A 576,716-nucleotide genomic window follows, 5' to 3' on the forward strand; every position below is an offset into this window, starting at 1 on the left:
TCCTGGAGAGGCCCAACCGTTAAGCAAGTCTCGGAACGGCGATCGTCCAAGACCTCAAGAACCAGGGGCCACGATACATCCAGCCTCGCAGCAAGCACGATAAGGAGCAGAGCAAAGGACATCGGCAAGGACAGCAGTGGACATCATCGGCAGCCATGTCACGATCGACGCGGAGAACTCATTGAGGAGCGCAGGTACGTTACGGACGTGAAGCAATAGGGTGACGCTGGGGTGGAACGTTCGTCTGCACTAGGCGTAAAGCGAAGTGAGCTGCTAGTCAGCTTCCTGGCGTTAGACTTGACTGTCAGCGCGAACAGAGCGAAACCCTAGTGGGACAGAGGAAGGGATGTAAAAGGCCCACTGTTGTCCTTTGAATTCTGTGCTTTCTCACTGATCTACGGGGCAGTCACGTCATATAAATTTGGTGGGACGAACACACAATCTACTGAGCTAGCCGCACGAATATCGTACTGACCGTACTGACCAACAACTTCAGTTCGTTACATCTGGCCTACGTTGGCAATCGATGGGCACAAGAAAATACTGGAAATATTTGTATATGTTTATTTATTTAGTTAAGGTCAGCAAATATCTGCCAGCAAATACATAGTACCCGTCCCACGTCAAGTGGGCGGGGGCAAAGACAGGTGGGGTTCAGAAGACTCAGTCTATCCACTTAAGATGGTAGGTGACGATGTGTTATCCAGTTTAAACCACGTAATGCAAACAAAAGAAATTGTTTCTGTACCGATTCGATAAGGTCCTGATACTTAGCATGTTGAGGTGAGCAAACACATGAGCAGTATTCAAGGATTGGTTGAACCAAAGAAATGTATAAGTTTTTCGTGGTACTAAGATCCTAATATTTCTTTGATTAACGTTTGACAAACGCAAAAAACCCTTTTGCTTTACTAACTATGATGTCAATGTGATCAGTGAAGCTTATGTTGTGGTTGAATAGGACTTCAAGGTCTGTAACGGAATTTATGCGTTCAAGATCACTCGACCCAATAAAATGTCTTGTGAGGAAAAGATTCTTCCGATAAAAGGACATAAAGTAACATTAAAATTTGTTTAAAAACAGCAAATTCTGAATGCACTAAGAATGCAAATTGTTCAAATCGGCATCCAAAAGTTCATGGGATGGGGGACTTGTTAACGGCAAACAAAATTTATTGTCGTCAGCATAAATCATAAGAGAGGAGAGAACTAGTTGAGGCAATTCATATATGAATATTCCAAATAGAAGAGGTCCTAGGTGACAAGGAGAATGAGCTTTAAAAGGCTACTCTCTGAGTCCGGTTCGATAAGTATATTGAAATCGACTTAATGATATAATATACGTTTTTTCAATAATAACTGATGGTTCACGGAATCGAAAGCCATTCTGAAGTCCGCAAAAGCTTTATTATTTTTCTTAAAGCACTTCTGATTACTTATGTAAATTAAAGACGATTTATAGACGTTGACCATCGTTTCATAAAGCCATGCCGAGTAGTTGACATTACTCAGCTGCATTGGTGCTGTAGATGAGCGGTAACTAGCTGTTCAAAAACCTTGGGAGTCGCGCTCAGTTTTGCAATACCGCGGTAGTTTTTAATATCCGATCTGATCCCTTTTTAATGAAGTGGAATAATAAAAGATTCCTTCCAAACTTCAGGGAAATAAGAGTGTAGAAGGGATATCTGTAAAAGTTTGAGATAACGATTTGCACACAGCATCGCCACATTTTTTTATTACATAGCTCTGTACAAGATCAAGGCTCGAAAAGAAAGATAACTTTATTGTTTGAAGATTTTAAAAACTATCGACCTCACTAATAAGGTGCATAAAAATGCAGTTGGAGCGTGGGAGAGGGTATACGTAGGATGGAATTTACCTGAACTAATAGATGAGTTCGTGGACTGGAAAAATTTGGCAAATAAGTTCGCAATATCGGAGGCGGATGTAGAATCCAGGTGAAAACAAGATGGAAATTGTTGTGATTTTAGTTTCGAATTAACAAATGCATAGAACTGTTTGGGGTTATCTTGGAACTCGGTTCTACAAAGATTTAGGTAACTATTGTACCTATATCCCGCAAATAACTGTTGACCGTTTTTCTTCTTGCGTTCATACTATACTCCTTTCTGTTCAGCGCTTTTCGTTGAGCTCTTCAATGAGCAGTGCGTAAAGAGCGGAACGAGAAACTCTCGCACAATAAGAGTCAGCAAAGGACCGATTGACCGAAAAACTCAACACAAACGGTCATCACATTTATTTTCGTTGTTGTGAAAAAGAAATAAAATAATTTGTTTAAAAGAACAATTTAAATTTATTTTCAATTATTTCAATTCACGATCGCAATTAATATATTTCGTTTAACGATTTGCTTGCCTATGCATGTGAATGTATACAAACCCTTCAGTTCTGCAGTAGGGACGCGGTGACATGGCTCAGCAAAAGATTTTTTGTTTATTTTTTGTGCCTAAAACGCTGTGCCGCTGTTGACGTCAGCAGAGAAGTCGGCGCAGCGAAGAAGTCTGCCTACGAAAACGATCGTGCAACAAAGAGAGGCAGATATTCGGAACTTCCCTCTCTTTCTTTGTCTTATAATCTGCCTGCACTCGGCGCTCTCAGAGACAAATTTAAGCAAGTCCGTTATTTCTTTTGAGTCTCTCTGTTATGTTCGGCTAGCGACTAATGCGGAAAAATTTTCGTGGCGCAGCGACATGTGAATGCCCTAATATTTTAGGAGCATTATTGTACATCGAAAAAACAACTAATATTGTTTTATAAAAGTAAATTGAATTTACTTTTAATGTTATGCATACGTATTATACATTAATATTACAATATAATTTTTTAGTTAAGTTATAGAAATTTATTTCGTTAAAATTTATTTAAATATTTAAAACATTTTAATAGTACCATTTTTAAAGAATTCATTTTGTATTTTTTACTCAAAAAAGTAAAAATTATGTAGTCTGATATTTTTGGCTTTAGAAAGGGTATAGGTGCAGTGGCACGCGCCAACAGCGAAGAGAAATTAAAAGAAATCAAGTAAAGGGATAAGAGGAATACTTGGTTCATTCTGTTTGAGTTATTGAAAAGAAGTAAGCCATTTAAATTGTGCGCAGCAAATTTACTTCTTTCGTTTTTTTGCAAATAATAAAGTCAGGTAAGTGTTACATTAAGTTGAAGATATTGTGCATTGATCTTAGTTTAAAGTATTAAGGTATTCAATGGGTTCCGTAAGCCGAAAGTGGATGATGAAATGTTTTGCGCCAATAAAAATCCTGCAAAGGATGAAACACAGCTCTAAATGGTAAATGTGCAAATAAACAAATAAAACGCATTTTTTTAACATATGACCATGAATTTTTTCAGGAGCAAAGGTTTAAGGAAGGCGCTGACCCATGTAAAAAGCAAATTAACGTAACATTAAACTAGGCTTACTAACAATAATTGTCCTTTAACAGAAAACCTAAATAACACTTCTTAATTAAAATGAATTTAAGAGTAAATTAAAATGTATGTATTTTAAATTATTCTTCATAAGTGAAAACTCATTGAAAAATTATGATTTTCACAAGTGATTTCACTTGGGACACGTCACCGGTACGTGACAGGCCATTCGAAAAATGAGCATAAGGAACAAGTGAAATCCCGTGGGACTTTGAAAAATTTTCATTTGAATTTTCACTTGTGAAAATGCGGACATCCCATACAATTGTCTATATGGAGCGTCACTTGTTTTTCACTTGTGCAAGAGGACATTTCCCACGGGATTCACAAGGTGATTCACAAGTGAAACTTTTTTTTTGGAACTGAAGGGAATACATACGCAAAAGACCTTTTGCTTCACTGAACACGACAAAACGGTCTTGGAACAACTAGATCAAAACAGAATAGAAAAAAACGGTTTCGCTCTAAGCGCGAGCGAGCTCATTTAAGAACCCATAAGTCGGTTGCTCTCTGAGTCTTTTCGTAAAGAGTCAGGAAAAGACACTTATTTGCAGACAACGAGAAACGGTCGACAGTTATTTTCGAGCTCTGATTGTAGCATTCGGTATTAAGGATTGAAAAATTAGAACGAACAATTAGATACCTTGAGTGGTCAGCTTACAGCCTGATTCTCTTAAACTTATTAAACAGTCTGGAAGTGGAATTTTTCAGAGATTAGAGTTTACGGGAGAGTCAAGGGGGCTTACGAGACGCGTTTGCAGAGGGAAATTAATAGAAAAACGTATCGAAAGCTGAATAGAGTATACCATAAAACTGTTCAACAATACGTAAGGGATCATCGCTTGAATCCATGAATGATCAATCGAGTTCGGATAAATAAAAATTAATTTCTGCGAACTTAGCTCTACGAAAACAACGAAAGAATGCAGGATCGATTTCGAGACATGGCAGTACTGGAACTAGGCGTCTTCAGAATTAGAGAGAGGGCTAGTTCGAGTACGTATGCATTTGCGAGCTCTGACGCAAAAATTTACCATAGCAGTTCAAAACTAAGTTAAGTTGTCATAAAAAAGATGAATAAGACCGTGAACAAACTCATGGTCCGATATGGGAAGGAAAAGATTTGAATAAGTTGATGGCATCCAAGAAATGGCAGGAAGGTTAAAGTCGCCCATAAAAATAAGATAATCGTTGTGCCCAAGGGTTGAATGAATACTCTGTAATTGAGCAAAATGCTGATGGTAGAGGCTAGTGTCAGACCGAGGGGGAATATACGAGGGATTACTAGTGGTTATACTTATATACGTGATACTTTTATTTTTACACCCGTTACTCGTAGGGTAAAAGGGTATACTAGATTCGTCGGAAATTATGTAACAGGCAGAAGGAAGCGTTTCCGACCCCATAAAGTATATATATTTATACCCGTTACTCGTAGAGTAAAAGGGTATACTAGATTCGTCGGAAAGTATGTAACAGGCAGAAGGAAGCGTTTCCGACCACATAAAGTATATATATTCTTGATCAGGATCACTAGCCCAGTCGATCTAGCCATGTCCGTCTGTCCGTCTGTCCGTCTGTCCGTCTGTCTGTCCGGATGAACGCTGAGATCTCGGAAACTATGAGAGCTAGGCTATTGAGATTTGGCGTACAGATTCCTGAGCTTCTTACGCAGCGCAAGTTTGTTTCAGTAGACTGCCACGCCCACTCTAACGCCCACAAACCGCCCAAAACTGTAACTCCTACAGTTTTGATGCTAGATAGAAAATTTTAACTGAAATGTATTGTTCTCATCAAAACCTATCGATTGACCTAAAAAAAAGTTTGCCACGCCCACTTTAACGCCCACAAACCACGAAAACCTGTGACGCCCACAATTTGCATGCTAGATAAAAAAATTAAACTGAAATGTATTGGTGTCGTCAATACCTATCGATTGATCCAAAAATAAATTTGACACGCCCACTCTAACGCCCATAACGCTTACATCTGTATACCGCCGGTAGGTGGTGTATTTTAATCTCGCTTTGCTGCTTGCATATCTCCATTTCCCTTTGAGTAACGGGTATCTGATAGTCGAGGTACTCGACTATAGCGTTCTTCCTTGTTTTGATTAGGATCACTAGCCGAGTCGATCTAGCCTGTCCGTATAAACGCTGAGATCTCGGAAACTATACGAGCTACAATACTGGGATTAGGCATGCAGATTCCTGAGATTCCTGCGCAGCGCAAGTTTGTTTCAGCAGAGTGCCACGCCCACTCTAACGCCAACAAACCGCCCAAAACTGTGGCTCCCACAGTTTTGATGCTGGAAAAAAAAAATTTTAGCTTAAATGTATTGTTCTCGTCAATACCTATAGATTGACCCAAAAAAACGTTAGCCACGCCCATTTTAACGCCCACAAACCGCAAAAAATCGTAAATATGAACGTGGATATCTCGGAAACTATCAAAGATAGAGAATTGGGATCTCAGATTTAGTCAGATTTAGTTTGTTAAGCGAATATGCCACGCCCACTCTAACGCCCACAAACCGCCCAAACCTGTGGCGCCCACAATTTTCATGCTAGATACAAAATTTTAACTGAACTGTATTGGTCTCGTCAATACCTATCGATTGATCCAAAAAAATTTGCCACGCCCACTCTAACGCCTATAACGCTTAAATCTGTCTACCAGCGGTACGTGGCGCATTTCAACCTCGCTTTGCTGCTTGAATATCTCCATTTCTCTTTGGTTCCTTTAGCTGAGTAACGGGTATCTGATAGTCGAGGTACACGACTATAGCGTTCTTCCTTGTTATTCCCGTTACTCGTTAAAGATATGGATTCTGAAGAATTTTTTCTTTCTAGATTTTAAGATATATATATAAATATTGATTGCAAGGGTAAATCCGTAACCGGTCCTTAACTCGATTCGAAAGATTTTTTTGCGAGAACGCAGTAACGAGCAGTAAGCTAAGGATCGATTATCGATGAGTATCGATGTCCATGAAGTACACATGAAGTATCGGGGCGGGTGAATTTAAAGTCGTCGAGCCAGGTGCAGGGGGAAAGAATGCAAGCTTGATCGAGAACCGGCGCTGTAGAACTCAGGATAGAGCTGTTAGCGTCGCGGGAGTATCAAGGAAGCCAGGAAGGATCGTCGAGGGACCGTCGAGGGAGTCATCGAGACCGTCGCAAGGACTCAAAGGCTACTGGATACACGAGGATTAAGGCCGGACAAGAGGAACAGGATTATTTTGATTCCCAAAGAATGGGGTAAATGTGAGGAGTTGAATTAGCGCGTCGTAACGGCATGGTAAAGTTGAGAGTTTGGAAGAAGAGAATTTTGAGAAAGATTGCTTGGAGAAGGGGAAGTTGAAGAAAGAGAGTTTGCAGAACAAGAGGTTGGAGAAAGAGAGGTTGGAGAGAGAGAGTGGAGACTTCGGTGGCAGAGTGAGGATGCAGTGGGCAAAAGGAAATAACGGAACGCACCGGACCTAAGACTCTGCCGTGGACTTTCCACCAGGAGAAGAAGTGCCACATGCCACCAGAGGATCAGCGGGACAGTGCCAAGACAAAAAACTCCAGTTGGAAGCCGTGAGTCTAGGACAAAGAGGCCAAACAGGATCTGTGATCTTTGGACCTGGAGTGGAGACTACCAGCGGGCCGTGCGCAAAAGAGAAATAACGGTTCCCAGATGCCCTATATAAGGCCACAGGGCGCTGTGAGCTGGACCAGTCGATTACGAGGAGTCAATCCATCAAGAACAGTCAGATATCAAAGCCAAGGAACCAAGTCAACCAGCAGCATGTGAACAACAAGTCAAGTCGTCGGAAGCAGCGCCGTGGGAAGACATTCGGGATTGGGACATCAGGAATCTCCGAATTGATACACAGGTAACTGAGGTCCAGAGGGCATTACACGGCTTAGTCAAGGCGGTTTTTTTTCATACTTTGTCGCGACCACACTCTGGCACATAGCCCGGCCGGTCCGTCAGAGTCGAGCAATATAGTCCGGCGACGAGGAACCGTATGCTCGAGGGGAAAGTGGTCTATACCCTTGTGCGGACGAGTGGTTGATCGATTTGTGGTTTCAAGAGGCTTCGTCTTGGAGAGTACAGCGATTACCAGCGAAGTCCTGGAACAGCAACTGAACGAAACCCCGAGTCCCAGAGAACCACACTAACAGTCAGAAAGGGCGAGCAGTCGACCAGTTGAGGCATTCAAGAGGCATTGTCCTTGACAAGCCCAACGATTCAGCAAGTCTTCAAGAACCAGGGGCCACGATACATCTAGGACATCGGCAGTGAAATCAGTAGACATCGCCTGCAGCCACTCACGATCGCCGCGGAAAACTCATTAAGGAGCGCAGGAACGTCACGGACGTCAAGGAATTGGGTGCGGCTGATGTGGAGCGTTCGTCTGCGCTAGGCGTAAGACGAAGTGAACTGCTAGGCAGCGGGAACTGAGCGAAAGCCTAGTGGGACCGTCCGGGACAGGGCAAGGGACAAGTGGTCATTGTCTAGAAAGGCGTTGCCCTGGAGAGCGAGGCATCTGTTCACCTTAGCCTGAGAACGGTGACGCTTCCCGCAAGGCCGATCTCTCTGCGAGTCCAAGGCGAGAAAAGCGGTCTCGAGTCAGCGCGTCGGCGGACGAGCAGAGGCGAGGGACAGTACGAAGATCTAGAGATATTGGAAGGAGTAAGCGAGTCAACGCATCGACTACCCAAGACGAGCACCATCAGAAGCCATTGGAATCAGTGCGAAGAGACACCGAGCCCCCCACCCGCTGTTATAAGTAGAACAATGAAAGGCCCACTGCTATCCTTTGAATTCTGTGCTGCGAGCAGACCAACAACATCAGTTCGTTACGATAGATACCAAGGTCGTCAACATACGTTATCCTGTCTAACTCACAACCACTAAGAGTACAATTGGTACAATCAGATTGTAAAGCAAGGCTCTGCGCGAGTTCGTTATATTGCCGGCACAACTTAACATTATCTGCGTACATAAGTACACGTTTCTTTACTGGGACTAAAGAAGATTGTTAATGAATAATATAAAATGGAGCCGATCAATGTTACTTCCTTGTGGCACTTCTAAAGTAACTCGGATTAGGGATGAAAAAGACTTTTAAAAATGATTCTTTGCGTCCTGTCATTTAAATAACTTAAGATCCACTTAAAAAGATCACATGGCAACCCTAATAGGTCCAATTTCAGGATTATATGCGGGTGATTCACAGAATCAAATCAGTGTAAGCCACGTCATTCTGAAGATTTGTTTTAAAACCATTTGACACAAATAAAGCAAACTTCAAAAGGTTGGTTGTCGTTGACCTATGTCGTATAAATCTGTGACCTATATCGTATAAATTAGTCACGCGAATATGCCACGCCCACTTTAACGCCCACAAGCCGCCCAAACTTTGGCGCCCACAATTGATCCAAAGAAAAGTTTGCCACGCCCACTCTAACACACACAATTTTCATGCTAAAAAAAATGTCAAAAGGCCCATAACTGTATATATTGAGATCTCGCTTTACTGCTTGCATATCTCCATTTCCCGTTTTTCCCTTTACCTGAGTAACGGGTATCTGATAGTCGAGGTACTCGACTATAGCGTTCTCCCTTGTCTTGTTTCTTATTTTATTTATTTATCGAGAGCGATATTTTTGCCCTTAGGAGAATCAAGTTACTTTCGTAGCAGTGCCTTTATTAAGCCGCCGTAGAGATGGTCTCGTTTCCATAAGCAACGCAATCATCACAGTAGTAGCGCAAGTTTTTCGCGGGAGCCCGGAAGAGCGGGTTACTACCGTTTAGACCCTGGTCACTCCAAACAGGGTTTGGAAGAAAAATTTAAAGGCGAAGATTAAACAATAACAACAAACACAGCACAAAGACCATAGTTGAATCCAATTTTGTCAATTCAAACACAAAACAATCACTACGCACTCGCGAAGCGAATGGATGTTGTTAGAAACCTAAAAAGGATTAAGCTTATGTAACAAGTTTTTTCAAGCCCCAAGGTCTATCATCAAAAATTACAAAAAAGCTGATGATTGATATTGATTTTGTAAATTCTTGTTCTCCCATATTTTCTATGCCGAATATATGTAATCTTTTTCAGCTGGTGCTGTAGCGGAAAATTAAACGATTAGGTTTTAATTTGAACGTGAAGATAAAGATAAACCAAAAACAATACCAAAATTACAAATAACCCTTACATAAGTACATATAAATACTTATGCCACTAAAAACATTAAATGGAACAAACATTAAATTGATAGCACCCATTAATTTTTGGCAATTATCACCGTATTACGTAGGGGTATAATATGACTTCTTCAAGGTAGACCATTGGCCCACTACTTTTTATCATTTTTATAAATGACGTTTTTGCTTTTGAATTTTATATCACCAAAGATATGTGGCATATTCGGCTTTGTTAAGTGAAATACTATATTATTCAAAAATCCGCATTCCACATTGTCCGTATACTCTGCATTTGTCCGATTTACAGTTGAACATGCTTCCTTTATTTGAAATACTTTGGGAAGTGTCTACCCTATTTTAGCCAGTGTTCCCTACTGCACACTTGTTCCTTGGAGGATCGCCGTTCAATTGCAGGCCCACATTGTCTTAATGACATTCTAGTAGAAAATATTAATAGGGCATGCCTTGTTGCAGTATTTTTAATATTCCTGCCGGGAATCTTCGTACAATCTTTCCGTTTCTGGAGTGTGCTGTCAGCACAAATTATGATCGTATTGAGCCAATAATAAGGGCTCTTAGATTGTTCAATTCCCTGCTTGCAAGCATTCGATTTGGTTGGGGTACTCTCAGGCAAATCCTTAGGGAATATTTTTAAAATAATTTTTAGAAGTAGATTTAAATTAAACATTTGTAGCCAGAGAAGAATTTATTTATTTGCGATTAATAAACAAATAAAAATGATGGCAGGATGTTAGTTATACTTATTTTACTAAAATTAATTAACTAATCATTGCACCTCACAGCATTTATCACAACTTTTATCATGTTTATGATATAAGTTTTATGAATTCTCAAAAGCCTGAAATGAAATTTACCCCTTTTCATGCGAATTCATGAATTTATTTATTCTCAGCTGACAGAGTTGCCGGACCGGTATGAAGATACGATATGTGCAATGAAAATATAATATATATGAAAATTCGATATAACAAGGGTAAATACTTTATTAATAAAAACAAGAAAGTGTCAAAAAATATTATTGAAAGGAAGAAAATACCATCTATTTTAGTATGTTACATGTTTTGGCGTTCTTGAGCTAATCTTAAGAAGTAGGTTACAATATTGAAAAAAAAAATTAATTAGTGTAACAGAAACAGTAGGTTTAAAATGAACATTTTATTTTTATTTTTCGTCTAGGCAAGGCCCAGTATGCAGTGTCGATGACCCAGGGCCAAAAGGGAATACTGTTATTATAGCTTACTGAAACGGCAATATTTGATTCACCACACGCTATTAAAGTGCAATGTAATCAACACTTTTTGTTGTACTTATGTATTATTACCTACCCAGGCTGTTGTAATAACTTCGTCTCATCTATAATAACAATATTTTCCATGCTTGGATCGTTATCTGTCGTCTTCAATGCATCATTCTTTATAAAGCTTTTACTACTAGCTGCCGTAACTGAATACGTGTCAGTATGTATGTGGGAAGAACCGTGACTATGCTGGTGTCCATTTCCGTGACTGTGACCGTGTCCTTTGCCGCTTGCGAACCAAGAGCCATGCAAAATGAACATCATTCTGTTTAAAATTTAAAATTTATTGGATTAGGAGAAAAGAAAGGGGAAACGCTATGGTCGAGTGCCTCGACTATCATATATCCGTTACTAAGGGAACCACTTTAATTGGTTAACTAATGACCCGATATTATCAACTTTCAGCACGTTGATAAATATTGACAATTTAAATAAAATAAAATGTATACTAAAAAATATTTAAAAAATGTGAACGCCATAAACTTTTGCGATCTGTGGACGTGCGCTTGGAACTGGCCTGAAGTAAACATGCGCTCTCAAAAAACCTTAGAATTTTCTTTAGAATATAGTACTCAGAGCAGCTAAGAGTTTCACTAGTCAAAAAGCTTATTCTTTACTGTGTGACCGAAGTTTTCAAAGTTCACCAGCGATGCATTTATATTTGAAAGTGGCCTAAAATTCATTTTAGTTGCATAATTTTGCATTAAAGTATCGTATTCGAATGGTTTCTGTACTAGTCGACCCGTATTGAAGTTTTAAATACCGAAGATTTCAAAGTTCACCAGCAATTCATTTATATATGAAAGTGGCCTAAAATTCATTTTAACTGCATAACTTTGCACTAAAGTATCGTGTTCCAATGGTTTATGTACTAATCGACCCATATTGAAATTTGAAATACCGAAGTTTTCAAAGTTAACCAGCAACGCATTTATATTTGAAAGAGGCCTTCAATTATTTGTTGTTGAAGCTTGTAAACTAAGTGTACAGGTAAATTGGTACTCCATTATTGTACATTTTCAAACTTTTTGAAGAAAACAAAGAAGAAGCTATAGTCGAGTACCCCGACTATCAGATACCCGTTACTCAGCTTATGGGACCAAAGGGTAATAGAGATATGCAATCAGCAAAGAGAGATTGAAATGCGCCACTTACCCGTAATCTTAATATGTGGTAATGTGGGCGGTAGACAGATTTAAGCGTTATGCGCGTTAGAGTGGCCGTGGCAAACTTTTTTTGGATCAATCGATAGGTACTGACGAGACCAATACATTTCAGTTAAAATTTTGTTTCTAGCATGAAAATTGTAAGCGCCACAGGCTTGGTCGGTTTGGGGGCGTTAGAGTGGGCGTGGCAAACTTTTTTTAAATTAATCGATAGGTATTGACGAGACCTATACATTTCAGTAAAATTTTGTATCTAGCATGAAAATTGTGGGCGCCAAAGGATTAGGGGGTTTGTGGGCGTTAGAGTGGGCGTGGCATATTTGCGTAATAAATCTGAGATCCCATTTCTCTATCTTTGATGGTTTCCGAGATATCCGCGTTCATACTTACGATTTTTTGATCTTTTTTGGGTCAATCAATAGGTATTGATGAGAGCAATACATTTCAGGTTAAATGTTTATTCTAGCATCAAAACTGTAGGAGCCACAGTTTTGACGGTTTGCGGGCGTTAGAATGGGCGTGACACATTTTTGAAACAACCTTGCGCTGCGCAGGAATCTCAGGAATCTGCATGCCTAATCCAGGTATTGTAGCTCTTATAGTTTCCGAGATCTAAGCGTTCATACGGACAGACGGACGTTATAAGTAGAGCGAAGAAAGACCCAATGTTATCCTTTGAATTCTGTGCTTTCTCACTGATCTACGGCTCATATAAATTTGGTGGGACGTACACACAATCTACTGAGCTAGCCGCACGAATCTCGTAGCGAGCAGACCAACAACATCAGTTCGTTACAATAGATACCAACCACAACCACTAAGAGTACAATTGGTAAAGCAAGATTCTGCGCGAGCTCGTTATACAACTTAACATCATCTGCGTACATAAGTACACGTTTCTTTACTGGGACTAATGTAAAATGGAGCCGATCAATGTTACTTCCTTGTGGCACACGTAAAATAACTCGAATTAGGGATGAGAAAGACTTTTAAAAATGACTCTTTGCGTCCTGTCATTTAAATAACTTGAGATCCACTTAAAAAGATCACATGGCAACCCTAATAGGTCCAATTTCAGGATTAGATGCGGGTTCACAGAATCAAACGCTTTTCTGAAATCAGTGTAAGCCACGTCATTCTGAAGATTTGTTTTAAAACCATTTGACACCAATGAAGTAAACTTCAAAAGGTTGGTATAGCTAAGACACGCCTGTGGTAATCCCTTTTTATAATTTGGAATAACAAACAACTCCCTTAATATATGTGCAAAATCAGAGGTTTCTAAAGAAAAATTAAAAATCTTGTGCAAATTAAGTTTCTCTCCAGTGAATTGATTAAAAACAAGGAAGAACGCTATAGTCGAGTACCTCGACTATCAGATACCCGTTACTCAGCTAAAGGGACCAAAGGGAAATGGAGATATGCAAGCAGCAAATCGAGATTTAAATACGCCACCTACCGGCGGTAGACAGATTTAAGCGCTATGGGCGTTAGAGTGGGCGTGGCAAAAATTTTTTTGGATCAATCGATAGGTATTGACGAGACCAACACATTTCAGTTAAAATTTTTTATCTAGCATGAAAACTGTGGCCGTCACAGGTTTGGGCGGTTTGTGGGCGTTAGAGTGGGCCTGGCAATTTTTTTTTCGGGTCACTCGATAGGTATTGATGAGAAGAATACACTTATGTTAAAATGTTTATTCTAGCATCAAAACGGTAGGAGCCACAGTTTTGGGCGGTTTGTGGGCGTAAGAGTGGGCGTGGCACATTGCTGAAACAAACTTGCGCTGCGTAAGAAGCTCAGGAATCTGCACGCCAAATCTCAATAGCCTAGCTCCCATACTTTCCGAGATCTCGGCGTTCATCCGGACGGACAGACAGACGGACAGACGGACATGGCTAGATCGACTCGGCTAGTGATCCTGATCAAGAATATATATACTTTATGGGGTCGGAAACGCTTCCTTCTGCCTGTTACATACTTACCGACGAATCTAGTATACCCTTTTACTCTACGAGTAACGGGTATAAAAATTTATTTTTATTTCTAACAATCACTTATTCACTATTACAATTTTACAATAGGTCGAACTTATTTAATTCACTGCTCTTGTATTTATTCTCGAATTATTGTTCTGCTCGATTCGGATCTCAAAAACGGACTGCCTGCTCTCTAGTTCAATGATCAATAATCAAACCTCGGCTTAAGAGATTTTATCCCCAAAAATTGATAAAGAGAATGACTCAAGAGAGTCGGAAAATAGGATGATGCAATTTGCCAATTAAATTCGAAGTCCAATCTTGGCCGGAAATTGGTGTTTACATTAGCGGAGTTTAGGGACCGCTTTGGGGATCTTTTTGTTTACGTTAGCGGACTCGGGACTCGCTTTAGGGATCTTTTGTTTACGTTAGCGGAGCTTGGGGCTCCGATTGTTTAAAATATCGGTTTGGATGTTTACAGCATCCGTTTGATTCGGACTGCGTGAAATTGATCTGGGTGGGAATGATTTGGAAGCCTGCTTGGCAGAAATAGCTGACCACGGATTTATCTCGGGTCTGTCAGAGTTATTTGGAAGTTAGCTCTCGGCTCAAAGTTGTTTATAAATTGGGTAAGAGCCCCTAAATAATGTGTCATATAACTCCCCCCATTCTAAATTGAATCGTCCCAATTCATTGGAACTGTTGGGTATACTGAATGTAATTGATTGGTTAATTCGGCAATGATATTTTCTTCTAGGGTATTTTCATTGTCGGGTGTATTATTTATCTCAATATCGTAAATATTGCTTTCTGGTTCGATTTCTATCCGAATTTGCCATGGTTTGAATATTAAAAATTTTCTGAATTTGATTATAATCATAATAATTAAATATATTAATGCTAATATGATTAATATTAACGTAACTAATATTTGAGTTTGTTTAATTTGAGTAAATGGATTTAGTATGATAATATTATCAAATGAGAGTTCCGAATCATTAGATATAATATATTCGGATATTAAAAAATCTGTATATTTTCGAGCTGTGATGTATTCCAATATCTTATTGTCTACATTGGTGTAGGAAATATTATTAATTATAGAGGTGCCATTAAAAGTAATTAAATATGACCCATTTAAATGAGTGTCATTAACTGCATTTTCTCCATTTACAAAAATGGCTCCATCTTGGATTACATCTACCTTTTTATTTTTTTCTCCGATTTTGTTACAAAAAGATTTTTCTCCATTTAGTAATCTGGTGAAACAAGAACCTTCTGGGTTAAGTGTGCAATAATTGTTAAATATTTCTATCTTAAAATTAGACATTACATAGTACTTATTTCTACATTTTGCGACGTGATTATCAATTTATAATTTTCCATCATCATGTGAAATGGATCTTGAATTGTAAACGTCACAGCGATCGGTAATAATAGGGTATTTTATGTAAATTATAATAAGGTCTTGATGCAAAGCGATTTTAAATTCAGATATATCTAAAAGGTCTGTTATAACTACAGGTCTATTTTCGTGTTTATAAATTTCTTGTATATCGTCGTTGTTTAGAATTTTAGTATTAAATACATCGATTTTGGCGAGTGTAATTGTGTCCATTAAATTCATAAGATCGTAAGTAAGCAAACGCAGACGATATTTTCTAAGCGGAATTTCTTGATCTTTAAAGGCTTTTTTGAATTCTTCAGATAAAGATTTTATCTCTTTAAATATTTTAGAATTAATAACGAATTGATCGTTATTATTTTGTATTAAATCATCGATTTTATTTTGGACAGTTATGAAATCATCATGATCTGGTGTTCCCGCTATCTATTTCCAAATAGTGCCTATTTCATTAATGCCTCTTTTCGATCTACTGGGTATAATTTGGGAGATAAGTATTTTGATAATTTTTAAATCGTGGGATATTTCCCAAAGAAAATTGTTGCTGTCGTGACTCTTCAGAAATTCTGTTTCAAGATTAATTATATCTCTATAAAGACTTATATTAGTTATATGAAATAAATCTGCGTATGATTCATAGATAAGAACATCTTTGGTATCCTTGTAAAGAAGGAAATCATGGTTCGTGTAATCCATAATTTCGGATTTGGTTGTAGCTACCAGCAGTAATAAGTTTATTATTGAAATCATTACCTGTAATTTGAAACAAATTATTTTATATTATCTATATGAATCGTACGGTTTCTGATATTTATAATAACTTTATTAGGGAGATTTTCCTTAACTACTTGTTTTTATACCCGTTACTCGTAGAGTAAAAGGGTATACTAGATTCGTCGGAAAGTATGTAACAGGCAGAAGGAAGCGTTTCCGACCCCATAAAGTATATATATTCTTGATCAGGATCACTAGCCGAGTCGATCTAGCCATGTCCGTCTGTCCGTCTGTCCGTCTGTCCGTCTGTCCGTCTGTCCGTCTGTCCGTCTGTCCGTCTGTCCGTCTGTCCGTATGAACGCTGAGATCTCGGAAACTATGAGAGTTACAATACTGGGATTAGGCACGCAGATTCCTGAGATTCCTGCGCAGCGCAAGTTTGTTTCAGTAGAGTGCCACGCCCACTCTAACGCCCACAAACCGCCCAAAACTGTGGCTCCTACAGTTTTGATGCTAGATAGAAAATTTTAACTGAAATGTAATGTTCTCATCAATACCTATCGATTGACCCAAAAAAAAATTTGCCACGCCCACTTTAACGCCCACAAACCGCAAAACCCTGTGACGCCCACAATTTTCATGCTAGATAAAAAATTTTAACTGAAATGTATTGGTCTCGTCAATACCTATCGATTGATCCAAAAAAAAATTTGCCACGCCCACTTTAACGCCCACAAACCGCAAAACCCTGTGACGCCCACAATTTTCATGCTAGATAAAAAATTTTAACTGAAATGTATTGGTCTCGTCAATACCTATCGATTGATCCAAAAAAAAATTTGCCACGCCCACTCTAACGCCCATAACGCTTAAATCTGTATACCGCCGGTAGGTGGCGCATTTTAATCTCGCTTTGCTGCTTGCATATCTCCATTTAGCTGAGTAACGGGTATCTGATAGTCGAGGTACTCGACTATAGCGTTCTCCCTTGTTTGTATCTAGAATTTAGCTTGTTTCTTTCCCCATGTTTCTTTTCGTAAATTACCTCTCCTACGTGATAATTCTTATTTTGTCTATCTTTATTGTGGAAACGCAACATTTTCTCTTGAGCTTGTTGCAATAATTTAGGCATATCTTCGTGTTTGATTTTATTAAATAGTATGTCAAAAGGTCGTTGGTTGGTTATTGAGTGAATTGTTAAATTATATTTTTGTGCTGCTTTAATAATAATTTCGGAATAATCAGCTCATCTTTAATGCAGCGAGCAATTTCTGTTAAAGTAGAGTGTGCCCTTTCTATTTGTCCGTTGGACGTACTATGTCGAGGATCTGCAAAGAATAGAGATATCCCATTTCTTTGAGCAAAGGATTTGAATTGGGATGAAGAAAAACTTGGTTCGTTATCTATCATCAAAGATTTGGCTAATGGAAATTGTTGTAAAATTTCTGAAACTTTATTTTCTATATTTAGTTTGTTAGGGATTTCTTTTACGACCAAATATTTCGAATAGGAATCTATACAAGTAATGAATATAAGATTTTGGGCGTAATATATGTCAAGATGCAAATTTTCACCTTCTCTTTCTGGAATAGGCGCTTGACCGATAGGAATCTGTACTGGGTGTCTGTTGTATTTGTTTTGATTGCAGATTGTGCAATTCTTTATAAATTCCTTAAGCTTTTTGTATAAATTAGGCCAATAATAGAGTCTAGTTATTTGCTTATAATTTTCATCAAGCCCTCTGTGAGCTCTACAATGAGTTTCTGTGATAATCACGGATCTGTCTTCAGCGTCTTCGACATCCTGGACAAATGTCTTAGTGTATAAAAATGTATTTATAAAATTGTCTTTGAGTGGTTTTTGAATTCTATAAAAATCTTCTAGAGTACGGTGAACTTCTATTGTTATATTGGGTGGAATATATTCTCTTAATATTGATATTAAATTTTCTGGAGTATCATACTCTATTATATGTCTATTATTTCCGAATACATTAATCGACTCATGTATTGTATACCTCCCCGTTGCTATTAGCAATTGTTGCTTAAACTGGTTTAAGGGTTTTCGGGTTTCTTGTATAACATTCTCAAAACTACTCTCTGCTGAATGCTGAGTATTTTGATCTGAGACCGATTCATTACTTTCCGTTAAGTTATTAATTTGTATCCGTCCGCAACAACATTTGTTGCTCCTGGCTTATAAATTATTTTGGGTAAATAGCTTTCAATAAAAGAATACCATCTTTTCATTTCGATATTTGGATTTTTTTGAGAAATGGAAAATGAAAGAGTTTGGTGATCGGTATAGATCTTGATGTTGTTAACCCCATATAAGTAATTACGAAGGTTTTAAAAAGCCCATACTATGGCTAAAAGTTCCTTTTTATTTGTCGCGTATAATTGTTCAGTTTTGGTTAGAGTTTTTGAAATAAATGTGATTGGTTTTCCTTCCTGAGAAAGAACCGCACCAATTGCTAAATCAGACGCGTCAGTTGTTAGGGTACATTTTTTATTATAGTCCGGTTGTACTAGTTCTACTTGTGCAATTAAATTATCTTTGAGCTCGTTAAAAGCTCTTACAGCTGAATCATCAAACTGTATTAAAGTTTTACGTGATGCTTTTTTAGATACTTTGCCGTTTTGGCCTTCTAAATATTTTGTTAAAGGTTTAGCTATCTTTGCATAATTTTGCACAAATTTTCTGTAATATCCTGTAAGGCCTAGAAAGCTTCTAAGCTCTCGAATATTTTTAGGGATCGGGTATTTTACAATTGTTGAAATTTTTTCGGGATCGGTTTTGATCACATTGTGAGAAACAACGTAACCGAGAAAGTTTGTTTCTAATTTAAAGAACTTTGATTTTTCAATCGAAATTTTCATGTTTGCGTTCAGCAAAATTTTAATAATGACAATTAGGTCTTTGTAATGTTGCTCATTTTTTTTTTGAAAATATGATTATGTCATCCATATAAACATGACATGTTTTACCCACTTGTTCTCTCAAAATATCGTCCATCGCTCGATGGAATATTCTAGGAGCGTTTGTCAAACCGAAAGGCATTCTTAGAAATTCGTATTTCCCATTATTTATTGAAAATGAGGTTTTTTGTATGTCAGGTTCGTTCATGAGAATCTGATGAAATCCAGATTCCAAGTCAATTGTTGAAAAGTATTTGGCTTTTCCGAGATTTGATAAAATCACTGAAGGGTCCTGCATTGGATACCTATCAGGTATAGTATTTTCATTTAGTTTTTTATAGTCAATTACGAGTCTTAGTTTTGGAGTTCCATCTTCATTGAAATCCTTTTTTGGTACCACTAGTACAGGGGAATTATAAGGACTTCTACTTGGCCTTATAATTTCTTCTTTTAGCATTCGACTTATTTCTGAATTTACAAAATCTGAAGCTGATAGAGCATAAGGGTATTGTTTGCTGTAAATGGCCCTATCATTTACGGTGTTTATTTCACCGCGTATATCTGTCCTAAAAGGAATCTGCATATTTATTTTTGAATGCTCTTCATTTATAATATTTAATTTTTCATTCTCCAGATCTTTTCTTTGATCTGCAGATGATATTCTTATGTTGTTGATTTTTTGATTGTCGGATAGTTCAACGACGGCGTGTTCAGAATTTTTCTATTCCAAACTTTTATTTTTGTCGGATATTTCAACGACGGCGTGTTCGGGATTTTTATATCCCAAACTAAATTCGCTTTGATTACCCATTTCAGATTCGGATCTGATTTGAGCCTTTTCATCAAAGTATTTTTTTAATATAAATTCTTTTAATGGTGTTTTCTTCTGTTAAAGAATGTTGGTTTAAATTGTTTCCGTTGTCATAATTTAATTTCTCTTCTATTCCGTTATATTTAATAACTCCCTTAGCTGTATCAATCACAGCTCCTATTTTTTTCAATAGGTTATAGCCGATCAGTAGATCTGAGTCTAGCCCTTTTATTTCTTAAAAAGTATATCGTGTATCAAAAATAGTTATCATATGATAATATTTAATTATTGAATATCCATTCACTGTGAATACTCTTTTGTATATTGGAAGCTCATTCTTATTTTTGTAAACTCCAGTTCTAATATAACACGAGGTTGCCCCAGTGTCAATTAATATTTTTAATTTTTTATTTATTTTCGGGTCATTTCTAAATAAGTAGGGTAAGCCTCCTCAATGTTGTTTAGTCTCATTGTCTTGTTAGCCGGTTGGTTAACAGTTCCAGTTGGTACCCTTTTATTTTGGGATTGTCCTTGCTGAGTGTTCTGGGTCTCAAATTTTTTTGTTTGATCCCACTTGTTCTGGCTATAATTATTATTTTGATATTTATTATAGTTTTGATTATAGCCGTTGTTAGCCCTATTCTGAACCTGGATAGATTCGTCTACCTCCATTGGTTCTGGCTTATTTTGTGGCTGCCTATAGGTGTTCCACTGATTTTGTTGGTTATTATTAAATCTACCCTGCTTCCAGGAATTATTTTTGTTCTGATTATAATAACCATAATTATATTTGTTCTGGTTGTTGTCATGATTAAACCTTAAATTATTACTATTTCGCTGGTTATTGTAATTGTTGTTTTGTTGTCTTTGCTTTTGGTTTAAATGTGTTTGACCATTTCCACCAGAGTTTGGCTCACTATTTTTTCTTTGAGTGGTTGAGAAACTATTTGCGAAATGCGCCCTCATGTTGTTGCTTTCCAATTCCTGAACTATGACCATTGCATTTGGTAGGTCAGGTGGATTCATGGAGAAAATAGTATCTGAATTTTGGCCGTTGAGGCCGGTAATGAAAACTCTAAGAGCAGTCTTCCTATGTTTTTAATTCATTTCTGCTGTTATCGGTTTGTTTCTCCCGTAGGTCATAATTGTTTTATTAATAAGTAGAGTTAACTTTCTATTAACTGTACCATAATAATCCATAATTGATAATTTTCCCTGACTCAAAACACTTAGTTCCTGTTCAATAATATGAATAGGACGTTTGTCGCTAAAGACAAAGTCAAGTCTGGCCATTATGGCATCGAAATTTAATACCGTACCGTTATGGGTTAAGGCATCGTTTGCCATTCCCGTTATTTTGTTTCTTAATATTAATGAAGCGGAATAAAATATTTCACTCCCTCTGGCATATTTCAGCTGATTCTCTCCAGCTTACATATTTATCTTCTTCTCCTTTATATTCCCTAACAGATTTGATGATCTCATAAGATGTGTCGCACTTGATATTTGGATCTATAATCTCTATCTGATAATCCTCAACAGATTTCATTTTATGAGAAAGCTGCGATCTTAAGTTAACGATCATTTCCTTTAATGGATTCAATTCAAAATTTACAATTTGCTTAATTAAGTCTCCTATATTTAACATTGTATTGTTTGTAATCGCCTGATGATGTTCTTGAGGCGGATTTATGTGGAGTCTTTTGTTTGCTCCAGTCTGGCTTGTTGAAGGTTGTGACATTTTGAGAATATTTTCAAAATCAGAAATTAATTCTTCCACTTTGTATAATTATATTTCTTTTTACAAATTTCTTATTAAATAATAATAATAATAAAAAAAAAAATATTATATCGCTCACGAATCGTCCTCTTTATTTTTCTTGTCGTTGTTTTTGAGGTTGTCGTTTTTCTTGGATGATGATCCTGCTTGGGGTCGTCCTTCCCTTTTTTGTATCTTGGGGTCTTCCTTCTTTCTTCGGGTTTTTAAATTGGTGTCTTCCTTCTTTCTTCAGTGTTTATTTCTTGGCGAGGGATTGCCCTTCAGCCTTTATTCTTTAAATGTCTTTTTGTTGATGATTTCGAAGATTTGTTTGCAATATTTTTTTAATTAAATTGTTTTTCACAATGGTTATTTGTTTCGATGAATTTTGTTGTCACTTTTTAAATTTTTTATTTTGTCCGAGCAGTGAATTTATGTTACGAACACTATTTTGTAATTTGAGATTTTAAGGGGATTATTCCATTAATTATTTTCCACCTTATTATTTTTTGATCAACACAAACTTTTCATTTTTTTGCAGGTTGTATAGGGTTTAAGGGGATTATTGCATTTATTAATTTCCACCTTATTTTTATCAACACAGGCTTTATATATTCGTCGGTTGTATCGGGTTGTTGGCCGCGCAAAATTCCTTTTTCACTTTTAATCTTTTTTGGGGTTTATTTAAAAGCTTTGCTTTAGAATTTTTTTATCACACGGCCCCACGTTGGGCGCCAATTAAGTTTCTCTCTAGTGAATTGATTAAAAAAAATTTATTTTTATTTCTAACAATCACTTATTCACTATTACAACTTTACAATAGGTCGAACTTATTTAATTCACTGCTCTTGTATTTATTCTCGAATATTCTCTCTAGTTCAATGATCAATAATCAAACCTCGGCTTAAGAGATTTTATCCCCAAAAATTGATAAAGAGAATGACTCAAGAGAGTCGGAAAATAGGATGATGCAATTTGCCTACTAAATTCGAAGTCCAATCTTGGCCGGAAATTGGTGTTTACATTAGCGGAGTTTAGGGACCGCTTAGGGGATCTTTTTGTTTACGTTAGCGGACTCGGGACTCGCTTTGGGGATCTTTTGTTTACGTTAGCGGACTCAGGGCTCGCTTGGGGCTCCGATTGTTTACAATATCGGTTTGAATGTTTACAGCATCCGTTTGATTCGGACTGCGTGAAATTGATCTGGGTGGGAATGATTTGGATGCCTGCTTGGCAGAAATAGCTGACCACGGATTTATCTCGGGTCTGTCAGAGTTATTTGGAAATTAGCTCTCGGCTCAAAGTTGTTTATAAATTGGGTAAGAGCCTCTAAATAATGTGTCATATAACTTGCACGAACAAACAGGCTAGGTTCCAAAGAGTAGACTGGTTTGTAAGTATAAAAGAAGTGAGCTTGCACATATACATATGTCGAATTACGTTCGGGTTCCATTAGAGCGGAGTGCGTTTCGGTCTGAACACAGGCGTCGATTTACAGAGAGTGACTATTCGTTCTTGTAAATGCCTATACTGTTCCTGCGAACCACACACGGTGACAGCGCCACAACGCTGACGCCTCGCTAAAACGGTTCCTCTCGAAAAAGGAAGCCTGCAACGCAGTCGTGTGCCGTGCAACCTTTTTTGTAGCGCCGCACAGGCAACATGATATGCAAAAATGATGCATGATATTCCAAAAATGAAGGACATAAGATGACACAAGAGAGGACACAAGAAACTAGCATTCCTAATATACTGAGATATACCAATCGCCGACACGGCCATACTGACTCTAACACGACCTCGTGTATAAAAGACCATAGTTATACCCGTTACTCGTAGAGTAAAAGGGTATACTAGATTCGTCGGAAAGTATGTAACAGGCAGAAGGAAGCGTTTCCGACCCCACAAAGTATATATATTCTTGATCAGGATCAATAGCCGAGTCGATCTAGCCATGTCCGTCTGTCCGTCTGTCCGTCTGTCCGTCTGTCCGTATGAACGCTGAGATCTCGGAAACTATGAGAGTTACAATACTGGGATTAGGCACGCAGATTCCTGAGATTCCTGCGCAGCGCAAGTTTGTTTCAGCACAGTGCCACGCCCACTCTAACGCCCACAAACCGCCCAAAACTGTGGCTCCTACAGTTTTGATGCTAGAATAAAAATTTTAACTGAAATGTATTGATCTCATCAATACCTATCGATTGACCCAAAAAAAAGTTTGCCACGCCCACTTTAACGCCCACAAATCGCGAAAACCTGTGACGCCCACAATTTTCATGCTAGATAAAAAATTTTAACTGAAATGTATTGGTCTCGTCGATACCTATCGATTGATCCACTTGATATTTGGATCTATAATCTCTATCTGATAATCCTCAACAGATTTCATTTTATGAGAAAGCTGCGATCTTAAGTTAACGATCATTTCCTTTAATGGATTCAATTCAAAATTTACAATTTGCTTAATTAAGTCTCCTATATTTAACATTGTATTGTTTGTAATCGCCTGATGATGTTCTTGAGGCGGATTTATGTGGAGTCTTTTGTTTGCTCCAGTCTGGCTTGTTGAAGGTTGTGACATTTTGAGAATATTTTCAAAATCAGAAATTAATTCTTCCACTTTGTATAATTATATTTCTTTTTACAAATTTCTTATTAAATAATAATAATAATAAAAAAAAAAATATTATATCGCTCACGAATCGTCCTCTTTATTTTTCTTGTCGTTGTTTTTGAGGTTGTCGTTTTTCTTGGATGATGATCCTGCTTGGGGTCGTCCTTCCCTTTTTTGTATCTTGGGGTCTTCCTTCTTTCTTCGGGTTTTTAAATTGGTGTCTTCCTTCTTTCTTCAGTGTTTATTTCTTGGCGAGGGATTGCCCTTCAGCCTTTATTCTTTAAATGTCTTTTTGTCGATGATTTCGAAGATTTGTTTGCAATATTTTTTTAATTAAATTGTTTTTCACAATGGTTATTTGTTTCGATGAATTTTGTTGTCACTTTTTAAATTTTTTATTTTGTCCGAGCAGTGAATTTATGTTACGAACACTATTTTGTAATTTGAGATTTTAAGGGGATTATTCCATTAATTATTTTCCACCTTATTATTTTTTGATCAACACAAACTTTTTATTTTTTTGCAGGTTGTATAGGGTTTAAGGGGATTATTGCATTTATTAATTTCCACCTTATTTTTATCAACACAGGCTTCGTCGGTTGTATCGGGTTGTTGGCCGCGCAAAATTCCTTTTTCACTTTTAATCTTTTTTGGGGTTTATTTAAAAGCTTTGCTTTAGAATTTTTTTATCACACGGCCCCACGTTGGGCGCCAATTAAGTTTCTCTCTAGTGAATTGATTAAAAAAAATTTATTTTTATTTCTAACAATCAAACCTACTAAATTCGAAGTCCAATCTTGGCCGGAAATTGGTGTTTACATTAGCGGAGTTTAGGGACCGCTTAGGGGATCTTTTTGTTTACGTTAGCGGACTCGGGACTCGCTTTGGGGATCTTTTGTTTACGTTAGCGGACTCAGGGCTCGCTTGGGGCTCCGATTGTTTACAATATCGGTTTGAATGTTTACAGCATCCGTTTGATTCGGACTGCGTGAAATTGATCTGGGTGGGAATGATTTGGATGCCTGCTTGGCAGAAATAGCTGACCACGGATTTATCTCGGGTCTGTCAGAGTTATTTGGAAATTAGCTCTCGGCTCAAAGTTGTTTATAAATTGGGTAAGGGCCTCTAAATAATGTGTCATATAACTTGCACGAACAAACAGGCTAGGTTCCAAAGAGTAGACTGGTTTGTAAGTATAAAAGAAGTGAGCTTGCACATATACATATGTCGAATTACGTTCGGGTTCCATTAGAGCGGAGTGCGTTTCGGTCTGAACACAGGCGTCGATTTACAGAGAGTGACTATTCGTTCTTGTAAATGCCTATACTGTTCCTGCGAACCACACACGGTGACAGCGCCACAACGCTGACGCCTCGCTAAAACGGTTCCTCTCGAAAAAGGAAGCCTGCAACGCAGTCGTGTGCCGTGCAACCTTTTTTGTAGCGCCGCACAGGCAACATGATATGCAAAAATGATGCATGATATTCCAAAAATGCAGGACATAAGATGACACAAGAGAGGACACAAGAAACTAGCATTCCTAATATACTGAGATATACCAATCGCCGACACGGCCATACTGACTCTAACACGACCTCGTGTATAAAAGACCATAGTTATACCCGTTACTCGTAGAGTAAAAGGGTATACTAGATTCGTCGGAAAGTATGTAACAGGCAGAAGGAAGCGTTTCCGACCCCACAAAGTATATATATTCTTGATCAGGATCACTAGCCGAGTCGATCTAGCCATGTCCGTCTGTCCGTCTGTCCGTCTGTCCGTCTGTCCGTATGAACGCTGAGATCTCGGAAACTATGAGAGTTACAATACTGGGATTAGGCACGCAGATTCCTGAGATTCCTGCGCAGCGCAAGTTTGTTTCAGCACAGTGCCACGCCCACTCTAACGCCCACAAACCGCCCAAAACTGTGGCTCCTACAGTTTTGATGCTAGAATAAAAATTTTAACTGAAATGTATTGTTCTCATCAATACCTATCGATTGACCCAAAAAAAAGTTTGCCACGCCCACTTTAACGCCCACAAACCGCGAAAACCTGTGACGCCCACAATTTTCATGCTAGATAAAAAATTTTAACTGAAATGTATTGGTCTCGTCGATACCTATCGATTGATCCAAAAAAAAATTTGCCACGCCCACTCTAACGCCCATAACGCTTAAATCTGTATACCGCCGGTAGGTGGCGCATTTTAATCTCGCTTTGCTGCTTGCATATCTCCATATAGCTGAGTAACGGGTATCTGATAGTCGAGGTACTCGACTATAGCGTTCTTCCTTGTTTTAGTTTCTCTTTTGCTCTCTTTTTATTTCTATTTTTTTAACAAACTTTTATTTTTACAACTTAAACAATTATTTCCACAACGAAATTCAATTTTCATTTCTTAATTTATATTATCTCATTAATGACCAATTTCACAAAATAGTATCAGACCTCCTTTAGACATACCTTAACATAAACTTTATCATTCTGTTTGGTTTTCATTAACATTTTATTATTTTACTCAGTTCATCCATTCTCATATTTAATGTACCACACGCCATGATCAAAACAAACATTAGTTTGTTCTGCACTTGTGCTTACATTAATATTACGAATCTCTTTATCGTCCACTGAGGCCACGATACTCTTTTCATCATTTCGTTACTTTCTCTTACCACAGAGGCTTTCTTGTTATTTTTTTTTTTTCTTAATTTCATTTCTGTACTCTCCCATTTCCTTTTGGCCAGCAGTACTACATCTTTTTGCCACTTCACTTGTAAGGATGCTCTCTGGCCAGGATATAACTCTCAGTCGGATTCAGAGGTCCTTTTACAATAAATTTGTAAAGTCACTGAGACGTAGGACTAGAGAGTAATATTCGCGGGGCGAACGATGATTTCTGATCAATTATCCCGGAGACTCTACGTCTATCCGCTCGAAGGGGGGGTGTATTCTATTGTACGTGGCCGAGGGATGAGGCTTGCGAGGCCAAAAATTCCACGGGTTGGACCTTCGGGCGAGGCCGCAGCCAGATTCTGTCGTGGTTGGCCGGCCTCGTGGGGGTTAATAAAACACGAAAGGAGCTGCCACCTCGTGGGGGGGTTAATAGGGCACGAAAGGATATGCCACCTTGTGGGGGGGTTAATAGGATGTGAAGGGATCTGCCACCTCGTGGGGAGGGTTAATAGGGCACGAAGGGATATACCACCTCGTGGGGAGGGAGGAATTAAGCGGGAGAGTGAGGGGGTCTTCAAGACTTATTATCATTATTATTGTAATTAATTATTTATAAATGTAACGAGTCGCCACATTCAAATTAACTTCAGTCGGAGGTGGTACCGTGGTGGTCAAGCGCACGCGGGTCTACTCGGCTGGCTGCTTGTCGGCTGTGGAAGTGGATGAAAAATACCTAACCCCATGAAGTGCCTATTTGTTAACGATAATTGAAATCTAACTTCGCGTGCTAGACAAGCTGAATTCGGAAATGAGCAACAACATATAAAATCGAAAGGAAAGTCTAGAATTCCCCTAATACCCTAACCGAGTCTCACATTCACCTCGTTAGATGTTTCCGAGGCTCTATCATGCCCACCCAACCATTGGCCGTTCTCTCCCACACGTCCGAACGACCCCATCTATACGAGCTACCCTATCGAGGAATCATTCTAGCTGCGGCAACAGATTGATAATTTAGCAAATTACAAAAATTTATTAACAGCTAAAAAGAGTAAACAAAGCGAATACATATCTTAAATCTAAGCATGCAAGAATTCATAAGATCGGGATAATGGACAAATTAAACCTTTTTATTTCTTCTTCACTTTTACAAGACACTTATTTATTATTTTCGAACCGATCGCGGTCTTGGACAAAATAGGACTGAATCTTAATTCTAAAAAACTCTCCAATGAACCTCGGCCAGAAGCTTTCCTTTTCTTAAGCTTCCAGAACTTTAATTTTTGTTTAAAATAAAAGCTTATGCTGAAACTGTCGCATCTCGTTGTGAAATGAAATTATGCTGACCGATGCAATTTGATTGAAAATCGGAACGCAATATGTTCTGAACTTAGAACGCAATACTGTGGGCTTTGAACGGAAAAGTTTGGGCTTCGAACGGAAGCTTGTGTTTACTTTACGATTGGTTTATTTATCTTAGCAGGACGGTCAAGCGCGGCCCTCGAAGTAAATGGCAAAGGCAAAGGCAGAGTCTTTAAACAAAGGCAATGTCGCTGAAGGCAAGGGTAACATAGCTGAGATTGAATTCAAAAATTTGTTTATAAATTCCATAAGTGGAACCGTTTCACGGGTTGGATAACTCTCCCCCTTCTAAAATGGATCGTCCCGATTCAATATGAAATTCATTTAATTGATCTCTTAATTCTGTTAAAAAATTTTCTTGGTTAATAGATTTTTCTGGTTCTGGCCGTTGTTTTTTGGTTACAAATAATATGACATTTTTGTATTTTATAATAAGTAAAAAAATCAAATATATAATGATTAAAATTAATAATATAAAGGTAAGTGATATTTTGGTATTATTAATTTTAATGAAAGGATTTAAAATGTTTATATTATCTAAAGAAAGTTCTGAGTTATTTGATAATATGTAATCGGATATTTCTTAATTTTTGAAGTGGTTCGTAGTTAAGTAGTAAAGAATTTTGTTTTCCAAATTGGTATAAGAAATATTATTAATTTCGGTTGTACCATTAAATGTTATCAAAAATGAACCGTTTAAATGAGAGTTGTTCACAATATTGTTACCATTTATAAGAATGGCACCATCTTGTATGATGTCTGTTTTTTTATTTTTCTCTCTTTTTTTTTACAAGTGAATTTCTCGCCATTTAATAAGCGAGTAAAACAAGTTTTTTCATTATTTAAAGTGCAATAATTATTAAAAAGTTCGTTCTTAAAGTTAGACATTTCATAAAAAATATTTGCGCATTTTGCGACTTGATTGCTTAATACTAGTTTCCCATCGATTTGGGAAATCGCTCTAGCGTAATATATTTCGCATCTGTTTTTTATTATTGGGTATTTTATATAAATTATTACAAGTTCTTTATGCAGTGCGATTTTAAAAACAGAGATGTCCATTAAGTCAGCGATAATTACTGGTTTTTGTTCATGTTTTAATATTTCCATGATGTCATCATTGCTTAATATTTTGGTATTAAAAACGTCAATTTTTGCTAGTGTGATTGTGTCAATTAAATTTTGCAGATCAAATGTTAATAATCGTAAGCGATGTTTTCGCAGTGGTAAATCTTGATCAATAAAAACATTTTTAAAATCATCAGAAAGAGATTCTATTTCTTTAAACAGTTTGGAATTGATAATAAATTGCTTATTATTATTTTCAATTAATTCATCGATTTTATTCTGTATTTTAATAAAATCATCATGATCCGGAGTTCCAGCTAACCATTTCCACACAGTGCCTATCTCATTTATCCCCCTTTTTGACCTAGTTGATATTAATTGGGATAAAATTAATTCGATTACTTCTATGTCATATTTAATTTCCCATTGTGACCTTTTATTAGTATCCCTTTTTATATTATCTGATTCCAATTTATTATTTCTTTATAAAAACTGAAGTTAGTTACGTGGAATAATTCTGCGTATGAATCGTACGTCAATACGTCTTTATTGTCCTTGAATAAAAGATACTCGTGACTTGTATAGTCTATTATTTCTGATTTTGTTAATAAAATAAGGTGTAGTATGAGCACCTGATAAAACATTTTCTGGAAAAGGAAAAAAAAAAGTAACATATAAATTTTTAGAATTTTATATTATCTTTGTGAATAATTCTATTTCTATTGTTGATTATTATTTTGTTAGGTAAATTTTCTTTAACTACTTGTTTTTTATATCTAGTTTTAAGTTTATTTCTTTCCCCGTGTTTCTTTTCATAAATTACCTGTCCTACATGATATACTTTTTCTTTTCTGTTTTCATTATGTGTTTCTAACATTTTCTCTTGTGTATTTTTTAAAATTTGAGGAATGTTATCGTGCTTTATTTTATTATATAGTACGTCAAAGGGTTTTTGGTTCGTTGTAGAGTGAATGCTCTGATTATATTCTTGAGCGGCTCTTATTACTATTTCGGAATAGTCGGTCAGATTAAATTCTTCTTTAATGCATCGAGCTAATTCTGTTAGTGTAGAATGTGCCCTTTCAACTTGTCCGTTTGAGGTACTGTGCCTCGGGTCTGCGTAATGTAAAGTTAAACCGCACCTTTGTGCAAAAGATTTAAATTGGGCCGAGGTAAAGCTTGGTTCATTATCGGTCATTATTACTTTGGCTTGTGGAAAATGTTGAAGAAGTTCCATTACTTTGTTTTCGATATTTAATTTATTTTGGATTTCTTTTACTACTAAAAATTTTGAGTAAGCGTCAATACAAGTTATTAAAGTAAGACTTTGCGCGTAATAAATGTCGATGTGTAAATTTTCGCCTTCTTTAGTCGGGATTGGGGCTTCTCCAATTGGAATTTTAGTTGGGTGTCTGTTATATTTGTTTTCATTGCAAATTTTACAATTTTTTATATATTCTTTTAATTTTGTAAGTAAGTTTGGCCAATAATACAATCTACTGACTTGTTTATAATTTTCGTCAAGTCCCCTGTGTGCTCTGCAATGTGTTTCTTCGATTATAAGTGCTCTGTCCTCAGGAGTTTCTACATCTTGGACAAATATTTTTGTATACAAAAATTTATTCACAAAATTATCTTTAAGTGGTTTTTGAATTCTATAAAAGTCCTCTAAAGTACAATGAATACCTACCGTTAAATTAGGAGGAATATATTCTCTTAAGATTGATATCAAATTTTCGGGAGTGTCAAATTCTATTATATGTCTGGTATTTTCGAATATATTAATCGACTCATTTATTGTATACTTCCCCGTTGCTAATAGCAATTGTTGCTTAAACTGGTTTAAGGGTTTACGGGTTTCTTGTATAACATTCTCAAAACTACTCTCTGCTGAATGCTGAGTGTTTTGATCTGAGACCGATTCGTTACTGTCAGTTAAGTTGTTGATCTGAATTCTTGATAAGGCGTCTGCAACTACATTAGTTGTACCTGGCTTATAAATGACTTTAGGAGTGAAACTTTCTATGAAGGAGTACCAGCGTTTCATTTCAATATTAGGATTTTTATCAGAGATTGCGAAAGATAATGGTTGATGATCGGTTTGGATTTCAATTCCAATCACTCCGTATAAGTAATTTCTTAGATTTTTAAGAGCCCATACTATGGCTAAAAGTTCCTTCTTATTAGTTGCATAAACTTGTTCTGTTTTAGTCAAGGTTTTTGAAATAAAAGTAATTGGTTTACCTTCTTGAGATAATACTGCACCAATTGCGACGTCCTAAGCGTCGGTGGTCAAGGTAAATTTTTTAAGATAATCCGGTTGAACTAATTCTACTTGAGCAATGAGATTTTCTTTCAGCTCGTTAAAAGCTTTAATAGCTGGGTCATCCAGCTGAATTAACATTTTTGTTAACATTCTTTTTGAAATTTTGCCATTATGACCTCCAAGATATTTTGTTAGAGGTTTGGCTATAGAGGCGTAATTTAAAACAAATTTTCTATAATAGCCCGTAAGGCCTAAGAAACTTCTTAGTTCCCGAATATTTTTTGGAAGCGGATATTTAATTATGGTGTCAATTTTTTCTGGGTCTGTTTTGATGACGTTATAAGATACGATGTATCCTAGAAAACTGGTTTCGCGTTTGAAAAACTTTGATTTTTCTAATGAGATTTTCATGTTTGCCTTTAATAGTATATTTATAATTTTGTTTAAGTCTTTATAATGTTGTTCAATCGAGTTTGAGAATATTATAATGTCGTCCATGTAGACATGACATGTTTTCCCTATCTGTTCTCTTAGGATGTCGTCCATTGCTCTCTGAAAAATTCTTGGTGCATTTGTTAGTCCGAATGGCATTCTTAAAAATTCGTATTTTCCATTATTTATTGAAAAGGATGTTTTTTCTACATCAGATTCTTTCATTAATATCTGATGAAAACCTGATTCTAAATCTATTGTTGAAAAATATCTTGCTTTTCCCAAATTAGATAGAATTACTGATGGGTCTTGCATTGGGTACCTGTCAGGTATGGTATTTTCATTTAATTTTTTATAGTCAATGACGAGTCTTAATTTACGGCTTCCGTCTTGATTTTCTCCTTTCTTTGGTACTACCAGAACTGGTGAATTATAAGGGCTTCGACTGGGCCTTATAATTTCCTCTGCTAACATTCTACTGATTTCGCTGTTCACGAAGTCGGTGACAGAAAAGGCGTACGGATATTGTTTCCCGTATATTGGCCTGTCGTGAATAAGATTTATTTCCCCCTTTATGTCTGTTCTAAAAGGAATTTGCATATTTATCTTTGAATGCTCTTTTTCAATATAGAGAACTATTTTTTCCTTTAGTCCGTCTAATTGATCAGTACCTATATTGTTTATCTGTTGTTTGTCGGATAACTCAACGACGGCGGGCTTGAAATTTTTATATTTCAAACGATTTTTATTTATTTGATTTTTGACGGTAATTACTTCGTCGGCACTCTCAGGATTTTGAATTCCCAAGATATTTGTATTTTTATTGACGGTATTTACTTCGTCGGCACTCTCAGGATTTTGAATTCCCAAGATAATTGTATTTTTATTGACGGTATTTACTTCGTCGGCACTCTCAGGATTTTGTATTCCCAAGCCTTTTTCACTATTTTCCACAAATAATGAATCTGTGTTTTCGCTATTTTTTTCATCAAAATATTTTTTTATAATAAATTCTTTTAACGGAAGAATATTATTTTCTTCAATTAAACTTATTTCATTTTTTTCCTCATTATCATAATATTTTAACTTTTCTGTTTTCCCTTTATATTCCAAGACTCCCTTTTCTATATTTATTATAGCTCCGATTTTTCTTAATAAATTAAATCCAATTAGCAGATCGGATTCTAATCCTTCGATTTCATAAAATAATTGTCTTGTTTCAAATATATTTATAATATGGTAATACCCAATAATTGAATACCCATGAACTGTAGTTACCTTTTTGTATATTGATAGCTCATTTTTATTTTCGAAAATTCCCTTTTTTATATAACAAGCAGTGGCTCCTGTATCTATTAAAATCTTTAACTGCTTCTTGGTTTTTCGGTCTGTCCTATTTAAATAAGGCATTCCCCTGTAGGGGTCTGGTCTAAAAAATGATCTTCGTTGATATTGTTTAATCTGGTTACTTTATTAGCTGGCTGATTTACTGTTCCTTCTAGTTCCCTTTTCTGAGCTTGAGTTTGCTCTTTATTTTGATTTGCGCGATAGTTATTTGATCGATTATTATTTTGATAATAATAATTATTGTATCTACCTCGATTATTAATTGCCTGCCAATTATTATTCGGCTGTCGATTGTAACTAGGTTTGTTCTGGAGTTGAATCGATGGATCAACATCCATTGGCTCGACGGCTTGTTGCTTTTGATTATTATTATGATTATCGTTTTGCCAAAAATTTCCCTTTTGTGGCCAATTATAATTCTGGTTATTTCTCCAATAATTTCCCGTTTTATTAGTATTATTGTTCTGTCTTTTTTGATCAAATCGTAAGTTGTTTCCCTGATATTTATTTTCATTTTTAAATCCATTAAACCTGTTTGCAAATTGAGCACGGAAATTGTTTGATTCTAGTTCTTGGACCTTTGCCAAGGCATTAGGTAAATCTGGTGGATTTAATGAGAAAAGATAGATCCATTTAGCCCAGATATAAAAATTCGTAAAGCATTGCTCCTTATTGTTTTGTTTGTTTCTTTGGCAATTACGCTGTTCTTTCCGTATGTCATTATGGTTTTGTTTATTAGTAGTGTCATTTTTTTATTGACTTCATTATAGTATTCTGTAACTGTCATTCGTCCCTGCCTGAGGATACTTAGTTCTAACTCCAGAATATGTATTGGGCGTTTATCGCTATATATAAAGTCCAATCTAGATAAGATTGCTCTAAAGTTTAAAACGGTGCCATGATTGGTAAGAGCATCATGGGCAGCTCCCAAAATTTTATTTCGTAAAATTGTTAAGGCGATAAAATATTGTTCACTTTGAATTTTATAGAGACTCATTACAGTTTCTGCGGCTTCCCTCCAACCTACATATTGTGTTGGTTCACCCGTGAATTTTGGTAAAGATTTTACCACTTCAAGTGTTGTATCGCATTTTATAGTTGGGTCGATTGTTTGTATTTTATAATCCTCCACAGTGTTTGCATCTGTGGCTAACTTTCCTTCTAAACCTTCTATTTTCCTGCTCACTTCATTTAATTGAACATTTATCAATCTATTTATTAATTCCACTGTTAAGCCGCCTGCTGTGGCTATACTACCTGCAGAAAAATTTGGTGCTGAACCTCCGGCTGCCATGGTTAGATTTATTTCACCAAAGCTATTTATTAAATCTTCCAGATTGTTTAATATTTTTTGTTTTTTTTTTTTTAAATCGTGAATCTATCTTACTTTCTATCAATGTTTAAATCTTATATTATTTATATTTTTTTTTTTTTTAATTCCCTGATCTTAGATTATAATTTTTAATTTAATTATTTTTATTGAAAATTAATTTCTCACGAGACTGTCCCGATGGGGTCTTCCTTCTGCGAGGTTGTAGGTTGATCTTCCTTCTTTGTTATTTTGGTCGTAGTCGTGTTGAATTTTGGCGAGGGATTGCCCTTAAGCCCTTCATTCCTTCCTTCTTTGTTATTTATTGAAATATTCCAGTTTTTTTTTTTTTAATTATTGTTTAATTATTGATTTTTATTTTTCTTTCTTTTTTAATTTGTTTTTTTTTTGTTACTATGTTTTAAATATTACTTTTTAGTTTTCACTGAATTTATTATTTTGTTTTTGTTGTGTGTTCTTGCACTGTGAATTAATTTATTCGGTCCACCTTTATTATATTTTACCAGCTTATTTAAATGGATTATTACATTAATTGATTTCCATTTAAAGTTTTAAATCACGATCACTTGTCACAATGTTATGTGTCGTCGATTTATGGTGGATGTTTTGATTTTTCCACTAAAAATTTGAGTTTTTGGCTGCTCGAGTTCCTTTTTTAAATTTAATTTTTAATTTTCATTAAATTGTTTTTTTTAGAACTTTTGATTAAGCAGCCCCACGTTGGGCGCCAATTAAATTAGTCACTGGTAATATTTTTAAAAAAATAAATTTTATTTTTTAATTAAACTTGGTGTTAAACCTTTTTATTTCTTCTTCACTTTTACAAGACACTTATTTATTATTTTCGAACCGATCGCGGTCTTGGACAAAATAGGACTGAATCTTAATTCTAAAAAACTCTCCAATGAACCTCGGCCAGAAGCTTTCCTTTTCTTAAGCTTCCAGAACTTTAATTTTTGTTTAAAATAAAAGCTTATGCTGAAACTGTCGCATCTCGTTGTGAAATGAAATTATGCTGACCGATGCAATTTGATTGAAAATCGGAACGCAATATGTTCTGAACTTAGAACGCAATACTGTGGGCTTTGAACGGAAAAGTTTGGGCTTCGAACGGAAGCTTGTGTTTACTTTACGATTGGTTTATTTATCTTAGCAGGACGGTCAAGCGCGGCCCTCGAAGTAAATGGCAAAGGCAAAGGCAGAGTCTTTAAAGAAAGGCAATGTCGCTGAAGGCAGTGGTAACATAGCTGAGATTGAATTCAAAAATTTGTTTATAAATTCCATAAGTGGAACCGTTTCACGGGTTGGATAACTTACATATGCCTTTACCGCTTCCAATTGGGTCATCGATCGTTGATAACCCGAATCGCTCAGAGAACAAAGGGGTGCGAGGGGGGCAAAACCCAATATGTATAACAACACGGCTTGTCCTTTCCTTTCGTATAAGTACACTCAGTTGTTTTTATCGTGCTTAATTATTCCTGGGTTTCACTGCGCCGATTACACTGATTCACTAACCTTGCTTCCTACCGACCGTACTTTCTTTTCCGCGTGTTCCTTTGTTTTTCTCGTACGCGTGCGCGACCGTTCGCCTCGAGGTATCAGAGCCGAGAGAGACCGGAAACCGCCGTGTGGCCCTCTCATCCTTTTTCCCTTTGCCGTGCCAAATCGGTTTGGTATTTTCTCTATTTTCTAGTATTTTTTTTTATGGTTGCCACCTCGGGCGGATGGTGCGGAACCAAACTTGACCTATTTTTCACCCAAAAATCCTTATGTTCGCTTTCCACTTACTAAATCATAAACCTTCATTTTATATCTCTTACGTGCTAATAATAACAATGACAAACTTAAATGACTACTGCTTATATATATGTATTGTGGCAGTCTAGCCGTCAGGCAGGATCGTCACACCCCCCCCTTTCATACCGGGGGCTGATGATGAGCCGTCCGTCGCTCTTCACGGGACTGTATCCCGTAGAGTCCGACATTTTTGCGTTGATGGCGAGCGCTATTTCCCTTAATAACTCGTCCCAGGAACTTAGGTCTCCCTCGGTGAGTTGGGCTATCATCGTCTTGACCGTCCGATTCATCCTCTCGGTATTGTTCTCCTGTGGACAGTATGGAGCAGTATATTGGATCTCTACCCCTATCGTGTGGAAGTACTCTTTCAAGATGCGGCTGGTAAATTGAGTACCGTTATCGCAGACGAACTTCCGAGGGATGCCGACTCGGCCCAGTATCCGTTCCCGAAATGCCTTCTGAACTTGGGCGGCGGTAGCTTTCCGTAACGGGATCAACTCCAGCCATTTGGAAAAGATGTCATGAAATACGAGGAGCATGGTGTTCCCGCGTCCCGACCGGGGTAGCGGGCCGACAAAGTCTGCGCATAAAACGTCAAACGGTTCGCTTGTTATGCGGGTTAACATTTTGCCTGCCGCTTTCGTCTGGGCGGTTTTGAACTTATGGCACGACTCGCAGCGCTGGACGTAACGCTTTGCGTCCCTAAACATGCCGGGCCAGAAATACCTCTGAGATAGTCGAGAAACGGTTTTTTGGACACCCAGATGTCCAGCCGTGGGCGTGTCGTGGCATACTTGGAGGACTCGGACTCTATTTGAACTAGGGACACACAGTTTCCACGGGAAGTAGTTCTCGTCATCAGCTCTGTGTCCCAAATTCCGGTATAGTTGTCCATTTTCCATCGTGTAGTCTGAGAACTTCTCGGGATATTCTTTTATCTTAGCTCGCATACCTTGGATCCGTTTACAGGGTGTGTCCACTTCGGCCATCTGTTTCAAGAATCCACAGGGTTGCCGGGTTGCGGGATAACGCGTCCGCCACCACGTTCAATTTGCCTCGAGGGTACCGCACGTTGAACTGGAACTGTTGCAACTCCATCGCCCATCTTGCTACCCGACCGGAGGGACTTTCGATGGAGTTCAACCATTTGAGGGCTAGGTGGTCGGTAACCACCTCGAACCGATACCCTTCCAAGTAGCACCGCATTTTTCTGATAGCCCATATGATGGCCAGACACTCTTTCTCCGTCGTCGTGTAATTGCCCTCCGTGGCTGTGAGTCGACGGCTGGCGTACGCGATGACTCTCTCCTGGCCCTCGATATCTTGCGACAAGACCGCTCCTAGCCCCACGTCGCTAGCGTCAGTTTGCAACACAAACGTCTTGTCGAAGTCGGGGCATCCTAACACGGGGTGGTGGTTAACCTTCTTTTTACCTCTTCCAGCGCGTTCTGTTGCTCGGGACCCCATGCCCACTTCCGGCCTTTCTTCAACAGGGCGGTCATTGGTTGTACCACGGTTGCGAAGTTAGGGACGAACCGGCGATACCAAGAGGCCATGCCTAGCCACTGTCTGAGCTCCTTGAGGCATGTAGGGGACTTAAGGTTGGTAATGGCCGTCACTTTCTCCGGGTCGGTCTGGACTCCTTCGGCGCTAATCACGTGACCTAGGTAAACTAACCTCCGCTTGAAAAACGCGCATTTATTCGGGTTCACCTTCAGGTTCACCCTCCGTAGCCTACGGAAGACTTCGCCCAGATTGGACAAATGTTGTTCCTCCGTGGCGCCTATAACGATGATATCGTCCAAATAGGCGAAGGCTAACGGCTCTATGTCCGCACCAATCACGCTATCCAAGGCGCGCTGGAAGGTTGCGCTGGCCGAGTGAAGTCCGAAGGGCATGACCTTCCACTGGTATAGGCCTCTGCCCGGAACGGTGAAGGCCGTGAACTGACAGCTATCCTTGGCCATGGGTATTTGCCAATAACCGTGCTTTAAGTCCAACGTCGAAATGTATCGGGCTTGACGTAGTTTTTCCAAGATGTGGTTGATCCTGGGGACGGGGTACGCGTCGGGCACTGAGTGAGCGTTCAATTGTCTATAATCAACGCACATGCGCCATTCACCCGTCTTCTTTTTGACCAACACTATGGGTGCGCTATGCGGGCTCCGTGAAGGTTCGATGGCGTCTTCTCGGAGTAGTTCATTCACTTGGGCGTCGATCACGCTCTGCATAGCCGGATTCCTTGGGTAATACCTTTGTTTCAAAGGTTTATCGTCTCGCATTATAATAAGATGTTCCGCCACGTGTGACACACCTCGAAGCTCCTTGAAAAGCGTCAACTCACGGGTGATGAATTCCCGCTGGTCGGGTCTTAGGTCATCCTCTTCCGTCATTGATTTTCCATCCTCTGCTTCGTCGATTTCGTCCGGCCGGAAGTCCTCCAAGGCTTTTCCCGGTTCGTCGTACCTCCTGATCTCGTCTCCTCCGTGGTCGTTCTTTCGTTCTCCTGATGGGGTCATCTGGCGCATGATCCGGTTGTGCGCGGGGACCTCACTCTGCTCTGTATACATAGTGTCCTTATCGTCGGATTCCTGCTTTCCTAGAACCGTCGTACTCCTTCCTTCGAGTACTCCCGGGCTCGTATCCTCTGACGACCTCCGATCGACTTTACTTGGCCGCAGTCGGGGGTCTTCCGCCGACGGGCTCAATTTTACCTTTAAGGTGGCTTCTCCGTATTGTATCTGTGTTCCCATCGCCGCCAAGAAATCCATGCCTAATATCACGCTATCCAACATGGTTGGCATTACCAAGATTGGCATCCACACTCGCGTGCCAGCTAATTCCACGCGAGTGCGCCATAGCTGCTTCACTGCTAGGCTTGACCGATAAGCTAACGCTATCGTAGTGATGATCTCTTGCATCTCCTCCGGTCTCGCTACCGTACGAACGTACTCTTCGCTCGCAAAGATCCTCGACGCTCCCGTATCCACCGTGGCGTCCACCCATCGGCCTCCGATCTGCACGGTAGCAGTGATCAGGCCGTTGCTTATCCTTAGTGGTGGGTTCCTTGATGTCGGGCTGCTACTTCGTTGTTCGCTACTACGTTGTTTGTTTCCCGGGGTATCTCGGCGACAACAATCGACAGTCAATATATTCCTACGACCACAGTCCCAACAAAAGTTCAGGCGTGCATTAGTACAACCCCGTCTAAAGTGGCCGACTTCTCCACACCAGCACGCTGGACGTCGATGTTCGATAGGGGCTGTCTGATCATTTGATGAGTTGCATTCCCTCCTTGAATGGGTACCTCTGGGCTTCGAAAGGGGTTCGGCGTCCGACGAGGGCTGGTCTTATCCCGGTCCGTAGCCCCCACGCTAGGAATGCCTGCGCGACTCGACTCGCTCGGCTAGCAAATGTCGTGGCAGAGTGATGGTGAATGGAGCTTCTGACTCGGGCGGTTTCGACCCGCCGTGGTTTCCGAGGGACGGGACGATGAAATCTCGTGACGTGTCGGGATGGACTCCTCGATGGCTTGTCAGTCTTCCGGGAGAGGTGTAGCCGGCGAAATGCGGGACCTGACTCTGGCTAACTTGGGTCATCTTGGCTCCCGCCATAAGCCCTTTGTCGTCTCGTAGCCGGTTCGGAGTTGCAGCTCTCGAGCAATACTGCTCCTGTAGTTGAGAGAGTCGTTCCCACACCGACTTTGGAAACAATCCTGTGCTCACGAGTGTAGCGAATGCCTTCTGTGTTTCTGCTACGGTGCCGTCGGCGCTAAACCCGAACTCGAGTGCTAGACCGGTTAATTCATCTTTGCGGCGGGCGTAAATCCATCGTACTCCTACTCCAGGGCTTACAATCGAATCGTCTTCTTCGTATTCGCCGTCGGACTTCTTCAGGTTAGCCATAGTTTATTGCAGTGCGCGAATCTCCTTTTCCTTCTCCGTTTGCTCTTTGGAGTCCTTCACTCTAACGGTTAGTAACGCTCTGCAGTGGCACGAACCTTCGGGATAAAGATCTTTATCTTAGTGGGTCTTTAGGCCACTTTGGTGTTGCTCTAGTTAGTCTCAATGTCCCTGTTCGGGCGCCTCTTGTAAGGATGCTCTCTGGCCAGGATATAACTCTCAGTCGGATCCAGAGGACCTTTTACAAGAAATTTGGAAAGTCACTGAGACATAGGGCTAGAGAGTAATATTCGCGGGGCGAACGATGATTTCTGATCAATTATCCCGGAGACTCTACGTCTATCCGCTCGAAGGGGGGGTGTATTCCAGGACCTACGGTAACATCAGAACACCAAGTCCTTTTGTGTCGGAAAATTCCACGGGCTGGACCCTCGGGCGAGGCCGCAGCCGGGTTCTATCGTACGTGGCCGAGGTATGAGGCCCGCGAGGCCAAAAATTCCACGGGCTGGACCTTCTGGCGAGGCCGCAGCCGGGTTCTATTGTACGTGGCCGAGGGATGAGGCTTGCGATGCCAAAAATTCCACGGGCTGGACCTTCGGGCGAGGCCGCAGCCAGATTCTGTCGTGGTTGGCCGGCTGAAAGCAAGTTTGATTATTCAAAGTCGGAAGGGTCTGCCCTTCCGCTACGGTGTGGGAGTTAATAGGACACGAAGGTATCTGCCACCTCGTGGGGGGGGGGGGGGGTTAATAGGACACGAAGGGATCTTCCACCTCGTGGGGGGGTTAATAAGATACGAAGGGATCTGCCACCTCGTGGGGGTTAATAGGACACGAAATGATCTGCCACCTCGTGGGGGGTTAATAGGGCACGAAGGGATATACCACCTCGTGGGGGGTTAATAGGATATGAAGGGATCTGCCACCTCGTGGGGAGGGTTAATAGGGCACGAAGTGATATACCATTTCGTGGGGAGGGAGGAATTAAGCGGGAGAGTGAGGGGGTCTTCCGCCGCGCTGCGCAGTACCTACCTGGTGGGTGAAATTCATAAGATCGGGATAATGTTCATATGTCTTTACCGCTTCCAATTGGGTCATCGATCGTTGATAACCCGAATCGCTCAGAGAACAAAGGGGTGCGAGGGGTGCAAAACCCAATATGTATAACAACACGGCTTGTCCTTTCCTTTCGTATAAGTTCACTCAGTTGTATTTATCGTGCTTAGTTATTCCTGGGTTTCACTGCGCCGATTACACAGATTCACTAACCTTGCTTCCTACCGACCGTGCTTTCTTTTCCGCGTGTTCGTTTGTTTTTGTCGTCCGAGTGCGCGACCGTTCGCCTCTAGGTACCAGAGCCGAGAGAACCCGTAAACCGCCGTGTGGCCCTCTCATCCTTTTTCCCTTTGCCTTGCCAGATCGGTTTGGTATTTTCTCTATTTTCTAGTATTTTTTTATGGTTGCGACCTCGGGCGGATGGTGCGGAACCAAACTTGACCTATTTTGGTTTTGCACCCAAAAATCCATATGTTCGCTTTCCACTTACTAAATCATAAACCTTCATTTTATATCTCTTACGTGCTAATAATAACAATGCCAAACTTAAATGACTACTGCTTATATATATATATTGTGGCGGTCTAGCCATCAGGCAGGATCGTCACACACTTTCTTCAGCAACTTCAACATTCTAAATATTTTCATTTTCGGTCTCAACATTAGTATAATCATCACACACATTAAGCTCCTCGGGAATTTCCCCATCTGGTAATATTCTTAAATCTTCGTGAGCATACTTGTAAGTTCGTTTACTAGTTAATGACTTTAAAATATACCTGTCACCCTCTAGAACCTATGTTATTTCTAAAGGCCCCTTGAATCTTGGACTCAGCTTGGGTTGATGCCTTTCCCCGTTTTTAAGTAGTACAAAATCTCCAACATTGTGTCTACGTACTTTCGCCTTACTTTTATCAAACCGTTCTTTATCATACACTGCAGTAACTAAAACATTTTTTTTCAGCTTGTGCTCTAACGTTCGATAGATCTACATCATTTTCTATGTCACTAGGTGGAAGTAATCCTAATGGCCGTGCTACTTTTCCCAACAACATTTCAAGAGGACTTGCCTTCGTCACACGATTAGTTGTACAATTTATTGCTAGCTGCACCTCTCCTAGCACATCCTGCCAAGACTGTGTTCCAGTTTCATCCGCCGTTAACATATTTTTCAACGTGCTCATTGTTCATTCCACTTGGCTATTAGCTCTACTAGCACCAATGGCAATCAAGTGAAAGTTTATTTTGTGATCTGAACAAAATTCACTAAACTTTGCTCCAGTAAAACACCTTCCCTGGTCAGCTATTATTCGGTTTGGTACTCCAAACAACGAAATAGCGGACTTGACAGCCTTTATGCAACTCTCACTGTCCAACTTAAGGGTATGACTAAGATAGACATATTTGGTAAACGCGTCAACTTGAACAATAACATACACCTTTTGGCCACTCTTGCCGCTTAATTTCCCTGTTATGTCGATGTGGATTGTGTGCCAAGGAATATTTACTTTTTGGATTGGATGCAGTTCAGCCTGAATCTTTCCTGAGGTTGATTTAGACATTGTGCAAGTGATGCAGTTGTCAACAAATTTTTTGACGTATTTTGACATATTGTCAAACCAGTAAAAATCGTAAACTTTATCCAGTGTCTTTTCGAAACCTAAATGCATTATCGACTCATGAACTTGGTTTATAACGGACCATCTGAAAGCAGGGGGCACCACCGGTAAACAGCCGGCCATTCCTCTGTATTTTTCGGTAAAGAACCTCTGTCCTTAGTTCATATGTTTTTGCAATATCTTCATCAAGAGAAAAAGCTTTTAATTTAGTCACGATTTCGGCTATGTCTGAGTATCGACGCTGTTCAGCAATGAGCCAATTACTTGAAATTTCGGCAAATTAACTCTCTTCTCCTCAATTACTTTTGGAGCAAAAGTAGTCCCTGGCCACTGAAAACATTAAATGGAACAAACATTAAATTGATAGCACCCATTATTTTTTGGCAATTATCACCATATTACGTAGGAGTATAATATGACTTATGAGGACTTCTTCAAGGTAGACCATTGGGCCTCTACTTTTTATCATTTTTATAAATGACATTTGTGCTTTTGAATTTTATATCACCAAAGATATGTGGCATATTCGGCTTTGTTAAGTGAAATACTATGTTATTCAAAAATCCGCATTCCACATTGTCCGTATACTCTACATTTGTCCGATCCACAGTTGAACATGCTTCCTTTATTTGAAATACTTTGGGAAGTATCTACCCTATTTTAGCCAGCGTTCCCTACTGCACACTTGTTCCTTGGAGGATCGCCGTTCAATTGCAGTCTTAATGACATTCTAGTAAAAAATATTAATAGGGCATGCCTTGTTGCAATATTTTAAATATTCCTGTTGGGAATCTTCGTACAATCTTTCCATTTCTGGAGTGTGCTGTCAGCACAAATTATGATCGTATTGATCCAATAATAAGGGCTCTCAGATTGTTCTATTCCCTGCTTGCAAGCATTCGATTTGGTTGGGGTACTCTCAGGCAAATCCTTAGGGAATATTTTTAAAATAATTTTTAGAAGTAGATTTAAATTAAACATTTGTAGCCAGAGAAGGATTTATTTATTTGCGATTAATAAACAAATACAAATGATGGCAGGATGTTAGTTATACTTATTTTACTAAAATTAATTAACTAATCATTGCACCTCACAGCATTTATCACAACTTTTATCATGTTTATGATATAAGTTTGATGAATTCTCAAAAGCCTGAAATGAAATTTACCCCTGTTCATGCGAATTCATATATTTTTTTATTCTCAGCTGACAGAGTTGCCGGACCGGTATGAAGATACGATATGTGCAATGAAAATATAATATATATGAAAATTCGATATAACAAGGGTAAAAACTTTATTAATAAATACAAGAAAGTGTCAAAAAATATTATTAAAAGGAAGAAAATACCATCAATTTTAGTATTCATATTAATTTATACTTACATGTTTTGGCGTTCTTGAGCTAATCTTAAGAAGTAGGTTACAATATTGAAAAAAAAAATTAATTAGAGTAACAGAAACAGTAGGTTTAAAATGAACATTTTATTTTTATTTTTCGTCTAGGCAAGGCCCAGTAAGCAGTGTCGATGACCCAGGGCCAAAAGGGAATACTGTTATTATAGCTTACTTAAACGGCAATATTTGATTAACCACACGCTATTAAAGTGCAATGTAATCAACACTTTTTGTTGTACTTATGTATTATTACCTACCCAGGCTGTTGTAATAACTTCGTCTCATCTATAATAACAATATTTTCCATGCTTGGATCGTTATCTGTCGTCTTCAATGCATCATTCTTTATAAAGCTTTTACTACTAGCTGCCGTAACTGAATACGTGTCAGTATGTATGTGGGAAGAACCGTGACTATGCTGGTGTCCATTTCCGTGACTGTGGCCGTGTCCTTTGCCGCTTGCGAACCAAGAGCCATGCAAAATGAACATCATTCTGTTTAAAATTTAAAATTTATTGGATTAGGAGAAAAGAAAGGGGAAACGCTATGGTCGAGTGCCTCGACTATCATATATCCGTTACTAAGGGAACCACTTTAATTGGTTAACTAATGACCCGATATTATCAACTTTCAGCACGTTGATAAATATTGACAATTTAAATAAAATAAAATGTATACTAAAAAAGATTTAAAAAATGTGAACGCCATAAACTTTTGCGATCTGTGGACGTGCGCTTGGAACTGGCCTGAAGTAAACATGCGCTCTCAAAAAACCTTAGAATTTCCTTTAGAATATAGTACTCAGATCAGCTAAGAGTTTCACTAGACAAAAAAGCTTATTCTTTATTGTGTGACCGAAGTTTTCAAAGTTCACCAGCAATGCATTTATATTTGAAAGTGGCCTAAAATTCATTTTAGTTGCATAATTTTGCACTAAAGTATCGTATTCCAATGGTTTATGTACTAGTCGAACCGTATTGAAATTTGAAATACCGAAGTTTTCAAAGTTCACCAGCAATGCATTTATATTTGAATGTGGTCCAAAATTCATTTGAATTGCATAACTTTGCACTGAAGTATCATATTCCAGTGGTTTAGGTACTAATCGACCCGTATTTACTACTTTGCTTTTTTTTCTTTTGTGCCTTATGAAAGTGGCACCATCACATTTCTAACAATAACTTCCTACAAGTTCGTGACGAACATTTTGTAGGGTATGAAGATATAATTTTTTGTTGGTATTTGTTGACATTATATCGTTATTTGTTTTTTTCTACAGCCGATAACTAAAAAAACAATTATTTGTAGTTGAAGTTTGTAAACTAAGTGTACACGTAAAGTGGTATTCCAATATTGTACATTTTCAAACTTTTTTGAAGAAAACAAAGTAGAACGCTGTAGTCGAGTACCCCGACTATCAGATACCCGTTACTCAGCTTATGCGACCGAAGGGAAATAGAGATATACAATCAGCAAAGAGAGATTGAAATGCGCCACTACCCGTGATCTCAATGTGTGGTTATGTGGGAGGTAGACAGATTTAAGAGTCATGCGCGTTAGAGTGGGCGTGGCAAATTTTTTTTTGGACCAATCGATTGGTACTGACGAGACCAATATATTTCAGTTAAAATTTGTTATCTGTCCGCGCCAAGGAGGTGCTACTGTGAGTTAGTGGTTATCAGACGAGAGCAGTTACGTCCAGATGGTCTCTCATCTCGCTCTCGGACTGTTAACAGTCTCCACCCCCGCTCTCCTAACATTAGAGTTTAGTAGAAGCTGTTAGTTCTAATTTACCAGTGAAAGAAAGCCCACGCAGTGGCCAATAAAGCGAAATATTCTTTGAAAGTTTAACAAGTGACTTTTCTATTCGATACGGGAACAAAACCGACAGCCAGAACCCAGGAAACCCGCCACCCTCCACTTCATGTTCCTTCGAGCCGGATATTTCCAGCAGTTTACGAGTTCCAGCGTTCAGCGGCAGAGATTTCCGAGCTCTTCAAAAAATCCAAGATAAGTACGAATATTCCATATTTCCATTGCCGATCAGCCAGATATTTCCCAAGAACCCAATTTTCTTAAATCTGTCTGATCGTCCATTTCTATTGTGCATACGATCGCCATATTCCGGCTTCTTTTTCGTATTTGCCATTTCCATACATATTCATTCATATACACATACTTCCATACGCGTTGCACCGTGCGAACATCTGTAGAGCGATATACTACAATACAGTCCACATTATTTCCAATTTCCAAAATTATTACAAATTATAAATTTAAATTACAATTTACACACATATATTTCCGAGTTCCCACAAACACACAAATCATACGCTCATACATACACACATATATCCCTGATGCATGCTTATTAATGTACGTATACATATGCCCGGCCATCTCAACATATGTACATAAGGGAAAAAGTCTCGTAGCGTAACGTAAGGCAACGTAAGCAAGGTAACCCACGTACCTTCTTTCGCGGTACACCCTATAAACATTTCGAAAGCGACATTTACAATACAGTCCACATTATTTCTAATTTCCAAATATAAAAAGGACAATTTACACACATATATTTTCAAGTTCCCACCAACACACATATCCATACGTCCATACATACACACATATAAACCTGATGAATGCTTATTAATATACGTACATATGCCTGTCCACTGCAACATACGTACTTAAGGAGAAACGCACATACGTTAATACACCCTACAAAAATTTCAACAACGATATTTGTTATATATATATGCATAATAATATTATCAAAAATCAAAATAACCTTATTCCAAGCCCATCACAACGATACGCCTTCCAGAATTTGCATGATATTTTTTTCAGCAGCGCCAATTCGCACACACCGGCGGCTCACATCTAAGTAGTTGATGTACGACTGTTCCGTTTCCACATATTCCAAAAGTAGACCGGAGCTGCAACGCTAATAGCGAACACAAGCGGACCGCTTGCGAAATATTAATTTTTTTTTTGGTTTTTAAAATCGAATTAAATTAATGATCATTTTTCTCTTGGCCCAGTAGCCCCAAAGTCGATCACAAAGGCAAAGAACGAAACTTCCTTAGCCACCCAAGGAGACGACAAGAAGCTGTCTGTTCCTACGAGCAATCAAAAACGATCGTCTCTGAGTCCGCTCACGCCTAAAGTTAGGCAACAAATCCAAACCAAGTCCGCAAAGTCGCCAGCAACTCGTTCTCAGGCAAGAATGAGTAACGAAGTTGCAATTGCAGCCCTCGCGCGGTTCATCACGGTGTCCGACCGTATGAGCCATTTCAGAGCGACGATTGAAACTCCAGGGCCGTCATCTCCGTCCGTCTACACCTGCAAAGTCCGTAAGGAAGAAGTCCGCTCACTCTGGGACAAAGCCGAGAAAGAATTTGAAGCGTGTCTAGACACGATTTCCGGCATTACGACTGAAGGGGCAGAAGAGATTCTGGCGACTATACACCGAAAATATGAATATTGCTATTCGGTGTACGAGGAGCTAGCTGTTCAGCTCAGTGAGGTAATCGACCGAGCCAATTCTCAGCATCCGCCCACGAGCACCAATAATCAGCACACTTACATTCCGTATCGCCATGCGATACTGAAGTATTCGAAGGGGACTATTTGAAATGGCCAACATTTATGGATCTTTTTACAGCAGTTTATGTCAACAATTCTACGTTGACATCGGTCGAGAAAATTTTTCATCTCAACGCTAGAACTAGCGGCGAGGCTAAGGCAATCGTAGCCAAGTCCCCTCTCACAAATGAGGGTTTCGATTCAGCATGGGCAGCGCTTCGAGACCGTTTCGAAAATAAGAGACTGCTAGTAAATAGCCAACTCAAACTCCTTTTTAATTTGAGTTCCGTAAGTTCTGAATCTGGCTCTGAAAGACCTACAGAGCACAATCCAAGGGTGTTTGATAGCGCTGGCTCATTCCAACATTTCCACAAAGAACTGGGACTGTCTCCTGGTATTTCTGTGCACCAGCAGATTACCAAAACTGACCCTTTCCTTATGGGAGCATCTTTCATCCAAGTCCGACATTCCGACCTGGGATGAAATGAACACGTTTCTTAGCGACCGATACCGAACGCTAGAGGCGATTGAGGATATGAAACCCAGCACTAGCAATCACTTTAATGCTAAGAGTCAACCCGTTTCCAGGAAGCTCAACTCCTTCGAAGCTACGGTGGTCACAAAACCAAAGAATTGCGATCTATGCTTAAAAGAGAGTCATCCAGTGCGCTTAAGTATACCAGCGTTTTCTCCAGACGTCTGTGGATGCGCGAACGAACTACATCAAAACAAAGCAGCTTTGCCTAAATTGTTTCGCGAGAGGCCACCAGCTACGTGAATGTAGTAGCACTCACAGCTGTTTCACATGTCGAGAGCGGCATCATACACTGTTGCATAAGGGCAGCCCCAATTCCTGTGGATCAACTTCCGCAATTAGTTCTTCAGCAGGCCCACAAAATCCAGCTGTACAGGGGGCCGCCAACGGTTCAGAAAATTTGCCCAGTGTGCTATGCTAGGTTTTGCTAGGCACGGCCATTATTGACATATGCCACTTGCGAACGAACTACAGGGCTCGCGCTCTGATAGACTCGGGTTCTGAGGCTACGATTATTACGGAACGCCTGTTCAATCTGACTAAGCTGCCATTCCGCCATATCCAAGCCCAAGTTTCGGGCTTAAATCAGACCGTTTCCGCTCAGGCGACCAGGTTCTGCCATTTTTCTATTCGAGCCCCTAATAAGCCAGGCCTTCACCTACCGGAAAGCTACCGTCCTACCCAATTTCACGAGATGCGCTGATTGATTTACCTGCCATTACCCTGGCAGATCCAACATTTTTAGACAGTTCCCAGATAGATGTTCTGATCGGAGCCGACATTCTACCGTCCGTGTTGCTGAGCGGCACGCGCACAAACATTTGTGGTCCTCTCCTAGGTCAGGAAACTATTTTCGGCTGGGTGCTTACCGGCCCAGTTGCTAGTACATCTAGCCAAAATCGGGTATCAGCTTTCACGATCCAGAAAACCGAAACGAGTGACAGGGGCTTGGAAAAACGTCTCACTAAGTTTTGGGAGGTGGAGAACATACCAACTAAGAGGTTAAAAGAATCCGATTCCTATTGCGAGAGCAATTTTCTCCAAGCCACCACTAGAGACGCAAGCGGTAGAAACGTGGTAACTTTATTGTTTCGCGAACCCGAAAATTTCGGATCCAAATTGGGGCACTCGCGATTCATTGCCCTAGCTCAGTTTCTTAGAAACGAAAACCGTTTGAAAAGAGACTTTCCATTAAAAGAGCAATATGACTCAGTCATATTTGGATCTGGGTCACGTCTTACGATTCTCCAAGCTATTATCTTCCACACCACGCGGTGGTCAAACCTGAGAGTACCACCACCAAACTTCGCGTGGTATTCAATGCTTCTAGCCCTTCAGCAAATGGGACAAGCTTGAACGATATTCTTCATGCTGGTCCAGTCCAACAATCTGATTTAACCATTCAGATCTTGAAGTGGCGTTATTTCCAATATGTGTTCAGTGCAGACATTACAAAGATGTACCGTTAAATCTGGGTCGATCCCAAGCATTCGCCGTTCCAAAGAATTTTATTCCGGAATAAAGAAGGAGAACTAAGCGATTTCGAACTAAAAACCGTCACCTTTGGTGTCAACTGTGGACCGTTTCTGGCACTCCGCGTACTCCAACAATTGGCAGATGACGTTGGAAAGGGACTTCCACAAAGCAAACAATATTGTTCGGCATTTTATGTATGTAGGAATCGTTAGATTCACAATGTTTTATTGGGATAAAGTTTAAACGTAGATGTGCTTAGATTAATTTTACAGAGTTCTTTTTAAGTCACATGAATTGTATTCTTGTCTTCACGAACGCTAAACGACGACTCCCCGCTCACTCGAGTAGGTATCGGCGGCATTAAAAGAATAGAGTACTTTATCGAAGATTTTAGATTGCGAACTGATTAAGAGTTGCCATATAATTTAAACCGCTTCGAGTGTGCCGTGTAATAAGCCCGCCAGATTCAAATCCTACACTCGGCCCTCCAGACTGTTCATTCGCCTCGAATGGACCTGACCAAGGTTTCATGTACTCGGAAACCGTAGATGTTTTAAATGGACCCTCTGAATCACCTATACGTTCTACTTCGTACCGCCCATGATCCTTTACTGGAACAATCTTGTAGGGCCCTAAAAACTTCCCCTTAAGCTTTAATTCGACACTATACTGAGTTCTTTTGATTGCTACCAAATCATTGAGTTGTTTTCTTGTTTCTTGTTTCCGTTTCAAATCAAACGCTTTCCTATTCTCGTCTTGTACCTTTTTGATGTTCTCTCTGGCTGTTTGGCGAAACTTCTCTCTTTTTTCATCTAGATCTTTTATCGCAAACTTCTGCATCAAGTCCTTCAGTTCATGGTAGCCGGCTAATCGCATATCAAATCCAGTTAAAAGCTTGAATGGCGTAATCTTGGTGCTTCTCGGCTCAGTGCTGTTGATAATTTGCTGAGCCCGTCCCACGTATTTATACCGAGCTAATGTACTTTCATAGCTCAAGTTTGCTAGCATTGGTACGACGATCTTGTGAAGTCTTTCGACTTGGCCATTTCCGCGTGGTACACCTGTCGCTATAAGCAGATGCTGTATGTTGTGTGACTCGCAGTATTCCTTGAATGCGAGCGATGTAAAAGCAGTGCCTCTATCGGACACTATGCGGTAAGGATTTCCAAAATAAACGGCTTGCTTATCCAGACAGTTTAGAACTTCGTCTACACCAGTGCTAAGAGTTGGGTAGAGCCAGACATATTTTGAAAATCCGTCTACTATGACAAGGATGTAGTTATAGCGCTTGGTCGTCATTTCCATGGGCCCGACGTGGTCGATGTGGTATGTAATGAAGGGTAAATCGCCTTTGTCAATTGAAGTCAGAAGTCCCTCTTTCTTGCCGGCTTTGGCATTTACTAAAATGCATCTGATGCAACTCTCGACGATTCGATCGGTTTTATCTTTGAGCTTGGGAATGAAATACGACCTTTCGATTAATCCTGTGTCTTTCTGGCAGAAAAGTGCCCCTGGCTATGGGAGCTCTGAATTATTTCATTTTCCATAGTCAAAGGTACTACGACCAGCTCACGAGTCGGATCTTTGAAGAGAACGTCATTCTGCATATATATAAGTCCTGGTATGCATCCTTTTCTACAAGGTTGCGAACTGCTTTTGTCCAATCATCCTTAATCTGGGCTTCCTTTAAGCGATGAGTAATAGAGTCTGACAAAAAGAAACATGAGACTCGACTCAGGGCATCAGCATGTTTCATTTGGGTCCCCGAACGATATTCGATCTTGTAGTTGAAGTCCTGCAAATATAAAGCCCAATGAGCTACGCGAAGGGGAACTTCCTTGCCTGGCAATGGATGCGTACCCGTTTATGAACTTTCGAAAGTAAGAAGTCAGACCTAGGAATCGCTGAATCGCTTTTTTGTCATGTGGTATGGGAAACTCTTTCACAGCTTGAATCTTTTCTATACCTGGGGTGATGGTTCCACTTTGAATGATGTATCCTAGGAACTGTACTTTACTGTGCAATATTTGGCACTTTCTCCAGTTGATACGTAAACCGTTCCGAGAAGCAACCTGCAAGACATCTTTCAACTTAGCAAGTCCTTCTACAAAATCTTGACTGGGTGTGATTACATCGTCCATGTACACAACGACTACGTTAGTGGCGATGAGCTCCCTTAGAACTGCCATGATGAATCTTGTGAAAACCGCAGGTGAATGTGATATGCCAAATGGTACATAAAGGAATTTATATTGTCCAGATTGGGTCACAAATTATGTATTCTTTCGAGAGCCTGGTTCAATCGGAACGTGGAAGAAGCCGTTTGTTAGATCTAAAGTAGTGAATATCTTGGACCCTTGCAGCTTGTCTAGCACGGTCTCCATATGAGCCATCGGAAAATTGTCTCGGATAATTTTCTCATTCAGTTTTTGGTAGTCACAGCACAGTCTCTTCTTTCCGTTTTTCTTGGACACCAAAACTACCGGCGATGCGTATTCTGAGGTACTTGGTTGGATGATTTTCTCTGCAAGCCAATCCTGAACTTGATCGTCAACTGTTTTCTGGTCACAGACAGGTAAACGACGTGGATGCTGATAGACAGGTATTTCATCCTTCAAAATGATTTTTATTTGTTCAGGAGCATTTGCGTTGCGCTCGGGTGCATACTCTTCAACCAAACTTTTGGCCGCAGACTGCTGTGATTGATTTAAATGGGATAAATCAACGTGATCCGAAACTGCTGCCTGTTCTGCACACATGCCCTTAAAGTCATGCAGAAACTCGAACCCGAAATTAATATGTTTATCTTCGTTAATTTTGGATTCATTCCGTCGCATAAACTCAGTGCCTTCGTTTGAAACTTTCATGTTAACGTTTCTGGTTTTAATGTTTTCTGCCTAAAATAGCTTCGAAGCCCATGTCCTCATCTGGAACCACGTGAAACTCCACCTTCATGTGCATGTTGTTTATTTCAACAGGTATGACAATGCTCCCAAAAGTTAGAGCTTGACTCTCGCCTATTCCCGTCAAACACTTTTATTTCCCGGTAAGAGTTTCGTTGCCCAGCTTGAGAAAAATGTGTCTGCGCAATATGCATAGATTTTACTGTGTCGACGAGTCCTTTGAATTGAGCGTAAGAAGATTTAATCATTTTTTGTTCAAGGCCGGAAGCCGTAAACTCGCTTTTTGGCTTAGTAGCTGCGTTCTCCACGTGAACGGCATTAGCATTGCTACCTGCCTGTTTTACCTCAACCTCGACTTTGCACTGTGCAGCACGATGACCTGGCTGTCCGCACCAATAACAATTATTGTTATCCTTCTTCTTGCAATCTTTCTTTAAATGGGACGGATCCCCGCACTTAAAGCATTTAAGTACAAGCTCATGTTTTGAGTCGATGCTTTTGGATCCTTCTGCCTCAGCTATACGCGCTTCATTTTTGTAGGGCATTTTGTATGAACCGCGAACCTTCTTGTATACTTCAATCTGCTCCTTCAAATCCCTTATGGTTTTCGCCTGATACAGCATTATTTTGTTTGCCTTAGCATCTGGAACTCCCTTAGCAAAATACCCTATCAATCTTTCTTCGTCTATGTTAACTGGCTTGGCTATTTCCATCATACAAATATTCCTGAAGTGTATCTCATTTTCTCTGTGCACGTTGACCTAGCTTGCGATGAACCCCAGCAGATGATATTTTAACAGCAAATTCGCCACGTAATGCTGCCTTAAGAGAATCCCAGTTGCGAATGTTAACCTTACTGCGAATGAACGATTTTGTAGCCCCACTGAGCAACTGCTTAGAATAAATGAATAGTTGAAGCTGACTCCACTGCACAGTCAAAGCACATTCCTGCAACTCCTGGATCCACTGATCTATATCTGGACTACCTGTACCTGGAAAATTTGAAACACTGCCTTCTACATCTTTAAGTGTAAGCAAAGAACGGCTTATAGGCGCTGCCTGCACTGGACAATCGAGAGCGGTAGCTACAGATTCGACTCCATCCGAGTCGTTGTTATCATCATCGTCCTGAATAGCAAAGTGAGCCAGGAGTCGATCCTGTATAACGTGTTTTCTACCGGCTGTGGGTAAATTAAGTTCTATTAGCTTTGCGAGCAAATCGTCGCATCGCACTAACATGTATGTATTCATATTCGCGTAACAGTAACAAAAAGATTATATGTTTATAAATATAGATTATATGAATAACTTTTCAGTTAATGACAAATTTTGGTTTTATACATACAGTCTACCTTCACTGCTTGTGACCGACTTTCAATTTGATTGGGTCAGCTTTCTGATTACCACCCCTTTCGATGCACTGCTTCTCAAGACTGCTTGCCTGCCAATTGGATTTTCTTCTGGACTATTCAACATGAAAAGTTTTTGCCGTTGCTTGTCCGCTGACGTCGTTGCCTTCCACCAAGATCTGCTACTCCAGACTCAGTTCTGCTCTTCCTGGAAATCTTGCCTTCCAGATTCCGTCAACCCGTCTTTGCTCCAATGCCCGCTTCACGCTCCTGACTTGCTCCGCTCGCCTCTGTCTATCGCTGCTCCCAACGCCTTCCACAGATCAGCCTCTGCAAGTTACCAGTTCACCGTGACCGGCCGGATCTCAGACCGACGCTCTGGGGATCTATGATGCACTACCTCCTGGACTGAAGTTGCTATTGGCTCCAAGCGTTTCCCTTGCGCGTTCTCACACGCACATCTGCCGAATTCTGGTTTTTGTCGTCGTCTTTTTTGGACACACTGCTAAATTAACTGCGCAATTGTAATTTCACAAGACTTGAAATTTGGCAATCATTGTTGTTGTGTTTGTTAAAACGCACTTCTGCACTCTAATGTTTGGGTCAATCCCGGATGAGGAATCGTTAGATTCACAATGTTTTATTGGGATAAAGTGTAAACATAGATGTGTTTAGATTAATTTTACAGAGTTCTTTTTATGCCACATGAATTGTATTCTTGTCTTCACGAACGCTAAACGACGACTCCCCGCTCACTCGTGTAGGTATCGGCGGCATTAAAAGAATCGAGTTCTTTATAGAGGATTTTATATTGCGAACTGTTTAAGAGTTGCCATATAACATATAACCAATTCCATTCAAGAGGCTCAACTTGCGATCAGCGAGCTTCACCACACTTTTAACTGCGCCGGGTCCCCATTGAGAAAGTGGACAGCTAATCAGGAGAACATACTCGAAGATACTCAAAACGAGCATCTACTCCACGGCGACTTTCGTGACCTTAATTCCGAAAGTTTTGCCAAAACACTTGGTATTCGGTGGAATGCGACCTCGGATGAGTTCTATTTGGTCCCACCGCCAGCTTCGATTGAATCTACTTATACGAAGAGAAAGGTTCTTTCCCAAATCGCGAAATTTTTTGACCCAGCCGGATGGCTGTCCCCGTTTATTGTCCGCTCAAAAATCGTTATGCCAGAGATTTGGTTGCAACAGTAGGGCTGGGATGAAAATATCCCTACAGAAATTAATCAAAGATGGCAGGAATTTTTGCGCAGCTTTTCCGAGCTTGAACAGATCCGCATTTCAAGGTGGGTTGGTTTCCAGCCAGAGGTGAAGGGAGAGCATCATGGTTTTTGTGATGCGTCGCAGAAGACATATGGGGACGCAAAATACTTGCGGGTTGAAGTAGGCCATAACATTATGACACGTCTGCCTACCGCCAAAACCCGAGTCGCCCCTGTTAAAATGGGGTCTATATGGGGGCTATCCTTCCGAATATGCCAATTTCCAATTCCGACATTTTCTGCTGGACTGATTCCACCATCGTCCTCGCATGGTTAAATAAACCAACATGCCACTGGACCACGTTTGTAGCCAACCAAGTGACCAAGATTACTCAGGTGACAAGCACTGCGCATTTGACGCATGTGCGATCTGAGCACAATTCCGCGGACCTAGTCAAGGCGTGTCGCTGCGGGAGCTGGTTGGAAGGACCGGATTGGTTACAACCGTCAAAAGACAAGGGGCCAACACTGGGGCTTGCACCCCCAGTCACAGACTTAGAGCAGCGTACTGTGAAGGTCAATTTCGCAAAGGCCCTGTTCGTACCCAAAGGTACGCAACAGAACCACACCCAACAATTCAAGCAGAAACCAAGTTGGGAACAGTACCAGGCGCTCACTGCAGGTGAGAAGTGCTTATCAGCATATTATATGTCTCACTAACTCACCGTCTCGCCGACTCAACGGCGCACTGACCCGCAAATGCAGTCAGCATATGTTGCAGTGTCAGTACCAGGCGCTCAGTAGAACCCACTGCATATGAGAATTGCTGATCAGCATATTATATGTCTCAATAACTCGCCGTCTCACCGACTCAACGGCACACTGACGCGCCAATGCAGTCAGCACATGTTGCTGTTTTAGCCGAGCCAACTGCACCATAATCATAATTCTCTGACCTACTTTAGATTAAAGCTTATTTCACTAATAATTACACTAAGCTTCCGTGTTCCAAGTAGTATATAAGCAGGTACCTACCTCTGGGAATAGGGTTCGTAATACACTATCTCAACTAGCAGCTAACCACGTTAGCTCTACCTCAGCGCAGTTCCGCATCGCCTGTGGTCCGGCATCACAGTAACCATCGTTATCATTGCCGCGACGCGATCGTCCTGCCAGCAAAGCGTCCCCGTGCCAGTGACAAGTGCTCATTGCCCCCTTGTCCCGCGGTGTGATTCAGAAGTGTCTACTTCGGTTAGGCACAAACATTGGTTACCCCGACGTGATCCTTTAACAGCAAAAGCTGAACCTCTGACTGGTGAGAAGACTCGTTAAGTTCACTACATCCACCCGCCCTGGAAACCATAGCTCAACCAGCTTCACAGGATACGCTTCGTCATCCAGCGTCCCAGGATCGTCAGCTTAATCCAGCTTCACAGGATACGCTTCTTCTTCCAGCGTTACAGGAACTCAGCCTAATCCAGCTTCACAGGATACGCTTCTTTTTCCGGCGTCTTAGGAACGTCAGCTTCATCCAGCTTCACAGGATACTCAGCTTCATCCAGCTTCACAGGATACTCAGCTTAATCCAGCTTCACAGGACTCACAGCTTCATCCAGCTTCACAGGATACGCTTCTTCTTCCAGCGTCACAGGAACGTCAGCTTCATCCACCTTCACAGGATACTCAGCTTCATCCAGCTTCACAGGACACTCAGCTTAATCCAGCTTCACAGGACTCAAAGCTTCATCCAGCTTCACAGGATACGCTTCTTCTTCCAGCGTCACAGGAACGTGAGCTTCATCCAGCTTCACAGGATACTCAACTTCATCCAGCTTTACAGGATTCTTTGTTTCCAAGACACACAATATGTCTACTTCATTCATAGAGGAAACAAGTCACACAAGAATCGATTTACACAATCGATTACTAGACACCCAAAACAAGCTGCAAGGGAAAATCCAACAGCTCATTAAGAATTATGGCAAGGATTCTGCCGACCGACGCCATCGAGACGGCTATTATTCCGGTAAGCTAAATCAGTTAAACGATCTCTGGCAGCAGTTTTGCCTGGCCCACCAGCATTTCGAAGAAGTATGTCGCAGCGGAGACAGCAAAAAGTGTGGGCAGGACCACCACACGCTGCTCCATTTGCGCGAATCTTCCAGTTCGCGCCGCCGATCAATTTCTCCGTTGCGACCCTCGGCGAAATAAGCGTGGCATATTTGCGTAACAAACTTGCGTAAAGTGGGCGTGGCAATCTTTTTTGGGTCAATCGATAGGTATTGATGAGAACAATACATTTCAGGTAAATTGTTTAATCTAGCATCAAAACTGTAGGAGCCACAGTTTTGGGCGGTTTGTAGGCGTTAGAGTGGCACATTTCTGAAACAAACTTGAGCTGCGCAGGAATCTCAGGAATCTGCATGCCTACTGTTATCCTTTGAATTCTATGCTTTCTCACTGATCAGCGGGGCAGTCACCTCATATAAATTTAGTGGGACGTATACACAATCTACTGAGCTAGCCGCACGAATCTCGTAGCGAGCAGACTAACAACATCAGTTCGTTACAATAGATACCAAGGTCGTCAGCATACGTTACCTGTCTAATCATAAAAACTAAGAGTACAATTGGTACAATCAGATTGAAAGCAAGGCTCTGCGCGAGCTCGTTATATTGCCGGCGATCAATGTTACTTCATTGTGGCACACCTAAAATAACTCGGATTAGGGATGAGAAGGACTTTTGAAAATGACTCTTTGCGTCCTGTCATTTAAATAACTTGAGATCCACTTAAAAAGATCACATGGCAACCCTAATAGGGTTAAGATGCGGGTGATTCACAGAATCAAATGTTTTTCTGAGATCAGTGTAAGCCACGACATTCTGAAGATTTGTGTTAAAACCATTTGTCACAAATGAAGTAAACTTCAAAAGGTCGGTTGTCGTTGACCTATGTCGTATAAATCTGTGTTATCATGAGGAAAGACCTACAGATATGTTGCAAATGGGGTGTAATACAATTTTCAAAAAGCTTCGGTATAGCTAAGGCACGCCTGTGGTAATCCCTTTTTATAAAGTGGAATAACGAACGACTCCTTCAATATATGAGGAAAATCTGAGGTTTCTAAAGTAAAATTAAAAAGCTTGTGCACGAGCACAAAGGCTAGGTTCCGAAGAGTAGACTGGTTTGTAAATATAAAAGAAGTAAGCTTGCACATATACATATATAAATTAGGGTTTGACTTAAACATGGCATATGGGTAAAAGTTATCTAGCAGAGTGGGAGCTGAGGAAGTGGTCTCACTGATCTGTATATGCAGCGGAATTTTCAAATTGAAGCGATGTTGGGCAACTGACAGATTTACGCTTTATGTAATGAAAATTATAAAACTGTTTTGGATATAGTCTAAACTAGATCTTGCAACAACAAATGTTTTAATAACACTGGCTATTAAGCACTGAGAAATCAGACCTAGAAACACGGCACAATTCCAGTAAACGTCCAAACATATTTCGAATATGGTTTACTTAAGATAACAAAATATGAAGCAATCCGTCAAGAAAATCATGCTGCGCCGAAGGAAATAAAATATTTTATTTACTCGTAGAGTTAAAGGGTATACTAGATTCGTCGGAAAGTATGTAACGGGCATAAGGAAGCGTTTCCGACCCCATAAAGTATATATATTCTTGATCAGGATCGCTAGCCGAGTCGATCTAGCCATGTCTGCCTGTCTGTCCGTCCGGATGAACGCTGAGATCTCGAAAACTAGCTAGGCTATTGAAATTTGGCATGCAGATTCCTGAGCTTCTTACGCAGCGCAAGTTTGTTTCAGCAGAGTGCAACACCCACTTTAACGCCCACAAACTTCAAAAAATCGTACATATGAACGCGCATATTTCGGAGACTATGAATGATAGAGAATTGGGACTTTAGATTTAGATTCCGTACCCTTGTCCGCAGCGCAAATTTATTACGCGAATATGCCACGCCCACTTTAACGCCCACAAGCCACCCAAATCTGTGGCGCCCACAATTTTCTATGTAAGATAAAAATTTTTAACTGAAATGTATTAGTCTCGTCAATATCAATCAATTGATCCAAGAAAAAGTTTGCCACGACCACTCTAACGCCCACAAACTGCCTAAACCTGTGGCGCCCACATGCTAGAAAAAAATGTTAACTGAAATGTATTAGTCTCGTCAACACCTATCTATGACATCAAAAAAGACCACTCTAAAGCCCATAACGCTTACATCTGTCTACCGCCCACATAACCATATATTGAGATCTCGCTTTACTGCTTGCATATCTCCATTTCCCTTTTTTTCCATTAGCTGAGTAACGGGTATCTGACAGTCGAGGTACTCGACTATAGCGTTTTCCCTTGTCTTTTTTGTTACTTTATTTATTTATCGACAGCGATATTTTTGCCCTTAGGAGAATCGAGTTACTTTCTTAGCAGTGCCCTTACTAAGCCGCAGTATAGAGATGGCCTCGTTTCCATAAGCAACGCAATCATCACAGTAGTAGCGCAAGCCTCCCCAGAATAATTACGGCACTTTGCATGGTAAACAATATCGCATAAATGGGACGGAATACTCCGTTGTCCAGTCAAAATCATAACCTCGAATTTCTTTAAACAACAGACTGCCATTATCGCAGTATATCGGACCATAATGCAGATAAAGCTCCGAAAAGATACGAGAGTGTGAGTAAGAGAACGGGAGAGAGTGAGCTGGAGTGATTGAGCCTAAGATATTGGGAGCATAAGTTTTTGCTGTTCGAAACAACTTAGTTTTTCGCGGGAGCCCGGAAGAGCGGGTAACTACCGTTGGGGCTTCTACTTTTTATCATTTTTATAAATGACATTTGTGCTTTTGAATTTTATATCACCAAAGATATGTGGCATATTCGGCTTTGTTAAGTGAAATACTATGTTATTCAAAAATCCGCATTCCACATTGTCCGTATACTCTTCATTTGTCCGATCCACAGTTGAACATGCTTCCTTTATTTGAAATACTTTGGGAAGTGTCCACCCTATTTTAGCCAGTGTTCCCTACTGCACACTTGTTGTAGAGTGTGCTGTCAGCACAAATTATGATCGTATTGAGCCAATAATAAGGACTCTAAGATTGTTCAATTCCCTGCTTGCTTGTTCAATTCCCTGCAAGCATTCGATTTGGTTGGGGTACGCTCAGCCAAATCCTTAGGGAATATTTTTAAAATAATATTTAGAAGTAGATTTAATTAAAACATTTGTAGCCAGAGAAGGATTTATTTATTTGCGATTAATAAACAAATAAAAATGGGGGCAGGATGTTAGTTATTAAATACTTATTTTACTAAAATTAATTAACTAATCATTGCACCTCACAGCATTTATCACAACTTTTATCATGTATATGATATAAGTTTGATGAATTCTCAAAAGCCTGAAATGAAATTTACCCCTGTTTATGCGAATTCAAGGATTTATTTATTCTCAGCTGACAGAGTTGCCGGACCGGTGTGAAGATACGATATGTGCAATGAAAATATAATATATATGAAAATTTGATATATCAAGACTTAGACACTGGAAATCAAAAACTTTATTAATAAATACAAGAAAGTGTCAAAAAATATTATTAAAAGGAAGAAAATACCATCTATTTTAGTATTTATATTAATTTATATTTATATGTTTTGGCGTTCTTGAGCTAATCTTAAGAAGTAGGTTACAATATTGAAAAAAAAATTAATTAGAGTAACAGAAACAGTAGGTTTAAAATGAGCATTTTATTTTTATTTTTCGTCTAGGCAAGGCCCAGTAAGCAGTGTCGATGACCCAGGGCCAAAAGGGAATTCTGTTATTATAGCTTACTGAAACGGCAATATTTGATTCACCACACGCTATTAAAGTGCAATGTAATCAACACTTTTTGTTGTACTTATGTATTATTACCTACCCAGGCTGTTGTAATAACTTCGTCTCATCTATAATAACAATATTTTCCCTGCTTGGAACGTTATCTGTCGTCTTCAATGCATCATTCTTTATAAAGCTTTTACTACTAGCTGCCGTAACTGAATACGTGTCAGTATGGATGTGGGAAGAACCGTGACTATGCTGGTGTCCATTTCCATGACTGTGACCGTGTCCTTTGCCGCTTGCGAACCAAGAGCCATGCAAAATGAACATCATTCGGTTTAAAATTTAAAATTTATTGGATTAGGAGAAAAGAAAGGGGAAACGCTATGGTCGAGTGCCTCGCCTATCATATATCCGTTACTAAGCGAACCACTTTAATTGGTTAACTAATGACCCGATATAATCAACTTTCAACACGTTGATAAATATTGACAATTTTAATAAAATAAAATGTACACTAAAAAATATTCAAAAAATTTGAACCCCATAAACTTTTGCGATCTGTGGACGTGCGCTTGCAACTGGCCTGAAGTAAAATGCGCTTACAAAAAACCTTAGAATTTCCTTTAGAATATAGTACTCAGATCAGCTAAGAGTTTCACTAGTCAAAAAGCTTATTCTTTACTGTGTGACCGAAGTTTTCAAAGTTCACCAGCGATGCATTTATATTTGAAAGTGGCCTAAAATTCATTTTAGTTGCATAATTTTGCATTAAAGTATCGTATTCGAATGGTTTCTGTACTAGTCGACCCGTATTGAAATTTTAAATACCGAAGATTTCAAAGTTCACCAGCAATTCATTTATATATGAAAGTGGCCTAAAATTCATTTTAGTTGCATAACTTTGCACTGAAGTATCGTATTCCGATGGTTTAGGTACTAATCGACCCGTATTTACTACTTTGCCTTTTTTTCTTTTGTGCCTTATGAAAGTGGCACCATCACATTTCTAACAATAACTTGTAGAATATCGTGACGAACATTTTGTAGGGTATGAAGATTTAATTTTTTGTTGGTATTTGTTGACATTATATCGTTATTTGTTTCTTTTCTACAGCCGATAACTAAAAAAACAATTATTTGTTGTTGAAATTTTTAAACTAAGTGTACAGGTAAATTGGTATTCCATTATAGTATTATTGAAGAAAACAAAAAAGAACGCTATAGTCGAGTACCTCGACTATCTGATACTCAGCTTATGGGGCCAAGGGAAATAGCAAAGAGAGATTGAAATGCGCCACCTACCCGTGATCTCAATATGTGGTTATGTGGGCGGTAGACAGATTCAAGCGTTATGCGCGTTAGAGACGGCGTTTTGGATCAATCGATAGGTACTGACGAGACCAATACGTTTCAGTCAACATTTTGTATCTAGCATGAAAATTGTGGGCACCACATACTTGGTCGGCTTGTGGGCGTTAGAGTGGGTGTGGCAAACTTTTTTTTAATTAATCGATAGGTATTGACGAGACCAATACATTTCAGTCAACAATTTGTATCTAGCATGACAATTGTGGGCGCCACAGGCTTAGGCGGTTTTTGCTTAACAAACTTGCGTTGCGTACAAGGCTACGGAATCTAAATCTGAGATCCCATTTCTCTATCTTTGATAGTTTCCGAGATATCCGCGTTCATATCTACGATTTTTGGAAGTTTGTGGGCGGTTTGTGGGAGTTAAAGTGGGAGTGGCAATCTTGTTTGGGTCTATCGATACGTATTGATGACTACAAAATATTTCAGTTAAAATTTTTATTCTGGCATCAAAACTGCAGAAGTCACAGTTTTGGGCGGTTTGTGGGCGTTAGAGTGGGCGTGGCACATTTCTGAAACAAACTTGCGCTGCGCATGCATCTCAGGAATCTGCATGCATTATCCCAGTATTGTTGCTCTTATAGTTTCCGAGATCTCAGCGTTCATACGAACAGACGGGCAGACGGACATAGCTAGATCGAGTCGGCTAGTGATCCTCATCAAGAATATATATACTGGGGTCGGAAACGCTTTCTTTCGCCTGTTACATACTTTCTGACGAATCTAGTATACCCTTTTACTCTACGTCGGAAACGTCTCCTTCACTGCGTTGCAAGCTTCTGACTGAATTCAATATACCCTCTGCAAGGGTATAAAAATTATAGCTTCGGTGTTTTTTAACATCTAACCTCCTACGCCTGGAAATAACATTTTATAATTTGTTCAGAATTTCGAATTTAATTTGATCAAAATCGGACGACTATATCATATAGCTGCCATAGGAACGATCGGAAAATTGGTGGGAAACTAATATGAAACAAATTATAGCTTCGGTGTTTTTTGACATATTATACTATACTATTGGGAATATCATTTTTTGTATTTTTAAATTTACAACTACAAGGATATACAAACTTCGGCTTGCCAAAGTTATTTTCCCTTCTTGTTTGTACCGATTTATTGGCAGCTTCAGCTGAGTGAACGTAATTGGCTTAACATTTTATATAACAGAGTGCACAGACTCTGGAATTCATTCAAATGTAAATATACAGGGAAGAACGTAGTTTGACCGAACATCCCGGCAACCTTGAAAGGATCTGCATTCAAGACTTCTCAGTCCTTCAAGTCAGATGTTGGAATCAATGCCAGCTTGTGAACTGGCCTAAGGCAGTAGCCAGTGGGAGTTCGAAGATGAGCAACTCGAACCAGCCCATCCTTGCCCGCTACCACGGCGTCGATGCTGCCGAATTTCCAATGTTGTGGAGGGCGATTGTCATCGTGGATAATGTCCAAAGATCCAACGTTGATGTTGGTCGAAGGCTGAGACCACTTGGTGCGGGCTCGCTGTTCGTTAATGTATTCCGATGACCAAGGGCGTTAAAACTCTTGTTTAATGGCCGTCACGACATCAAAACGCTGAAGATTGGTGAAAGCACGCAGCGATCTTCCAACCAAGAGGTGACCCGGAGTAATCACTCGGATCAGACGATAATGGGGTAAGCGGACGTGAATTAAGAATGGCCTCAACTTCAGCAGCCACTGTGGTGAGCTCTTCGAATGTCAACCGTGTATTCATGAGTGTTCCGCCCAGCAATCTATTCGCACTTTTCACCAGGGATAAAACAAAAGTTATTAAAGTCAGTGGAACAAAATTCATTAATGGCATCTTGCGTGGTTTGGTTGAACATAAATTGACGCTCAGCTGGTAGTGATCCCATTAGTTGCTATAGCAGTTTCAGCCTGTAGCGAACACAAGAAACGCTCGTGAATCGATGAAAGCGAAACATTCATGCCACGACGCGTAGGCAGTGAGTGTACGAACTTATTGTTTCTAATATTTCAAGCAGATGGTTTGAAGTCGCAATAGATGTGAATGTGCTTTTTCTCTTCTCCAAATTGACCAGTCCCATGCCAAGATTCTTGTGACTAGGAGACGTGGGCCAGTTTGACGTAGGTTGCGATAGAAACGAGGGGCCAGAAACCCATATTGAGGTTTGGAGTTCAGGCGTAGCAGGTCCCCTGGACGCAATGTCAGCTGGGTTAAACGATGTTGGTACTGCAGACATTTTGTCCAAGCGACATACAAGATTCCTGTAGAATAATCTTGGCGACCATAATAAGCGGTGACAGCATTCCAAGTGGGTCGTATAGCGCGGACGCGACAGATAGTATCTTGCGCTGTGTGATTGTTGTGGGCACGTTTTTGAGAGTAAACGCAAATAGTAATGTGTCTGAATTCTGATCCCGCTTTACTCCAAGTGCACTGGTCACGCCGTCTGTGATTGGGTTGTGATCCTTGTTAGTGTGACTCTCGACGAGTTCCAGGTGGCTTGAGTGCCATTTAGTGAGCGGAAGCTGGCCGCCTTCTAGTTATTTTGGTAACTTTATCCTTTACGACTCGCAAAGTCGGTAGTTCATCTACTCCGGTTGAAGTCCTTACAACCGCAGCACCGCTATTTGACGGTCATTTATGTCAACATTGGTTATAGGTTTCCGGTGAACGGACAAGTTGCCGCTCGACGCTGAGGAACCTTCCTTAAATGGCAACTTCACGACGATTCTTCCATTTTCCTCTAAACGTGTTGTCTGCTTAAGTGCTCCTCAGAAGCTCCTCCCACAGAAGCATTAAATTTGTATCGATGGCTAATAGGCTTTGAGCCAGATACGCATAGGGTTCCCTTGATTGATTTGAACGATGGCTTCCTGCAACTACCCATCCGAAAAGCGTTTTTTTAACAGTCTACAAATGGGATCCGACCAAACACCAACGCTCCGGGAAAAATGAATTTGAACATTCACTAACGGCATATTAGGCGGAAGTCTCCAGGTCGAGATATCAATTCGGTTGATATGCGATGGTAGGCGTTATGCAAAGATCGAGAGATAATTCAAAGGGCGAAGGTCGAGACATTGCTGTCGTTGATATGCGATGCTTTATATGTGTATGCGAATCGCCAATGCTTTGAATTTTAATGCTCTGCTTATCCCGCGGCAACCTCAGTTTATGAGCAAAGGCCTCGGTCATGAAATTGACCTGGGAGCACGAGTCAAGGAGTGCTCTCCTGAGTCTGTAGGATTGAACAACGAGTCCTGAACCAGCACCATTGCTGTGGCTAGAATAACATGTGAACCTTCATTTGCATCAGATTGCGCGTGAGCATGGGTTGCAGCTCCGATATTATACGCCTGCGAACTAGCATAAGTTGGTGCTCCGCTGAATTGTGGTTAAGAATAGGACACTGCTCCACCAGGCTGTGGTTGCGAATGAGCATATGTAGCTGCGATCTGTTGAAATGAACTAGTTGATGGTTGTAAGGATTGAGCCTTTAAAGAGCTGTGGTGATGCAATAGCGTATGATGTGTCTGATGGCAACTTTGACACCGATTTTTCGACGGACAATTCGACACCCAATGACCCTTGCCAAGGCAGTTGACGCACAGGCCATTCCTTTTTACTACTTCTAAACGCTGCTGTGAATCCAAATTCCGAAACTGGTCGCATGCCAAGAGTCTGTGTCCAGTGCTGGAGCACAAAATACACATGGCCTTGGTGAGCGCAAATTAAGAGTTGAGAGCGTTGTTAGATGCAGACCAACTTTGTTTCGAATGGAAAGGCTTCCGAGTTTGATTCAAGAAAGTTCTGCTGGATACTAAGTACTGACATTGGGGTTCAAGTACATTGACGCAGTGATTCCAGGATGGCAACGACGAATAGTCTAGCGATTCGTTCCATTTTTTTCAAGTTTGCTGATCGCACTTGTCCATGGTCAAGCAAATTAGCATTGATTGTGAAACTTGTTCATCCGAGCCAAGCGACGACAGAGAGCTGAACAATTGATGTGCATTTGACGAGCTTCCGGGCTTCTGTTGAAAGATTGATGTTATTGTTTCCACAAATATTAGCGCTGGCTTGTCATATCGAGCCTTTAACTTATCCAGGGCCTTTGGAAAATTCTCACTGGTGACTGGGCCCTAAAGACAGTTGGGAAGATGGTTTCATTTTTCGATGGATGTTAGACGTTATGAAGTTTTTGTACTCCGTGTGAGTACCATCGAAGGTAGGCAGCGGCATTCGTGGAAGTTTTGACTGGGTTAGTGCTGTGGTACTGGACTCCAACATTGTGCTGCTTAGGACTTCGCCGAGGTTGTTGTTTGGCCTTTAAAATTCCCAGACGTCATTGGAGTTCAGCGGCAGAGCGGTTGAGAGACTCCTCCTCAACATGATCATCAAATAACGATTTAATTCACGAAATGTTTCTTTAAACATTCGCTCATTGATGCGTGGCCTCGTCCAGTGGGCTTGGATTCGGTACCATGATTTTTTCAGTTAATTCAACTTTTTAGGTTAAGGCTGATGCGTGCGAAACGACAGAACAACTTCTGCGACGGTGTAGGGCGACGTCTTACCGTTAATTTACGAAAGCGATAAATTCGGTGGGCGACAAATGTTAGGGCAAGCGGCTCACCGGTGCACAGAAAGATGGAGAATCGAAAGCAATGCAGAAAACGAAATGTTTCGTTTCCAATTCTGAGTCGAGAGTAGATCAAGAATTGCGAGCGCAAAGCTAAAACGAAGAATAGTCCCATTGGCTATCGACACTGGTATGCGTGTAAGTTATCCAACCCGTGAAACCGGGCCACTTACGAGTATGGAATTAATAAACAATTTTCAATAGTCAATCTAAGCGATCTTTGCCTGCGAGTATGCCTTTGCATTTGCCTTTGCCTTTGCCCTTGCCTTTGGCTTTGGGGTCCGCTCTTGGTTTCCCAGCCAAGATAAACAAACCAAACTTAAAGTAAACATCAGCTTCCGCTCGAAGCCTAGTCAATTGCGTTGCAAGTTCAAACTATTGCGATCCAAGCCCAAACAAATTGCATCGGTCAGCATATTTTAATTTCACGATAGGATGCCATGATTTCATCCTAAGGTTTTATTCTAAGCAAAGGAAAAGTTCTTGAAGCTGAATGAAAAGCTTCTGGCCGAGGTTCGTTGGATGAGGTTTAAGAGTTAAAAAAACCCAACAATTTTTAGTGAAAAAATTATAACATCCACCACAAATCGACGACACCCAACATTGTCACAGTGATCGTGATTTAAAAATTTAAATGGAAATCAATTAATGTAATAATCCATTTAAATAGCTGGTAAAATATAATAAAGGCGGACCGAATAAATTAATTCACAGTACAAGAACACACAACAAAAACAAAATAATAAGTTATAATAAATGTGTGAAAACCAACAATAATAATTAAAGCATAATAAACAAAAAAAATACAATGAAAAAAAGAAAATTAATTAAAAACAATAATTTAAAAACATAAACATATCAACTGGGAAAACCAAGGAGAAGAAAACGGATATATTTTAATAAATCAAAGAAGGAAGGCAGGATGGGCTGAAGTCGAGTACCTCGACTATCAGATACCCGTTACTCAGCTAAAGGGACCAAAGGGAAATGGAGATATGCAAGCAGTAAAGCGAGAATGAAATGCGCCACCTACCCGCGATCTCAATATATGGTTATGTAGCGCGAGACAGATTTAGGCGTTATGGGCGTTAGAGTGGGCGTGGCAAACTTTTTTTGGGGTCAATCGATAGGTATTGACGTGACTAATACATTTCAGTTAACATTTTTTCTATCATGAAAATTGTGGGCGCCACAGGGTCAGGCGGTTTGTGGGCGTTAAAGTGGGCGTGGCACATTGCTGAAACAAACTTGCGCTGCGTAAGAAGTTCAGGAATCTGCATGCAAAATCTCAATAGCCTAGCTCTTAAAGTTTCCGAGATCTCAGCGTTCATCCGGGCGGACAGACAGACGGACATGGCTAGATCGACTCGGCTAGTGATCCTGATCATATTTTTCTGTTACATGTTTTCCGACGAATGTAGTATACCCTTTTACTCTACGAGTAACGGGTATAATAAGAAAGAAGGAGGGAAGGAAGGGCGAAGGGCAATCCCTCCCATCATCAAAGAAGACAAAGCGTATAAATCGAAGGATCGTAAGAAATAAGAACAATTATATACTTATTATTTAATTTATTAATTAAACAATTAAGTAAAAATTTATTTTGAAAGATAAATTATACAACACATCCTGGAAGATCTAGAAGTTTTGTTGAATCTTTATGATAATTTAGAAATGATACGCCAAGCACAAGCAAAATGGCGAGTCAAGAATTAGAAAACCAAGCTTTTTTAACCAAAGAACTAATAAAACAGATTGTTTCATCGGAGGTAATTTCTTTAAAACAAGAAATAGAAACACTTAAATCAGAACTTCAAACGGATGTCAACAAAGTAGAAGATTTTAAAATTGAAGAAGTTTACAATTCGATAAAATGTGAAGAATCCTATGAAATAATTAAATCATTTCCTGAATTTAAAGGGGAACTTGAAAAATATGTGAGTTGGAGGGAAGCAGCAGTAAACGCTATGAGTCAGTATATTCGAAAAAGGAAGCGATATTTCGCGGCACTATCAATATTAAGGAACAAGATAACCGGGAAAGCAAATTATGCTCTAACCATCTACGAAACAGTCCTAAATGTTGATGCAATTCTAGACAGATTAGATTTCGTTTTTAGTGATCGAAGACCGCTACACATTATCGAACAAGAATTAAGTATTCTTACACAAGGAAATTTAAGGGGGTATTCTAGTCTAGAGGCTCTAGTTTCGAGCCTTTTTTAACAATTAATTAAAACTAAACAATTGATATTTGACCAATGCAATTTGTTTGGGCTTGGATCGCAATAGTTTGAACTTGCAACGCAATTGACTAGGCTTCGAGCGGAAGCTGATGTTTACTTTAAGTTTGGTTTGTTTATCTTGGCTGGGAAACCAAGAGCGGACCCCAAAGCCGAAGGCAAGGGCAAAGGCAAAGGCAAATGCAAAGGCATACTCGCAGGCAAAGATCGCTTAGATTGACTATTGAAAATTGTTTATTAATTCCATACTCGTAAGTGGCCCGGTTTCACGGGTTGGATAACTTACACGCATACCAGTGTCGATAGCCAATGGGACTATTCTTCGTTTTAGCTTTGCGCTCGCAATTCTTGATCTACTCTCGACTCAGAATTGGAAACGAAACATTTCGTTTTCTGCATTGCTTTCGATTCTCCATCTTTCTGTGCACCGGTGAGCCGCTTGCCCTAACATTTGTCGCCCACCGAATTTATCGCTTTCGTAAATTAACGGTAAGACGTCGCCCTACACCGTCGCAGAAGTTGTTCTGTCGTTTCGCACGCATCAGCCTTAACCTAAAAAGTTGAATTAACTGAAAAAATCATGGTACCGAATCCAAGCCCACTGGACGAGGCCACGCATCAATGAGCGAATGTTTAAAGAAACATTTCGTGAATTAAATCGTTATTTGATGATCATGTTGAGGAGGAGTCTCTCAACCGCTCTGCCGCTGAACTCCAATGACGTCTGGGAATTTTAAAGGCCAAACAACAACCTCGGCGAAGTCCTAAGCAGCACAATGTTGGAGTCCAGTACCACAGCACTAACCCAGTCAAAACTTCCACGAATGCCGCTGCCTACCTTCGATGGTACTCACACGGAGTACAAAAACTTCATAACGTCTAACATCCATCGAAAAATGAAACCATCTTCCCAACTGTCTTTAGGGCCCAGTCACCAGTGAGAATTTTCCAAAGGCCCTGGATAAGTTAAAGGCTCGATATGACAAGCCAGCGCTAATATTTGTGGAAACAATAACATCAATCTTTCAACAGAAGCCCGGAAGCTCGTCAAATGCACATCAATTGTTCAGCTCTCTGTCGTCGCTTGGCTCGGATGAACAAGTTTCACAATCAATGCTAATTTGCTTGACCATGGACAAGTGCGATCAGCAAACTTGAAAAAAATGGAACGAATCGCTAGACTATTCGTCGTTGCCATCCTGGAATCACTGCGTCAATGTACTTGAACCCCAATGTCAGTACTTAGTATCCAGCAGAACTTTCTTGAATCAAACTCGGAAGCCTTTCCATTCGAAACAAAGTTGGTCTGCATCTAACAACGCTCTCAACTCTTAATTTGCGCTCACCAAGGCCATGTGTATTTTGTGCTCCAGCACTGGACACAGACTCTTGGCATGCGACCAGTTTCGGAATTTGGATTCACAGCAGCGTTTAGAAGTAGTAAAAAGGAATGGCCTGTGCGTCAACTGCCTTGGCAAGGGTCATTGGGTGTCGAATTGTCCGTCGAAAAATCGGTGTCAAAGTTGCCATCAGACACATCATACGCTATTGCATCACCACAGCTCTTTAAAGGCTCAATCCTTACAACCATCAACTAGTTCATTTCAACAGATCGCAGCTACATATGCTCATTCGCAACCACAGCCTGGTGGAGCAGTGTCCTATTCTTAACCACAATTCAGCGGAGCACCAACTTATGCTAGTTCGCAGGCGTATAATATCGGAGCTGCAACCCATGCTCACGCGCAATCTGATGCAAATGAAGGTTCACATGTTATTCTAGCCACAGCAATGGTGCTGGTTCAGGACTCGTTGTTCAATCCTACAGACTCAGGAGAGCACTCCTTGACTCGTGCTCCCAGGTCAATTTCATGACCGAGGCCTTTGCTCATAAACTGAGGTTGCCGCGGGATAAGCAGAGCATTAAAATTCAAAGCATTGGCGATTCGCATACACATATAAAGCATCGCATATCAACGACAGCAATGTCTCGACCTTCGCCCTTTGAATTATCTCTCGATCTTTGCATAACGCCTACCATCGCATATCAACCGAATTGATATCTCGACCTGGAGACTTCCGCCTAATATGCCGTTAGTGAATGTTCAAATTCATTTTTCCCGGAGCGTTGGTGTTTGGTCGGATCCCATTTGTAGACTGTTAAAAAAACGCTTTTCGGATGGGTAGTTGCAGGAAGCCATCGTTCAAATCAATCAAGGGAACCCTATGCGTATCTGGCTCAAAGCCTATTAGCCATCGATACAAATTTAATGCTTCTGTGGGAGGAGCTTCTGAGGAGCACTTAAGCAGACAACACGTTTAGAGGAAAATGGAAGAATCGTCGTGAAGTTGCCATTTAAGGAAGGTTCCTCAGCGTCGAGCGGCAACTTGTCCGTTCACCGGAAACCTATAACCAATGTTGACATAAATGACCGTCAAATAGCGGTGCTGCGGTTGTAAGGACTTCAACCGGAGTAGATGAACTACCGACTTTGCGAGTCGTAAAGGATAAAGTTACCAAAATAACTAGAAGGCGGCCAGCTTCCGCTCACTAAATGGCACTCAAGCCACCTGGAACTCGTCGAGAGTCACACTAACAAGGATCACAACCCAATCACAGACGGCGTGACCAGTGCACTTGGAGTAAAGCGGGATCAGAATTCAGACACATTACTATTTGCGTTTACTCTCAAAAACGTGCCCACAACAATCACACAGCGCAAGATACTATCTGTCGCGTCCGCGCTATACGACCCACTTGGAATGCTGTCACCGCTTATTATGGTCGCCAAGATTATTCTACAGGAATCTTGTATGTCGCTTGGACAAAATGTCTGCAGTACCAACATCGTTTAACCCAGCTGACATTGCGTCCAGGGGACCTACTACGCCTGAACTCCAAACCTCAATATGGGTTTCTGGCCCCTCGTTTCTATCGCAACCTACGTCAAACTGGCCCACGTCTCCTAGTCACAAGAATCTTGGCATGGGACTGGTCAATTTGGAGAAGAGAAAAAGCACATTCACATCTATTGCGACTTCAAACCATCTGCTTGAAATATTAGAAACAATAAGTTCGTACACTCACTGCCTACGCGTCGTGGCATGGATGTTTCGCTTTCATCGATTCACGAGCGTTTCTTGTGTTCGCTACAGGCTGAAACTGCTATAGCAACTAATGGGATCACTACCAGCTGAGCGTCAATTTATGTTCAACCAAACCACGCAAGATGCCATTAATGAATTTTGTTCCACTGACTTTAATAACTTTTGTTTTATCCCTGGTGAAAAGTGCGAGTAGATTGCTGGGCGGAACACTCATGAATACACGGTTGACATTCGAAGAGCTCACCACAGTGGCTGCTGAAGTTGAGGCCATTCTTAATTCACGTCCGCTTACCCCATTATCGTCTGATCCGAGTGATTACTCCGGGTCACCTCTTGGTTGGAAGATCGCTGCGTGCTTTCACCAATCTTCAGCGTTTTGATGTCGTGACGGCCATTAAACAAGAGTTTTAACGCCCTTGGTCATCGGAATACATTAACGAACAGCGAGCCCGCACCAAGTGGTCTCAGCCTTCGACCAACATCAACGTTGGATCTTTGGACATTATCCACGATGACAATCGCCCTCCACAACATTGGAAATTCGGCAGCATCGACGCCGTGGTAGCGGGCAAGGATGGGCTGGTTCGAGTTGCTCATCTTCGAACTCCCACTGGCTACTGCCTTAGGCCAGTTCACAAGCTGGCATTGATTCCAACATCTGACTTGAAGGACTGAGAAGTCTTGAATGCAGATCCTTTCAAGGTTGCCGGGATGTTCGGTCAAACTACGTTCTTCCCTGTATATTTACATTTGAATGAATTCCAGAGTCTGTGCACTCTGTTATATAAAATGTTAAGCCAATTACGTTCACTCAGCTGAAGCTGCCAATAAATCGGTACAAACAAGAAGGGAAAATAACTTTGGCAAGCCGAAGTTTGTATATCCTTGTAGTTGTAAATTTAAAAATACAAAAAATGATATTCCCAATAGTATAGTATAATATGTCAAAAAACACCGAAGCTATAATTTGTTTCATATTAGTTTCCCACCAATTTTCCGATCGTTCCTATGGCAGCTATATGATATAGTCGTCCGATTTTGATCAAATTAAATTCGAAATTCTGAACAAATTATAAAATGTTATTTCCAGGCGTAGGAGGTTAGATGTTAAAAAACACCGAAGCTATAATTTTTATACCCTTGCAGAGGGTATATTGAATTCAGTCAGAAGCTTGCAACGCAGTGAAGGAGACGTTTCCGACGTAGAGTAAAAGGGTATACTAGATTCGTCAGAAAGTATGTAACAGGCGAAAGAAAGCGTTTCCGACCCCAGTATATATATTCTTGATGAGGATCACTAGCCGACTCGATCTAGCTATGTCCGTCTGCCCGTCTGTTCGTATGAACGCTGAGATCTCGGAAACTATAAGAGCAACAATACTGGGATAATGCATGCAGATTCCTGAGATGCATGCGCAGCGCAAGTTTGTTTCAGAAATGTGCCACGGCCACTCTAACGCCCACAAACCGCCCAAAACTGTGACTTCTGCAGTTTTGATGCCAGAATAAAAATTTTAACTGAAATATTTTGTAGTCATCAATACCTATCGATAGACCCAAACAAGATTGCCACTCCCACTTTAACTCCCACAAACCGCCCACAAACTTCCAAAAATCGTAGATATGAACGCGGATATCTCGGAAACTATCAAAGATAGAGAAATGGGATCTCAGATTTAGATTCCGTAGCCTTGTACGCAACGCAAGTTTGTTAAGCAAAAACCGCCTAAGCCTGTGGCGCCCACAATTGTCATGCTAGATACAAATTGTTGACTGAAATGTATTGGTCTCGTCAATACCTATCGATTAATTAAAAAAAAGTTTGCCACACCCACTCTAACGCCCACAAGCCGACCAAGTATGTGGCGCCCACAATTTTCATGCTAGATACAAAATGTTGACTGAAACGTATTGGTCTCGTCAGTACCTATCGATTGATCCAAAACGCCGTCTCTAACGCGCATAACGCTTGAATCTGTCTACCGCCCACATAACCACATGTTGAGATCACGGGTAGGTGGCGCATTTCAATCTCTCTTTGCTATTTCCCTTGGCCCCATAAGCTGAGTATCAGATAGTCGAGGTACTCGACTATAGCGTTCTTTTTTGTTTTCTTCAATAATACTATAATGGAATACCAATTTACCTGTACACTTAGTTTAAAAATTTCAACAACAAATAATTGTTTTTTTAGTTATCGGCTGTAGAAAAGAAACAAATAACGATATAATGTCAACAAATACCAACAAAAAATTAAATCTTCATACCCTACAAAATGTTCGTCACGATATTCTACAAGTTATTGTTAGAAATGTGATGGTGCCACTTTCATAAGGCACAAAAGAAAAAAAGGCAAAGTAGTAAATACGGGTCGATTAGTACCTAAACCATCGGAATACGATACTTCAGTGCAAAGTTATGCAACTAAAATGAATTTTAGGCCACTTTCATATATAAATGAATTGCTGGTGAACTTTGAAATCTTCGGTATTTAAAATTTCAATACGGGTCGACTAGTACAGAAACCATTCGAATACGATACTTTAATGCAAAATTATGCAACTAAAATGAATTTTAGGCCACTTTCAAATATAAATGCATCGCTGGTGAACTTTGAAAACTTCGGTCACACAGTAAAGAATAAGCTTTTTGACTAGTGAAACTCTTAGCTGATCTGAGTACTATATTCTAAAGGAAATTCTAAGGTTTTTTGTAAGCGCATTTTACTTCAGGCCAGTTGCAAGCGCACGTCCACAGATCGCAAAAGTTTATGGGGTTCAAATTTTTTGAATATTTTTTAGTGTACATTTTATTTTATTAAAATTGTCAATATTTATCAACGTGTTGAAAGTTGATTATATCGGGTCATTAGTTAACCAATTAAAGTGGTTCGCTTAGTAACGGATATATGATAGGCGAGGCACTCGACCATAGCGTTTCCCCTTTCTTTTCTCCTAATCCAATAAATTTTAAATTTTAAACCGAATGATGTTCATTTTGCATGGCTCTTGGTTCGCAAGCGGCAAAGGACACGGTCACAGTCATGGAAATGGACACCAGCATAGTCACGGTTCTTCCCACATCCATACTGACACGTATTCAGTTACGGCAGCTAGTAGTAAAAGCTTTATAAAGAATGATGCATTGAAGACGACAGATAACGTTCCAAGCAGGGAAAATATTGTTATTATAGATGAGACGAAGTTATTACAACAGCCTGGGTAGGTAATAATACATAAGTACAACAAAAAGTGTTGATTACATTGCACTTTAATAGCGTGTGGTGAATCAAATATTGCCGAGATCTCAGCGTTCATACGGACAGACAGACGGACAGACGGACATGGCTAGATCGACTCGGCTAGTGATCCTGATCAAGAATATATATACTTTATGGGGTCGGAAACGCTTCCTTCTGCCTGTTACATACTTTCCGACGAATCTAGTATACCCTTTTACTCTACGAGTAACGGGTATAAAAATATTGTTCTAAGTCTTGGGCTGCAACAACAACAACAAAAACGACGGATCTTGACGTCACTAGACACCAGAATCTTTCCTTGGCAAAATTGTTGTGTGACTCTTTCAAAATAGCTCCAGGGCAGTTTTTTTTCTTCGGCTTTGCATTAAAAACCTATTTTTTAACATTTCTGCAAAAATTTTCGATGTGTTTTAGTTCTGGGGCTTGAAAGGTCCCCATTATACCATTTTGATATTTTAGACGACTCTCTCTATCAGACTTGTCTTGGCTTATAATTATGGTAAAGCTTCCAAAATAAATTAATTTTGTATTGCGAATAAAATTGCATCATATTTTCTGAGCTATCAAAGTGAACATGTTGATCCTGGTACCATTATTATAGTACGAGAATATGCCCATACCATGATACTTGTTTCACCATTATAATTCTTTGCAAATGTGAATTGGGGACTCAATTTTGGACTTGTAGGTTATTATTATTATTATTTATGTGAATTTTAAGTCTTTTTCATCTAAACATAGGCAATTTTCAGCCGCCAGACCATAAAAGAGTTTCCATTTTTTTGTGGGCCTTATTTAAGACTCGTCCTTTAAATTCATCCATGCTCTGCAGTCTAGGGAGATTTTTTTTTGGATATGAAGCGCATAAGCTTTGTTTATGTACATTATATTTAACTTTTTATGTACTTACAAATATTAAACAAAAAAAATTCAACTTGATAGGCGGCTTAAACGGGACCTACTTGCATTCATGCACATGACTTCTTAACAGTTATGAGGTCATTGCGGCTTTCGCACTGCGTGCTATTCTTTTGAGTTCTTGTTTTAGGTAACTACTAATCATTATTTTAAAGAATTCGACGATTTATATTAACTTATCTTTTGCATTGCCTTTATAAATTAGCTTTTTGAATGTCCTTCTATTTTTATCATTACAGTGCGCTTAATGACCCATTGGGAACACCATTTTATTCATTATTTTACCAATTCACTTAGAAGTACTTATTCTTACTACAACAAAACGAAAAACAGCCATAAAATCTGAGCAAATTAAGTTTAAAGTCGAAAACCGTTAATAGTGCTATTTTTGCTGCCACATAATTTTGGTACTTTTTTGATAAATGTGTCGAAGTTTAAAAAACCACCCGCATTGTGGGCGTAACCACTTTTATTTTAGTTAAAAGAAATGTAACTTTACTTGCCCTTACAAACAGAATAAAAATATTGCAAAAAATGACCATTTTTGAACACAAAGAAGAATAGCCTACACATTGGTGCTATTTTTGTTGCCGCAACTGTATATAGTGACATATCCATAGCACCGCATACTCCTATGTAAGTTATATGACACATTATTTAGGGGCTCTTACCCAATTTATAAGCAACTTTGAGCCGAGAGCTAATTTCCAAATAACTCTGACAGACCCGAGATAAATCCGTGGTCAGCTATTTCTGCCAAGCAGGCCTCCAAATCATTCCCACCCAGATCAATTTCACGCAGTCCGAATCAAACGGATGCTGTAAACATCCGAACCGATATTGTAAACAATCGGAGCCCCAAGCGAGCCCTGAGTCCGCTAACGTAAACAAAAAGATCCCCAAAGCGGTCCCTAAACTCCGCTAATGTAAACACCAATTTCCGGCCAAGATTGGACTTCGAATTTAATTGGCAAATTGCATCATCCTATTTTCCGACTCTCTTGAGTCATTCTCTTTATCAATTTTTGGGGATAAAATCTTTTAGGCCGAGGTTTGATTATTGATCATTGAACTAGAGAGCAGGCAGTCCGTTTTTGAGATCCGAATCGAGCAGAACAATAATTCGAGAATAAATAGAAGAGCTGTGAATTAAAGAGGTTCGACCTATTGTAAAATTGTAATAGTGAATAAGTGATTGTTAGAAATAAAAATAAATTTTTTTAATCAATTCACTAGTGAGAAACTTAATTGGCGCCCAACGTGGGGCCGTGTGATTAAAAAATTCTAAAGCAAAGCTTTTAAATAAACCCCAAAAAAGTTTAAAAGTGAAAAAGGAAATTTTGCGCGGCCAACAACCCGATACAACCGACGAATATATAAAGCCTGTGTTGATAAAAATAAGGTGGAAATTAATAAATGCAATAATCCCCTTAAACTCGATACAACCGGCAAAAAAAATAAAAAGTTTGTGTTGATCAAAAAATAATAAGGTGGAAAATAATTAATGGAATAATCCCCTTAAAATCTCAAATTACAAAATAGTGTTCGTAACATAAATTCACTGCTCGGACAAAATACAAAAAAATTTAAAAAGTGACAACAAAATTCATCGAAACAAATAAACATTGTGAAAAACAATTTAATTAAAAAAAAAAATATTGCAAACAAATCTTCAAAATCATCAACAAAAAGACATTTAAAGAATAAAGGCTGAAGGGCAATCCCTCGCCAAGAAATAAACACTAAAGAAAGAAGGAAGACACCAATTTAAAAACCCGAAGAAAGAAGAAAGACCCCAAGATACAAAAAAAGGAAGGACGACCCCAAGCAGGATCATCATCCAAGAAAAACGACAACCCCAAAAACAACGACAAGAAAAATAAGGAGGACGATTCGTGAGCGATATAATCCTTTTTTTATTATTATTATTATTTAATAAGAAATTTGTAAAAAGAAATATAATTATACAAAGTGGAAGAATTAATTTCTGATTTCGAAAATATTCTCAAAATGTCAGAACCTTCAACAAGCCAGAACGGAGCAAATAAAAGACTCCACATAAGTTCGCCTCAAGAACATCATCAGGCGATTACAAACAATACCATGTTAAATGTAGGAGATTTAATTAAACAAATTGTAAATTTTGAATTGAATCCACTAAAGGAAGAGATCGTTAACTTAAGATCGCAGCTTTCTCATAAAATTAAATCGGTTGAAGATTATCAGATAGAGATTATAGATCCAAATATAAAGTGCGACACATCTTATGAGGTCATCAAATCTGTTAGGGAATATAAAGGAGAAGAAGATAAATATGTAAGCTGGAGAGAATCGGCTGAAATAGCCATGGGGCAATATGCCAGAGGGAGTGAAAGATTTTATTCCGCCCTATCAATATTAAGAAAAAAAATAACGGGAATGGCAAACGATGCCTTAACCCATAACGGTGCGGTATTAAATTTCGATGCCATAATGGCCAGACTTGACTTTGTCTTTAGCGACAAACGTCCTATTCATATTATTGAACAGGAACTAAGTGTTTTGAGTCTGGGAAAATTATCAATTATGGATTATTATGGCACAGTTAGTAGAAAGTTAACTCTACTTATTAGTAAAACAATTATGACCTACGGGAGAAACAAACCGAAAACAGCAGAAATGAATGAAAAACATAGGAAGACTGCTCTTAGAGTTTTCATTACCGGCCTAAACGGCCAAATTTCAGACAAAATTTTCTCAATGAATATACCTGACCTACCGAATGCAATGGTCATAGTTCAGGAATTGTAAAGCAACAACATGAGGGCGCATTTCGCAAATAGTTTCTCAACCACTCATAGAAAAAATAGTGAGCCAAACTCTGGTGGAAATGGTCAAACACATTTCAACCAAAAGCAAAGACAACAAAACAACAATTAATAGTAATAATTTAGTAATAAATTAGTATTAGTAATAATTTAAATTATTAGTAGTTAGTAATAATTTAAGGTTTAATCATAACAACAACCAGAACAAAAATAATTATGGTTATTATAATCAGAACAAAAATAATTCCTGGAACCAGGGTAGATTTAATAATAGCCAACAAAATCAGTGGAACACCTATAGGCAGCCACAAAATAAGCCAGAACCAATGGAGGTAGACGAGTCTATCCAGGTTCAGAATAGGGCTAACAACGGCTATAATCAAAACTATATTAAATATCAAAATAATAATTATAGCCAGAACAAGTGGGATCAAACAAAAAAATTTGAGACCCAGAGCACTCAGCAAGGACAAGCCCAAAATAAAAGGGTACCAACTGGAACTGTTAACCAACCGGCTAACAAGACAATGAGACTAAACAACATTGAGGAGGCTTACCCTACTTATTTAGAAATGACCCGAAAATAAATAAAAAATTAAAAATATTAATTGACACTGGGGCAACCTCGTGTTATATTAGAACTGGAGTTTACAAAAATAAGAATGAGCTTCCAATATACAAAAGAGTATTCACAGTGAATGGATATTCAATAATTAAATATTATCATATGATAACTATTTTTGATACACGATATACTTTTTAAGAAATAAAAGGGCTAGACTCAGATCTACTGATCGGCTATAACCTATTGAAAAAAATAGGAGCTGTGATTGATACAGCTAAGGGAGTTATTAAATATAACGGAATAGAAGAGAAATTAAATTATGACAACGGAAACAATTTAAACCAACATTCTTTAACAGAAGAAAACACCATTAAAAGAATTTATATTAAAAAAATACTTTGATGAAAAGGCTCAAATCAGATCCGAATCTGAAATGGGTAATCAAAGCGAATTTAGTTTGGGATATACAAATCCCGAACACGCCGTCGTTGAAATATCCGACAAAAATAAAAGTTTGGAATAGAAAAATTCTGAACACGCCGTCGTTGAACTATCCGACAATCAAAAAATCAACAACATAAGAATATCATCTGCAGATCAAAGAAAAGATCTGGAGAATGAAAAATTAAATATTATAAATGAAGAGCATTCAAAAATAAATATGCAGATTCCTTTTAGGACAGATATACGCGGTGAAATAAACACCGTAAATGATAGGGCCATTTACAGCAAACAATACCCTTATGCTCTATCAGCTTCAGATTTTGTAAATTCAGAAATAAGTCGAATGCTAAAAGAAGAAATTATAAGGCCAAGTAGAAGTCCTTATAATTCCCCTGTACTAGTGGTACCAAAAAAGGGTTTCAATGAAGATGGAACTCCAAAACTAAGACTCGTAATTGACTATAAAAAACTAAATGAAAATACTATACCTGATAGGTATCCAATGCAGGACCCTTCAGTGATTTTATCAAATCTCGGAAAAGCCAAATACTTTTCAACAATTGACTTGGAATCTGGATTTCATCAGATTCTCATGAACGAACCTGACATACAAAAAACCTCATTTTCAATAAATAATGGGAAATACGAATTCCTAAGAATGCCTTTCGGTTTGACAAACGCTCCTAGAATATTCCATCGAGCGATGGACGATATTTTGAGAGAACAAGTGGGTAAAACATGTCATGTTTATATGGTTGACATAATCATATTTTCAAAAACAATTGAGCAACATTACAAAGACCTAATTGTCATTATTAAAATTTTGCTGAACGCAAACACGAAAATTTCGATTGAAAAATCAAAGTTCTTTAAATTAGAAACAAACTTTCTCGGTTACGTTGTTTCTCACAATGTGATCAAAACCGATCCCGAAAAAATTTCAACAATTGTAAAATATCCGATCCCTAAAAATATTCGAGAGCTTAGAAGCTTCCTAGGCCTTACAGGATATTACAGAAAATTTGTGCAAAATTACGCAAAGATAGCTAAACCTTTAACAAAATATTTAGAAGGCCAAAACGGAAAAGTATCTAAAAAAGCATCACGTAAAACATTAATACAGTTTGATGATTCAGCTGTAAGAGCTTTTAACGAGCTCAAAGAAAATTTAATTGCACAAGTAGAACTAGTACAACCGGACTATAATAAAAAATTTTCCCTAACAACTGACGCGTCTGACTTAGCAATTGGTGCGGTTCTTTCTCAGGAAGGAAAACCAATCACATTTATTTCAAAAACTCTAACCAAAACTGAACAATTATACGCGACAAATAAAAAGGAACTTTTAGCCATAGTATGGGCTTTTTAAAACCTTCGTAATTACTTACATGGGGTTAACAACATCAAGATCTATACCGATCACCAACCTCTTTCATTTTCCATTTCTCAAAAAAATCCAAATATCGAAATGAAAATATGGTATTCTTTTATTGAAAGCTATTCACCCAAAATAATTTATAAGCCAGGAGCAACAAATGTTGTTGCGGACGCTTTATCAAGGATACAAATTAATAACTTAACGGAAAGTAATGAATCGGTCTCAGATCAAAATACTCAGCATTCAGCAGAGAGTAGTTTTGAGAATGTTATACAAGAAACCCGAAAACCCTTAAACCAGTTTAAGCAACAATTGCTAATAGCAACGGGGAGGTATACAATACATGAGTCGATTAATGTATTCGGAAATACTAGACATATAATAGAGTATGATACTCCAGAAATATTTAATATCAATATTAAGAGAATATATTCCACCCAATATAACAATAGAAGTTCACCGTACTCTAGAAGATTTTTATAGAATTCAAAAACCACTTAAAGACAATTTTATAAATACATTTTTATACACTAAGACATTTGTCCAGGATGTCGAAGACGCTGAAAACAGATCCGTGATTATCACAGAAACTCATAGAGGGATTGATGAAAATTATAAGCAAATAACTAGACTCTATTATTGGCCTAATTTATACAAAAAGCTTAAGAAATTTATAAAGAATTGCACAATCTGCAATCAAAACAAATACAACAGACACCCAGTACAGATTTCTATCGGTCAAGCGCCTATTCCAGAAAGAGAAGGTGAAAATTTGCATCTTGACATATATTACGCCCAAAATCTTATATTCATTACTTGTATAGATTCCTATTCGAAATATTTGGTCGTAAAAGAAATCCCTAACAAACTAAATATAGAAAATAAAGTTTCAGAAATTTTACAACAATTTCCATTAGCCAAATCTTTGATGATAACGAACCAAGTTTCTCTTCATCCCAATTTAAATCCTTTGCTCAAAGAATTGGGATATCTCTATTCTTTGCAGATCCTCGACATAGTACGTCCAACGGACAAATAGAAAGGGCACACTCTACTTTAACAGAAATTGCTCGCTGCATTAAAGATGAGCTTAATTTAGTTGATTATTCCGAAATTATTATTAAAGCAGCACAAAAATATAATTTAACAATTCACTCAATAACCAACCAACGACCTTTTGACATACTATTTAATAAAATCAAACACGAAGATATGCCTAAATTATTGCAACAAGCTCAAGAGAAAATGTTGCATTCCCACAATAAAGATAGACAAAATAAGAATTATCACGTAGGAGAGGTAATTTACGAAAAGAAACATGGGGAAAGAAACAAGCTAAATTCTAGATACAAAAAACAAGTAGTTAAGGAAAATCTCCCTAATAAAGTTATTATAAATAACAGAAACCGTACGATTCATAAAGATAATATAAAATAATTTGTCTCAAATTACAGATAATGATTTCAATAATGTACTTATTACTGCTGGTAGCTACAACCAAATCCGAAATTATGGATTACACGAACCATGATTTCCTTCTTTACAAGGATACCAAAGATGTTCTTATTTATGAATCATACGCAGATTTATTTCATATAACTAATATAAGTCTTTATAGAGATATAATTAATCTTGAAACAGAATTTCTGAAGAGTCACGACAGCAACAATTTTCTTTGGGAAATATCCCACGATTTAAAAATTATCCAAATACTTATCTCCCAAATTATACCCAGTAGATCGAAAAGAGGCATTAATGAAATAGGCACTATTTGGAAATGGATAGCGGGAACACCAGATCATGATGATTTCATAACTGTCCAAAATAAAATCGATGATTTAATACAAAATAATAACGATCAATTCGTTATTAATTCTAAAATATTTAAAGAGATAAAATCTTTATCTGAAGAATTCAAAACAGCCTTTAAAGATCTAGAAATTCCGCTTAGAAAATATCGTCTGCGTTTGCTTACTTACGATCTTATGAATTTAATGGACACAATTACACTCGCCAAAATCGATGTATTTAATACTAAAATTCTAAACAACGACGATATACAAGAAATTTATAAACACGAAAATAGACCTGTAGTTATAACAGACCTTTTGGATATATCTGAATTTAAAATCGCTTTGCATCAAGATCTTATTATAATTTACATAAAATACCCTATTATTACCGATCGCTGTGACGTTTACAATTCAAGATCCATTTCACATGATGATGGAAAATTATTAATTGATAATCACGTCGCAAAATGTAGAAATAAGTACTATGTAATGTCTAATTTTAAGACAGAAATATTTAACAATTATTGCACACTTAACCCAGAAGGTTCTTGTTTCACCAGATTACTAAATGGAGAAAAATCTTTTTGTAACAAAATCAGAGAAAAAAATAAAAAAGTAGATGTAATCCAAGATGGAGCCATTTTTGTAAATGGAGAAAATACAGTTAATGACACTCATTTAAATGGGTCATATTTAATTACTTTTAATGGCACCTCTATAATTAATAATATTTCCTACACCAATGTAGACAATAAGATATTGGAATACATCACAGCTCGAAAATATACAGATTTTTTAATATCCGAATATATTATATCTAATGATTCGGAACTCTCATTTGATAATATTAACATACTAAATCCATTTATTCAAATTAAACAAACTCAAATACCAGTTACGTTAATATTAATCATATTAGCATTAATATATTTAATTATTATGATTATAATCAAATTCAGAAAATTTTTAATATTCAAACCATGGCAAATTCGTATAGAAATCGAACCAGAAAGCAATATTTCCGATATTGAGATAAATAATACACCCGACAATGAAAATACCCTAGAAGAAAATATCATTGTCGAACTAACCAATCAATTACATTCAATAAACCCAACAGTTCCAATGAATAGGGACGATTCAATTTAGAATTGGGGGAGTTATATGACACATTATTTAGGGGCTCTTACCCAATTTATGAACAACTTTGAGCCAAGAGCTAATTTCCAAATAACTCTGACAGACCCGAGATAAATCCGTGGTCAGCTATTTCTGCCAAGCAGGCCTCCAAATCATTCCCACCCAGATCAATTTCACGCAGTCCGAATCAAACGGATGCTGTAAACATCCGAACCGATATTGTAAACAATCGGAGCCCCAAGCGAGCCCTGAGTCCGCTAACGTAAACAAAAAGATCCCCAAAGCGGTCCCTAAACTCCGCTAATGTAAACACCAATTTCCGGCCAAGATTGGACTTCGAATTTAATTGGCAAATTGCATCATCCTATTTTCCGACTCTCTTGAGTCATTCTCTTTATCAATTTTTGGGGATAAAATCTCTTAAGCCGAGGTTTGATTGTTGATCATTGAACTAGAGAGCAGGCAGTCCGTTTTTGAGATCCGAATCGAGCACAACATTATATCGAGAATAAATAGAAGAGCAGTGAATTAAATAAGTTCGACCTATTGTAAAACTGTAATAGTGAATAAGTGATTGTTAGAAATAAAAATACATTTTTTTAATCAATTCACTAGTGAGAAACTTAATTTGTACATGTCCACACACCTACACATACATGCACACATTATGCAGTCACCCTCCCCTTCAGTTCCAAAAAAAAAAGTTTCACTTGTCACCTTGTGAATCCCGTGGGACATGTCCACTTGCACCAGTGAAGAACAAGTGACGCTCCATATAGAAAATTGTATGGGATGTCCGCATTTTCACAAGTGAAAATTCAAATGAAAATTTTTCGAAGTCCGAGGGGATTTCACTTGTTCATTTTACTCATTTTTCGTATGGCCTGTCACGTGCCGGTGACACGTCCCAAGTGAAATCACTTGTGAAATATGAGTTTTCACTCATGAAAAAGAATTTAAAATCCATAAATTTGTATTTACTTTTAAATATATTTCAATTAAATAATGTTATTTATGTTTTTTGTTAAAGGACAATTATTGTTAGTAAGCCTAGTTTAATGTTACGTTAATTTCCTTTTTACATTGGTCATCGACTTCCTTAAACCTATGGTTTGTCTTCAAACCAAGGTAAGTCCTGCTCTTAAGTAAAACACAGAACTTGGATGCTAATATATATTTTGTACTTTTTTATACTGAGTGAATTGTTCAGAATTGAGATCTGTTTTCTTAGTGGGCTTTTTAGCGTGGTTCTTCGAAGAGTGTGCCCAGACAGGTTTTTTGATACCAATCTATTCTGAGGAGTTTTCAGCGATGCCAGATGGCAGAAAACATGATCGCCACAAACCTTTGCTCCTGAAAATATTCATGGGCATATGTTAAAAAAATGCTTTTTTTTTTGTTATTTGCATATTTATGCCAGATGGCAGAAAACATGATCGCCACAGTACTCCCCCTAGACTTCATGTTGTAAAACGAACAGGGAGTCTAATTGTACGACGAGGTCTTGAAGATTGGTTAACAGCAGGGGTCGTTGCGGTGTCTTCGATCCTGTTGCTGAATGGATGGATTTAGGGGTGGAATAATTGGCTGCGGAGTTTCGATGAAGGCTGGCTTGAGTCGGTCTATAGACACCTTAATGCATCGAGTACCGGTGTTTATAGTGAAGTATTTGGATTGCTTTTCTTTCACTTCAAAAGGTCCATCGTAAGGCCGTTGAAGGGATCCACGGACGGTGTCGTTGCGTAGGAAGACGTGATTTGCCTGTTTCAGCTCTTTAAAAACAAATGGCTTGGAGGAGTCGTGATGTGCCGTCTGGATGGGCCGTATTTCTCGCATGATTTCCTCCAGTTCCTTTGCGAAGTCAGTTTGCGGTTGGAAATTGGACTTTTGATGAAAAAATTCTCCAGGAAGGCGAAGGGTTGTTCCGTACACAAGTTGTGCTGATGTTGTTTGGATGTCTGGCTTGAATGCTGAACGCAACCCGAGCAGGATCAGTGGAAGTTTTTGTGGCCAATTTACACGATTTTTGCACATAATGGCTGCTTTAAGTGTTCTGTGCCCGCGTTCGATGATTCCGTTTGCTTGTGGGTGATATGCTGTTGTGCGAAGGTGGTCTATTCCTAGCAGTCGTGACAATTCATGGAACAATTGGGACTCAAACTGTCTGCCCTGATCCGTTGTGATGCGGGCTGGAACTCCAAATCTTGAGATCCACGAGCCGATGAGTGCAGAGGCAAGGTGTACAAATTGAGAAATCTCCTTGTGCATTGAGGGCCATACGAAGCGTTGCTTGATAAGTTTTATAGTTGATCCAACTCCACTGTGAGAAATGTTGTGTAGTTTTCTGATGACGTTCTTCCTTAGAGGCTCTAGAACAAAAGGTCGCACGCTGGAAGTAGATAAATCGCAAACTATTGAATTGGTAGAGTTGGGAATGCAGATTGACTTCAACTGCAATGCAGTGGTGTTGTCCTTCAGTAGTCGTTTAAGTTCTTTGCAACTTGCTTGTGCGATGCTGAGTTGGTTGTAGTCGATAATTTCGCGTTGGATGGTTGAGATGCGGGAAAGCGCGTCAGCAGTAGTGTTTTCAATTCCAGCCACATGCACGATAGAGGTAGTGAATTGGCTAATGAAATCCAATTGTCGAAGTTGCCGTGGGGAGGCTTTTTCAGGTTTTTGCGAAAAAGCGTATACCAAAGGTTTGTGGTCTGTGCGAATGTCAAACGTTCTTCCTTCTAGCATGTAGCGAAAGTGTCTGATGCTGAGGTATATAGCGAGCAGTTCTCGATCATATGTGCTATACTTGCGTTGCGTTTCAGTTAACTTTACACTGAAAAATCCCATTGGTTGAAACTGACCGCTCACGACTTGATGTAGTACTGCTCCAACTGCGAAATCGCTTGCATCTGTGCAGAGAGAAAGTGGCGCAGAGGGTGCTGGGTGTACAAGTAACGTTGCCTCTGCAAGAGTTCGCTTACATTCACCGAAATCGTTGATAGTAGCGGCAGTCCAAGTGATTGGAGTTGAGTCATTCTTCTTATTTCCAGGGATAAGATGGTTTAGCGGTGTCTGATGTTGAATTGCATTTGGCAAGAATCGCCTGTAGAAGTTAATCATTGCCAAGAACCTGCGTAGCTCCTTTGCGACTTTGGGCAGAGGGAAATCCGAAATGGCCTTTACTTTCTCTGGCAGTGGTTTGATGCCGTTTGAATCGATATGATGGCCTAAGAAATCGATCGACTTCTTTCCGAAACTACATTTAGCTGGATTTATGGTGAGGTTGAATTAGCGCAGTAGTTCAAATACTTTGCGGAGGTGAAGTTGGTGCTGCTCCATGTTAACTGATGCAACCGCGATGTCATCGAGGTAAACGAAGACAAAATCCATCTCTGAGAATGCGGAATGCATGTATCGTTGGAATGTTTGCGCCGCGTTGCACAGTCCGAAAGTCATGTGGGTGAATTCGAATAATCCAAAAGGTGTAGTTATGGCCGTTTTGGGGATGTCTCGAGCCTCGATGGGAATTTGATGGTATGCTCGGTTTAGATCGATCTTTGAAAATACGTGCTTCCCGAAAAATATGTGAGTGCAGTCTTGAATGTGTGGTAAGGGATACCGATCTGGGGTGGTTTGGGCATTGAGAGCTCGGTAATCGCCGCATGGACGCCATTCACCACTAGCCTTACGGACCATGTGTAACGGGGAGGCGTAAGGGCTTTTTGACGCGCGGCAAACGCCGAGGTTGATCAGATACTGGAACTCAATTTTTGCTGCTTGGAATTTTTCTGGGGTAAGTCTTCTGGGCCTAGCGAATGGTGGAGAGCCTTTGGTTTCAATGCAGTGTGTAACGTTGGCGGTTGTTGCTTGAGGAGGAGATGAGTTAAGCTGTGTGATGTCCTTAAATTCTTCCAATAGCTTGGAGAATTCGCAGTGGATGTTATATGTCCTGATCTCCGCAATTGATTGTTGGCTAAATATACCGCAGCATGATAGGCGTATTTTGACATCAACTAACTTCGAGTTTTTAAGATCAACCAGGAGATTAAAGTGCTGCAAGAAGTCTGAGCCAATGATTGGGATTTTCGTATCGGCTATGGTAAAAATCCATGTGAAAGGGCGGCGCAAGCCGAGATCCAGCGTAAGGCGGGTGGTACCAAAAGTATGGATTGCTGTTCCATTGGCTGCGAATAGTGTATGGTTGTTATTAGCTTTGATGTCTCGATTAATTGTTTTTGGTGGTATAACAGATACGTCAGCTCCAGTGTCGATGAGAAAACTTTTACCCGATTTGGAGTCCGGAACGAAGAGACGGTTGGAGGATGAAATTCTGCAGATGTTTATGTTAAACAATGGGTAGCGTTGTGAGGCATTTGCGTTACGACCGTCGGAGCTGCCTTGTTGATTTCCAACGGTGGAGCTTAGTTTTTTGAACTGTTGTTGGCATGGAAAGAGCACGGTTGGATGCAACGTTGGGCACTGTCTGCGTACTTGTTGTGGTACCAGCAAAATTGAGGGTTAGAATTGTCCCTGGATGGTGTGTTACTGCGGAAACTGTTGTTGCTGGCCGATCGATTGTAGCTCCGACCGCGTTGCTGATAGGTGGTGCCAAGGAGCTGACTCAGCTTGTTGTTAATCTGGTGTAGCATCTTGTCATTGTCATCCAGACGTTTAACCAGCTGTGTGATGCGATCCTCCTGTGAAGCGTGGTGGGTGTTTTGCTGTGATACTGCACACATGTGATCTGAAGTGTCGTAGTTAAGGGAATCCATCAGAGCATCGGCAGCAGTTGCAAGCTGGGCGAGGGTGGTGTTGGGAGAGCTTTCGAGCAGATTACAGCACGCGCGGGAGGTGGTAAGCGCTTGATCCAGTAGCGACGTACAACCGATTCGTCATTGGTGGCGTTAGTTTGCTGTAGTTGGCTGAGTAGATGACTTGGACGACCGTCACCTAGTTGAATTCCTGTCGCAAGTCTGTCGAGGCGCACCATCTCTGATTCGGCAAATTTTGACAAAATTGCTTGCTTGAGGGTTGAGTACGGGTTTGTTTGTGGTGGGTTATTGACAAGATCGTGCACTTGATCCAGGTATTTGGGATCAGCATACGCAATTACTGCTGCGAATTTCTCCTGTTCTTTGCGTGCACCGAGACCTTGCAGCAAAAACCAGCTTTCCAGTTTGGTGAAAAACATTTCGATGTTGGTAATAGAATGTAGTTGAGGGAAGGGCATCTTGGCAAATACCGAGTTCACAGCACTTGCATCAGGAATTTGCAGTGGTTCCTGCGCGTCGACGAAGTCTTCGTTATCCGGCATTGTTTGAGGTTATGTTGAAGTTCTAAGTAAGTCGAGGTGCGTTCGCTTTGATTGCAGATGTTTGAATCGTCTGGGGTCACCAATTATGGTTTGTCTTCAAACCAAGGTAAGTCCTGCTCTTAAGTAAAATACAGAACTTGGATGCTAATATATATTTTGTACTTTTTTATACTTTAAACTAAGATCAATGCACAACATCTTCAACTTAATGTAACACTTTCCTGACTTTATTATTTTCACTTAAAAAGACGAAAGAAGTAAATCTGCTGCGCACAATTTAAATGGCTTGCTTCCCTTTCAATAACTCAAACAGAATGAATCAAGTAATTATCTTACCCCTTTACATGATTTCTTTTAATTTCTTTTCGCTGTTGGCGCGTGCCACTGCACCTATACCCTTTCTAAAGCCAAAAATATCCGACTACATAATTTTTACTTTTTTGAGTAAAAAATACAAAATGAATTCTTTAAAAACGGTACTATTAAAATGTTTTAAATTTTTAAATAAATTTTAACGAACTAAATTTCTATAACTTAACTAAAAAGTTATATTGTAATATTAATGTACAATACGTAAGCATAACATTAAAAGTAAATTCAATTTACTTAATTTTACTATAATCAAATAATTTACTTTAATAAAACAATATAAGTTTTTTTTTTCGATATACAATAATGCTCCTAAAATATTAGGGCATTCACATGTCGCTGTGCCACGAAAATGTTTCCTCATTAGTCGCTAGCCGAACATAAAGTAGAGACTCAAAAGAAATAACGGACCTGTTGAAATTTGTCTCTGAGAGCGCCGAGTGCAGGCAGATTATAAGACAAAGAAAGAGAGGGAAGCTCCGAATATCTGACTATCTTTGTTGCACGATCGTTTTCGTAGGCAGTCTTCTACACTGCGCCGACTTCTCTGCTGACGTCAACAGTGGCACAGCGTTTTAGGCACAAAAAAAACAAACAAGCTTTTTGCCTTGAGCCATGTCACCGCGTCCCTACTGCAGAACTGAAGGGTCGAGACACCCTCTAAGATTTAAGAACCCAAATTTAATTGTCAACAAGCCAATGGAAAATTACCGAACTATAAGCAAGCCAAAGGAAATTTCCATGAAACAAAAAACCACAGTTTATAGACTAAACAATTAGAACGAGCCCCTGTTCAGACTATCGGCCCGTTCCCACAAATCAGGATACTCAGATTTCGGGACCCAAGTCTGAAGTCCAAAGTCAAAATTTAGAGAATCAGTCAAAAGCAATAAGTCCCACCCACAAAAAGCTCTAAAGCTTAAAACCGAGGTATGATCGTAAATGAAGTAGGAGTTAGAGAATGAGTTCAGTTTGAGACTTGTCAACAGCAAGTCGGTGTTCTTCCAAAATATTGTAACCAGTGTAAAAGTAAATTAAATAAAGTTTTTATGCCCGTTACTCGTAGAGTAAAAGGGTATACTAGATTCGTCGGAAAGTATGTAACAGGCAGAAGGAAGCGGTTCCGACCCCATAAAGTATATACATATGTTCTTGATCAGGATCACTAGCCGAGACGATCTAGCCATGTCCGTCTGTCCGTCTATCTGTCCGGATGAACGCTGAGATCTCGGAAACTAAAAGAGCTAGGCTACTGAGATTTTGCGGATTCCTGAGCTTCTTACGCAGCGCCAGTTTGTTTCAGCAGATTGCCACGCCCACTCTAACGCCCACAAACCGCCCAAAACTGTGGCTCCCACAGTTTTGATGCTAGAATAAAAATTTTAACTGAAATCATCTCATCAATACCTATCGATTGACCTAAAAAAAGTTTGCCTGTGACGCCCACAATTTTCATGCTAGATAAAAAACTTTAACTGAAATATATTGGTCAGCGTAAAGCTTTGGCAGTTTCATATTAAGACCCCTTCAATTTTGATAGGCTTCCTATACGGAACAACAGAGAGAATCTGAGGATCGTGCGTCTGAGTATCGTGGCCAGGGATTTCTACAGAGCTTACTTCACCTATAGGCAAAGAAGGATCCGTACTGTTTGACCCCTCAGGTTGACTTGCGGAACCAGGCGCTCCTCCAGAGCATTCAGTACATATGGGTACTGCCGCCACCGAAGCTCTAGACCCCCAATTGCGACATAGCTGCCATCATAGATGGGATAAAAATTTTAAATTGGGCTTCACCCCCACACTTTTTAAAGGAGCGGTCTTGTTGCGTTAAGGTGTCCCAATGACATTTTTTTACCATCAAGGTCGACCTTAAACTCTTTGAATTAACAACTATTTTTATAAGCTTATCACAGAGTTTCGTAAAACAATCATCGGTCAGTGCCACATAGTCATTCAAATCACGGTCCCTTTCCACGAAGGAGGCACAATCCAACGCGCAGAAAATCCATCACGCTAATCAATACAATCTTTAACTCTGCCCAGAAGGAGTTATGACTGTCTTGCAGAGGCCACAATAAATGAAAACATCATTTTATGACGATCCGATCTGGCAATCATTCTTAGAAAAAAAGAGATCAATTTTTATACCCGTTACTCGTAGAGTAAATGTGCATACTAGATTCGTCGGAAAGAATGTAACAGGCCGAAGGAAGCGTTTCCGACCCCATAAAGTATATATATTCTTGATCAGAATCACTAGCCGAGTCGATCAAGCCATGTCCGTTTGTCCTTCTGTCTGTCCGTCCGGATGAACGCTGAGATCTCGGAAGCTATAAGAGCTAGGCTACGCCCACTCTAACGACCACACGCCGCCCAAAACTGTGGCTCCTACAGTTTTGATGCTAGAATAAAACTGAAATGTATTGTTCTCATCAATACCTATCGATTGACTTAAAAAAAAGTTTGCCACGCCCACTTTAACGCCCACAAACCGCCCATGAACTTCAAATAATCGTAAATATGAACTCGGATATCTCCGAAACTATCAAAGATAGAATTGGGATTTTAGATTCCGTACCCTTGTACACAGCGCAAGTTTGTTACGCGAGCATGCTACGCCCACTCTAACGCCCACAAACCGCACAACCCTGTGGCACCCACAATTCGTATGCTAGAAAACAAATTTAATTTGAAATGTATTAGTCTCGTGAATACCTAATAAAAAATACCTAATAAACAAGTTTGCCACGCCCTCTCTAACGCCCACAAAGCGCCTGTGGCGCCCACAATTTTCATGCTAGAAAAAGATTTTAGCTAAAATGTATTAGTCTCGTCAATACCTATTGATTGACCCAAAAAAAGTTTGCCACACCCACTCTAACGGCCATAACGCTTAAATCTGTCTACCGCCCATATAACCATATATTGAGATCGCGGGGTGGCGCATTTCAATCTCGCTTTGCTGCTTGCATATCTCCATTTTCCTTTGGTCCATTTAGCTGAGTATGGTGTATGTGATAGTCGAGGTACCCGACTATAGCATTCTTTCTTATTTATATTTAAAAATTACTATTTAAGAACTTTAAATTTAAAAAAGATTTTTAATAAAACGAAATAAAAAAAAATATATTAGTCAATTTGACACCGGGATCAAAAATAAAGAATTAAGCACACAAAAACACAAAAGTAAAAAAGCGCGCAGTCAGGAAAAGCGCGAGAAAATAACTTTTCTAACGACTGAGTGTGTCTTGCGAAACACAAACAAAATATGCACGACAACAGTTTAAGTGAAAAGTAGCGGGAAAGGGATTGCAGAGAGCTATGAGAAAGAACACCAAAGGTTTTGAAAAAAACAACAAAAGGCACAGGATTAGGTGCTAATTTAGTACAGTTCAGTTTTCAATATTAGATTACCACCAAAATACCGATTTAAAACACAAACACGTCGGTTAAGCTAGTCTTTGCTAAAAGGACAATACACCAGTGCTACTTATACTGATCAAAAATTGACAAAAATCACAAGCTACGCTCATGAGCAAATTACCAAATAATCAACAAGTTTATAAATTATGTAATTTCCTGTTTATGTTAATTTTCTGTTATTTTCAGCGTACAAAGAAAAAAATCGGAACAATACCCGTTTGATAGTCTTCCAATTTCCACCTATCACTTTTTGCATATCAAAATAATGCGAATTCATGTCAATATGATACCAAATTATATCAATTACAAATGTTGATGTGAATCCGTATCATATTGATATGAATACATATCAATTTGATGTTTTAAAGTATTAAAGATTATGTTTGACTGAATTGCCGCGCTCACTCAGACATTCGACGAAAGGTTTTTATATAAAAGTGGAACAATTTGCGCTTTTTTATTTGATTTTGCAAATGGTAAGTATCCCAAATTCATTTGTATTTACTTGATAAGTATTGATATTACAAACATAGCAATCTGATAATAATAAATATCATTATGATATGAAAGAACACCAGTTTGATATGAAAGAATATCAGTTTGATATGAAAGCATATAAGCTTGCTATTGAAAAACACCACACTCGTATTGAAAATACCATAGTTTGGTCACAAATTTGATATGTGTGCATATCAATGTGGTTTGAAAAATACCATATTGATATCATATCAGGTACTAAACTTTTAAAGTGAACGGTCGTGTTTTTCTGCGCTCCGAACTTTTATTTGTTTTTGTTTTTGCCTTTTAATATTCTGTCCTTAAATTGATTAAAATCACTGTTACGTTCGCTTTGCGAGTGGATTTATTCTATTATGTGCAAACTCATAGTAAATCTATTTACAATTTGAATTTTATGTTCTGTTTTTTGTTTAAGTGATTTACATATATTGCCTTGTGCGTTGTCCGTAGAGGGTGCAGTGCCATTTTGTGTTGATGTTATTGTTAAGTTGGCTCTGGAGAAACACAATCTGCCGCACCAAAACCCCTATCAGTAGCTCTGCCTAAAAACAAATATTTTTTTCTCGGCCTTCCCCTGACCAAACGGCCTCCGAGGTGTTGGACAATATACTTTAAAAAATAAAGCCCAAAAATATTACCGTAAATATATGCCAGGGACACCTCGTATATGTTTTGTTCTGTTCATACCCTTCAGTTCCAAAAAAAAAGTTTCACTTGTGAATCACCTTGTGAGTCCAGTGGGACATGTCCTCTTGCACAAGTGAAGAACAAGTGACGCTCCATATAGAAAATTGTATGGGATGTCCGCATTTTCACAAGTGAAAATTCAAATGAAAATTTTTCAAAGTCGCACGGGATTTCACTTGTTCCTTATACTCATTTTTCGTATGGCCTGTCACGTGCCGGTGACACGTCCCAAGTGAAATCACTTGTGAAAATCCGATTTTTTCCATGAGTTTTCACTTATGAAATCACTTGCAAGTGACACGTCCCAAGTGAAATCACTTGTGACAATCAGAATTTTTCCCATGAGCTTTTACTTATAGAATTTAAAATACATAAATTTGTATTTACTTTTAAATATATTTTAATTAAATAATGTTATTTATGTTTTCTGTTGAAGGACAATTATTGTTAGTAAGCCTAATTTTATGTTACGTTAATTTGCTTTTTAATTTCGCCTTCCATAAACCTTTGTCCGGGTCCTCCAAATCTTTGGCCAACGCTCCTGAAAAAATTTATGGGCATATGTTTAAAAAATGCGTTGTATTGGTTTATTTGCATATTTACCTTTTAGATCTGTGTTTCACCCTTTTGCAGGATTTTTATTGGCGCAAAACATTTTATCATCCACTTTCGGCTAACGGAACCCATTGAATACCTTAATACTTTAAACTAAGCTCAATGCACAACATCTTCATTTTAATGTAACACTTACCTGACTTTTTTATTTTTACTCTAAAAAACGAAAAAAGTAAATCTGCTGCGCACAATTTAAATAGCTTGCTTCTCTTTCAATAACTCAAACAGAATGAACAAAGTCTTCCTCTCACTCCTTAACTTGATTTCTTTTCCTTTCTCTTTGCTGTTGGCGCGTGCCACTGCACCTATACCCTTTCTAGAGCCAAAAATATCCGATTACATAATTTTTACGTTTTGAGTAAAAAATACAAAATAAATTTTTGAAAACGAAAATTTTTCCGCCGAAACATAAGTCGCTAGCCGAACATAACGGAGAGACTCAAAAGAAATAACGGACCTGCCGAAATTTGTCTCTGAGAGTGCCGAGTGCAGGCAGATTATAAGACAAAGAAAGAGAGGGAAGCTCCGAATATTTGCCTCTCGTTGTTGCACGATCGTTTTCGTAGGCAGTCTTCTACGCTGCGCCGACTTCTCTGCTGACGTTTTTGCCTTGAGCCATGTCACCGCGTCCCTACTGCAGAACTGAAGGGTATGTTCTGCATATGATGGTAAAGGAATTCGAAACTAGGAATAGGAATTCAAGTAAGTCCTTCAGTTATCCTGTTTCAGTATCTTTTGAAAATATTACCGCTACAACTGATCAGGTAATAGCCGATCTTTTTGTCAAGTTTTTCAAACGACATATTCCACTTTATCTCATTCTTCACAGCCTTATTCTTACACTGTATCCAAGTCGAATTTAATATTCTGTACCACCTTAAATGAAAGCTCTGTAACGAACTGATTTTTGTGCCTGCTCGCTGCGAGATTCGTGCGGCTAGCTCAGAAGATTGTGTATTCGTCCCACCAAATTTATATGACGTGATTGCCACGTAGATCGGTGAGAAAACAAAGGGATCAAATGGTAACAGTGGGATTTATTCTCGTCGTATTTGTACAGCGGGTGTGTGGCTGGGCTGGCTTCGGTATCTCCTGGCTCTGGTTCCGCCGGCTGCTGGCGCTCCTCTTTCTGGCTCCTCGACGCGTTGACTCGGCTTCCACTGGCTTCTGGGTTTCGGGACTGTAGTAGTGGCCGCCTCTGCTTGCTTGCCGACGCGCTGCCTCGGGGTCGCTTGTTGCGCCTTAGAGAGAGAGCCGCAGAGAGTTCGGCCTTGTGGGCTTAGGGAAGCGTCACCGTTCTCAGACTAGGGTGAACAAGCCTTGCTCTCCAGGCCGAAGCCTTTCAAGGCAATACCTGTCCCTGACTCTGCCCCGGACGGTCCCGCTAGGTTCTTGCTCAGATCGCGCTGACAGTCAAGGCTGCCGCCAGGAAGCTGTCTAGCAGTTCACTTTGCTTTACGCCTAGCGCAGACGAACGTTTCACCCGGCTTCACCCTAATGCGTGATGTCCGCGACGGTCCTGCGCTCCCCAATGAGCTCCGCGCGGCGATGGTAACGTGGCTGCCGGAAATGTCTGCTGGCGTCGTTGTCGATGTCCTCTGCGCTGTCTTCTGACCAGTATCTCGTCGTTCTGGCACTCGGGGAGTTGGGCGGTTGCTGTTCGGGATCTTCGCCGGTAATCGCAGGGCTCTCCAGGCGTCCGCCCCTTGAAACCGCAAATCGATCTACCGCTCGTCCGTCACGCCAGGTCCTGCTTGGTCGGCCAAGGCACGCTGGGTCGCAGACAACTTTCCTCCCCAAGCGGACGGTTCTTCGTCGTAGGACTCTTTTGCTTGTTTCTGTCAGACCCGCCGGGCGACTCGCCAGGGTGTGGTCGTGACAAAGTTGGAAAAGAAACGCCTTGACTTAGCCGCGTGATGCCTTCCAGAACTCAGCCACCTGTGTCTCAATTCGGAGATTCCTGATGTCCCAATCCCGAACCTCTCGACGTGGCGATCTTGCTCCTTGTGTGCTTCCCACGGCGCTGCTTCCGACGACTCGCTTGGTTGTGGCTCCCTCGTAGATTACTTACTTGACTGACTGTTCACTTGGTACTTAAACTGATCTTGAAGGTTTGACTCCTCGTGATCGACTGATCCAGCTGCCAGCGTTCTGCGGCCTTATATAGGGCCTCCGGGAACCGTTATTTCCCTTTTGCGCACGGCCCGCTGGATCTCTCCACTCCGAGTCTAAAGTCCGTGACTCCTGGTTGACCTTCACGTACCGCTTCCAATCGATGCTCCGCCCACTGTTGCCGTCCCGCTGATTCCCGTGATGCTTATGGAACGCCTGTGTGCCGCTCCACTGCCGAGATGTGGCACTTCCTCTCCCGGTCCAAAGTTCACGGGAGAGTCCAAAGTCCGGTGGAACTCCGTTATCCTGTTTTTGCACACGGCACTCCTGCCTTGCCCGCGAAGTCTCCATTCTCTCTTGGTCTACAAACTCTCTCGCTCTCCATCCTTGGTCTCCAAACTCTCTCGATCTCCATCCTTGGTCTCAAAACTCTCTCCCTCTCCATCCTTGGTCTCCAAACTCTCTCGTTCTCCATCCAAGTCTCCAAACTCTCCTCGGCCGGCCATCTGCTACTGCTTCTATTTGTGGGGAGTTATTCAACTCCTCACATTCCCCCCTTACTTCGGGAAACATCTAAAACTTGTTTCTACTCTCCGGCGTTTCCTTGCATGTCCTAGCCTTCGAGTCCTTGTGATTCCGGCGGGGCTTCCTCGTTGCTCCCTCGATGCTCCCTCGACGCTCTTAACTCCCTTGAGCTTCTACAGCGCTGGTCATCCTCCTCGTAGCCACTTGAAATCTCCCGCGCCGATATCTCCCATGTTTCCGCTGGGACATCGATACTCATGGGCTATCGATCCCCAGCTCGGTGCTCATTGCTGCGTCCCACTCCTTTCCGTGCGTGATCGATGTTTATGCGACTATCGATACCGACGGTGCGGCGTTGCCACCTACTCGTTGCGATATTTCCACCTCGGCCAATATTTCCATTTTCGTGTGCCCATCGATCGCACTATCGTCCAGTGCCAATCGATCGCCCATCGAGGCGCCCCCTTCCCTGGCTTGTGGTGATTTTGCAACTTTCATAGGTAAGTTTCTTCTGCATTTCTTTCACTCCTTTTCATCTCATCCCTCTCTTGCTCTGGACTCGTCCTCTGTTGGCAGCATCTGACTCCATATTGACCGCTTTCGAGAGCGGGTGCGGAGAGGACTTCGCATTCACTTTGTAACCGGGACAGCAAGTAACTATTATGATGTCCGTTTCTGCATCCTGCATTAAGCCCCCTTTGAATTTCAGCCTGCTGGTGCGGCCCATGCATGCCCCGTTCTTTTTTTCGTTTTTAGTTAACTGTTGGTGTGGTGCGTGTTTCTGTCCTTTGTGACCAGCTGGCTACGGTGTAGATCTGATTCTGCATCGTCCTCCCCTTTTCCTCGGGTAACAACTAGACGAGCTCGTCCGGCGCTTTCCGTATAGAATCTCCGGATGCTACGATGTATGTCTGAACTGCGCGACTTGTTTTGCTTGTCTCCCTCCGCGCATACTCTCTTCTACGTGGCGTTGCGGTTGTCCCTTCCGCCTGGCGTAATCGCGGATGACTCTGGCAACTGCCCGACGCTGAATCCTGTTGCCTCGTGGTCGGGATCACCATCCATCCCTTTCCACGTCCTTGTGACCTATCCTTATGGTTGACCTTTCTGCGTGGCGTGTGGATGACTCTCGCTTAGACCTGATGCATAATCCTGTGGCCTCGCAGTCTGGATCAACGTGAAATCCTTATCCATGTCCTTGTGTTATCCTGATTGTCCTTTCCGTGTGGCGTATGGATGACTCTCGCTTCGGCCTGACACCTTATCCTGTCGCTTCGTACCTGTTGTTAGACATCTGACGTTTCTGCTGTCTGCTCGTTTTGTTGTTGCTTGAGCTCGCCAACATGAACTGTCCTTTCTTTCTTCGACTGTGTGTGGCGAGAAATCTACGACCTGGTAAGGGCCATCGTACCTCGGGGCCAGTTTTGCAGCGAATCCCTCAGCCGCTTTGGACAGGTGATGTTCCTTGGCCCACACTATGTCGCCCACCGCTGGTGACCATTGCCTCCTTCTCAGATTGTAGTGTCTGGCTTGGTCCTGGGACGCCTTTTCCATATTTCGCCGCACGATCTTGAATACCTCTCTCAGTTTGTTGGCATTTTCCTCAGGGGTCTCCGTAGCTCGTCCAGTGCCTAGGGTTTCCTTATCATATAGGCTGCTGGGTAGACGTGGTTACCTTCCCTGGGTAAGAAACGCCGGTGTATGGCCGGTGGATTCCGATGTGCTCGTGCTCACTGCTAGCATAATCTCCGGCCACTTCTCGTCCCAGTTTCTCTGGTCCTGCCCTGCGATTGTTGACTGATACCCATCTCAGCCAGGAAACTTTTAAAGATGCGGCTTGCAAACTGTACTCCATTGTCCGTTATGACCACCTTCGGGACCCCGTACCTTGCGATTATGCGCTCCCTAAACGCCTTCTTGAGCGACTCTGCTGTCGCACTGCGCAGGGGCACCAGTTCCGTCCATTTCGAAAACCTGTCTATCATGACCAGCAGCATTTGGTTCCCGTACTTAGATCTTGGTAGGGGTCCAACGAAGTCTGCGCATACCGTGGCCCACGGTTCGTCCGGCACTTGGGTCAACATCTTCCCGGCCGCCTGCATCTGATTGGGCTTAAACCGCATGCAAATCTCGCATTTTCTTACGTGGGCTCGGGCGTCTGTGTGCATGCCTGGCCAGTAGTATGGGGCTGACAACCGTGCAATTGTCCTCCGGCTTCCTACGTGTCCCGCAGACGTTGCGTCGTGGTTTTCCCTCAACACTGTTTCGCGTAGCGACTTTCGGACGCACATCTTCCATGACGCGACGTCTTCACTGCCTGCTCGGTGAGGTATGTTTCTGTACAGTGTCTCACCATCCATAACATAGTCCGGGTACTTCTGCGGTTGGGTTCTTATCGTTTCGCCCATGTCATTGATCCAGCTGCACCCTCCTGAAGCTATTGTCGCCGATGCCTCTCTTAATCCTCGTAGCGTCTCTGGTAGTGGTTGTCTTGATAATGCGTCGGCCACCACGTTTAGCTGACCCTTTCTGTACGCTATCTCAAAGTCGTACTGTTGTAGCTCCAGGGTCCATCTGGCGATCCTTCTTGAAAGGCTTTCGATGCTGTTGAGCCTCTTCAGGGCCATGTGGTCGGTTACTACCTTAAAGTGGTACCCTTCCGGATCGCCCATACGATTGCCAAGCACTCTTTTTCCGTTGTTGAATAGTTATTCTCCGCGCCGTTCAGTGTTCGGCTCGAATAGGAGATTACTCTTTCGCCCTTTTCGGTGTCCTGGGTCAGTATTGCTCCGATGCCGTAGTCGCTGGCGTCTGTTTGCAGGATGAAAGTTCTACTGAAGTCCGGGCATGCTAGCACCGGATCTGCCACGAGTCTTGCCTTTACTTCCTAAAACGCCATCTGGTGCTCTGGTATCCACTCCCACTTACTGCTTTTGCGCAGCAGGTCATTCAGGGGTTTGACGATTCTGGAAAAATCTGGTACAAATCGGCGGTACCACGACGCTAATCCTAGGTATTGAAACGTTGCCGACGCCGAGTGAAGTCCGAACGGCATTACCCTCCACTGAAACAGACCTTTTCCTGGTACCGAGAACGCCGTATATTCCCTGCTACTCTCTTCCAGTGGGATTTGCCAGTATCCATCCTTCAGGTCCAAACTGCTGATGTACCGCGCTTCCCTTAGTTGATCCAGGATGTAGTTTATGCGGGGCATTGGGTAGGCATCCTTCACTGACTTCGCGTTGATCTGCCTGAAGTCGACACACAGTCTCCACTTGCCTGTTTATTTTTTTCACCATCACGATGGGGGAGCTCTTTGAATGCTCTAGAAACCCCATTTGGAGAAGCTCGTCCACCTTTGCGTTGATTTCCCCTTGAATTTTCGGGTTCTTGGGGTAGTATATCTGCTTGATTGGCTTGTCATCCTTCTTTTGGATCTGGTGTTCTGCCATATTCGATGTTCCCGTCATTGTGCTGAAGTCTGCCAGCTCTGCTTCAAGGGACGCTGTAGTATCGTCCAACTCGTTTACTTGTTGAACGACTGCTACTGATAGCTTCTCCTCGAGCCATCCATTGTATCGGTTCCTGGCTGGTATTATTATCTCGTGTCCAGCACATCTTATCTCGGTTCCGACTTGTTTCAGGAAGTTCCATCCCAACACTAGTGGATCCACTACTCCGGGTAAGATCAACAGGCTCATGGTCACTTGTTTGTTGCCGAATTTGACCTCCACCTCGAGCTGCGCATCAATTCCGCCACACATTCCATCTGCCAACCTAACTTGCCGTCTCGTCTTTGTAATCCTTCCTAGAGCAGCAATATTGTCCGCCAATTCTTCGCTAACGAAGATTGCCGTTGCTTCGGTGTCTATTGTAGCTTTGTAGCTGTTCCCACCAATCATCACAGCTGCGGACGACTGCTGCTCCTCCTCGATTAGCTTGCCCGTTAGTTTGGAGAGGTGGCATTGTGCGATCCCCGCTCGCCTTTCTGCGGCTGAGATCGCTGGCCATTTCTCGATCGTTGGCAGCAATCGACGCTCCTGACACCCACCTTGCCGCATATCCAGCAAAATAACTTGTTCTCCTGTGCGAAAACTTCCCGTTCCTTTTCAAGTTCTTCGTACTCATCGGCTAGGATCATTAGCGTATCCAGGTCCGACACTTTGTATGCTCTTAAGAAAATCCGTAGGCTTGGTGTGCAGTTCTCTTTAATGACCCTTAACGTTTCTTTCGAAGAGTAGTTAAATGGCCTCACCATCGTCTGCATGTCGATCATGTAGTCCTTGAACGACTCGCTGAAGCCGTGCTTCCGTTGCCGGACCTGGTCCGCTAGCCTGGTGAAGAAATCTCTTGGCAGAAAATAGGTGTGGAAGCTTTCTTTGAACTCTGCCCAGGTTATCCATTGCTTGTTTTTGGCGATGAACCATTTTAACGCCCTTCCTTTAAGCAACTCCGGCATCGCTCGAGGGATCATATCAAGGTCCAAGCCGTAAGTGTTGGCGGACCATTCTACCTGCTCCAGGAACTCCAATGGTTTTTCCGCCCCGTCGAACCTGAACGACTATTCGCGGATCTGTTTAGCGACCTTTGCATAGTCCGACTGGCTGACCCCGAGCAGCGCTGTTGTTTTCTTATCCTGGCTTGACTCTCTCCTGTGGGCCTCTTTTTGCATGTTGTCAAAGCTCAGGCTTGCCACGAGGTTGTCCCCTTCAGCGTTTGTTAACGTAATGCTTGGGCCGGCTCTGTCGTGGTATGTTGCTTCCAGCTCGGCCCAGATGTCGACAAGTTGTGGGTCGTTCTCTGTTTCTGAATAGTATTCCGACAGTGCCTTCCTCATGTCTTCTAGCCTGCCCTCCAGGGCGACGTTGAGCCTCTGTGCGACATGGGCGAAGTCTTCCTTCTTGAGGCGGTAAATCCACTTCTTTCCCATTTTTACTGTGCTGTTCTCACTGTTGGGACAATCACGTTGGGCGCCAGATGTAACGAACTGATTTTTGTGTCTACTCGCTACGAGATTCGTATGGCTAGCTCAGAAGATTGTGGGTTCGTCCCACCAAATTGAAAACAATGGGCTCAAATGGTAACAGGGGGATTTATTCTCGTGGTATTAGTACAGCGGGTGTGTGGCTAAGCTGGCTTCGGTATCTCCTGGCTCTGGTTCCGCCGGCTGCTGGCGCTCCTCTTCCTGGCTCCTCGACGCGTTGACTCGGCTTCCACTGGCTCCTGGGTTTCGGGACGGTCGTAGTGGCCGCCTCTGCTTGCTTGCCGCTTGTTGCGCCTTAGAGAGAGAACCGCAGAGAGTTCGACCTTGTGGGCTTAGGGAAGCGTCACCGTTCTCAGACTAGGGTGAACAAGCCTTGCTCTCCAGGCCGACGCCTTTCGAGGCAATACCTGTCCCTTGCTCTGCCCGGACGGTCCCGCTAGGTTCTTGCTCAGATCGCGCTGACAGTCAAGGCTGCGCTCCCCAATGAGCTCCGCGCGGCGATGGTAACGTGGCTGCCGGAAATGTCTGCTGGCGTCGCTGTCGATGTCCTCTGCGCTGTCTTCTGACCAGTATCTCGTCGTTCTGGCACTCGGGGAGTTGGGCGGTTGCTGTTCGGGAACTTCGCCGGTAATCGCAGGGCTCTCCAGGCGGCCGTCTCTTGAAACCGCAAATCGATCTACCGCTCGTCCGTCACGTCAGGTCCTGCTCCGTCGGCCAAGGCACGCTGGGTCGCAGACAACTTTCCTCCCCAAGCGGACGGTTCTTCGTCGTAGGACTCTTTTGCTTGTCTCTGTCAGACCCGCCGGGCGACTCGCCAGGGTGTGGTCGTGACAAAGTTGGAAAAGAAACGCCTTGACTTAGCCGCGTGATGCCTTCCAGAACTCAGCCACCTGTGTCTCAATTCGGAGATTCCTGATGTCCCAATCCCGAACGTCTCGACGTGGCGATCTTGCTCCTTGTGTGCTTCCCACGGCGCTGCTTCCGACGACTCGCTTGGTTGTGGCTCCCTCGTAGATTACTTACTTGACTGACTGTTCACTTGGTACTTAAACTGATCTTGAAGGTTTGACTCCTCGTGATCGACTGATCCAGCTGCCTGCGTTCTGCGGCCTTATATAGGGCCTCCGGGAACCGTTATTTCCCTTTTGCGCACGGCCCGCTGGATCTCTCCACTCCGAGTCTAAAGTCCGTGACTCCTGGTTGACCCACTTGTCCTTCACGTACCGCTTCCAATCGATGCTCCGCCCACTGTTGCCGTCCCGCTGATTCCCGTGATGCTTGTGGCACGCCTGTGTGCCGCTCCACTGCCGAGATGTGGCACTTCCTCTCCCGGTCCAAAGTTCACGGGAGAGTTCAATGTCCGGTGGAGCTCCGTTATCCTGTTTTTGCACACGGCACTCCTGCCTTGCCCGCGAAGTCTCCATTCTCTCTTGGTCTACAAACTCTCTCGCTCTCCATCCTTGGTCTCCAAACTCTCTCAATCTCCATCCTTGGTCTCAAAACTCTCTCCCTCTCCATCCTTGGTCTCCAAACTCTCTCGTTCTCCATCCAAGTCTCCAAACTCTCCTCGCCGCGCCGTTACTACGCGAATTCGCCGCGTATCTGGAACTCGGCCGGCCATCTGCTGCTGCTTCTATTTGTGGGAAGTTATTAAACTCCTCACAGCTCTTTGCTTGTTGATATTCAACGAGTCAAGCCTGTCTATTCACCTGGTCCCGATGGAATTCCTGGGTACGTGCTTAGATATTAAGCCCCTTCTCAAATTGTTTACCGCATATTTAGAATCTTCACAATTTATTAAGAATCTTCACAATTTCCCCGTATGTGGAAGGAATCGTTTGAAATTCCTCTCCACAAGAGGGGTAGCAAAGTGGAAGCATCCAGTTATAGAGGTATCTAAATTTTCGGCGATCCCAAAGCTTTTCAAAATACTATTACTCCGTATCAACACGGGTTTATGAAACGTAGATCAACAACCACCATCCTTTTGGAACTTACATCATTTGCGATAAAGTGATTTAAAAAACATCTTGAAACAGACACCAGGCACACTGGCAAAGAATTTAACTCTGATAATCACGTTCTTTTAGTTAGAAAACTGTATTTATTAAGGTTCCCTGTTAATCTTTTAAGATGGATCTTAAGTTTTCTGATTTGCAGAATACAAAGAGTACTTTTTAAAACTTCTCTCTTTTGTCTACTCCTTGTTACCTCCGGTGTCCCACAAGGAAGCCACCTGGGGTCGCTACTTTTTACTTTATTTATAAATCACCTTCCCTCAGTTATAACTCATTCTCGTGTACTAATGTACGCAGATGATGTAAAATTATGCCTGCAGTGCAAGGATACTTCTTGCCAGTCCCACTTACAATCCGATTTCAATCATGGTGCTCTGACAATTTACTGGATTTAAATGGTTCTAAGTCAATCCTTAATATGCGACATATACGATGAGTGATGCCTCATTGGATAGAATAACTATAGTAAGCGATCTTTGCGTTCTTTTGGAGCCAAAACTAAAATTTGCTGATCACATTTAGTCCATGGTAAATAAAGCTAGGGGTGCTAAAAGGTAATCAAAGGAATTTGATGACGAAGACCTTACTTAATTTTAGATCTTGAGTGTGGTGTCCCCAATACGGAATTCATATTGATCGTGTCGAATCTGCACAGAGGAACTCTATGCAAACCTTATTTAACCTTCTTATTCCAGTATATTGCTCCTAATTAACTTACCCTCCTAGCCAACTGCAGAACGATAATGGAAACAGTCTTTACTTATAACCTTATTCGAAGTGAAATTGATAGCCGCGACATGGTTAGCCAGCTAAACTTTTCTGTTCCATGCAGAAAGTATATTTCCCTAATTTTAAATCATTGTAAATCTAACTATGACTTGCATAAACCTTTTAGAGTATTATGAATCTGACTCTCTGCCTCTCTTAAAACGATTAATATTAAATTTTTTAGCACAGACTTAGATCCTACTTTTTTTCCTCGAACTATATCAGAAAAAGCAAAAGTTTTCTTAAATTCGTTTAAGATCGATAACGTGTTTGAAAGTTAAATGTATATAAGTGACGTATACGTGAATACCCTGAATACCAAACCCAACGTACAATCTTATATCCCGAGATACCCGTTATTCCAATTGTCAATAACATAGGTCCAGAGTCCACTATCGCTGTTATTCAAATCAATCCGACAAAAACATTTAAACCCTAAACACAAATCTTCGGCGGCGGCACCAGAATTATAAACACTTCTCACGTCTTTATCGACGACGGCAGACATAAATAATATTCAAAAATGTAAACAAAGGGTCCAGCCTGAAAGCCCATTCGACAATCCAAATTAATTAAACAAAAGATGCAGCCTTGACACCATTTCATCGGGCCACAGATTTGACCAATCAAGATTCTTTAATCAAAGTCCACTTTCGCTGCTCGCTAAAAGCCATAGTTATAAGAATAATGCATTTCGTAAAATCAGTTTACGATCTAACTAGAAAGAACTTTACCCATGAAAGCCCCGATGTATATTAAAATAAAAATCCCTTTTTTTTAATATATCCCGAGGCAAAAAAGATAATTTATATGTATTCCCAATGTCAAAGCGGGCAAAATGCCAAGATCTTTTTGCCTGCGTCGGGAGATCGATCATCCGTCGAGGACTAAGCTGTAAGAGTAATTATACCAGTTACTCGTAGAGTAAAAGGGTATACTAGATTCGTCGGAAAGTATGTAACAGGCAGAAGGAAGCGTTTCCGACCCCATAAAGTAGAAATATTCTTGATCAGGATCACTAGCCGAGTCGATCTAGCCATGTCCGTCTGTCCGGATGAACGCTGAGACCTCGGAAACTATAAAAGCTAGGCTATTGAGATTTGGCGTGAAGATTCCTGAGCTACGTAAGTTTGTTTCAGCAGAGTGCCACGCCCACTCTAACGCCCACAAACCGCCCAAAACTGTGGCTTCTACAGTTTTGATGCTAGAATAAACAACGCCCACAAGCCGCATAAACCTGTGAGGCCCACAATTTTCATGCTAGATAAAAAATTTTAACTGAAATGTATAAATAATCCAAAAACCTATAAACACACCAAAAGAAAAAAATAGAATAAAAGAAAAGTTAATAAACGTGTTCGAAAACCAAATTGTGAAATTCAACATGCCATTTATTATTATTATTAATATTTTGCTCTGTGGGTTTTTACTCCTCATAATGATAGAGAAAATAACCATCGTGAGACACATTCAAAAAAAAATTACAAACTTATTTAGGAAACAACATCTTTATAAGAAACACCAACTTTATACAATGTACATGTATACTTTATATTCTAGGTTGTTAAAAAAGTCCTGCGGTATTTTTATTGATTTTTCAATTGTCAACGAGATGCCAACTTCATAATGCCCCCCTTAGAGAAGCTCGCTTCCCTATTGGCCAAAAACTCTGAGACCCAATTTTCACAAGACCCTCTTGTGGCCAACTTCAGACTACCAAGGGCGTTCGCCATGGACAGAAACAGGTGGTAATCACTTGGTGCGAGATCCGGACTATACGGTGGATGCAAAAGTCCAGTTGCTGGCAGTACAGGTTCGAGTTAAGCCATTCATTTCGACGATTTTATAGGAATTTCGGACGGCAGGCCTTCGACCACCTCTACTCCAGAACGAAAACGTTCAAGCCATCGTTGTGCGGTGGAAATGGAAACTGTATCAGGTCCATAAACTGCACAAATTTTATTGGCGGGTTGAGATGCATTTTTGCCTTTATCGTAGTAGTAGGGTATATAGGGTATATAACAGGTCACCAGATAGGGTGGGCGCACCTCGAACAGTTTTGTGAAATTCTTTTATTAAATTCTCGACATCTTTTGCTTCTTTGCCTATGCATTTAATTATTTAATTCTTTTTGTCTCAGCACGCTCAATTCTAGACTAATCAATAATAATTTGTAGCAAAAGTGTGGATCTATATAGGCAAGACCTCTACCCCCGAAGCCGACGAGCTAGAGCCGGACTCTACCCCAAGAGATTAGATCTTTCCATCGTGAACACAAATGCTGAAGAAAAATTAAATGTTATTAATAAGAAAGATGGCGCCCAATATTAGGGGCCTTAGTGAGGAAATTCATTAAGATTTGCAAATAACCGCGTGACCGGAATATTAAAACCTAAAGATTGTCGAAACATAGGTTGATTTTCAATCCAAGGTAAAATCCCAAATCACTAAACTATCAAAACTTTCTGTATCAAAACAAATTTTGTCAATTCGAGTTTCAGTACCTCTGGCATTACTTGAGAGAGGTGCCATAGCCTCAAAGAGCAGGCGACTTTCCAATCGTTGAAACATCTTTAACAGAGTGGCAAAGGGTCAAAAGAAACAGGGCGTACTATATTTCGAATGTCAAAGCAAGTGAAGTGTAGTTGTTGTTGGCACTCCTCCAAAGGGAGTTCAAAGTTTAGTGGAATTCATGCAGGAATAGCAATGGCAAGTTAGCAATAGATTGCTGCCGAGTGAGGTATGTTCTTAGAGCGCTGATAAACTTATTATAGAGAGAGGACTAACAGTGTACGAGAATGCAGTAGAAAGTAAAAAGTCGAAAGCTGACTTTTGGGAAGTTGTTTCAGAAGGCGCAGAGCAAATAAGCAAAACTTAAAAAACCATAAAATATGAAAAAATCAAATAAGCCCTGCGACATCAGAAGTGGGATCGGCCTCGCCTACAGATAATACTTTTGCAAAATATATGGCGGCGTTGGAAGCCCAGAATCGGACCTGATAGACCTACTAAAAAGACTCTGGCAGCGAGCGATAAGGCTGCACATGATACTTTGCCCAAATTTGTTTCCGACGGCGCTGAAGCAGACGCCTCTCCCTGGTGTATGACAGTCGACCTCATATTTGCCGACCGTGTTCTAGCGGTTTGGTGATAACCTTAAGCAAGGTGCTAGAAGATAGCGCATCACAGTAGTTATTGTAAAACAAAATGGTAGGTAACGACTCCATCTGTACCACATTGCTAATTCGTTCTGATGTAAATGTTGAACAGTATGGTCTAGAGATTTCATTGCATGTTGTAATAGACAACTACTCTAAATACGATGTTTTGATTGGCCGAAATATTAAGTCAGGGCTTTATTGTACAATAGACGCAGAAAAACTCAGTATTGCTAAAACAAAATGAGTTGATGTCGAAACTTTTTTTCATGATGAAAATCTTGTAGATAGATTGAGAAATTCCGATAAGACGGCAATACAAAATATTTTAAAACGCTATTCTGATTGGTTTTTGAACGGAATACCACAGACTCGTGTATCAACAGGACACTTGGAAATTAAGAAATAGTTCCACAAAAGACAGTGCACCGAAGGCCATGTAGACTTAGCGAAGATGAGAAAGAGCATTTTCTTTAGAAAATCGATGAGCATCTGAATTCTAATATTTTTCGCCCCAGCTGTTCACCTTTCGATGATGCTCGTTAAAACGAAAAACGGTAGTGATCGTCTTTTGTGCTGATTTCGGTGCTTTAAATAAGAACACAGTCGCGGACAAGTACCCATTACATCGAGTTTCAGACTGTTGGGGCGGGGTGGCTTGATCGCTGAAAATAGCTAAAGTCCCCAGAACGAATGGTACGCAAAAAACACGGGAGTTCTTTGGGGCTTTTACGCGACGTGCGTAGATGTTTATTAAATCACTTGGAAAAGAGCACTACTTAAGCCTAACTTAACTTAAGCGCTCCAGAGCAGAGCGGAGACTTAGGGGAGAAATGGAGAGGGAGAGCGGACGGCAGTGCGAGCGCGCGAGATGTAGACATCTGGATAAAACAGCCGCTCGACACTGCCTCCTGAAACTGAAAGCCCTTTTGACGTAAACATTATATATTAAATAAATACACATTAAAAGCAAGGAAGAACGCAATAGACGAGTACCTCGACTATCAGATACGCGTTACTCAGCTAAAGGGACCAAGGGGAAATGGAGCTATGCAAGCAGCAAAGCGAGATTGAAATGTGGGCGGTAGACATATTTAAGCGTTATGGGCGTCAGAGTGGGCGTGGCAAACCTTTTTTGGTCAATCGATAGGTATTGACGAGACCAATACATTTCAGTTAAAAATTTGTATCTATCATGAAAATTGTGGGCGTCACAGGTTTGGGCGGTTTGTGGGCGTTAAAGTGGGCGTGGCAAACTTTTTATTGGGTCAATCTATAGGTATTGATGAGAACAATACATTTATTCTAGCATCATGTTTATTCTAGCATCAAAACTGTAGGAGCCACAGTTTTGGGCGGTTTGTGGGCGTGGCACTCTGCTGAAATAAACGCTGCGTAAGAAGCTCAGGAATCTGCACGCCAAATCTCAATAACCTAGCTCTTATAGTTTCCGAGTTCTCAGCGTTCATCTGGGCAGACAGACGGACAGACGGACATGGCTAGATCGACTCGGCTAGTGATCCTGATCAAGAATATATATACTTTATGGGTTCGGAAACACTTCCTTCTGCCTGTTACATACCTTCCGACGAATCTAGTATACCCTTTTACTCAACGAGTAACGGGTATACAAATACAAATAATGATATTCCCAATAAATATGTCAGAAAACACCGAAGCTATAATTTGTTTCATATTATTTTCCCACCAATTTTACGATCGTTCCTATGGCAGCTATATGATATAGTCGTCCGATTTTGATGAAATTAAATTCGAAATTCGAAATAAAGCAAAAAATGTTATTTCCAAGCGTATGAAGTTATATGTTAAGGTACACCGAAGCTATAATTTGTTTCATATTATTTTCCCACCAATTTTGCGATCGTTCCTATAGCAGCTATATGATATAGTAATCCGATTTTGATAAAACTAAATTCGTAATTCAGAATGAATTAAAGAATGTTATTTCCAAGCGTAAGGGGTTATAAGCTATAATTTGTTTCATATTATTTTCCCACCGATTTTGCGATCGTTTCTATGGCAGCTATATGATATAGTAATCCGATTTTGATAAAATTAAATTCGTAATTCAGAATGAATTAAAGAATGTTATTTCCAAGCGTAAGGGGTTATAAGTTAAGAACCACCGAAGCTATAATTTGTTTCATATTATTTTCCCACCAATTTTACGATCGTTCCTATGGCAGCTACATGATATAGTCGTCCGATTTTGATGAAATTAAATTCGAAATTCGGAATAAAGCAAAAAATGTTATTTCCAAGCGTAGGACGTTATATGTTAAGGTACACCGAAGCTATAATTTGTTTTATATTATTTTCCCACCAATTTTACGATCGTTCCTATAGCAGCTATATGATATAGTCTTCCGAATTTGATCAAATTTGATTCGAAATTCAAAACTAATTAAAAAATGTTACTTCCAAGGAATGGAGGTAATATGTTAAAAAACAGCAAAGATATAATTTTTTTACATTTTTTTCCTATTATTCCTTTGGGAGCTATACGATAAAGTTGTCCGATCCGGCTGGTTCCGACTTATATACTACGTGCAAAAAATTTAAGACTTTTGGGAAAGTTTCAGCCCGATAGCTGATCAAGAATATATATACTTTGTGGGGTCGGAAACGTCTCCTTCACTGCGTTGCAAACTTCTGACTGAAATCATTATAGCCTCTGCAAGGGTGTACAAATGTTATTTCCAAGCTAATGAGGTTTTATATTAAAAAACACCGAAGCTATAATTTGTTTCATATTATTTTTCCACCAATTTTCCGATCGTTCCAATGGCAGCTATATGATATAGTCGTCCGATTTTCATAAAATTAAATTCGAAATTCAGAACTAATTAAAATATGTTATTTCCAAGCGTAGGAGGTTATATGTTAAACAACACCCAAGCTATAATTTGTTTCATATTATTTTCCCACCAATTTTTCGATCGTTCCTATGGCGTCTATATGATATAGTCGTCCGATTTTGATAAAATTAAATTCGAAATTTAGAACTAACAAAAATATGTTATTTCCAAGCGTAGGAGGTTATATGTTAAAAAACACCGAAGCTATAATTTGTTTCATATTATTTTTCCACCAATTTTCCGATCGTTCCTATGGCAGCTATATGATATAGGCGTCCGACTATGATAAAATTAAACTCGAAATTCAGAACTAATCAAAAATTGTTATTTCCAAGCGTAGGAGTTTTTATATTAAACAAGGAAGAACGCTATAGTCGAGTTCCTCGACTATCAGATACCCGTTACTCAGCTAATGGGACCAAAGGGAAATGGAGATGTGCAAGCAGCAAAGCGAGATTAAAATGCGCCACCTGCCGGCGGTAGACAGATTTAAGCGTTATGGGCGTTAGAGTGGGCGTGGCAATCGATAGGTATTGACGAGACCAATACATTTCAGTTAAAATTTTTCTTCTAGCATCAAAACTGTAGGCGCCACAGTTTTGGGCGGTTTGTGGGCGTTCGAGTGGGCGTGGCACTCTGCTGAAACAAACTTGCGCTGCATAAGAAGCTCAGGAACCTGCACGCCAAATCTCAATAGCCTAGCTCCTATAGTTTCCAAGATCTCAGCGTTCATCCGGACGGACCGGCAGACGGACATCGACTCGGCTAATGATCCTGATCAAGAATATTTATACCCGTTACTCGAAGAGTAAAAGGGTATACTAGATTCGTCGGAAAGTATGTAACAGGCAGAAGGAAGCGTTTCCGACCCCATAAAGTATATATATTCTTGATCAGGATCACTAGCCGAGTCGATCTAGCCATGTCCGTCTGTCCGTCTGTCCGTCTGTCCGTCTGTCCGTCTGTCCGTCTGTCCGTCTGTCTGTCCGGATGAACGCTGAGATCTCGGAAACTATGAGAGCTAGGCTATTGAGATTTGGCGTACAGATTCCTGAGCTTCTTACGCAGCGCAAGTTTGTTTCAGTAGACTGCCACGCCCACTCTAACGCCCACAAACCGCCCAAAACTGTAACTCCAACAGTTTTGATGCTAGATAAAAAATTTTAACTGAAATGTATTGTTCTCATCAATACCTATCGATTGACCTAAAAAAAAGTTTGCCACGCCCACTTAAACGCCCACAAACCGCGAAAACCTGTGACGCCCACAATTTGCATGCTACATAAAAAATTTTAACTGAAATGTATTGGTGTCGTCAATACCTATCGATTTATCCAAAAATAAATTTGCCACGCCCACTCTAACGCCTATAACGCTTAAATCTGTCTACCGCCGGTAGGTGGCGCATTTTAATCTCGCTTTGCTGCTTGCATATCTCCATTTAGCTGAGTAACGGGTATCTGATAGTCGAGGTACTCGACTATAGCGTTCTTCCTTGTTTTATTTTATGGGGTCGGAAACGCTTCTTTCTGCCTTTTACATACTTTCCGACGAATCTAGTATACCCTATTACTCTACGAGTAAAGGGTATAAAAACACGAAAGAAAGCATTTTTTAAATTTTTGTTTCCGGTTATTCCTATGAGAGCTATAAGATATAGTTGTCCAACCCAGCTGGCTCCGACTTATATACTACCTTCAAAAAACAGAACACTTTTGGGAAAGTTTCAGCCCGATAGCCTTAAAACTGATAGACTAGTTTGCATTGACATGCCTTGATTGACTCGTCTAGTGATGCTGATCAAGAATATATATACTTTATGGTGTAGGAAACGTCTCCTTCACTGCGTTGCAAAATTCTGACTGAAATCATAATACCCCGTGCAAGGGTATAAAAATGAAAATGATAAACGGGATCATGCAAGGAAGCGCGCGGTTTTTCTCGTCTCTTTCATTTCTCATCAGTTGCATTTTCATACCCTTTACTCGAATAGTAATAGGGTACACTAGATTCGTCGGAAATTTAACAGGCGGAAGTAACAGCAGTTTTAATGCTGGAATACAAATTTAAGTTTACGAAAATTTGTTCCGTTAATTCATATCGATTGACCCAAGAAAACTTTGCCACGCCCATTCTTACGCGCGCACACCGCCCAAACCTCTGAAGCCCACAATTTTGAGGCTAAACTAAAGATTTTGAATAAAATGTATTGGCTTAGTCAATACCCTTTGCTTGACTTACGCTCATAATGCCAAAGTCTGTCATTGTTGATTTGAAGATTTTGTAAAGCTATAAATGAGATTTTCTTTTGTTTATTAATACTTGTCTACCTATATACAGGTTGTTCAATTCGGTCCATTTATATAAAAGCTCTGAACAAATATGGTAATCGCCGCTAGGTAACACCTTAGAATCTCAGAAAAAGACTCTTTGCTTTTTGTACTTAGGCTGCTATTTAAGTTTCTGGCCTTTGGACATTTTACTTGTGTGACCACGTATAATATTGATGACAGATTAGTCAAAAACTTACCTCGGCAGAGAAGTGCAATTAACTCGTAAACAATTTCGTGCAATCATTTTTCACCATTTTGGACATTGATTATCAGCATGAGTTCATCGAAGAACTTAAAAATTTGCATAGCGGTTTGATGAATTCAATAGTAGCTGACGCTCGCTTGAAGATAAAGGACGTACAGGTTTTCTAAAAACAGTCGTTGTGCCAGAGAACATTGATGCCGTGCTTGAACTGATAATGCAAGATCGTCATGTGGCATGTCGTGAGATAGAGCTCGATAAAAGCTCCATACAATTTTCATGTGCGACCACCACGTATAATATTGATTACAGATTAATCAAAAACTTACCTCGGCAGAAAAATGCAATTAACTCGTGAACAATTTTGTGCAATCATTTTTCACAACGTTCGACATTGATTATCAACATGAGTTCATCGAAGAAGAACAAGAAAAACTGGTTTGATGAATTCAATCGTTGCTGACGCTCTCTTGAAGATAAAAGACGTAAAGGTTTTCCAAAAGCAGTCGTTGTGCCACAGAACATTGATGCCGTGCGTGAACTGATAATGCAAGATCGACATGTGCAATGCCGTGAGATAGAGGGCATTTCCCTGCGCATTTCTTCCAGCATACATTCGATATTGCATTAACACCTAGCCATAAAAAAGGTTTGTTCTCGTTGGATCTTGTATAAATTAAGAATCTTTCAAAAAAAGGGCTCGTATGGATGGGTGCAAAGATTTTGGAAAAATACAATCGCGGTTTTTCAAAAGACGTTTATAAGATCGTTAAAGGTGACGAAACAAAAGTCGAGCCAAATCCAATGAAAGTTGTACATGGAAAAAGCACTTCGAAGCACCACACCACTGTTTGTTTGCCTGAAGTCTTCGGACAAAATTCGAAAAACGAACAAGAACAGACGAAACATTGGGCACCATGACATTGCGAGCTCTCACACATCAGCTCAAACCATCGTATTTTTTAACACGAGAAAAAATTTTAATTGATGCGTCCGTCGTACAGGTTTGACTTGGCACCAATGATTTGTTTTTATTCCCGCACATCAAAAGAAAAATGCGTTGTTAAAGATTTTAGGCGCCAGAAGATACTGTTGAAGCGATTCAAAACCGAGTTTTGGAGGTGTTTGAATCGGAGTGGAAAAAGTGCTTCGACAATTGCCTTAAGCGCATCCAAAAATGTAAAAATCTTGCTGGAGAATACTTTAAAAAACGAAAACCCTTTTTTGATGATGAATATTCCCATATTCATTATTATGCCAGAAATAAAAATAGCAATCCTCGTATGGCATCTCCCTTAACGGTAATTTGATAGTAGAGACACTCGACTAAAGCGTACTTTCTTGTTTCTTTTGCCATTTCTCCAAAATAACAGATATAAATTTCTTTTGAAATTCTGAAAAACATTTTTTTAAAATTATATTTTTAGATATATTTTTATCTTTTTAATTATAGCTTTATATATAGTTGTCATAGGAACGATCGGAAAATTGGTGGTAAAATAATATGAAACAAATTTTAGTGTTGCTTCGGTGTTTTTTGACATATTATCTTATACTATTGGGAATATCATTTTTTGTATTTGTCGAGAGAATCAATAATATTTATACTTTATGTAAAATAAAGTCAATGTAACGGAGAGAAACCTGTCAAAAGAAATAAAGAGTTGAGATACCTTCTAAGACCGTTTAAGAGTTTCAAGAGCGTGGCTAGGTGGGAACTCACCTTAGCCGAGTGTGGCGCAATTGTTGTTGCAACAAAGAGAATGAAGTTAAAGGGAGTAGAGAATAAATTAAAAGAATGACAATTTATAAGGACACGATAGAGTTGTCCAGAGTAAAAAAGTGTTTACATTTCATTGATTCTTTCGAGAACCTTCGAACGGGCAACACAGAAAACCCAAGTGAAAGGAAAATCATGAAATCATGCCGCAGCGTGGTGTTAAACCGTGGATGTGATCATATCCGAGTGTCCACTGGAGGGCGGAGCACTAGTCATGGCGCTTAGCAAGTCCCAAATTTGCTTCGCTGGAATGTCATGGCTGAAATTAAAGTATTTGTTTTTACACCGCTATGAAGGCATCGAGCCACCGTCTGCCGTATTGCTCAACATTCTCAACGGACGGCCGAATGCAAACAAGTCCTTATCAGTATATGGCAGCAGGCTGGTGACGTCACTGCTGACGATGTGGAAAGAAATGAGCCAAGAGCAGGTAGCTGTTTCTTTCTTTAGTGTTGGCCCACACGTCCCAAATCGATCCCAGGCTGCAAAGTTCCGTTTTTCACTACAAACATAAAAACTAGGAATGAACTGCAGCAACTCTTAAAGGCGTTTGCGTTCACTAAAGTAAGCGACAACTCTGGATCGGATCAAGGACCGGACAGGAAGAGGTTTAAGGCGCAGGCGCAAATCAAATGTTATTATTGCGGCAAGATGGGACATAAAGCGTTTAAATGCCGCAAGAAGAAGGGAGAAGAGAGAAACGACGCAAAACCAATTCAGCATACTGGCAAACCTTTCACTGGACGAGAGAGGTCAGGAGTTGGTTGCTTGCTTCAAGTGTGGGAATCCTGGTCACATTGCATCTGCATGTACGAAGGGAACGACTTCGACGCACAACTACAAAAACGAGAAGGGAGTCGACATGTGTGCAGTGTTGGAGCCAACTGGTATTATGAAGTAAATGGGTGAGGGTTTAATCTTCTTCTTCGATTCGGGTGTCGAATACTCTTTGGTCAAGGAAAAACTCTGCAACAAGCTGGCTGGAAAACGATTTTTAATGCGATAGTTCTAAGAGGAATAGGTAATAACATTGTTATAAGTAACTTACAAATATTGGGTTTTTTTTAGTATAACAAAATCATTTATTTAACGTTGATCAGCCAACCTAATGGCTATAAAACGTTGTGTACGAAGAGAAATAGTTAAAATGGAAACATAACAGAAAAGGGGATTAACAATATTTACAATAATTGAACAAAATCAATTTTATTGATTTAGGACTCGAGAGACCTGACGTCCTTTTGTCCACAGATCACCGGGGTGCCTTCGCTTCAGTCTTCTTCTAGTTCTTGGGTGGGCCAAGGAAGCTGCTAGGTGGTTTATGTGTGCAGTGAGGCGATCATTGTACCGACTAGAGTGCCGATTTATCTGCTCCCTGACTGAGGGAACATGATGGTCAGTTGTTAGGGCGTCATTCCTGACGTACCGCGGCGCGTCTGCAATCATTCGCAGCGCACGGTTTTGGACTTTCATTACGTTCGAGTCGGAGGCCATGCCCCATAGTTGGATGCAATATGTCATCGAGGGCACCACAATTGTTTTGAACAGCAAAATTTTATTGCCAAGGGTGAGCTTGCTCGTTGGCTTAAGCATTAAGTTGAGTTTTCTCAGCTTAGCTCTACATGTAGCTGCTATTTTGGTAGTGTGCTGCTTCCAGGTGAGCCGCTTGTCCAGGATCAAACCCAAATATTGCGCATGGAGTGATTGTGGGATGGTGATGTCGAGAAGCTTTTCTCTGGGAAGGATCTTTCCTCTCAAGGTGATTTTGCAGTGTTGCGACTTTCTTCCATTTATGGATACGTTCCACCTATTTGTCCACTTCCCGTTAGAGTCGAGGAATTCTTGGGTAATCCTTGACGCTTCGATTGGGCAAGAGGCGTTCGCAATAAAGGCAGTGTCGTCAGCGTATGTAGCCAGAATCGTGCCCGGCTTGTTAGGACACGGCAGATCTGAAGTGAACAGAGTGTACAAAACGGGGCCCAGAACGCTTCCCTGGGGAACGCCAGCTCGAACGATTCTGATTCTTGACCTTTCACCTCTCACCTCGACCATGAAACTTCGGTCAAGCAGGTATGATTTTAGTAGGAGGAAATGGCTAGTCGGCAGTAGGGACTTCAACTTATAAAGTAAGCCATCGTGCCACACGCGGTCGCAAGCTTCCTTAACATGGAGAAAAATGGCAGAGCTGTATTGCTTGTTTTCAAAAGCATCTTAAATATGCTGGACAACTCGATGTGCTTGCTCTGGGGTTCCATGATGATGCCTAAAACCAAACTGGTGGTCGGGAATGGCATCCTGCACGCTTCTTACTCCCATGATTCTGCTAAGAAATATTCCTTCGAATATTTTAGAGAATGTGGGTAGCAAGCTTATCGGTCGGTAAGACTGGACAAGGTTCTCCGGTTTTCGTGGTTTTGGTATCATCGTTATCACAGCACACTTCCATTGAGAGGGAAAGTGGTGGATACGTAGCATTGAGTTGAACAGGAGAACAAGGAACAGGATTCCCTTTTTAGGCAAAGCCCTGGCAATTCTGCTATCGATGCCATCAAAGCCCGGCGCTTTTCTAGGACGTAGCTTTTAGATATGAAGACAAACTTCTTCTGGGCTTACGTGTTGGATCGGTAAGGCATCCGGGGAAGGGGCATCAAGGAAGGCAAGTCAGCTGAGATGGACAAGCTGTTCCAAATGATGGTGTCTATGATGGGACTTGTCTCAAAACTTTTGCCTCAAAATTCTCCTGCAACTGCTCAAGCATTCGCTGAGTTTCTCCCAGTCAATGTTGCACAACCATGAGTCAAATCGGCCTCAACATTGGTGTGTGGAACGCTGACGGACTTGCCAACAAAGCCCTTGAGCTTGAGCTCTTTGTAAAATGTCATAATATTGACATTATGTTGGTTAGTGAAACACACTTCTGCTCGAGGTCGTACTACAAGTTGCACGGATACGATATACATCAAGCAACCCATCCGGCTGATCGGAAACGCGGTGGCTCTGCAATTTTAATAAAATCCTGTCTTCAATGTTACCAGTTCTATAGTCTACAAAGCCCAAATGTTCAATGTGTCGCCGTCAAAGTTAAAACAGACCTTGGTGAAACAGCTATTGCGTTTATCTATTGTCCACCAAACTTTTAATGTACTGCTGACGACTTTGAAAAACTCTTCGACGATCTGGGAACCAATTTCATAATCGCAGGAGACTGGAATGCTCACCATCGTCTCTGGGGATCCCGTAACTCAAGCACCCGCGGAAGAGCACTAGCAGAATATATTCAAAGATCAAATGTCCAGGTCCTTGCAACCGGAGGGCCTACACACTATCCGTACAGTCAAAGAACGCCAACCGCCATTGACTTTGCTGTCTACAGAGGGATTAGGGCCGGGAGTCTCTCCATCTCAGAAAGTCTTGAACTAAGCTCTGATTACATCCCATTGATAGTGAAACTAAGAGTCGCTGCGCAAAAAACTTCCCGAAGGCCTTGCATCCTTCCTCGGAATGCGAGCCTTCCACGCTTTCAAGAAGCAGTCAACCGGCTTGTGAACCTAAATATGGTGTTACGCTCTCCTGACGCCATCAACGACGCCGTCGAGCTATTTGTCCATATCGCTGCAAAGTCCTCAACCTCAAGCTCAAACTCCTCCAGTCCACCTCAGGCTCCTTTAAAACCTGAGATTATGGACCTTCCTACGTCGCAGATATATGAGATCTTAAGATCCTGTCGACAAAAGTGCATATCGACGAGCGGCGGATGATCTTAAAAAGCTTCTTTATGAAACCAAGCGGAAATACTTTGATGAGATGCTCCAAATATTGGCAACTTTAAATATTTCCGAATTGAATGTAGAAGTCCTTTTTCATGTAGTAATGGATAACTACCTTAAGTACGATATTATAATTGGTCGAGAAATATTGGAGCTATGTTTTGGTGTCATGATAGATGCAAACAAATTCACAATGTATATGAATCAAATTGTCAATGTAGTTAGTAATGAACTTCGATAAGCATCTTAGAAAATCTGATTAACGATAATGTGGAACTAGCTGATAATGATAAGTTAATATTAAATATATCTCAGATAAATTCATAACTGGCATGCCACACAGGGACAAAATTCAACAAATGATTGAAAGCAATGTCTTCCGCCCAAGTAGCTCTCCATTCGCTAGTCCTATGCTTTTAGTTAAAAAGAAAGATGGCAGTGATAGACTGCGCATTGATTTTCGCGATTGAATGCGAATACGGTGTCTGATAAGTATCCATTGCTATTAATATCAGATCAGATATATAGGTTACGTGGTAGTAAATACTTTAGCAGCTTGGACATGGCCAGCGGAATTTATCAGGTACCATCAAGAAAACAGCTTTCGTGACTCCAGAATGCCAATACGAGTTCATTGCTATGCCATTTGGTCTGAAGAACGCTTCGTCAGAATTTTAAAGAGCAATAGTACGAGCCTTAGGTGATTTGGCATACTCCTATGCAATTGTTTATATTGATGATGTGTTGATAGTCGCAAACTCCAAAGAAGAAGCTTTTACAAGATTGAAAGTTGTGCTTAAAGCCTTGTCAGATGCCGGATTTTCATTCAACATAAAGAAGTGCACATTCTTTAAGACAGGAATAGAGTATCTCGGGTTTTATATCACAGTAAAAAAAACCAAAGTGAAAGCAAAATCATGACGGATAAATCAAGTCTCGAAGCGGCGAAGAGACCCCTATCTCCGACATATTTTTAAGAATTACTAAATTACTAAAAATTATATCTGCAAGGTATACAAACTACGGCTTGCCGAAGTTAACTTCCTTTCTTCTTTACTTTAATAGTAAGTTTTATGTTAACCCTTTAAGAGTTAACTCTTCTGACTCTTTAATTATTCTTGCATCCCAAAATTACAAAAAATAGAAACAAGAGAGAACGCTGTAGTCGAGGATTTCGACTATCAGATACCCGTTACTCTGCTAAGAGGAGCTCGAGGGAGTAGAGACATGCAAGCAGCAAAGCGACTGTTCCCAATATTGAAAACCCCACCGTAGCGTCACCTAGCGGTGATTCCTTTATTTGCTTATCATTTTTTAATGGATGGTCCGATTATAAACATACTTGTAGATAGATACTAACTATCAAAACAAAATTGAATTTACACTTTAACAAATCTTAGGTCATGCAAACGAATTAAAGCGGATTCCAAGTCCCCGAGAAGGCGCTGGGAAAAAGATACCTGAGAGACGATTGTGATTGGCAAGAGACGACAGCGCAAACGCAACTTGGCAGCCAGCCTGGAGAATTTGCAGTGACAGCCTTCTGGAAGGCGTTTTACAATTGTTGTAGAATATTATCACGTCATAGCCTAACCTAACTTAACCTAGTCTGATCCTTGATCCAAATTTGATATAGCCCACAAAGAAAGAGATTATCGGTTGGCTATTTCCAGCTTAAGCTGCAACTCCCTACATATAACAACAGAGCTTTAGTGCAGATATACAAGTGGGCAGTACAAGGTTCGAGGTCAAAGAGAGGCGGGGTTGAGATCGAACATAAGCTTTTATTCTATCGTAATCGCGAAACCTATCTTGTCGTTTTCGTCGCGCTCCGCAGCATAGGGAAAAAATAAGTAGTAATAGCTTGTGATTTCGGATACTCGTGTTAATAAAGAAATCAAGAATAACTTAATAGGTCGCCGTGCTTAAAGCCACAAAACGCGATTAGCTGCTGAAAAACAACGAAGTAAGGAGTAAGAAAAGTAGGAAAAATTAGAATAAGTTATGTAAGATTCCAAAAGCGATTTTTGTTATTGTGAATATGTGGAAGTTTTAAAATATTGGTCATCCGAAAGAAAAGAGTTCGTACAAGTTCTGTGGTCGACTTGGAAAATTCTGGCCTCCGAAAGGCGTATTTTTTTTCTGTGTCGACATGTGTATTTCTTTTTTCCTTATCCCGAGAAAAGAGCTTTCGTCGATGGATTTTAAGTAAGCGGTAAGTCAAATTTTATGCATTTCAATTTTCGAAAAAGAATCAGAAGAGAAATGAAAAAACTTGCCCAAGAGTGAATAGGAGTAAATAACGGAGGAAATATAGGAAAAGGAATAGAAATGCGAACGACCAGGAGAGCGAAGAAAATGCCGATATAACGTCCAACCCAGCCTGGAAGAGCTTGATCTAAAAGTTTAATCGCGTTTAGTTGCACGGTTTCCATTTGTTTCTATTTTTGAATTTCATTTATTCACCGACTTGCCATATTAAGAGTAATTTATATCGATGTCGCTACGTAAAATGTTATTCTATATTTTGTCAAATGTTTATATATTTATTTCTGCTCTTCGAATTTTTTATTGTTTTTGTTCTAGTTCTAATGTTCTACAAAGCTTGGAGTTGGCCGCAGCTAGCTTAATTGCTATGCAGGGTAGCACTTGGTTGAAAAGTTCGCTTGGACAATGTCCACAGAGGATGAGAGCGATCATTGGAAGGGTGGGCGAACAGAGGACCTCTGGAACACCTAGGGAGGCCCGAGAGGGAGTAGTTGGCAGCAAATGAGAGGTACAATTTTTTCCAGCAGAACTTTTGTGTGTCTCCTTTTCCACTATAGCTTGTCTTGGTACGCGAATTATTAAGTTATCATTTATAAAGGGCATCAGCGAGACCGATCAAGAACATCACTACCATAGCTGACGAGCCAAGCCGGACCATTTGCGCGTGCGCTCGAATTTCACTTTCTACACCTTGCCTGGAACACCTTGCCGTTACAATTTTAAGCTGAACTTTGATTTTAGAAGCTTTCTGTTAGCTCCCTACTCCACCGCTCGTTACATCTTACATGATGCAGTAAATTGCGATTCAATATAAAAAAAATCTAAAAATCTTTTAAAAATGATTGAAACTTAAAATTAAACTTAAGTTTTTTATACACTTGCAGAGGGCATAATGATTTCAGTCAGAAGTTTGCGACGTAGTGAAGGAGACGTTTCCGAAAAAAAGGAATATATATTCTTGATCTGGATCACTAGACGAGTTGATCTAGCCACGTCCGTCTGTCCTATTGTACGCAAACTAGTCTCTCAGTTTTAAAGATTTCGGGATGAAACCTTTCCGAAAAACGTAGCCAGATCGGAAAACTATAAAAACAAGGTGTTTTTTGACATATTAACTTATACTCTTGGAAATATCATTCTTTTAAAATTTCAGAATTTCAAATAAAATTTTTGAATTATCGGAATTTTAGAATAATCGGAAAATCATTCTTTTAATATTTCAGAATATCGAATAAAATTAAAAACGTAGCGGGCGACTTAATCATATAGCTGCCACAAGAACGATCAACAATAATTAATGTTTAAGTAATACAAAGACCGTTATATTTCGATTTCGGTTAACATATACGGTAGTAAATTCCAATCGAACAATATCTTAATAAATCTGTAATAATTGTTTTCTTTTCCAAAAATCGGAAAGCTCTATACATAAATAGAAAATTCGTCGTGCCGAAGTAAGATTGCTTTCTTGTTAGGGATGTTATTTCTGTCGGCCTTCTTCTTCACTTTAAGTTAAGTTGAAAGAAAAAGAAACAATTTCAAGAGGAACGTTACGTTACGTTACAAAAATCGTTACACGAACACGCAGAGTGAATCATACCATACGGCTGTGAGGACGTCCGAGCGAGACAGCATGATATAGAGACCTTTCCCTTTAGTTCCATAATTCAGCACTGACACAGACAAACGTAAAAATAGAAAATCGAAAACAAATGGAAATATTGGGAAGCGAATTATGTTAGACTTTCTGTTTCTTTTTAGATTTTTATGACACGCCGTTTTTGCTGCTTTAATTTTTTTAGAGGAACTTTTATTAACTCAGTATAGACTAGCAAGGTCGCCCGCAGCTTCGCCTGCGAAGATGTCATAAACAGGTCCTATACTTTTTACTGGCTTTTATCTTTGCTACATAAACTAAATTTAAGATATTCCTCATTTCCACAACACCATAGATTTAGAGGTTTTGGCGAGTTTTCTTTTTACTGGTTTCCCCAAGAGTCCTATTCCACAATGCAATCATTTTATTAAATAACTTTTACAATTTTAGCTAGACTTCCCTATAAACGATATTTTTGGATTTTCCCTTTGGTGCTGGTCAATAATTATATTAGTTTTATTATTATTAATCTAGAGGAAAAGTGAGAATGAATACTGTCATTCTATATGTTGAAACATTTTTAATTGTTTAAACATAGGAATGCAATTTCAAGTTTGTTATCTGAAATCAGTTTTGACCTTTGAAGGAAATATTTGAAATCTGTTAAGGAAATGCAATTGAAATATTTTTTAGCAAAAGGATATCAGTAGGTATTATAAAGATTTTGCGTTTTAAAGAATCTCATTTTCTCCGTCCGCGATGCATGTAAGTTATACAACCCGTGAAACGGTTCCATTTATGGAACTTATAAACAAATTTTCAAATTCAATCTCAGCTATATTGCCCTTGCCTTCAGCGACATTGCCTTTGCCTTTGTTTAAGATTTTGCCTTTGCCTTTTCCATTAACTTCGAGGGCCGCGCTTGACCTTCCTGCTAAGATAAATAAACCAATCGTAAGGTAAACACAAGCTTCCGTTCGAGGCCCAAGCTCTTTCGTTCGAAGCCCACAGTATTGCGTTCTAAGTTAAGATCACATTGCGTTCCGATTTTCAATCTAATTGCATCGGTCAGCATTAAATCATTTCACAACAAGATGCGACAGTTTCAGCATAAGCTTTTATTTTAAACAAACATTAAAGTTCTGGAAGCTTAAGAATAAAAATCACCTCTTCTATGGGTTATAGTGGTCAACAAACTACTATAACTTCTAGGCACTAAAGTGGTAGCCTACGCGGTTGACGTGGTTATCCTTCTGCAGGGTAGGTTCCCGCAAACTCTTTGCAACCTAATGGAGACAGCCCTATCCACCCTCTCAAGGTGGACGGCTGTCTGTGAACTGAGAATTAACCCAGAAAAGACCGAACTAGTTCTCTTTACAAGGAAGTATAAGGTACCAAATCTAACTCTCCCAAAACTACACCAAAAGCGCCTAACCCTTAGGAATCACGCAAAGTACTTAGGTGTCATTCTTGACAAAAAGCTCCACTGGACAGACAACATAGTTCTCTTCGCTTGTAAAAAAGTCATAGGGAGGAAGTGGGGTTTCTCCCCATGATAGTTCACTGGCTATACACTGCAATAGTCAGGCCCATTCTCCTTTATGGAAACATCAAATGGTGGCCTTCCCTAAAAAAGAATTGTACCCTCAGGATCCCTCACAAGATGCAAAGAAGCGCAGAGCTCTGCATCAGTGAGGCGCTCCGCACCACCGCCACTGAAGCACTAAACACAATTCTCGACCTCCAACCCCTGGACCTAATTGCCAAAAGCTGGGCATCTACAACAGCGCTGAGGCTACGCGAAGCAGCGACGTGGACAACAGGTTCTACTGCTCCAGTATCCTAACAAACCAGATATCCATACCACATAGTACAGACTACGTTCCACCTATAGTCAACTTCGAAAGAAGATACAAGATCTTCATACCCACCAGTACAGACTGGGACAACCTCCCACACCAATTCGAAAACGCCGTCAACATATACACAGACGGCTCCACGCTTAACTCCCAAATAGGTGGGGGAGTCTTCTCTCCTCTAAAAGTCTCATTCCGCCTACCAGACCACTGTAGTGTTTTCCAAGCGGAAGTCAAGGCAATTCAGGAAGCCATGGCCCACCTGGACACATCAGAACATCACGAGATAGACATTTTCATCTTCTCGGATAGTCAAGCAGCCCTCAGGGCCCTCGACTCCTACACAACAAACTCAAAAACAATCTCTGAATGCCGCAAATCTCTTAACGAGATGACCACTCATCTGAGAATCAACCTCATCTGGGTGTCTGGACACCGCAATATTGAGGGCAACTGCATAGCAGACGAGCTAGCAAGACAAGGGACAACCGCCGACATCCTTCGCGATAAGGACACGGTGGGTATGCCCATGGATACCTCCAAGCTCCATCTCAGGCAGAGACTGTACACACTTTCCAACAACCGTTGGAACTCAATCTCAACATGTCATAATTCTAGACTCACATGGCCAAACTACAACTCGAAAAGAACAAAAATTCTCCTACAATGTAGTAGGGAGGACATCTCCACTCTCCTAAATGCCCTCAGGGGCCACTGTCTTGTAGGGATTCATGCGCTAAGGCTGGGACTCAGTAACCACGACTTCTGCCGCAGCTGCAAATAGATAAACGACGAGAAGAGCATCGAACACCTCCTATGCTTCTGCCTAGCGCATAACCTAAAGCGCTTTCATACCCAAGGTAGCTACGCACTTCCGAACCTTGCGGCCATTCAGGGCATAAGCAAAGTAAAAGTGTCTTGATGTATAAGTGAGATTGTGAATTAAAGTCAAACACCAAAAAATAAAATTTAAAAACTAAAATTATATTTTTTTTAATCAACGACAACGAATAAAATTAATTGGCGCCCAACGTGGGGCTGCGTCAATCAAAAGTTAAAAAAAAAACAATTTAATGAAATATAAAAATTTAATTTAAAAACGGAACTCGCGCAGCCAAGAACTCAAATTTTTAGTGAAAAAGTTAAAACATCTACCAACGACACAAAACAAAGATACAGTGGTCGTGATAAATTTTAAATGGAAAACAATAAATGAAAAATCCATTCAAAATAAACTTTAAGTTGATTAAATGGTTGACTGAAGATCAAACTCATAAACATCGAGAACACTTTTAAAATAAAACAAATTCAAAACGGCAAAAAATAGTTTAAAAGAATTCAAAAACCAACCAATAAACAAGCAACCATAAAAATCCCAAAGAAACCTAAAGAGGGAAGGAAGGTCTGTAGGGCATTCCCTCGCAAACAGTGAAGAAGGAAGATCATCGCACAAACTGAAGAAAGAACCCATCGGAGAGTATCGTGAGGATAATTAAAATTTTACTTTAAATAAGGTCTTTAACAAATAATAAATTTAGCACAAAAAAATTTTGAAAAATAAAGAGAACAATCTGAAAAATGTAATAGATAGTTTCGGTGAATTAAATTTAACAATGGCAACTGGAGGTTCAGCTTATTTTTCTGCAGGAGGCCTAGCCACAGCCAGTAACTTAACTGTGTTACTAATTAGTAGATTAATTAATATTCAATTGAACGAAGTAAGCAAGAAAATAGATGGCTTAAAGGAAAAGTTAGCTACAGATGCAAACATAGTAGAGAACTACAAAATTCAAAAAGTTGACCCAAATGTAAAATGTGAAACCACTCTTGAAGTAATAAAATCATTACCGAAGTGTACCGGGAGATAAGAAAGAGAGAACTTTCAGTGAACGGTCGTGTTTTTGTCTTGCGCTCCGAATTTTTGTTCTTTTTGTCCATAAACCATCGGGGTTTAATTCATATTTTCATACGTCTATATAACTTTTTATGTCCCTAACAACATCCGTTCGCTTCGCGAGTGCTTAGTGATTGTTTTGTGTTTAAATTAACAAAATTAGTTTGCACGTCTAATCTCTGTGCAGTGTTTGTTGTTATAGTTTTTTTTCTAATTGCCTTCTTCTTTTCTTCCAAACGCTGTTTGGAGCGGTAAGTGTCTAAACGGTAGTTACCCGCTCTCCCGCACTCCCGCTTATAACTTTGTTTTTGGAACATCTAAAACTTACGCTCCCCCAGCTTACTTACTCCCGCTCATTCTCTCCCGCTCTCTAACTCTCTCTTTTACTTGCGTAGCTTTATTCTCTTGGCACTGTGGTTCGGAATATCGCGATAATGGCTGTCTGCAATTTAAAGAAATGCAAGTCGTTAATTTCGGCTGGACAACAGAGCATTCCGTGCCATTCGTGTGAGAATATTTTTCATGCAAAATGCCTTGGCTATTCGGGCCTGGTACGCGATGCAATCGACATGAGAAGTGGCTTGCGCTACTATTGTGATGAATGCATTGCTTATGAAACCCAGGCACTCTCTATAAGGCGGCTTACAAAAAGCACTGTTACGGAATTAATCCGGAACAGCCGTAAAAATACGGATCTGCTTGTGGCGCTTGAGTCGCAGCTCACTAGCCGTATGCTATCTGAGCCCGATTCTCCTAAGCGTAAAAAGATCGCGGTCGATAGACAACCCACGGTAGCCGCTAGTGTAACTCTCTCTGGCGATCCGGGGTCTGCAGCACAGCAGTCGATCTCAGCCGCCGCACAAATGGTACTGAGATCGAAAGCTAAAAAAGATTCGGTTTCCGAATGCAAAGGACGCGAGATTTTGCCGCATGAGACGCCCGAAAAATCTGCTATAAGCAATACTTTAATAATTCCAACGCCGCATGTTGAATTAACGTCCGGAGTACCGAATGAAACTGGTAGTGCAGCCGTAAATGCCGTAGTACCTAAACCTGTCACATGCGTGGTACCTAAAACAGTCACCTGTGTACCGCAGCGGAAACAAATTTTTGTTTCTCGGCTAAGTCCTGACCTTTCATCGCTGGACATTACGGCCTATATCCGTAACAAAGTTCAGATTGATGATCTAAAGGTTGAACGATTTAATTTTCCATATGCTAGGGAAGTATCATCTTTTAAGATCGGTGTTCCCTGTGCTCATTTTGCAACTATGTGCTCAGCCAATTTTTGGCCTGTTGGCATTTTTGTTAAAGAGTACGAAGCTAAAAAAAAGAAAATTCGTTCAAAGGAAGTTGGAAATCCCTTTAAAGAGCCATCCACATCTACATCCTCATCTATCTCAAAAAACTAGATTCTTTTCTTCAGCTTTATTATCAGAATACAAGAGGTTTACAAAGTAAGTTGACCAAATTGTATACTGATAGTTTTTCCTTGTCTTCCCATGTTATTGTTTTTACTGAAACCTGGTTAAAACCGGAAGTTCTAAGTTCCGAAGTTTTTCCAAGTAAGTACACAACTTACAGGCTTGATCGTCCGTCCCGACGTGGAGGTGGAGTTTTAATTGCAGTTGACTCAGAATTAACGTCTGAAGTAATAACGTCCGACGAAATAAATGACATTGAATTTCTATGTATAAAACTATCCCTTCCGGGTATTTCTATATACATAACATGTTCATATATTCCGCCATCATCGGAATTCCCGACATATGCGAATCATCTGTCCGCTATCCAGTTTATTTCAAGTAAACTATCAGATAGGGATCAGTTAATAGTTTTAGGTGACTTTAATATACCTAGGGCGACATGGTCCACCGTCGAAACCTCAAATATATTGTTACCTTCAACGCAGCATGATTTTCTTGACGGTTTGCTTGATATTTCATTGTCTCAAGTAAATCATGTATTAAATTTCTTAGGACGATTACTGGATCTATGCTTTGTTTCCAGTCCAGATTGTGTCTGCATAGCTAGAACCTCTGCAATTACTTTACCAGAAGACCCTTATCACCCAACGCTAGAGCTGACTATTGACACGGGTACAAAAGTGTATGAAGTATCTGAAAAAATAGCTAAACGCATCCCCTGCTTTCGTAAAGCGAACTTTGCACTCATTAATAGCCTTATAGCTTGCTCGGATTGGTCCAATCTGTACTTAAGTACTAATATAAATGAAGCGGTTAATATATTTTATAACATATTAAACGAAGTTTTTGATACATGCGTTCCTACGTATTGTCCTAAAATTTCAAACCAACCTCCGTGGTTTAACAAAGAGCTGGCACGACTTAAAAATGTAAAGTCTAGACTCTACAAAAAGTTTAGAGCTTCAGGTTCACAAGCTGCCTTTTCCCGATACTTAAGTGCTCGGTCCGATTTCACCGTGCTTAACGCTCAGTGTTATAAAAACTATTTAGCTCGTTGCAAGGTCCAGTTTACACTGGATCCAAAACAGTTTTATAATTTTGTTAACACAAAGCGTAAATCTTCTAGTTACCCATCATCACTTAAATTTGAAAATTCGGCTGCTAGCACTGATCAAGCCATAGCCGATCTTTTTGCACAGTTTTTTCAAGCCACCTATTCAACATCAAGTCCTCCAGATCAGTCTTACCCATATGTCATTCCTAAATCAAACTTTATTTGTTGTCCTGTTATAAGTAAAAGCTCACTTCTTTTAGAATTGCAAAGGGTCAAACCAGTCTACTCTCCGGGTCCTGACGGAGTCCCTGGATGTGTGCTTAGGTATTGCGCTGAGACTTTGTGTAGACCATTGCACAAACTGTTTACTTTGTCTTTAGAAACATCCGATTTCCCACACAGATGGAAGGAATCGTTTGTTATCCCGCTTCATAAAAAAGGGAGTAAATTGAACGCATGTAATTACAGAGGTATTTCAAAGCTATCAGCTATACCGAAGCTCTTTGAGAACATTATTACGCCTCATTTACAACACAGTTGTAGGTCCCTTATTTCCTCTTGTCAACACGGATTTATAAAACGTAGGTCAACGACAACCAACCTTTTGGAGTTTACTTCATTTGTTATAGGAGGTTTTAGAAAGAATCGTCAGACTGATGTGGTCTACACTGATTTTAGTAAGGCGTTTGATTCTGTAAGTCACCCGATTTTAGTCCGGAAATTGGACCTTTTAGGGTTTTCAGGTGATCTTCTTAGGTGGATTTTAAGTTATTTGAATGATAGGACTCAAAGGGTCATTTTTAAAAACTCTTTGTCATCCCTAATCCGAGTTACTTCCGGTGTACCACAAGGAAGTCATCTCGGTCCGCTCCTGTTTACATTATTTATAAATGACCTTCCATTAGTCTTAACGAAGTCACGGGTTCTTATGTACGCAGATGACGTTAAGTTGTGCCTGCAATATAATGACCCCGCACAAAGTTTAGCTTTACAATCGGATCTAAATGCATTTCAAACATGGTGCATGAATAATGAATTGAATTTAAATGGTTCTAAGTGTAAACTAATGACCTTTTTTCGTGTCAGCCCCCACTACTCAACGTATACTTTGAGTGGTTGTGCGTTAGATAGGATAACGCATGCTGACGACCTTGGAGTCTACATGGATCCTAGACTTAAATTTTCCGATCACATTACTACTATGGTAAATAAAGCCAGGGGCGTGCTTGCATTTATCAAAAGGTGGTCGAAGGAATTCGATGATCCCTATGTCACAAAGACCTTGTTTATTTCATTAGTCCGACCAATTCTTGAGTACTGCGCTCCTGTTTGGAGTCCCCAATATGGGGTGCATATAGACCGGATTGAGTCTGTGCAAAAAAACTTCTTAATGTTTGCCTTACGGAGACTTAACTGGGATACAAGCCTAATACTACCATCCTACTCTAGTAGACTACTTCTAATTAACTTACCATCGTTAGCTAACCGTAGAACTATGCTTGGTATTACGTTTATTAGAAATCTTATTCATGGTGATGTAGAGAGTCCCGAGTTACTGGGTCGCCTGCATTTTAATGTGCCAAATAGATTCACTAGAAACTATATTCCTTTAGTATTAAATCACTGTATCTCTAATTACGCAATGCATGAACCTTTTAGAGTACTTTGCAATGATTATAATAGATTATATCATCTAATATCTACTACTGACTCACTTCCTATCTTTAAATCAATAATACTATCCTCCCTAGTAACTAATTAGTTTTACTTGATGTATTTTGTCTATTCGTATTGACCTGTATTTTTAATTGTCTATTGTTACATTGTCTTTTTCTTTGTCCGCGATTATGTTTACTCGCCCAAAACGGTGATGGGCTCCGCGCGTAACAAGCTTTGTTTGGTGTCGTAGGGCCACTTGTTTGTACTGACCATAGTGCATCAACGTCCAAGAACCAACAGGCTGCAGAAACTGCAATGAGCCTTTATAAAATTCAGAGTCAGCAGTATTTTATCGCGTTAACAATCTTACGAAACAAAATCATGGGAGCAGCTAGATTGGACTGTATATCGATTTAGCGTCGCTTGTGACCGGTTGTGTTTATCTTGTGCTCTGTGATTTTTGTCAATTTGTCATTAATATCTGTGTTACTGGTGCCTTGCTTTGTGTCTTAGTCCAACATAACCAGCCGTGCTTGTGTTTTAAATCGTCTGTTTATGTTTAATTGTCTATTTTATTGTAGCAATTTTAACAAAACCTAACTCTGTTTTTAACCTGTGTATTTTGTAATTGTAACTTCTGTAAGCTGCGGTGCATTTGTTTCAATAGCTTTTGTTGTTGTTTCCCATAATCTGTAGTCTCTCTCTCTCCCGTTTCTTGTCGTCGCAACTGTTGTCGTGTAAATTTTGTTTGTGTTTCGCAAGCCACGCTCAGTCGACAGCCACTCTGTCGCGCTCTCTCGCTTTCGCAGTCTCTTCGCGCTCTTATACTTTTGTGTTTTTGTGTGTCTACATTTTTATTGTTTGATCCCAGTGTCAAATTAAGTGAGGTATTTATAATTCTTTTGATTCTTTGGTTTTATAAACAACTTTTTTTCTTAAATTTAAATACGTAAAAATGGGTCTTTTTTGTTCCAAGAAAGATTGTGAGTTTGGATCGTCACCTAATGATGTTTTTATTTACTGTCGTCTCTGCAATACAGTCATTCATCCAAAATGTACTGGACTTGTTGGCAGAGTAAAAGATTATATTGATCTGCGTATTGGTTTTTCGTGGACTTGTGCCTCTTGCGTTGAAATACACCGTGATTTGGATGGCTATGTTGCGCTGACCAATGATCGTTTTATGAAACTTTTTGATAAGCTTATGAGCGTAGTTGCTGATTTTAAAGAGTTTAAGGCGGACCTTGATAATAAAAAAATGTCAGTAGGGTCACCTAAACGCAAAAAGACCGCTCCTTCAAAATCTGCTCCCGTAAAGGCATCAGTTCCAAATCCCAACTTAGCTCCAAATATTTGTACCCGATCGGTAACGGCAGCTATGTCGGCATCTACTGGGTCTGGGGGACCTAAAGTTTCTCTGACAGCAGTACCCATAGGTACCAAAAGCTCTGGAGGAGTCCCTGTTTCTGCTAGTCAGCCTAAGGGGTCAAACCCTATGCAGCTTTCTGTGCCTACTGGTGAAGTTAGCTCTATAGGAGTCCCTAGTCTTGATAATCAGACGAACGATGTTCAGATTGCTAATGGTGGAAGAAAGAGCCTCTCGGTTGTTCCATATAGGAAGCAATTATTTGTGTCTCGTTTAACACCTGAAACCACATCTGCAGATGTTTTGGAATTTATACAACAGGAATTCCCATCTCAAAACATCACAGTGGAGGAGTTTAAATTTCCATATGTTCGTATGATATCTTCATTTAAAATATCTGCTCCTCCGGAAGTATTTAATGTACTAAATTCTAAAAGTTTTTGGCTTAATGATGAATTGGTCATTAAAGAATTTGTTCGAAACAGACGGAGAACTAATAATAGGCCTTCCACGACTGTACCTGCGCCAAAAAACTGAGCAGTTTATTTTTGGCCTATCAAAATGTTAGGGGACTCAATATAAAACTACCTAAGCTTTATGCTGACTCCTCTGCCTTTTCTGAAGACATTCTGGCCTTTACTGAGACTTGGCTGAAACCGGAGATATCAGACTCCGAAGTTCTGTCCAAAAATTTTAATACGTATAGAACTGATCGCTCTCCTCGTAGGGGGGGTGGGGTGCTGGTTGCCGTTACCTCTACTTTATCATCGGAGAGAATATACATTCTTAATCCCAATGACATAGAATTCGTTGGTGTTAAAGTTTCTTTGAAATCTTTCTCTATTTATGTAACTTGTTCTTATATTCCACCTGGATCCGACTTAACAATTTATGAGCAACATTTGTCTGCAATAAAAACTGTTTTATCTCATCTTTCCGAAAGGGATCTTTTAATTGTTTTGGGTGATTTCAATCTCCCTGACATTTCTTGGTCCCTTTCCACTGACTCACTTGTCTCTACCCCTTTATCTGACCATGACTTCGTTGACGGTCTGTTAGAATTATCATTACAGCAAGTTAGCTTTATACGTAATTCACTAAACAGACAATTAGATCTAGTATTTGTTTTAGAACCGTCTAAAGTCACTGTATCTAGAATTGACCCACTAGTTATGCCTGAAGACCAGTATCATCCCACATTAGAACTTACAATTTGTCTTCCCAGCGTTGATACCCTCTCTCCTTCACTTTCTCCAAATAAATGTAGATGCTTTCGTAAATGTGACTTTAGTAAACTCAACAACTTGATTTCACAATATAACTGGACAAATTTATATAACTGCTTGGATATTGAAAGTGCTACGGAACTATTTTATAGTGTCCTAAACTCTTTTTTCAGTGAATGTGTTCCTGACAGTTTTCCTCCTAAGTTAGACAGGCCACCTTGGTTTACCAATCAGTTGCAAAGACTTAGAAACCTAAAAACAAACTTCTATAAAAAGTACAAAAAGTCGGGTAGGCCATCCGATTTTTCAAGATATGTGGTGGCTCGTACTAATTTTAATGTACTTAACAGTCATTGCTATTCCATGTATTTGAACCGATGTAAATTTGAATTTTCAAAGGATCCGAGGCAATTTTATAACCCTACCCTAATCAGTTAAACAGGGCAAATTGTATTTTTTCTCCTGTAATCACCGAGAGTTCTCTCTTAAGGGATTTAGGAACTATAACGCCAACCTATTCTCCGGGGCCAGATGGACTCCCTGGGTGTGTTCTTAAGTTTTGTGCCCGAACTATTTGTAAACCCATTCTTAAACTTTTTAATTTGTCTATCTCATCATCTGTTTTTCCTACTATTTGGAAAGATTCTTTTATTATTCCACTCCACAAAAAGGGTGCGAAGGTTAATGCTCAGAACTATAGAGGAATCTCCAAATTGTCTGCAATTCCTAAAACATTTGAACGCATTTTTACATCTCAGTTGCAACATTTGTGCTCCTCTTTAATATTGCCGTGTCAACATGGTTTTGTTAAGCGTAGATCGACCACCACTAGCCTGCTCGAATTGACATCTTTTGTACTAGATGGATTTAAGATTTACAGATTTTAGTAAGGCCTTTGACTCTGTTAACCACTCTCTTCTTTTATTCAAATTAGATCTGCTTGGGTTTCCGAATAATCTGTTAGCTTGGATTTCAAGTTATTTGAATGGTAGATCTCAGAGGGTTTTATTCAAAAACGCTGTTTCCAAGATGATCAACGTGACATCTGGAGTGCCTCAGGGCAGTCATTTAGGCCCTTTGCTGTTTACTCTGTTTATAAATGATCTTCCTTCTATCGTAAATCACTCTCGTGTACTAATGTATGCTGATGATGTTAAGCTTTGTTTTTCATATAATAATATTGAATCTGGTTTCTGCTTGCAGTCAGACATAAATAGATTCCAGGAATGGTGTCAGTACAACCTTTTGAATTTAAACTATCTTAAATGCAACGTTATGACTTTTTATAGGGGTAGGCCAACGTTCATGAGTTACTCTCTTCAGAACATGTCCTTGGACCGAATATACTCAGTAAACGATTTAGGTGTTCTCCTAGATCCTAAACTTAAATTTGACTCCCACATAACCTCTACTGTAAATAAAGCTATGAGTGTTCTTGGGTTTATAAAGCGTTGGTCTAAAGAATTTGATGATCCATACACTACCAAATTATTATTAACCACACTTGTCCGACCTAATTTAGAATACTGTTCTTCCGTTTGGAGTCCTCAGTATCAAGTGCACATTGACCGTATAGAGTCCGTACAGAAACAATTTCTTCTTTTTGCCTTACGTGGTTTGAACTGGGATCAAAACGTCAGGTTGCCTTCTTACTCGAGTAGATTGCTATTAATTAATCTGCCTACTCTAGTAAGCCGAAGAATTATGCTTGGTACTATTTTTATGAATAATCTTATCAGAGGCGATATTGATTCTGTAGATTTGGTAAGCCGCCTAAGTTTCAATGTTCCTGTTAGACTAATGCGAAACTACCATCCTATTAACTTGCCACGATGTTCATCTAATTTTGGTCAGCATGAGCCCTTTCGCGTTCTTTCTAATAATTATAACAACCTGTATTATTTAATTTGTTCCTCAACTTCTATCCCTATACTAAAAACTAAAATCTTAGCTCATTTGCTTTAATCTTGTTGATCTATGTTTTGTCCTGTCTTTATTTGTTCTATGTACCTTCCTCGCGAACCGTATTTGCCCGAAATAAAAATGGGCCCGAGCGTAACAAGCACGTGCTTGGTGTCGTTTGGGCCACTTGTTTGTACTGCTCTTAGTGCATCAACGTTCAACAATATAATGACAAACGAACAATCTATGTTCTTGAGTTCGATTTAAGTATCCTCAGACAGGGTAGAATGACAGGAACTGAATACTATAGTGAAGTCAATAAAAAATGACTTTACTAATAAAAAAATCTATAATGACGAGCGGAAAGGACAACGCGATTACCAAGGAAACAAACAAAACAATAAGGAGCAATTCTCTACGAATTTTTATCTCTGGATTAAATGGTTCAATATCAGAAAATCTTTCCTCATTAAATCCACCGGACTTGCCCAATGCTTTGACAAAGGTCCAGGAATTGGAATCAAACAATTTCCGTGCTCAATTTGCAAACTGTTTACGTCAAAAGGGCGTTTAATTTCAGGAGGCAGTGTCGAGCGGCAGTTTTATCCAGATGTCTACATCTCGCGCGCTCGCACTGCCGTCCGCTCTCCCTCTCCATGTCTCCCTTAAGTCTCCGCTCTGCTCTGGAGCGCTTAAGTTAAGTTAGGCTTAAGCAGTTCATGTTTCAAAGTGTACGAATACGCACGTCGCGTAAAAACCCCAAAAGTACTCCCGTGTTTTTTGGGTACCACTCGATCTTGGGGCTTCAACTATTTAATCGATCAAGCCGCACCGCCCCAACATTTTGGTCCTTCTAGCCGGATTTCAAAATCTTTGGACTTTCCTCTCCTGGAGTTTCCTTTGATTTTGTCCCAGCAGGCTTGAAACACTCCAGATAAGTTCCGCTTACTATAATTGCCGGTCATACAGACAGTTTTTCGAACCCTATTTCGACTAACTTTCTGTATGATATATTGTCTAAATCCAAAAGAGATTAATCCGACGCAACGGCATTTAATATATGTATTTCAATTCCGTTACTTGTGCCCGACAATATTCCAGTTTCCTTTGCCCACAGTTGCACACTTGAAACAATTCCAGTAAATATTTCAGTGCTACTATTCAACGAAAATATTTGTCAAATATATTTTCAATTCCAATCGTGTGTAAAATATAACTCAGCCGCAGTAAAAAATTCCCGTTCATAAAATTTTTCCCTAAGATTTGCACTCTTTATTTTTTACTGTGTTCCAGCTGCATGTGTATATTTACAAAAACAATCTAATACAGTCCACTCCAACTACTTTTCTCGACCTACAAATACGGCTAAACTATTTCTAAAATTCAAATCAAAGTGACAATATCCACAAATTTACTCCAGCAAATCGTTTGCAATTTAGTTGTGCAGGTGACAAACAAACGCACCGACATACAAACATAAGCGAAGTCTTTCCCATTCCCGCAACGTTATTCTGCTATTCGCACCCCACATATATACATACGTACAGTGTACATACATATGTATACCGTATATCGCCAGTGCACAGTGGGTCAAGAGCTCACAAAAAGTGTTCCTTTCAAACAAACAATATTAAAGTCCGTAATTCCTTACATAAGTCCGACCATCCGATATAATAAATATTTATTGCCTATCCGACAGTGTGACCGTATATATTTACAATCTTAATTGGTTCCTAAATTCCAATTTGATTCCAATTTGTTTCCTTACATCAGAATTAAAATTCTAAATTATTTAACGTCATGGCAACATCAGTAAAATCCGCTTTAACGCGATTTATGGCCACAGCTGACTGTCTGATCCACTTTGAGGCCACTGTGAACGCTCCAGGTGCTCCTACACCAACGTTATCCGCCTGTAAAATCCGTCGCGATCACCTCAATTCCTTGTGGCAAACGGTAAAGGCAGCATACGACATATGCTCCGACTGCATTATAGCTGCAGGCGAGAGCGCCGCAGACACAAAGTCCATACTAAAGTCCAAGTATTACCAAACGTACTCCACTTACGAAATATTTGCCGCGCAGCTGATGGAACAAATCCAAAAGAGCTCCTTCCAAATACCTCAAGCTCCAGTAACTCCGTCCCAAAATTTCACGTCTCATGGCTGTCGGCTCCCTCCTATCGACACAGAGGTTTTCTCTGGCGATTATCTTCGCTGGCCGACTTTCCGGGAACTTTTCACGGCAATATACATAGACAATCCGAGTCTAACGCCCGTTGAAAAATTATTCCACTTAAATTCAAAAACAAGTGGCGAAGCTCATTCCATAGTTTCAAGATCCCCACTCACCAATGATGGCTTTCGCTCAGCCTGGAATAACCTAACTGAGCGTTTCGAAAATAAGAGATTGCAGGTAAACAGTCACCTGAAAACACTTTTCAATGTGCAATCCATAGCACAGGAGTCGGGAGCAGCCTTAAAGGAACTTCAACGCACTTTTCAAGGTTGCTTAACTTCCTTAAAATTTTCCGGTGTTAATATTGAGAATTGGGACCCTATCCTGGTTTATATGTGCTCGACAAAACTACCAAAGCTCACTCTCTTATTATGGGAGCAATCCATCCAAAATAAAGCCGAAATTCCTACGTGGCTTGAGCTTGATTCATATTTGACGGAGCGCCATCTAACTCTTGAGGCCGTCGATAGCTTCCGATCCAAAGACACAAATCGAGAGGCAGAATTTCCAAAAATAAATTCCTTCAACACAAGGTTAGTTCCGATAACCAAAGGCTGCGATCTGTGTTCGAAGAAGAACCACCCCGTGCGTATATGTCCACGCTTCCTACAGATGACGGTAGAAGATCGCTTAGCCTATATCCAAAGGAAGCAGTTGTGCTCCAATTGCTTTGCAAGTAGCCATCAATTCCGAGATTGCACAAGCGCTCACAACTGTCTCACTTGCCAAGATCGGCATCACACATTGCTGCATCGAAACAGCGGTCCTACTACTCCGACGATTCCATCCGACCCTCCAAGGCCAGTACCCGCCTCAGTTCCACACATCATTTCGTCCTGTTCAACGCAAGTTTCCGTACAAAAAGTTCCTCCTAAGAATACTCCATCCGAATATTGGGTTCCATACCCCGCCTTGGATGGCAGACGTACTCGAGGTATTAAATCCTACCAATGCCGAGTCTGCCAAAAGATCCATCCTCTACGGAAGTGCCACCACTTTCTACGGCTAAGCCCCCAGAATCGGCTTCAGGAAGTACATATCCAGAAGTACTGCTCCAATTGCTTGGCTCACAATCATTCCAAGGACTCCTGCCGCAGTGGTCATCACTGCCACAAGTGTGGAAAGGCCCACCACACTCTCCTACATACGGACGACCGGTCTATACTTCCAACATATTCCTGAGCCTACTATCCTGAGGTTCTTGCTACGGGTGTCCTCGCAAGGGGGGGGAGAATGTTTACGTCAAAAGGGCGTTTAATTTCAGGAGGCAGTGTCGAGCGGCAGTTTTATCCAGATGTCTACATCTCGCGCGCTCGCACTGCCGTCCGCTCTCCCTCTCCATGTCTCCCTTAAGTCTCCGCTCTGCTCTGGAGCGCTTAAGTTAAGTTAGGCTTAAGCAGTTCATGTTTCAAAGTGTACGAATATGCACGTCGCGTAAAAACCCCAAAAGTACTCCCGTGTTTTTTGGGTACCACTCGATCTTGGGGCTTCAACTATTTAATCGATCAAGCCGCACCGCCCCAACAAACAGGTATTATGCATTTTAATCCAATAATTTCCAAACAAAATACTAATACTAAGGGAACAGGAAATAATTGCAATTATAACCAAAATAATAATTGTCCACAAAATAATAATTTTTGGCAAAACACTAATCAGAATACAAATCAAAAACAACAAACTGTCGAGCCTATTGACCTTGATCCATCGCTCCGAATTCAAAATATGCCTAGTAATAATTGGCAGACAAATACTAATCGAGGAAGATATAATAATAATTATTATCAAAACAATAATCGTTCAAACTATTATTGCACAAACCAATTCAGGGAGCAAACTCAAGCTCAAAAAGGGGATCCAGAAGAATAATAAGGTAACAATTACAAAATATCGATGAAGATCATTTTTAGATCAGACCCCTACAGGGGAATGTTTTATTTAAAAAGAGTGGACAGAAAAACTCAAAAAGAGCTAAATATTCTAATAGACACGGGAGCCACTGGTTGTTATATTAAAAAGGGAATTCTTCAGAATAAAAATGAATTATCAATTTATAAAAAAGTATCCACAGTTCATGGGTGTTCAATTATTTATTATTATCACTATATAAATATATTTGAGACAAGGCATTTGTTTTATGAAATAGAAGGATTGGAATCTGACCTATTAATTGGACTTAATTTATTAGGAAAATCGGAGCTATAATAAACATAGGAAAGGGAGTGTTGGAGTATAAAGGTAAGACAGAAAAGTTAATATATTATGATAGTGAGGAAAAAACGAAACAAGTATATTCGAAGTCAATAATAAAATTCCCTTAAAATAATTTATTTTAAAAAAATATTTTGATTGTAAAAGCAACGAAAACACAGATTCTATATTTGTGAAAGGAGCGAGAAAAGTTTGCGATCAATAACTCCCGAGCATGCCGACGTAGAAATATCCGTCAATAATAAATTACAAAGTTTGGGATCAAAAAATCCTGAATACGCCGACGTAGAAATATCCGTCAATAAAAAATTAAATAGTTTGGAGACAAAAAAGTCCAAACACGCCGACGTAAAAATATCCGTCAATAAAAAATTAAATAGTTTGGGATCAATAAATCCTGAGCACGCCGACGATGAAATTTCCGTCAGCAAAAAAGTTACTTGTTTAAGATCTAAAAATCCTAAATACCCGAATGTCGATTCATCCGTCAACAAAAAAACTAAAACATATTGGAAATGAACGGTCCAAGCGAAACAAAATGAAACAATAACAAACAACAATGTCAAGAACCAATCGAATAGAAGTACTGTAGAAAAAAATAATTGTCATAATCGAGAAAGAACATTAATAAATAAATTTACAAATTCCATTTCGAGCCGATATTCGAAGTAAAACAAACACCGAAAATTACAGGGCTATTTATAGTAAACAATATCCTTATGCTTTATCAGTTTCAGATTTCGTTAATACTGAAATCAATAGAATGATTAAGGTAAATATTATAAGACCAAGTAGAAGCCCTTACAACTCACCAGTGTTAGTGGTACCCAAGAAAGGACAGAATGAAGATGGCAATCCCAAACACAGACTGGTGATAGTGTTTGTGCCCAACCGAAGTAGACACTTCCGGGTCACACCGCGGGTCACACCGCCACAGGCGATGCGGAACTGCGCTGAGGTTGAGCTAACGTAGGTTAGCTGCTAGTGGAGATAGTGTATTACGAGCCCTATTCCCAGAGGTCGGAAGTAGAACCGCGGAGTTATGAGATGCGTTGATAACTGATTTATTCTTCATTTGGTACATGTTTATATACTACTTGAAAGACGGAAGTTAAGTGTAATGATTAGTGAAGTAAGCTATATTCTAAAGTAGGTAGGTAGGTCAGGGAGTTTTGATTATGGTAGCAATTTGTGTAGTTGGCTCGGCAGACACTGCGAATTGTGCTGACTGCATTGGCGGGTCAGTGTGCCGTTGAGTCGGTGAGACGGTGAGTTAGTGAGACATATAATATGCTGATCAGCAATTATCATATGCAGTGGGTGCTACTGAGCGCATGGTACTGTTCCCAACTTGGCTACTGCTTGATTTGTTGGGTGTGGTCATGTTGAGCATCTTTGGGTACGAACATTCTCCCCCCCATTGAGGGGTACCCTCAATTAAGTCGTGATGTCGGTCAGCCCTTGGCCGAATTGTATAGGAAGCACCTAACAAATCATTGAACGAGGTGGATCTTTCCTTCAACTGCGGTGGTTCATGTTTGTGATTAAGGTCCTTCACATCTTCTTGATGCTGCTTAACACTCCCCTTTGCGATAAAATTGACATTACCGTGAGGACTGAAATTGTACCCTCGTAGAACTTGATCATTTGGCACCTCTATGGTATGTGGACCTTCTGCAACAAAACTAAGATATTTCTTTGTTAAGTTTAGAAATGTTGAACCAAAGTCAGCCTTCTTGTAGGTTTTAAATTAATGAGAAGTCGGTTCTATATTCATCAGATTTTTATCTTTTGTTGGCTCATAAGCAGCGTTCGGTCCTGCAAAATCACCTCTGTCTTCTACCAGAATAGGGTTGATTTCCGTATCAGATGAGGTTTCTTTATCGAGAAAACCTGTGATTACATAACCAAGCCTTGTGCCTTGGGCCAACGGTCTATTAGGTCCTAGTTCGAGAAGTCCACCGGTTATTACACGAGAAAATACTTCAACCCCTAAGGTTAGGTCAATAGGTCCTGGTTGCCGAAAGTCAGGATCTGCTAACGGCAGTCTCTCGGGACTATTAAGATCGGTTGCAATCGGTACTGACGGTTAGTCTGTAATGACTGTGTGCATAATAAATACGTCTAATAGTGATTCAAGCCCTGATGTACATGATGAGAGCTTTAGTTTTGATCTGGTTGCTGTTGATAATTTTCCTCCGATTCCAGATATTTCAATCGGTGACATTTCCTTAAGAGATAGCAAATCTGCAATCCTCCTTGAGATAAGGTTCACCTGTGATCCAGCATGTATTACTGCGCGACAATTTTGTAGTTGACCGGTTGGCCCATGGTAATGATACCTTGGCGGTCGCGAGCAGAGTATATCCTCTAGAGTTGTCGTAGCCTGCAATGGTTAATGCGCCGGCCACTGGATTGCTAGTCGGTCCTTGGTGTAACAGTGAATGATGCCGTTGCTGGCAGACTCGACAAGTGGTCAGTGATCCACAGACAAACATAGACAAACAATTTGTGCATGCTCCTACTTGAATAATGGCTTGGCGCCGTGTTTAGGGGTCCATTTCCTGGAAACGGCTACATGCTCTAAGATTATGTGGTCCAAGGTGACAAATCTTACAACTCTATTCGGTGTGAACTGACTGATGGCGTAGTGTTGCTGTAGGTTGAGCGCTTATCGTCTCCAGCATGCAGGCGCGCCGCTCAATAAACGTCAGTACTCTCCATAACGTTGGAATTTCCGTTGGTGCATCCGCTGAATTTTCTAGAGCAGCTAGAGACTGCTGGTCTAGTTTTCTTCTGATAAGAAAACACAGGATTGTATCCCAGGATTTTGTGCTGATACCGAGGTTTTTAAGAGTACTCATCGAGTTTTTTATAGTGTCATGTAAGGCCCTTAGTTGGCGCGAGGAGCCGTCTATAGGCTTATGGTCAATAATTTTTGCAAGGGCGGCGAATACTAGTATTTTTCCGTTCTGGTACCTGGCCTTTAAACGCATCCAGGTGTCGTCATAGCCACCCTGTGAGAAGGCTGTGTCTGTCAAGACGTTTCTCGCTTCACCACGAAGCGAACTCTGTAGAATTTGTAGTTTTTGACTGGCCGAATATGGTTTATTATGTACCAATTCCTCAAAGAGATCATGGAACCGTGGCCAGTCTAGATACTCGCCGTTGAACCCCGGAATGCTAATTGGCGGAAGTGCCAAGTTTAGGCTCATTGGCGAGTCATTTTCTCGAAGCAGGTTCATTTCGTATTCCTCGTATAATGTGTGGAATTGAGCTAGCTCTGCTTCTGCCAGAGCTGCGGCCCCAGGTGTGCTATCCAATTCGTCGTGGGCTTGCCTCAGTAACGCCCAATGGAGATCCAGGTGCCTTTGTAGGGCTGGGATGACAGTTGGGGCGTTCGAGGCTAATGTTAATGATGACTTCAATTCGTTGCATCTTCTCTGCAACTGTCGGATCACCGTGTCAATTGCGGAATCTCCTTTGACTTGATCTCTTGTTGTGATCTTGATGTTGGCCGAAGTTCGTCTGGGGGCCTTCGGAAGCCCGGAAAGATATTCTGATATTTTTCGACCAGCTCCTTAAGAGCTACTAATCGTGAAGAGTACTCACTTCCAGTGGGTGATGCCGCTGGCGTCGGTCGGCAGAATCCTTGCCATAATTCTTAACGAGCTGTTGGATTTTCCCTTGCAGCTCGTTTTGGGTGTCTAGTAATCGATTGTGTAAATCGATTCTTGTGTGACTTGTTTCCTCAATGAATGAAGTAGACATATTGTGTGTCTTGGAAACAAAGAATCTTGTGAAGCTGGATGAAGCTGAGTATCCTGTGAAGCTGGATGAGGCTGAGTGTTCTGTGAAGCTGGATGAAGCCGACGTTCCTGTGACACTGGAAGAAGAAGCGTATCCTGTGAAGCTGGATGAAGCTGACGTTCCTGTGATGCTGGAAGAAGAAGCATGTCCTGTGAAGCTAAATGAAGCTGTGAGTCCTGTGAAGCTGGATTAAGCTGAGTATCCTGTGAAGCTGGATGAAGCTGGGTATCGTGTGAAGCTGGATGAAGCTGAAGTTCCTGTGACGCTGGAAGAAGAAGCGACTCCTGTGAAGCTGGATGAAGCTGATTTCCTGTGACGCTGGAAGAAGACGCGTATCCTGTTAAGCTGGATTAAGCTGAAGTTCCTGTGACGCTGAAAGAAGAAGCGTATCCTGTGAAGCTGGATTAAGCTGAGTATCCTGTGAAGCTGGATGAAGCTGAGTATCCTGTGAAGCTGGATAAGCTATGGTTTCCAGAGTGAACTTAAGGGGTCTTCTCGCCAGTCAGAGGTTCAGCCTTTAGTGGGAAGGGGGTTGCTTGAGTGTGATCTTTTGTTGTTAAAGGATCACGTCGGGGTCACCAATGTTTGTGCCTAACCGAAATAGGGACACACCGCGGGACAAGGGGGTAATGGGCACTTGTCGCTGGCACGGGGACGCTTTGCTGCCAGGACGATCGCGTCGCGGCAATGGTAACGATGGTTACTGCGAAGCCGGACCACAGGCGATGCGGAACTGCGCTGAGGTTGAGCTAACGTAGGTTAGCTGCTAGTGGAGATAGTGTATTACGAGCCCTATTCCCAGAGGTCGGAAGTAGAACCGCGGAGTTATGAGATGCGTTGATAACTGATTTATTCTTCATTTGGTACATGTTTATATACTACTTGAAAGGCGGAAGTTAAGTGTAATGATTAGTGAAGTAAGCTATATTCTAAAGTAGGTAGGTAGGTCAGGGAGTTTTGATTATGGTAGCAATTTGTGTAGTTGGCTCGGCAGACACTGCGAATTGTGCTGAATGCATTGGCGGGTCAGTGTGCCGTTGAGTCGGTGAGACGGTGAGTTAGTGAGACATATAATATGCTGATCAGCAATTCTCATATGCAGTGGGTGCTACTGAGCGCCTGGTACTGTTCCCAACTTGGCTACTGCTTGATTTGTTGGGTGTGGTCATGTTGAGCATCTTTGGGTACGAACATTCTCCCCCCCATTGAGGGGTACCCTCAATTAAGTCGTGATGTCGGTCAGCCCTTGGCCGAATTGTATAGGAAGCACCTAACAAATCATTGAACGAGGTGGATCTTTCCTTCAACTGCGGTGGTTCATGTTTGTGATTAAGGTCCTTCACATCTTCTTGATGCTGCTTAACACTCCCCTTTGCGATAAAATTGACATTACCGTGAGGACTGAAATTGTACCCTCGTAGAACTTGATCATTTGGCACCTCTATGGTATGTGGACCTTCTGCAACAAAACTAAGATATTTCTTGGTTAAGTTTAGAAATGTTGAACCAAAGTCAGCCTTCTTGTAGGTTTTAAATTAATGAGAAGTCGGTTCTATATTCATCAGATTTTTATCTTTTGTTTGCTCATAAGCAGCGTTCGGTCCTGCAAAATCACCTCTGTCTTCTACCAGAATAGGGTTGATTTCCGTATCAGATGAGGTTTCTTTATCGAGAAAACCTGTGATTACATAACCAAGCCTTGTGCCTTGGGCCAACGGTCTATTAGGTCCTAGTTCAAGAAGTCCACCGGTTATTACACGAGAAAATACTTCAACCCCTAGGTTAGGTCAATAGGTCCTGGTTGCCGAAAGTCAGGATCTGCTAACGGCAGTCTCTCGGGACTATTCAGACCGGTTGCAATCGGTACTGACGGTTAGTCTGTAATGACTGTGGGCATAATAAATACGTCTAATAGTGTTTCAAGCCCTGATGTACATGATGAGAGCTTTAGTTTTGATCTGGTTGCTGTTGATAATTTTCCTCCGATTCCAGATATTTCAATCGGTGACATTTCCTTGAGAGATAGCAGATCTGCAATCCTCCTTGAGATAAGATTCACCTGTGATCCAGCATGTATTACTGCGCGACATGTTTGTAGTTGACCGGTTGGCCCATGGTAATGAAATTCCACGAGGAGATCATGGAACCGTGGCCAGTCTAGATACTCGCCGTTAAACTCCGGAATGCTAACTGGCGGAAGTGGCAAGTTTAGGCTCATTGGCGCGTCGTTTTCTCGAAGCAGGTTCATTTCGTATTCTTCGTATAATGTGCGGAATTGGGCTAGCTCTGCTTCTGCCAGAGCAGCGGCCCCAGGTGTGCTGTCAAATTCGTCGTGGGTCTGCCTCAGTAACGCCCAATGGAGATCCAGGTGCCTTCGTAGGTCTGGGGTGACGGTTAGGGCGTTGAAGGCTAATGTTAATGATGATTCCAATTCGTTTGTAGTATGCACTTATATCGAATATCTACTGTACCAAGAGTACTTGAAACAAAGACACTGTAACACTTTGTTGCAGTGTTTATATAAACAAAAGGCTAGGTCAAAAACCTAAGTGGCCGAAACATGAGTCGATCGGCGCGCTCAAAGAAAGTGCAAGTGTCAGCATTCTGTTGCACACGCCGGCCGCTCAGCCAAACTCAATTACATACACATACCCTCGCGCTCCAGCCAAAGAGAGCATAATTAAATACACTTTATATACATAAGATATACATAGCCGTCTCTCTGCCGCCCAACTGTAAGCAGCGCAGGTACGAGAATTAGGCTTACTTAGATCCTAAGGCAAATTGTAAAATCAGAAACAACTTGACGTTGGAAGCGGCATTAACGCTGCTCCTAAATACAAAAACCAAATAAATAAAGAATATTAAAACTACCAAAAGATGCGTTCTCACTAAATGGATAAGGAATAATAAAACTACCAACACTACCAACACGAGTTTCTCACAACATGGCGACCGTGACTATGGTCCCAAAGAATCTGGACCTGGATCTGGACTTCAAGAAATAAGGAGACAGCAACAAAGGCGACAGCAGCAAACAACAGCAACAACAGCAACAAAGGCAGCAACAGCAACAACAAAGGCAACAACAGTAACAACAGCAAAAACGGCAACAACAACAGCTTACAAGAACAAGAGAAGAAACGTAGTGAGTAGAGTGTGATGTGAGCCAAAAGAAGTGGCGTGGTCAAAAGATTGAAAGCCAGAAAGGCTCATATACTGAAGCTGCTCAACAGCGGCAAAGCAATAAACTGGAACGACTCGGTAAAAATACATGCCGAAGTTGAATACCTAAAAAATTTGCTATCAGAACGTAAGAATCAGACCACCCTGTAATCCCAAATATTGCCAAAAATAAAAGCACATTGCCTCCTCCAGAAAAAGTTGCCATCCCGAAGCTGAAGAAGACGTGCCCAGATGACTGCGAGGATCCACTGTGCTCCCCGTTCTGCGAGTACACCTGTGTAGCCAGCACCGGTGCCCCACCATGAAGTACACCTGTGCAGCCAGCACCGGTACCAAGGAAGTGTGAACCGACAGCGCTACCAAGAGCGCATAATTTTTGTATTTTTGCACTGCGTTGCAAAAATTTTTTTAATTGCACTGCGATGCATACTTATACCCGTTACTCGTAGAGTAAAAGGGTATACTAGATTCGTCGGAAAGTATGTAACAGGCAGAAGGAAGCGTTTCCGACCCCATAAAGTATATATATTCTTGATCAGGATCACTAGCCGAGTCGATCTAGCCATGTCCGTCTGTCCGGATGAACGCTAAGATCTCGGAAACTATGAGAGCTAGGCTATTGAGATTTGGCGTACAGATTCCTGAGCTTCTTACGCAGCGCAAGTTTGTTTCAGTAGACTTCCACGCCCACTCTAACGCCCACAAACCGCCCTAAAATGTAACTCCTACAGTTTTGATGCTAGATAGAAAATTACCTTACAATACCTATCGATTGACCAAAAACAAATTTTGCTACGCCCACTCTAACGCCCACAAACCTCCAAAGAAAAAAGCTAAGACGTCAGATCCAGACAATGCGAAATGTTTTTACGCGTGTATGTGTGTGTATGTAAATAGTTGCCGGCCGAACTTAGCGGCAAAGAAAAAAGGCCTGCCGCCGCTCAGAGAGAGCAAAGTGCGCGGCTAACTTATTCTATTGAATAATGAACCCTTTATCTATTTGTCCCATTGACGGGCAAAAACCTTTAAAGACCTGTACATCTTTATTTATCTCTTTCAAAGAATATGAATTAGCTTAATAAATACCTATAGATTGTCCCAAAAAAACTTTTCCGTTTTCAGTCCAATGCTCTCAAACCAAAGTAGTTAGGACAAGCCTTGACACTAGAGCCAGAAAACGACATACATACATGTATGTGTTTATGCAAGTGTGGATGTAAAAAATTGCAATCTAATATCCGCGGCAAATAGAATTCTTTCAAACAAAGCTATTCAACCAAATATTTTGAAATACAGAATGTGCCTTAAAATTGTGTATGTTTAGCAAGCATACATAAATATAAATGTTATTTGTCTATTTTATGTGTTGCTTTCTCATTCTTGGCGCTGGCTGAAACAAAAGCAGAGCCGAGAAATGAGAGCAAGGGAGAGAGAACAAAGTGCGTGGCTAACTTATTTTATTATACCCGTTACTCGTAGAGTAAAAGGGTATACTAGATTCGTCGGAAAGTATGTAACAGGCAGAAGGAAGCGTTTCCGACCCCACAAAGTATATATATTCTTGATCAGGATCACTAGCCGAGTCGATCTAGCCATGTCCGTCTGTCCGTCTGTCCGTCTGTCCGTCTGTCCGTCTGTCCGTCTGTCTGTCCGTCCGGATGAACGCTGAGATCTCGGAAACTATGGGAGCTAGGCTATTGAGATTTGGCGTGCAGATTCCTGAGCTTCTTACGCAGCGCAAGTTTGTTTCGGCACAGTGCCACGCCCACTCTAACGCCCACAAACCGCCCAAAACTGTGGCTCCTACAGTTTTGATGCTAGAATAAAAATTTTAACTGAAATGTATTGTTCTCATCAATACCTATCGATTGACCCAAAAAAAAGTTTGCCACGCCCACTTTAACGCCCACAAACCGCGAAAACCTGTGACGCCCACAATTTTCATGCTAGATAAAAAATTTTAACTGAAATGTATTGGTCTCGTCGATACCTATCGATTGATCCAAAAAATTTTCCACGCCCACTCTAACGCCCATAACGTTTAAATCTGTATACCGCCGGTAGGTGGCGCATTTTAATCTCGCTTTGCTGCTTGCATATCTCCATATAGCTGAGTAACGGGTATCTGATAGTCGAGGTACTCGACTATAGCGTTCTTCCTTGTTTAAAGTTTGTTATCTGAGTAACGGGTATCTGATAATCGAGGTACTCGACTATAGCGTTCTTCCTTGTTTTTCATTTATTTTATAAAAACAATTGTAAAAATTGAGCGACATAAAAGTTGCCCGATTAGAGTATGGCCTGAAAACCATACACAAAATAGGCAATATGTAAAATATAATAATAATTGGTCAAAAACAAAAAAGTCAAATCAAAATTAATAATATTAAATTAGTTGTTTATGAATAACATTAACAACATTTACGAATTGATTCAAAAATCCAAAGTATTTGACAGACCAAGATATATATTAAGAATACCAACCCCAAAGATGGGTTTAATAGATACAACAAGGAAGAACGCTATAGTCGAGTACCTCGACTATCAGATACCCGTTACTCAGCTAAATAGAGATATGCAAGTAGCAAAGCGAGATTAAAATGCGCCACCTACCGGCGGTATACAGATTTAAACGTTATGGGCGTTAGAGTGGGCGTGGAAAATTTTTTTTTTTTGACTAATCGATAGGTTATGACGAGACCAATACATTTCAGTTAAAATTTTTTCGCGGTTTATGGGCGTTAGAGTGGGCGTGGCATATTCGCGTAATAAACTTGCGCTGCGTATAAGGCTACGGAATCTAAATCTGAAATCCCAATTCTCTATCTCTGATAGTTTCCGAGATATCCACGTTCATATTTACGATTTTTTGAAGTTTGTGGGCGGTTTATGGGCGTTAGGGTGGGCGTGGCAAACTTTTTTTTGGGTCAATCGATAGGTATTGATGAGAACATTACATTTCAGCTAAAATTCTAGCATTATTCTAGCATCAAAACTGTAGGAGCCACAGTTTTGGGCGGTTTGTGGGCGTTAGAGTGGGCGTGGCACTCTACTGAAACAAACTTGCGCTGCGTAAGAAGCTCAGGAATCTGCACGCCAAATCTCTCAGCCTAGCTCCCATAGTTTCCGAGATCTCAGCGTTCATCCGGAGTCCGGACAGACAGACGGACAGACGGACATGGCTAGATCGACTCGGCTAGTGATCCTGATCAAGAATATATATACTTTATGGGGTCGGAAACGCTTCCTTCTGCCTGTTACATACTTTCCGACGAATCTAGTATACCCTTTACTCTACGAGTAACGGGTATAAAAACAGTGGATTCCACTGCAAATGTTATTAATAAGGTAGAGTCAAACCCCATAGACTTAGAATTAATTCATACATTGCTTATAAAGGGAAATGGAGATATGCAAGCAGCTAAGCGAGATTAAAATGCGCCACCTACCGGCGGTAGACAGATTTAAGCGTTAAGGGCGTTAGAGTGGGCGTGGAAAATTTATTTTTGGATCAATCGATAGGTATTGACGACACCAATACATTTCAGTTAACATTTTTTATCTAGCATGCAAATTGTGGGCGTCACAGGTTTTCGCGGTTTGTGGGCGTTTAAGTGGGCGTGGCAAATTTTTTTTAGGTCAATCGATAGGTATTGATGAGAACAATACATTTCAGTTAAAATTTTCTATCTAGCATCAAAACTGTAGGAGTTACATTTTAGGGCGGTTTGTGGGCGTTAGAGTGGGCGTGGCAGTCTACTGAAACAAACTTGCGCTGCGTAAGAAGCTCAGGAATCTGTACGCCAAATCTCAATAGCCTAGCTCTCATAGTTTCCGAGATCTCAGCGTTCATCCGGACAGACAGACGGACAGACGGACGGACGGACATGGCTAGATCGACTCGGCTAGTGATCCTGATCAAGAATATATATACTTTATGGGGTCGGAAACGCTTCCTTCTGCCTGTTACATACTTTCCGACGAATCTAGTATACCCTTTTACTCTACGAGTAACGGGTATAAATATAGCTGTATTGAAATTTTAAAAATTAAAGAAAATGGAATAAAATACAAATAAATAAATAAAAATAAATTAATTAAAAATGGCTACTCTAAAAGCAATTGCAAACACATATGATAGGGACACTTATTTTAAAGAAAGAATTCTGCAATTAGTTGCACCAACTTCAGTAAGCATTTACGAGTTAGAAAACTTATATATTGAAACATTTAATTTAGATGCCTCTCCACTAATTCATTGCACAAGCACCCAAAAGGCAATTGTCCTATCAACCATCCCAGGGGTACAGGTTAGATCAGTAGTAGACGAACACCCAATACTAGGTAGAACAATACTAATGATGGTCTTCAAGAAATAATTCATCTCCACAATATAATGGAATGGAATGAATTATATAAGCAGCTGAATAACATAAAAGTTGACTTTGACAAATCATATAAGTCACTTACTCAAAACAGGCCAATTCAAAAAAATACCATTAAAAAACATGTGGAAATTCTAGTAAAATGTTTTAATGAAGCACGAATACTAATATATGGCCAGAGAGAAAAATTAAATCAAGATCATTGGTCCCAAGTATCAAAATTTTTGATCAGACTACGATCTAATCTAAACAAAAGTTTAAGTTGGACATATCGGTACCAACTATACTTAACACTTCCCTAGCAGTTGAAACTGGTGATGAATCGGAATCAACAAAACAAACTGACAGTGACCAAATAGAATCAGAAGACCTTACAGAAACAAATCCTAAAATAGAATAGCAAGATTTAAATAATCTTACTATTCCAGCTGTTTTAATGTCAGATCTAGATAATTCTACAGATTCTGATGATAATTCCATAATAGAAAATAAAATAAGAAACAATATCACAATTACACAATCTAATATTGATTTCATTAACACAGCATCCAAGCTTATACCAGTTTTCGATGGTAAATCTGAAAACATAACAAGTTTTATGGATGCATTAGAAATAATAGAATCAATAAAAGGCGAACACGAACAATTAGCAGCTTCAATTATAAAAACAAAGCTAAAAGGTGTCGCCAGAAATCTAATCGGAGATGAAACAACAATAGCTGAAGTCATTTCCAGATTAAAAAATAACGTCAAAGGCGAAATTGTAGAAGTGTTGTCAGCAAAACTGATGAGCCTACAACAACGCAATAAAACTGCCAACCAGTACACACAAGAGGTTGAGCAGATGACGAAATCCTTAGAAGGTGCATTTATAACAGATGGCTTATCCCTAGAGTTAGCCAGACGTTATTCCACTCGGCATGCAGTGAAAGCAATGACTAAAAATTGCACAATAGATAAGGTAAAAACTATCATGCAAGCCGGTACCTTCAATACAATGAATGAAGCCATATCCAAATTTGTAAACAGTTGCACAGAAGCAACCGGACAGCCAAACACTGTCCTATATTACAATAATTACCCGCAGCGCGGTGGAAATCGCGGACGAGGTAATAATCGAGGTAATTATAACAATACCAGATATTATCAGAATAACGGATATAATCAAAATAATGGCTATACCAGAAATAACCAAAATAACAATTATTACAGAAACAACAACCGTGGTGGAAACACCAGCGGCGGAAACAGCCGTGGGGGAAACAACAATAACCACAATAACAATGTTAGAGTGGCACAAACAAATTCGGGAAACTCCCAACCACCTTTAGATACACGACAGTAAACAACATCAAAATTCACACTTTAAATCTCAGTCAAAATACATTTGTCACTTTCACGAACGTAGCAACAGGAAAAGAATTAGTTCTCTTACTAGACACAGGTGCGGAAATATCCTTATTGAAGGAAAACTCTGATTTTTCAAAACATTCAAGATAATCACATCATAAACATACAGGGTGTAAGTCAGGAAGTTACCAAATCAAAAGGCTTAACTTCTATTGAAATTCAAACTTCTAAGTACATAATTCAACATGATTTCCATATCGTAAATATGCAATTCGCTATTCCATGTGATGGAATACTAGGAATCGATTTTATCAAAAGATACAACTGTCAATTAGACTTCAAGCCGTCTGAAGACTGGCTTATAATAAGACCAAATAACCTAAAATATTTAATTTATGTTCCAATAGCATACAGTTCTGGCAACAACTCCCTAATTCTGCCAGCAAGATCCCAAGTCGTCCGAAAAATCGAAATAAATTCAGAAGAAGACAGTGTATTAATTCCGAATCAAGAAATTCAGCATGGTATCTATATCGCAAATACCATAGCAACAGTCCAAAATGCATATATAAGATTACTAAATACTACAAACACAGATCAAGTAGTCTATATCAAAAACATTCATCATGAACCACTTTCAAACTACGAAATAGTAAAAACGGACTTAGAAGACAGACAAAAAATTGTATTATCCCTTTGCAAAAAACTTCCCGCCTCAATTCAATAAACAACTTACAGCATTATGCACCCAGTATAGTGATGTGTTCGGACTAGAAACCGAATCGATCACTACCAATAATTTTTATAAACAAAAGCTGAGATTAATTGATGATGAACCCGTATATATAAAAAATTATAGAAGTCCTCATAGTCAACAAGACGAAATTCAAAAACAAGTCCAAAAACTCATCAGTGATGAAATAGTGGAACCCTCTGTATCACCTTATAATAGCCCACTTTTGTTAGTACCAAAAAAGCCACTTCCAAATTCGGAAAATAAAAAATAGCGATTAGTAATTGACTATCGTCAAATTAATAAAAAACTCTTATCTGATAAATTTCCACTCCCTAGAATCGATGATATTTTAGATCAACTAGGTAAAGCAAAATATTTCTCATGCCTTGACTTAATGTCAGGTTTTCATCAAATTGAACTGGAAAAAAGTTCACGGGATATAACATCTTTTTCAACAAACAATGGTTCGTACCGCTTCACGCGATTACCATTCGGTTTAAAAATAGCGCCAAACTCTTTTCAGAGAATGATGACTATAGCTTTCTGTGGATTAGAACCTTCGCAAGCATTTCTTTATATGGATGACTTAATAGTCATAGGTTGTTCCGAAAAACACATGCTCAAGAACTTAACTGATGTTTTCGAGAAATGTAGGAAACACAACTTGAAGTTGCATCCTGAAAAATGTTCACTTTTCATGCATGAAGTCACTTTTTTAGAACATAAATGCACAGATAAAGGAATCTTGCCCTACGACAAAAAATACGACGTCATTCAAAATTATCCAGTCCCACATGATGCGGACAGCGCTAGAAGATTCATTGCATTTTGCCATTATTACCGACGTTTTATAAAAAATTTTGCTGAATACTCCCGTCACGTAACAAGATTATGTAAGAAAGATGTAAAATTCGAATGGACAACACAATGTCAAAACGCCTTCGAACATCTTAAATCAGCATTAATAAATCCCACTCTGTTGCAATACTCAGATTTTAGCAAAGAATTTTGCATAATCACAGATGCTAGCAAATACGCTTGTGGAGCAGTCCTAACTCAAAACAAAAGCGGACTACAGCTTCCAGTGGCATACGCATCAAGATCCTTTACGAAAGGTGAAAGCAACAAGAGCACCACAGAACAAGAATTAGCAGCCATTCATTGGGCAATAACACACTTCAGACCATATATTTATGGTAGACACTTCACTGTCAAAACAGACCATAGAGCACTGACATACTTATTTTCAATGGTAAATCCAAGTTCCAAACTAACACGAATGAGACTTGAATTGGAGGAATATAATTTTACGGTGGAGTATCTAAAGGGTAAAGACAACTATGTAGCCGATGCGCTCTCCAGAATAACAATCACAGACCTAACAAATATACAAACAAGTAATAAAATTCTGAAAGTCACTACCAGAAACCAAAGTAGACAGAAATCCTGCGCAGGAAAAGATCAAATATAATTGCATAAGCAATCTATAGAAAAAGCTTCAAAGCCCATCGTATATGAAGTCATTAACAATGATGAAGTACGTAAAGTAGTGACCTTGCATGTAAATAATAAAATGTGTTTATTTAAGCACGGAAAGAAAATTACAGCAAGTTATGATGTTAGCGATTTGTATACTAATGGAACCATTGACTTAGGTCAATTCTTTCAAAGGCTTGAAATGCAGGCTGGTACTCACAAAGTCAGCCAACTCAATGTGTCACCATGGGAAAATATCTTTGAACATGTTTCAATTGATAATTTTAAAATGACGGGCAATAATATATTGAAATCATTGAGAGTAGCGCTACTCAACCCGGTGACCGTAATCAAAAATAATAAAGAAATATACGCTATCTTGTCTACATTCCATGATGATCCAATACAAGGTGGTCATACAGGCATTACAAAAACCTTGGCCAAGGTCCAGAGACACTATTACTGGAAAAATATGTCCAAAGACATAAAAGAGTACATAAAGAAATGTCCTAAATGCCAAAAGTCGAAAACGACTAAACATACTAAGACCCCACTAACTATAACCGAAACTCCACAAAGAGCTTTTAATATAGTAATTGTAGATACTATTGGTCCACTTCCAAAATCTAATGATGAAAACGAATACGCAGTAACACTCATCTGCGATTTAACTAAATACCTAGTAGCTATACCTATACCAAATAAAAGTGCAAATACAGTAGCAAAAGCTATATTTGAAGATTTTATTCTAAAGTACGGTCCAATGAAGACGTTCATTACGGACATGGGAACAGAATATAAAAATTCAATTATTGAAGATCTATGTAAATACTTACATATTAAAAACATAACTTCAACTGCACACCACCACCAGACTGTAGGTACCGTGGAGCGAAGCCACAGAACACTAAATGAGTTCATTCGTTCATACATCTCAGTTGACAAAACAGATTGGGATGTATGGCTACGATACTTCGTCTATTGTTTTAATACAACCCCATCTATGGCACATGACTATTGTCCATATGAGCTAGTTTTCGGTAAAACTTCAAATCTACCAAAACACTTTAATAGCATAGATAAAATAAAACCCCTTTATAATATAGAAGATTATGCTAAGGAATCCAAATTTAGATTAGAACAGGCAATTAAGAGAGCTAGACTAATGCTAGAATCTCATAAGCTAAAACAGAAAATTAGTTACGACAAAACTAGTTTAGATTTCGATTTAAAAATAGGAGATCAGGTTTTATTGAAAAATGAAACAGGACATAAGTTAGATTCGAAATATACAGGTTCTTATAGGGTAGAACAAATAGGAGATACAGATATCATAACTATAATAAATAAAAAAAAATAAAAAACAAATAGTACATAAAGATAGATTAAAAACATTTATTTCATAATTGCATTTAGCATGGCCATGCTTAGAAATACTTTTACACTAGTAGTAGGGAAACGCGGGTTCTGGGACAATTAGCATATTAATGGCCCCCGGCCCCCCCTCCCCCCCTCATTAACGTATGCGGGTTCTGGGACAATTAGCATAATCCAATAAATTAACTGATTTTAATGGGCTTTGAAGTCATAAAAATGTCGCGATCATGTCTATAAAGAGTATACTTAATTGCCCCCATCGCCCCCACATCCCCATGTGACAATATTGATCATGTATCCTTCCCCTCATTATGTGCAATTAATAGTCAGGTGAGAAAGGTGCACGTGAGAAAGGTCGCACAACCATAGTATCCAAAGGTTGTTATCTTAGAGGAACATATCCGATCATGTTGGGGAAAGGTGTGATCATGTACCCTTTTGCCTCATTATCACAGGTGTTGCTGTGCACGTGTGAAAGGTCGCACACCCAAAGTATTCAAAGATGGTTATCTTAGAGGAACATGTCCGATCATGTTGGGGAATAATGTTTCCTATGATTGTAAAACTAATTTAGAAATCAAAAGAACCCCAATAAAATAAATCTCACAAGTTAATGATTCTCAGATGTGGAATATTTTCAAATACACATTTTTGTTTCCGCCCCAGAACGTTTAACTGGTAAATTGTCTAAGATTCTCTCCTTTCCACAAATGGGTCATAAACATGTCATAAAAGGGATTCAAGCAAGAGCTACCCGAACATGCGCACCTGTCAATTACCTGACCGCAATAAAAGGGACACATGCCCAACCCAGAAGGCGCACGCCCATTGACAAAATCATGAGCCTCACGCCAACGACCTCACGGCTGAGTGCTAGCTCAAATACGTTCCCATAAAAGGGGTTGAAATCACGAACGCGCAACAACTCGCAAGTAGCCGACATATCTCAGTCAAGGAAATATTTTCCATTCTCCGTAATTTTAACTCGAAATAAAATGTCAGAAGTTTATTTTGTACCATAATAATACATTTATTCATTTGTTTTCGTATTGCGAACATTTTTTTTATATATAAAAATTAATTTTCTGCTTTGATTCCGGCGATTTGCATAGAAGAAGCAGGCGCACGTTTCCGACGTCATTTCTGGATTAGAAAATGTAAAGTGTTCACCACAATTCGTAGTTTTGAGGTCATGTCCACCTCGATTCATGAACATAGATTTTGTGTTTAGAAGGTATTGAAAATGCTGACCAGTTATCTCTCCTTTAAATTGTTCAATAAATTGGTCTCAACTTTAAAATGATGTATAACAATTATCTTATTGTTTTGGAGCTTCTTTTAAAAAATGTCAAAATAATGTATGCATTGTTTAGAGCACAAACCCCGCCCTTAAGGTGTGTTTCACAATAGGGAAACCGGTTTCCTTTAAACCTATTTAATGACGGACAGCCCATTTCCTCGACATTAATGAGCTGACGACTCCCAAAAAACTTCTGTAGAAATCGTTTCTTTTCCACACCTTTACAAATAATTTCTTTTCCGCTTGTAATTGTCCTTAGATACTTTCGAGTATGTGGAAAACTGTTCTCTCCATCGTTCCAAAAAATTTTGTGATGTGTATTGGTTAACCAAATTGCAGTCTTTCGAGATTTTGTATTTAGCAAAGTAAAATCATATGGTGGTTCTATTAAAAAACTATTATTCAAGTTTGGATCTTTTTCGAATACAATTCCAATTTCCTTTAAAATAAAATTATTATTATTATCAAAGAAACCTTGAACATCAATCGAAACAGTATCATTCAACATTTTTCTAATGTTAAACAACTCGTTGTACTAGTCCGTTTAATGGGTTATATTCAACTAAACGGTCATGTATGAGGAGACAGTAAGCTTGGGTATTTTCATGACTTGGTGTCTACAGTTCTATTGAAATTCTCACATCAATAGGACCAGTTTTCACTGATTCGTTTTAATATGAAATATCAACCACAATAATAGGGGCCTTCAATTTAAATTCATTTGGGGTCAAAAATGGTTGTGATTCACGATTATAGTAACTAGACTGAAATCTTGTATACATTTCATATAGGTGAGCATACTGATTCTTACTAAAATCAACATTCAGATTATCATATGGATATGACTCAGAATTCAAGTGAACTTTCAAGTTTGATAAGTTATTTGTGATAAGTTCTCCATTTAGTGTAAATCCAATTATAGCAAATCTTGGTTTTTCGCGGTTAGCCGACAATTTTACATTCCAGCTGTGTTGACTTCCATACCCCAATTTGGGGTTAACATATAAATCCCAACTCTGGAATGTGATTGGTAGGTTTACACAACTTTTAATAATATCGTACATCTTAATTTTTGTAAAATCGCTCAGAGTTACATGGGGAATTTTCCAGATTTTATTCGTAATTTCCAGTTTAAAAGTTTGTTCATTTCTGGTTTGTTCAAGATTCACCAAGATTCTTAGTTAGCATCAACACTAGTTCGTGTTTACAATTTAACAAAACTTTTTTATAATCCTTAGCAAATCCCAATAAATTTTTTAATGGTACAGAAAAGTTAAAGTGGGGTCCCGTAGATTTTTCGTCCCCACTGCTCCATCCGGAATTTAATATATTTTGACTTTGAAGATTATCCAGAGATATATAATTTTTTAGGGTTGTAGTCATACCGACAAATCGTGTTTTATCAATCTCACATTCATTTATTTCGTACTTAATTTCATCCAAAAAGTAAGCCATACAATTATTTTTAAGAAAAATGGTAACATTATCAGTTGTATGTCCATTCGGTGAATCTTTTCTAATAATTCCTTGAAAATTAAGGTAACTTTCGTGAGGAACCACGTACAAGTCTTGATTTTGAATAGTAATTCGAATTTCATCGTTTGGTTTAAATGTTTGATTATACGTTGAATAAGTATGAAACTCTTTCTTCGAAATACTCTAATCTGAGTAAACCTTTTCTCGAACATTTAAAATTTCGTTCATTGTTTTCCTTTCCACCTTTTATATTATACTCGAAGCTTCAAGCCTAACGACTTTAAAAATAGTTTATTTTTCAAAGTAAGTGAGCTTCTTTTTACTTTTGATCCTCTTTCTATAGCTTTACAATTAGTAATGCTTGGCTGAGGACTTAAGCTACGTCTTTTATTATAAATAATCATTCTATTAACCGAATGTGCATGCGAATCGAAACGTTTTCACCACGTAAATTCACCAAATCACCGTTTTGATCAACTATGCGTATAGATAGTGTGCTTATTTCGTCACAGTTGATTGGTAAATAAATTAGGTTATGTGGTGTCACTGTCATTTTATACCCAGGCGGAACATTAATGCCAAACTCATGTAATGTATGATTCGGTGTATTATCTACATATGAACCGCTGATTATATTACATTCCAAACGAATTGTATTAATTTTTAATATGTTCACGGTCTGATCTGATCGATAGGTTTTTGTAGGATGTGGTTCTAGTACTTTTTGATGGAAACCAATTAGCTGTCCAACCGATCTTTCCTTATTAAAGTAAACTGACTCTCGCATGGTAGTTATTTCAACTTGAAGTGTATTATTATTACTTTGAATTTTAAATGTATTTTCTAGGTTATAGTCTTTTAGTTTATTGTAAAAGAAATCGGTGATATCATTCAATTCATATGATCCAGTTGGAATTGTAATAACCTTGTCACCGATGTGGAAGAGGTTATTTTTTTCATCAATATTTGGAATCGAATTATACATATTAAAATCGATAAGAGCGCACTCATATCGACCATTCAATTCGATAGGTGGAAAAAAGTTTGTATTTATAATGGAACTATTTCCATTCTAGGATAATGCAAGTGATCTAGACATATTGAAATCTCTTGATAAACTGTGGGATTGTAAGTATCTAACCAAGCTTTATATTGAAATTACTCCTTAAATCATAATAAATTGATCAAATCCTTTTCTGTATCTTCCGTTATCCATTTCGTTATCCTTGCTAATTAATAGGAATCCGTGCTTGTCCTCCCAACATTTTTGACAAATTTTCACAAATGTTTCATAATTCATATCAGTGTTAATATGGTCCCGATATATATGCCGCATATTTAAATCATCTTGCTTAAACATTATAATAAAGTTGGCATTGTCACGAATCGGATGTTTAGGTATATGACTATACGTTTGACATAAATAAAAAGAGTCGATATTTTTATGTCGACCCATACAAAAATAAGATCTTATGTTATCTTGTTTTTCACAAGCTACGTCATCGAATATCATAATGGAATTGTTTTAAGCTTCACTGGGGTCTAGTACACCCTCATTATGGGAGAATGTATGATATCCCATTCCTTTAATCGGTTTGATTAATTTCTCCAAGTACTCATATTTAGGTTGATATATACTTTTTGAAAATATAAAAACATTTTCGAATTTTAATCCATTAGGACTCTCTATTAGATTTAACATAATATTAGTTTTACCACAATTCGAAGGCCCAACAATTAGAGCCCTTATTGTGTTCGGTAAGAGAGCACTATGTCGTGGCGGTAGATTTTTCTCGTTTTCATCGTTAATATTTCTAACTACAATTTTTTGTTTCTGACTTTTTAAACGCATCTTTTAACCTAATGTACCTCATTCAATGAGAAATCTTTGATGATTAAACATCAATAAAATGGGGAAACGTTTTTATAATCCCATCAGTCGTATTTTTAATTGTAAACACGGTGGTGGTCTTGTCGATAAGTTTGAAGCCCATATTCCGGGATATAATTTTTGTGGACCGGGTACAAAGTTACAGAAACGGTTGGAACGTGGTGATCAAGGAATAAACCCATTGGATGAAGCTTGCAAAGAGCACGATATCGCATATTCTCAAAACAAGGCATTGAGTGAACGACATAGGGCAGACTCCATATTAATTGACAAAGCCTGGTCGCGTGTCAAGGCACCAGATAGCAGTCTTGGTGAAAGAGCAGCAGCATACTTTGTTACAAATATAATGAAAGCCAAGAAAAAATTTGGTATGGGATTGAATAAAACGGAAAAGAAAGGAAGGAAAAAGATATTGAAGAATAAAATGAAGAAGACAAACCTTTCGACTGTAATTAATGCTGCTACTAAGACATTAAAAAAACAAAAACCATTAGACATTATGAGTGCAATTAAAGTTGCACGTAAATCAATTCATCAATCAATGGGTTCTAAGAAAAATGTTAAAGTACCTCGTGTAATTAATGTACCCAAAATTGGAGGTTTTCTACCAATCGTGCCGATCTTGACAGCCCTCAGCGCTCTTGGTAGTTTAGCAAGTGGTAGTGCAGCAATTGCAAAAACAATTAACAATGCGAGAATGGCTAAGGAAGATATGGAGGAGAAAAAACGTCACAATAGGAAAATTGAAAGTGTTGCTGTAGGAGAAGGATTATATCTCAAGCCCTATAGAAAGGGTTATGGTTTCTTTCTTAAGCCCTATAGTAAGGGGAAAGGAATTAAGAAGCGAAAAAACTAATTTCTCTGCTACCCAATAGACCACTATCAAATATCGACATTATACATTTTGCTAGGAAATATATCCCACATTTTAGAGGGGTGTTTATGAGAGATCTACTCCCAGAAGCACCAAAAAGTAGGGAGTGTGGTATAGTAAACTTAGATAATTCCCGATCAAGTGGTACACATTGGGTTGCATATAATAAAAATAAAAATAATATACATTATTTCGACAGTTTTGGAAATCTTCAGCCACCTAGAGAAGTTGTGAAATACTTGGGACATAGAATACAATACAACTACGATAGAGTTCAAGACTTTGATACATACAACTGTGGACACCTGTGCCTCGCTTTTCTACTTTCTTTCGTAGAAAATGTGGAGTCAAAACCGGTATATTTAAATGGTTAATTTACATTTGGGGGGTTGAAAATCAATGTATGGGTACGTGTATGTGTGAACTCTGTATGGTATAAAAAGTGGACCTGCACGCGTTCAAATTCACAGTCTAAGTTTCTACTTCACATCGAACGTCATCTAGAGGACAAGAATTTTTGATCATTCTTAAAAAAAAAAAAAAAAGCCTATAACTGCTCATAACAGCTCAAAACAGCTGGTGACCAGCTTATAACAACTAGTAAACAACTAGTTAACAGCTACTAAACAGATAATAACCATATAATAACAGCTATTAACCAGCTAAAACAAGTAGTAAGCAACTACGAAACAAGTACTGAACAACTGCTAAACAGGCAGTAAACATCAAAATACAGCTAAAAACAACGTGGAACAACTGTACCAAGTCCAAAAAACTCAACAACCATCATGAATCAGGAAAACCAGATGAACATTGTAGTTAAAGAGTTCAATAAATTTAATAAAAAGACACTGCTATCGAAGACAAGGATGCCTGAAAATGTAAGATTCCCGATCCTCAAGGCGGAGCGCAAAACAACAAAGGTTGGAGAATCTATTGCTCTCGAGTTGGAGGAGCACATTCTGTACATGCCGGAAAGGTACACCTCTCTTCAAGATGATATCATCAATGAAATGGTTGATGGAAAATTTAATATTTATAAAAGTAATGACAATTTGTATTTAGAAATAAGTCAGTAATCATTAAAAAGATTGAGATTTTAAGAATATAACAATAAATACACTTTTTAAAATATAATGAAGAAAATGTATCGAATCTTTTTTTTATTCGGAAATGGTATATAAATATTACAGATCTTGGCGTTCCCTAAACAGTATTTGTTTAGTAACTGAGGAGTGACTACATGAATTTCGGAAATTTTAAATCTTTCACCTATAAAGTTTGAACAATATACTACAATGAATATTTTGTCACAGTTAACCAAAGCTAGATTTGCTTTGAAGCGAAAATTCGATGATCTCAAACAAGTCAAAAATCATACGAATTTACAATTGGAGGAAACTTTTAAACCAATTACTGAACCCTTATATGAACTTGTTAAGGAAAATAAAAAACAAAAGATTTCTAATGTAAAAGATAGTATAAAAGTAAAGCGTGAAATGAAGCAAATTAAGAAATACGATGATGATGAGAGAGAGCTTGACGATTTCTACTTTACAACTAATGAGAAAGATCCGCAGTCTAATCGAAACATAACTCCACCAAGGTCTTTCGATGATAGTGTTTCCTATAATCAATTCTTTTCACAAACGAATATAGAGGAAGATATAGAAGAAGAGAAAAAGGAGACGGAAAAAGGACAACACCTTTACCAATGTATACAGGAGAGGCCGATACAATTCATTAACTTTGGGAGATAAAGAATTAAAAATTAAAAATAATAAAATAACATTTTCTAGTGGAATGAGTTGTGATCTGACTCCTGGTCTGTACTCTCTAATTTTTCTTAGTAAACCTGAAAACTATGATGATCAAGACTTAAAAATGTATAAAAAAAGTATTTTAGAAACGAATATACATAGAGTAGGCTTTAAACCTAATAACGGAATCAAGGGTACACGAGCATACAAATATAGCCATATTATTAAGAAGTTGATAGACAAAGATTTCAGTCCTACAACGTCTACTCCACTTCGCTCAAAAACAGGCTTTGGTTACATGACACTTCAGAAATCAAATCCAAACTATGTATATTGGAATAATGTAAATGAGTTAGTCGATTGATTGGAAATTTTAGTAGCATCAAAAGAAGCGGGTAACACCAGCCACAAAAACGAAATTTTTTCAATATTAGAGGAATTGCGTGAAGAAAGGATGATATATTAATGAGTATAAATAGGAAGGAAAAATATGTTTTACATTTATAAACATCATGTCTGTCGACAAGTTTGGACATTTTTCTGTTGATAAGGAACGATCAGAAAATTTGAAAAGACGTGTTAATTCTACTGAGGGATTATTCATCGATGAGGACGGTAATCTAAATGCTCAAAATAAACGTATCAAAAACGGATCTAAGCCTTTAGACAACAATGATCTAGCAACGAAACAATATACTGATGAGATCCTGGGAAAGTTGGGAGAAGATTTAAGAAAAATTATAACTCAAAATGTTAATCGTCGACTCACAAAAATTTCAACCTTAGAAAATAAAATTGAATTGAATAGTAAGAGGGCAGACAGCGCTGACCAAATTTTTGCCAAAATTCTGGAAAAGATTAAAACCATTGAGGACTATATATTTAAATATGTAACAAAACCGATATCATTACCGAAAAAAACCACAATTGAGTTAGAAGGTGTTGCTTTTCAGCCTATTAGAAGAATATGATTAAGCGAGAAATCGTAAATGAGTTGCACGGACCATCTCGAAAAAACTTTCAACGAAGACGAGTTATTACAAGGGGTATAAACGATCTGTGGCAAGCAGATTTTGTTGAAATGGGAGCCTTTTCAAAATCTAATGATGGGTACCGATACTTGTTGACTGTTATAGACACATTTTCGAAATATGCTTGGGGTGAGGCATTAAAATCAAAAAATGCAAATGATGTTTCCCAAGCCATGGAGAGAATATTTAAATCGGGTCATGGAACACCAAGAAACCTGAAAAACTGATGATGGCACTGAATTCTTTAATTCCAAATTTAAGGTATTAATGAAAAGTTATAGGATAAATCATTATTCAACCTTCAGTACTCTAAAAGCATCAATAGTTGAACGTTTCAATAGAACTCTTAAAGAGTTAATGTGACGTGAGTTTAGTTTCAATGGAAAATATAAGTGGATAGATATGTATAAACAATTAACTAACAAATATAATAATAGAGAGCATAGAACAATAAAAATGAGTCCAAGTAAAGTCAATTCTTCCAATGAAAAACAAATATTACAAACATCGTATAATCACCTGAAAATATTTGTTGCAAGTAAATTCCGTAAGGGGGACCACGTTCGTATCAGTAAATATAAACATGTCTTTGAGAAAGGGTATACACCAAACTATACAACTGAAATCTTTAAAATTAGAAAGGTGAAGAATACATACCCTAAAACATACTTACGTGAAGATTTAGATGGTAGCCCGATTCAGGGCGGATTCTATAAAGAAGAACTGAAAAAAACACGATTTCCCCACACATACCTAGTTGAAAAAATTGTAAGGCGAAAAGGAAATAAGGTTTTGGTTAAGTGGCTTGGGTTTTCAAAGACTAGCTGGATAAACAAGGAAGACATTTTGTAGTATAATAAATGATTTATTTAATTAATTTTTATTTACATATTATCTTATCTTATATTAAGTTTAATATTAATTTTTTTACAATGTTTTAAATTAAAATTAAATATAATAAAAATTCTTTTTACAAACTCAAAATCATTTTCATTTATATTTTCCAAAGTCTCGATCATAATAAAACATCTCCAATTCAACTGATTTATAAAATAGTTCTTTTTCAATATGTTCCTTTTGAAATTTAAGGCTATCTTATGATTCTCCATCGTTCACATAATTATTTTGTATCATCTCACCCAAGCAAAATGAATTTGATTCTAGCCATTCAACATTTTCTAAAATATCTTTTTCAATTAATCTCTGATGTTTTATTGATGTCGTACCATGGTCTTCATTACTTAACTCTAAAAATTGTGTTTCATTAACATTACGTTTTCTTTTGTTATCTTTGCCACAAAGAATTTTTTTATTTACTTTAACTGTAGTTATTTTATGTGCTTTTGATCTAAACATTGTTCTATTACCATATAGTGAGGCCCCAGTTAATAAAACGTTTTTATAGTCTTCGATTGTAAGATTTCGTGAACTCACTCCCTTTGCTTTATTATGTGAAGATTTAACTTGATCTATTCTATAACAATAAACCTTTGAGCACAGACCTACAAATTCTGTCATGAGTTTACCGTTAAGCTCATCTTTAAAAAACCCTAAACTTTTTTTGTTAACTCTTTTAAAGTTATATAGATTAATTCTTTCATCTGAATAGTCCGATATCTCAAATTTTGCTTCAAGATCATTACGAATATCTTTATGAAAATCTTCAGTTTTTATTGTATAGATAAATGAATCAGTATCCATATAATTTAAGAGTAACTTTTCCTGAAACTTTGGCTTCATATATTGATAGTGAAAATCATACATTTTCCATTTCGATAAGTCTAATACTGCAAATCCTAAATACATTGGCTTATTAAATAGAACGGACAATCTTTTCATTTGAATTGCATAGAAATTATCATTTATTTTAGTTGCACTATGAAAATTTGATTTTGAAATTAAAGTTTTGGCACAATGTGCTTTTCGTCCAGTCTTCGAGGTATCCGGATCTTCCCATGTACTAACAAGCTTAATATCGACCCTGCGCTCGGGATCTTCCATTGTTTTTCCGTAAACAGAATTATTCATTAATTTAAAAAAATCTTTTTCAAATTTATTTTTTGCATTTTGCCTATGTAAAGTATTTAGATCAATGTACTTCTTTAACCAAGGCTTTTGTAAAAACTGAACACCTCTATGGATCTTTTTCAATACTAACCCATTCTGTATACATTGTTGCAAATTCCGATAATGTATTACATAATTTTTCTTATTTCCCAGGTCAGCAATTAATTTTTTTACCTTATCCTCTTTTGAGGCCAGACAGTTTGACGGACAAAATGGAAGATCATTATGAAGATCATGTAAACGGTATGGATATATTAAGTCCACTTCCAAAAAATAACCGTATTTGCTATCGATTGGAATATTATTAATATCAAAATTGTCTATATCTGTGGTAGACATCCACTTAAAATCTTTATATGGTAAAGGTTGTGACATTGCCCAACCATACAAGTTATTCGCATCCACATACATTAAAAATGAAGACTCCTTCGAGGAATCATAATCTGACAAATATTTGTTATTTGCTTTTGTATATCTATGACAACATTGAACTAAACCACCTCGAATGCTACTTTGAATAAATCTATACATATCTATATCTGTCAGCAATTCAAGTTGAATATTTGTAGATTTTAACATTGCCTCCCAAGATAGACCTGGTGTCGTAAAATACTGAGCTGGGTCAAGTGAATAAATTTGCATAAAAATTTTTCGGAAGTTTTCAAAAATGTCGGTTAAAAGAAATACATCAGTTTTTAAATATAATTCTAAATAATCTTCAAGAGTGGAACAAGAGAAATGCGACCAAACTTTAAGAGCTTGATCATAATCTTCCTGAGAGCATTCCCTTTCCGTTAAATTACTATAGAATGCTTCCCTTGGTAGGAGGGAAGTTTCCTCGAGTCTACTAGCGGAGTCTAAATATTCATAGGGAAATATACCCTTCTTACGCATTAGTCCAAATTCTATATCATTACTGAAAAATGATTTAACAGTGTTCAATTGATCATCAACTAAATTAGAAGCTAGGGTGTCTAAACTTGATGGCATAAATCTATATGTATCGAGAAAACGAATTTCAAAACTATTTCCACTTAAACTTTTTATTTTCTTTGAGACAGAAATATAGTTTTCCTTATTTATTGGTATTACGGAAATTTCACCGGGAATCTTTCCCAACTCTTGAATAAATAAATGACAGTCGTATTTCGAAAAATTATGAAAAAATACTGGTATGAATTTGTTAGCTTTATAATCCAAGTTACACTTAGAGTGGGCTGCACCTCTAAAGCGACCTGTGAAATGACAATGATCTCTAACCCTATCAGTCCCTAAATCTTTCTGACAAATAGAACAACTCAATGAATTATCAAATATTTGCTGGTCATCCAAAGTCATTCTCATAGGAACTATTTTATTTAAGTAGTCATCACTTAATTTACTTAAATTTTTTATCAATGAATCTACAAAACTTACTCCCGAATTTTTTCCTGTTTCTAAAACAAATTTATCTAGTCTAGAATCAAAAGCACACTTTATATAATACGCATATGATATTGGAATATGCTCATTAATATTAAATAATTTGGGGCTCACTTCAAGATTTTTCGGATCCAGAATGCATTCAAAATCCGCGTAGACAACAAATGGAACTTGAAGCTGATGTTGAACTTGGGTAAATTCCAGTGTGTTGTTCTGGGGGTGCGGCATCTTTGAAACCTTCCTACTGCAGAGCGTCTTGTGTTTTAATGCAGCTTCCTGGGTTCCGGAAAAATTCAAACACACATTGCAGAAATATTGCGCCCTCTTCTGATTTCCTCTCTGAGCAGTCATTAGTCTTTGAAAGAGAAATATATACAAATTAGTTAATTGCTTAAAAGAGATAAAAATGTATAAAAGAATTTACCTTGAAATATTTTTAATGTACATGTAATGTCCATTTCCACCTTCTTCCAAAAACATCATATTGATATGAAGAGGCTTTTCCACTTCCGATTGAAAAAGCGGTCCAATTATTTCCCTCGTCTCTTCATTATATCCGAATACGTTTAAACTCATATGAGTATTATTCTTTAAAAAATTTTTTTACATTTTATTTCAAGGGGGAAAGTCAACCCTGTGAAATCTAATATTATTTCATCACTTATACGAATTATCTCCAGCGATATATCAATATTATATGCCGAACATCTTTGCGGCCTGTTAACAATTTTTAAGGCAGAAATCAAAGCCCATTTAAAACAATAATGATCATTTTCGTTACAAACGTTAACTATTGCTTTTTTCGTTAAAAGGAAACGAGGTAGTGCTATGAAAGATGAACCAGCCATCGGTGTATAATGATTCACATTCATTTCCAAGCGAACCAATTTTATAAGAGACCATCCACTATCTCTCTCTTGAAATTCTTGTGTTTTTGAAATTATTTCCATGGTATGTTCATGGAAGATATTTTCTAAGTCAGAATCTTTATTCATGATCGTCATTTTACTTTGAAAACTTTTCATATCAATTTCTTCAGATTCTTCTTTAAAAAGTATATACTCTGCAAACAGTTCAAAGTTTACTTTTGCTGAAGTATAACTTTCTAACAGAATGCTGAGATGAGGTAGCAGGGACAATCCAGCTTCACTCAAGAAACTCTCTGGTAAGATCAAGTCCGATCCATCGTTTACATACATGTAATGTAGTATTCTTCCCTTGAATCCCTCAGAAATTTTTTTGACTCTTCCGTCAAGGGGTTGAATTGCATTTCGCTTATGCAACTCCGAACGGACATGATTTGCCCACTTATTCTTTAGCAAGAAACACTTGCAGGATTGACAAAACTGATTTTGGTTATTCATTTTTATTTTATTCGTTTTGGTAAAATTCTTTTTTCACGATCACTTTTTTCACTTTTACTCAAGTTGTGTTTGACGTAGCAGAGTATCCCACTTCAAGACTATTTTGGTAGACTAACTATTGTTTAGTGTTTGAAGTGGGCGTGTACGATAATATTGAAGATGAGAGGTGCATACTTAAGATTTTTTTAAATTCAAAAACTAAGGTAATTCTAGTAGGTTATATCGACTATTCATTGGTTAGAAGAGATGAGAAGTATTGATTATGAAAAATATTTGATACAAGTGTAACCAATAGGACACCATCAAACCGATAAAGGAGACACAAAATCATAGAATAAAGGGGAGTGTTGGTAAGAAGAGGTCGCACATACTTTGCTGCAGGTGGGAAAGGAAAGGTAATTTTTTGACACACCATCATACTCAGGTAGCCAATAGGGGACAGTTTGGAAAAAATCATTTCGAGTTTGGGAAAAAACAAAGATTTTCATTTGTTGAATTTCGAGAATGCACATTTTTGGGTAAAAGAAGAGGAAAAATCAAAGATTTTCATTTGTTGAATTTCGAGAATGTATATTTTTGGGTAAAAGAAGAAGATGAAAACCTGTAGAAATTTCCTTATAAATCGTGTAAGCATATTTAAAAGGGTAAGACGAGATTGTTGACTTAGATAGACAACATGCATTCAGTTAAAATAAATAACTTTTTGAATGTATTTGACGGAATTCTGTTCAATCCACACTATGTACGGCTCCAGTTCATACAATCAAAACTCTTTGAATGTGAACGAGGTAATATAAAACAAGGGAGAACGCTATAGTCGAGTACCTCGACTATCAGATACCCGTTACTCAGCTAAATGGAGATATGCAAGCAGCAAAGCGAGATTAAAATGCGCCACCTACCGGCGGTATACAGATTTAAGCGTTATGGGCGTTAGAGTGGGCGTGGCAAAATTTTTTTTGGATCAATCGATAGGTATTGACGAGACCAATACATTTCAGTTAAAATATTTTATCTAGCATGAAAATTGTGGGCGTCACAGGTTTTTGCGGTTTGTGGGCGTTAAAGTGGGCGTGGCAAACTTTTTTTGGGTCAATCGATAGGTATTGATGAGAACATTACATTTCAGTTAAAATTTTCTATCTAGCATCAAAACTGTAGGAGCCACAGTTTTGGGCGGTTTGTGGGCGTTAGAGTGGGCGTGGCAGTCTACTGAAACAAACTTGCGCTGCGTAAGAAACTCAGGAATCTGCACGCCAAATCTCAATAGCCTAGCTCTCATAGTTTCCGAGATCTCAGCGTTCATCCGGACAGACGGACAGACGGTCAGACGGACAGACGGACAGACGGACATGGCTAGATCGACTCGGCTAGTGATCCTGATCAAGAATATATATACTTTATGGGGTCGGAAACGCTTCCTTCTGCCTGTTACATACTTTCCGACGAATCTAGTATACCCTTTTACTCTACGAGTAACGGGTATAAACATCTATTCATGGAAATCATATGGACACCTGCGTGTGGAGCAATGATGCAGCCACTGAGGGAGTTGATACTTGTGAATGCCATCGAATTTCGGATTACAAAAGGGAGACACTCAACATTATGAATAAATACTATAATCTAGAAAAAAGAATGAAAATGATTAAATAACATAATAAAACATGTTCGCAGTACCAAAATAAACTTCTGACTTTTTATTTCGAGTTAAAATTACAGGTACGGAGAATGGAAAATATTTCCTTGACTGAGATATGTCGGCTACTTGCGAGTTGTTGCGCGGTCGTGATTTCAACCCCTATTATGGGAACGTATTAGAGCTAGCAGTCAGCCATGAGGTCGTTGGCGTGAGGCCCATGATCTTGTCAATGAGAGTGCGCCTTCTGGGTTGTGCATGTTCCCTTTTATTGCGGTCAGGTAATTGACAGGTGCGCATGTTCGGGTAGCTCTTGCTTGAATCCCTTTTATGACATGTTTATGACCCATTTGTGGAAAGGAGAGAATCTTAGACAATTTACCAGTTAAACGTTCTGGGGCGGAAACAAAAATGTGTATTTGAAAATATTCCACATCTGAGAATCATTAACTTGTGAGATTTATTTTATTGGGGTTCTTTTGATTTCTAAATGCTAATTGATATGCTAATTGTCCCAGAATCCGCGTTTCCCTACTACTTACACTCCATGACTTAGAAATACTTCTTCTGTTAATACGTATATTATTCCCAATTCCATTCTCTTGAAAAAAAAATAAATAAGAAATTTAAAAAAAAAAGATTAAACACAAAAAAAATAAATATTTCTTTAAGTAAAATATATTAACAAAATAACTTCATAATATTACGTTATTTTTCAAAAGGAGGGAGATGTAGTATGCACTTATATCGAATATCTAATGTACCAAGAGTACTTGAAACAAACACACTGTAACACTTTGTTGCAGTGTTTATATAAACAAAAGGCTCGGTCAAAAACCTAAGTGGCCGAAACATGGGTCGATCGGCGCGCTCAAAGAAAGTGCAAGTGTCAGCATTCTGTTGCACACTCCGGCCGCTCAGCCAAACTCAAGTACATACACATACCCTCGAATTTTGTTTAAGGAGTTGCGAAGTTTTAAAAAAATAAATTATTTGTAAGTAAAACACGTCAAGCGGGTTTGGTGGGCAAAAATCAACTGAATATTCTTTATTGATAATGTTTTAAAGAAAACTTAATTTGGGTTTACAGAAGTGCTTATTAGGTTTTCTTACGAATTATTCTGGTCGACATGTGTAAGATCGTTGGCCTCTAGTTAGCCTGAATTTAATAACGATCGATGAACTATGCATTTCCTGTTTACTGTGTTATATTGCTTATTTGGATTTTATATTTTCTTAGAACTTATTTTGGTTGGCATGTGCCAGATCGTTAACCTGTGCATTTCCTGTTTGCTGTATTACTTTAATATATTGTTTATTTAGCATTTAATGAGTTAAACAATTCTTGTACTTTATTATTAAGAGGTGGTAAAGAAGAAATTGGGTTTTGGACATATGTGGGAAGTGAAGTGGGGTTATACGTAACTTCTCCCCATTTTAGATAAGAATTCTCCTATATTCTATTGTTATTGAGCTGAATTTTAATTTTCTTGTGTTTTAAAATAATGTACGCAATTAATACAATTATTGACAAAAGTATGGTTGCATTAAAAAAATAATTTATGTCTTTATGTGTTTTTAATTTTCTTATGTTCGACCAGTTAATCTTATTATTTTCCAATGTTTTCTCAAAAGTGATTTGTTAAGTAAAATTTTGAGTTTGGTTTGATTTCTCATATAAAATTCTTTTCTTATCTAATTCGTATGAATTTGTAAAAAAATTATTTTCTACACCTATTGTACAATTTGTAAAGTGTATTAGAATATTTTTTTTTCATTTTAATTTCATTGCTGTTACAATTTTGACATAATGTTTCATTTTAAGCATTCTTAATTACTACGGTTTCTTCGTCTAGTTCTAATATTTGCATTTCATTTCTTTGTATCAGTTTGCAACTTTTCTTAAATACACAATGTTTACTTTTTCGCATTTCTTTTAATTTTTTATTTGTTTTATAGGTGTATGTTGAATTTTTATAGTTAAATATCAGTTCTGATTCCTGATCTATTTCAAAGTTTTCTTCATTAGGCATCGGTATTATCTGTTGTATTTTTACTGTTATAAAGTTTTTTGGTATTTCTATTGCGAATACTAAAAGATTATTTCTGAACATAGCCGTAGCTAACTTTATATGGTTTAGTTTGTTGAAATCGATATTGTATTTTTTTATTTCGTGATCTGTTAATATGCTGGGATGTAATATATTGTATCTAGCAGAAGCAACGATATCCTGCAAATGTTCAATCTTTTTTCTTATTAACTGAATTTTTATCTGTTGGTCGTAATATAAGTTCTCCTGGTATCTGTTATTTTCGAATTTGCTAATTGCATTCAATTGTCTCTCTATTGCCTCTCTATCTGATTAAACTATTTGTTCAATGTATTTTATTGTATCATTGAAATACGTATTTATGTAAATTTGCTTGTTTAATGCTTCATCTGTTTCCTGCATGTTTTCTTTAAATGTAGAGATATGATTCTCAACTTCTTTCCTGTCTTCATCGTCCATTGTTCCAAACAACCATTTTGCTGAACTACCTACTACATTAACTAATCCTCTTCTTTCGCGATTGTGGTTTCCATATAGGGTATACAATTTGTTTTTTGTTTCAGTTAGTTCCGATTGTAATATGTGTTTGTTGTCATTGTTTGTCATTTCTATGTCCTATTTCGTTCAAAATATTGTCAATATCTTTTAAGTTTATTATATGTACTACTATATCTGTTGTGATAATTATATCTTGATTTTTCATCTCTATTTGCGCATACCCGTCCTGATCAGGTATTTTTTTATTGAATCGTTAGTGTTCCCGCTGTTGTCATTAGTATTGTCGTCAGCAACATAGTCGTCGTTAGTATTTTCTGTAAATTTATAAGGGCGTTTAATATTTATTGGGTCAATATTACCGAGATTTGCTTTTTTGAATTTCGGAGCTTCTTTGTGTCTGACTGCCTTGTAGTTCTTTATAAAACCCTCTTCTCGTTTTTCTTCATAATGCTCCCTGTTGCCGTTGTGCTTTTCTAACATTTTTTGTTTAGCGCTATCTATATTTTCTTTTATTTTTGTCAATTCTATCTTATTGTTGTGGGCTTCGCTAGGGGTACATTTGATTGTGGAGTGATATCTTTCACTGTAATTTCTCACTGCTCTCTGCATAATTTGTTTTACTGACATATTCGACGCTTCCGTTTTATATGTTATTCTAAACTTTTCTGCTAGTGAATTGTGTAGTCTTTCTACATCTGAATTGCCAGTGTGACTATTCGGTTTTGTTAAGTTTAATTCTATCCCTTCTTGTCTTAGTAGTTCTTTAATCCTGAATGAATCAAATTCGTTATCAGCTATTATTTTACCTGGTTTGCCTATTTTCGTAAAATGTTCCTCCAATTGTTCTACTATAGTGATATGATTTCTATCATTTAATGGGTATACTGCTGCGAACTTTGAAAATTTATCTATGGTCGTTAAAAAATGTGTATATTTTTTATTACATATGTATCCAAGTGTATTATCTGATTTTTATCTGATGGGGTTTCCGTTTTACTGAATTTATTTTTAATAGGATTTCTATCATATTTTATTTCTTTGCAAAAATCGCATTGATTTATAACCATTTGCACCAACTCTAACAATTTTGGAAAGTAAATCTTGTTTTTCAATTGGTTATATGTTTCATTTCTCTTACATGATAAAACGAAATTTGTCTTACTGCTTCTGTTTCATGTTCAATATCTTGAGCTCTGAGTGTGCATTTTATGAATTCTAATTGTTTGTTGTCTGAAAACATTTCTATTAGTTTTTCTTGTACTATGTTATACTCTTGATACGATAATTCTGAATAGATTCCGACTTTTCCTTTGTGTATATATTTCCTGAAAATATCTCCCATTGTTGGAAAGTCATGTTTTGCTTTAAATATTATTGATTTACCATGTATTGTTTTATACTCGTCTGTTTTACTTTCTGTAATAATTATTTGTGTTTTATATTTGTTAACTATTTCCTCTTTTATATAAAAATGATTGTGTAAATTTTCTTCGGCTGAGTGTACTGTTGATGTTGAGAGATTATCTTCAATGTTTGCTATCATGTTTATGTCTGAAATATTATCTTTGTATTCATTGTCTCTTTCGTTTTCGGTTTTGTTCGTGAGGTCGCTGTCTTCCAGTCTGCTAAGAAAATCTGCCACTCTGTTCTCTTTTCCTTTCAAGTAATCTATCTCAAATTGATATTCTCCTAATTTTAATAACCATCTCTGGTGTCTGGGTAAAATATCTTTACCTTTATGTTTTGAGTGTAAGAATTTTATTGGCTGGTGGTCAGTTAATATTTTGAATTTATTCCCGTAAAGGTATGGTCTGAAATAATTGACGCTCCATAGTATTGCTAGGAATTCTTTGTCTGTTGCTGAGTAATTTTTTTCATGATTGTTTAGCGTTCTTGATGCAAAGCAGATTGGATGACCGTCTTGAGATAGGACAGATCCAATTGCATAATTTGATGCATCTGTAGTTAATGTAAATTTTTTTTCAAAATTGGGATATCTTAAAATTGGGTGAGAACTGATTAAATGTTTTGATTTTTCAAATGCTTCGACATAGGTGGGGTCTTTTAGATTTATTTTAACATTTTTTTTCAAATACTTGGTTATTGGCTGTGCTACTTTAGCATAATCTTTAATAAATTTTCTGTAATAACCTGTTATACCTAAGAAGCTTTTTATTTGCTTCTCTGTTCGTGATAACAGTAATTTTTCTATGATTGCGGTCTTATTTGGATTTGGCTTAATGCCCTCTTTTGAAAGGATATGTCCTAGAAATTCAGTTTCCTTTTTCATGAAGTTACACTTGTCAATCTGTATTTTTATACCCGTTACTCGTAGAATAAAAGGGTATACTAGATTCGTCGAAAAGTATGTAACAGGCAGAAGGAAGCGTTTCCGACCCCATAAAGTATATATATTCTTGATCAGGATCACTAGCCGAGTCGATCTAGCCATGTCCGTCTGTCCGTCTGTCCGTCTGTCCGTCTGTCCGGATGAACGCTGAGATCTCGGAAACTATGGGAGCTAGGCTATTGAGATTTGGCGTGCAGATTCCTGAGCTTCCTACGCAGCGCAAGTTTGTTTCAGTAGACTGCCACTGCAGCAAAGCGAGATTAAAATGCGCCACCTACCGGCGGTAGACAGATTTAAGCGTTATGGGCGTTAGAGTGGGCGTGGAAAATTTATTTTTGGATCAATCGATAGGTATTGACGACACCAATACATTTCAGTTAACATTTTTTATCTAGCATGCAAATTGTGGGCGTCACAGGTTTTCGCGGTTTGTGGGCGTTTAAGTGGGCGTGGCAAACTTTTTTTTGGGTCAATCGATAGGTATTGGTGAGAACAATACATTTCAGTTAAAATTTTTATTCTAGCATCAAAACTGTAGGAGTTACATTTTAGGGCGGTTTGTGGGCGTTAGAGTGGGCGTGGCAGTCTACTAAAACAAACTTGCGCTGCGTAAGAAGCTCAGGAATCTGTACGCCAAATCTCAATAGCCTAGCTCTCATAGTTTCCGAGATCTTAGCGTTCATCCGGACAGACAGACGGACAGACGGACGGACGGACATGGCTAGATCGACTCGGCTAGTGATCCTGATCAAGAATATATATACTTTATGGGGTCGGAAACGCTTCCTTCTGCCTGTTACATACTTTCCGACGAATCTAGTATACCCTTTTACTCTAAAATTTTAAAAATTAAAGAAAATGGAATAAAATACAAATAAATAAATAAAAATAAATTAATTAAAAATGGCTACTCTAAAAGCAATTGCAAACACATATGATAGGGACATTTATTTTAAAGAAAGAATTCTGCAATTAGTTGCACCAACTTCAGTAAGCATTTACGAGTTAGAAAACTTATATATTGAAACATTTAATTTAGATGCCTCTCCACTAATTCATTGCACAAGCACCCAAAAGGCAATTGTCCTATCAACCATCCCAGGGGTACAGGTTAGATCAGTAGTAGACGAACACCCAATACTAGGTAGAACAATAGTAGTGATGGTCTTCAAGAAATAATTCATCTCCACAATATAATGGAATGGAATGAATTATATAAGCAGCTGAATAACATAAAAGTTGACTTTGACAAATCATATAAGTCACTTACTCAAAACAGGCCAATTCAAAAAAATAGCATTAAAAAACATGTGGAAATTCTAGTAAAATGTTTTAATGAAGCACGAATACTAATATATGGCCAGAGAGAAAAATTAAATCAAGATCATTGGTCCCAAGTATCAAAATTTTTGATCAGACTACGATCTAATTTAATATCAATTAAACAAAAGTTTACGTTGGACATATCGGTACCAACTATACTTAACACTTCCCTAGCAGTTGAAACTGGTGATGAATCGGAATCAACAAAACAAACTGACAGTGACCAAATAGAATCAGAAGACCTTACAGAAACAAATCCTAAAATAGAATAGCAAGATTTAAATAATCTTACTATTCCAGCTGTTTTAATGTCAGATCTAGATAATTCTACAGATTCTGATGATAATTCCATAATAGAAAATAAAATAAGAAACAATATCACAATTACACAATCTAATATTGATTTCATTAACACAGCATCCAAGCTTATACCAGTTTTCGATGGTAAATCTGAAAACATAACAAGTTTTATGGATGCATTAGAAATAATAGAATCAATAAAAGGCGAACACGAACAATTAGCAGCTTCAATTATAAAAACAAAGCTAAAAGGTGTCGCCAGAAATCTAATCGGAGATGAAACAACAATAGCTGAAGTCATTTCCAGATTAAAAAACAACGTCAAAGGCGAAATTGTAGAAGTGTTGTCAGCAAAACTGATGAGCCTACAACAACGCAATAAAACTGCCAACCAGTACACACAAGAGGTTGAGCAGATGACGAAATCCTTAGAAGGTGCATTTATAACAGATGGCTTATCCCTAGAGTTAGCCAGACGTTATTCCACTCGGCATGCAGTGAAAGCAATGACTAAAAATTGCACAATAGATAAGGTAAAGACTATCATGCAAGCCGGTACCTTCAATACAATGAATGAAGCCATATCCAAATTTGTAAACAGTTGCACAGAAGCAACCGGACAGCCAAACACTGTCCTATATTACAAAAATTACCCGCAGCGCGGTGGAAATCGCGGACGAGGTAATAATCGAGGTAATTATAACAATACCAGATATTATCAGAATAACGGATATAATCAAAACAATGGCTATACCAGAAATAACCAAAATAACAATTATTACAGAAACAACAACCGTGGTGGAAACACCAGCGGCGGAAACAGCCGTGGAGGAAACAACAATAACCACAATAACAATGTTAGAGTGGCACAAACAAATTCGGGAAACTCCCAACCACCTTTAGATACACGACAGTAAACAACATCAAAATTCACACTTTAAATCTCAGTCAAAATACATTTGTCACTTTCACGAACGTAGCAACAGGAAAAGAATTAGTTCTCTTACTAGACACAGGTGCGGAAATATCCTTATTGAAGGAAAATTTTGATTTTTCAAAACATTCAAGATAATCACATCATAAACATACAGGGTATAAGTCAGGAAGTTACCAAATCAAAAGGCTTCTAACTTCTATTAAAATTCAAACTTCTAAGTACATAATTCAACATGATTTCCATATCGTAAATATGCAATTCGCTATTCCATGTGATGGAATACTAGGAATCGATTTTATCAAAAGATACAACTGTCAATTAGACTTCAAGCCGTCTGACGACTGGCTTATAATAAGACCAAATAACCTAAAATATTCAATTTATGTTCCAATAGCATACAGTTCTGGCAACAACTCCCTAATTCTGCCAGCAAGATCCCAAGTCGTCCGAAAAATCGAAATAAATTCAGAAGAAGACAGTGTATTAATTCCGAATCAAGAAATTCAGCATGGTATCTATATCGCAAATACCATAGCAACAGTCCAAAATGCATATATAAGATTACTAAATACTACAAACACAGATCAAGTAGTCTATATCAAAAACATTCATCATGAACCACTTTCAAACTACGAAATAGTAAAAACGGACTTAGAAGACAGACAAAAAATTGTATTATCCCTTTGCAAAAAACTTCCCGCCTCAATTCAATAAACAACTTACAGCATTATGCACCCAGTATAGTGATGTGTTCGGACTAGAAACCGAATCGATCACTACCAATAATTTTTATAAACAAAAGCTGAGATTAATTGATGATGAACCCGTATATATAAAAAATTATAGAAATCCTCATAGTCAACAAGACGAAATTCAAAAACAAGTCCAAAAACTCATCAGTGATGAAATAGTGGAACCCTCTGTATCACCTTATAATAGCCCACTTTTGTTAGTACCAAAAAAGTCACTTCCAAATTCGGAAAATAAAAAATGGCGATTAGTAATTGACTATCGTCAAATTAATAAAAAACTCTTGTCTGATAAATTTCCACTCCCTAGAATCGATGATATTTTAGATCAACTAGGTAAAGCAAAATATTTCTCATGCCTTGACTTAATGTCAGGTTTTCATCAAATTGAACTGGAAAAAAGTTCACGGGATATAACATCTTTTTCAACAAACAATGGTTCGTACCGCTTCACGCGATTACCATTCGGTTTAAAAATAGCGCCAAACTCTTTTCAGAGAATGATGACTATAGCTTTCTGTGGATTAGAACCTTCGCAAGCATTTCTTTATATGGATGACTTAATAGTCATAGGTTGTTCCGAAAAACACATGCTCAAGAACTTAACTGATGTTTTCGAGAAATGTAGGAAACACAACTTGAAGTTGCATCCTGAAAAATGTTCACTTTTCATGCATGAAGTCACTTTTTTAGAACATAAATGCACAGATAAAGGAATCTTGCCCTACGACAAAAAATACGACGTCATTCAAAATTATCCAGTCCCACATGATGCGGACAGCGCTAGAAGATTGATTGCATTTTGCCATTATTACCGACGTTTTATAAAGAATTTTGCTGAATACTCCCGTCACATAACAAGATTATGTAAGAAAGATGTAAAATTCGAATGGACAACACAATGTCAAAACGACTTCGAACATCTTAAATCAGCATTAATAAATCCCACTCTGTTGCAATACTCAGATTTTAGCAAAGAATTTTGCATAATCACAGATGCTAGCAAATACGCTTGTGGAGCAGTCCTAACTCAAAACAAAAGCGGACTACAGCTTCCAGTGGCATACGCATCAAGATCCTTTACGAAAGGTGAAAGCAACAAGAGCACCACAGAACAAGAATTAGCAGCCATTCATTGGGCAATAACACACTTCAGACCAAATATTTATGGTAGACACTTCACTGTCAAAACAGACCATAGAGCACTGACATACTTATTTTCAATGGTAAATCCAAGTTCCAAACTAACACGAATGAGACTTGAATTGGAGGAATATAATTTTACGGTGGAGTATCTAAAGGGTAGAGACAACTATGTAGCCGATGCGCTCTCCAGAATAACAATCACAGACCTAACAAATATACAACCAAGTAATAAAATTCTGAAAGTCACTACCAGAAACCAAAGTAGACAGAAATCCTGCGCAGGAAAAGATCAAATATAATTGCATAAGCAATCTATAGAAAAAGCTTCAAAGCCCATCGTATATGAAGTCATTAACAATGATGAAGTACGTAAAGTAGTGACCTTGCATGTAAATAATAAAATGTGTTTATTTAAGCACGGAAAGAAAATTACAGCAAGTTATGATGTTAGCGATTTGTATACTAATGGAACCATTGACTTAGGTCAATTCTTTCAAAGGCTTGAAATGCAGGCTGGTACTCACAAAGTCAGCCAACTCAATGTGTCACCATGGGAAAATATCTTTGAACATGTTTCAATTGATAATTTTAAAATGACGGGCAATAATATATTGAAATCATTGAGAGTAGCGCTACTCAACCCGGTGACCGTAATCAAAAATAATAAAGAAATATACGCTATCTTGTCTACATTCCATGATGATCCAATACAAGGTGGTCATACAGGCATTACAAAAACCTTGGCCAAGGTCCAGAGACACTATTACTGGAAAAATATGTCCAAAGACATAAAAGAGTACATAAAGAAATGTCCTAAATGCCAAAAGTCGAAAACGACTAAACATACTAAGACCCCACTAACTATAACCGAAACTCCACAAAGAGCTTTTAATATAGTAATTGTAGATACTATTGGTCCACTTCCAAAATCTAATGATGAAAACGAATACGCAGTAACACTCATCTGCGATTTAACTAAATACCTAGTAGCTATACCTATACCAAATAAAAGTGCAAATACAGTAGCAAAAGCTATATTTGAAGATTTTATTCTAAAGTACGGTCCAATGAAGACGTTCATTACGGACATGGGAACAGAATATAAAAATTCAATTATTGAAGATCTATGTAAATACTTACATATTAAAAACATAACTTCAACTGCACACCACCACCAGACTGTAGGTACCGTGGAGCGAAGCCACAGAACACTAAATGAGTTCATTCGTTCATACATCTCAGTTGACAAAACAGATTGGGATGTATGGCTACGATACTTCGTCTATTGTTTTAATACAACCCCATCTATGGCACATGACTATTGTCCATATGAGCTAGTTTTCGGTAAAACTTCAAATCTACCAAAACACTTTAATAGCATAGATAAAATAAAACCCCTTTATAATATAGAAGATTATGCTAAGGAATCCAAATTTAGATTAGAACAGGCAATTAAGAGAGCTAGACTAATGCTAGAATCTCATAAGCTAAAACAGAAAATTAGTTACGACAAAACTAGTTTAGATTTCGATTTAAAAATAGGAGATCAGGTTTTATTGAAAAATGAAACAGGACATAAGTTAGATTCGAAATATACAGGTCCTTATAGGGTAGAACAAATAGGAGATACAGATATCATAACTATAATAAATAACAAAAATAAAAAACAAGGAAGATCGCTATAGTCGAGTACCTCGACTATCAGATACCCGTTACTCAAAGGGAAATGGAGATATGCAAGCAGCAAAGCGAAATTAAAATGCGCCACCTACCGGCGGTAGACAGATTTAAGCGTTATGGGCGTTAGAGTGGGCGTGGCAAAATTATTTGTGGATCAATCGATAGGTATTGACGACACCAATACATTTCAGTTAAAATTTTTTATCTAGCATGCAAATTGTGGGCGTCACAGGTTTTCGCGGTTTGTGGGCGTTTAAGTGGGCGTGACAAACTTTTTTTTCAATAGATCGAATTATTTGGTGTTATGCAGAGGAGAGTGCCAAGCCCAATTTCGAAAAGATTGAATATTTTAAAGGAATATATGAATATATTGGACGACTTGATGATGGGAGCCTTTAATAAAAATGTGTGTGAGCTGTTTACAAAAGGATCACACCATAGGAATTTATCAGTAACAGTGGTAACTCAGAACATATTTCATAAATTTTCGCACACCAGAGATATTTCACTAAATACCAAATACATTGTTGCTTTCAAAAATCCTCGTGATAAGCTTCAATTTCAATGTTTAGCAAGACAAATTTACCCAGAAATCCCAACGGAGCTATTTAGAATATATAAAGAAGTAACGGAGCAACCTCACGGATATCTACTTATTGATCTCACTCAGGGAATTAACGATCTCTTAAGATTTAGATCTGACATTTTTAATTCAGAATATTCTGTGTGCTATTCAAATGAAAATGGTTTACAAAAAGAGCCTAAATCGCTTGAAAGCGAATAAACATTTATTGTATGTGCTCAAAAAGGCCGACAATAGACTACGTAAGGCAATTATGAGCAATAGTAATAGTGACCTGGTAAAAACAATAGTAGAGATTGTACCATAAAGTTTCTAAATCCCATCTTAATGCTCTAAAAAAGTATAAAAATGCATTGCGCTACCTTTCGTGCCCAAAGCGTACATTAAACTCTAAGAGAAAAGTCCTTATTCAAAAAGGGGGATTTCTACCGATTCTAATAACTTCATTGCTTTCTGGAATTTTTGGAAAACTATTAAAAAATGATTACAAATAAACATAATTTAAGCAAAGTAATTTTAATGCATACTAACAGCTACCAGAAATTGATAAACAATGATAGAGGAAATAAATTAATAAATATAAAATTTTTAGCAATTTTGAATAAGAATATCGAAAAATGGCTCAAAATTCGTCAAGAATTAAGTTACTATCAAAATAAAAAACGTAATAAATCATGGAATTTTAAAAATGAACAAAAAGCGAATCCTATTACAACCAGAACAATGGAATCCCAAACCACTGATTGGATTGATATGAAACCCAGCACATCCAAATCAACATCAAAGTACGATCACTCACGTCCGGAAAAATTTGAGTTTCCAGATTTACCACCAGAAAGTGATGATGAGGATTTCAGTTAAAACAAGGAAGATCGCTATAGTCGAGTACCTCGACTATCAGATACCCGTTACTCAAAGGGAAATGGAGATATGCAAGCAGCAAAGCGAAATTAAAATGCGCCACCTACCGGCGGTAGACAGATTTAAGCGTTATGGGCGTTAGAGTGGGCGTGGCAAAATTATTTGTGGATTAATCGATAGGTATTGACGACACCAATACATTTCAGTTAAAATTTTTTATCTAGCATGCAAATTGTGGGCGTCACAGGTTTTCGCGGTTTGTGGGCGTTTAAGTGGGCGTGACAAACTTTTTTTTAGGTCAATCGATAGGTATTGATGAGAACAATACATTTCAGTTAAAATTTTCTATCTAGCATCAAAACTGTAGGAGTTACAGTTTTGGGCGGTTTGTGGGCGTTAGAGTGGGCGTGGCAGTCTACTGAAACAAACTTGCGCTGCGTAAGAAGCTCAGGAATCTGTACGCCAAATCTCAATAGCCTAGCTCTCATAGTTTCCGAGATCTCAGCGTTCATCCGGACGGACAGACAGACGGACAGACGGACAGACGGTCAGACGGACAGACGGACAGACGGACAGACGGACATGGCTAGATCGACTCGGCTAGTGATCCTGATCAAGAATATATATACTTTATGGGGTCGGAAACGCTTCCTTCTGCCTGTTACATACTTTCCGACGAATCTAGTATACCCTTTTACTCTACGAGTAACGGGTATAACAAATAGTACATAAAGATAGATTAAAAACATTTATTTCATAATTGCATTTAGCATGGCCATGCTTAGAAATACTTTTACACTCCATGACTTAGAAATACTTCTTCTGTTAATACGTATATTATTCCCAATTCCATTCTCTTTAAAAAAAAAAAATAAATAAGAAATTTAAAAAAAAAAGATTAAACACAAAAAAAATAAATATTTCTTTAAGTAAAATATATTAACAAAATAACTTCATAATATTACGTTATTTTTCAAAAGGAGGGAGATGTAGTATGCACTTATATCGAATATCTAATGTACCAAGAGTACTTGAAACAAACACACTGTAACACTTTGTTGCAGTGTTTATATAAACAAAAGGCTCGGTCAAAAACCTAAGTGGCCGAAACATGAGTCGATCGGCGCGCTCAAAGAAAGTGCAAGTGTCAGCATTCTGTTGCACACTCCGGCCGCTCAGCCAAACTCAAGTACATACACATACCCTCGAATTTTGTTTAAGGAGTTGCGAAGTTTTAAAAAAATAAATTATTTGTAAGTAAAACACGTCAAGCGGGTTTGGTGGGCAAAAATCAACTGAATATTCTTTATTGATAATGTTTTAAAGAAAACTTAATTTAGGTTTACAGAAGTGCTTATTAGGTTTTCTTACGAATTATTCTGGTCGACATGTGTAAGATCGTTGGCCTCTAGTTAGCCTGAATTTAATAACGATCGATGAACTATGCATTTCCTGTTTACTGTGTTATATTGCTTATTTGCATTTTATATTTTCTTAGAACTTATTTTGGTTGGCATGTGCCAGATCGTTAACCTGTGCATTTCCTGTTTGCTGTATTACTTTAATATATTGCTTATTTAGCATTTAATGAGTTAAACAATTCTTGTACTTTATTATTAAGAGGTGGTAAAGAAGAAATTGGGTTTTGGACATATGTGGGAAGTGAAGTGGGGTTATACGTAACTTCTCCCCCTTTTAGATAAGAATTCTCCTGAATTCTATTGTTATTGAGCTGAATTTTAATTTTCTTGTGTTTTAAAATAATGTAAGCAAATAATACAATTATTAACAAAAGTATGGTTGCATTAAAAAAATAATTTATGTCTTTATGTGTTTTTAATTTTCTTATGTTCGACCAGTTAATCTTATTATTTTCCAATGTTTTCTCAAAAGTGATTTGTTTAGTAAAATTTTGAGTTTGGTTTGATATCTCATATAAAATTCTTTTCTTATCTAATTCGTATGAATTTGTAAAAAAATTATTTTCTATACCTATTGTAGAATTTGTAAAGTGTATTAGAATATTTTTTTTCATTTTAATTTCATTGCTGTTACAATTTTGATATAATGTTTCATTTTTAGCATTCTTAATTACTACGGTTTCTTCGTCTAGTTCTAATATTTGCATTTCATTTCTTTGTATCAGTTTGCAACTTTTCTTAAATACACAATGTTTACTTTTTCGCATTTCTTTTAATTTTTTATTTGTTTTATAGGTGTATGTTGAATTTTTATAGTTAAATATCAGTTCTGATTCCTGATCTATTTCAAAGTTTTCTTCATTAGGCATCGGTATTATCTGTTGTATTTTTACTGTTATAAAGTTTTTTGGTATTTCTATTGCGAATACTAAAAGATTATTTCTGAACATAGCCGTAGCTAACTTTATATGGTTTAGTTTGTTGAAATCGATATTGTATTTTTTTATTTCGTGATCTGTTAATATGCTGGGATGTAATATATTGTATCTAGCAGAAGCAACGTTATCCTGCAAATGTTCAATCTTTTTTTTTATTAACTGAATTTTTATCTGTTGGTCGTAATCTAAGTTCTCCTGGTATCTGTTATTTTCGAATGCGCTAAATGCATTCAATTGTCTCTCTATTGCCTCTCTATCTGATTAAACTATTTGTTCAATGTATTTTATTGTATCATTGAAATACGTATTTATGTAAATTTGCTTGTTTAATGCTTCATCTGTTTCCTGCATGTTTTCTTTAAATGTAGAGATATGATTCTCAACTTCTTTCCTGTCTTTATCGTCCATTGTTCCAGACAACCATTTTGCTGAACTACCTACTACATTAATTAATCCTCTTCTTTCGCGATTGTGGTTTCCATATAGGGTATACAATTTGTTTTTTGTTTCAGTTAGTTCCGATTGTAATATGTGTTTGTTGTCATTGTTTGTCATTTCTATGTTTTTTCCTATTTCGTTCAAAATATTGTCAATATCTTTTAAGTTTATTATATGTACTACTATATCTGTTGTGATAATTATATCTTGATTTTTCATCTCTATTTGCGCATACCCGTCCTGATCAGGTATTTCTTGAATCGTTAGTGTTCCCGCTGTTGTTGTTATTGCCATTGTCATTAGTATTGTCGTCAGCAACATAGTCGTCGTTAGTATTTTCTGTAAATTTATAAGGGCGTTTAATATTTATTGGGTCAATATTACCGAGATTTGCTTTTTTGAATTTCGGAGCTTCTTTGTGTCTGACTGCCTTGTAGTTCTTTATAAAACCCTCTTCTCGTTTTTCTTCATAATGCTCCCTGTTGCCGTTGTGCTTTTCTAACATTTTTTGTTTAGCGCTATCTATATTTTCTTTTATTTTTGTCAATTCTATCTTATTGTTGTAGGCTTCGCTGGGGGTACATTTGATTGTGGAGTGATATCTTTCACTGTAATTTCTCACTGCTCTCTGCATAATTTGTTTTACTGACATATTCGACGCTTCCGTTTTATATGTTATTCTAAACTTTTCTGCTAGTGAATTGTGTAGTCTTTCTACATCTGAATTGCCAGTGTGACTATTCGGTTTTGTTAAGTTTAATTCTATCCCTTCTTGTCTTAGTAGTTCTTTAATCCTGAATGAATCAAATTCGTTATCAGCTATTATTTTACCTGGTTTGCCTATTTTCGTAAAATGTTCCTCCAATTGTTCTACTATAGTGATATGATTTCTATCATTTAATGGGTATACTGCTGCGAACTTTGAAAATTTATCTATGGTCGTTAAAAAATGTGTATATTTTTTATTACATATGTATCCAAGTGTATTATCTGATTTTTATCTGATGGGGTTTCCGTTTTACTGAATTTATTTTTAATAGGATTTCTATCATATTTTATTTCTTTGCAAAAATCGCATTGATTTATAACCATTTGCACCAACTCTAACAATTTTGGAAAGTAAATCTTGTTTTTCAATTGGTTATATGTTTCCTTTCTCTTACATGATAAAACGAAATTTGTCTTACTGCTTCTGTTTCATGTTCAATATCTTGAGCTCTGAGTGTGCATTTTATGAATTCTAATTGTTTGTTGTCTGAAAACATTTCTATTAGTTTTTCTTGTACTATGTTATACTCTTGATACGATAATTCTGAATAGATTCCGACTTTTCCTTTGTGTATATATTTCCTGAAAATATCTCCCATTGTTGGAAAGTCATGTTTTGCTTTAAATATTATTGATTTTCCATGTATTGTTTTATACTCGTCTGTTATACTGTCTGTAATAATTATTTGTGTTTTATATTTGTTAACTATTTCCTCTTTTATATAAAAATGATTGTGTAAATTTTCTTCGGCTGAGTGTACTGTTGATGTTGAGAGATTATCTTCAATGTTTGCTCTCATGTTCATGTCTGAAATATTATCTTTGTATTCATTGTCTCTTTCGTTTTCGGTTTTGTTCGTGAGGTCGCTGTCTTCCAGTCTGCTAAGAAAATCTGCCACTCTGTTCTCTTTTCCTTTCAAGTAATCTATCTCAAATTGATATTCTCCTAATTTTAATAACCATCTCTGGTGTCTGGGTGAAATATCTTTACCTTTATGTTTTGAGTGTAAGAATTTTATTGGCTGGTGGTCAGTTAATATTTTGAATTTATTCCCGTAAAGGTATGGTCTGAAATAATTGACGCTCCATAGTATTGCTAGGAATTCTTTGTCTGTTGCTGAGTAATTTTTTTCATGATTGTTTAGCGTTCTTGATGCAAAGCAGATTGGATGACCGTCTTGAGATAGGACAGATCCAATTGCATAATTTGATGCATCTGTAGTTAATGTAAATTTTTTTTTCAAAATTGGGATATCTTAAAATTGGGTGAGAACTGATTAAATGTTTTAATTTTTCAAATGCTTCGACATAGGTGGGGTCTTTTAGATTTATTTTAACATTTTTTTTCAAATACTTCGTTATTGGCTGTGCTACTTTAGCATAATCTTTTATAAATTTTCTGTAATAACCTGTTATACCTAAGAAGCTTTTTATTTGCTTCTCTGTTCGTGGTAACAGTAATTTTTCTATGATTGCGATCTTATTTGGATTTGGCTTAATGCCCTCTTTTGTAAGGATATGTCCTAGAAATTCAGTTTCCTTTTTCATGAAGTTACACTTGTCAATCTGTATTTTAAAATTTTTCTTTTCTAATATTTGGAATATTTCGTTAATAGCTTGAATATGTTCTCTTAATGAGGTGCTGAAAATAAGTGTATCGTCTAGATACACGACGCATTTTTTATTAATGTGATCCCTAAGTATTTCATTCATAAGTCTTTGGAATGTGGCATGGGCATTTTTCAACCCAAATGGCATTCTTATAAACTCATATAGTCCATGTGGCGTTACGAATGCCGTTTTTTTTCTGTCTGATTCTCGGACTAAGATCTGATGGTAGCCTTTGGCTAAATCTATTGTAGTGAAGTATAGAGCTCTTCCTAGTTTATCCAAAATAGAATTAATGTTCGGAATCGGAAATTTGTCGTCTATGGTTATTTCATTTAACTTCCTGTAGTCTATTACTATCCTAAACTTTTTCTTTCCTGAGATGTCGATCTTCTTCGGGATTACTATAAGTGGGCTAGAGTATCTTGAATTACTCTTTCTAATTATACCCTGTTCTTCCATTTCTTTTATTTGTTTCCTAACTTCTTCCTCGTGTTGTGGTGGGTATCTATAAGGTTTTGAGTTTAACTGTTCCTCTGTATTGGTCCGTATTTCGTGTTCAATTTCTGTCGTACTAGTTAGTTGGGCTCCCTCCTTAAAAAAAAGTTTGCTAAATCGTTGTACAATGACTTTAATTTCTCTGACTTCTTCTTCGTTTAAGTGGTCGAGTTTCAAATTCTCTAAGTTTTTACTGCTACTTTCTAATACAGAAACTTCTTCGTATTGATATGGATTATTTATAATTACGTTTTCTTTTTGATTTAAAATTAAAACCTTCCTCTCAATGTTTATAAATGCATTCAAAAAATTAAGGAGGTCTATCCCTATGATAAAATTGTATTTTCTTCCCTTAAGCGGGGCTAATTTCCATCGTACTCTTGCGTTATTTGGTAAGTTAAATTCTTTTGGGGCTGTGGTATGAATTTTGTACGCTATTACGTCTTTGCTGTTAATTGTAGTGTATGGTATGGGCGTATTTAGTCTCATTTTTCTGTAACCGTTAATCTGGTCGCTAACTAAACTCAAGGTGGCTCCTGTGTCTATTAAGGCCACGTATTTCTGTTTGTCTATGTTAAGTTCTATTAGTGGTAACCCATCCGAGGCGGCTTCGTAAAAAAAACCGTATTATTGATTTCTGCCTGTGGATAGTTTTCCATTTGATTATTATCGTGTTTACTGTTCGAGTTATGGTCACTGTTGTAGTTGTCATTTTCGTATCTGCTTTGGTCGGTAAAGTTTTGGTGTTGGTTGGATTCTATGTTATCTACCTCCATAGGTACCACATTCGCTGGCCTATTTTGCCTAGACTGATGTGATCCTGCTTGTTGATTCCACTGATTATTTTGATATCGTCTACTTTGTCCGGAGTTATTGCCTCTAAAATTCTGAGGGGTATTGTTCTGTCTAACTTGTCCTGAATTGTTGCTCTGATAATTTCGATGTACATTTTGCATTGTATTGTTTTGCTGATTATATTGTTGATTGGTATTCTGGTTGTTGTTCCTGTAATTGTTTTGATTAGGTCTACCTTTCCTATACTGATACCTAATGCAACTATTCTCATATCTGCGTTGCATCATTATCTTTAATATAGTGCTTAAATCTCTGACTTCGTAGATCTTGTCTAGTAAAGTGCCTTGTATCATTTCTTTGGCTGTGTTAACTAATAAACTTTCGACATTACTTAAATCTATAAAATTATCATTCATATGATACACAATTAATTCATCATTTTTATATTTTATATTTTGAATTTCTACTGCAATCTCGCTCACCGAATTCACTCTCAGGTCACATATCCTCTTGTAGATTTGGTGCGGCTCCGTGTCTGGTCTGTACCTTAACTTCAAGGTGGCTTTTATCAGGTCCCAGTTGTCCGGCTCCGGGATATTTATTACTGCATCCTTTGCTTGACCCTGAATTGTCCTGTAGAATATTGTCCTTGTGGCTTCTCTCTTGAGTTGTGGGTCCTCTACCGTCTGTAACAGGTACTCCACGCTACTGAAGAAGGAGTTGATGGAGATTTCCCCGGTTCCCGTAAAGGTTGCCAAACGATTGATGTTTTTGAACAACCGCTCTTGTTGGGCTGGGTTGTTTCCATTTCCTTGGAGCTGTACATACGCTTGTTGCAGTTTCTCCAGCTGTCTTTCCCTTATGGCCAATTGTTCCAAAAGATCCGCTTGGGGCATCTGGCCGTTATCGTGAGCCATCCTGCTATTGTCGTATGAAGCGATCCTTCGCTGCCTTCTTATATCCAGGTTGAGTTGATTTCCTTCTTAGCGCTGTCTAAGTCGATTTTAGTTCGATCTCTACAGGCATTAATCCACTGATTTTTAGTTGGATTTAATGCTGTTGCGCTGCTTGGTCTGGTTTTGCTTTGATCAATGCACTTTTCTATGCACTGCACCACGTTCACTTAGCGGACTGATTTTTAGTTCGCTTCTGTTCGCTGACTTTTTGTATTTTTTATTTATCACAAAAAATTTTTTGTTATATTTTTTTTTCTCTTCACGTTAAGTTCGATTTGAATAATCACTGGACCCTCTTTAATTAAAAACGATCCTACCGACTGCGCCAATTTTGTTTAAGGAGTTGCGAAGTTTTAAAAAAATTAATTATTTGTAAGTAAAACACGTCAAGCGGGTTTGGTGGGCAAAAATCAACTGAATATTCTTTATTGATAATGTTTTAAAGAAAACTTAATTTAGGTTTACAGAAGTGCTTATTAGGTTTTCTTACGAATTATTCTGGTCGACATGTGTAAGATCGTTGGCCTCTAGTTAGCCTGAATTTAATAACGATCGATGAACTATGGATTTCCTCTTTACTGTGTTATATTGCTTATTTGGATTTTATATTTTCTTAGAACTTATTTTGGTTGACATGTGCCAGATCGTTAACCTGTGCATTTCCTGTTTGCTGTATTACTTTAATATATTGTTTATTTAGCATTTAATGAGTTAAGCAATTCTTGTACTTTATTATTAAGAGGTGGTAAAGAAGAAATTGGGTTTTGGACATATGTGGGAAGTGAAGTGGGGTTATACGTAACTTCTCCCCCTTTTAGATAAGAATTCTCCTGAATTCTATTGTTATTGAGCTGAATTTTAATTTTCTTGTGTTTTAAAATAATGTAAGCAAATAATACAATTATTAACAAAAGTATGGTTGCATTAAAAAAATAATTTATGTCTTTATGTGTTTTTAATTTTCTTATGTTCGACCAGTTAATCTTATTATTTTCCAATGTTTTCTCAAAAGTGATTTGTTTAGTAAAATTTTGAGTTTGGTTTGATTTCTCATATAAAATTCTTTTCTTATCTAATTCGTATGAATTTGTAAAAAAATTATTTTCTATACCTATTGTAGAATTTGTAAAGTGTATTAGAATATTTTTTTTCATTTTAATTTCATTGCTGTTACAATTTTGATATAATGTTTCATTTTTAGCATTCTTAATTACTACGGTTTCTTCGTCTAGTTCTAATATTTGCATTTCATTTCTTTGTATCAGTTTGCAACTTTTCTTAAATACACAATGTTTACTTTTTCGCATTTCTTTTAATTTTTTATTTGTTTTATAGGTGTATGTTGAATTTTTATAGTTAAATATCAGTTCTGATTCCTGATCTATTTCAAAGTTTTCTTCATTAGGCATCGGTATTATCTGTTGTATTTTTACTGTTATAAAGTTTTTTGGTATTTCTATTGCGAATACTAAAAGATTATTTCTGAACATAGCCGTAGCTAACTTTATATGGTTTAGTTTGTTGAAATCGATATTGTATTTTTTTATTTCGTGATCTGTTAATATGCTGGGATGTAATATATTGTATCTAGCAGAAGCAACGTTATCCTGCAAATGTTCAATCTTTTTTTTTATTAACTGAATTTTTATCTGTTGGTCGTAATCTAAGTTCTCCTGGTATCTGTTATTTTCGAATGCGCTAAATGCATTCAATTGTCTCTCTATTGCCTCTCTATCTGATTAAACTATTTGTTCAATGTATTTTATTGTATCATTGAAATACGTATTTATGTAAATTTGCTTGTTTAATGCTTCATCTGTTTCCTGCATGTTTTCTTTAAATGTAGAGATATGATTCTCAACTTCTTTCCTGTCTTTATCGTCCATTGTTCCAGACAACCATTTTGCTGAACTACCTACTACATTAATTAATCCTCTTCTTTCGCGATTGTGGTTTCCATATAGGGTATACAATTTGTTTTTTGTTTCAGTTAGTTCCGATTGTAATATGTGTTTGTTGTCATTGTTTGTCATTTCTATGTTTTTTCCTATTTCGTTCAAAATATTGTCAATATCTTTTAAGTTTATTATATGTACTACTATATCTGTTGTGATAATTATATCTTGATTTTTCATCTCTATTTGCGCATACCCGTCCTGATCAGGTATTTCTTGAATCGTTAGTGTTCCCGCTGTTGTTGTTATTGCCATTGTCATTAGTATTGTCGTCAGCAACATAGTCGTCGTTAGTATTTTCTGTAAATTTATAAGGGCGTTTAATATTTATTGGGTCAATATTACCGAGATTTGCTTTTTTGAATTTCGGAGCTTCTTTGTGTCTGACTGCCTTGTAGTTCTTTATAAAACCCTCTTCTCGTTTTTCTTCATAATGCTCCCTGTTGCCGTTGTGCTTTTCTAACATTTTTTGTTTAGCGCTATCTATATTTTCTTTTATTTTTGTCAATTCTATCTTATTGTTGTAGGCTTCGCTGGGGGTACATTTGATTGTGGAGTGATATCTTTCACTGTAATTTCTCACTGCTCTCTGCATAATTTGTTTTACTGACATATTCGACGCTTCCGTTTTATATGTTATTCTAAACTTTTCTGCTAGTGAATTGTGTAGTCTTTCTACATCTGAATTGCCAGTGTGACTATTCGGTTTTGTTAAGTTTAATTCTATCCCTTCTTGTCTTAGTAGTTCTTTAATCCTGAATGAATCAAATTCGTTATCAGCTATTATTTTACCTGGTTTGCCTATTTTCGTAAAATGTTCCTCCAATTGTTCTACTATAGTGATATGATTTCTATCATTTAATGGGTATACTGCTGCGAACTTTGAAAATTTATCTATGGTCGTTAAAAAATGTGTATATTTTTTATTACATATGTATCCAAGTGTATTATCTGATTTTTATCTGATGGGGTTTCCGTTTTACTGAATTTATTTTTAATAGGATTTCTATCATATTTTATTTCTTTGCAAAAATCGCATTGATTTATAACCATTTGCACCAACTCTAACAATTTTGGAAAGTAAATCTTGTTTTTCAATTGGTTATATGTTTCCTTTCTCTTACATGATAAAACGAAATTTGTCTTACTGCTTCTGTTTCATGTTCAATATCTTGAGCTCTGAGTGTGCATTTTATGAATTCTAATTGTTTGTTGTCTGAAAACATTTCTATTAGTTTTTCTTGTACTATGTTATACTCTTGATACGATAATTCTGAATAGATTCCGACTTTTCCTTTGTGTATATATTTCCTGAAAATATCTCCCATTGTTGGAAAGTCATGTTTTGCTTTAAATATTATTGATTTTCCATGTATTGTTTTATACTCGTCTGTTATACTGTCTGTAATAATTATTTGTGTTTTATATTTGTTAACTATTTCCTCTTTTATATAAAAATGATTGTGTAAATTTTCTTCGGCTGAGTGTACTGTTGATGTTGAGAGATTATCTTCAATGTTTGCTCTCATGTTCATGTCTGAAATATTATCTTTGTATTCATTGTCTCTTTCGTTTTCGGTTTTGTTCGTGAGGTCGCTGTCTTCCAGTCTGCTAAGAAAATCTGCCACTCTGTTCTCTTTTCCTTTCAAGTAATCTATCTCAAATTGATATTCTCCTAATTTTAATAACCATCTCTGGTGTCTGGGTAAAATATCTTTACCTTTATGTTTTGAGTGTAAGAATTTTATTGGCTGGTGGTCAGTTAATATTTTGAATTTATTCCCGTAAAGGTATGGTCTGAAATAATTGACGCTCCATAGTATTGCTAGGAATTCTTTGTCTGTTGCTGAGTAATTTTTTTCATGATTGTTTAGCGTTCTTGATGCAAAGCAGATTGGATGACCGTCTTGAGATAGGACAGATCCAATTGCATAATTTGATGCATCTGTAGTTAATGTAAATTTTTTTTCAAAATTGGGATATCTTAAAATTGGGTGAGAACTGATTAAATGTTTTGATTTTTCAAATGCTTCGACATAGGTGGGGTCTTTTAGATTTATTTTAACATTTTTTTTCAAATACTTGGTTATTGGCTGTGCTACTTTAGCATAATCTTTAATAAATTTTCTGTAATAACCTGTTATACCTAAGAAGCTTTTTATTTGCTTCTCTGTTCGTGATAACAGTAATTTTTCTATGATTGCGGTCTTATTTGGATTTGGCTTAATGCCCTCTTTTGAAAGGATATGTCCTAGAAATTCAGTTTCCTTTTTCATGAAGTTACACTTGTCAATCTGTATTTTTATACCCGTTACTCGTAGAATAAAAGGGTATACTAGATTCGTCGAAAAGTATGTAACAGGCAGAAGGAAGCGTTTCCGACCCCATAAAGTATATATATTCTTGATCAGGATCACTAGCCGAGTCGATCTAGCCATGTCCGTCCGTCCGTCTGTCCGTCAAAAACCTAAGTGGCCGAAACATGAGTCGATCGGCGCGCTCAAAGAAAGTGCAAGTGTCAGCATTCTGTTGCACACGCCGGCCGCTCAGCCAAACTCAATTACATACACATACCCTCGCGCTCCAGCCAAAGAGAGCATAATTAAATACACTTTATATACATAAGATATACATAGCCGTCTCTCTGCCGCCCAACTGTAAGCAGCGCAGCTACGAGAATTAGGCTTACTTAGATCCTAAGGCAAATTGTAAAATCAGAAACAACTTGACGTTGGAAGCGGCATTAACGCTGCTCCTAAATACAAAAACCAAATAAATAAAGAATATTAAAACTACCAAAAGATAAGGAATAATAAAACTACCAACACAAGGAGTTTCTCACAACACGTTAATCTCCTGTTGTATTTTAATCGGTGGCGACATTGCCTTAAGAGATAGCAGATCTGCAATCCTCCTTGAGATAAGATTCACCTGTGATCCAGCATGTATTACTGCGCGACATGTTTGTAGTTGACCGGTTGGCCCATGGTAATGATACCTTGGCGGTCGCGAGCAGAGTATATCCTCTAGGGTTGTCGTAGCCTGCAATGGTTACTGCGCCGGCCACTGGATTGCTAGTCGGTCCTTGGTGTAACAGTGAATGATGCCGTTGCTGGCAGACTCGACAAGTGGTCAGTGATCCATAGTTTTCAACCTTATGAGCTGTAGACAAACAATTTGTGCATGCTCCTACTTGAATAATGGCTTGGCGCCGTGTTTTGGGGTCCATTTCCTGGAAACGGCTACATGCTCTAAGATTATGTGGTCCAAGGTGACAAATCTTACAGCTCTATTCGGTGTGAACTGACTGATGGCGTAGTGTTGCTGTAGGTTGAGCGCTTATCGTCTCCAGCATGCAAGCGCGCCGCTCAATAAACGTCAGTACTCTCCATAACGTTGGAATTTCCGTTGGTGCATCCGCTGAATTTTCTAGAGCAGCTAGAGACTGCTGGTCTAGTTTTCTTCTGATAAGAAAACACAGGATTGTATCCCACGATTTTGTGCTGATACCGAGGTTTTTAAGAGTACTCATCGAGTATTTTATAGTGTCATGTAAGGCCCTTAGTTGGCGCGAGGAGCCGTCTATAGGCTTATGGTCAATAATTTTTGCAAGGGCGGCGAATACTAGTATTTTTCCGTTCTGGTACCTGGCCCTTAAACGCATCCAGGTGTCGTCATAGCTACCCTGTGAGAAGGCTGTGTCTGTCAAGACGTTTCTCGCTTCACCACGAAGCGAACTCTGTAGAATATGTAGTTTTTGACTGGCCGAATATGGTTTATTATGTACCAATTCCACAAAGAGATCATGGAACCGTGGCCAGTCTAGATACTCGCCGTTGAACCCCGGAATGCTAATTGGCGGAAGTGCCAAGTTTAGGCTCATTGGCGAGTCATTTTCTCGTATAATGTGTGGAATTGAGCTAGCTCGGCTTCTGCCAGAGCTGCGGCCCCAGGTGTGCTATCCAATTCGTCGTGGGCTTGCCTCAGTAACGCCCAATGGAGATCCAGGTGCCTTTGTAGGGCTGGGGTGACAGTTGGGGCGTTCGAGGCTAATGTTAATGATGACTCCAATTCGTTGCATCATCTCTGCAACTGTCGGATTACCGTGTCAATTGCGGAATCTCCTTTGACTTGATCTCTTGTTGTGATCTTCATGTTGGCCGAAGTTCGTCTGGGGGCCTTCGGAAGCCCGGAAAGATATTCTGATATTTTTCGACCAGCTCCTTAAGAGCTACTAATCGTGAAGAGTACTCACTTCCAGTGGGTGATGCCGCTTGCTGGACTTCTTCAACTAGGTCGCAAAACTGCTGCCAGAGATCGTTTAACTGATTTAGCTTACCGGAATAATAGCCGTCTCGGTGGCGTCGGTCGGCAGAATCCTTGCCGTAATTCTTAATGAGCTGTTGGATTTTCCCTTGCAGCTCGTTTTGGGTGTCTAGTAATCGATTGTGTAAATCGATTATTGTGTGACTTGTTTCCTCAATGAATGAAGTAGACATATTGTGTGTCTTGCAAACAAAGAATCTTGTGAAGCTGGATAAAGCTGAGTATCCTGTGAAGCTGGATGAAGCTGAGTGTTCTGTGAAGCTGGATGAAGCTGACGTTCCTGTGACACTGGAAGAAGGAGCGTATCCTGTGAAGCTGGATGAAGCTGACGTTCCTGTGACGCTGGAAGAAGAAGCGTGTCCTGTGAAGCTAAATGAAGCTGTGAGTCCTGTGAAGCTGGATTAAGCTGAGTATCCTGTGAAGCTGGATGAAGCTGGGTATCCTGTGAAGCTGGATGAAGCTGAAGTTCCTGTGACGCTGGAAGAAGAAGCGTATCCTGTGAAGCTGGATGAAGCTGAAGTTCCTGTGACGCTGGAAGAAGACGCGTATCCTGTTAAGCTGGATTAAGCTGAAGTTCCTGTGACGCTGAAAGAAGAAGCGTATCCTGTGAAGCTGGATCAAGCTGAGTATCCTGTGAAGCTGGATGAAGCTGAGTACCCTGTGAAGCTGGATAAGCTATGGTTTCCAGAGTGAACTTAAGGGGTCTTCTCGCCAGTCAGAGGTTCAGCCTTTGGTGGGAAGGGGGTTGCTTGAGTGTGATCTTTTGTTGTTAAAGGATCACGTCGGGGTCACCAATGTTTGTGCCTAACCGAAGTAGGGACACACCGCGGGACAAGGGGGTAATGAGAACTTGTCGCTGGCACGGGGACGCTTTGCTGCCAGGACGATCGCGTCGCGGCAATGTTAACGATGTTTACTGCGAAGCCGGACCACAGGCGATGCGGAACTGCGCTGAGGTTGAGCTAACGTAGGTTAGCTGCTAGTGGAGATAGTGTATTACGAGCCCTATTCCCAGAGGTCGGAAGTAGAACCGCGGAGTTATGAGATGCGTTGATAACTGATTTATTCTTCATTTGGTACATGTTCATTTACTACTTGGAAGACGGAAATTAAGTGTAATGATTAGTGAAGTAAGCTTTGTTCTAAAGTAGGGCGGTAGGTCAGGGAGTTTTGATTATGGTAGCAGTTTGTTTAGTTGGCTCGACAGACACTGCGAATTGTGCTGACTGCATTGGCGGGTCAGTGTGCCGTTGAGTCGGTGAGACGGTGAGACGGTGAGTTAGTGAGACATATAATATGCTGATCAGCAATTCTCATATGCAGTGGGTGCTACTGAGCGCCTGGTACTGTTCCCAACTTGGCTACTGCTTGATTTGTTGGGTGTGGTCATGTTGAGGACCTTTGGGTATGAACAGGTAGATTACAAAAAACTTAACGAAACCACTATACAGGATAGATACCAGATGCAAGACCCGTCTGTAATATTAGCTAATTTAGGAAAGGCTGAATACTTCTCAACAATTGATTTAGAATCTGTATTTCGCCAAATTTTAATGAAGAATTCAGATATTGGAAAAACAGCATTTTATATTAATAACGAAAAATGTAAATTTTTACGAATGCCTTTTGGGATAACAAACGCACCCGAAATTTTTCAAAGAGCCATGGATGATATCCTAAGGGAACAAGTAGGAAAAACTTGCCGGGTCTTTATGGATGATAATTTTATTTTTTCAAACACTATTGGACAACATTGTGCTGATTTAAATAAAACAAGGGAGAACGCTATAGTCGAGTACCTCGACTATCAGTTACCCGTTACTCAGCTAAATGGAGATATGCAAGCAGCAAAGCGAGATTAAAATGCGCCACCTACCGGCGGTATACAGATTTTAGCGTTATGGGCGTTAGAGTGGGCGTGGCAAATTTTTTTTTTTTTGGATCAATCGATAGGTATTAACGAGACCAATACATTTCAGTTAAAATTTTTTATCTAGCATGAAAATTGTGGGCGTCACAGGGTTTTGCGGTTTGTGGGCGTTAAAGTGGGCGTGGCAAACTTTTTTTTGGGTCAATCGATAGGTATTGATGAGAACATTACATTTCAGTTAAAATTTTCTATCTAGCATCAAAACTGTAGGAGCCACAGTTTTGGGCGGTTTGTGGGCGTTAGAGTGGGCGTGGCAGTCTACTGAAACAAACTTGCGCTGCGTAGGAAGCTCAGGAATCTGCACGCCAAATCTCAATAGCCTAGCTCCCATAGTTTCCGAGATCTCAGCGTTCATCCGGACAGACGGACAGACGGACAGACGGACATGGCTAGATCGACTCGGCTAGTGATCCTGATCAAGAATATATATACTTTATGGGGTCGGAAACGCTTCCTTCTGCCTGTTACATACTTTTCGACGAATCTAGTATACCCTTTTACTCTACGAGTAACGGGTATAACAAGTAGGAAAAACTTGCCGGGTCTTTATGGATGATAATTTTATTTTTTCAAACACTATTGGACAACATTGTGCTGATTTAAATAAAACAATTAATATTTTACAAAGAGGTAATATAAAAATTTCACTCGAGTAATATGAAAACGCGGATTCTGCCACTCATTAACGTATGCGGGTTCTAAGACAATAAGCATAATCCAATTATGTAACTGATTTTAATGGACTTTGAAGTCATAAGCAGTGTGATCACGTACCCTTTTGCCTCATTAACACAGGTCTTGCTGTGCACGTGAGAAAGGTCGAACACCCAAAGTAGTCGAAGATGGTTATGTTAGAGGAACATGTCTAATCATGTTGGGGAATAATGTTTCCTGTGATTGTAAAACTAATTTAGAAATCAAAAGAACCCCAATAAAATAAATCTCACAAGTTAATGATTCTCAAATGTAGAATATTTTGAAACACACATTTTTGTTTTAGCCCCAGAACGTTTAACTGGTAAACTTTGTAAGATTCTCTCCTTTCCACAAATGGATCATAAACATGTCATAAAAGGGATTCAAGCAAGAGCTACCCGAACATGCGCACCTGTCCAAGACTGAAGGTTGACAAGATCATAGGCCTCGTGCCAACGACCTCACGGCTGACTGCTAGCTCTAATACGTTTTCAAAGTACAATGACGATCATGAATACAGATTCTGATTTAGAATGTATCTTTCATGAACATACCAAGAAAATTATTTATAAAGCTCAAAAATTTCAAGTGAGCCCAAAATTACTTAATATTAATGAACATATTCCATTATCATATGCGTATTATATAAAGTGTGCTTTTGGTTCTCTCTTAAAGATTATTAAGAATTATATTTGAAAACTGATGTATTCCTTTCAACTGACATTTTTTAAAACTTTCGAAAAATTTGTATTAAAATTTATTCACTTGACCCAGTTTAGTATTTTACGACACCAAGTCAGGCAATGCTGAAAACTACAAATGTTCAACTTGAATTGCTGACAGATATAGATATGTATAGATTTATTCAAAGAAGCATTCGACGTGTTTTCATAGATATACAAAAGCAGATTATGATTCCTCGAAGGAGTCTTCATTTTTAATGTGTTGATGCGAATAACTTGTACGGTTGGACAATGTAACAACCTTTACCATATAAAGACTTTAAGTGGATGTCTACCATAGACATAGATAATTTTGATATTCATAACATTCCAATTGATAGCATATACAGTTATTTTTTGGAAGTGGACTTAATGTACCCATACCGTTTACATGATCTTCATAATGGTCTTCCATTGTCTGGAATAAGGTACAAAAATTAATTGCTGACCTGGGAAAATAGAAAAATTATGTAATACATTATCGGAATTTGCAACAATGTACACAGAATGGGTTAGTACTGAAAAAGATCCATAAAGGTGTTCAGTTCTTACAAAACCTTGGTTGAAGAATTACATTGATCTAAATACTTTACTTGGGCAAAATGCAAAAATTAAATTTGAAAAAGATTTTTTTAAATTAATGAATAGTTCTGTTTACGGAAAAACAATGGAAGATCCCGAGCGCAGGGTCGATATTAGGCTTATTAGTACATGGGAAGCTCCGGATAGCACGAAGACTGGACGAAAAGCACTTTGTGCCAAAACTTTACTTTCAAAATCCAATTTTCATAGTGAAAAGATTGTACGTTCTATTTAATAAGCCAATGTTTTTAGGACTTGCAGTATTAGACTTATCGAAATGGAAAATGTATGATTTACACTATCAATATATGAGCCAAAGTTTCAGGAAAAGTTACTCATAAATTATTTGGATACTGAGTCTGTACAATAAAAATTGAGAATTTTTATAAAGATGTTCGTAATGATCTTGAAGCAAAAATTGATACATCGGACTATTCAGATGAAGGAATTAATTTATATAACTTCAAAAGAGTTAAAAAAATGTGTAGGGTTTTTTTTAAGATGAGCTTAACGGTAAACTCATGACGGATTTTGTAGGTCTGTGCTTAAATGTTTATTGTTATAGAATAAATCAAGTTGAATCTTCACATAATAAAGCAAAGGGAGTGAGTTCACGAAATCTTACAGTTGAACTCTATAAATTGAAATCTACAAAATAACTTCAGTTAAAGTAAATAAAAAAATTCTTTGTGGCAAAGGTAACAAAAGAAAACGTAATGTTAACGAACACACAATTTTTAGTGTTAAGTAAAGAAGATGGTACCACATCAATAAAACATCAGAGATGAATCGAAAAAGACATTTAAGAAAATGTTGAATGGTTAGAATGTAATTCATTTGCTTGGGTGAGATGATACAAAAAAATTCTGTGAACAAAGGAGAATCACAAGAAAGCCTTAAATTAAAAAAAAAAACATATTGAAAGAGAATTTTTATAAATCAGTTGAATTGGAGCTGTTTTATTATGATCGAGACGTTGGAAAATATAAATAAAAATTATTTTGAGTTTCTAAAAAGTATTTTTATTATTTTTAATTTTACTTTAAAACATTGTACAAAAATATTAATATTTAATAATAATAATTGAATAATATAAGATAAGATAAATATATAAATAAAAACTAATTAAATAAATCATTTGTTTCACTACAAAATGTCTTCCTTATTTATCCAGCTAGTCCTTGAAAGCCCCAGCTACTTAACCAAAACTTTATTTTCTTTTCGCCTTACAACTTTTTCAACTTGGTATGTGTGGGGGAATCGTGTTTTTGATAGAATCCGCCCTGAATCGGGCTACCATCTAAATCTTCAAGTAAGTATGTTTTAGGGTATGTATTCTTCATCTTTCTAATTTTAAAGATTTCAGTTGTATAGTTTGGTGTATACTCTTTCTCAAAGACTTGTTTACATTTACTTATACTAACGTGGTCCCCTTTACGGAATTTACGTGCAACAAATATTTTCAGGTGATTATATGATGTTTGTAATATTTGTTTTTCATTGGAAGAATTGACATTACTTGGACTCATTTTTATTGTTCTATGCACTCTATTATTATATTTATAATTTAGTTGCTTATACATATCTATCCACTTATATTTTCCATTGAAACTAAACTCACGCCACATTAATTCTTTAAGAGTTTTATTGAAACGTTCAACTATTGCTTCTTTTAGAGTACTGAAGGTTGAATAATGATTTATCCTATAACTTTTCATTAATACCTTAAATTTCTAATTAAAGAATTCAGTGCCATCATCAGTTTCCAGGTTTTTTCGTGTTCCATGACCCGATTTATATGTTCTCTCCATGGCGTGGGAAACATAATTTGCATTTTTTGATTTTAATACCTTACCCCAAGCATATTTCTAAAATTTGTCTATGACAGTCAACAAGTATCGGTACCCATCATTCGATTTTGAAAAGGCTCCCAATTCAAGCAAATCAGCTTGCCAAAGATCGTTTATACCCCTTGTAATCACCCGTCTTCGTTGAAAGTTTTTTGGAGATGGTCCGTGCAACTCATTTACGAAAAGCGACACCTTCTTACTGAATTGTGGTTTTTTTCGGTCATGATATCGGTTTTGTTACATATTGAAATATATAGTCCTCAATGGTATCAATCTTTTCCAGAATTTTGTCCAAAATTTGGTCAGCGCTGTCTGCCCTTTTATTATACAATACAATTTTACTTTCTAAGCTTGACATTTTTTTGAGTCGACGATTAATATTTTGAGTTATAATTGTTCTTAAATATTTCTCCAACTTTCCGAGGATCTCATCAGTATATTGTTTCGTTGCTAGATCATTGTTGTCTAAAGGTTAAGTTCCGATTTTGATACGTTTATTTTGAGCATTTAGATTACCGTCCTCATCGTTGAATAATCCCTCAGTAGACTTAACACGTCTTTTCCAATTTTCTGTTCGTTCCTTATCAACAGATAAATTTACGAACTTGTCGAAATGTAAGACATATTTGCCCTTCCTATTTATATTCATTAAAATATAATCCATTCCTCACGCAATTCCTCTAATACTGAGAAAATTTTATATCGGCCTCTCCTGTATACATTGGTAAAGGTGTTGTCCCTTCTTCTTCACTCTTTTCCGTCTCCTTTTTCTCATCCTCTATATCTTCCTCTATACTCGTCTGTGAAAAGAATTCATTACAGGAATCACTAACATCGAATAATCTTGGTGGAGTTATATTTCGATTAGACTGCAGATCTTTCTCATTAGTTGTTAAGTAGAAATCGTAAAGCTCTCTCTCATCACCATTGTCTTTTTGAATTTGTTCAATTCCGCTTTACTTTTAACTATCTTTTGCATTAAAAATCTTTTGTTTTTTATTTTCCTTAACAAGTTCATGTAATGGTTCAGTAATGGGTTTAAAAGTTTCCTAAAATTGTAAATTCATATGATTTTTGACATGTTCGAGATCGAATTTTCGCTGCAAAGCAAATCTAGCTTTGGTTAACTGTGACAAAATATTCATTGTAGTATATTTTTCAAACTTTATAGGTGAAAGATTTAAAATTTGCGAAATTCATGTAGTCACTCCTCAGTTACTAAACATATACTGTTTAGGGAACGCCATAATCTGTAATATTTATATACCATTTCCGAATAAAAAAGGTTCGATATATTTTCTTCATTATATTTTAAGAAGTGTATTTATTGTTATATGATTAAAATCTTAATATTTTTAATGATTATTTTCTACTTATTTCTAAATACAAATTGTCATTACTTTAATGAATATTAAATTTGGCTCTTTAATTACTCTTTAGTTACAATGTTCATCTGGTTTTAATGATTCATGATGGTTGTTGAGGTTTCTGGACTTGGTACAGTTGTTACACGTTGTATTTGGCTGTATTTAGTTGTTCACTACCTGTTAAGCAGTTGTTCAGTACTTGTTTCGTAGTTGGTGTTATTAGATGGTTACTATCTGTTTAGTAGCTGTTTAGTAGTGGTTTACTAGTTGTTATAAGCTGGTCACCAGCTGTTATGAGTTTTTGTCCTCTAGACTACGTTCGATTTGAACGCGTGCAGGTCTACTTTTTATATTATACAGAGTTCACACATACACGTACCCATACATTGCTTTTCAAACCATCAATTGTAAATTAACCATTAAAATATAACGGTTTTGACGCCACATCTGCTACGGAAGAAAATATAAAAGCGAGGTGTCCACAATTGTATGTATCAAAGTCTTGATCTCTATCGTAATTGTATTGTCTTCTATATCCCAAGTATTTCACAACTATCGAAATAATGTATATTATTTTTATTTTTATTATATGCAACCCAATGTGTACCCCTTGATCGGAAATTATCTATGTTTACTATACCACACTCCCGACTTTTTGGTGCTTCTGGGAGTAGATCTCTTATAAACACCCCTCTAAAATGTGGGATATATTTCTTAGCAAAATGTATAAAGTCGATATTTGATAGTGGTCTTTGATAATGGTCAATTTTCCTGTTGTGACGTTTTGGGTACATTAATTACTCGAGGTACTTTACTTTTTCTTAGAACCCATTTATTGATGAATTGATTTACGTGTAACTTTAATTGCACTTATAATGTCTAATGGGTTTTGTTTTCTTTAATGTCTTAGTAGCAACATTAATAACAGCCGAAAGGTTTGTCTTTTTCATTTTTTTCTTCATTATCTTTTTCCTCCCTTTCTTTTCCGTTTTATTCAATACCATACCCAATTTTTTTCTTGGCTTTCTTTATATTTGTAACAAAGTATGATGCTGCTTTTTCACCAAGACTGCTATCTGGTGCCTTGACACGCGACCAGGCCTTGTCAATTAATATGGAGTCTGCCCTATGTCGTTCACTCAATGCCTTGTTTTGAGAACATGCAATATCGTGCTCTTTGCAAGCTTCATTCAATGGGTTTGTTCCTTCCAACCGTTTCTGTAACTTTGTACCCGGTCCACAAAAATTATATCCCGGAATATGGGCTTCAAATGGTAATTTGTTGATTAGTTTATCGACAAGACCACCACCGTGTTTGCAATTAAAAATACGTTTCACCATTTTATTGATGTTTAATCATCAAAGATTTCTCATTGAATGAGGTACATTACATTGAAAGATGCGTTTAATAAGTCAAAACCAAAAAAATGTACTTAGAAATAATAACGATGAAAACGAGAAAAATCTACCGCCATGACATAGTGCTCTTTTACCGAACATTATAAGGGCTCTTATTGTTGGGCCTTCGATTTGTGGTAAAACTAATGTTATGTTTAATAGAGTTTAATAGAGTGTCCCAATGGATTAAAATTCCAAAAGGTTATATCAACATAAATATGAATACCTGAAGAAATTAATCAAATCGATTAAAGGAATGTGATATCATGCAATCTCCCATAATGACGGTAGACCCCAGTGAAGCCAAAAACAATTCCATTAAGATCTTATTTTTTTATGGGTCGATATAAAAATATTGACTCTTTCAACTAGCAGCTAACCACGTTAGCTCACCCTCAGCGCAGCTCCAGCATCGCCTGTGGTCCGGCATCGCAGTAACCATCGTTAGCATTGCCGCGACGGGATCGTCCTGCCATCATAGCGTCCTCGTGCCAGCGACAAGTGCTCATTAACTTCAAAAGAGTTAAAAAAATGTGTAGGGTTTTTTTTAAGATGAGCTTAACGGTAAACTCATGACGGATTTTGTAGGTCTGTGCTTAAATGTTTATTGTTATAGAATAAATCAAGTTGAATCTTCACATAATAAAGCAAAGGGAGTGAGTTCACGAAATCTTACAGTTGAACTCTATAAATTGAAATCTACAAAATAACTTCAGTTAAAGTAAATAAAAAAATTCTTTGTGGCAAAGGTAACAAAAGAAAACGTAATGTTAACGAACACACAATTTTTAGTGTTAAGTAAAGAAGACCATGGTACCACATCAATAAAACATCAGAGATGAATCGAAAAAGACATTTAAGAAAATGTTGAATGGTTAGAATGTAATTCATTTGCTTGGGTGAGATGATACAAAAAAATTCTGTGAACAAAGGAGAATCACAAGAAAGCCTTAAATTAAAAAAAAAAACATATTGAAAGAGAATTTTTATAAATCAGTTGAATTGGAGCTGTTTTATTATGATCGAGACGTTGGAAAATATAAATAAAAATTATTTTGAGTTTCTAAAAAGTATTTTTATTATTTTTAATTTTACTTTAAAACATTGTACAAAAATATTAATATTTAATAATAATAATTGAATAATATAAGATAAGATAAATATATAAATAAAAACTAATTAAATAAATCATTTGTTTCACTACAAAATGTCTTCCTTATTTATCCAGCTAGTCCTTGAAAGCCCCAGCTACTTAACCAAAACTTTATTTTCTTTTCGCCTTACAACTTTTTCAACTTGGTATGTGTGGGGGAATCGTGTTTTTGATAGAATCCGCCCTGAATCGGGCTACCATCTAAATCTTCAAGTAAGTATGTTTTAGGGTATGTATTCTTCATCTTTCTAATTTTAAAGATTTCAGTTGTATAGTTTGGTGTATACTCTTTCTCAAAGACTTGTTTACATTTACTTATACTAACGTGGTCCCCTTTACGGAATTTACGTGCAACAAATATTTTCAGGTGATTATATGATGTTTGTAATATTTGTTTTTCATTGGAAGAATTGACATTACTTGGACTCATTTTTATTGTTCTATGCACTCTATTATTATATTTATAATTTAGTTGCTTATACATATCTATCCACTTATATTTTCCATTGAAACTAAACTCACGCCACATTAATTCTTTAAGAGTTTTATTGAAACGTTCAACTATTGCTTCTTTTAGAGTACTGAAGGTTGAATAATGATTTATCCTATAACTTTTCATTAATACCTTAAATTTCTAATTAAAGAATTCAGTGCCATCATCAGTTTCCAGGTTTTTTCGTGTTCCATGATCGTTTATACCCCTTGTAATCACCCGTCTTCGTTGAAAGTTTTTTGGAGATGGTCCGTGCAACTCATTTACGAAAAGCGACACCTTCTTACTGAATTGTGGTTTTTTTCGGTCATGATATCGGTTTTGTTACATATTGAAATATATAGTCCTCAATGGTATCAATCTTTTCCAGAATTTTGTCCAAAATTTGGTCAGCGCTGTCTGCCCTTTTATTATACAATACAATTTTACTTTCTAAGCTTGACATTTTTTTGAGTCGACGATTAATATTTTGAGTTATAATTGTTCTTAAATATTTCTCCAACTTTCCGAGGATCTCATCAGTATATTGTTTCGTTGCTAGATCATTGTTGTCTAAAGGTTAAGTTCCGATTTTGATACGTTTATTTTGAGCATTTAGATTACCGTCCTCATCGTTGAATAATCCCTCAGTAGACTTAACACGTCTTTTCCAATTTTCTGTTCGTTCCTTATCAACAGATAAATTTACGAACTTGTCGAAATGTAAGACATATTTGCCCTTCCTATTTATATTCATTAAAATATAATCCATTCCTCACGCAATTCCTCTAATACTGAGAAAATTTTATATCGGCCTCTCCTGTATACATTGGTAAAGGTGTTGTCCCTTCTTCTTCACTCTTTTCCGTCTCCTTTTTCTCATCCTCTATATCTTCCTCTATACTCGTCTGTGAAAAGAATTCATTACAGGAATCACTAACATCGAATAATCTTGGTGGAGTTATATTTCGATTAGACTGCAGATCTTTCTCATTAGTTGTTAAGTAGAAATCGTAAAGCTCTCTCTCATCACCATTGTCTTTTTGAATTTGTTCAATTCCGCTTTACTTTTAACTATCTTTTGCATTAAAAATCTTTTGTTTTTTATTTTCCTTAACAAGTTCATGTAATGGTTCAGTAATGGGTTTAAAAGTTTCCTAAAATTGTAAATTCATATGATTTTTGACATGTTCGAGATCGAATTTTCGCTGCAAAGCAAATCTAGCTTTGGTTAACTGTGACAAAATATTCATTGTAGTATATTTTTCAAACTTTATAGGTGAAAGATTTAAAATTTGCGAAATTCATGTAGTCACTCCTCAGTTACTAAACATATACTGTTTAGGGAACGCCATAATCTGTAATATTTATATACCATTTCCGAATAAAAAAGGTTCGATATATTTTCTTCATTATATTTTAAGAAGTGTATTTATTGTTATATGATTAAAATCTTAATATTTTTAATGATTATTTTCTACTTATTTCTAAATACAAATTGTCATTACTTTAATGAATATTAAATTTGGCTCTTTAATTACTCTTTAGTTACAATGTTCATCTGGTTTTAATGATTCATGATGGTTGTTGAGGTTTCTGGACTTGGTACAGTTGTTACACGTTGTATTTGGCTGTATTTAGTTGTTCACTACCTGTTAAGCAGTTGTTCAGTACTTGTTTCGTAGTTGGTGTTATTAGATGGTTACTATCTGTTTAGTAGCTGTTTAGTAGTGGTTTACTAGTTGTTATAAGCTGGTCACCAGCTGTTATGAGTTTTTGTCCTCTAGACTACGTTCGATTTGAACGCGTGCAGGTCTACTTTTTATATTATACAGAGTTCACACATACACGTACCCATACATTGATTTTCAAACCATCAATTGTAAATTAACCATTAAAATATAACGGTTTTGACGCCACATCTGCTACGGAAGAAAATATAAAAGCGAGGTGTCCACAATTGTATGTATCAAAGTCTTGATCTCTATCGTAATTGTATTGTCTTCTATATCCCAAGTATTTCACAACTATCGAAATAATGTATATTATTTTTATTTTTATTATATGCAACCCAATGTGTACCCCTTGATCGGAAATTATCTATGTTTACTATACCACACTCCCGACTTTTTGGTGCTTCTGGGAGTAGATCTCTTATAAACACCCCTCTAAAATGTGGGATATATTTCTTAGCAAAATGTATAAAGTCGATATTTGATAGTGGTCTTTGATAATGGTCAATTTTCCTGTTGTGACGTTTTGGGTACATTAATTACTCGAGGTACTTTACTTTTTCTTAGAACCCATTTATTGATGAATTGATTTACGTGTAACTTTAATTGCACTTATAATGTCTAATGGGTTTTGTTTTCTTTAATGTCTTAGTAGCAACATTAATAACAGCCGAAAGGTTTGTCTTTTTCATTTTTTTCTTCATTATCTTTTTCCTCCCTTTCTTTTCCGTTTTATTCAATACCATACCCAATTTTTTTCTTGGCTTTCTTTATATTTGTAACAAAGTATGATGCTGCTTTTTCACCAAGACTGCTATCTGGTGCCTTGACACGCGACCAGGCCTTGTCAATTAATATGGAGTCTGCCCTATGTCGTTCACTCAATGCCTTGTTTTGAGAACATGCAATATCGTGCTCTTTGCAAGCTTCATTCAATGGGTTTGTTCCTTCCAACCGTTTCTGTAACTTTGTACCCGGTCCACAAAAATTATATCCCGGAATATGGGCTTCAAACGGTAATTTGTTGATTAGTTTATCGACAAGACCACCACCGTGTTTACAATTAAAAATACGTTTCACCATTTTATTGATGTTTAATCATCAAAGATTTCTCATTGAATGAGGTACATTACATTGAAAGATGCGTTTAATAAGTCAAAACAAAAAAAAGGTACTTAGAAATAATAACGATGAAAACGAGAAAAATCTACCGCCATGACATAGTGCTCTTTTACCGAACATTATAAGGGCTCTTATTGTTGGGCCTTCGATTTGTGGTAAAACTAATGTTATGTTTAATAGAGTTTAATAGAGTGTCCCAATGGATTAAAATTCCAAAAGGTTATATCAACATAAATATGAATACCTGAAGAAATTAATCAAATCGATTAAAGGAATGTGATATCATGCAATCTCCCATAATGACGGTAGACCCCAGTGAAGCCAAAAACAATTCCATTAAGATCTTATTTTTTTATGGGTCGATATAAAAATATTGACTCTTTCAACTAGCAGCTAACCACGTTAGCTCACCCTCAGCGCAGCTCCAGCATCGCCTGTGGTCCGGCATCGCAGTAACCATCGTTAGCATTGCCGCGACGGGATCGTCCTGCCATCATAGCGTCCTCGTGCCAGCGACAAGTGCTCATTACCCCGTTGTCCCGCGGTGTGACCCGGAAGTGTCTACTTCGGTTAGGCACAAACACACCGAATCATACATTACATGAGTTTGGCATTAATGTTCCGCCTGGGTATAAAAGGACAGTGACACCACATAACCTAATTTATTTACCAATTAACTGTGACGAAATAAGCACACGCATAGTTGATCAAAACGGTGATTTGGTGAATTTACGTGGTGAAAACGTTTCGATTCGCATGCACATTCGGTTAATAGAATGATTATTTATAATAAAAGACGTAGCTGAAGTCCTCAGCCAAGCATTACTAATTGTAAAGCTATAGAAAGAGAATTGACAGTAAAAAGAAGCTCACTTACTTTGAAAAATAAACTATTTTTAAAGTCGTTAGGATTGAAGATTCGAACAATGGAAAACAATGAACGAAATTTATAATGTTTGAGAAAAGGTTTACTCAGATGAGAGTATTTCAAAGAAAGAGTTTCATACTTATTCATCGTATAATCAAACATTTAAATCAAACGATGAAACTCGAAGTACTTTCCAACTCACGAAAGATACCTTAGTTTTCAAGGAATTATTAGAAAAGATTCACCAAATGGACCTAAAACTGATAATGTTACCACTCTTTTTAACATAATTGTATGCTTACATTTTGGATAAAATTAAGTACGAAATAAATGGATGTGAGATTGATAGAACACAATTTGTCGGTTGACTACTATCCTAAAAAATGTTATATCTCTGGATTATCTTCAAAGTCAAAGACTTATCACAAATAAATTATCAAACTTGAAAGTTCACTTGAATTCTGAGTCATATCCATATGATACTATGAATGTTGATTTTAGTATGAATAAATATGCTCACCTATATGAAGTGTATACAAGATTTAAATCTAGGTTCTATAATCGTGAATCACAACCATTTTTGCCCCCAAATAAATTTAAATTGAAGGTCCCTATTACTGTGGTTGGTCTTTCATATCAAAACGAATCAGTGAAAACTGGTCCTATTGATGTGACAATTTCAATAGAACTAAAAAACCAAGTTATGAAAATACCCAAGCTTACCGTCTCTTATTGAATATGACCCATTAATCGGACTAGCACAACGAGTGGTTTAACATTAGAAAAATGTTGAAAGACACTGTTTCGATTGATGTTCATGGTATCTTTGATAATAATAATAATTTTATTCTAAAGGAAATCGGAATTGTATTCGACAAAGATCCAAGCTTGAATAATAGCTTTTTAGTAGAACAACCTTATGATTTTACTTAGATAATTGCAAAATCTCGAAAGACTGCAATCACAAAGTTTTTTGGAACGATGGAGAAAACAGTTTTCCAAAAACTCGAAAGTATCTAAGGACAATTACAAGCGGAAAACAAATTATTTGTAAAGGTGTGGAAAAGAAATGATTTCTACAGACGTTTTTTGGTTGTCGTCATCTCATAAATATCGATGAAATGGGCTGTCCATCATTAAACAGGTTTAAAGGAAACCGGTTTCCGTATTTCGAAACACACCTTAAGGACGGGGTTTTTACTCTTAACATCGCATACATTATTTTGACATTTCTAAAACGTAGCTCCAAAACAATAAAATAATTTTTATACGTCATTTTAAAGTTTAGACTAGATGTGTAAAGACCTACAAGAAAATAAAATTAACAAAATGAAATTTCATGAGGAAATTGACCAATTTTTTGAACAATTTAAAGGACAGATAATTGGTCAGCATTTTCAATACCTTCTAAACACAAAAACTTTGTTCATGAATCGAGGTGGACATGATCTCAAAACTACGAATTATTGTGAACACTTTACATTTTGTAATCCTGAATTGACGTCGGAAACGTGCGCCTGCCCTTTTAGGCAAATCGCCGGAACGAAGTCAGAAAATTAATTTCAATATATAATAAAACATGTTCGCAATACCAAAATATATGAACGAATGTATTACTGTGCTACAAAATAAACTTCAGACTTTATATTTCGAGTTAAAAAACCAGGTACGAAGATTGGAAAATATTTTCTTGACTGAGATATGTCGGCTACTTGCGAGTTGTTGCGCGGTCGTGATTTCCACCTCCATTACGGGAGGTAATAGAGTCAGCCATGAGGTCGTGAGCGTGCGCCTTCAGGCTTGTGCATGTGTCCCTTTTATTGCGGTCAGGTAATTGAACAAGTCCGTATGTTCGGGTAGCTCTTGATTGAATCCCTTTTATGACATGTGTGTTACCCATTTGTGAAAAGGAGAGAATCTTAGACAAATTACCAGTTAAACGTTCTGGGGTGGAAACAAAAATGTGTATTTGAAAATATTCCACATCTGAGAATCATTAACTTGTCACATTTATTTTATTGGCGTTCTTTTGATTTCTTAATTAGTTATCAATCATACAATCATAGGAAACATTATTCCCGAACATGATCGGGCATATTCCTCTAAGATAACCATCTTTGGTTACTTTTGGTGCGCGACCTTTCTCACGTGCACAGCAACACCTGTGATAATGTGGCAAAAGGCTACGTGATCCCACCTTTCCCCAATATGATCGGATATGTTCCTCTAAGATAACAACCTTTTGATACTATGGGTGTGCGACCTTTCTCACGTGACTATTAATTGCTCATATTGAGGGCAAGGATACATGATCAATATTGTCACACGGGGATACGAGGGCGATGGGGCAGTTAAGTCTACTCTTTATGGACATGATCGTGACTTTTGATGACTTCAAAGCCCATGAAAATCAGTTAATTTATTGGATTAAACTAATTGTCCTAGAACCCGCATACGTTAAAGAGGAGGCGGGGCGGGGGCCATTAATATGCTAATTGTCCCCGAATCCGCGTTTCCATACTTCTTACTCGAAAAATCTTAATTCTTTAAATTAGAAACCGCATTTCTTGGATACATTGTTTGACATAACGTAATTAAAACGGAGCCTGAAAAAATTGCAACAATTACAAAAATATAATGATAACAATATTCAAGAACTCCGAAGTCTTCTAGGCTTAACAGGGTATAACAGATTTTTTGAGCGTAACTATGCAAAAATTGCTTAACCAAATAACAAAATGTCAAGGTGGGGAAAATGGAAAAGTTTCTACAAAAATTTCAATACAGTTCGAGATATCAGCTGTACAAGCTTTTAACGAGCTAAAAGATAATCGAATATCACAAGTTGAATTAGTTCACCCAGATTATATAGTTCACCCAGACTTAGCTATCGGGGCAGTACTAACACAAGATAATAAACCAATTACCAACCAATTAAGCAAGAGCATTCTGCTGAAAGTAGTTTTGAAAATGTAATTCAAGAGACCCGTAAACCAATTAAATCAATTTAAACAACAATTGTTATTAACAACGGGGATGTATACATTACATGTGTCATTGGAAATTTTTGATAAGACGAGACACATAATTAAATATGATACAGTTGAGAACTTAGTATCCATACTAAGAGAGTTTTTTTCACCTAACATAACGGTTGGAATTCATTGTAGTTTAGAAGATTTATATCATGTTCAAGAATTTTTTAAAAAGTAACTTTAATAATAAAATTCTTCTTAGGCGAATATTTCTACAAGACGTAGAAAACTCCGAAGATAGAGCTATAATAATAGAGAAAACACACAATCGAGCTCATAGGGGACTAGACGAAAATTATATACAAATCAATAGGCTATATTATTGACCCAATCCATATACAAAACTAAAGGAATACATACAAAATTCTAAAATTTGCAATGATAACAAATTTAAAAGACACCCTATAAAAATTCCAATTGCAGAAGCCCCAATACCGACTAAAGATGGAGAAAATTGATGCGTACTCTAAGTTCCTAGTAGGTAAAGAAATTCAAAATAAATTAAATATCGAAAATAAAGTAATGGAACTACTTCAACATTTTCCCCAAGCCAAAGTACTTATGACAGATAATGAACCTAGCTTTACATCGGCCCAATTTAGATCTAGTGCACAAAGGTGCGGATTAACTTAACACTACGCAGATCCGAGGTGAAAGGGCACATTCGACAATAACAGAATTAGCACGTTGCATAAAAGAAGAAACAGAATCACACACATATTTTATCATTCATAATATTGGTCAGTTCAGAAATAATTGATTACTCGAACCTTGAATTTTTTCTGTTCAAAGACAACAAGGGCGTTCTTACCTATGAATCGTACAACGATTTATTCCACGCAACTAATTTAAGTTTTTATAAAGAAATAATTAATATAGAAGACGCGGGCTGGTACCAGGGCAGCGTCAAGGTGGTGGCCTGCGACAGTCAGCGGTCGGACTTGTACAAACAGGTGACGAGCAAGCTGGGTAAGGTCTACGAAGGGGCGAACATCGTCGCACTAGACTGGTGTGATGTCCCCAGTTGGCCCCGAGCCAGGACTTGGCTCCCAGCAGCGATCAAGGCGCCGGAGGACATCCTCTTCATGTTGCAAGAATGCAACCCGCACCTCCCCACGAAGGACTGGAAAGTTGTCAAGGTGGAGGAGCATGAAGGGGATGTCAACCGTGCGGTCCTGAAAAAGGAGTCTTTTGCTCCGATCGAGACTGCTCGAGGAGTGCTGAACTTCGGGTTCAGTGCGATACATATCAAGGTATACAAGGGCGACTCCAACGCCGCTAGCAGCTCTGCCGGCAACCCAGCCGAGCAGGTGCTTGCTGAGGAGGCACTTGGTGGGCTGAAGGACGGCTACTCTACTGATTCGTCGCTAAGCAGAGAGATGCGAGGGCTCGGACCGGCTATCGAGGACGTGGACCACAGCAACACAGAGGAGGCCGACGTCACTGTGGTGGAGGTTGCAGCTGTAGATGTCACTAAGACTTCTACAAATAAACCTGCACTACAGTAAAGCAACGTCTGCTGCACTTCTACGTCGCCTGACCGAAGGCGGAGCCGACCTAGTCCCTGTAGAGGAACCTTGGGTAGTAGGAGGCAAGGTTGCTGGACTAGGAACAAAGGAATACAAGCTTATGCTTGAACCCAAAGAAGGTAAAATTCGAACCTGCATATAAGCCAAAAGGCATCTTAGTATATTTCAGCTTCGCAATTACAGCAACGAAGACAACAACGCAGTAAGCCTGGAGCTGCAACGTGGCTCTATAAGGGTCCTATCGGCTTACTTGGTCTTTGAAAAGGAAATCCCCCCAGATCCGCTGGTCAGAGGGCTGGCAGAGGAATGCGAAAAGCTCAGGGAAGGTTTGGTAATAGGCTGTGATGCCAACGTCCATCACACCCAGAGGGGTTGCCCAAGCAACAACGACAGAGGTGAGTCTCTTTTTGATTATACCCGTTACTCGTAGAGTAAAAGGGTATACTAGATTCGTCGGAAAGTATGTAACAGGCAGAAGGAAGCGTTTCCGACCCCACAAAGTATATATATTCTTGATCAGGATCACTAGCCGAGTCGATCTAGCCATGTCCGTCTGTCCGTCTGTCCGTCTGTCCGTCTGTCTGTCCGTCCGGATGAACGCTGAGATCTCGGAAACTATGGGAGCTAGGCTATTGAGATTTGGCGTGCAGATTCCTGAGCTTCTTCCGCAGCGCAAGTTTGTTTCGGCACAGTGCCACGCCCACTCTAACGCCCACAAACCGCCCAAAACTGTGGCTCCTACAGTTTTGATGCTAGAATAAAAATTTTAACTGAAATGTATTTGTCGCCGCCGAAATCTGTTACAATAGACAGATATAATGAGCCCGCTGTAATGTTCCAATCAGCAGATGAGTGGCTGGAATTGTACCGTTCAACACAAGCTTTAAGCGCACTTGTGGGGTACGCGAGCACTTACTTCGCCCGCGCTTATTCAGTACAGCACTAGCCACCGTCTGCTACGATTATTTTTAAAGCGGTTTCCTTACTTCTTTGTCTCACGGCTATATGTAACGCCATACAGCCAGCAGTTATATATTGAATAATAAATTGGATATATGTTAACCTGCGAGTTTTATTAGAACCGGGACGTGCTACGTAAAGTCGAGGACAGGGTGGCTCTGGCCTCCACAATCTTTAAAAATAATCGTAATAAATTACGTAACTAATCACGCGGATCACGTGGTGCCCGACTTAATAGTCCATTAGCCCCGTCCAAGTGAAAATAACAATATTCGGGGAACTGCCCTACATCAATTCCCAACATGGATAACAACAACCTATCAAGTGGAGTGTACCATTGCAAGCGATGTGCACATGAGGATTGTGATCGAATGGACCAGTGCAGCAAATGCCACTCCTGGTACCACAGCGAGTGCGTGGGCGTTGATGATGATCACAGCTGGCAATGTGACTGCGAGAATATAATACGCGACGTCGTCACAGAGGTGGTGCCAACGATGCCGATGTCATTCCACAAACCTCAGGCCTCCTCATCACCGACGCAAGGAAACGGATTGGCAAAACTTCCATACAACCCGTCATATCAAGCTTCCCCTCTGGAACACATTAACAAAAATACACAATCCGCGTCGACGACTGTCACGACCACTAGCATGGCAGTGGGTGGTATATCAGCTTTAGGCGAAAAGCCCGCTCAAACGCCATGCGGTTTATCGAACCTAACCTCACATGGTCCGTCCCCGGTTAAGCAACAGCTGATCAGACCAAAGGAAGCCCAAGCCGCAGGGAGCTTATTAGTGGGACCAGACGCAGCCAACAAAATAATACTAACCTCTGGCATACCAACACCTTCGCAGATTGCCGCTCGTCAAGCGATCTCAAGGGAGTTGCCAGCATTCGATGGCAACCCCCAAGCTTGGCCATTATTTTATAGCAGTTTTCAAACTAGCACAGAGATCGCCGGCTACACCAACGCGGAGAACCTCATGCGCCTACAGTCAAGCCTAAGAGGTAGGGCCCGAGAACTAGTGCAAAGTAAGTTACTATTACCAGCGATGGTCCCCGAAATCATACAGACACTTCAAATGTGTTTCGGTCGGCCAGAGCATGTACTTCAGACAATGCTTGATAAAGCACGGAAAATGCCGCCTCCAAAGGACAAACTAGAACCTCTGATCGAGTACGCACTCTGCGTAAGAAACATATATTCAACGATGGAAGCCTGCGAGCTAGTCGCCCACATGAGCAACCCACTCCTTGTGCAGGAACTAGTGGAAAAGCTTCCTTCGCAGCTAAAATTGCAATGGGCCATGCACCCAAAAGAAACCGCTGTGCCGGTGGTGAAAGTATTCAGCGAATGGATGTACACAATCCCCGAAGCAGCTAGTCAAGTATCATCCCCACTTTACTTCGGGCGCAGCGAACGCCTTAATTACCATTCGGCGAGTGAGGAGCCACTTCGTTTTAGAGGAAAATGCGTGATATGCGATGCCGGAGACCACAAGATCCAAACCTGCCCTAACTTCTCCGCTATGAACACGACAGAAAGATGGGACGTGTCCCGCACCCATCACTTGTGCCTCAATTGCCTCAACAAGCACCGCAGCCAGTGCCTTTCAAGGAAGACATGCAACATAAACAACTGTCGCGAACGTCACCATCCCCTACTGCATGCAGAACAACTCTACCGCTCCGAACACCCGCGCCAGCCAACAGCACCCGAGCTGGAGAGCGGTCACATTCTCGCCCATAGACATGCGGATCAAACTAATTTCCGTATCGTACCAATTAAAATCGATTATAAGACTCAACAAATTAACACCTTTGCCTTTCTAGACGAAGGATCATCAGTAACGCTGATCGAGGAAACTATCTTCCAGCAGCTGGGGGTGACAGGCGTACCACACCCACTCTGCCTGAAATGGACCGACAATACAACCCGTGTCGAAGAAACTTCTAAAACAGCGACTTTACGTGTCATCAACGAGCAGAACGGAGCCAAATTTAAACTGAGAGACGTTCGCAGCGTCAGAAGCCTAAACTTACCAATACAGTCCGCCAACATGGAGGAGCTCGCCATGAAGTTCCCGTACCTTAAAGGACTACCAATTACCTCATATGCCAACGTGCGACCAACTATAATCGTCGGAGCGGATAACTGGAATCTAGCCGTACCTCTTAGAATCCGGGAGGGAGCGTGGCGCCAGCCAATTGCTTCCAAAACTCGACTGGGATGGACGTTGCAAATCCCTCCGAGCAAAAGATCTAACGCAGAGGGACACGTTAACATTCATGAGTGTAGATGCTACGAAGCCGACACCGCCTTACACGAGGCCATTAAGCAAACCTTCGCAGTAGAGACTCCTCGACGTGCCCACCTATATTCTGAAGCTGACTCCCGTGCCCTAGCCATCATGAACTCGACAGCCAAATTTGAGGACGGCAGATTTGAAATTGGACTGCTGTGGAAGAGCGAGAACGCAGCTCTACCAGATAGTTACCCAAACGCCCTTAGACGACTGAAGTGCCTACAACGGAAATTCATCAAGGAACCAGCACTAAAGATTCAAACCCAAAAGGAGATCGACAATCTCGTGCAAAAGAAGTATGCCCGTAAGCTAAGTGCAACCGAGATATTGGAAGAACACGCGAGGGTATGGTACCTACCAACCTTTATAATTACAAACCCGAACAAACCTAATAGGGTTCGTCTAGTTTGGGATGCAGCGGCGCAGTCAGGGGGACAATCCCTGAACGACTTCATACACGCCGGTCCCGACCTCTTGAAACCATTGGTGGATCTGCTTATCTCATTTCGCGCCGGAAAGGTGGCGATCATCGGTGACATCGCGGAGATGTTTCACCAAATTCGAGTCAAGCCGGAAGATGCCCATGTTCAGCGCTTCCTTTGGTACGACCAAGATGACGAACTACACCATCCAAGCGTCTACAAGATGGAAGCGCTCACATTCGGCATAAACTGCGCACCATGTATCGCACACTTCATACGGGACAGAAACGCTGACAGGTTCCAACAGCAATATCCCGCCGCCGCACAAGCCGTGAAAAATTACCACTACGTCGACGACTTTATCTACAGCGGCAACGACAATAAGGAGGTGAAAGAAATCGCCACACAAGTTCGCCATATTCACGTTGCAGGAGGGTTCTATATTCGCAACTGGGCATCGAACTCGAAGACTGTGCTTGGCAAACTAGGCGGAGAATCATCGTCAACCGAGGTCGAAATTACCACCGCCGAGAAAGTCCTCGGCCTATACTGGATCCCGGAAACGGACGACCTAACGTTTATCTTCAAATTCTCCCGTCTGAAACGCGACATATGGACTGAAAACGATGCACCCTCGAAGCGGGAACTCCTCCAAGTACTTATGTCAATGTACGACCCCCTTGGCCTCATCGCCTGCTACACTATAGAGCTGAAAATATTATTACAAGAAGTGTGGCGGACCCCCACCGACTGGGACGACTGCATTCCAGAAAGCCTGCTCCCAAGATGGAATCGATGGAAGCAGGCATTAACCCTAATCGCCACGGTTAAGATTCCGCGATGCTTCTTCAGAACCAACGAGGACATCCATGACGTGCAGCTCCATACCTTCGTAGACGCAAGTGAACTTGCATATGCAGCAGTCTCGTATCTTCGCATCCAACAAGGCAACTCCGTTTATCTTAGCCTGCTAGCAGCCAAAACAAAAGTTGCCCCGCTAAGCCCGCTGTCCATCCCCCGTATGGAATTACAGGCAGCAGTCACTGGCGCCAAGCTTAGCCAGTCAATTCAAACAAATTCTCGGCTATCAGTTAACTCCCATCACTACTGGACGGACTCCAAAACAGTCCTCAAATGGCTGCGAATGGACCCACGCAAGTTCCAGCAGTACGTAATGCATCGCGTAGGAGAAGTGTTGGAGCTCACCAATGTCGACCAATGGCACTGGGTGCCATCAGACTTAAACCCTGCTGACATCGCCACTAAGACTTCGAGTTTCACTTCCATGCATAAGTGGTTTGATGGCCCGGAGTATCTTCTCCAGGAACGCTCTCGTTGGCCCACCTGTACCGACCTGGGAGCCCCAACCAACATCGAAGTGAAGCAGGTGTTTTTCGTCGCCAATACACCACTGGACCCCATCGTGAACGTAGAACACTTTTCCGACTGGCGGAGGCTATATCGAGCGGTAGCAACGTTCATATTATACATCGAAAAGCTGAAAGCAACAGCGCGGAAAACGCCTCCGATTACGAGCATTAACGCCGAGATGATACGCCGCGCTCAAACAACACTGATACGCTACGCGCAAGTATCAGAGTTCCGAAAAGAAATATGTTTACTCTCCAAAGGTAAAGCTCTAAACGCAAATTCAAAACTAATTTGTCTTAATGTGTTTCTAGACGATGACCAGTTGCTACGGATCCGAGGGAGAGCTGAAAACTTGTGCCCCCAGCAGCAAATAGTACTCCCTTACGGGCATTACGTAACACGCCTAATTGTTAACTGGTATCACCGTCAGATGCACCACACCATGCACGAGGCCTGCATCAATAGGATTCGTGGCATTTATTATATACCACGCTTAAGAGTTTTATATAAGTCAGCCCGACGAGCATGTCAGCGCTGCAGAAACGATAATGCCTCCCCAAAACCGCCGCTAATGGCCCAACTTCCCATTGCTAGAGTCGCCGCTTATCAACGCCCATTTACCTACGTTGGAATCGATTACTTTGGACCAATTCTCGTGACCGTTGGCAGGAGGAAGGAGAAACGATGGGGAGTAATCTTTACCTGTCTCACGGTCAGGGCAGTGCATCTAGAAATAGCTCACTCCCTCGACGCCTCGTCATGCATTATGTGTATCCGCAACTTCTTCAATCGCCGCGGGACACCTAGAGAAATATTCACGGACAACGGCACTAATTTTAAAGCTTCCGAGAAGGTAATCTGCGAGGAGCTTCAAAGGGTTGACTTCGACGAAGTGTACAGATCGTTCGACACAATTAAGTGGAGCTTTAACCCACCAGCAGCGCCTCATATGGGGGGAGCATGGGAGCGCCTTATAGGCTCCATAAAAAGGGTCCTGTCCGCCATCTGCCCAGCGATGAAGTTTACTAGCGAGAGTCTACAAAGCGCACTTTGGGAGATCGAATTTATAATAAACTCAAGGCCGCTCACATTCGTATCGCTGGACACCAACTACGACGAAGCCATCACACCCAATCATTTGCTACTGGGGTCAGTAAGCGGATATAAGCCCATCTTCGACAACAATCTCTCGGTTCGATGCATGTGGCAATCGACTCAACTATTCGCCGACCATTTCTGGAAACGATGGGTCAGGGAATATGTTCCCGACTTAGCTCGCCGAGGAAAATGGTACGCCAAGCAGCCACCTCTAACGATTGGCAGCGTCGTCCTCATAGTGGACGAGAACTTACCACGAAACACGTGGCCGAAAGGAATAGTCACCGATGTGGTCTTAGCTAAGGACCAGCAAGTAAGAAGCGCTACGATCAAGACTGCCCACGGCATCTTACGACGACCCGTAACGAAGCTGGCTGTATTGAACGTCGGCAAGATTGAGGGTAACCCAGACGCAGGAGAGCCAAGTTTACCGGGGGCAGAATGTCGCCGCCGAAATCTGTTACAATAGACAGATATAATGAGCCCGCTGTAATGTTCCAATCAGCAGATGAGTGGCTGGAATTGTACCGTTCAACACAAGCTTTAAGCGCACTTGTGGGGTACGCGAGCACTTACTTCGCCCGCGCTTATTCAGTACAGCACTAGCCACCGTCTGCTACGATTATTTTTAAAGCGGTTTCCTTACTTCTTTGTCTCACGGCTATATGTAACGCCATACAGCCAGCAGTTATATATTGAATAATAAATTGGATATATGTTAACCTGCGAGTTTTATTAGAACCGGGACGTGCTACGTAAAGTCGAGGACAGGGTGGCTCTGGCCTCAACAGTATTGTTCTCATCAATACCTATCGATTGACCCAAAAAAAAGTTTGCCACGCCCACTTTAACGCCCACAAACCGCGAAAACCTGTGACGCCCACAATTTTCATGCTAGATAAAAAATTTTAACTGAAATGGATTGGTCTCGTCGATACCTATCGATTGATTAAAAAAAAAATTTGCCACGCCCACTCTAACGCCCATAACGCTTAAATCTGTATACCGCCGGTAGGTGGCGCACTTTAATCTCGCTTTGCTGCTTGCATATCTCCATATAGCTGAGTAACGGGTATCTGATAGTCGAGGTACTCGACTATAGCGTTCTTCCTTGTTATACCCGTTACTCGTAGAGTAAAAGGGTATACTAGATTCGTCGGAAAGTATGTAACAGGCATTAGGAAGCGTTTCCGACCCCATAAAGTATATATTCTTGATCAGGATCACTAGCCGAGTCGATCTAGCCATGTCCGTCTGTCCGTCTGTCCGTCTGTCCGTCTGTCTGTCCGGATGAACGCTGAGATCTCGGAAACTATGAGAGCTAGGCTATTGAGATTTGGCGTACAGATTCCAGAGCTTCTTACGCAGCGCAAGTTTGTTTCAGTAGACTGCCACGCCCACTCTAACGCCCACAAACCGCCCAAAACTGTAACTCCTACAGTTTTGATGCTAGATAGAAAATTTTAACTGAAATGTTTTGTTCTCAACAATACCTATCGATTGACCTAAAAGTTTGCCACGCCCACTAAAACGCCCACAAACCGCAAAAACCTGTGACGCCCACAATTTTCATGCTAGAAAAGAAATTTTAACTGAAATGTATTGGTGTCGTCAATACCTATCGATTGATCCAAAAATAAATTTTCCACGCCCACTCTAACGCCCATAACGCTTAAATCTGTCTACCGCCGGTAGGTGGCGCATTTTAATCTCGCTTTGCTGCTTGCATATCTCCATTTCCCTTTGAGTAACGGGTATCTGATAGTCGAGGTACTCGACTATAGCGTTCTTCCTTGTTTTATTCTAAATTCGAACATATTCTTATGCAATAGGGGCAATGTCCCTGCATTCATAACTAAAGCTTGCCAAACGATCATAGATCTTACTTTGGTATCAGACTCACTCGTAGGTGCAGTCACAGACTGGGCAGTCTCTGACGAGCACTCCTTTTCGGACCATAGAAATAAATAAATAAACAGAGGCATGCAGCACTGCCTTCAAGGTTGCGTGCCCCACAGGGAAACCAAGGGGAAGGAAAAAACGCCCCTGGTGGACCCAACAACTATCAATCCTCGGAGCCAACTGCATATGCCTGTTTAACAGAGCAAAGGCGGGAAATGAGGACACTAACTGGCAGAACTACAAGTATGAACTAGCCTCTTACAAAAAGGCCATTAGAAGAGTAAAACAAACTGCATGACAAACCTTCTGCTCCGACATAGAAAAAACAACTCATGCTGCAAGGCTCGGGAAAATACTATCTTGAGAAAGAAAACGGATCATGGTCAGACTCCAGTAAAGAGTCCTTGGACCTGCTCCTAGACGCTCACTTCCCGGGGAGCCAACAAACAGGTCATCCTCCTGAAAGAGGAGCAGTAGAGGGAATCGAATTAGATCCACTCCTATCAGACCGCAACATGAAATGGTCCATTCATAGTTTGAAACCATACAAATCGCCGGGACCGGACTACATAACACCGGCTTACATCCAACAAGCAGAACAAATAGCCATAAACTGGTTGAAGAAAATCTTCCAATCCATCCTAGCGGTAGGAGAACTACCAACAGCATGGCAAGAAACAAAGGTGGTTTTCATTCCCAAGGCAGGGAAGGCCACTCACACCACAGCAAAGGATTTTACGCCAATAAGCCTAACATCATTCCTGCTAAAGAGCTTTGAAAGAACGATAAACCTACACATAAGGGCCACCATAGACCAAACACAAATATCAGAGGCACAGCACGCTTACACCAAAGGTAAGTCAACCGAATCGGCGCTACACTTGGTGGTAAGCAGCATGGGGAAATCACTCAGCATCAAGGAATACACACTGATCGCCTTCCTGGATATAGAGGAAGCCTTCAATAACAGAATCTCTCACAGGACTAGGCGTTGAGCCGCCAATGGTGGGGTTGATGCATAAATTGCTGATAAGCAGAATGGTCAAAGCCACACTAGGGACCTCAACCCAGACTAGACTAGTGAACAGAGGCACCCCGCAAGGAGGTGTACTATCACCCCTCTTGTGGAATATCGCACTAAATAAACTACTGCGGATTCTGGAAGGAGGTGGTTGTAAGGTCGTGGCATACGCAGATGACGTCGCCATCATCTTTAATGGAAAATATCCACAAACACTTTGCGATCTTATGACCGCTAAACTTAAAATACTATCGGAATGGACGATAGCGAACGGACTCGGTGTAAATCCCTCGAAAACGGAACTTGTTCTATTTACAAATAGGTACAAAATTCCACAACTTAACCCACTCATTCTAAATAATTGTAATTTCTCTTTTAGCGATCACGCCAGGTACTTGGGGTTAGTACTAGATATGCGCCTCAATTGGGGCTTAAACAACCAACAGAGAACCAAAACAGCGACCTTTGCACTTTACTCCTGTAAAAAAGCAATTGGGCTAAGATGGGGCATGTCCCCTAGAATAGTCAACTGGATGAACACAGCGGTAGTCAAGCCAATCCTAGTATATGGAGTGGCTCAGTGGTGGACCGCTCTGCACAAACAATTCATTCTGACTCCTCTAAACAAAGTACAGCGAATGTCGGCTTTGTGTATTAGCGGAGCCCTTCGAACCACCCCCAATGAAGCGCTGAATGTGATCTTGAACCTCCCTAGCCTGGACTTAGCAGGCATGGAAAGGGCCAAATCGGCAGCTATTCGACTGAGAGACACAGGGCAGTGGAAAGCCAAATTTTATGGCCATGCTAAAACTCTCCAGCATGATAAATCGATTCCGAATATAACGGATCTATTAAAATCCATTGAATATAGTCACACACCCTTTGATTCCCTGATTCCAGATAGAGAGGAATGGAATGGCTTCTATACAGATGGCTCCAAATTAGAAAGACAAGTTGGCGGAGGTGTATACTCCGAACAATTGGATATCAGGAAGTCATTCAGGCTTCCGGACCACTGTAGCGTCTTTCAGGCGGATGTCCAGGCTATAAAAAAAAGCACTAACCTGTTTAGGGAACTTTAGCCTCCAAAGAGGACACCTAAACATATATAGTGACAGCCAAGCGACTATTAAATCGATCTACTCGACAAACACCAACTCGCGTACAATAGCAGACTGTCTCAGATCTCTCCACGAGATGGCTAACCAGTTTACTATCAGCCTTATATGGGTTCCGGGTCACCGGGATATCGTAAACAACTGCATAACGGACGAGTTAGCCAGGCAGGGCACCATCCAGCCTCTCCTCCCAGGAGAGGATAATGTCGGTATGCCCATGGCAACTTGCAAGCTAAATAAGAAAAAGTACTTTAACAAACTAGCCAACACCCATTGGCAAAACGCACCACAGTGTCGTATCTCTCACCAGACATGGCCTGTGATAAACAACAAAAAAATCTCGGAATTACTCAAACTCAGCCGCACAGAGTGTGGCATGTTGATTCGAGCTCTTACAGGCCACTGGCTTGTTGGCACACATGCTGGCAGGCTAAAAGCCTCGCAAAATGATTTCAGCCCTATGCAGACTCAGACTTAAACACTTAAGAAGTCCCTTCATCGACGGTCTTACCGAAATATCGGAGATTAATCTCAAAAACAAAAGTGCCTTTATAAAATCTTCCGGGTGGAAGACATGCTGATCAGCTTAACACAGGTCGAAACTACTAGATACGGGACCCTAGAGAAGGAAAAACGAGATCATGCGTGTGTCGGACCATAGTCCGACAGCCGCCCTAACCTAACCTAACCTAATTAATATAGAATCAGATAATATAAAAAGAGATTCAAATAAAAGGTCACAATGAAAAATTAAATACGACATAGAGGTATTCATTTTATCCCAGTTAATATCAGCTAGATCAAAAAATAAAATGAATAAATGAATTTTGGAAATGGTTAGCTGGAACTCCGGATCATGACGATTTCATTAAAGTTCAAATTAAAATTAATGAATTAATGGAAAATAATAATAAACAATCTATTATCAATTCCAAATTGTTCAAAGAAATAGAATCTCTTTCTGAAGATTTTAAAAAGGATTTTATTGATCAAGATCGCTTACGATTGTTAACATTTGACCTACAAAATTAAATTGATACTATAACCCTTGCAAAAATGGATGTGTTTAATACAAAAATTTTAAATAATGAAGATAATAATGAAATATTAAAACACGAACAAAATCCAGTAGTTATCGCTGACTCAATAGATATCTCTTAATAATTTATATAAGATACCCAATAATAAAAGACAGATGTGAAATATTTAACGCCCGATCCATTTCCCAATCCGATGGTAAATTATTAATAAGTAATCAAGTCGCAAAATGCGCAAATACTTACTACGAAATGTCTACATTTAAAGAAGTTATCTTTATAAACTATTGTACTTTTAGTTTAAAAAAAACTTGTTTTTCCCAATTATTAAACGGTAAAAAAGGAGTTTGTAAAAAAATAAGAGAGAAAAATAAAAAAATTGACTTTATACAAGATGTTGCCATTTTAATAAATGGAAACAATATTGTCAGCAACTCCGAGTAAAGCGGACCATTCTTAATAACATTTAATCATTCACCCACAATTATTAACGTTTCATATACCAATATAGAAAAATAAATTCTTAGCTATATAACCACGAACCACTTCCAAATTTATGAAATATCCGATTATCTATTATCAAATAACTTAGAACTCTCTTTTAATAATATAAACATTTCAAATCCATTCCTTAAAATTTAAAATACCAAAATATGTATATCCTTTATTTTATTAATTTGAATCATCATATATTTGTTTTCTCTACCTGTTATTAAATACAAAAATATATTTTTAGCCAAAAAACAAGAACTTAAGAAACCTATTAACGAAGAAATTTTTTTAACAGAATTATCAGATCGCTTTAACGAAGTTCATAATGAATCGGGACGATCCATTTTAGAAGGGGGAGAGTTCTCCAACCCGTGAAACGGTTCCACATATGGAATTTATAAAAAAGTTTTTGAATTCAATCTCAGCTATGTTGTCCTTGCCTTCAGTGACATTGCCTTTGCCTTTGTTTAAGATTCTTCCTTTGCCTTTTCTATTAATTTCGAGGGCCGCGCTTGACCGTCCTGCTAAGATAAACAAACCAATCGTAAAGTAAACACAAGCTTCCGTTCGAGGCCCAAACTCTTCCGTTCGAAGCCCACAGTATTGCGTTCTAAGTTCAGATCATAGCTAAAGGATATCAGTAGGTATTTTAACGAATTTGTATTAACAAGAATCTCATTTCCCCCGTCATTTAAAAATGCTTACATACACACACATACACGGACATTGTTTTCAGTACCCTTATTATTATTAGTTTTCCAAGGCGATTGTTCTAAGATTTATTATACGTATAATTGCTTAGATTTATAAAAATATTAATAATAACTTAATTTTTAATAAATGGTCTGATTTTAATAACTTTTGATTAAGTGGACAACACTAGCCTAAAAAAATACATATTTTTCGAGTTAACCTTCAAAATTAAATTGACTAAATAAATAAGTAAATTAATTGGATTAAAATATTTTTTTGTGACACCAGCGTGTTTAGGAATAACATATTAGTCTAGAAAAGTGGTTTTAAAGCTTAAATTTTTTGGATGTAAGCTTGTTTAATCAATTATTTACTTTTTCCAAAATCCTCAAAAATGTAGGCGCTAAACAGGTATCAGCATTATAGGCGTAAGAGTGAGCATGTCACCCAGCTGAAAAATCTACATGCCAAGTCCCAACTTTCTGGCTTTCATAGTTTCCAAGATCTCAGCGTTCATAGGGAGAGACGGATAGACGGACTAGATCGACTCGACTAGTAATCCTGATCAAAAATATATATACAGTTGCGGTCAAAATAATATTAGTGTCGTTCGCTCAGAGAGTTTTTTATCATTATTTTCTCTATTTCTTCGCCAATCTAATTCATTTTTTCTATTAAGTAAGTGTAATTATCTGCTCTCTAAGAATGTGCAGTTCATTTTGGTTCTCATACCTCTTTGTATTTATTTTCGCCTTTATTTGCAATGACCCGCGTGCTTGACTCAGTCAAAATAATAGTAGTGCCAGAGAAATTATCAAGAATAATTTAATTTACTCCATTTTTAACAAGGTTTGTGTTGTTTAACAATACATTTAGATGTTATTTAATAGTCCCTAGCATTTTTGAATTTATTCTCTAAAATTAGTTCTAGCTACATGGGCCGTGGGAAACACTGTACTGCCGAGAGGCGAGATCTGATTAAAAAAATTGATTTCTGCTGGAAAGACTTATGTCGAAACGCAAAATATTATTGGCTGCTCTTCTACAATGATTACAAATGCTGTTAAATATGAGCCAGCAAATGAAACGCGTGGTCGACCCAAATTATTGGACAAAAGATCAGTGGATCGCTTAAGAAGACAGGCAAGAATAGAGCCTTTCGCGTCTGCTGCATCTCTGAAAAAAACATGTGACTTAAATGTAAGTTTGGAAACGGTAAGAAGACGGCTTAGAGATAATAACCTCATTTCAAGAAGTCCAAGAAAAGTGCCCTTACTCACAAAAAAACATGCCGCCAAACGTTTAAAGTTCGCAAGGCAGCACTTGAATTGGCCTTTGGAAAAGTGGAGGAATATTTTGTGGTCGGATGAGTCAAAAATAGTTTTGTTTGGAGGCCGAGGCTCTCGGCAGTTTTTTAGACGACCACCCTTAAGTGCTTTTTCTCCAAAGTGTACGCTAAAAACGGTAAAGCATGGTGGTTCATCAATTATGATTTGGGCAAGTTTTTCACACTATGGAGTTGGGCCAATATATTGGGTCAAAACCATCATGGACCGTTACGTACACGTCAATATTTTAAACGGCGTGATGCTCCCATATGCTTCCGAGGACATGCCTCTTATTTGGACGTTCCAGCAGGATAACGATCCAAAACATTCAAGTAAACATGCTAGAGAGTGGTTCGCAGCCAACCAAGTAAATGTCATGGAGTGGACCGCACAGTCACCCGATCTCAATCCTATTGAGAATTTATGGTGTGACGTAAAAAGAGCAATCTCAGAAATAAAACCAAGCAATAACTTCCAACTTTGGGAAGCTGTACAAAGGACTTGGAGCTCTATTCCTGTAAAGAGATGCCAAAACTTGGTTGATTCCATGCAGCGCTGTGCAGCTGTTATAGCAAACAAAGGATATGCAACAAAATACTAAAATATAATATAAACATAGATGAATTATATACAGTACATAATTCAACCTATAAACGTTTTTTTTTGGGCTGTGAAAATTTTGAAACTTTTCACTACTATTATTTTGACCGAACAATTTTTTGTAAAAATTCACAGTATTATTTTTTTTGGAAAAATCCTTTGAATTATCCTTAGTTTTTGTTTATTATTATTAGCTACTATTAGTTAAGTTTCAATGAAAATTAAAGAAAAAATTGTAAAAACATTTCTAGAGTTATTTTTCGGGGTTACTAAAAAGCCTCTGTGGGCACTACTATTATTTTGACCGCAGCTGTACTTTATTATATGTATTGTAATATGGTTACACAAAGAAATACCCGCCTAAGTGCAAGTGCCGTTTGCCACAGAGCGAGACAGCAAGATGTGGAGGGCAAGCCGTTACAATACACAAAGCGGAGAAAGAAAAAATTGGAGTACTTGGTAAAGGAGGCTGAATTTCAAAAAAGTGTTTATAGAGTTACATGCGGGCTCGCCCTAAGATTTTAATCAACTCATTTTAAAACCACTTTGGTAATATTTATAACAAAGAAATAGAAATATCAATATTTGAAAAAAAAACAAGGAAGAACGTTATAGTCGAGTTCCTCTACTATCAGATACCCGTTACTCAGCTAAAGGGAATAAAGGGAAATGGAGATATGCAAGCAGCAAAGCGAGATTAAAATACGCCACCTACCGGCGGTAGACAGATTTAAGCGTTATGGTCTTTAGAGTTGGCGTGGCAAATTCTTTTTTGGATTAATCGATAAGTATTGACAAGACCAATACATTTCAGTTAACATTTTTTATCTAGCATAAAAACTGTGGGCGTCACAGGTTTGGGCGGATTGTGGGCGTAAGAGTGGGCGTGGCACATTGCTGAAACAAACTTGCGCTGCGTAAGAAGCTCAGGAATCTGCACGCCAAATCTCAATAGCCTATAGTTTCCGAGATCTCAGCGTTCATCCGGACAGACGGACATGGCTAGATCGACTCGGCTAGTGATCCTGATTAAGAATATATATACTTTATGGGTTACATACTTTCCGAAGAATCTAGTATACCCTTTTACTCTACGAGTAACGGGTATAACCAATGAAATTTTGGGGCAGTTTGGGTAGCCTATTGTGCTAACTAACACCTAGCACGCCTCTTCGAATTATTTCCAAAAATCTTAACTGAAATTTATTGCTCTTATCAATACCTATCGATTGACCCAAAAAAGTTTGGCACGTCCACTCTAACAGCCATAACGCTTAAATCTGTCTGCCGCCCACATAATCGTATATTGCGATCGCGGGTAGGTGGCGCTTTACAATCTCGCTTTGCTGCTTGCATGTCTCCATCCCCCTTTGGTCCCTTAAGCTGAATAACGGGTATCTGAGAGTCGAGGTAGTCGACTATAGCGTTCTTCTTTGTTTTTAGGTTTTCATGTCCCCCCCCCCCTCCCCCCCTCCCGTTCTTTCAAGGACCTTTTTAATTACTTAGTATAGACTTAATAAAAAATGCTTGTTTATTTATTTTAACTGTTATATTCTTTTCAACGATATTGCATTCTCATTATAAATGTAAGCGCGAATTATTAAAATAAAGAACCGATTTTCTTTAATTTGTTACACATGAGCTTCACCTTAGTTAAAACGCGCGGCAATATCGAATTGAAAATATTTTTTATTACTTACACGATATTTATTGCAATGCCTATGCCTGAAATGGGTATCATCATATTGACGTCCAGTTCAAATTCCTGGGAGTATATCCTTTGAACGGCCACCACCACGAGAAAGGTGGTTAGGAACCAGATCCCCAAAATAGAGGCCACTGCTCCGATGACCTCTGGAAGGCCAAAAAGCAAAATAAAGATTTAGAAAAATAGCGTTAGAAGTTGACACAATCAGGAGACCAGGAGACTGAGGTACACTCATTAGAATGGTGACAAGCGTTTCTAACAACTTACCAAAACGTTTGTAACCAAAAGACATGCGCTCGTCTGGTGGACGCCCTCCCACCGAAATGGCGACTAGGCCGATGATGAAACTAATGCAATCAGATGCTAAATGGGCGGCATCCGTCATGATGGCGAGACTACCGGCCACGTAGCCGCCAAGGAATTCAATGACCTGCGATTGACGTAAAGTGAAATAATTGCGTGGAAGGGCATGAAATGTATTATAATTAAATCAACGGTTTCTTTCTCACCATGAATATGCAACAAAGAAAGGCTGCGAGCAGAATTTTGAATTTGGCCTCCTGTTCTGCTTTGTTCTTGCGGCTAGCACGGAATCCCAGCTGACGGCTGTGGCACTGCAGCTCCATATTAAAATCCATTCGCCCGTGATCGGAGTGCTAAAAGTGATCGAATTCCTTATATATATGAACGTGCATATGTCGGTCAGTTGTATATAAATGACCCGCGCTCACCTGGTTGCTAGCACTGTCTTCGCTGTCGCCCAGCAGAGGCACCTCCCACGTTCGCTCTTCTAAAATCCGGACTGTATTAGTCTCGGCTGTTACTGCACCGCTATCCACGCCGTTGCTCCTGAGATTGTAGCTTTGGTTTCGACACTTAGCTTGAGGATTATCATTAAAATACAGAGGGAAACCCCCCGCGCAGTCATCTTCGTGTGCAGTGGGCGGCATGGCACTGTCAAGCTTCTGATATTTTGACATGATATTGGTCTCGTTTTGCGGCGCTATAGTATATATAATTTTCCTTCGCCTTTGGGTGTGTGCGTGATTATGCCACCATCTGCGTATGGTAACCTGGTCCTTTGTTGTTTAATTAACGCAAAATGAAAATGGCATTTATCATAATTAATGAGCGCTCTGCACGCAACCTCTGTTATTGATGTAACGGAATATTTTTTTAATCGAATATTTTAAATGCTTCTAAATCGTATATATATATATTTTTTATCATGATCACTAGCCGAGTCGATCTAGCCATCTGTCAGTCTGTCCGTCTGTCCGTATGACGCTGTGATCTCTATAAAAGCTGCAATACTGGAATTAGGCATACAGATTCTAGAGACTCCTGCTCAGCGCTAGTTTGATTCGTCACTGTACCACGCCCACTCTAACGCTAACAAGCCGCCCACAAACTTCAAGAAATCGTAAGTATGAACGCGGATATCTATCAAAGATAGTGAATTGGAATTTCAGACTTAGATTCCGTAGCCTTGTACGCAGCGCAAGTTTGTTAAGCACATCCATGCTAACGCCCACAAACCGCCCCAAGCCTGTAGCGCCTACAGTTTTCATGCAAGAAAAAATTTTATTTGAAATGTATTTGTCTCGTCAATACCAACCAAAAAAAGTTTGACACGACGCCTTTGACGACCACAAACCACACAAAACGGTGGCGCCCATAGTTTTAATGCTAAACAAATTTTAAGTGAAATGTATTTGTCTCGGGAATACCTATCGGCTGACCCAAAAAAAGTTTGCCACGTCCACTCTAAGGCCCATAACGTTTAAACCTGTCTACCGCCCAAATAACTATATATTGCGATCAGGTAGCTGGCGCATTACAATCTCTGTTTGCTGATTGCATTTTTCAATCTCCCTTTGTTCCTTTAGCTAAGTAACGGATATCTGATTGTCGAGGCACTCTTCTATAGCGTTCTTCCTTGTTACTATTTAAAGTCAGCGTTACCTGCAAAATGGCATAAACACGTAGAGTGCGGTGTAAGCAGAGAGGTGGTGAAGTTCCGCAAACTGGGCTGGAAAAGATCTGGAGTGTAGTATGTATAGAGAGAATGGCCTAAATAACGAGGACCAGTCAGATACGGAGAATAATGGTGAAGAAGGGGTATATACTATATTATAAACTGGCCGAACGCAGCAGGTTGGCATCAAGAATGAAGAAATTAGGGACAGGGTAGATCATGGCTTACATTGATAGATGTCGAGGGCAGTGTCTCGCAGTTTTCTGGGTCGAATTCACCAGATATACTCCAATGGATTGGAGAGTTGGAAGACTGTGCAGGTACAGTTTGGTGGAACACTTTGGAGCAGCAAAGATGTTTATGCGTAGCCAGAGAACTATCAAAGAGTGGGCCAGTTTGATATCGGCTTTGTTGGGGGTGCTTGGAATCAAGTCATGCTGAGCAAGAGTTCATTGCAGGTTGGGAAATCGACAGAAGCATATGGGTGAGTCCTTGCACGAATTTCTTTTTGCATTTAAAGAAATTGAAAATCCCATTTCCTTTGAAGAAAAGAGTCTCGTCGAGTATTTCGATGAGGGTATCCCAGATGCTAAGTCAAATAAAGCAATGCTATATCAGGACAGAAACCTCAAGGTTAAGCTACAAATCGATGCCTATCAAAAATTACGTGGTTCATCCACTTCAGTAAACTATTATGATGATAAACTAGTAAGAAGCGCTAACTGATTGAATTAGGGAATGTTTTCAGTGCGGAGATTCGTCGCACATAAAAAGGACTTGTCCTGTGAAGAAGAAATGTTTCAAATACGATCAATCAGAACACCGAGCAATACAGATCAAAACAGGATCGTTCAGGATGATAAAGTCGTTTCGAAACCTTCGAGTGAGTCCTTTTGGAACTGAAATCAGTGACTTACATGAATTTAGAATTCAAAGGACTTGTGGACGCAGGTGCTGAACTATGTTTGTGTTCTTGAAGCTAGGGGTAGGAGTGTGCAGTCTAACGGGTCGCCAGAAAGTTTTGACAGGGATTGGGGAAAGGCAGATTCTACTATTCGGAAGCTTTATTACAGAGGTTGTTATCGATGCAATTAGGAAGTCGCTCGAGTTTCATGTCATACCAGATGACGATTGACGCAATCTTTGGCACAAAAACCAGGTCAGCGTTGATGTGATGGTAACCAAGTCTGGCACAAAATATTCGCCAAGAGTTCATGGTGTTCAGAAAAGACCAACACAGCCGTAGATTTCGAGCCTTTGAATCAGAAATAAGTTTCTAAAGTGGAGTCATTGATAGATAGTTACAAGCCAAAAAGAAATTCCCTTCTCCAGTTGAGATGAAGATCTTGTTAAGTACTAGTATTCAACCCATTTAAAAATCGTCCAAAACACAAAACTTCATATACGAGGGTGGTCCGAGAAGTACTTAGCCTCCAAAAAAAAACGAAAATTTTGGAAAAGTGGTGATTTTTTTCTCAACATAATCTCCTTTTAGCTCAATACACTTGACCCAGCGATGCTCCAACTTCTTTAAGCCGTCTGAAAAATACGTTTTCTCGAGGTCTGCAAAATAGGCCTCTATGGCGGCGACGACCTCCTCATTCGACACAAATTTCTGTCCAGCGAGTGACTTTTTCAAGTTTGGAAACAAAAAGAAGTCACACGGGGCCAAATCTGGAGAATATAGTGAATGGGGTAGCAGTTTGTAGCCCAGTTCGACCAATTTGGCCTTGGCGAGGACGGAAGTGTGAGCCGGTACGTTGTCATGATGGAAGAACACTTTTTTCTTCGCAAAAATGGGGCTATATTTTCTGCAATTCGGCGGCGTATCGGCCCAATAATTCGGCATAGTACAACCCTGTGACCGTTTTTCCCTTCTTCAGGTAGTCGATGTAGATCACACCTTGTGAATCCAAAAAAAACGGTGGCCATCACCTTTCCGGCCAATGGAACAGTCTTCGCCTTCTTCGGAGCAGGTTCGCCGGGTGAAGTTCACTGTTTCGACTGTTCCTTGGTCGCTGGTGTGTACTTGTAGATCCATGTTTCGTCGACATTCACGAAACGACGCAGAAACTCCTTCGGATTGCGCTGAAGTGGTTTCACGGTTGCGTTTGTTGTCCTGAGTGAACAAACGGGGCATCCATCGCGCCGACAGCTTTCTCATGCCCAAAATTTCATGCAGGATATGATATGATCTTTTGACATGCCTACTGTCTCAGCTATCTCGCGTGTCTTTAATCGGCGGTCTGCCAATACGTGATCGTGGATTTTTGTCACGTTATCCTCCGTGGTAGCTGTTTTCGGGGCACCTGGGCGTGGCTCATCAAAAACCGACATGCGACCACGTTGAAACTCGTTAAACCAATCGAAGGAGAAGAGTCACCGTACACAGCATCCAAGCGCTCTTTGAATTCGCTGCGCGATTTGCCTTCCAATAACAAGAGTAGAATCACAGAGCGATATTGCTCTTTCTCCATTTTTATACAATCCGCGGACACGGCCGATTCCACACGCACTCAAAACAAAACTACAAGTCCGATTCGGCTGAAATTTCGATAGTAGCCGTCTACGAGAATGTACTACACGATAGTTAATTTTTCTTGCGATAGTGGCCCCATCGGGTGGTGATGCTAAGTACTTATCGGACTGCCCTCGGAAATACAATGGAAAGCGGTCGATGGCCTCGATTATTTAATACCCGTTACTAAGCTTAAGGAAACCGAGGGGGTTGAAATTTGCTTAAAGCCACTCTGCTCTTTTCACTAACCCACCTAGCTCACTTTCTTCTATAGCGCCACTTAGCCTACAGCGCCAACTAGTCTATGGCGCCCTTAGCGGTTTAATGGAGTTAGAAAAAACAGCTTATTTGCTGCATGTGGTGTGCAATCTCGATTGAATTTAAAAATATTGATTTGTGATTGAAATTGTGGCTTTAACTTTTTAATGACTAGCACGTTTTCAATAAATATTTTCATGTAGGTAGGTATTGATAATAAGAACAGATTTTCATTTAAATTTTTACAAAATGTGGACGCTATACGGGTTTTAGTGTTAAAGTCGTTTGTGGGCGTTATAGTGGGCGTGGCACCCTGCTGAAACAAACTTGCGCTGCGGAGGAAGCCCAAAAATCTGCATACCAGGTCCTAACACTCTAGGTCTTATAGTTTCCGAGATCTCAGTGTTCATACGGACAAACGGACATGCCTAGATATACTTTATGGGGTCGCAAACACTTCCTTCTACATGTTACCTTCTTTCCGGCGAATTTAGTATACATTTTAATCTACGAGTATTGGATTTAAACAACATTTTGGCTGCAGTCTTTGGACGGAAGTCCTCAGCCTCACAAAAAACATACTTATTTAATTTTATAATATTCTTGAGCTATCGAGAACTTTCGATAGACGACCGTATGCTGTCACTTTGAGTCAAACCCCACCAAATTAAGTTCGCAAGGACGGAAGTGCGTTAAAGAGTTATCAACTGTTGAGATAAATTTTGCTAATTAATGAGCACAAAGCTCACTAAACTGAAGCATAGTAATAACAACGTTGTCAGCAAGCAATGGGAATTCATTGCCGAAACTTTGGAGAAAAATGGCAGGCTAATATCACTGTGGACGGCAGTCCAAAAAAAAAAGAAAATCTACTGTAATCGTTCGCCTGTATCGAGAACTAAAAGGATTTCTTACCAAGACTTAAAAAAAATTATTTGGGTTGGGGAAAGAGCGGTAAAAGTGAAAACATGTAAATTTAGAAAATTTGATCTGTTGGGGCCGGTGGTGATATTTCCCCCCGCTACTTAAAATACGCTCACTTAAAATGCACTTCCGTTCAAAAGGAATACCCATATCAAGATTTTGGGGGGACTTCTTAAAATGAAAATTGTATTTTGTTTGTCCTGAAAATTTTGGCGAGAAAGCGGGTATAAATAGATAAATATTGTACACCCGAAACTTGTGAACTATTAAAGCTACAACGCTTGTATATATGTCGCTAGAAAGATATTTTCAAGTACTTTGTCCGCCTTTGAAACAAAATTTGTTTAATACCACCGTTTTAAAATTATGAGCCAAAGAAGTTTTATTTTTAGTTTTTTTTATTAAATTTCTTAATTTTTTAAATATGGCTCTAACGATTTCAAATTAAATTCTAGGATGTATACCCCTTGGGATTCCTTAACTTTTGACATACGACTCCTTGTTGCAAAAAGCCTCGTTTCAAAATTAATAACCAACAACAAGAAAGGGAGTTAGCTTCGGCAAGTCGAAGTTTGTATACCCTTGCAGTCATAGTTATTAAATTTAATTCGAAATTCTTGAAAATACAAAGAATTATAGTCCCAATAGTATAAAGTAATAAGTCAAAAAACACCGACGCACCAATTTTCCAATGGTTCCTATGGCAGATATATGATATAGTCGTCCGATTTTGATAAATTTAAATTCGAAATTCAGAACTAATTAAAAAATGTTATTTCCAAGCGTAGGAGATTATATCTTAAAAAACACCAAAGATATAATTTTTAGAATTTTTTTACCGGTAATTCTTATGGGAGCTACAAGATTTAGTTGTCCAGCCGGATCGGTTCCGTCTTATATACATGTACTTATGTACTACCTGCAAAAAAAAAGAAGACTGTTGGAAAAGTTTCAGCCCGATAGCTTTAAAACTGAGAAACCAGTTTGCGTAGAAACGGACGGACAGACCGTCATGGTTAGATCGACTCGTCTAGTGATGCTGATCAAGAATTTAAATACTTTATGTCCGTCTGTCCGTCTGACCCGTCTGTTCGTATGAACGCTGAGATCTCGGAAACTGTAGGAGCTACAATACTGCGATTAGGTATGCAGATTCCTAAGATTCCTGCGCAGCGCAAGTTTGTTTCAGCAATGTGCCACGCCCACTCTAACGCCGACAAACCGCCCAGCGCAGAGGCTCCTACAGTTTTGATTCAAAAAAAGTTTGCACGCCCAAAAACCGCCCACAAACTTCAAAAAATCGTAAATATGAACGCGGATATCTCGGAAACTATCAAAGATAGAGAAATGGGATCTCAGATTTAGATTCTGTTACCTTGTACGCAGCGCAAGTTTGTTATGTGAATATGCCACGCCAACTCTAACGCCCACAAACCGACCAAACCTGTGGCGCCCACTATTTTCATGCTAGATATAAAATTTTAGCTAAAATGTGTTGGTCTCGTCAATACCTATCGACTGATTAAAAAAGGGCGTGGCAAACTTTGTTTTGGGTCAATCAATAGGTGTTGATAAGAACAGTACATTTCAGTTAAAATTTTTATTCTTTTATCAAAACGGTATGAGCGACAGTTTTTGGCGGCTTGTGGGCGTTAGAGTGGGCGTGGCACGCTGCTGAAACAAACTTGCGCTGCGTAAGAAGCTCAGGAATCTGCATGCCAAATCTCAATAGCCTACCTCTTATAGTTTCCGAGACCCCAGTGTTCATCCGGACGGACAGATAGAAGGACAGAAGGACATCGCTAGATCGACTCGGCTTGTGACCCTGATAAAGAATATAAATACTTTATGGGGTCGGAAACGCTTCCTTTCGCATGTTTCATTCCTTCCGAAGAATCTAGTATACCCGTTTACTCTACCAGTAACGGTTATAATTAAGAAATTTAATTTATCTAGTAGATCGTATAATACATTTTCGTCACAAAAGTTCATATCAGAACTTTTGTTTGCTGAAGGTGCGATGATCGTCACTAAATCCCTATTTCGTTAAGAGGTTTTTTGTTTGATCAATAAGCACGGGTATTTATCTAAAATTATAATTTTTAATAAGTGGTTGAATGCTAGGATGCGTAGAATTCTGTGGAGTCTCAAGTGAAAGTTCAAAGAGATTTTAGCGACCTCATGTCCTTCTTGCCCGGAAGTCCTTTATATGAAACACCCACTAGATTATCAAATACCATTATTTTTAGAACTGTCAACCCACATTTAACCGAGGTCGACAAGTCCATTAGTCGATGATAAGGAAGTCTAAAGATTTTCGGCATCGACGCTCAAAAGAATATGAACGCTAAAGTCCATTACCTCGACTAACAGATATCCCGTACCTAGCTAAAGGGACCAAAGGGAGATTGAGATATGCAAGCAGCAAAGCGAGATTATAATGCGCCGGATACCTGCGATCTCAATATATGGTTATACGGGCGGCAGACAGATTTAAGCGTTATGGGCATTAGAGTGGGAGTGGCAAACTTTTTTCGGGTCAATTGGTATAGTTAGTTATTGGAGACAAATACATATCAGTTTAAATTTGTATTCTATCATTGAATCTGTAGGACCCATCGTTTTGGGCGGCTTATGGGCGTTAGAGTGGGCGTGGCACACTCTCGAACAAACTTGCGCTGCACAAGAAGCTCAGAAATCTACATGCAAAATCCCAAGTTTCTAGCTTTTGTAGTTTCAGAGATCTCAGCGTTCATACGGACGGACAGACAGACGGACATGGCTAGATCAACTCGGCAAGTGATCCTGATCAAGAATATCGGAAACGCTTCTTTGTACCTGTTACATACTGTCTGATGAATTTAGTATACCCTTTTACTCTACGAGTAACGGGTATAAATATGATGAATAATATTAGCGATTTGCCAATTTTTCGTGGGGGCGAGTAAAGTCAATCTCATACAATTCTTACAAGTGGATCACACTCATTGTTGTTCAATTTTTAAATAAGATATTTATAATGTAATCTATTTTTTGGTCAAATCTTACATCTGTTGATTATCATCCTTTCTTAAAACGTTCTCATAAATACGGATTAACCCAATAAGATCTACATCGCTTCTTATTTTCTTCGTCCTTGAACAGCAGCTATAACAGCACTCGTTTCTATTTTTTTTAGAAGTGCAATATCCACGGATGGTTCTTCACTAATCAACACTGGACCCTCAAAAAATAATTGTGTAAAAATGTTAATTTTGTTTGGGCCACTTTTACTGGACCTCACAGTTGGTTTCCTGTTTTCCAACACCCAAGACGTTTGGGTTATTGCAATCAGAAAATTGTCAATGATCAGGTTCAAGAATGGCTAGCGGAAGAGATTACAAGCTTAGTTCATCTGAGTTCGCTTCGCCATTGGTTTTTGTATATAAGAACACCGGGATGAAGCGCCCGTGTTGTCCAGCTCAAATGGATTGTGTGATCGAAAAGCTAAAAGGTGGACAAATTTTTACAACTCTAGATTTTCTTAATGGTTTCTTTCACGTTCCTGTTTCGTTAGAATGCCAAAAGTATACTTCGTTCGTAACTCAGAGTGGTCATTATCAGTTCCTTTTTGTCCCCTTCGGTATAACAAAACTCTTCAGCAGTGTTTACCAGGCTCATCATGGCAAATATGCGTATGTATACGAATACATGGACGATGTTATCATTGCGAGTAAGATTAAGAGTATCGGTGACGGCGTGCACAAGGAAATGGCTTGCGCATAAATTGAGTAAATGTCAGTTGTTATATGTCGTAGTTGCTTTGTCGAAGAAAAGGCTATCATTAAGCCAGCTGCTGAAAAAATTCTAGCAGTAGCTGATTTTTCGATTTCGAAACCGAATAGAATGGAAGCCAAAAATTATCTAAAACAATCACAAGCAAAGACAATTTTCATTCAAGAAAAGTCAGGTTTTGATCGAAAAGTCATATTATATTCCGAAGCTAAAAGATTAAGGAGCGGGAGTGGTCGATAGCTGCGTAGAGTGCATCCTTATGAATGTTAGGGCTGATAGTCGAGAAGGGTTTCTTACACCGGTAGAAAAAGTCCGTAATCAAGCAGCACGACACATGACATGTCGATCATGGTGGCCCGATGGAGTTGACCAAGAATCGCTACAGTCACATTTTCGTGATTGTGCATGCCCTTTTCAAGTATGTATGGTTGCATCCTACTCGAAGCTTAGGTGTTGAAGAAGTTGTAAGTTGTTTGAAGCGCCAGCCTGTTTGTTTTCGAAATCTGTGGAGCTGCATTCACATCTTCCCTGTTCAAGGAGTACTGCGATAGGAGGAAGCTCCAACTTTTGCTGATTGCAACAGGCGTACCTAAGGGAAACGGACAGGTAGAATGCATGCATAAAATAGTTGTTCCAATGCTCTCCAACATAAGCCTTGAAAGTCCATGGTGCTGGTATAAGCATGTAGGAAAGGTACAGCAGATCATAAAAAACAAGGAGCGAAGGAGTACCAAAATTTCAAGACTAGATATGCGTATCTAAGGAGATGTCCAGCTCAAGCTCAGATACAGGATTTGATTTCGGAGTTGAATGATGGGCGCGACAAACTGAAAACTAAAGCAACGAAGATCATTCAGAGTATCCAAGCGGAGAACAAGGAAGCTTAGAATGCAAAAATAAAGGTAGGAAAAAAGTAGCAGTTAAAGGATTTGGTAGCCATTAAACGCACCCAGTAGGGTACTGGATTGAAATTGAAAAAAAGTACCCAGGACCGTAAAATGCATTTAAAGAAGGAAATCATGGAAGATAAGAAATTGAAAGGGTAGTACAAACATCAACCGTCGCAGAAACCTTAAAGGCTTTCGAGGCGAGTCTTGCGTCAGGAGAGACGATTAAGAGAGAGATCTCATTCATCCGTTTGCCTTTTTTGTTAATTCGCGAATATTCCACGCCTACTCTAAAGCCCACAAGCCGCCCAAACCTGTGGCGTCCACAATTTTCATGCTTAAAAAAAATTAACTTAAGTGTATTAGTCTCGTCAATACCTATCGAAATCGTCCAATATAAAGTTTGCCACGCCCACTCTCACGCCCACAGACCACTTAAACCTGCGGCGCCCACAATTTTCATGCTAGAAAAAAATGTTAACTCAAATGTATTTGTCTCGTCAATACCTATCGCTTGATCAAAAAAAAAGTTTGCCATGCCAACCCTAACGCCCACAAACCGCCAAAACCTGTGGCACTCACAATTTTCATGCAAGAAGAAAAATTTAACTGAAATGTATTAGTGTCGTCAATAACTATCGATTGACCCAAAAATCTGTCTACCGTCTATATTGAGATCAGGGGTATGTGACGCATTTCAATCTCACTTTGCTGCTTGCATGTCTCCATTTCCCTTTGATCCCTTAAGCTGAATAACGGGTATCTGATAAACTATGATCAACTATAGCGTTCTTCCTTGTTTTTTTTAAAGGGTATACTAGATTCGTCGGATAGTATGTATCATGTAGAAGGAAACTATTGCGACCCCAGAAAAAATATATATTCTTGGTCAGGATCACTAGACGTGACGATCTAGCCATGTCCATCTGTTCGTATGAACACTGTGATCTCGAAAAATATACAGGTACGTGCACACTGAGGCGGAGCGGTCGCTCCCTTTTTACCACCTAAAGAAGTTTGCATATAATTTAATGAAAGCCCGCACACCGACGCGGCGCGGGAATATTTCGGCTGTCATATCATTCTAGTGAACGTATGTAACTGTGTGTCACTGTAATTGAAAACTTACAAGAATTCCACTGTATTTTCGAACTAAGAAATATGAAAATACTAAATAACACATTAAAAACTGGCTTACTTATATAAGAAAAATGTAATCAATGTAAATACTTCACTCGGAAAACCGATCAATGTATATATTGTAGTAGTTAGGAAAGGCGGGTTCTGGGACAATTAGCATATTAATTAGCATCATTGTCAGCAATTAATATTCAGCAGGTGTTGCTGTGCACGTGAGAAAGGTCGCAAACCCAAAAAGTCCGATCATGTTGGGGAATAACGTTTGCTATGATTGTAAAACTAATTTAAAAATCAAAGGAACCCCAATAAAATAAATCTCACAAGACATTTTTTTTTTCGCCCCAGAATGTTTAACTGGTAAATTTTCCAAGATCTCTCCTTTCAACAAACGGGTCATAAACATATCATAAAAGGGATTCAAGCAAGAGCTACCCGGACATGCGCACCTGTCTATTACCTGACCGAAATAAAAGGGACACATGCACAAGTCTGAAGGCGCACGCCCATTGACATGATCATGGGCCTCACCTCAACGATCACACGGCTGACTGTTAGCTCTAATAAGTTCCCATAAGGGTTGAAATAACGACCGCGCAACAACTCGCAAGTAGCCGACATATCTCACTCAAGGAAATATTTTCAATTTTCCTTACCTGTAATTTTACCTCGAAATAAAAGGTCAGAAGTTTATTTTGCAGCATAATAATCCATTTGTTCATTTATTATACGCGTTACTCGAAGAGTAAAAGGGTATACTAGATTCGTCAGAAAGTATGTAACAGGCAGTAGGAAGCGTTTCCGACCCCATAAATTATATATATTCTTGCCATGTCCGTCTGTCCGTCTGTCTCGGAAACTATAAGAGCTAGGCTATTGAGATTTAGCGTGCAGATTCCTGAGCTTCTTACGCAGCACAAGTCTGTTTCAGCAGAGTGCGACGCCCACAAACCGCACAAAACTGCGGCTCCTACAGTTTTGATGCTAAAATAAAAATTGTAACTGAAATGTATTGTTCTTATCAATACCTATCGATTGACTTAAAAAAAAGTTTGCCACGCTCACTTTGTGACGCCCACAATTTTCATGCTAGATAAAAAATTTTAACTGAAATGTATTGGTCTCGTCAATACTTATCGATTAATCCAAAAACCGCCCACTCTAACGCCCATAACGCTTAAATCTGTCTACCGCCGGTAGATGGCGCATTTTAATCTCGCTTTGCTGCTTGCATATTTCCATTTAACTGAGTAACGGGTACCTGATAGTCGAGGTGCTCAACTATAGCGTTCTTCCTTGTTTTGGTATTGCGAACATGTTTTATTATATATTGAAATTAATTTTCTGCTTTGATTCCGGCGATTTGCGTAGAAGAGGCAGGCGCACGTTTCCGACGTGAATTCAGGATTACAAAACGTAAAGTGTTCCCCAAAATTCGTAGTTTTAAGATCATGTCCACCTCTATTCATGAACATAGTTTTTGTTTTTAGAAGGTATTGAAAATGGTGACCAATTATCTGTCATTTAAATTGTTCAATAAATTGGTAAAATTTCCTCATGAAACTTCATTTGGTTAATTTTGTTTTCTTTCATATCTTTACACATCTAGTCTCAACTTTAAAATAATGTATAAAAATTATTTTATTGTTTTGGAGCTACACTTAAAAAACATCAAAATAATGCATGCATTGTTAAGAGCACAAACCCCGCCTTTAAGGTGTGTGTTTGTGCCTAACCGAAGTAGACACTTCCGGGTCACACCGCGGGACAAGCGGGTAATGAGCACTTGTCGCTGGCACGGGGATGCTTTGCTGGCAGGAGGTTCGCGTCGCGGCAATGGTAACGATGGTTACTGCGATGCCAGACCACAGGCGATGCGGAACTGCGCTGAGGTTGAGCTAACGTGTTTAGCTGCTAATTGAGATAGTGTATTACGAGCCCTATTCCCGGAGATGTGTTGATAACTGATTTATTCTTCATTTGGTACATGTTTATATACTACTTGGAACACGGAAGTTTAGTGTAATGATAAGTGAAGTAAGCTATATTCTAAAGTAGGTCAGGGAATAATGATTATGGTAGCAGTTTGCGTAGTTGGCTGACACTGCAAAATGTGCTGACTGCATTGGCGGGTCAGTGTGCCGTTGAGTCGGTGAGACGGTGAGTTAGTGAGACATATAATATGCTGATCAGCAATTCTCATATGCAGTGGGTGCTACTGAGCGCCTGGTACTGTTCCCAACTTGACTACTGCTTGATTTATTGGGTGTGGTCATGTTGAGTACCTTTGGGTATGAACATTCTCCCCCCATTGAGGGGTACCCTCAATTAAGTCGTGATGTTGGTCAGCCCTTGGTCGAATTGTATAGGAAACACCTAACAAATCAATGACCGAGGTGGATCCTTCCTTCAACTGCGGAAGTTCATGTTTGTGATTCAGGTCACTCATACCTTCTTGATGCTGCTTAACACTCCCCGTTGCGATAAAATTTACATTACCGTGGGGACTGAAATTGTGCCCTCGTAGAACTTGGTTATTTGGCCTGTGGTATGTGGACTTTCTGCAACAACACTTAGGAATTTCTTGGTTAAATTTAGAAATGTTGAACAAATGTCAGGCTTCTTATTGGATTTAAGTTGATGGGAAGTCGGCTCTGTATCAATTGGTTTTTCTTTTGTAGTATAACGTGCTGCAATTAACTATTATGTATATCGCTTGATCCTCGATCGGACGAGTCAGTGTCGCTGGTTCTTGATTGGCTACATATATCTTCAGGTTCCTTTATTTTATGATCCATCAATGCTAAGTTCGTTAAATGAATCCTTTCTTTGGCGCATAAGCAGCATTCGGTCCTACAAGATCATCTCTGTCTTCTACCAGAATAGGGTTGAGTTCCGTATCAGACGAGGTTTCTTTATTGAGGTAACCTATGATTACATAACCAAGCCTTGTGCCTTGTGCCAAAGGTTTATTAGGTCCTAGCTCAAGAAATTCACCGGTAATTACACGAGAATACACCTCAACCCCTAAGGTTAGGTCAACGGGTCCAGGTTGCCGAAAGTCAATATCTGCTAACGACAGCCCCCCGGGAATATTAAGATCGGTATCAAAATGTACTGACGGTTGGTTTGTAATGACTGTGGGAATAATAAATACCTCTATTAGTCTTTCAAACCCTGATGTAACTGATGAGAGCTTTAGTGTTGATCTAAATGCTGTTGATATTTTTCCTCCGATTCCAGATATTTCAAACGGTGACCTTTCCTTAAGGGATAGCAGATCTGCCATTCTCCTTGAGATAAGATTCACCTGTGATCCACTATCTATTACGACATGTTTGTAATTGACCTTGTTATGAGACCTTGGCGGTCGCGAGCAGAGTATATCCTCCTACGTCGTCGTAGCCTGCAATGGTTACTGCGCCCGTTACTGGATTGCTAGTCGGTCCTTGGTGTAACAGTGAATGAAGCCGTTGCTGGCAGACTCGACAAGTGGTCGGTGATCCACAGTTTTCAACCTTATGAGCTGTAGACAAACAATTAGTGCATGCTCCTACTTGAATAATGGCTTGGCGCCGTGCTTTGGGGTCCATTTGCTGGATACGGCTACATGCTCTAAGATTATGTTGTCCTAGGTGACAAATCTTACAGCTCTCTTCGTTGTGAACTGACTGGTGGCGGAGTGTTGCTGTAGGTTGAGCGCTTATCGTCTTCAGCATGCAAGCGCGCCGCTCAATAAACGTCATTACACTCCATAACGTTGGAATTTCCTTTGGTGCATCCGCTGAATTTTCTAGAGCAGCTAGAGACTGCTGGTCTAGATTTCTTCTGATAAGAAAACACAGGATTGGATCCCAGGATTTTGTGCTGATATCGAGGTTTTTTAAGAGTACTCATCGAGTTTTTTATAGTGTCATGTAAGGCCTTTAGTTGGCGCGAGGAGCTGTCTATAGGCTTATGGTCAATAATTTTTGCAATGGCGGCGAATACTTGTATTTTTCCGTTCTGGTACCTGGCCTTTAAACGCAACCAGGTGTCGTCATAGCCACCCTGTGAGAAGACTGTGTCTGTCAAGACGTTTCTCGCTTCACGAAGCGAACTCTGTAGAATATGTAGTTTTTGACTGGCCGAATATGGTTTATTATGTACCAATTCCACAAAGAGATCATGGAACCGTGGCCAGTCTAGAAACTCGCCGTTGAACTCTGGAATGCTAATTGGCGGAAGTGCCAAGTTAAGGCTCATTGGCGCATCGTTTTCTCGAAGCAGGTTCATTTCGTATTCCTCATATAACGTGTGGAATTGAGCTTGCTCTGCTTCTGCCAGGGTTGCGGCCCCAGGTGTGCTGTCCAATTCGTCGTGGGCTTGCCTCAGCAACGCCCAATGGAGATCCAGGTGCCTTTGTAGGGCTGGGATGACGGTTGGGGCGTTCGAGGCTAATGTTAATGATGACTCCAATTCGTTGCATCTTCTCTGCAACTGTCGGATCACCGTGTCAATTGCGGAATCACCTTTGACTTGATCTCTTGTTGTGATCTTGATGTTGGCCGAAGTTCGTCTTGGGGCCTTCGAAAGCCCGCTTCCAGTCGCCATGTTGTCCAGAAAGATATTCTGATATTTTTCGACCAGCTGCTTAAGTGCTACTAATCGTGAAGAGAACTCACTTCCAGTGGGTGATGCCGCTTGCTGGACTTCTTCATCTAGGTCGCAAAACTGCTGCCAGAGATCGTTTAACTGATTTAGCTTACCGGAATAATAGCCGTCTCGGTGGCATCGGTCGGCAGAATCCTTGCCATAATTCTTAACGAGCTGTTGGATTTTCCCTTGCAGCTCGTTTTGGGTGTCTGGTAATCGATTGTGTAAATCGATTCTTGTGTGACTTGTTTCCTCTATGAATGAAGTAGACATATTGTGTGTCTTGGAACCAAAGAGTCCTGTGAAGCCGGATAACGCGGTGTGTCCTGTGAAGCTGGGTGATGCTGAGTATCCTGTGAAGCTGGATGAAGCTGAGTATCCTGTGAAGCTGGATGAAGCTGACGTTCCTGTGACGCTGGAAGACGAAGCGTATCCTGTGAAGCTGCATTAAGCTGAGTTCCTGTGACGCTGGAAGAAGAAGCGTATCCTGTGAAGCTGGATTAAGCTGCCGCGTCGCGGCAATGGTAACGATGCCAGACCACAGGCGATGCGGAACTGCGCTGAGGTTGAGCTAACGTGTTTAGCTGCTAATTGAGATAGTGTACTACGAGCCCTATTCCCGGAGGTGTAAAGTAGAGCCGCGGAGTTACGAGGTGTGTTGATAACTGATTTATTCTTCATTTGATACATGTTTATATACTACTTGGAACACGGAAGTTTAGTGTAATGATTAGTGAAGTAAGCTATATTCTAAAGTAGGTCAGGGAATAATGATTATGGTAGCAGTTTGCGTAGTTGGCTTTGCGTAGTTGGCTGACACTGCAAAATGGGCTGACTGCATTGGCGGGTCAGTGTTCCGTTGAGTCGGTGAGACGGCGAGTTAGTGAGACATATAATATGCTGATCAGCAATTCTCATATGCAGTGGGTGCTACTGAGCGCCTGCTACTATCCAACTTGACTACTGCTTGATTTGTTGGGTGTGGTCATGTTGAGTACCTTTGGGTACGAACAAATATGAAAAATGGAAATGTTTTATTTTTACAATATACTAGTTAAAGTGGATGATATAATCATATATTCTTAATATCTGTCATTATAAATCAAAATTGTTTATCAAAACAGCTTCTAAACAGCTTTTAGACAGCTTGTGAACGACTTATTTCTAAATTAGTTTTACAATCACAGGATAAATATTTCCCCAACATAATCGGACATGTTCCTCTAAGATTTATATATCAATCTTCAGATATTTTGGTTGTGCGTTCTTTCTCACGTACATAGCAAATACATTGAAAATCAGAGTGTAAACTTGTACTTCGTCTAGTGATCAAGAATTTTTGATCATTCTTAACAAAAGACTATAAAAGCTCGTAGAAGTTAATAGCAACTAGTAACCAGCTAATAATAATTAGTAAGCACCAAGTAAACAGATACTAAAGAGCTAGCAACCAGCTAATAACATCTAGTAAACAACTTGTATACATCTACTAAACATATAGAAACCAGATACTTAACAGCTAGTAAACAACTTGTATACATCTACTAAACATATTGTTCGTAACCAAGGTACTAAGCTCGGTCTAGCAAGGTTGCGCAGCACGGGTCAAACGCACGCAACCCCCAACACGACGGAGTTGTAAGTTGTCAGCAAGCAGTACAGACACCAATGATACTTATGTGGAACAGCGACCAGGCGCACAGTAGCAGCACAATATAGTGCCGACGCTGCAAGTATGGGACAATCGGTCAAGACTCAGCGGGACAGCAGCAGCAAGCAGCATACTGCTGACATTGCAGCGTAGACGACCAGCTAAACTAGGTCAACACACTTGCAGGTGAAACCCCAACTCGATGCTTAACGTAGCAGATAATGCATGCCCAAAACTTCCGGGTCATGATAGTATTTAAGCGCTAACCAACAGCCCAATAAAGTCAGTTACAAATCTAAACACCCACAAGTCTTATTACTTCTATCACCTAAAGACTCTTGTCAACTCACCCTAACACAGTTCATCGATCGCCTGTGGTCCGGCACCATACTACTCTAGCTATCTGTGTCGCGACGCGAATCGTCCTGTGCTCTCTAGTGTCCCCGTGCTAGCGACAGGTGTGTCAGTATCCTCCTTGTCCCGCGGCGTGACCTCAACACACTGTTGATCCCCGGTTACACGAGCATTCGGTAACTCTCCTCACACAGTCCATATCGCCTGTGGTCCGGCACCGTGCTACTCATAGTCACCCGTGTCGCGACGCGATCCGACTGCAATAAACAGCGTCCCCGTGCCAGCGACGAGCGTCCATACCCCTCCTCGTTCCGCGGAGTAACCCGACCTTGTCCATCTAACTTAGGCAAGAGCATTGGTGACCCCGACGTGATCCTTTACCAACAAAGGATCACACTTCAGCATCCGCCTTCCGCATAGGCAACAAACACGCCGGTTTGCACAGGTAAGACTTTCTTACACAACCACCTGTCAAGCCTAACTTAAGAACCGCAGTAGCCGACTTACTGAATATCTGCACTATGTCGACTTCATTCATCAAGCAGACAAACCAAACCAGAATCGATTTACACAATCGATTGTTAGACGACCAAAACGAGCTGCAAGGAAAAATACAACAGCTTATTAAGAATTATGGCAAGAATTCTGCCGACAGACGCCTCCGAGAAGGCTTTTATGCCGGTAGATTAAAACAACTAACGGAGCTATGGCAACAATTTTGTGATCTGGATGAAGAGGTCCAGCAAGCGGCACTGCCCACGGGAAGTGAATACTCCTCACGACCAATAGCACTTAAAGAGCTGGTCGAGAAATATCAAAAGGTCTTTCTGGACAACATACCGACTGGAAGCGATCCACCGAAGGCCCCCAGACGAACCTCAGCCAACATCAAGATCACAACAGGAGAGCAAGTAAAGGGAAACTCCACAATTGACACGGTAATTTGACAGTTGCAGAGAAGATGCAACGAATTGGAATCATCACTAACATTAGCCTCAAACGCTCCAACCGTCACCCCAGCCCTACAAAGACACTTGGATCTCCATTGGGCATTACTGAGGCAAGTCCACGATGAATTGGATAGCACACGTGGGGCCGCAGCTCGGGCAGAAGCAGAGCTAGCCCAATTCCACACGTTAAATGAGGAATACGAAATGAACCTGCTTCGAGAAAACGATGCGCCAATGAGCCTTAACTTGGCACTGCCGCCAATTAGCATTCCGGAATTCAATGGCGAGTATCTAGACTGGCCACGGTTCCATAACCTGTTTGTAGAGTTAGTACACAATAAACCATACTCGGCCAGCCAAAAACTACATATTCTACAAAGCTCGCTTCGTGGCGCAGCGAGGAACGTCTTGACGTCTATGACGACACCTGGTTGCGTTTAAAGGCCAGGTACCAGAACGGAAAGATACTAGTATTCGCCGCCATAGCAAAAATCGTTGACTATAAGTCTATAGATGGCTCTTCACGCCAACTCAGGGCCTTACATGACATGATCAAGAATTCAATGAGTACTTTAAAAAACCTGGAAATCTGCACAAAGAGCTGGGATCCAACTATAGGGTTCTTAGTGCGGCGAAAACTAGATCAGTATACGTAAGCCGCTCTCGAAGACTCAGCCAATTCACCGACAGAAGTCCCGTTGCTGGAAAGTGTTTTAGCCTTCTTAGAACGGCGATCCGGCATGTTGGAAACATTGGATGCTCAACCCAAAACATTGGTATCACGAGATAACATTCGTAAAATTTGCAACATAGGCACACACCGGCCATTATCCTGCAACATGCTTCGAAGAATGAATCCGGAAGACCGGCGGCAGGCAATGACGAAGATTGCAGGCTGTGCCAATTGTCTGTCAAACTACCATAAGACAAACAGTTGCCCGTCGCCAATGACCTGTCGTTCTTGCCGTCAACGGCATCATTCCATGTTACACAAACATGCAGAATCCACGGCGCCGGTTGTTGCCATTGCTACCCGAGATCTAGCTTTGCAAGCAATGGATGTTTCAGGTCCAAATCAGCAAACCCCAATGATCAACAAGGTGTCAAATACGTACGTATTACTCGCCACAGCCATTGTGGCAATACAAGGACAAACCGCAAAGCGAGAAAAATGTCGCGCTGTGATCGATCTTGGCTCTCATCTAAATCTCATGTCCAGAAGGATGGCAGATCAACTTGGTCTCCCCACATTTAGCACATCACAAGGTATTCTAGGAATTGGACAAACGGCGCAGGGATCTTCGTCATGGGCACGTGTGCTGCTGTCATCGTTAAGTTCAAATTTTCAGAAGGAGATTGATGTGTTTATCTTACCACAACTGATAAAAAACCAACCGTCGGAATCCGTAGATGAAGGACTTAGTATTCCGAGCACGGTAGTGTTGGCGGACCCGGAGTTCGGCCAACCCGGAAGCATAGATTTGCTTCTGGAAGCCGAGGTGTATTCTCGATTGATAATACCAGGACTTATCGAGTAGGGGGATGATAAGCCAACTCTACAAGAAACCGCTCTTGGGTGGATTGTGTTCGGCGCAGTCAGACGACGAGTGCCAGCAGCCATGGCAGGAAATGTCATGACAATAACACGGGAAGATCCATTTCCAGCCCTGGAAAAATTTTGGAAGCTAGACACGTTTAACACCGATGTACCAGCAATGACAGTCCAAGAGAGGCTTTGTGAAGAACATTTTTTATCAAACGTCCAATTCTGTCCGGATCAACGACTAATGGTAAGATTGCCGTTCGCAGAAAATCCAAGGGAACTAGGAAAAACATTAGCCTTGGCTCAACGGAGATTTTCCAGCATAGAACGTCGTTTAGAACGGGATCCAGCAATGCTAGAAGGATACGTGAGTTATATGGATGAGTATGAACGTTTGAATCACATGACGGAGGTACAACTTTCCAGTGTACCAAGGAATCAATACTTCATTCCCCACCATTGCGTCCTAAAACCAGACAGCTCCACCACAAAATTAAGAGTGGTTTTTGACGCTTCGGCGCAAAGCTCAACAGGGAAGAGGCTTAACAACATTCTAAGGGTCGGGCCGACAGTTCAGAGTGATTTACTATCAATCTTGTTACAGTTCCGGACTCACCGGTTCGTGTTCACAGAAGACGTAGAAAAAATGTATCGACAAATCTGGGTTCATCCTCAAGACAGGGGCTATCAACTCACAGTATGGCGACGAAACCCACTAGAAAAAAAACGATACTTCCATTTAAATACGGTGACCTACGGGACTGCCTTACTTAGCAACAAAATGTTTACAACATCTGGCACAGAGAGCGCCGACAAGCCAGCAGCTAGGCGCGGTCGCCATTCAGCAAAACTTCTATGTCGACGATTGCTTATCGGGAGCCGACACGCTGGAGGAGACGATACGGCAACGAGATCAGAATTGTGCAATTTCAGGGTCGGCAAAACTAAGGTTGAGGAAGTGGTGCGCAAATCACCCCGACTTACTCAAGGATATTCCAAAGGACGACCAGGCGAGGACCTCGATTTCAGCGAATTCTCGGATGCAACAATAAAAACACTAGGGATAGTGTGGAATCCTAAGGAAGATAAACTCGAAGGACGCGCGACGCCATACGAACAAGGCACAGTCACAAAACGAGTTGTGTGCTCTGAATTAGCCAAAGTATTTGATCCATTAGGGTTACTATGCCCCATAACGACAGCAGCAAAACTATTTATGCAGTAACTATGGCAAAAATCGTTAGACTGGGATACTGAATTGGACAAAGAAGATACAACCCATTGGCAAGCATTTCTAAATGATAGTCAGGTATTGGCTACCATTGAGCTCGCCAGGCACGCGCTTCCACAGGCAGACCCAGCAGCCATTCAACTGCACATATTTTCTGATGCGTCAGAAGTCGCTTATGGGACGGCTGCTTATCTTCGTACAATCACATCCGCCGGTCCAATAGTAAGTAAGCTGCTATGCGCAAAATCACGAGTGGCACCCCTAGCAAAACAAACATTGCCTAGACTAGAATTATGTGCAGCGGTGCTAGGAGCTGAGCTAGCAGAAAGAATCAAAAAGGATCTACGGATAAGGATAGATGAAGTCCAATATTGGACGGACTCTACAATAGTGTTAGCATAGATAAACGCAACAGCATCATAATTTCATACGTTCGTGGAAAAGCGAATGAACTATCAAATCCGGAGCAATGGGTGCATGTAGCATCAGAAGGCAACCCAGCAGACCTTGCGTCAAGAGGATGTTCAGCAACACAGCTCAAACAAAAGGAGTTGTGGTTTAATGGTCCGCCATTTCTGACAACGAACCAAGAAGTCTGGAAACAACAGACTAAGCATATGCTGGACACGAAGGACCCAGAACAACGGACTATAACCAATCACGTTCTGAGTCTAATCAAAATCGATGAATCGACCACGGAAATCAGTCACCACGCGTCATTTGACATACTGGTAGGAATAACAGCCTGGATGTTGCGTTTTGGAAACAATTTTCGACCAGGCATTCAGAGAGAAACAGGACCAATAACTCTGGAACAACGAGCAAAGGCATTACAACGAATAGTGCGACAGATACAAGGAATAGCATTCCAGCCCACTATAACTCAGTTACAGAAGAACGGTTGTGTAGCAGTATCAGATCCTTATCGGTCATTAGACCCGTTTCTGGACAATACCAAGGTACTACGAGTAGGAGGACGACTCCAGAACTCAAGTCTAGCATTCGATGAAAAACATCCTATGTTGCTGCCAGCAGGCCATTAAGTAACACGGCTCATATTTGAGAACAAACATCGGCAGCTTAAGCATTGTGGCCCTCAGGCACTGTTGGCAAACACGCGACAACAATTTTGGACGATCAAGGGAAAACAACTCGCATTAACGACAGTACGACGCTGCATCACCTGCTGCGGAGCTCGGCCAAGGTTGTTAAATCAGATCATGAGTCCGCTACCAACCGATCGGGTACAAATTGCAAGACCGTTTAATATAAGTGGGGTGGATTACTGCGGACCATTTTTTGTGCATTACAAAATCCGAGGAAAGAAACCACATAAGGTCTATTTAGCCATTTTTTGATGTTTCACCACCAAGGCAGTACATTTAGAAGTGGTGTCGGATCTAACCACTCAAGCGTTCTTGGCAGCACTTAAAAGATATAATGGAAGGAGAGGAGTCGCAAGGAGCATCTATTGTGACAACGCCACGAATTTTGTCGGGGCGAAGAACGAGCTACGGGAATTAAAAACCACGATATACTCGGATGAGGCTCGAGAGACAATTACTAAAACATGCTCACAGTTAGGAACAGAGTTCCATTTTATTCCACCACGGGCACCTCATTTCGGAGGACTGTGGGAGGCGGCAGTGAAATCAGCAAAACATTTGTTGGTCCGCACGGTGTCAACGGCAGATTTGACATATGAAGAATTAGAAACAGTGATCATCGGCATTGAGGCAATATTAAACTCACGGCCTCTTACTCCTATTTCTTCCAGCCCACGCGACCTGTCTGCATTGACTCCAGGACACTTCTTGATCGGAGGACCAATAACCGCATCTCCCGACATTCAAAACAAGGAGGTACGATCGGGTCTAGTGTCAAGATGGAAACAAGTAGACAAGGTCAGACAGGATTGCTGGAAAAGATGGAGCCACGAGTACTACAGGAACTACAAAACCGGTCAAAATGGACAAGAAAACAAATGACGGTTGCCGTAGGACACTCAAGGGGCACCCGAAGAAGTGGCAAAGGGTGTCAGAAGATCCCCAAGGTTATGTTCCAATTCATAGTACTGCTGGCCGTTGCCAACGCCACCCAAGCCGTCCCAATCATGGCTGAACTTCCCGTAAAAGTAGGTCCATTACCTAATAATACGGGAACATATGTAGAATTAAGGAATGGAATAGCTCTGATGTCAGCAGAATGGACGATCATATCATATTTTGATCTACGGCTGTTAGCACAGGAAAACACTGCATTTAAGCAAAATATTGAAGAATTATCAACCTGGTGCCTTCGAGGCGGGTCATGTCCAACAATAATACAGGTACTCGAACAAGAGGCCAGCGAGCTATACGATGGTCAACAGCTATTCAATCATCATCGACAACGGAGAGGAGCCCTGAATCTGGTAGGAAATCTCGCCAACGGACTATTTGGAGTTTTAGACTCTCAGTATGCGCAGAATATGGAAGAGGTCATCCGCAGAATCCAAGCTAAGGAATTGCACAACACACATTTACTCAAGAATCAGACGTCGATCTTAGATAGCATTAGAGAACGAGTAATGATGAAATGGAACGCAGGATAAGACACATGGAAACACACGTTACAGACCTCGAAAACACCATACGAACTGGGAACATAGCGCAGGTGTCATCAGAGCTAAAATTAATATCAGGGCATATCAAGAGTACACAGACGGCAGTCATCAACATCATAACCGGATTAAAAAGAGGCATAGTCAGCCCAGCATTAATCTCCGTAAGTCAGCTGCAAAAGGAGCTTATAAACATACAGGCCCATCTCCCGAAGGGGAGGCGCCTACCTGTTACGCATGAGACTTTGCATGATATCTATCAGGTGATGGTATCAGAAGTCCAGGAATTGGACAATACTCTCATATTCCATACTAAAATACCATTAGTAGACGAAGAAGAGTACGACGTGTATCAATTGACGCCAACTCTAGTAGCCACCCAAAATCATATACTCGCAACGGAGACAGAGACCAAATATCTTGCGATTAGTGATCATCGAGATCGACATTTCGCACTAACGGTAGAGGAGCTGAACGAATGCACGAAGATGTCAAAAAGACCAATGCTGTGCAATATAAAACAAACAACGTTGGGTCCAGCACACGAGCAGTTCCAATGTGCCCTGGCAGCCGTTCAAGCTGAACAAAAAACCAGCTGCAAACCCGAAAAGATCAAAACGACAAGCATATGGTATCCCCTTGATGCTCCCAATTCTTGGATCTTCGCTACGACACAGGAAGTAACACTAACCTATGTTTGCGGAAAGGAACGATAAAAAATACAAGTGCATAATATTGGAATCGTGACAACGAATGCGGATTGCATTGCAAGGAGTCCAGTAGTAACGCTACAGGGACACCCAGCGTTAAGGTCGACGATAGAGAAAAAACCGGCGACAATTATTTCACATTCATTCAAGAGACCAAGACGGGAGAGTCATCAAGACACGGCCATACACAGCAATACAACGAGCAACCTAAATCATCTGCAGGAAGAAGTCCATCAATTACAAGAGCAGATAGACAGAGGGGATTCAGAGACAACAGCGAATACGCAGGTGAACTACATTAAACCAATCGCCGTAGCAGCAGGTCTCGTAATATTACTGTTGATAGCAGCAATTTTTGTACTCATCAGAAAAGGTAAACAGACAAGAATGTTTCACCAAGAGAACGTCGCAGAACAGAGCGTAACTTCTCCAATACCTATGAGTCGAGTTAAAACGCTAACCACGGAATAATAAAAAAAACAAGGAAGAACGCTATAGTCGAGTACCTCGACTATCAGATACCCGTTACTCAGCTATATGGAGATATGCAAGCAGCAAAGCGAGATTAAAATGCGCCACCTACCGGAGGTATACAGATTTAAGCGTTATGGGCGTTAGAGTGGGCGTGGCAAATTTTTTTTAGATCAATCGATAGGTATCGACGAGACCAATACATTTCAGTTAAAATTTTTTATCTAGCATGAAAATTGTGGCCGTCACAGGTTTTCGCGGTTTGTGGGCGTTAAAGTGGGCGTTGCAAACTTTTTTTTGGGTCAATCGATAGGTATTGGTGAGAACAATACATTTCAGTTAAAATTTTTATTCTAGCACTGTAGGAGCCACAGTTTTGGGCGGTTTGTGGGCGTTAGAGTGGGCGTGGCACTGTGCTGAAACAAACTTGCGCTGCGTAAGAAGCTCAGGAATCTGCACGCCAAATCTCAATAGCCTAGCTCCCATAGTTTCCGAGATCTCAGCGTTCATCCGGACGGACAGACAGACGGACAGACGGACAGACGGACATGGCTAGATCGACTCGGCTAGTGATCCTGATCAAGAATATATATACTTTGTGGGGTCGGAAACGCTTCCTTCTGCCTGTTACATACTTTCCGACGAATCTAGTATACCCTTTTACTCTACGAGTAACGGGTATAATAAATAAAAAGATACAAAAATCATTACGATGTAAAAATATATTTAGTTTGAGTAAATCAAAAAAAAAAAAAAGAGGACGTGGTTACTACTCATGACCCGAATCACTAGTGGAGTCATAATACATCTCCAGGCGATCGGCGTCCGGCACTGGAGGACCACGCTAGGTAACGGCAAGCACAGCCAATCGAACAACAGCAAAACGATTGTCAGGAAGAAGGATAAAGGAACCGTCGTGGACCGTCACAGGCCGATTGGGAGGATAATGCAGACCATCTATAATAGGCCCACATGAAGAATCCTGGGATATTATCCAGTAAAGACCAACAGGTGGAACACAAGTATAACGCATCGAACCGTCAAGGTCCAAAACGACTTTGCAATGATCGTTAAGCAGCATTGCAACAAACTGAGACCCAACACACGGAACCCCGCAGTTTTATAGATGATTAACGAGACCTCAGCAAAAAATATATCTACGTATTTAATGGTAGAGTAAGCAATCTATTAAGTATTAAGAACTGACAAAGGCAGATCCAATATCGCATTCAACGCCGGAATCTGATTCATCATACCAGGATGACACGTCAGCACGCAGAACAGGACTATCGCTACGGTGCAAAGCCAGGACAGCACGCCGAAAAACCAGGACGGACCCGTCGTCCAATAAGAGAAAGGATTCAGGATGAATTTGAACAGCACGATCAGCTGGAAATCGTAGGTCACGCCAAACAAAACCAATCGGACTATGTATCCATAGTTGGTTTCCTCGACGAAAAATGCTAGGACCATTTGGATAAAGAAGGTGCAGTCCTTGTGGAAGACGAGTAGACTCCTCCTCACATGCTAACTGAAACACAAGATCCGTATAAGGAACGAGCAACATGTCGACAACTGACAAACATTGGCTACTCTCCGCTTTTATTGACGAACCCGTCAATGGGGGGAGAATGTTCGTAACCAAGGTACTCAGCTCGGTCTAGCAAGGTTGTGCAGCACGGGTCAAACGCACGCAACCCACAACACGACGGAGTTGTAAGTTGTCAGCAACCAGTACAGACGACCAATGCAACTTATACGGAACAGCGATCAGGCGCACAGTAGCAGCACAATATAGAGCCGACGCTGCAAGTATGGGACAATCGGTCAAGACTCAGCGGGACAGCAGCAGCAAGCAGCTGACATTGCAGCGTAGACGACCAGCTAAACTAGGTCAACACACTTGCAGGTTAAACCCCAACCCGATGCTTAACGTAGATAATGCATGCCCAAAACTTCCGGGTCATGATAGTATTTAAGCGCTAACCAACAGCTCAATAAAGTCAGTTACAAATCTAATCTAAAGACTCTTGTAAACTCACCCTAACACAGTTCATCGATCGCCTGTGGTCCGGCACCATACTACTCTAGCTATCTGTGTCGCGACGCGAATCGTCCTGTGCTCTCTAGTGTCCCCGTGCTAGCGACAGGTGTGTCAGTATCCTCCTTGTCCCGCGGCGTGACCTCAACACACTGTTGATCCCCGGTTACACGAGCATTCGGTAACTCTCCTCACACAGTCCATATCGCCTGTGGTCCGGCACCGTGCTACCCATAGTCACCCGTGTCGCGACGCGATCCGACTGCAATAAACAGCGTCCCCGTGCCAGAAACGAGCGTCCTTACCCCTCTTCGTTCCGCGGAGTGACCCGAACTAAGCAGATAGTAACCATCTAATAATACCTCATAACAGTTAACAACAGCTAGTAATCAGAGTCCAAGTAGCTCAACCGCCATCATGAATTACGAAAACCAGATAAACTTATTCAAAATCTTAAACAATGATGCCTTACTCATACAAATAGTATACAAATAGAATAGAACTAGAAAACTAGAACTAGAAAAATAGTTGACAACAAAAACCGATATTACCAGGTCCCAACACCTCTATCATAAACTTGAATCAGAAATTAAATTGAAAGACGCTCCTATGTTAGGTAATGATGCTTTCGAAATATATTATAATATTAATATGGGTTAGAACAAATGAATGCTTTAAAAATAATCCAACATCTGAGAAAGATTACATTGTGAGAACTATTTTACACCTATCTATGGGAACCAAGCGAAAATCTGCGTTTGAAACGAAGATTAATAACCGACATATTTCTTACAGAGGGATGGAGTCAGAAAATAACTATATACAAATATACATAAAATATAATTTTTTATGAATTTAATGAAATATGTTTACAATAATAAAATTTATAAAAAAATATTGAATGATCCTACAAAATTTGTTTCTGGCTGTAATTAAAACTACAGGTACAAATGAAGGGAAAGTATTTTATTCAAAGTCCTTGGGTCTTGGGCATGTGACTTTGATGAGGGTGAGGTAATGACAGTTCACTGCAAGTGTGTTTGGCTAACACATCTGAGAAACTTTAACTTGTGTAATAAGGGACTATAGCAACTCATAACACTACTAAACATTTAGCTATTATCTAAAACCGAGTATTTTACAGATATTATACAGATAATAACCATCCAAAAACAAGACTAAACAGATAGTAACCATCAAAATACTGCTAGGTAACAACTAAATACAACGTGTCCAACGTGTCAAGTCTATGTCCGTATGACTACTACCCTAAAAAAATTGTATATCTCAGCAGTGGAGTCGAGATTTCTACGGGACCTCACTTCAACTTTTCTACACCATTAAAAAATTTGTTGGGATTTGCTGAGGATTATAAAAAAGTTTTGTTAAAATGTAAACATGAAGAAGTGTTGATGCTAACTAAGAATCTTGGCGATGTGTTTAAACAAATCAGAAATGAACAAAACTTGTTAACTGGAAATTACGAATAAAACCTGGAAAATTCCCCATGTAACTCTGAACGATTTTGAAAAAATTAAGATGTACGATACTATTAAAAGTGGTGTAAACATACCAATGGCATTCCAGAGTTGGGATTCATATGTTAACCCCAAATTGGTGTATGGTGGTCAACGCAGCTGAAATGTGAAATTGTCGGCTAACCTCGAAAAACCAAGATTTGCCATAATTGGGTTTACACTAAATGGAGAACTTATCACAAATAACTTATCAAACTTGAAAGTTCACTTGAATTCTGAGTCATATCCATATGATAATATAAATGTTGATTTTAGTAAGAATTAGTATGCTCATTAATATGAAATGTATACAAGATTTCAATCTAGTGACAATAATCGTGAATCACAACTATTTTTAACCCCAAATGAATTTAAATTGAAGACCCCTGTTATTATGGTTGATCTTTCATATCAAATCGAATCAGTGAAAAGTAGACCTATTGATGTGAGAATTTAAATAGAACTGAAGAAACCAAATCATGAAAGTACCCAAGCTAACTATCTCCTCATACATTACCGTTTAGTTGAATATAACCCATTAAACGGACTAGTACAACAACATGAGAAAAATGTTGAAAGATACTGTTTCGATTGATGTTCAAGGTTTCTTTGATACTACTAATAATTTTATTCTAAAGAAAATTTGAATTGTATTCGAAAAAGATCCAAACTTGAATAATAGTTTTTTAATAGAACCACCATATGATTTTTCTTTACTAAATACAAAAGCTCAAAAGACTGCAATTTGGTTAACTAATACACATCACTAAATTTTTTGGAACGATGGAGAAATAAGTTTTCCAGAAGCTCGAAAGTATCTAAGGACAATTACAAGCGCAAAAACAAATTGTTTGTAAGTGTGTGGAAAAGTCACCAGCTCATTAATATCGAGGAAATGGGCTGTCTATCATTAAACAGGTTTAAAGGAAACCGGTTTCCCTATTGTGAAACACACCTTAAAGGCGTGGTTTGTGCTCTTATCAATGCATACATTATTATGACGTTTTTTAAAGGCAGCTCCAAAACAATAAAATTATTTTTCTACATTATTTTAAGTTGAGACTAGATGTGTAAAGATGTGCAGGAAAACAAAATTAGCCAAATGAAGTTTCATGAGGAAATTGACCAATTTATTGAACAATTTAAAGGACAGATAATTGGTCAGTATTTTCAATACCTTCTAAAGACAAAAACTATGTTTATGAATCGAGGTGGACATGATCTCAAAACTACGAATTTTGGTGAACATTTTACATTTTTAATCCTGAATTGACGTCAGAAACGTGCGCCTGCCTCTTCTATGCAAATCGCCGGAATCAAAGCAGAAAATTAATTTCAATACATAATAAAACATGTTCGCAATACCAAAATAAATGAATAAATGTATTATTATGCTACAAAATAAACTTCTGACCTTTTATTTCGAGCTAAAATTACAGGTACGAAAAATGGAAAATATTTCCTTGACTGAGATATGTCGGCTACTTGCGAGTTGTTGCGCGGTAAATTTCAACCCTTATGGGAACGTATTAGAGCTGGCAGTCAGCCGTGTGATCGTTGGCGTGAGGCCCATGATCCTGTCAATGGGCGTGCGCCTTCAGACTTGTGCATGTGTCCCTTTTGTTCCGGTCAGGTAATAAACAGGTGCGCATGTTCGGGTAGCTCTTGCTTGAATCCCTTTTATGATATGTTTATAACCCCTTTGTGGAAAGGAGAGATCTTGGAAAATTTAACAGTTAAACATTCTGGGGCGAAAAAAAAAATGTCTTGTGAGATTTATTTTATTGGGGTTCTTTTGATTTCTAATTTAGTTTTACAATCATAGGAAACGTTATACCCCAACATGATCGGACATATCCCTCTAAGGCAACCTTCGTTAGATGTTTTGGGTTTGCGACCTTTCTCACGTGCACAGCAACACCTGCTGAATATTAATTGCTGATAATGAGGGAAAGGGTACATGATCAATATTGTCACATGGGGAAGTGTGCGACTTTTCTTCCGTGTACAGCAACACCTGCTGAATATTAATTGCTGATAATGAGGGAAAGGATTCATGATCAATATTGTCACATTGGGATGTCGGGGCGATGGGGGCAATTAAGTATACTCTTTATGGACATGATCGTGACATTTTTATGACTTCGAAGCCCCTTAAAATCAGTTAATTTATTGAATTAAGCTAATTGTCCTAGAACCCGCATATGTTAATGAGGTGGGAAGGGGGGTCCGGGGGCCATTAGTATGCTAATTGTCCCAGAACCCGTCTTTCCCAAATACTTATTGTCATGTTGATATACGAAATGAACGAATTTCTTTTGCAGGTAGTATATAAGTCGGAACCAGCCGGATCGGACAACTATAGGAATAATAGGGGAAAAAAAATGGTCTGAAATTATTTCTTTGGTGTTTTAATATAATAACTCCTACGCTTGGAAATAACATTTTTTAATTAGTTCTGAACTTCGAATTAAATTTTATCAAAATCGGACGACTATATCATATAGCTGCCATAGGAACGATCGGAAAATTGGTGGGAAAATAATATGAAACATATTATAGCTTCGGTGTTTTTTGACATCTTATCTTATACTATTGGGAATATCATTTCTTGTATTTTTAGACCTAATAATAATAACTGCAAGGGTATACAAACTTCGGCTTGCCGAAGTTAACTTCCTTTCTTGTTTTATATCAAAATAATAATCTAACTTTTAGCTGGCGCCCAAACAGGGACTGATTAAAAGCCGCCGGGGATAACAAATACCGCATCTCGTATAGTTCGAAAAAAATAACGCCACAATATTGTCACTCCTAAGAACAGGACTTGTATCCAACGGACAAATCAGGGCAAAAAAAAAATTAATGGTCGTGATCCCTCTAGTATCCGTTCGCAGGGAACGTGTAAAAAAGTGCAGAGGAGGCCACCTAGTAAACCCGCACTCAGGAGAGATCGCTGCATCGTGGGGTAAACAGGAATTTGTAGACCCTAATGTAAGAATAGTTTTAAGGAATCCATCAAATAACCCACTTTTTATAAAAGAATATTATTTTTAAGAAAAAACCACACACGACAAAATACTTCACAGCATAGGCGAAGACCCGCATTCTAATTCTTTAAGGCAACAAAACTCCGAATTCTGAATAATTAATATTAAAAATTTAACTGAACTTTATTGCTCATATATCGCAAATTACCGAACAAAATTTAGCAGACAGGCCCGAACCTTCGTCAGTCAGTAACGTACAAGCAAACACGCGAATCATGGCCGAGAGAGACAACGAGGAAAAAATCATAACTGTACTAGAGGCAAACCTTAGTAGCCTAGTAAAAGAAATATTTAATCCCAATAAAGATTTTTTTTAAGTATACAGACCAAACAATTAAACAAACATCAAACCCAGAAAAAGAGTATTATCAGTTGGCGGAAAAAAATAATGTAAACGAGCTTCAGGAAGAATATGTATGGCAAAATGATATTGAGCAACAGGAATATGTCAGAGCTTCATTTTTTAGAGTAAATCGTTCCTCATTACCTTACTTATAAGTAACCACGGGGAACGGAAAAATCCTAAAGTTTTTAATAGACTCGGGCTCAAATCAAAATTATATTCAAAACCAATTAGCACCAAAACCAAAACAAAATAAGAAACATTTTTCCGTCAGCTCAGTTGGAGGTACCACTAAAATAACACAATATGCAATACTTAAGCTCCTTAACATTTCAGATACACCACTGAAATTTTTTTACTAGAGACACTAAAAACCTTCCACGGTATACTGGGCAATGACACAATGAAAAGTCTATGAGCAATTATAGATGTACAGAACGATACATTAATTCTTGGAAATAAACGCAAAATTAAAATTCACCAATTAGCAACACAAGCGTTAAATACAATTGGACCGCAAGTCAACCATATGACCATCGTACAAAGTCACAAAACCCTCTTTGCAGATCCCGATACGAAGTTAGCATACACGACTAAAGTAGTAGGCGAGATCTGAACTTCGTCCGATTTCCCAGTTTACGAAAAACATTACCCATACCCAAAATTATTAAAACAGGAGGTAGAAAAATAAATAAGAGAGATGCTAAAAGATGGCATTATAAGACCTTCAAGATAACCATATAATGCACCAGTCTGGGTAGTCCCGAAAAAATGGAGGAAGGAAACTCAATGAAGTTACTATCTCAGATCGGTACCCGATCCCCGAAATTGGCGAAATCATTGCCCAACACGGAGACAACAAGTATTTTTCGATATTAGACCTCAAGAGTGGTTTTCACCAAATACCATTGAAAGACACGGACATAGAAAATGCAGCATTCGCCGTAAACGGCGGAAAACATGAATTTTTGAGACTTCGGCACGGTCTAAAAAACTCCCCGTCCATTTTTCATAGAGCTTTAGCCGACATACTGGGAGAATACATAGGGAAAATATGCTATGTATACGTAGACGATATCATAGTCTTTAGCAAAAATGAAGTAGACCACGGTCAAAATCTTGAAAGGGAATTTTGAACCCTACCAAACGCAAACATGCGTGTCCAAATTGAGAAATGCAATTTTTGCCAAAACGAAGTATATTTCTTGGGGTACACAAAATAAGAATATGGAGTTAAATCCAACATAGATAAAATTAAAGCGATTACAAAATTTCCGGTCCCGTAAACATTAAAAGATCTCCTTTCTTTTATGGGCATGACAAGTTATTATAGGCGGTTCATAAAAGACTATGCAAAAATAGAGGCGAAGAAGGACTTATATCTAAGACCAAGTCTAAGACCAAGAAACTTAAAAATACACTCGTCTCCAGAGACGTTATCGTTGCATACCCAGATTTTGGAAAAGAATTCCAGCTGACTATCGATGCTTCAAGCTACGCAATAGGCGCGGTATTGGAATCATAGACCAATAACGATCATTTCGAGCACCCCGTCAAAAACCGAGGAGAACTATGCAACCAATGAAAGAGAGATGCTGCTATAATTATTGGAATTTGCTTAAGTTAAATTAGCCACAAATGGCAACGACCTCATTTATATATATATTTATTAATATTATTATATTAACGGATAATTGTAGAACTTTAAAAATTAAAGCAATAAAAAAGCCGAAGTAATCAATGATATTAAATACGAAAATTTGTTAGAATGAAAGAGACAATTATTTTCAATTAAAAATCCTTGTGAATCCCATAATGATAAGACAATTTGTATTTCAGAAAATTTGTTAGATTTAAGCAATGATACTTGCGTAAACGCTCTCCGAAACATTCGAGAACCAGAATGTAAGATGATCAACAATCATCACATACCGGATTTCGAGGAAATACTGCCAGGCACCATACTGCTAAACGACTTCAATGGCCCAGTCTCGCCTGACGAAAAACTTTTGCAACTTCAAGGTTCCTTAATAATGCAATACCGTAATTCAACCGTAACCATTGGCGAAACTTCTTACAAGTCAAGGGAAATCAACATGGTCGAACCAGAACCTCCGTTATTCCAACTAATGGGAGAAAAGAAGAAGATAGAGGAAGTTCTATCATTACAAATGGTCAAGGAACTCTACATCAACAACACAAAAGCGCTGGAAAAACAAAGAAGCAAAACAATTATAGAATCTTCCTTCAGTTACGGATCCGTCATCATCCTACTTCTACTAATAACAGGATCGATCACGGAACTCTTACAAAGACAGAAGTCAGCGAAAAGTACATCGGCTTCCATTCCAGAAACGCAGGAAAAGCCTCTACATTCCGGACCTATACTCTACTGGCGATTGAGGACAGTCGCGTTTAAGGAGGGAAGAGTTAACACCCAAAATGATATAAAGATCCAGACCAAAGTAGAAGTAAGCATCGATGCACACCCAATGCCCCCAATAAAGTTCACACGACCTAAGCCACATGCGCTGAGCTTGCACCTTTTGATTAGCGATCGTGGGAATGCAGATTAGCCAAAGTTGACAGAAGTACAAGTAAGCATTAATTGCACAACCAATGCCCCCAATAAAGTTCACACGAGCTAAATCACTTGCGCTTAAATTGCACCTTTTGATTAGCGATCGTGAAAATGCAGAATAGCGACCGAGGACAGTATCGTTTAAAGAGGGAAGAGTTAACACCCTTTTGACCCACAATATTATTTTTCGCCAGGGCGTCATTTCGATTCGCGATTTGTCTGTGTTCAGTGCGGTTTTGTATTAAATTTGTGCGTTTACAAAATATAGCTTTGCATTTTCTAAATTATTTTAATTGTATAACATATTTAGATGTCCCTCTCAATAAAGGGTGCGAAGTTACGTGCATAGCGTGAGCAGTACAATTATTTAAAGCTATTTACGGACAAACTAGCTGTGACATAACTTGGCGTGTAACTGCGGAGAAACCCAGCATCCAACGATTCTTCATTGTAAAGGTAATGTGTTCCAGTTTATTTTTACTTTGGCTGAACAAAAAACCATTTTTTATTGTTTTTTTCAGAAATGGTTATAAGTAAATTTCTTATGCCGGCGGAGATGGACCTGAATAACATTGTTTAGCCGGATTTCCTACATGCCAGGTACTGTGTATACAAAAAATATATGCAAAATATTGCAAAAAAAGTAAAAAAAATATGTTTTTTTTTAATTTTCCAATTGGGAATGACTCTTCTAGATATCTTATATGTATCTATCTTTGACAGTTTCCGAGATATCAGCGTTCATATGGACGATTTTTTGAAGTTTGTGGGTGTTAGAGTGGGCGTGCCAAAATTTTTTTGGGTCAATCGATAGGTATTGATGAGAACAAGACATTTCCGTTTACATTTTTGTCAAGCACTTAGGAGCCACAGTTTGGGGCGGTTTGTGGACGTTTGAGAGAGCGTTGCACTTTGACGAAATAAACTTGCACTGCGCAGGAATCTCTAGAATCTGCATGCCTAATTCCTTTATAGTTTCCAGATCACAGCGTTCATATAATTTTGTCTGTTACTACTACCCCTTTCAAAATTGTTATTAGGCCGATTTTGATACTGGATTGATTCATCTATCTCCATGGGTTCAGGAGTAGAATGTACCTGATTGTTATTGGACTTCCAATTATTATTTTGTCCCCACTGATTGTTGTTATTCTGTCCCTGATTCCACTGATTATTTTTTACCTGTTGCGGAGATCTTTGATTGTATCTCAAATAATTTGAATTATTGTTATTAGTGGTCTTTTGATTAAAAGAATTATTATTTTGTTCTGCGCCATTACTAAATTTGGGCTATAATTTCTATAGCTCATTTTAACGAAATTGTGAGCGAATTTTGCTCTCATATTATTACTTTTCATATCCTGTATAAACGCCATTGCATTAGGCAAGTCTGTTGGGTTCAGGAAATACAGAGTCGGTGATATTTATTTATTTATTTCGCCAACAGTTTGAAGAAGGGCAAAGGTAGGAATTTTTTTTGAACACGCTCAATACGATTGATGTGTGTAGAACCAGTCGGACTCCAGACAAACGAAGCATATTCCAATCTGGACATAATGAACAATGAAAATAGGCTTAGTTTCGTGTACGGATCTTTAAATTGCGTTGAATTTCGTTTTACAAGCCCATAGCGTATGCCTTTGGAATTATGTAATTTATGTGATCAATAGAAGTAAATTTGGTATCAAACATAACTCCTAGGTCCAGGGATTCATTTTTAAGGGAAAAATATGGGAACTAATGGAATACGAACTAGGGACATCAATTAATCGTTTGCTGTACCTAATACATAAACATATTGACAGCTTCAGAGGCAACTTATTACGAGAACACCAATTTCCTACTCTTACTAGGTCATTTTGAAGAAGTTCACTATCGGAGATTGAATTCACAGACCTAAATATTTTTGGGTCACTCGATAAATATTGATGACAGCAATACCTTTCAGTCAAAATTTTTATTCTATTATCAAAACTGTAGGAGCCACAGTTTTGTTTGCTGAAACAAACTTGCGCTGCGTAAGAAGCTCAGGAATCTGCACGCCATATCTCAATAGCCTAGCTCTTATAGTTTTCGAGATCTCAGCGTTCATCCGGACAGACAGACAGACGGACAGACGGATATGGCTAGATCGACTCAACTAGTGATCCTGATCAAGAATATATATAATTGATCTACCTGTTACATACTTTCCTACGAATCTAGTATATTCTTCTAGTCTACTAGTATCGGGTATAAAACCGTTTGCCATAATTTTTAAACGATGCTATTTAGACAATTAATTATAGAAAGGTGCACACAGTATTTTAAAGCGTATTTTTCCAGCGACATATACCATGGGCATGTTGATTTAGAAATTCACAAGTTACGGGCTTAAGAAGTTAAGCTATTTATAGTAGATGTACCAAATGTGGTAGAACTATATTAAGCTGAGTAGATTTGCAGGACCTTAAAATAGAGTTTAGATACCAAAAAAAAAAGTTCAATGCTCTGGCAGTGTTAGATGTTCCCAACCGATATATGTGGGAATTTTTGTTGATTAATAACTTTTAATGGTGAATACAAGTAGATCACGCTAGATGGCTTGCCAGACCGCATTCGAATTGGGCTGAAAAATAATAAACAATTATTTCACATTGGAATTCTTTTTTATATTCATGTCGACTGCTCGTGGTCAAGAGGAAGAGAGAGAGAGCTAGAAATTCGTGAGGTCAGATTATCTCGAATAGTAATATATACCAAATTATTATAATGACTTATTAGATTCCTCAACATACCTGCCCACCCTGAAACTAAGTTTCTGCATTAGGCAGAATGGCAATTTAAGAAATGGGCCTAAAAAGTTCTCCTCATGAAGTTCGCAGCCATACGGCGCGAACCAGCTCGTCCTTGCCTGGATAAACTTCAATTATGCGCGCCTAAGTCCAAGCGGCAGGGGGTGTGTTTGAATCCTTGATGATCGCCAAATCCCCAGTAGCAACGTTCTTCCTCTTCGTATTAAAGTGTAGTGAGGTACTCTTGATGCCATCTCTCCCATAAGCCTTGTACCATTGCCTGGACCTTTTTCCCAGTAATCCATTCGGTTAACTGCTATATGGCCAAGATCGCCCTCTGGGATTGATGTACAAGGGCGTCCAATCAGCATATGTGCGGGTAACAAGTAGGAAACCTCGATGTCTGACGTAGCGAAGAGTGGGCGTGAATTGACCTCGGACTTAATTTGAGCCAGAAGGGTGTGCATTTGCTCAAATATGAGGAGTGAATTCCAGATAACAAGACGCAGATGTAGCTTTGCGGAGCAAACAGCTGATTCCCATTTTCCGCCCAGGTGGGGTGCGTGTGGTGGTATAAAACTAGTTTTTATACTCTCGCTGGCCAACGCTTGGGATACTTGAGTGTTATATTACTGTGACAGGATGAGCTTATACAAATCGTCTAACACTTTCTTTGCTCCCACAAAGTTGCGACGGTTGTCACTAAAAACGTGGTTACTCTTGCCTCGTCGGGAGATTAATCGGCGAAGTGCAGCGAGAAATATCTCCGTGCTGAGATCTGTAGCCAACTCCACGTGAATTGCGGAGGTCACTAGGCAGACAAATAGACAGATGTATCCCTATTCCTTTCGTGGATTCTGTCCGTTGTGCACTTTGGCTAAAAGCGGTCCAGCATAGTCGCACCCAGTATTTTTAAATGGGTATGCTTGACATACCCCAAAAGACAAGTTCGCCATGTATTGATCAGTTGTTTTGTGGCGTTGGCGAAAGCATTAGTGACAAGCATGAGTAAGCTTGCGAATCGTGGCACCTACCACGTGGCACTAAACTATCTAAATTGTTAGCAAACGATGACAAAAAGTGCTGTGTTCAGTTAAAATATCAGCAGGGAAATGCAATGATGTTTCGTCAGAAGAATTGGAGACTGGACTTTATCCGGTAGAAGCGAGTTTGATAGGCGCCCACCTTCACGAAGCAGGGTTTAAGGTGTTGAAGAATTTGCCACAGTCTTTCCCTTTTGCAACAGGTTTAGTTCGGATGAGAAGCCTCCTTGAGCCTGCCTTAGACAATAAATGCTGACCTCGCTGATTTCCTTAAACTTTAGTGTGAGGATTGACGGAATCCGTTTCTGCATTCTGCTTCGATGAATAAAGCATACAACATAAGCAGTGCAGCGAATCAGATCGGACCAGGATTAAACTCAAAGTGTTAGAAACTCAATCGCAGATGTCTCAGCTTTAGTTTCAATGCGGCTGGATAATGACGAGGATTACAGACAATTATTAAAAATATATATAAATATATATGTATATGTATGTATGTATATATGTTAGATTCACAATGTTTTATTGGGATAAAGTTTAAACATAGATGTGCTTAGATTAACTTTATAGAGTTCCTTTTATGTCACATGAATTGTATTCTGGTCTTCACGAACGCTAAACGACGACTCCCCGCTCACTCGTGTAGGTATCGGCGGCATTAAAAGAATCGAGTACTTTATCGAGGATTTTAGATTGCGAACTGATTAAGAGTTTCCATATAACTTAAACCGCTTCGAGTGTGCCGTGTAATAAGCCCGCCAGATAGACTCTTTCTTGTTTCCGCTTCAAATCAAACGCTTTCTTATTCTCGTCTTGTACCTTTTTGATGTTCTCTCTGGCTGTTTGGCGAAACTTCTCTCTTTTTTCATCTAGATCTTTTATCGCAAACTCCTGCATCAAGTCTTTCAGTTCATGGCAGCCGGCTAATCGCATATCAACTCCAGTTAAAAGCTTGAATGGCGTAATCTTGGTGCTTCTCAGCTCAGTGCTGTTGATAATTTGCTGAACCCGTCCCACGTATTTATACCAAGCTAATGGACTTTCATAGCTCAACTTTGCTAGCATTGGTACGACGATCTTGTGAAGTCTTTCGACTTGGCCATTTCCGCGTGGTACACCTGTCACTATAAGCAGATGCTGTACGTTGTGTGACTCGCAGTATTCCTTGAATGCGAGAGATGTGAAAGCAGTGCCTCTATCGGTCGCTATGCGGTAAGGATTTCCAAAATGTACGGCTTGCTTATCCAGACAGTTTAGAACTTCGTCTACACCAGTGCTACGAGTTGGGTAGAGCCAGACATATTTTGAGAATCCGTCTACTATGACAAGGATGTGATTATATCGCTTGGTCGTCATTTCCATGGGCCCGACGTGGTCGCTGTGGTATGTAATGAAAAGTAAGTCGCCTTTGTCAATTGAAGTTAGAAATCCATCTTTCTTGCCGGCTTTGGCATTTACGATAATGCATCTGATGCAACTCTCGACGATTAGATCGGTTTTATCTTTGAGCTTGGTAATGAAATACGACCTTTCGATTATATCCTGTGTCTTTCTGGCAGAAAAGTGCCTCTGGCTATGCGCGCTCTGAATTATTTCATTTTTCATAGACGAAGGTACTAAGACCAGCTCACGAGTCGGATCTTTGAAGAATACGTCATTCTGTGTATAGAAGTCCTGGTATGCATCCTTTTCTACAAGGTTCCGAACTGCTGTTGTCCAATCATCGTTAATCTGGGCTTCCTTTAAGCGATGAGTAATAGAGTCTGACAAAAAGAAACATGAGACTCGACTCGGGGCATCAGCATGTTTCATTTGGGTCCCCGAACAATGTTCGATTTTGTAGTTGAAGCCTTGCAAATATAAAACCCAACGAGCTACGCGAAGAGGAACTTTCTTTTTGTTCATTGTCATTTTGAACGCATTATAACTAGTTACGATTGTGAACTTTATGCCTAACGCATAGACACGCCACTTGACTAGAGCTCCAATAATAGCCAGTACTTCCAGTTACTTTTCCTCGAACGGTGATGTCTTTTGGCTCATGTATTGGACTGGATGGAAAGCACTGTCTACGGGGTCCTTCTGCAGTATGACTGCGCCAAAACCGTACTTGGACGCGTCTGTGTGGATTTCCGTTTGTAAGTTAGGATTTTACAACTTTAGTACTGGTTCGCTAATAAGGGCAGTCTTCAGCTTTTCAAACGCAAATTGTTGTTTCTCTCCAAGTTCATACTTGGAATCGCCTCTCAGTAAATCCGACAAGGGCCTGGCAATGGATGCGTACCCGTTTATAAACTTTCGGAAGTAAGAAGTCCGACCTAGGAATCGCTGAATCGCTTTTTTGTCATGTGGCATGGGAAACTCTTTCACAGCTTGAATCTTTTCTGGAACTGGGGTGATGGTTCCACTTTGAATGATGTATCCTAGGAACTGTACTTTACTGGGCAATATTTGGCACTTACTCCAGTTGATACGTAAACCGTACCGAGAAGCAACCTGCAAGACATTTTTCAACTTGGCAAGTCCTTCTTCAAAGTCTTGACTGGGTATGATTACATCGTCCATGTAAATTAAGTTTCTCACTAGTAAATTGATTAAAAAAATTTATTTTTATTTCTAACAATCACTTATTCACTATGTAACGAACTGATTTTTATTGTCTGCTCGCTACGAGATTCGTGCGGCTAGCTCAGTATATTGTGTGTTCGTCCCACCAAATTTATATTAACGTGACCGCCCAGTAGCTCAGTGAGAAAGCACAGAATTCACGGGTTCGTATTGGGTTTTATTGCGGGTATATTATTACAAGTGTCTTAGTCGCTTGGTTGGCTTTGACTCGTTGCTTGTGACCTTCGGTGCTTCCGACGGTCCTGGAGGACTCTACGACCTCTCGCCTTGATGACTCGGTGCTCCAGTCCTGCAGCTCCCTGAAGATCCTCGCCGCTCCCTGAAGATGATCGCAGCTCCCTGAAGATGCTCGCTCGCGGTTCACTTCTCACGCGTGACTTGGTGACTGCTGGCAACGACTCGGACTCGCGAGGGGTATCGGCCGTACGGGCTTAGGGAAGCGTCACCGTTCTCAGACTAGGGTGAACAGAAGCTGCGCTCTCCAGGATCGCTCCTTTCGACACACCGCCGCCTGTCCCTTGCTCTGTCCCGGATGGTCCCACTGGGGTTTCTGCTCAGCCCGCGCGGACAGTCAAGGCGGTAACGCCAGGAAGCTGCCTCGCGCCTTACTTCGCTTCCACGCCTAGTGTAAACGAACGTTCCACCCCAGCCTCACCCTTTTGCTTTTTGTCCGGGACGTTTCCGTGTGGCTTTTGGTACTCGGGGTTCGGGCACGCCGCTCCGGGACCTCGCAAGTCGAATCCGTAGGGCTCTCCTGGATAATTCCACTCGAGACCGTACCGATCGACCGCTCTCCCTTCTGGCTTGTTATATTCGTGGTTCGGGCACGCCGCTCCGGGACCTCGCAAGTCGAATCCGTAGGGCTCTCCTGGACAATTCCACTCGAGACCTTACTGATCGACCGCTCTCCCTTCTGGCTTGTTAATGTCTTTCCAGGCGTAACGCCAGGACTTTGTGGACAGGGTTAATCGACCGCCTTGACCTAGCCGTGTGATGCCCTCTGGATCTCAGCTACCTGCGTCTCAATTCGGAGATTCCTGGTATCCCAATCCCGAACGTCTCGACGTAGCAATCTCGCTCCTTGTAGGCTCCCACGGCGCTGCTTCTCTGGCGACTCGACTTGCTGCTGCTCCCTTGTAGGTTATCTGGTTGTTTGATTGTTCACTTTGGTATCTGAGTGATCTTGACGGTTTGACTCCTTGTGATCGACTGATCCAGCTGCCAGCGCTCTGCGGCCTTATATAGGGCCTCCAAGCACCGTTATTCCCCTTTTGCACACGGCCCGCTGGATCTCTCCACTTTGGGTCCAAAGTCCGTGCCTCCTGGATGACCCACTTGTCCTTTATGTACCGCTTTCAATAGATGTTCCGCCCACTGCTGCCGTTCCGCTGATTCCCGTGCCGCTTGTGGCACGCCTGTGTGCCGCTCCACTGCCGAGATGTGGCACTTCCTCTCCCGGTCCAAAGTTCACGGGAGAGTCCAAAGTCCAGAGGAGTTCCGTTATCCCCTTCTGCATACGGCACTCTTGCTCTGCCCGCGAAGTCTCCATTCTCTCTCGATCTCCATCCTTGGTCTCCAATCTCTCTCGCTCTCCTTCATTGGTCTCCAAACTCTCTCGCTCTCCTTCGTTGGTCTCCAAACTCTCTCGATCTCCACCCTTGGTCTCCAGACTCTCTCGTTCTCCCCGCCGCGCCGTTACTACGCGAATTCGCCGCGTATCTGGTAAGCGGCCGGCCATCTGCTGCTGCTTCTATTTGTGGGGAGTTATTCAACTCCTCACATTCCCCCCTTACTTCGGGAAACATTTAAGACTGGTTCCTACTCTCCGGCGTTTCCTTGCTTATCCTAGCCTTTGAGTCCTTGTGCTTCCCGCGGCGCTCCCTCGTTGCTCCCTCGATGCTCCCTCGACGCTCTTAACTCCCTTGAGTTTCTACAGCGGGGGTCATCCTCCTCGTAGCAACTTTAAATCTCCCGCGCCGATATTTCCTGTGTTCCCACTGGGACATCGATACTCCTGGGCTATCGATCCCCAGCTCGCTGCTCATTGCTGCGTCTCACTCCTTTCTGTGTTTCCTCCGCCTGGTCACACCATTCGTGCGTGATCGATATTTATTCGCTATCGACGGTGCGGCGTTGCCACCTGCTCGTTGCGATACTTCCACCTTTGGCCGATATTACCATTTGACGTGTACCCATCGATCGCACTTTCATCTAGTGCCAATCGATCGCCTATCGAGGCGCCCCCTTCCCTGGCTCATGGTGATTTTGCAACTTTCAAGGTAAGTTTTCGCATTTCCTCACTCCTTTCTATTTCATCCTTTCTCTCTCCACACGACCTCTCTCGCCTCTCGTCTCTCTCTCTCGCCCTTCAATCGTCCTCAGCCTGGCTTTACGCTGGCAACACTCGAACGCTGGTGCGGAGAGGACTTCGCATTTGCTTCGCTGCAGGTAAGTATTTTGGTGTCGCTTGGCTGCTTCCTGTATTAACCCAATATTGATTTCAGGACGCTGAAGCTGCCATGTATGCCCCTTACTTCTGGCCCCTGTTTCAGCCGCGTTTCCCGTTCGATGTCGGTTTTTTTTCCTTTTTTTTCTTTTAAACTCTGTTTTTTTCGGTTTATTTAACTTTTATTTTTGCTCCTCGAACACTCTCATGCCCGCCAGCCCTAACCGGACGCGGAACGCGCGCCTCTCTCTCCACACGCGCACGCTGCGCCTGCCGCCCAGGATGCGAGCCTCCTGCACCACCGGTGTCTCCGCGATCCCTTCGGGCCACTCCGTCTCCGCGATTTCTCGCCATCGCTGGCCTTCCGGCGCCGACACCGTCCGCGACAACTTCGGCCGGGCCACCACCTCGGACACTTCGGGCGCCGAGTGCTGCCGCTTGAGCGGAGGACGGCCGTTTCTCACGGGCTCAGGCCACACCCAGGGTCCTCGCTCCAGATGCTCCGCGGTTCCTGCGCTCCCGGTAGGCGTTGGCGTCGACGGCCCTGTCCTTGGCGTTGCTGGTCCGGTGCTCGGCGTCGGTGGTGCCCACTGCTCCGGTCTGCCACGGGTCCTGGGGTCCAGCGGGCTCACCCGGGGACCACATTCTTCCCAGATCCGGGGTTCTTCCGCCGCTGCCGTCTCCTCCGCGGGTCCCTCCGGCCAGGTCCAGACGACCGTCTGCTGTCGCCACCTTACCCCTTCGGCCACGAACGTCCGGGTGCTGTGGCTCACGTGGGCCGCCGGGATATCTGTCCGGATGTGTTGCTGCTGCGGTGGTTGCTGCCGCTGCGGTGGTGGCTGCTGCTGTGGTGGCTGCTGCTGCTGTGGTGGCTGCTGCTGCGGTGGTGGCTGCTGCTGCGGTGGCTGCTGCTGCTGCGGTGGCTGCTGCTGCGGTGGCTGCTGCTGCGGTGGTGGCTGCTGCTGCGGTGGCTGCTGCTGCGTTGGTGGCTGCTGCTGCGGTGGCTGCTGCTGCTGCGGTGGCTGCTGCTGCGGTGGCTGCTGCTGCGGTGGTGGCTGCTGCGGTGGTGGCTGCTGCTGCGGTGGTGGCTGCTGCGGTGGTGGCTGCTGCTGCGGTGGCTGCTGCTCGTGCCTCGGCGTGGGCGGTCGCGCTGGCGTCCACCGTGGTGACCCCTCGTACCGCGGTGTGGGCGGGATTTCGGGCAGCCACCGCGGAGGCGAGGACGCCCAATCGTCTGCCACTTCTTGCGGCGTGGTGCAGGGTTCGGGCGCATACCTTGGCGTAGGTGGGTACCCCGGGTTTTCCCACAGCTGCGCCTCCTCCTCCTCGGCCATCCGTAGTTGGGCCTGCCACTCCGGCGTCTCCTCCATCTCCTTCAACCGCCGCTCCTCGTCTCGCCTTCGCGCCTCGCACTTGCGCCGAAATTCCCATGTGGCCGCTACCACAGCCTCGGCATGGCTACTGAGAGCCAGCTGGTCCTGGGGCGGCTCTTCGCTGGCCCACTCTACCTCCGCCGCGCCAGTCGGGATGCGGCCGTCGGCCCTGTTGACCGCTTTGCGAAGCCGCCATCGCCGTTGCTCCACCCGTGGGTCCTCCACCAACTCGACGTCGCTGTCGGAGCTGATTACCGGATCGGGGACGCCCCGCCCGGAGATCCGCCGCGAGGTTCGGGTAGGCCGGGCTGCCGACCATCCTTGCCCCGGGCTAGATCCTCCGGACGGCTGGTGGGCAGCCATCATCCTGCGCGCTTCGCTTCTTGTCACACGTGTGCTCATGATTGCTCGTTGATTTTGATTGTGCAGCTGGAGCCTGGGCTCCCTTTAACGACACCTCGGTTCCGAGCCTTCCTCTTTGCTCAATCCCGCTATTTCCATCGGCCTCTCCTTCTTACTACCCAGATCTACGGTACAGCTCTCTGCTCTGTACCGTCTTCCCTCTTCCTTCGGCAGACTTTTGATGCGTGATTTTTCTTTTCCTCCGATCAGTCCCAATCGAGACCTTAGACGCTCTGGTTCGCTCCCTTTGTGTTCTTAACGTTCTCCTGATGTCCTTTATGTGTTTCATTGCGCCTTTGTAGATGACCTGTAGTATCCTTGGAGGTATCCTTGGAATTTGTTCGTAGTATCCTTTGGGAATCCTTGCAGGTATCCTTGGACTCTTTCCGTAGTACCCTTTGGGAATCCTTGGACGTATCCTTTGACTCCTTTCGTAGTGTCCTTTGGTCATCCTTGGAGGTATCCTTGGACACCCTTCGTAGTATCCTTTGGGCATCCTTGGGGGTATCCTTGGACTCCTTTCGTAGTATCCTTTGGGCATCCTTGGAGGTATCCTTGGGATCCTTTCGTAGTGTCCTTTGGTCATCCTTGGAGGTATCCTTGGGCACCCTTCGTAGTATCCTTTGGGCATCCTTGGAGGTATTCTTGGACACCCTTCGTAGTATCCTTTGGGCATCCTTGGAGGTATCCTTGGGATCCTTTCGTAGTGTCCTTTGGTCATCCTTGGAGGTATCCTTGGACTTTAATGTTGTTTTGCATCTGTTGTGTCTGCTTGCTGTAGCCGCTCGCCTGTGTTTTCCATTTGTTGCTGTTTCAGCTCGCTTACGTGGATGGTCCGCTCTTTCTTTGTGTTTATGTGTCTTATTTTGCAGATTACTGGTGACGCAAAACCTATGACTTGGTAAGGTCCGTCGTATCTTGGGGCCAATTTTGCTGCGAACCCCTCGGCCGCTTTTGATAAATGGTGTTCCTTGGCCCACACGACGTCACCCACCTTTGGCGTCCATTGCCTCCTCCTTAGGTTATAATGCCTAGCCTGGTCCTGGGATGCTTTCTCCAGGTTCCGCCTTACAATCTCGAAGATTTCCCTGAGTTTGTTAGCATTCTCTTCCGGGGTCTCTGTCGGTCGTCCGGTCCCTACGGATTCTCTGTCGTATAGGGCGCTCGGTAGTCTTGGTTCTCTGCCTTGGGTAATGAACGACGGTGTGTAACCTGTGGATTCTGAAACGCTCGTGTTTACTGCCAGCATGATTTCTGGCCATTTTTCGTCCCAGTCTCTTTGGTTCTGCCCTGCGAACTGCGCAATCATTGTTTTCACCGTCCTATTGGCTCTCTCAGTCGGGTTCTCCTGTGGGGTGTATGGAGCTGTGAACTGTTGCCTGGCTCCCATTTCGGCCAGGAAACTCTTGAAGGTTTTGCTGGTAAACTGGACTCCGTTGTCCGTTATGACTATTTTGGGGACCCCATACCTCGCGATTATGCGTTCTTTGAAAGCTTTCTTTAGGGATTCGGCCGTCGCGCTTCGCAGCGGCACCAACTCAGTCCACTTGGAGAACCTGTCTATCAATACCAGCAGCATTTGGTTGCCGTGTTTCGAACGCGGCAGGGGTCCGACGAAGTCCGCACATACCGTAGCCCATGGTTCCTCTGGCACCTGCGTAAGCATTTTCCCAGCCATTTGCATCTGATTCGGCTTAAACCTCATGCATGTCTCGCATACTCGCACGTGGGCTCGGGCGTCTCTGTGCATTCCTGGCCAGTAGTACCGGGCTGCCAGACGTGCTATTGTCTTTCGGCTTCCTACATGGCCAGCCGCCGGTGAGTCGTGGTTCTCCTTCAGCACCGTTTCCCGCAGCGCTTTCGGGACGCACATCTTCCATGTTGCAACATCTTCGCTGCCCGCTCTATGAGGTATATTCCTGTACAGGGTGTTACCCTCCATCACGTAGTCTGGATACTTTTGCGGCTGGTTCCTTATCTTTTCGCGCATTTCCAGAATCCAGCTGCATGCTGCAGAAGCTTCCGCCGCCGACGTCTCCTTGATCCCTCGAAGCGTTTCCGGCAGTGGCTGCCTTGACAAAGCGTCTGCCACCACGATGAGTTGCCCTTTCCTGTACGCTATTTCGAAGTCGTACTGCTGCAACTCCAGGGCCCATCTGGCGATCCTCCCTGAAGGGCTCTCTATGCTGTTGAGCCACTTCAGTGCCATGTGGTCGGTTACTACTTTAAAGTGGTAACCTTCCAGATATGGCTTGAGCTTTCGGATTGCCCAGACGATTGCCAAGCACTCCTTCTCGGTTGTTGAGTAATTCTTCTCAGCGCCGTTGAGCGTTCGGCTTGAGTAAGAGATTACCTTTTCGCCTCGTTCAGTTTCCTGGGTCAAGATTGCCCCGATGCCGTAGTCGCTTGCGTCAGTTTGCAAGATGAATGGTTTGTCGAAGTCCGGGCATGCCAGTACGGGGTCTGCGACGAGTCTTGCCTTCACCTCTTCGAACGCCGTCTGATGTTCCTGTGTCCACACCCATTTATTGCCCTTGCGTAGCAGATCGTTGAGAGGTTTGACTATTTTTGCGAAGTCAGGTACAAACCGGCGGTACCATGATGCTACGCCCAGGTACTGTCGGAGCTCTCTTACTGTCGATGGTGGTTCTAGTTCGGCGATGGCTGCTACCTTTTCCGGATCCGTGCCTATTCCTTCGCTAGTCACTCGATGACCGAGATATAACAGCTCTTTCTTGAAAAATTGACACTTCTCCGGGTTTAATCTCAGATTTGCCTCCTTTAGTCGTCGGAAAACTTCCTTTAGGTTGGCCTTATGTTCTTCCAGCGTGCGCCCGATCACTATGATGTCGTCCTGGTAAGCAAATGCGTGCGGCGACATTTCTGGGCCGATCACCCGGTCCAGCACCCGTTGAAAAGTCGCAGACGCCGAATGAAGTCCGAATGGCATTACTTTCCATTGGAATAAACCTTTCCCCGGCACTGTAAACGCCGTATACTGCCTGCTGTCCGCTTTCAGTGGGATTTGCCAGTACCCATCCTTTACGTCCAAGCTGCTGATGTACCGTGCTTCCCTCAGTTGGTCGAGAATATAATTTATTCGGGGCATCGGGTAGGCATCCTTTACAGATTTGGCGTTTATTTGCCTAAAGTCGACGCACAGTCTCCATTTGCCCGTCTTTTTTCTAACCATCACGATGGGAGAACTGTATGGGCTTGTTGAGTGTTCTATGTATCCCATTTGGAGAAGCTCGTCCACCCTCGCATTGATCTCCCCTTGAACTTTCGGATTCTTGGGATAGTATCGCTGCTTTATTGGTTTGTCGTCTTTCATCGTGATCTGATGCTCTGCCATGTTTGATGTTCCCTTCATGCTGCTGAAAGTCGATAGCTCTGCCTCCAGGAATTTCGTCGTGTCGTCATCTTCGCTTGCCCGTTGTACGACTGCCACCGACAACTTTTCCTCGAGCCATCCCTTGTGACGATTCCTGGCCGGTATTATCACTTCGTGTCCAGCGCACTTAATTTCGGTACCGACTTGTGTTAGAAAGTTCCATCCCAACACCAATGAATCCACTACTCCTGGTAGTATCAGCAGGCTCATGCTCAGTCGCTTGTTCCCGAACGCAATTTCCACCTCCAGCTGCTCATCGATTCCGCCACATCTTCCGTCTGCCAACCTAACTTGCCGTCGTATCCTCGTAATCTTTCCGAGGGCAGCCAGGTCGTCCGCCAGCTCTTTGCTTATAAAGCTTGCTGTTGCCCCGGTGTCGATTGTGGCCTTGTATGTGCCCCCACCAATCGTCACCGCTGCGGACAACTGCTGCTCCTCCTCGATCAGCTTTCCCGTTAGTTTGGAGAGGTAGCATCTTGCGACCCCCGCTCGCCTCTCTGCGGCTGAGATCGCTGGGCATTTCCCGCCTGCTGGCAGCATTCAACGCTCCTGACGCCTACTCTCCCGCACACCCAGCAGAACAACAGGCGTTGGTGCCGACATCCCCGCGCCCAGTGTCCATGACCGCCGCACTTTCGGCAGGCCTCCTGGGGGTCTGTGATGTGTGTCGTTTCACGAGGCCTTTGTGTTGTACTTGGTGGCCTCCAAACATTGTTTGCTGGTTGCATCTGTTGCTGTTGTGGTGGTGTCCATTGGCCTCCGCGTGGTGCTCCTGTTGCCTGCTGCCGTGGTACTCGGTTAGGTGGCGACCATTGGTCGTTTCCCCGCGTCTCCTGGATTCCTGTCTCTTCGCATCTTCTGCATGTTACCTGCGCTGGCGATGACGACTTGTTCTTCGAGAATTTGTTTTCTTGCGCGAACGCTTCCCGCTCCTTTTCCAGTTCTTCATACTCGTCTGCTAATATCATCAGCGTGTCCAGGTCCGACACTTTGTATGCCCTTAGGAAGATCCTTAGACTGGGGGTGCAGTTCTCTTTAATGACCCTTAACGTCTCTTTCGTAGAATAGTTAAGTGGCCTCACCATCGTCTGCATGTCGATCATGTAGTCCTTGAACGACTCGCTGAAGCCTTGCTTCCTTTGCCGGACCTGGTCCGCCAGCCTGGTGAAGAAGTCTCTTGGCAGGAAATATGTGTGGAAGCTTTCAATGAATTCTGCCCATGTTCTCCATTGCTTATTGTTGGCGATGAACCATTTCAAGGCCCTTCCTTTTAGCAACTCCGGCATCGCTCGAGGGATCATATCAAGCTCCAAACCGTACGTGTTGGCGGACCATTCTACCTGCTCCAGGAACTCGAATGGTTTTTCCGCCCCGTCGAACCTGAACGACCATTCGCGGACCTGCTTAGCGACCTTTGCATAGTCCGACTGGCTTGGTCTCGGGATCAGCGCTGCTGCTTTCTTTTCTTGGCTTGACTCTCTCCTGTGGGCCTCTTTCTGTATGTTGTCAACGCTCAGGCTTGCCACCAGGTTGTCCCCTTCAGCGTTCGTTAACGTAATGCTTGGGCCGGCTCTGTCGTAGTATGTCGCCTCTAGCTCGGCCCAGATGTCGACGAGTTGTGGATCGTTCTCTGTTTCGGAGTAGTATTCCGATAGTGCCTTCCTCATGTCGTCTAGCCTGCCCTCCAGGGCGACGTTGAGCCTCTGTGCGACATGGGCGAAGTCTTCCTTCTTGAGGCGGTAAATCCACTTCTTTCCCATTTTTACTGTGCTGTTCTCACTGTTGGGACAATCACGTTGGGCGCCAGATGTAACGAACTGATTTTTATTGTCTGCTCGCTACGAGATTCGTGCGGCTAGCTCAGTATATTGTGTGTTCGTCCCACCAAATTTATATTAACGTGACCGCCCAGTAGCTCAGTGAGAAAGCACAGAATTCACGGGTTCGTATTGGGTTTTATTGCGGGTATATTATTACAAGTGTCTTAGTCGCTTGGTTGGCTTTGACTCGTTGCTTGTGACCTTCGGTGCTTCCGACGGTCCTGGAGGACTCTACGACCTCTCGCCTTGATGACTCGGTGCTCCAGTCCTGTAGCTCCCTGAAGACACTCGCAGCTCCCTGAAGATCCTCGCCGCTCCCTGAAGATCCTCGCAGCTCCCTGAAGATGCTCGCTCGCGGTTCACTTCTCACGCGTGACTTGGTGACTGCTGGCAACGACTCGGACTCGCGAGGGGTATCGGCCGTACGGGCTTAGGGAAGCGTCACCGTTCTCAGACTAGGGTGAACAGAAGCTGCGCTCTCCAGGATCGCTCCTTTCGACACACCGCCGCCTGTCCCTTGCTCTGTCCCGGATGGTCCCACTGGGGTTTCTGGTCAGCCCGCGCGGACAGTCAAGGCGGTAACGCCAGGAAGCTGCCTCGCGCCTTACTTCGCTTCCACGCCTAGTGTAAACGAACGTTCCACCCCAGCCTCACCCTTTTGCTTTTTGTCCGGGACGTTTCCGTGTGGCTTTTGGTACTCGGGGTTCGGGCACGCCGCTCCGGGACCTCGCAAGTCGAATCCGTAGGGCTCTCCTGGATAATTCCACTCGAGACCGTACCGATCGACCGCTCTCCCTTCTGGCTTGTTATATTCGTGGTTCGGGCACGCCGCTCCGGGACCTCGCAAGTCGAATCCGTAGGGCTCTCCTGGACAATTCCACTCGAGACCTTACTGATCGACCGCTCTCCCTTCTGGCTTGTTAATGTCTTTCCAGGCGTAACGCCAGGACTTTGTGGACAGGGTTAATCGACCGCCTTGACCTAGCCGTGTGATGCCCTCTGGATCTCAGCTACCTGCGTCTCAATTCGGAGATTCCTGGTATCCCAATCCCGAACGTCTCGACGTAGCAATCTCGCTCCTTGTAGGCTCCCACGGCGCTGCTTCTCTGGCGACTCGACTTGCTGCTGCTCCCTTGTAGGTTATCTGGTTGTTTGATTGTTCACTTTGGTATCTGAGTGATCTTGACGGTTTGACTCCTTGTGATCGACTGATCCAGCTGCCAGCGCTCTGCGGCCTTATATAGGGCCTCCAAGCACCGTTATTCCCCTTTTGCGCACGGCCCGCTGGATCTCTCCACTTTGGGTCCAAAGTCCGTGCCTCCTGGATGACCCACTTGTCCTTTATGTACCGCTTTCAATAGATGTTCCGCCCACTGCTGCCGTTCCGCTGATTCCCGTGCCGCTTGTGGCACGCCTGTGTGCCGCTCCACTGCCGAGATGTGGCACTTCCTCTCCCGGTCCAAAGTTCACGGGAGAGTCCAAAGTCCAGAGGAGTTCCGTTATCCCCTTCTGCATACGGCACTCTTGCTCTGCCCGCGAAGTCTCCATTCTCTCTCGATCTCCATCCTTGGTCTCCAATCTCTCTCGCTCTCCTTCATTGGTCTCCAAACTCTCTCGCTCTCCTTCGTTGGTCTCCAAACTCTCTCGATCTCCACCCTTGGTCTCCAGACTCTCTCGTTCTCCCCGCCGCGCCGTTACTACGCGAATTCGCCGCGTATCTGGTAAGCGGCCGGCCATCTGCTGCTGCTTCTATTTGTGGGGAGTTATTCAACTCCTCACAACTATTACAATTTTACAATAGGTCGAACTTATTTAATTCACTGCTCTTGTATTTATTCTCGAATTATTGTTCTGCTCGATTCAGATCTCAAAAACGGACTCCCTGCTCTCTAGTTCAATGATCAATAATCAAACCTCGGCTTAAGAGATTTTATCCCCAAAAATTGATAAAGAGAATGACTCAAGAGAGTCGGAAAATAGGATGATGCAATTTGCCAATTAAATTCGAAGTCCAATCTTGGCCGGAAATTGGTGTTTACATTAGCGGAGTTTAGGGACCGCTTTGGGCATCTTTTTGTTTACGTTAGCGGACTCGCGACTCGCTTTGGGGATCTTTTGTTTACGTTAGCGGACTCAGGGCTCGCTTGGGGCTCCGATTGTTTACAATATCGGTTTGAATGTTTACAGCATCCGTTTGATTCGGACTGCGTGAAATTGATCTGGGTGGGAATGATTTGGAGGCCTGCTTGGCAGAAATAGCTGACCACGGATTTATCTCGGGTCTGTCAGAGTTATTTGGAAATTAGCTCTCGGCTCAAAGTTGTTTATAAATTGGGTAAGAGCCCCTAAATAATGTGTCATAGAACTCCCCCCATTCTAAATTGAATCGTCCCGATTCATTGGAACTGTTGGGTATATTGAATGTAATTGATTGGTTAATTCGACAATGATATTTTCTTCTAGGGTATTTTCATTGTCCGGTGTATTATTTATCTCAATATCGGAAATATTGCTTTCTGGTTCGATTTCTATATGAATTTGCCATGGTTTGAATATTACAAATTTTCTGAATTTGATTATAATCATAATAATTAAATATATTAATGCTAATATGATTAATATTAACGTAACTGGTATTTGAGTTTGTTTAATTTGAGTAAATGGATTTAGTATGATAATATTATCAAATGAGAGTTCCGAATCATTAGATATAATATATTCGGATATTAAAAAATCTGTATATTTTCGAGCTGTGATGTATTCCAATATCTTATTGTCTACATTGGTGTAGGAAATATTATTAAATATAGAGGTACCATTAAAAGTAATTAAATATGACCCATTTAAATGAGTGCCATTAACTGTATTTTCTCCATTTACAAAAATGGCTCCATCTTGGATTACATCTACTTTTTTATTTTTTTCTCTGATTTTGTTACAAAAAGATTTTTCTCCATTTAGCAATCTGGTGAAACAAGAACCTTCTGGGTTAAGTGTGCAATAATTGTTAAATATTTCTGTCTTAAAATTAGACATTACATAGTACTTATTTCTACATTTTGCGACGTGATTATCAATTAATAATTTTCCATCATCATGTGAAATGGATCTTGAATTGTAAACGTCACAGCGATCGGTAATAATAGGGTATTTTATGTAAATTATAATATGATCTTGATGCAAAGCGATTTTAAATTTAGATATTTCCAAAAGGTCTGTTATAACTACAGGTCTATTTTCGTGTTTATAAATTTCTTGTATATCGTCGTTGTTTAGAATTTTAGTATTAAATACATCGATTTTGGCTAGTGTAATTGTGTCCATTAAATTCAAAAGATCGTAAGTAAGCAAACGCAGACGATATTTTCTAAGCGGAATTTCTTGATCTTAAAAGGCTGTTTTGAATTCTTCAGATAAAGATTTTATCTCTTTAAATATTTTAGAATTAATAACGAATTGATCGTTATTATTTTGTATTAAATCATCGATTTTATTTTGGACAGTTATGAAATCATCATGATCTGGTGTTCCCGCTATCCATTTCCAAATAGTGCCTATTTCATTAATGCCTCTTTTCGATCTACTGGGTATAATTTGGGAGATAAGTATTTGGATAATTTTTAAATCGTGGGATATTTCCCAAAGAAAATTGTTGCTGTCGTGACTCTTCAGAAATTCTGTTTCAAGATTAATTATATCTCTATAAAGACTTATATTAGTTATATGAAATAAATCTGCGTATGATTCATAAATAAGAACATCTTTGGTATCCTTGTAAAGAAGGAAATCATGGTTCGTGTAATCCATAATTTCGGATTTGGTTGTAGCTACCAGCAGTAATAAGTACATTATTGAAATCATTATCTGTAATTTGAAACAAATTATTATATATTATCTTTATGAATCGTACTGTTTCTGTTATTTATAATAACTTTATTAGGGAGATTTTCCTTAACTACTTGTTTTTTGTATCTAGAATTTAGCTTGTTTCTTTCCCCATGTTTCTTTTCATAAATTACCTCTCCTACGTGATAATTCTTATTTTGTCTATCTTTATTGTGGAAATGCAACATTTTCTCTTGAGCTTGTTGCAATAATTTAGGCATATCTTCGTGTTTGGTTTTATTAAATAGTATGTCAAAAGGTCGTTGGTTGGTTATTGAGTGAATTGTTAAATTATATTTTCGGAATAATCAACTAAATTAGGCTCATCTTTAATGCAGCGAGCAATTTCTGTTAAAGTAGAGTGTGACCTTTCTATTTGTCCGTTGGACGTACTATGTCGAGGATCTGCAAAGAATAGAGATATCCCATTTCTTTGAGCAAAGGATTTGAATTGGGATGAAGAGAAACTTGGTTCGTTATCTATCATCAAAGATTTGGCTAAGGGAAATTGTTGTAAAATTTCTGAAACTTTATTTTCTATATTTAGTTTGTTAGGGATTTCTTTTACGACCAAATATTTCGAATAGGAATCTATACAAGTAATGAATATAAGATTTTGGGCGTAATATATGTCAAGATGCAAATTTTCACCTTCTCTTTCTGGAATAGGCGCTTGACCGATAGGAATCTGTACTGGGTGTCTGTTGTATTTGTTTTGATTGCAGATTGTGCAATTCTTTATAAATTTCTTAAGCTTTTTGTATAAATTAGGCCAATAATAGAGTCTAGTTATTTGCTTATAATTTTCATCAAGCCCTCTATGAGTTTCTGTGATAATCACGGATCTGTTTTCAGCGTCTTCGACATCCTGGACAAATGTCTTAGTGTATAAAAATGTATTTATAAAATTGTCTTTAAGTGGTTTTTGAATTATATAAAAATCTTCTAGAGTACGGTGAACTTCTATTGTTATATTGGGTGGAATATATTCTCCTAATATTGATATTAAATTTTCTGGAGTATCATACTCTATTATATGTCTAGTATTTCCGAATACATTAATCGACTCATGTATTGTATACCTCCCCGTTGCTATTAGCAATTGTTGCTTAAACTGGTTTAAGGGTTTTCGGGTTTCTTGTATAACATTCTCAAAACTACTCTCTGCTGAATGCTGAGTATTTTGATCTGAGACCGATTCATTACTTTCCGTTAAGTTATTAATTTGTATCCTTGATAAAGCGTCCGCAACAACATTTGTTGCTCCTGGCTTATAAATTATTTTGGGTAAATAGCTTTCAATAAAAGAATACCATCTTTTCATTTCGATATTTGGATTTTTTTGAGAAATGGAAAATGAAAGAGTTTGGTGATCGGTATAGATCTTGATGTTGTTAACCCCATATAAGTAATTACGAAGGTTTTAAAAAGCCCATACTATGGCTAAAAGTTCCTTTTTATTTGTCGCGTATAATTGTTCAGTTTTGGTTAGAGTTTTTGAAATAAATGTGATTGGTTTTCCTTCCTGAGAAAGAACCGCACCAATTGCTAAATCAGACGCGTCAGTTGTTAGGGTACATTTTTATTATAGTCCGGTTGTACTAGTTCTACTTGTGCAATTAAATTTTCTTTGAGCTCGTTAAAAGCTCTTACAGCTGAATCATCAAACTGTATTAAAGTTTTACGTGATGCTTTTTTACATACTTTGCCGTTTTGGCCTTCTAAATATTTTGTTAAAGGTTTAGCTATCTTTGCGTAATTTTGCACAAATTTTCTGTAATATCCTGTAAGGCCTAGGAAGCTTCTAAGCTCTCGAATATTTTTAGGGATCGGGTATTTTACAATTGTTGAAATTTTTTCGGGATCGGTTTTGATCACATTGTGAGAAACAACGTAACCGAGAAAGTTTGTTTCTAATTTAAAGAACTTTGATTTTTCAATCGAAATTTTCTTGTTTGCGTTCAGCAAAATTTTAATAATGACAATTAGGTCTTTGTAATGTTGCTCATTTGTTTTTGAAAATATGATTATGTCAACCATATAAACATGACATGTTTTACCCACTTGTTCTCTCAAAATATCGTCCATCGCTCGATGGAATATTCTAGGAGCGTTTGTCAAACCGAAAGGCATTCTTAGGAATTCGTATTTCCCATTATTTATTGAAAATGAGGTTTTTTGTATGTCAGGTTCGTTCATGAGAATCTGATGAAATCCAGATTCCAAGTCAATTGTTGAAAAGTATTTGGCTTTTCCGAGATTTGATAAAATCACTGAAGGGTCCTGCATTGGATACCTATCAGGTATAGTATTTTCATTTAGTTTTTTATAGTCAATTACGAGTCTTAGTTTTGGAGTTCCATCTTCATTGAAACCCTTTTTTGGTACCACTAGTACAGGGGAATTATAAGGACTTTTACTTGGCCTTATAATTTCTTCTTTTAGCATTCGACTTATTTCAGAATTTACAAAATCTGAAGCTGATAAAGCATAAGGGTATTGTTTGCTGTAAATGGCTCTATCATTTACGGTGTTTATTTCACCGCGTATATCTGTCCTAAAAGGAATCTGCATATTTATTTTTGAATGCTCTTCATTTATAATATTTAATATTTTATTCTCCAGATCTTTTCTTTGATCTGCAGATGATATTTTTATGTTGTTTATTTTTTGATTGTCGGATAGTTCAACGACGGCGTGTTCAGAATTTTTCAATTCCAAACTTTTATTTTTGTCGGATATTTCAACGACGGCGTGTTCGGAATTTTTAAATTCCAAACTTTTATTTTTGTCGGATATTTCAACGACGGCGTGTTCAGGATTTGTATATCCCAAACTAAATTCGCTTTGATTACCCATTTCAGATTCGGATCTGGTTTGAGCCTTTTCATCAAAGTATTTTTTTAATATAAATTCTTTTAATGGAAGAATGTTGTTTTCTTCTGTTAAAGAATGTTGGTTTAAATTGTTTCCGTTGTCATAATTTAATTTCTCTTCTATTCCGTTATATTTAATAACTCCCTTAGCTGTATCAATCACAGCTCCTATTTTTTTCAATAGGTTATAGCCGATCAGTAGATCTGAGTCTAGCCCTTCTATTTCATAAAAAGTATATCGTGCATCAAAAATAGTTATCATATGATAATATTTAATTATTGAATATCCATTCACTGTGGATACTCTTTTGTGTATTGGAAGCTCGTTCTTATTTTTGTAAACTCCAGTTCTAATATAACACGAGGTTGCCCCAGTGTCAATTATTATTTTTAATTTTTTATTTATTTTCGGGTCATTTCTAAATAAGTAGGGTAAGCCTCCTCAATGTTGTTTAGTCTCATTGTCTTGTTAGCCGGTTGGTTAACAGTTCCAGTTGGTACCCTTTTATTTTGGGCTTGTCCTTGCTGAGTGTTCTGGGTCTCAAATTTTTTTGTTTGATCCCACTTGTTCTGGCTATAATTATTATTTTGATATTTATTATAGTTTTGATTATAGCCGTTGTTAGCCCTATTCTGAACCTGGATAGATTCGTCTACCTCCATTGGTTCTGGCTTATTTTGTGGCTGCCTATAGGTGTTCCACTGATTTTGTTGGTTATTATTAAATCTACCCTGGTTCCAGGAATTATTTTTGTTCTGATTATAATAACCGTAATTATTTTTGTTCTGGTTGTTGTCATGATTAAACCTTAAATTATTACTATTTCGCTGGTTATTGTAATTGTTGTTTTGTTGTCTTTGCTTTTGGTTGAAATGTGTTTGACCATTTCACCAGTGTTTGGCTCACTATTATTTCTTTGAGTGGTTGAGAAACTATTTGCGAAATGCGCCCTCATGTTGTTGCTTTCCAACTCCTGAACTATGACCATTGCATTCGGTAGGTCAGGTGGATTCAGTGAGAAAATTGTGTCTGAAATTTGGCCGTTTAGGCCGGTAATGAAAACTCTAAGAGCAGTCTTCCTATGTTTTTCATTCATTTCTGCTGTTATCGGTTTGTTTCTCCCGTAGGTCATAATTGTTTTATTAATAAGTAGAGTTAACTTTTTATTAACTGTACCATAATAATCCATAATTGATAATTTTCCCTGACTCAAAACACTTAATTCCTGTTCAATAATATGAATAGGACGTTTGTCGCTAAAGACAAAGTCAAGTCTGGCCATTATGGCATCGAAATTTAACACCGTACCGTTATGGGTTAAGGCATCGTTTGCCATTCACGTTATTTTGTTTCTTAATATTGATAGGGCGGAATAAAATCTTTCACTCCCTCTGGCATATTGCCCCATGGCTATTTCAGCCGATTCTCTCCAGCTTACATATTTATCTTCTTCTCCTTTATATTCCCTAACAGATTTGATGATCTCATAAGATGTGTCACTTTATATTTGGACCTATAATCTCTATCTGATAATCTTCAACCGTTTTAATTTTATGAGGAAGCTGCGATCTTACGTTAACGATCTCTTCCTTTAATGGATTCAATTCAAAATTTACAATTTGTTTAATTAAATCTCCATATTTAACATGGTATTGTTTGTAATCGCCTGATGATGTTCTTGAGGCGAACTTATGTGGAGTCTTTTATTTGCTCCGTTCTGGCTTGTTGAAGGTTCTGACATTTTGAGAATATTTTCGAAATCAGAAATTAATTCTTCCACTTTGTATAATTATATTTCTTTTTACAAATTTCTTATTAAATAATAATAATAATAAAAAAAAAGATTATATCGCTCACGAATCGTCCTCCTTATTTTTCTTGTCGTTGTTCTTGGGGTTGTCGTTTTTCTTAGATGATGATGATCCTGCTTGGGGTCGTCCTTCCCTTTTTTGTATCTTGGGGTCTTCCTTCTTTCTTCGGGTTTTTAAATTGGTGTCTTCCTTCTTTCTTCAGTGTTTATTTCTTAGCGAGGGATTGCCCTTCAGCCTTTATTCTTTAAATGTCTTTTTGTTGATGATTTCGAAGATTTGTTTGCAATATTTTTTTTTTTTAATTAAATTGTTTTTTACAATGTTTATTTGTTTCGATGAATTTTGTTGTCACTTTTTAAATTTTTTTGTATTTTGTCCGAGCAGTGAATTTATGTTACGAACACTATTTTGTAATTTGAGATTTTAAGGGGATTATTCCATTAATTATTTTCCACCTTATTATTTTTTGATCAACACAAACTTTTTTTTTTTTTTGCCGGTTGTATAGAGTTTAAGGGGATTATTGCATTTATTAATTTCCTCCTTATTTTTATCAACACAGGCTTTATATATTCGTCGGTTGTATCGGGTTGTTGGCCGCGCAAAATTTCCTTTTTCACTTTTAAACTTTTTTGGGGTTTATTTAAAAGCTTTGCTTTAGAATTTTTTAATCACACGGCCCCACGTTGGGCGCCAATTAAGTTTCTCACTAGTGAATTGATTAAAAAAATTTATTTTTATTTCTAACAATCACTTATTCACTATTACAATTTTTCAATAGGTCGAACTTATTTATTTCACTGCTCTTCTATTTATTCTCGAATTATTGTTCTGCTCGATTCGGATCTCAAAAACGGACTGCCTGCTCTCTAGTTCAATGATCAATAATCAAACCTCGGCTTAAGAGATTTTATCCCCAAAAATTGATAAAGAGAATGACTCAAGAGAGTCGGAAAATAGGATGATACAATTTGCCAATTAAATTCGAAGTCCAATCTTGGCCGGAAATTGGTGTTTACATTAGCGGAGTTTAGGGACCGCTTTGGGGATCTTTTTGTTTACGTTAGCGGACTCAGGGCTCGCTTGGGGCTCCGATTGTTTACAATATCGGTTTGGATGTTTACAGCATCCGTTTGATTCGGACTGCGTGAAATTGATCTGGGTGGGAATGATTTGGAGGCCTGCTTGGCAGAAATAGCTGACCACGGATTTATCTCGGGTCTGTCAGAGTTATTTGGAAATTAGCTCTCGGCTCAAAGTTGTTTATAAATTGGGTAAGAGCCCCTAAATAATGTGTCATATAACTTGTACACAACGACTACGTTAGTGGCGATGAGCTCCCTTAGAACTGCCATGATGAATCTTGTGAAAACCGCAGGTGAATTTGATATGCCAAATGGTACATAAAGGAATTCAAATTGTCCAGATTGGGTCACAAATGATGTATACTATCGAGATCCTAGTTCAATCGGAATGTGGAAAAAGCCGTTTGTTAGATCTAAAGTAGTGAATATCTTGGACGCTTGCAGCTTGTCTAGCACGGTCTCCATATGAGCCATCGGAAAATTGTCTCGGATAATTTTCTCATTCAGTTTTCGGTAGTCACAGCACAGTCTCTTCTTTCCGTTTTTCTTGGACACCAAAGCTACCGGCGGTGCGTATTCTGAGGTACTTGGTTGGATGATTTTCTCTGCAAGCCAATCCTGAACTTGATCGTCAACTGTTTTCTGGTCACAGACAGGTAAACGACGTGGATGCTGATAGACAGGTATTTCATCCTTCAAAATGATTTTTATTTGTTCAGGAGCATTTGCGTTGCGCTCGGGTGCATACTCTTCAACCAAACTTTTGGCCGCAGACTGCTGTGATTGATTTAAATGGGATAAATCAACGTGATCCGAAACTGCTGCCTGTTCTGCACACATGCCCTTAAAGTCATGCAGAAACTCGAACCCGAAATTAATATGTTTATCTTCGTTAATTTTGGATTCATTCCGTCGCATAAACTCAGTGCCTTCGTTTGAAACTTTCATGTTAACGTTTCTGGTTTTAATGTTTTCTGCCTAAAATAGCTTCGAAGCCCATGTCCTCATCTGGAACCACGTGAAACTCCACCTTCATGTGCATGTTGTTTATTTCAACAGGTATGACAATGCTCCCAAAAGTTAGAGCTTGACTCTCGCCTATTCCCGTCAAACACTTTTATTTCCCGGTAAGAGTTTCGTTGCCCAGCTTGAGAAAAATGTGTCTGCGCAATATGCATAGATTTTACTGTGTCGACGAGTCCTTTGAATTGAGCGTAAGAAGATTTAATCATTTTTTGTTCAAGGCCGGAAGCCGTAAACTTGCTTTTTGGCTTAGTAGCCGCGTTCTCCACGTGAACGGAATTAGCATTGGCTATTTCCATCAAAGCCTACAAATATTCCTGAAGTGTCTCTCCTTTTCTCTGTGCACGTTGACCTAGCTTGCGATGAACCTCAGCAGATGATATTTTAACAGCAAATCCCAGTTGCGAATGTCAACCTGACTGCGAATGTACGATTTTGCAGCCCCACTGAGCAACTGCTTAGAATAAATGAATAGTTGAAGCTGACTCCACTGCACAGTCAAAGCACATTTCTCCAACTCCTGGATCCACGTTCTATATCTGGACTACCTGTACCTGGAAAATTTGAATCACTGCCTTCTACATCTTTAAGTGCAAGCAAAGAACGGCTTATAGGCGCTGCCTGCACTTGACAATCGAGAGCGGTAGCTACAGATTCGACTCCATCCGAGTCGTTGTTATCATCATCGTCCTGCATACCAAAGTGAGCCAGTAGTCGATCCTGTATAACGTGTTTTCTACCGGCTGTGGGTAAATTAAGTTCTAGTAGCTTTGCGCGCAAATCGTCGCATCGCATTAACATTATCTCTTCGAGTTGCATTTTGAGATGAAATTTCCTTAAAATGTATTGATATTAGCTTAACAGTAACATAAAGATTATATGTTTATAAATATAGATTATATGAATAACTTTTCAGTTAATGACAAATTTTGGTTTTAGACATACAGTCTACCTTCACTGCTTGTGACCGACTTTCAATTTGATTGGGTCAGCTTTCTGATTACCACCCTTTTCGATGCACTGCCAATTGGATTTTCTTCTGGACTATTCAACTTGAAAAGTTCTTGCCGTTGCTTGTCCGCTGACGTCGTTGCCTTCCACCAAGATCTGCTACTCCAGACTCAGTGCTGCTCTTCTTGGAAATCTTGCCCTCCAGATTCCGTCAACCCGCCTTTGCTCTAGTGCCCGTTTCACGCTACTGACTTCCTCCGCTCGCCTCTGTCTATCGCTGCTCCCAGCGCCTTCCACAGATCAGTCTCTGCAAGTTACCAGTTCACCGTGACTGGCCGGATCTCAGACCGACACTCTGGGGATCTATGATGCACTACCTCCTGGACTGTAGTCGCTATTGGCTCTAAGCGTTTCCCTTGCGCGTTCTCACACGCACATCTGCCGAATTCTGGTTTTTGTCGTCGTCTTTTTTGGACACACTGCTAAATTAACTGCGCAGTTGTCTCAAATTGTCATTTCACAAGACTTGAAATTTGGCAATCATTGTAGTTGTGTTTGTTAAAACTTCTGCACTCTAATGTTTGGGTCAATCCCGGATGAGCCTCCAAATTGTAGGAATCGTTAGATTCACAATGTTTTATTGGGATAAAGTTTAAACATAGATGTGCTTAGATTAACTTTATAGAGTTCCTTTTATGTCACATGAATTGTATTCTGGTCTTCACGAACGCTAAACGACGACTCCCCGCTCACTCCTGTAGGTATCGGCGGCATTAAAAGAATCGAGTACTTTATCGAGGATTTTAGATTGCGAACTGATTAAGAGTTGCCATATAACTTGACCCGCTTCGAGTGTGCCGTGTAATAAGCCCGCCAGATTCAAATCCTACATATATATATAAATTTATATCCTCATGATGCAAGCCTTCTTTTACAGCTCGGAGAAGGCGAGTGAGCAATAGCGCGCCACAGAGTTCCAGCCGAGGAAGTCTTTGTTGCTTAAGTGGCGCAACGCGTATTTTAGCCGCCTTAAGAGACACCAATTAGGTGCCGTCTGCATTGCTTACGCGGCTGTATACGACAGATGCCTTTATAGATACGTCTGAAAATCCATGTAATTCAAATTTTTTATCAGTCGTTGTGTACATAACGTGGAATTCTTGAGTGTGTTATGTGGTTGATATCGTCGCGACAAGTCTGCCACCACTCAACCAGCTTCGGTGCGAGTTTTGAATCCCAGTCCAGGTCAAGAAGCCAGGGTTCTTGGAAAAGGATCTTGAACTGTACTACCACAGGCGCCAGAATACCTAGAAGATCAAGTATTTGTGAGTCATATGGCAAAACTTGCCGTTTTGTAGCATCTGGCTGCGTTCAAAGTGAGGCTTCGTAACATAGGACAATACATCGTCTTGGGGATTCCATTGCATTCCTCAATTTTAACCGCAATGGTTATTGGGTGCTCGTCTCTCGCTAGTTGTTCCAGTACTCTGACAGCAAGAAACAGTGCACAGCTTTTTCCATAGGTTACTGTGCAGAGTGTTGAAAAGGATCACTGTATGCGCCTCTCCACACGACTATATCTTAGCCGAATGTTTGAAAACGAAGGCATACATGAAAGAGGTTACGTTGAATGCTGGGTCGAAAATTAAGGGCTTTATTTAGAGCTTGGCCGATTACGTCTTTAAGTGACCCGTCAAATACCACACGCAGCTTTTTTCCTAGAACTGGGTGGTGTGGCATGTACCAAATTTTGGATGATGTGTTGCATTTTTCTGGCCACAGCTTACGCATATGACCTAGGCATAGATATTGTTTGCGCTGCTCCATATCACTGTTCTCCAAAGTGTTGGCTTTTGTGTTTTATTGATGTATTTGCCGTCAGAGTCTCGAAAATGTATGGTTAGAAAGTGCTGCTCCACCTTTTCGTGCGAAGGGTCTCTTTGTGTATGCTCAGTGTTATCCGCGATCTTCCAAAAGCGTTAAAAAGAGCATGTTGGCGCTTGATCGGTGCGGCATTGTAATCGAAGAGATTATCCTTCCAAAGATCAAGCTGATGGCAATAGTATTTCCATCGGTGTCATATTTTTTCTCACCTGACAGAATAGACTAAATTGGTTCATTTCCCAATAAAATGTCTACAGGTAAAGATGTGTTAAACGAAATGTCGGCTAGTTGGAGTCTGTCGTAGATCCTTAAAGCTTTTTTGTCAATGTCGTCCCAGACGCTGCGACAACAAATGTATCCAGTGACACCATTGATTTAATGAGCAGCGTTGCCAATCCTATAGTAGTTTCGGCCTTGACGGAAGATATTCCGCAAACTAGAACCCTTGAGGGGTGAACGTTCGAGGCCAAGTGCGTTGATGGAACGATCAAGAACGTTGTACAGCTCAGAGCCGCTATCCAATAGCACACGGCAAATAGTTTAAGTCCCTTAAGCGTTTTGGACATACACCAAAGCTGTGGGCAATGTGCTTCGTTTGAGTCCCGGTGACTGTGTTGATGAGCTGCGGTTTTGCGTCTGGGGACTAGAGTTGAGCTACATCCAGAAGTTGGAGGACTGGCTTGTCCAGTGTCCGCAGGAGCAATTGATATGGCATCCATGTTTTCATGATATATAAGAGAATGATGACGGCCGTTGGAGTGTTTGCTCGACTGTTTCGATTGACATTGTGAAGATCGGTGACCAGGCCGTAGGCAATTAAAGCAAAGCGACTTTTCTTTCACAAAGGAGCGACGCTGTTCGGTGTTCTTACTTTAAAACTGGGAGCATCTTCACAACTGATGGTCAGCGGAGCCACACTTACCGCAATTGCCACGCTAACTGTAATAAGTGAGCGATTCGCTTTGATTGCCGAAGTAGCTTGGCTTAGTTCAAAATCCTCACAGTCATTGTCAAGAAACTTAAACAAATCTGTAACGGTTGGTACCGCAACGCCTCTGGTGTCCTCTATCCACTTCCTCCTCGAGTCGGGGTCAATTTTAGCCAGTACAAGATGAATCACCCAGCAGTCACGGCTGGTATCTCTAACCGCATCTAGTCCCCGAATGATTTCATTGGCGCCATCAGTAAGTTTACGTAGTTTAGACACCTCGCCGTTGGGGGCAGCAGCCAGTCTCATGAAAGCGTCCAGCAAGGAGTTTACGCCTTGGGCGGTCATATCGTTCATTGAGGCGTTTCCATGCTGAATCATAAGCTGATTCCATAATGGACATATGACTTAGAAGATTGGCCGGTTCACCAACTCTGAGAGACTTAAAGCAGTGAAATTTTTGTATCATTCCTAGGTGGGTCTTTATGCGGACGGTGCTCTCGTAAATGTCCTTAACGGCAGCCCATTCCTTGTAGCCTCCACCAAAGGGTTTGATGTGGATTTCCGGCAACGGGTTTTCCGTTAAAGATACTGCAGCAGGCGGCGACGTGGCCAAGGCAGGTGTTCCGTTCTCAGAAGGCCGCTGAGACTGAACTCACTTTGCTGTTGTAGCAAAATAAGGTGTGGGCGTGCAAGTTATCCAACCCGTAAAACCGGGCCACTTATGGAATTAATAAAAAATTTTGAAAATTCAATCTAAGCGATCTTTGCCTATGCCTTGCATTTGCCTTTGCATTTGCCTTTGTCTTTGCCCTTGCCTTTGGCTTTGGGGACCGCTCTTGGTTTCCCAGCCAAGATAAGCAAACCAAAATTAAAGTAAACATCAGCTTCCGCTCGAAGCCCAATAAATTGCGTTGCAAGTTCAAACTAACTAGTTCAAACGATCCAAGCCCAAACAAATTACATCGGTCAGCATATTTGAAGCTTTTATTCTAAACAAAGGAAAAGTTCTTGAAGCTCAAAGAAAAGCTTCTGGCCGGCAGTCCATTTTGGATCGAGAAAGAGATCGGAAGTTCGGAATTCGAATGTAAGAAATAAAGTGTTTTGTATTAGTGAAATAAAATAAAAGATTTAACATTAAATTCGAATAAATAAAAAATATATTTTTTTTAATAAATTACCAGTGACAATCTTAATTGGCGCCCAACCTGGGGCGGTGTCATAAAAAAGTTCTTAAAAAATATGAATTATAACAAGTTAATTTAAAAACGGAACTCGCGCCGCAAAAAACCCAACAATTTTTATTGGAAAAATTAAAACATTCACCACAAATCGACGACACCCAACATTGTGACAGTGATGGTGTTTTTAAAATTTAAATGAAAATCAATTAAAGTAATAATCTATTTAAATAGCTGGTAAAATATAATAAAGGTGGGTTGAATAAATTAATTCACAGTACAAGAACACACAGCAAAAACAAAATATTAAATGCAGTGATAACCAAAAATAATAATTAAAGCATAATAAACAAAAAAAAAACAATTTAAAAAGAAAATAAAATAAAAACAATAATTTAAAAACATAAACATATCAACGGGAAAAACCAAGGATAATAAAACGGAAATATTTCAATAAATCAAAGAAGGAAGGAAGGAAGAGCTTAAGGGCATTCCTTCTGAAAAATTCAACACAACTACAACCAAAACAAGGGAGAACGCTATAGTCGAGTACCTCGACTATCAGATACCCGTTACTCAGCTAAATGGAGATATGCAAGCAGCAAAGCGAGATTAAAATGCGCCACCTACCGGCGGTATACAGATTTAAGCGTTATGGGCGTTAGAGTGGGCGTGGCAAATTTTTTTTGGATCAATCGATAGGTATTGACGAGACCAAAACATTTCAGTTAAAATTTTTTATCTAGCATGAAAATTGTGGGCGTCACAGGGTTTTGCGGTTTGTGGGCGTTAAAGTAGGCGAGGCAAACTTTTTTTTGGGTCAATCGATAGGTATTGATGAGAACATTACATTTCAGTTAAAATTTTTATTCTAGCATCAAAACTGTAGGAGCCACAGTTTTGGGCGGTTTGTGGGCGTTAGAGTGGGCGTGGCAGTCTACTGAAACAAACTTGCGCTGCGTAGGAAGCTCAGGAATCTGCACGCCAAATCTCAATAGCCTAGCTCCCATAGTTTCCGAGATCTCAGCGTTCATCCGGACAGACGGACAGACGGACAGACGGACATGGCTAGATCGACTCGGCTAGTGATCCTGATCAAGAATATATATACTTTATGGGGTCGGAAACGCTTCCTTCTGCCTGTTACATACTTTCCGACGAATCTAGTATACCCTTTTACTCTACGAGTAACGGGTATAATAATAAAGAAGGAAGGAAGTGCTGAAGGGCATTCCCTCGCCATCATCAAAGAAGACAAAGCTTAAAAATCGAAAGATCGTAAGAAATAAGAACAATTATATTGTTTTAGTAAAAATTTAATTTGAAAGATAAATTATATAACACATCCTGGAAGATCTAGAAGTTTTGTTGAATCTATTTAATAATTTAGAAATGACCGATACGCCGAGCACAAGCAAAATCGCGAATCAAGAACTAGAAAAGCAAGCTTTTTTGACCACAGAACTAATAAAGCACAAGGAAAACTAAGTGTAATGGAATACTATGACCAGGAGTGCAGGAAACTAACATTGCTGACTAACAAAACTGTAATGACATAAGGCCGTAATAAGCCAATCACTTCAGAAATCAATAATAGACATAGACAGAGTGCACTAAGAGTTTTTGTAACTGGCCTTAACGGCCCAATATCATGGTCGTCATCTAGCTTTCTTTGCGTTCAGTGCTTAAAATTCTCGCTATGTTACTTCCCCGCTCTCCCGAGTGCAATACCGATATTAAATTGACGCAGCTTCGCGCTTCGGATGCTGTGCGCTGTTCCTCTTTGTGCCGTCGCGCTTATCATAGTTCTTGCGCAGCCGTACCGGACGATGTGCTCAAACTTTTACTAAAACCAACATACTGTGGCAATGTGACAGCTGTGTGGTAGCGAATTATTCGAATTCTAAAATTAACGAATTTGATGATAAATTGAAAGCCTTGGAGCGCTTATATCAGGGCCTTCATAATAAATTCTTGGAGGCGTTCCCCCCTAAAGATTATGCATTGACTCAAAATTTAAATGTGAATCTAAAACCTCGTCTACCGAGGCCTATTAACGTAACTGCAGCTCCCCAGTCATATGCGGCAGCTGCTGCAACTTCTTCCCCGGTCGTTGACCCTTCTAATCATGCTCTGGATACTGAGAGAGGAAATTTCATACAAATTCGAAATAAGAAGAGAAGGAATAACAAAAAGCCCAATAAATATGTTGTTGGAGTGGCTCCTAATGACGAAGCTCTTGTCGGAAAGTTTGCAATAGATACAGAGCCGAGTGCTGTTTTAAATTATGTGTCCACCAAGCTTAAGGGGGATGCTAATTCTTTCACTTGTGTAAAACTTGTAAAAAAAGATGTTGACGTTACAGCTTTAAAGGTTGTAAATTTAAAGCTTTGTATCAACGATCAGCTTTACGACCAAGTCTTCAAAAAAGATTTCTGGCCGAACTCAGTTAAGGTCAAAAGATTTATTCATAGAGAACGGCCCAGTGTGGTAGGGGAGGGAATCTTATCCAATTGGCCGGAGCCTGGACAAACTTCAACATCAAGTCATCCATCAAGAAACCCCTAGTATTCGACTCCACTGGCGTCGATACTTTTGCGGGACATCTTCTGCAAGCCTTTCCTCATTTGTCGGAGGCGTTTTCGAAACATCATCGGCAGCTGCTTGCCTTTCTCACTGCGCTTTCATCATCTTCTGTCTCTCTCCTAACGCACCATAAACAACAACAGCCGGAGCTTTTGTTGTCCACTTTGTGCGACATTCGCTGTCCGCCTAACCCTATTATCGGCGCGCTCCTCGGCATTGCGCTCTCATCCTCTTGCGCCTTTCTCCCGTTGCGAAATCAACAACATCAGCCGGAGCTTTTGTTGTCCGCTTTGTGCGACATTCGCCGTCCGCCTGGCTCTAATATCGACGCGCTCCTCGGAGTTGCGCTCTCACCATCTTGCGCCTCTTTCCCTAAGTACCTGGGTTCTTACTCTTCATCGCCAAATGGATATGCGTTCTCCGTGTCTACCTTTTTGACACTCGACTTTCTTCAACAACTTTTATAGACACATTTGGCTGGATGGCGAGCCTCTCATAGTGCTCTCTCTGAAGGTGCTCTCTGGAGATGCTCTCGTCATCAACAACAACAATGGTCTGCGGCAGCTGTAATACGTTCTCGCTCATTATTACCAGAAGTGGATTCACCTGCGTGCAGTTATTTTTTGAATGCTAATTTCGACTGCCCACCTAATATTTGGAGCGACGATCACCAGCCTATTCGTATCCGTACTACTACATTACTGAAGGTTCTTACAAATCATTTTAGTAATTATGATAGAATCCCAGCGAGGCCTCTTACTGATTCGGGCCATGATGCTAGACCAATTACGGGATAGCAGCACCATGGATGACCGGATATGCGCAAACAATACAAATTGCAATATTTATTTTCAAAATGTCGGTGGTATGCGTACGATGGATCAATCCCTTTTCCAGACAACGTCTCATGGTGATTACTACGTCTTCATTTTTGTTGAAACCTGGCTCAACATGGATTTCTTTGATAATGAATTCTTTGATGCAAATCTTTATCATGTGTTCCGTAAAGATCGAGATTGCGTTAAAACACGATGCTCCAGAGGTGGCGGCGTTTTAATTGCTGTGCGGCGTGAGCTGCGTTGCATTGCTATTCGTCTCCAGAACGAGGATTCTCTGCTCGACCAACTCTGTGTATCTCTCGCTGGTCCTACGGAAACAATTTTCCTGACAGTATCATACATATCCCTAAGCATCAGTTTTGATTTACATTAAGCGCATGTAGACAATATTGCCCACCAATACCAGGAGCTGGAACATGGCCAATATATATTTGTTTTGGGCTACTTCAACCTATCTTCGCTCGTGTAGGCTCATGATGCTGAGTCTTCAGCAATGGTTCCCAGTATATTATACGCATCAAGTTACCAAAACAACTTTTGATATCCAAACTTTTTTCCTATTGACAATTTGCCGTTAATTATCCGTAAATAGTTCGTTAAAGAAATAAATTTGCCGCTTAATTTTTTTAAAAATTATAAGGTGTTCTGCTAAGTTGATATCAAGTTAGCAGTACAACTCCTTAAACTTGAACTTTTCCAAAATGTTTTTAACTGGTATTTTGCCGTTATTTATCCGTAAATTATTCGTGAGAGAATTAATTTTGTCGCTCCATTTTTAAAATTTATTTTTTAAAAAACTTAGTTGTTCTGCTAAGTTGATATCAAGTTAGCAGTACAACTCCTTAAACTTGAACTTTTCAAAAATGTTTTTAACTGATATTTTGCCGTTATTTATCCGTAAACTATCCGTGCCAGAATTAATTTTGTCGCTCCATTTTTAAAATTTATTTTTTTAAAAATTTAGTTGTTCTGCTAAGTTGATATCAAGTTAGCAGTACAACTCCTTAAACTTGAACTTTTCCAAAATGTTTTTTACTGATATTTTGCCGTTATTTATCCGTAAATTAATTATTATTTAGGTCTGTGAACTCAATCTCCGATAGTGAACTTCTTCAAAATGACCTTGGTGTTCTCCTAATAAGTTGCCTCTGAACGTGTCAAAATGTTTCTACGTTAGGTACAGCAAACGATTAATTAATGTCCTTACCTCGTATTCCATTAGTTCCCATGTTCTTTCCTTAAGAAATGAATCACTGGACCTAGGAGTTATGTTTGATACCAAATTTACTTTCATTGATCACATAAATTACATAATTCCAAAGGCATACGCTATGTATGGTTCCGTACACGAAACTAAGCCTATTTTCATTGTTCATTAGGTCCAGATTGGAATATGCTTCGTTTGTTTGGAGTCCGACTGGTTCTAAACACATCAATCGTATTGAGCGTGTTCAAAAAAAATTCCTACCTTTTGCCCTTCTTCAAACTGTTGGCGAAATAAATAAATAAATATCATCGACTCTGTATTTCATGAACCCAACAGACTTGCCTAATGCAATGGCGTTTATACAGGATATGAAAAGTAATAATATGAGAGCAAAATTCGCTCACAATTTCGTTAAAATGAGCTATAGAAATTATAGCTCAAATTATAGTAATGGCGCAGAACAAAATAATAATTCTTTTAATCAAAAGATTACTAATAACAATAATTCAAACTATTTGAGATACAATCAAAGATCTTCGCAGGTAAAAAATAATCAGTGGAATCAGGGACAGAATAACAACAATCAGTGGGGACAAAATAATAATTTAAAGTCCAATAACAATCAGGTACATTCTACTCCTGAACCCATGGAGATAGATGAATCAATCCAGTATCAAAATCGGCGTAATAACAATTTTGAAAGGGGTAGTAGTAACAGACAAAATTATAATAATTATTATCCAAGAAATAATTGCAATCAAAACCAAGCGCAAAAAACAAATATAAGCACCGAAAAACCAACTGGTTCAATTAATCAGCATTCTCAAAAAAAAATATGAGAATAAATAATATAGAAAAGGATCATTTTTTAAATCAGAATCCAGAGTAGGATTACCCCACTTAATAAGAACAGACAAAAAAATCAAAAAAAGAATTAAAAGTTTTAATTGACACAGGAACAACATCCTGTTAAATTATATATCAAAATAAAAAAAGTGGTCCCAATTTACAAGAGAGTTTCAACCATTAATGGGTTTACAATAATAAAATATTATCAATAAATAACAATACTTAACACAAAACAAGTATTTTATGAAGTAGAAGGGATAAAATCCGACATACTTATAGGTCTTAATCTTTTAAAAAAGATAGGAGCGGTAATTTATAAATGATCTTCCTTCTATCGTAAATCACTCTCGTGTACTAATGTATGCTGATGATGTTAAGCTTTGTTTTTCATATAATAAAGAACTTATTTATAAAGCGTTGGTCTAAAGAATTTGATGATCCATACACTACCAAATTATCATCCGGGGCTGTATTAGCACAGGATAATAAACCAATTACTTTCATTTCTAAAAAACTTAATAAAACCGAGCAACTTTATGTCACAAACAAAAAGGAACTGCTAGCCATAGTATGGGCCTTAAAAAATTTGGGAATCTTTTTGTCATTAATCATCAATCTTTATCTTTCACGATTTCGGATTAAAATGCCAACATAGAAATGAAAAGATGGTATTCTTTCATAGAAAGTTTTACCCCAAAAAGAATATATAAACCCGGTACAACAAATGTTGAGCAGATGCAATATCAGTAGTAGGGAAAGACGGGTTCTGGGACAATTAGCATATTAATGGCCCCCGCCCCCTTACTAATTAGCATATTAATGACCCCCGCCTCTCACTAATTAGCATATTAATGACCCCCGCCTATTCATTAATGTATGCGGGTTCTGGGACAATTAACATAATCCATAAATTATCTGATTTTAAGGGGTTTAGATGTCATAAAAATGCCACGATCATATCAGCAATTAATATTCAGCAGGTGTTGCTGTACACGGGAGAAAGGTCGCACACTTTCCCCACATCTCCATGTGACAATATTGATCACGTATCCTTTTCCTTATTATCAGCAATTAATATTCAGCAGGTGTTGCTGTGCACGTGAGAAAGGTCGCAAACCCAAAACATCTAAAGCTGGTTGCCTTAGAGGGACATGTCCGTTCATGTTGGGGAATAACGTTTCCTATGATTGTAAAACTAATTTAGAAATCAAAAGAACCCCAAATAAAATAAATCCCACAAGTTAATGATTCTCAGATGTCGAATATTTTCAAACAGACTTTTTTTTCGCCCCAGAATGTTTAACTGGTAAATTTTTTCAAGATCTCTCCTTTCTACAAACGGGTCATAAACATATCATAAAAGGGATTCAAGCAAGAGCTACCCGAACATGCGCACCTGTCTATTACCTGACCGGAATAAAAGGGACACATGCACAAGTCTGAAGGCGCACGCCCATTGACAAAATCATGAGCCTCACGCCAACGACCTCACGGCTAAGTGCGAGCTCTAATACGTTCCCATAATAGGGGTTGAAGTCACGACCGCGCAACAACTCGCAAGTAGCCGACATATCTCAGTCAAGGAAATATTTTCCATTCTCCGTACCTGTAATTTTAACTCGAAATAAAATGTCAGAAGTTTATTTTGTACCATAAAAATACATTTATTCATTTACATTTATTTATTTTGGTATTGCGAACATTTTTTTGTATATATAGAAATTTATTTTCTGCTATGATTCCGGCGATTTGCATAGAAGAAGCAGGCGCACGTTTCCGACGTCATTTCTGGATTACAAAATGTAAAGTGTTCACCATAATTCGTAGTTTTGAGGTCATGTCCACCTCGATTCATGAACATAGTTTTTGTGTTTAGAAGGTATTGAAAATGCTGACCAATTATCTCTCCTTTAAATTGTTCAATAAATTGGTCAATTTCCTCATGAAACTTAATTTGGTTAATTTTGTTTTCTTGCACATCCTTACACATCTAGTCTCAACTTTAAAATAATGTATAAAAATTATTTTATTGTTTTGGAGCTACTTTTAAAAAATGTCAAAATAATGTATGCATTGTTTAGAGCACAAACCCCGCCCTTAAGGTGTGTTTCACAATAGGGAAACCGGTTTCCTTTAAACCTGTTTAATGACGGACAGCCCATTTCCTCGACATTAATGAGCTGACGACTCCCAAAAAACGTCTGTAGAAATCGTTTCTTTTCCACACCTTTACAAATAATTTGTTTTCCGCTTGTATTTGTCCTTAGATACTTTCGAGTTTGTGGAAAACTATTTTCTCCATCGTTCCAAAAAATTTTGTGATGTGTATTGGTTAACCAAATTGCAGTCTTTCGAGATTTTGTATTTAGCAAAGTAAAATCATATGGTGGTTCTATTAAAAAACTATTATTCAAGTTTGGATCTTTTTCGAATACAATTCCAATTTCCTTTAGAATAAAATTATTATTATTATCAAAGAAACCTTGAACATCAATCGAAACAGTATCTTTCAACATTTTTCTAATGTTAAACAACTCGTTGTACTAGTCCGTTTAGTGGGTTATATTCAACTAAACGGTCTTGTATGAGGAGACAATAATCTTGGGTATTTTCATGACTTGGTGTCTTTAGTTCTATTGAAATTCTCACATCAATAGGACCAATTTTACTGATTCATTTTGATATGAAAGATCAACCACAATAATAGGGGTCTTCAATTTAAATTCATTTGGGGTCAAAAATGGTTGTGATTCACGATTAACTAGATTGAAATCTTGTATACATTTCATATAGGTGAGCATACTAATTCTTACTAAAATCAACATTCAGATTATCACATGGATATGACTCAGAATTCAAGTGAACTTTCAAGTTTGATAAGTTATTTGTGATAAGTTCTCCATTTAGTGTAAATCCAATTATGGCAAATCTTGGTTATTTGCGGTTAGCCGACAATTTCACATTCCAGCTGTGTTGACTTCCATACCCCAATTTGGCGTTAACATATGAATCCCAACTCCGGAATGCGATTGGTAGGTTTACACCACTTTTAATAATATCGTACATCTTAATTTTTTGCAAAATCGCTCAGAGTTACATGGGGAATTTTCCAGATTTTATTCGTCATTTCCAACTTAAAAGTTTGTTCATTTCTGGTTTGCTCAAACACATCACCAAGATTCTTAGTTAGCATCAACACTAGTTCATGCTTACAATTTAACAAAACTTTTTTATAATCCTCAGTCAATCCCAACAAATTTTTTAATGGTACAGAAAAATTTTAATTGGGGATCCCGTAGAAATTTCGTCTCCACTGCTCCATCCAGAATTTAATAGGTATTGACTTTAAAGATTATCCAGAGATATACAATTTTTAGGGTTCTAGCCATACCGACATAGACTTGACACGTTGGACTCGTTGTATTTAGTTGTTACCTAGCAGTATTTTGATGGTTACTTTCTTTTTAGTCTTGCTTTTGGATGGTTACTTTTTGTATAGTACCTGTACAGTACTTGATTTTGGATGGTTACTATCTGTATAGTATCTGTAAAGTACTTGGTTTTAGATGATAACTAAATGTTAACAAGTATTATGAGTCGCTATAGTCTCTTATTAAGAACTATCAAAGTACACAAGTTAAAGTTTCTAAGATGTGTTAGCCAAACACACTTGCAGTGAACTATCATTACCTGACCGTCATCAAAGTCACATGCCCAAGACCCAAGGACATTGAATAAAATACTTCCCCTTCATTTGTACCTGGAGTTTTAATTACAGTCAGATACAAAATTTGTAGGATTATTCAATATTTCTTTATATATTTTATTATTGTAAACATATTTCATTAAATTCATAATTAATTATATTTTATGTATATTTGTATATAATTAATTTTCTTACTTCAGCCCTCTGTAAGAAACATGTCGCTTATTAATCTTCGTTCCAAGCGTAGATTTTCGCTTGGTTCCCATAGATAGATGTAAAATAGTTCTCACAATGTAATCTTTCTCAGATGCTGAATTATTTTTAAAGCATTCATTTGTTCCATCCGATAATAATATTGTAACATATTTCGAAGGCATCATTAGCTAGCATAGGAGCGCCTATCAATTTAATTTTTGATTGAAGTTTATGATAGAGGTGTTGGGACCTGGTAATATCGGTTTTTGTTTTCAACTATTTTTCTAGTTCTAGTTTTCTAATTCTATTCTATTTGTATACTATTTGTATGAGTAAGGCATCATTGTCTAAGATTCTGAATAAGTTTAATAAACTCTTTAATTATAATACTGATTAGCTGGTTACTATATATTTAGTAGATGTATACAACTTGTTTAGTATCTGGTTTAATATGTTTAATAGATGTATACAAGTTGTTTACTAGATGTATACAAGTTGTTTACTAGATGTTTAGTATCTGGCTAGTATATAATTAGTAGATGTATACAAGTTGTTTAGTATCTGGTTACTATATATTTAGTAGATGTATACAAGTTGTTTAGTATCTGGTTTCTATATGTTTAATAGATGTATACAAGTTGTTTACTAGATGTATACAAGTTGTTTACTAGCTATTTAGTATCTGGTTACTATACATTTAGTAGATGTATACAAGTTGTTGAGTTCTGGTTACAATATATTTAGTAGATGTATGCAAGTTGTTTAGTATCTATGTTTAGTAGATGTATATAAGTTGTTTACTAGATGTATACAAGTTGTTTACTAGCTGTATAGTATCTGGTTTCTATATGATTAGTAGATGTATACAAGGTGTTTAATAGATGTATACAAGTTGCTTACTAGCTGTTTAGTAACTGGTTTATATATCTTTAATATCTGTTTACTTGATGTTTACTATTTATTAGCTGGTTACTAGTTGTTATTAACGTCTACGAGCTTTTATAGTCTTTTGTTAAGAATGATCAAAAATTCTTGATCACTAGACGACTTTCGATGTGAAGTAATAAAAACTTACACTCTGATTTTCAGTGTATTTGCTATGTACGTAAGAAAGAATGCAAAGCCAAAATAGCTCAAGATTGATATATAAATCTTAGAGGAACATGTCCGATTATGTTGGGGGAAGATGTATCCTGTGATTGTAAAACTAATTAAGATATAAATTGTTCACAAGTTGTCTAAAAGCTGTGTAGAAGCTGCTTTGATAAACAATTTTGATTCATAATTACAGATATTAAGAATATATAATAATATCATCCACTTTAACTAGTATATTGTTAAAATAAAACATTTCCATTTTTCATATTCTTTCATCTTATGTAGGTATAATAAATGTAATCTTAACTACGATAGCTAGCCTTACATCCCATAACTATAGTTATTAGCTACAATAAAATGTCTAGAAAGAACAAAATATATGAATGTCCAAAAACCATTTAAAACTAACTATAATTGGGAAAGTAATTGAAATCGCTCCGGCGTAATACAGTAAAAAACAAAAAACACTGTGGTTATCCCATTTTCTATCACCATAACAAATGTGTATACCCACACCTAAATGACCAATTATATCCTTTGTCCAAAAATGTCTGTGACTTTCACTTATAAATTTGTCACCGATAATTTAAATCCCATTAAGCAAACCACCCATTGCTAACCGTACCATAACCCCAGAGTCAACTTGGTTACCTACAATAAACATAGGTGGTGGTGTAAAGGATTGCTAAAATACCTCGACGCAGGCGCAAATGTCATAAAAAATGATCATAAAAATATAATTAGGAAAGTATTTTTTATTTGCGAACCATTTATAACTGTTACCAACAACACAAATAGTTATGTTACAAAGGATTTGCTTCAATACCTTGATGCAGGCGCAAAGGTCAAGGTATTGGAAAAAAATTCATGGAATATTATCCCTTCATAAAAGAGGTCATAAAATATATAATTAGGAAAGTATTTTTTATTTGCGAACAATTTATAACTGTTACCAACAACACAAATAGTTGTTACAAAGGATTGCTAAAATACCTTGATGCAGGCGCAAAGGTCAAGGTAATGGAAAAATTCATGGAATATTATCCCTTGACCAAAAACGAAAGTTTCTTCTATTTGGATAATAAAAAAAATATATATTAATTCAATACTTTGATTTTTCCATCAAAATGCTTGATAAATCTAGTTGTTTGATATTCTCTAACTAATTGAGTAATATGTTTTCATGTGCCTATTTAATTTACCAAAAACAGTATTAGTCTTCTCTCATAAAATCCCTCTAATTCCCCACCGGTGAAATATATGTTCCTCATATTTAATAATGATGGTTTGTCATAGATGGGTACTTGTAATTCATATTTAAGATACTTACATCCTTCTCTAACTAATATCCTTTTATCCATCATGTAAACAGGTTTAGAATTGTATTGCGTGCTTCAACCCCTAGCCACACCCACCACTGTAACAGATTTCACTTTTCCAATGGCTGCCCCAGCTACCTAAACTGTACATTTCTTTTGATTTTCTCTTTTCCTTTCTAAGCAATGTACACAATTTTTAAACTGGTGTTGACCTCCCTCTTTAATGGCATCCTCTACTTTATTTTCTTTATATTTCTGATCTTTTCCTAACAGTAGGTTGTTAAACTTTTATTATTTTATGGGATTATTGAGCACCCGAAATCCCTGATATTAAGTCATAACATGTAACTAGCAGAATATAGTAAAAGACATTAGACTCTAAAAAGACCAGATTTACCTACAATTCAATTTACCATCTACAATCCCTGGAGAAGAGCTTAGTATTTGCAGTTTAATTTTCAAATTTATTGATTTCACAGATTCCCGCTGGTAAATACCAATTTTTAACAAATGGCTGCCAACTCCATACCATTCAGACACTGGTTTACAACCTCATAGAACTGACTCTCAAGGTATCTGTAATGCACAATATATTTCTGTCTCTTTTCTTCTAATCAATATTAAAAAATTTCATAAACTGGTTTTGGAGTTCATTTTATTCTTAGAATTAAATTATTAAAAATTATTAAGCCAACAGAGATAATAATGATTTTGTGATAGTATCCCGTTAATAATACATACATAATTCTTATTTGTATATTTTCAAATTTTTTTATTTTAGAAAATTATTCATTAATCACATTCAAATAATATTCATAATATATCTTACAATTTTTTAAATTTATCAATAATGTTTCCCAATTATTAATATTAAATGACATTGCATCATATCTATTTTTAAGATTAAATATTAAGAATAAAAATTCTTTTCCACTCCTCCTACTTAATGATGACCATTATAAAATTATAATTATCAACAACTATTATATTAAATACAATTAAATGTATGCGTACTCATATAACAACAGTTCCCAATATCGATATATGCTGGCCTTCAATCTTACTTTGCCTTTGATTTCCGGTTTCTTATGTATTCTTCTTCTCACTTTGACACAGTATGGAATGGTTTTACTTAAGCCAATCGCATAGGATGGTGGTTTGATTCTTGGGGGAGGGGGTTTGATCCTTGGATATAAAGTACCTGCTCGATTCTACGTTCTGTCTTTTCCTGGTTGATGAGATTACAAAACCTAAAACAGTACAAAATTTGAATCGAAGGACATAAGATGACTGAAATCAACAAGCAAATCAACCACTGTGATTTTAAAATAAATGAAGATTTGTTGGTTGAGATAGGAATCTTCAAGGAAATTTTAAAGGTTTCCAAAGAGTCGCGGCGAGAATTCGGTAGTATCTATTATGATACTATAGAAGAGTTGGACATCCTGAAATGGCGCTTGGTGGATTTGCAGAGCGAAAACAATAACGATTCCCATCTCTTTGATATTGAGAACGTGGAAAATCGAATCACCGAGCTGATGATGGAGACAACCAAGTTTCAACAGCAAATTGATCTTCACGATGCGGAAATCGAAAATAATCCGCTGTCACGACTGCTCCTGGAAGTTAAGGAGATGATTTTTCGTATAAGGGATTCAATATCAGACTTAGAGTATCTTAAATTTAATGGTGAGGCAGAGCAATGTGAGTTGGTCAGCGCTATGTCTCGCGAGGACGACCCCATCTTAATATTTAATCTTAAAAATAGATATGATGCAATGTCATTTAATATTAATAATTGGGAAACATTATTGATAAATTTAAAAAATTGTAAGATATATTATGAATATTATTTGAATGTGATTAATGAATAATTTTCTAAAATAAAAAAATTTGAAAATATACAAATAAGAATTATGTATGTATTATTAACGGGATACTATCACAAAATCATTATTATCTCTGTTGGCTTAATAATTTTTAATAATTTAATTCTAAGAATAAAATGAACTCCAAAACCAGTTTATGAAATTTTTTAATATTGATTAGAAGAAAAGAGACAGAAATATATTGTGCATTACAGATACCTTGAGAGTCAGTTCTATGAGGTTGTAAACCAGTGTCTGAATGGTATGGAGTTGGCAGCCATTTGTTAAAAATTGGTATTTACCAGCGGGAATCTGTGAAATCAATAAATTTGAAAATTAAACTGCAAATACTAAGCTCTTCTCCAGGGATTGTAGATGGTAAATTGAATTGTAGGTAAATCTGATCTTTTTAGAGTCTAATGTCTTTTACTATATTCTGCTAGTTACATGTTATGACTTAATATCAGGGATTTCGGGTGCTCAATAATCCCATAAAATAATAAAAGTTTAACAACCTACTGTTAGGAAAAGATCAGAAATATAAAGAAAATAAAGTAGAGGATGCCATTAAAGAGGGAGGTCAACACCAGTTTAAAAATTGTGTACATTGCTTAGAAAGGAAAAGAGAAAATCAAAAGAAATGTACAGTTTAGGTAGCTGGGGCAGCCATTGGAAAAGTGAAATCTGTTACAGTGGTGGGTGTGGCTAGGGGTTGAAGCACGCAATACAATTCTAAACCTGTTTACATGATGGATAAAAGGATATTAGTTAGAGAAGGATGTAAGTATCTTAAATATGAATTACAAGTACCCATCTATGACAAACCATCATTATTAAATATGAGGAACATATATTTCACCGGTGGGGAATTAGAGGGATTTTATGAAAGAAGACTAATACTGTTTTTGGTAAATTAAATAGGCACATGAAAACATATTACTCAATTAGTTAGAGAATATCAAACAACTAGATTTATCAAGCATTTTGATGGAAAAATCAAAGTATTGAATTAATATATATTTTTTTTATTATCCAAATAGAAGAAACTTTCGTTTTTGGTCAAGGGATAATATTCCATGAATTTTTCCATTACCTTGACCTTTGCGCCTGCATCAAGGTATTTTAGCAATCCTTTGTAACAACTATTTGTGTTGTTGGTAACATTTATAAATTGTTCGCAAATAAAAAATACTTTCCTAATTATATATTTTATGACCTCTTTTATGAAGGGATAATATTCCATGAATTTTTTTCCAATACCTTGACCTTTGCGCCTGCATCAAGGTATTGAAGCAAATCCTTTGTAACATAACTATTTGTGTTGTTGGTAACAGTTATAAATGGTTCGCAAATAAAAAATACTTTCCTAATTATATTTTTATGATCATTTTTTATGACATTTGCGCCTGCGTCGAGGTATTTTAGCAATCCTTTACACCACCACCTATGTTTATTGTAGGTAACCAAGTTGACTCTGGGGTTATGGTACGGTTAGCAATGGGTGGTTTGCTTAATGGGATTTAAATTATCGGTGACAAATTTATAAGTGAAAGTCACAGACATTTTTGGACAAAGGATATAATTGGTCATTTAGGTGTGGGTATACACATTTGTTATGGTGATAGAAAATGGGATAACCACAGTGTTTTTTGTTTTTTACTGTATTACGCCGGAGCGATTTCAATTACTTTCCCAATTATAGTTAGTTTTAAATGGTTTTTGGACATTCATATATTTTGTTCTTTCTAGACATTTTATTGTAGCTAATAACTATAGTTATGGGATGTAAGGCTAGCTATCGTAGTTAAGATTACATTTATTATACCTACATAAGATGAAAGAATATGAAAAATGGAAATGTTTTATTTTAACAATATACTAGTTAAAGTGGATGATATTATTATATATTCTTAATATCTGTAATTATGAATCAAAATTGTTTATCAAAGCAGCTTCTACACAGCTTTTAGACAACTTGTGAACAATTTATATCTTAATTAGTTTTACAATCACAGGATACATCTTCCCCCAACATAATCGGACATGTTCCTCTAAGATTTATATATCAATCTTGAGCTATTTTGGCTTTGCATTCTTTCTTACGTACATAGCAAATACACTGAAAATCAGAGTGTAAGTTTTTATTACTTCACATCGAAAGTCGTCTAGTGATCAAGAATTTTTGATCATTCTTAACAAAAGACTATAAAAGCTCGTAGACGTTAATAACAACTAGTAACCAGCTAATAAATAGTAAACATCAAGTAAACAGATATTAAAGATATATAAACCAGTTACTAAACAGCTAGTAAGCAACTTGTATACATCTATTAAACACCTTGTATACATCTACTAATCATATAGAAACCAGATACTATACAGCTAGTAAACAACTTGTATACATCTAGTAAACAACTTATATACATCTACTAAACATAGATACTAAACAACTTGCATACATCTACTAAATATATTGTAACCAGAACTCAACAACTTGTATACATCTACTAAATGTATAGTAACCAGATACTAAATAGCTAGTAAACAACTTGTATACATCTAGTAAACAACTTGTATACATCTATTAAACATATAGAAACCAGATACTAAACAACTTGTATACATCTACTAAATATATAGTAACCAGATACTAAACAACTTGTATACATCTACTAATTATATACTAGCCAGATACTAAACATCTAGTAAACAACTTGTATACATCTAGTAAACAACTTGTATACATCTATTAAACATATTAAACCAGATACTAAACAAGTTGTATACATCTACTAAATATATAGTAACCAGCTAATCAGTATTATAATTAAAGAGTTTATTAAACTTATTCAGAATCTTAGACAATGATGCCTTACTCATACAAATAGTATACAAATAGAATAGAATTAGAAAACTAGAACTAGAAAAATAGTTGAAAACAAAAACCGATATTACCAGGTCCCAACACCTCTATCATAAACTTCAATCAAAAATTAAATTGATAGGCGCTCCTATGCTAGCTAATGATGCCTTCGAAATATGTTACAATATTATTATCGGATGGAACAAATGAATGCTTTAAAAATAATTCAGCATCTGAGAAAGATTACATTGTGAGAACTATTTTACATCTATCTATGGGAACCAAGCGAAAATCTACGCTTGGAACGAAGATTAATAAGCGACATGTTTCTTACAGAGGGCTGAAGTAAGAAAATTAATTATATACAAATATACATAAAATATAATTAATTATGAATTTAATGAAATATGTTTACAATAATAAAATATATAAAGAAATATTGAATAATCCTACAAATTTTGTATCTGACTGTAATTAAAACTCCAGGTACAAATGAAGGGGAAGTATTTTATTCAATGTCCTTGGGTCTTGGGCATGTGACTTTGATGACGGTCAGGTAATGATAGTTCACTGCAAGTGTGTTTGGCTAACACATCTTAGAAACTTTAACTTGTGTACTTTGATAGTTCTTAATAAGAGACTATAGCGACTCATAATACTTGTTAACATTTAGTTATCATCTAAAACCAAGTACTTTACAGATACTATACAGATAGTAACCATCCAAAATCAAGTACTGTACAGGTACTATACAAAAAGTAACCATCCAAAAGCAAGACTAAAAAGAAAGTAACCATCAAAATACTGCTAGGTAACAACTAAATACAACGAGTCCAACGTGTCAAGTCTATGTCGGTATGGCTAGAACCCTAAAAATTGTATATCTCTGGATAATCTTCAAAGTCAATACCTATTAAATTCTGGATGGAGCAGTGGAGACGAAATTTCTACGGGATCCCCAATTAAAATTTTTCTGTACCATTAAAAAATTTGTTGGGATTGACTGAGGATTATAAAAAAGTTTTGTTAAATTGTAAGCATGAACTAGTGTTGATGCTAACTAAGAATCTTGGTGATGTGTTTGAGCAAACCAGAAATGAACAAACTTTTAAGTTGGAAATTACGAATAAAATCTGGAAAATTCCCCATGTAACTCTGAGCGATTTTGCAAAAAATTAAGATGTACGATATTATTAAAAGTGGTGATAATCTGAATGTTGATTTTAGTAAGAATTAGTATGCTCACCTATATGAAATGTATACAAGATTTCAATCTAGTTAATCGTGAATCACAACCATTTTTGACCCCAAATGAATTTAAATTGAAGACCCCTATTATTGTGGTTGATCTTTCATATCAAAATGAATCAGTAAAATTGGTCCTATTGATGTGAGAATTTCAATAGAACTAAAGACACCAAGTCATGAAAATACCCAAGATTATTGTCTCCTCATACAAGACCGTTTAGTTGAATATAACCCACTAAACGGACTAGTACAACGAGTTGTTTAACATTAGAAAAATGTTGAAAGATACTGTTTCGATTGATGTTCAAGGTTTCTTTGATAATAATAATAATTTTATTCTAAAGGAAATTGGAATTGTATTCGAAAAAGATCCAAACTTGAATAATAGTTTTTTAATAGAACCACCATATGATTTTACTTTGCTAAATACAAAATCTCGAAAGACTGCAATTTGGTTAACCAATACACATCACAAAATTTTTTGGAACGATGGAGAAAATAGTTTTCCACAAACTCGAAAGTATCTAAGGACAAATACAAGCGGAAAACAAATTATTTGTAAAGGTGTGGAAAAGAAACGATTTCTACAGACGTTTTTTGGGAGTCGTCAGCTCATTAATGTCGAGGAAATGGGCTGTCCGTCATTAAACAGGTTTAAAGGAAACCGGTTTCCCTATTGTGAAACACACCTTAAGGGCGGGGTTTGTGCTCTAAACAATGCATACATTATTTTGACATTTTTTAAAAGTAGCTTCAAAACAATAAAATAATTTTTATACATTATTTTAAAGTTGAGACTAGATGTGTAAGGATGTGCAAGAAAACAAAATTAACCAAATTAAGTTTCATGAGGAAATTGACCAATTTATTGAACAATTTAAAGGAGAGATAATTGGTCAGCATTTTCAATACCTTCTAAACACAAAAACTATGTTCATGAATCGAGGTGGACATGACCTCAAAACTACGAATTATGGTGAACACTTTACATTTTGTAATCCAGAAATGACGTCGGAAACGTGCGCCTGCTTCTTCTATGCAAATCGCCGGAATCATAGCAGAAAATAAATTTCTATATATACAAAAAAATGTTCGCAATACCAAAATAAATAAATGTAAATGAATAAATGTATTTTTATGGTACAAAATAAACTTCTGACATTTTATTTCGAGTTAAAATTACAGGTACGGAGAATGGAAAATATTTCCTTGACTGAGATATGTCGGCTACTTGCGAGTTGTTGCGCGGTCGTGACTTCAACCCCTATTATGGGAACGTATTAGAGCTCGCACTTAGCCGTGAGGTCGTTGGCGTGAGGCTCATGATTTTGTCAATGGGCGTGCGCCTTCAGACTTGTGCATGTGTCCCTTTTATTCCGGTCAGGTAATAGACAGGTGCGCATGTTCGGGTAGCTCTTGCTTGAATCCCTTTTATGATATGTTTATGACCCGTTTGTAGAAAGGAGAGATCTTGAAAAAATTTACCAGTTAAACATTCTGGGGCGAAAAAAAAGTCTGTTTGAAAATATTCGACATCTGAGAATCATTAACTTGTGGGATTTATTTTATTTGGGGTTCTTTTGATTTCTAAATTAGTTTTACAATCATAGGAAACGTTATTCCCCAACATGATCGGACATGTCCCTCTAAGGCAACCAGCTTTAGATGTTTTGGGTTTGCGACCTTTCTCACGTGCACAGCAACACCTGCTGAATATTAATTGCTGATAATAAGGAAAAGGATACGTGATCAATATTGTCACATGGAGATGTGGGGAAAGTGTGCGACCTTTCTCCCGTGTACAGCAACACCTGCTGAATATTAATTGCTGATAATGAGGCAAAAAGGTCACGTGATCAGTATTGTCACATGGTGGTGTGGGGTTGGGGGGGCAATTTAGTACACTCTTTATGGATATGATCGTGACATTTTTATGACATCTAAACCCCTTAAAATCAGATAATTTATGGATTATGTTAATTGTCCCAGAACCCGCATACATTAATGAATAGGCGGGGGTCATTAATATGCTAATTAGTGAGAGGCGGGGGTCATTAATATGCTAATTAGTAAGGGGGCGGGGGCCATTAATATGCTAATTGTCCCAGAACCCGTCTTTGCCTACTACTAATATCTCGAATACAAATAAATAACATTACAGACAGTGATGTAGAACAAACAGAACAGTCAAACTCAGATCAAAACACACAGCATTCGGCTGAAAGTAGTTTTGAAAATGTAATAGCCAATAAACCATTAAATCAGTTTAAACAACTGTTGTTATTAACAACGGGGAGGTTTACAATACATGAGTCACTGGAAGTTTTTGGCAGGACACGACACTTAATTGAATATGACACACCAGAGAATTTAATAAACATATTAAAAGACTGTATTCCACCTAACATTACGGTAGGAATTTGTTGTACTTTAGAAAACTTATATCACATTCAATTACCCTTAAAAAATAATTTCACTAACCAATTTCTTTTTACGAGAATCTTTCTTCAAGACATAGAAAACAATGGAGACAAAGCCATAATAATAGAAGAAACACACAGTCGAGCTCATAGAAGGCTAGATGAAAATTACAAAAAAATCAGTTGAATATATTATTGTCCAAACTTAATTACAATATTAAAAGAATATATCAAAAATTGTGTGATTTGTAATGAAAACAAGAAAGAACGCTGAAGTCGATTACCTCGATTACCCGTTACTCAGCTAATGGGAGCAAAGGGAAATGGAGATATGCAAGCAGCAAAGCGAGATTGAAAAGCGCCACTTACCCGTGATCTCAATATGTGGTTATGTGGGCGGTAGACAGATTTAAGCGTTATGCGCGTTACAGTGGGCGTGGATCAATCGATAGGTATTGACGAGACCAATACATTTCAGTTGAGATTTTGTATCTAGCATGAAAATTGTGCGCACCACAGGTTTGGTCGGTTTGTGGGCGTTAGAGTGGGCGTGGCAAATTTTTTTTTGGATCTATCGATAGGTATTGATGAGAACAATACACTTCAGTTAAAATTTTTATTCTAGCATCGAAACTGTAGGAGCCACAGTTTGTGGGCGTTGGCACATTTCTGAAACAAACTTGCGCTGCGCAGGAATCTCAGGAATCTACATGCCTAATGCCAGTATTGTAGCTCTTATAGTTTCCGATATCTCATCGTTCATACGGACAGACGGACATGGCTAGATCGACTCGGCTAGTGATCCTGATCAAGAATATATATACTTTATGGGGTCGGAAACGCTTCCTTCTGCCTGTTACATACTTTTCGACGAATCTAGTATACCCTTTCACTCTACGAGTAACGGGTATAATAAATATAACAGGCACCCAATAAAACATTTCAGTCGGGGAAGCCCCTAATCCAACTAAAGAAGGAGAAAATTGACATATAGTTATATACTACGCGAAAATTTAACACTTATTACTTGTGTAGACGCTTATAAAATGTATGTAAAAGAAATTCAAAAGAAGTTAAAAATTGAAATTAAGGTAATGGGAACAACAATTTCCCCAAGCAAAAGTAATTATGACCGATAACGAACCGAGTTTTACCTCGTACCAATTTAAATCATTTGCATAGAGGTGTGGAATTACTTTGCATTTTGCAGACCTAAGACATAGTACTTCAAACGGACAAGTTGAAAGGGCACACTCAACTTTAAGAGAAATAGCTCGCTGCATAAAAGAAGAGTTCAATTTAACTAATTATTCCGAAATAGTTATTAGAGCCGACCAAAAATATAATCAGAGCATTCATTCCACAACAAACGAAAAACCTTTTGATAGCCTTTATAATAAAATTGATCATGATAATATTCCCATTATTTTAAAAAATACACAAAAGAAAAAGATTATCATGTAGGACAAGTTGTTTATGAAAATAAACATGGGGAACGAAACAAACTTAAGTCCAGATATAAAAAACAAGTTGTAAAGGAAAATATGATTAACAAAATAATAATCAACAATAGAAACAGGATTATTAATAAAGATATTATTAAATTCTAATATAAACAACAATTTTTTATTATTTTTTTAAGAAAAATGTTTTTACCAGTACTTATACTGAACCTTATACTTTTAACAAGTTCTGAAATAATTGACTATACAAGTCACGAATACTTATTATTTAAATCAATAAAGACGTATTGACGTACGGTTCATACGCAGATTTATTTCACGTGACTAATTTAAGTTTTTATGAAGAATTAATTAACACTGAAACAAGATCTTTGAATAAATCATCAAAAAACAGACATAGAATGTAAAATTTCAATGGACTTAGTACTCATAAAATTAACTTTATCAGAAATAATGCCAAAAAGACAAAAAAGAGAAATTATTGAAATAGGAACTTTAAGGAAATGGATAGCAATGGTCAAGATGAACAAAAACAACAACAAGCAATTCACAATAAGTTCAAAATTATTTAATGAAGTAAAATTTCCCACTGACAATTTAAAAAATGTAGTTTTCAACGAAGAAACAATTTTAAGAAAACATCGTTTGCGGTTGCTCAGATTTAAATTACGAAATTTATTAGATACCATTTTCTTAACAAAACCAAAAATTTTTTTACACAAAAATTTTAAACGAAAAACAATTTTAGTATTATCTGACCTAAGAGACATATCAACTTTTAAAATTTTATTTCCTAATGATTTACTTGTAGTTTACATAAAATATCTTATGATTAACGGTAAATGTGACCTATACAAAACAAGAGCTAATAAATGAAGTTTAAGGTAAACAGCTTTGCTAAATTTTAATTTGTGCATAATTTTGTTGTTTAGCACATAACAAGCGTTATGAACTAAAGTAATAGGAACTAAGGAAACTAATTAAACTAGTATTAATTTTGAGCCAAGACACGCACCCTAGAAAAAGCCCCCTAACGCGTTGTTGCACTCGTGGGGCCCGCGATCGATAGCACCATCGATAGCGGGGAACTGGTTCAGCGAGCGCGACGCTCGAGTGAAGTGCGATCTCTGATTCCTAAGCTCGGCCTCTTCCGTTTTGACTTTTCGCCGAGAGTGGACATGTGTCCGAGCATCCCTCCGGCACACCACTACCGACACACACGTGACAAAATACGCGCCGATCCGCCGGGGACTCAAGTCAGACTTGCGTATTCAAACCTGCGCCCGACGCCGCATCTTTTCGTTAGTGTTTTAGGCTCTTGCCGATCTGCGCAACACCGACCAGCGCACCAAAAATACACGTAAGCAAGCATACCCATTGTGAGGGCAGCAGCCAGGGCCCCTATTCCTATCAATTGCCAAACTTAAAACCCCCGTGTGTTATTTTTACCCCTACACTCCCTTCCTCCTTCTCCTACCCTTTCTCGACCCAGATCAACGGCGCGTTTTTGGTCTCGCATCCGCGCGGCACATCTCGGCCGAGAGCTCCCACCTTAGAGTCCTTGTAGACTCCGAGAGTATCCGGAGTGTAGAATCCTCGTAGTCTCCGAGAGTATCCGGAGTGTAGAAACCTAGTAGCCTCCGAGAATATCCGCAGTGTAGAAACCTAGTAGTTTCCGAGAGTATCCGGAGTGTAGAAACCTAGTAGTCTCCGAGAGTATCCGGAGTGTAGAAACCTAGTTTTCTCCGAGAGTATCCGGAGTGTAGAAACCTAGTAGATTCCGAGAATATCCGGAGTGTAGAAACCTAGTAGTCTCCGAGAGTATCCGGGGTGTAGAGACCTAGTAGTCTCCGAGAGTATCCGGAGTGTAGAAACCTAGTAGATTCCGAGAATATCCGGAGTGTAGGACCCCCGTAGATAAGCCCCGCCGTCCACGCCCGGCGGAATCCCCGTAGCCAATTCCAGTCGGAGTCATTCAAGTTCACCACCAAGCAGTGCGATCGCCCTCTCAGTACCTCGCTCTGCCACCAGAGGGCGTTCTCAGCGGGACCCCCCCAAAGTTCACCACCAATCAGTGCGATCGCCCTCTCAGGTTCTACAGGTTCCACCCTTCTATATACATTTCTTGTATAGGTTCATTGGCCCCGATTGAGGATTTACCCTGGCCAGAGAACTACGTGACAAGATTTATAATACCAAAATATCAATTTCCTTTATATTATTAATTTGTATCATTATATTTTTAATATTTATACTTTAAGTAAAATACAGAAATTTTATTTTTGTAATAAAAAAACAACGGCCAAAACTAGAAAAAATTACAAACCAAGAAATAATTTTAAAAGAAGAAAATATAAATTAAGGAGAAATCTTTAAAGAAGAAAATACAAACCAAGATGAAATTTTGAAAGAAAAAGATACAAACCAAGATCAATGTATCATCAATTGTATCGGTCAGCATATTTGAATTTCACAATAGGATGCCATGATTTTATCCTAAGCTTTTATTCTAAACAAAGGAAAAGTTCTTGAAGCTCAAGAAAAAGCTTCTGGCCGATGTTCGTTCAATAAGGTTTTAGAATCAAGCCGGCAGTCCATTTTGGATCGAGAAAGAGAACGAAAGTTCGGAACTCGAATGTAAGAAATACAGTGTCTTGTATTAGTGAAATAACATAAAAGGTTTAACACCAAGTTCGAATAAATAACAAATATATTTTTTTAAATAAATTACCAGTGACAATCTTAATTTGCAGGTACTTCTCCTCACACGCCTAGAACGTTTTCGTACAAGTGCATTTCGTCAGTGATCTCCTCAAGGCTCCTAAATGCTTGATTTAGCCGAGCCTGCGTGGCATCGACTCCGGAGTGAGTTCTCAGTGGAGGTGGATTATCAATGTAATTGACTAAGCGCGTCACTGTCGCCTTAAGACGACCACGTGCTTGAGTAAGGCGTTTAGGTGTCTGCTGCTCCATGGTGTGAAGATTTTCTTATAAAGTTCTGAGGTGCTGAAATATTCCAGCTCTCGAAGGACCAGACAATGATAGTGAATAGATCACGCTAAATAGTTTATAAGACAACTTCCAAATTGGACTATTAAAGATATAACAAATTATTATAATGAGATATCAGATTCCCCAACAAATATAAAATGTGTTGTATGTCAAAAGTTGAGGGATCCCAAAGGCAAAACACTTTAAAGTTTAAACCGAAATCGTTAGAGCCGTTTTTGAGAAATAATAGTCGAGTACCTCGACTATCAGATACCCGTTACTCAGCTAAAGCGACCAAAGGGAAATGGAGATATGCAAGCAGCAAAGCGAGATTAAAATGCGCCACCTTACCGCGGTAGACAGATTGAAGCGTTATGGGCGTTAGAGTGGGCGTGGCAAATATTTTTTTGGATTAATCGATAGGTATTGACGAGACCAATACATTTTAGTTAAATTTTTTATATAGCATGAAAATTGTGGGCGTCCCAGGCTTAAGCGGTTTGTGGGCGTTAAAGTGGGCGTGGCAAACTTCTTTTTGAGTCAATCGATAGGTATTGATGAGAACAATACATTTCAGTTAAAATTTTGATTATATTATCAAAACTGTAGGAGCCACAGTTTTGGGCGGCTTGTTGGCGTTAGAGTGGGCGTGGCACACTGACGAAACAAACTTACGCTGCGTAAGAAGCTCAGGAATCTGCACGCCATATCTCAATAGCCTAGCTCTTATAGTTTCCGAGATCTCAGCGTTCATCCGGACAGACGGACAGACGGACATGGCTAAATCGACTCGGATAGTGATCCTGATCAAGAATATATATACTTTATGGGGTCGGAAAAGCTTCCTTCTGCCTGTTACATACTTTCCGACGAATCTAGTACCCTCTATAAGTAACGGGTATAAAAAAACTATAGCTGATTTCCCATCAACCTAGCGATTTTTTCCAAAAGTGGTAGAAGTAAAGATTTTTATATTAAGCTGTTTAAAATTTTAAATTTTGAGGACCCTAAAATAACAGGACAAACTGACAGAAAATAAAATTTTCAGAAGTTCGGCAAAGTATTGTTTTGCGTATAGCCCGCTAGTTTAGCGGAAAAGCACCCAGGCATAAAATCATATTCTAAAAGTGTGTTTGTGATTTTGATTTGTTTTTTAATAACATATCTACACACAGAGAAAAAACAAGAAAGGATGGTCCGATGGTCCGATGTCCTCTGCGCTGTTTCTTGTCCTGCGTGTCCTTGGGCACCCGCCGTTCCGGGACTTGCCGAACTGCTGGGCTTCTCCAGGACAACGCCTATTGAATGCCTCAACGGGTCGATCGCTCGCTCTTCCTGACTGGTAGCTTGGCGTTTCCGGCACTCGGATTTTTGGGCAGTTGCTGTCCGGAGACTTCGCCGGTAATCGCAGGGGTCTCCAGGACAACGCCTCTTGAAACCACAAATCGATCCACCGCTCGTCCTTCGCGCCAGGTCCTGCTGCCCAGGTTGGGCAAGGTACGCAGGCTTTTAGATAACTTCTCCCCCGAGCTAACGGTTCCTCGTCGCAGGTCGGTTCGCCAGGGTGTGATCGTGCCAAAGTTGGAAGCCAAACGCCTTAACTCAGCCACTTGTGTCTCAACTCGGAGATTCCCAATCCCGAACGTCTCGACGTAGAGATCTTGCTCCTTGTAGGCTTCCCACGGCGGTGCTTCCGACGATTCGCCTTGTGGCTGGCTCCCTTGTAGTTTACTAGGTTGACGACTGTTCACTTTGGTATCTTGACTGATAATGATGGTTTGACTCCTCGTGATCGACTGATCCAGCTGCCCGCTTAATCTCTCCACTGCTGGTCCAAAGTCCGTGACTCCTCTTTGACCCACTTTTCCTTTACGCACAGCTTCCAACCGAGGTTCTGCCCACTGCTGCCGTCCCGCTGGTTCCCGTGATGCATTTGGCACGCCTGAGTGCCGCTCCGCCGCCGAGATGTGGCACTTCTTCTCCCGGTCCAAAGTTCACGCCAGAGTTCAAAGTCCGGTGGAGTTTCGTTATCTCATATTCCGCTCATTGGTCTTCAAACTCTCTTGTTCTCCATCCTTGGTCTCCAGACTCTCATAATCTCCCACATTGCTCTTCAAACTCTCTTCTTCTCCAACCGCTCCTCGCCGCGCCGTTAATGCGCGAAATCGCCGCGTATCTGGTAAGCGGCCGGCCATCTGTTGCTGCTGCTGCTTAGATTTGTGGGGAGTTATTTAGCTCCTCACATTCCTCCCTTACTTCGGGAAACATTTAAAAGCTCGTTCCTAGCCTCCGTCGTTTTATTGCATATCCTAGCCTTCGAGTCCTTGCGATGCTCATGCCGATTCCCCCGGCGCTTCCTCGTTGCTCCCTCGATGCTCCCTCGACGCTTTTAACTCCATTGAGTTTCTACAGCGCTGGTCATCCTCCTCGTAGCAACTTCAAATCTCCCGCGCGTATATTTCACATGATTCCACTGGGACATCGATACTCATGGGCTATCGATCCCCAGCTCACTGCTCATTGCTGCGTTCCACTCCTTTCCATGGTTCCTCCGTTTGGTCACATTATCCGAGCGTGATAGATGTTTCACAAACTATCGACACCGACAGTGAAGCGTTACCACCTGCCCGTTGCAATATTTTCTCCTTTTGTCGATCGCACTATCGCCTAGTGCCAATCGACCGCCTATCGAGGCGTCCCCTTCCCTGGGCAATGGTGAATTGGCACAATTGGATCTGCCCGTACAGAGTTTGGTTGAGTTGTCTTTCTTTTCCATTTCATTTCTCAGCTCCTACCAGCCTATGCCGTTTGTTGTCCTTAAACCTAAGTACTATGGCCCCAGCGGCTTTGAATAGCGTTTGGCCTTCGTTTGCAGCAGGGCTTTTCAGCCCGTGGTGAGTTGCACTTTTGGTTGAACCGGCATTTACTTCTCTTTCATTCCATGGTTTGCCCGAGATTTTTTCCCCTTTTAACTGTTGGTGCGATGCGTGTTTCTGTTTTTTGTGAACAGCTGGATGCGGTGTAGATCTGATTCTGCACCGTCCTCCCCTTTCCCTCGGGTAACAACTAGACGAGCTCGTCCGGCGCATTCCATATAGAATATCCGGCTGCTACGGTTTGTGTCTGAACTGCGCGACTTGTGTTGCTTGTCTCTTTCCGCGCATCTACGTGGCGTAATCGGTTGACTCTGGCTCGCGCCCGACGCTGAAACCATTGCCTCGTCGTCGGGGTCAGTGCACACCCTTTATAACCTATCCTTATGATTGTCCTTTCTGCAAGGCGTGTGGATGACTCTCACTTAGGCCTGACGCATAATCCTGTGGCCTCGCAGTCTGGATCAATGTGAAGTTGTAGTGTATATCCTTCCTAGGCTGCGCCTGGATGACTCTCGCTTCCTCCTGACACTTAATCCTGTTGTACCTCTTGTTAGTCATCTGATGTGTCTGCTGTCTGCTCGTTTTGTTGTTGCTTGAGCTCGCCAACTTGAACGGTCCGTTCTTTCTTTTAATGTGTGTGGCGTATTTTGCAGATCACCGGAGAGACGAAATCCACAACCTGGTAAGGGCCATCGTACCTCGGGGCTAGTTTTGCAGCGAATCCTTCACCCGCTTTGGACAGGTTATGTTCGTTTGTTAGCATTTTCCTCCGGGGTCTCCGTAGCTCGTCCAGTGCCTAGGGTTTCCTTGTCATATAGGCTGCTGGGTAGACGCGGTTCCCTGCCCTGGGTAAGAAACGCAGGTGTATGGCCGGTGGATTCCGATGTGCTCGTGTTCACTGCAAGCAAAATCTCAGGCCACTTCTCGTCCAACTTTCTCTGGTCCTGCCCTGCGAATTGCGCAATCATGGTCTTGACTGTTTTGTTTGCTCGTTCGGTCGGATTCTCTTGTGGTGTGTATGGTGCGGTGAATTGTTGTCTGATACCCATCTCAGCCAGGAAACTTTTTAATATACGGCTTGCAAACTGCACTCCGTTATGACCACCTTCAAGACCCCGTACCTTGCGACTATGCGCTCCCTAAAAGTCTTCTTGAGCGACTCTGCTGGCGCACTGCGCAGGGGCACCAGTTCCGTCCATTTCGAAAATCTCTATCATGACAAGCAGCATTTGGTTGCCGTGCTTAGATCTTGGTAGGGGTCCAAGCAAGTCTGCACATACCGTTGGCCATGGTTCCTCCGGCACTTAGGTCAACATCTTCCCGGTCGCCTGCATTTGATTGGGCTTAAACCGCATGCAAGTCTTGCACGTGGGCTCGGGCATCTCTATGCATGCATATCGGGCTGCCAACCGTGCAGTTGTCCTCCGGCTTCCTACGTGTCCCGCCGATGGTGCGTCGTGGTTTTCCCTCAACACTGTTTCCCGTAGAGACTTTGGGACGCACATCTTCCATGACGCGACGTCTTCACTGCCTGCTCGGTGTGGTATGTTTCTGTACAGTGTCTCACCATCCATAACATAATCCGGGTACTTCTGCGGTTGGGTCCTCATCTTTTCGCCCATGTCATTGATCCAGCTGCACCCTCCTGAAGCTATTGTCGCCGATGCCTCTCTTAATCCTCGTAGCGTCTCTGGTAGTGGTTGTCTTGATAATGCGTCGGCCACCACGTTTAGCTGACCCTTTCTGTACGCTATCTCAAAGTCGTACTGTTGTAACTCCAGGGCCCATCTGGCGATCCTTCCTGAAGGGCTTTCGATGCTGATGTGCCACTTCAGGGCCATGTGGTCGGTTACTACCTTAAAGTGGTACCTTTCCAGATATGGCCTGAGCTTTTGGGTCGCCCAGACGATCGTCATGCACTCCTTCTCCGTTGTTGAATAGTTTTTTCCGCGCCGTTCAGTGTTCGGCCTGAATAGGAGATTACACTTTCACCCTTTTCGGTGTCCTGGCTCAGTATTTCTCCGATACCGTAGTCGCTGGCGTCTGTTTGCAGGAAGTCCGGGCATGCTAGCACCGGATTTGCCACGAGTCTTGCCTTTACTTCCTCAATCGCCATCTGGTGCTCTGGTGTCCAATCCCACTTGCTGCCTTTGCGCAGCAGCTCATTCAGGGGCTTGACAACTCTGGAAAAATCTGGTACAAGCCGGCGGTACCACGACGCTACTCCTAGATATTGCCGGAGCTCTTTGACGGTCGATAGCGGTTCCAGTTCAGCGATGGCGGCTACTTTTTCTGGATCTGTTCCTATTCCCTCGCTAGTCACTCGATGTACCAGGTTCAGCAGTACCTTCTTAAAGAATTGGCAATTTTCTGTATTCAGCCTCAGGTTTGCTTCCTTTGGACGCCGGAACACTTATCTAAGGATTCTCTTGTGTTCTTCCAGCCTGTGACCAATCACTATTGTGTCATCCTGGTAAGCGAATGCATGAGGTGACACCTTGGGGCCAATTACTTGGTCCAAAACTCGCTGAAACGTTGCCGACGCCGAGTGAAGTCCGAACGGCATTACCCACCATTGAAATATACATTTGCCTGGTACCGTGAACGCCCTTTATTGCCTGCTATTTTCTTACAGTGAAATCTGCCAGTATCCATTCTTCAGGTCCAAACTGCTGATGTACCGCGCTTCCCTTAGTTGATCCAGGATGTAGTCATTGGGTAGGCATCCTTCACTGACTTCGCGTTGATCTTTCTCAAGTAGACACACAGTCTCCACTTGCCTGTCTTATTTTTCATCATCACGATGGGTGAGCTGTATGGGCTCTTTGAATGCTCTATGATCCCCATTTGGAGAAGCTCGTCCATCTTTGCGTTGATTTCCCCTTGGATTTTTGAGTTCTTGTTTACCTGTTGAACGACTGCTACCGATAGCTTTCCCTCGAGCCATCCATCTCAGACTAGGGTGAGCAAGCCTTGCTCTCCAGGGTAACGCCTTTCAAGGCAATACCTTTCCCTTGCTCTGTCCCGGACGGTTCCGCTAGGTTCTTGCTCAAATCGCGCTAACAGTCAAAGCTAACGCCAGGAAGCTGCCTAGCCGCTCACTTTGCTTTACGCCTAGCGCAGACGAACGTTCCACCCGGCTTCACCCTAGTTCTTGACATCCGCGACGCTCCTGCGCTCCGCGCGGCGATGGTCCGATGACCTCTGCGCTGTTTCTTGTCCTGCGTGTCCTTGGGCACCCGCCGATCCGGGACTTGCCGAACTGCTGGGCTTCTCCAGGACAACGCCTATTGAATGGCTCAACGGGTCGATCGGTCGCCCTTCCTGACTGGTAACTTGGCATTTCCGGCACTCGGAGTTTTGGGCAGTTGCTGTTCGGGGTCTTCGCCGGTAATCACAGGGGTCTCCAGGACAACGCCTCTTGAAACCACAAATCGATCCACCGCTCGTCCTTCGCGCCAGGTCCTGCTGTCCAGGTTGGGCAAGGTACGCAGGCTTTTAGACAACTTCTCCCCCGAGCTAACGGTTCCTCGTCGCAGGTCGGTTCGCCAGGGTGTGATCGTGCCAAAGTTGGAAGCCAAACGCCTTAACTCAGCCACTTGTGTCTCAACTCGGAGATTCCCAATCCCGAACGTCTCGACGTAGAGATCTTGCTCCTTGTAGGCTTCCCACGGCGGTGCTTCCGACGATTCGCCTTGTGGCTGGCTCCCTTGTAGTTTACTAGGTTGACTGACTGTTCACTTTGGTATCTTGACTGATAATGATGGTTTGACTCCTCGTGATCGACTGATCCAGCTGCCCGCTTAATCTCTCCACTGCGGGTCCAAAGTCCGTGACTCCTCTTTGACCCACTTTTCCTTTACGCACAGCTTCCAACCGAGGTTCTGCCCACTGCTGCCGTCCCGCTGGTTCCCGTGATGCATTTGGCACGCCTGAGTGCCGCTCCGCCGCCGAGATGTGGCACTTCTTCTCCCGGTCCAAAGTTCACGCCAGAGTTCAAAGTCCGGTGGAGTTTCGTTATCTCATATTCCGCTCATTGGTCTTCAAACTCTCTTGTTCTCCATCCTTGGTCTCCAGACTCTCATAATCTCCCACATTGCTCTTCAAACTCTCTTCTTCTCCAACCGCTCCTCGCCGCGCCGTTAATGCGCGAAATCGCCGCGTATCTGGTAAGCGGCCGGCCATCTGTTGCTGCTGCTGCTTAGATTTGTGGGGAGTTATTTAGCTCCTCACATTCCTCCCTTACTTCGGGAAACATTTAAAAGCTCGTTCCTAGCCTCCGTCGTTTTATTGCATATCCTAGCCTTCGAGTCCTTGCGATGCTCATGCCGATTCCCCCGGCGCTTCCTCGTTGCTCCCTCGATGCTCCCTCGACGCTTTTAACTCCATTGAGTTTCTACAGCGCTGGTCATCCTCCTCGTAGCAACTTCAAATCTCCCGCGCGTATATTTCACATGATTCCACTGGGACATCGATACTCATGGGCTATCGATCCCCAGCTCACTGCTCATTGCTGCGTTCCACTCCTTTCCATGGTTCCTCCGTTTGGTCACATTATCCGAGCGTGATAGATGTTTCACAAACTATCGACACCAACAGTGAAGCGTTACCACCTGCCCGTTGCAATATTTTCTCCTTTTGTCGATCGCACTATCGTCTAGTGCCAATCGACCGCCTATCGAGGCGTCCCCTTCCCTGGGCAATGGTGAATTGGCACAATTGGATCTGCCCGTACAGAGTTTGGTTGAGTTGTCTTTCTTTTCCATTTCATTTCTCAGCTCCTACCAGCCTATGCCGTTTGTTGTCCTTAAACCTAAGTACTATGGCCCCAGCGGCTTTGAATAGCGTTTGGCCTTCGTTTGCAGCAGGGCTTTTCAGCCCGTGGTGAGTTGCACTTTTGGTTGAACCGGCATTTACTTCTCTTTCATTCCATGGTTTGCCCGAGATTTTTTCCCCTTTTAACTGTTGGTGCGATGCGTGTTTCTGTTTTTTGTGAACAGCTGGATGCGGTGTAGATCTGATTCTGCACCGTCCTCCCCTTTCCCTCGGGTAACAACTAGACGAGCTCGTCCGGCGCATTCCATATAGAATATCCGGCTGCTACGGTTTGTGTCTGAACTGCGCGACTTGTGTTGCTTGTCTCTTTCCGCGCATCTACGTGGCGTAATCGGTTGACTCTGGCTCGCGCCCGACGCTGAAACCATTGCCTCGTCGTCGGGGTCAGTGCACACCCTTTATAACCTATCCTTATGATTGTCCTTTCTGCAAGGCGTGTGGATGACTCTCACTTAGGCCTGACGCATAATCCTGTGGCCTCGCAGTCTGGATCAATGTGAAGTTGTAGTGTATATCCTTCCTAGGCTGCGCCTGGATGACTCTCGCTTCCTCCTGACACTTAATCCTGTTGTACCTCTTGTTAGTCATCTGATGTGTCTGCTGTCTGCTCGTTTTGTTGTTGCTTGAGCTCGCCAACTTGAACGGTCCGTTCTTTCTTTTAATGTGTGTGGCGTATTTTGCAGATCACCGGAGAGACGAAATCCACAACCTGGTAAGGGCCATCGTACCTCGGGGCTAGTTTTGCAGCGAATCCTTCACCCGCTTTGGACAGGTTATGTTCGTTTGTTAGCATTTTCCTCCGGGGTCTCCGTAGCTCGTCCAGTGCCTAGGGTTTCCTTGTCATATAGGCTGCTGGGTAGACGCGGTTCCCTGCCCTGGGTAAGAAACGCAGGTGTATGGCCGGTGGATTCCGATGTGCTCGTGTTCACTGCAAGCAAAATCTCAGGCCACTTCTCGTCCAACTTTCTCTGGTCCTGCCCTGCGAATTGCGCAATCATGGTCTTGACTGTTTTGTTTGCTCGTTCGGTCGGATTCTCTTGTGGTGTGTATGGTGCGGTGAATTGTTGTCTGATACCCATCTCAGCCAGGAAACTTTTTAATATACGGCTTGCAAACTGCACTCCGTTATGACCACCTTCAAGACCCCGTACCTTGCGACTATGCGCTCCCTAAAAGTCTTCTTGAGCGACTCTGCTGGCGCACTGCGCAGGGGCACCAGTTCCGTCCATTTCGAAAATCTCTATCATGACAAGCAGCATTTGGTTGCCGTGCTTAGATCTTGGTAGGGGTCCAAGCAAGTCTGCACATACCGTTGGCCATGGTTCCTCCGACACTTAGGTCAACATCTTCCCGGTCGCCTGCATTTGATTGGGCTTAAACCGCATGCAAGTCTTGCACGTGGGCTCGGGCATCTCTATGCATGCATATCGGGCTGCCAACCGTGCAGTTGTCCTCCGGCTTCCTACGTGTCCCGCCGATGGTGCGTCGTGGTTTTCCCTCAACACTGTTTCCCGTAGAGACTTTGGGACGCACATCTTCCATGACGCGACGTCTTCACTGCCTGCTCGGTGTGGTATGTTTCTGTACAGTGTCTCACCATCCATAACATAATCCGGGTACTTCTGCGGTTGGGTCCTCATCTTTTCGCCCATGTCATTGATCCAGCTGCACCCTCCTGAAGCTATTGTCGCCGATGCCTCTCTTAATCCTCGTAGCGTCTCTGGTAGTGGTTGTCTTGATAATGCGTCGGCCACCACGTTTAGCTGACCCTTTCTGTACGCTATCTCAAAGTCGTACTGTTGTAACTCCAGGGCCCATCTGGCGATCCTTCCTGAAGGGCTTTCGATGCTGATGTGCCACTTCAGGGCCATGTGGTCGGTTACTACCTTAAAGTGGTACCTTTCCAGATATGGCCTGAGCTTTTGGGTCGCCCAGACGATCGTCATGCACTCCTTCTCCGTTGTTGAATAGTTTTTTCCGCGCCGTTCAGTGTTCGGCCTGAATAGGAGATTACACTTTCACCCTTTTCGGTGTCCTGGCTCAGTATTTCTCCGATACCGTAGTCGCTGGCGTCTGTTTGCAGGAAGTCCGGGCATGCTAGCACCGGATTTGCCACGAGTCTTGCCTTTACTTCCTCAATCGCCATCTGGTGCTCTGGTGTCCAATCCCACTTGCTGCCTTTGCGCAGCAGCTCATTCAGGGGCTTGACAACTCTGGAAAAATCTGGTACAAGCCGGCGGTACCACGACGCTACTCCTAGATATTGCCGGAGCTCTTTGACGGTCGATAGCGGTTCCAGTTCAGCGATGGCGGCTACTTTTTCTGGATCTGTTCCTATTCCCTCGCTAGTCACTCGATGTACCAGGTTCAGCAGTACCTTCTTAAAGAATTGGCAATTTTCTGTATTCAGCCTCAGGTTTGCTTCCTTTGGACGCCGGAACACTTATCTAAGGATTCTCTTGTGTTCTTCCAGCCTGTGACCAATCACTATTGTGTCATCCTGGTAAGCGAATGCATGAGGTGACACCTTGGGGCCAATTACTTGGTCCAAAACTCGCTGAAACGTTGCCGACGCCGAGTGAAGTCCGAACGGCATTACCCACCATTGAAATATACATTTGCCTGGTACCGTGAACGCCCTTTATTGCCTGCTATTTTCTTACAGTGAAATCTGCCAGTATCCATTCTTCAGGTCCAAACTGCTGATGTACCGCGCTTCCCTTAGTTGATCCAGGATGTAGTCATTGGGTAGGCATCCTTCACTGACTTCGCGTTGATCTTTCTCAAGTAGACACACAGTCTCCACTTGCCTGTCTTATTTTTCATCATCACGATGGGTGAGCTGTATGGGCTCTTTGAATGCTCTATGATCCCCATTTGGAGAAGCTCGTCCATCTTTGCGTTGATTTCCCCTTGGATTTTTGAGTTCTTGTTTACCTGTTGAACGACTGCTACCGATAGCTTTCCCTCGAGCCATCCATCTCAGACTAGGGTGAACAAGCCTTGCTCTCCAGGGTAACGCCTTTCAAGGCAATACCTTTCCCTTGCTCTGTCCCGGACGGTTCCGCTAGGTTCTTGCTCAAATCGCGCTAACAGTCAAAGCTAACGCCAGGAAGCTGCCTAGCCGCTCACTTTGCTTTACGCCTAGCGCAGACGAACGTTCCACCCGGCTTCACCCTAGTTCTTGACATCCGCGACGCTCCTGCGCTCCGCGCGGCGATGGTCCGATGACCTCTGCGCTGTTTCTTGTCCTGCGTGTCCTTGGGCACCCGCCGTTCCGGGACTTGCCGAACTGCTGGGCTTCTCCAGGACAACGCCTATTGAATGGCTCAACGGGTCGATCGGTCGCCCTTCCTGACTGGTAACTTGGCATTTCCGGCACTCGGAGTTTTGGGCAGTTGCTGTTCGGGGTCTTCGCCGGTAATCACAGGGGTCTCCAGGACAACGCCTCTTGAAACCACAAATCGATCCACCGCTCGTCCTTCGCGCCAGGTCCTGCTGTCCAGGTTGGGCAAGGTACGCAGGCTTTTAGACAACTTCTCCCCCGAGCTAACGGTTCCTCGTCGCAGGTCGGTTCGCCAGGGTGTGATCGTGCCAAAGTTGGAAGCCAAACGCCTTAACTCAGCCACTTGTGTCTCAACTCGGAAATTCCCAATCCCGAACGTCTCGACGTAGAGATCTTGCTCCTTGTAGGCTTCCCACGGCGGTGCTTCCGACGATTCGCCTTGTGGCTGGCTCCCTTGTAGTTTACTAGGTTGACTGACTGTTCACTTTGGTATCTTGACTGATAATGATGGTTTGACTCCTCGTGATCGACTGATCCAGCTGCCCGCTTAATCTCTCCACTGCGGGTCCAAAGTCCGTGACTCCTCTTTGATCCACTTTTCCTTTACGCACAGCTTCCAACCGAGGTTCTGCCCACTGCTGCCGTCCCGCTGGTTCCCGTGATGCATTTGGCACGCCTGAGTGCCGCTCCGCCGCCGAGATGTGGCACTTCTTCTCCCGGTCCAAAGTTCACGCCAGAGTTCAAAGTCCGGTGGAGTTTCGTTATCTCATATTCCGCTCATTGGTCTTCAAACTCTCTTGTTCTCCATCCTTGGTCTCCAGACTCTCATAATCTCCCACATTGCTCTTCAAACTCTCTTCTTCTCCAACCGCTCCTCGCCGCGCCGTTAATGCGCGAAATCGCCGCGTATCTGGTAAGCGGCCGGCCATCTGTTGCTGCTGCTGCTTAGATTTGTGGGGAGTTATTTAGCTCCTCACATTCCTCCCTTACTTCGGGAAACATTTAAAAGCTCGTTCCTAGCCTCCGTCGTTTTATTGCATATCCTAGCCTTCGAGTCCTTGCGATGCTCATGCCGATTCCCCCGGTGCTTCCTCGTTGCTCCCTCGATGCTCCCTCGACGCTTTTAACTCCATTGAGTTTCTACAGCGCTGGTCATCCTCCTCGTAGCAACTTCAAATCTCCCGCGCGTATATTTCACATGATTCCACTGGGACATCGATACTCATGGGCTATCGATCCCCAGCTCACTGCTCATTGCTGCGTTCCACTCCTTTCCATGGTTCCTCCGTTTGGTCACATTATCCGAGCGTGATAGATGTTTCACAAACTATCGACACCGACAGTGAAGCGTTACCACCTGCCCGTTGCAATATTTTCTCCTTTTGTCGATCGCACTATCGTCTAGTGCCAATCGACCGCCTATCGAGGCGTCCCCTTCCCTGGGCAATGGTGAATTGGCACAATTGGATCTGCCCGTACAGAGTTTGGTTGAGTTGTCTTTCTTTTCCATTTCATTTCTCAGTTCCTACCAGCCTATGCCGTTTGTTGTCCTTAAACCTAAGTACTATGGCCCCAGCGGCTTTGAATAGCGTTTGGCCTTCGTTTGCAGCAGGGCTTTTCAGCCCGCGGTGAGTTGCACTTTTGGTTGAACCGGCATTTACTTCTCTTTCATTCCATGGTTTGCCCGAGATTTTTTCCCCTTTTAACTGTTGGTGCGATGCGTGTTTCTGTTTTTTGTGAACAGCTGGATGCGGTGTAGATCTGATTCTGCACCGTCCTCCCCTTTCCCTCGGGTAACAACTAGACGAGCTCGTCCGGCGCATTCCATATAGAATATCCGGCTGCTACGGTTTGTGTCTGAACTGCGCGACTTGTGTTGCTTGTCTCTTTCCGCGCATCTACGTGGCGTAATCGGTTGACTCTGGCTCGCGCCCGACGCTGAAACCATTGCCTCGTCGTCGGGTTCAGTGCACACCCTTTATAACCTATCCTTATGATTGTCCTTTCTGCAAGGCGTGTGGATGACTCTCACTTAGGCCTGACGCATAATCCTGTGGCCTCGCAGTCTGGATCAATGTGAAGTTGTAGTGTATATCCTTCCTAGGCTGCGCCTGGATGACTCTCGCTTCCTCCTGACACTTAATCCTGTTGTACCTCTTGTTAGTCATCTGATGTGTCTGCTGTCTGCTCGTTTTGTTGTTGCTTGAGCTCGCCAACTTGAACGGTCCGTTCTTTCTTTTAATGTGTGTGGCGTATTTTGCAGATCACCGGAGAGACGAAATCCACAACCTGGTAAGGGCCATCGTACCTCGGGGCTAGTTTTGCAGCGAATCCTTCACCCGCTTTGGACAGGTTATGTTCGTTTGTTAGCATTTTCCTCCGGGGTCTCCGTAGCTCGTCCAGTGCCTAGGGTTTCCTTGTCATATAGGCTGCTGGGTAGACGCGGTTCCCTGCCCTGGGTAAGAAACGCAGGTGTATGGCCGGTGGATTCCGATGTGCTCGTGTTCACTGCAAGCAAAATCTCAGGCCACTTCTCGTCCAACTTTCTCTGGTCCTGCCCTGCGAATTGCGCAATCATGGTCTTGACTGTTTTGTTTGCTCGTTCGGTCGGACTCTCTTGTGGTGTGTATGGTGCGGTGAATTGTTGTCTGATACCCATCTCAGCCAGGAAACTTTTTAATATACGGCTTGCAAACTGCACTCCGTTATGACCACCTTCAAGACCCCGTACCTTGCGACTATGCGCTCCCTAAAAGTCTTCTTGAGCGACTCTGCTGGCGTACTGCGCAGGGGCACCAGTTCCGTCCATTTCGAAAATCTCTATCATGACAAGCAGCATTTGGTTGCCGTGCTTAGATCTTGGTAGGGGTCCAAGCAAGTCTGCACATACCGTTGGCCATGGTTCCTCCGGCACTTAGGTCAACATCTTCCCGGTCGCCTGCATTTGATTGGGCTTAAACCGCATGCAAGTCTTGCATTTACTTACGTGGGCTCGGGCATCTCTATGCATGCATATCGGGCTGCCAACCGTGCAGTTGTCCTCCGGCTTCCTACGTGTCCCGCCGATGGTGCGTCGTGGTTTTCCCTCAACACTGTTTCCCGTAGAGACTTTGGGACGCACATCTTCCATGACGCGACGTCTTCACTGCCTGCTCGGTGTGGTATGTTTCTGTACAGTGTCTCACCATCCATAACATAATCCGGGTACTTCTGCGGTTGGGTCCTCATCTTTTCGCCCATGTCATTGATCCAGCTGCACCCTCCTGAAGCTATTGTCGCCGATGCCTCTCTTAATCCTCGTAGCGTCTCTGGTAGTGGTTGTCTTGATAATGCGTCGGCCACCACGTTTAGCTGACCCTTTCTGTACGCTATCTCAAAGTCGTACTGTTGTAACTCCAGGGCCCATCTGGCGATCCTTCCTGAAGGGCTTTCGATGCTGATGTGCCACTTCAGGGCCATGTGGTCGGTTACTACCTTAAAGTGGTACCTTTCCAGATATGGCCTGAGCTTTTGGGTCGCCCAGACGATCGTCATGCACTCCTTCTCCGTTGTTGAATAGTTTTTTCCGCGCCGTTCAGTGTTCGGCCTGAATAGGAGATTACACTTTCACCCTTTTCGGTGTCCAGGCTCAGTATTTCTCCGATACCGTAGTCGCTGGCGTCTGTTTGCAGGATGAAAGTTCTCCTGAAGTCCGGGCATGCTAGCACCGGATTTGCCACGAGTCTTGCCTTTACTTCCTCAATCGCCATCTGGTGCTCTGGTGTCCAATCCCACTTGCTGCCTTTGCGCAGCAGCTCATTCAGGGGCTTGACAACTCTGGAAAAATCTGGTTCAAGCCGGCGGTACCACGACGCTACTCCTAGATATTGCCGGAGCTCTTTGACGGTCGATAGCGGTTCCAGTTCAGCGATGGCGGCTACTTTTTCTGGATCTGTTCCTATTCCCTCGCTAGTCACTCGATGTACCAGGTTCAGCAGTACCTTCTTAAAGAATTGGCAATTTTCTGTATTCAGCCTCAGGTTTGCTTCCTTTGGACGCCGGAACACTTATCTAAGGATTCTCTTGTGTTCTTCCAGCCTGTGACCAATCACTATTGTGTCATCCTGGTAAGCGAATGCATGAGGTGACACCTTGGGGCCAATTACTTGGTCCAAAACTCGCTGAAACGTTGCCGACGCCGAGTGAAGTCCGAACGGCATTACCCACCATTGAAATATACATTTGCCTGGTACCGTGAACGCCCTTTATTGCCTGCTATTTTCTTACAGTGAAATCTGCCAGTATCCATTCTTCAGGTCCAAACTGCTGATGTACCGCGCTTCCCTTAGTTGATCCAGGATGTAGTCATTGGGTAGGCATCCTTCACTGACTTCGCGTTGATCTTTCTCAAGTAGACACACAGTCTCCACTTGCCTGTCTTATTTTTCATCATCACGATGGGTGAGCTGTATGGGCTCTTTGAATGCTCTATGATCCCCATTTGGAGAAGCTCGTCCATCTTTGTGTTGATTTCCCCTTGGATTTTTGAGTTCTTGTTTACCTGTTGAACGACTGCTACCGATAGCTTTCCCTCGAGCCATCCATCTCAGACTAGGGTGAACAAGCCTTGCTCTCCAGGGCAACGCCTTTCAAGGCAATACCTTTCCCTTGCTCTGTCCCGGACGGTTCCGCTAGGTTCTTGCTCAAATCGCGCTAACAGTCAAAGCTAACGCCAGGAAGCTGCCTAGCCGCTCACTTTGCTTTACGCCTAGCGCAGACGAACGTTCCACCCGGCTTCACCCTAGTTCTTGACATCCGCGACGCTCCTGCGCTCCGCGCGGCGATGGTCCGATGACCTCTGCGCTGTTTCTCGTCCTGCGTGTCCTTGGGCACCCACCGTTCCGGGACTTGCCGAACTGCTGGGCTTCTCCAGGACAACGCCTATTGAATGGCTCAACGGGTCGATCGCTCGCCCTTCCTGACTGGTAGCTTGGCATTTCCGGCACTCGGAGTTTTGGGCAGTTGCTGTTCGGGGTCTTCGCCGGTAATCACAGGGGTCTCCAGGACAACGCCTCTTGAAACCACAAATCGATCCACGGCTCGTCCTTCGCGCCAGGTCCCGCTGTCCAGGTTGGGCAAGGTACGCAGGCTTTTAGACAACTTCTCCCCCGAGCTAACGGTTCCTCGTCGCAGGTCGGTGATCGTGCCAAAGTTGGAAGTCAAACGCCTTAACTCAGCCACTTGTGTCTCAACTCGGAAATTCCCAATCCCGAACGTCTCGACGTAGAGATTTTGCTCCTTGTAGGCTTCCTACGGCGCTGCTTCCGACGATTCGCCTTGTGGCTGGCTCCCTTGTAGTTTACTCGGTTGACTGACTGTTCACTTTGGTATCTTGACTGATAATGATGGTTTGACTCCTCGTGATCGACTGATCCAGCTGCCCGCTTAATCTCTCCACTGCGGGTCCAAAGTCCGTAACTCCTCTTTGACCCACTTGACCTTTACGCACAGCTTCCAACCGAGGTTCTGCCCACTGCTGCCGTCCCGCTGGTTCCTGTGATACAGGTGGCACGCCCGTGTGCCGCTCCGCTGCCGAGATGTAGCACTTCTTCTCCCGGTCCAAAGTTCACGGCAGAGTCCAAAGTCCGGTGGAGTTCCGTTATCCCCTTTTGCACACAGCACTTTTGCTCTGCCCGCCAAGTCTCCACTCTCTCATTTTCCGCTCATTGGTCTCCAAACTCTCTAATACTCCATCTTTTGTCTCCAAACTCTCCTATTCTCCGTCCTTGGTCTACAAACTCTCTTATTCTCCATCCTTGGTCTTCAAACTCTCTTATTCTCCCACATTGGTTTCCACACTCTCTTTTTCTCCAACCACTCCTCGCTGCGCCGTTACTACGCGAATTCGCCGCGTATCTCGTAAGCGGCAAGCCATCTGTTGCTGCTGCTGCTCAACTCCTCACATCTTGCAGTTATAAGAAATAATTAACGTTAGTAACACCATGTTAAATTCTTAAGGATTGTTGCTAACTTCAGTGATATTTGTGTTAAATTAAATTCGTAATGCTGAAAAGTTAAAATATTTTATATCCCAGAGTAAAAGAAAATACAACCAAAATCAACAAAGCAAAATTTTTTTAAAAGTAATTATTTCTCTGACCGTTTCTTTGACAGCTATACGTTAGAGTCACCCAGTTTTTATTAAATTTAATTCAAAATTCCTTAAAATACAAGAAATGATATTCCCAAGATAATATGTCACAAAACACCGAAGCTATAATTTGTGTCATATTATTTTCCCACCACTTTTCCGATCGTTCCTATGGCAGCTATATGATAAAGTCGTTCGATTTTATTAAAATAAATTTGAAAATCTGAACTAATTAAAAAATGTTATTTCCAAGCGTAGGAGGTTTTATGTTAAAAAACACTAAAAATATATTTTTGTATAAATTTTTTTTTTATTCGAACCTGAAAATGAAATAAAGTTTATATTATACATTAATATTATAAGCTTACTTACTTCTTGCCGCTCACAGGCATTAACTATGTGCATTTTTTGCGCATTATATACCAACACTTTCAGAATAAGCAGTTGGAAATCTTTTGAGTTGACACATATTTCAATACAACCAAATATTCTAGTCGACGCGATTTGCATATCCCCATCTCCCTTGGGCTCCTTCAACCTGAAGGACGGGTTGCGGCTCTCGACTATAGCTCCCACCCTAGAACCCATAACGCTAAAGTCTTAAACCATAACAATAGTAACAATCATAAAATACGCCTTAAGCCAATGATCCAAATGACAAAGTCAGTCTGCACGACTTAAATAAACGCTATGCGATGTCATCGAATTTCCACAAGACATAATGGCATGCGGGTAAGTTCAAGGCCACAGCAAGCGTGAAATAGACCTTAAGTTTCCCGTCTGCCAAGGCGCTTGATCTGCTCTGGTAGACCAACAACTACGTATTTAGAAGTTTTTCTTTTGTGTTGCTCCTGCAATGTCAAAATGGATTAACTAATTTGTCCCTAAAGATCTGCCCTTAATTACAATCGTTTGAGCAGTGTTGCCAGATGAAAAATTTACTTTCCCCAAACTATAAAGTTTACCTCCTAAATTACAAGAAAATGTTTTTTTTTCTGAAGTAACGCACACTCATAAGGTTTTAGTTCTAAATATTAGAAAAGTCGCCCTAAAAGAGAGGAAGAAGGGCTATCAATACTTCTTCAGTTTTAAGCAAGATCGCCATATTTGGTATAACAAAAAGTCATCTAAAACCGCTTACAAAACTATAAGTTCGATAGCATAGCCGCCCCTCGAGGAGTCCACATTGATTTTTAATTTATGTGCAGGTTATTTTAAATTGCTTTTTTTTGTGCAAATGAAAAAACAAAACGAAAGCTCATTTGGAAATAATAATCAAATAACAATTTTATTATAGTTCTATAAAACAAACCTTTATGTCTTTAGTGAGATGAAAAGAAACAAGGAAGAACGCTATAGTCGAGTACCTCGACTATCAGATACCCGTTACTCAGCTAAATAGAGATATGCAAGTAGCAAAGCGAGATTAAAATGCGCCACCTACCGGCGGTATACAGATTTAAGCGTTAAGGGCGTTAGAGTGGGCGTGGCAAATTTTTTTTTGGACCAATCGGTAGGTATTGACGAGACCAATACATTTCAGTAAAATTTTTTATCTAGCATAAAAATTGTGGGCGTCACAGGTTTTCGCGGTTTGTGGGCGTTAAAGTGGGCGTGGCAAACTTTTTTTTGGGTCAATCGATAGGTATTGATGAGAACATTACATTTCAGTTAAAATTTTTTATCTAGCATCAAAACTGTAGGAGCCACAGTTTTGGGCGGTTTGTGGGCGTTAGAGTGGGCGTGGCACTGTACTGAAACAAACTTGCGCTGCGCAGGAATCTCAGGAATCTGCGTGCCTAATCCCAGTATTGTACCTCTCATAGTTTCCGAGATCTCAGCGTTCATATGGACAGACGGACAGACGGACATGGCTAGATCGACTCGGCTAGTGATCCTGATCAAGAATATATATACTTTATGGGGTCGGAAACGCTTCCTTCTGCCTGTTACATACTTTCCGACGAATCTAGTATAACCTTTTACTCTACGAGTAACGGGTATAAAAAGGTATGGTCCCGTTTTTGGGCGTCTTTTAGAGCGAGGATTTTGTGGTGCAGCGGTAGAGACTGCAAGCCGAAAATTAGTGGGTTCGATTCTCGCAACGACCAAGAAAAAAAGTCTCAAAAAGTAAGTTGTTTGACTTTTAAATTTATTTCCGGGATTCAATTTAATGACTATTTTCAGATCTTATGGTTATTTTTAGCAATTCTACAAGATGGGCGGCATACTATTAACCTTACTGTCTTACCCTCTCAAATTATGGTAAAGGGGAAACTAAGTCAAAAAATCTTAAAAAGATACCAGGAAAAGTTCTGCAGCTCCTCGGGATTTGTTGTATAAAAATCTCCTAAATTCTTAGGGCACCTATCCATGCTTGTAAGGCACTTTGCCTTTAAAACAAACAAAAATACCATAAGTTCAAGAAAAATCACCGTCAATTTATCTATAACACATGTCTCTTATTTTATAGTGAATTAACCATTAGAACAAACAGGATTTCAAGAAAAATCGGTGTTGATTTGTAACACCTATTTTTTTTTTAAAAGGCTGTTTACCTCTAAAGCCAGGAATCATAATCATTATGGGTTTTATTTTAAAACTAAAAAAAAACCATTATTTTTGATAAAAAAAAATTCCGAAATATAATTATTTTTGAGTTTTATAATAAAAATCAAAAAATAATCATTATTCCTGAGCGAAAAAAAAAAAAGAAATACTTTTAGCTATTTGTCCTTTTTGTCGACATTTGTTTTCTCCCCAATAAAATTAATACCGATTTCACTTATCTATTTCCGATTAAGAATTTCTGATTAATGTACAACTTCTAGAGGGTACTATGATTTCAGTCAGAAGAAGAAGACGTTTCCGAACAGCTGTACTCGTCTCTGCAGCTCGACTTTCAGCACCTCAATCTACAAATGCACAGAAGAAGAAGACAAGCCTACAAATCGAACAGCTCGTCCTCGAAAATCGACGCTTACGTCGAGAGTGGCAATTCCACAGATCGTCATCCGCTAGGCAAAGCTTAAGACATGCCTCACGTCAACTCACTAAAGCTTTACAGCAAAAAGAAGTATATGCCAATAGAGCAATTGTCCACATCTAGTACTAAATACTAACTATGGAGAGCTCACCCAACTCTTAGCTCACCAAAAGAAACTGTGATGCCCAATCTAAATCCCACAGGCGGCTGGGCGCGCAGCGATGCAGGCAGGTTGCTAACCACCTTAAAAACGTCTTCCAACCAAATCCTCCCACTAGCGAGTTCACTTTGCCGACTTTACCATATGAGCCTTAGCCGCCACATGAGCCAATTGAGTTTCACCTAAACGAAATCGTTAACATCATCAAAGATCAGCTGAATCCGAAAAAATCCCCGGGCTGCGACCTCATAATCCCCAAAATGATCATTGAGCTCCCATATTGTGGCGTTTGCACTATCATCCAGCTTTTCAATGCCATCGCAAAACTTGGCTACTTTCCAGTGAGATTAAAAAGTCAGTTATAATAATGATAGCAAAGCCGGGAAAAGAACACACAATCCCCACGTCGTATAGACCAACAAGGCTACTTTCATGCTTATCTAAACTCTTTGAAAAATGAGTACTTACTCTGATAAACACGTACCTAAGAATCCAGGAAAGAGTCCCGTCACATCAATTTGGGTTTCGTAAAAAGCATGGAACAATTGAGCAGGTCAACCGGATAACATCAGAAATTCAGTAGATGGTATATATGTATATGGATGTACGGCTCCCAGTTATAGGGGAATGCCAGCAATAACAATATATGCATAGTCCATAGGGCTCAGTCGAAGATCCTGAGAACTATCACCGGGGGCACCGTGGTACGTTCGCAACGAAAACATACATCGTGACTTAAACATTCTATCAGTCAAAGAAGTGATCGAAGAACAAACAGAAAAGTACTTTACAAAGCTATCTTTGCACCCTACCACCTGGCGAGAGGTCTAACAAGGTTGTGCAACCAATCACGTGTCCGTCGCAATGACTTACCCACACAGCGACCGACTTGAGGGACGCGCAACAAGAATGCAGTCTTAGTGTACTGTTAATTAAATTTTAATGTTACGATTCGTAAACTTATTGTTAGTCTTAAAATTAAGAGAAGATTCAATAAATAAAATCAATGTTAAAAAAAAAGAGAAAAAAAGGATGTCCTTGGATATTTTAATATAACGCAGTCGGATCTGTATGTACATTTTTCCTATGGAAAAGGGCTGCAGGTTCATATCCCCATTATTTTCGCTTTTATTAAAGCTGTCCAAAACTTTCAGTTCTGAAACGTTCGCGACCGCCTTACATAGGAAATTCTTATGGAATCCCCCTGAAAAAGTTTACGTGGTGCCAACCCCCCAATTTTTCCTAAGGAAATTATTGTGGAATCAAGCACCACATGCCTGACGGTCCGGCTGGGAAAGTGTAAAAAATTATTATCCAATAGAACTTTAGTTTGAGCGACTTCCATTAAATCAATAATAGTAATATTTGTAGAATAATCATTGACGACATTTTTTAAATCGTTTGAGATTAAAATCGTGTTAAATATTCCAATTTTTGCAAGTATAAGTGACAGCATAAAGGCTTAGAGTTCGGAATTAATTATTCTATTTCTTGATAGCAAGTTTTCATATAAATTTTTGGTATTTATCTGTTTTGTTTTTGCATGTTTTTACCAAAATGTTTACCGCGTTTGTTATGCTGTTTATTTGTTCCTGGGTCTTTGCGTTAATATTTATTTGTTTTCTGATTCTATGAGTTCTTTCTGTGCGAATTTTATGTTCTCGAAGTCATCAAAATCTGGAGTAATTTTACAGTACAATTTTTAATGCGTGTCTATGATGAATATTTACTGTATCTATGAGAGTCCTAATGTGCCGTAAATCTGATTCTAATATTTGTCTTATATGTGACTGAGGGAAATGGTTTCTCATTTCTTGTGTTTCCTTTACTATTTCCGAGAACAAATAGTTACATCCCCGTCTATGATTGGTCTGTAATTTGAAATCGAGTAATCGGTAATTATTGCTGTTATAGATACGGCGAGAAGTAATATTGTGCAAAGCCTAGTGTGTTGGAGAAAAAAAGAAAAATAAGATTTATTTAATTTACCTCAAATTATCCTTATGGACCACCCTCTCTTTTATTAAGACTGTGGTCCTTAAGTCTGTTTCTATAATTTCTTCAGAATACAAATTTGAAAGTTTGTTCCCCAATCTCTTATTTGATTTTACAAGGACCCTGTCTTCTTCCTGAAAATGTATGTCTTGTCTTGTTTTGTTTAATCTTTCTAGTTGAATATTCTGTGCATTTAAGACTTTATCCCTAATTTCTGTGTTAAGCTCTATGGTCGACGAGTGTATTACGTCGATGGGTCGTTAATTTGTTACTGAATCAATGGTTTTTTTGTATTCTATAGTCGCGAGAAGTATTAATTCAACCGTGTCTTTAATTCCTCTTTCGATTTTTAAGTACCGTGCAATTTTTGCTAGTGTACTGTGGTATCTTTCCTCTTGTCCGTTTGACGTACTATGATGTGGCGCTGCATTAACGATTTGTATGTTAAACTGGTTTCTTAGAAGGGTCTTAATTGTTTCGGATTTTATAGAAGGCTCATTGTCGCAATATATTGTTTTTGTTCGTCGATAGAAATTAATAAGTTGTGAAATCGCGGTTTGTACGTATACAATGGTTCTGGAAGCAATTGGTTGGACAATTGAAAATTTTCATAATTTGTCTACACAAGTAAGAAAGATTTTTTTATCTGTTGAATATATGTCAATATGTAATAATACGCCTGTATATGAGGGAATCGGTGTTTCTCCAAGAATCTGTTCCTGTAGATGTCGATCATAGTTCGCCTTTTGGCAGATTTTACACTTAGCAACGACCTCATTCGTCATATGAGTCATTTTGGGAAAAAAATAGTCTTGCATAATATTCTTCACGTTTTCCTGAGCGGCTCAATGAGCCCTGTTATTTCTGACACCGTAATTTATTTTTGTTCATATTTGTCTAAGATGTCAGTTAGAATGCGTTTCGTAACTGAAAATGGTTGTCGGGAATGTTTCTACTAATTTATGCTGGGCATTGACTACGTCTTTCTTGACCACATCGCATACTCTGTGTATAAGTGTTTCTCTATCCAAGAAACGCAGGAGATGCCAAGTCTTTTTACCGAACATAATGACCGTCCTAACGGAAGCAGTTCCGCTCTCTTATATTACCGGCTTGACTCGCTTTGTGTTGTGGCTGTTCATGTCGAACAAGGCAGAGTGTAACATCGCTGTGTGGGCATCACTGGTCAATGTTTCCGAACCGGTTAAAGACCGCTCTATCTGTTCCTAGTATACCCGAGAGACTAAGATCAGTCGAGAATAAAAAGTGAAATACGAAGAAAGTCAACGCTATGCCTCTGTCCTATTTCGTTGGGAAAAACTTGTACGATCCTTGGCACGGTCCCGACACTTGGTCCTTCGAGCCGGATTTCTTTTCATCGTTTTCCACAAGCTAAGTAATTCCAAGAGTGTTCCCACTTGCGATAAAAAATTATATATATATTTTCTACACACCCCCGTTTCGCCAAATTGGCCACCAAATGTTGTTTAAACCCAATACTCGTAGAGTAAAAGTGTATACTAAATTCGTGGAAAAGAATGTAACAGGTAGAAGGAAGTGTTTGCGACCCCATAAAGTATATCTACCCTTTAGTTCCAAAAAAAAAGTTTCACTTGTGAATCACCTTGTGAATCCCGTGGGACATGTCCTCTTGCACAAGTGAAGAACAAGTGACGCTCCATATAGAAAATTGTATGGGATGTCCGCATTTTCACAAGTGAAAATTCAAATGAAAATTTTTCGAAGTCCCACGGGATTTCACTTGTTCCTTATACTCATTTTTCGTATGGCCTGTCACGTGCCGGTGACATGTCCCAAGTGAAATCAATTGTGAAAATAAAATTTTTTCCATGAGTTTTCACTTATGAAATCACTTGCAAGTGACACGTCCCAAGTGAAATCACTTGTGAAAATCAGAATTCTTCCCATGAGTTTTTACTTATAGAATTTAAAATACATAAATTTGTATATACTTTTAAATATATTTTAATTAAATAATGTTATTTAGGTGTTCTGTTAAAGGACAATTATTGTTAGTAAGCCTAATTTTATGTTACGTTAATTTGCTTTTTACATTGGTCATCGCCTTCCTTAAACCTTTGTCCGGGTCCTCCGAATCCTTGGCCAACGCTCCTGATAAAAATTATGGTCATATGCTTAAAAAATGCGTTTCATTTGTTTATTTGCATATTTACCTTTTAGAGCTGTGTTTCACCCTTTGCAGGATTTTTATTGGCGCAAAACATTTCATCATCCACTTTCGGCTAACGGAACCCATTGAATACCTCAATACTTTAAAATAAGATCAATGCACAACATCTTCAACTTAATGTAACACTTACCTGACTTTATTATTTTCACCTTAAACAAGGAAGAACGCTATAGTCGAGTACCTCGACTATCAGATACCCGTTACTCAAAGGGAAATGGAGATATGAAAGCAGCAAAGCGAGATTAAAATGCGCCACCTACCGGCGGTAGACAGATTTAAGCTTTGTGGGCGTTATTTTTTAATTTAATTTAATTTTTTTTGGATCAATCGATAGGTATTGACGAGGCCAATACATTTTAGTTTTAGTTTTTTATCTAGCATGAAAATTGTGGGCGTCACAGGTTTGGGCGGTTTGTGGGCGTTAAAAAGGGCGTGGCGTTAAGGGCGTTAGAGTGGGCGTGGAAAATTTATTTTTGGATCAATCGATAGGTATTGACGACACCAATACATTTCAGTTTTTATCTAGCATGCAAATTGTGGGCGTCACAGGTTTTCGCGGTTTGTGGGCGTTTAAGTGGGCGTGGCAAACTTTTTTTTAGGTCAATCGATAGGTATTGATGAGAACAATACATTTCAGTTAAAATTTTATATCTAGCGTCAAAACTGTAGGAGTTACAGTTTTGGGCGGTTTGTGGGCGTTAGAGTGGGCGTGGCAGTCTACTGAAACAAACTTGCGCTGCGTAAGAAGCTCAGGAATCTGTACGCCAAATCTCAATAGCCTAGCTCTCATAGTTTCCGAGATCTCAGCGTTCATCCGGACAGACAGACTGACAGACGGACAGACGGACAGACGGACATGGCTAGATCGACTCGGCTAGTGATCCTGATCAAGAATATATATACTTTATGGGGTCGGAAACGCTTCCTTCTGCCTGTTACATACTTTCCGACGAATCTAGTATACCCTTTTACTCTACGAGTAACGGGTATAAAAACGAAAGAAGTAAATCTGCTGCGCACAATTTAAAAGGCTTGCTTCCCTATCAATAACTCAAACAGAATGAACCAAGTATTCCTCTCACCCCTTTACATGATTTCTTTTAATTTCTCTTCGCTGTTGGCGGTTGCCACTGCACCTATACCCTTTCAAAAGCGAAAAATATCCGACAACATAATTTTTACTTTTTTGAGTAAAAAATACAAAATGAATTCTTTAAAAATGGTACTATTAAAATGTTTTAAATATTTAAATAAATTTTAACGAACTTAATTTCTATAACTTAACTAAAAAATTATATTGTAATATTAATTTATAATACGTAAGCATAACATTAAAAGTAAATTCAATTAACTTAATTTTACTATAATCAAATAATTTACTTTTATAAAACAGTATAAGTTGTTTTTTTTCGATGTACAATAATGCTCCTAAAATATTAGGGCACTCACATGTCGCTGCGCCACGAAAATTTTTCCGCCGAAACATTAGTTGCTAGCCGAACATAACGGAGAGACTCAAAAGAAATAACGGACCTGCCGAAATTTGTCTCTGAGAGCGCCGAGTGCACGCAAATTATAAGACAAAGAAAGAGAGGGAAGCTCCGAATATCTGCCTCTCTTTGTTGCACGATCGTTTACATAGGCAGTCTTCTACGCTGCGCCGACTTCTCTGCTGACGTCAACAGCGTCACAGCGTTTTAGGCACAAAAAAAAAACAAAAAAGCTTTTGCCTTCCCTACTGTCCCTACTGCAGAACTGAAGGGTAGGCATGTCCCTTTGTCCGTATGAACGCTGAGATCTCGGAAACTATAAAAGCTAGAGTGTTAGGACTTGGCATGCAGGGTGCCACGCCCACTCTAACGCCCACAAACGACTAAACACTAAAACCCGTATAGCGTCCACATTTTGTAAAAATTTTAATGAGAATCTGTTCTTATTATCAATACCTACCTACATGCAAATATTTATTGATATCGGGATAGTCATTAAAAAGTTATAACCACAAGTTTAATCACAAATCAATATTTTGAAATTCAATCGAGATTGCACACCACATGCAGCAAATAAGCTGTTTTCACTAACTCCACCAAACCGCTAGGGGCGCCATAGGCTAGTTGGCGCTGTAGGCTAAGTGGCGCTATAGAAGAAAGAGATAGATGGCGCTATAGGCTAGGTGGGTTAGTGAAAAAAGCAGAGTGGCTTTAAGCAAATTTCAACCCCCTCGGTTTCCTTAAGCTTAGTAACGGGTATTAAATAATCGAGGCCATCGACCGCTTTCTATTGTATTTACGAGGGCAGTCTGATAAGTACTTAGCCTCACCACCCGATGGGGCCACTATCGTAAGAAAAGTTTACTATCGTGTAGTACATTCTCGTAGACGGCTACTATCGAAATTTCGGCCGAATCGGACTCGTAGTTTTGTTTTGACTGCGTGTGGAATCGGACGTGTCCGCGGATTTTAGAAAATTGGAGAAAGAGCATTATCGCTCTGTGATTAGATTCTTGTTTTTGGAAGGCAAATCGCGCAGCGAAATCAAAGAACGCTTGGATGCTGTGTACGGTGACTGTTCTCCTTCGATGGCGACCGTCAAAAATTGGTTTAACGAGTTTCAACGTGGTCGCACGTCGGTTTTTGATGAGCCACGCCCAGGTGCCCCGAAAACGGCTACCACGGAGGATAACGTGACAAAAATCCACGATCTCGTATTGGCAGACCGCCGATTGAAGAGACGCGAGATAGCTGAGACAGTAGGCATGTCAAAAGACCGCGTGGGTCATATCCTGCATGAAGAAATTTGCGGCGAGTACTTGTCGAATGAATTAAAAAATGAATTCAAAATTAAGGAAAACCTCAAACAGCGTTCTGATTCCACGCGTTCCGCATCCATCCCTTCTGGCTTAGTTCATGTATTCTCCAAGACATACATCCATTTCACAGTCCAGCCAAGTAATATATCGTATCACCTACACATTTTTGTTATTATATTGACGAGGTGTGGTTCTCTAACCAATTTACAAATCGTTAAGCCGAAACGCATTAAACAGCGACAGCATCCAAGACCCTAGTCTCTTTCCGCCAGTGCAATTTCAGGCTCCCAGTCGAGTCTTCTATGCCAACTGTTCCTTAAAGCTGCCGCAGCTGACATTGGCTCTGTGGGAGCATTCACTCACCAAACCATCAGAGATTCCAGGGTGGGAAGAATTCAAGACCTTCTTACAAGGTCCTCATCGAACCCTTGAGGCAATTGAAGAATTTAAACCTAATTTGACCGCTCAATCCAAAGCCCCGCGTCCTGAAAGTGGGCCGCGGATTATCCATAACTTTGAGAATAGGGTCACCGTAAGTCCACAGTCGTGTAAACTTTGTCCAAGGGAAAACCATCCTATCCGTCAGTGTCCCCAGTTCCTAAATATGTCGGTTGCCGACCGGGAACAGTGTATCAAACAACAAAAGCTCTGTCTGAACTGTTTTGCAAGAACCCACATGTGGAGAGACTGCACAAGTACGCACAATTGCTACACGAGCAAAGGTCGCCACAATACTCTCCTGCTACTCCACAACTCCAGTTAGCATCCGTACCGGACCTTAAGCCAGAGATACAGTCCATTCCGTCGTACGTCCAAACGTACCTCGCGTGAATACGCAAAGGATCCTCCTGAGCACGGCGGTCATAGAGCTCGTGCCTTGATTGACTCCGGATCCGGAGCGACCTTTATATCAGAACGGTTATTCAACCTAATTAAGTTCCCCTATGAATCCATACAAGCTCAAGTTTCGGGAGGAAATCAAACTGTTGCTGCCCATCCTCGTAAGCGCTGTAAATGCCATACAGGCTCCCCCATTAGGCCAAAAATACAAATCTAATCCTTCGCATATGTGTTACCACATTTATCCGGAAACCTCCCATCCTATACGATACCCGAAGGGTCGTTGACGGACCTCCCCCATTCAATTAGCAGATCCGAATTTCTACCAGAGTTCGCAAATTGACGTGCTCATAGGCGCCGATATCCTTCCATCGATTATTTTTCCTTTCAAATTTGCGCGGAACACTCCTTGGCCAAGAGACCATATTTGGGTGGATTCTTTGCGGCCCAATCGCGAAGAATCCCACTTACAGAATATCTTCCTTCTCAGCAAGGTTGTCTGTCACCGAATCTCAACTAGACGGCATCCTTACCAAGTTCTGAAAGGTGGAGGATGTTCCAGGGAAGCCGGGTAAGGAATCCAGCTCGGTATGGGAAGATAACTTCCAGCAAACCACCACAAGGGACAAAGCAGGGAGGTATGTTGTTTCTTTGCACTTTAAAGAACCTAACAAAATAAACCTGGGAAGTATGGTTGAAAGACCAGTATGACTCAGTTACTCAGGAGTATTTAAATTTAGGGCATATGCACCTAATCTATCCAAATGACGACTCCAGCAATTTTAACTTTCCACACCACGCGGTTTTCAAGCCAGACAGTACCACCACAAAAAATTCGTGTCGTGATTAACCTCTCCAATAAATCGTCAAACGGGTACAGCTTAAATGGTATCCTTCGTACAGGTCCGGTACTGCAATCTGATTTGACCACCCAGATCCTCAAATGGCGTTTCTTCAAATACGTCTTCAATCTTCACATCACCAAGATGTATCGGCAGATTCTCGTCCATTCCGATCATACACGTTTCCAAAGAATCCTGTTCCGCGATAAAGAGGGAAAACTCTGTGATTATGAGCTCGACACTGTCACTTTCGGAGTTAATTGTGCCCCCTTTCTGGCCATACGCGTGCTTCCACAACTGGCCCAGGATGACCAATATCCTTTAGCAAGTGACATAATTTCTAACTTTATGTATGTGGATGATGTTCTAGCTGGCAACTACACGCAACAGTCCGCCTCAAGAGTGTAGGCTTTCCGCTGCGCAAGTGGACTTCAAATGAGTGGAAACTATTACAAGGTATTCCAAAATAACACTTGATTAAGGCCGACTTTCTGAAGTTGGAAGACGCCAGTATGACAAAAACACTGGGAATCCGTTGGCGACATCTGATAGTTTCCTTTTTCTGCCGATCGATTATTCTCTCCAAACAAATTACACCAAACGAGAGGTTTTATCCCAGATAGGCAAACTGTTTGACCCAGCAGGGTGGTTATCGCCATTCATTGTTTGGGCCAACATTTTTATGCAAGAAATTTGGCTGCGGGAGTTAAGCTGGGACCAGTCTCATCCGACTGATCTCGTCACAAAGTGGCGTGACTTTCTTAAGGGGTATCCAACCCTGAAGAAGTTCGCATTCCAAGATGGGTAAGATATCATCCAGCGGCCAAACTACAGTACCACGGGTTTTGCGATGCATCGCAGAGCGCCTATGGTGCTGCCATCTTTGTTCGCGTCGAAACGACTGATGGCTGCATCACCCACTTGCCTTCATCCAAAACCCGAGTTGCTTCAGTCAAGTCCCTTTCCATACCGCGATTAGAACTGTGTGGTGCGGTGCTTCTCTCCGAACTCTCTGCAGCAGTTCTCTCAGAAATGCCTCCTACTCAGTACGGTACGTATTATTGGACAGACTCCACGATAGTGCTTGCATGGCTAGGCAAGCCAGCATGCACTTGGACTACATTCGTTGCCAACAGAGTCGCGAGACTTGATCAACTTACCAACAGAGAACAGTGGTTTCATGTCTCAGTCCATGAGCTCAAGAACAGCAACATCTGGTGGCACGGGCCTGAGTGGCAGCTTCACAACCAAGAGCAGTGGCCACTCAATTCGTCGGTACAGCTCGAAACAGAGCTCGAACAACGCCCAATAAGATGTAACGTGGACATAGCACCCCCAAAAACTGACATTTTGGAGCGCTTTTCAGCATTCGAGAGGGTTTAACGAGTTAGCGTTAAGTATTCCGTTTTGCAAGGAAGTGTCCCAATCAAAATGTCAACGTAAAGGCAGAACTCACTGCCGCAGAGGTGTCTGACGTCCAAAAGAGGCTGATTGTGCTCACTCAGCGCAATGAATATCCAGTAGAATTCAAGGCCTTAGGTAAAGGGCAACACATTCTAGTCTCCAGCACGATCTCCAATTTAATTCCTTTTGTCGACAGCCACAGTGTCTTAAGAGCAAGCGGGCGTTTACGAGAGTCAGATAAGCTATGATGCAAAACATCCAATCACACTTCCGGCGAGGTGCATTTTTGCAAAACTTTTGGTCCTTTTTACCCATCGCATATCCATGCACGGGGGTAACCAATTGATGATGCGGCTGATTCGCTTGGACTCGCAAGTATTGGATCCCTAAGCTGAGGAATATTGTGAAAGACATCATTCATTCTTGCCGAGTGTGTACCATCTACAGACTTGCCCTGTGCAAGATCTACGTTTTTCTGGCCATTTACCCACATGGGCATTGATTTTGCGGGACCATTTGATATAAAAAACAAAGAAGAACGCTATAGTCGAGTACCTCGACTATCAGATACCCGTTACTCAAAGGGAAATGGAGATATGCAAGCAGCAAAGCGAGATTAAAATGCGCCACCTACCGGCGGTAGACAGATTTAAGCTTTGTGGGCGTTATTTTTTAATTTAATTTAATTTTTTTTGGATCAATCGATAGGTATTGACGAGGCCAATACATTTTAGTTTTAATTTTTTATCTAGCATGAAAATTGTGGGCGTCACAGGTTTGGGCGGTTTGTGGGCGTTAAAAAGGGCGTGGCGTTAAGGGCGTTAGAGTGGGCGTGGAAAATTTATTTTTGGATCAATCGATAGGTATTGACGACACCAATACATTTCAGTTTTTATCTAGCATGCAAATTGTGGGCGTCACAGGTTTTCGCGGTTTGTGGGCGTTTAAGTGGGCGTGGCAAACTTTTTTTTGGGTCAATCGATAGGTATTGATGAGAACAATACATTTCAGTTAAAATTTTATATCTAGCGTCAAAACTGTAGGAGTTACAGTTTTGGGCGGTTTGTGGGCGTTAGAGTGGGCGTGGCAGTCTACTGAAACAAACTTGCGCTGCGTAAGAAGCTCAGGAATCTGTACGCCAAATCTCAATAGCCTAGCTCTCATAGTTTCCGAGATTTCAGCGTTCATCCGGACAGACAGACTGACAGACGGACAGACGGACATGGCTAGATCGACTCGGCTAGTGATCCTGATCAAGAATATATATACTTTATGGGGTCGGAAACGCTTCCTTCTGCCTGTTACATACTTTCCGACGAATCTAGTATACCCTTTTACTCTACGAGTAACGGGTATAAAAACGAAAGAAGTAAATCTGCTGCGCACAATTTAAAAGGCTTGCTTCCCTATCAATAACTCAAACAGAATGAACCAAGTATTCCTCTCACCCCTTTACATGATTTCTTTTAATTTCTCTTCGCTGTTGGCGGTTGCCACTGCACCTATACCCTTTCAAAAGCGAAAAATATCCGACAACATAATTTTTACTTTTTTGAGTAAAAAATACAAAATGAATTCTTTAAAAATGGTACTATTAAAATGTTTTAAATATTTAAATAAATTTTAACGAACTTAATTTCTATAACTTAACTAAAAAATTATATTGTAATATTAATTTATAATACGTAAGCATATCATTAAAAGTAAATTCAATTAACTTAATTTTACTATAATCAAATAATTTACTTTTATAAAACAGTATAAATTGTTTTTTTTCGATGTACAATAATGCTCCTAAAATATTAGGGCACTCACATGTCGCTGCGCCACGAAAATTTTTCCGCCGAAACATTAGTTGCTAGCCGAACATAACGGAGAGACTCAAAAGAAATAACGGACCTGCCGAAATTTGTCTCTGAGAGCGCCGAGTGCACGCAAATTATAAGACAAAGAAAGAGAGGGAAGCTCCGAATATCTGCCTCTCTTTGTTGCACGATCGTTTTCATAGGCAGTCTTCTACGCTGCGCCGACTTCTCTGCTGACGTCAACAGCGTCACAGCGTTTTAGGCACAAAAAAAAAACAAAAAAGCTTTTGCCTTCCCTACTGTCCCTACTGCAGAACTGAAGGGTAGGCATGTCCCTTTGTCCGTATGAACGCTGAGATCTCGGAAACTATAAAAGCTAGAGTGTTAGGACTTGGCATGCAGGGTGCCACGCCCACTCTAACGCCCACAAACGACTAAACACTAAAACCCGTATAGCGTCCACATTTTGTAAAAATTTTAATGAGAATCTGTTCTTATTATCAATACCTACCTACATGCAAATATTTATTGATATCGGGATAGTCATTAAAAAGTTATAACCACAAGTTTAATCACAAATCAATATTTTGAAATTCAATCGAGATTGCACACCACATGCAGCAAATAAGCTGTTTTCACTAACTCCACCAAACCGCTAGGGGCGCCATAGGCTAGTTGGCGCTGTAGGCTAAGTGGCGCTATAGAAGAAAGAGATAGATGGCGCTATAGGCTACGTGGGTTAGTGAAAAAAGCAGAGTGGCTTTAAGCAAATTTCAACCCCCTCGGTTTCCTTAAGCTTAGTAACGGGTATTAAATAATCGAGGCCATCGACCGCTTTCTATTGTATTTACGAGGGCAGTCTGATAAGTACTTAGCCTCACCACCCGATGGGGCCACTATCGCAAGAAAAGTTTACTATCGTGTAGTACATTCTCGTAGACGGCTACTATCGAAATTTCGGCCGAATCGGACTCGTAGTTTTGTTTTGACTGCGTGTGGAATCGGACGTGTCCGCGGATTTTAGAAAATTGGAGAAAGAGCATTATCGCTCTGTGATTAGATTCTTGTTTTTGGAAGGCAAATCGCGCAGCGAAATCAAAGAACGCTTGGATGCTGTGTACGGTGACTGTTCTCCTTCGATGGCGACCGTCAAAAATTGGTTTAACGAGTTTCAACGTGGTCGCACGTCGGTTTTTGATGAGCCACGCCCAGGTGCCCCGAAAACGGCTACCACGGAGGATAACGTGACAAAAATCCACGATCTCGTATTGGCAGACCGCCGATTGAAGAGACGCGAGATAGCTGAGACAGTAGGCATGTCAAAAGACCGCGTGGGTCATATCCTGCATGAAGAAATTTGCGGCGAGTACTTGTCGAATGAATTAAAAAATGAATTCAAAATTAAGGAAAACCTCAAACAGCGTTCTGATTCCACGCGTTCCGCATCCATCCCTTCTGGCTTAGTTCATGTATTCTCCAAGACATACATCCATTTCACAGTCCAGCCAAGTAATATATCGTATCACCTACACATTTTTGTTATTATATTGACGAGGTGTGGTTCTCTAACCAATTTACAAATCGTTAAGCCGAAACGCATTAAACAGCGACAGCATCCAAGACCCTAGTCTCTTTCCGCCAGTGCAATTTCAGGCTCCCAGTCGAGTCTTCTATGCCAACTGTTCCTTAAAGCTGCCGCAGCTGACATTGGCTCTGTGGGAGCATTCACTCACCAAACCATCAGAGATTCCAGGGTGGGAAGAATTCAAGACCTTCTTACAAGGTCCTCATCGAACCCTTGAGGCAATTGAAGAATTTAAACCTAATTTGACCGCTCAATCCAAAGCCCCGCGTCCTGAAAGTGGGCCGCGGATTATCCATAACTTTGAGAATAGGGTCACCGTAAGTCCACAGTCGTGTAAACTTTGTCCAAGGGAAAACCATCCTATCCGTCAGTGTCCCCAGTTCCTAAATATGTCGGTTGCCGACCGGGAACAGTGTATCAAACAACAAAAGCTCTGTCTGAACTGTTTTGCAAGAACCCACATGTGGAGAGACTGCACAAGTACGCACAATTGCTACACGAGCAAAGGTCGCCACAATACTCTCCTGCTACTCCACAACTCCAGTTAGCATCCGTACCGGACCTTAAGCCAGAGATACAGTCCATTCCGTCGTACGTCCAAACGTACCTCGCGTGAATACGCAAAGGGTCCTCCTGAGCACGGCGGTCATAGAGCTCGTGCCTTGATTGACTCCGGATCCGGAGCGACCTTTATATCAGAACGGTTATTCAACCTAATTAAGTTCCCCTATGAATCCATACAAGCTCAAGTTTCGGGAGGAAATCAAACTGTTGCTGCCCATCCTCGTAAGCGCTGTAAATGCCATACAGGCTCCCCCATTAGGCCAAAAATCCAAATCTAATCCTTCGCATATGTGTTACCACATTTATCCGGAAACCTCCCATCCTATACGATACCCGAAGGGTCGTTGACGGACCTCCCCCATTCAATTAGCAGATCCGAATTTCTACCAGAGTTCGCAAATTGACGTGCTCATAGGCGCCGATATCCTTCCATCGATTATTTTTCCTTTCAAATTTGCGCGGAACACTCCTTGGCCAAGAGACCATATTTGGGTGGATTCTTTGCGGCCCAATCGCGAAGAATCCCACTTACAGAATATCTTCCTTCTCAGCAAGGTTGTCTGTCACCGAATCTCAACTAGACGGCATCCTTACCAAGTTCTGAAAGGTGGAGGATGTTCCAGGGAAGCCGGGTAAGGAATCCAGCTCGGTATGGGAAGATAACTTCCAGCAAACCACCACAAGGGACAAAGCAGGGAGGTATGTTGTTTCTTTGCACTTTAAAGAACCTAACAAAATAAACCTGGGAAGTACGGTTGAAAGACCAGTATGACTCAGTTACTCAGGAGTATTTAAATTTAGGGCATATGCACCTAATCTATCAAAATGACGACTCCAGCAATTTTAACTTTCCACACCACGCGGTTTTCAAGCCAGACAGTACCACCACAAAAAATTCGTGTCGTGATTAACCTCTCCAATAAATCGTCAAACGGGTACAGCTTAAATGGTATCCTTCGTACAGGTCCGGTACTGCAATCTGATTTGACCACCCAGATCCTCAAATGGCGTTTCTTCAAATACGTCTTCAATCTTCACATCACCAAGATGTATCGGCAGATTCTCGTCCATTCCGATCATACACGTTTCCAAAGAATCCTGTTCCGCGATAAAGAGGGAAAACTCTGTGATTATGAGCTCGACACTGTCACTTTCGGAGTTAATTGTGCCCCCTTTCTGGCCATACGCGTGCTTCCACAACTGGCCCAGGATGTAGCACCAATATCCTTTAGCAAGTGACATAATTTCTAACTTTATGTATGTGGATGATGTTCTAGCTGGCAACTACACGCAACAGTCCGCCTCAAGAGTGTAGGCTTTCCGCTGCGCAAGTGGACTTCAAATGAGTGGAAACTATTACAAGGTATTCCAAAATAACACTTGATTAAGGCCGACTTTCTGAAGTTGGAAGACGCCAGTATGACAAAAACACTGGGAATCCGTTGGCGACATCTGATAGTTTCCTTTTTCTGCCGATCGATTATTCTCTCCAAACAAATTACACCAAACGAGAGGTTTTATCCCAGATAGGCAAACTGTTTGACCCAGCAGGGTGGTTATCGCCATTCATTGTTCGGGCCAACATTTTTATGCAAGAAATTTGGCTGCGGGAGTTAAGCTGGGACCAGTCTCATCCGACTGATCTCGTCACAAAGTGGCGTGACTTTCTTAAGGGGTATCCAACCCTGAAGAAGTTCGCATTCCAAGATGGGTAAGATATCATCCAGCGGCCAAACTACAGTACCACGAGTTTTGCGATGCATCGCAGAGCGCCTATGGTGCTGCCATCTTTGTTCGCGTCGAAACGACTGATGGCTGCATCACCCACTTGCCTTCATCCAAAACCCGAGTTGCTTCAGTCAAGTCCCTTTCCATACCGCGATTAGAACTGTGTGGTGCGGTGCTTCTCTCCGAACTCTCTGCAGCAGTTCTCTCAGAAATGCCTCCTACTCAGTACGGTACGTATTATTGGACAGACTCCACGATAGTGCTTGCATGGCTAGGCAAGCCAGCATGCACTTGGACTACATTCGTTGCCAACAGAGTCGCGAGACTTGATCAACTTACCAACAGAGAACAGTGGTTTCATGTCTCAGTCCATGAGCTCAAGAACAGCAACATCTGGTGGCACGGGCCTGAGTGGCAGCTTCACAACCAAGAGCAGTGGCCACTCAATTCGTCGGTACAGCTCGAAACAGAGCTCGAACAACGCCCAATAAGATGTAACGTGGACATAGCACCCCCAAAAACTGACATTTTGGAGCGCTTTTCAGCATTCGAGAGGGTTTAACGAGTTAGCGTTAAGTATTCCGTTTTGCAAGGAAGTGTCCCAATCAAAATGTCAACGTAAAGGCAGAACTCACTGCCGCAGAGGTGTCTGACGTCCAAAAGAGGCTGATTGTGCTCACTCAGCGCAATGAATATCCAGTAGAATTCAAGGCCTTAGGTAAAGGGCAACACATTCTAGTCTCCAGCACGATCTCCAATTTAATTCCTTTTGTCGACAGCCACAGTGTCTTAAGAGCAAGCGGGCGTTTACGAGAGTCAGATAAGCTATGATGAAAAACATCCAATCACACTTCCGGCGAGGTGCATTTTTGCAAAACTTTTGGTCCTTTTTACCCATCGCATATCCATGCACGGGGGTAACCAATTGATGATGCGGCTGATTCGCTTGGACTCGCAAGTATTGGATCCCTAAGCTGAGGAATATTGTGAAAGACATCATTCATTCTTGCCGAGTGTGTACCATCTACAGACTTGCCCTGTGCAAGATCTACGTTTTTCTGGCCATTTACCCACATGGGCATTGATTTTGCGGGACCATTTGATATAAAAAACAAAGAAGAACGCTATAGTCGAGTACCTCGACTATCAGATACCCGTTACTCAGTTTATGGGACCAAAGGGAAATGGAGATATGTGATCTCAATATATGGTTATGTGGGCGGTAGACAGATTTAAGCGTTATGGGCGTTAGAGTGGGCGTGGCAAACTTTACATTATACATTTCAGTTAAAATTTTTATCTAGCATAAAAATTGTGGGCGCCACAGGCTTGGGCGGCTTGTGGGCGTTAGAGTGGGCGTGGAATATTCGCGTAACAAACTTGCGCTGCGTACAAGGCTACGGAATCTAAATCTGAAATCCCAATTCTCTATCTTTGATAGTTTCCGAGATATCTGCGTTCATATTTATATTTTTTGAAGTTTGTGGGCGGTTTGTGGGCGTTAAAATGGGCGTGACAAATTTTTTATTGGATCAATCTATAGGTATTGATGAGAACAATATATTTCAGTTAACATTTTTATTATGGCATCAAAACTGTAGGAGCCACATTTTTGGGCGGTTTGTGGGCGTTAGAGTGGGCGTGGCACATTGCTGAAACAAACTTGCGCTGCGCAGGAATCTCAGAAATCTGCATGCCTAATCCCAGTATTGTAGCTCTTATAGTTTCCGAGATCTCAGCGTTCATACGGACAGACGGACATGGCTAGATCGACTCGGCTAGTGATCCTGATCAAGAATATATATACTTTATGGGGTCAGAAACGCTTCCTTCTGCCTGTTACATACTTTCCGACGAATCTAGTATACTCTTTTACTCTGCGAGTAAAGGGTATAACTATGTCGGTCGGGGGTGTAAGATAACAAAGGGGTATGTCTGCGTTTTTGCGTGTTTTAGTACCCGAGCTATCCATCTAGAGGCTACATAAGACTTGTCCATTGAGAAGTTTCTGGCAGCTTTCTCGCGTTTCTCCGCACGACGTGGATGTCCGCACCATATGCATTCTGATAACGGGAAAACGTTTCTTGGAGCCTTCACATCCTTGTCCAAAGACAAAGTACAGTCTCCTAAATGTGACCTGGCACTTCAACCTTCCTCGCGTGCCTCATTTGGGTGGAAGACACACTTCTACAAGCAAACGGCTGGTGAAAGGAACTCATTTGAAGAGTTAGCTACCCTCCTATCGAAAATTGAGGCCTGCTTAAACTCGAAGCCTACTTCTCCAATGTACGAAGACCCCACTGACCCCGGGCACTTCTTAGTCGGTAGGCCGCTCCTTTCCGTGACTGAGCCCGAGATTAAAGAAAACGCGAGACATTCAGACGAGGGACCTGGTGGTGCTAAAAGAGGAGAACTTGCCACCAAGTGAATGGCGTCTTGGGCGGATTCAACTTGTGTGCCCAGGCGCGGATGGCAAGATCCGAGTGGCAGATGTTCTTCCTTTTTTTCCAGAATTGGCGACGAACAGACAGTCTTACTAGTCCTAAGTTCATGTCATCCTGTGTCCTTGGTGTGCACCACCGGGATCCGCTCAAAATCGTCAAATATGAAATGAGAACTGCTAATGCTGGTTGATGATCAGATGCTGACCCGAACTCCGGCCAAGTCCCTCGATCCGAAGGTCCGGGATGGCTTTCCAGACATCACCCGGGCTGATGATAGGTGGTTCCACCCTTCCTTAGTGTCGGCAGTTTTGGGAGCTGACATATACGCGGAGTTAATTCAGCCGAGTATCCGCCCGAGTCAAAACGGATTGCCCATGGCGCAAAGCTCAGCCTTAAGGTGGCTCCTTTCGGGCACTTCCTCCCTCTCCTGATACGCCACTCTCCCCATTGCGAGGGGGGAGAATGTTCATGTCGAACAAGGCAGAGTGCAACATTGCTGTGTGGACATCACTGGTCGATGTTTCCGAACCGGGTAAAGACCGCTCTGTTTCTAGTATACCCGATAGACTGAACTGACGCCATGTTAGGTAAGTCGAGAATAAAAAGTGAAATACGAAGCAAAGCCTCTGTTCTATTTCTTTGGGAAAAACGGACCCGCCCCAACAGTGGAAATATCTGACTGTGCATCCTCCAGTGAGTGGATGTGCTGTGGGGACAGAGCGTCAGCGACGTAATTATCTTTTCCTGGCTTGTAAAAAATTTGGGGAGTTATTCCTAAAAAATGTATTTCGTCATATTCTACGAAGTCATCATCTATGTCTTCTATTTCCTCATCGGCTACTGTAGGTTTTTCGTCATCGTTTTCGTTAGATTGGTCATTTTCTAACGCCAAATTGTTTTTTTTTTGATGTTTCGGTCTTGTGTGCCTCGCGCTACTATTAGTGGGTCTTTTATGTGCCAGTCCATGGCTACTGTAAACGTTGGATTTAAGATTTTGTTGATTGGTCTGCCACTGATTGTTGTGGGTTTGTCTATGAAACAGACTAATTTGTTGATTTTGAGTTGATTGTCTAGAACGAGATGAACCATCGACGTCCATTGGCTGGACTGGATCCTGTCTGAGTGTCTGTCTTGGTCTTTTATTACCCTCCAGGTTAGATTTGGAATCTTTTATTGTATTTTTTTCTCTGTCCTTTCGTCTCTGTTCCGACCTTTGGAGTTTTTCCTCCGTGCTACGGGCAAAACTACTTGCGAACATATATCGCTCGTGATTAGCCTCTACTTCTTGTGCTAAAGCTTGAGCGGAAGGAAGATCGGATGGTCAAGCCAAAAAAAGAACATCGGTTAACGCCTTTTTTTGTTCCCGAAATAAATACGCGAAGCTCATCTTCTCTATATTTTTCGTTCATTGACGCTGATACGGTATTGTCGTAGGTCATAATTGTCTTGTTTATTAGCAGAGTCAGTGAGAGAGAGACATGTTTCCTTAGCGAAGCGATGACATCTCCTGATCTATTAAGTATACCGGCTTTATTATGGCTTTCAAGTTCAGAGGTGTGTCGAAAGACGAAAGAACCATATCGGCTGAACCTTTTATTTTATTTCTTAGTATTCCTAGTGCTTTGTAGTGTTTGGAACTACCGTCGTATTTTTCGTACACTTTATATGCTGTGTGCGCTGCTTTTCTCCATGAGACGTACGTCTCATTTTTACCCTCAATTCATAATACATATCTAAGGTCTCACTACACGATATACTCGTACTTATTCTGATTTTATAATTTTTGGCAAAAATGCGAATTTCAGAGGAAGATTCAAAAAACAAAATAGAGACGGGACACAAATTAAAATAAAAGACGCAACTAAGAATGAAGCAAATGAGTTAAAATATAAGTTTTTAATACCGGGATAGAAGTTGAAGTGCATATTAAATGATAAAGGTTGTTATAATTATTGCATAGATCGCGAAAGGGCTCGTGCAGACAAAAATTTGATGTACATCGGGCAAATTTAGGGGATAATAATTTAGTCTAACAGGAACATTGAATGTTAGGCGGCTTAAAAGTTCTACAGAATCAATATCACCCCTTATAAGATTTTGCATAAAAATAGTACCAAGCATTGTTCTACGATTTACAAGTGTAGGTAAATTAAGCAATAGTAATTTACTCTAATAAGAAGGCTGTTTTGAGCCCAGTTCAAACTACGAAGGCCAAAAAGAAGAAATTTGTTTTGTACCGACTCAATACGGTCAATATGCACTGGATATTGAGGACTCCAAACCGAAGAACAATATTCTAAAATAGGACGGACAAGGGAGGTAAATAATAATTTGGTTGTATAAGGGTCATCAAATTCTTTTGACCAACGCTTTATAAACCCAAGAACACTCATGACTTTGTTGACAGTGGACATTGTGTGGCAGTTAAATTTAACTTTTGGGTCCAGAAGAGCACCGAAATCATTAACTGAATACATGCGGTCGAGTGGCGTATTTTGAAGAGAGTAACTAAAAAAAGTAGGAGTACCCCTATAAAATGGATATAACGTTACATTTAAGGAAGTTCAAATTGAAAAGGTTGTACTCACACCATCGCTGAAAACAATAAATATCTGACTGTAAGTTGAAACCCGACGGTATATCAATATATGATAAACAAACAGCACACATTAGTACACGAGACTGTGCTATGATAGAGGGAAGATCGTTAATAAACAAAGTAAACATCAAATGTCCCTAATGACTACCCTAAGGCACTCTAGATGTCACGTAGATAAATTTTTACGCAGCGTTCTTGAGTATAACCCTCTGAGTTCTACCATTCAAATAACTTGAAATCCAAGTTAATAGATTACATGGAAACCCAAGCTGATTTAATTTGAATAAGAGAAGAGAGTGGTTGACAGATACTGTGTTTATGCGATGCCGAATTCACGCTTTCATTTCGCTATTTCAGCCGATTCGTGTGTGCATAAACGCCATTTCGTGAATTCGGCAACACACGAAAGTTGACTATGAATTCAACCTGAAGGCGTGAAATGGTCACAACTAAACTCTGGTAACTCTATTTAATTGTCGGAGCTGCCAGATCGATATAAATACATAAATACACCTTACTTTTAAGAAATTATTTTTTAATTCAGTGCCAATGGAAACTAGTTTTTATACCCGTTACTCGTAGAGTAAAAGGGTAGGCTAGATTCGTCGGAAAGTATGTAACAGGCAGAAGTAAGCGTTTCCGACCCCATAAAGTATATATATTCTTGATCAGGATCACTAGCCGAGTCGATCTAGCCATGTCCGTCTGTCCGTCTGTCTGTATGAACGCTGAGATCTCGGAAACTATGAGAGTTACAATACTGGGATTAGGCACGCAGATTCCTGAGATTCCTGCGCAGCGCAAGTTTGTTTCAGTAGAGTGCCACGCCCACTCTAACGCCCACAAACCGCCCAAAAATGTCGCTCCTACAGTTTTGATGCTAGAATTTTAACTGAAACGTATTGCTCTCGTCAATACCTATCGATTGATCCAAAAAAAAATGTTCACGCCCACTTTAACGCCCACAAACCGCGAAAACCTGTGACGCCCACAATTTTTATGCTAGATAAAAACTTTTAACTGAAATGTATTGGTCTCGACAATACCTATCGGTTGGTCAAAAAAAAAATATGCCACGCCCACTCTAACGCCCATAACGCTTAAATCTGTATACCGCCGGTAGGTGGTAACGAGTAACGGGGTACTCGACTATAGCGTTCTTCCTTGTTATCTTTTATTTTGATGGTAGAAAAAATGTTATACTGGCTTGCACACACTTTATCTTTAATATTAGCAGGATTATTTCATACGAATCGAAAAAAAGCTCACACCTTTTTCCACCGGTCCGGCATCTCTGTCAGCTGAGATTGATAAAATGCATGAATTCGGCCGCTTCGCATAAACAGGAGCAAATTTTATTTCACGCTTTCAAGGAATCATGAAACCCTTAGCATAAACTTAGTAAGTGTAAAAGGCCTTATTAAAATCTGTATATATAACGTCTGTCTGCTTTTTTTTCTTAATTCCATTTATTACAATAGATGACAATTCATCGATCTTCGCTTAACAAAACCATGCCGACACGGTGATATTAGCGAGGAACATAAATGTTGCAAATGAGAAGTAACAATACGTTCAAATGCTTTAGGAATTGCCGACAATTTAGAAATACCTATATAATTCTGGACACGCACCCTTTTTGTGAAGTGGAATGATAAAAGAGTCCTTCCAGATAGTAGGAAATACTGATGATAAATAGACAAATTAAAAAGTTTAATAATCGGTTTACATAGGGCTGACGCACAAAACTTAAGCACACACCCGGGGAGTCCATCTGGACCGGGAGAATAAGTTGGCATTGTTGTTTCTAAGTCTCTTAAGAGAGGGATTAGGGTAGTTAGAATTTGACCAAGCAGCCGAACTATAAGTAGTTTGGAAAAACTCGGCAAATAAATCAGCAATTTCAGAATCCGTCGATGCCTCCATTGAGTTAAAACGTACCGATGAAGGCAATGCTGACGACTTACGCTTGGCATTGACAAAGTTATAAAACTGCTTCGGATCATTTGAAAATTCAAATTTACATCGACTTAAATACATAGAATAGCAATGACTATTGAGAACATTAAGATCCGATCGAGCCACCACATATTTCGAAAAATCAGATGGCTTACCCGATTTTTTATACTTTTTATAAGTGTTTGTCTTAAGGTTTTTAAGTCCTTGAAGCGCATTGGTAAACCAAGGTGGCCTGTTTGTCTTTGAAGGAAACCTATCAGGAACGCATTCATTAAAAAAGGTATTTAACACTATATAGAAGTGTTCAGTGGCACTTTCAATATCCATACAATTGTACAATTCTGTCCAATTATATTGAGAAATCATGTCGTTAAGTTTTTTATAGTTACATTTTCGGAAACATCTCACTTTAGTTTGAGAAACTAAAGGAGAGAGGGTATCAACGCATGGGAGGCAGATTGTCAATTCCATTGTTGGATGATATCGATCTTCAGGTACAACAAGAGCGTCAATTCTAGATACCGTGACTTCAGACGGCTCTGAAACAAACACAAGATCTAGTTGTCTATTTAATGAATTCCGTATAAAGCTTACTTGCTGTAACGATAATTCTAGAAGACCATCTACAAAATCATGGGCGGATAGAGGTGTAGCGACTAATGAGTGTCAGTAGAAAGACCAAGAAATATCAGGGAGATTAAAGTCACCCAAAACAATCAAAAGGTCACTGTTAGAAAGAAGGGATAGAACAGATTTTATCGCAGACAGGTGGTGCTCATAAATTATTAAATTAGAGGAAGGTGGAATATAGGAACATGTAACAAATATTGAGAATGATTGCAAGGAAACTTTCACAATAACAAATTCAACTTCATTAGGAGTATCAGAGTGAATTCTCTCGGATGTTAGGCTAGTGCTAACGGCAATCAGCACACCGCCTCCCCTACGTGAGGAGCGATCGGTCCTATAGGCATTAAAATTGTTTGACAGAACTTCATTGTCAGATATCTCTGGTTTCAGCCAAGTTTCCGTAAAATCCAAAATATCAGCAGTAAATGCAGAGGAGTCAGCATAAAGCTTGGGTAGCTTCATATTTAGTCCCCTAACATTTTGATAAGCCAAAAATAAACTTTTTAGTTTTTTGGCGCAGTGGAAGGTCTGTTATTTGTTCTCGGTTTATTGGGAACAAATTCTTTTATTACTAAATCATCATTAAGCCAAAAGCTTTCAGAAAGTAGTACCTTAAACACATCAGGAAGATGGATACCATGATCGTATTAACTGCCGCTAATCTGGCTTTTTTGCGTTTAGGCGACCAAAGGGAAACGGAGATATGCAAACAGCAAAGCGAGATTAAAATGCGCCACCTACCCGCGATCTCAATATATGGTTATGTGGGCGGTAGACAGATTTAAGCGTGATGGGCATTAGGGGGGGCGTGGCAAACTTATTTTTGGATCAATCGATAGGTATTGACGACACTAATACATTTCAGATACATTTTTCTTCTTGCATGAAAATTGTGGGTGCCACAGGCGTTAAAGCTGTAGGAGCCACAGTTTTGGGCGGTTTATGGGCGTTAGAGATGACGTGGCCCCCTGCTGAAACAAACTTGCGCTGCGTAAGAAGCTCAGGAATCTGCATGCCTAATCCCAGCCTAGCTCTAATAGTTTCCGAGATCTCAGCGTTCATTCGGACGGACAGACGGACATGGCTAGGTCGACTCGGCTACTGATTCTGATCAAGAATATGTATACTTTATGGAGTCGGAAACGCTTCCTTCTACCTGTGACATACTTTCGGACGATTCTAGTATACCCTTTTACTCTACGAGTAAGGGGTATAAATATAGATGGTGCTATTGGCCAAGTGCGTTCATGAAAAAAGCAAAGTTGCTTTTAGCATATTTCCATCCCTCTTTATTAACTTTAAGTTGAAAAATAATCTTTTCACAACAATCAATCAGTAAAGCGTGTGCACTGCAAGCCTGTACACCAGGTCGTATACTATTCAGGAAAGCATTTGCATTAGTCTCATATACTTAGTATTCCACTCAGTAAAGCAAACGGATTACCATCCTATATGCAACAGTATATAGGACGGTAAGGAAGCAAAAAGTGTGCTCGGCTGATCGCCAACTTTCTCGATTCAAGAAATTAAGGCAAAAGTAACTGTTGGGGCGGTGCGGCTTGATCGATTAAATAGTTGAAGCCCCAATATCGAGTGGTACCCAAAAAACACGGGAGTACTTTTGGGGTTTTTACGCGACGTGCGTAGGTGTTTATTCGTACACTTTAAAACATGAACTGCTTAAGCCTAACTTAACTTAAGCGCTCCAGAGCAGAGCGGAGACTTAGGGGAGAGATGGAGAGGGAGAGCGGACGGCAGTGCGAGCGCGCGAGATGTAGACATCTGGATAAAACTGCCGCTCGACACTGCCTCCTGAAATTAAACGCCCTTTTGGCGTGAACATTCTCCCCCCCCCTTGCGAGGACACCCGTAGCAAGAACCTCAGGATAGTAGGCTCAGGAATATGTTGGAAGTATAGATCGGTCGTCCGTATGTAGGAGAGTGTGGTGGGCCTTTCCACACTTGTGGCAGTGATGACCACTGCGGCAGGAGTCCTTGGAATGATTGTGAGCCAAGCAATTGGAGCAGTACTTCTGGATATGTACTTCCTGAAGCCGATTCTGGGGGCTTAGCCGTAGAAAGTGGTGGCACTTCCGTAGAGGATGGATCTTTTGGCAGACTCGGCATTGGTAGGATTTAATACCTCGAGTACGTCTGCCATCCAAGGCGGGGTATGGAACCCAGTATTCGGATGGAGTATTCTTAGGAGGAACTTTTTGTACGGAAACTTGCGTTGAATAGGACGAAATGATGTGTGGAACTGAGGCGGATACTGGCCTTGGAGGGTCCGATGGAATCGTCGGAGTAGTAGGACCGCTGTTTCGATGCAGCAATGTGTGATGCCGATCTTGGCAAGTGAGACAGTTGTGAGCGCTTGTGCAATCCCGGAATTGATAGCTACTTGCAAAGCAATTGGAGCACAACTGCTCCCTTGGGTTTTGGCTAAGCGATCTTCTACCGTCATCTGTATGAAGCGTGGACATATACGCACGGGGTGGTTCTTCTTCAAACACAGATCGCAGCCTTTGGTTATCGGAACGAACCTTGTGTTGAAGGAATTTATTTTTGGAAATTCTGCCTCTCGATTTGTGTCTTTGGACTGGACGTGGTGGAAATTGGAAGATCGGAAGCTACCGACGGCCTCAAGAGTTAGATGGCGCTCCGTCAAATATGCATCAAGCTCAAGCCACGTAGGAATTTCGGCTTTATTTTGGATGGATTGCTCCCATAATGAGAGAGTGAGCTTTGGTAGTTTTGTCGAGCAGATATAAACCAGGATAGGGTCCCAATTCTCAATATTAACACCGGAAAATTTTAAGGAAGTTAAGCAACCTTGAAAAGTGCGTTGAAGTTCCTTTAAGGCTGCTCCCGACTTCTGTGCTATGGATTGCACATTGAAAAGTGTTTTCAGGTGACTGTTCACCTGCAATCGCTTGTTTTCGAAACGCTCAGTTAGGTTATTCCAGGCTGAGCGAAAGCCATCATTGGTGAGTGGGGATCTCGAAGCTATGGAGTGAGCTTCGCCACTTCAACGGGCGTTAGACTCGGATTGTCTATGTATATTGCCGTGAAAAGGTCCCGAAAAGTCGGCCAGCGAAGATAATCGTCAGAGAAAACCTCTGTGTCGATAGGAGGGAGCCGACAGCCATAGGACGTGGAATTTTGGGACGGAGTTACTGGAGCTTGAGGTATTTGGGAGGAGCCTTTTTGGATTTGTTCCATCAGCTGCGCGGCAAATATTTCATAAGTGGAATACGTTTGGTAATACTTGGACTTTAGTATGGATTTTGTTTCTGCGGCGCTCTCGCCTGCAGCTATAATGCAGTCGGAGCATATGTCGTATGCTGCCTTTACCGTTTGCCACAAGGAATTGAGGTGATCGCGACGGATTTTATAGGCGGATGACGTTGGGGTAGGAGCACCTGGAGCGTTCACAGTGGCCTCAAAGTGAATCAGACAGTCAGCTGTGGCCATAAATCGGGTTAAAGCGGATTTTACTGATGTTGCCATGACGTTAAATAATTTAGAATTTTAATTCAGAAGGAAACGGATTGGAATCAAATTGGAATTTAGGAACCAATTTAGATTGTTAATATATACGGTCACACTGTCGAATAGGCAGAGTCAATAAATATTTATTATATCGGATGGTCGGACTTATGTAAAGAGTTACGGAATTTAATATTGTATGTTTGGAAGGAACATTTATTGTGAGCTCTTGACCCACTGTGCACTGGCGAAGGTATCGATATACGTGTGTATGTGTGTACATATGTGGATTGCGAGTATCAGAATAACGTTGCGGGAATGGGAAAGACTTCGCTTATGTTTGTATGTCGGTGCGTTTGTTTGTCACCTGCACAACTAAATTGCAAACGATTTGCTGGAGTAAATTTGTGGAATTTGTAACATTGTTCTTAATATTGGAAATAGTTTAGCCGTATTTGTAGGTCGAGAAAAGTAGTTGGAGTGGACTGTATTAGAAAGAGTAGTTAGAGTGGACTGTATTAGAATATTTATGTAAATATACACACGCATCTGGAACACAGTAAAAAATAAAGAGTGCAGTTCTTAAGGAAATATTTTATGACCGGGAATTTTTTACTGCGGCTGAGTTATGTTTTACACACGATTGGAATTGAAAATATATTTGACAAATATTTTCGTTGAATAGTAGCACTGAAATATTTACTGGAATTGTTTCAAGTGTGCAACTGTGGGCAAAGGAAACTGGAATATTGAATTGAAATACATATATTAAATGCCGTTGCGTCGGATTAATCTCTTTTGGATTTAGACAATATATCATACAGAAAGTTAGTCGAAATAGGGTTCGAAAAACTGGCTGTATGACCGGCAATTATAGTAAGCGGAACTTATCTGGAGTGTTTCAAGCCTGCTGGGACAAAATCAAAGGAAACTCCAGGAGAGGAAAGTCCACAGATTTTGAAATCCGGTTTCGACTGGACCAAAATGATGGGGCGTGGTGCGGCTTGATCGATTAAATAGTTGAAGCCCCAATATCGAGTGGTACCCAAAAAACACGGGAGTACTTTTGGGGTTTTTACGCGACGTTCGTAGGTGTTTATTCGTACACTTTAAAACATGAACTGCTTAAGCCTAACTTAACTTAAGCGCTCCAGAGCAGAGCGGAGACTTAGGGAAGAGATGGAGAGGGAGAGCGGACGGCAGTGCGAGCGCGCGAGATGTAGACATCTGGATAAAACTGCCGCTCGACACTGCCTCCTGAAATTAAACGCCCTTTTGGCGTGAACAGTAACTTATTTTATAGTATGAAAACGAATGCATACTGGCTTCGAAGTATGGTCCGAATCGATTCTCGAATTTCCACCACTGGGACACCACGAAATCCGACAGAAAACGAATAAGACGCCATTCGAAAGCTGGCAAAAAAAAAGCAAAGCAGAAGTCAAAAAATATTTTTATATTTATCGATATTTTTATACCCTTGCAAAGGGTATTATGATTTTAGTCAGAAGTCTTCAACGCAGTGAAGAAGACGTTTCCGACCCCGTAAAGTATATACATTATTGACGAGTCGATCTAGCCATGCCCGTCTGTCCGGCCTTTTTTACGCAAGCTAGTCTCTCAGTTTTAAAGCTATCGGACTGAAACTTTCCCGAAAGTCTTCTAAGTCGGATCCAGCCGGATCAGACAACTATAGCTCCCACAGGAATATTCGAAAAAATTTTTGTTTAATTATATATTGTTTTTTTTAACCGAAAACCTCCAGCGCTTGGAAATAACATTTTCTAATTAGTTCTGAACTTCGAATTTAATTTTATTAAAATCGGACGACTATATCATATAGCTGCCATAGGAACGATCGGAAAATTGGTGGGAAAATAATATGAAACAAATAAAAGCTTCGGTGTTTTTTAACATATAACCTCCTACGCTTAGAAATAACATTTTTTAATTAGTTCTGAATTTCGTATTTAAGTTTATCAAAATCGGACGACTATATTATATAGCTGCCATATGAACGATCGGAAAAATGGTGAAAAGATGATATGAAACATATTATGTTGACATATTATCTTATACTATTGCGAATATCATTTTTTTCTTTTAAGAATTGGGAATTAAATGTAATAATTATAAATGCAGGGTATACAAACTTCGGCTTGCCGAACTTAACTTCATTTCTTGTTTTTCATTTCCAGTGGAGCCATTGAATAAAGTTGTCCGACAGTTGGTGTCTACAGCTTTGATGCTAGAATAAACAATAAAACATAAATTTATTGGTTTAGTCAATACCTATCGATTGACTAAAAAAAGTTTGCCACCCTTACTCTAACGCCCATAACGGTTAAACCTGTCTGTTGGCCACATTCTTAAAGATTTTGTAAAAGTGTGAATAGGATATTATTTTATACCCGTGACTCGTAGAGTCACCAAAAAGTGACCCAAAAAAAAAAGTTTGCCACGCCCACTTTAACGCCTACAAACCGCCCACAGACTTCAGAAAATCGTAAATATAAACGCGGATATCTCAAAAACTCTCAAAGATAGAGAATTGGGATTTCAGATTTAGATTCCATAGCCACGCCCACAAACCGACCAAGTCCTTGGCGCCCACAATTGTTATGCTAGATAAAAAGTTTTAGCTGAATTGTATGACCTCGTCAATATCTATCGATTGATCCAAAAAAAAGTTTGCCACGCCCACTCTAACGCCACTAACGCTTAAATCTGTCTACCGCCTATAACCATATATTGAGATCGCGGATAGGTGGCGAATTTCAATCTTGCATTGCTGCTTGCATACCTCCATTTCCCTTTGGTCCCTTAAGCTAAGTAACGGGTATCTGATAGTCAAGTTACTCAACTTTAGCGTTCTTCCTTGTTTTAATTCCAATTGTGTGCAAGATATAACTCAGCCACAGTAAAAAATTTGCCTATTTAAAAAATTTTCCAAATACCAAAGCTTACACTCTCATTAAGGGACCAATCCATCCAAAATAAAGCCGAAATTCCTACTTGGCTCCAGCTTGATTCCTTTTTGACGGAGCGCCATAGAACTCTTGAAGCCGTCAATAGCTTCCTAACTGCTGATTCCCTCCACGTCCAGTCCAAAGACACATACCGAATGCCAGAAGTTCCAAAAATAAATTATTTCACGACTAGTAAAGTTCCGATACCCAAAGACTGCGGTCTGTGTTCAAAGAAGGACCACCCTGTGCGTATATGAACACGCTTCCTACAAATGACGGTAGACGATCGCCTAGCCTATATCCAAAGGAAACAGTTGTGCTTCAACTGATTTTCAAGCAACCATCAATTCCGGGATTGCACAAGCGTTCACAACTGTTTCACTTGCCAAGATCGGCATCCCACGTTGTTGCATCAAAACGGTCCTACAAAAGCGGTCCTACTACTCCGCCGACCCATCCATCCGACTCAATTCCACACACCATTCGACCCATCCTCTACGGAGTGACCCCACTTTCTGCGGCTTAGCGCCAGAAAAGGCACCAGGAAGTACATATCCACAAGTACTGCTCCAATTGCTTGGCTCACAATTATTCCAAAAACTCCTGCCGCAGTGGTCATCACTTGCAAATGCACAAATGATTGGGATTCCGGTACTTGTTTTTGCTCGGGGGTGCCATGTTCGAGTCCCGGCCACAACACAACATATTTTTATACCCGTTACTCGTAGAGTAAAAGGGTATACTAGATTCGTCAAAAAGTATGTAACAGGCAGAAGGAAGCTTTCCGACCCCATAAAGTATATATATATTCTTGATCAGGATCACTAGCCGAGTCGATCTAGCCATGTCCGTCTGTCTGTCTGTCCGTCTGTCTGTCCGTCCGGATGAACGCTGAGATCTCGGAAACTATAAGAGCTAGGCTACTGAGATTTGGAGTGCAGATTCCTGAGCGTCTTACGCAGCGCAAGTTTGATTCAGCAATGTGCCCACTCTAACGCCCCCAAACCACCCAAAACTGTGGCTCCTACAGTTTTGATGCTTGAATAACAATTTTTACTGAAATGTATTGTCCTCATCAATACCTATCGATTAACCCAAAAAAAGTTTGCCACGCCCACTTTAACGCCCACAAACTTAAAAAAAATCGTAAGTATGAACGCGGATATCACAGAAACTATATAAGATAGAGAATTGGGATTTCAGACTTTGACTCCGTAGCCTTGTACGCAGCGCAAGTTTGCTACGCGAATATACCACGCCCACAAACCGCCTAAGCCTGTGGCGCCCACAATTTTCATGCTAGACAAAAATGTTAACTGAAATGTATTAGTCTCATCAATACGATCAATACGATTGACCCCAAAAAAGTTTGCCACGCCCACTCTAACGCCCATAACGCCTAAGTTTGTCTACCGCCCACATAACCATATATTGAGATCGCGGGTAGGTGGGGCAGGTCAATCTCGCTTTACTGCTTGCATATCTCCATTTCAATATGGTTACTTTAGCTGAGTAACGGGTATCTTATAGTCGAGGTATTCGACTATAGCGTTCTCCCTTGTTTTCATTTGTAAATCTGACCAACTTTTGTAAAATAATATTTCTTTTAAAAATAGTTAGGGAAATGTAAAAACTGCTTGTTAAAAACTTTTGGCTAACTCTGTCTTAACATGTACCGGGGTACTCTCGCATCAAAAGCAGACGCCTTACCAATTTGGCATTTGAAAAGTATTTTTTTTAGTTTTCAAAAATTTTGTTTTTATATTGATTTATAAAATTATACGTTTGACATTTTGTATTTTTTACTAATTGGGCAATGGCACTTTAAGATATCTTATTTTTTCTGCGTTTTTAAAACTCATATTTAACCGAAAAAAAACCGAATGCGCATATGCAATTATCTTCAAAATATAAAATTTAATCAAAAATTAAAATATAGTCGCGAATACCAAGGTTAGAAACCCTGTGGGGTGCCACAGAATTCAATATAAATTCAGGCCCCTTTAGCGCTGATCGATTTCTGTGGCATCCACGAAGAGTTTAAAGGGTCAGAGTTGCTGACCAGTACCATACAACTAGCACAGCAGAACGGATACAATATACCCCCAAAAAATAACTGAATCGGAACGCGTTTATCACTTGGACGCATAGAACAGAATACGTTTACCGAAAATTTTTGAAGAATTAAAGTTTTCATCTATATTTTTTTAAATATATTTCATAAGCGTGAGATGGATGGAGAGGAAGAAGTGAGATGTAGACATCTGGAGAAAACAGTCGCTCGACACTGCCTTTAGAAATTAAACGCTCTTTGGCGTAGACCATAATCAAAACAAAATTGAATTGCATTCTTATTAAAAATATATCTACTTCGAAAATGCTCCCTTCTAGCTGTTAAATACTTTCCGACGAATTTAGTATACGAGTAACGAGTATAACAACGAAATTGTATCCAAGTTAATGTTATCATTACTTATCGCCGAAATAAAGTTGTGGGCCCTGTTCGTAACCAAGGTTGCTCGACATGCTCAACATCAACGAGCGGCATATACAACCAACGCAACTCACACAGATAAAATACTAGGCGCCTAGTAGCAGCACAATACTGCAGACACCGCAGGCACATACGTACACGGGTACATATACTGATTTTGGCACGTTCGGTCAACGTACCCGGATCAGTAATAGTGGACGGTGGTCCACGTAGTGACGAAGCGCACCAGGAGAGTGTGCGAAGGGGATTACTATATATACAAGAAGACGAGTTCTAGACGATGTTAAACAGCCTAATATAAAAAACTTTAGTTCTACCACTTTTGGAAAAATTCGCTAGTTTATCGGAAAAACAGCTTTAAATAGCTCAATTTCGTCCACCCGTAACTTGTGAACTACTAAGTCTACAGGCTGGGGCCTTAAGTCGTTAGAAAGGTATTTCGAAGTACTTTGTACGCCTTTCGAACATGATTTGTCCCGTCGTTTACAGCGTGCCGAATGTAAAAAATTTAGAAAGCGTTTTTTTCATTTAATACATTTTCTTGACAAAAGTTGATACAAGACCTTTTGTTTGTTAAAGGCGCGATTGTCACTACATTTTTACCTCGCTAGGAGGTGTTTTTTTTTCTATTTGCAGACACTGCAACTTGACCGATCGGTCAACGATCAGCAAATAAGGAGAATTTAGATCAACCCAATAAGATGAGCTTCTGCAACACCTGAGGGGTCGGCTGGCGTGAAAAAGAACACAGAATGAGAAAACAAAAGTACGTTGCAAGTACCAACAGGGAAAAATAAACACGAGAACCAGGTCCAAGATAAGGAGGAGACCTGCACAACGCCGGTAAAAGAAGAAAGGAGTTACCAACACCAGCAAGAAACACAATCGACAAATTAACCAAAATGGAAGTCATACGCAGCTGGAGGGAGGAATACGGCGCCACCAGGGATCCGGTGGAATTTATCAACAGGATAGAGGAAATCACTAAAGGTAGTGACCAGTAGGACCAATGGTAATCTTGCTTAAAGACACGGCCTTGGACTGGTGGCACACACACCCGTAAGAAATGCCAATATGGAGGTGTTTCAAGAAAGAATTTCTGGAATACTATAGACCAGCAGACCATGAGGAGAGAAAAATGAAAAGCATTACGCGCAGGCATCAAGGGAGAAACGAGCCATCCAAGGATTACGCAAGAGAGCTACGGAAGCATTCAAGCTGTATGTCAAACGCGGGGAATGTAGAACATTCACGGAATTCCTCTGGCTGACAGAAGAGTTTGAATCGCTCCAGACAGATGATCCCTTATAGTTACCAGAACATACAGCAAACCGGAATACACAACACCAATCAAGAAACTACTGGGGAGCGCAACAACCAACACAAGCGTTAAACAGAGGCATAACGAGGACGTTCGACATGAGAAACAGATGCTCAGGTGGAAAATGATAAAAAAACTCTGCTCTGGGCTGTAACATCTCATAGAAACTGTTTTGCTGGGTATGCGGACAAGATGGAAGATGCACAATCCACAGTTCCCGTCAATTCGAGACCCCGGGAAGCGAGAGAGGCCAACCGGCAATCCGCAACAGCAATAGATCGGCGTGTCCTTGCACACGTAAACTTATACTGTGTTTATGCGATGCCGAATTCACGCTTTCATTTCGCGATTTCAGCCGATTCGTGTGTGCATAAACGCCATTTCGTGAATTCGGCAACACACGAAAGTTGACTATGAATTCAACCTGAAAGCGTGAAATGGTCACAACTAAACTCCGGTAACTCTGTATAATTATCGGAGCTGCCAGATCGATATAAATACATAAATACACCTTACTTTTAACAAATTATTTTTTAATTAAGTGCCAATGGAAACTAGTTTTTATCTTTTATTTTGATGGTAGAAAAAGTGTTATACTGGCTTGCACACACTTTATCTTTAATATTAGCAAGATTTTTTCATGCGAATCGAAAACAATTTTCGGTATAAATATCGCTCAAATCTTTTTCAACCGATCCGTCATCTCTGTCAGCTGAGATTGATAAAATGAATGAATTCGGCCTCGTCGCATAAACAGGAGCAAATTTTATTTCACGCTTTCAAGAAATCATGAAATCCTTAGCATAAACATAGTATTAGGCAACTGGAGAGTGCATTGTGCCATCGACACCGGAGCCACAAGAAGTTTCATAGGTAGAGAACTATCGAACAGGATAGCAACACTTGGGACAAGAAAGCGAGCAGCCGAAGCTATAAGGCTAGCGGACGGCACGAACAGAACTGTAACAGAAGCGCTAGAGGTACCGATACAACTAGGAACCCTGACAAAACAATTGCGCTGTTAAATCGGTAACTCAACGAACGACCAGAACAAGACGCATACCCAGTGCCGCTGATGAATCAGCTCCGAGAGGCTAAATACATAAGTACCCTGCACCTAAAGAGCGGATACTGGCAAACACATATGGAAGAAAGCAGCAAACAGTATACGGCGTTCACAGTTCCAGGACGAAGATTATGATAGTGAAAGGTAATGTCCTTCGGGCTGGGACCAGTCCAAACGCAAAAGGGCGAAAACGGCGAGCAAGTGATCGCATACGCCTGACAAAGATGGAAAATGAGGATGTTCCTAGATGGGTACCACTTCGTGGTTATAATAGTTTACCAAGCACTCAAATGGTTGAACTCAATTGAGAGCCCGTCGGGACGGATACCCATCAGCATGGCCAGATTTCGCGGTATTAGAAGGAAGGTTATACCGAAACCTACCATCATGGGCAACGGCTGAAGATATTAAACAATGGAAGCATCGTGAATCACATCGTACGACGCTGTGAGTTATGCCAACAGTATAACCCATCACAAAATCAGGTCACCAGGAAATGTGCTCACTGATATCACGCAGACACCAATAGAAACAGTATGCGTGGACTTTGTAGGCCCATCACCGATATCAAGCCACGGCCATAACAAGCTACTGGTTTTCTTCGACAAATTCGACCACAAGAAACCTAATCAAAGCCCTAAGGGAACCGATCTGGAACCAAGAATCTTAGTTCAGATATCGAAGTCCAAGTTAAAAACCCAGCTAGTAGCATGAGGATCACTCACCATATAACAACCCCATACACGCCTCAAGAGAACCCGGCCGAAAAAAAATAGGACTATTAAAACAATGATAGCACAGATAACAGGCTCTACACACAACGGATGGGACGACTGGCTAACGGAAATAACACTATCAATGAACAGCAGTAGGTCAGAGTCAACGGGGTACAGTCTCGCGTACCAACTAAATGGATGGGAAATACGACTCTCCAAAAGCCTTAATGAAATCACTTCAAGCTCAGGGACAATAGAAGAGACTGCAGAGGACCGATGGAAACGTATGAAGGAAACAGGAGAGCTAGAGCGGAAAAACATTGAAAAAGCCGCTCAAGACGAAGCCAGAGCATATAACCTGCGAAAGAGAGACTCAAAGAGAGAGAGACCCAAACTCGGAGACCTAGTACGGGAGCGACCACACCCATTGTCTATAGAAGCTGCCGGGCTTGCGTCCAAACTAGCGCCAAATATGAAGGACCATTTAAGGATCTGGGCTTCGTGTCCGCGGTAATAGCAAGCACAAATCACACTATGAGCGGAAATATACATAGGGCGTAGGTTAGCGAACTAAAACCATTCGAAGAGAAATGTAGTTAGCAATGTAGTTGCCAATGTAGTTAAAAAACATACACAATGACAACTCCCAAAAGTTCGGCATTACAGATGGAGATAAAAAAAAAACTTAGCGACAAAGTACAGGGCCAAGTTGCTGAGGCTGGAGGCAAGGCGAAGACGGGTGGTCCTGTTGTCGGCTATCGAAACAGCAGGACCAGCGAAGAGAACCCGGACCCAGGCAGGACCAGTGGCCAGAAAGGCGCCTCGGCGTACTACGACGACAACACCAACGCTTGTTACGAACTGCATATTTTTCGGTGGCAGTGCCGCTAGCTCTGTCTTACCATAGGGAAGGGTACTCCTAATGCCACAGCTCGCAACATAAAATATCTCACTTCACTAAACTATCGTTCATCACTAAGAACAAAATCGATAACAAAGAAAATGGGTTATACTTGGATGACTTAGCCAAGCGCTCCCACCCAACCATGAATGCCCTTAAGATGCTGCAGGGCACCACCCTTTCTTGGTCAGCAGGAGCCCCCTCCTCGCGACTACGACTGTTCCATCCCCCCTTGGTCAACATACTCACACATTGTGGGTTTTACAAATATTTAATGAATATGGTAAGTACAATCATTTATAGTCATGCTCCTCTTAACCGATCTGTGCTTTCTCAGCCGCTAAGACCAAAAACTAGGCAGCCGTCTTCAGTGTTTACGCGGTCAAAGCAGAGGATTTGTTGCTGGGAAAAGGCTACAGGCGCCGCGAAAAGTTATGCTCTACTATTGCTAGAGCTCGTATGGAAACACGGCCCTCAAAAAGAACACACGCGGGGCGCACGTGTCGGGTCACCTAATCCTGAGGAGCTCCTGGGGAAAAGAAGGGACAGGCCAAATGGTACGTAATTGCGCTGTAAACTATACCATTTAACTAATGCTCGCGACCTTTCATTTTAAGTTTAAAGCCTTACCGTACTCACTTGTAAGCATGGAGGAATTGCAATCGAATAAAATATGCAAATAAATGATATCTGATAGGATGCTGCCTGTTGGCAATTCTAATAGTTTAGTTTCTTGGCTTATTGTTGGCATTTCTTCTTAATTTTAAACATAATCTTTGGCAAACACAGCCTGGCAATTTGAAAATCTGACAAACAGCAGACATCTTAAAATTGAAAAATCAACAGGGAACTTTTAGGGTCGTTCCCTTAATTGCTGAAATTTTTTGTTGAATTTTCAACAATTCAGCAATTCAACAGTTTAGGGAATACCCTGAAAGAAAACATTCAAAAATGTGGACGCCAGAGATAATTTAGCGTAATGGGCGTTAGGGTGAGCGTGATGGTAGTTCCTGGTAGAATTCGACCCTCGTGTTATTCCTTTAGGCAGTGCTGTACATTTCTGTTTAACGTTTTTATAAATATCGATAAAAAATATTTAAGCAAAAAAAAAACCAAAAAATTTATAAAAATAATAAAATACACATACTCGTATGTCAATATGGTGTAAAAAATGCGTTATACAATTATTTTGGTTTTTTTTGTTATGCCACTTACTCAAAAAAAGTGACGCCCAAAGTTTTCATACTAGAAACCAAAATTTTTACTGAAATGTATTGTTCTTATCAATACATATCGATTGACACAAAAAAAAATTTGCCACGTTCTCTTTAACGCCCACAAACCTCGAAAAATCGTAAGTATGAACGCGGATACCTCGATAATTATCCAAGAAAGAGAATTGGGATTTCAGATTTTTATTCCGTAGCTTTGTACGCAGCGAAAGTTTGTTACGCGAGTATGCCACGTCCACTTTACCGCCCACAAACCACCCAAACTTGTGGCACCCACAACTAGAAACAAAATTTTACTTAAAATGTATTAGTCTCGTCAATACATATCGATTGGCCCAAAATATTTTTGCCACGTTCACTCTAACGCCCATACCGCTTAAATCTGTTTATCGCCCACATAAATATATATTAAGATTGCGGGTAGGTGGCGCATTTCAATCTCGCCGTGCTGACTGCTTATCTCCATCTCCCTTTTGTCCCTTGAGCTGAATAACGGGTATCTGATAGTCAAGTGCCTCGGTTATAGCGTTATTTATTGTCTTTTAATAGTTTCTATCGATTTTATTAAAAAAGTTTTGCAACACTGCCTAAGGGAATAACATGTACCACTTACGTTGATCAAAACTGAAATTCAAATATTAGGCGCAAAGCAGCAAGGAAGATATCGGTCACGCATCCATGTTACCTTATTCTTTATTCGACATAATCGTCATTGCCGGGAGTATTCATATCATAGTGCCACCAACTTCGTTTCCTCTCCGCACCATTTCGATCTGTCCATGCGGCCAAATCCGCATTCGATCGTATGATCACAGTACATTTTCATTTCTTTGTGTATTTATTTTAGTCGCCTTCGCACACTCTCCTGGTGCGCTTCGTCACTACGTGTACTGCCGTCCACAGTGATACCTTTCTACATGCTAACAATTGTTTAAATCCGACCATCCATTGAAAAGATAAGAGAACAAACACTGGCATGTTTGCCGTGGTGTGGACATCGGAAAAAACAGATTTGCTGCATGCATACTCCTCCTTCCTTGCACTCTCTTTATCTGAGTAGCGGGTATCGTTTTGTATGGGACGTCGACTACAGCGTTTTTAATTGTATTTTTAAAAGTCTTGGCCGACGTACAGGAATTGTTTAAAAAAAAATTAAAGAAAGCTTATGCTTCGACTCTTCCATATTAATAAATTTTGTGAGAGTATTGGATACATATAGTTAAGGAAAACGCAAAAAAAAAGTTGATTTTTTCGTCGATAGCAAGTATACATAACCCTTTATGTGCTGGTGTATGTATTGAACGGCAATTAAAGTTTATACGGTGTGTGACAACTTTGATGGAGGCGTTGATCTTATCACAACTTATGTGCCCCAAGATAACAGAACAAACAAGAAATAACACTATAGTCGAGTGCCTCGACTATCAACTATCCGTTACACACCTAAAGGGAGCGAGCAGGGGGAGAGATAGCGAGACATATCCGCGATTTAAATAGATTTAAGCGTTGTGGGCGTTTGTGGGCGTTAGATTGGGCGTGGGCTAACGCCCAAAAACCGCCCAAAACTGTGGCTCCTACAGTTTTGATGCTAGAATAAAACTTTTAACTGAAATGTATTGTTGTCATCAAAACCTATCGATTGACCCAGAAAAAAGTTTGCCACGCCCTTTTTAACGCCCACAAACCGCCCAAACCTGTGACGCCCACAATTTTCATGCTAGATAAAAAATTAAAACTAAAATGTATTGGCCTCGTCAATACCTATCGATTGATCCAAAAGAAATTAAATTAAATTAAAAAATAACGCCCACAAAGCTTTAATCTGTCTACCGCCGGTAGGTGGCGCATTTTAATCTCGCTTTGCTGCTTGAATATCTCCATTTCCCTTTGGTCCCTTTAGCTGAGTAACGGGTATCTGATACTCGGGGTACTCGACTATAGCGTTCTTCCTTGTTTTGTTTTGACTGCGTGTGGAATCGGACGTGACCGCGAATTTTAGAAAAATGGAGAAAGAGCAATATCGGTCTGGGATTCGATTCTTGTTTTCGGAAGGGAAATCGCGCAGCGAAATCAAAGAGCGCTTGGATGCTGTGTACGGTGACTCTTCTCCTTCGATAGCGACCATCAAAAATTGGTTTAACGAGTTTCAACGTGGTCGCACGTCGGTTTTTGATGAGCCACGCCACGATGGGTACCGCGTTTGCTCACTCCGGACAACAAACGCAACCGTGAGACCACTTCAGAGCAGTGTTTGACGCTGTTTAAGCGCAATCCGAAGGAGTTTCTGCGTCGTTTCGTGATCGTCGACGAAACACGGATCCACTGGTACACACCAGAGACCAAGGAACAGTCGAAACAGTGGACTTCACCCGGCGAGCCTGCTCCGAAGAAGACGAAGACTGTCCCATCGGCCGGAAAGGTGATGGCCACCGTTTTTTGGGATTCACAAGGTGTGATCTACATGGACTACCTGGAGAAGGGCAAAATGGTCACAGGGCTGTACTATGCTGAATTATTGGACCGATTCGCCGCCGAATTGCAGAAAATACGGCCCCATTTGGCGAAGAAAAAAGTGCTCTTCCATCATGACAATGCACCGGCTCACACTTCCGCCCTCGCCCAGGGCAAATTGGTCGAATTGGGCTACGAACTGCTACCCCATCCACCATATTCTCCAGATTTGGCCCCGTGTGACTTCTTTTTGTTTCCAAGGAGGAGGTCGTCGCCGCCACAGAGGCCTATTTTGCAGACCTCGAGAAAACGTAATTTTCAGACGGGTTAAAGAAGTTGGAGCATCGCTGGGTCAAGTGTATCGAGCTAAAAGGAGATTATGTTGAGAAATAAATCATAAATTTTCCAAAATTTTTGTTTTTCTTTTGGAGGCTAAGTACTTATCGGACCACCCTCGTATGGACGAGACAAATACATATCAGTGAACATTTTTTTCTAACTTCAAAACTGTGGCCGACTTATGGCCGTTAGAGTAGACTTGGCAACATTTTTTTGGGCAATCGATGGGTTTTGACGAAAACAATATATATCAATTAACATTTTTTTCTAGCACTAAAACTGTAGGAGCCAAAGTTTTGGGCGGTTTTGGACATTTGCGTAACAAACTTGCGCAGCGTACGAAGCTAGCGTGCGTACGAAGCCTAGTACTTAGATCGGCTAAGAGTTTCACTAGTCGAAAAACCTTATTCTTTGTAGTGTGACCGAAATTTTTAAAGTTCACCCGCAATGCATGTGGCATGGTCTTACTGTCAAGCGGCTGGGCTTGTTGTCAAACGGAAATCAAATCAGTTGGAGCAATTTTAGAAAGAACAGTCTTTTGGTGCACAAAAAAATAAAATAAAAATAAATGAAATGTTCAACAAATGTTTTTATTTATGTATGTTTAAGGCTTCCTTCTCGTCCCACGGATGCTTCACCATCCTTCTCGCGCCATCTGTAGTCCAGCTCCGAGTCGCAATAGGCATATTGGACCTTGGGGAAGTGGGAGCCGAATTGGAAACAGGGTTGTTCCGCCTGATCCTGCATGAAGTCGCTAGCATCCTGGTAGTGGCTGATAATGGCTCCAGCACTTCAACTATTCTGCGCATTTGCCACGTTGTGGTATTTCTTCCTGTCGGTCAAGTCCCACAATAATGGGCAACAGCTTGGATTAAGCGTCCTTCTTAAGGCGGTTTTGGCGTTTTTCTTCCATTTTTAATTTTTAAATTCCCCACCGTTTCTGCATGAACACCGCCAAAGATTAAATTTCCAATTCTCTGGGCAGCGGCTAACGGCGTTCATCGAAATTCACTCGCTAAATCTGGTATTTTTTCTCGTATTTCCTTAGCTCACTTGAGTACCCCGCTGTAAAACAGACCCGACGATAGCGTTGGCTGCATATTTGCCTCTCGCTCACTCCTATGGTTAGCTCGCGGTTTTCGTCGTTGTGAGTACTATGCTTAAGGAATAAAAATCTAAAGTCCCAAATCTCTATCTTTGATACTTTCCGAGATATTCGCGTTCATATCTAGGATTTTTGGAATTTTGTGGGCGGTTTGTGGGCGTGACAAACTTTTTTTGGGTCAATCGCTAGGTATTGATGAGAACAATACATTTCAGTAAAAATTATTATTCTTGCATCAAAACTGTAGGAGCCACAGTTTTGGGCGGTTTGTGGGCGTTAGAGTGGGCGTGGCCCGCTGCTAAAACAAACTTGCGCTGTGTAAGAAGCTCAGGAATCTGTGTGCCAAATCCCAATAGCCTAGCTCTTATAGTTTCCGAGATCTCAGCGTTCATCCAGACAGACGGTCATGGCTAGTTGTAAGCAGGTCAATAATCGCCGATAACGACTAAAAATCAGTAAAGTATGAAGAGGTCTGTAGATTGTATATGTACTATTTTATAACCGATGAGATCTCTGAAACTATAAAAGATAGGAAATGGGATTAAGCATACAGATTCTAGGCTTTCTTACATAGCAAAAATTATTTCAGCCAGGTACCAGGCCCAAACTCACAATTTTGCCGAGATGGCAAGGCGCCACCTAGATACGATATTCGGTCATAGATTCTAGTGAATGGTCGATTTGAACAATTTATATGTATTTAAAATGGTATTGTTAAACAAAACTGATTTTACCGTTATGTGCGTTCGTGGGCGTGGCAAACTTTTTTTTTGGTCAATCAATAGGTTTTGATGAAACCAATACATTTATGTTTAATTGTTTACTCTGGCATCAAAACTGTGGACACCAACAGTCGGACAACTTTATCCTATGGCTTCAATGGATATGAAAACAAAAGGAAGGAAATTAACTTCGGCAAGCTGAAGTTTATATACCCTTGTAGTTATATTTATTAAATTTAATTCCAAATTCTTAAAAATACAAAAAATGATATTCCCAATAGTATAAGATAACATGTCAAAAAACACCGAAGCTATTATTTGTTTCACATAATTTTTCCACCAATTTTCCGATCGTTCCTATGGCAGCTATATAATATTGTTCAGTTGTGACGCCGTGCAAACCAAAAGCTCTGTACGGCTGTCATTGTAAGAGGGGCTCTTGGGAGTGATTAAACGACTGAAGTTCCAATATAACAGTTTAGCCTTTAATTCATTAGCTTATAATGTGTACACTTCACTCTTCTTCATTAATTAACTTTAACAAAATAATGGGTCGCAATGGACAGAAAAATAAAAGAAGACAATGTTGTTCCGGTCGCTGAAGCTTGTAGTTCTCTCTGCCCTTCTCCTTCGTTCGTCGGGTTGCCAGATCTCCTGACCTTCGTCTTCAGTTGGCAGGGCGATCAGCTGTGCATACGAACCAAGTACCGTGGGACTGAACATGCCGCCCGCCAATGCGAAATCCGCGTGATACATGTGTTGTTCAGGATTCTGGATCTGACTTCCCTTGTGCTCGTAGCGGCTAAGACAAAGAGAAAGAGAAATGACATACGGATGCAATTGATTATCAAGGGAGCAATAGCTGGTTCATATTAGCATGAGATCGGCAGGCGACAAAGCTTGGAGATGGAGCGTTTTTGACTGCCTGATTTTGTTTTCAGTGTTACAACTCGAACGAGTGAATCCTCTCCAGGATGGAGACTGGTAATTCTACCGAGCGACCATTGCGATGGAGGCAGTTGATCGTCCTTCATGAGTACTAACTCGTTGATTTTAAAATTCTCCTTTTCCTGACACCATTTTGGGCGAGTTTGAAGATGGGACAGCCAATCTCGGCTCCATTGCGTCCAAAACTGACGGATCAAATTTTGATGAGACAGAAATTGCTCACGGAACGACGAGTTTTGAGGGCGACAATGGGCAGGTGCGAGCAGGGTGTCACCAATTAGAAAATGTGCCGGCGTGAGAGCTTCTAAGTCGTCTGGATCAGCTGTTAGCGGACAAAGTGGCCGAGAGTTTAGGCAAGCTTCAATCCGGATGAGCACCGTTGCGAGTTCCTCATAAGTCTGCTTGTGACTTCCGACAGTCCTCTTCAGGTGATGCTTGACGGACTTGACCCCAGCCTCCCAAAGGCCTCCGAAATTGGGAGAGTATGGCGGAGTGAAATGCCATGTAGGGCACGTAGCGTGGTCGCGATCCGCCTGTTGTGCGCTTGCTAATAACTTATTGGCGCCAACGAAATTTGTTCCGTTGTCGCTATACATATGTTGAACTGGTCCTCGGCGACCAGTAAAACGAGAAAATGCTAGTAGGAAGTGTTCCGACGAGAGTCCGGTAACCGCTTCTAGGTGAACTGCCTTCGTAGCCAAGCAGACGAAAATAGCAATGTATCCTTTGTAAGTACTTGTCCCACGACGCCGGTCGCAACGAATGGGCGGTTTGGTGGGTTGACTCTGTGCACCGGCAGGTCGCCCATCAATTGACTTCCGATGCTAGGTGACGCGCGGAAGCACGTGATGCATTTTCGAAGGATTGTTCGGACGGCTTGTCTTCCATTTGGAATCCAGAACTTGTACCTCGTGTGGGCTAAAGTAAGATGAGCGCCGCCGTGCAGGGTAGCTTGATGGGAGTTCTGAATTACCAGCTCTGTAAAGAAATGACGCTGCGGTAAGATGATTGGATGTTTGCGATCGAAAGAAAGGTTGGAATGCTTGAGACGACCGCGAACGCGTAAGATGCCGTCGTCAAGAAAGGGAGTGAGATTTCTTAGGGTGCTCTTCGGAGGCAGAGGATTTTCTGCGAGGATCGCGTGCATGTCGGACTGAAAGGTTTCTGCTTGTACTATTTTCACGACGCAGCGAAGTGCATTGTCCAGTTCCTCTGGCGACAGCTGACTGTAAGATCTGGTTTTCTTCGATTGAGCGTTGTGACAAAAGCGCAGTATGTATGCTATGACTCGAACGAGTTTGGTGTAAGTTGAAAACCGCTCAATGAGACTAATGTCTACTTGGGTGGTGTGCAAACGAATTAGCAAAGATTTTGCTTCTAGGGACTGCTCATCAAACTTTATGTTCGGTACCTCTGTGTCCGGCCACTCACTGGAGTGTTGCCTCAACCATGATGGTCCGTGCCACCAGAGATCAAAGATGGAGATTTCTGATGGGGATAGTCCTCTCGTGGCGCTGTCTGCTGGATTATCTGCCGTGGGAACATGTCTCCATTGGTTTGAATCGCTGTGGTCCAGAATGTAGGCAACGCGATTGGCAACGAACGTTTTCCATCTAGTAACATCTCCTTTGATCCAGTGGAGAACGATAGTGGCGTCCGTCCAGTATGTAACGGAGATTTTAGCGTTTTTCCAACGATTGTTTGCTACTACCCATTTAGTTAGTTTGGTTGCCAGCACAGCGCCGCATAACTCGGTCCTCGGGATCGTGAGGGGTTTCGTTGGAGAGATTTTGGATTTTGCAGTGATGAGAGTGGTATAAAACGATGAATCCGGTTGGGGTATACGCATGTAAACCGCCGCTGCGTAGGCGTGAGTGGACCCGTCGCAGAAAGCGTGCAACTGGATATCATGGCTAAAGTCTGGCATATACCGTACGCTGCGAGGTATTCGGATTTTGCTGATGTCCTCCAGATTGACACGGAACTTTTTCCATTTGTTAGCGATGGAACTGGGTACTGGGTCGTCCCACCCTAAGTGCTTGCGATCGTTCTCGGAATGGAGGTGTGCCATTGTGACTTCCTTTAGAATTAATTTTGCTGAAATGAGAATAGGGGCTATTAGTCCTAAGGGATCGAAAAGTCTGGCAATGCTCGAAAGAATTTCTCTTTTGGTTGAACCCGTGGGAATGCTCGCTTGCAATTTGTAGGTGAAACAGTCTTGGTTAGGTAACCAATGCATTCCTAAGGTTTTGACTGTATCAGAGTTGTCCCAGCTTCGTGACGTTTGATTGCATCGGTTTGATAAAGGAATGCTGTCTAGAAGCGCTATGTCGTTACTAGACCATTTTCTCAATTCCATATTTGCGGATTTTAGAGCGTTCTGGATTTGTAAACTCTTGTTTTGTGCTGCTGAGATAGTGTGATCACCAGAAAGAATATCGTCGACGTAGATTTCGTGCTTTAAGACCTCTTCCGCCAGTGGATAATTTTCGCGTTCATCCTCTGCAAGTTGACGAACGACTCTAATGGCGGTGAATGGTGCAGAAGCGGTACCGAAAGTTACAGTTGACAGGCAATATTCCTTGATGTTTCCATCCGCCGCCCGCCATAAAATCCGCTGGTATTGCGTGTCGTCCGGATGTACGTCGATGCAGCGGTACATGCGCTGGATGTCGGCGGTGAAAACATGTCGGTACTGTCTCCAATTCAGTAACACTGCAGGGAGATCATTTTGGAGAGTGGGTCCTACGGACAATACATCGTTTAGAGATCGACCGTTTGAGGTCTTTGCCGATGCGTCGAATACAATGCGCTGTTTGGTGGTGAGACTGTCTTCTTTATAGACAGCGTGATGAGGAAGAACGCAGGATTCAACCTGACAGAATTTTTTGGAGGTACTGACGGTTGATCTCTCACTAGTGACTGCTGGTGTGATTTGTCCCAATTCAAAATATTCTTCGATTCCCTCCTTGTAGCGAATCCATTTTTCTGGATCCCGTTCATAACGCCGCTCTAATTGAAGAAACCTGTTTAAAGCGACTTGATGCGATTTCCCTAGGGCCATTGTGGAATCGAAATGCCATTTGAAAGGTAGTCTTACCATAAAACTACCGTTTGGTTGACGTGTGTGCGTTTCCTTAAAGAAGGACTCACACCACCGCTCTTCGTCAGATTGAAGTGATCGGCTTGGGACAGATTCTATTTCGCAAAAATTCTTCAAAAGCGATTCCGTGTCTAGCGTGGTTTGATGACAGCGAATATTAAGTGTGTGGATTGATTCCTGGAACTTGCCGAGTATCATCCAACCTAAGTGAGAATTTTGTGCAATAGGTTCGTATGGATTTCCGATTCGGGTTCCCGGAAGGATAAGACCCGCCATGAGGTCGGCTCCGATGATGAGATCTATGCGTTTCGAGCGATAGTATAAAGGATCCGAGAGCTGGAGTCCGTTGATGTGTTTCCAGTTTTGAGGCGAAAACGATTGGTTTGGTAGATGTGAGGTCAGCGAGTTCATAACGTACGCAGAGTCGACATCTAGATTGAACGTTGGGTTTAGCGACGTTCGGATGCAGCAGCTTGCCGTAAAGTTGCACCGTTGACCAGTAGTTTGGCCGACGCCGGCGATCGAAGCGCGGATTCTGCATCGTGGAAGCTGGAGAGCTTGGACGGTATGCTCTGAGATTATTGTAGCTTCCGACCCCTGATCGATGAGGGCAGTTATTGTTGCTTGAGCGCCGCTCTGGGGGTGGCAGACAATAATCCGTGCGGTAGCTAGCAAGATATTCTGTCGCGTTGCATGGGAGGCTGTGGAAGAATAACATTGGAGGTTTGGATTAGCAAGGGGGCTAACTGGTGAGGTGTCGTTGTTCATAATCGAAGCGGTATGTGGTTGACTGGATGATACGGTCGGCGAGTAAGGTTGGGGTGCTTGAGTGATGCTTGGCGCCGCGGCCGGATGAAGTAAAGAATGGTGGCGTTGTCCACAGTGGTAGCAATTCTTTACACTTGAGCAGCGGGCCAGCATGTGCGATTTGCTCAGGCAGTTGAGGCATAGATTTGACTTACTCACGACCTCCTTACGTTGGTAGCAATCCAAGCTAAGGAATTGCTGACATCGACGAAGGATATGATTACCATTGCAGTGTGGGCAACGAAGCACAGGGGGGCTTGGTTGCGCGTGGGTGTTATGAACCGAGATACGTTTTGTGGGGTGATGATCCAGTGGTGATCCAGATTTGTTGGTGCCCGAACAGTTTCTATTTTCAATGGCGTCCAGGGTGATTAACCGGTTGTTGAGAAACTGTTCGAGATCCTTGTACGAGGGAATGTGGGTTTGACTGCCGAGATGATGTTCCCAGGCGGAGTGCGTCTCTTTCGGTAATTTTGCAGTCAAATAATGGGCGAGCCAGTGATCCCCGTTCTGCAACGACGCGTTGATGGTGTTACAGGCGGCTGCGCAGACGTTGACTGCACTGATCATAGATCGTATATCATCGGGCTTCTCCTTGCTTAGGCTTGGCAACTGGTACAACATGTTCATGTGATTGGAGAAGACCACGCGTGGATTGTTATAGCGCTGAATTAGTGTGTCCCATGCTACCGTATAGTTAGCGGCCGTCAAAGGAATTTGACGAATATCGCAATCTCGACCAGCTGGCAGAGATTCCTTGAGGAAATGAAACCGTTGAATATTGTCCAGCCGCTCATTTTGATGAATTAACCGAGTGAAGGCGTCATAATATCCAGGCCAGTCCACACAGTTTCCGCTAAACTTGGGCACTGGCAGTTGTGGCATGTGGACACGTGCGTCGGCAACCGTCGACACGGCGGTGGGTGCCGAGGCTGAGGACGGCGTCACTGGGAACTTTATTCGTTGGCCTTCAGCTACAAGGCAATAGGTTTCCATGTACAGATCCTCGAAACTGACGGCGGTCTTCTTGGCGTGATAGTCCGTTTTGACATATCCCTCGGTGCAGATGATTACTTGATGGGTGGTCTCAAAAGCCGCGTTTAAACTCTCGATCTGCTGCAGGCGCTTCATATAATAACTTTCGGTTTTTCGAGACGCGGCATCCTTCTTATAGTTCTGCTGCAGACGTGTTAGACTTTGGAGACGCTCCTTTTGAAGTGTAATAAAACCTGCTAAGGCCGGATCATCAGCTTCGTGGTCAGACATATTATGAGAATTTTTACCAATTTATTTTGAACCTAGCTAGCTCTGCTTGATAAATAAAAAAGCACCCGTACTCACGTGATCTTTCCCTTTTTTACTTATGCCTGATGTTACGTAACGTTGAATATAGCGTGAGCGCAGGCTGTACTGTTTTTCGATTCCGCTTTGAGTAGAAGATTTTCCTTGGTTGCGAAATTATAACGGGCCTTCTTGCAGCACCCGTGTGTGTGTGTGTAGAAGGGCTGTCAGGCGACCGGGTGTGTTGGTATTGGTGACTGTGCTCTATCGGTGTGAGAGCACTTGTTGGGGGCACAAACGGAGACGGTCGCAATTTGTGTTAGATGGAGTGCTGGGTGTTCTGCATTATAACCCACAATTGAAAGATCAAACTGAGATTTTTAAACTTCAAGCAAGATTCCCCTCATGGGCCACCATGTTCAGTTGTGACGCCGTGCAAACCAAAAGCTCTGTACGGCTGTCATTGTAAGAGGGGCTCTTGGGAGTGATTAAACGACTGAAGTTCCAATATAACAGTTTAGCCTTTAATTCATTAGCTTATAATGTGTACACTTCACTCTTCTTCATTAATTAACTTTAACAAAATAATGGGTCGCAATGGACAGAAAAATAAAAGAAGACAATGTTGTTCCGGTCGCTGAAGCTTGCAGTTCTCTCTGCCCTTCTCCTTCGTTCGTCGGGTTGCCAGATCTCCTGACCTTCGTCTTCAGTTGGCAGGGCGATCAGCTGTGCATACGAACCAAGTACCGTGGGACTGAACAAATATAGTCGTCCGATTTTAATTAAATTAAATTCGATGTTCAGAACTACTTAAAAAATGTTATATGTTAAACAACAGCGAAGCTAAAATTTGTTTCATTGTATTTTCTCACCAAATTTCCCATCGTTCCTATGGCAGCTAATGATATAGTTGTCCGATTTTAATACAATTTTATTCGAAATTCAAAACTAATTAAAAAATGTTATTTTCAAGCATAGAAGGTTATATGTTAAAAAACACCAAAGATATTATTTTTTTTAATTTTTTTTCCGATTATTCCTATGGGAGCTATAAGATATAGTGGTCCGATCCGGCCGGTTTCAACTTATATACTACATGCTAAAAAAAATAAGACTTTTGGGAAAGTTTCAGCCCGATAGCTTTTAAACTGAGAGACTAGTTTGCGTAGAAACGGACGGACAGACGGACATGGCTAGATCGACTCGTCTAAATCATGCTGATTAAAAATATATGTACTTTATTGGGTCGGAAAAGTCTCCTTCAATGCGTTGCAAGCTTTTGACTGAAATCAATACACCCTCTGCAAGGGTATAAAAACACCGAAGCTATAATTTGTTTCATCTTATTTTTCCACCAATTTTCCGATCGTTCTTATGGCAGCTATATGATATAATCGTCCGATTTTGATAAAATTAAATTCAAAATTCAGAACTAATTAAAAACTGTTATTTTCACGAGTAGGAGTTTTCATGTTCAAAAACACCGAAGCTGTAATTTGTTTCATATAATTTCCCACCAATTTTTAGATCGCTCCTATGGCAGCTATATGATAAAGTCGTCCGATTTTGATAAAATTAAAGTCGAAATTGAAAACTAATTAAAAAATGTTATTTCCAAGGGCAGGAGGTTATATGTTAAAAAACACCGAAGCTATTATTTGTTTCATATTATTTTCCCACCAATTTTCCGATCGTTCCTGTGGCAGCTATATGATATTGTCATCCGATTTTGATAAAACTTAATTCAAAACTCAGAACTAATTAAAAAATGATATTTCCAAAGGTAGGAGGTTATATGTCAAAAAACACCGAAGCTATTATTTGTTTCACATTATTTTTCCATCAATTTTCCGATCGTTTGTATAGCAGCTATATGATATAGTCGTCCGATTTTGATAAAATTAAATTCGAAATTCAGACCTAATAAAACAATGTTATTTCCAAGGGTAGGAGGTTATATGTTAAAAAACACCGAAGCTATAATTTGTTTCATTGTATTTTCCCACCAGTTTTTCGATTGTTCCTAAAGCAGCTTTATCCGTCCGATTATGAAAAAATTAAATTCGAAACTCAGACCTAACAAAAAAATGTTATTTCCAAGGGTAGGAGGTTATATGCTAAAAAGCAACGAAGCTATAATTTGTTTCATATTATTTTCCCACCAAGTTTCCGATCGTTCCTATGGCAGCTTTATGATATAGTCGTCCGATTTTGATAAAATTAAATTCGAAATTCAGAACTAATTAAAAAATGTTATTTCCAAGGGTATATGTTAAAAACACCGAAACTATAATTTGTTTCATATTATTTTTCCACCAATTTTCCGATCGTTCCTATGGTTTATTATTTTTTTTTTTTTAGTATAACAAATTTATTTATTTAACGTTGACCAGCCAACTTAATGGCTATAAAACGTTGTGTACGAATAGGAATAATTAACATGGAAACATAACAGAAAAGGTGATTAACAATATTTACAATAATTGAACAAAAACAATTTTATTGCTTTAGGACTCGAGAGACCTGACGTCCTCTTGTCCAGAGATCACCGGTGTGCCTTCGCTTTAGTCTTCTTCTAGTTGTGATTCGGTTTGCCAGGGATGCTGCTAGATGGTTGGTGTGGGCTAGTAGACGGTCGTTGTAACGGCTTGAGTGCATGTTAATCTGCTCTCGCACCGTGGGGATGTGAAGATCGCAAGCTAGGACATCGTTCCTTACGTACCAAGGCGCATCCGCAATCGTACGTAGCGCCCGGTTTTGAACTCTTTGTACCCTCATGACCTTTGAGTCTGAAGCGGTACCCCATATTTGTATGCAATACGTGAATGAAGGAACCACTATCGACCTGTACAGCAACATCTTGTTGCTTAGGCTGAGCTCACTTGTACCTTTTAGCATCCAATTTAATTTTCGCAGTTTGGCGCGACATGTTGCTGTAATTTTTGTTATGTGCTGCCTCCACGTAAGACGTTTGTCCAAAATCAAGCCCAAGTACTGAGCCTGGGCTGATTGCGGTATGGCTGTGTCCTGGAATTTCACTCTGGGGAGAATTTGACTTCTAAGAGAGAAGTTGCAGTGCTGAGACTTATTTCCGTTTATCGAGATATTCCATCGATTCGTCCATTCGCCATACAAATCCAAAAAGTTTTGTGTGATTTGGGTTGCTTCAATTCGACAAGTGGAGTTGGCAATAAAGGCTGTGTCATCAGCATATGTAGCCAAGAGGGTACCCAGTTCCCTAGGGTATGGCAGGTCAGCGGTATACAGAGTGTATAGAACCGGACCAAGAACACTACCCTGAGGTACGCCAGCTCGAATGCATCTGATGGACGATCTTTCGCCTCTCACATCTACCATACAGTTTCGTTCTAAGAGATACGATTTTAGGAGAAGATATTGGGCAGTAGGCAGGAGAGTTTTCAACTTATACAGCAAGCCATCGTGCCAAACGCGGTCAAAAGCTTCTTTGACGTCAAGAAAGACTGCTTAGCTGTACTGCTTGTTCTCGAACGCTCCAAGGATGTGCTGCGTTACTTGATGAGCTTGCTCTGGAGTTCCATGGTGACTTCTAAGGCCGAACTGGTGGTCTGGAATGACGTCCTGCACACTTCTTACTGCCATCATTCTACTAAGGAATATTCTTTCGAATAGTGTATTATCCACGTCTTCAGGCTTAGCAAGATTGAATGGCTGAAAGCGCCCTTCCAATTCCTCAGCAAGGGCCATCGTAATTTCGCTGTCTGATCTGCACCACGTGTTGTCGGCACGCTTTATTGGAATTCGGCGAGGGGGCTGTCGCTTAATATTCCTTGTTGCCCTCCAGATATTGAAACCATACGGCTTTGTGGGATCAGTAGTGCGGAGCATATCAGCAAAGTATTCACTCTTCGTTCTCAGCAAAAATTTCTTAAGATCGTCCTCAGCACGACGATATTCTCTTTTGTCAGCAGGGTCTCGAGAACGCATAAATCTGCGTCGCAACGTCCTTTTAAGCCTCACCAAATCCAGGACCTCAGGTTTTAAAAGGGCATGAGGTGGATCAGATGGGCTGTTTGGTCTTTGGCCGCAGGTTGATGGTTCGGCAGCGATGTGAATATTTCGCACAAACACTTCAGTTGCATCGTCAATGTCATCAGGAGTGTTCAGCTGCATGTTAAGGTTAACTAAGCCGTTAATCGCTTCCTGAAACTGTGGGATATTTGCATTCAGGGGCAGGACGAACGTCTTGCGGGAAAGCTTACAAGCGGAAACTCTGTATGTGATCCGAACTTAGTTCAACAATTTCAGAGATGCTTAGAAAATCAGAACGAATTCCTTTGTAAATGGCAAAGTCTATGGCTGATGGCATGCGTTGGGTAATGTGTAATGTGTAGGCCCTCCGGTAGCAAGAACCTGCATATGAGATGCGAGTACAATATCCGCTAGAGTTCTGCCCCGAATTGTAGAGTTACGTGATCCCCAGAGACGATGATGCGCATTCCAGTCCCCTGCAATTATAAAATTTGGCCCAAGCTCACTAAGAAGCTCTTTGTAGTGGTTAGCTGTAAGAGGCGAATTTGGAGGACAATATATAGATGCAATGACGATTTCCCCTTGGTCAGTCCTGACTTTAATCGCAACACACTGAGCCGTTTGGTGTTCTATACATAAAAATTGTATTTAAGGCACGATTTGATGATAATTGCGGAGCCTCCGCGATGGCGATCAGCAGGATGGTTTGAAAGATGTACGTCATATCAGCTTAGCTGGTAGTATGATCTAGAGCAGAAATGAGTTTCGCTGACCAACATAACGTCGATATGATGTTGTTTTACAAAAAGCTCCACCTAGAGTGACTTGTTGGCCAAGCCGTCGGCGTTCCACACACCGATTTTGAGTCCAATTTGACTCATGGTTGGGCTGTAAAGGCAGAGTGAAGACCAGCGGCTGCTTGAGCAGATCCTGGCGTTATTTGTGGTAAAAGGTTGGTGATAAGGGACATCATTGACATCATCATCTGAAGCATTTTGTCAAACCGAGCAACAAGGTCAGACAGTTGTTCTTCAGATCGTAGATACAATTGCTCGTGATTTCGTTGATGTTGTTGCTGGAAGGACTGCTGCTGCTGATGGCGGGTCTCTGGGTATTGTTGTTGGTCTGTCGTCTGTATGGTTTGTGTCCGTAACCGAGGGAGGTCATTTGGTTTATGTTGCTGGTTAGGTCTCCTATTGCTGGTTCCCAGTGGAGGGAATTGGTTCTGGTGCAGGTTCGCAGGCTGCTGCAACTGGGATCGGCCACCCTGTTGGTTTTGGTGACGAGAATGACCATTGGTGACATTTGCGTACGACAGAGCTCCCACGACATCCGATCGAACAGTAGTCCTTTTGGTAGAGGTTTTTTGGGGAAGAGCGTTACCCTGGGATGAAAGATTTTTTCGGCGTCGTACTGTCTGCTGGTAGACAACACAGTCCTTGTAGTTTGCTGTGTGATTTTCACCACAATTAACACATTTAACAGGATGAATATCACGTTCGCAGACCTCTATGGCATGTTTCTGACCACATCTCACACAGTTATGATCCAGAAAGCAGTTGTTTTTTGTATGGTGGAAGTCCTGGCAACGATGGCATTGTACGACATCATCCTTTTTGTACGGTAATTCCACTTGAACACGCTGGCGACATAGAGTCATAACTTCGTGGATTTCCTTGTTGGTTGGAGATGGCTCTAGTTCAACAAACACTAGGTTGACGAACTTTGATTTGTCGAAACGGCTTTTTGGTCTATTGATGAAGCGAACATTATGGCCAAGCAAGGTAAGGCTTTCTTTGATGTGTTCGTCCGGAGTGGAGTGATGAACACCTCGAATAACCACGCGATAAGATCTGTCCTCTTTAAGCTGCCAGGAGTGGAACGGGACCTTTTTTGCAATCAAATATTTACTGATTGCTCTATACGCGTCTGAATCAGCAGAAAGGATCGAAACAGAATTGTTGGAATGACATTTTACGGAGTATTTAGACGGGTGTCCGATTTTATCTATGGATCGAATAAGTCCGTTCAGATTCTCGCAGTTATTGATTACAATCGGCGGTGGCTTGTGATTGGGTGGGTGTCTGTTAGGAGCATTTTCGATACTGTTGTTGTTGGATTGACTTCTGTTGCGTTCGACGTTGTTGTTGTTACCGGAGCTGCCGTGGCTTAAGCCTGTGCTGGTGCTGGCCTGATCAGGGTTGTTGACCAACTGGCTGACTGTTTGGTAAGCTTGTAGATATTGTTCGGTTGTGTCCATGTCCGAAAGCTCAGCAAATCGGTTGGCGGACTCAGTGGTTTTGGGACTAGTGGAATTTCTCTGCACTTTATTAGCAGGATTGGGAGACCTGGACTCTGGACGGCGTTTGTTGTTTCTTGGGGTCCACCAGTCTTCATCGTCGCCGGCTATGGCTTCTAGCTCGGGTTCAATGTCATTAGATGGTAAAGGCTGGGCGTTGATGGAACTGGCTTTATAAATGCTGCTAAATTTTTGTAACGAGGAATTAAGAGCATTAGTCATAGTCTGTTGCGCCTTAACCACCTTTGAATGGATGTCGAGTTCGGATTCGGAGTCCGACACTGTAGGCATATTGGAAGCTGTGCACTGCTTTGTACTGCTTTACCGACTTCCAGTAGACAAACCCACTTAGAGTAGGTGTGCACCTTGCAGACGGGAGGCACCGGGTTCAGTACGGGGAGCGGATGCCTGTATTTCTATACCCGTTACTCGTGGAGTAAAAGGGTATACTAGATTCGTCGGAAAGTATGTAACAGGCAGAAGGAAGCGTTTCCGACTCCATAAAGTATATATATTCTTGATCACGATCACTAGCCGAGTCGATCTAGCCATGTCCGTCTGTCCGTCCGTCCGTCTGTCCGTCTGTCTGTCCGGATGAACGCTGAGATCTCGGAAACTATGGGAGCTATGCTATTGAGATTTGGCGTGCAGATTCCTGAGCTTCTTACGCAGCGCAAGTTTGTTTCAGTAGAGTGCCACGCCCACTCTAACGCCCACAAACCGCCCAAAACTGTGGCTCCTACAGTTTTGATGCTAGAATAAAAATTTTAACTGAAATGTAATGTTCTTATCAATACTTATCGATTGAAAAAAAAGTTTGCCACGCCCACCCTAAAGCCCATAAACCGCCCACAAACTTCAAAAAATCGTAAATATGAACGTGGATATCTCGGAAACTATCAAAGATAGAGAATTGCGATTTCAGATTTAGATTCCGTAGCCTTATACGCAGCGCAAGTTTGTTACGCGAATATGCCACGCCCACTCTAACGCCCACAAACCGCGAAAACCTGTGACGCCCACAATTTTTATGCTAGATAAAAAATTTTAACTAAAATGTATTGGTCTCGTCAATACCTATCGATTAGTCCAAAAAAAATTTGCCACGCCCACTCTAACGCCCATAACGCTTAAATCTGTATACCGCCGGTAGGTGGCGCATTTTAATCTCGCTTTGCTACTTGCATATCTCTATTTAGCTGAGTAACGGGTATCTGAAAATCGAGGTACTCGACTATAGCGTTCTTCCTTGTTTTTTTAAATTTTATTTTATTGAGTTTATGAATAATTTGAATTCGAATTTGAATTCGAAGTAGCGGTGATTTGCCAGATCAACAAATTGCAACTGTTGCCTTTAGGTCTCTGTTTCACTTGTTTTCGCGATTCACCAGAGCTAACGGAGAGTCTGAGCACTGTCACTGCAGCTTTAGCTGCCGGATTTACAAAAACAAATTGATTTGCCACGAAGGTGGACTTGTCCATAGAATCTTCACAAAGAATTTCGCAGCAATGCAAAAACGCGTCTGCACTCCACGAAAGCATGATCGAGACTGTGTTCCTATGGTAGCTATATGATATATTCATCCGATTATGATAAAATTAAATCCAAAATTCAGACCTAATAAAAAAATGTTATTTCCAAGGGTAGGAGGTTATGTTAAAAACACCGAAGCTATAATTTGTTTCATTGTATTTTCCCACCAAATTTCCGATCGTTCCTTTGGCAACTTTATGATATAGTCGTCCGATTTTGATAAAATCAAAACTAATTAAAAATGTTATTTCCAGGCTTAGGAGGTTATATATATATTATACAGTTGTCCGATCCTGCTGGTTCCGACTTATATACTACCTGCAAAAGAAATAAGACTTTTGGGAAAGTTTCAGCCCGATAGCTTTAAAAATGAGAGACTAGGTTGCGTAGAAACGGACGGACAGTCGAACAGACGGACATGGCTAGATCGACTCGTCTAGTGACGCTGATCGAGAAAATATATACTTTATGGGGTCGGAAACGTCTTCTTCACTGCGTTGCAATTTTCTGAATGAAATCATTATACCCTCTAAAAGGATATAAAAATAATCACAGAAATATAAAGATAATGTTCAATTTCAATTAATTATCGCGCAAGTCTTACCGATAACGAACTAAAACGGTTATTGTATTTTTTTGACATTTATTTTCCGGTCCTACCTATATCAAATTGAATTTGTTATTGTAAAATATTATAAAATGCTAAATACCTGAGAGAAAGAAAATATGATCAAAAGGAAGAGAGATCGCTATAGTCAAGTGCCTCGACTATCAGATATCCGTTACTCAATTTTAAAATGTGAAAATTGGTAATATATATAATATGTTTAATCACAACAATCTCTAATAGTTTCCGAGATCGCAGCGTTAATACAGACAGAGAGACAGTCGGACAGGCGGACATGGCTAAATCGAGTCGGCTGTTGATCTTGATAAAGAGTATATACACATAATATGTTCGAAAACGCTTCCTTCTTCCTGTTGAGTAGCGAGTATCTAATTGTCTAAAACGTCTACTAAAGCGCCCTTTATTATATTTTGTATGGTCTTGGCCGCCGTACAGGAATTGTTTCAAAACAAAATTGAAAGAAGCTTGTGCTTCTATTCTTCGATATTAATAAATGTTGAGAGAGTATTCTCTGGATACATATAGTTAAGGAAAACGCAAATAAAAGTTTATATTTTCGTCTTGTATGTCTTCAACAGTAATCAAAGTTTATATGGTGTGTGACAACTTTGATGGAGGCGTTGATCTTATCACAACTTATGTGCCCCAAGATAACAGAACAAACAAGGAAAAACGCTGCAGTCGAGTGCCTTGACTATCAAATACCCGTTAGACACCTAAAGGGAGCAAGCAGGGGGAGCGATAGCGCGACCTACCCGCGATTTATACGGTGTGTGACAACTTTGATGGAGGCCTTGTTCTTAGCACAACTTATCTGCCCCAAGATAACAGAACAAACAAGAAATAACGCTGTAGTCGAGTGCCTCGACTATCAAATATCCGTTACACACCTAAAGGGAGCAAGCAGGGGGAGAGATAGCGGGACCTACTCGCGATTTAAATAGATTTAAGCGTTATGAGCGTTTGTGGGCGTTAGATTGGGCGTGTCAATCTTTTTTTAGGTCAATCGATACGTATGACCGAAATTTTTAAAGTTCACCTGCAATGCATATGGCATGGTCTTAATGTCAAGCGGCTAGGCTTGTTGCCAAACGGAAAACAAATCAGTTGGAGCAATATTGAAAAGAACAGTCTGCACTAGCAAAAAAATAAAAATAAAAATAAATGAAATGTTCAACGAATGTTTTTGTTGATGTAAATTAAAAGTTTTAGGCTTCTTTATCCCACGTCCACGGATGCTTCGCCATCCTTCTCGCGCCATCTGTAATCCAGCTTCGAGTCCCAATAGGCCTATTGGACCTTGAGGAAGTGGAAGCCGAAATGGGAACGGGGCTGTTCCGCCTGTTGCTGCATGAAGTCGCCCAGCGTCGTGGTAATGGCTGATGATGGCTCCTCCATCTGTCTCTTAGCGAGCGACCTTATTTCCTCCTCCCTATAGAGGCCGGCGCGTCCTTCATCTCCGCTTTAGCTGCCAAGTAGCTGGTGGAGGTGGAGAGCTCGTCGGAGATCGAGCGATGTCCCATGTTCCTTCCCACTGGGATTCTCTAGTGGATCTCCTCCAGCACTTCAACTATTCTGCGGTTCTGCGGATTTTCCCCGTTGTGGTATTGCTTCCTGTCGGTCAAGTCCCACAATAATTGGCAACAGCTTGGATTAGGCGTCCTTTTTAATGTGTACTAACCTTCTTAAGGAGTTTTTGGGGTTTATCTTCCATTTTTAATTTGGAAATTCCCCACAGTTTCTGCACAAACACCGCCAAAAATTAAATTTCTTATTCTTTGGGCTTTGGGCTTCTTATTCTTTCTTTCGGCTAACGGCGTTCATCGAAATTCACTCGTTAAATCTGGTATTTTTTAGCTCATCTGAAAAACAATCCATAGGTATTGACGACAACAAAACATTTAAGTTACATTTTTTCCTAGCCTTAAAACTGCACTGTACGGAATCAAAATCTTAAATTTCAACACGGACGGACAGATTACACAGACAAAATGTTGCCTTAAAATTCGACGTTTTAGGTGTCAATATAGGGTCAAAACATTTTAAAAAGTAAAATAAAGCGTTTTGGACAGCATAAGTAAAAACAAGAAAGAACTATCAGATACCAGTTACTCAACTCAGGGACCAAAGGGAAATGGAGATATGCAAGCAGCAACGCGAGATTGAAATCCGCCACCTACCCGTGATCTCAATATATGGTTATGTAGGCGGTAGACAGATTTAAGCGTTATGCGCGTTAGAGTGGTCGTGGCAAACTTTTTTGGTCAATCGATAGGTATTGACGAGACTAATACATTTCAGTTAAAATTTTTTATCTAGCATAAAAATTGTGGGCGCCACAGGCTTGGGCGGTTTGTGGGCGTTAGAAAGGGCGTGGCACATTGCTGAAATAAACTTGCACTGCGCAGGAATCTCAGGAATCTGCATGCTTAACCCCAGTATTGTAGCTCTTATAGTTTCCGAGATCTCAGCGTCCATACGGGCAGACGGACAGACGGACATGGCTATATCGACTCGGCTAGTAATCCTGATCAAGAATATATATACTTTATGGGGTCGGGAACGCTTCCTTCTGCCTGTTACATACTTTCCGACGAATCTAAAATAGTCACAAAAATATTAAGATAATGTTAAATATTAATGAATTCGCGCGCATGTCTTATCGATAACGAAATAAACTTGCACTGCGCAGGAATCTCAGGAATCTGCATGCTTAACCCCAGTATTGTAGCTCTTATAGTTTCCAAGATCTCAGCGTTCATACGGGCAGACGGACAGACGGACATGGCTATATCGACTCGGCTAGTAATCCTGATCAAGAATATATATACTTTATGGGGTCGGGAACGCTTCCTTCTGCCTGTTACATACTTTCCGACGAATCTAAAATAGTCACAAAAATATTAAGATAATGTTAAATATTAATGAATTCGCGCGCATGTCTTATCGATAACGAAATAAACTTGCACTGCGCAGGAATCTCAGGAATCTGCATGCTTAACCCCAGTATTATAGCTCTTATAGTTTCCAAGATCTCAGCGTTCATACGGGCAGACGGACAGACGGACATGGCTATATCGACTCGGCTAGTAATCCTGATCAAGAATATATATACTTTATGGGGTCGGGAACGCTTCCTTCTGCCTGTTACATACTTTCCGACGAATCTAAAATAGTCACAAAAATATTAAGATAATGTTAAATATTAATGAATTCGCGCGCATGTCTTATCGATAACGAAATAAAACGGTTTTTGTATTGTTTTGACATTAACATTCCGGTCCTACCTATACCAAATTAAATTCGTTATTCTGAAATATTATAAAATGTTAAACACCTGAGAGGAAGAGAATATGATCGAGAACAAGAGAGACCACTATAGTCGAGTGCCTCGACTATCAGTTAGCCGTTTTTCAGCTTTAAAATTGGAAAATTGATAATATATGTAAAATGTTTAATCCCAACCTTCTAGCTCTAATAGATTTTGAGATCTCAGCGCTTATACGGACAGACAAACAGACGGACACGTGAACTTAGCCAATCGAATCGGTTATTGATCTTGATCAAGAGTATATACACATAAAATGTTCGAAAACGCTTTCTTCTTCCTGTTACATACTTTCGGAAGAGTCTTGAGTACACCATTTTATTGTACGGGTAACTGGTATAACTATGTCTCCACTCACAATAGTTTCTAATTAACTGTTTTAAAGTAAAATGATTTATTCTAAGATTGTAAATTTATGATCAATTTTTGATCAATTTTAGTTCTTATATCCGTTATATTGTATTCCTTTAAAGTATGTATTTTCGCTTTTTTGAGATATTTGAATAATTAACTAATTTTATCAACTTTGTTCAATTTTGTCGGACGCTTGCATCAATATTAGCTATGTGGTATATAGAAAAGTGGACGAGCGTTCTGTTTCCAGTAAAATGTGTTTATGATGACCGAAATCGGCTCATCAGAACTCACTATACAAAACAAGGAAGAACGATATTTATGCCATATATATCTGAAAGATACCCGCTACTCAGCTTTAAAATTGAAAATGGATAATAAACGTTATGATGATTGTTTTAAAAGTGGAAAATATCGACCTTCTCGCGTCCCATCAGTTCTTTTTCAGCAATTAAAATTTTGCATATACCCAATCGAAATTGGATAAATTAAATTGTTATTAAGTTTATTGGGAAGAGAACAAATATAGAATTGAATTTAATTGAATCATTTATATTGTATGAAGTATTTCTGTATTCAAATCTATTCCTAAGACATGTAGTTGATCAACATTCTTGTAAACATTACCAATTCGCAAAATTTATCTATCATTTTGTAGAATGTGGAGACCTTAACCGTCTGTATAAAGTTAAGGGCTTCCCGATCAGTAAACGACTTTAAATAAACCAGCATACTTTGTTACGTACGCGATTGCTTTCACTCTAGATTCGCTAGGCAACGTACATTTCGGCGACCTTGACAGGGCACAGGGTCTGTATAAACGTACAAGTTCAATTCATTGTGTGATATCTTGGACACTATTTCTGCACTGCGCGAGTAATTGCTATCACTCTACTTAGAAACTGGTTTACTTAATGAAATTATAGTTCACAATGTTCTCTTAAAGGTGAATTCATATGCTCGGCAAGCCTACAATTGATATCTAGACTATGTTGCCTTAACAACTTTTACAAGACGTTTAGCCGATACTGCGAATTCCTGGACGTCATCGCGCCGTGCACCATTTCGGAGCGGCTGTCAGAAAGGCATCAGGAAAAATCGCCATGGCAACTTACGTAAGGCATTTGTCGCGGCCCAGAACAGCGGTCTCAAGTGCAAATCAACGGATCACACCATCGGGAAAATGCCCCTCATTTGCAGAGTTCAGCGTCAATAAGCGGTTCAACTTTTGTGCCTAAATTGCCTTAGCAAGGTGCACATGGCGGGCAAGTACAGCTTCAAATTTAAATGCCACGTATGCCGGGAATGCAGCTCTCAGTCACCACAATAAAGTCAAGAGTAGGACACGGAGAGTGGTTGCTCAAATTTGTCATAACGAAGTTCATCACTCAAAGCCAGTCGAAGAGCATTGTTAAAACCAACTGATGGAAGCTTCAGGTCGGAATCCAACCCTTAATTCTACAAACCAAGCAAGATCGACATTTTAATCAGTACCCTGGAATTGTTTAAGCTCTTCGGAGAAGGTAAAATATCTGTCGGTCCAAATCTACCCTATTTGCAAAATTCTTCACTTGGATGGCTGATTAGCGGCAGAATCGACGAGGCCAGAAGTATAAAGGCTCATGCATTTATATGCAAGGGGGAAAGTATTTGAGATCTCAACGTCAACTTGAAGAAGATCTGAGCACAGATCAGCCGGCTCTCACAGAGGAAGAAGAAGCCTGCGAAAAACACTTCACACCTCAGGTAACAGTCCTTAGTTCCGGATGCGTTCAGGTATGCCTACCATTCAAACACCATCCAGAAACTCATGGCACTTCAATGGAGACTGCCAGATATCGCACAAGAAAAGCGTCTGAGCGCAAACCTTTGCTGAAAGGCAGTTCATGAGCGAATATCTCTCGTTTACAGATTACAGATCATGTTAATATCTCCCAGCCACACTACTTTTTTCTCAACAACGAAGTTACGTGTAGTAGCTATTCGACGCGTCAGCTGGAACATCGAGAGACCTGTCCCTCGAGTAATTTCAGTCCTAGCCCGTCTTTGCGACTTACTCGGCTTGCTCAGCCCAGTGGTTTTTCGCTGCAAAATCTTCCCTCAACAACTCTGGCTGCAAGGACTTGGATGGGACGACACAGTAACATCTAACCTAATCATGGAATTGCATCGAATCGAATTAGATCTCCAGAGAACTAATAAAATCGAAATTCCACGATTTTCGCAAGCAGAGAGATACCCTGGTTATCTCCTCACCGGTTCGTCCCTTTAGACATTCCCTAAACCAACTATGCATGGCAGCAAGCTATAGTATCGTACACTATTTCAACGCATCGTGTACACAAAAAGACGCCAATAAGACCTGTGACGGCGGGATTACATGCACACGCTTTAGATGCGATCGATATTCAAACGCCTAAAGGAGGTTTGCGACGCCCAATCTGCAAAATAGCATCTTTGCCAATCCAACATGGTGCTCGAAAGCTACACCTTTCAACAGGCGGAGAAGGCTTGGACCTACTATTATATTCGTATTTAATCATTTTTAGTATAGCGGGGTATTTATGTATTAAAACCTGTTCCTAGGCTATGTACTTTATCAACGATTTGATAAACGACTTATTAAACTATATTTAACAAATTCCTCATTCCCACGCCAGAGGTAGAGGTTTTTGAGCGTTTTTTGTGGTTTCCTCAAGATTCTATTGCATAATGCAAATACTTTATTGATCTCTTATTATCTAATTTCAAAATTTAACAATTTGTGAAAAACTTTACTATAAGCGATTTGGATTTTTCCAATGGTGCTAGCTAAAAGATAAATTAGATAAGTTTTAGTAATGTAGCGAAAAGGTGTGAGGAAAGTTGTGAATCAATTTGTTTAAAAATGTATTTGTGTTTGATCAAAATTAGTTTGTAATTGGCATTTGATTATAATTTGATATTATTTTGCCCTCTCAAAAAAATGTGTTAAGTTTGTTAAAGATTTGCAGATGAAATATTTTTCTGCAAAAGGATGTCAGTGGGTATTATAAAGAATTTTTATTTAAAGGAATCTCATTTCCCCCGTCAGCTACAAATGCATATATACACAAGCACGGATATCTTGTTTTCAGTATTCATGTTTTCATTAGTCTTTAACCTGGACTAGATTTATTTGCACATTTTCCTGTAAATACATTTATTAGAATAAAAAGCAACCATTACCAATTTTGTAAAATGGTTTAACAAAGAAATACCTTTAGTCTTGTGGTGTTTTCCTAGACGGTCACACTTAACGGCTTGGTTATCCCCATATGCTAGAGAGCGAGACAGCAAGAATTGGAGGCCATGACGAACAAAAATAGGCAAAGCAGAATATTACAAAATTGTGGGACTTGTAGGCTGAATTTAAAAAACAAAAAATTATACGGTTACTTGCTGGTAAGCCTTAAGATTATGAACAGCACTGTTTAAAACAACTTAGCAAATTTTATAACAGAGAAAGTGTAAAAAAACAAGAGTAGTTTTATCGCAGCTTGGCGCCGCCTATTGTACCAATTTGTACTTAGCAAGCGTCTTCACTTTATTTCCGAATTTCTGTTATTTTATATATTTTGTTCATTTTAGGGGTGCCTATATATTAGTTAAGATAATGTAGCAGAAAGGTGTGAGGTAAAGCCGTGAATCTACCTGTTTAAACCTTTATATGTATTTGCTTAAACATAGGAATGCAATTTCAATATAAGAATAAAAAAATTAGATTGTAATATTATTGCATTTATCAGAGTTCTACTTGAATGTTGGAGACGGGTGTGAGGAAAAGCCGTGAAAGTATTTGCATTAACAACTGTATTAGTTTAAACATAGGTGTGCAATTTCAATTTGAGAATAATAAAATTGGTTGGTAATTTTAAATAAGTTTTTCCGTATAAAGAAAATATATTAAATCTTATTTCTTAAGATTTGCAAATAAAATATATTTTAGAAAAGGGGTATTAGTTGGTATTTTAAAGAATTTGTACTTAAACGAATCTTACTTCCGCCGTCAGCTTAAAATGCATTTATACTCACACAGAAGCACGCATATCTTTTTTAGTAATCTTAATATCAAACCAAATCGCCTCTTAACGAGATAAAAATCTAGTGAACATCGCACCTTCAGCAAACCAAATTTCTGATATCAACGTTTGTGACGAAAATGTATTATACGGTCTACTACAGACAAGGAATAAAAGTCGTTTTGAAAGGCGTACAAAGTATTTCGAAATTCCTTTTTACGATATATAGTTTTTGCCAGTAGCTTTATTTGTTTACAAGTTAAGGGTGTACTAAATATAGAACCAATGCCATTTTTGTTAACTAATAACTTTGAAGACTTTTTACAACAATGTATGCCAAAAGATGATGAATCTCAAGGGCTATACACCTAAACATATTATTTGAAGTCGTTAGAGCGGTTTTTGAGAAATCACAAAAAAAATACAAGAATCTAATTAAGAAAACCTTTTGCCAATAATTCTTAAACGGTGGTATTTAGACAAATTATGTTAGAAAGAAGTTCAACGTATTTCAAAATACCTTTCTAACGACATATAGCACAAGTATGTAGCTTTAGTAGTTTACAATTTACGGGTGTACCAAATTTGGCAATTTATAGCTGTTTTCTAGCCAAACCTGCTAGTTTTTTAATTTCTTATATTGAGCTGATTAACATCGTCTAGAATTTTCAGGACTCTAAAATAACGTGCGGGGATGTAACTTGTTCTGGCCAGGATCCTTTACAATTAAGTTTGTAAATAGAGGGACGAAAACAGAAAACATGCCGTTTGATTTGCCTCAGACGGAAAATAAATGGAATTTTCGATGAAAGCCGTTATCCGCGGCCCAAAGAACAAGAAATTTAATCTTTGGCGGTGTTCGTGCAGAAGCGGTGGGGAATTTAAAAATTAAAAATGGAAGAAAAACACCAAAAACGGCTAAAGGAGGTCAGTGCAGATGAAAAAGGACGCCTAATCCAAGCTGTTGCCCATTGTTGTGGGACTTGACCGACAGGAAGCAATACCACAACGGGCCAAATCCGCAGAATAGTTGAAGCGCTGGAGGAGATCCACTAAAGAATCCCAGTGGGAAGGAACATGGGACATCGTTCGATCTCCGACGAGCTCTCCATTGAGGACTCCACCTCTACCAGCCGCTAAGGGACAGCTGGAGGAGCCATCACCAGCCATTATTGGCCAGCCTATTGGGACTCGTAGCTGGGCCGCAGATGGCGCGGGAAAGATAGCGAAGCATCCGTGGCATGAGAAAGAAGCCTTAAACTAACTCTAATTTACATTAAAAAAAACATTCGTTGAACATTTCATTTATTATACCCGTTACTCGTAGAGTAAAAGGGTATACTAGATTCGTCGGAAAGTATGTAACAGGCAGAAGGAAGCGTTTCCGACCCCACAAAGTATATATATTCTTGATCAGGATCACTAGCCGAGTCGATCTAGCCATGTCCGTCTGTCCGTCTGTCCGTCTGTCTGTCCGTCCGGATGAACGCTGAGATCTCGGAAACTATGGGAGCTAGGCCATTGAGATTTGGCGTGCAGATTCCTGAGCTTCTTACGCAGCGCAAGTTTGTTTCGGCACAGTGCCACGCCCACTCTAACGCCCACAAACCGCCCAAAACTGTGGCTTCTACAGTTTTGATGCTAGAATAAAAATTTTAACTGAAATGTATTGTTCTCATCAATACCTATCGATTGACCCAAAAAAAAGTTGGCCACGCCCACTTTAACGCCCACAAACCGCGAAAACCTGTGACGCCCACAATTTTCATGCTAGATACAAAATTTTAACTGAAATGTATTGGTCTCGTCGATACCTATCGATTGATCCAAAAAAAAATTTGCCACGCCCACTCTAACGCCCATAACGCTTAAATCTGTATACCGCCGGTAGGTGGCACATTTTAATCTCGCTTTGCTGCTTGCATATCTCCATATAGCTGAGTAACGGCTATCTGATAGTCGAGGTACTCGACTATAGCGTTCTTCCTTGTTATACCCGTTACTCGTAGAGTAAAAGGGTATACTAGATTCGTCGGAAAGTATGTAACAGGCAGAAGGAAGCGTTTCCGACCCCATAAAGTATATATATTCTTGATCAGGATCACTAGCCGAGTCGATCTAGCCATGTCCGTCTGTCCGTCTGTCCGTCTGTCCGTCTGTCCGTCTGACCGTCTGTCCGTCTGTCCGTCTGTCCGGATGAACGCTGAGATCTCGGAAACTATGAGAGCTAGGCTATTGAGATTTGGCGTGCAGATTCCTGAGCTTCTTACGCAGCGCAAGTTTGTTTCAGTAGACTGCCACGCCCACTCTAACGCCCACAAACCGCCCAAAACTGTGGCTCCCACAGTTTTGATGCTAGTTAGAAAATTTTAACTGAAATGTATTGTTCTCATCAATACCTATCGATTGACCTAAAAAAAATTTGCCACGCCCACTTTAACGCCCACAAACCGCGAAAACCTGTGACGCCCACAATTTTCATGCTAGATAAAAAATTTAAGCTGAAATGTATTGTTCTCATCAATACCTATCGATTGACCCAAAAAAAAGTTTGCCACGCCGACTTTAACGCCGTCAAACCGCGAAAACTTGTGACGCCCACAATTTGGATGCTAGATGAAAAATTTTAACTGAAATGTATTGGTGTCGATTGATCCAAAAATAAATTTGCCACGCCCACTCTAACGCTCATAACGCTTAAATCTGTCTACCGCCGGTAGGTGGCGCATTTTAATTTCGCTTTGCTGCTTGCATATCTCCATTTCCCTTTGAGTAACGGGTATCTGATAGTCGAGGTACTCGACTATAGCGTACTTCCTTGTTTTTATTTTAACTTCTTTGTGCACCAGCAGACTCTTCTTTTTTAAATTGATTTGTTTTCTGTTTGGCAACAAGCCCAGCTGCTTAACAGTAAGACCATGCCACATGCATTGCGGGTGAACTTTGAAAACTTCGGTCACTCTACAAAGAATAAGATTTTTCGACTAGTGAAACTCTTAGCCGATCTGAGTACTAGGCTTAACGGAATCAACGTTAGGTGCGCGGTGGAGTGGTGACGTGGTGTGCAATCTTCATCTCCCTTGCACGAGGCACTCGAATATATCGTATGTCGAAGAAACGAATGTAAAATAGGAACACACTCTATAGACGATTGCATCGACTATTAGATGCCACCTACTGCCACCTATCTCTTCTTCTATAGCGCCACCTAGCCTATAACGCCAAAAAGGCCATAGCGGCCCTTGCGGCTTGGTGGCATATTAGTGAAAACAGCGTGTATAATGCATGCGGTGTGCAATCTCAGTTGAATTGCAGAATATTAATTATTAACTTTATAACTTTATAATGACGGTCCGATTTCAAGCATTTTTTGCATGTAAATAGGTATTGATAATAAGAAAAAACTTTAGGCGGGTTTTAGTGTTATAGTCGTTTGTGGGCGTTAGAGTGGGCTGAGACAAACTTGCGCTGCACAGGAAGCCCAAGCACCTGCATGTTAAGTCCCAACACTCTAGCTTTCATAGTTTCCAAGATCTCAGCGTTCATACGGACAGACGGATAGACGGACATGGCTAGATCGACTCGGCTAGTGATCCTGATCAAAAATATATATACTTTACGGGTCGGAAACGCCTTCTTCTACCTGTTACATACTAGGCTAGTAATCCTGATCAAGAGTATACGAGTATGTACTTTATGCACGTTGCTCGTAGAGTAAAAGGGTACACTAGATTCGTCGGAAAGTATGTAACAGGCAGAAGGAAGCGGTACTCCTTCCAGATCCTATAAAGTACATATATTCTTGATCAGAAACACTAGACGAGTCGATCTAGCCATGTCTGTCTGTCCGTCCGTCTGTCCGCTTCTACGCAAGCTAGTCTCTTAGTTTTTAGCTATCTGAATGAAACCTTCCAAAAAGTATTATTTCAATTGCAGGTGGTATATTAGTTGGAGCTTTCATGTGGGCGTTAGAGTGGACGTGGCACCCTGCAGAAATGAACTTGCGCTGCGCAGGTAGCCCAAGAATCTGCATGCAAAGTCCCAACATTATAGCCTTTAAAGTTTCCGAGATCTTAGCGTTCAGGCGGACAAACGGGCACGGCTAGATCGACTCGGCTAATGATCCTGATCAAGAATATATATACTTTATAGGGTTGACTCTACGAGTAACGGTTATAAAAGCAGCAGCGAAAGATGCAACAAGATCATCCCCTATTTCCATCCCAAATCTAAACCGCACGGACATTAACAAACTGTTAAAAACGAATATACTTAAAAACAAGGAAGAATGCTATAGTCGAGTACCTCGACTATCAGATACCCGTTACTCAAAGGGAAATGGAGATATGCAAGCAGCAAAGCGAGATTAAAATGCGCCACCTACCGGCGGTAGACAGATTTAAGCGTTATGGGCGTTAGAGTGGGCGTGGCAAATTTATTTTTGGATCAATCGATAGGTATTGACGACACCAATAAATTCAGTTAAAATTTTTTATCTAGCATGCAAACTGTGGGCGTCACAGGTTTTTGCGGTTTGTGGGCGTTTAAGTGGGCGTGGCAAACTTTTTTTTAGGTCAATCGATAGGTATTGATGAGAACAATACATTTCAGCTAAAATTTTCTATCTAGCATCAAAACTGTAGGAGTTACAGTTTTGGGCGGTTTGTGGGCGTTAGAGTGGGCGTGGCAGTCTACTGAAACAAACTTGCGCTGCGTAAGAAGCTCAGGAATCTGTACGCCAAATCTCAATAGCCTAGCTCTCATAGTTTCCGAGATCTCAGCGTTCATCCGGACAGACAGACGGACAGACGGACGGACGGACAGACGGACATGGCTAGATCGACTCGGCTAGTGATCCTGATCAAGAATATATATACTTTATGGGGTCGGAAACGCTTCCTTCTGCCTGTTACATACTTTCCGACGAATCTAGTATACCCTTTTACTCTACGAGTAACGGGTATAATAATACAAACCTACAACTGAAAGCATCTCCTTGGTACCAAGCCATTAACCCAGAGATGATAAGCATCAACGAATACGCCAAAAACGCACAACTTTACAGCTTGCCAAGGAAAGAAATTAATAAAATCATCAGGCTTCGACTAGGACACACAAAACTGACACACGAATACCGATTCTCCCAGCCAATAAACAGCCAATGCCGATTCTGCACCACAGACGCCATCTCGATCTCACATATCCTTAACGACTGCGCCGCATTTCAAACACATAGACCTAGTAACTCAAATATAAAACTATCTGATCTCTTAATTAACCCTTCATATGACAATCTTCAGCAAATCCTCAACTTTCTCAAATCAGCTAACCTACTTCAACTCGTTTAAATTGTTAATCTCCTTCTCTTCCCATTCATATGTAAATTTCTAGTTATTAAGTAAACATGTAATTACAATTTAGTCCGGCCGAAAGTCTCAGCAACTAAGGCCGATTCCTCCCTGTACCTTTAAGTTAAGTTAACGTTGATTCCGTTAAGCCTAGTACTCAGATCGGCTAAGAGTTTCACTAGTCGAAAAATCTTATTCTTTGTAGAGTGACCGAAGTTTTCAAAGTTCACCCGCAATGCATGTGCCATGGTCTTACTGTTAAGCAGCTGGGCTTGTTGCCAAACAGAAAACAAATCAATTTAAAAAAGAAGAGTCTGCTGGTGCACAAAGAAGTTAAAATAAAAACAAGGAAGAATGCTATAGTCGAGTACCTCGACTATCAGATACCCGTTACTCAAAGGGAAATGGAGATATGCAAGCAGCAAAGCGAGATTAAAATGCGCCACCTACCGGCGGTAGACAGATTTAAGCGTTATGGGCGTTAGAGTGGGCGTGGCAAATTTATTTTTGGATCAATCGATAGGTATTGACGACACCAATAAATTCAGTTAAAATTTTTTATCTAGCATGCAAACTGTGGGCGTCACAGGTTTTTGCGGTTTGTGGGCGTTTAAGTGGGCGTGGCAAACTTTTTTTTAGGTCAATCGATAGGTATTGATGAGAACAATACATTTCAGCTAAAATTTTCTATCTAGCATCAAAACTGTAGGAGTTACAGTTTTGGGCGGTTTGTGGGCGTTAGAGTGGGCGTGGCAGTCTACTGAAACAAACTTGCGCTGCGTAAGAAGCTCAGGAATCTGTACGCCAAATCTCAATAGCCTAGCTCTCATAGTTTCCGAGATCTCAGCGTTCATCCGGACAGACAGACGGACAGACGGACGGACGGACAGACGGACATGGCTAGATCGACTCGGCTAGTGATCCTGATCAAGAATATATATACTTTATGGGGTCGGAAACGCTTCCTTCTGCCTGTTACATACTTTCCGACGAATCTAGTATACCCTTTTACTCTACGAGTAACGGGTATAATAATACAAACCTACAACTGAAAGCATCTCCTTGGTACCAAGCCATTAACCCAGAGATGATAAGCATCAACGAATACGCCAAAAACGCACAACTTTACAGCTTGCCAAGGAAAGAAATTAATAAAATCATCAGGCTTCGACTAGGACACACAAAACTGACACACGAATACCGATTCTCCCAGCCAATAAACAGCCAATGCCGATTCTGCACCACAGACGCCATCTCGATCTCACATATCCTTAACGACTGCGCCGCATTTCAAACACATAGACCTAGTAACTCAATTATAAAACTATCTGATCTCTTAATTAACCCTTCATATGACAATCTTCAGCAAATCCTCAACTTTCTCAAATCAGCTAACCTACTTCAACTCGTTTAAATTGTTAATCTCCTTCTCTTCCCATTCATATGTAAATTTCTAGTTATTAAGTAAACATGTAATTACAATTTAGTCCGGCCGAAAGTCTCAGCAACTAAGGCCGATTCCTCCCTGTACCTTTAAGTTAAGTTAACGTTGATTCCGTTAAGCCTAGTACTCAGATCGGCTAAGAGTTTCACTAGTCGAAAAATCTTATTCTTTGTAGAGTGACCGAAGTTTTCAAAGTTCACCCGCAATGCATGTGCCATGGTCTTACTGTTAAGCAGCTGGGCTTGTTGCCAAACAGAAAACAAATCAATTTAAAAAAGAAGAGTCTGCTGGTGCACAAAGAAGTTAAAATAAAAACAAGGAAGAATGCTATAGTCGAGTACCTCGACTATCAGATACCCGTTACTCAAAGGGAAATGGAGATATGCAAGCAGCAAAGCGAGATTAAAATGCGCCACCTACCGGCGGTAGACAGATTTAAGCGTTATGGGCGTTAGAGTGGGCGTGGCAAATTTATTTTTGGATCAATCGATAGGTATTGACGACACCAATAAATACAGTTAAAATTTTTTATCTAGCATGCAAACTGTGGGCGTCACAGGTTTTTGCGGTTTGTGGGCGTTTAAGTGGGCGTGGCAAACTTTTTTTTAGGTCAATCGATAGGTATTGATGAGAACAATACATTTCAGCTAAAATTTTCTATCTAGCATCAAAACTGTAGGAGTTACAGTTTTGGGCGGTTTGTGGGCGTTAGAGTGGGCGTGGCAGTCTACTGAAACAAACTTGCGCTGCGTAAGAAGCTCAGGAATCTGTACGCCAAATCTCAATAGCCTAGCTCTCATAGTTTCCGAGATCTCAGCGTTCATCCGGACAGACAGACGGACAGACGGACGGACGGACAGACGGACATGGCTAGATCGACTCGGCTAGTGATCCTGATCAAGAATATATATATTTTATGGGGTCGGAAACGCTTCCTTCTGCCTGTTACATACTTTCCGACGAATCTAGTATACCCTTTTACTCTACGAGTAACGGGTATAATAATACAAACCTACAACTGAAAGCATCTCCTTGGTACCAAGCCATTAACCCAGAGATGATAAGCATCAACGAATACGCCAAAAACGCACAACTTTACAGCTTGCCAAGGAAAGAAATTAATAAAATCATCAGGCTTCGACTAGGACACACAAAACTGACACACGAATACCGATTCTCCCAGCCAATGCCGATTCTGCACCACAGACGCCATCTCGATCTCACATATCCTTAACGACTGCGCCGCATTTCAAACACATAGACCTAGTAACTCAAATATAAAACTATCTGATCTCTTAATTAACCCTTCATATGACAATCTTCAGCAAATCCTCAACTTTCTCAAATCAGCTAACCTACTTCAACTCGTTTAAATTGTTAATCTCCTTCTCTTCCCATTCATATGTAAATTTCTAGTTATTAAGTAAACATGTAATTACAATTTAGTCCGGCCGAAAGTCTCAGCAACTAAGGCCGATTCCTCCCTGTACCTTAAGTTTTAAACTTTTGGCAACAGAGTACAATAAATTAAAATAGCTTTGAGATATAAATCAGTGTAATAAAATTAACTTGATAGGTAAATATTCCTTTTCCCCCAAAAAATGTAGTTAAATTTTATAATACATGTATTACAGGTGGACAAAGCGCACTTCAAGATTAAGATAATAAGTGTTCCAAATGCAAAATTTGACACAATTTATATTTACAGTTCTGGTTCGTATATATTTGTGGTGCGGAAGTTTACATTGACTTTTACCACACGTTACAATGATCTCTCGCACTGCTAGTTTACGACCTTCGGTCGCGAGGGACTGTGTTTTCCACGGCGCTGCCAACGACGCGTAAAGTTAAACTAAAAGGGGCGAGGGCGACGTCGACACTGGTTTGGCTCGTATCAGAGAGAACAAGTGAGTCTTAACTTTAGGTGTGAGAATGTCGCTCTCATTGCTGGCCAGCGGAGGTCGGGGAACTCTTTCCAATTCTTTTCATAAGTCCCATATCGAAGCATTTTTATACCCCTACAGTACTAGCTAAACTACTAAAAACAAGAGATAACGCTATAGTCGATGCCCTCGACTATTAGATACCAGTTACTCAGCTCAAGGGGAGTCTGCTTTTTCAAAAACACACCTAGCCTATAGCACCCATAGCGGCTTGGTTGCGAATTTGTGAAATCGACTTATTTGCTGCATGTGGTGAGAAATCTCGATTGAATTCCAAAATATTGATTATTAATTGGTTATAACTTTTTAATGACTGTCCGATTTCAATAATTTTTGGCATATAGATAGATCTTGATGATATAAACAAACCCTAGACGGGTTATAGTGTTATAGTCGCTTGTGTGCGTTTAAGTGGGCGTGGCCAACTGCTCAAAAACAAACTTGCGCTGTACAGGATGCCCAAGAAGCCAAGTCCCAACACACATTATAGCTCTTAAAGTTTCCGAGATATCAGCGTTCACACGGACAGACGGACATGGCTAGCTTCCTTCTATCTGTAAAGTACTTTCCGACGAATCAAGTATAACCTTTTACTCTACGAGTAACGGGTATAAACCGTCGCGAAAAACGGTTTGACAGAGAGAGTTCGCATTTTAAATATGTATTTAGCGTTTTACTTATAAAATTATTTTCGACTATTTAAAAAAAACAAGGGAGAACGCTATAGTCTACTTGACTATCAGATACCCGTTACTCAGCTAAAGGGACAAAAGGGAAATGGAGATATGCAAGCAGCAAAGCGCAACTGAAATGCTATACCTACCCCTGATTTGAATTTATGGTTATGTGGGCGGTACACAGATTCTAGCGTTATGGGCGTCAATCTATAGGTATTGACGAGACTAATACATTTCAGTTAAAATTTGTTTTCTAGCATGAAAATTGTGGGCGCAACAGGCTTGTGCGGCTTGTGGGCGTTAGATTAGGCTTGGAAATTTTTTTTTGGACCAATCGATAGGTATTGACAAGACTAATACATTACATTATATTAACATTTTTTATCTAGTATACAAATTGTGGGCGCCAAAGGCTTGGGTGGCATATTCGCGTAACAAACCTGAGTTGCGACCAAGACTAGGAAATCTAAATCTGAAATCCCAATTTTATATCTTTGATAGTTTCCGAAACATCCGCGTTCATATTTACGACTTTTGAGGTTTGTGGGCGTTAAAGTGGGCGAGGCAAACTTTTCTTTGGGTCAATCGATAGGTATAGATGAGAACAATTCATTTTAGTTAAAATTTGTACTTTATCATCAAAACTGTAGGAGCCACAGGTTTGAGCGGCTTGTGGGTGTTAGAGTGGGCGTGGCACCCTGCTGAAGCAAACTTGCGCTGCGTAAGAAGCTCAGAAATCTGCATGCCAAATCCCAATAGCCTAGCTCTTATAGTTTCCGAGATCTCAGCGTTCATCCGGACGGACAGACAGACGCCAGACGGACATGGCTAGATCGACTCGGCTAGTGATAATGATCAAGAATGTATATACTTTATGGGGTCGGAAACGCTTCCTTCTGCCTGTTACATACTTTCCGAGGAATCTAGTATACATTTTTACTTTAAAAGTAACGGGTATAAATATGTTGCCGCGCCCACTTTTAAGCCTACACAGAGAAAAAAACGGAACAATACCCGTTTGATATTGTCTCCTCAATTTTCACATTCACAGTTCATATCAATATGATACGGATTCATATCAACATTTCTAATTGATATGATTTTACATCATTATACCCGTTACTCGTAGAGTAAAAGGGTATACTAGATTCGTCGGAAAGTATGTAACAGGCAGAAGGAAGCGTTTCCGACCCCATAAAGTATATATATTCTTGATCAGGATCACTAGCCGAGTCGATCTAGCCATGTCCGTCTGTCCGTCTGTCCGTCTGTCCGTCTGACCGTCTGTCCGTCTGTCCGTCTGTCTGTCCGTCCGGATGAACGCTGAGATCTCGGAAACTATGAGAGCTAGGCTATTGAGATTTGGCGTACAGATTCCTGAGCTTCTTACGCAGCTCAAGTTTGTTTCAGTAGACTGCCACGCCCACTCTAACGCCCACAAACCGCCCAAAACTGTAACTCCTACAGTTTTGATGCTAGATAGAAAATTTTAACTGAAATGTATTGTTCTCATCAATACCTATCGATTGACCTAAAAAAAAGTTTGCCACGCCCACTTAAACGCCCACAAACCGCGAAAACCTGTGACGCCCACAATTTGCATGCTAGATAAAAAATTTTAACTGAAATGTATTGGTGTCGTCAATACCTATCGATTGATCCAAAAATAATTTTGCCACGCCCACTCTAACGCCCATAACGCTTAAATCTGTCTACCGCCGGTAGGTGGCGCATTTTAATTTCGCTTTGCTGCTTGCATATCTCCATTTCCCTTTGAGTAACGGGTATCTGATAGTCGAGGTACTCGACTGTAGCGTTCTTCCTTGTTTTAATATAAACTCGTATTAATTTGATATGTTTTTCATATCAAAGGTAAAATCGAAAAGTCTTTGAAAAAAAAGTATGACTGTACTTTCGTATTTTTTGTGTATTTATGGTATATAGTATGGTAATAAAGATATTTTTATACCCGTTACTCGTAGAGTAAAAGGGTATACTAGATTCGTCGGAAAGTATGTAACAGGCAGAAGGAAGCGTTTCTGACCCCATAAAGTATATACATTCTTGATCATTATCACTAGCCGAGTCGATCTAGCCATGTCCGTCTGGCGTCTGTCTGTCCGTCCGGATGAACGCTGAGATCTCGGAAACTATAAAAGCTAGGCTACTGAGATTTGGCGTGCAGATTCCTGAGCTTCTTACGCAGCGCAAGTTTGTCTCAGTAGAGTGCCACGCCCACTCTAACGCCCACAAACCGCCCAAAACTGTGGCTCCTACAGTTTTGATGCTAGAACAAAAATTTTAACTGAAATGTATTGTTCTCATCAATACCTATCGATTGACCTAAAAAAAGGTTTGCCACGCCCACTTAAACGCCCACAACTGGAATGTATTGGTCTCGTCAATACCTATCGATTGATCCAAAAAAAAATTTGCCACGCCCACTCTAACGCCCATAACGCTTAAATCTGAATACCGCCGGTAGGTGTCGCATTTTAATCTCGCTTTGCTGCTTGCATATCTCTATTTAGCTGAGTCGAGGTACTCGACTATAGCGTTCTTCCTTGTTTTTTTTTTGCAAATGGTAAGTATCTCATTATACCCGTTACTCGTAGAGTAAAAGGGTATACTAGATTCTTCGGAAAGTATGTAACAGGCAGAAGGAAGCGTTTCCGACCCCATAAAGTATATATATTCTTGATCAGGATCACTAGCCGAGTCGATCTAGCCATGTCCGTCTGTCCGTCTGTCCGTCTGTCCGTCTGACCGTCTGTCCGTCTGTCCGTCTGTCTGTCCGGATGAACGCTGAGATCTCGGAAACTATGAGAGCTAGGCTATTAAAATTTGGCGTACAGATTCCTGAGCTTCTTACGCAGCGCAAGTTTGTTTCAGTAGACTGCCACGCCCACTCTAACGCCCACAAACCACCCAAAACTGTAACTCCTACAGTTTTGATGCTAGACAAAAAATATTAACTGAAATGTATTGTTCTCATCAATACCTATCGATTGACAAAAACACACCTAGCCTATAGCACCCATAGCGGCTTGGTTGCGAATTTGTGAAATCGACTTATTTGCTGCATGTGGTGAGAAATCTCGATTGAATTCCAAAATATTGATTATTAATTGGTTATAACTTTTTAATGACTGTCCGATTTCAATAATTTTTGGCATATAGATAGATATTGATGATATAAACAAACCCTAGACGGGTTATAGTGTTATAGTCGCTTGTGTGCGTTTAAGTGGGCGTGGCCAACTGCTCAAAAACAAACTTGCGCTGTACAGGATGCCCAAGAAGCCAAGTCCCAACACACATTATAGCTCTTAAAGTTTCCGAGATATCAGCGTTCACACGGACAGACGGACATGGCTAGCTTCCTTCTATCTGTAAAGTACTTTCCGACGAATCAAGTATAACCTTTTACTCTACGAGTAACGGGTATAAACCGTCGCGAAAAACGGTTTGACAGAGAGAGTTCGCATTTTAAATATGTATTTAGCGTTTTACTTATAAAATTATTTTCGACTATTTAAAAAAAACAAGGGAGAACGCTATAGTCTACTTGACTATCAGATACCCGTTACTCAGCTAAAGGGACAAAAGGGAAATGGAGATATGCAAGCAGCAAAGCGCAACTGAAATGCTATACCTACCCCTGATTTGAATTTATGGTTATGTGGGCGGTACACAGATTCTAGCGTTATGGGCGTCAATCTATAGGTATTGACGAGACTAATACATTTCAGTTAAAATTTGTTTTCTAGCATGAAAATTGTGGGCGCAACAGGCTTGTGCGGCTTGTGGGCGTTAGATTAGGCTTGGAAATTTTTTTTTGGACCAATCGATAGGTATTGACAAGACTAATACATTACATTATATTAACATTTTTTATCTAGTATACAAATTGTGGGCGCCAAAGGCTTGGGTGGCATATTCGCGTAACAAACCTGAGTTGCGACCAAGACTAGGAAATCTAAATCTGAAATCCCAATTTTATATCTTTGATAGTTTCCGAAACATCCGCGTTCATATTTACGACTTTTGAGGTTTGTGGGCGTTAAAGTGGGCGAGGCAAACTTTTCTTTGGGTCAATCGATAGGTATAGATGAGAACAATTCATTTTAGTTAAAATTTGTACTTTATCATCAAAACTGTAGGAGCCACAGGTTTGAGCGGCTTGTGGGTGTTAGAGTGGGCGTGGCACCCTGCTGAAGCAAACTTGCGCTGCGTAAGAAGCTCAGAAATCTGCATGCCAAATCCCAATAGCCTAGCTCTTATAGTTTCCGAGATCTCAGCGTTCATCCGGACGGACAGACAGACGCCAGACGGACATGGCTAGATCGACTCGGCTAGTGATAATGATCAAGAATGTATATACTTTATGGGGTCGGAAACGCTTCCTTCTGCCTGTTACATACTTTCCGAGGAATCTAGTATACATTTTTACTTTAAAAGTAACGGGTATAAATATGTTGCCGCGCCCACTTTTAAGCCTACACAGAGAAAAAAACGGAACAATACCCGTTTGATATTGTCTCCTCAATTTTCACATTCACAGTTCATATCAATATGATACGGATTCATATCAACATTTCTAATTGATATGATTTTACATCATTATACCCGTTACTCGTAGAGTAAAAGGGTATACTAGATTCGTCGGAAAGTATGTAACAGGCAGAAGGAAGCGTTTCCGACCCCATAAAGTATATATATTCTTGATCAGGATCACTAGCCGAGTCGATCTAGCCATGTCCGTCTGTCCGTCTGTCCGTCTGTCCGTCTGACCGTCTGTCCGTCTGTCCGTCTGTCTGTCCGTCCGGATGAACGCTGAGATCTCGGAAACTATGAGAGCTAGGCTATTGAGATTTGGCGTACAGATTCCTGAGCTTCTTACGCAGCTCAAGTTTGTTTCAGTAGACTGCCACGCCCACTCTAACGCCCACAAACCGCCCAAAACTGTAACTCCTACAGTTTTGATGCTAGATAGAAAATTTTAACTGAAATGTATTGTTCTCATCAATACCTATCGATTGACCTAAAAAAAAGTTTGCCACGCCCACTTAAACGCCCACAAACCGCGAAAACCTGTGACGCCCACAATTTGCATGCTAGATAAAAAATTTTAACTGAAATGTATTGGTGTCGTCAATACCTATCGATTGATCCAAAAATAATTTTGCCACGCCCACTCTAACGCCCATAACGCTTAAATCTGTCTACCGCCGGTAGGTGGCGCATTTTAATTTCGCTTTGCTGCTTGCATATCTCCATTTCCCTTTGAGTAACGGGTATCTGATAGTCGAGGTACTCGACTGTAGCGTTCTTCCTTGTTTTAATATAAACTCGTATTAATTTGATATGTTTTTCATATCAAAGGTAAAATCGAAAAGTCTTTGAAAAAAAAGTATGACTGTACTTTCGTATTTTTTGTGTATTTATGGTATATAGTATGGTAATAAAGATATTTTTATACCCGTTACTCGTAGAGTAAAAGGGTATACTAGATTCGTCGGAAAGTATGTAACAGGCAGAAGGAAGCGTTTCTGACCCCATAAAGTATATACATTCTTGATCATTATCACTAGCCGAGTCGATCTAGCCATGTCCGTCTGGCGTCTGTCTGTCCGTCCGGATGAACGCTGAGATCTCGGAAACTATAAAAGCTAGGCTACTGAGATTTGGCGTGCAGATTCCTGAGCTTCTTACGCAGCGCAAGTTTGTCTCAGTAGAGTGCCACGCCCACTCTAACGCCCACAAACCGCCCAAAACTGTGGCTCCTACAGTTTTGATGCTAGAACAAAAATTTTAACTGAAATGTATTGTTCTCATCAATACCTATCGATTGACCTAAAAAAAGGTTTGCCACGCCCACTTAAACGCCCACAACTGGAATGTATTGGTCTCGTCAATACCTATCGATTGATCCAAAAAAAAATTTGCCACGCCCACTCTAACGCCCATAACGCTTAAATCTGAATACCGCCGGTAGGTGTCGCATTTTAATCTCGCTTTGCTGCTTGCATATCTCTATTTAGCTGAGTCGAGGTACTCGACTATAGCGTTCTTCCTTGTTTTTTTTTTGCAAATGGTAAGTATCTCATTATACCCGTTACTCGTAGAGTAAAAGGGTATACTAGATTCTTCGGAAAGTATGTAACAGGCAGAAGGAAGCGTTTCCGACCCCATAAAGTATATATATTCTTGATCAGGATCACTAGCCGAGTCGATCTAGCCATGTCCGTCTGTCCGTCTGTCCGTCTGTCCGTCTGACCGTCTGTCCGTCTGTCCGTCTGTCTGTCCGGATGAACGCTGAGATCTCGGAAACTATGAGAGCTAGGCTATTAAAATTTGGCGTACAGATTCCTGAGCTTCTTACGCAGCGCAAGTTTGTTTCAGTAGACTGCCACGCCCACTCTAACGCCCACAAACCACCCAAAACTGTAACTCCTACAGTTTTGATGCTAGACAAAAAATATTAACTGAAATGTATTGTTCTCATCAATACCTATCGATTGACCTAAAAAAAAGTTTGCCACGCCCTCTTAAACGCCCACAAACCGCGAAAACCTGTGACGCCCACAATTTGCATGCTAGATAAAAAATTTTAACTGAAATGTATTGGTGTCGTCAATACCTATCGATTAATCTAAAAATAAACTTGCCACGCCCACTCTAACGCCCATAACGCTTAAATCTGTCTACCGCCGGTAGGTGGCGCATTTTAATTTCGCTTTGCTGCTTGCATATCTCCATTTCCCTTTGAGTAACGGGTATCTGATAGTCGAGGTACTCGACTATAGCGTTCTTCCTTGTTTTTAATTGTAATTACTTGATGTTTGTCTAATTCTAACATATTTATTCCTTGGACACTGTAACGTGCTTTTCGGTACACAAAGTCAAATGGCTGGCCAAGATGCCGAACTGGGCAAGTTGGCGTCCACCACTTCGCTGGAAAACTTCTATCTTTTAAACAAATAAATATTGAAAACCCATAAGATCGCTGTAAATATTTATTTTTTATATATTTCGGATCAATTCTAAAAATATATCCAGGACTTAGCAATAAATGACCGCTCACGCTGTACTCGGATGCCTCCTGTAGCTTTGCATCAGCGCCAGGAAATCCTTCTTCTGTCCTGGATAGAAGCTTCCCTTAAACAAGAACTGAAAAGCGATATTGAGGCTATTTCTCTGCAGGTCAAACAGCTTACCGACGACAATGCGCGGCTCAAAGAAGAGGTTATAAGCCTTCCCTCAGATAGAGAAGCTGATAGCGAACCATAAATATGTTGCTAGAAAAACAAAAGAAAAAAAATGTTGTTGTAAAAGGTCTGAAGATGGATAAAAACTGGAAATTGGCTGTCAAAACTCTGATTGAAGAGAAACTACAATTAAAAGGTTCAAGTTTTTCCGTTGTGCGAAAGCTTAATGAGCGGGATGGCAAAATGATGCTTCTAGTGGAATGTGAATCCCAAGGAGAAGCAGAGAATATTTTGAAGAATGGCCATAAATTGCGTGGAAGTCAGGTGCTCCTTGACAAGGACTTGACATAGGAAGAACAGGCGAATAAAGAGACTCTTTTAGAGCTAAAAAAGATTCTTCTGGCCATTCGCAGGGAAACAAAAGTAAAAGTCTAAAACGACAGTATTATCGTAGACGGAAATTGGATGTCCTTTAATAATAATAGGGTGTTTATGTGGCATGGAAAACCATGCCGAATTGGGCAAGTTGGCGTTGGCGAGGGCGACGTCGACACTGGTTTGGCTCGTATCAGAGAGAGCAAGTGAGTCTTTACTTTAGGTGTGAGAATGTCGCTCTCATTGCTGGCCAGCGGAGGTCGGGGAACTCTTTCCAATTCTTTTCGTAAGTCCCATATCGAAGCATTTTTATACCCCTACAGTACTAGCTAAACTACTAAAAACAAGAGATAACGCTATAGTCGATGCCCTCGACTATTAGATACCAGTTACTCAGCTCAAGGGGAGTCTGCTTTTTTCAAAAACACACCTAGCCTATAGCACCCATAGCGGCTTGGTTGCGAATTTGTGAAATCGACTTATTTGCTGCATGTGGTGAGAAATCTCGATTGAATTCCAAAATATTGATTATTAATTGGTTATAACTTTTTAATGACTGTCCGATTTCAATAATTTTTGGCATATAGATAGATCTTGATGATATAAACAAACCCTAGACGGGTTATAGTGTTATAGTCGCTTGTGTGCGTTTAAGTGGGCGTGGCCAACTGCTCAAAAACAAACTTGCGCTGTGCAGGATGCCCAAGAAGCCAAGTCCCAACACACATTATAGCTCTTAAAGTTTCCGAGATATCAGCGTTCACACGGACAGACGGACATGGCTAGCTTCCTTCTATCTGTTAAGTACTTTCCGACGAATCAAGTATAACCTTTTACTCTACGAGTAACGGGTATAAACCGTCGCGAAAAACGGTTTGACAGAGAGAGTTCGCATTTTAAATATGTATTTAGACTATTTAAAAAAAACAAGGGAGAACGCTATAGTCTACTCGACTATCAGATACCCGTTACTCAGCTAAAGGGACAAAAGGGAAATGGAGATATGCAAGCAGCAAAGATGATTTTAATTTATGGTTATGTGGGCGGTACACAGATTCTAGCGTTATGGGCGTCAATCTATAGGTATTGACGAGACTAAAACATTTCAGTTAAAATTTTGCAAAATGAGATACTTACCATTTGCAAAAAAAATAAACAACATATGTAAATGTTTCACTTTTGTACAATTTCACAATTCGTCAAACGTTAGAGTGACCGCGGCAATTCAGTACCCTACTATATACCATAAATACACAAAAAATACGAAAGCACAGTCAGACTTTTTTTTCAAAGACTTTTCGATGTTACGTTTGATATGAAAAACATATCAAATTAATACGAATTTATATTGATATGATGGAAAATCATATCAATTAGAAATGTTTATATGAATCCGTATCATGTTGATATGAATTCGTACCAAATTGAGGAGACAGGAGACGGACAGCAGACCGACAGACGCACAGCAGTGAGTTGCCTAACACTCAACGAGAACGTTGAACCTATCGGGTAGCAGCTACCGCTGGACGGCGCTAGTTACATTTTTATTAAAAAAGAGCATACTAATAGGCTGGTAGGTGAAAGGTTTTAGTAGTCATGTCGAGTTCGGATGAAAAGGATAACTACTTATCACCGGTTCAGGCATCACAAAAGCGGAAGCTGGAGTATATGTTCCAAAACATTGCAGGTGAAACATCCTTGAAGGATCTGACATCAGCTATGTCCAAGCTGCTCAACATAAAGTTAAAAAATCTGCCAACTAAATCGGACGTCAAAGAGCTTAAACAAGAACTGAAAAGCAATATTGGGGCTACTTCTCTGCAGGTCAAACAGCTTACCGACGACAATGCGCGGCTCAAAGAAGAGGTTATAAGCCTTCCCTCAGATAGAGAAGCTGATAGCGAACCATAAATATGTTGCTAGAAAAACAAAAGAAAAAAAATGTTGTTGTAAAAGGTCTGAAGATGGATAAAAACTGGAAATTGGCTGTCAAAACTCTGATTGAAGAGAAACTACAATTAAAAGGTTCAAGTTTTTCCGTTGTGCGAAAGCTTAATGAGCGGGATGGCAAAATGATGCTTCTAGTGGAATGTGAATCCCAAGGAGAAGCAGAGAATATTTTGAAGAATGGCCATAAATTGCGTGGAAGTCAGGTGCTCCTTGACAAGGACTTGACATTGGAAGAACAGGCGAATAAAGAGGCTCTTCTAGAGCTAAAAAAGATTCTTCTGGCCATTCGCAGGGAAACAAAATTAAAAGTCCAAAACGACAGTACTATCGTAGACGGAAATTGGATGTCCTTTAATAATAATAGGGTGCTTATGTGGCATGGAAAACCAGCTGAAACAAAATTAAAGGAAATAAATGGAATCAGTTTGGAAATGTCTCACATTAATTATGCGTCCCTAAGCCAAAAGTCTAAGTCAAAAAACTAAAAAGAAACAAGAGTAAATGTAGTAGACGTAGTCCTATGTTAGAATGTATTAATGTTGCAGGTGCAAATGCGAATGAAGAGGCCGATACCATAAAGGGAATGGAGATCACAATATTGTCCTATAACGTGGCAGGAATAAAAAATAAGCTTATATATAATGATTTCTTTCTTTGAGATTGTAACGCAAGGCTGGGGCAAGCTCAACTTCATGGATTCGACCAACAGTTAGTCACGAGCTCCTTCAATAAAGCCCGTAATGCCAAAGACAAAGTGACTGAAGCCAATGGCCGGCACCTAATGGACTTGATCGAGCTGTTTGGCATCACGGTGGTCAATGGAAGGTCGTCAAGCGATCCTTTGGGCGATTACACTTTTATGAGAGGTGAAGCTCGGTCCACCATCGACCTATGTATGACACGCGGTACATGGATAGAAACTATCACGAGCTTCTAAATGAGCAGTCAAATATTCTTTGACTATCTCCCGCTGGAACTCCTGAAAGCAATCACACCGCCGTTTGGACTTCTACCAAGTTTCATTTTGGCAAAATCGAGAGAGAGAAAACTATAGGACAAAGTTGGACCGAAACCAGGCAACAAATTGTGTGGCAGATTTGATAACCCCTGACGAAATTAAAGGATTTCTTACAGAGTGCGTTACTTAAGCCGTTAATAATCGAGGACGAAGGAAGCCCAGAGACTTTAAGCAAGAGTGGTACACGGAGCAGTGTGAGGCAGCTCGATACTTTCTTTCAACTTGCTAGGGCAGGCCAAATCAACAAACTCAGCAAGTGCAGTGGAAATGTATCATGAAGCAAACGCCGCAAGCAAGTTAACTTATCAAAACGCTCGGACGCAATTTTACATTAGCCTAGCGAGATCATTGGATTCCATAACAGATAGCAGGGCATATTGGAGTACTATTAGGAAACTCAATGGAAACTCATTTGTGAAATCAATGGAAGTTAATGCAGATGATCTAGGAAAACATTTCCGTGATCTTCTAGCGCTTCTAGACTGAACGCTATCTCTGCACTTTGCAATGCCGTGGGTAAAATACATTATTTAGATGGATGTGTGACAGGACTGGAAGTGGAAAATTACTTGCAATGTTAACAGAAAGAAAAGCACCCGGTCCTGACAGGATATCATCGGAATTCATAAACTACGCTACTCATCAATTCAAAGCCAGCCTTGTCAATGCATTCAACAAGTTCTTGGGATTGGAAACAGTCCCAAAGTGCTTTCAAAAATCTATAATTTTTCCCATTCGGATATTCGACAGTAGACAACATTTTCAGTCTTACAAGTCAAGGTCATATATCGACAGCGGGAAAAAGTTGTACGCCTTCTTTGTAGATTTCAGAGCTACCTTTGACTCTATAGACAGAAGAACCCTAACCCTCAACGACATTTTTAAACGTCCTACAAAGCTTGTACACGGATAACCTGGCGGCAGTAGTGGTTTAACACGGAAGCTGGGGTTAAGCAAGGATGTCTACTCAGCCCCCTTCTGTTTTCCCTTTTTTTAAACGACATCACGGGTAGCTTGCCTTGCGGTATTCAAATATGCGGATGCGCGATCAAGGCTCTGCTGTATGCAGATGACATTGTGACCCTCGCCGAATCTTCCGGTGAACTGCAAGCAATGATCAATGCACTGCATAAATTGCTTGGTCAAGTCGGAATGTACAGGCGCGAGCACAAGAAACAACTTAGCTTGCAGTTTCTGGGTTTTAATTCAGAAGCGATATTTTATATTAATGAGCATTATCTCATCTTTAAAGAGGCTCTGCGTATGAAAAAGCCTAAAGTCCTTACGGCTGTCTTTACACGACGCGGCCTTGTGGACGTACGCTGCACTCGAAGAGAGGGTGTCTTTTCCATTAACAGTGTGGAGGAACTTTCGTCCATTAATCATTCGCCTAATCCACTTTCTACATCTCTCACTAACGCTTCGGCTGGACCTGAAGCTGATAGCTTTCGTTCTTAAGTGTATAAATTGTATTCTCTTAATTAAGATAGATTTAATATTGAGATTGCGACCCTAATAATCATTGATACCAACAATGCAGGATGAGGAAGTTTTTTCCATAGCTAGTGCCATGATAAAAACTATAAGTACTTAAAAAAATGGTTTTAAAATCGTTCCCTTAAATGTACAAAGTCGGTTAAAGAAGATTGATGAGTTTAGATTCCTTTTCACCCGGTCTAATGTCGATGTGATATGTGTGTCTGAGACGTGGTTTGTACATTATCTATGTGATTCGTCTATTGTTTGTGAAGGCTTTAATGTTTATCGGTTCGATCGTTCTGGTCATGCAAGAGGTGTTGCTATACATGTGAATGTGAACCTGAAATGTAAAGTGGTACTTAAACAGCCAAGTTACAGTACTATTGAATACATTCTATTAGAACTTCCCAATAAATCTTATGGAAGAACCCTTTTAGGTTGAATATATAGACCGAATCGGACAATTGACTACGGGTTATTACTTAATGTTGTTTCAGACATTTCGTTGGACTACACTGACACCATAATGGCGGCGATTTCAACAGGAACCTATTGTCAGAAAGCCATCTCGTGGATATCTTTAAATCCCGAGGTCTGCACTATAGCAGCCAATGTGATACTTTACTTAACATATTTCTTATTAATGACCCTAGCAAAATCATACATTATGACCAGGTTTCTCCAGACATGACTTAATATTTTTAACATACGACTTGACCTTTGACAGCAAAACCAATTCTTTTACGTATAGAGATTACAAAAATATAAACTATAATGAATTAAAAACGGAATTTTTCTGTTGTGACTGGTCATGTATTTACCATCTTTGTCATGTAGATTGTCTATAAGAGGTTTTAACCAACAATCTCCAGTATTTGTTCAACAAGTTTGTGCCCCTAAGGACCAAGGTGATTAAGCCAATGCAAAATCCGTGGTTCAGTAGATGTAGCTTACCTCCGGTGGAAGCAAAGAAAAACTGATGAATTCCGCAAACAATACAAAGAAGCTAGGGTAAAAGTAAACAACAAGATAAAATCAGCAAAGAGAGCATTATACAATTTAATAACTGTGTTAACTCAAAAATCAGGTATTGGAAAATATAAACAACAGACAGAGTCTGAGGTGGACGTTGAACTAATAAACAAAAAGTTTTTGGAAATAGATGTACCTGAAGCAACATGCAATCTGTACCTGAATACTGAACCTCTCGGTGATACTAGATTTACCATTATAGGTGTATACCAAAGTGATGTCCAGCTAGTATTTTGCATGTCAAGTCCGATGCTGTAGGTCTCGATAATGTGAGTCCAAAATTTGTTTAAGCTTTTTCACCCCTTAATGTTGCCCCATGTAACATTTATTTTTAACACGGCTATTACAACGTCTTTATTTCCAACAATATGGAAAAACGCCAAAATTCTCCCAACTCCTAAGCTAAACAATGACTATTGACCTATTTCAATATTACTCTGATCTCCCTAGTACCCTGCTGAGTGTGAAGTACATTTATATGCTGATGATGTCCAAATATATGTTAGTAGACCCGTAACTGAAATACACGCCTGTGTCCGTATAAGTAATTAAATGTTTTTACTAAATGAAAAATGGTCAAAGGAAAAGGTATGGGTATAAATCCTAGGAAATCGAAGTGCTTGGTAATTGGCAAAAAGCCAAAATTATAAATAAACCATACGCCAATAAGATATGAAGTGAATGCAGTTAATCTGGGGGCAACATTTAACAATACTTTATCATGGAGCAACCATATAGTCAAAGCGACAGGACGTACATATGCTCTGTTGAGAAAATTTTCATTCTCTAAATCGTTCCTTACTGAGGAAGTTATATTATTAATCGCCAAAGTTATCCTCATGCCCACTCTCTTTTACGGCATAGAAATTTTTGAAAATTGTGATTCGCGGGATATGCGCACATTAACTGTAGCTTTTAATTCAATTGTCCGTTATGTGTTTAACTTAAGACGTTTTGACCATGTATCACAACTTGTATATAATATACTTGACCTTAATTTGACCTCCTGGATCGATCTTAGAACTTTAATATTTTTTTTATAAAATAGTGAAGAGTGGAGAACCAAATTATCTTTTCAATAAACTTACCATAGCCACATCTGTAAGAACCAAAAATGACATATGCCCTCGAATACAAACACTGTGTTCGAGAAGGCAATTTTTCATAAATGGTATCCGGTTATGGAACTATGAACCGCACCAACACAAAACAATTAGGAGCACAACTCAATTTTACAATAAAGTTAAAGATCTCTTAAAATACCATAACAAAACAAAAAATATTAAAAACTGTAATTAAAGTAACTAAGAAACTACGACAATTTGATGTTAGTCATTAATATTAATTAAGAGAGTGTGAACAGCGCCTAATATAGTATATACCAAACCTTCAATATTAGTGTAGAATAAGTCCTTTTTTGATAATGTTACCAGACTCTACAAATGTAAATTAGTCGAGACAGAGTCGTACTCAAGAGCAGAACGTGCGCAGTACACTTATAGTTATAATTTCTATATGTAACCTTATATCCAACACAACTATCCTAAAATAAACCTACACCACTCGAAAAGCTACCCTTCTCAAGAGTGAGAAAAATTGTTTTAATAATTTAAAAATAACAATAATTTGAAAATATCAACTCAATGTGACTAGCGCGATAATTATAAGTGTGCACTTGTAGCGCTGGGATATAAATATAATAAATATATAAATATATATAAATACTGTTTGTTATGGGGACTGTTAGTAAACACCGAGAAGTCAAAAGTTCTTATTTTCAAGAGGCATTGGAGAAGGCCAGCACAAAACGAAAAGTGGAAGTTAGGGTCTATTCAGCTAGAAATTGTCAAGTCGTATAAGTATCTGGGAGTCTGGATTTACCACAACGGTCGCTTTAACAACCATTTACAGGAGAAACTTCGAGAATCAAAACTAGCCATAAACTGCACATGGAAATCGCTGCTAGGAAAAAAGGACGTTCCAATGAGTAGCAAGTACAAGCTGTTTAGTGCAGCAATGCGGTCAATCCTTTGTTACGGCGCGCAGGTCTGGGGCATCTCACCTTATAAAGAAATTCATAGCCTTCTAAGATTTTTCTTACAGAAAACATTTCGTCTACCCAGATTTACTCCGTAACAGGACTGTCGCCGTTTCATATCTTTACAGCTGAAATGCATTTTAGGTGTACTCAGAATGTGGTAACTATGCCCAAACATAGGCTGCCAAGAATTCTAGCGAACTATTTGATGCAGGAACGAACCCAATACGTGGGACATAGAATGGGAGACGCTTGCCGAGACCTACGGAGAAAGGCTACAGTTAGACGATCCTTCACAATGGTCGCAATGGGCGAAAAGTATTTTCGTTCATATGGACGAAACCTATAGAACTCAGTTCAAAACGAAATCAAGGAGAAGCGCAACTCGGATGACTCATGGGTCCCTTAAATCTTATCTGGCAGTTGAGAACTATTTTACTGACGCTTTCACTGTTGAGAAGATCCGTACTATTTTCATGGAGAGGCGAGAAATCCTCCCACTAAGCTATATCCCAAACGTGACAGCCAGCGACACTGTGTGCCCGATCTACAATATGAGGGAGCAGGAAAACGTCGTGCACTTTATAGGACGCTGCCCCAGTGCATGCTGCATTTTGGTGAGGCACAGCTTCAACCGCGGGGCGTATTCAATTCGCTGGATGGGCAATGTTTGTCAACTCTCTACACCTACATCAACCAGTACCGAAACAGCATTTAAACGGATAGCTTTTAAATACTTAATATTCTAAATCCCACACGTAACTCAGCTCACCTAGTTGTCGCACTAGCAATGTCCGTCTGTCCTTCCGTCTGTCCGTCCATTTCTACTCAAACTTGTCTCTTAATGGTTTAGATATCGGGTTGAAACCATCCCAACCTGCTCTCCCTTTTTGGCTGGTAGTGTGGTTCTCTGGCACACGGGGTTTTGGTCGGTTGCTGTTCCGGGACTTCGCTGAGCTCTCCAGGGCAACGCCTCTTGAAACCACAATTCGATCGACCGCTCGTTCTTCGCGCCAGGTCCTGCTCAGTCGGGCAAGGCACACTGGTTCCAGACAACTTTCACCTCAAACTCACGGTTCGTCGTCGCAGGACTCAATTGCACGACTCTGTCGCGTCAAAGTACGAAACAAAACAAAAAACGAACGTCGGCGAGTGCAGACGTGCATTTATTTCTGTTGTGCTCCGGGAAGCAATCGTTGAAAAAAAACCCGATATAAAATAAAAATAAACGGCGAAAAGACGCTTATTGCGATGAAAAGTTGCAAGTTACTATTATTTTGTATTTTTAATTAGTGGTTCTAATACTAAAACACAAACAAGGGTGATGAACCTAAACGAAGTTTACGCCAGCGTAAGCAAGACGAGCGTCGGCTCTCGCTGCAATGAATACTTCTCTTTCGTATCGACAGCCGAAGCAGCAACAACAAAAGCTTCTGCAGTAGTCGATCCACCGCGATCGTTAACCCCAACACCTTCCAACGAACTCAAGTCTATTCACAACGAAAGGGCGCGCTCTCTCTCTCCGTCTATGTCAGCGACGGTGCAAAGCTTGGAAAGCGATAAATGCATTTCCCCTCTTCCTGGCCCTGCCTCACCCAAACTGCCCACATGCCTGGCCACGGTTACTAGCACAGTGACGTCATTAGCATCTGTAAAAGCAATAACAACAACATCATTTTCGTCTGTATGCCCGATACAGTCGATCGTTCTACCTGCTGTGCCAGCGGACTTATCAACTGCAACTAGTGCAGCACCGTCAGATGCTTCAATTAAAAAGCAAGGTTCGACCATACAGACTGGCATGGATCGCTACATAAACATCAAAAGAAAACTAAGTCCACAGGACACAAAAATGGGTAACGTGGCAAAAATCAATCGGGCTTCCCCAAGCCAAGGAACTGTGCAAAACTCTAATGCTGCAAATAGATTTGAACTTTTGGCTGACACGTCCGACGAAATCCCTTCTGCAGTCTTGGATACGGATAAAAAAAGCGAGGCCGCCTCCGCTTTATATTCAAGAGAAAAACTCCAACAACCTTGTCAGTATAATAGCTTCCACGTAATCCCCTTGACTAAAGGAGACATACATGAAACAAAGGTCCAAGTCAAATGCGAAGAAAGCTTTAGAAAATTGACGGAGCTCCTAGACGCCAAGAAAAATAACTACTATACTTACCAGTAGTAAAGGTCAACAAGTTGTCATAACAGGCACTAAGAGATAAAGCTTTTAACATAAAAACCGTTTCAAATATACGTAACCGAAACGAACAACTGCAACCTCCCTTTAAAGTGGAACTTGTACCTGACTTTAAGGCGCTCAAGAAAAACGAAGTCCATCCCATCTACAATCTCCAGTTTCTATTGCATCGCAGAATCACGGTTGAAGAGCCGCATAAACGCAATGGCCCAGTCCAGTGCGCAAACTGCCAGGAATACGGACACACCAAATCTTACTGCACACTCCGCTCTGTATGCGTCGCTTGCGGAGGGTTGCATACTTCTGCTAAGTGTGAATTAAAAAATTAGCCAAATAGCAAAAAGTGTAGTAACTGAGGAGGCCACACAGCAAACTACAGAGGCTGTCCAGAATACAAGGAGTTAAAAAATGTGATCAACCAAAGAGTGTCAACAGCACGATCTCACCACACACCATTGTTACCCTCCAAATCCACACCTAAAGTTTTCTTTTCGTCAGCAGCCCGATCTTCTCTCTTTAAGCGAACGACCATGCAAAGTATGTTGACAAATCAAAATATTTTGACACCTTATCAAAATAATCAATGGCTCCCCTGCGCATTGCACTGTAGAATGCCAACGGCGTCTCACGGCACAAACTTGAGCACAATTTATATATGACAATGAAATCGACGTAATGTTACTTGCAGAAACCCACCTTACCAACAAATACAATTTGCAAATCCGAGGGTATATGTTTTACAATACCAATCATCCTGATGGAAAGGCCCATGGAGGCACTGAAATCCTGATTAAAAACCGCTTCAAGCACCACTTCCACCACACGTTTGCTACTAACTACCTGCAAGCCACTTCCATCAATATACAGTTGGGTTGTCACAATCTAGCTCTAGCAGCGATATACTGTCCTCCTCGATTCACGATATCCGAAGCCCAGTTTATCGTCTACTTCAACTTACTAGGCAAATACTTTATAGCAGCAGGAGACTATAACGCCAAGCATACGCACTGGGGATCTCTCCTCGTGACGCCGAAAGGTAGACAACTGTATTACGCAGTTATAAAACCTAGCAATAAACTTGACTGCGTTTCCCCTAGTTCACCTACTCACTGACCTAGTGACCCCAGAAAATTGCCAGACTTAATTGATTGTTTAGTTACAAAAAACCTCCCACAAAATCTGATTAGCGCCAGTTCTCTCTCGGATCTGTCATCAGACCACTCGCCTGTACTCTTAAGTCTAAACCAACAGCCAGTTAGTAATGACAGCCCCGTCATGTTAACCTCTAACAGCACAAACTGGATCAAATTCAAAAAATACGTAAGTTCTCACATTGAACTTACACCACAGCTAACCGGCGAAGACATCGGCTCGAATCGCAACACCACGAAGGCAAAACATGGCTCTTAACACAAGCCACACGAATGCAGAAATAGAGCTGCTAGTTTTGGCAAAGCGTCGTTCACGGCGCGAATGGCAATCCGATCGCCATCTGCAAAGAAACAGCTAAATGAAGCTTCACGCCGACTCACCAAGGCACTACGACAAGAAGAAGACAGATCCCAACAACGCTATATAAAACAACTATCTCCATCCAGCTTAAAATTCCCACTATGGACTGTATGGGCTGCTGGGCCCGAAGCGACAAAAACCGAGCCGACACAAGCTGAAGACGACTTTCCTTTTGCCGAACCAACTGTATTTCGACCATGCGAAGTCATAAAAATTATAAAAGAGCACCTACAACCGAGAAAATCTCCAGGCTGCGATCTAATAACTCTAAAAATGCTTATAGAACTCCCACTATGCGCTGTTGGTACCATAAGCCAGCTGTTCAACGCGATGACTGGGCTGCTTCCCAAGAGGTGGAAAAAGTCAATCATCATAATGATACCAAAACCAGGAAAAGACCACACGCTCACCTCCTCATACAGACCGATAAGTTTGCTTTCGTGTCTATCAAAACTCTTTGAAAAATGGCATCTAACCCGTGTCATACCATAATAGACATAATAGTATCCCAGCACATCAATTCGGCTTTCGCGAAAAACATGGAACTATCGAACAGGTGAACCGCATAACATCAGAAATTCGAAGTGCATTTTAAAATGGGGAATACTGCACTGCGGTATTTTTGGACGTCTCTCAAGCATTCGACAGAGTATGGCTTGACGGCCAAATGCATAAAATCAAAATAATGCTCCCTAATATCACGCATAAACTCTTGAAGTCATATCTTTACAACAGGATATTTGTTGTGAGATGCAATACTTCCATGTCAGCTGAACATAATATCGAAGCTGGAGTTCCTCAAGGCAGCGTTCCCGGGCCAACTTTACACTTCTGATATTCCTACCAGCAGACAACTGTATATGTCTACGTTTGCCGACGACACCGCGATTCTCAGCCGATCTAAATGTCCACAACAAGCATCAGCGCAACTTGCGGCCCATCTTGATGTAGTACAGATATGGCTCTCAGACTGGCGTATAAAAGTAAATGAGCAAAAATGTAAACAAGTAACCTTTACCTTAAATAGACGAAATTACCCAAACCTTACACTTAACAACACCGTGCTTCCTCAGGCATATGAAGTAACATATCTTGGCGTACATCTCGACAGACGGCTTACCTGGCGCACGCATATTGAAGCTAAACGAACTCACCAAATGCTGAAGGCAAACAGTCTGCATTGGCTTATAAACTCCTGCTCTCCCCTCAGTCTGGACTACAAGGTCCTTTTCTACAACTCCGCTTTGAAACCAATCTGGACTTATGGCTCCTAGTTGTGGGGGGAGCGCCAGCAACAGCAACGTAGAAATCGTGCAGAGAGCCCAAGCAAAGATCCTGAGAACTATTACCGGGACACCGTGGTATGTTCGGGATGGAAATATTCAGAGAGACTTGAATATACACCCCGTTCGAGACGTAATAGCGCAACACATGGAAAATTACTGTACAAAGCTGTCAACCCATCCAAACCACCGTTGGTTTGTAGCCGTCTAGCATAAATACAATTTAACAAACTGTTAGAAAAAGGAAGTACTTTAAGAGAAGATTAAAAAGAAACAATCAAAGTAGAAAAAAAAGAAAGTAAGAAACAAGTCGCCTTGACTTAGCCGTGTGACCACTGTACCTCAGCTACCTGTGTCTGAATTCGGAGATTTGACTTGAGAAACTTGACGACGACTTGACTTGTTGTTGATTTGTTGTTCTCGTGCTGCTGGTTGACTTGATTCTTTGACCTTGATAACTGACTGATCTTGTTAGATTGACTCCTCGGGATCGACTGAGCCGAAGTTTCTACACCCTTGCAGGTCAATATCATGGGATCATTGTATGTATCCCAATTTTCAGAAAACAAAAAATAATTACAGAAATATTAAGATATTGTTCCATTTCAATTTACTACCGTATATGTTTACCGAAAACTAAATATAACGGTGTTTGTGTTATTTTGACATTAATAATCCGTTCGTGCCTATGGCACCCATATGATAAGGTCGTCTGATTTTGATTTCATTGAATTCGTAATTCTGAAATATTAAAAAAATGTTAAATATCAAAACAGAAGAGAGTCGGATCTAAAATAACAAATAATTATATATATTATAATTTTTTTCGTATTATTTTACCATTTATTATTCGGTCGTTTCTATGGGTGCTATATAATATAGTAGTTAAATTTGGTATACCCTTGCAGAGGGAAACTGAAAACTATTTACTGAAATCTTAAGATAATATTCAATTTCAATTGACTACCGTATATGTTTACCGAGACAAAAGAGAACGGTATTTGTATTATTTTGACATTAATAATTCGATCGTTGCGAACATATTGATAAAGTGTTCCGATTTTATTGATATTATTCAAAATTCTAAAATAGTAAAGTAATGATAGTCCGAAGAGTATAAGTTATATGTCAAAAAACACCTAAGTTATAATTTTTTAGATTTAAATGAATTGTTTTTTATCCTTCCTATGGAAGCTATGGTATACAGTTGTCGGATCCGGCTTGTTCCGACGTACTATTTGCAATAGAAATAAGTCTTTTGGGAAGGTTTCATCCCGATAGCTTAATAAATGAGAGACTAGTGTAGTATGCAAGTTATCCAACCCGTGAAATGGTTCCACTTATGGAATTTATAAACACATTTTTAAATTCAATCTCATCTATGTTTCCCCAACCCGTAAAACCGTTCCACTTATTGAATTGGCCCTTGCCTTCAGCGACATTGCCTTTAGATCAGGGGTCGGCAGCGGCCTATCTAGTGAGCATAGAGAAGTGTTCTGCCCATCCTCTGCTCGCTCACGTATGGGTCTTCGGGTCATATTTTTCTCAGCTTCGGCGCTTTTTTTTGTTGCTGTGGCAAAGGATCTCAGTGCAAAGCAGAGAATCGTCAGGGTTCAGCACGCCGCGCGCAAACTTCGTGTTTGTTACGCTCACACTAATTCAAGACAAACTTGTGATGGTATGTGTGTGCCGACCACTGCTTTAGATTGACCATCCTGCTAAGATAAATAAACCAATCGTAAAGTAAAGAGTATTGCTTTCTAAGTTCAGATCATGTTGCGTTCCGATTTTCAATCAAATTGCATCGGTCAGCATAGTTTCATTTCACAACAAGGTGCGACAGTTTCAGTATAAAGTTCTGGAAGCTTAAGAAAAAAAAGCTTCTGGCCGAGGATCGTTCGATAAATTTTTAGAATTAGGTCAGTCCATTTCGGATTAAAGCCGCGATCGGTCATACCTATCGCATCGCTCAATTAGTTCGCGGCCCGACATATAAGGAGCAGTAGCAAGCAAATATAGATATTTTTTATCGAAAGTGTCGATTATCATAAGCTCTGTGTAAAAATTATACAACTCTGTGACCACGTGCTTTTAAGTTACAAATTTTTAAGTAATACAACCTTTGGGTTTTTCTACAATATGGAAAAAAGGAGTTTCGTGTCCTGATTAAGCACTGTTTTTTGATAGGAAAAAATACAGTAGAAGCAAAAGCTTGCCTTGATAAACATTACCCAGATTCTTCTCCGGGAAAATCAACCATCAAAGATTGGTACAATGAATTTAAACGTGGTCGTGTGGACACCAAAGACGCTGAACGCAGTGGTCGCCCAAAAACAGCAGTTACGCCAGAAAATGTGGCAAAAATCCGAAAAATGGTATTGGCCGATCGCAAATTTAAAATAAAGGAGATAGCTGATGCCTCAAAGATATCGGAAGGCAGTGTGTTTACGATATTACATGAACATTTGGACATGAGAAAGCTCTGCTCGAAGTGGGTGCCGCGATTGCTAACACCGGACCAAAAGCAACAACGCATCGATGCTTCCGAGACGTGTTCAAGCATGTTGAAGCGCAATAGGACCGATTTTTTTTCGCCGTTACGTAACCATGGATGAAACCTGGATACACCACTATACTCCAGAATCCAGTCGTCAGTCTTCTGAGTGGGTGGTAGCCGGTGAAAGCCGTCCGAAGCGTCCCAAAACACAAATATCGGCGGGTAAGGTTATGGCTTCTGTATTTTGGGATGCACATGGGATTTTGTTTATAGACTACCTGGAAAAAGGTAAAACAATAAACAGCGAATATTATATAAAACTGCTGGATCGATTGGATCGCGTTATCAAGGAAAAACGTCCACATATGGCCAAGAAGAAACCACTGTTTCACCAGGATAATGCACCATGCCACAAGTCTATGGCAACAATGGTGAAATTGAGTGAATTGAGGTTCGAACTTCTGCCGCACCCACCTTATTCTCCAGATATGGCCCCCAGTGACTACTGGCTTTTTCAGATCTCAAAAAGCACCTCCAAGGCAAAAGATATCGATCAAATGAAGAGGTGATTGTCGATACTGAGACCTATTTTGAGGGTAAAAGTTCATCTTTCTACAAAAATGGCATACATAGAAAGGTTGGAGAAGTGCTGGACTGAGTGTATAGCCGTAGATGGAAACTATATTGATGAATAAAACAAAATTTTCAAAAAAAAAAGTGTTTTTCCTTGTTAGGCCGGGAACTTATTGAGCGGTGTGATAATAACTAAAACTAAAAGTGTATTGATGTATAAGTGAGATTGTGAATTAAGGGCAAACACCAATAAAATAAAATTAAAAATAACAAGGGAGAACGCTATAGTCGAGTACCTCGACTATCAGATACCCGTTACTCAGCTAAATGGAGATATGCAAGCAGCAAAGCGAGATTAAAATGCGCCACCTACCGGCGGTATACAGATTTAAGCGTTATGGGCGTTAGAGTGGGCGTGGCAAATTTTTTTTTGGATCAATCGATAGGTATTGACGAGACCAAAACATTTCAGTTAAAATTTTTTATCTAGCATGAAAATTGTGGGCGTCACAGGGTTTTGCGGTTTGTGGGCGTTAAAGTAGGCGTGGCAAACTTTTTTTTGGGTCAATCGATAGGTATTGATGAGAACATTACATTTCAGTTAAAATTTTCTATCTAGCATCAAAACTGTAGGAGCCACAGTTTTGGGCGGTTTGTGGGCGTTAGAGTGGGCGTGGCAGTCTACTGAAACAAACTTGCGCTGCGTAGGAAGCTCAGGAATCTGCACGCCAAATCTCAATAGCTTAGCTCCCATAGTTTCCGAGATCTCAGCGTTCATCCGGACAGACGGACAGACGGACATGGCTAGATCGACTCGGCTAGTGATCCTGATCAAGAATATATATACTTTATGGGGTCGGAAACGCTTCCTTCTGCCTGTTACATACTTTCCGACGAATCTAGTATACCCTTTTACTCTACGAGTAACGGGTATAAAAATATATATTTTTTTAAATCAACAACAACGAATAAAATTAATTGGCGCCAAATGTGGGTCTGCGTCATCAAAAGTTCTAAAAAAACAATTTAATGAAAAATAAAATTTAAAAACGGAACTCGCGCAGCCAAGAACTCAAATTTTTAGTGGAAACATTAAATAATCTACCAACGACACAAAACAAAGATACAGTGATCGTGATAATTTTAAAATGGAAAACAATAAATGAAATAATCCATTTAAAATAAACATTAAGTTGACTAAATGGTGGACTGAAGATCAAACTCATAAAGATCAAGAACACTATTAAAACAAGTCAAACTTGAAACCGCTCTTTAAAAAAATATTAAATTAAAGATAAAAAAATTTTGAAAATTGAAGAGAACGATCTGGAAAATTTAATAGATAGTTTCGGTCGACTAAATTTAACAATGGCAACTGGAGGTTCAGCTATTTTTTCTGCAGGTGGCTTAGCCACAGCCAGTAACTTAACTGTGGAATTAATTAATAAATTAACTAATATTCAATTGAGCGAAGTAAGCAAAAAAATAGATGGCTTAGAAGAAAAGTTAGCTACAGATGCAAACATAGTAGAGGACTACAAAATTCAAGAAGTTGACCCAAATGTAAAATGTGAAACCACTCTTGAAGTAATAAAATCATTACCGAAGCTCACCAGAGAACCAACACAATACGTAGGCTGGAGGGAGGCTCCAGAAACTGCAATGAGCCTTTATAAGATTCAGAGTCAGCAGTATTTTATCGCGCTAACCATTTTACGAAACAAAATCATGGGAGCAGCTCACGACGCTCTAAATGTTCAAGCAATCTTATCTAGATTGCACTTTATATACAATGACAAACGACCAATCCATGTTCATGAGTCCGAATTAAATATCCTGACAGGATAGAATGATAGGAACTGAATAATATAATGAAGTCAATGAAAAAAATTACTTTACTAATAAACAAAACTATAATGACGTACGGAAAGGACAACATAATTACCAAGGAAAAAAACAAAACAATAAGGAGCAATGCTCTACGAATTTTTATCTCTGGATTAAATGGTTTAATATCAGAAACTCTTTTCTCATTAAATCCACCGGACTTGTCCAATGCTTTGGCAAAGGTCCAGGAATTGGAATCAAACAATTTCCGTGCTCAATTTGCAAACAGGTATTATGGTTTTAAAAATGAAAATAAAAATCAAGGAAATAATTTAAATAATTTTAAATACTCAGGGAACAGGAAATAACTGAAATTATAATTAAAATAATAATTGGCCACAAAATAGTAATTTTTGGCAAAACAATAATCAGAATACCAATCAAAAGCTTTTGCTTTCTGTCTGTCGAGTCATTGGACGTTGATCCGTCGCTCCAAATTCAAAATAAGCCTAGTAATAATTTGCAGACAAAAAATAACCGAGGAAAATTATTATTTTATTATTATCTAATGCTAACTTATAGTTAAAACTTTAAGCTAACAGTGGGTTTATTCTAGAGCTATAGCAGCAAAAGGCCTTAAGCTCGCTTATGGTAATTTAGTAGTGATGATTATTATTTTTATTATATTTTACAATTTATTATATCTTAGATAATATGTTCGAATTATTAAGAAAGAGTAAGATTTTCTCGGTATTGATTAAAGTAGGATTTGATATAATGTGGAAAGGGTTTTGGGAGTTGAACGATGCAGTTCTTTGGAGAGTAAGGGCGGGGCATGAGGTAAAAATATGGGCTAGGCTTATTGGGCTGATGTTGCACAGCGGGCAGATAGAGGAAAGGTTTCTATCAGTGTAATGCGCATTGGTGAACTTGGTGTGTCCAAGTCGTATTCTGTTAATAATAATTTGTTGTCTTCTATTCATTTCGTGTTTGTGTGGGAATGTTAGGGGTTTTACAAGTTGGTACCAAGGAGATGCTGTTTCCAAGGTTTTTATCAGTTCATTAGCTAAGCATTGTTTTAGGTGGCGAGCGATGTCAGTAAAATTGTAGTTAGGGGTGTATATAAGGGGGGATTGAAGGCTAAGTTTGGCAAATGAGTCAGCAGTTTCGTTGCCTTTAATTCCTATGTGGCTAGGAAACCAAATAAGGCTTATTTTTGGGAAGTTTTTGGTGATGATGTTTCTTATTGATGTAATGTAGTAGGAGTGTTTATTGAGGTTTTTAATCGAGTTAAGGGAGGAGAGGGAGTCGGTGCAGATTGCGTGTTTTCCAGACTTTCCTTGACAAAGTTTTGTGGCTTCTAGGATGGCAGTGATCTCGCTCGTATAGGAGGAAGAGTACATTGGTAGTAGACCGGATTTTAAAAGGTTATTTTCATCAGTAATACTGAATCCAGATATACCATCAGCCTTAGAACCGTCAGTATATACAAATTTGTGTTGTGGGTATGAGGATTGTAAGGACCTGAAAAGTTGTTGGTAAGTTGTTGCAGGGGTATTTTGTTTATTATGAGATGACAGACTGGTATCGATAGCTTTATGTATGGTAGTCATATTAAATTTTTTACAGTTACTGATTCGGATAGGAGAAACGGGGAGGGATAGGTGGTTGCATGCTTGGATTATTCTGTCTATGGTACTAGGGTATCTGTGTTTTCTTTTATGTGGCTTTATAAGTTTAGTTATATGGGTGCCGTGGGCGAAATGGATATTTTTACTTAATTTGGCTGTAAGGAAGTTTCGTTTTTGTTCTAATGTGTTTGTTTTAGTTTCTAGAAGTAAGTTGTTTACTGGTGTGGTTCGGTAGGCTCCTAAGGCTGCTCTTAGAGCTGCGTTTATTGTTGTTTTTAAACAGTTTAATTTAGATTTGGGAGAATATCCGTAGATAGGCAGGCAAAAATCGATTTTTGAAATGAGGATAGATTTAATAGTATTGATAAGAGTGGTTGTGTTACTGATATATTTAAGGGAAGAGAGATGTTTAATAATATTTAGAGATTTTGATAGTTCTGTTTTTAATTTTGTAATATGGGTGTTCCAGGTGTATTTGTTGTTAATAGTAAGTCCTAGTATTCTGAGGGAGTTGGTACTGGGAAGATTTGTGTCGCCTGTAAGGATCTTGGCAGAGCAGTTCTGTTTTCTGCATATGTGAAGGACTTGACATTTTTCTTTTGATAGAATTGATCCGGAGTACGTACACCAGTCGTCTATTTGAGTAAACAGGGTTTGGAGGTTGGTAGTGGGGTTTTTTTGTTTATTGTGTTCGATTATAAGATGGAAGTCATCGGCGTATGCTGTTAGTTTTATTTCTTTGTGTAAGGAGATAATATGGGAGAGAGTGTTGTAAGCTATGAGAAAGAGAATTACTGAGATTGGAGACCCCTGGGGTATGCCATTGTTAAGTGGGAAAAGGCTTGAAAGGTTGTTGCCGGATTTTATGATTATTTTTCTGTTTGTCATAAAGTTAAGGACGTAATTTAATATGCGTTTGCCTATTTTCCATTCCTTCAGCTGGTTAATTACGGAGTGGATGCCTATTTTCTCAAATGCCTTGTTGAAATCAAGAGAGATCAATGTGACGTGCTTCTTGAGGCAAAGGGATCTTGTTGCTATGTGGTCTACTAAGAGTAGACTGTCTATAACAGATCTTCCCCTTCTAAATCCAATCTGATTGCTGTTGATTAGGTTGTTATTTAAAACAAACCACCACAGTCTCTTTGCGATAATCTTATCAAGTGTTTTGGCTAGGCATGCATTTAGGGATATCGGGCGGTACGATTTAATGTCTGTTTTGGGTTTTTTGGGTTTTAGAATGGGAAGTACAAGGCTATGTTTGTAGGCTTGAGGGATTGAGGAATCTAGGATTGAGTTGAAATGGTTAAGGACCCTGTGTTTGAATGACATGGGGGAGTTGTTGATCATAATGTATGAGATGCGATCTAAGCCTGGAGTTTTGCCTTTCGATGAACGAAATGTCCTTTTCTATTTCTAGTGCAGTTTTGGAGGGTTGGTAGTCTAATGTGTGGTTTAAGAGGAATTTATTAGTGCGAAAAGTTGGAGAAAAGTTACCGTCGTCGGCTTCTTTGGACCAGGCAAGTCCAAAAGAGTTAGCGATTTCACTTTGGGATGTTCTGGGGGTGGGGAAAGAAGGGTCGTTAATGCAGTGTATGTGCTTTGTGGGGTAAAGGCTGCAAAGGCGTCTGATGTTGGACCATGTTCTTGCTGGAGATGAGAAGGGACTAATATCGGATGTGAAATTAAAAATAGAGATTCGTTTGGCTTCTCTAATGGCTTTCTTTAGTTTAGCGTTGGCTCTTTTGTATTCTATTATATTATACGTAGTAATGTTACGTTTTAGTATTGACCATTTAGACGATTTGGCATTCTTCAAAACTGATAAGTTTTGATTCCACCACGGGACTGTTCTAGGGAATTGAAAAGAAGAGTTCTGGGGGATTGATTGGTGCGCGCTGTGGATAATAATTTTTCTTAACAAAGCTGCTTCTTTATTGACATTTTCGCTCTGTGGCTTGTCAGTAGAATTGTTACGAAAAGATTTTTTGTATGCTTCCCAGTTTGCTTTCTTTAAGTTAAAGGAGGGTTTGGAGGTGTAGGATGAGGGAGAGGCATTAAGGTTCATTGAGATTAAGATAGGGAGGTGATCACTTCCGTAGAGGTCGTCTATTGTTTCCCAGAGAAATTCTGGGGCTATAGTGGATGAAGAAAAGGATAAGTCTATATGTGAGAAAGAGTTGTGAGTGGAGAAGTGGGTGGGGCTTTTGTCGTTTAATAAGATGTAATCTGAACGGTCTAGGAATTTGGCAATAATATTGCCTCTGGTATTAGGGCTAGGAGAGCCCCAGTAGGGGTGCCAACTATTAAAGTCTCCGAGGACTAAAGTTGGTGTGTTGTCGAAGCAGAGGACGTTTTCTAGGTTACTTCTGTTAAAGGACTTAGTTGGTGGAATGTAGACTGATATTATGTTTAGTTTAAGTTTTGTATCTATTGAGACTCCAGTTGCTTCGAAGTCTTGTGTTATGTATCAGTAGAGCTGCGCCCCCGTAAGAGTTGGTGCAGCATTGTTGGTAGAGTGTGTAGTTAATGGGAATTGGTAGAGAGTTAAAGTTGGTTATGTGTGTTTCTTGTAGGGCAAGAATTAGGGGCTTAAAGGTCTTAATCAGGGTTTGGAGTTCAATGTAGTTATTTCTATATCCATGGATGTTCCATTGAATAATTTTAAGCATTAAATGTAAAGAGAAGGTGTATTACTTAGTACTAATTTGAGTGATTAATTAACAAAGTTCCTTGGTAGTGTTGTTTGGGTTACTTCGAGTGTTTTAGTTGGTTTGTATTTACTGTTTTCGATTTGTCTGCTTTGCTTTTAGCCTTTAGGGGTATAGCCAGAGGGTTGGTTTTTTCTTTGTTGTAGCTTCTGAGAGTGCGGTCTGAGGTTGTAGTGTTTTTACTGGTTCTGATAGATTCTGTTGTATCCATTTTGATGTCGTCCTCGCTTGGAGTTTGTGGGGTAGGTTCCATGATGTCGTCGTAGGTCGTGATCTCACGAGTATCCGATTTATCCAGGACTGGGGCGATAGAATTTGATGGGGCTTGTGCTGCAACTTGGGAGTAAGGAGTGGCCTTGTGGAAGTGACGTTGGAAGTAGATTTTTGATGCGCTTTTGAAGTCAACATTTTCTATTGTTTTTTTAGCCATTATTTCTTTTTGTTTAATAAATGTTGGGCACTTATTGTCCAATGGGCTATGATGAGGGTTGTCGAGGTGTTTGCAGTTGATGCAGAACTTAGGCTTGGTGCAGTCTTCGTCGTCGGGGGAGTGAACTTCTGAGCAGTTTGAGCAAGTTTTCTCGTTATTGCAGGCTTTGGTGGGGTGATTAAATTTTTGGCAGTTTCGGCATTTAAGAGGTCGAGGAATGTGTGGTCGAATTTTGACACGTTCATATCCAATATTTATGGTTTCGGGTAAGGTGGTGGTGGCGAAGGTGAGAATGATGAGTCCGGTTTCTTCAAGATTATTGTCTTTCTTTCTGAGTATTTTATCTACTTCAGTGACGTTTTGCGTCTTGAGTTCATTAAGAATATGTATCGGAGGTCATTGGAATAGATGACTCCTTTTGAATAATTAAGTGTTTTGTGTTCAGATGTTTCAACTTCAAAGTCGTGGAATTTGGTGAGTTTCATTAGCCATTGAGCTTGGAGTAGGTCTTTGGTTTTGACAAGAAGAGTACCTGCTTTGGTTTTTGAAACTAACGTTACTTCCCCGTAGCATGTATAGTCAATAACTTTTTTGATAATGAATGGACTAACTTTTTCAAAGGATGCATTGTTGTCTTTTCTTTTAATGACGATGAATTTGGGTGTTTGGAAAGGAACTTTTTCTCTCGGTGTGGTTTGGTATATGTCTGGTGGTCGTGTCATGGTTGTTGTTGTTGGGCTGCTGCCCGATGCACTTGCACTTTTGTAACTGTTTAGATGCAGTAATTGTTTTTGCTTTAGTAGGCGAGTTTGCTTTGAGGTCTTATTTGTTTTGACAAAATTGGTAGGTAATAGTTGCAGATTACACTTGCGTGGATTTGCCTATAGCACGTCTTTACTCTTCGGAGTCTAGATTGGTACTGAACCGAGGAAAATATAATAATATTTATTATCAAAACAATAATCGTTCAAACTATTGTCGTACAAACCAAACCAGGGAGCAAACTCAAACTCAAAAAAGGGATCCAGAAGGAACAGTTAATCAGCCTGCTTACCAGGTAACAAGATTAAATAACATCAATGAAGTTCATTATTTCGGTCAGGTCCCTACAGGGGAATGCCTTATTTAAAATGAGTGGACAGAAAAACTAAAAAAGAGCTAAATGTTTTAATAGACACGGGACCCACTGCTTGTTATATTAAGAAGGGAATTTTTGAGAATAAAAATGAATTATTAATTTACAAAAAAAGTATCCACAGTTCATGGGTATTCAATTATGAAATATTATCAATATATATATATATATATATATTTGAGACAAGGCATTTGTTCTATGAAATAGAAATCCTATTAATTGGATTTAATTTATTAAGAAAAATCGGAGCTAAAATAAAGAAAGAAAAGGGAGTGTTGTAGTATTCAGGAAAGACAGAAAAGTTTATATATTATGATAGTGATGAAAAAACTAAACAAGTTTAATCGAAGTCAATAATACACTTCCCTTAAAAGAATTTATTTTAATATAAATAATAAGTTACCAAGTTTGGGATCAAAAAATCCTGAATATGCCGACGTAGAAATATCCGTCAATAAAAAATTAAATAGTTTGGGACCAAAAAACTCCAAACACGTTGACGTATAAATATCGGTCAATATAAAATTAAATTGTTTGGGATCAATAAATCCTAAACTCGCCGACGATGAAATTTCCGTCAACAAATAAATAATTAGTTTGGGATCAATAAATAAATAAAATAAAGAAGTTAACTGTTCAAGATCTAAAAGTCCTAATAACTCACCAGTGTTAGTGGTACCCAAGAAAGGACAGAATGAAGATGGCAGTCCCAAACACAGACTGGTGATAGATTACAAACAACTTAACGAAAACACTATACCGGATAGATACCCGATGCAAGAACCGTCTGTAATATTAGTTAATTTAGAAAAGGCTAAATACTTCTCAAAAATTTATTTAAAATCTGAATTCCACCTAATTTTAATGAGCGATTCAGATATTGAAAAAACAGCATTTTTAATTAATAACGGAAAATTTTAATTTTTACGAATGTCTTTTGGGTTAACAAACGCACACGGAATTTTTCAAAGAGCCATGGATGATATCCCAAGGGAACAAGTCGTAACTTCACTCGAAAAATCTAAATTCTTTAAATTAGAAACCGCATTTCTAGGATACATTGTTTCTGATAACGTAATTAAAAGGATCCTGAAAATTGGCACAATAACAGAATATCCGATTCCACGCAATATTAGAGAACTCCGAAGTTTTCTAAGCCTCACAGGGAATTACAGAAAATTTGTCCGTGACTATGCAAAAATTGCTTGTAATTGCATTAACAAAATATCTAGGTGGGGAAAATGGAAAAGTTTTTAAAAGAATGTCTACAAAAATTTCAATACAGTTTGACGAATCTGCTGTACAAGCTTTTAACGAGCTAAAAGATAATCTAATAGCACAAGTTGAATTAGTTCAGCCAGATTATAGTAAGAAATTCGTTTTAACAACAGACGCATCAGACGTAGCTATCGGGGCAGTACTAACACAAGATAATAAACCAATTACTTTTATTTCTAAAACATTAAACAAGACGGAACAACTTTATGCCACAAATATAAAACAATTGTTAGCCATAGTATGGGCTTAAAAAAATCTTCGAAATTATTTATATGGAGTAATTGGCATAGAAATACAAACGGACCATCAATCCTTATCGTTCACAATTTCGGATAAAAATCCAAACGTAAACACGAAAAGATGGTATTCTTTCATTGAAAGTTTTACCCCGAAAAAAATATATAAGCCCGGAACAACAAATGTTGTAGCCGATGCATTATCACGGATACAGATAAATAATATTACAAGCAGCGACATAGAGGTTTCTGAACAGTCAAACTCAGATCAAGACACACAGCATTCTGCTGAAAGTAGTTTTGAAAATGTAATACAAGAGACCCGTAAACCGTTAAATTAATTTAAAAAACAATTGTTATTAACAACGGGGAGTATACAATACATGAGTCACTGGAAATTTTGGACAAGACGAGACACGTAATTGAATATGATTCAGTTGAGAACTTAGTAACCATATTAAGAGAGTATCTTCCACCTAACATAACGGTTGGAATTCATTGTAGTTTAGAAGACTTATATCATATTCAAGTATCTTTAAAAAATAGCTTTACAAATAAATTTCTTTTTACCCGATTTTTTCTAAAAGACGTAGAAAATGCCGAAGGTAGAGCCATAATAACACCAGTTTACAAAAAAAAATTGATGAAATACGCCTTTCAGGAAACCTTTGTTTTCCGGAAAGATACATCTCCCTGATTAAGAAAAGGGCACTTAAAATTTTTTCTATGGTACCAATTTTTTTTAAAGTGTGAAAAACGTTTTTCGCACTTTTTTATTTTCTAACTCGAGTTGTGATAAACCGAATTCGGTTATCAAAGACTCATTTTACAGGTAATAGAACGCCCTTTAACTTTCTCATACACATCATTGAGTTCCATTCATTAGTTTAAAAGCTACACTTCGTCAAAGTTGAAAAATTTAGAAAAAATGCAATAACGCTGGCATAAATGGCTTTTTTAAAAATACACGCCTAAACACCGAAATTAGTTTTATGTTGTTTTCTTGAAGGCTGAACCTTAACGGAGAATATGCGAAATTGATCACGATAATCCGTTGCTAAATCGATTTTTTACAGATTGTTAAACGTATTTACCCAAGTCCAGTATTCGGGAGCAGCGGCCGATAAGCATTATTTTAAATTTTAAGTGTTGAGGAACGTAAGAATTTGGTGCAAGTTGTAATGCAAAACGTCACTGTAATAGAGGAAACACACAATCGAGCTCATAGGGCACTAGTTGAAAATTATAAACAAATCAGAAGACTATATTATTGGCCCAATCTATATACAAAACTAAAAGAATACATCAAAATTATAAAATTTGCTATGAGAACAAATTCTACAGACACCCCATTGAAATTCCAATTGGAGAAGACCCAATACCGATTAATGAAGGAGAAAATTTACACATTGATATATACTATGCGCAAAGCATAACTTTTAGAACTTGTATTGACGCGTACTCTAAATTCCTAGTAGTTAAAGAAACTAAAAATAAATTAAATAAATAAATATTGAAAATAAAGTAATGGCACTACTTCAACATTTTCCCCAAGCCAAAGTATTTATGACAGATAATGAAACGAGCAAACGGACAGGTTGAAAGGGCACATTCGACACTAACAGAATTAGCACGCTGCATAAAAGAAGAATTTAATCTAACCAATTATTCTGAAATTGTAATTAGAGCAGCTTAGGAATATAATCAGACTATCCATTCCACAACAAACCAGAAACCTTTTGACATTCTTTATAATAAAATCAAACACGTGAATATTTCTCAAATATTGAAAAAAAAACTCAAGAGAAAATGCTAGAAACACATAATGACAACAGAAAAGAAACACAATATCATGTAGGACAAGTTGTTTATGAAAACAAATATAATGAAAACAAAGAAGAACGCTATAGTCGATTACCTCGACTATCAGATACCCGTTGCTCAGCTAAAAGGACCAAAAGGAAATGGAGATATGCAAGCAACAAAGGGAGATTAAAATGCGCCACCTACCGGCGGTAGACAGATTTAAGCGTTATGGGCGTTAGAGTGGGCGTGGACAATTTTTTTTTGGTCAATCGAAAGGTATTGACGAGACCAATACATTTCACTTAAAATTGTTTATCTAGCATGAAAATTGTGAACGTCACAGGTTTTAAGCGGTTTGTGGGCGTTAAAGTGGGCGTGGCAAACTTTTTTTTGATCAATCGACAGGTATTGATGAGAACAATACATTTCAGTTAAAATTTTTTTCTAGCATCAAAACTGTAGGAGCCACATTTTTGAGCGGTTTGTGGACGTTAGAGTGGGCGTGGCACTCTGCTGAAACAAACTTGCACTGCGTAAGAAGCTCAGGATTCTGCACGCCAAATCTCAATAGCCTAGCTCCTATAGTTTCCGAGATCTCAGCGTTCATCCGGACAGACAGACGGACAGACGGACATGTCTAGATCCACTCGGCTTGTGATCCTGATCAAGAATATATATACTTTATGGGGTTGGAAACGCTTCCTTCTGCCTGTTACATACTTTCCAACGAATCTAGTATACCCTTTTACTCTACGATTAACGGGTAAAAAAATAAGCTTAAAGCAAGGTATAACAAGAAAGGAAGTTAGCTTCGGCAAGCCGAAGTTTGTATACCCTTGCAGTTATAATTATTAAATTTAAAAATACAAAAAATTATATTCCCAATAGCACAAGATAATATGTCAAAAAACACCGAAGCTAAAATTCGTTTTATATTATTTTCCTACCAATTTTTCGATCGTTCCTATGGCAGCTATATGATATAGTTTTCCGATTTTGATAAAATTCAATACGAAATTCAGAACTAATTATAAAAACAAACAATTTTATTTCCAAGCTTAGGAGGTTATATGTTAAAAAAACCAAAGATATATATTTAAAAAAAAATTTTTTCCTTTTATTCCTACGGGAGCTTTGTCCGATCCGGCTGGTTCCAACATATATAAGTTATTTCGGACTGTTTTGTATTAGATTTTTTAAATTACTTTATTATTATTTATTTATTTTGTCCAAGCCTGTTTAGGCAAAGTTCAATAAGAAGGAAAGTTATAATTATAATTGCATTTATTTATTTCACCTAAGCCTGTTAAGGCATTACAACATTTCTTTGATATTTCTATAAACACAGCTATGGCTGCTAACTAACTGAAGGGTCTTATCCGGCCACAGCTGGTTGCAGCGCAGGGTCAGCACTTGGTATCCAGCGATCACTCGAGGAGCGAGTGTTCCCATGCGATACCGCTAAAGCGCCGGGTCCAGCACCTAGCACCTGGCCAACGACGATCACATGCTGCATGAGTGTTTTTGGCCGGACTCCGGGCGATGGCCCCCAGAGTAAGAAGTCGGCAGTTTCCTTACTGCGCGTGTTGGCCACCGGATATGGCCTGCAACTCGACAATTTCTCCTTATGGGAACTGGGTGTGTTAACTCCTCTCTCTTTTGAGTGTTCGCCGTCCCGGTGACCTGCTAGTTCTACTTCACCGTTAGTTCTTGGGTTGTCGTGTCTTCTGGTACTTAGAACGTGGTAGCCGAGCTAAACTGTAGAGCACAATGGAAAGGAGGCGAGTAGGGCGAAGGAGTAGATGAGGAAGGAACCCATGGTAAGCTTTTCTCTAAGGGTCCCAATGTGGTGGAGATTTCTTAGACTCAGCTTGTGAAGAAATGGAAGACTTAATCAGTTTTGGTGAGTCGTGATGTTGACCACGGTCATGGCTGATACCGCAGGTTTTTTCATCTAGCTTTCCAGCTAATTTACGAACGAAGTGCCGTTGAGGCTTATTTTGTCGGAATATGTCACCAGGTAGGTTCCAGATATTTTTTGGTCGCGTCAGTAACCGGAAATGGCCTGGGAGTGTGGAGCAGTGCGCAGCAGCTCCGGAAACTAATTGCTGTGCGCAAGTGCCATTTTTGAGTTCCCTGCAGAAGGTGGCGCCTACCGTCGTCTTGCAATGCCCGATGTTGAGGTTTCGTCCTGGGAACTCAGCGACTATGTTTCCGTTTTCGAATTCCAGGATCTTGTTGTGGTGCTGGACCGGATAGACCGTTAACTTAATGAGAAAATGTAATGATTGCCTCAGGATGAGGAGCTGCTATTTCGCGACAAATAAAAGTGTTGCCAGTACGCGATACACAAGATAAGTTGTGAGTAGTGATCTCTTCCTTCTACCCAGTTATGAGAACGGCGGGTGGAATCCTCTAGTTCCTTAGCTCTTTCGGCGATGGGGTGGGTCTGTGTGCCGTCTCTAACTGTCCATACATACTTTAGTTTTTAGGATTCCAACAGAAACTACTTTATAGAACTTAACATTGAAAAGAAAAAAAGAAAAAAAAAAGAGAGAGCAAAATTTAAATATACTACTGACATCCTAACGTTTCACAAGGTCTTTGCTGATATTCGACACTTGCGTTCTCTACCCACCCAACCATAATCTTTTCGACTATTTGCCATGTCAATTCAGGAAACTACACACCTTTAGCCGTGCATGATTTTCTTCAAGGTATTATCTATATTTATTTGCAAAGGGGCGTTTGTTGATTTAACATTTTCTTTCTTTCAAGTAGGTAGTATTCCATTATCTTTAGTTGAACCGGATTAATTAGTGTCTACCGACACCGAAAAATTTTACAAGTTTTCTTACGTATATACAAAGTTTTGGTTCGCCGGATTAAATTTATGGAATTGGATATCGGCAACATTATTGGGATTTACAACTAAGTATTTCTTTCTATAACTTCATTATTGTGCCCTTACAAATCAAGGTTCGAAGATTTGAGTTATATGGTGGCTAAACAGCCTTACGATTTGTTTTTGGGTCATTATTTTTCTTGGGGGGGTTCGGAGTTATTAATATTGTGGAACCGAGCGAATCTCGTTTTTACTTCGCACGAGATTAATGATACATTTACTTCGTTCTTTTCTTTCTTTAGGGTAGAATACTTTCTAGGTAATAATCTTTATAAGCTTGTTCGCGGTCACCAAGCTCTCAGTATATATACGCAAAACATAAAACTAATAAAGCTCCCGATCGGAGCTTACACCACGCGCTGTGGGAAAACACACGAGAGATTGGATCGACTTACAAATAGATCACAAAATAGGTGTGCAATGGCGCATACATGGTTAAACTTCCAGCGTTGGAAGGCCTTCCAGCGTGATAGTGATGAGACGGTGTTGTTGTTAGCTGTGAATTCTATTTTGGCATTTGCACTAATAAAGATTATATGGGCTAACGATGATTTTGGTTCAGTGATGGTCGGGTTCCACAAATTATTAAATTCCGCAACCACTACTCTTAAAATATTTTTCTTTGTTATAAGGCTACGTAGAGTTAGAAGAGTCTCTGTTTTTCAGGGGTCAGTCGCGATTCATAGGGGGGTAGTCAATCGACTCGCTGTTCTGCTTTGAATCTGCTACGGTATTCCTCCGGGGCGTTAATAGATGGGACTGCCTTGACTGCCGATATTTGGTGGGGACGGATAAGACCTCCCAGACCCGTAAAATCCCTACGCCAGACGACTATTACTGGCTCATGAGATGGTTGGCTTTAGCCTTTTAGCGTTAGCAAGCCGCTGGCGTGTTGGAGCTTGAGCACGGGCAGCCCTCGAAATGCCAAGAAAGCTGATTTAGTTTAGAGTACGGATATACCAAAAAAGGTGGCCCATTCCTGTGATCTAAGAGGTTTTTCCAGGAAGTGAAAATGAAGCAGCAGCGGAAGAGATCTTCCGGAAAAGTTTCCACTACCCAGCATGTGTTTGGGGCACATGAGATTATGCCATTCCCGAACGGACTGCAATCTGCCACATCCGATAGGAAATTCTCTTTCCAGACTTTCAAGCTTTCTTTCTTGGAACGTCATGGAAATTTAAACCCAGTTGGCGGCGCTGAACAATGCAGCTGATACGCAAAAGCTAAGCTAAGATTACCCTTTGCTGCCCTAAAGTATACTTTAATAGGGGTTTGCTAAAACTATTGGTTTTGGTTTTTCTGGCTGCAAAATGATAGGCGAGCATTCCGTTCAGAATGACGACCATTACACCACCCGATAATATTTCTTCTTTAGATGCAATATTAGCGGGAATTAGCTTCGAATGTCTTTGGCATGATAAGTTCCTACCTCTTTTCCTTGCAAGTTTTCTAGTTGGTAATAACAATTTCCTAGTTTTTTTCTAATCCTGCATTTCACAAATTGGGGGCCTAACTTTGCGTTAAAATTCTGTACGAATTTACTCTGAGCAAAATTTCGACGATACACTTCCTGTCCTTCCCGGGACGATGTCGGCTTTGCCCGCAAATTGTATTGTCGGACATTGCGATCATAGGCACGACGGATATTGGCTTGAATATCTTTTCGCAAAAGAGCTAGGTTATCTGATCGAAATATAGGTACTATAGGTTCCTCCAAAAGCGATAAGTCTTTGAGTAACTTATAATCGGAGCCGTGCGTTATCATATGCAGTCCGAATAAAGCAAGGTATGGGGAACATCCTAACGATTGATGCAAAGATGATCTCAAGGAACAGGTTATACTAGTAATGTGCATGTCCCACTCGGTTTGATCGTTTTTTAAGTACGAACGGATCGCAGCTAATAGGGAACGGTTTACCCGCTCGGCCGCATTGCTTTGTGGCGAGTAAAGCGCGGTATATACGTGGTTTATGCCTAATTCGGTAATGAAAGCGTTAAATTCCGATGCCTTAAATTGTGTACCGTTGTCGCTTACTATAGTTTCGGGAACGCCTACACTGTGAAACACCTGTTTTAGTAGAAACTCTATTATTGCCGCCGACGTAAATTTTTTCAATGGTTGGAGCCAGGGATATTTGCTAAAATGGTCCAGTACTATTAGTAGACCAACATGTCCCTGCTTACTACGCGGGTAAGGGCCTAGCAGATCGATATACAGACGTTGAAATGGTCTGTACGTTGGGCAGTGCTCACCCATTGGGGGGCGTAAAGTATAGTTAGGCGCCTTGTTCTCCTTACAGGCGTCACAAGATCGAATATTGTCTCTAACATCTTTTAATAAGCCTGGCCAAAATAAATTTCGACGTATCTTTGCTATGGTCTTTTGCATTCCCGCATGAGAGGAAGTAACGCTATCGTGGGCTTGTCGGAGAACCTCTTCTCTTAAGGTTTCGGGAACCCACAGTTTCCATGCCTGTTTATCTTGCATTTCGTTTCCATCTGCATGTTCGGTACGAATATACAGAAATTGATCTACTATTTTAACGTCTGGGAATTTATCTAAATTGTTCGTAAACTTGGATTTTAACGCCGTGTATGTGTCTTCCTGAAAAGCCTCGGAACTTAGGTATATTATTGGGGCCATATCTATTGCCGAGATTTCGTTTTCACATAGCCTAGATAGGGCGTCAGGAACAACATGGTCTTTTCCTTTGCGATGTGAAAAAGTAAATTTAAATTGCTGCAAGCGAAAAATACACCGAGCAAGTCTGCCAGACAAGTTTTGCTGCCTCATAAGCCAAAGTAAGCTTGAATGGTCCGTAACTACTTCAAATTCTTGTAACACTAGTTAGCAACAAAACTTTTCAATAGCTAATACTACAGCCAAACACTCGCGCTCGGTTACGCTATAGTTGCGTTGCGAACGACTCAGTTTTTCCGACATGAAAGCGATGGGCTTTTCAGCATCTTCTTCTGACAGTTGATCCAGCACGGCACCAATGCCAAAGTCGCTAGCATCACAGTGAAGAATTTTTTATCAAAGTTCGGATTTGTTAGCACGGGAGCCGAGGTCAAAATGGATTTTAACTTATCCATTGCTACTTGGGCTTCGGCAGGCCAGCAAAACTTTACCTTTTTAGAAAGCACATCTGTGATTGGGCAGGTGAGATCAGCAAAATTATGTATGAATCGTCGATACCACCCACAAACTCCGAGAAATCCGCGAACTTGTTTTCGGTTTTTTGGCGATGGCCAATTTATAATACACGAAATTTCGGCCGGGTCGGTGCAGATACCTCCACTACCAATGACATATCCTAAGTAGTTGATGCTTGTTACCCCAAATTCACTTTTGTCTACATTAAGAGTAAGATTGGCCTTGCGGAATTCCTCTGCAAGCCGAACCAATACTGACAAATGGGATGCAAAATCTTCCGTAACGACGCAAAGGTCGTCTAGGTAACCCAAGACACAATGGCGAAGATCTGGGGGTATAATCTGATCCATTAAACGACACATTGTGGACGGCGCGTTACATAGGCCGAAAGGCATAACTTTGAACTGGTATAACGGTCGACCAGGCACCGTGAATGCCGTTAAAGGCTTTGATTCTGAGCTGAGCTGGATCTGCCAGTAGGCATCTTTTAAGTCTAGCTTGGAAATGATATTAGCTTTGGGTAACCTCGAAAAAATCCCGTCAATGCTAGGCAAAGGATAAGCATCCTTTTTGGTAGCATCATTAAGTCTGCGCGCGTCAAGGCAAAGTCGAATTTTGTTAGGCTTGACTACCAGACGCATCGGGGAGCTCCACGGGCTCACGGAAGGCTCAATAACATCCAACTGTAGCATACGGTCAATGTAGCATACAGCAGTTTTTCTACTGCGGGACTTACAGGGTAGAAACGTTGTTTTACCGGTAATGCATTTCCCACCTCGGTTGTATGTTCTATTAGGGACGTACGACCTCATCCATCTGATGCTTTTGGAAAGAATTGCTTAACTACTGCTAGCTGTTGACTTTGCGTGGCAGTTAACGGATATAGGTTTTCACCTGAAAGCTCACTGATTTCATTAGACGCCTGTAACGACGATATAATATTTGGAGCGATTTGGAAGATTCTCCAGAAGTCATGGCCTAGAATTAGTTTTTGTTTAATGCTGGGAGTTATGTATAACCTCATAGGCTTTTTAATATTGTTGTAACTAATTTCGGTATCAAGGAAACCTGTTATAGTTTGATTTTCCCCGCCTGCTGTTTTCGCTCGCGACTTTAAGGGCTTGTACTCCGACAACTTTGAAAAATCTTGCAGTGCCAGCTCTGCTCCAATGCAACTAATGTTTGCCCCCGTGTCCAGCAGACCAAGTTCTTTATACTGTAGGAACGACACTTCGGCATAACTTCGTAAGTCAGTGGAGTTGTTAAAAACAGTCGAAATCTGTATTTTTTTATTTCTCTTAACCTCAGCATAATATGACTTTAATCTACTAGTGCGCCTATTCATTTCTGGATATTTATCCTGAAATATACGGCTTCTTACTTCTGGGCGACAACTTATCTCCTGCAATAAATTTTCGCTCATGTGAATTTAACGACGTAAATGTCCAACAGAATGCACTGGCTGGTATAGCAACTTTTCTCTCGTATCGGGTAGCAAATTGTTCTTTAATATTTCACAAAGCTCTTCTTCTTCAATTTTAATAGAGGCTTTGTCAATTAATGAGGCCACGGCCTCATAGAAAGAGGAAAACGGTTCTCCGTGCTTTTGCTTGCGCGCTCTAATCAATTCCATGCTCATAAAGTCCGATCGGTAGTCCTTATATTGTTGACGGAGTGAGGCGCAAATGTTTGACCAAACAATTCTATCTACCTGCTTATGGTATCTCCAAAACCAAGATCTAGCTTTTCCAGTGAACAAGACATGCATGTTCTTACACATGATTGTAAAGTCACTACCTAATGTTTCGTCAGTTAGGACTTTTATTCTATAAATAAACTCGTCCACTCCTAACCCTTCAGTAGACCCATCAAAATGTACACCCCACTTTTGCATGATGTCGACTGTCTGCCTAGAATGTATAGATGCTGAACTGAGAGATGATGATTCCCGGTTCATATCGGATACCTGCCTATTATTAGATTGAGGACGGTTATGTATAGATAAAGATGAAATAACGGTATTAACCGTTTGTTCTATCATTTCTTGGATAGTATTATAGTCCCCCGTCTGATTTCGACGGGTATTTGAGGTGCGAGCTGGTCTCCCGACGCGGGTCCTACCGCGAATTGGTCTACTAGCAATACCTTCAACCTGGATTGTACTCTGGCTAGCATCCAAAGCAGAAGAGTGAGCACCACTGGCGATTAACGGGACTGGGTCGGGTATGGTGGCCGTATTAGCTTCTTCTAACTGGTCTAAAGTTCTAGCTAAATTTCTGGTGGTTACTCCCCGCGACACTGGGTCGGGCGGTGGTGGCACTTGTTGCGAACGAAAGGGCGAGCAATTTCCTACAACTACTTTAATTTCTTTTCTGGTTATCGGGGCCCTACAGGTATAACAACAAGAATTCTCTGTTAACCATGCTTCTACACAATTTTTGTGAAAGACATGCTTGCACGCTAGATAATAACAAGGATTGGTATTATCCATGACAGTTGCACATAGTGCGCAATTATTCTCCATATTACCAGAAGAGGCGCTTGGAGGCGAATTTGTAACTGGCATTTTGATTTGTTTTTTTTTTCTTGATCTATGTTTTGACTGTTCCTGAATTTGACATATAATGGCAACTAAAAAAAAAATCGGGTATACTGACTTAGCCTGCAGTGTAAATTTATGAAACATGTCGCTTATTGAAACTAAATATGATGGTCTCAAACTGTCAGATTTTTAACTATCTACGGATCTCTATTCGGCAAGTAAACGCATTGAAACGCATTCGGACAAGTTCCAGGAAAGATACATCGTCGATTTACTGACAATAAGACAAATTTGTGTTTGACGCAGTAGTACCTTGACAGAAAAATAACCAGCTTCGCGATAATTAAGTATTGGGATGTGATCTTAGGCCCCTTCTCAATATTCTATAAATATGCAAGCTTGACTTTATGCTCTCATTAAGGTATCCTACAGCAAACTCCTAAATCAGAAAAATGTGAGCAATAATTGTGAGTAACACAAGATTTCATATAGCTGATGTTTTCGCTATATTTTCCCCTTGGTGTATGTCAATCCTTGTAGGTTTCTCGGTCTGTTATCCATTTCTAAACAGCAGCGTCGTAGGCCTTGTATAGGGTCGACCTCTTCCCGTACTTTATATTGCGATAGGTAGACCAATCAAGTTCAACTACTTCAGCACAACTAATACTAGCATTGGGATGATCTAAACACTACTGAATGGAATTAATCTATGTTCGTACCACTAAAAGTTTTTATTCTTAAAGTGGCCCCACGTTTTGGGCGCCAAAAGTTATGTAATGATTGCCTCAGGATGAGGAGCTCCTATTTCGCGACAAATAAAAGTGTTGCCAGTACGCGATACACAAGATAAGTTGTGAGTAGTGATCTCTTCCTTCTACCCAGTTATGAGAACGGCGGGTGGAATCCTCTAGTGCCTTAGCTCTTTCGGCGATGGGGTGGGTCTGTGTACCGTCTCTAACTGTCCATACATACTTTAGTTTTTAGGATTCCAACAGAAACTACTTTATAGAACTTAACATTGAAAAGAAAAGAAGAAAAAAAAAAGAGAGAGCAAAATTTAAATATACTACTGACAAGCTAACGTTTCACAAGGTCTTAGCTTATATTCGACACTTGCGTTCTCTACCCACCCAACCATAATCTTTTCGACTATTTGACGAAGATACCCAAGAGATACTTCCGATTCATAATTTAAGTTGCCATGTCAATTCAGGAAACTACACACCTTTAGCCGTGCATGATTTTCTTCAAGGTATTATCTATATTTATTTGCAAAGGGGCGTTTGTTGATTTAACATTTTCTTTCTTTCAAGTAGGTAGTATTCCATTATCTTTAGTTGAACCGGATTAATTAGTGTCTACCGACACCGAAAAATTTTACAAGTTTTCTTACGTATATACAAAGTTTTGGTTCGCCGGATTAAATTTATGGAATTGGATATCGGCAACATTATTGGGATTTACAACTAAGTATTTCTTTCTATAACTTCATTATTGTGCCCTTACAAATCAAGGTTCGAAGATTTGAGTTATATGGTGGCTAAACAGCCTTACGATTTGTTTTTGGGTCATTATTTTTCTTGGGGGGGTTCGGAGTTATTAATATTGTGGAACCGAGCGAATCTCGTTTTTACTTCGCACGAGATTAATGATACATTTACTTCGTTCTTTTCTTTCTTTAGGGTAGAATACTTTCTAGGTAATAATCTTTATAAGCTTGTTCGCGGTCACCAAGCTCTCAGTATATATACGCAAAACATAAAACTAATAAAGCTCCCGATCGGAGCTTACACCACGCGCTGTGGGAAAACACACGAGAGATTGGATCGACTTACAAATAGATCACAAAATAGGTGTGCAATGGCGCATACATGGTTAAACTTCCAGCGTTGGAAGGCCTTCCAGCGTGATAGTGATGAGACGGTGTTGTTGTTAGCTGTGAATTCTATTTTGGCATTTGCACTAATAAAGATTATATGGGCTAACGATGATTTTGGTTCAGTGATGGTCGGGTTCCACAAATTATTAAATTCCGCAACCACTACTCTTAAAATATTTTTCTTTGTTATAAGGCTACGTAGAGTTAGAAGAGTCTCTGTTTTTCAGGGGTCAGTCGCGATTCATAGGGGGGTAGTCAATCGACTCGCTGTTCTGCTTTGAATCTGCTACGGTATTCCTCCGGGGCGTTAATAGATGGGACTGCCTTGACTGCCGATATTTGGTGGGGACGGATAAGACCTCCCAGACCCGTAAAATCCCTACGCCAGACGACTATTACTGGCTCATGAGATGGTTGGCTTTAGCCTTTTAGCGTTAGCAAGCCGCTGGCGTGTTGGAGCTTGAGCACGGGCAGCCCTCGAAATGCCAAGAAAGCTGATTTAGTTTAGAGTACGGATATACCAAAAAAGGTGGCCCATTCCTGTGATCTAAGAGGTTTTTCCAGGAAGTGAAAATGAAGCAGCAGCGGAAGAGATCTTCCGGAAAAGTTTCCACTACCCAGCATGTGTTTGGGGCACATGAGAATTTGCCATTCCCGAACGGACTGCAATCTGCCACATCCGATAGGAAATTCTCTTTCACTTATGCAAAAACGACCATGGTTTGGGTTTTGTGCACTTTAATTGGCGTGCTAGACTTTATCAATGGCGCGTCGAACTTAACCTGGTAGCGTTTTTTTTTGAAGATCAATTACACGACGGTCGGATAAGAATACTTTTGCAAGTTGTGAAAGAGACTTATTGCATCCGCGTGGGCGTTTATATACCGAAAATTTCCAGACTCTCAAGCTTTCTTTCTTGGAACGTCATGGAAATTTAAACCCAGTTGGCGGCGCTGAACAATGCAGCTGATACGCAAAAGCTAAGCTAAGATTACCCTTTGCTGCCCTAAAGTATACTTTAATAGGGGTTTGCTAAAACTATTAATTTTGGTTTTTTTGGCTGCAAAATGATAGGCGAGCATTCCGTTCAGAATGACGACCATTACAAAAATTGAGGATATCGGAATTTTGAAAAACACTTATACTAAATGCTTCTAATATTTATATCAAACTTATGTGTGTAGGCTGTCTGTCCTTAAATTCGCCAATGTCGCAGCCATCTGGGACTGCTAGGCTTACAATGTTTAATTTTGCTAGGGCTAAGCCCATTAGAATATTTTCCAAATCTGTGATGATGATTCTATTTTTAGCTAAAATTATATCCAAAAGGTGAGTTTCTTTATTTGTTTCGATTTTTTGAATTTGATTTTTCGCGTTCGCGATTTCGTTCAAACGTTCCTGAAGTATGTTTGTCCTTCGTCTGCTCTCAATAGCTGGTCTCGATTGAATTTTATTTGCTCCCAATCATTAAAGTGGGGTGTGCCCGGTATAACCTCTAAGGCTGTCCTAATTAGGTTAATACTCCTAGCGGCCCTATGGTGGATTTTTAGGGTAGGTACCAACTTGCGGATGTGTCTGAGGTCCGTCGTTATAACCGGTATCCTGTGGTCATCGGTAAACGTCTTTGTCAACGTTTCAGTCTGATCAGCGTAGACCTCGTAGGTCGTCATGTTTGTTGCGTGTTGTAGGTATCCGTAAGATTCCCAGACTACAATGTCACCGTCCTCTATTGGAATGTAGTCCGCGTTTGTGAAGTCATACAGTTTTACTGTCGCGTCCGTTCTGACAGCCGTTAGAGCCCAAAATAAAATGTATTTTCCTAGCGTAGAAAATATAAAAGTATAAAGAAAGAAAATTTTATTTTTCAAATATTGAAAGTATAGAATGTATTAAAAATGGTTCGGGAGTCTAGCGAAGGTGGAAGAACCGTGGTCCCCAGGTCTGCTTCAATAACTTCTTCAGAACATAGTGGTGAGAGCTTGTTTCCTAATCGTTTATTTGCTTTTAGGAAAACCCTTTCGCCGACCCGATAGTCTTTATAAGTCCGGTCTTTGCTTATATGGTCGAGAGACTTTTCCTGGGCCTGTTGAATTTTCTTACTAATTCCTATCTCGAATTCTGCCGACTTTGAGTGAACTATTTCAGTTCGTATAGTTTTCTAGAAGAATGTTCTAAAAGGAATTTCAAAGTGGAGAATGTTGTAGAGCACACACGCTTTGTTTTTCTCACTTTTTGAAAAGAAGCAGTTATCACAAACCGCAAAAAAAAAACTCACACTTGAACGGATATAGTTATCAGACGAAGCAGAATGAGGCAGTTCTTATGCTTTGTTTTTCTGAAATAGTATAAATTGTGAATGAACTAGAATAACTAGAACTAGAGTAACTCAGAAGCAGCTCGACCTATATACGTTATACTCGCACAATATAAGCATACCTTCATGTCTCAACCTCAGGATCAATGGAATGAGCTGGGAGCCGTCTCTTTGCCACCTATAAAGAGTATAAAGTCATTGCCGTTCAACAAACCAACCCCGATAGAAAATGCTGAAGTGAAGAAAACCAGATTCGGAGATAAAGTCATGATCACATGTAAAGCTTTTGTTGTCTTCCTTCCGGAACGGTTTAACTCGTTGTTTGCGCACGTTGCGCAGGGTGACTTCAAATTTGTAATGCTAAGGGGCGACGGTGATAACTATACTCTCAAATTTTATCAGGAGTAATAAAACGAAAAACAATATGGGCATTTCCATATTGTCGCTCGGGACGTTTGCATACTTTTAAAGTTGAAAAAAATGGGGAAAAAAACGATTTAAATTTTGATAATTGGCTTCACTTTTCACTCTTCCCAAGCTCTATTTTGTGCAATAATCTTGATTTTTCCGACTTTTAGTTTTCAAGATATCTTTAAAAAGCTGTCGTATTCGCTCGGGACAAAAATAGAAGTGGGTTTTGCGGGAGTTCATTCAACCCCGGATTTTCGCCAAGTCTGATGGAATATTTTCATGCGATTTTTTTAAATTGTGGTTCAATAATGAAGCTGTGAAATAGTTTTGGTTTTGCTCAAAAATATTAAGCCGTTTTTTTTAAATGTAGTTTCTAAGATATTCGCTCGGGACATGTCGCTCGGGACATTTTTTCCGATTACAATCTCTATGTTGTTTCTGGTGTTATATTTGACAAATATCATAAAAAAGCTTACTAAGTATTTTCATTTTATAAACAGAGGTATTTTTATAAACAAACTATTTATTTCAACAAAATTTTTATTTAGAAAAATATATACATGTGAATGAAAGTCATTGTAATAATATAATTAAATTAAAGTAATTAGATCAATTTTTTTTCATCCGAATTAGCTGTTCTTGCGGCCTTTAATTCGTGGGCATTACAATAAAAATAGTGCAGTTTAGATATCCCATGAATATTCTTAATTTTGTTCCATTTTTCTTGTAAGTTGTACTCTATGGACTGCTCTTCAATGTTGTCGGATGATAAAAAATAAATATTGACATTATCTATGTTATTTTTAGCATATTCATAAAATGAAAATGCGTCTGGTATAACGACTTTTCTGGACCTCGTTATTTGCCACACCTTCTTTTTTATTACTGCGCCAACTCCATCAAGGGCTCCCTCTCCATGGGAACTTGCAAAAAAATTCCATTCAATTGGGGCGCATTTCAAATGATTTACAAAATCAAACAGGCTTGACATTATCCACTTATTTTTAAACTGAGAACAGCAACCGTCAGAAAAAATATAAACTCCTCAATCTCAGTTAGGAGATTCATCAAAAAAAATGAAAACATCTATTTTATTATGTGTAAGCTTGTCGCTTATAACAGCAAAATACTTTGTTGATCCTGCCAACCCAGCCACACACGTAAAAATTGTTGCTTGGCGGTAGGTAAAATGAGCACTTTGGATCTCAAGTACTCCTGTTGAACTCTTTTGACAAAAAAATGAGTTTTAAAAGAAGGTAATTTAGTTTCCAAAGCAGATATTAGGCCGGAAAAGGTTGCATTAATAGTGCACAAATTGATTTGCTTATCATTTTTTAACCAATGCTGCCAGTTTACTTCGTCTTCCATATGTTTCCAATATGCTAGAGGAATAACCTGATATTTTATTATTATTTATTTTATTATTATTTTATTTATTTTATTTATTTGTAACAAATACCCGAAATTGGCATGGTATACGCAAACGCACATATTGTGGGGCATTTTGTCTATCAATTGTACATGACGAGGTCGCAATCCAAAAAATGTTGATTTGCCTATTAATTCCATGTTGGTATTCTCATTTTTGGAAAGCTCGTACGCTTCAGACACTGTCATTAACAGAAAGCGTTTAGCTACTAGTTGCCCTTCAGAAAACATTGTATCCTTCTTTCCCGAGGACTGCACACTGATGTCATTCATCGTATAAAACTCTTTGACGGCCTGAGCTACCTTTTTATTAACTGCTTTAAGGCCTTTCTTTTTATTTTCTTCTCTTTCCATGGACCCGACATATTTCTTATGTAATGCTTTTATCAACATATGTTTTCTTTCCAAATCTGCAGGCAAAGCATTCTCTACTTTTGTTAATGCTTTTCCAAAAGTTTGCTTGCATGAGTAAGGCAAGATTTCATTTTTTTCAGCACATTTTAATTCTTTTACTTTTTTTCTAAGTTCTCTTTTTCTTGTTCGCTCATATTTCTTTCTTTCTTCGATTATTTGAACATCTCTTTCAGACATTTTTTTTTCTCTTGCGTAGCATTCCGATTTCTTTCATTATTTTTAAGTTTAAATGTTTTAAATTTGACTTGATCCTCTTTTAATTTGTCTCTCCAACGTTTGCAGGCATTCCTATTCTTTTCGCCATCCATCTATATTTATATAAAACAAAAAGCAAAAGAACTAAACGCATAAAAAAAAATATTTTTTTTTTCGAAAACTTTGTTGATTTTTAACATATACAATTCTTCTTATTTTTAAACGGTTATTTTCAGGGTTTGTTTGTCGGAATACTACCTGTTTAAGTTTAAGTTTTGATGTTCTTGCAGTGAGAGATTTGGACGTACTGATAAGAAGTTACGTTTTCCAATGTCGCTCGGGACATTGGAGAATACGGTAATGGAATTACAAAAATAACAGCTATTCCGCATAGCAAAATTCTCAGTAAATTTTTTTCCCTTTCATTACTTTCCAACAAAGAGTTGAGAGAGGTAAAGTCATATTATTTTCTCGCTCTTTATGATCTAGCATCAAAACCAAATGACCCATTGAAATGGGCAAAAACCAAAAAATGCATTGCGCGACTTTGCAATTATACAACTCGGATCATGGTAAACAAATCGGTGTGTTTCTTATAAATTAACTAGATATGATTATTTCTCTTTCAAATTATATTTATGTTAGATTTTTCCGATCACTTTTAATTTTTCGGTCGTGGAAGACTTTTTGGAGGAAGTGCCCATATATAAACAAACAAAAATGGGTGTGATTATGTGTGAATTTTGTGGACACTCTTCAGTATGTAGCTTCCTTAAGACGGCACATAAACATGAAGCACAATCCTGTGTCCAATGACAATCCTACGACAAGCAACAATCCTACAAACAGTGAAATAGGTTTTTGGGACGTTTGTAATCTAAATGTTCCAAAAATTAATTGGTCGCATCATTTACGCACCAACTTACATCAGCAGTTATCTAGTACGCAAATAAATGCTAACTTAAGGTGTATGCAAAGTGCGTTTCGAAATCGCATTGAGGCGTATTTAATCATAAATTGTAATAAAGAATGCCTGGATGTCATAGTGTTTCAAAAATCAATTAAAGAAAAAGTAACTAATTTCTTTAAAGACGCTCATAAAATGCATATCAATATAAAGTTTATTTTGAACAATTTTGTAATTATGTTTTAGTCGACTACTGGACTACTGCCAAATCAATTTAAAGTCATTTCAAAAAAAAATGCAAATTTTTAATTAAAACAATTTGCGCCAATGGAAGTTTAAGTAAAATAATGGATGTTTTATATGACTACATAAACAATGAAATGAGGGAATTTCAAGAAAGAGATAGTGGTCACTCATTAAAATAGTACATTTGGAAATAAATATAAATAAACATCAACCCATAAGGGGGTCAAATTGTATTCCTTTACCGAACCATTTAGAAAACACAAAAGCCTGCACCATTGAAGAAAATAATCCCGAAATTAGTATAACTGTGTTGGGACTAGACATAGATGGAAGCACAATAATCGGCCCATATTATTTTACGAATAATAAAACTGACAAAGTATTACACTCCATATACATATCTACTGCATCTCGAGAGGGATGACAAATTTCACTATGTTTGGGTTAAAAATATTTCAAAGTAACTATTAAATAGGAAAATTTTAAAAAAATATATATATTTATGTCAGGGGCTGTGACATTTGCTGGTCTCCTTCTTGCATTTTGGTTGCAGATACGCAGTGAGTCGCGGTCAACGTCTTCTCCGTTTAGATATCAAAAGCAAAGTGAATTCGGCTTCCTTCTGCTGGCTTCTTCTGGCACACGCCAATGCGTATTACCTCATCCAATTGCAAATTCCCTTTTGATCTCTCTCTCTCATTTGCTATTCCTTTTTGGTCCTTCTCTCTCTCTCTCAGAGACTTTGACCTTGACCATGACCGCGCCACACTCGGCTGAGACGACACTCTCTCTCGTTCTCAATCCACGCTCTCAGCAATTCTGCAAATAAAAGGATCCACAAATAACCTAGTGCGAAGTTTCTTTTATTCTTTATTCTTTCTCTTTCTTAACGCTTTACAGTTTCTTTTACATTTTCTTTCTTCTTATACATCTCCGACACGGCCATCCTGACTTTCACACGTCCTCGTGTGCATACTGTAACACTAGGTTGGTATCATTCTTGCATTATTTATCTTTTCATCTTTTACATCTCTCAACATCATTCTTAGCTTAACAAATAGTCTACACGCACAACTTTATAAATTACGTCATCAAATGTCGGTTTCGCAGGCTATCTCGCTTTTTCACATCACACATTGAGTCAAATCAAACTTGTCACACCAGTCAACCGCGCCACATACCATGACAGAACACTCCTGGTTCTACACTTGTGCCTTCGGCTTGACCTGGTTCAACTTTCTCTCAGTAGCTCGTATTCTTCTGCGCAAACCCGACCATTTGGCTATCCTTGTTATCAAACCACAGTTACACGATCTGCTCAGATCCAAACTGCAAACTCCAAACTGTCTCACGACGAGTGTCTTTTTCACCACTGTCACTTTCCTCAATAGTCTCATCAGAGATCTGCTCGTCCGGCAGCCTTCTCAAACTCTCGTGCGAATACTTGTAGGTTCGCTTGCTAGTTAACGATTTTAACAGGTATCGATCACCTTCCAACAACTCGGCAACCACAAAAGGTCCTTTGAACTTAGAATTCAATTTGGTCTGATGCCGCTCTTCACTTCTAAGCAAGACATGATCCCCAACTTTGTGTTTTACAATCTTGGCCTTATTCTTATCAACTCGATTCTTTTCATATTTCGCATTTATTTCAATATTTTCTTTGGCCTGAGCCCTCGCTTGCTTACAATCTATTTTAGTTTCTTCATTTATTGGCAATAAGCCCATTGGCCTGGACTCTCTTCCAATCAATATTTCTAATGGGGTATACTTTGTTACCCTGTTCGTTGTACAATTTGTGGCTAACTGTACCTTACTGAGTGCATCCTGCCAGGAACGTTCACCTATCTCTACCGCTGTCAACATACTCTTCATCGTGCTCATGACTCTTTCAACCTGTCCATTGGCCCTACTTGCACCTGTTGCTATCAAATGTAACTCTATTTTATGCATTGAACAGAACTCACGAAATTTTTCACAAGAGAAACTCCTGCCTTGATCTGCTATGATATGGTACCCCAAAAAGTGATATTATTGATTTTACAGCCTTAATACAGTTTTCTGCATCTAAATACAAAGTATGATATAGGTGAACAAATTTAGTAAATGCGTCTATTTGTACTATGACATATTCCTTGGTATCATTTTTACCACTCAGCTTTCCACTAATATCAAGGTGCACAGTATGCTGATGAAGGCTTTGCTAGTTTGCATGTAATGCAGTTCTCTACAAATTTTCGTACATACTTGGACATATGCTCGAACCAATACTGCTCATAAACCTTGTCTAACGTTTTCTGCCACCCCAAATGCATGATTGCTTCATGGACATGATTTACTACAGACCACCTAAAGGCTCTTGGGGTAGTACTGAGATGATCTTCTGACGTATTTCTTCATGCTCAGCTTTCCAAACGAAACTACTAATTTTGGAAGTCAACTGATATAACGGTTTCATCTGTTCAGACAACTGTGGGACAAATTTACGGAAGTACGACGCTAATCCTATAAATTGTCGCAATTGTAAAACATTCTTTGGTTGAGATAGTCCAGCCAGAGCTTGTATTTTTCGCGGATTTGGTTCAATACTACCGTCCTTGACCAAGTAGCCAAGATATTCTATTTCAGTTTTCAGAAAAGAGCATTTTTTTATATTAAATTAAAATCCTGCTTCCGATAGAGCCTTTAGCACAACTGTCAATCTCTCAAATGCTTCCTCTTTTGACCTTGCTACTATCACTACATCATCAATGTTAACAATTGCATAGGAGTACGCCAGGTCACCCAGTGCTCGCGCTATAGCTCGCTGAAAAATCGAAGAGGCATTCTTCAGCCCAAATGGCATAGATAGAAACTCGTTCTGGCCCTCAGGGGTTACAAAAGCAGTTCGCTCTATAGATCCTACATTTATTGGAATCTGATGAAACCCACTAGCCATATCTAAACAAGAGAAGTAATTTACCCCCACGCAGTCTGTTTACTTGATGTTGGGGCGGGGTGGCTTGATCGATGAAATAGGTGAAGCCCCAAGATCAATGGTACCCAAAACACACGGGAGTACTTTGGGGTTTTTACGCGACGTGCGTAGTGGTTTATTGGATCACTTTGAAATAAGAACTGCTTAAGCCTTACTTAACTTAAGCGCTCCAGAGCAGAGCGGAGACTTAGGGGAGAGATGGAGAGGAAGAGCGGACGGCAGTGCGAGCGCGCGAGATGTAGATATCTGGATAAAACTGCCGCTCGACACTGCCTCCTGAAATTAAACGCCCTTTTGACGTGAACACTTGATCTGATATTAGAGGCAAAGGATATTTGTCATTTAGCTCTCTATAATCTATGCACACTTGATCTCTGCCATCTTTCTTCTTAACTAACAAAATTGGACTCGCGAATCGAGACTTACTTGGACGTATTACATTTGCCGCCAACATTTCTTTGATTTTATCTCTAACTAATTCTTTTTCATCTACGCCAAGTCGATATGGACGTCTCTGCACAGTCTTGTTTGCATCTAATAAACGAATTTCTAATTCTCCAGTCGTGACACGTCTGCTCGGTATTCCAATAATAAAATGTTCAGTGTATTGATAAAAAATGTTCTTCAATTTAGACTTATCATTATCACTTAAATCATAATTTTCATCAAATAGCTTATCATAATTATACCCGTTACTCGTAGAGTAAAAGGGTATACTATTATTATTTATTTATTTATTTAACAAATTAAGCTTATCATACAATGTTAAACTTAATACTAAATTTCCGAGCACTGGCTGCGGAGGCCTTCGACTCTGACTGTAACTAATCTGCTGTGTTTAAATCTGTACTTGCGGTTTATTTATGGGCTTAGTTTGTTATTATATTGCTAGCTTTGATTTACTTATAAACTCGTAAATTTTTTTAATATTTTCTACGGATGGGCAATCGAGGATTTGGGAAGGGGGCTGTGTGCCGAACAGGTGGGCTCTAATATTGGCCAGTCCAGGGCAATTGTCTAAAAGGTGGTCGGTGTTTGGGATTCCTCCGCAGAGACTGCAGATCGGATTGTTGATGCCTTTTAATAGGTGTTCGTGTGTGTGTTTGGTGTGTCCTATACGAAGCCGGATAAAGGTACTGCATTGTCGTCTCCCGATTGCCGCTGGGAGAGGTATTTTTGTACAAGTGGGATTAAATTTGCAGTATCTATGGGTGAAAGTGGACCATTCCTCCATCTTTTGGTTTTCCAAGTTGCGATCTATTAGCTTGTGTATGTCCTTGCTGTTTATTGGAGTGAAAATGAATGTTGGTGAGAGGCCAATGTTGTGGGCTGCCTGGTCCGCGTCTTCGTTACCCTTTATGCCCTGGTGGCTTGGGACCCTAAAGAGTGTTATTTTTTTCGGATGTTCTTTTGTTAATCTTTGTATCTCTCTTATGGTGGGATCGCGATACTCGGGGTTATTTATTGCCAGGAGTGACGACAGACTGTCAGTGCAGACAACAAACTCTCCGTTTTTACTGGTGGCAAAGCGGCAGGCTAGTAATCGGAAAGTATGTAACAGGCAGAAGGAAGCGTTTCCGATCTCATAAAGTATATATATTCTTGATCAGGATCTCTAGCCGAGTCGATCTAGCCATGTCCGTCTGTCCGTCTGCCTGTCCGGATGAACGCTGAGATCTCGGAAACTATGGGAGCTAGGCTATTGAGACTTGGCGTGCAGATTCCTGAGCTTCTCACGCAGCGGAAGTTTGTTTCAGTAGAGTGTCACGCCCACTCTAACGCCCACAAACCGCCCAAAACTGTGGCTCCTACAGTTTTGATGCTAGAATAAAAATTTTAACTGAAATGTAATGTTCTCATTAATACCTATCGATTGACCCAATAAAAATTTGCCACGCCCACCCTAACGCCCATAAACCGCCCACATATCTCGGAAACTATCAAAGATAGAGAATTGGGATTTCAGAATTGGATTCCGTAGCCTTATACGCAGCGCAAGTTTGTTACGCGATTACGCCACGCCCACTCTAACGCCCACAAGCCGCGAAAACCTGTGACGCCCACAATTTGTATGCTAGATAAAAAATTTTAGCTGAAATGTATTGGTCTCGTCAATACCTATCAATTGGTCTAAAAAAAAATTTGCCACGGCCACTCTAACGCCCATATGCTTAAATCTGTATACCGCCGGTAGGTGGCGCATTTTAATCTCGCTTTGCTACTTGCATATCTCTATTTAGCTGAGTAACGGGTATCTGATAATAGTTTCATGGGATATTGAATTAATTTGTTTAGTTTTAAAAATATTACATTTATCAGCATCCATTGTTATGCCAAAGCCAAGTGCCAAGATTTCACGACCAATCATTATGTCATATTTCAAATGCTCGTCCATAACTACATTAAAAATGATTTCCAAATTAAATTGTCAAATTTGTATGGTGGACAGTATTTGTAAATTACTGTGTACAACATTTGTTCCAATTCCTTTTAGAATGACTAAATTATTAAATCTTTTTCCGGCAAGTTTGACTGCTAACTTTTCCTTTATTAAGGAGCACTCGGCATCCGAGTAGAAAAAGAATGGAAAGGCCTCACCAATTTGATATAAAATTCCTTTCGGCTCCAACACTGCACAGACATCTACTCGCTTCTCGTTCATACTGCTACTCGATGCTGCTGTTCCCTTCATACATGCGGATGCAATATGACCGACGATTCGACATTTAATGCAAGTCACTCCAGTCTCGTCCCGCCAGTGGTCTTCCAAACGATTGATTTGGTTTTGATTGTTCTGCCTTTCTTTTACGGCATTCCAGCACTTTGTGTCCGGAAATTCCACAGTAATGGCACTTCATTGGTGTGTGTACCTTGAATTCCTTCCTGTCGGGGCCTATCGAAAGATCTGAAGCCAGATGCTCACTTCGCTTGCTGTATGCATACGCCTTCAACTGCTGCTGTAGTTCATATCTGTTCGTTATATTGGTGGTGAACAGTAGACGCTGCAGTCTAGTGTCGATTTGAGACGTGTGTGCCAGCAAGAAAGAAACAGCTATTCCCACGACGTCCATCGACTTCCATTTTGTCAAAAGTGACGTCACTAATCGGCTCAACAAGATGGCGGCCGGCGTCTCAGAATTGTCGTAGCGCTGAACAAACAACTCTTGGAATTGTGGCCAAGTAATGCCAGCATAGCTGATCTGTGCAAGCCATTGGGAAACGCTCCCTTCTAGTGCTCCACTCAGCGACATACCAGCGCACTACCAGAGGATGCTCCGTGAGAATCATGTCGGCTGTTTTGCGCCACGCGCTGGCGTCAGCTTCAGCCGCGTCTGGATTAAACTTTGGCAGTCTCATTGATTTTTCACTTGTTGTTGTTGAAGCAGGCTGCTGCATTGTTTTTAGTATTTCGATGAATCGTAAATTTTGTGCTTCCAACAGAGATCGCCATTTACTATCACGCTGGGCCTGGGCCGATCCCACTTCTGATGTCAGGGGCTGTGACATTTGCTGGTCTCCTTCTTGCGTTTTTGTTGCAGATGCGCAGTGAGTCGCGGTCAACGTCTTCTCCGTTTAGATATCAAAAGCAAAGTGAAGTCGGCTTCCTTCTGCCGGCTTCTTCTGGCACACGCCAGAAGTGGAGATGGTACAGATGTTGTTCGAGGACCTCTCCACAAGCGGCTCAGCTGAAGAAAGGGCAAACCACATCGCAGAATACACCAAAGTAGCCTGTGACGCATCTATGCAGAGAAGGGGGAAAATCCCATCAAGAAGAAGACCTGCATACTGGTGGAACCAATCCATTGCGTAAGCCAGGAAAGACTGCCACAGGGCAAGACGCACGTACCAACGCTCAAGAGGAAGGCCCGAATTTGAGGCACTTCAAATATATTTCAGGGAAAAAAGACGAGCCCTGGAAAAAACTATAAAAGAGAGCAAACGCAGGTGCTTTAACAATATATGCGAAGAAATAGACTCCAACCCATGGGGCTTCGCATATAAACTCGTCACAAAACGGCTGCGGGTATTTAGTCGGCCATCACCGACATGCCCAGTCAGCCTAAAAGGGATAGTGGAAACACTATTCCCAGAGGGTATCCCAAGAGGGTATGGCGCGAACCTCACTGATCGTGAACAGGGCGAACATAAAGCTCAAAAGTGCCGAAGAAGTCCTCCAGGTATTGAAGACAATACTGGACGACAAGGCACCGGGGCCAGATGGAATCCCAAATAAAGTTCTCAAAATTGCCATAAAAGCAAATACTAAAGAGTACGTTGACATGTATAATGCATGCCTAACGGAAGGAAAACACAGCGGCTGGTACTCATACTGTTCTTGCCTAAGGTAGATGGGCAAGGTCGGGTCTCTCCGCGGGACGAGGAGGGGTATAAACGCTCGTCGCTGGCACGGGGACGCTGGGTATTGCAGTCGGATCGCGTCGCGACACGGGTGACTATGGGTATCACGGTGCCGGACCACAGGCGATATGGACTGTGTGAGTAGAGGTACCGGATACTCGTGTAACCGGGGATCAACAGTATGTTGAGGTCACGCCGCGGGACAAGGAGGATAATGGCACACCTGTCGCTAGCACGGGGACACTAGAGAGCACAGGACGATTCGCGTCGCTACATAGATAGCTAGGGTAGTATGGTGCCGGACCACAGGCGATCGATGAGCTGTGTTAGGGTGAGTTGACAAGAGTCTTACGTGATAGAAGTAATTCGACTTGTGAGTGTTTAGATTTGTAACTGACTTTATTGAGCTGTTGGTTAGCGCTTAAATACTATCATGACCCGGAAGACTTGGGCATGCATTATCTGCTATGTTAGCATCGGGTTGGGGCTGCAAGCGTGTTGACCTATTTTAGCTGATTGTCTACGCTGCAAAGTCAGCAGTATGCTGCTTGCTGCTTGACCCATACTGCAGCGTCGGCACTATACTGTGCTGCTACTGTGCGCCTGGTCGCTGTTCCGTATAAGTTGCATTGGTCGTCTGTACTGCTTGCTGACAACTTACAACTCCGTCGTGTTGGGGGTTGCGTGTGTTTGACCCGTGCTGCGCAACCTTGCTAGACCGAGCTGAGTACTTTGGTTACGAACATTCTCCCCCCCATTGACGGGTTCGTCAATAAAAAGCGGAGAGTAGCCAATGTTGGTCAGTTGTCGACATGTTGCTCGTTCCATATACGGATCTTGTGTTTCAGTTAGCAAGTGAGGAGGAGTCTACTCGTCTTCCACAAGGACTGCACCTTCTTTATCCGAATGGTCCTAGGATTTTTCGTCGAGGAAACCACCTGTGGATACGTAGTCCGATTGGTTTTGTTTGGCGTGATCTACGGTATCCAGCTGATCGTGCTGTTCAAATCCATCCTGAATCCTTTCTCTTATTGGACGACGGGTCCGCCCTGATTTTTCGGCGTGCTGTCCTGGCTTTGCACCGTAGCGATAGTCCTGTTTTGCGTGCTGATGTGTCATCCTGGTGTGATGACTCAGATTCCGGTGTTGAATGCGATATTGGATCTGCCTTTGTCAGTTTTTAATACTTAATAAATTGCTTACTCTACCGTTAAATACGTCTATATATTTTTTTGCTGAGGTCTCGTTAATCATCTATAAAACTGCGGTGTTCTGTCTTATTGGGTCTCAGTTAGCGCAATGGGGCTTCAAGACTATTGCGAAGTCGTTTTGGACCTTGACGGTTCGCTGCGTTGTACTCGTATTCCCACCAGTTGGTCTTTACTGGATAATATCCCAGGATTCTATGTACGTCGTAAACGCCGTACGGTCTCGATTCGTACCTCCTGTGGCCCTATTATAGATGGTCTGCGTTATCCTCCCAATCGGACGGTGACGGTCCACGATGGCTCCTTCATCCTTCTACCTAACAACCGTTTTGCTGTTGTTCGATTGGCTGTGCTTGCCGTTACTTTGCGTGGTCCTCCAGTGCCGGACGCCGATCCGTCCGAGATGTATTACGACTCCGCCAGTGATTCGGGTCATGAGTAGTGACCTCCCCCTTTTTTTTTTGATTTACTTGATAACTAAATATATTCTTATATCGTAATGAACTTGTGTTTTCTCTTTTTTTTTATCATTCTGTGGTCGTCAGCGTTTTCACCCGACTCATAGGTATTGGAGAGGTGACGTTCTGTTCCAAAACGTTCTCTTGTTGACATATTCTTGTTTGTTTACCTTTTTTGATGAGTAAACAAATTGCTGCTAGCAACAATAATATTACGAGCCCTGCCGCAATGGCGATTGGGTTCACGTAGTTCACCTGCGTATTCGTAGTTGCCTCCGAATCCCCTCTGTCTAACTGCTCCTGAAGTTGATGGACTTCTCCCTGCAGCTGCTTTAGATTGCTCGTTGTATTGCTACGTACGGTCGTGTATTGCTGCCTCTCCTGTATTGGACTCTTGAACGAATGAGTAATAATTGTCGCTGGTTTTTTCTCTATTGTCGATCTTAACGCTGGGTGTCCCTGTAGTGTCACCACTGGACTTCTTGCAATGCAGTCCGCATTCATTGTCACGATTCCATTATTATGCACTTGTATTTTTCCTCGTTCCTCCCCGCACACATAGGTTAATTTTACTTCTTGTGTTGTAGCAAAAATCCAAGAGTTTGGAGCATCAAGAGGGTACCATATGCTTGTCGTGTTAATCCTTTCGGGTTAGCAGCTGGATTTTTGTTCAGATTGAACGGCAGCTAGGGAGCATTGGAATTGTTCGTGCGCGGGCCCCAACGTCGTTTGTTTTATATTGCACAGCATTGGTCCCTTTGACATCTTCATGCATTGGTTTAGCTCTTCCACCGTAAGTGCGAAATGTCGATCTCGATGATCACTAATCGCTAGATATTTGGTCTCTGTCTCCGTTGCGATTATGTGATCTTGGGTGGCTACTGGAATTGGCGTCAATTGGTACACGTCGTACTCCTCTTCGTCCACTAATGGTATTTTAGTATGGAATATGAGGGTGTCGTCCAATTCCTGGACTTCTGATACCATTACTTGATAGATATCATGCATAGTCTCATGTGTCACAGGCAGTCGCCTCCCTCTCGGGAGATGGGCCTGTATGTTTATAAGCTCCTTTTGTAGCTGACTTACGGAGATTATTGCTGGGCTGACTATGCCCCTTTTTAAACCGGTTACGATGTTGATGACTGCCGTCTGGGTCCTCTTGATATGCCCTGCTATTAATGTTAGTTCTGATGACACCTGCGCTATGTTCCCAGTTCGTATGGTATTTTCGAGGTCTGTGACGTGTGTTTCCATGTGTCTTACCCTGCGTTCCATTTCATCATTACTCGTTCTCATCACGTTTATTGTGCTGTCTAAGATATACGTCTGATTCTTGAGTAAATGCGTATTGTGCAGTTCCTTAGCTTGGATTTTCCGGATGACCTCCTCCATATTCTGCGCATACTGAGAGTCTAAAACTCCAAACAGCCCGTTGGCGAGATTTCCTACCAGATTCAGGGCTCCTCTCCGTTGTCGATAATGATTGAATAGCTGTTGGCCATCGTATAGCTTGCTGGCCTCTTGTTCGAGCACCTGTATTATTGTTGGACATGACCCGCCTCGCAGACACCAGGTTGACAATTCTTCAATATTTTTCTTAAACGCAGTGATTTCCTGCGCTAACAGCCGTAGATCAGAATATGATATGATCGTCCATTCTGCGGACATCAGAGCTATTCTATTCCTTAATTCTACATATGTTTCCGTATTGTTAGGTAATGGGCCTACCTTTACGGGAAGTTCAGCCATGATTGGGACGGCTTGAGTGGCGTTGGCAATGGCCAGCAGCACTATGACTTGGAACATAACCTTGGGGATCTTCTAGCACCCTTTGTCACTTCTTTGGGTGCCCTTTGATTGCCTAGTGGTAGCACAGCCAGCCGATGAATCGCTCTCGTGCATTCTCGTGCTCATGTCCGGATGCTGACGACTCGAATCGCACCGTCCTTTCCTGCGTGTACCGTCACTATTCTCCCAAGTGGCCACTGTAATGGTGGCATGTTGTCTTCCTTTATTACCACTAGGTCTCCTACGGCAACCGTCTTGTCCATTTTGATCGGTTTTGTAGTTCCTGCAGGTACTCGTGGCTCCATCTTTTCCAGAAGTCCTGTCTGACCTTGTCTATTTGTTTCCATCTTGTCACTAGACCCGATCGTACTTCCTTGTTATGAATGTCAGGAGATGCGGTTATTGGTCCTCCGATCAAGAAGTGCCCTGAAGTCAATGCCGACAGGTCGCGTGGGCTGGAAGAAATGGGAGTAAGAGGCCGTGAGTTTAGTATTGCCTCTATGTCGATAATCACTGTTTCTAATTCTTCATACGTCAAATCTGCTGTTGACACCGTGCGGATCAACAAATGTTTTGCTGATTTCACTGCCGCCTCCCACAGTCCTCCGAAATGAGGTGCCCGCTGTGGAATAAAATGGAATTCTGTTCCTAACTGCGAGCATGTTTTAGTAATTGTCTCTCGAGCCTCATCCGAGTATATCGTGGTTTTTAATTCCCGTAGCTCGTTCTTCGCCCCGACAAAATTCGTGGCGTTGTCACAATAGATGCTCCTTGCGACTCCTCTCCTTCCATTAAATCTTTTAAGTGCTGCCAAGAATGCTTGAGTGGTTAGATCTGACACCACTTCTAAATGTACTGCCTTGGTGGTGAAACAACAAAAAATGGCTAAGTAGACCTTATGGGGTTTCTTTCCTCGGATTTTGTAATGCACAAAAAATGGTCCGCAGTAATCCACCCCACTGATATTAAATGGTCTTGTCATTTGTACTCGATCGGTTGGTAGCGGACTCATGATTTGATTTAACAACCTTGGTCGAGCTCGGCAGCAGGTGATGCAGCGTCGTACTGTCGTCAATGCAAGTTGTTTTCCCTTGATCGTCCAAAATTGTTGTCGCGTATTTGCCAACAGTGCCTGCGGGCCACAATGCTTAAGCTGCCGATGCTTGTTCTCAAATATGAGCCGTGTTATTTCATGACCCGCTGGCATCAACATAGGATGTTTTTCATCGAATGCTAGACTTGAATTCTGGAGTCGTCCTCCAACTCGCAGTACCTTGTTTTTGTCCAGAAACGGGTCTAATGACCGATACGGATCTGATACTGCCACACAACCGTTCTTCTGCAACTGCGTTATGGTAGGCTGGAATGCTATTCCTTGTATCCGTTGTATTATTCGTTGTAATGCCCTTGCTCGTTGTTCCGGAGTTATTGGTCCTGTTTCTTTCTGATTGCCTGGCCGACAATTATTTCCAAACCGCAACATCCAGGCTGTTATTCCTACCAGCGTGTCAAATGACCCATGGTGACTGATTTCCGTTGTCCAATCATCGATTTTGATTAGACTCAGGACGTGATTGGTTATAGTCCGTTGTTCGGGGTCCTTCGTGTTCAGCATGTGCTTAGTCTGTTGTTTCCAGGTTTCTTGGTTAGTTGTCAGAAATGGCGGACCATTAAACCACAATTCCTTATGTTTAAGCTGTGTCGCTGAACATCCTCTTGACGCAAGGTCTGCTGGGTTGTCTTCTGATGCTACATGCACCCATTGCTCCGGATTTGATAGTTCATGAATCCGAGCAATTCGGTTTGCTACGAACGTATGAAATGATGATGCTGTTGCGTTTATCCATGCCAACACTATTGTAGAATCCGTCCAATATTGGACTTCATCGATCCTTATCCGTAGATCCTTTTTGATTCTTTCTGCTAACTCAGCTCCTAGGACCGCTGCACATAATTCTAGTCTAGGCAATGTTTGTTTTGCTAGGGGGGCCACTCGTGATTTCGCGCATAGCAGATTACTTACTATTGGACCGGCGGATGTGATTGTACGAAGATAAGCAGCCGTCCCATAAGCGACTTCTGACGCATCAGAAAATATATGCAGTTGGACGGCTGCTGGGTCTGCCTGTGGAAGCGGATGCCTGGCGAGCTCAATGGTAGCCAATACCTGACTATCATTTCGAAATGCCTGCCAATGGGTTGTATCTTCCTTGTCCAATTCAGTATCCCAGTCTAACGATTTTTGCCATAGTTGCTGCATAAATATTTTTGCCGCTGTCGTTATTGGGCATAGTAACCCTAGTGGATCAAATATTTTGGCTAATTCAGAGCACACAACTCGTTTTGTGACTGTCCCTTGTTCGTATGGCGTCGCGCGTCCTTGGAGCTTATCTTCCTTAATATTCCACACTATTCCTAGTGTTTTTATTGTTGCATCCGAAAATTTGCTGAAATCGAGGTCCAACGCCTGGTCGCCCCTTGGAATATCCTTAAGTAACTTTGGGTGATTTGCGCACCACTTCCTCAATCTTAGTTTTGCCGACCCTAGAATTGCATGTAAGTAACGCATTTTCTCTAGTGGGTTTCGTCGCCATACTATGAGTTGATAGCCTTTGTCTTGGGGATGAACCCATATTTGTCGATACATTTTCTCTACTTCTGCTGTGAACACAAAACGGTGAGTCCAGAACCGTAACAAAATTGATAGTAAATCACTCTGAACTGTCGGCCCGACCCTTAGGATGTTGTTAAGGCTCTTTCCTGTTGAGCTAGGAGCCGAAGCGTCAAAAACCACTCTTAATTTTGTGGTGGAGCTGTCTGGTTTTAGGACACAATGGTGGGGAATGAAATAATGATTCCTTGGTACACTGGAAAGCTGTACCTCCGTCATGTGATTCAAACGTTCATACTCATCCATAAAGCTCACGTATCCTTCTAGCAGTGCTGGATCCCGTTCTAACCGACGTTCTAGGCTGGAGAATCTCTGTTCAGCCAAAGCTAATGTTTTTCCTAGTTCCCTTGGATTTTCTGCGAACGGCAATCTTACCATTAGTCGTTGATCCGGGCAGATTTGAACGTTTGATAAAAAATGTTCTTCACAAAGCCTCTCTTGGATTGTCATTGCTGGTACCTCAGTGTTAAACGTATCTAGCTTCCAAAATTTTTCTAGGGCTGGTAATGGGTCTTCTCGTGTTATTGTCATGACATTTCCTGCCATGGCTGCTGGCACTCGTCGTCTCACTCCGCCGAACACAATCCACCCAAGAGCAGTTTCTTGTAGAGTTGGCTTACCATCCCCCAAATCGATAAGTCTGGGTCTTATCAATCGAGAATACACCTCGGCTCCCAGAAGCAAGTCTATGCTTCCGGGTTGACCGAATTTCGGGTCCGCCAATACTACCGTGCTCGGAATACTGAGTCCTTCATCTATGGATTCCGACGGTAGGTTTTTCGTCAGTTGTGGTAAGATAAACACTTCAATCTCCTTTTGAAAATTTGAACTTAACGATGGCAGCCGTACACGTGCCCTTGACGAAGATCCCTGCGCCGTGTGTCCAATTCCTAGGATACCTTGTGAAGTGCTGAAAGTGGGGAGACCAAGTTGATCTGCCATACTTCTGGACATGAGATTTAGCTGAGAGCCAAGGTCGATGACTGCGCGACATTTTTCTCGCCTTGCGGTTTGTCCTTGTAGTGCCACATGGCTGTGGCGAGGAATACGTACGCGTTTGGCTGTTGGCCGAGGGCCAACGCAAACACCTCGTTAATCATTGGGTTTGGCTGATTTGGACCTGAAACGTTCATTGCTTGCAAAGGTTGATCTCAGGTAGCAATGGCAACAACCGGTGCCGTGGAATCTGCATGTTTGTGTAACATGGAATGATGCCGTTGACGGCAAAAACGACAGGTCATTGGCGACGGGCAGCTGTTTGCCTTATGGTAGGTTGACAGACAATTGGCATAGCCTGCCATCTTCGTCATTGCCTGCCGACGTTCTTCCGGATTCATTCTTCGAAACATGTTGCAGGATAATGGCCGGTGTGTGGCTATGTTGCAAATCTTACAAATGTTATCTCGTGATACCAATGTTTTGGGTTGAGCGTCCAATGTTTCCAACATGCCGGATCGCCGTTCTAAGAAGGCTAAAACGCTTTCCAGCAACGGGACTTCTGTTGGTGAGTTGGCTGAGTCTTCGAGAGCGGCTAACGTATACTGATCTAGTTTCCGCCGCACTAAGAACCCTATAATTGGATCCCAGCTTTTTGTGCAGATTTCCAGGTTTTTTAGAGTACTCATTGAATTCTTGATCGTGTCATGTAAGGCTCTGAGTTGGCGTGAAGAGCCATCTATAGGCTTATAGTCAACAATTTTTGCTATGGCGGCGAATACTAGTATTTTTCCGTTCTGATACCTGGCCTTTAACCGCAACCAGGTGTCGTCATAACCACCCTGTGAGAAGGCTGTGTCTGTCAAGACGCTCCTCGCTTCGCCACGAAGCGAACTCTGTAGAATATGTAGTTTTTGACTGGCCGAATATGGTTTGTTATGTACCAATTCCACAAAGAGATCATGGAACCGTGGCCAGTCTAGATACTCGCCATTGAATTCCGGAATGCTAATTGGCGGTAGTGCCAAGTTTAGGCTCATTGGCGCGTCGTTTTCTCGAAGCAAGTTCATTTCGTACTCCTCATATAACGTGTGGAATTGGGCTAGCTCTGCTTAGGCCCGAGCTGCGGCTCCAGGTGTGCTATCCAATTCATCGTGGGCTTGCCTCAGTAATGCCCAATGGAGATCCAAGTGTCTTTGTAGGGCTGGGGTGACGGTTGGAGCGTTTGAGGCTAATGTTAATGATGATTCCAATTCGTTGCATCTTCTCTGCAACTGTCGAATTACCGTGTCAGTTGTGGAGCTTCCCTTGACTTGCTCTCCTGTTGTGATCTTGATGTTGGCTGAAGTTCGTCTGGGGGCCTTTGGTGGATCACTTCCAGTCGGTATATTGTCATGGAAGACCTTTTGATACTTCTCGACCAGCTCCTTAAGTGCGATTAGTCGTGAGGAGTATTCACTTCCCGTGGGTAATGCCGCTTGCTGGACCTCTTCATCCAGCTCACAAAATTGTTGCCAGAGCTCCGTTAGTTGTTCTAATCTGCCGGCATAATAGCCTTCTCGGAGGCGTCGGTCGGCAGAATCTTTGCCATAGTTTTTAATAAGCTGTTGTATTTTTCCTTGCAGCTCGTTTTGATCGTCTAACAACCGATTGTGTAAATCGATTCTGCTTTGGTTTGTCTGCTCGATGAATGAAGTCGACATAGTGCAGTTATTCAGTAAGTCGGCTACTGCGGTTCTTAAGATAGGCTTGACAGGTGATTGTGTAAGCAAGTCTTACCTGTGCAAACCAGTGTGCGTTGCCTATGCGGAAGGCGGATGCTGAAGTGTGATCCTTTGTTGGTAAAGGATTACGTCGGGGTCACCAATGTTCTTGCTTAAGGTAGATGGGCAAGGTCGGGTCTCTCCGCGGGACGAGGAGGGGTATAAACGCTCGTCGCTGGCACGGGGACGCTGGGTATTGCAGTCGGATCGCGTCGCGACACGGGTGACTATGGGTATCACGGTGCCGGACCACAGGCGATATGGACTGTGTGAGTAGAGGTACCGGATACTCGTGTAACCGGGGATCAACAGTATGTTGAGGTCACGCCGCGGGACAAGGAGGATAATGGCACACCTGTCGCTAGCACGGGGACACTAGAGAGCACAGGACGATTCGCGTCGCGACATAGATAGCTAGGGTAGTATGGTGCCGGACCACAGGCGATCGATGAGCTGTGTTAGGGTGAGTTGACAAGAGTCTTACGTGATAGAAGTAATTCGACTTGTGAGTGTTTAGATTTATAACTGACTTTATTGAGCTGTTGGTTAGCGCTTAAATACTATCATGACCCGGAAGACTTGGGCATGCATTATCTGCTATGTTAGCATCGGGTTGGGGCTGCAAGCGTGTTGACCTATTTTAGCTGATTGTCTACGCTGCAAAGTCAGCAGTATGCTGCTTGCTGCTTGACCCATACTGCAGCGTCGGCACTATACTGTGCTGCTACTGTGCGCTTGGTCGCTGTTCCGTATAAGTTGCATTGGTCGTCTGTACTGCTTGCTGACAACTTACAACTCCGTCGTGTTGGGGGTTGCGTGTGTTTGACCCGTGCTGCGCAACCTTGCTAGACCGAGCTGAGTACTTTGGTTACGAACACATACCAAAGGGGGAAAAACCCGCGGAGGAGCCTTCTTCGTATAGGCCACTCTGCATGCTGGACACGGTGGGTAAAATTCTCGAAAGAATAATCCACTCCCGGCTAGAAGGTGCCCTTGTCGAAACCAACGGCCTCTCAGAGATGCAGTATGGTTTTCGGAAGGGGCTACCCACCATCGACGCCGTCGGTAAACTGTGTGAAATCGCAGATAAAGCCATTGAGGGGAAAAGGTGGTTGTACGGCACTAAGCAGTACTGCATAGTGGCAACGTTGGATGTAAAAAACGCTTTCAACTCCGCTAGCTGGCACCACACACTAAATGCACTGAGCAACCTAAATGTACCAGTGTATATACAGAGAGTAATAGCGAGCTACTTTGAAGGCCGCCTGCTCCTGTACGAAACTGATTGCGGGCAATCGACCCACGGGGTCACCGGGGGAGTTCCCCAAGGATCAGTCCTAGGCCCTTTGTTATGGAATGCCATGTACGATGGGATACTTAGGATCACGATGCCCGAAGAGGCACGACTCATTGGTTTCGCGGATGACGTGGCCATAGTAGTTACGGCAAAGAAACTCCCAGATGCGGAAAGAATCTGCAACAAAGCGGGGAAACGAGTATGCTGTGCGTTCCGCGCGGTATTCCATGACACGGCGCTGGTAATATCGGGAGGCATACCGATTGATCTGCTGGCAGTGGAATCAGCTAACATCCGCACAGACAGCACAGGGGTCGCAACTGTAGAATCCCTACGGAAAAGGTGGAGAGAACTCACCATTGCTAAGTGGCAAGAGAGGGACGTATAAGCTTATCCCAGAACTGCAGAGATGGCTGGGACGGAAGCATGGACATGTTGACTTTTACTTAACGCAACTGTTGACGGGACATGGATTCTTTAAATACTACCTGAATAGGTTTAAGCATGAACGTTATCCGCACTGCCCACTCTGCGAGTCGGTTAATGAAGACGCAGAACACATGTTTTTTGTCTGTCCGAGATTCGAAAACGAACGAAGAGATCTGAGCATAAGGGTTGAGACGCCAGCCGCTTGTAACCTGGTGGACATTATGCTTGAATCAGAAGTAAATTGGTCTGCGGTATGCAACATGGTCATAATAGTACTCAAAAAACTGCGCATCGCAGAAAGACTGCGAAATTCCAATAGGATAGAATCCTAGAGAGCCCTAAGGGCATAAAAGGAACCACAAATAACCGAGTGCGTAGTTTCTTTTAATCTTTATTCTTTCTCTTTCTTAATGGTTTACAATTTCTTTTACATTTTCTTTCTTCTTATACATCTCCGACATATATATCTTTAATATATATATATATATATATACAAGGGTGGTCAAAAGTATTTTCACAAAAAAAAAGTTAAATATATTCATAATTTGAACTTACATCTTGTTAACTTTGGTATCAATGGAAAGGTAATTTAAATGCCGTTTGAATGATAAAATACATTTCTTAACACATTCAGTACTTATTGAAAAGGACGAATTTGTGTGAAAATGTCCTTTTTGAACTTTTTTCCTCGACTTGAAAACTTAAATTTTTTGATGCAAAAAGTTTCTTCAAACATAAATAATAGTAACTGCAAAAAGAATTTTTCAAAAATCATTTTGCTTATATTTTTTATGGTTTTTTAAAGGTGACACTGTCGGAAAAAATTTGTATGAAAAAGAGAAAAATATGCCTAAAATGCATGTTTCTAAGCATTTTCAAAAAATCATAAAAAATATAAGCAAAATGATTTTTGAAAAATTCTATTTGCAGTTACTATTATTTTTGTTTGAAGAAACTTTTTGCATCAAAAAATTTAAGTTTTCAAGTCGAGGAAAAAAGTTCAAAAAGGACATTTTCACACAAATTCGTCCTTTTCAATAAGTACTGAATGTGTTAAGAAATGTATTGTATCATTCAAACGGCATTTAAATTACCTTTCCATTGATGCCAAAGTTAACAAGAGTAAGTTCAAATTATGAATATATTTAACTTTTTTTTTGTGAAAATACTTTTGACCACCCTTGTATATATATATATATATGTAGGATCGCCGGTGATTGGTTCAAAGATAATCTCAACAATTACGTTTAATGACTTTATTAAATCGAGAAACAATAAGATATTCAGTTTTACATCTTCTTCCTCGGAAAACAGAAAGCAAAAACGAGTACTTGGTGCGACGATTCTTTTCGTGCGGTATCGAATACAATATTTTGACAGAGTTGTAAGCGATGATTTTACGTTAACAGATTTGAATATACCTTAATGTAAATAACGTAAAATAAGTTTAGGCAGAGCTGTTGTAGACATGACCACTACTCGTCTTTTTTTCCTTTCCCACAATCGGCCATCCTGAATCATCATTCGGCTCCAATGATGGTTCTCTGCAGACTCTGACTGAGGATTCCATTTCTTCTTATATCTAGCGACGGTTGATGTTTTCCTTGGACCTTCATGGTCACCAAATTTCTCCACGTGATATCGGCCATAGGGAAGAGTCCTGACTACTTTGTAAGGTCGAAAGAATTTTGGTTTTAACTTTAAACCGGTGCCGTACTGTGTGCGCTGTATGGCGACGAGCTCGTTGATTTCGTAATTCACCTCCTTCTTACGACCCTTGTTAAAGGACCTACGATTCTCTTGCTGAATTTTGGAGATGTTATTCTTCGCTTCCATACGAACGGTCTATCTCTCTCTTGGTCCAATTCTTCGATAGCGGCGTCTTCAAGGAACGTGTTGAGTCCGGATAGTTTGTTAGTCCTCATTTCAACCCCTGTTAATATCCTGAAAGGTGATAATTTCGTGCTTCTTGGGGGTGTGCTGTTCATTACTTGCTGCACAACCTCTAGATGTTTATACCAGCTGGACGATTTCTCTTGACAAAGCTTGGCCATCATTGGGATTACGATTTTGTGGATTCGCTCCACTTGACCATTTCCTCGGGGATCTCCAGTGGCTATCATTAGATGCTGTATCCCGTTCTCGTCGCAGTATTGCCTAAATGTGTTTCCAACAAACGCTGCCCCTCCATCTGATATTATGCGCTTAGGGTTCCCAAACACTGCCGCTTGACGGGTAAGTCGATCGATAACTCCTTCAGCGGTTGTATTTTTTTGTCGGGTGGAGCCAGAAAAACTTAGAAAACGCATCGATCACGACAAGAATGTAATTGTAGTTCTTACTGGTCTGATATGTTTCCAACGGCTTATCATCTTTGTTAATGGGTGTTAAGAAAACTTCCTTTTTGCCTGCCTTGCCTTCCGAAATAATACATTCGACGCAACTCTTGACCACTCTTATTACTTTCTTCGATAAGTTCGGTATATAAAATGTCTTCTCGACAGCCTCTTGACTTCTTTTCACTGAGAAATGTCCTTGCTTATGGGCCATACGAATGATTTCTTCATCCATTAATGTCGGCACCACAATCAGTTCTTTGACAGGATCCTTGTGCAATATGCCATGCTTAATAAAGAAGTCACCATATGTGCTGTTTTCGAGGGCGGCCATTACTGCCCGAACCCATTCATCCTGCGACTGTGCTTCCTGCAACTTGTGATGCAGAGTGTCTTCCAGCATTAGACATGAAACACGACTTAAGGCGTCTACGTGACGCATTTTGCTGCCGCTTCGATGCTCGATGACATAGTCATAATCCCGGAGGAACAAGTTCTTGACTGCTTGCGTTTTGGCCTCTTACTGTCTTATGGTCTCTCCTTCCACAATGTACCCCATAAAGTCTACCTTTCCCTTCAGAAACTGGCATTTGCTCAACTTAATTTCCAAGTTAAACTCCGAAGCTCGATTTAGGACACGCTCTAACTTTTGTATTCCTTCATTTACATTCTTAGAGGGAATAATGAGATCATCCATGTATGTTACGACTGTACCATCTTGCACCATATCTAGTAGAATCGCATAAATGTATCTTAAAAATACGGCTGGTGAGTTCGAAATTCCAAAAGGCACATATAAAAACTCGAATTGCCCTGCAAGTTATCAAGCTCATGATCCCAGCCTCCTTAGCCAATTTATAAACAAACTCTTCATATACAATTCTTAGCTGAGAACGCCTTCCAGCTCGAGCGCCCAGCCGCCTTACCCAAGTCGTAAACAATTTCTTATAAAAAACAATTCTTAGCTGGGAACCCCTTCTTCAGCGTTCCCATAGAATCCCAGTTAGCTCCCCCACTTCAATCGAAGTTAATTATTAAGATTCAATTGCGCCGCGGTCCTCCTAGCATACACTAAGCTGTGTCTAGGTAATGTAAACACAAGCATCCGGTCAACACCCGGCGAGCCCCAAAACTGCAGCGTAATCCGTTTAGCAATCGAGCGGAGAATTTGATCATCCGATTTCCCGACTCTCTTGAGTCCAACCCTTGTCCAACTCTTAATGAGTTCCCCAATTCTCTTAAACCGAGGTTTGTTTATCAGATAATCGGCCCTTGGCCAGGCAGGCGGTTTTTGCATCCGAGAAGATCGGTTCAATAGAAGAATCATTGTGAACAGTAGAATAAAAGTGGGTATTAAGGAAAAGTTGTAAAGTTGTAACTTAGTGAACGCTTAAATGGCTCTAATTAAAAGATTTAAAATAAATAACTAACGGTTTTAAAGTGAAAAGGAACTTGCGTGGTCAAATAAAAACCTAAACAACCGACAAAAAGTTCGTGTTTAAAACGAAGGAGGAAATTAATAAATGAAATAATCCACTTTGTCTACAACACTCCGCTAATTAATAATCGGCATAATAAACCTACTGTTCAACAAAAAAAAACTAAACGGTCTCAAAAAAATAATTCACAAAATTAAACTAAAATTGCAAGACTGTGAAAGTGAAAGTTGATACAAAAAATATCGACTGAGAAGTAAAAGGCAAATGCAATTACAAATCTAAAAAATACAAATTCAATAAGATGGAAAAGCTGAGCCGATTAGAAAACAAACCGAAGGAAGAGCTGAAGGCAATCCCTCGCAAAAAATTAACAACCACAAAAATAAATTGAAGGGAGAGCTGAAGGCCATCCCTCGCTCAAAACAACCAAGAAGGATCATCAAGGAAAACAGAAGACCTCATATTAATCCCAGGAAGAAAAAAAGACAATTAGTGAGCGTATACTGTTTATTTTTTTATATTTTATTTAAGTACTATGAGCAACAAAATTTTTAAATAAAATCAAACAAGGTGGAAGACCTCATTAACGATTTTGAAAGAATTCTCACCATGACCCTACCACAACCTGCAATGGCTTCTAGCAGCCAAGCTAATAACCAAGTGAGCGAATTAATTGCACATATTGTAAATAATGAATTGAATCCTTTAAGGAATGAGATCGTGAGTTTAAAAGCACAACTAAATCAAAATATAAAAAAGGTTGAAGATTTTCAAGTAGAAGTCATTGGCCCAAATATTAAATGTGAAACTTCCTTTGAAATTATCAAATCAGTCAGGGAATTTAAAGGAGAAGAAGACAAATATGTGAGTTGGAGGGAACCAGCAGAAATAGCCATGGGACAATATGCTAGAGGTAGCGAAAGGTTTTTTTCTGCATTATCAATCTTGAGGAACAAAATAACTGGCACAGCAAACGATGCCCTAACACACAATGGAACGGTAATAAATTTTGACGCCATAATGGCAAGGTTGGACTTTCTTTTTAGCGACAAACGTCCAATCCATATAATTGAGCAAGACTTAGGAGTACTAAGTCAAGGGAAACTGTCCATAATGGAATATTATGGGTTAGTTAATTAAAAACTAACTCTTCTAATAAATAAAACCATTATGACTTACGGCAGAAATAAGCCTTTAACTGCTGAAATGAACGAAAAACACAAAAAGACAGCTCTAAGAGTATTCATAACTGGCCTCAACGGCCATATCTCAGACGTCATATTTTCTATGAATCCGCCAGACTTACCGAACGCTATGGTAATAGTACAAGAACAAGAAAGCAATAATTTGAGGGCCCAATTCGCTAACAATTTCACATCATCACAGCGCAGGAGTTATGAGTCAAATTTATTCGGGTACCAAAACTCAAATAATAGACCCAAGCAAAGTAACCATAATAACCATAATAGTAATCAAAGGAATACTAACAACTTGAGGTTTAATCAACCCGATAGCCAGAATAGAAACAATTATACTCAAAATAAAAATCTTAATTGGAATCAGGGCAAACAGTATAATCCACAATATAATTCCCATAATCAATGGAATTCCAATAAAGCTCAGCAAAGCAAGCCAGAACCGATGGACGTAGATGAATCCTTACAGGTTCAGAATAGGCCAAAGTACAATCAGGGTTATAACAGTTATGGCAACAACAACTATACCAGAATAAATGGAACAAAAATAAAAAGCAGGAGACACAAACAACTCCGCAAAATAATCCGCAGAACAAAAGAGAACCAACAGGAACGGTTTACCAACCGGCTAATAAAACTATGCGAATAAATAATATCCATTTTTTAGGCGATACCCTAGCAAAATAAATAAAAAACTTAAAATTCTAATTGACACAGGAGCAACCTCCTGCTATATCAAATCAGGGATATATAAAAACAAAAACGAGCTTCCTATATATAAAAGAGTATCTACGGTTAATGGATATTCTATAATTAAATATTATCATATGGTAACGATCTTCGATACGCGTTACACATTTTATGAAATAGATGGGTTAAAATCAGACTTTCTAATAGGTTACAACCTATTGAAAAAAATAGGAGCTGTAATTGACACAGAAAAAGGAGTAATAAGATATGGGGGTAAAGAAGAAAAATTGATTTTTGATAATGACAGTTCTTTTAACCAACTTTCCTTATCTGAAGAAAAAACAATTCTTCCATTAAAGGAATTTATTATACGAAAATACTTTGATGAAAAGCCCAAATTCAGAACTGAGTCTGAAGAGGCAAATCAAAGCAAAACAAGTTTGGGATTTAAATATCCTAAACACGCCGTCGTAGATGTATCCGACAATCCAGAGCGCGCCGTCGTTGAAGTATCCGAAATTTCAAGTTTGGGATTAAAAAATCCTGAACAAGCCGTCGTTGAATTATCCGACACCAATCAAATAAATAATATTAGTGAATCAATTCCAAACCAAAGAATGGATTTGGAAAATGAGATAATAAATATTATCAATAAAGAGCACTCGAAGATAAATATGCAAGTCCCTTTCAGGACTGATATTCGCGGTGAAATAAACACCGAAAACGACAGAGCTATTTATAGCAAACAGTACCCGTATGCTCTATCGGCTTCAGATTTCGAAAACTCTGAAGTTAATCAATCGCATGTTAAAAGAAGGAATTATAAGACCAAGCAAAAGCCCCTATAATTCTCTAGTTTAAGTGGTACCAAAAAAAGGTTTTAATGAAGATGGTACCGCAAAACTCAAATTAGTTATAGACTATAAAAAACTAAATGAAAACACCATTCCGGACAGATATCCAATGCAAGATCCTTCGGTGATTTTGTCAAACCTTGGAAAAGCAAAACACTTTTCCACGATCGACTTGGAGTCTGGGTTTCACCAGATTCTCATGAAAGAGACAGACATTGAACAAAATTCATTTTCTATAAATAACGGAAAATATAAATTCTTGAGAATGCCATTTGGGCTAACGAACGCTCCCAGAATATTCAAACGTGCAATGGATGACATTTTGAGAGAACGAGTAGGAAAAACATGTCATGGATGACGTTATTATGTTTTCTAAAACAATAGAACAACACTACAAGGACTTAATCGTCAAAATTAATATATTGCTGAACGCAAATATGAAAATTTCAATCGAAAAATCAAAGTTCTTCAAATTAGAAACCACATTTCTTGGCGACGTAGTTTCTCACATGGTAATCAAAACAGACCCCGAAAAAATATCTACAATTTTAAAATATCCAATTCCAAAACACATTCGAGAGCTTAGAAGCTTCCTAGGCCTTACCGGCTATTACAGAAAATTTGTGCAAAACTACACAAAAATTGCAAAACCTCTGACAAAATATTTGGAAGATCAAAATGGTAAAGTATCCAAAAAAATGTCCCGTAAAATTTCAATACAGTTGGACGATTCAACTGTACGAGCTTTTAACGAGCTCTAAGATAATTTAATTGCACAAATCGAATTGGTACAACCTGATTATAATAAAAAATTTACTTCAACGACCGATGCGTCCGATCTAGCTATTGGTGCTGTTCTTTCTCAGGAATGAAACCCAATAACCTTTATTTCAAAAACTCTAACTAAAGCCGAACAAATATATGCAACCAATAAGAAAGAACTTTTAGCAATAGTTTGGGCATTTAAAAATTTACGAAGCTATTTATATGGCGTAAACAACATAGAAATCTATACAGATCATCAACCACTGTCTTTCTCGATCTCTCAAAAAAATCCAAACATCGAGATGAAAAGATGGTACTCATTCATTGAAAGTTACTCTCCCAAAATAATTTATAAACCGGGATCTACCAATGTAGTCGCTGACGCCTTATCAAGAATTCAAATTAACAACCTAACTGACACTAACGAGACGGTCTCAGATCAAAACACTTAGCATTCTGCAGAAAGTAGTTTTGAGAATGTTATACAAGAAACCCGAAAACCCTTAAACCAGTTTAAGCAAAATTGCTTATAGCAACGGCGAGGTATACAATACATGAGATGGTCAATATATTCGGAAATACAAGACATATAATAGAATTTGATACCCCGGAAAATTTGGTATCAATCTTAAGGGAATACATTCCTCCTAATATAACTATAGGTGTCCACTGTACTTTAGAAGACTTATACAAAATTCAAATTCCACCTAAAGAAACTTTCACAAATAAATTCCTATATACAAAAATATTTGTCCAAGATGTAGAAAATCCTGAAGACAAAGCATTAATAATCGATGAAACTCATTGTAGAGCACACAGGGGACTGGACGAAAATTAAAAACACATTAACAGACTATACTATTGGCCAAATTTGAACAAAAAATTACAGGAGTAATTTAATGTTCATTACTTGTGTCGGGTCACGAAGCCGCAGCAGCTAATTAACTTAATTCGATCTATTATATTAATTGCATCGCGAAAGGTAGCTTTCTCTATCTAGCTCTCTCGTTTTTGGTGTGCTTGCATTCTTGGGCCCAGCATTCGGCTGGCTGTCCCTTTGTACGAATTCTGATCTCGACATTCAATGCACTCTCGTCTCGCCTGCTGTACTCTCTCTCGCTAATAAATTGCCTAAAGCAACCTGAAATTCTAATTCTAATTTAGCACTAACTAATAAAAAAGCTTATTAGTTCAACATTGGTGACCCCGACGTGATATGTGCATAAATAATGCTAAGTGCAAATCATATAAGTCTATTTATTGACATTTTCGTTCTTGCGGCTGCGGTGCATTGGCGGAACAACAATCATAAGGCCTTAAATGCAGTGAGCGCTATAAATAAATAGCAGTTGGTGATTGCGGAAATTTACATATAAGGCGCAAAATCAGCTATACATAGAAGCGTACATAGCCAAGTAACGGGCTGTTACGGGCTGTCATCTTCATGTTGGAGCCGAATTTCGGGCATTTCGTCAGCTGTTGTTGTTGTAGCCCTGCCTACGGGAACTTTTGGAGATATTACCGCTGATGGGCTGATGGGAAACAGGGCAGTATCTTTAAGTGGATTCCCTATCAAGTGCGGCGTTAACTTTATGCGACGACCAACATGTGAGGTTGGAGTTGATTGATGAGCTTCAAGAGTCATTTAAAAAGGTGGTCAGTGAGCTCGAAGAATTGGATTTCGAGGAAATTGAAAGTGATTTAAGTGAGAAATTTGATGACATTCTCGTAATTCTGAAGTCATCGGCTCGATCCGGAATTTCAAAGCGCGCCTCACATCTTCTTTAGCACTCAACTTTTGCTGACGGCATCACTCCGGGAGTCTTCGGCCCCCAGCAGCGTCAGCCTCTATATAGGGCAGCATTGCTGCCCCCACTGGAGCTTCCAAAATGTGACTTTTATTGTATGTTTACCACGATCATAGATAGTCATCCGGACCTCACCAACGTAGAAAAGCTGCAGCATATACGATCATGCCTGAGGGACGCAGCGTTGGAAACTATTCGCTCATTGGAAATTTTGGATGCAACTACGTAATTTCTTTAGATTTGCTGCAAAATGGATTTGATAATCGACGTTTAGCTTTTCAGGCACACATTACTGAATCCTGGGACTAAATGCGGTGCAGAGTGGTTCCGTCTCGACACTTCGGGAGCTGTCCGATAAATTCAAAGCTCATATTCGTGCTCTCAAAGGACTGGGCACGACGGAACAAATCGCAGGACGCATCATCGTCCAAGTCCTGTTCCAAAAGTTGGATCTGGCAAGTCAGGCAAAGTGGGAAGAGCGTTTAGAGGACCCTGCCTTCGTCAATTTAATTCCTACGTGGGAGTCAATGGCATCATTTCTGAAGCAGCGATGCAGGACGTTGGAGACTATGGATTTCGCCATGGCAAACTATGCGCCGGGCAATCAGGTGGGAAGTAACAGAATACCCAATGCGCGTAGATCAGCATTTGTTGCCTCGAATGCTAACCCTTGGATTTTTATATTCTGTAATGATGCGGGGCATTCCATTTCATATTGTCAGAATTTTAAAATCCTGTCTCCTGCGAATAAGCTTCAAGAAGCGAAACGGCTAAGTCTTTGCATAAATTGTCTTAAGGTTGGTCATCAAGTTCGGCAATGCAACTCTAGTAGTTGTCGTGCATGCGGATCTAAGCACCACACCCTGCCTCACCTGGGAAACTCACCTTCCTTTCCTTCACAAGAAGGAGCAAAGCTTCAAGAAACACTTCCCTCTGCCTCACCCTCTGCACTGCCCTCCATTTCGACTGCTCTTAGTGCATGTTTAGTAATGATGTTGTGCTCTTAGCAACGGCTAGCGTTTTAGTAAAAAACCGTTCCGGGGTTTTCGTTCCCTGTCGAGCTCTACTCGATTCGGGCTACCAACTGTATCTAATAACGTCCCGATTCGCAAATCAGCTTCAAGTAAAGAAAATAAAATCTTCAGCATTTGTAACTGGAATAGTAGATTCCAGTTTTGTGACGGACGGTCACTCGGTCAATATTAGGATTCAGTCCCGAACTTCCGAATACTCAGCCAAAATTACCGCGGTAATTGCTCCGAACATTACAGAGCGACAGCCTAGCTTCAACGTCGACATTGGCAGCTGGAACATACCCAAAAATATACAGTTAGCTGACCCAAGGTTTTATGCTCCCCAGCGGGTGGATCTTTTAATCGGAGCCAGCCTCTTTTTCGAGATGTTATGCGTTGACCAAATCAAGCTCCCACCTGGATTACCCCTAATTTAAAAGACGCGTCTGGGTTGGGTTTTTTCTGGAGGTTATGGCCTTTCCAATGGCTCGGCTTTAATGTCGTCTCAAACTGTACTTCTCGCTAGTAGAGAGAATAGTTTCCATCGGTTAGATGATCTTCTTCGACGATTTTGGGAAGTGGAAAGCTGCGCCGAGCCAATTATACGCGCTACTAAGGAAGAATTGGACTGTGAAGCACATTTCGTAAGACACGTCGTTCGTTTGCCAGCTGGTGATTATTCTGTTCGGCTGCCTGCCAAGTTCAATATAGATCTTTTGGGAGAGTCCTACCAGCAAGCTTATCGAAGATTCTTTTCCCTAGGGAGAAAGTTGAATCGTCAGCCAGCCTTGAAGGCTCAATATGCAGCATTCATAAAGGAATACCTCGATCTTGAACATATGTCATCAGTTTCTGCCGCTGACATCGAGTTGTGCCGATACTTCTTGGCTCATCATTGCGTCATAATGGAAGATAGCTCCACTACAAAGCTTCGCGTAGTTTTTGATGGATCGGCGGCTAGTTCCTTAGGCTATTCTCTCAACGATGTTCTTATGGCAGGCCCTGTTATTCAGCCTAAGCTGTTCCATATTCTTCTTCGGTTTCGTCTACACCCAGTAGCAAACACAGGAGACATTTGCAAAATGTACCGCTGTGTTAGGGTTCAGCCTGAGGACAGCCATTTGCAATGCATTTTGTGGATGGATTCCCTTCAGGACCAATTGCGGGTGTTTAAGTTAGACACCGTTACTTATGGCACGAAGCCAGCATCATTTCTGGCCGTGCGAGCTGTGCATCAGTTGTCAGCTGACGAGCATACAGCGTTTCCTTTTGGGGCTGAGGTCATTCGTCGCGATTTTTATGTGGTTGATTTGATATCTGGAGCCAAGTCCAAGGAAGAGGCAGTGATCATTATGGATCAGGCATCAAAACTTCTAGTCAAGGGAAAATGTAAACTTAGAAAGTGGTGCTCAAATGTGTCGGCTGTTTTGAGTAGTAGGGAAACGCGGATTCTGGGACAATTAGCATATTAATGTAGATGTATACAAGTTGTTTACTAGCTGTTTAGTATCTGGTTTATATATGTTTAATATCTGTTTACTTGATGTTTACTAATTATTATTAGCTGGTAACTAGTTGCTATTAACGTCTACGAGCTTTTATAGTCTTTTGTTAAGAATGATCAAAAATTCTTGATCACTAGAAGACTTTCGATGTGAAGTAAAAACTTACACTCTGATTTTCAATGTATTTGCTATGTACGTAAGAAAGAATGCAAAGCCAAAATATCTCAAGATTGATATATAAATCTTAGAGGAACATGTCCGATTATGTTGGGGGAAGATGTATCCTGTGATTGTAAAACTAATTAAGAAATAAATTGTTCACAAGTTGTCTAAAAGCTGTGTAGAAGCTGTTTTAATAAACAATTTTTATTCATTATGACAGATATTAAGAATATATAATAATATCATCCACTTTAACTAGTATATTGTTAAGATAAAACAATTCCATTTTTCATGTTCTTTCATTTTATGTAGGTATAATAAATGTAATCTTAACTACGATAGCTAGCCCTACATCCCATAACTATAGTTATTAGCTACAATAAAATGTCTAGAAAGAACAAATTATATGAATGTCAAAAAACGATTTAAAACTAACTATAATTGGGAAAGTAATTGAAATCGCTCCGGCGTAATACAGTAAAAAACAAAAAACTCTGTGATTATCCCATTTTCTATCACCATAACAAATGTGTATACTCACACCTAAATGACCAATTGTATCCTTTGTCCAAAATGTCTGTGACTTTCACTTATAAATTTGTCACCGATAATTTAAATCCCATTAAGCAAACCACCCATTGCTAACCGTGCCATAACCCCAGAGTTAAGTTGGTTACCTACAATAAACACAGGTGGTGGTGTAAAGGATTGCTAAAATGCCTCGACGCAGGCGCAAAGGTCAAGGTAATGGACAAAATTCAGGGAATATTATCCCTTCAAAAAAGAGGTCATAAAAAATTTAATAAGGAAAGTATTTATTATTTGCCAACCATTTATAACTGTTACCAGCAACACAAATAGAAGTAATTGAAATCGCTCCGCCGTAATACAGTAAAAACAAAAAAAACAACCTTTGTCTAAAATGTCTGTGACTTTCACTTATAAATTTGTCACCGATAATTTAAATCCCATTAAGCAAACCACCTATTGCTAACCATGCCATAACCCCAGAGTCAAGTTGGTTACCTACAATAAACACAGGTGGTGGTGTAAAGGATTGCTAAGATGCCTCGTTGCAGGCGCATAGGGCAAGGTAATGGAAAATATTTATGGAATATTATCCCTTCATAAAAAAGGTCATAAAAAATATAATAAGAAAAGTATTTTTTATTTTCGAACCATTTACAACTGTTACCAACAATACAAATAGTTATATTACAAGGGGTTCCGAAAAAGTCCACAGCGAAGGTGCAAAAGTAAGCACAAACAATAAAAAATCCTTGGAAGACTGGAAAAACACAATTTTAAATTTAAGTGGAATAACACTCTCAAAACTAATACAAGTGATAGTCATAAATTTCTTGCCAGCACTAACAATATTTAAAGAGCTGTTTGCTGCTCGATAACCCAGGCAGGACACCAGAACCAGCAGAAGGATGACCGAAATTCCTAGCGACATCACTGAAATGCGCGCTCGCCTGAGCGAGCAAAGGCGCGAGTGGGCCGCGAATGGAGAGCCCTACCCGACAGAAGAATGGGCACGCGAACAGGCGGAAGCGCTGCAGGAAGAAGCAGAGCAACAGTATTGGGAGGAACTCCCACTAATAGACGCGCTGAGGACCACTGCGTTTCAGCTCCGGAGGGTTCTATCGAATCGTCCGGTAAACGAGGATAGGTTGCTCGCGCTGGTAGATCGCCAGGAGCAAAACACGCTAAACTATGAAGCATGGATGGCGACCCACGAGAGGATGAAGGAAGAGGCGGACTGGTATATCGCAGTGTACCAAGGCCTATTCCGGAACCCATTGTTCCCGAGCTTTCCCGTCACCAGGCGGAGGAGCGTCCGCCCAGGTATGGCCTTATTCCCGACCGAGGAGCGGAGACAGCATGCGGCTGCGGCGGAAATTAAGCAATTAGAAAACAAAAAAATAAATAAATAAAATAATTATTAAAATAAAAAATAATAAATAAAAGAAATATATAAAAAGTACAAAAAACAGATATTACCAGGTCCCAACGCGCCTTCGTCGAGGCATTTTCGGAACCCCTTGTAAAATAACTATTTGTGTTGTTGGTAACAGTTATAAATGGTTCGCAAATAAAAAACACTTTCCTTATTATATTTTTTATGACCTTTTTTATGAAGGGATAATATTCCATGAATTTTTTCCATTACCTTGACCTATGCGCCTGCGTCGAGACATTTTAGCAATCCTTTACACCACCACCTGTGTTTATTGTAGGTAACCAACTTAACTCTGGGGTTATGGCATGGTTAGCAATGGGTGGTTTGCTTAATGGGATTTAAATTATCGGTGACAAATTTATAAGTGAAAGTCACAGACATTTTGGACAAAGGATATGGTTTTTTTGTTTTTACTGTATTACGGCGGAGCGATTTCAATTACTTCTATTTGTGTTGCTGGTAACAGTTATAAATGGTTGGCAAATAATAAATACTTTCCTTATTATATTTTTTATGGCCTCTTTTTTGAAGGGATAATATTCCCTGCATTTTTTTCATTACCTTGACCTTTGCGCCTGCGTCGAGGCATTTTAGCAATCCTTTACACCACCACCTGTGTTTATTGTAGGTAACCAACTTAACTCTGGGGTTATGGCACGATTAGCAATGGGTGGTTTGCTTAATGGGATTTAAATTATCGGTGACAAATTTATATGTGAAAGTCACAGACATTTTGGACAAAGGATACAATTGGTCATTTAGGTGTGAGTATACACATTTGTTATGGTGATAGAAAATGGGATAATCACAGTGTTTTTTGTTTTTTACTGTATTACGCCGGAGCGATTTCAATTACTTTCCCAATTATAGTTAGTTTTAAATCGTTTTTTGACATTCATATATTTTGTTCTTTCTAGACATTTTATTGTAGCTAATAACTATAGTTATGGGATGTAGGGCTAGCTATCGTAGTTAAGATTACATTTATTATACCTACATAAAATGAAAGAACATGAAAAATGGAATTGTTTTGTTTTAACAATATACTAGTTAAAGTGGATGATATTATTATATATTCTTAATATCTGTCATTATGAATAAAAATTGTTTATCAAAAGAGCTTCTACACAGCTTTTAGACAACTTGTGAACAATTTATTTCTTAATTAGTTTTACAATCACAAGATATACATCTTCCCCCAACATAATCGGACATGTTCCTCTAGATTTATATATCAATCTTGAGATATTTTGGCTTTGCATTCTTTCTTACGTACATAGCAAATACATTGAAAATCAGAGTGTAAGTTTTTACTTCACATCGAAAGTCGTCTAGTGATCAAGAATTTTTGATCATTCTTAACAAAAGACTATAAAAGCTCGTAGACGTTAATAGCAACTAGTAACCAGCTAATAATAATTAGTAAACATCAAGTAAACAAATATTAAACATATATAAACCAGATACTAAACAGCTAGTAAACAACTTGTATACATCTACTAAACATATAGAAACCAGATACTAAACAGCTAGTAAACAACTTGTATACATCTACTATACATATAGAAACCAGATACTAAACAACTTGTATACATCTACTAAATATATAGTAACCAGATACTAAAAAACTTGTATACATCTACTAAATATATAGTAACCAGATACTAAACAGCTAGTAAACAACTTGTATACATCTAGTAAACAACTTGTATACATCTAGTAAACAACTTGTATACATCTATTAAACATATAGAAACCAGATACTAAACAACTTGTATACATCTACTAAATATATAGTAACCAGCTTATAAGTATTGTAATTAAAGAGTTTATTAAACTTATTCAGAATCTTAGACAATGATGCCTTACTCATACAAATAATATACAAATAGAATAGAATTAGAAAACTAGAACTATAAAAATAGTTGACAACAAAAACCGATTTTACCAGGTCCCAACACCTCTATCATAAACTTGAATCAGAAATGAAACTGAAAGACGCTCCTATGCTAACTAATGATGCTTTCGAAATATATTACAATATTATTATGGGAAGAATGAATGCTTTAAAAATAATTCAACATCTGAGAAAGATTACATTGTCAGAACTATTTTACATCTATCTATGGGAACCAAGCGAAAATATGCGTTTGGACCGAAGGTTAACAACCCATATAATTCTTACAGAGGGAGGAGTCAGAAAATTAATTAAATAAAAATATATATAATATATATTTAATTATGAATTAAATTAAATATGTTTACAATAATAAAATAATATTAAATGATCCTATAATATTTTTTTCTGACTGAACAAATGAATGGTTTAAGAATAATCCAACATCTGAGAAACATTAAATTGTAAGAATTATTTTACATCTATCTATGGGAACCAAGCGAAAATATGCGTTTTAACGAAGGTTACTCAGATAAGATAAGTTAGCCGCGCACTTTGTTCTCTCTCCCTTGCTCTCATTTCTCGGCTCTGCTTTTGTTTCAGCCAGCGCCAAGAATGAGAAAGCAACACATAAAATAGACAAAAAACATTTATATTTATGTATGCTTGCTAAACATACACAATTTTAAGGCACATTCTGTATTTCAAAATATTTGGTTGAATAGCTTTGTTTGAAAGAATTCTATTTGCCGCGGATATTAGTTTGCAATTTTTTACATCCACACACATGCATATATACATATGTATGTATGTATGTCGTTTTCTGGCTCTAGTGTCAAGGCTTTGTCCTAACTACTTTGGTTTGAGAGCATTGGGACAAAAACGGAAAAGTTTTTTTGGGACAATCTATAGGTATTTATTAAGCTAATACATATTCATTGAAAGAGATAAATAAAGATTAAATAAAGAATAAAGTTGCCCGTCAATGGGACAAATGGATAAAGGGTTCATTATTCAATAGAATAAGTTAGCCGCGCACTTTGCTCTCTCTGAGCGCCGGCAGGGCTTTTTTCTTTGCCGCTAAGTTCGGCCGGCAACTATTTACATACACACACATACACGCGTAAAAACATATCGCATTGTATGGCTCTGACGTCATAAATTTTTTTCTTGGGAGGTTTGTGGGCGTTAGAGTGGGCGTAGCAAAATTTTTTTTGGGTCAATCGATAGGTATTGACAAGACTAATACATTTCAGTTAAAAATTTCTATCTAGAATCAAAAATGTAGGAGTTACAGTTTTGGGCGGTTTGTGGGCGTTAGAGTGGGCGTGGAAGTCTACTGAAACAAACTTGCGCTGCGTAAGAAGCTCAGGAATCTGTACGCCAAATCTCAATAGCCTAGCTCTCATAGTTTTCGAGATCTCAGCGTTCATCCGGACAGACGGACAGACGGACATGGCTAGATCGACTCGGCTAGTGATCCTGATCAAGAATATATATACTTTATGGGGTCGGAAACGCTTCCTTCTGCCTGTTACATACTTTCCGACGAATCTAGTATACCCTTTTACTCTACGAGTAACGGGTATAAATATACGTTTGGAACGAAGGTAAATAACCCATATATTTCTTACAGAAGGAGGAGTCAGAAAATTAAATATATAAAAATATATATAATATATATTTAATTATGAATTAAATAAAATATGTTTACAATAACAAAATAAATAAAATAATATTAAATGATACTACAAAATTTTTTTCTGACTGTAATTAAAACTACAAGTACAGATGAAGGGAAAGTATTTTGTTCAATGAGGTACGTCGGCTACTTGCGAGTTGGTGCACGGTCGGAACATCATCCCTTATCAATGGTCTTGAGATGTATGATCTTATCAGACGGCCTGCTCCTTAGGTCTTGGGCATGTGACTTTAATGATGGTCAGGTAATTATAGTTCACGTTAAATTTGTTTTTTATGCTTTGATAATTCTTAACCAGAAACTATAACAACTCATAACACTTGTTAACAGTTAGTTACCATCTAAAACCAAGCACTTTACAGATGCTATACAAAAAGTAATCATCCAAAAGCAAGTACTTTACAGGTACCATACACAAAGTAACCATCCCAAAAACAAGACTAAAGAGAAAGTAAGCATCAAAATACTACTAGGTAACAACTAAATACAACGTGTCCAATGTGTCAAGTCAATGTCCATCAATATGAGTACTACCCTAAAATTTTTTATATCTCTGGATACTCTTCAAAGTCAAAATCTATTAAATTCTGGATGGAGCAGTGGAGACGAAATTTCTACGGAACCCCATTTTGTTGAGATTTGCTGAGGATTATAAAAAAGTTTTGTTAAAATGTAAACATGAACTAGTGTTGATGCTAACTAAGAATCTTGGCGATGTGTTAGAACAAAGCAGAAATGAACTAACTTTTAAACTGGAAATGACGAACATAGCCTGAAAAATTTTCCATGTAACTCCGACCGATTTTGCAAATTTTAAGATACAGGGTTGCCCATATTCGACGGACCCATGTTTTTTTTTAAAAATCAAAGAAACAAAAAATAAAAATTTGGCGGTTGGCAATCTTAATCATTTAATTTGTTCCAAGTAGATTTGTTTACATCAATTTTTTAATATGATATCTTTCAAATGGCCGCCTCTGGCGTTGATGGCGTATTGTGCCCTTTTTGCAGCATTTTCCATCGTTTTCGCCAACATTTCGGCCGGAATAGCGGCTATTTCTTTACGAATGTTGTCCTTGAGCTCTTCTAGGGTCCTTGGCTTGTTAACGTAAACCTTTGACTTCAAATATCCCCACAAGAAGAAGTCGGGCGGCGTCAAATCGGGCGAACGCGGTGGCCAGTCCAAATCACCACTTTTCGACATCAAACGGCCCGGAAACAATTTCTTCAGAAAATCGATTGTTATGCGACTTGTGTGCGGTGGAGCGCCGTCTTGTTGAAACCAGAACTGCCTCATACGCTTTCGACGAATAATTGGCATCACAAAATTGGTCATCATGTCGCGATAACGCTCCTGGTTGATGGTAACAGCATGGCCATTTTCATTTTGGAAGAAAAACGGCCCAATGACCGTTTTCGAACTAACGCCGCACCAAACTGTGACTTTTTCGTCGTGAAGAGGCACTTCTTGAATCTTCTCAGGATTTTCAGTGGCGTAAATATGGCAATTTTGCTTATTTACGGTCCCATTCAATGTGAAATGGGCTTCATCGGACATGATAATTTTGTTCCAAAATTGATCGTCATCTTCGGCCATTTCGATGACTCTTTGGGCCCATTCCAATCGACGAGGCTTGTCCGTAGGCAACAATCTTTGCTTCAATTGAATTTTGTACGGGAACAAATGCAAATCAACGCGAATAATCCGTTGTAAAGTGGACCGAGCCATGCCCAACTGCTGAGAACGGCGTTTTTGGGATGTTCTTGGGGACATCTCAACACTGGCTCGTACGGCAGCGATATTATCGTCCGATCGCCTTGGTCAACTTTTATTTGGCCTCTTCGGATTAGAAAGAGCCTCACCAGTCGTAAATTTTTCGTATAAACGCTTAATGGTGTTCTTAGAAGGCGCACTTTTCACATTTTTTAATTTTTTAAAATCACGTTGAGTTTTCACAATTGACTTGTTCTGTTGAATGTAAATTTCAACTATTTCAGAGCGCTCGCGTGGCGTGTATTGTTCCATGGTAAAAATCTGCTTGGACTGACGCTTCAAACGCGGTATGTCATTAAGCGATCTGGCATCTCTGTCAAAAGTTATGGCGTCGTCAGATGGGTCCGTCGAATATGGGCAACCCTGTAGAAAGGTTAGAGAAGTGCTGGACTGAGTGTATAGCCGTAGATGGAAACTATATTGATGAATAAAACAAAATTTTCAAAAAAAAAAGTGTTTTTCCTTGTTAGGCCGGGAACTTATTGAGCGGTGTGATAATAACTAAAACTAAAAGTGTATTGATGTATAAGTGAGATTGTGAATTAAGGGCAATCACCAATAAAATAAAATTAAAAATAAAAATATATTTTTTTAAATCAACAACAACGAATAAAATTAATTGGCGCCAAATGTGGGGCTGCGTCATCAAAAGTTCTAAAAAAACAATTTAACGAAAAATAAAATTTAAAAACGGAACTCGCGCAGCCAAGAACTCAAATTTTTAGTGGAAACATTAAATCATCTACCAACGACACATGTATATGATATTATTAAAAGTGGTGTAAGCCTACCAATAGCATTCCGGAGTTGGTATTCATATGCTAACCCAAAATAGGGGTATGGGAGTCAACACAGCTGCAATGAGAAATTGTCGGCTAACCGCGAAAAAACCAAGATTTGTAATAATTGGATTTACACTAAATGGAGAAGTTATCACAAATAATTTATCAAACTTGAAAGTTCATTTGAATTCATAACCATATGATAAACTGAATGTTGATTTTAGTAAGAACCAGTATGCTCACCTATATGAAATGTATACAAGATCTCAATCTAGTTACTATAATCGTGAATCACAACCATTTTTGTCCCCAAATGAATTTAAATTGAAGGCCCCTATTATTGTGGTTGATCTTTCATATCAAAACGAATCAGTGAAAACTGGTCCTATTGATGTGAGAATTTCAATAGAACTGAAGACACCAAGTCATGAAAATACCCAAGCTTACTGTCTCCTCATACAAGACCGTTTAGTTGAATATAACCCACTAAACGGACTAGTACAACGAGTTGTTTAACATTAGAAAAATGTTGAAAGATACTGTTTCGATTGATGTTCAAGGTTTCTTTGATAATAATAATAATTTTATTTTAAAGAAAATTGGAATTGTATTCGAAAAAGATCCAAACTTGAATAATAGTATTTTAATAGAACCACCATATGATTTTACTTTGCTAAATACAAAATCTCGAAAGACTGCAATTTGGTTAACCAATACACATCACAAAATTTTTTGGAACGATGGAGAGAAGAGTTTTCCACAAACTCGAAACTATCTAAGGACAATTACAAGCGGAAAACAAATTATTTGTAAAGGTGTGGAAAAGAAACGATTTCTACATTTCAGCTCATTAATGTCGGGGAAATGGGCTGTCCGTCATTAAACAGGTTTAAAGGAAAACGGTTTCCCTATTGTGAAACACACCTTAAGGGCGGGGTTTGTGCTCTTAACAATGCATATATTATTTTGACATTTTTTAAAAGTAGCTTCAAAACAATAAAATAATTTTTATACATTATTTTAAAGTTGAGACTAGATGTGTCAAGATGTGCAAGAAAACCAAATTAACCAAATTAAGTTTCATGAGGAAATTTACCAATTTATTGAACAATTTAAAGGAGAGATAATTGGTCATCATTTTTAATACCTTCTAAACACAAAAACTATGTTCATGAATCGAGGTGGACATGACCTCAGAGCTACGAATTATGGTGAATACTTTACATTTTGTAATCCAGAAATGACGTCGAAAACGTGCGCCTGCTTCTTCTATGCAAATCGCCGGAGTCAAAGCAGAAAATTAATTTAAAAATGTTCGCAATACCAAAATAAATGAATAAATGTATTATTATGGTACAAAATAAACTTCTGACATTTTATTTCGAGTTAAAATTACAGGTACGGAGAATGGAAAATATTTCCTTGACTGACATGTCGGCTACTTGCGAGTTGTTGCGCGGTCGTGATTTCAACCCCTATTATGGGAACGTATTAGAGCTAGCAGTCAGCCATGAGGTCGTTGGCGTGAGGCCCATAATCTTGTCAATGAGCGTGCGCCTTCTGGGTTGTGCATGTGTCTCTTTTATTGCGGTCAGGTAATTGACAGGAGCGCATGGTAGCTCTTGCTTGAATCCCTCTTATGACATGTTTATGACCGATTTGTGGAAGGGAGAGAATCTTAGACAATTTACCAGTTAAACATTCTGGGGCGGAAACAAAAATGTGTATTTGAAAATATTCCACATCTGAGAATCATTAACTTGTTAGATTTATTTTATTGGGGTTCTTTTGATTTCTAAATTAATATGCGAATTGTCCCAGAATCCGCGATTCCCTTCTACTGTTTTGGATGGAGTTGCAGACAAGGATAAGGAGTCCTATTTGAAGTTTGATCATGGCACTGATTTTGCAAAAACCTAAGCTCTCGCTTGGGATCCAGTTTCTGACCAACTATTGTTTTCCTTTTCGGTCTTACAGTCAACATCAAGCCCCTGCAGGCGATCTGTCCTGTCTGCAATAGCGCGATTTTACGATCCTCTCGGGTTGGTTTGACCGGTGATCACAAAATCGAAAATTTTCCTTCAACAACTGTGCAAGGAGAAGTTATCCTGGAATGAAAGCCTTCCTGAGTCACAGAACACGGAATAGAGTGCTTTATTATTCTTGGACGTTGATGCACTATGGTCAGTACAAACAAGTGGCCCTTACGACACCAAGCAATGCTTGTTACGCGCGGAGCCCTAAACCGATTTGGGCAAGAAAACGAAATCGCGGACATGGAAAAAGACGACATAGCAATAGACAGTTTAAAATACATGCTCACATGGCTAGTAACATAGAAATTTACAAATTATTGGAAGATAGAAAATACACAAGTTTATCATAATTAGTTGCATTAAGGCTATCAAACAGTAAGACGTGACACAGTGCATTATAGTCGTCACAAAGAACCCGAAAAGGATCATGAAGGGCATAATTGGATCTACAAATTGGCAGGGACAACGGACGAAAACGACGAACGGTTCTACAGGGTACATTCCAGTTGAGGGAACTAAGAAGGAAGGGAGAGTCGACATCACCATTAATTATTTTATGCAAAAACATAACTCCATGACACTTTCTACGATTGTTCAGGGTTGGTAAGTCCAGCAGGCGCAACCTCGCATGATAAGAGGGCAATCGACTACCTGTGTCCCAGTTTAAACCTCTCAAAGCAAATAAAAGGAATTGTTTTTGAACGGACTCTAACATATTTTGGTAACAGCTAATTTGAGGTGACCATATACACGAGCAATATTCCATTGGCGGACGAACAAGAGAAACATACAAAAGCTTTGTTGTGTATGGATAATCAAACTCCCTTGACCAGCGCTTCATAAACGCCAGGAGACTTCTGGCTTTGTTAGTTATAGTAGATATATTTAGGGTATTCAATTGCGTTGCAAAAGTGTAAACTTTGTAAGTTTGCCAGACGAGAATTGTGAACGCCCTCTATTTTAAAATATCGTTGCAGGAAATTGACGTACAAAATAACGCCAACTTTTAAATTTTTGTGAAAAGAAGGCTATGATATTTTCTGTCATTAAAACCCAACTATTCAGTATATTTTTAGTATTTTAGATAAAATTCCTACCCATTATTAACCCCCTATTTCTACACAAGTACAACAGATTTGTATACATAGGCTGGGGTGTTGTAGGCCTTGAAAACTATTTTGTATGGAAATTGTTGTTGGAACTGCTTACACTTTTACACTTTTCAAACGATTGCAACGCAATTGAATACCCTAATTGTCTTTAAAACTAAGTTTATGATCAAATACAACGCCAAGATCCTGAACAGAAAAAATACGTTCAAGGGCGTTATTTCCAATAGAATAAGAATACAGAGATGGATTACAACGATAAAAGGTCATAAAGTTACATTTAGAATAGTTCAAATTCAACATGTTAATCATGCACCACGTATACAAACAATCAAGATCTAATTGAAGGTCATTATATGAATTAGGTAAACACATGGACAAACATAGCTTGAAATCATCTGCATACATTAAAACAGTTGACGATTTTATGACATAATGTAGATCATTGATCATTAAGCCAAAAAGTAAAGGTCCCAGGTGGCTACCCTGTGGCACTCCAGAAGTAACATTTATTATTTTGGAAATTTTATTATTAAAACAGACCATTTGAGTTCCATTAGAAAGGTAGGAAAGTATCCACTCTAGTAGGTTGGGTGGAAAACCTAAAAGGGACAATTTATAAATAAGAATCCTATGCTTCACTGAATCAAAAGCGTTAGAAAAATCGGTATAAATTACATAAGTTTGATGATGTGTCAGAAAACCTCTAGTAATTAAAGACGTAAATTCAAGTAGGTTTGTAGAAGTAGAGCGACATCTAGTGAAGCCATGCTGACAAGGTGAAATAATAGACCTGCAATGATGCTGCAACTGACAGGTAATAATTTTTTCAAAAAGTTTAGGAATAGAACTGAGTTTAGCAATACCGCGATAGTTTGAGATATCGGACTTGTTCCCTTTTTTAAACAATGGGATAATAAAGGATTCCTTCCATATGGATGGAAATCTACATTGACTTAGGGACAGATTAAATATCAATGTTAAGGGAAGAGCAAGATAAGATGAACAATTCCTAAGTATACAACTTGGTATTCTATCAGGACCCGGTGAAAATGGGAGCTTGAGAGTATTAAGATTCTGAAGAACATCAGGTACATCAATCACTGGTTTGAAGATAGAGTTCAAATTAGGTAGCGGGTATGGATAATCTTTGATAATGACATTATTGCATTTCGTATATGTGGATTGAAAAAAGTCTGCGAATAAGTTGCAAATATCATTATCATCAGATGCTACATTATTATTGAGAAAAAGAGAGGGAGGGAAGCAGCTAGATTTCCGTTTAGAATTGACGAAAGAAAAGAAAAGCATAGGATTACTTTTGAAATCACACTTACAACGAGACAGGTAATTTTTGTAACAACCAGAATTGTACTGGACAAATTCCGCCTTAGCTGAACTATATTTGGTGAAGTCTGTCTGTAAGCCGGATATTTTGAAACGTTTAAATAGTCTGGTTTTTTTATTCTTCAGATAAGATAGTTGACGGGTAAACCATGGAGAGCTGTAAGAATTCTTCATGGAGGAAAGAGGGACATGTTCATCAAATAGACGGTAAAGGATCTCATAAAAGTACCTAACTGCATCATCAACAGGAAGATCAACTATGTATGAGTTTTGGGCAGATTAAGCATGCGTCATTTCCTCGGCTGGTTCGTTCTCCAAACTCTGAGAGTGAAATTCATGGATTTTGTGATGCCAGCATAGAAGCATATGGTGCCTGTGTCTACATCGTTTGCAACGGCCGATCTCAATTATTTAGCTCAAAGTCAAGGGTAGCCCCCTTGAAACCACTCACTTTGCCCAAGCTGGAACTGTGTGGGGCGGAACTCTTATCTAGGCTCATTGCAGAGGTGGCTGGGACGAGTGCATTTGAGGGAAAGTTTTACTGCTGGAGCGACTCTGCTGTTGCGCTTTCATGGATCCGAGACGAACCGTCCAGATTCAATACTTTTGTAGCAAACCGAGTAGCTGCCATTCAAGAGCTAACTGAGTCTGTAGAGTGGCGATATGTTCCAACTTCTTCAAATCCAGCTGACATTCTCTCCCGAGGTGCTGTCAAAGGGAATGGTGCACTCCTCCAGCTCGCTCGCATCTCTTTCGCCATTCATTGACCAATTTGGGCTTCTTAGAGTTTTAATAGGCGTCATCCAATTATATTACCACTGAGTGATTCGGTCACTATTGCCATTATTACTCACTTTCATGAACGCAATCTGCACACTGGGCCACGGGCATTACTCGTCATAATTCGATCCCAATATTGGCCTATTGGGGGGAGGAAGACGGTTATGAAGGCGGTAAACAAATGTATAAGATGCTTTCGAATGAAGCCTCGAGTAGTGGAGCATATCATGGCGAATCTTCCAAAGGAACGTCACTGGCGTTGACTTTTGCGGGCCATTTTTCTACAAGTCAGAGGCGCAAAGCAAGCCTCAAGTAAAATGCTACGTTTGTGTCTTCACTTGTTTCGCCACGAAGGCTATTCCTTTGGAGTTAATCAAGGATCTCTCTACGGTATCGTTTCTGCAGGGCCTCAAACGATTTATATGCACTAGAAGAAGGCCGCGGCAGATTTGGTCTGATAATGCAACCAACTTTGTTGGCGCTCGCAATGAGCTGCTCGAACTAAGGCGCCTATTCCTCAGCAGTGATCACCAGAACACCAGACTTTTGCCTAGCGGAGGCTATTGATTGGTGTTTCATTCCTCCTAGGTCGCCACACTTTGGCGGTCTTTGGGAAGCGCTTGTGAAGATCGCTAAGCATCATTTCTACCGCGCTGTTGGCACTGCTGTTTTAGCCTTTGAGGAGTTGCGGACCCTGGTGTGTCACATTTCGGCGGTTGTTAGTTCTCGACCATTAGTCTCGATTTCAGAAAACCCAGCTGATCTGTATGTATTAACTCCAGCACATTTTTTGAATGGTGGTCCGCCTTCCTCTTTCGTTGAGCCGGATGTGACCAGTCTTAACTTCCATCGCTTGGATGGATGGGAACGCGTGGCTTACTTGCAGCAGATCTTTTGGTCCCGATGGAAGGAAGAATACTTAACATTACTGCAGCAGCGCTCCAAGTGGCGCACCCTAAAACCTGGCCTGGTTGTCGATGACTTAGTTCTGGTCAAGGACGAAAACTTGACTTCCATGAAGTGGCCCCTCGCCAGAGTGATTGACCTTCTGTTCGGTGGAGATGGGGTTGCTCGAGTTGCCGTTCTGAAGACAGCATCAGGAGTGACAAAGCACGCAGTAAACAAGCTGTGTCTGCTTCCCCTTAAGGATGATGTTGAAACCCAGGCTTGCAACGGGGGGAGTATGTCGGGTTACGCAGCCGCAGCAGCTAATTAACTTAATTCAATCTCTTATGTTAATTGCATCGCGAAAGGTAGCTCTCTCTATCTAGCTCTCTCGTTTTTTGTGTACTTGCATTCTTGGGCCCAGCATTCGGCTGGCTGTCCCTTTGTAAAAGTAGTACGAATTCTGATCTCGACATTAAATGCACTCTCGTCTCGCCTGCTGTACTCTCTCTCGCTAATAAATTGTTAACAAGCCTAAAGCAACCTGAAATTCGTATTCTATTGATTGATTCATAGACAAAATACTTAGTCGTAAAGGAGATCCAAAATAAACTCAACATAGAAACCGAAATTTCAGAAATATTGCAACAATTTCCACTTGCCAAAACTTTAATGATGGATAACGAGCCTAGTTTTTTTCAACACAGTTTAAATCCTTCGCACAAAGATGCGGTATTAATTTATATTTCGCGGATCCTCGCCATAGTACGTCCAACGGACAAAGAGAAAGGGCTCATTCAACTCTTACAGACATTGCTCGTTGCATCAAAGATGAACTTAATTTAGTTGATTATTCCGAAATTATAATTAAAGCAGCTCAGGAATACAACATGACTATACATTCCATTACCAACCAAAGACCATACGATATATTATACAATAAAATCGAACATGATATTATTCCACAGTTATTAAAACAGGCACAAGAGAAAATGTTAAGTTCTCACAACAAAGGCAGAAAGGAAAAGGACTTTCTCGTAGGGGAAGGCATTTATGAGAAAAAACACAGGGAAAGAAATAAGCTTAACTTTAGATATAAAAAACAAGTAGTTAAGGAGAATTTACATAATAAGGTTATCATAAATAATAGAAATCGTACGATTCATAAAAATAACATCAAATCTTAAACTCAGTTTGTCTTAAATTACAGAAAATGAATTCAATAATATTTGTATTAGTGATAGTAGCAGCCACCAATTCCGAAATAATGGATTACACGAACCATGATTTTTTCCTCTACAAGGATACAAATGACATCCTTATTTATGATTCATACGCTGACCTATTTCATATAACTAATTTAAGTTTATATAAAGACATAATCAAACTCGAATCAACACACATAAACAAAAGTAATAATTTACAGTGGGAAATTTTCTATGATTTAGATATCATTAAAATGCTTCTCTACAAATTTTACCAAATAGGGCAAAAAGAGGAATCCCGATCATGATGATCTGATAACGGTCCAAAATAAAATTGATGATTTAATCCAAAACAATAACAATCAATTCGTTATTAATTCTAAATTATTTAAAGAAATAAAAACCCTATCTGAGAATCTTCAAACAGTTCTTTCAAACCAAGAATTTCCATTCAGAAAACATCGTCTTCGCTTACTAACTTACGATCTGATGAACTTAATGGATACAATTACATTAGCAAAAATAGATGTTTTCAACACTAAAATTGTAAACGCTGAAGAAATCCAAGAAATATATAAACACGAACAGAAACCTGTAGTAATTACTGACATATTAGACATATCAAAACTTAAAGTCGCCATACACCAAGAATTAATTGTAATATATATAAAATACCCCATCATAACAAACCGTTGCGAAGTGTATAACGCAAGATCCATCTCACACAATGATGGAAAACTGTTAATTGATGTATGTAATGTTATGTAATTTCTAATATTAAGACAGAAATATTTAATCTTTTTACAAGGCTACTAAATGGAGAAAAATCCCTTTGTAACAAAATCAGGGAATATAATAAAAAAAATTAATGTAATCCAAGAAGGAGCCATTTTTATAAATGGTTATAATACTGTTAATGATACTCACTTAAATGGGTCATTATACCCGTTACTCGTAGAGTAAAAGGGTATACTAGATTCGTCGGAAATTATGTAACAGGAAGAATGAAGCGTTTCCGACCCCATAAAGTATATATATTCTTGATCAGGATCACTAGCCGAGTCGATCTAGCCATGTCCGTCTGTCTGTCCGGATGAACGCTGAGATCTCGGAAACTATGGGAGCTAGGCTATTAAAATTTGGCGTGCAGATTCCTGAGCTTCTTACGCAGCGCAAGTTTGTTTCAGCAATGTGCCACGCCCACTCTAACGCCCACAAATCGCCCAAAACTGTGGCTCCTACAGTTTTTATGCTAGAATAAAAATTTTAACTGAAATGTATTGGTCACGTCAATACCTATCGATTGATCTCAAAAAAAGTTGCCACGCCCACTCTAACGCCCATTACGCTTAAATCCCTCTACCGCCGGTAGGGGGCACATTTTAATATCGCTTTGTTGGTTCAATTTCCCTTTGGTTCCTTTAGCTGAGTAACGGGTATCTGATTGTCGGGGTTCTCGACTATAGCGTTCTTCCTTGTTTTTAATTACTTTTAATAGTACTTCTACAATAAATAATATACCCTACTCTACTCTTGACCATTAGATAATATAATATATCACTGCTAAACAGTATAGTAATTTTTTAGTATCCGAATATCTTATGTCAAATGATTCGGAACTTTCATTCGATAACATTAACTTATTAAACCCATTTATTCAAATTAAACAAACACAAATTCCTATAGTGTTAATACTGATCATATTAGCTTTAATAACTTCAAAAATTATCTAATATTCAAACCACGGCAAATTCATATTGAAATAACCCCAGAAAATAATATGTCCGAAAATGAAAGTACCACTGAGGATGAAATTATAGTCGAATTGACAAATCACCTAAATTCAGTTTATCCGACACTTCCAATGAATCGGGATGATTTAATTTAGAAGGGGGAGAGTTATCCAGCTCATGATCCCAGCCTCCTTACCCAATTTATAAACAAACTCTTCATATACAATTCTTAGCTGAGAACGTCTTCCTACCCAAGTCGTAAACAATTTCTTATAAACAATTCTTAGCTGGGAACCCCTTCTTCAGCGTTCCCATACAATCCCAATTAGCTCCTCCACTTCAATCGAAGTTCATTATTAAGATTCAATTGCGCCGCGGTCCTCCTAACATACACTAAGCTGGGTCCAGGTAATGTAAACACAAGCATCCGGTCAACACCCGGCGAGCCCCAAAACTGCAGCGTAATCCGTTAAGCAATCGAGAAGAGAATTTGATCATCCGATTTCCCGACTCTCTTGAGTCCAACCCTTGTCCAACTTTTAATGAGTTCCCCAATTCTCTTAAACGGAGGATTGTTTATCAGATAATCTGCCCTTGGCCAGGCAGTCCGTTTTTGCAAAAGGAAAAGTTGTAAAATTCTAACTTAGTGAATAAAAAATAAAAATACATTTTCTTAAATTATTCGCAAGTGAAATAATTAATTTGCATGTGTCACAAAAGATGTATATTTTCTCGAATTTTGCTCAACTGGTACATGGAAAAATCCATTCGCTAAGACAAGTGTTGCGAAGAGGCTGTTTCCTTGCAGTCTTTCAATGACATCGTCTATAAGTGGCATCGGAAAATGATCCTTGGCAATGTTAGCGTTTAGTCGTCTATAGTCGCATCAAAGGCGCTTGCTGCCATCCTTGGTTGGACAATCTTCTCTTCTAACCATTTCTCAACCTGGTTGTCGATAATTGTCTTTTCTGCAGGTGAAATGCGTCGAGGGCGTTCATAGACTGGGTATTCGTCATTTAGCAATATCTTCATTTGCTTGTAGCTGTTGATCAAATCTTTTACAGTTTTAGCAATTGGTCTCTCCAGGTGAACGACGTCGATCTCGGGATCCTCACCTTCAGCAAAAAGACACATCTGGGGGTATTCCTGGAATATGTGTAACTCAGACCTGACTGATTCCTCTCCGGCAAAAGATTCCGGGATGTCGTGGTTCCCTTTTTGTTGAAATGTTACCGAATTCTCTGAGAATATCAAGTCCACCAGCTTCAGGACGCTATTCCCGATGACTGCTGAGGACTTGATATCATTTCTGCTGGTAACGTGAAAGTTTAAGTCCAAACAAGCGTTGTCTACCACAACTGTGGTTACGAAACTGCCAAGCGTATTTAGCTCAATAGACAGTGTTCTTCGTTTATAAGCTCGATATTTCCTAGCTTCTCAACCACGTCATCACGGATAAGGCAAAGATCACAGCGTGTACTGATATGGTTCGTCATGGAGTTGGCATTTTTTCCCTCCTTCTTTTCAGCTATCCCATTGCCTGGACAATTCGATGCCTTGTGGCCAAGCTGTTCGCATCTGTAGCATTTAATGGGCTGGTTACACTTCCTGGCAAAATGCGAAGGATCACCACACTTAAAACATTTTTTGGAATGCTGTTTGATCATATCAGGTTTCTTGTCTTCATTGGAATTATGAGATTTAGGCGTATTAAGCAATTGAGGGCGACTGCAGCGAATTTTCTCATATACCTTTAATTGCTCCTTCAGTTCCTGCAGAGTCCTGGCCTGGTATAAGTTGCTTTTGTTGGCTCTCGAGTCGGGTATCCCTTCGATGAAGTACTCTATAAGGCTGGGGTCGTCCAGATTGGCAGGCTTTCCTATTTCCATGAGTAAATAGAGATACTCCTTGTAATCCTCATTTGGCCTTTTCGGCGGTTTTTTAACATTCGGTGAACTTTAATTGCCGATACCTCTGAGCCGAACTCAGCTTCTAAAGCTCGGTTGAGAGTTGACCAGTTGGAAATACCTGGCTGACTTCGAACAAATATTTTAGCTGCTCCCTTTATCAATTGCTTCGAATAGATAAACATTTGAAGACTATTCCATTGGACTGCTGCGGCATTATCTTCAAACTCCTGGATCCAGCTGTAAACAGACGTCTGGCTCGAACCATTAAACTGAGAAAGTGAGTCTTCAATGTCGCGCAGTGTAAATGAACTACGGCCTTGAATCCATTGAACTTGCATCCCCGTAATCAGATTCCTCATCCGCGGTTTCGTCAGCCGATAAGTTGTACTGGTCGAGAAGTCTGTCCTGCAATGTTTGCTTTCTTCCTCTTGTATCTAAATTAAGCTGTGATAATTGCTCTTTTAGCTCGTTTACGTTAAGCGACAAAATTTCTTCCCTCAGCATTCTGTACTGTACTCTCTGCTTACATATAGTAGAAATTTTTCAATTATAACAAATTATTGTACTTAACTTAGTGGTTAAATTTTTTGAAATAATATAGGCTATAGGTATGAAAATACAAAAAAAACTATCCAGATCGCTCACTGTCATCTTCTGCGAACAGCGCACTTTTGGTGCTTGCTGGTTGTCTCAGGTCTTCCTTCGCTGGCACGACACACCCTGTGGCCAAGGTGACGCTGCTTTTAAGGCTTTTTCACCCAATTTGCGCTTTCCCAAAGCAAGATTTTGACGCCTCCTCGCTCGCTTGCAGAACCTTTGCGCAAGTTGCGCACCTTGCTATACCTCTCAGGTGTACACGGTCTGCCAGTGAACTGCTTTCCCTCCTTCGTAGAACAATGTTATCCGCACTCTGATTTTAATGAATCTGTGTGGCACGTCCGCTTTTCTGCCGTTTTTCCAAGTAAATCCCACTTCTGACACCAAATTTTTAGGATCGCCGGTGATTGGTTCAAAGATAATCTCAACAATTACGTTTAATGACTTTATTTAATCGAGAAACAATAAGATATTCAGTTTTACATCTTCTTCCTCGGAAAAACAAAAAGCAAAAGCGAGTACTCGGTGCGACGATTCTTTCCGTGCGGTATCGAATATAATATTTTGACAGAGTTGTAAGCGATAATTTTACGTTAACAGATTTGAATATACCTTAATGTAAATAACGTAAAATAAGTTTAGGCAGAGCTGTTGTAGACATGACCACTCTTCGTCTTCTTTTCCTTTCCCACATAATATATATATATTTTCTTTGTTTTTTTTCCTCCATTAGATTACTCAGTAGACAAGTGACGAAAACCAAGGGGAAAGTTTTTTTTTGTAAAACCTGTCTACAAAATTTCAACGATAGCAGCAAATTGGAAAAACATCGCCTGGAGTGTAATAAAATTGAATCTAAGATGCCGTTAAGTGACATTTCGAAATTAAAATTTAAGAATTTTAAACATCAACAGTTAGACGTTCCCTTTGTCGTATACGCTGATCTTGAGTGTATTTTGGAAGAGATAGAAATCTAAATCCACTATCAATCGAGCAAATGAATTCATTTCAGTCGGAGGTAAATTTTAGTATATGCGGAAATTTATTCAATGGAAATCCAATAATGTTTTAGATCATTGCCATTTGACAGGCGAATATAGAGGTGCAGCTCATAATGACTGTAACATAAACAAGGAAGAACGCTATAGTCGAGTACCTCGACTATCAGATACCCGTTACTCAGCTAAAGGGACCAAAGGGAAATGGAGATATGCAAGCAGCAAATCGAGATTTAAATACGCCACCTACCGGCGGTAGACAGATTTAAGCGTTATGGGCGTTAGAGTGGGCGTAGCAAATTTTTTTTTGGATTAATCGATTGGTATTGACGAGACCAATACATTTCAGTTAAAATTTTGTATCTAGCATGAAAACTGTGGCCGTCACAGGTTTAAGCGGTTTGTGGGCGTAAGAGTGGGCGTGGCACATTGCTGAAACAAACTTGCGCTGCGTAAGAAGCTCAGGAATCTGCACGCCAAATCTCAACAGCCTAGCTCCCATAGTTTCCGAGATCTCAGCGTTCATCCGGACGGACAGACAGACGGACAGACGGACATGGCTAGATCGACTCGGCTAGTGATCCTGATCAAGAATATATATACTTTATGCGGTCGGAAACGCTTCCTTCTGCCTGTTACATACTTTCCGACGAACCTAGTATACCCTTTTACTCTACGAGTAACGGGTATAACTATCAATTACCAAATTTTTTTCCAATATTTTGCACATTCTCTCAGCTTATGATTGCCATTTGTTTGTGAAAGAATTAACAAAAATTCCTGGTGAAATTTCCATAATACCTTTGAACAAAGAGTTTTACATATCTATTTCAAAGAGAATTGTGATAAGAAAAAATTAAATTTTAGAACTCCGATTTTTGGATTCGCTTAGCTAGCTATTTAAGAGAAGAAAATTTCTATACGATAAAATCGTTTTTTAGAGAACCACACAAATTCGACATGGTAAAACGCAAGGGTATATTTCCCTATAGCTATTTAAATTCAGTTGAACGATTGAAAGATACAGAATTACCGCCACGTGAAAAGTTTTATAATTAATTAACTGATAGAAACTGTTCTGAAGAGCACGCACAAAACGTTTGGAATGCCTTCAAGTGAGTAGTAAGGAAAGACGGGTTCTGGGACAATTAGCATATTAATGGAACCCCCAAAAGAACCCCAATAAAATAAATCTCACAAGTTAATGATTTTCAGATGTGGAATATTTTCAAATACACATTTTTGTTTCCGCCCAAGAACGTTTAACTGGTAAATTATCTAAGATTCTCTCCTTTCCACACGCAGGTGTCCATATGATTTCCATGAATAGATGTTTTCATATTACCTCGTTCACATTCAAAGAGTTTTGATTGTATGAACTGGAGCCGTACATAGTGCATTGAACAGAATTCCGTAAAATACATTCAGAAAGTTATTTATTTTAACTGAATGCATGTTGTCTATCTAAGTCAACAATCTCGTCTTACCCTTTTAAATATGCTTACACGATTTATAAGGAAATTTCTACAGGTTTTCATCTTCTTCTTTTACCCAAAAATATACATTCTCGAAATTCAACAAATGAAAATCTTTGATTTTTCCTCTTCTTTTACCCAAAAATGTGCATTCTCGAAATTCAACAAATAAAAATCTTTCTTTTTTCCCAAACTCGAAATGATTTTTTCCAAACTGTCCCCTATTGGCTACCTGAGTATGATGGTGTGTATAAAAAATGACCTTTCCTTTCCCACCTGCAGCAAAGTATGTGCGACCTCTTCTAACCAACACTCTCCTTAATTCTATGATTTTGTGTCTCCTTTATCGATTTGATGGTGGTTGGTTACACATGTATCAAATATTTTTCAAAATCAATACTTCTCATCTCTTCTAACCAATGAATAGTCGATGTAACCTACTAGAATTGCCTATATTGTTTCCGAATTTAAAAAAATCTTAAGTATGCACCTCTCATCTTCAATATTATCGTACACGCCCACTTCAAACATTATAAATGATCGAGGACAATAGTTAGTCTACCAAAAATAGTCTTGAAGTGGGATACTCTGCTACGTCAAACACAACTTGAGTAAAAGTGAAAAAAGTGAAAAAAGAATTTTACCAAAGCGAATAAAATAAAAATGAATAACCAAAATCAGTTTTGTCAATCCTGCAAGTGTTTCTTGCTAAAGAATAAGTGGGCAAATCATGTCCGTTCGGAGTTGCATAAGCGAAATGCAATTCAACCCCTTGACGGAAGAGTCAAACGATGGATCGGACTTGATCTTACCAGAGAGTTTCTTGAGTGAAGCTGGATTGTCCCTGCTACCTCATCTCAGCATTCTGTTAGAAAGTTATACTTCAGCAAAAGTAAACTTTGAACTGTTTGCAGAGTATATACTTTTTAAAGAAGAATCTGAAGAAATTGATATGAAAAGTTTTCAAAGTAAAATGACGATCATGAATAAAGATTCTGACTTAGAAAATATCTTCCATGAACATACCATGGAAATAATTTCAAAAACACAAGAATTTCAAGAGAGAGATAGTGGATGGTCTCTTATAAAATAGATTCGCTTGGAAATGAATGTGAATCATTATACACCGATGGCTGGTTCATCTTTCATACCACTACCTCGTTTTCTTTTAACGAAAAAAGCAATAGTTAACGTTTGTAACGAAAATGATCATTATTGTTTTAAATGGGCTTTGATTTCTGCCTTAAAAATTGTTAAAAGGCCGCAAAGATGTTCGGCATATAATATTGATATATCGCTGGAGATAATTCGTATAAGTGATGAAATAATATTAGATTTCACAGGGTTGACTTTCCCCCTTGAAATAAAATGTATAAAAAATTTTTAAAGAAGAATACTCATATGAGTTTAAACGTATTCGGATATAATGAAGAGACGAGGGAAATAATTGGACCGCTTTTTCAATCGGAAGTGGAAAAGCCTCTTCATATCAATATGATGTTTTTGGAAGAAGGTGGAAATGGACATTACATGTACATTAAAAATATTTCAAGGTAAATTCTTTTATACATTTTTATCTCTTTTAAGCAATTAACTAATTTGTATATATTTCTCTTTCAAAGACTAATGACTGCTCAGAGAGGAAATCAGAAGAGGGCGCAATATTTCTGCAATGTGTGTTTGAATTTTTCCGGAACCCAGGAAGCTGCATTAAAACACAAGACGCTCTGCAGTAGGAAGGTTTCAAAGATGCCGCACCCCCAGAACAACACACTGGAATTTACCCAAGTTCAACATCAGCTTCAAGTACCATTTGTTGTCTACGCGGATTTTGAATGCATTCTGGATCCGAAAAATCTTGAAGTGAGCCCCAAATTATTTAATATTAATGAGCATATTCCAATATCATATGCGTATTATATAAAGTGTGCTTTTGATTCTAGACTAGATAAATTTGTTTTAGAAACAGGAAAAAATTCGGGAGTAAGTTTTGTAGATTCATTGATAAAAAATTTAAGTAAATTGAGTGATGACTACTTAAATAAAATAGTTCCTATGAGAATGACTTTGGATGACCAGCAAATATTTGATAATTCATTGAGTTGTTCTATTTGTCAGAAAGATTTAGGGACTGATAGGGTTAGAGATCATTGTCATTTCACAGGTCGCTTTAGAGGTGCAGCCCACTCTAAGTGTAACTTGGATTATAAAGTTAACAAATTCATACCAGTATTTTTTCATAATTTTTCGAAATACGACTGTCATTTATTTATTCAAGAGTTGGGAAAGATTCCCGGTTAAATTTCCGTAATACCAATAAATAAGGAAAACTATATTTCTGTCTCAAAGAAAATAAAAAGTTTAAGTGGAAATAGTTTTGAAATTCGTTTTCTCGATACATATAGATTTATGACATCAAGTTTAGACACCCTAGCTTCTAATTTAGTTGATGATCAATTGAACACTGTTAAATCATTTTTCAGTAATGATATAGAATTTGGACTAATGCGTAAGAAGGGTATATTTCCCTATGAATATTTAGACTCCGCTAGTAGACTCGAGGAAACTTCCCTCCCACCAAGGGAAGCATTCTATAGTAATTTAACGGAAAGGGAATGCTCTCAGGAAGATTATGATCAAGCTCTTAAAGTTTGGTCGCATTTCTCTTGTTCCACTCTTAAAGATTATTTAGAATTATATTTAAAAACTGATGTATTTCTTTTAACCGACATTTTTGAAAACTTCCGAAAAATTTGTATGCAAATTTATTCACTTGACCCAGCTCAGTATTTTACGACACCAGGTCTATCTTGGGAGGCAATGTTAAAATCTACAAATATTCAACTTGAATTGCTGACAGATATAGATATGTATAGATTTATTCAAAGTAGCATTCGAGGTGGTTTAGTTCAATGTTGTCATAGATATACAAAAGCAAATAACAAATATTTGTCAGATTATGATTCCTCGAAGGAGTCTTCATTTTTAATGTATGTGGATGCGAATAAATTGTATGGTTGGGCAATGTCACAACCTTTACCATATAAAGATTTTAAGTGGATGTCTAATACAGACATAGACAATTTTGATATTAACAATATTCCAATCGATAGCAAATACGGTTATTTTTTGGAAGTGGACTTAATATATCCATACCGTTTACATGATCTTCATAATGATCTTCCATTTTGTACGTCAAACTGTCTGGCCTCAAAAGAGGATAAGGTAAAAAAATTAATTGCTGACCTGGGAAATAAGAAAAATTATGTAATACATTATCGGAATTTGCAACAATATATACAGAATGGGTTAGTATTGAAAAAGATCCATAGAGGTATTCAGTTTTTACAAAAGCCTTGGTTAAAGAAGTACATTGATCTAAATACTTTACATATGCAAAATGAAAAAAATTAATTTGAAAAAGATTTTTTTAAATTAATGAATAATTCTGTTTACGGAAAAACAATGGAAGATCCCGAGCGCAGGGTCGATATTAAGCTTATTAGTACATGGGAAGCTCCGGATAGCTCGAAGACTGGACGAAAAGCACATTGTGCCAAAACTTTAATATCAAAATCCAATTTTCATAGTGCAACTAAAATTAATGATAATTTCTATGCAATTCAAATGAAAAGATTGTCCGTTCTAATTAATAAGCCAATGTATTTAGGATTTGCAGTATTAGACTTATCGAAATGGAAAATGTATGATTTTCACTATTAATATATGAAGCCAAAGTTTCAGGAAAAGTTACTCTTAAATTATATGGATACTGATTCATTTATCTATACAATAAAAATTGAAGATTTTTATAAAGATATTCGTAATGATCTTGAAGCAAAATTTGATACATCGGACTATTCAGATGAAAGAATTAATCTATATAACTTAAAAAGAGTTAACAAAAAAAGTTTAGGGTTTTTTAAAGATGAGCTTAACGGTAAACTCATGACACAATTTGTAGGCCTGTGCTCAAAGGTTTAATATTATAGAATAGATCAAGTTGATTCTTCACATAATAAAGCGAAGGGAGTGAGTTCACGAAATCTTACAATTGAAGACTATAAAAACGTTTTATTAACTGGGGCCTCACTATATGGTAATAGAACAATGTTTAGACCAAAAGCACATAAAATAACTACAGTTAAAGTAAATAAAAAAATTCCTTGTGGCAAAGATAACAAAAGAAAACGTAATGTTAATGGAACACAATTTTTAGAGTTAAGAAATGAAGACCATGCTACGACATCAATAAAACATCAGAGATTAATTGAAAAAGATATTTTTGGATTAATCGATTGGTATTGACGAGACCAATACATTTCAGTTAAAATTTTGTATCTAGCATGAAAACTGTGGCCGTCACAGGTTTAAGCGGTTTGTGGGCGTAAGAGTGGGCGTGGCACATTGCTGAAACAAACTTGCGCTGCGTAAGAAGCTCAGGAATCTGCACGCCAAATCTCAACAGCCTAGCTCCCATAGTTTCCGAGATCTCAGCGTTCATCCGGACGGACAGACAGACGGACAGACGGACAGACGGACATGGCTAGATCGACTCGGCTAGTGATCCTGATCAAGAATATATATACTTTATGCGGTCGGAAACGCTTCCTTCTGCCTGTTACATACTTTCCGACGAACCTAGTATACCCTTTTACTCTACGAGTAACGGGTATAACTATCAATTACCAAATTTTTTTCCAATATTTTGCACATTCTCTCAGCTTATGATTGCCATTTGTTTGTGAAAGAATTAACAAAAATTCCTGGTGAAATTTCCATAATACCTTTGAACAAAGAGTTTTACATATCTATTTCAAAGAGAATTGTGATAAGAAAAAATTAAATTTTAGAACTCCGATTTTTGGATTCGCTTAGCTAGCTATTTAAGAGAAGAAAATTTCTATACGATAAAATCGTTTTTTAGAGAACCACACAAATTCGACATGGTAAAACGCAAGGGTATATTTCCCTATAGCTATTTAAATTCAGTTGAACGATTGAAAGATACAGAATTACCGCCACGTGAAAAGTTTTATAATTAATTAACTGATAGAAACTGTTCTAAAGAGCACGCACAAAACGTTTGGAATGCCTTCAAGTGAGTAGTAAGGAAAGACGGGTTCTGGGACAATTAGCATATTAATGGAACCCCCAAAAGAACCCCAATAAAATAAATCTCACAAGTTAATGATTTTCAGATGTGGAATATTTTCAAATACACATTTTTGTTTCCGCCCAAGAACGTTTAACTGGTAAATTGTCTAAGATTCTCTCCTTTCCACAAATGGGTCATAAACATGTCATAAAAGGGATTCAAGCAAGAGCTACCCGAACATGCGAACCTGTCAATTACCTGACCGCCATAAAAGGGACACATGCACAACCCAGAAGGCGGACGCTCATTGACAAGATCATGGGCCTCACGCCAACGAACTCATGGCTGACCGCTAGCTCTAATACGTTCCCATAATAGGGGTTGAAATCACGACCGCGCAACAACTCGCAAGTAGCCGACATATCTCAGTCAAGGAAATATTTTCCATTCTCCGTACCTGTAATTTTAACTCGAGATAAAAAGTCAGAGGTTTATTTTGGTATTGCGAACATGTTTTATTATGTTATTTAATCATTTTCATTCTTTTTTCTAGATTATAGTATTTATTCATAATGTTGAGTGCTTCCTTTTTGTAATCCGAAATTCGATGGCATACACAAGTATCAACTCCCTCAGTGGCTGCATCATTGCTCCACACGCAGGTGTCCATATGATTTCCATGAATAGATGTTTTCATATTACCTCGTTCACATTCAAAGAGTTTTGATTGTATGAACTGGAGCCGTACATAGTGCATTGAACAGAATTCCGTAAAATACATTCAGAAAGTTATTTATTTTAACTGAATGCATGTTGTCTATCTAAGTCAACAATCTCGTCTTACCCTTTTAAATATGCTTACACGATTTATAAGGAAATTTCTACAGGTTTTCATCTTCTTCTTTTACCCAAAAATATACATTCTCGAAATTCAACAAATGAAAATCTTTGATTTTTCCTCTTCTTTTACCCAAAAATGTGCATTCTCGAAATTCAACAAATAAAAATCTTTCTTTTTTCCCAAACTCGAAATGATTTTTTCCAAACTGTCCCCTATTGGCTACCTGAGTATGATGGTGTGTATAAAAAATGACCTTTCCTTTCCCACCTGCAGCAAAGTATGTGCGACCTCTTCTAACCAACACTCTCCTTAATTCTATGATTTTGTGTCTCCTTTATCGATTTGATGGTGTCCGATTGGTTACACATGTATCAAATATTTTTCAAAATCAATACTTCTCATCTCTTCTAACCAATGAATAGTCGATGTAACCTACTAGAATTGCCTATATTGTTTCCGAATTTAAAAAAATCTTAAGTATGCACCTCTCATCTTCAATATTATCGTACACGCCCACTTCAAACATTATAAATGATCGAGGACAATAGTTAGTCTACCAAAAATAGTCTTGAAGTGGGATACTCTGCTACGTCAAACACAACTTGAGTAAAAGTGAAAAAAGTGAAAAAAGAATTTTACCAAAGCGAATAAAATAAAAATGAATAACCAAAATCAGTTTTGTCAATCCTGCAAGTGTTTCTTGCTAAAGAATAAGTGGGCAAATCATGTCCGTTCGGAGTTGCATAAGCGAAATGCAATTCAACCCCTTGACGGAAGAGTCAAACGATGGATCGGACTTGATCTTACCAGAGAGTTTCTTGAGTGAAGCTGGATTGTCCCTGCTACCTCATCTCAGCATTCTGTTAGAAAGTTATACTTCAGCAAAAGTAAACTTTGAACTGTTTGCAGAGTATATACTTTTTAAAGAAGAATCTGAAGAAATTGATATGAAAAGTTTTCAAAGTAAAATGACGATCATGAATAAAGATTCTGACTTAGAAAATATCTTCCATGAACATACCATGGAAATAATTTCAAAAACACAAGAATTTCAAGAGAGAGATAGTGGATGGTCTCTTATAAAATAGATTCGCTTGGAAATGAATGTGAATCATTATACACCGATGGCTGGTTCATCTTTCATACCACTACCTCGTTTTCTTTTAACGAAAAAAGCAATAGTTAACGTTTGTAACGAAAATGATCATTATTGTTTTAAATGGGCTTTGATTTCTGCCTTAAAAATTGTTAAAAGGCCGCAAAGATGTTCGGCATATAATATTGATATATCGCTGGAGATAATTCGTATAAGTGATGAAATAATATTAGATTTCACAGGGTTGACTTTCCCCCTTGAAATAAAATGTATAAAAAATTTTTAAAGAAGAATACTCATATGAGTTTAAACGTATTCGGATATAATGAAGAGACGAGGGAAATAATTGGACCGCTTTTTCAATCGGAAGTGGAAAAGCCTCTTCATATCAATATGATGTTTTTGGAAGAAGGTGGAAATGGACATTACATGTACATTAAAAATATTTCAAGGTAAATTCTTTTATACATTTTTATCTCTTTTAAGCAATTAACTAATTTGTATATATTTCTCTTTCAAAGACTAATGACTGCTCAGAGAGGAAATCAGAAGAGGGCGCAATATTTCTGCAATGTGTGTTTGAATTTTTCCGGAACCCAGGAAGCTGCATTAAAACACAAGACGCTCTGCAGTAGGAAGGTTTCAAAGATGCCGCACCCCCAGAACAACACACTGGAATTTACCCAAGTTCAACATCAGCTTCAAGTACCATTTGTTGTCTACGCGGATTTTGAATGCATTCTGGATCCGAAAAATCTTGAAGTGAGCCCCAAATTATTTAATATTAATGAGCATATTCCAATATCATATGCGTATTATATAAAGTGTGCTTTTGATTCTAGACTAGATAAATTTGTTTTAGAAACAGGAAAAAATTCGGGAGTAAGTTTTGTAGATTCATTGATAAAAAATTTAAGTAAATTGAGTGATGACTACTTAAATAAAATAGTTCCTATGAGAATGACTTTGGATGACCAGCAAATATTTGATAATTCATTGAGTTGTTCTATTTGTCAGAAAGATTTAGGGACTGATAGGGTTAGAGATCATTGTCATTTCACAGGTCGCTTTAGAGGTGCAGCCCACTCTAAGTGTAACTTGGATTATAAAGTTAACAAATTCATACCAGTATTTTTTCATAATTTTTCGAAATACGACTGTCATTTATTTATTCAAGAGTTGGGAAAGATTCCCGGTTAAATTTCCGTAATACCAATAAATAAGGAAAACTATATTTCTGTCTCAAAGAAAATAAAAAGTTTAAGTGGAAATAGTTTTGAAATTCGTTTTCTCGATACATATAGATTTATGACATCAAGTTTAGACACCCTAGCTTCTAATTTAGTTGATGATCAATTGAACACTGTTAAATCATTTTTCAGTAATGATATAGAATTTGGACTAATGCGTAAGAAGGGTATATTTCCCTATGAATATTTAGACTCCGCTAGTAGACTCGAGGAAACTTCCCTCCCACCAAGGGAAGCATTCTATAGTAATTTAACGGAAAGGGAATGCTCTCAGGAAGATTATGATCAAGCTCTTAAAGTTTGGTCGCATTTCTCTTGTTCCACTCTTAAAGATTATTTAGAATTATATTTAAAAACTGATGTATTTCTTTTAACCGACATTTTTGAAAACTTCCGAAAAATTTTTATGCAAATTTATTCACTTGACCCAGCTCAGTATTTTACGACACCAGGTCTATCTTGGGAGGCAATGTTAAAATCTACAAATATTCAACTTGAATTGCTGACAGATATAGATATGTATAGATTTATTCAAAGTAGCATTCGAGGTGGTTTAGTTCAATGTTGTCATAGATATACAAAAGCAAATAACAAATATTTGTCAGATTATGATTCCTCGAAGGAGTCTTCATTTTTAATGTATGTGGATGCGAATAAATTGTATGGTTGGGCAATGTCACAACCTTTACCATATAAAGATTTTAAGTGGATGTCTAATACAGACATAGACAATTTTGATATTAATAATATTCCAATCGATAGCAAATACGGTTATTTTTTGGAAGTGGACTTAATATATCCATACCGTTTACATGATCTTCATAATGATCTTCCATTATGTACGTCAAACTGTCTGGCCTCAAAACAGGATAAGGTAAAAAAATTAATTGCTGACCTGGGAAATAAGAAAAATTATGTAATACATTATCGGAATTTGCAACAATATATACAGAATGGGTTAGTATTGAAAAAGATCCATAGAGGTATTCAGTTTTTACAAAAGCCTTGGTTAAAGAAGTACATTGATCTAAATACTTTACATATGCAAAATGAAAAAAATTAATTTGAAAAAGATTTTTTTAAATTAATGAATAATTCTGTTTACGGAAAAACAATGGAAGATCCCGAGCGCAGGGTCGATATTAAGCTTATTAGTACATGGGAAGCTCCGGATAGCTCGAAGACTGGACGAAAAGCACATTGTGCCAAAACTTTAATATCAAAATCCAATTTTCATAGTGCAACTAAAATTAATGATAATTTCTATGCAATTCAAATGAAAAGATTGTCCGTTCTAATTAATAAGCCAATGTATTTAGGATTTGCAGTATTAGACTTATCGAAATGGAAAATGTATGATTTTCACTATTAATATATGAAGCCAAAGTTTCAGGAAAAGTTACTCTTAAATTATATGGATACTGATTCATTTATCTATACAATAAAAATTGAAGATTTTTATAAAGATATTCGTAATGATCTTGAAGCAAAATTTGATACATCGGACTATTCAGATGAAAGAATTAATCTATATAACTTAAAAAGAGTTAACAAAAAAAGTTTAGGGTTTTTTAAAGATGAGCTTAACGGTAAACTCATGACACAATTTGTAGGCCTGTGCTCAATGGTTTAATATTATAGAATAGATCAAGTTGATTCTTCACATAATAAAGCGAAGGGAGTGAGTTCACGAAATCTTACAATTGAAGACTATAAAAACGTTTTATTAACTGGGGCCTCACTATATGGTAATAGAACAATGTTTAGATCAAAAGCACATAAAATAACTACAGTTAAAGTAAATAAAAAAATTCCTTGTGGCAAAGATAACAAAAGAAAACGTAATGTTAATGGAACACAATTTTTAGAGTTAAGAAATGAAGACCATGCTACGACATCAATAAAACATCAGAGATTAATTGAAAAAGATATTTTAGAAAATGTTGAATGGCTAGAATCAAATTCATTTTGCTTGGGTGAGATGATACAAAATAATTATGTGAACGATGGAGAATCATTAGATAGCCTTAAATTTCAAAAGGAACATATTGAAAAAGAACTATTTTATAAATCAGTTTAATTGGAGATGTTTTATTATGATCGAGACCTTGGAAAATATAAATGAAAATGATTTTGAGTTTGTAAAAAGTATTTTTATTATATTTAATTTTAGTTTAAAACATTGTACAAAAATGTTAATATTAAACTTAATATAAGATAAAATAAATATATAAACAAAAATGAATATACAAATAAAAATTAATTAAATAAATCATTTATTATTCTACAAAATATCTTCCTTGTTTATCCAGCACTTAACCAAAACTTTATTTCCTTTTCGCCTTACAACTTTTTCAACTAGGTATGTGTGGGGAAATCGTGTTTTTTTCAGTTCTTCTTTATAGAATCCGCCCTGAAACGGGCTACCATTTAAATCTTCAAGTAAGTATGTTTTAGGGTATGTGTTCTTCACCTTTCTAATTTTAAAGATTTCTGTTGTATAGTTTGGTGTATACCCTTTCTCAAAGACATGTTTATATTTACTGATACGAACGTGGTCCCCTTACGGAATTTATTTGCAACAAATATTTTCAGGTGATTATACGATGTTTGTAATATTTGTTTTTCGTTGGAAGAATTGACTTTACTTGGACTCATTTTTATTGTTCTATGCTCTCTATTATTATATTTATTAATTAATTGTTTATACATATCTATACACTTATATTTTCCATTGAAACTAACCTCACGCCACATTAATTCTTTAAGAGTTCTGTTGAAACGTTCAACTATTGATGCTTTTAGAGTACTGAAGGTTAAGTAATGATTTATCCCATAACTTTTCATTAATGCCTTAAATTTAGAATTAAAGAATTCACTGCCATCATCAGTTTGCAGGTTTATTGGTGTTCCATGACCCGATTGAAATATTCTCTCCATGGCTTGGGAAACATCATTTGCATTTTTTGATTTTAATGCCTCACCCCAAGCATATTTCGAAAATGTGTCTATAACAGTCAACAAGTATCGGTACCCATCATTAGATTTTGAAAAGGCTCCCATTTCAACCAAATCTGCTTGCCACAGATCGTTTATACCCCTTGTAATCACTCGTCTTCGTTGAAAGTTTTTTCGAGATGGTCCGTGCAACTCATTTACGATTTCTCGCTTAATCATATTCTTCTAATAGGCTGAAAAGCGACACCTTCTAACTCAATTGTGGTTTTTTTCGGTAATGATATCGGTTTTGTTACATATTTAAATATATAGTCCTCAATGGTTTTAATCTTTTCCAGAATTTTGGCAAAAATTTGGTCAGCGCTGTCTGCCCTCTTACTATTCAATTCAATTTTATTTTCTAAGGTTGAAATTTTTGTGAGTCGACGATTAACATTTTGAGTTATAATTTTTCTTAAATCTTCTCCCAACTTTCCGAGGATCTCATCAGTATATTGTTTCGTTGCTAGATCATTGTTGTCTAAAGGCTTAGATCCGTTTTTGATACGTTTATTTTGAGCATTTAGATTACCGTCCTCATCGATGAATAATCCCTCAGTAGAATTAACACGTCTTTTCAAATTTTCTGATCGTTCCTTATCAACAGAAAAATGTCCAAACTTGTCGACAGACATGATGTTTATAAATGTAAAACATATTTTTCCTTCCTATTTATACTCATTAATATATAATCCTTTCTTCACGCAATTCCTCTAATATTGAAAAAATTTCGTTGTTGTGGCTGGTGTTACCCGCTCCTTTTGAAGCTACTAAAATTTCCAATCGTTCGACTAACTCATTTACATCATTCCAATATACATAGTTTGGATTTGATTTCTGAAGTGTCATGTAACCAAAGCCTGTTTTTGAGCGAAGTGGAGTAGACGTTGTAGGACTGAAATCTTTGTCTATCAACTTCTTAATAATATGGCTATATTTGTATGCTCGTGTACCCTTGATTCTGTTATTAGGTTTAAAGCCTACTCTATTTATATTCGTTTCTAAAATAATTTTTTTATACATTTTCAAGTCTTGATCATCATAGTTTTCAGGTTTACTAAGAAAAATTAGAGAGTACAGACCAGGAGTCAGATCACAACTCATTCCACTAGAAAATGTTATTTTATTATTTTTAATTTTTAATTCTATATCTCCCAAAGTTAATGAATTGTTTGCGCTTTTTTTAGGTCCATAACCCTTATCCAACACATTTCCTCTGGTCAAATTACTGATATTAAAATCGTAATTATAACTAGTGTTATTATCTTCTAGCTCTGCATCCACACCCATATCGGCCTCTCCTGTATACATTGGTAAAGGTGTTGTCCCTTCTTCTTCACTCTTTTCCGTCTCCTTTTTCTCTTCTTCTATATCTTCCTCTATATTCGTTTGTGAAAAGAATTGATTATAGGAATCACTATCATCGAAAGACCTTGGTGGAGTTATGTTTCTATTAGACTGCGGATCTTTCTCATTAGTTGTAAAGTAGAAATCGTTAAGCTCTCTCTCATCATTATCGCATTTCTTAATTTGCTTCATTTCACGCTTTACTTTTATACTATCTTTTACATTACAAATCTTTTGTTTTTTATTTTCCTTAACAAGTTCATGTAAGGGTTCAGTAATAGGTTTAAAAGTTTCCTCCAATTGTAAATTCGTATGATTTTTGACTTGTTTGAGATCATCGAATTTTCGCTTCAAAGCAAATCTAGCTTTGGTTAACTGTGACAAAATATTCGTTGTAGTATATTGTTCAAACTTTATAGGTGAAAGATTTAAAATTTCCGAAATTCATATAGTCACTCCTCAGTTACTAAACAAATACTGTTTAGGGAACGCCAAGGTCTGTAATATTTATATACCATTTCCGAATAAAAAAAAGATTCGATACATTTTCTTCATTATATTTTAAAAAGTGTATTTATTGTTATATTCTTAAAATCTCAATCTTTTTAATGATTACTGACTTATTTCTAAATACAAATTGTCATTACTTTTATAAATATTAAATTTTCCATCAACCATTTCATTGATGATATCATCTTGAAGAGAGGTGTACCTTTCCGGCATGTACAGAATGTGCTCCTCCAACTCGAGAGCAATAGATTCTCCAACCTTTGTTGTTTTGCGCTCCGCCTTGAGGATCGGGAATCTTACATTTTCAGGCATCCTTGTCTTCGATAGCAGTGTCTTTTTATTAAATTTATTGAACTCTTTAACTACAATGTTCATCTGGTTTTCCTGATTCATGATGGTTGTTGAGTTTTTTGGACTTGGTACAGTTGTTCCACGTTGTTTTTAGCTGTATTTTGATGTTTACTACCTGTTTAGCAGTTGTTCAGTACTTGTTTCGTAGTTGCTTACTACTTGTTTTAGCTGGTTAATAGCTGTTATTATCTGTTTAGTAGCTGTTAACTAGTTGTTTACTAGTTGTTATAAGCTGGTCACCAGCTGTTTTGAGCTGTTATGAGCAGTTATAGGCTTTTTTTTTTTTGTTAAGAATGATCAAAAATTCTTGTCCTTTAGATGACGTTCGATGTGAAGTAGAAACTTAGACTGTGAATTTGAACGCGTGCAGGTCCACTTTTTATACCATACAGAGTTCACACTTACACGTACCCATACATTTATTTTCAACCCCCCAAATGTAAATTAACCATTTAAATATACCGGTTTTGACTCCACATTTTCTACGAAAGAAAGTAGAAAAGCGAGGCACAGGTGTCCACAGTTGTATGTATCAAAGTCTTGAACTCTATCGTAGTTGTATTGTATTCTATGTCTCAAGTATTTCACAACTTCTCTAGGTGGCTGAAGATTTCCAAAACTGTCGAAATAATGTATATTATTTTTATTTTTATTATATGCAACCCAATGTGTACCACTTGATCGGGAATTATCTAAGTTTACTATACCACACTCCTTACTTTTTGGTGCTTCTGGGAGTAGATCTCTCATAAACACCCCTCTAAAATGTGGGATATATTTCCTAGCAAAATGTATAATGTCGATATTTGATAGTGGTCTATTGGGTAGCAGAGAAATTAGTTTTTTCGCTTTTTAATTCCTTTTCCCTTACTATAGGGCTTAAGACAGAAACCATAACCCTTTCTATAGGGCTTGATATATAATCCTTCTCCTACAGCAACACTTTCAATTTTCCTGTTTTTGCAATTGCTGCACTACCACTTGCTAAACTACCAAGAGCGCTGACGGCTGTCAAGATCGGCACGATTTGTAGAAAACCTCAAATTTTGGGTACATTAATTACACGAGGTACCTTAACGTTTTTCTTAGAACCCATTGATTGATGAATTGATTTACGTGCAACTTTAATTGCACTCATAATGTCTAATGGTTTTTGTTTTTTTAATGTCTTAGTAGCAACATTAATAACAGTCGAAAGATTTGTCTTCTTCATTTTATTCTTCAATATCTTTTTCCTTCCTTTCTTTTCCGTTTTATTCAATCGCATACCAATTTTTTCTTGGCTTTCATTATATTTGTAACAAAGTATGCTGCTGCTCTTTCACCAAGACTGCTATCTGGTGCCTTGACACGCGACCAGGCTTTGTCAATTAATATGGAGTCTGCCCTATGTCGTTCACTCAATGCCTTGTTTTGAGAATATGCGATATCGTGCTCTTTGCAAGCTTCATCCAATGGGTTTATTCCTTGATCACCACGTTCAAACCGTTTCTGTAACTTTGTACCCGGTCCACAAAAATTATATCCCGGAATATGGGCTTCAAACGGTAATGTATTAATTAGCTTATCGACAAGACCACCACCGTGTTTACAATTAAAAATACGACTGATGCGATTATAAAAACGTTTCCCCATTTTATTGATGTTTAATCATCAAAGATTTCTCATTGAATGAGGTACATTAGGTTAAAAGATGCATTTAATAAGTCAAAAACAAAAAATTTTAGTTAGAAATATTAACGATGAAAACGAGAAAAATCTACCGCAACGACATAGTGCTCTCTTACCAAACACAATGAGGGCTCTAATTGTTGGGCCTTCGAATTGTGGTAAAACTAATATTATGTTAAGTCTAATAGAGAGTCCTAATGGATTAAAATTCGAAAATGTTTATATATTTTCAAAAAGTTTATATCAACCTAAATATGAGTACTTGGAGAAATTAATCAAACCGATTAAAGGAATGGGATATCATACATTCTCCCATATTGAGGGTGTACTAGACCCCAGTGAAGCTAAAAACAATTCCATTATGATATTCGATGACGTAGCTTGTGAAAAACAAGATAACATAAGATCTTATTTTTGTATGGGTCGACATAAAAATATCGACTCTTTTTATTTATGTCAAACGTATAGTCATATACCTAAACATCTGATTCGTGACAATGCCAACTTTATTATAATGCAAGATGCAAGATGATCTAAATATGCGGCATATATATCGGGACCATATTAACACTGATATGAATTATGAAACATTTGTGAAAATTTGTCAAAAATGTTGGGAGGACAAGCACGGATTCCTATTAATTAGCAAGGATAACGAAATGGATAACGGAAGATACAGAAAAGGATTTGATCAATTTATTATGATTTAAGGAGTAATTTCAATATAAAGCTTGGTTAGATACTTACAATCCCACAGTTTATCAAGAGATTTCAATATGTCTAGATCACTTGCATTATCCTTGAATGAAAATAGTTCCATTATAAATACAAACTTTTTTCCACCTATAGAATTGAATGGTCGATATGGGTGCGCTCTTATCGATTTTAATATGTAGAATCGAATCGAATTCTAAATATTGATAAAAAAATAACGTCTTCCACATCGGTGACAAGGTTATTACAATTCCAACTGGATCATATGAATTGAATGATATCACCGATTTCATTTACAATAAACTAAAAGACTATAACCTTGAAAATACATTTAAAACTCAAAGTAATAATAATACACTTCAAGTTGAAATAACTACCATGCGAGAGTCAGTTTACTTTAACAAGGAAAGATCGGTTGGACAGCTGTTTGTTTTCCATCAAAAAGTACTAGAGCCACATCCTACAAAAACCTATCGATCAGATATTAAAAGTTAATACAATTCGTTTGGAATGTAATATAATCAGCGGTTCATATGTAGATAATACACCGAATCATACATTACATGAGTTTGGCATTAATGTTCCACCTGGGTATAAAATGACAGTGACACCACATAACCTAATTTATTTACCAATCAACTGTGACGAAATAAGCACACTATCTATACGCATAGTTGATCAAAACGGTGATTTGGTGAATTTACGTGGTGAAAACGTTTCGATTCGCATGCACATTCGGTTAATAGAATGATTATTTATAATAAAAGACGTAGCTTAAGTCCTCAGCCAAGCATTACTAATTGTAAAGCTATAGAAGGAGGATCAACAGTAAAAAGAAGCTCACTTACTTTGAAATATTCTTAAAGTCGTTAGGCTTGAAGCTTCGAGTGTAATATAAAAGGTGGAAAGGAAAACAATGAACAAAATTTTAAATGTTCGAGAAAAGGTTTACTCAGATGAGAGTATTTCGAAGAAAGAGTTTCATACTTATTCATCGTATAGTCAAACATTTAAAGCAAACGATGAAATTCGAATTACTATTCAAAATCAAGACTTGTACGTGGTTCCTCACGAAAGTTACCTTAATTTTCAAGGAATTATTAGAAAAGATTCACCGAATGGACCTACAACTGAAAATGTTACCACTTTTTTTAAAAATTATTGTATGGCTTACTTTTTGGATGAAATTAAGTACGAAATAAATGGATGTGAGATTGATAAAACACGATTTGTCGGTATGACTACAACCCTAAAAAATTATATATCTCTGGATAATCTTCAAAGTCAAAATCTATTAAATTCCAGATGGAGCAGTGGGGACGAAATATCTACGGGACCCCACTTTAACTTTTCTGTACCATTAAACAATTTATTGGGATTAGCTGAGGATTATAAAAAAGTTTTGTTAAATTGTAAACGTGAACTAGTGTTGATGCTAACTAATAATCTTGGTGATGTGTTTGAACAAACCAGAAATGAACAAACTTTTAAGTTGGAAATGACGAATATAACCTGGAAAATTCCCAATGTAACTCCGAGCGATTTTGCAAAGATTAAGATGTACGATATTATTTGGATTCATATGTTAACCCCAAATTGGGGTATGGAAGTCAACACAGATGGAATGTGAAATTGTCGGCTAACCGCGAAAAACCCAGATTTGCCATAATTGGATTTACACTAAAAGGAGAACTTATCACAAATAACTTATCAAACTTGAAAGTTCACTTGAATTCTGAGTCATATCCATATGATAATCTTAATGTTGATTTTAGTAAGAATCAGTATGCTCACCTACATGAAATGTATACAAGATTTCAATCTAGTTACTATAATCGTGAGTCACAACCATTTTTGACCCCAAATGAATTTAAATTGAAGGCCCCTATTATTGTGGTTGATCTTTCATATCCAAACGAATCAGTGAAAACTGGTCCTATTGATGTGAGAATTTCAATAGAACTGAAGACACCAAGTCATGAAAATACCCAAGCTTACCGTCTCCTCATACAAGATCGTTTAGTTGAATATAACCCATTAAACGGACTAGTACAACGAGTCGTTTAACATTAGAAAAATGTTGATAGATACTGTTTCGATTGATGTTCAAGGTTTCTTTGATAATAATAATAATTATTTTAAAGGAAATTGGAACTGTATTAGAAAAAGATCCAAACTTGAATAATAGTTTTTTAATAGAACCACCATATGATGTTACTTTGCTAAATACAAAATCTCGAAAGACTGCAATTTGGTTAGCCAATACACATCACAAAATTTTTTGGAACGATGGAGAGAACAGTTTTCCACAAACTCGAAAGTATCTAAGGACAATTACAAGCGGAAAACAAATTATTTGTAAAGGTGTGGAAAAGAAACGATGCATACAAATTAAATTCGTCGTTAATAGATGAATTAAAAAAATTTATTTTTAATTTTTAAAGCTTGGGTGATAAACCTTTATTCTTAAACTGAATTAATACAAGACACTTTTTCAAAATTGTGAACCGATCGCGGTCTCGGATAAAATAGGACTGAATCTTAATTCTAAAAAATTCTCCAATGAACCTCGGCCAGAAGCTTTCCTTTTCTTAAGCTTCCAGAACTTTAATTTTTGTTTAAAATAAAAGCTTATGCTGAAACTGTCGCATCTCGTTGTGAAATGAAATTATGCTGACCGATGCAATTTGATTGAAAATCGGAACGCAATATGTTCTGAACTTAGAACGCAATACTGTGGGCTTTGAACGGAAAAGTTTGGGCTTCGAACGGAAGCTTGTGTTTACTTTACGATTGGTTTATTTATCTTAGCAGGACGGTCAAGCGCGGCCCTCGAAGTAAATGGCAAAGGCAAAGGCAGAGTCTTTAAACAAAGGCAATGTCGCTGAAGGGTAACATAGCTGAGATTGAATTCAAAAATTTGTTTATAAATTCCATAAGTGGAACCGTTTCACGGGTTGGATAACTCTCCCCCTTCTAAAATGGATCGTCCCGATTCAATATGAAATTCATTTAATTGATCTCTTAATTCTGTTAAAAAATTTTCTTGGTTAATAGATTTTTCTGGTTCTGGCCGTTGTTTTTTGGTTACAAATAATATGACATTTTTGGATTTTATAATAAGTAAAAAAATCAAATATATAATGATTAAAATTAATAATATAAAGGTAAGTGATATTTTGGTATTATTAATTTTAATGAAAGGATTTAAAATGTTTATATTATCTAAAGAAAGTTCTGATTTATTTGATAATATGTAATCGGATATTTCATAATTTTTGAAGTGGTTCGTAGTTAAGTAGTAAAGAATTTTGTTTTCCAAATTGGTATAAGAAATATTATTAATTTCGGTTGTACCATTAAATGTTATCAAAAATGAACCGTTTAAATGAGAGTTGTTCACAATATTGTTACCATTTATAAGAATGGCGCCATCTTGTATGATGTCTATTTTTTTATTTTTCTGTCTTATTTTTTTACAAGTGGATTTCTCGCCATTTAATAAGCGGGTAAAACAAGTTTTTTCATTATTTAAAGTGCAATAATTATTAAAAAGTTCGTTCTTAAAGTTAGACATTTCATAAAACATATTTGCGCATTTTGCGACTTGATTGCTTAATACTAGTTTCCCACCGATTTGGGAAATCGCTCTAGCGTAATATATTTCGCATCTGTTTTTTATTATTGGGTATTTTATATAAATTATTACAAGTTCTTTATGCAGTGCGATTTTAAAAACAGAGATGTCCATTAGGTCAGCGATAATTACTGGTTTTTGTTCATGTTTTAATATTTCGATGATGTCATCATTGTTTAATATTTTGGTATTAAAAACGTCAATTTTTGCTAGTGTGATTGTGTCAATTAAATTTTGCGGATCAAATGTTAACAATCGTAAGCGATGTTTTCGCAGTGGTAAATCTTGATCAATAAAAACATTTTTAAAATCATCAGAAAGAGATTCTATTTCTTTAAACAGTTTGGAATTGATAATAAATTGCTTATTATTATTTTCAATTAATTCATCGATTTTATTCTGTATTTTAATAAAATCATCATGATCCGGAGTTCCAGCTAACCATTTCCACACAGTGCCTATCTCATTTATCCCCCTTTTTGACCTAGTTGATATTAATTGGGATAAATTAAATTTTCGTAAATTTGTAAATTTTCGCCTTCTTTACTCGGGATTGGGGCTTCTCCAATTGGAATTTTAGTTGGGTGTCTGTTGTATTTGTTTTCATTGCAAATTTTACAATTTTTTATATATTCTTTTAGTTTTGTAAGTAAGTTTGGCCAATAATACAATCTACTGATTTGTTTATTATTTTCGTCAAGTCCCCTGTGTGCTCTGCAATGTGTTTCTTCGATTATAAGTGCTCTGTCCTCAGAAGTTTCTACATCTTGGACAAATATTTTTGTATACAAAAATTTATTCACAAAATTATCTTTAAGTGGTTTTTGAATTCTATAAAAGTCCTCTAAAGTACAATGAATACCTACCGTTAAATTAGGAGGAATATATTCTCTTAAGATTGATATCAAATTTTCGGGAGTGTCAAATTCTATTATATGTCTGGTATTTTCGAATATATTAATCGACTCATGTATTGTATACCTCCCCGTTGCTAATAGCAATTGTTGCTTAAACTGGTTTAAGGGTTTACGGGTTTCTTGTATAACATTCTCAAAACTACTCTCTGCTGAATGCTGAGTGTTTTGATCTGAGACCGATTCGTTACTGTCAGTTATGTTGTTGATCTGAATTCTTGATAAGGCGTCTGCAACTACATTAGTTGTACCTGGTTTATAAATGACTTTAGGAGTGAAACTTTCTATGAAGGAGTACCAGCGTTTCATTTCAATATTAGGATTTTAATCGGAGATTGCGAAAGATAATGGTTGATGATCGGTTTGGATTTCAATTCCAATCACTCCGTATAAGTAATTTCTTAGATTTTTAAGAGCCCATACTATGGCTAAAAGTTCCTTCTTATTAGTTGCATAAACTTGTTCTGTTTTAGTCAAGGTTTTTGAAATAAAAGTAATTGGTTTACCTTCTTGAGATAATACTGCACCAATTGCGACGTCCGAAGCGTCGGTGGTCAAGGTAAATTTTTTATTATAATCCGGTTGAACTAATTCTACTTGAGCAATGAGATTTTCTTTCAGCTCGTTAAAAGCTTTAATAGCTGGGTCATCCAGCTGAATTAACATTTTTGTTGACATTCTTTTTGAAATTTTGCCATTATGACCTCCGAGATATTTTGTTAGAGGTTTGGCTATAGAGGCGTAATTTAAAACAAATTTTCTGTAACAGCCCGTAAGGCCTAAGAAACTTCTTAGTTCCCGAATATTTTTTGGAAGCGGATATTTAATTATGGTGTCAATTTTTTCTGGGTCTGTCTTGATGACGTTATAAGATACGATGTATCCTAGAAAACTGGTTTCACGTTTAGGTTAGGTTAGGTAGGAGTGGTTGGAGACTAAATATTAGTCCCCTCACTTAGGCCACAATGGGCCCCTTGTGATACCACATGATCTCTGAAAGATCCGTTTCCCTAGCTCATGGGTTTTCTGCCTTCGCGAAGCGTTCTGTTCTTCTTAATAAACATAGTAGTTTTTGAATGCTTACGTCCTGAATGGCCGCAAGGTTCGGAAGTGTGTAGCTACCTAGGGTTTGAAAGCGCTTTAGGTTATGCGCTGGGCAGAAGCATAGGAGGTGTTCGATGCTCTCCTCTTCGTCTATCTCTTTGCAGCTGCGGCAGAAGTCGTGGTTACTTAGACCCAGCCTTATGAGTCCCTATAAGACGGTGGCCCGTGAGGGCATTTAGGAGAGTGGAGATGTCCTCCCTGCTACATTGTAGGAGAGTTTTTGTTCTTTTCGTGTTATAGTTTGGCCATGTGAGTCTAGAATTGTGGCAAGAGTATACACTCTGCCTGAGATGGAGCTTGCAGGTAGCCATGGGCATCCCTACCGTGTCCTTATCACGAAGGATATCGGCGGTTGTCCCCTGTCTTGCCAGCTCGTCTGCTATGCAGTTGCCCTCAATGTTGCGGTGCCCAGGCACCCAGATGAGGTTGATTCTCAGATGAGTGGCCATCTCGTTAAGAGATTTGCGGCATTCAGAGATTGTTTTTGAGCTCGTTGTGTAGGAGTCGAGGGCCCTGAGGGCAGCTTGACTATCCGAGAATATGAAGATATCACTGTCTTTATGTACAGACGTGTTCAGGTGGGTAGTGGCTTCCTGAATTGCCATCACTTCCGCTTGGAAAACACTACAGTGGTCTGGTAGGCGGAATGAGACTTTTATGTCTAGTTCGGGGGAGAAGACTCCCCCACCTGTTTGGGAGTTAAGTTTGGAGCCGTCCGTGTATATGTTGACGGCGTTTACGAATTGATGTGGGAGGTTGTCCCAGTCTTTACGGGTGGGTATATAGATCTTGTATCTTCTTTCGAAGTTGTCTATGGGTGGGACGTAGTCTGTATTACGTGGTAGGGGTGAATGTTTTCATAGGATATTGGAGTGACCCGTGGAGCCTGTTGTCCATGCCGCTGCTTCACGGAGCCTCAGCGCTGTTGCAGATGCCCAGCTTTAGGTCCAGGGGTTGGAGATCGAGAATTGTGTTTAGTGCCTCAGTGGCGGTAGTGCGAAGCGCCCCACTGATGCAGAGCTCTGCGCTTCCTTGGATCTTGTGAAGGATCCGGAGGTTGCAGTTCTTATCTAGAGAGGGCCACCAAACGATGTTTCCGTAGAGGAGAATGGGCCTGACTATTGCAGTATATAGCCAGTGAACTATCATGGGGGAGAAACCCCACTTCCTCCCTATGGCTTTTTTACAAGCGAAGAGGGCTATGGCCGCTTTGCGTGTGCGATCTAGGATGTTATCTGTCCAGATGAGCTTTTTGTCAAGGATGACACCTAGGTAGTGTAGTTTTGGGGGAACTACAATTGTTACCTTATACTTCCTTGTAAAGAGAACTAGTTCGGTCTTTTCTGGGTTAACTCCCAGTCCACAGCCAGCCTGCCACCGGAAGAGGGTGGATAAGGCTGTCTCCATTAGATTGCAAAGGGTTTGCGGGAATTTGCCCTGCAGTTGGATAACCACGTCATCCGCGTAGGCTACTACTTTTGTGCCCGCCTCTTCTAGAAGTGATAGCAGTTTGTTGACCACTAAAACCTCTGCTGACGTTCCTGGTCGAGTGGGCCGATTCCATAGTGGAGTACACTACTCTGTTGGTAAGCATGGTGTGTATAAGTCCCACTATGGGCCGCTCAATGCCCAGTTCAGTCAGAGCATCAGTAATCGCCGTTGGGGTGACGTTGTTAAAGGCGCCTTCTATGTCTAGAAACGCTGCAAGAGAGTATTCCTTATTGCGGAAACCTCTCTCTATACTGTACACTAGAGAGTGGATGGCGGTATCTGTTGATCTACCCTTACGGTACGCATGCTGTGCGTCAGAGAGTAGGCTATGGTCGATGGTTAGTCTGATATGGGTGTCAATTAGCCTTTCCAGGTTCTTCAACAAGAAGGAAGAGAGACTAATCGGGCGGAAGTCCTTTCGGTTGGTGTGGGAGGGCTTGCCGGCTTTCGGTATAAAAATTACCTTAACGTCCAGCCACCTTGTTGGAATATGGTTTAGAGCAAGGCAGCCGTGGAAGATGGCTGTCAGCCAGGGAAGGGACATATCTAGTGTCCGTTGTAGCTGGTCCGGGAAGAACCCATCTGGGCCAGGTGATTTGAAGGGCTTAAAAGAGTTGACAGCCCACTAAATGCGGCCAGGGTTTGAAATGTTGTCAATACTGTGGTCGTATAAGTTCTCCTCTATGTGGAGGTCCTCCACTACATGGGTGTTCTTAGGGAAGTGTGTGTATAACAGTAGTTCAAGGGTTTCCTGACTGTTTTCCGTCCAGCTGCCAGCATTGGTTTTTAGATAGCCAATGGTTGCTGGAGCTTTAGCTAGAATTCTTCTGAGTCTGGATGCCTACGCAGTAGATTCTATGCTACTGCAGAAGTTAGCCCAAGCTCTTCGTTTTGATATTCTAATTTCTTTTTTGTATAGGCTTAGTTTTGTATGGTATAAATTCCAGGAGGATTCGCTATTGTTGTATTTAGCTCTATTGAAGTAAGTTCTACACTCTCTTTTAAGGTTCGCCAGGGTTGCGTTCCACCAAGGGGGTTTGTGCTTTGTTTGGACTGTTCTGCTTGGGCAAGCCCTTTTTAAGGCCTCACCGCAGATATCAGTAAAAGTGTTAACTAGGTTATCTAATTCTTGACGGTTGCGTATGTGTGTCGGTGGAGCGTGTAGGTTCCTGTTGATGAGATTTTTGTAGTATCCCCAGTTGGTTAATCTTAGATTAGTGATGTTCTCGGCGGGAGGACAGTCTAGACTTATTGTAAATTCTATGTATCGGTGGTCTGAGAATGAGTGTTCGATCCCCACCTTCCACGCTTCTAGCTGGTTAAGTAGGGGATCAGGTATTAGTGTATTGTCTAGTACTTCCCTCCTATTTCTAGTGATGAAAGTTGGGTCATTCACGTTTAAAAAACTTTGATTTTTCTAAAGAGATTTTCATGTTTGCCTTTAATAATATATTTATAATTTCGTTTAAGTCTTTATAATGTTGTTCAATCGAGTTTGAGAATATTATAATGTCGTCCATGTAGACATGACATGTTTTCCCTATTTGTTCTCTTAGGATGTCGTCCAGTGCTCTCTGAAAAATTCTTGGTGCATTTGTTAGTCCGAATGGCATTCTTAAAAATTCGTATTTTCCATTATTTATTGAAAAGGATGTTTTTTCTACATCAGATTCTTTCATTAATATCTGATGAAAACCTGATTCTAAATCTATTGTTGAAAAATATCTTGCTTTTCCCAAATTAGATAGAATTACTGATGGGTCTTGCATTGGGTACCTGTCAGGTATGGTATTTTCATTTAATTTTTTATAGTCAATGACGAGTCTTAATTTACGGCTTCCGTCTTGATTTTCTCCTTTCTTTGGTACTACCAGAACTGGTGAATTATAAGGACTTCTACTAGGCCTAATAATTTCCTCTGCTAACATTCTACTGATTTCGCTGTTCACGAAGTCGGTGACAGAAAAAGCGTACGGATATTGTTTCCCGTATATTGGCCTGTCGTGAATAAGATTTATTTCCCCCTTTATGTCTGTTCTAAAAGGAATATGCATATTTATCTTTGAATGCTCTTTTTCTATATAGAGAACTATTTTTTCCTTTAGTCCGTCTAATTGATCAGTACCTATATTGTTTATCTGTTGTTTGTCGAATAACTCAACGACGGCGGGCTTGAAATTTTTATATTTCAAACGATTTTTATTTATTTGATTTTTGACGGTAATTACTTCGTCGGCACTCTCAGGATTTTGAATTCCCAAGATATTTGTATTTTTATTGACGGTATTTACTTCGTCGGCACTCTCAGGATTTTGTATTCCCAAGCTTTTTTCACCATTTTCCACAAATAATGAATCTGTGTTTTCGCTATTTTTTTCATCAAAATATTTTTTTATAATAAATTCTTTTAACGGAAGAATATTATTTTCTTCAATTAAACTTATTTCATTTTTTTCCTCATTATCATAATATTTTAACTTTTCTGTTTTCCCTTTATATTCCAAGACTCCCTTTTCTATATTTATTATAGCTCCAATTTTTCTTAATAAATTAAATCCAATTAGCAGATCAGATTCTAATCCTTCGATTTCATAAAATAATTGTCTTGTTTCAAATATATTTATAATATGGTAATACCTAATAATTGAATACCCATGAACTGTAGTTACCTTTTTGTAAATTGATAACTCATTTTTATTTTCGAAAATTCCCTTTTAAAATCTTTAACTGCTCCTTGGTTTTTCGGTCTGTCCTATTTAAATAAGGCATTCCCCTGTAGGGGTCTGGTCTAAAAAATGATCTTCGTTGATATTGTTTAATCTGGTTACTTTATTAGCTGGCTGATTTACTGTTCCTTCTGGTTCCCTTTTCTGAGCTTGAGTTTGCTCTTTATTTTGATTAGCGCGATAGTTATTTGATCGATTATTATTTTGATAATAATTATTATTGTATCTACCTCGATTATTATTTGCCTGCCAATTATTATTCGGCTGTCGATTGTAACTAGGTTTATTCTGGAGTTGAATCGATGGATCAACATCCATTGGCTCGACGGCTTGTTGCTTTTGATTATTATTATGATTATCGTTTTGCCAAAAATTTCCCTTTTGTGGCCAATTATAATTCTGGTTATTATTCCAATAAAATCCCGTTTTATTAGTATTATTGTTCTGTCTTTTTTGATCAAATCGTAAGTTGTTTCCCTGATATTTATTTTCATTTTTAAATCCATTAAACCTGTTTGCAAATTGAGCACGGAAATTGTTTGATTCTAGTTCTTAGACCTTTGCCAAAGCATTGGGTAAATCTGGTGGATTTAATGAGAAAAGGGTTTCTGAGATAGATCCATTTAGCCCAGATATAAAAATTCGTAAAGCATTGCTCCTTATTGTTTTGTTTGTTTCTTTGGCAATTACGCTGTCCGTTCCGTATGTCATTATGGTTTTGTTTATTAGTAGTGTCATTTTTTTATTGACTTCATTATAGTATTCTGTAACTGTCATTCGTCCCTGCCTGAGGATACTTAGTTCTGACTCGAGAATATGTATTGGTCGTTTATCGCTATATATAAAGTTCAATCTAGATAAGATTGCTCTAAAGTTTAAAACGGTGCCATGATTGGTAAGAGCATCATGGGCAGCTCCCAAAATTTTATTTCGTAAAATTGTTAAGGCGATAAAATATTGTTCACTTTGAATTTTATAGAGACTCATTACAGTTTCTGCGGCTTCCCTCCAACCTACATATTGTGTTGGTTCACCCGTGAATTTTGGTAAAGATTTTACCACTTCAAGTGTTGTATCGCATTTTATAGTTGGGTCGATTGTTTGTATTTTATAATCCTCCACAGTGTTTGCATCTGTGGCTAACTTTCCTTCTAAACCTTCTATTTTCCTGCTCACTTCATTTAATTGAACATTTATCAATCTATTTATTAATTCCACTGTTAAGCCGCCTGCTGTGGCTATACTACCTGCAGAAAAATTTGGTGCTGAACCTCCGGTTGCCATGGTTAGATTTATTTCACCAAAGCTATTTATTAAATCTTCCAGATTGTTTAATATTTTTTTTTTTTTAAATCGTGAATCTATCTTACTTTTTATCAATGTTTAAATCTTATATTATTTATATTTTTTTTTTAATTCCCTGATCTTAGATTATAATTTTTAATTTAATTTTTTTTTATTGAAAATTAATTTCTCACGAGACTGTCCCGATGGGGTCTTCCTTCTGCGAGGTTGTAGGTTGATCTTCCTTCCTGGACTCAGTAGAAATTATTGGCAATAAAATGCCCTTCCTTCCTTCTTTAATTTTTCCTGTTTCAGCGAGTTGTGATTTTGTTATTGTTGTTGTAAGAGCTGGTTTGTTTAACTGTTTTTGTTTAGTGCGTTTCTGGTTTTGCTTTATTTTGTGTTCTTGTATTTTTTTTTATTTAAGATTTCGGTCCACCCTTTTTTTAAAGTTCACCTTTAAATGGATTATTTCATTTTTTAATTTCCATTTAATTATGTTTAACGACCACTGTCACTTTGTTGTGATGTTTGGTGGATTTTTTAATTTCTCCACTAGAAATGTTGAGTTGTTGGCCGCGCGAGCTCCGTTTATATTTAACTTATTTTTCACTAAATAATTTTTGGAACTTTTTAGTAATCGTGCCCCACGTTGGGCGCCAATTAAATTCGTCGTTAATAGATGAATTAAAAAAATTTATTTTTAATTTTTAAAACTTGGGTGATAAACCTTTATTCTTAAACTGAATTAATACAAGACACTTTTTCAAAATTGTGAACCGATCGCGGTCTCGGATAAAATAGGACTGAATCTTAATTCTAAAAAATTCTCCAATGAACCTCGGCCAGAAGCTTTCCTTTTCTTAAGCTTCCAGAACTTTAATTTTTGTTTAAAATAAAAGCTTATGCTGAAACTGTCGCATCTCGTTGTGAAATGAAATTATGCTGACCGATGCAATTTGATTGAAAATCGGAACGCAATATGTTCTGAACTTAGAACGCAATACTGTGGGCTTTGAACGGAAAAGTTTGGGCTTCGAACGGAAGCTTGTGTTTACTTTACGATTGGTTTATTTATCTTAGCAGGACGGTCAAGCGCGGCCCTCGAAGTAAATGGCAAAGGCAAAGGCAGAGTCTTTAAACAAAGGCAATGTCGCTGAAGGCAAGGGTAACATAGCTGAGATTGAATTCAAAAATTTGTTTATAAATTCCATAAGTGGAACCGTTTCACGGGTTAGATAACTTACAGTATTTTGACATTTTTTAAAAGTAGCTCCAAAACAATAAAATAATTGTTATACATCATTTTAAAGTTGAGACTAGATGTGTAAAGACCTACAAGAAAATAAAATTAACAAAATGAAATTTCATGAGGAAATTGACTAATTTATTGAACAATTTAAAGGAGAGATAATTGGCCAGCATTTTCAATATCTTCTAAACACAAAATCTATGTTCATGAATCGAGGTGGACATGATCTCAAAACTACGAATTATGGTGAACACTTTACATTTTGTAATCCAGAAATGACGTCGGAAACGTGCGCCTGCTTCTTCTATGCAAATCGCCGGAATCAAAGCAGAAAATTAATTTCTATGTATAACAAAAATGTTCGCAATACCAAAATAAATGAATAAATGTATTATTATGCTACAAAACAAACTTCTGACTTTTTATTTCGAGTTAAAATTACAGGTACGGAGAATGGAAAATATTTCCTTGACTGAGATATGTCGGCTACTTGCGAGTTGTTGCGCGGTCGTGATTTCAACCCCTATTATGGGAACGTATTAGAGCTAGCAGTCAGCCATGAGGTCGTTGGCGTGAGGCCCATGACCTTGTCAATGAGAGTGCGCCTTCTGGGTTGTGCATGTTCCCTTTTATTGCGGTCAGGTAATTGACAGGTGCGCATGTTCGGGTAGCTCTTGCTTGAATCCCTTTTATGACATGTTTATGACCCATTTGTGGAAAGGAGAGAATCTTAGACAATTTACCAGTTAAACGTTCTGGGGCGGAAACAAAAATGTGTATTTGAAAATATTCCACATCCGAAAATCATTAACTTGTGAGATTTATTTTATTGGGGTTCTTTTGATTTCTTAATTAGTTTTACAATCATAGGAAACTTTATTCCCCAACATGATCGGACATGTTCCTCTAAGAAGACAGCAACACCTGTGATAATGAGCCAAAAGTTTACGTGATTACACCTTTCCCCAACATGATCGAATATGTTCCTCTAAGATAACAACCTTTGGATACTATGGTTGTGTGACCTTTCTCACCTACACGTTTTTCACCTGACTATTAACTGCACATAATGAGGGGAAGGATACATGATCAATATTGTCTCATGGGGATGTGGGGGCGATGGGGGCAATTCAGTATACTCTTTATGGACATGATCGTGACATTTTTATGACTTCAAAGACCATTAAAATCAGTTAATTTATTGAATTATGCTAATCTTCCTAGAACCCGCATATGTTAATGAGGGGGGGAGGGGGGGCCGGAGGCCATTAATATGCTAATTGTCCCCAGAACCCGTCTTTCTCTACTACTGACGAATCCACTACCAGTTCTATACTGATTCGATTTAAATCTATGTTTATCATTTATACGCATTATTTATTTATTAATTTTTTTTTTCTATTATTCGAATTATTTCATATATGTATTTGTATGCGTGTATGCATGTCTGTTCTGTTTCGAAAACAATCGAATATTAAGTAAAAACGGAATATGTTCTCAAATATTTATAGTATTTTCATTAGAAGTTGATAAAATTTGCTTAATAAAACAACAACAACATGATAAAACCAAAACAACAAAAATGCGATTTATAAAAAAAAGTAGACAAATTAAAGTTCGAAATGTAGATCGAATTTGTGGTAAGCGGGATAGGAGCGAAAAAATTACGCATAGCCCATTGTTGCCAAGTTCGATACCCGCTTTAATTGTGGGACCATCCCACTGGGCCTAAATTTCAAAATATATACATCTATTCAAAATCGTTGTATCAGCACAAATATCAATACCTAATGAAATTGAAATTGAAATTGCGATAAGCAAACAACAATAAGAGATTACTTCTGTATGGGTCGTCACAAACAAATAGACTCCTTCTATCTATGTCAAACTTATACAAAAATACCAAAACATTTAATACGTGACAACGCTAATTTGATTATAATTTTTAAACAAGATGAATTGAATATTAGACATATTTACAATGATCATGTTATAGGCGATATGACTTTAAAACCACTTATAAAAATTTTCGAGGAATGCTGGAAGCAAAAATATGAATTTGTTCTCATAAGTAAAGATATTGATATTGACAAAGGAAAAGGATTCGATAGTTTTATACATCTTTTAACAGCTCTGAATCAACTCAGTATCAGATTCACTTGATAACCTCTGCTATATAATATATAATAATATCACATAATTGACTAGTAAATAATTGAATTTTAAACAGACAACAACAGCAACAACAACGGTGAAATCAAAAAAGAAGTCTAATGTGTTGAACGATCTGATTCAAACCAGATTTTTCTTGACACAGAAATTGAAGGGCATGAAGTCGATTGAAATGGACCGAATTAATATGTTAGAAAGTACCTTTAAACCAATTACAAAACCGTTGAATGTGATTGCAGAAAATTTTCTAAAACAAGCAAAAAAAGGGACAAAAACAACGTTGAGAATCCGACTACTGTTGCTACTACACAGAGAAAAAACGGAACAATACCCGTTTGATATTGTCTCCTCAATTTTCACATATCACCTTTTACATATCAAATTGATACGAATTTATATCAAATTTATACGAATTCATATCAATATGATACAGATTCATATCAACATTTCTAATTGATATGATTTTTCATCATTATACCCGTTACTCGTAGAGTAAAAGGGTATACTAGATTCGTCGGGAAGTATGTAACAGGCAGAAGGAAGCGTTTCCGACCCCATAAAGTATATATATTCTTGATCAGGATCACTAGCCGAGTCGATCTAGCCATGTCCGTCTGTCCGTCTGTCTGTCCGGATGAACGCTGAGATCTCGGAAACTATGAGAGCTAGGCTATTGAGATTTGGCGTACAGATTCCTGAGCTTCTTACGCAGCGCAAGTTTGTTTCAGTAGACTGCCACGCCCACTCTAACGCCCACAAACCGCCCAAAACTGTAACTCCTACAGTTTTGATGCTAGATAGAAAATTGTAACTGAAATGTATTGTTCTCATCAATACCTATCGATTGACCTAAAAAAAAGTTTGCCACGCCCACTTAAACGCCCACAAACCGCGAAAACCTGTGACGCCCACAATTTGCATGCTAGATAAAAAATTTTAACTGAAATGTATTGGTGTCGTCAATACCTATCGATTGATCCAAAAATAAATTTGCCACGCCCACTCTAACGCCCATAACGCTTAAATCTGTCTACCGCCGGTAGGTGGCGCATTTTAATCTCGCTTTGCTGCTTGCATATCTCCATTTCCCTTTGAGTAACGGGTATCTGATAGTCGAGGTACTCGACTACAGCGTTCTTCCTTGTTTTAATATACACTCTTATTAATTTGAAATTTTTTTCAAACGTAACATCGAAAAGTCTTCGAAAAAAAGTATGACTGTGCTTTCGTATTTGTTGTGTATTTATGGTATGTTTGTGTATATATAGTATGGAACTAAAGATATTTTTTTGACTGAATTGCCGCGGTCACTCTAACATTCGACGAAATGTGATATTGTACAAAAGTGAAACATTTACATATGTTGTTTATTCTTTTTTGCTAATGGTAGGTATCTCATTTGCAATTGTAATTACTTGATGTTTCTCTAATTTATTTCTTGGAGACTGTAACATGCTTCTCGGTGGCTGACTACACAGACTGCACCACACAAAGTCAAATGGCTGGCCAAGATGCCGAGCTGGGCAAGTTTGCGTCCACCACTTCGCTGGAAAACTTCTATCGAGGACAGAAAAATTACTTCCTGGCGCTGATGCAAAGCTACAGGAGGCATCCGAGTACAGCGTGGTCGGTCATTTATTGCTAAGTCTTGGAATTATTTTTATAATTGATCCGAAATATATAAAAATAAATATTTACAGCTATCTTATGTGTTTTCATTATTTATTTGTTTGTAAGATCCAAAAAAGTAAAATATGATGATAATGATTTGCCTTGCCCGCGAAGTCTCTATTCTCTCGAACTCCATCCTTGGTCTCCAAGCTCTCTCGCTCTCCATCCTTGGTCTCCAAACTCTCCCGATCTCCATCCTTGGTCGCCAAACTCTCTCGCTCTCTATCCTTCATCTCCAAACTCTCCTCGCCGCGCCGTTACTACGCGAATTCGCCGCGTATCTGGTAAGCGGCCGGCCATATGCTGCTGCTTCTATTTGTGGGGAGTTATTCAACTCCTCACATTCCCCCCTTACTTCGGGAAACATTTACTTCATATTCCTACTCTCCGGAGTTTCCTTGCATATCTTAGCCTTCGAGTCCTTGTCATTCCCGCGGAGCTCTTAACTCTACTGAGTTCCTACAGCGCTGTTCATCCTCCTCGTAGCAACTTTAAATCTCCCGCGCCGATATTTCACGTGTTTCCACTGAGACATCGATACTCATGGGCTATCGATCCCCAATTCGCTGCTCATTGCTGCGTCCCACTCCTTTGCATGGTTCCTCCGCCTGGTCACACCATCCCTGCGTGATCGATGTTTCTGCGAATATCGATACCGACGGTGCGGCGTTGCCACCTGCTCGTTGCGATATTTCCACCTTGGCCGATATTTCCATTTTCGTGTGCCCATCGATCGCACTATCGTCCAGTGCCAATCGATCGCCTATCGAGGCGCTCCCTTCCCTGGCTCGTGGTGAATTTGCAACTTTCATAGGTAAGTTTTTTTTGCACTTCTTTCACTCCTTTTTATCTCATCCATTTCTCTCCTTTCGTCCTCTCTCGCCCTTCACTCGTCCTCTTTTGGCTGCATCTGACTCCATATTGGCAGCTCTCGAGAGCGGGTGCGAAGAGGACTTCGCATTCACTTTGCAACCGGGACAGCAGGTAAGTATTATGATGTTTGTTTCTGCTTCCTGCTTGAATGATTGATTTAATGAACGAGATCAACAAGAACAACAACCACAGCAAGAACACCCTCAACAAGAACAGCAACCTCTTGAAATAGTTAAACAAAAAAATCTTTACTCTTCAAAGAGGGTTGTGCAAAGAAGGCTCGATAACGATAGGAATAAAGTGAGCAAAGTAAAAGGCTATAATGGAAAGAGAAGGAAAAGAAAACCTTATATATAAAAACAACAACAGCATGAAAACAATAATGTTGAAACGGAATTCGATCGTTCTCAAAGAACGAGTTTTCCAATAAAAAAGGAATTCACAGATCTTCCCGACTTGTCAGATTTTTCCGATCAAGTCCTAAAAGACTATTCTTCATTTTTAGATAGTCAAGGAGCAAAATACTCGAATATATTCGAAAACACTGCTGACAATGGTATAGTTACACCCACTATACAAAATAATTATAATAATAATAATGCTCTTGTTGCTGCTCCTGCTGCTCTAGATCCTGTTCCTGCGCCCTCTCCTGCTGCTGCTGCTGATGATAGTGATGATGCTGAAGATGTTGATTTAAAGTTAAGTCTTTTTAGGAATCTCAAACGTAATGCTAGCATAGGAAATTTATCTTTAGCAACCCAATAAGAGATTGAAATTGGCACATAAAAGAGATTCTATGCTTAAAAAAAGCCTTTAAGTTAATGGACCCAGATTTCGGAGACTTTTAGAAAACCGTGTCAACAAAAAATTTTGCAAACACTGTAAATTTTGTACCAAGGCCACAAAAACGTTATTCACCTTATTTGAGGTCGTATGAGAACAATGACGAAATTCGGATTGCAATACAAAATCAGGATTTGTATGTGTTGCTCAGCGAAAGTTTTCTTCACATTCAAGGGCATATCACAAAACACGATGATTCACTCGTAACTACAATAGCTTTATTAAACAATTGTATGGCATATCTATTTAATGAAATACGATATGAATTGAATGGTATTGAAATTGATAGAACACGACATTTGGGTGTTGCAAGCGATTTAAAAAATTACATATCAATTAAACGAAATCAACCATTTTTGCTACCGTTGATCCTGTTACTTGGATTTGCCGAAGACTATAACAAAATATTGCTTAATGGAAAACATGAACTAACTCTATCAGCTCAATTGAAAATGACAATTTCTAGCATTGTATGGAAAATGCCCCATGTGAAATTCTCGGATGCTTATAAATTATACAAGTTTTTGAGTTGCAGGCCATATCCCGTGGCCAACACGGGCAGTAAGAAGACTGCCGAATTCACTCTTTGGGTGCCATCGCCCCATCGCCTGATACCAAGTGCTGACCCGGCGCTTCAGCGGCAGCGCAGGGAACACGCGCTCAGCGAATGATCGCAGTCGCAGGTCGCAGTTGCCATTATTCGCAAAATTCTAAGTAGAAAATAAATATAGAATATGAATAAAAGGTCTGTGAGTACAATTCTGCAGGTAGAAAAAAACTTAAAGTTTAAGGAAAAAATCTCTAGAATTTTCTGGTGTCTGTCTACACTGAGAGAAATAATTTTCCCCCAAATTAAAAAGTATTTATTAAAAAATATTATAAAAAATACGGTAAAATAAAAAAATCTGTGCTTGTGCCTTAATCATTAGTAAAAACTACACTGGGAATTTTCTTCCTTTCCAGAATTTCTTGAAATAAATATTAAGCAGGATGCCTTTAAATAATAAACAATCTAAATAATTTTTTTGACTTTAAAAAGTATAACAAATTGTTTGTTATAAAAAAAAAAAAAAAAAAACAATTTTTTTTCTTTGTCTCAAAGTTTTTGCGTCTTAAATTTAATATTGCGTATTTAAAACAACGTAATAATACAAAAAAACAGATTTAAATGTTGTTCCGATTTTGTACCCAAAACTATTAAACGGGTTTTTCTCGAAAATAAAGAAGAAGGCCCTTGCTCTTATTAAAGCTCATGTACAAAAACGACAACTCCAGCTCGTCGGGAGATGAAATAATAGAAGAATATAAGCGATTATTAGCAACCAAAGTAAATAAAAAGGAAAAAAACCAAGAAGAGGCTTGCACTCCATCAACTAGCAGAAGTCAAATTGTTTTAAAAAGTGTTCTAGAAAGCCCCGAGCGGAATGGGTTTCTATTCGCAGGAAATGCAGGCCGAACAAATCGCGAATATGGAGGCAGCCATAAACGCGGCCTTAGAAGGAAAGCAAAGGCTATTCGATGAGAAATTAGGTACCATCGTAAGGGAGTTGGATAGGCTAAAAGTGAAAACTTCAAAAATCGAGACATTTAAAGAAATCATTGTCACACAAGGGGTAGATTGTAATGAGCCTCTAGATATTATAAAGTCGGTACCCAAATTCGATGGGAAGCAGGAGACACACATATCCTGGAGACACGCAGCCATTGCGGCCTATAAGGTCTTCGAGCCATTTAATGGCAGCAGTCGGCATTATCAAGCAGTGGCCATTCTAAAAAATAAGTTAGAGGTCCGGCAGCAGCCGTATTAGCTTCGTTTAATACAGCGCTAAATTTTCACGCCATCTTGGCACGTCTCGACTTTACATACGCAGACAAAACCCCAACGCATGTGATTCAGCAAGAACAAAGCCTGTCAAGGCAAGGGGATCTACCACTTCTTAAATACTATGATGAGGTTGAAAAAAGCTAACACTTCTTACAAATAAAATAGTAATGACGCATGACGCAGCCCCAGCGTATGTATTAAATGAGAAACTTAGGGAAGACACACTCCATGCGTTCGTCTCTGGCTTGAAAAAATCATTGAAAGTAGCTGTTTTCCCAGCACAACCGCGGGATCTACCAACAGTATTGGCCCTAGCCCAAGAAGCTGAGTCAAGTAACGATAGGAGCATATTTGTGGCCAGCTTCGCCCGACATGCAGAAGAAAAAACTAATAAAACAAATAATTATCGACCACCTTCGTGGAGAAATTCCTCACAACGTTCAAATTCCCCTAATCATGAACAAAATCAAAATACGAGGGCAATAAAAAAACCCTCACTTTGTAAAAAATCAAAACTGGGGTAATAATAAAACTCCCTCTTTCAAACAAAACCCAAGCCCTTATTCAGGAAATAGTCAGGCCAGGCCCGCACCGGAGCCGATGAATGTTGATACAGTCTCGCATTTCAAACAGTTCACAAATTGGCGAAAAGGCCAGTCAACACGGAGCCAACAAAAAATTAACTACCTGCCAGAGGGAAAACTCACGGAGGAAGAATACGATTCCGTCGCCCAAGCGTATGCTACAGAGATTGAAGATGACTTAGATGCAGCTGATACTTGCAATTTTTTAGAATAAAAACCCTGCTCCCGTACATTACACGAAGGCTAGCAGGGCGGGAAGTTAAACTGTTAGTTGATACCGGAACTTCAAAAAACTACGTTGCACCCCTTCTGCTTAAAGGCGTCGTGGAAGTAGAAACCCCATTTAGTGTTAAGTCAATTCATGGCAACACACAAATTACAAAAAAGTGCTTTACTTCAATTTTTCAGGTTAAGTCTCATTTCTTCCTCTTAAATGATTCGACGGGTTCGACGGGATAATCGGGCTCGACTTACTTAAACAAGTAAATGCGAAACTCGATTTCACTAAAAATATGTTACAAGCTGGCAATGCAACAGAAAAGCTTTGATTCACCAAATCAGAAAACCTTAATTTTATTAAAATTGATTACGAAGTGTCCCACATGCAATAAAATCCGTTTATCACAAAATGATTAAAAACAAGAAAGGAAGTTAGCTTCGGCAAGCCGAAGCTTGTATACCCTTGCAGTTATATTTATTAAATTTAAAAATACAAAAAATTATAAGATTAAATTTGATATTCAGAACTAATTAAAAAATGTTATTTCCAAGCGTAGAAGGTTATATGTTAAAAAACACGGAAGCTATAATTTGTTGCATATTATTTTACAATCAAATTTCCGATCGTTCCTATGGCAGCTATATTATATAGTCGTCCGATTTTGATAAAAATATTTTCGAAATTCAGAACTAATTAAAAAGTGATATTTCCAAGCGTAGAAGGTTATATGTTAAAAAACACCGAAGCTATAATTTGTTTCATATTATTTTCCTACCAATTTTCCGATCGTTCCTATGGCAGCTATATGATATAGTCGTCCGATTTTGATATAATTTAATTCGAAATTCAAAAAAAGCTTAGGAGGTTATATTAAAAAAAAATTTTCTTTTAATTTCTTTTTCCGGTTATTTCTATGGGAGTTATAAGATATAGTTGCCCGATCCGGCTGGTTCCGACCTATATACTGCCTGCAAAAGATATACAACTTTTGTGAAAGTTTAAGCTCGATAGCTTTAAAACTGACGGACTAGTTTGCGTAGAAACGGACGGACAGACGGACACGGCTAGATCGACTCGTCTAGTCATGCTGATCAAGAACATATATACTTTATGGGGTCGGAAACGTCTCCTTCACTGCGTTGCAAACTTCTGACTGAAATCAATATACCCTCTGCAAGGGTATAAAAATGCTAAAGCCTTCGCTGACCCAGACAAAGCTCTACCTTTTAACATAGACACTATAGCCACAATAAAAACAGATGAGGAACCGGTGTACTCAAAGTCATACCCGCACCACATGGGCGTGACAGAATTTGTGAACGCAGAGGATAAACAACTTTTATCGGACGGCATAGTAAGGCCATCTAGATCACCGTACAACAATCCAACTTGGCTCGTCGACAAAAAGGGAACCGACCAAAATGGGTTAAAAAAGAAGCGACTAGTTATTGATTTCAGAAAATTAAACCAGAAAACAGTGGACGATAGATACCCAGGTCCCGCGATTTCGACCATATTGTCAAATATGGGCAAATCTAAATTTTTTACAACACTTGATCTTAAATCAGGCTTCCACCAGATAGAACTGGCGGAAAGGGATAGGGAAAAAACAGCTTTTTCAATAAATAACGGTAAGTATGAATTTTGTAGATTGCCGTTCGGCCTAAAAAATGCTCCGAGCATTTTTCAAAGGGCTTTTGATGATGTATCACGGGAAAAAATTTTAAAGACATACTACGTGTATGTCGATGATGTAATAATTTTTTCTCAGACAAAGGAGGACCATTTTAATGATATTCACTGAGTTCTCGAGAAACTTTTACAGGTGAGGGTGTCCCAAGAAAAATCAAAGTTTTTTAAAAAAGGGTTGAATATTTGGGAATCATAGTCAGGGTATTCCCTAAACTGTTGAATTGCTGAATTGTTGAAAATCAATAGAAAATTTCAGCAATTAAGGGAACGACCCCAAAAGTTCCCTGTTGAATTTTCAATTTTAAGATGTCTGCTGTTTGTCATATTGTCAAATTGCTAGGCTGTGTTAACCAAAGATTATGTTTAAAATTAAGGAAAATGCCGAGAATAAGCAAAAAAAAATAACTATTAGAACTGCTAACAGGCAGCATCCTATCAGATATCCTTTACTTGCATATTTTATACGATTGCAATTCCCCCATGTTTACAAGTGACCAGAGTTACCCTCTAACTTTAAGTCGAGAGCAGCGACAACTCTGGTTTTCAGCAATTAAACAAAATTTTTTTTTTTTGACAGTTGACTTTGTATGGAACAGATGACTAACAACTGATCAAAATTCAACAATTCAGCAATTCAGCAGTTTAGGGAACACCCAGAGAATCAGAAGCGGGCTTATGAACCTCACCTGAAAAGGTCAAGGCTATCAAGAAATTTCCCCTACAAAAAACCATTTTCAATCTCCGATCCTTTTAGAGTTTAGCTAGTTACTATAGATGCTTTATTAAAGGTTTTGCATCAATAGCAGGACCCCTTATAGGATTGCTAAAGGGGGAAAATAGAAAAGTAAGCAACTATCAAACGAGGAAAATTGACAACGAAATGACTAAACAACAGAGGGACGCATTTCATAAGTTAAGCGAAATCCTAGCATCAGAAGATGTCCTATTGTCATACCCGTTTGATTAAACAACGGACGCTTTAGGACTTGGTCTGGGGGCGGTATTATCGCAAGGGGGACGCCCCATTACCGTGATATCTCGCACGTTACGTGAGTATACGGAGTAAAAGATTTACACATTTATACTGTTCACCAGCCGTTAACGTTCGCTGTGTCAGATAAAAATCCCAACGCGAAACTAAACGCTGGAACGCAGGCAACAAGAGAACCTTGTAGCGGACGCGTTGTCTCGCCAAAATATAAACGTCATACAAGACACCCCAGAATCGGACGCGGCTACGATACGCAGCGAGCAATCGCTTTCTTACACCATTGACACGACCGACAGCTCGGTCAACTGCTTCCGAAATCACATTATAATCGAGGACGGAAACAGTTCGTCTGTAGATAACTTTATCTTATTTAAAACTAAAATGAGACACATAATAAAGTTCCCAGACCGCAACAGCCTGATTAATACGATTCAAGATTTAATTAATCCGGAGGTAATAAATGCGATACATTGCTCGCTCCCAGTCCCAGTCCTAATCGAGTTATTCCCAAGCACAACATTTAAGTATTCAAAAAGTTTTGTGAAGGACATAACAGATAAAACTGAACAAAAAGAACTCATAGTTACTGAGCATAATAGAGCCCACCGTGCTGCTCAGGAAAATGTAAAACAAATTTTACGGGACTATTTCTTTCCAAAAATGCTCAGGCTAGCATCAAAAGATACTTTAAATTGTAAAATCTGTTCTATGGCCAAGTACAGCCGCCACCCCACCAAACAGACGGTCGGCCAAACACCAATACCCTCTTATGCAGGGGAAATTCTTCACACCGACATATTCTCAACGGATGGAAATCTTTTTCTGACAGAAAATCACCTCAAGGGCCATCGTTGATGTAAAAGCCCCAATATTAAATGCAATACATTTTTTTCCAAACACAAAAATTATTTACTGCGACAACGAGAGGTCACTTAACTCCGAAACAATAAAATCAATTCTACTTAATAATTTTAATATTTGCATCTCAAATGCACTCCATTACACCGCACCTCGAACGGACAGGTCGAAAGATTTCACAGCACCCTTGCTGAAAAAGCGCGTTGCCTAAAAATTAAAAAACAAATGAACGCACTGCAGAGGTTATCTTACTAGCCACAATTAAATACAAAATAACCATCCATTCAGCGACTAACAAAACGCCTATAGAAATAATACACTCTTATTCTGCAGAATTTAAAAAATAGACTAGCACAAAAATTCAACAGGCTCAGGAGAAAAGCTTAGACCAGATAAACAAAAACAGAATTTATAAAAAATATCAGGTCGGCGACAAAGTTTTCTTGAAATCAAATAAACGCCTGGGGAATAAACTGTCTCCCCTATGCTCAGAATAATTGAGCCAGACCTTGGGACGACAGTTCTTATTAAGGGGAGGGTGGTCCATAAGGACAATTTACGATAATAATTATCATTAAAAACTAAATTACCCTTTCATTTTATTTTAGGTTTAAGGGATACTTCATACTACGTACGCTAACGGCTGCCATGACAAACGCGACAGTCAACCTTAACAACTACACGAACGCAGACTTCATCCCCAGTGACATTGTAATTTGGGATAGTTACGATACCTACGACGTTCAACGAACTTAACATCGTACGAGGACTATGCGGACCAGACGGAAGCAATGACAAAGACCTTCACGAACGAACACAGGACTCAGGTAATAACCGCTGACTTAGGACACATTCGTAGATTAGTTGCTACCCTTAAGGTTCACCACAGGGATACTAGGAGCATTAACTTAATCGGAACAGCACTTAAAGTCATTGCAGGAACTCCCGACTTTAATTGGGAGCAAATAAAGTTTAACCAAGAACAATTAATTAACGCTGAAGAAGGACAATCTGAGTTAAATATTAAATTTCAAAAACGTGTAAATGCAATTACCAATTCTATGAACCAAATTCAAAAGGTAGACAGAAAGAAGGGACACATCTTTTAGAAATCATTTTAGCAAAAAACAGAATTGTTATCACAGACTTAGAAAATATTTTGATGGGCCTAACTCTAGCGAAACTTAACATCGTAAGCCCGGCTATCCTGGATAGCAGCGACATAAATAATCCACTTCCTCATTAAATTCCCCTACTCTAAGCTAGTATGTAAAAGGATAACAGTCTACCCGACTCAGCACACAACAAGATCCTTCGAGAATGGAGACCTAAGTAGTAGGGAAACGCGGGTTCTGGGACAATTAGCATATTAATGGCCCCCCGGCCCCCCCTCCCCTCCTCATTAACGTATGCGGGTTCTGGGACAATTAGCATAATCCAATAAATTAACTGATTTTAATGGGCTTTGAAGTCATAAAAATGTCGCGATCATGTCTATTAAGAGTATACTTAATTGCCCCCATCGCCCCCACATCCCCATGTGACAATATTGATCATGTATCCTTCCCCTCATTATGTGCAATTAATAGTCAGGTGAGAAAGGTGCACGTGAGAAAGGTCGCACAACCATAGTATCCAAAGGTTGTTATCTTAGAGGAACATATCCGATCATGTTGGGGAAAGGTGTGATCACGTACCCTTTTGCCTCATTATCACAGGTGTTGCTGTGCACGTGTGAAAGGTCGCACACCCAAAGTGTTCAAAGATGGTTATCTTAGAGGAACATGTCCGATCATGTTGGGGAATAATGTTTCCTATGATTGTAAAACTAATTTAGAAATCAAAAGAACCCCAATAAAATAAGTCTCACAAGTTAATGATTCTCAGATGTGGAATATTTTCAAATACACATTTTTGTTTCCGCCCAAGAACGTTTAACTGGTAAATTGTCTAAGATTCTCTCCTTTCCACAAATGGGTCATAAACATGTCATAAAAGGGATTCAAGCAAGAGCTACCCGAACATGCGCACCTGTCAATTACCTGACCGCAATAAAAGGGACACATGCACAACCCAGAAGGCGCACGCTCATTGACAAGATCACGGGCCTCACGCCAACGACCTCATACGAGCTCATACGACGTTCCCATAAAAGGGGTTGAAATCACGACCGCGCAACAACTCGCAAGTAGCCGACATATCTCAGTCAAGGAAATATTTTCCATTCTCCGTACCTGTAATTTTAACTCGAAATAAAAAGTCAGAAGTTTATTTTGGTACTGCGAACATGTTTTATTATGTTATTTAATCATTTTCATTCTTTTTTCTAGATTATAGTATTTATTCATAATGTTGAGTGCCTCCCTTTTGTAATCCGAAATTCGATGGCATACACAAGTATCAACTCCCTCAGTGGCTGCATCATTGCTCCACACGCAGGTGTCCATATGATTTCCATGAACAGATGTTTTTATATTACCTCGTTCACATTCAAAGAGTTTTGATTGTATGAACTGGAGCCGTACATAGTGTGCATTGAACAGAATTCCGTCAAATACATTCAAAAAGTTATTTATTTTAACTGAATGCATGTTGTCTATCTAAGTCAACAATCTCGTCTTACCCTTTTAAATATGCTTACACGATTTATAAGGAAATTTCTACAGGTTTTCATCTTCTTCTTTTACCCAAAAATATACATTCTCGAAATTCAACAAATGAAAATCTTTGATTTTTCCTCTTATTTTACCCAAAAATGTGCATTCTCGAAATTCAACAAATAAAAATCTTTCTTTTTTCCCAAACTCGAAATGATTTTTTCCAAACTGTCCCCTATTGGCTACCTGAGTATGATGGTGTGTATAAAAAATGACCTTTCCTTTCCCACCTGCAGCAAAGTATGTGCGACCTCTTCTAACCAACACTCTCCTTAATTCTATGATTTTGTGTCTCCTTTATCGATTTGATGGTGTCCGATTGGTTACACATGTATCAAATATTTTTCAAAATCAATACTTCTCATCTCTTCTAACCAATGAATAGTCGATGTAACCTACTAGAATTGCCTATATTGTTTCCGAATTTAAAAAAATCTTAAGTATGCACCTCTCATCTTCAATATTATCGTACACGCCCACTTCAAACATTATAAATGATCGAGGACAATAGTTAGTCTACCAAAAATAGTCTTGAAGTGGGATACTCTGCTACGTCAAACACAACTTGAGTAAAAGTGAAAAAAGTGAAAAAAGAATTTTACCAAAGCGAATAAAATAAAAATGAATAACCAAAATCAGTTTTGTCAATCCTGCAAGTGTTTCTTGCTAAAGAATAAGTGGGCAAATCATGTCCGTTCGGAGTTGCATAAGCGAAATGCAATTCAACCCCTTGACGGAAGAGTCAAACGATGGATCGGACTTGATCTTACCAGAGAGTTTCTTGAGTGAAGCTGGATTGTCCCTGCTACCTCATCTCAGCATTCTGTTAGAAAGTTATACTTCAGCAAAAGTAAACTTTGAACTGTTTGCAGAGTATATACTTTTTAAAGAAGAATCTGAAGAAATTGATATGAAAAGTTTTCAAAGTAAAATGACGATCATGAATAAAGATTCTGACTTAGAAAATATCTTCCATGAACATACCATGGAAATAATTTCAAAAACACAAGAATTTCAAGAGAGAGATAGTGGATGGTCTCTTATAAAATAGATTCGCTTGGAAATGAATGTGAATCATTATACACCGATGGCTGGTTCATCTTTCATACCACTACCTCGTTTTCTTTTAACGAAAAAAGCAATAGTTAACGTTTGTAACGAAAATGATCATTATTGTTTTAAATGGGCTTTGATTTCTGCCTTAAAAATTGTTAAAAGGCCGCAAAGATGTTCGGCATATAATATTGATATATCGCTGGAGATAATTCGTATAAGTGATGAAATAATATTAGATTTCACAGGGTTGACTTTCCCCCTTGAAATAAAATGTATAAAAAATTTTTAAAGAAGAATACTCATATGAGTTTAAACGTATTCGGATATAATGAAGAGACGAGGGAAATAATTGGACCGCTTTTTCAATCGGAAGTGGAAAAGCCTCTTCATATCAATATGATGTTTTTGGAAGAAGGTGGAAATGGACATTACATGTACATTAAAAATATTTCAAGGTAAATTCTTTTATACATTTTTATCTCTTTTAAGCAATTAACTAATTTGTATATATTTCTCTTTCAAAGACTAATGACTGCTCAGAGAGGAAATCAGAAGAGGGCGCAATATTTCTGCAATGTGTGTTTGAATTTTTCCGGAACCCAGGAAGCTGCATTAAAACACAAGACGCTCTGCAGTAGGAAGGTTTCAAAGATGCCGCACCCCCAGAACAACACACTGGAATTTACCCAAGTTCAACATCAGCTTCAAGTTCCATTTGTTGTCTACGCGGATTTTGAATGCATTCTGGATCCGAAAAATCTTGAAGTGAGCCCCAAATTATTTAATATTAATGAGCATATTCCAATATCATATGCGTATTATATAAAGTGTGCTTTTGATTCTAGACTAGATAAATTTGTTTTAGAAACAGGAAAAAATTCGGGAGTAAGTTTTGTAGATTCATTGATAAAAAATTTAAGTAAATTGAGTGATGACTACTTAAATAAAATAGTTCCTATGAGAATGACTTTGGATGACCAGCAAATATTTGATAATTCATTGAGTTGTTCTATTTGTCAGAAAGATTTAGGGACTGATAGGGTTAGAGATCATTGTCATTTCACAGGTCGCTTTAGAGGTGCAGCCCACTCTAAGTGTAACTTGGATTATAAAGTTAACAAATTCATACCAGTATTTTTTCATAATTTTTCGAAATACGACTGTCATTTATTTATTCAAGAGTTGGGAAAGATTCCCGGTTAAATTTCCGTAATACCAATAAATAAGGAAAACTATATTTCTGTCTCAAAGAAAATAAAAAGTTTAAGTGGAAATAGTTTTGAAATTCGTTTTCTCGATACATATAGATTTATGACATCAAGTTTAGACACCCTAGCTTCTAATTTAGTTGATGATCAATTGAACACTGTTAAATCATTTTTCAGTAATGATATAGAATTTGGACTAATGCGTAAGAAGGGTATATTTCCCTATGAATATTTAGACTCCGCTAGTAGACTCGAGGAAACTTCCCTCCCACCAAGGGAAGCATTCTATAGTAATTTAACGGAAAGGGAATGCTCTCAGGAAGATTATGATCAAGCTCTTAAAGTTTGGTCGCATTTCTCTTGTTCCACTCTTAAAGATTATTTAGAATTATATTTAAAAACTGATGTATTTCTTTTAACCGACATTTTTGAAAACTTCCGAAAAATTTGTATGCAAATTTATTCACTTGACCCACCTCAGTATTTTACGACACCAGGTCTATCTTGGGAGGCAATGTTAAAATCTACAAATATTCAACTTGAATTGCTGACAGATATAGATATGTATAGATTTATTCAAAGTAGCATTCGAGGTGGTTTAGTTCAATGTTGTCATAGATATACAAAAGCAAATAACAAATATTTGTCAGATTATGATTCCTCGAAGGAGTCTTCATTTTTAATGTATGTGGATGCGAATAACTTGTATGGTTGGGCAATGTCACAACCTTTACCATATTAAGATTTTAAGTGGATGTCTACCACAGATATAGACAATTTTGATATTAATAATATTCCAATCGATAGCAAATACGGTTATTTTTTGGAAGTGGACTTAATATATCCATACCGTTTACATGATCTTCATAATGATCTTCCATTTTGTACGTCAAACTGTCTGGCCTCAAAAGAGGATAAGGTAAAAAAATTAATTGCTGACCTGGGAAATAAGAAAAATTATGTAATACATTATCGGAATTTGCAACAATATATACAGAATGGGTTAGTATTGAAAAAGATCCATAGAGGTGTTCAGTTTTTACAAAAGCCTTGGTTAAAGAATTACATTGATCTAAATGCTTTACATAGGCAAAATGCAAAAAATAAATTTGAAAAAGATTTTTTTAATTTAATGAATAATTCTGTTTACGGAAAAACAATGGAAGATCCCGAGCGCAGGGTCGATATTAAGCTTGTTAGTACATGGGAAGCTCCGGATAGCTCGAAGACTGGACGAAAAGCACATTGTGCCAAAACTTTAATTTCAAAATCAAATTTTCATAGTGCAACTAAAATAAATGATAATTTCTATGCAATTCAAATGAAAAGATTGTCCGTTCTAATTAATAAGCCAATGTATTTAGGATTTGCAGTATTAGACTTATCGAAATGGAAAATGTATGATTTTCACTATCAATATATGAAGCCAAAGTTTCAGGAAAAGTTACTCTTAAATTATATGGATACTGATTTATTTATCTATACAATAAAAACTGAAGATTTTTGTAAAGATATTCGTAATGATCTTAAAGCAAAATTTGATACATCGGACTATTCAGATGAAAGAATTAATCTATATAACTTTAAAAGAGTTAACAAAAAAAGTTTAGGGTTTTTTAAAGATGAGCTTAACGGTAAACTCATGACAGAATTTGTAGGTCTGTGCTCAAAGGTTTATTGTTATAGAATAGATCAAGTTAAATCTTCACATAATAAAGCAAAGGGAGTGAGTTCACGAAATCTTACAATCGAAGACTATAAAAACGTTTTATTAACTGGGGCCTCACTATATGGTAATAGAACAATGTTTAGATCAAAAGCACATAAAATAACTACAGTTAAAGTAAATAAAAAAATTCTTTGTGGCAAAGAAAACAAAAGAAAACGTAATGTTAATGAAACACAATTTTTTAGAGTTAAGTAATGAAGACCATGGTACGACATCAATAAAACATCAGAGATTAATTGAAAAAGATATTTTAGAAAATGTTGAATGGCTAGAATCAAATTCATTTTGCTTGGGTGAGATGATACAAATTAATTATGTGAACGATGGAGAATCATTAGATAGCCTTAAATTTCAAAAGGAACATATTGAAAAAGAACTATTTTATAAATCAGTTGAATTGGAGATGTTTTATTATGATCGAGACTTTGGAAAATATAAATGAAAATGATTTTGAGTTTGTAAAAAGTATTTTTATTATATTTAATTTTAATTTAAAACATTGTAAAAAAATATTAATATTAAACTTAATATAAGATAAGATAATATGTAAATAAAAATTAATTAAATAAATCATTTATTATACTACAAAATGTCTTCCTTGTTTATCCAGCTAGTCTTTGAAAACCCAAGCCACTTAACCAAAACCTTATTTCCTTTTCGCCTTACAATTTTTTCAACTAGGTATGTGTGGGGAAATCGTGTTTTTTTCAGTTCTTCTTTATAGAATCCGCCCTGAATCGGGCTACCATCTAAATCTTCATGTAAGTATGTTTTAGGGTATGTATTCTTCACCTTTCTAATTTTAAAGATTTCAGTTGTATAGTTTGGTGTATACCCTTTCTCAAAGACATGTTTATATTTACTGATACGAACGTGGTCCCCTTACGGAATTTACTTGCAACAAATATTTTCAGGTGATTATACGATGTTTGTAATATTTGTTTTTCATTGGAAGAATTGACTTTACTTGGACTCATTTTTATTGTTCTATGCTCTCTATTATTATATTTGTTAATTAATTGTTTATACATATCTATCCACTTATATTTTCCATTGAAACTAAACTCACCCCACATTAACTCTTTAAGAGTTCTATTGAAACGTTCAACTATTGATGCTTTTAGAGTACTGAAGGTTAAATAATGATTTATCCTATAACTTTTCATTAATACCTTAAATTTGGAATTAAAGAATTCAGTGCCATCATCAGTTTGCAGGTTTCTTGGTGTTCCATGACCCGATTTAAATATTCTCTCCATGGCTTGGGAAACATCATTTGCATTTTTTGATTTTAATGCCTCACCCCAAGCATATTTCGAAAATGTGTCTATAACAGTCAACAAATATCGGTACCCATCATTAGATTTTGAAAGGCTCCCATTTCAACCAAATCTGCTTGCCACAGATCGTTTATACCCCTTGTAATAACTCGTCTTCGTTGAAAGTTTTTTCGAGATGGTCCGTGCAACTCATTTACGATTTCTCGCTTAATCATATTCTTCTAATAGGCTGAAAAGCAACACCTTCTAACTCAATTGTGGTTTTTTTCGGTAATGATATCGGTTTTGTTACATATTTAAATATATAGTCCTCAATGGTTTTAATCTTTTCCAGAATTTTGGCAAAAATTTGGTCAGCGCTGTCTGCCCTCTTACTATTCAATTCAATTTTATTTTCTAAGGTTGAAATTTTTGTGAGTCGACGATTAACATTTTGAGTTATAATTTTTCTTAAATCTTCTCCCAACTTTCCGAGGATCTCATCAGTATATTGTTTCGTTGCTAGATCATTGTTGTCTAAAGGCTTAGATCCGTTTTTGATACGTTTATTTTGAGCATTTAGATTACCGTCCTCATCGATGAATAATCCCTCAGTAGAATTAACACGTCTTTTCAAATTTTCTGATCGTTCCTTATCAACAGAAAAATGTCCAAACTTGTCGACAGACATGATGTTTATAAATGTAAAACATATTTTTCCTTCCTATTTATACTCATTAATATATAATCCTTTCTTCACGCAATTCCTCTAATATTGAAAAAATTTCGTTGTTGTGGCTGGTGTTACCCGCTCCTTTTGAAGCTACTAAAATTTCCAATCGTTCGACTAACTCATTTACATCATTCCAATATACATAGTTTGGATTTGATTTCTGAAGTGTCATGTAACCAAAGCCTGTTTTTGAGCGAAGTGGAGTAGACGTTGTAGGACTGAAATCTTTGTCTATCAACTTCTTAATAACATGGCTATATTTGTATGCTCGTGTACCCTTGATTCTGTTATTAGGTTTAAAGCCTACTCTATTTATATTCGTTTCTAAAATAATTTTTTTATACATTTTCAAGTCTTGATCATCATAGTTTTCAGGTTTACTAAGAAAAATTAGAGAGTACAGACCAGGAGTCAGATCACAACTCATTCCACTAGAAAATGTTATTTTATTATTTTTAATTTTTAATTCTATATCTCCCAAAGTTAATGAATTGTTTGCGCTTTTTTTAGGTCCATAACCCTTATCCAACACATTTCCTCTGGTCAAATTACTGATATTAAAATCGTAATTATAACTAGTGTTATTATCTTCTAGCTCTGCATCCACACCCATATCGGCCTCTCCTGTATACATTGGTAAAGGTGTTGTCCCTTCTTCTTCACTCTTTTCCGTCTCCTTTTTCTCTTCTTCTATATCTTCCTCTATATTCGTTTGTGAAAAGAATTGATTATAGGAATCACTATCATCGAAAGACCTTGGTGGAGTTATGTTTCTATTAGACTGCGGATCTTTCTCATTAGTTGTAAAGTAGAAATCGTTAAGCTCTCTCTCATCATTATCGCATTTCTTAATTTGCTTCATTTCACGCTTTACTTTTATTCTATCTTTTACATTAGAAATCTTTTGTTTTTTATTTTCCTTAACAAGTTCATGTAAGGGTTCAGTAATAGGTTTAAAAGTTTCCTCCAATTGTAAATTCGTATGATTTTTGACTTGTTTGAGATCATCGAATTTTCGCTTCAAAGCAAATCTAGCTTTGGTTAACTGTGACAAAATATTCGTTGTAGTATATTGTTCAAACTTTATAGGTGAAAGATTTAAAATTTCCGAAATTCATATAGTCACTCCTCAGTTACTAAACAAATACTGTTTAGGGAACGCCAAGGTCTGTAATATTTATATACCATTTCCGAATAAAAAAAAGATTCGATACATTTTCTTCATTATATTTTAAAAAGTGTATTTATTGTTATATTCTTAAAATCTCAATCTTTTTAATGATTACTGACTTATTTCTAAATACAAATTGTCATTACTTTTATAAATATTAAATTTTCCATCAACCATTTCATTGATGATATCATCTTGAAGAGAGGTGTACCTTTCCGGCATGTACAGAATGTGCTCCTCCAACTCGAGAGCAATAGATTCTCCAACCTTTGTTGTTTTGCGCTCCGCCTTGAGGATCGGGAATCTTACATTTTCAGGCATCCTTGTCTTCGATAGCAGTGTCTTTTTATTAAATTTATTGAACTCTTTAACTACAATGTTCATCTGGTTTTCCTGATTCATGATGGTTGTTGAGTTTTTTGGACTTGGTACAGTTGTTCCACGTTGTTTTTAGCTGTATTTTGATGTTTACTACCTGTTTAGCAGTTGTTCAGTACTTGTTTCGTAGTTGCTTACTACTTGTTTTAGCTGGTTAATAGCTGTTATTATCTGTTTAGTAGCTGTTAACTAGTTGTTTACTAGTTGTTATAAGCTGGTCACCAGCTGTTTTGAGCTGTTATGAGCAGTTATAGGCTTTTTTTTTTTTGTTAAGAATGATCAAAAATTCTTGTCCTTTAGATGACGTTCGATGTGAAGTAGAAACTTAGACTGTGAATTTGAACGCGTGCAGGTCCACTTTTTATACCATACAGAGTTCACACTTACACGTACCCATACATTTATTTTCAACCCCCCAAATGTAAATTAACCATTTAAATATACCGGTTTTGACTCCACATTTTCTACGAAAGAAAGTAGAAAAGCGAGGCACAGGTGTCCACAGTTGTATGTATCAAAGTCTTGAACTCTATCGTAGTTGTATTGTATTCTATGTCTCAAGTATTTCACAACTTCTCTAGGTGGCTGAAGATTTCCAAAACTGTCGAAATAATGTATATTATTTTTATTTTTATTATATGCAACCCAATGTGTACCACTTGATCGGGAATTATCTAAGTTTACTATACCACACTCCTTACTTTTTGGTGCTTCTGGGAGTAGATCTCTCATAAACACCCCTCTAAAATGTGGGATATATTTCCTAGCAAAATGTATAATGTCGATATTTGATAGTGGTCTATTGGGTAGCAGAGAAATTAGTTTTTTCGCTTCTTAATTCCTTTCCCCTTATTATAGGGCTTAAGAAAGAAACCATAACCCTTTCTATAGGGCTTGAGATATAATTCTTCTCCTACAGCAACACTTTCAATTTTCCTATTGTGACGTTTTTTCTCCTCCATATCTTCCTTAGCCATTCTCGCATTGTTAATTGTTTTTGCAATTGCTGCACTACCACTTGCTAAACTACCAAGAGCGCTGAGGGCTGTCAAGATCGGCACGATTGGTAGAAAACCTCCAATTTTGGGTACAATAATTACACGAGGTACTTTAACATTTTTCTTAGACCCCATTGATTGATGAATTGATTTACGTGCAACTTTAATTGCACTCATAATGTCTAATGGTTTTTGTTTTTTTAATGTCTTAGTAGCAGCATTGATTACAGTCGAAAGGTTTGTCTTCTTCATTTTATTCTTCAATATCTTTTTCCTTCCTTTCTTTTCCGTTTTATTCAATCCCATACCAAATTTTTTCTTGGCTTTCATTATATTTGTAACAAAGTATGCTGCTGCTCTTTCACCAAGACTGCTATCTGGTGCCTTGACACGCGACCAGGCTTTGTCAATTAATATGGAGTCTGCCCTATGTCGTTCACTCAATGCCTTGTTTTGAGAATATGCGATATCGTGCTCTTTGCAAGCTTCATCCAATGGGTTTATTCCTTGATCACCACGTTCAAACCGTTTCTGTAACTTTGTACCCGGTCCACAAAAATTATATCCCGGAATATGGGCTTCAAACGGTAATGTATTAATTAGCTTATCGACAAGACCACCACCGTGTTTACAATTAAAAATACGACTGATGCGATTATAAAAACGTTTCCCCATTTTATTGATGTTTAATCATCAAAGATTTCTCATTGAATGAGGTACATTAGGTTAAAAGATGCATTTAATAAGTCAAAAACAAAAAATTTTAGTTAGAAATATTAACGATGAAAACGAGAAAAATCTACCGCAACGACATAGTGCTCTCTTACCAAACACAATGAGGGCTCTAATTGTTGGGCCTTCGAATTGTGGTAAAACTAATATTATGTTAAGTCTAATAGAGAGTCCTAATGGATTAAAATTCGAAAATGTTTATATATTTTCAAAAAGTTTATATCAACCTAAATATGAGTACTTGGAGAAATTAATCAAACCGATTAAAGGAATGGGATATCATACATTCTCCCATATTGAGGGTGTACTAGACCCCAGTGAAGCTAAAAACAATTCCATTATGATATTCGATGACGTAGCTTGTGAAAAACAAGATAACATAAGATCTTATTTTTGTATGGGTCGACATAAAAATATCGACTCTTTTTATTTATGTCAAACGTATAGTCATATACCTAAACATCTGATTCGTGACAATGCCAACTTTATTATAATGCAAGATGCAAGATGATTTAAATATGCGGCATATATATCGGGACCATATTAACACTGATATGAATTATGAAACATTTGTGAAAATTTGTCAAAAATGTTGGGAGGACAAGCACGGATTCCTATTAATTAGCAAGGATAACGAAATGGATAACGGAAGATACAGAAAAGGATTTGATCAATTTATTATGATTTAAGGAGTAATTTCAATATAAAGCTTGGTTAGATACTTACAATCCCACAGTTTATCAAGAGATTTCAATATGTCTAGATCACTTGCATTATCCTTGAATGAAAATAGTTCCATTATAAATACAAACTTTTTTCCACCTATCGAATTGAATGGTCGATATGAGTGCGCTCTTATCGATTTTAATATGTATAATTCGATTCCAAATATTGATGAAAAAAATAACCTCTTCCACATCGGTGACAAGGTTATTACAATTCCAACTGGATCATATGAATTGAATGATATCACCGATTTCATTTACAATAAACTAAAAGACTATAACCTGGAAAATACATTTAAAATTCAAAGTAATAATAATACACTTCAAGTTGAAATAACTACCATGCGGAGGTCAGTTTACTTTAATAAGGAAAGATCGGTTGGACAGCTGTTTGGTTTCCATCAAAAAGTACTAGAACCACATCCTACAAAAACCTATCGATCAGATCAGACCGTGAACATATTAAAAATTAATACAATTCGTTTGGAATGTAATATAATCAGCGGTTCATATGTAGATAATACACCGAATCATACATTACATGAGTTTGGCATTAATGTTCCGCCTGGGTATAAAATGACAGTGACACCACATAACCTAATTTATTTACCAATCAACTGTGACGAAATAAGCACACTATCTATACGCATAGTTGATCAAAACGGTGATTTGGTGAATTTACGTGGTGAAAACGTTTCGATTCGCATGCACATTCGGTTAATAGAATGATTATTTATAATAAAAGACGTAGCTTAAGTCCTCAGCCAAGCATTACTAATTGTAAAGCTATAGAAAGAGGATCAAAAGTAAAAAGAAGCTCACTTACTTTGAAAAATAAACTATTTTTAAAGTCGTTAGGCTTGAAGCTTCGAGTATAATATAAAAGGTGGAAAGGAAAACAATGAACGAAATTTTAAATGTTCGAGAAAAGGTTTACTCAGATGAGAGTATTTCGAAGAAAGAGTTTCATACTTATTCATCGTATAATCAAACATTTAAGCCAAACGATGAAATTCGAATTACTATTCAAAATCAAGACTTGTACGTGCTTCCTCACGAAAGTTACCTTAATTTTCAAGGAATTATTAGAAAAGATTCACCGAATGGACCTACAACTGAAAATGTTACCACTTTTTTTAAAAATTATTGTATGGCTTACTTTTTTGATGAAATTAAGTACGAAATAAATGGATGTGAGATTGATAAAACACGATTTGTCGGTATGACTACAACCCTAAAAAATTATATATCTCTGGATAATCTTCAAAGTCAAAATCTATTAAATTCCGGATGGAGCAGTGGGGACGAAATATCTACGGGACCCCACTTTACTTTTCTGTACCATTAAAAAATTTATTGGGATTTGCTGAGGATTATAAAAAAGTTTTGTTAAATTGTAAACACGAACTAGTGTTGATGCTAACTAAGAATCTTGGTGATGTGTTTGAACAAACCAGAAATGAACAAATTTTTAAGTTGGAAATGACGAATATAACCTGGAAAATTCCCCATGTAACTCCGAGCGATTTTGCAAAAATTAAGATGTACGATATTATTAAAAGTGGTGTAAACCTACCAATCGCATTCCGGAGTTGGGATTCATATGTTAACCCCAAATTGGGGTATGGAAGTCAACACAGCTGGAATGTGAAATTGTCAGCTAACCGCGAAAAACCAAGATTTGCTATAATTGGATTTACACTAAATGGAGAACTTATCACAAATAACTTATCAAACTTGAAAGTTCAATTGAATTCATAGTCATATCCATATGATAATCTGAATGTTGATTTTAGTAAGAATCAGTATGCTCACCTATATGAAATGTATACAAGATTTAAGTCTAGTTACTATAATCGTGAATCACAACCATTTTTGACCCCAAATGAATTTAAATTGAAGGCCCCTATTATTGTGGTTGATCTTTCATATCAAAACAAATCAGTGAAAACTGGTCCTATTGATGTGAGAATTTCAATAGAACTGAAGACACCAAGTCATGAAAATACCCAAGCTTACTGTCTCCTCATACATGACCGTTTAGTTGAATATAACCCATTAAACGGACTAGTACAACGAGTTGTTTAACATTAGAAAAATGTTGAATGATACTGTTTCGATTGATGTTCAAGGTTTCTTTGATAATAATAATAATTTTATTTTAAAGGAAATTGGAATTGTATTCGAAAAAGATCCAAACTTGAATAATAGTATTTTAATAGAACCACCATATGATTTTACTTTGCTAAATACAAAATCTCGAAAGACTGCAATTTGGTTAACCAATACACATCACAAAATTTTTTGGAACGATGGAGAGAACAGTTTTCCACAAACTCGAAAGTATGTAAGGACAATTACAAGCGGAAAACAAATTATTTGTAAAGGTGAGGAAAAGAAACGATTTCTACAGAAGTTTTTTGGGAGTCGTCAGCTCATTAATATCGAGGAAATGGGCTGTCCGTCATTAAACAGGTTTAAAGGAAACCGGTTTCTCTATTGTGAAACACACCTTAAGGGCGGGGTTTGTGCTCTAAACAATGCATACATTATTTTGACATTTTTTAAAAGTAGCTCCAAAACAATAAAATAATTGTTATACATCATTTTAAAGTTGAGACTAGATGTGTAAAGACCTACAAGAAAATAGAATTAACAAAATGAAATTTCATGAGGAAATTGACCAATTTATTGAACAATTTAAAGGAGAGATAACTGGTCAGCATTTTCAATATCTTCTAAACACAAAATCTATGTTCATGAATCGAGGTGGACATGATCTCAAAACTACGAATTATGGTGAACACTTTACATTTTGTAATCCAGAAATGACGTCGGAAACGTGCGCCTGCTTCTTCTATGCA

The 576,716-nt window shown here is 39.5% G+C and overlaps 3 protein-coding genes across 18 annotated transcripts; 1 reads left to right on the forward strand and 2 right to left on the reverse strand.

The window, feature by feature from the left end:
• Nucleotides 1-10,796: 10,796 nt before the first annotated feature.
• LOC139354527 (proton-coupled zinc antiporter SLC30A2-like) lies at nt 10,797-418,267 on the reverse strand. Of its 16 annotated transcripts, XM_070998773.1 has the most exons (8): nt 417,811-418,071; nt 267,679-267,872; nt 233,904-234,251; nt 233,682-233,828; nt 233,440-233,602; nt 233,165-233,318; nt 44,844-45,080; nt 10,797-11,231 (listed from the first exon to the last, which is right to left on the reverse strand). In XM_070998773.1, the coding sequence occupies exons 3-8, from the start codon at nt 234,150-234,152 to the stop codon at nt 10,991-10,993; spliced, it is 1,191 nt and encodes a 396-aa protein (XP_070854874.1). In that variant the 5' UTR covers nt 234,153-234,251; nt 267,679-267,872; nt 417,811-418,071; the 3' UTR covers nt 10,797-10,990. The 16 variants fall into 16 exon arrangements, 13 of the variants coding, with proteins under 13 accessions (XP_070854874.1, XP_070854878.1, XP_070854879.1 ...); XM_070998777.1 differs by lacking the exon at nt 267,679-267,872 and having other exon boundaries at nt 417,861-418,071; XM_070998778.1 differs by lacking the exon at nt 267,679-267,872 and having other exon boundaries at nt 417,849-418,071.
• LOC139354451 (uncharacterized) lies at nt 255,630-258,330 on the forward strand. The gene is made up of 3 exons (XM_070998687.1): nt 255,630-255,743; nt 256,790-257,578; nt 257,878-258,330. The coding sequence occupies exons 1-3, from the start codon at nt 255,630-255,632 to the stop codon at nt 258,328-258,330; spliced, it is 1,356 nt and encodes a 451-aa protein (XP_070854788.1).
• A 60,727-nt stretch (nt 418,268-478,994) lies between the features above and the next one.
• Nucleotides 478,995-480,152, reverse strand: LOC139354452 (uncharacterized). The gene has a single exon (XM_070998688.1). The coding sequence runs from the start codon at nt 480,150-480,152 to the stop codon at nt 478,995-478,997; it is 1,158 nt and encodes a 385-aa protein (XP_070854789.1).
• Nucleotides 480,153-576,716: the final 96,564 nt, after the last annotated feature.

The sequence above is a fragment of the Drosophila suzukii genome (assembly GCF_043229965.1).
Source record: "Drosophila suzukii chromosome 2 unlocalized genomic scaffold, CBGP_Dsuzu_IsoJpt1.0 scf_2c, whole genome shotgun sequence".
NCBI classification, from domain to species: Eukaryota; Metazoa; Arthropoda; class Insecta; order Diptera; family Drosophilidae; genus Drosophila; species Drosophila suzukii.

What these genes read in the sequence shown, in the direction of transcription:
- LOC139354451 (XM_070998687.1), top strand. Translation starts at nt 255,630, where the DNA reads ATGCTGGACACGAAGGACCCAGAACAACGGACTATAACCAATCACGTT. An exon ending in ACGCGTCATTTGACATACTG is followed by an intron (nt 255,744 to 256,789) that starts GTAGGAATAACA and finishes TATTTCTTCCAG; the next exon opens with CCCACGCGACCTGTCTGCAT. An exon ending in TAGATAGCATTAGAGAACGA is followed by an intron (nt 257,579 to 257,877) that starts GTAATGATGAAA and finishes GATATCTATCAG; the next exon opens with GTGATGGTATCAGAAGTCCA.
- LOC139354527 (XM_070998771.1), bottom strand. Translation starts at nt 393,103, where the DNA reads ATGTCTGACCACGAAGCTGATGATCCGGCCTTAGCAGGTTTTATTACA.
- LOC139354452 (XM_070998688.1), bottom strand. Translation starts at nt 480,152, where the DNA reads ATGTTCCAAGTCATAGTGCTGCTGGCCATTGCCAACGCCACTCAAGCC.